The 576716-nt window shown below is 38.6% G+C and overlaps 10 protein-coding genes across 20 annotated transcripts in view; 4 read left to right on the top strand and 6 right to left on the bottom strand.

The window, feature by feature from the left end:
* aip (aryl hydrocarbon receptor interacting protein) overlaps positions 1 to 3548 on the bottom strand; it is a 4942-nt gene extending 1394 nt beyond the window's left edge. Inside the window, exons 1-5 of the mRNA XM_079615851.1 lie at positions 3360 to 3548; positions 2474 to 2656; positions 2150 to 2338; positions 1837 to 2013; positions 15 to 153 (exon numbers count right to left, since the gene is read on the bottom strand). Coding sequence (XP_079471977.1) covers positions 15 to 153; positions 1837 to 2013; positions 2150 to 2338; positions 2474 to 2656; positions 3360 to 3458 — 787 coding nt within the window. The 5' untranslated portion in view covers positions 3459 to 3548. The remainder of the gene's footprint in view (positions 1 to 14; positions 154 to 1836; positions 2014 to 2149; positions 2339 to 2473; positions 2657 to 3359) is intronic.
* Positions 3549 to 4137: 589 nt separating this feature from the next.
* sod3b (superoxide dismutase 3, extracellular b) lies at positions 4138 to 5752 on the bottom strand. Its single transcript, XM_079615855.1, has 2 exons — positions 5620 to 5752; positions 4138 to 4920 (listed from the first exon to the last, which is right to left on the bottom strand). The coding sequence occupies exon 2, from the start codon at positions 4906 to 4908 to the stop codon at positions 4309 to 4311; it is 600 nt and encodes a 199-aa protein (XP_079471981.1). The 5' UTR covers positions 4909 to 4920; positions 5620 to 5752; the 3' UTR covers positions 4138 to 4308.
* Positions 5753 to 7883: 2131 nt separating this feature from the next.
* On the top strand, positions 7884 to 11975 carry ing2 (inhibitor of growth family, member 2). Its single transcript, XM_079616080.1, has 2 exons — positions 7884 to 8361; positions 10137 to 11975. The coding sequence occupies exons 1-2, from the start codon at positions 8223 to 8225 to the stop codon at positions 10832 to 10834; spliced, it is 837 nt and encodes a 278-aa protein (XP_079472206.1). The 5' UTR covers positions 7884 to 8222; the 3' UTR covers positions 10835 to 11975.
* A 2016-nt stretch (positions 11976 to 13991) lies between these two features.
* Positions 13992 to 68043, top strand: stox2a (storkhead box 2a; the record flags this gene model as incomplete). Of its 2 annotated transcripts, none has more annotated exons than XM_079615703.1 (4): positions 13992 to 15159; positions 55921 to 56073; positions 59526 to 62052; positions 64342 to 68043. In XM_079615703.1, 4 exons carry the CDS (start codon positions 14832 to 14834, stop codon positions 64541 to 64543), a joined length of 3210 nt encoding a protein of 1069 aa, XP_079471829.1. In that variant the 3' UTR covers positions 64544 to 68043. The 2 variants fall into 2 exon arrangements, with proteins under 2 accessions (XP_079471829.1, XP_079471830.1); XM_079615704.1 differs by lacking the exon at positions 13992 to 15159 and adding an exon at positions 36366 to 36543.
* Positions 68044 to 69466: 1423 nt separating this feature from the next.
* Positions 69467 to 69904, bottom strand: LOC307000522 (nanos homolog 1-like; the record flags this gene model as incomplete). The annotated part of the gene is made up of 1 exon (XM_079616165.1): positions 69467 to 69904. One exon carries the CDS (start codon positions 69902 to 69904, stop codon positions 69467 to 69469), a length of 438 nt encoding a protein of 145 aa, XP_079472291.1.
* A 2109-nt stretch (positions 69905 to 72013) lies between these two features.
* Positions 72014 to 77006, top strand: tmem134 (transmembrane protein 134). Its single transcript, XM_079614809.1, has 8 exons — positions 72014 to 72226; positions 73056 to 73306; positions 73393 to 73460; positions 74680 to 74766; positions 74894 to 74970; positions 75213 to 75257; positions 75513 to 75566; positions 76145 to 77006. Exons 2-8 carry the CDS (start codon positions 73100 to 73102, stop codon positions 76225 to 76227), a joined length of 621 nt encoding a protein of 206 aa, XP_079470935.1. The 5' UTR covers positions 72014 to 72226; positions 73056 to 73099; the 3' UTR covers positions 76228 to 77006.
* On the bottom strand, positions 76946 to 84845 carry irf2a (interferon regulatory factor 2a). Of its 7 annotated transcripts, none has more exons than XM_079614793.1 (10): positions 84052 to 84290; positions 82318 to 82411; positions 81570 to 81669; positions 81166 to 81342; positions 80985 to 81019; positions 80784 to 80895; positions 80357 to 80524; positions 80170 to 80213; positions 78396 to 78458; positions 76946 to 78077 (listed from the first exon to the last, which is right to left on the bottom strand). In XM_079614793.1, exons 2-10 carry the CDS (start codon positions 82402 to 82404, stop codon positions 77757 to 77759), a joined length of 1107 nt encoding a protein of 368 aa, XP_079470919.1. In that variant the 5' UTR covers positions 82405 to 82411; positions 84052 to 84290; the 3' UTR covers positions 76946 to 77756. The 7 variants fall into 7 exon arrangements, with proteins under 7 accessions (XP_079470919.1, XP_079470921.1, XP_079470920.1 ...); XM_079614794.1 differs by lacking the exon at positions 84052 to 84290 and adding an exon at positions 84696 to 84843 and having other exon boundaries at positions 77049 to 78077; XM_079614797.1 differs by having other exon boundaries at positions 77049 to 78077; positions 80357 to 80449.
* dctd (dCMP deaminase) lies at positions 84358 to 110466 on the top strand. 3 transcript variants are annotated; one of them, XM_079614804.1, is made up of 7 exons: positions 84358 to 84468; positions 86791 to 86969; positions 88832 to 88943; positions 91668 to 91803; positions 97393 to 97509; positions 102501 to 102597; positions 109079 to 110466. In XM_079614804.1, exons 2-7 carry the CDS (start codon positions 86929 to 86931, stop codon positions 109179 to 109181), a joined length of 606 nt encoding a protein of 201 aa, XP_079470930.1. In that variant the 5' UTR covers positions 84358 to 84468; positions 86791 to 86928; the 3' UTR covers positions 109182 to 110466. The 3 variants fall into 3 exon arrangements, with proteins under 3 accessions (XP_079470930.1, XP_079470929.1, XP_079470928.1); XM_079614803.1 differs by lacking the exon at positions 84358 to 84468 and having other exon boundaries at positions 86696 to 86969; XM_079614802.1 differs by lacking the exon at positions 84358 to 84468 and having other exon boundaries at positions 86739 to 86969; positions 97372 to 97509; positions 109079 to 110434.
* Positions 110467 to 134812: 24346 nt separating this feature from the next.
* On the bottom strand, positions 134813 to 409321 carry tenm3 (teneurin transmembrane protein 3). The gene is made up of 32 exons (XM_079616081.1): positions 408389 to 409321; positions 346652 to 346978; positions 323100 to 323378; positions 250045 to 250251; positions 233092 to 233323; positions 222589 to 222827; positions 212294 to 212416; positions 202438 to 202643; positions 200712 to 200922; positions 198055 to 198156; positions 197425 to 197619; positions 195004 to 195204; positions 191438 to 191623; positions 184645 to 184668; positions 183599 to 183619; positions 182350 to 182496; positions 180393 to 180609; positions 174952 to 175071; positions 171662 to 171923; positions 167963 to 168230; positions 166361 to 166504; positions 153865 to 154114; positions 151479 to 151499; positions 147760 to 147992; positions 147108 to 147262; positions 143513 to 144387; positions 142449 to 142624; positions 141453 to 141688; positions 140675 to 140971; positions 136900 to 138511; positions 136656 to 136786; positions 134813 to 136430 (listed from the first exon to the last, which is right to left on the bottom strand). Exons 2-32 carry the CDS (start codon positions 346881 to 346883, stop codon positions 135672 to 135674), a joined length of 8361 nt encoding a protein of 2786 aa, XP_079472207.1. The 5' UTR covers positions 346884 to 346978; positions 408389 to 409321; the 3' UTR covers positions 134813 to 135671.
* LOC307000458 (histone-lysine N-methyltransferase set-1-like) lies at positions 326627 to 341951 on the bottom strand. Of its 2 annotated transcripts, XM_079616083.1 has the most exons (6): positions 340271 to 341681; positions 339595 to 339736; positions 334761 to 334947; positions 334453 to 334524; positions 328401 to 328442; positions 326627 to 328295 (listed from the first exon to the last, which is right to left on the bottom strand). In XM_079616083.1, exons 1-5 carry the CDS (start codon positions 340401 to 340403, stop codon positions 328428 to 328430), a joined length of 549 nt encoding a protein of 182 aa, XP_079472209.1. In that variant the 5' UTR covers positions 340404 to 341681; the 3' UTR covers positions 326627 to 328295; positions 328401 to 328427. The 2 variants fall into 2 exon arrangements, with proteins under 2 accessions (XP_079472209.1, XP_079472208.1); XM_079616082.1 differs by lacking the exons at positions 326627 to 328295; positions 328401 to 328442 and adding an exon at positions 332589 to 333078 and having other exon boundaries at positions 340271 to 341951.
* Positions 409322 to 576716: the final 167395 nt, after the last annotated feature.

Here is a 576716-nt window from a genome sequence, read left to right as displayed (position 1 = left end):
GTTTTGATATTTACCCTCATACTTGATGATAGAAGAGCAGTGGTCCAAAACCTCATAGTATTGGCTCAGCAGAAGCTTGCACTGGCAGTAGTTGAGGAGGAGAGGGGTGATCATGAGATCTAGTTTGATCCATTGCTCATCACCCGGACGCTCCTTTGAACAGGGAATATATGTTTGTAAAGTAAAAGTTGAATCTTAAAGGGATAGTTCACCCAAAAATAAAAAATCTGTCATGAATTGCCTTCCCCCTCATGTCGTTCCAAACTCATAAGACTTTCTTTCATCTTCAGAACACAAAAGATCTGTTTTGATGAAATCTGAGAGCTTTCTGTCCATCCATTGACAGATACGCAACTACCACTTTTGCACAAAAAAAGTGTTCATTTGAAAAAGTTCATAGAGTTAGTAAAACTAATCCATATTAATCCAAATTTTCTGAAAATACTTTTTGCTTTATATGATAGTTTTAATTTAAGCTTTTATTCATTCTCATAAACATTGATCAGATAACTTAAACAGAAGCTCAACCGAAGCTGCTTGACGCGCAAAAACAAACCTCACTGGTTCTTGCACGTCAAGCGAACATGCTTGAACTTCCGTTTACCACAACTGATGTGCGAGTTGATGAATACGTGAATATAAGCCTAAATTCAATCAGTTCATCATATAAAGCGATCTCTTCAGAAACATTGGACTAAACTGCTCAATTCATAATTAGTTTTACTTTATAAACTTTTTAAAGCATCAAAGTAGTTGTTTAGCTGTCAACGGAGGGACAGAAAGCTCTCATATTAATCTAAAAGATCTTCATTTGTGTTTAGAAAATAGACGAAAGTCTTGCGGGTTTGGAATGACATGAGGGTGAGTAAATGATGGAATTATCATTTTTGGGAGAACTATCCCTTTAAGGAATATAATACACTGTTGGCTGGTGCTACACGATAATGGTTAAACTCGTCATGATTATTAAATCTCGTTTGAGAAATCACAAATCAAGAGAATGTCACCTACACAGGATATATCTTACCCCTTTTATTATATTTATCATATACTGTAAATGAACACTTTATTCGTTATTAAAAAAAATTAAGAAGCTTCCCTCAAGAGCTAAAACAGTTGAAATAATTATATTAATGTTTGTCTATTATATTAATGTTTTTGCATATATTTAGCAATCGCAAACAACTTGTGACATTCATGTTTGGCTCGTCACTGAGAAGTTGTCGTTTTCTTTCAGATTTAATCACAAGTGATGCTCATGAAGGTGTTTTCTTTTCAGCGCTTTTTTACAGTGCAGAGAAAGCATGTTCAATTAAGAAAAATACTGAGAGGAAAATGTATCAATTTAAGAGAAAAGCTCTATCTGAGGGACTTAAATCTCTTGAAATCTAGCAACCAACACCAAATGCGAGATAACAGAAATGTCAAATGACAAAAAGGTTTTAGGACAAATAAGCAGCGGGCCAATTTCTCTGATTATTTTGCTTAATCAGTTTGAGAATAACAATTTGTGGTCAAAGACCATTAAACATGCAGCCAATGTGTTGGTTTAAAACGGCTTCATTCTGCAAAAACCACCGCTGATATATTGCATGCAATGCTTCAAGGATACATTTGTTCTTCAACAAGGGTAATGTGTAAGTTTTAAAGGGTCATGAAACCCTTTTAATATTAATTTGTCTGTTTAATGAGTGTGTTTTATTGGTTATTTTCTCCCTTCTTCCCACAGCTCTGCACGCCCATTTCCTTAATCTTTTTCAAATCTGAGGTGTGAACAACCAGTAATAAAACTGGGGTTTCATGACACTTCAATGCTTAGCAACTATTAAGACTAACCTTCATCTGTAAGCTCTTCAGACAGGCTATAGCATTGTAGTACTTCTCAGCAGCTGCTGCAATATCTCCACTCTTGAATAGCGCATTTCCCTCTTCATGGATCTGCGGTATGGCCTCCAGTTTCTCCTCATCTGTCATTGCCCATATTTCCAACTGAAAGGAGCCGGGGGGCAAGACCTTGGGAAGATGATTACACAGAGAATCGTGAAACAGCCGCTTTGTAATTCCAGTATTTTTGTTGTTAAATTAGGCAGTTTTTTTATGTTAGCTCAGTTAACACCTCCAAAAAGGATACCATGCTACTGTTTCTCACCTGTAGCATTTCCAGAGTAAAAACTAGAGGCTGAGGATGGACCTGCAACTTATCCAGATCGTGGTGACCTATGGAATGATGAGAGTGAACCTGAGCTACTCCACAGCAGTGTCTCTGTCCTTCCAGAGGGTCTTTTCCTTGGCTGATGTTGCGTAGTGACAGAGAAACCATGGCGTAGAGAGCTGTGTGCTATTACAGTGGAAACAAAGACAAATCAGTACTGAGCCGAAGAATCTCAAAAAATAAATGTTCTAAAGAATAACACGTAGTTATTCATAGATATTTACATATTACAAGGTAGAAAATAATTAACAGGTCACTAACCTTTACATCACAGGTGAAATCAGCTATTTCACCCTCTCTCATTGTGGTAACCACTTGCTCCCACACAGGCAGCTTGAACTTCTTCCCCAGTATGAGCTCCATAGGTTTACTCTGCCCTCCCATTGTCCTGGAGTCATCCAACACAGTGCCATCACAAAGACTAGTGCGGTAATGAAACTTGACCTTTCGAGAGATAAAAATTAGTTTGATTAAACATTTCTAAATTTTGAGCCCAAACAAGCTCTCAGTGCAAAAACATAGACATCTCTGGTGTTTACATTTTATTTTCACTTACTATTGCCCACATATGCAAACCTTTTTTCTTTCCATTTCAAACATTTAATTATATTATGACTATTATTTCATATGTCAGGCAGGCTTTCACAGGTTAAGTATTATAGATATTTCATATAATGTAGCCAGTGGCTAAAGTTACATGATAATGCAGTTAAAACGCTGCTGTTAAGGGGTACGTTTAGCTTTCAGATGTCATTCAGAAGGGAGGAACATTTTTTCTCCTTTCAGTGTCAAAAATGCGAACAGAAAGACACATTGTCTGCGAGTCCTCCTTGATGGTCTGTAACATCAGGTCTCCATCCCGATGTTTAGCTAAAGGCTAAATCTGAATACATTGGGCCTCCTTGTAAAAACAGCTCATAAAACAGTAAAAATTCTCACAATAATAATGCGGTATATACATAACATAACCTACTGCACGACTTCTGGACTATTTTCGGGAGAATTCAAGCCCATAGTACACGTCAAAACGGGTGAATCTAACGTTAGCTAGCTCGCTATCTGTAGAGTTCGACACGTTAAAAATAATACATTTGTTCTCCGTCTCTATATTTCATTAGTGTAAAATGTGTCCTGAACGTTACATTACCTTTGTTCCATTAGGAAACGTTGAAAGCTCTCCTTTTCCGGGAGAGATTACTTTTTTCTGAACGCCATCCGCTATGAGGTTAATAGCAAGCTCCTCCATTCTTCTTGACGATGTAGAAGAATAGTGTCACCCTGTTGAGACTAGATGGCGCTGCTGTGTAGCAGCGAAATGACAGGGTTCACAAAAACAGCTACACTTCATGGCTTAAAAAGCAGGTTATAAAAATAATAAGATATTGATTTGAGTCATTGTTCTGTAATTTAAATGCTTAGAGTATTTCTCATCTTTTCTTTGACTATATTTGCACTGAATTGTTCTTCTGGAGCTGATTATTTGTTTGTTAGATACATATGTTTTAATGTTTTAAATAGATTCATGACAAACCTTTTGTTCTGTTCATAATTTATTTATTATGTTAGGTAAACATCATATTCGTAAATGTTTTTGGTCAAAAGGAAATGTTGATAGCCAAAATTTGAGCTTTATCAGTAGGCCTATAGGCTATATCGAAGCATTGGATGGAGTAAGAAGCACCACAGCAACAAAAAACAAAAAAATTATATACGGTTTTCTTTCCATTTTAGAGGCTTTTGTGCTTGTTTTGGAATTAGTTAGACCTCAATAGACCTATAGTTCTTTACTTCAGTTTTTATTTAATTCATTTTGAAAATGTATTATTCATTTTTATTGTTATTCTTCTTTTTTGTATCATTATTTTGGTTATATTCTTTGCTTTTGTTGAGTTAGTTATGTCACGTAAAAAAATACTTAACATAGATCAAGTTTAAAGAATGAAGACATCAATTCAGTTTAATGTTTATTTAGTGTTGAAGATATAATAACAACCAGACATTTTGACCAATTAATGCAATTCTACAATTCCATTTTCAGAGCGTATCAGATATTCTATTGATAAATACTTCAAAAATGAATTGTATATTATTTTCTATTAAATTTGAGGGTTGCCCAGTCCAATAACACAGCATGCCAGTCGCCCTCCAGCATTGCCATTCAGCAAGCTTGCCACATTGCCACCTCTGCCCAAATCATCCTGCCCCTCATGAATGACAACAGACCGGCCAAGTATTGAGAGAGTCCCAAAGAGTGTTGCATTGGAGTCCTGTGCGTGACGAATCTTCCCATTAACAGGCACAAAGTTCCCAAAGTCCCCTGGATGTTGTGGATGGTTCACGCTGAGGGGATTGTAATGCCCACCTGTAGATCCGCAGCCCTTGCTTAAGTCTCCGTACTCATGAATGTGCAGCGCTCTGGGCTGCTGACTGGAGACAGGGAGACCATGCAGCCTGAAAGTCACGCTCAGCTTGTCCTGTGGGCCAGACTGTATGAAAAGAATGTGACCATACACACGAGGCATGCCGGGTGCTAGTCGAGTGTTAGGGCGCATTCTACATACGGCCCGATGGGAATCACTGTACACTGCTGGGGGAACTGGATTTGAAGCATTTGCCAAACCTGAGCGTGACCCACAAACGTGCACATGGCAATTGAGCAGGAATGCTAGAAGTGGTAAAATGTAGAAGCTTTTCATTTCTTCTTTTCCCTGCGGCAAAGCAAAACACCTTAATTAGAAAATCAAAAAGCCAAGTCAAATTATAATGAGCCAAAGAGCCATACAATTACACACACACACACACACACACACACACACACACACACACACACACACACACACACACACACACACACACACACATTATTTAGCCAGGTTATTTTGTTGACATATTAGGGGATTTTGTTTTGGATTTCTGCTTTTATCACTCACATACAACATATTTTATGAGCAAACCCCTCTGTATAAACCTTCAGAATATGGTTAGGAATAAAACTAAAGGTTGGTATACTGTAAGTTCTGCTAAAGTGGAGATTTCTGACTAACTAATTTTGAGAAAATCCTTTGTATAGTAATTTAAATCTACATACGCAAATAGATAACGTGCAATAAAGGTAACACTTAAAAGTGTATTTTGGATGTTTTCTTTCCACTAGTTTAAAACACCATTTAGCCAAATAGCCCAACATCTTAAAATTGACCGATGCATGAAAAAACAGTTTTTGCCTTTAGTGTCAGAAGAGTGTATAGCTATACATGCTCGCCCTAATATTCTTAATTAATTCAAATGTTCAAATATCCTAAACAATACCACCTACGCATCTTCGTTGCTAATCGCCAAAAACAAAATATCATTAGGTTACATGTTACGCTGATGTTCAGTCACAAGTAGATTCTACTACAACTTACTTCTCGTGTGACGTCACTTTTTAAAAAAGAACTTTAAGATAACAAACGTGTTACACGATCGATGTTTCTTCGTGTGAAATAATGTAAGCCGGTTGTTGTTTTGCTTGCATAACTCAGGGGCGTAAACATCTCAAATTTAGTCAATTATAGGCTAATGCTTGCACTACGGATCAAATTTCATGTCTGCCCCATAGACTGGGTCTGCCCACACTGCGCAAAGAAATCGTATGAAACATATAGGCCGATGAAGATCACACATTTTTTTTGTTTCCTCTTGTTTGTCCTCCATCAATGTTTTAGTAGAGAAAACGGTAGCTTAAAAAAGATTGTTATAGGCTGTGGGAAACGTGTCTTTGATTAACTAACTTTTTTTTTAATTAAAGGTAGGGTAGGTCAGAATTGTCTAAAAAAAACTTTTATTCAAATTTGTTTAAACTGTCTTTATATACCAATGCATAATTAAAATGTAAGTACTCTGATAAAAAGAGTATAAAAATCGAGTGACTCTAGACCGTTTAATCTTCATTAAACACAGCTCATTAATTCCATTCACTCCCACCTAAAAACGGGTGCGCGACTGCGCGCACGTGGGGCAGAGTAGTCATGGCGACGTCGAGTGACAGTCGCGCAAGCCAATCCTGTGATTCGTCCCGAATGGAAATAATGAGCTGTGTTTAATGAAGATTAAACGGTCTAGAGTCACTCGATTTTTATACTCTTTTTATCAGAGTACTTACATTTTAATTATGCATTGATATATATAGAAAGTTTAATCAAATTTGGTAAAAAGTTTTTATATAAATCCTACCTACCCTACCTTTAAAGTATTATATATTTTGAGTATTTAAGATATTATCGTACAGTAAAAAAACAAAAACGTGTGTTTATGCTCACCCAGAAGAACCATTGAGAGGGACGCTCGCATGACGTTTCGACGTGACGTATGTGTTTCATTTACATGACGTCTTAGTCCTCACTTCAGGACCAGGTAATTCAATGTATCGCAATACACGTGCTTCGCAATATATCGTATGTCTGTGTTGTAGTGGTATATCGTACCCTTCTGTAAAACAATCTACTGAAATTAATGTAAAGCAATAAAGCCACCGTGTCACCGTCATGCAAACGCATCGCTGAACTCCGCTCTGTATATCTCCTGGGCCGCGGTCATCATTAATGCGCATGCCTGAAAACTTGTATTCTAAGCTACTTGCGGGGAACCTGGTTTCGCCATCATTGCTTAGGGGAAAGTCCCCGGACACTGGGCAGAGATGTCCTGCATTCAGCGCAGATCGGCGGTTTGCGCAGCCTATCAAAGCTAAGATGTCCTCAGTGACGGAGCGTGGAGCTTGCAATCCCCGTTTGTCAATGAAATAGTTACACAAGTGTAGTACACACGTACATCTACAGAACGGGGCTCATTCTCAGCGTGCGCAATGTTTTGTGCGCATGGTCAATCTTAAAACTCAAAAGCTTGGGTAATGGACAAAAAATACTGACATGAAAACGGATTGTTTTCACATAGGCTACTGTATATGAAAACCTATTCCAGTCAGTTATTTTAATCTATAAAATGACAATACTTGTCCGCTAGAGCTGGTTTTCAAGGGAGTTTTTATGAGAGCATTTTATTCTTACCATATTAAAATCCTTTGCGTAATTAATAACCTAATACGTTAATTTAAGTTAATTTAATTTATTCTAAATATTATTTCAGCATCAACTAATATTTTATTTGAAAATGTGTAATTTATCAAATTATACCATTGCATAACTAAATTTACTTATAACTAATTGCAACAATTTAAGTTAGGAAATATAAACAAATGATACAAGTTTAAAAAGCTGAACTATTTAAATTTCCTTATTGACCGTCCTTCTGGTTTTTATTTTTCATTTTCTTATTGTACTGCGGCGTCTACTAATAATTTACAACTCTTTAGTTTACATAAATACATTTTATATTTATTTATAGGCTATGTCTGTGTTCATATTGTGTTTTTATAATGTTGTTCTGTGTCAGTTTTTTCAGAACTCAGGGGATACAAAAAAATATCTGATCGTAGTCTCCACTATTTGAATTTCGGGGCATTTTTGTCACTATCGATAGCATTTGCGCCCTATGGCCCCAATTCATGTATGACTCCACTACAACTGATGTTTTTTTTGTCATCATATCATCTCATTATAAACAATATATTTGCTAACCGTAGCGGTAGCATAACGATGTGCTCGTATGGATCCATCTCGCTCTAAATGAAATCGAATCTCCAGTGTTCCATTAGAACTCTGGTCTGGACGCGCCCAGCTGATCCTGGATCCGCCCATCTCTCAGCAACGCCACCTCTCATTGGCTAAACCGTCTGAAAATGCAAACCGCGGCATTTTATGGGTTGATCCTGCGCATGCGCACATCTGATAGTTTTGTTTGAAGGAGTTCTCGTATCCAGAGAAGACTGGACTGAATTTGTCCGGAAAGAGTAGCTCTCTACGAGGTTGCCAACTAATATATTTTTAAAGGAACCTATGTGTGAAAAGCAGCTATTTTTAAGACGCGGTTCTTCTCGAAAAGGCGCATAGCTGCTTGATGCATTACTATCATCATGTTAGGGCATTATCCAAACGTGGAAAAATCGCAGCTTGTCAACTACGTGGAGGATTATTTGGAATGTGTCGAATCGCTGCCTTTGGATATACAGAGGAATGTTTCATTGTTACGAGAGATCGACACCAAGTATCAAGGTAAGCGAAACATTTGTGAAAGGTGCCAGTGCGGTATGATGTATATTTATGCACATTTTAACGTTACATCGTGTGCACTTCACCCTGTGTGTAGACCGGCTTCGTTTAATTTCTTTACAGTAACATAAAATACATTTTATTAAACATTTAATCGGTGATTCCAATGCTGTCCACGCCCGTTGTGTTTTAGTTGTATTTTGTCTTTAGCACATTCAACTATGTTTGTTCCAGCAACACTATCCTACCACCAGTGATCAGCCATTTTGACTAGTGCATACTCTGTACTGTTGTTTGGCAGTGCTCCTTCTTAACGCATCGCTTTAGTTGCCATAGTATCGACGTAATGGTGCTTTCAGCGGCGTGTGTTTTGTTCGCATGTTGCCGTAACATCTACAGCTCGATGCCGACGCCTTGCAAAGCCTTCGAGTTTTTACTTTACAGTTTGCAAATGAAGGTTACCGAGCAAAATCATTTATATGCAACGGGAAACGATTCATTCACGTTGCAAAGCACCGTGTAGTTCCTCATATTTGGATAAAACCGTGGTGCACGTACTGTGTGCTTGGGCAGTAGACTGGTTGTATGTTTTTGTTCCACAGCGGTAGATTAGCACTAGAACAACCCTGGCATACATGCATCGCGAATACCAAACAATCGACTGTATTATGTGGAAGCCCATTTCCGCTACATAAGAAAAATAAACATGCTTTTGTTAATCATAATTATGACATAAAAAGTCTAAATTCGGAAATACTATGACGTTGAAAGTCCTAAAAGTCTAAGTAATGACAAACTGTCTTGGTCATCATTTAGATATTTTTTTTTAAATAGTATGTTAGTTTGTCAATTTCTCATAATTATTTTTTTTTTGTCATATTTTATAAAATGACATGAAGTACCGTCCCATTTTACTTAACATACACATCATTGTAAGACTATGACTAAAACTGATGAATATACAGTATAAGGATATTAAATGGCAGTCCCAAAATAGTTTTTGTTAATAAAGTTTGTAAGTTGGTATGAGGCACTACAGTCATTTATAAATAGACAAAATTTGGGATTTGGGATTATGGAAACGACAGTTACCATGACCAAACACAAATAACATGACCTGTTCGTGAAACATATGGAAATTAATAGAATGAACATCATACCTACATGCAAATCCGTCCCAGCTAACACACAAAGTAGGCTACCAGTTATGTAATTTATTGATACTTTTTGGTAATTTCATGACTTACTAATTGACATAACTACGACGTTGCATGCATGTCATTTCTATTGAGCTTTATTTATTAAAAAGTGATTTAAAGGAAAGTTCAAATTTCTGAGGTGAGAAACTTTTTATTTAGAAAATAAGCTTTGAGTAATGACACTGACATATAGCCTGACAGTATCTTATCTGACCGTGGATACTGAATCAGGACAACGCTATTTTCTCAGGCACTCTTTACTTAAACTGCGTCTGACAGAAGTATCAATAGCTTTCACGCACGATTTCAAAATAAAAGTCTTGCTTAAGAAAAACATTGAATTACGTTTGTTGTTTCTTTGACTGCACCCTCCGTGACCCACTCAGAAGAACCACTAGTTGAGCAAAGTTGTTTTATGTCACAATTAAGATTTACCAAAGCATGATTTTTTCTTTTCTTCTTTTTTGATGGAAATGGGCTTCCATAGTAGTATGATAAAGAATGGCTTTGTAAAATGCATGCAGTGTGCACAAGCCACCTCACTTAATCTTTCTCTTTTTTTCCCCCTGTGCCACTCAGAGGTCCTCAAGGAGGTGGATGAGATCTATGATAAGTACAAAAAGGAGACTGACAGTGGGCAGCGCAAGCGGCTGCAGATTCAGTTGCAGCGGGCGCTCATCAGCAGTCAGGAGCTGGGAGATGAGAAAATCCATGTGGTCACCCAGATGATGGAGGTGGTGGAAAACCGCTCGCGTCAGATCGAGGCCCACTCGCCCTGCTTCTTGGAGCCGGCAGAAACCGAGCGACCAGTGGAGAAGGTGAGGCTTGACCCCGCAAGCACCTCCGCGAATGTTCTACCGGAGCGCTCTTCGACGCGGCGACCCAGACGTCAGCGCAACAGCGAGAGTCGTGAAACTTGTGCCAATGGTGCCATGGAGGACCTGGGAGAAGAGCCTCCGCAGCAGCCCCGTGAGAAAAAGTCCAAGTCGGCCAAGAAGAAGAAGCGCTCCAAGGCCAAGCAAGAGCGAGAGGCATCGCCGGTGGAGTTCACCATCGATCCCAACGAGCCCACCTACTGCCTCTGTGAACAGGTGTCCTATGGGGAGATGATTGGTTGCGACAATGAGCAATGTCCTATTGAGTGGTTCCATTTTTCCTGTGTTGGACTCACCTACAAGCCCAAGGGTAAATGGTATTGCCCCAAATGCAGGGGTGACAGTGAAAAGACTATGGAAAAAAGTGCAGATAGGGCCAAGAAGGATAGGAGGTCCAGGTAGTGCCTTACAGATGATTGTCTAAGTGAAAATATGGCGATTTTTGTTGTGTTTAACTTATGTTAAAAGGTTCTCCTCATGCACTTAGCTGAAAAGTTTCCAAACAGGTGCTGTTGTTACTTTTGCATTAGGTTGGAAAATGACCAGCAGATGTTATTAACCCTGGAAACACAGATGTTTAAGATACTGCCACTAATGTCCCTAAGACAATGAAGAGTTCTTTTCTAAGCCTTTTTTCCTCTAATTGTTGATTTTTAGAAAGCCTCAAGACTTTATATATGTTGGAGGTCACCCGGTCCAGGGTAACACTTGTTGTTAAAAAGAGGAGTGTGATCAATGCACAGGGTTTGATGAACATTATTATCAACACCTTTCTTTTGCATTTCTTCTTCTTTTGTTCCACATTTTAGAAAATATATATGAAAACACACCTCTGAAATGTCTTCCAGTGAGAGAACGAATTCATTTTCTTTGTTACTGTTTTTGGAGTGATGTTTTTTGTTAAATTCTCTCTTTTTTAAGTTTCCTCTATTTAAATAAATCAGTGCTTGTTATGTCTCTAATCTGCTTATTTTTGTCACATTGATAATATAAATAAATTCAGATATACAGACAATATGGTCTGCATATCAAGAAGTTGATAAAATCATTTGATATAAAGGCTTGTTCATAAAATATCTAAATATAAATTCATACGTATACATTTATTTACGAAAACCAAAATTTTTTATAATAAATACAAAATTTGACTAATAGTGAATGGGAAGTGTGCAGCTACAGGAGCTTTTTAACCATTATATGAAAGCATCACAGCAGCTGGAACCCAGACAGAGTGATTCATTTGAAGAGGAATTTAACATTTTATTTGTGTTATTTCATTGTTTTGTTTTTACTATTCTTCTTAAATGTGGAAAATCGTATGAATAAAGAGTGAGTATGGTGTGTCAAAGTTTTTGACTTGTATAAGAGCAGTGTTGGGTGTAACTTATTACTAAGTAATTATTACTATAATTTAATTACTTTTCCCAAAAAGTAAAGGGGTAACTCTTATTTTTTTCTGTAATTTCATTATAGTTGCTGGACTTGCTTCTGGTGTTATTTCATTAAATACTAGACTATAGAGCAATTCTATATAAAACAGTGGATTTAACATCAATATTTAACGTCTAATGTCAAAAATGTATGTTTTTAAACCTCCCTTTAAAAACTTTGTTAATTTTACTAATATTTTATGCAATTTTATATTGTTTATTTAAAAGAATTAAAGGAGCAGTTTCATGTCTATCCTATGGTTCAACTGGTGGTTGATATGGGATTTAGAAAATTAAAAAAATTCGTAATGCAATACTTTTTAGATGGTAATTAGTACAGTAATCCATGTTGAAGATGTAATTAGCAAGTAATTAATTACTTTTTTTAGTTACTTACCCAACATGAAGAGACAATAATATTACGCTAATGGAAGAATTTGGTTCTCATTTCTTATGTTCTTTATCTTTCAATTTAGATGTGAAAGTCCAATTAAATAATTTAAAAAGGAGCTGTTGGTAAAGAAAATATTAATGAAAAGGTCCTTGCAACTACAAGTTTTTGCTGTGCTGATGAGGTAAGTTAATGTTTGTTTGTTTTTTGGAGGTTTATGATGAGGTGTTGGTAGAAATATTTAAGTGATTGGGATTTAGTCTGAACAGTTTTGAGAAAATCGACTAAAAAAGATGTATGTGCAGCAGACATGTATATAAAAACCATTCATAATTTTAATAGAAGCATTGTATGAAACTGCCCCCAGAAAAAAATAGATAGAAGCAAATCGTAGACTACATCAAATCATGCAATTCAGTTTTTTTTTTGTAGAGTATAAATAAAAGTCCGGCCAGCAGATGTCACTATAAACGCATCATTGGTTCTCAGCTTGTTTTGTTTCAGAGCCCTTTTTTAAAAGTTCAAAACAACAAAAATGCTTTAAAATAACAGCTAATTTTACAGTAATGTATAAAAAAAGAGATCACATTTTGTTAGAAGACACTTAAAATGCGGTTTTATAGTAGCCTACAACCTGCATATTTATTTCAACAAAGCATTGTACTGTTTGGTTACCTGCAGCTCATTAAGCTTTACAAATGGTGATCATTAGTTGTGAATGGATATTTATTCTGGGTTACACAGTAATCATGGTTACTCTATAACTCAGGATTTGTTAAGTTAGCTTTTCAAAATCTATGAATTCAGCTGTCCGTTAATAAGTAATCCTGATTACTAAAATACCTTCTAATGTGAAATGCAACACAGTTTCAATACTGAAGTTGTGGGAGTGTGTAAATAAATGCCTTTTTATCTAAACAATTGCAACTCTGGGTCAGGATTTTAAAAGATTCAGTCTTGTTCTTTCTAGTGATACTCAAATAACTAAACAAGAGGAAACATCCTGGGAACTTGGGATTCGGAGCCGAAAGCTGACACCAATGCCTGTGCCCTTGCTCTCTGTGTTCAAGATAATTGATCAAGGCCTTAGAGAAAAGAAGCTCACACAAATGCAAACAAGACCAAATTCTTTTCAGATAACAGTCCGCAAACTCAAACTGCCTAGCAAGGAAAGAAAAAATAAATCAATAATAGTTTTTTTAAAATAGGCCTACATGAATAAAATATTCTAAAGTACAAAATGTCATAAATACGATCAAACTAAAACTATGGAAAGCTCTTTTTGTAAAAAAAAATTAAGAACCAACAATGATGTTGAAGAATTACAAAACTTCCAGAGTTTTTTAGTTTTCAATTAGGCCTAAATTAAGAATTTAATTATAGCCTACATTCCAGATATAAAAATGAATTAATTATAAAGATGACTGTTATATGACTGGGTTAATTAATGTGCTAATATCTGAGAAAAAAAAATAGGTATCACATTCACCACCTTGTGATTGGGGCATTTTTTAATCAGCCCATAAATCAGTTGAAATTTAACATTATGCCTGTATTCAGAACTGCGCGCGCGCACACACACACACACACACACACACACACACACACACACACACACAAAGGACACAAACATAGCATATCCTCTCATGCACTCTTTCAAGTCCACCCCATCGTTTTGTAAAGTGTTAAAAGTTCATTGAGCTAATCTGTGACCGCCAGGCGCCAGCTCTCGTTCTGCTTTCCCCATGTTCACCTGTTGCGAGGCTCGTGCACTACACTCGCGATGTTTTGAAGGCCGCCTGTAGGTGGAGTCAGGAAAACATCTGGTGATCCGCGCGCTCTCTGTCGACACGTCCAATCTAATCCGCCGCACCGGACAGACACCAAACGCACGGCGTCAGGGACAAGAGCCCGACGCCTCCGAGACGAGTTAACGGCTGCGAGCGTGACACCAGAGAGCCCACGGTCTATATGAACGCCCCAAATAGTGTATAGACAGACTGGGAGGCAACCTCAGAGTGCACCAAATGAAGACATGAATAAGAAGGAATGAAGTCATCTCCTGCGCTCTATGGCCAGCAAACATCACCGATGAATGCAGTGATCGATCAACCCGCCGCTCAAGAGGCCTCGATGGTTGAGGAATCGGTCTCGCTTGCTTTCGGCCGAATGCGCAGAATGTCGCGGGAGAGGTGTGGAAAGAGGCAGGTTGAGATCTATTAGTACAGACAGTCCCATTGATCATTCAGCTCAGCTGCTTTGCCCATCAGTGCAGTGCCTGGTTTAATATTGCCCAACGGACTGCTGGCATCGGGCTATGGGCGCACCGCACGGAACGCGGCGTTGCAAGCGTTTGTTTGATGAATAAATGACATTTGCGTCTCTCGCGCGTATCATGCCGGTGGACCCTCCGCCGTCACGCGCAGCGCTTCGGCTCCTGGAAATAAACTGAAATACGGTGCAATGTGTTCGTTTTGGAAATTCAATAAGGTGCGCAATAAAACCCCGTGTGAGTGCCGGACAGCATCGGACAGGGTCGCAATCCACGCCGTGGCCTGTGTGTGAAACGCACCGGAGAATGGAGAAGTTCCTGCAGATAGCGCCCCATTCCTTGGCCATAGTGCTGTCACGGGTCAGCACGGAAGATGAAGCTGCCGCCGCGGTCACGGAGAAGCTTCAGCACCATCACACCGGCTATGAGATATTCGCCGACTTCAAAGCGGAGAACATGCAGCACTTCTGGAATAAGAAAGTCACAGACGCCATATCCGAGACCTTCTTCTTGGGCTGGATAGATGAACATGTTCTGCTCATTCAAGGCAAGGAGGATCATTTGGAGGTCCTGAGGGAAGGATGGACACGGAGGGCCCTCAAACCACCGCGGGGCTTCGAGATCAAGTGTATAGGTAAGCCTGACCAAATGGCATCACACGGGGACCCTTGCTGCACAGCCAGGGGAACGAAGCAGACAAGTTTTTGTTTGTTTGTTGAGAAATTGTGTGGGCGAACCTACCAGTGTTTTGCAGTAAAGTATTTCAACACGGTGATGTGTAGTTGCAAAGGTTTGAGAAGTATCCTAAATTCATCTCCATATTGAACATGCTAGTAAGGTGCACTTGCAAATTCAAACTGCAGTGTGTATTGACTTGAGAATCCCCACCATGCACAACTGTCATGTGAGGTTTATTTATCTGCTTAATGATCTTGTAAACATGCAACTTTAAGAAGAATGTGAAAATGATAAGGTAAAAGTTACCTTACCATGTATGATCAAACGGTATTATTTAAAAGGCAATGCATTTTACTGTAAAAAGTGCTTTAGAAGTTAAAAAAGTATGAAATGCCATATCATTTATGAAGAAAAGTTATAATCATTAAGGCTCATTTATAGTTATATTTTTTTATTTATACTTTTATATTGAGATACAATAAGTAAAAAGTAATCAATACTTTCCCAGAAATCCTTAAGTGAACCATCACATTAATTTTTTTTTTATTAAAATAATGTACATTAGTGTGTTTTGTGTTGCATTTTATTATGTTCATAGTATTATTGAAGGGACCTTCTGGTATTTTGTCTCTGTGTCAGTTATGCTCTGCTCTGTGTTTAAGTTACAATTGAGTATAAATGAGGCAACTTTAAATAGCTGAAATAGGCTGCATATTAACATCATATTATTAAATGACATATACAGTAAGGAAATATAAATTATGCAGTAACCTGGTATTTTTGAAATATGTAGCGGTATTTTGTGTGGGAAAAGTTGCCAGTTAGTTGACAGCTGCCAGTTTGCTGCGTACATAGATTTACGTATCCTTTAATCATTGTCAAGTCAGAAAAAAAACCTCTCCTTTTTTAAATCTGACAATCTTGGACAAATAAATTTGACAACTGGAATTTACAGTGAGATTTATTGTAAAACTAGGCTTTATAAAGTCTTTAAACCTGCTTTTAATGAGGTCAATGACCTAATGCTTTCCAATGCTAAAACATGATGAGGATTTTCTTGTTGCATAAACAACATGAACAAGGACACTTGTTGCAATTACTTTCAAACCCCTTGTTCTGAAGGGGTCACCCATTCTTTGCTTTAACACTCCCATAAATCTTGACGTCTACTTGAAGGAGAAATGTATGTGATTTTTCAGATCTTTCGATCTAATGGACAAAATATGCTCGCGCAATTTACATACGCGCACAAAGATGACGGAAAAAACAGAGAGCATCAGCTTTCGTTTCTGCTCTGATAGCCGCAAGATGACGTTGAATGCCTGTGACTGTGAGTGTGTGTTAGAAATCAGGAATGGTGAGAGAACATTGTTGTCTTAAGATGAAAAACGTAAAAAGCACAAAGTTTAAATCCCTTCTGGCTAGCACGCTTCCCATAATGTTTCCGCATTAAGTCAGTAAACGGAGAGTAGGCAGTCTTTTGCGGCTGTTCGAACACATCTACATTACGAAAGCAATCCGGTCAAATGCGTTTTCGACTACCTCTGGAAGTGGTCAAAAGTGGACAAGCTCAAAAAGTTTTCCCCCGTTTACACCATTTAGCATCGTCCACTTGGGATCCGGTCAACTAAAACGCATCTTGACACCAGGTGTAAACAGGGCCGAATTCAATTGTAATTTAGATTTGTTATGATGCAACTAAACTCTTTTTTTGGACCGGGCTTGAGGAATCCTGTCTTACACACGATCGGTCTGCACAGCGCTGCTTCAAGTTGAACACACCTTAAATCTGTAGTCTTAGCTCTCCGAAAAGAGTTTACACGTTGTAATTACACATTCTACAAGCACGTGAAGGCTTAGTTCAGAATCGTTATGGTAATCACGACATGGCATGAATGTACCTATATTCCACCTGAAGTTTTCTGGACTCTTTGTATGTCTCCAAGGCTGTGTTAACAAAATATAGTTTCAAGGGTGAGATTGTGAGGGATTGGGCCTCCAGTCACACATAATGCAAACATAAAACAAACCATATTACTGCACTCGGCTCAAAGGGGATTTCTTCTCATTCCACCGCCTGGTACTGAATAATTTGTTTTGGAATGTGGTGATATGTCTAGTATTTGCAGATTTGAGTTTAGACTTTTTGACTTGAATGGGCTAATCTAAATTCCAACTGATAAAATAATTGATTCATCATTTCGAATGTTTACAATGGTTTGGACTGTGTATTTAGTTTAAAAGAAGCATTCTGGTTATTTTTTTCAGTTTGTGGTCTGATTTTATTACCTGAAAAGCCCTTAAATTCATCCATTTATTTACTAGATTTTTAAAAATCTGGGAAAAAATGATTGTGCACTGTTGATACTCTTTTTAAAAGAAAGGTTCTCTATTGGCATTGATGGAACCGTTACCATTCACGGAACCTTTCCACTGCACAAAAGGCTATTTGCTATTTGTTCTTCAGATTATTAAAATGTTCTTCACACTAAGAAAAAAAAATTGTGCATTTTTTTTTCTTTATTGATTTTGTGAAGATAGCATCTTTTGTAACAACTATTGCAAGTGAAAAGTTGCAAATTATTATGACAAATTATTGTCATGTGAAAAGATTATTGTTGATTATCATCCCTCATATTAACGATTGACATCCAAATAGACATGTCTTAACCATTTAACTTTCTTTAATTAACTTTCTATAGTTAGTGATTACACTTTCTTTTTTGGCTTGTCAGGTTGCAAAAATACACACAAACATGAGGTCTTATGTACCTAGTATAAGATTATGTACACAAATGATGCTTTAAAATCTGTTGGTATTTTCTCAATTATGGTTCTGGACCACCAAGTTCTTAGATTAAGCATGTTTTCTTTACACAGCAGCTTTATACATGAACCAACCCCTTTTTACAACCCCTATATACTGTAAAGTAAATAAGAAATTCTTCCTTGCTGGCATTTAACATGAATATTCTGTTCTTCAATAAACAAATTGTTGACAGGTTTATAGATATTCTATTCTTGAGTTGTTTTTCTTCCTCCCATGCAGTGAAACCGACGCAACAAAAGTGAAGACTCAAAAGTGAAAAATATATTTCCTTAGATCTTAACCCAGACATCACCCCTGCCAGCAAACACTGCCATCTAGACAGTTATAAAAGTTTCCATTAGTGCTAAAAATGTCTTGACATGGCACAGGTCCCCTAAGGTGTGTGATTATCACAAGCATGGCAAACAAGTAGTGTCAAGTAGAGTTCATAACTGTTTGTGTGAGTGGTGGGGAGGATGTTTGTGCTCAGTGATACATCTGACATTAACTCAACTTAAGGAAACTTTTTTCAGATCTTTGAACACTGTCTGGTAAAACTTAATTGCAGACATGAAGTTTGACTCAACCTTATTTCAAAGCTTTTGAAGTGAAACACCGTTACCGCTTATCGCTAAGCGATAAAAGTGCGTTTTTAATGGTGTTGTTCTGCATCTTGAAAATAGTGATAAATAGACAAATCCATTTCAACTTTTCGAGAATTTACCCGTGCATTTTTCCAACATAAACAAAATAAGAACAGTTTCTACAAAGTGTGAAAAACATAGCCTGCAATTATTTCTTCTAAATTATTAGAAATTCGAGATGTGTAACTCAAAGCCCCATATGTTCTTCTGGATGTCAGGATGAATTGGGTTGAAGATTTATACACTCTGGGTAAATTAGGATGGCTTCCTCTGATGTCTTTGTGTTACTTGGATGTCGCCCAGACACCGTGAGGTTTTAGATTTCACAAAACACTAACCACTCAGAGCCTTTTGGTAACCACACTCTTGAGGCGTCTGCAGAACAGCAATCATTTGTTGAAAAGTGAGAATCCCTCTTTAAACATGTTCAGTTTTTAGCATCTGACTAATGGAATATGGTCAACTGTCTATAGATCACGGGGCGGAAACATACAAGGACCGTGATAGTACAATGTCTCTGAAGGTTGTGTATACACATGGCAGGTCTGCTTTTGGTGCAGATGGGAAGGAAGGCTGGGGGACAGGAAAGGGAACTCTGTGGCAAGCCCTATAAGCCTTGTTTTCAATAGGAGGAAAGGGAGGAGTGCTGAAGAGAATGAAGGGAAATAGCCAATGGATCAGCAAATCGGCATCATGTAGAGATTTGTGGACAGCCTGGCTCAGTCGTCAACTTTTCAGACTAAAGTTTTTGTTGTTGTTGACAGTTAGTCCAAGAGTGTTATGGTTTCATTCTTGTTGTACCTGTTCTATAAATCATGAGGAATCCATTTCACTTTATCTTTTAAGTTAAGGAAGTCAATTCCAATGAAAATGAAATGTGCTTTGATCACATATTATTTACTTACCTTTGCCACTAAAAAAGTGCAATATTGATGTGTTGACAGCATCTAAACGTAAAAACAACCTTACAGATGTAGAAATGTTTACGGGTCCTTATTTAATATATGAATATTTAATTAATGGAATTAATCGGTTGATTATATTGCATTTATGATCAATGTAATTACAAATCTTTAGAATCTGTATGATTATGTTGTGTGAGGAGCAGATCCATTTCAAGTGTTTATTCAATGATCTTCATTTATTTTATTTTTTATTTATAGTTTATTTTGGTATGGACAGATACAGTGAACATTGGTTATCTTCTCGAAGTAAATCCCATGTCGGTATCATAGTGTTTATAGCCAAGGCTAATTCGCATCTTCACTACTTCAGTAATTACTAAAAATGTTTAAATCCCACACCTATTCAAAATTCAAAAGTTGCCACCTCAAGATAGGTTATTCTGACATAACCTATGAGAAGGTTTACATTAGTGATATCGAAAATAGTTTTTTATTTTTTATTTTTGGAATAAATTATCTGTTGCATTTCTTTATACTGTTTCGCCTGTTTTTTGTTTTTTATTTTGTTGAAAATTGGGTATGTTTAGGTTTACGGGATAGGATTAAGAAATCTAAAAATACAACATACCCGGAATGTATGTAACTATATAAATATATTTTTATGATATAGAAGGATTCGTAAATATTTTTAATTTGTCTAAATGCTGCTTACATTTGAGATGTTTTATATGTCTATTGTGTCCATATTGTATGTTTCAGTATCTACCCAAATGTACAAAAAAGTTTTTGTTTCCTACAAATGTCTGCCTAAACAGTGAGTCCAAGCTGTAGTGGAAGCAGGATAAACAGCAGACGGACTAACAATAGGAGTAAAACGTAGTTAAATGTCCATGGCTGTGTACCTGCCGCTCTGCACATCCCACTGAAGGATCCCAAAAGAGCTGTGATAATTTTACTCCAATATTAACCGTTTGTTTGGTGCTTTTCATTGCAAATATAATGAGTAATGTCTCAAATAAGCGCTGTATCTCATGTCAAGAGGATGTAAAAGCACAGCAACAAAGAAAACATCCTTGTTTAATAAAATAAATTGAAATATTATAATGTTAATGTAATAACAAAATACCAGGGAAAAATAAATTCCAGAATAAAAAATAATTAAATTGTGTCATTGACCTTCTGTGTGCCTCCACTTGCTCGTTGTTCCCCAGTTCCCGAGGGGTAAAGGTTTGTTAGATGTGTCATCAGGTGTGTTGATAACACCTGATCATCCACAGAGAGTAAATCATTGTGTGCATGTCTGTGTGGGAGAGGTCAGCAGTAAGTCATGTTGAGTTGTGCTCTCTGTGGTGTTTTACTGCATATTTGGCTAATGCCTGTGCAGGTTCACTTTTAACACCTCATTGTAAATCACTTCTGCCTCAACACCAAACCTGGCGCAAGTACAGATGCGCAAATTATCCATGGATGTTAAACTGCTGTTTACTTCTACACTAGTTTTTAAATTAGGTGCATAAAAAACACAAGGTGCACCCAGTAATGTTATTTTGTTGTGCATTGTTACATGACATTCGTCTTGGACTTACAGTGACATCTAGTGAGGTGGCTGCAGCTTTGTGCAAAAGTTTTCACTTACACATTGTCGAGACTTTTCTTTTATAGCGCTTTATACAATACAGATTGTTTCAAAGCAGCTTAACAGTGATAACAGGAAAATGATTCAATGATGCTAGCAGAGTTCAGTTCATCTACTTTATACAGCAGCTCTAAAAGAAAATAGTGTCATTGTTCAGCTGAAGCTAGTTCAGTGTTGATTCAGTTCTGTTGTAAAGATGATCAATTATATCAATTATCAATTATAAAATGTGTTCATTTCAGAAAAACAGGGATGTCATCATCCAGCTCAGTTCTCATCCAATAGTGTCAGTGCAGTCAAATCAATAATTTTTTTGAATATTAGTCTCCCCAATTGAGCAAGCCAGTGGTGACAGTGGCAAGGAACCCAAACTCCATCAGGTTACAGAATGGAGAAAAAACCTTGGGAGAAACCATCTCAGTTGGCTCAGTTCTTCTCTGGCCAATGAACGAACACGTTGTCATTATAATATGTTTAAAACGACTTCAAGCTTAGGTCTCGGGAACTTGGGAAAAGCCCGTATTCGGGTTGCCCGAAGTGCAACCGCACCATATGTCAGAGCACTTGCCCACATGGCTATGGCTCCGACCTTAGCTGCATTTTTTAAAGATTTTAAGGATAGCAAAAACTGAAAAAACATTAGTCAGAGAGATGAATAAAAAGGTAGTCAAATTTGTATTAGTAGCCTAGATATTAATTTTGAATGTCTCTTTCTGCTGTATTAAAAATATTATCAGTAATTTATGTTAATATATAATTAACGCTGAACAGTTTTGTTAATGTTTTTTTAATTGTTTTCTTTTTTACAAATAACCCCATTATACCGTAGATATCCATATATTCATGTGACGTGAATTTTGAAATGACACTACCTTTGTGGCAGAAAATATATTTGGCTTTAGTTTATGGCCATATACACAAATCTCACATCATGTTGAGAAATGTTGCTGTCACATTTTCTGTGGTTGATTTACATTTTGAATGTAATAAAATTTAGGGTTCAGGTTATAATATAGTTAAATTACACAGGCTCACAATTTAAATTACAATTACAGTGAAATGAAGTGAATTTACTTCTTTCATGTTTACTTCTTTCATTCCTCCCATTAAAAGAGTAGGAAGCACAATTTAAAAAAATGCTAACTATCAGATTGTGCTACAACCAGCATCATATTCATGTGCTTTGAGGCTTTATTAACGTCTATTCCTATACCTCTGGCCTTAGTCTCGCATAGCCAGACCTTCAGCTGGAGGAAGGTCTGGAATTCATAGCAGCTTTCTTTGGCCAAGGCCCGCCCATAAGGCCGTTTGACCGACATGTCAAACAACCAATTACAGTTCGTTTCGTTCAGCGTCACGTTTCGGGGCGTGGAAATGTCCCCACAACAACAGACCGGCGTGCAACAAGTCTCCACTAAGTGCCTCAAACAAAACTCCTGGACATCTCTTAAAGAGTCTATGCCGTGAACCTCGCATACTTTCTACGTTTAGCTGATCTTGATAAATGCTCATTGTCACTCATGTAAACACAACAGTTTTTCTTCTGCAATCACACGTCTGCGCTTTGTTTCCCGGCGGACCGAAAATAAACGCGACACTCGCGCCCCCCGTAAATTCGATAAAATTCAACCAATCAGATGACGACTTCGACATTCTTGAAGTGTTTCCAGTTAAGTGTACCATATGCATCAGACGTTTAGCCAACGTCTAATCTGGCCTAAACCTAGCACTAAACCAAGCTAGCATTATTCGTCAGAACATTTCATCCAACTGTTGGATTAACAGTTTGATATTGATGACACTTAGCAGCATAAATTCGGCAAATAAACAAATAAACATTAACAGCCAAACAATATTAAGTTTTATAATTTGAAGTTTTGTTTTCATTCATTAACTATACATTTTAGCATGTCAATACATATCTGAGCTTGCACTTTGGGCAAATAGACTTTTGATGAATTTTCCGGTTGAAAGCCCAGCTGTGGCTTTGATCTTTGGCCTGTAAGGAGATCTGAGAGTGATCTCTCCTTTAGCCTGGAGCCTAACCTGCACTCTTCACCTTCTCCCGCTTCCCTCATGTGTCACCTTGGTAGAACTTTGCTGAGTGTCGTCTTGCTAATACCATTCTTGCACACTCTTATCAATCTTCTGTGTGTGTAGAGTCACTCCCAAGCGACCCTGGGAACTCTGAGAAGTTTCACACAAATCCATCTCAGTTCATTTCACAGGTGTTTGCTTTGTCTTGCTTTAGGGGCGCAGTCATTCTCTAAAGTTCCAGCCAACACAATATAAGTGCTAGTGCTTTGATAGTATTTTTTTTAGCCCATTCATGCTGTAAACTTCCTCCTTTTTAATTCTTTCTTCTTGCGTTCTTAAATAAATGTGTGTCCATGTGTAAAAAGCCATTTTACAGCCATGCCATTCAGTCAAACCTGTACTAGAAAGGACAGCCTGTGGAGATTCTACAACCTGGCAAGTTGCCACTTGAAAAGTTATTCTGACATTTATACTGACATGAGTGCTTTGAAAGGGGGAAATTAGAATTACTTGTGATAAAGACAATTGTCAGCAACACTTCTTTCAGGTTGAACTTGTTCCTCTGATTAATGCAAAGTCTTAAGGCTTTAATGGAGTGGTATACAAAAATATATATTTTTGTGTCATACTATTGCTTCATTAAATTCAATGATTTGGAGGGGTGTCCCAACACTTTTGCCAATATATTGTATGAATGCAACACGGACCAAAGACATCTAAACGAACCAAAAGGACATGCTCAAATTTTTCTCATCATAGTCGCGATGTTGCCCATTTGGTATAGGCATTGTCCTACAGCAGACCTTCGTCTGTGTGCGACCGAGGAATTGCTGCCGCTGTTTTGATTCCTTTACACATTTTCTAAGTTCTTTTCTGAGTTCTCAGCTGGTAAAAATATAATATGTACGTACGCACATAGAAGGGCCAAAAAGATGTTGTAATAATATGGTGCCAATAATTATGTCCAACGTGAACTAGAGATTTATTTTTATTTTTATGAAAGATTAAAAGGAAAAACAATGTAGATTTATTTTCACACCCACCTTTGCTCATATTTACAAAGGGTGTAAATTGGACAGTTCATCATGATACGATATGATATCCATCATCTCATCCAGCGATACGATATTTGGCGATACCTCAAAAATTCTGCGATACGATTTGATTCAGGGCTATATCGATCGATTTATCGATGTTTAGTTATTATGTGCCAAGTTTACACAACCAGTTACATTTGTATGAACTTTGCACACCCTCTCCCAATTCACCTTTGGCTAAGCCCCGCCCCCCTTAGTTACTGTTGCTACCTCCGACAACTTCAACTGGGCTCTGGTTTGGTATCAACATGGCTTATGCTGTGACGGCTCTTCCTGCTGAAATTTTATCAAACTTTTATAAAGCAGCAAATAAAGTGTCCGATAGAAGTAGGCAAAAGGGGTTGCAGTATGCGTTTGAAGGCTTTATTCAAGACAAACGGTGAAACGCAAGCAACAACAAGGCATCCAAATATAGGCAAAAGCGTAACGGTCACAGTCAAACAATGAACCACAGCATATCCTAATCGAGACGGAGGCTGTGACTCACAATATCAGGAGAAACACTGTCATGCAAAGCTGGGTAGGTCTCTATTCACTTCTATAATCGTTATTATTTACAAAGAAAACGGACTAACGTTACGCGAGTATAAAGTTGTATTTATTAGCAGCGTGTGCTAATGTATCAACAATTAGGGCAGAGAACCGAAATCATAACCTAAACCAGCATACAACTGTCTAACTAGTATAACTTCACAGTAAGGTTAAAAGCTAAATGTAGCACAAAAGTGTGTTGTTGATCCTTGAGGGGTTTCGCTGACTGAGGACGTCCACACAGTTTAATCCAAAGACGACACTTGTCAGTATTTAACTTCGGTTTTGGGAAGGGGAAAAAACGGACACCCCCCTCCAACCTCTCTGGGAAACGCGTATATGTGTTACAAATGCCCCAGGCACAACGTTTAACCATATTTTTTATAAAACGACGACGTAATAATAGCCTGCCGAGACCAAAAATATGAGCCTCCTGCGTTGAAGTCAATGGAGCGCCGTGAAAAAGTGTCGGACCCTCTGTGGGCGCTCGTTCTTGGCTGCGCTGTGATTGGTCAATCTACATTCTAGGGCGTGGCTTAGCCAAAGGCGAATTGGGGCATCTACAACAGAAGAGTTCATTTGCAAAAACTCCGTTCTTGTTCATGTTAAATCATGTTTTTTTATTGTGCATTCCAAGTAATATCAATCAAACTGCAGCTGTGGTTTTGATTAAGTATTAATAACAACAACAACACAAAATACAGGTAACTTACAAAACTAAAGTTCATTGAAAGTATTTTTTTTTATATTAAAAGTTTGTTATTTAGCAAAAGCAGATAACTCCAACAGTCGTTTTTGGCAAAAGCAAATATCTCCACATTTCATGTTTCAGAGTTAAACAAAACCAAGCAATTGCTATGACACAATAAAACACTTGGTTAATCTTTGTAACGTTAATCTCCTCCGCTGACATAGAAGCATGACAAATGTATTTATTGTTGTGATTACACGCAATAGGGAGCTTTTCCCTCACCACTGTAACATGCTTTATCAAGGTTGTAACCCCGAAGAAGATATTTCGGGTTCATCAAGTTCGTTTAAATGATCTATCCGCGATCACTTTTAATCAGCTTTGACCAAACTCCTCTCAGTTAGCGCGTCTTTTCAAAGTGACTAGCAGACTTGTCACCTGACCTGAATACTGCACACTGATTCGCTAAAACTGACTTATCGGGTTGTGTTCACTCACAAACAACAAGGGTGCTTGTCGGTTTCTGCAGTAAAACTTGAACTCGCGATGCAGTGGACAATAGGCTTTTGTGACAAAACGTGTTTAGGGTTCAGTCAATCTTGTCAGGCGTCTATTTCAGTTGAGGAGATTAAAGGGATGGTTCGGAGTAATTTCAACCTTGGGTCCTTTGCACCATGACCTCGAGCCAAACACCCCCCTCAGAAGCTTTTTTTCCCTTGGTCGAATATTTTTAAAGTTAGAGCTTATTTAGAGATATCAGCCGAATGGCTTAGTGCTGGAATGGAATGGTACCAAACTTATACAGTAGTACAAATAGGTTCTGTACTCATAAAACGAGGCATTGGAAAGTTGGAAGTACATCAGGAGTTTATTTAAATAACACTTGCCTGATGGCTTATGCTACTGCTAACCCGGACATCGAGGTCACTTCGGTGATTTGGGAAAAAAAACGTAAAAGTCCTGGCAGAAAGCGATGCATAAGGAGGATGTAGTGTAACGACGCCCAGTTCCAGGAATATACAAATATTTTGTTGATACCAGTTTGCATCAATTATTAGTTAACACTTAAGTTGTCAACACTTCGGAAAAAATAATAAAAAAAATGTGGATATAACAAAAAACTTTTTCAGCAACTTTTTTTTTCCGGTGATCGTGCAAGACTTTTACGGGCGTTTCTCAAATCACTGAAATTACCTTGACGTCCGGGTTAGCGGTAGCATAAGCCATCGGGCAAGTGTTATTTAAATAAACTCCTGATGTACGTACAAACTTTCCAATTTAAGTGCATAGACGGATGTTACTTGAGGACGTGTAGAGTGTCAAAATAAAGCTAACTCGTATCGATATTTTATCATAGTATCATCATTTATGCATAGTATCGTTAGAGGTTTGATCGATGCATCCATGTCAATGTATTGTTCCACCCCCAGGTGGCAATATTAGTGGAGGGCACTGTATACACGTCATAAAGCATTTTGATGTGTTGTATTTGTATGTTTAGTGTTAAAAATTACAGTGTGAATGCTATGCGAACCAGGACTAAATGTATCTTTTGGTCCGGAGTGTGGGACCAAAAGAACCCAGAGAACCGAACTAGTGTGAACACACCCTTAATGTCTTCTCTTGTTAGGGCCCAATATTATTCAAGAAACAAATAATTTAATGAAGACCCCTACATTTTCTTTCAGTAAGCTTCCATTTTACACCCTGTCAAATGTTTTGGAGCTTAAAAAAAGCTTGATATTATCCCAGTGCCCCAACCCCCCTAACCCCCCTATTTACACTTTTTAAATTCCTTTTTTTCTACACCATTTATAGAGTTGTAATCAAGTCTTGCCATCTCATTCCCTATTTAAATGGAGCATTTGTGCAATGTTTGTTCAGGGTAGGCCTTTTTAAAACTCAACTGTCGAGGTCACACTCCGTTAAAAGAATTTCAACTTGGATTAGAGAGGTTTTGTGGAACTATGTGTGTGCCATATATGCTTTCATTTAGGCCATATATGCTTTCATTTATTTCTTTATTTAACTTTTTTATATCAAGCTCAATCCTATTTTGATTTATTGATTTGTAAAACATGCAGAATAATTTCAGTTTTATTGTAATTTATTAAATATTCATTTAATTATTTTACATGACAATTACATCACAATGTAACTTGTTCTCATACTACTTCATAGTATAATATTATGACTGTTGTGATTTGTCAAAAGTGACGTGACCTTAAAGTAATCTGACTATGTGAATTTGTGTGGTATCTTACTCTGTTGTTTTTACAAGGCTTATTTATATTGATCAAGCTGTATGCTCCACCTGCCTGGCTGACAGAAATAAACTCATGATATGGATTGATGCATTGCTGCCATCTAGAGGCATGGAGTATAATTTCCATCTGCATCCAGCCCGCTAGTATAGTGTTTTAATAAAAATCATGGAGTTTTGTCTTTAAGTGATTATTATATATATATTTAAATACTAAGTATAATTTTAATTGAAAAAATAAAATGGTAAAGATACAATTTTAGTTATTTGTACAAATTTAGTTTATTGTGTGTGTGTGTGTGTGTGTGTGTGTGTGTGTGTGTGTGTGTGTGTGTGTGTACAGCTCTGGAAAAAAATCAGTTTGAGTTAAATAAATATTTTGATTTATTCTTCAAACTACTGACAATTTCAAATAAAAATATTGTAATTTAGAGCATTTATTTGCAGAAAATGACAACTGGTCAAAATAATGAAAAAAATGCCATGTTTTCAGACCTCGAATAATGCAAAGAACACAAGTTGAAGTTTATATTCATTTTTAAACAACATAATACTAATGTTTAACTTAGGAAGAGTTCAGAAATCAGTATTTTATGGAATAACCCTGATTTTCAATCACAACTTTCATGCGCTAGGTGACTTTATGTCACTCCTGGTGAAAGAATTCAAGCAGCTTGCCTTTATTTAATGGCTGGTGACCCTCTTGCATACATTCCAGAGGTTTTCGTGGGGTTCAGGTCTGGAGATTGTGATGGCCATGACAGAGTCTTGTTCTGGTGGTCATTCATACATACTCATTGATTGGCCTTGGCTGTGTGGATTGGAGCATTGCCTTGCGGGAAAAAGTATAGAATTTATAAAAAAAAAAAAAAAGGTACATTTTACATTTTAGAGAGAGCCTTTAAATGTTCAGCCTTCCCTCTACCAATCGTGTAAACATCATTTCAGGATCTATTGTAGCAAGTTGTAGACCTTTGTTCTTTCTTGTTTTCCAAATTGCAAGTTTGGCTGTTCCCATCAAATAATTTAATAAACATATTTTCCTGAGAAAATAGAAAATAATTGTTCCTCCTGAGAGAGGGAACGAGACACTGTGTCGGTGACGACACTATGGGAAAGGGAACTCGAGAAAGGGAACTCGAGACGTTCCCTTTCGAGGGAACTCGAACTGTGTCGGTGACGACAGTATGGGAACGAGATACCCACTACGCCACAACGAAACCCGCCTGTCCCAGTGTGAAGCTGTCTCCAGGCACAACTAGGACGAGAGCACTCGTGCGCCGGGTGTAGAGGGAAGGTCCAGACCAGGGTTCCTCAAACTCGGTCCTGGAGGGCCACTGTCCTGCACAGTTTAGCTCCAACCCTGATCAAACACACCTAGCTGTAAGTTTCTAGTGATCCTGAAGACATTGATTAGCTTGTTCAGGTGTGTTTGATCAATGTTGGAGCTAAACTCTGCAGGACAGTGGCCCTCCAGGACCGAGTTTGAGGAACCCTGGTCCAGACTGTAGAATCTCATGAATGTGTGCGGAGTGGCCCAGCCAGCCGCCTCACATATATCATGGAGAGGTGCCCATGAAAGGAGGGCTTTGGAGGATGCCATGCCTCTAATAGAGTGAGCCCTCACGGCCATAGGTGAAGGCAAATTGCGCACCTGATAGGCCAGGGAAATCGTCTGAACGATCCAGTTGCTGATGGTTTGTTTAGAGGCGGGAAGCCCTCTCTTGGGGGACCCGAAGCACACCAGCAACTGGTCCGCCTTCCTCCACTGTGAAGACCTCTGAACGTTAATGCTCAGTGCTCTGACAGGGCAGAGCAGATGAAGTCTTCCATCCTCTGCCGTCACATGAGGTGGGGGATGAAACGCCTGCAGAACCATAGACCTAGCCATATTGGCCGACACCTCAGATCTCCTACCCTCTTAAGAGAGGTGATGGCAAGGAGAAAGGCCATCTTGAGAGTCAGGTTCTTGGCCTCAGCCGACTCCAGGGGTCCAAAGGGGGCCTCAACCAATCCTTCGAGGACCACTGCCAGGTCCCAGGTGGGAACCCTGGTGCGAGTCACAGGTCTCATCCTCCAGGTGCCACAGAGGAAGCGTACGACCAGCTGATGCCTCCCCAGTGGCCCATCACTCAGAGGAGCGTGGAAAGCCGCAATGGCAGCCACATACACCTTGAGTGTGGATGGGGTAAGCCCAGCAGAGAAACGGTCTTGGAGAAACTCCAGTACTGAAGCGACCGGGCAGTGAACTGGGTCCAATTCACGCTCTCTTCACCAAATGGAAACTACATTCCACTTCAGGCCGTACAATTTCCTCGTGGAGGGAGCTCTGGAACTGAGAATAGTCTCAACCACTCCCGCTGATAGGCCGGCTTCTAGGTACTTCCAGACCCACAGTTTCCACAGCTCGGGCCGAGGGTGGAGAACTAAGCCCCCTGCCTGGGACAGGGTCTGGGATCTGCCATGGCGGGCCTGCCAGGAGTGATATGATGTCTGAGAACCATACTCGGGCTGGCTACAACGGGGCTACTAATAGTAGGCTGACCCCATTTCGACGGACCTTTTCCAGAACTCCCGGGAGCAGAGCGATCGGGGAAAGGCATACAGACGTAGCCTCGGCCACGTCTGTACCATGGCATCCAACCCCAGTGGGGCTGGATGCGTGAGGGAGAACCACAGTAGACAGTGTGTCGTCTCTCGAGACGCAAATAGGTCCACTTCCACTGGGCCGAACCTCTCGCATATTAACTCCACCGTCTCGGGGTGGAGTCTCCATTCCCCGGGCCTCAGCCCCTGCCTCGACAGCATGTCTGCTCCCTGGTTCTGGTCCCCCGGGACATACATCGCCTTGAGAGACGACAGTCTCCGCTGGGACCACAGGAGTATCTGATGCGCCACTCTGCACAGAGGGCGCGACCTCAGACCCCCCTGGCGGTTTAAATAGGACACCACTGACGTATTGTCAGTTCTCACGAGAACGTGGCGACCTTGGAGGTCTGGCAAAAAATTCCTCAGAGCTCGGAACGCCTGGGCGTGCTGCATTCCCAAACAAGACACACATCTCGTGTGTGTCCCCAGCCGTGATGTAACGTGGGCAGGGGAACACACACTTCTTGAACTGCTCGCTCATGATGGAAATAACATATATATAGGACAGACAACACCAAATAGGACAAATTGTTTTCACACACACACAGAGCGCTTGCTGAATAGCAAAAAGCTAACTGCTGTGTGCCGGCGTGACTTTGTACACATCCGCTTATGCCGTCACACACTATGTCATCACGCAACGCCAATAGGATTGGACTAGTTTCATTCATGAATTCAGATGCGATACGCTGAAGGGCGTTCCCATAGTGTTGTCACCGACGCAGTTCGAGTTCCCTCGAAAGGGAACTATATTTCATTCATAAACACTTTATCGGACAAATTCTCATTAAAACTTCTAAACCAAGTCAACAAAAGGGTCTTGTAATCTGTTACACCTTAAAAACTAGATTCTAGATCCTCCTCCTCCCCCCCAAAAAAATCTACATTCCCCAACAACTGCCGGATTCAGGTGTGCCACATGTCGGTCCGTAGCTATGGCCCTGTGAATAATCCGCCACTGTAGATCAGCAGTACGCTTCTCTACAGGGGGTTTATACAGGGTCCGCCACCAGTCCCGTACGAGAAAGTCTGTTTGTAACTTGTAACAGTTCTGGCCATCTAGAAGCTTTTTGCCTCTTCAATCGATCTCGATGTGTGACTTTAACTGTAGTGCAGTATATTACTTTCTTAGACACTTTTTAAAAATGGTATAATAAAATGTTACCTGAGAGAGAGAGAGAGAGAGAGAGAGAGAGAGAGAGAGAGAAACAGGTACATTTTACATTTTAGAGAGAGCGAAAGCGAGAGAGAGAGCGAGAGCGAGAAAGAGATCAGTTTGTTGGTATTGATAATAACAATAATATTAGTTTTTTTATTTCTTTAAAAATGGCTCCTAAAAAGCAATCAAATCCTCCTCAACCCCTCTCCATATTTTCAGCGGTGTCTACTCTCCACCATTCACCTTTTAGAGATGTCCTACTGCAGAGCCTATGAGCTCATCAAGCAACGTCGCCATGGTTACGGCTGCTGTTGCGGCTCAGAAATAAGATGGCTGGTGTTTTTCCCCCCTTTCCTTTTTGTATGAATGAACCAGAGCAGCTTCGCCTTCACTCCTTTTTTTTCTTCACACTGTCTGTCTAATCCAATCCACCGTCCTCCACTCCGCGGCCAAGCAGGATAGTTAGTGATTTCAGCTGATGATTAGGCAGACGGGCATAGGACGGTGTGAGGAAGAGGTTAGCACAAGGCCTTCATCCTCAAATGTACCTGAGCTGAACCTGCAGAAGGGCTTCAGTCGATAAGGGAAGAGGAGTATTTACTATTTAGTAGATTTATTATTTTACTTGTTTTGTTGACATTGGGCTATTGAATTACATTGGGCATTGCCTACACATAGGCCTACTCACACTAACACTAAATAATAATAATACTAATGCTGCTAGTACTTTATTGTTTAAGACAACTTTTACGTTTGGCATTTATTTTATTTTTTAAGCAATGATACATTAAATTAATCTATAGTGACATTTAAGAAACTTAAGAAACTTTTTTTTTAACATTGGTAATAATGATAAATGTTTCTTGAGAAGCAAATCAGCATATTAGAATGATTTTTGAAGGATCATGTGACACTGAGGCCTGGATTAATGATGCTGAAATTTCAGCTTTCCATCACAGGAATATATATATATATATTACTTTTTTTAATGTATTAAAATAGAAAAATTTAATTGTAATGATATTTTACAATACGGATTTTAATAAAAAAAAAAATGTTTAAAATAGATAAAATAGAGAAATCTTTTAAAACATAAATACAAATCTTACTGTCCCTGAACTTTTGAACAGTAGTGTACAAAAAATACAAAGCCAGTTTGACTAGTAATACTTGTCATGTGTTTATACGCTAGATGATGAACAATTTTCCTGTTCTGACTTGTTTCATGTATTGAACTGAGATTCATAGTAGCACTATTGTACCACTAGATGGTATGTTAGTATTATACTCATTGTAGAATGATCAAAACTAAATATCAGTGATTAGAAACATTAGACATTATCCATACTTTATTATATGCATGTAGCATATTGTTTGTAGGTGTGTATTTTTTGTAGCAATTATTTTCTGAACAAGTTCAGAAATTTCAATACGATTCTCTCCGTTGTATAAGCTTAAATGTATCAGCTATTGTGGATTTTATTGTGATATTCTGCAGTTATGTTCTTGCTATACATTGTTACAGTTTCACTTTATTTGACAGTACTTACAGTGTACTTACCTAAGAAAGAACTGGGTAATATATGGCATGTGGGTTAAGGATATGTTTTGGGGTAGGTTCAGGGTTAGTAGCTAGTTCACACACAGTTATTATAATTACTATAATATGTACATAGTATGTGCATGGGGGACTGGAGTGTAAAATAAAGTGCTACCATTATTACTACAAGAAAGCACATATGTTGTGTTTGTGAATTTACATCTGGGTAGAGTTAATATTCTGAAACTGGGGAGGCACAGGTTCGGAGCTTCTGTTACATTTGATTAAAAAGAAGAAGAGATAGATTAACTTTCTTTAATTAATAACTTTACTACTGTAAATTACTGTAAAATGAGTCCCTCCAACTTTTAATGCTGACTCACAGAGGTCATGTTCACAGCATGTTGTGTCACACCCCCTCTTGCTTGTTGTTAGCCTTTAGCCTCCGTAACGCCTTCTTGCACGAAGTTTTGTGCTGTGGTCACATTCTCTCTCGTTTTAATTGCAGAGGGGGTGGGAGCAGCTTGAAGGGAAGGCATTGGTGTTTTGTCATGCTTAGTTGGCCTCTAACCTCCTCCTCCTCCTCCTCTTGATTTAAAGCAACACAAAACTACATCTCCCATACATGCATCCCCTGCTGCTATCATGAGTCTTCTGCATTCAAGTTCAATCATTGGATATCAACTAGGTTTGACAAAAATACCAAGTTACTTGAGTGCATCTTAGTAGGTATGTTTTGTTTCTGGTTATGCCATTGTAGAAATGCACATTGTAGAGGACAACTGGAGTCTTTATCTTATGTGATATTTCATGATTTCAAGTATATTTTTATATTAAGTTTGATACATTTGAGCGCATAATGATTCACAAATTATGTTCTTCAAAGGCATTTGGTCATTCAGCTCTTTCCAGCTCTTCTTTAAAGGGATACTCCAGCCCCAAATTAAAATTCTCTCATCATTTATTTACCCTCATGCTGTCCCAGATGAATATGACTTTAGTTCTTCTGTAGAACCCAAACAGAGATTTTTTGAAAAATATTCCATCCCTGTGAGTTCATATAATGCAAGTCAATGGGTTGACTCTTCAAAAACAACGCAAAATGACCATGGCAGTAATCTATATGACCCCAGTTGTTGGTTTGTGTAAGACTAATACTAATATTTGCAGAAAGTGATTGTTTATAATATTAACGTTTAAAATATTAGTATTTTTCTCCCACACCGGTCGTTTTGCTGATTTTGTTCATTTTGATTGGTTTGAAGATTCAGCTTTGAGGGACCCATCCATTTGCAATAAATAGACTCAAAAAGAGAGATCATTTCCTAAAAATGTCTGTCTGTGTTCCATAGCAGAACGAAAGTCACACAGCATGAGGGTAAGTAAATGACGAGGGAATTTACATTTTTGGATCCAGTATCCCTTTAATGTCATTACAATGTCTAAATAAATAAAATTGTGCCCTGATGGAAGTAGTGGATGAGTTTTACAATTCTTTGTTTATTCTGTTTTACACATTTCTCTGTTTTATAACGCTTTTTGGACAGAACAAATACTCTTGTACAATTAGCATAGAACTAAAGCAGGTCGTGGGGAAGATGGAGAAGATACGCACTTGTTTTAAAAATGTTCTATTACATGTTATTCTAAGACACCTGCTATGATCTGCATGTGTTTTCCATTCAGTCTTTAATTTCCTTTATGAACCCTGCTATTATTTCCTTTTCTCCCCATCTTTCTTTTCCATCCACGCTAACTCGCTCTCAATCGCACTCGAAACACGCACGCTCACGTAGAGCCTCTGCCGTGCGCTCACACACTCGATCGCTTGCTCTGCTGCTCTCCTGCCTCCCCCCTCACTCACACATACACTCTCTCACACACACACCCCTTTCATAAGGTGCTGGCAGCAGCAGTGTTAGCAGCAGCAGCGACGGCAGCAGCATTGAAAGAGGAGGGAGCCTCGGAGACAAGATGTAGTCGCGTGAATGAGCATGTAGCCTCGCAGCCGCCGTCCTCCTTCACTGTGGAATTACGGAACAAAAGAGGAGGACCATTCTTCCGCATCTGCAGTTTCCATTTTTTCCACCTTCCCCCTCGTCGTGGTTTTTCTGCCTTCCCCTCGCGCGTGTCGTCGTTTTCGACGGAGGCTAGTGGCAGAGCTGGAGACGAGGGAGGCTGACAAGGGCTTGTCTGCGGACTGAGATCACCAAAGCTTCGAGGTCACCTCAGAGGCCGTTCTCGCCTTTCTTCTTTTTTTCCCTCCCCCTTTGCGTTTTCTCTTTTCCAGGCAGGCCTTTTGTTTTTCAGCGGACTTGTCCGAGGGGCTGCCGCCGTCGTGCTGAATTGGGCTATTGTTGGACAGGCAGGCCTCTCTCTCTCTCTCTCTCTCTCTCTCTCTCTCTCTCTTCTCTCTCTCTCTCTCTCTCTCTCTCTCTCTCTTTCTCTTTCTCTCTCTCTCTCTCTCTCTCTCTCTCTCTCTCTCTTTCTCTCTCTCTCTCTCTCTCTCTTTCTCTTTCTCTCTCTCTCTCTCTCTCTCTCTCTCTCTCTCTCTCTCTCTCTCTCTCTCTCTCTCTCTCTCTCTCTCTCTCTCTCTCTCTCTCTCCCCCCCCCCTCCCTCCCTCCACTATACCCTATCTTTCCTCCCTCCTCTATCTTTCTTCATCACTCCATCCTTTCATCGTGATGCACCTTGCTTAAACTCATATGCGTGTTTGGTACACACGCATTGTCCGGAATTGTCTTTGCGTTGCTTCACGTTTTCCTTCTTGTCCCACCCTGCCGTCCCCCTCTTCTCCCATCCCCGCAGTGCCTGGCGATGTAATGTGCCCTTCGTGGCACACGAATCCGGATGTTTGGCAGGGGGTCGGCGGGATTTGTTCCAGCCAAGGGTGATGCCTCAGAGGACAGCCCATCCCAGCGCTCCCACGCCCACCTCCAACCACTGAGCACGCCCGCCTGCGCCGCCACGTGTCACCCCCTGTTCGCGTGCGTACGTGCGCGTATGTGTGTATATGCGTACGCACGGGTGCATGTGCGAGAGCGCCCTTACCATGACTCTGGCCTGATACCTGGACTGGGGTGTCCCCTGCCAATGTGGGGGAGGGACTGAACCTCAGGTTACTCCCCACCCCCTCCCTCCCCTTACCCTCTTCCCCCTCCCCCTCCCCCCCTTCTCCCCGCCACGGGTAACCTGTCGGCATGAAGAAGACCCGCAGCACCAACTTCAGGCGGGCCTGGCCCAGCTCTGATCTATCGGAGCGGGCCTTAGAGCGCATCCGCACTCGCAGTGAGAAGGACTACCACCACCATAAGCACTTTCCACCGCCCCCTCCTTCGACCCACATCTCCCCTTCTCCGAGGGGCTACATGACACCAGGTGGGTCCCCCAGGACCTCTGATTCACCTTGGACCAGAGGTTGTAAATCAGGGTTCCTCAAATCCGGTGCTGAAAGGCCACTGCCCTGCAGAGTTTAGCTCAAACCCTGATCAAACTTAACTACCTCTAATTTTCTAGTAACTCTGAAGACCTTGACTAGCTTTGAGTAGGATTGGATCTAAACTCAGCAGGGCAGTGGCACTCCAGGGCTGGATTTGAGGAACCCTGCTATAAATGTTTGTTAGCCTAGCATAGTAACCTGCCGTTCTCCATCATCAATGTGTCTTGTTTAACTGGGCATGTAAGATTTCTGTATTTGATGTGACGATTGACAAGAGCTTTTGAAGCAGTCTATAGAGGTGAAGCAATCACAACAACATGAGGAAAGAAAAGGATGAATCAAGCATGCATCCTCCATTTTGGTCCCAGCAAAGGTTTTACAGCATTAAGTTTGTAGCATCATGAATAACAAGCTGGCAGCTGGTTTTCCTGTTGTACGAGTGTAATGAGAGAGATTGTGATATGGCTCCAGGATTCATGGTTGCTTTTCTCCATTTTGGTTGTGAGTCTTCTGTTATTGTCCGTAATATTGAGCTGGAGAGCTGGTCAGGCCTGTAGAGGAGCACAATTGTGAAATGGGAAGATGACACATCTCAATTATAAACCAATTGATCTATAGTTGAGGTAAAGAAAGTTTCCACTCAAGTTGGTGCTAATACAGATATGTCAAAAGCAATTTATATATGCTTGTATGTTTGTCTAGCCATGCGTGTTATGTTTATGAGGTGTGAGTTAGCAAAGAGGCTGTGAAAAGGAAGAAATCTTTAAGTTTTCTTAGCTTTAAGCGCACTGGGCAACACTCACAAATAGGATATATTTTGGTGTCATGTTATGTTTTTGTTATCCATTTTAGGCACTTATTCCATGTTTGGTTGAAAGAATTATTATATATTTTGATCAAATAGATTAGATTAAGCCTGTCCCACCCCAGAGGTCTTGACCTTCTTGACTGTATCCAACAATTAAAAGCATACAACTGTCATAATTGAAGAAGTTCAATTTAATCTTTTTAAATTTAACACATTTTATTCACCATTTTCTACAGCATGACATGAAGACAAGTAAACTATCACAAATTGTAGTCACATCAGCCATAAAATGTAAGCATTCAACCCTTTTATTAAAACTATTGTGAGAAGAATGATCAAACAAATATTGTTTTTTTTGGGTATTGGGAAATGAAGTCATCCTAAACCACTTTACTGAGTGGTAGCTTAATATAGGCAAAATATGCGAAATTATTACCCAATCGGCTGTAGTGATTTGATAAATGTAATTTTTAATTTAATTTTGAGGTTTATTTAACGTTTATTGCTTTATACATATATGCTATATTTGTTTTATACTGCTTTTGTCTAAATCTTAGAAATTTCATGTAAAATACTTAATTCATATAAATTGTAATTTGACCTTCTGAGACTGACAATCATAATTTTATGTAGGTTAAGTTCCTCTTTTCTCTGACCATTTGCTGAAAAAGTATTCTTCACTTCATCGGACCCTATTTTGTACCCCATGGAAAGTGCCACACCGCAGACTAGTGTTCACCAGATGTGGTTTAAATTGTCTGTACTCTGAGGCAGATACAAGTGTCTACACCTAGATTATCATGTTTTTTCAGGTCTCAATTTTTTAACGTGGCAATTCCTTTACAGTTAAGTGATTTAGAGGCTGACATTTTGCCATCTGTCCCTTTGTTCTTTAAAGGGAAAGTTCACCTAAAAATAAAAATGATCATAATTTACATGGTATTCCAAACCTGTGTTTTTTTCCTCCACAGAAACACAAAAGGAGATGTTTAAGATAATTTTTGAGCTGCACTTTTCCATCACTATGGCTGTCAAGTGACATGATAGTTTTGCGTCAACACAGACAGAAATTTACAACTCAGGCTCAACGCAAAAACGTGCCTGAGGCAACATTTTTGCTTATATGTTGCTTGCACAATTTGCAACACCTTTAAATGTCTGAAAGGAATGTCCATTGAGTGGTGCTAAAATAATGTTCAGTTTGATCTAAAACAGATGACCGTGAATCTGGAAATGTTTAATTATGTTGGTGGTTGTACATATCGCGTTAGTTCGGAAATATACTCTTTGTCTGCCATTGATTGAATTTTCCTTTTGATTGATTTTTTTTTTTTTTACTGTAGAGGGTGCTATTACACAACTTCTGAAAGAGTAGATAATCTCCGAATCAAAACACGGGCAAAAAAGAAGCAGAAACAAGCATTAACAGCTTTACGTTGTAGTCTTTGACAAAAATGCGATTTTCTCAGCTTTTTTTATGAACCTTACCCACATTCAAGTGTTAGTTAAAAAAAGGAATGCATGAAGCTATACTTAAACTTTATTTTAAAGCAGAGTCTCTGTTCTTTCGTTTGATATATTGGAAAAAACGCTGTTGGGGAAAGGGTTAAATGTGCAGTGAGTGGTGCTAAATGGTTAATGCTCTATTATATTTGAAAATAACCTAGCCCCTATAAACCCTACCCTAAACTGATAGTGTTAACAATAGCAAACATGAGATAAAAAAAGCATGCCATGTTCTTTTATCGTAACTCGTGTTTCAAAGGACTGCAAGTACAGTGTTGTACCAGGCGAGCTACTCAGCAAGTTTACTACTTTAGAAATGCCATACATATGGAGCTGGTTATGTAATGCAAACTTCTGGCACTATAAAAGTGTGTTGAGGTCAGACCATAGTATTGTACTAGGAACCATGCAATAATAAGTCTTTTTTAATCGATAATCTGCTACTGTAATAATAATTTGTGTGAAAAACAGATTTTAAAAACACAGATAACTGCAGCATACATGGATCAGTGCAGCACAAACACCTTTGCTGTCTTGTGTCCTTTTCAGGAGGGCATCATTTTACCAACCAGCTTTACAGTATGCCCAACAAGGTGTCAAGATTATCTTTAAAACTGTGCTAATTTTACTTGTCAGTGCAGGGTAATCACTATATACAGAGGACAGACTAATATAAATCCTTGACTAACCTCATGGGTCTTACTACAAGTAAAGTTAGCTTACTGAGCTTACCACCCTTTTTACAATGAGACCAGCTGCAATGAGCTTTGTTCTTATTATAGTGCTAAATAACATGCTTGTAATTATTTTAACATTAGACAAATACTAATACAATTATGCTATACATAAGTATATAATTTCTAATGCATGGCATTTATTTCTAAGTATTATAAATATATGCCTTCAATTTACAGTATAAGTTCTATAAAAATAAGTAAGTTTTTGTTTTTTAGCATTTTTAATTGAGTATTTTTGTGTGGAAACCATGATACATTTTCTTCCAGGAATCACTTTTGATTTACACCAAACTTTTGAATCTCATTGTTCTCTACGTGTCTGTGGAAACTTTTGCTGTATCCTACATTACAAGCAAAACCAACATCTTATAAAACGTGTTCCTACAAAAAAAATAAACATTCTGTTTTTAATATTAGTGTGAATTTCGATTCGCAACCCTACAAAGTGCACTTTAACTTCTGTAATGTGACGTACTTCCATAGGACAGGATATTCCATGAAAAAAGTTTGAGTTTCATGCATTATGAATTGATTGGATGGTGAAAAGTGGCCGTTTCATACCAAAATGAATTGCAATGAATATGAGTTTGCTAAAACAATAAAACATAATCGGTTAATATTATCCAAAAGCCTGCCTGATCTAGGCGATGTAAGCGGAAAAGGAAAATCTGTTTAGAGTTATATGGAGTTTTGATAAAATTAGTTCTGGAATTAACAATAGTTGAATAATCCTTTGGTTAATTTACCTATAAATAATAACCATAACTAATCTATGGATGAACTTTTACCTAACGATATTATTAATCCCAAAAGATAAGATTTCTGCAGTTTAGGCCTAAAGGTGTTGCATTCACTGTCACTTTTTGGGATTTACAGCAGCGATTGCTTACAAGTGTGAATCCTGAACTGTTTTGTTCATTCAGGAGATTAAAGATCAATCAAACAGCTGAAGTCACAACTACATTCTTACTAACTAACTACTAACCATAGCGACAGTATAAAAAATGGCGGTGTCCATACAACCATGAAGTTTTACCACGATTGACAGCGCATAGTTAACTAAATGAGTCCAACCGAGGCGCGAGTTCATCCATTTGATATTTTAAATAACCAACAACAGCGTTAAGTGCTAAATGTTCAATTGTAACCTGTTGCAGAGAGATTTAGCCACGTGTCTCACAGCCTTGCACACACCGCAGCTTGTATAAAACAGAATGCTTTATAAGTGCAGCCGTATTAAGCACAAAATATATGTTTAAAACATTTCCACACTTTAGATTGGACTCAATATTGTTTTAAAAACGGCTGATTTTCAACATGCCCAGGAGCCGCCATCATTGGGGAACATAAACAGAGCAACAAATCGACGCATTCCACGCAAATCGACTAATTTATATCGATGTAATCGATTACGTCAACGCGTTGTTCCAGCCCTAGATAAAATATTACAAAGCCAAACCAATTTTTTCTATTTTGCATAACTTGCACCTATAAATCAATAAGAACATGTGCATTAAGAAAGTAAATAGTGTCAGTTCTGATTTGATGTTGACTAATGGTTTCATCTTGCTTGCCTGTTTTTCACTGAACCGTACTTAGTGGCACAAAGTAACTACACACGCTCGCACGTACGCACCGACCCAGCTGTGACAGAGTCCCTGATTTAGGCGTGGGAGAGGAACGAGGCCATGCTGGTGCAGTAATAGCCTGGCCTCTGTAGTAATGTGAGAGAGAGATAGAAGAGGCTCTGCTTGAATAAATCGTTGGTCTCCGCCTCCAGTCAGCTGATAGATTTGTAGAAATCATCCAGCCACTATGAGGAACTCAGTTAAGCCTTTGGGATCTTTTGCATTAATAATGACACACACACACATGCATGTGTGAAAGATGTGCGTGCCGTGCATGTCCTCATATAGCGCTTCTTGCTTTCCCTGTTCTCTCTCTCTCTCACACACACACACACACACACACACACACACACACACACACACACACACACACACACACACACACACACACACACACACACACACACCACTGCCCCTATCCCTAAACCTAACCATCACAGAAAACATTCAGCATTTTTTATAAATCATTGTTTTTCATGTTTTTCATAATTTGAATTATGAGGACTCATGAAATGTCCTCTTAAACCATGTTTAAGTTGTAATACAAGTGTAATAAATATCATTATACAAATTTATGTCCTCATAAATCACATAAACAAGAGCACACACACACACACACACACACACACACACACACACACACACACCTATTTTAATATAGACCATCTCATTATTTCCTCACAACACGGATTTGCTCTGTCGTTCCATTTTTTTCTCTCTCTCTTCTACACATACTATCACTCGTTGCACCAGGCTAAAAATATCCACCCCAGTTCTGGACATCCCAGATGCTGACATCACTAGTGGGACTGTATGCAGGATTTGCATGGGATGATTGAGAAGAGAATGAGAGCATGAGAGAGGGAGGGATGGTGAGCGATTGGGCCACGGAAATAGGACTGCAAGCTAACATACTGCATGCAGTGAAGATTCTGCACTGACCCCCATTTAATGGAGATGGTGGTCTAGTGGATTAAACCACCGAACTGGTATATCAAAGGTTGCTGGTTCGATCCCAGCAGCCACCACCAGTGTGTCCTTGAGCAAGACACTTAACTCCATGTTGCTCCAGGGGGATTGTCCCTGCAATAAATGCACTGTAAGTCGCTTTGGATAAAAGCGTCTGCCAAATGCATAAATGTAAATGTAAATGTAAAGAAGTGTTCGTTTCTAGTCTGTCCTATATAGCGATATTTGACCTTTCTGTAAAGAATGCCAGTCTCCATTTTGTGCCAGGCCTGAAGGTTATTAAATAAATCCTTACAGTAACATGGAGGGCTGTGCATATAGTTTGACTGTATCTTCATCACCTTCTTATTCAGTTAATGTGCTTGTTGTAGTGTTGGCTACGGATTGTAGAGACTGGAGACTGTTCTTGTCTTAGATGAAAGTGGGTCAGCAGAGAGTCTGGGCCTAGTCTGAAGGGACCACCCTGAGTACTCTTCTCTATCTACTCCCTCACTTTTCAGTTACACTGGACCACTATACATTGTTGAGAATCAGGGACAAAATTGACTTAAAGGAGTGGTTGAGTATGATTTCACTTTTCTAACTTTAGTTAGTGTGTAATGTTGCTGTTTGAGCATAAACAACATCTGCAAAGTTACAACGCTCAAAGTTCAAAGCAAAGGAAGATATTTGCTTTTAAAGAAAAGGACTACAACAAACGGCTGGTAGGGACTACACGACATTCCTCCCGGGTTAGTGACATCAGCAAGCCTAAAATGTACATAACCCGCCCCCGGGAACACGCAGTCCATGTTGAGAAGAGGGAAAGTTGTTGTATAAGAGTACATTTGTGATTCAGCTCAAACTTTAGCATCCATCTTTTCACATGCAATAGAAAGTCACTCTGTGTGCATCTCACAAGAGTTCCTATACGAGCAATTTAAAGATTACCATGACAGAATATCCTAATTGAAGATAGTTAACTCCACATCAGCAACATAAATTCATCAACTAACTATTCAGAGACGTCCTGTTGCTCTACATGTTGTCATTTCTTCTTGAGTCTCTCCATATTTGTCTGACTCCGTTTTAACATTAAAGGCAGAGCAGTTACTGTAATTTTAGTGTGTCTGCGTGAGGTAATCGCAGCTGCTAACACACATGAGCTCTTGAAACCCCGCCCGCTGCAGCAGCTCATTTGCATTTAAAGGGCCAGGCACAAAACGGTGCGTTTTTGCAAATCCTCAAAAAGTGACAACTTTAACATGCTTTATAAAAATATCTGTGGGATATTTTGTGCTAAAACTTCACACACACACACACACACACACTCTGGGGACATCAGAGATTTATTTTAAATCTTGTGAAAATGGCATTTTACCACCCCTTTACGAAATGAAAATATTATTCTGTCATAGGATGAAACTCAAATTTGTGTAACAGAGCTATGCTCCCATTGCTGTAGATAGATTCACTGGGTTGAACTTTTTGGTCTTCAGAAAAGAGAATGAGAAAATGAAAAACTGTGGTTGAGCACTCTTAGGTTTGTCCAGTTTCATTAAACTATACAATGAGGTCCATACTATGTATACTATATTTTGCATACTGTATTTTGCCATTTTTCTTTATGACTAATCAAATGCAAATTTGTGACTGACCATGTTAAATCGTTTGTACAGAAGGTCATATTTCCTTTCATTAAATATTTTGCTTCAATTGAAGCCCAAAAGATTCTTTAGAATTTTCTGGGATAACATGGATGATCAAGATTTCTCGAGTCATTGAAGCAAAAGAAGGACATACCAAAATAATAAGACATTGTGAAATTTCTATACATTATATCTCTATCTATCTATCTATCTATATCTATATATCTATATATATACTTTTCATACAAATTATGTTTTACTATATTTTTAATTTACAAAGTTGTCAATCAAAATTGACAATTATTTTTTATGTAATATTGCAGTGTTTATTGTAAATTATTTATCTGTGCACATTCATTTTTAAATTAATGTGCCATCTTAATCTTTTATCAAAAAATGTACCCTTTTGTCATATCTTTTCTTCTCTGAAGTGTTCCCTGACACAAGGGACATCGCCGCAATAGCAAACGACCTCGCTCCAATGATCCACTCAATTCCCGATGGACAAAATAAATAGCCCATTTTGGATATACGTCATAATGGGGCAGACGATAACAATTTCCGTTTCATGACAACCTTAAATTAGAAGGAAAAAAAATGTAAAGAGAAATATTTTTACTTGTGGTCTTCCACTACAGTAGACCCACTTCAGATAAGTCAAATTAATTATTACTTAATTGCTGTGCAAAAATTTATGCAGCCATGTTTTATTCCAGCAAAAGCTCCTCTTTTTTCTGTTAAAACCACCTGTTAATTTACTGTTCTTTTTTTTCCTCCCTTATTGCTCAGTTTCTAGAAAAGTATTTTATTTACTATTCAGGATTATTGTGAAAGACATTGAATTGCTTGAGTTATTTATTAACTGCACAATGTATTTACTGTATACAGTCACTTTGTGTTTTGTGATCAATCTGATTGCTATCCAATTGGGTATGCACATGTACACTTGCCCACATAAATGTGTCTCTGCAATATAAATCAATTTTAGCAAACATTACAGAGTTGCTTGACGCTGCTGTTAAGCACCAACATTTTATGTTGAATCCTTCTATCCTCATATGACAAGTCTTTGAATTTTGCAGCTGCGCACCATACATGTACGTTGTCCATGAGTGCTCGCTCATGTGTAGTTATGTTTTGGAAGAGTGAAGTTTACATATGTTTCCTGACTCAAATATTTATTGGAGGGCATTTGGTCTTTTAACTATCAGATGCTTTGCGATTTCTGCTGCTCCATCCCCAGACTCTCTTCAGAGGATGACCTGCTTTTGGCAAGGGCTACTCTTGCCCTGGCTAAATTTGGAATCCAGTGCCACAGCATCTGCCTCAGAGACAGATATCTCAGAATATCAGGATCAGAGGTTTTTATATACCCTTTTTTTATGTGGCTGTATGTATGAATAATGAATAATGTTTTATAAATGCATTTATTTTGTCATGAAAGTGAAGGTGAGTGGCTTTTAAGCAGCTTTATTAAGGTGCCCTAATTATGCTATTAGGTTGCTTATTTTGAGGGCTCCTATAGTCCTATACAAAATCTTAAATTTTCTCATAATATACATTGCACCTCACCTCACCTAATTTCTCTCAGAGTCTGAAAACGGTTCGTTCGAAGATTCAGTCTCTTGAAACCCCTCCTTTTTTCTGCGAGCCTACTGCTCTGATTGGTCAGACTGCCCGGTCTGTTGTGATTGGTCTACTGCTTACAGCGGGTGTTGGAATTTTAGCTCTGGAGTAGAGCTGCACGATTAATCGTTAAATGATCGCAATCTTGATTCAAAACCTATGCGATCTCATTTCTAAATGACAACGATTCACCTTTCTTTTAAACTCACACCGGAACCTTGAAATCTGCTTTTGTGCTGCTGCTGACCCAGAGCGAGTCATGTATAGGTATCAAGTCTTTTCAAGCAAACACTTTCATTTTTTCTGTGTTACAATCATTATTATCACAGAATAACTGGTTTATATAGTTTGGATATAAACACTGATGTCTACTGAAATGATCAAAATAGAGCAAATCACCTTTTGAAAGTAACGTGACGCTTCAAATAACGATTATATCAATTCACCAGTAGATGGTGACAAGTGACTGTTAAAATGTCATTGAATCATTAATTTAAGAGATTCATTCAAAAATGCTGATTCATCCAGTATTGAATCAAGTGAAGTATTTATAAGTGAGTCATTAAATCATTTATTCAAACCGTTAATTCAGATTAACTAAACGTTTTAAATAGACTGCAATAAATGTTGTGTTATTTTGTTTAGTTGTCTGTTCAGAATCATGGGAGAATCATGATCTCAGTTTAACCAGAATCGTGCAGCTCTACTCCAGAGGCTTCTTCACCTTTTATGCGATGATACGAACAGTAACAATGGCATTGTTTCCCCCCCCCATATCCATTCCAGCGTGAGTCCTCGTCCTTTTAAAATGCATGCACAGTGGATTCGCAGCAAAGAAAACAGCAACTTCTTGACGCAATCCAAACACGAACCGAACTCTTCCAGGTCTCAGCTACAACTATAGTTTTTGAGGGCGGGTCAAAGTAGACTTTGTTCGCGCACAACCAATGAAGACCATAGGCTGGCATTATGTAAATTTATTAAACTTTTACGTAGGTATGTAACAGGAAGTGAGACTGGAATTGCTTACGACTCATTTCATGTAAATGTAAACATTAACAGATATACAAAATGATTACATGGTCTACTACATTTATAGTTCTATCTCAATATCAGATAATCTAAGTGTTAATGTGGGTTGTTCAGGGGGCGGAACTCTGTTTTGGCACAAGCTAGCCAGACCAGTCAATAGCATAACATAGACTGCCATTGATTTTAGCTCTCGTGGTGACCTTGGCTGCTAATACACAAATAATTTTTTTTTAAAAACTTGATATTTTGGTCCAGGATTTCACATCCATATTCACTAGCATGTTTTATTGAAGTCGATATCTAAATTCAATGTTCTAAAGATAAAATACTTCTTATATAAATTCCATATGGTGCTTGACGCATTACGCAGATTTGCAGAATGAAAGTGTGTCAATGCAGTGGAGTGGAGTGGCCTACAGTCTGTATACTCTCATCTGAGGCAGTGCTAGGCTAGGCTAGGCTAGGCTAGCAGCACATTAACCCTGCTGGCCTAGCGCTCACAATATCTCTGCTTCGCATCATCAGACTTTATCCATTGGTGTAATGATGAATAAAAAGTATTCAGCCTAGTAACACATGTAATGCCAAGACCCACCGCCGGTGGTTTAGAAAGTGTAAATGAGAATTAGAATGTAGAAGAGTAGCTCCGGGGAACTCTTTTTTTTGTCTTTGAAATATTGTACTAACTGTACTAACAACATGAACATACTGTGATCTACTGTTAATGGATGCCCAGCATTTTCTTTAAAGCTGAAAATGCATTTTATTGACATTGATTGTAGTACTATTGTATGTTGAAAATCCATGTTTACAGAACAAAAATATACTTTGCATATACAGTATGCTATGATTATACACAGGGAGTGGGTCTGACATTCTGCTTACAGAAAAAAAAAATGCTACAATAAAAACCCTTCAATTGGTTAACTGTAAGTTACCTTACCATATATTGTGAAAAACTGTAAACATTGCATTTTATGTAAATACTGTAAAACACTGTTAATGTATGACTTTTGCAAGTAAACAATGCAAATACTGTGTAAATTTACAGTGGAAAAACAGTAAAAGGACACTGACACATATCATATATGATTATATTTTGTATAAATTATTTTGATTCTCATCATTTTTGTTATTAGTAATGTACATTAGGATGTTTTGTGTTATATGTTCTATTATTCAGTTCATGCTTATTGCATCATTTTAGTGTTGTATGTTATTCTGATGGCATTTTGTCTTTGTGTATATGAATCTGCGCACCATCTACACGAGTATTGGTCTATTTTGCTAGTTCAAGTATAGGTATATTAACATTATATCATAAAATATACAGACACCAATATCCATCCCAACATTGCCACCATATATTTAATGGTAAATTCTTGGCAACCAAATCTGCCTTTTTTTTTTTACCATACATTTTAAAATATATTGTGTACAGTTTAGTCTGGAGTTTCACAAAACTGATTCAGTTACTAATTGAGACCTCAATATTCCCATCTATTTGAATCTTAACTTGGCCTAGGACCCTATTAAGCTGGGTCTAAAATTTAGAATTAATTCGGTCTAAAAATAGCTAAACTGATCATTTTAAAAACAACGTTGAGGAAATTTGCCTATTAAAAAAATGAAGTTGTTCTAGCAACCTCTGATAAGTGTCCTGCTTTGCTTTTGACTGCCAGCTGTGTCACATGGCCCAATCCACTCACATGTCCTAAATATGAATTCAAAGTGATGGTTTATATGTCTATTTATATACTGTGGATGTAACCAATATGTTTTCGGGGTCACTGAGGTGTGCTTTGCTAAATTTACATGCATTTGTGGTGCATTCTGACGTGGCTACACATAAACAAGGCTTAAGTCTGTCCTACAACCTGTTTTAGTCCTGCCAGTCAGTCTGGTGACCCTAATCCATTACCTACCTATCAGTAAGAGAGAGAGAGAGTGTGTGTGGATGTGTGTCTTATGGGTGGAGTTGAACTAGTTTGAAGCTGCTGGGCTGCCATATGGGACGTGATGTAATTCGTAGGCATGGTGAATGTGTGGGAGAGGGTGACTGTCATACTATACTGATTGATGTATCAATGTGGCGTATTTTAAGATTAGTAGTATGTAAAGCCATTTTAATATGTGGTTCCCCATCTTTTGTAATGTAGAATGTTAATGGAAAGTTTAGAATGTTAATGTGGAATGTAGAATCTTAATGGAAAGTTTAGAATGTTAACGTAGAATGTTAATGGAAAGTTTGTACCTAGAAAAACGCACTTTCACCTAAAGGGATTGAGGGAAAAAAAATAGTGATTTGCAGTTTCAGCCATTTGCTGAAAGATTTTGATTTGCACTTGGCTCTTGATCTATGCCTCAACTATTGCAGGCCTTCCCAGAGTGAACAGCGTCACAGCACAAGTGGAAAGCATGGCCTATACAATAGGGCTCCAAGGGTAGTGCTGGCCACATTTGGTGTGTACAAGCAAACACTTTTTTTTCTGGTTTGTTGTCATGGAGACAGATCTTTTGTGTCCTCTCCCACAAAAAAATGAGGTCACCTCTCGTTCAGTGGGCAGCTGTGAGGATTTAGGTAGGCTCTCTCTCTCTTTCTTTCTCTGTTTCTTTGTACTTTTTTAAGATGTAGTGCTAACAAAGTACAAGATACATGGGTTGTTGAGCGACAATCTTATAATCATGGAATTGTGATGTAATATTGCATTGTTTAGATAAACAGAAATCACATTTTCAATTCGAAAATCATCAGTCATTGTCAGTCGTTGAAAGTTTTATCATGTTTTTAGACTCACTTTTCCACTCTTGCATCTAGTCTTCTATGGAATCTTGAGGTTTCATAACAAGTTTCTGCACTATTAAACTATTTAGAAAAAAGAGGAACCTTACTTTTAAATTAGCATTTTTGCCATTCATGAATCAAACATTTTAAAAATTATCATAAAATAATCAAACCTTAAAATATACAAGACTACAAGCATGTTTTACATATCAAATAGGTAACAAATCTGTGCCCCACTGAACCTCATTCACTCGCTCCCACTCAATGTGATATATGTTTACATCATAGATCACCAAGGAGATTAGTCAGGTGACCAAGCCTCCATCTTCTCTCAGTGGTGTGGTCGCACCCCTGAATTGACTGAGCGTTTTTCAGGTATCAATAGGCTAGAAAATTAGCTTTATTATCCAACGTTGGTTCTAATAATACAGTAATTCTGGAAGATCAGGCTGCAGATGGACATTTGTTTGATATTCAAAACGTTTTGAATATTCAAGACAGAGTGACAGCCTTAGAAGAATGAAAGATATGAGATTAAAAAATACATTTATGCTAGAAAACATTTTGCTGCTCTCTTTTTTCCCCCTGCATTGGTTTTGGACATTTTGGATTCCTGCCTCCACCTAGTGTTGCCTCAGTCAAACTTCTACCTGAGTTTAATAAGGTTATGATGGTGACATCTCTCACAGAAGATTCTTTTCCCCCATTTGTTGTAAAGCACAACTGCCCTTTCATCATAATTAATATCACAGTTAATATCAGTAGTTTTTATTTTATTTTATTTTACCATTTAAAAGGCCGGCCCATAGTGAGGAACAGAAGGGCTAACAAAATTATTCTTATTATTGTTTATATTGTTTAGTAGTAGGGGAGCGCGGGGCACAACCTAACGCGGGGCTAAATGTAACACGGACCTTTTACGTAGTTACTCAGGGTCACGCGGGTTGTATTTACGCTCTTTTTCTCTCGCTGCCAGAAGACGGTCTCCCGTGGATTTGTGAATAGTTTTGGTAATATTTTGTAAAGATACGGGACAAAGAGTGTTTTGACACCATCTAAGTATTTTTTTTCATCATACGTATTTTTCTGTTTCTGAGTTGTGTGTGTATGTCACCAAATCTAACTTTATATTGCCTTAATCACTGTCTTGTTGGCTAAAACATGGCACCATTTTGAAACATGTCAGCAACTCCTAGCAACTGTTAGCTAGGTTTAAAATATTTTTTACACAGCGGGGTTAGTTGTAGCACAGTGTTACAACTAAGCCGCCAAGTGTTCACAATATTGTAGGCTATGGGATTTGTTTACTATATTGATCACTTGTTTATTTATTAAAAATATTGCCTGTTTTCATGTAATAAACACTTTAAAATGTGATTTTAAGCTTGTTTTTATTATTATTACTGTTACTATTAATAATAATAATAATTTTGCATGCAAAACTGTGCAGCCCTTTCCTATATCTCTATCCATGATATTGATCCATAATAGAAGGATGATTGGATGAGGGATGGATGTATGGATATCTATCTATACAGATGTACAAACAATATCAAACTATACAGATAAAATAGTACTGAATTATGTGTGTTACACACAAGTGTTACAACTAACCCCTCTGTCTGTTACAACTAACCCCGCATATGGGGTAAGTTGTAACATTTGCACTTTCTTTCACTTTCAGTGCAACTGTACGAAAATGGAAGGTCCTAGAAAAAATTTTTAAGTGTTCATTTGTAGCAGAGATGTGTATGTTTCTTGTGTAAAAAAAAAGATTAATCTAACCTAATTATTTTTTAAATAATTGAGCCAAAACCAAAATGCGTTAGGTTGTGCCCCGCTCTCCCCTATTCCAGATCTGTATTGATATCAATTGCCCAACAGTGCACTGCTAAGTGGACTTCACAGGATATTCAGACATTTTAAGTGTGGTTCCAGATTGTTAGAAGAGTAGGCTACATATACATTAGGCTACAAGTGAAGAGCACTGCAAATGGCATTCGAAATTCACTAGGTAAATCATTTCACAGGAAGTGGAGAGGGAAGTTTACCCAAATCTTGCGCTAAAATGAGTTACGGTTCTAGCACTTTTAGTCAGCTTAATTCCCCTCAAGTGTGGTTTCACAACAGTCTCTTATTAAATGTAGAGGTTTTACTGTGGGCGATATACTGGTACACAATTAACCGGTGAAATTTGTCAACAATTTGCTGCGTGGTCACGAAAGCTTGCATGCGTATTTTAGCATTTGCAGTTTAAAAACAGGTGATTTTACGGAGTAATTTATGTCTTAAGTGAACGCAAACACAGTTGAGAAAGAAAATGCACGAGTATATTGGATCTGTGCAGTCGGTCTTAAAGTGACAGCATCCAAATTTACATGCTAATCAAACAACAAAAAAGAGAGAAAATCTCTCACTGCTGAATCAATTTTGTAACTTTAATAAGAATAAATGTATATTTAATTTGCACAGTAAAGACTATGCATTGTTTTATTTTATGCATTTGATTACTTTATACATTTTATGTAGTATTTCTAGTGCATGAATTTTTTCAGGTAGGTCTATTTCATTTGTGTCTTTTTTCTGTTGTAGTTTGTTTTCTTTGCTCTCTCTTTATTACTGTTTGCTTGTCTTCGGTAAGCTTGGGTTTATTTAGGCTAGTAAAGTTTATTTAAATGATATTGAAAATGTTTTTTTAAATGATATTGAAAATGGTGATAAGAATTCTGAAATTTCAATGGTAACATTTTTTTTTTTTAAATATCGTAACTTTATTTAAAGCAAAAATAACTATATTGGTGATATATATTGTTATTGTAAAATAAAATTACTCATATCATGATATAAGATTTTGGTCATATCGCACACCACTATGACATTATATTTTCTATAAATTGACAGAGCTATTATATACACTTGTGTAGTGAACACTGCGCAGGGTCCCTGTAATTGGAAGGCAGCTTATAGTTAAAGGCTCATGCATATCCTTGAAACTTTGAGTGACATGAAAAATATGAAAGCATGAAAAATATATCCACCCTTTTTTAGTACAAATTCAAAATACACTTGATACTGGTCTTTTCCCCATTAAATGAACTATCATAAATTACTTTGCTTAACACATTTCAGACAGTGAAGTGTTTGCCATTTTCATTGACTCACTGGGTTAAATGTTTGCAGCAAATGCTACATTCTTAAACAATTTTAGAAGCTGTGATACATTGATTGTAAGTTATAACATGGTAAATTATCTCTCATCTCTTGACCTCATCTTCACTCTCTCTCTCTTTCTTCCCCCTTCCTGTCAAATGCTTACGCCCAGTGGGATGACGTCACCTTAGATGTGCTTGCAGCCACACAAGCCGGCTTTCACAAAGACTCAATGCTGTATTTTAGTGTGAATAATGTGACACTATTTGAGGACACTATTTCAGAAAGAGAGAGGATAATAAACAAAGGTTAACTTTGTTTTATTGGCTTGCGGTCCCAGAGACCCCATTGGTGTAGGGCTATGCAAAAATATTAATAATGTACATGCATCAATAATAATGCTTTCATTCATTATAGTGCTTTATTCATGTTTTTATATCTGGGGTCTATAGTTTAAATATGTTGATCTTATGAAAACAAAGTCATAAAGTAGCATCCTGATATTATGATAAGTATGTTTTTTGAGGTTTTGAAACCATATTTGAGTCTCTCAGAGCCCAAACAGAACATTAGGTTTAATGCTGTTTTTGTATAAAGCGCAAGTTTCTTTGCAGGACGGGCTGTTTGTTTGTTCTATTCATAGTCCTGTTTGTGATCATAAATGTCATAGCTGTCTGTTCCCCATGACTATTGATGATGACCAGGCAGGCACAGATGGAATCTACTGACTTTTCTGCATTTTCTGCTCTGCACAATTCAAAGAGAAAATCTAATGGATTTAAACATGGTAACATTTTTACTATTACACTTATAAATGGGGTCAGTAAGATTCAAAATCTTTTTGAAAGAAGTCTCTGATGCTCATCACCAGAGCCGCATTTGATAAATAATAATAATAATACAGTTAAAACAGTAATATTACAAATATTTCAAATAAGTGTTTCCTGTTTTAATATATTTTAAAATGTAATTTATTTATGTGATGACAAAGCAGAATTTTCAGCATCATTACTCTAGTCTTCAGTGTCACATGATCCTTCAGAAATCATTCTAATATGATGATTTGCTGCTCAAGAAACATTTATTATAATTATCATAGTTGAAAACAGTTGTGCTAATAATTTTGTTGAAACCATGATTCTTCTTTCATTTTTATCTTTAACATGTTTATATACTCCACTCCATACTACTCCAAGAGTAAGAGATGATGATGATGTGTGTGTGTGTGTGCGTGCATGTGTGTGCGTGCGTGCGTGTAATACGGGTTATTTACCTAAATGGCCTTTGAGGTTGAGCAGGTTTTGCTTAGTCTTGCAGCCAACGTACTCTTCTCAATTTTTCACTACCAAGATTGAGTGTGTAGCACAAGAGCAGGAATGGAGACAGGAAGAACAGGAGGGTGGGTGCGAGAGAGAGAGAGAGAGAGAGAGAGAGAGAGAGAGAGAGAGAGAGAGAGAGAGAGAGAGAGAGAGAGAGAGAGAGAGAGAGAGAGAGAGAGAGAGAGAGAGAGAGAGAGAGAAATCCTGGAGTAGCAGCACACTTCTGAGGAACAAGAGAGAGCAACTGGGATGCGTTGCCATAACAACGAATTCAGCAGGCCACCTACTAGCTTGTGTGTGTGTGTGTGCGCGCGTGCGTGTGTGTGTGTGTGTGTGTGTGTGTGTGAGAGACGGAGGAGAGGGTAGAGCAAAAAGAGGTGTGTGTGTGTGTGTGTGTGTGTGTGCCAGTAAGCAGTGCTGAAGGAGAGTATAAAAAAAAGGTGTGGATGAAGCTTGCTTGTGATTGGTCACACCTCTCCTGTCTTTGTGTGGAGTGGAGCATGTTGGGTAATTGTCCATCGTCAGAGCCACCTTTTCTGATGGCTGCAGTACAGGAGCTGAGGGAGGGGTCTCTCTGCGCCTCCCTCCATTCTGCTCTCTCTCTCTCTCTCTCTCTCACACACACACACACACACACACACACATCCTCACACCCACTCTCCTCCCCCTACTAAAGTAAAAACAATAAAATTCATAATGGAGAGCAAGTGAATTTAGCTCTAACATGCTGATACCTCACAAAAACAACACTAGGCTACCAGCCTCCCCTACAGTCACGAATGCTTCTTAAGTCATTTAGACTAGAGGGTTACGAGCAGCACGTTGCTGTCTGTACATACTCTGCTTGAACAGTAAGACAGCCGGCTGGGATTTGAGTGATGGTCCTTTGCCTGCCACACACACACACACACACACACACACACACACACACACACACACACACACACACACACACACACACACACACACACACCCACCAGGAGAGCAGCAGCTCCGTGTGGATGATGTCATCCTATCTGCATCCTGCAGTGTTAGCAGCGCAGCTTCAGACCCTTTGTTGCCCTTCATGCTAGATTCGGACCAGTTTTATGCTTTCTTTTAGCATGGTGAGCTAAGTAGCGAAGCATAACATCATCTTTAAAGGTTAAAGGAGTTGTTCAGGCTTACAGTTTAACCTCTGTGTAAAAGATATGGTTTTTCTTATGATATTTTTGGGCTTCTTTCAAAGCACGTGAACAGACACTTGATCAGTGTTTATTTTGCTGCTAATCAGTTTGGACATCATCTCCAAGCGATAAAGATTGCTAAAGTGTACAATTTATGATTGTTTTATGAACAATGCTATATAATTATACATTGTAATATCATCCCAACCTCTCCTTTGACCGAATTGAACTTAATTTCAATATAAAAAACTGTATAAATGATCCATAATATTAATCTTGCCTTGCCAGCAATGGTTTAGATAATGCTGACTCAGTTCTCACTATTATCTCACAATAGTGGGTAATACATAAATTATATAAAATATTCTTTATTATATTCCATTATTACTCAAAAGTCATTTCAGGGGCATTTTAGTTTTCATGAAAAAGTGCAAAAGTGAAGTATAATCTCTCAGATGTATTATGTGATATAACATGTTTGATTGCTCTGAGCTGTGTTTCTAGTAAATCCAATATGCATGGGTGCTTTTTTGGGATCAATATTGACGCATGGCCTGGGGTCTTTCTGCCTACGCAGGCAGAGGGGCTTATCGCTGAGTCGTCAGTATAAGGTCACATTTGGCAACATGTGATCACACACCCTGGATGACCCTCATGCTACTGTCGTGACCGGATAACATCTTGAAAGCTCCACGCCCCTCCCTGGCCTTAAACTCCTCTTTTCTCCTCTCTCTCTTAACAGGTCCCACATTAATACTATTGGAGACATCTTGAACTTCAGCATAATTATCCTTAGTTTTTATTTTATTTTGTTGATTACTTGTTGGGCAACTGATTGGTCCTAAAATATAACGTATTTTTAATGCAACACAAACATGTTCTAGTAAAGTAGGACTGAACTTTTTTGTGTGTGTGTCTCTCTCTCTCTCTCTCTCTCTCTCTCTCTCTCTCTCTCTCTCTAGGCGATGTATCTCCAATCAGTATGTCACCCATCAGTCAGTCTCAGTTCATCCCACTGGGAGAGATTCTGTGTCTGGCCATCTCAGCCATGAACTCTGCCCGCAAGGCTGTCACACAAGATGCGCTGACGGAGCACCTTGCCACCTGCTTCCCGGGTAGCCCTCCAAACACACTTATGTACTAGGGCTGGGAGGGCAAAATGATACACCAAACTATCTGGATTTTTTTTAACGATTTTATATATATATATATATATTTTTATGAATTCCAGATTCGATATTAATTAATATTAAAGGCACATTATGTAAGATTTTTGGATCAAAATATCCATATTTTTTGTTGATTTGTGTACTTACATTATTCCAAATGTTTCTAAGAATCTTTAAATCCAGAGAAATTAGCGTGTTTTACCAGGTTTATTCGTTTTAACCAGGACACGGACCATGACTGTGCGTTGCCTATCAATGACATTATACCCTGACGTTACCCTCAATTTCCGGTTTTATTTTGTAGAAACAATGGAAATACCAAAGACTCTTTAATATAGTATGAGTTTTATTAGACAAGTGTGCAACTGTTTGGATGCATTCATTGACAGAAAACTAATCACTGTTATACAGCTCAACACGGTTAGTCTTTTTGTTTAAATCTCGTTTTCTTGATTTATTGCGAGTACCATATTTACCATGCCTAATATCGATCTAGCTCACTGCAGTGTGAAATGAGTCTCATATAGTAGCCGCCAAGGGAACACACAGAGTAGCAAAGAGTAGCATTATAACAACTTTCAACACACTCAAATGTATCTAATATGATAAAACAGCGCTGCATTACCCCACATTCGCATGATCGGAAGAAGCGGAATCGGTCTGAGGCATAATAAAAGCTCCACTGCTCTCAAGCTGTGTGTCGTGCTTGTCTCTTATTAGCAATCGCTCCAGCGGCCTCGTTCCGCTCCAATGCCTTTCGTAACGTCAATAAATCTTTAAATACATTACTGGTCAACCATGAATATGATTTCTGCCCCGGGTCCCGTCGTATTCTTCACCGGCTGTAGAGGTGAAGACAACAAAGCCCATAATTCCGCGAAATCAAGGGGTCATCAAGCTACCCCTTTGTTTTGAATAAATGACCTCAAGTGGCAAAAAATTACACAGTGTGCCTTTAAATTTCTTTATTTTAGTCTAGACAAGGCGAAAGAAAGTTACCCCTTATTTCAGTAGAGGCGGTATGTGTTGAAAACAGTGAGCATTGCATGACGTCATATCGAGAAAGTGATTAATGGCCGACGGAGAGTCATTTAGGGATTGCGACCTGCACCATCATGTTTAAGTGCATTCAACGTTTCCCCATGGTCTAGAGTTAAAAAAGCAAGCAAGAATCGCAATACACAGGAATATAGAATCGCAATACATATCGTATCGGCACACAAGTATCATGATAGTAAAAGTTTATTTTTTACCCACGACAAATGTTTTTCCTCTCTACAGATAAAAACGTCATCAAAATGAGTCCCGTTCACACGGATCCACGGAAACGACTAAAAAAACGCTGTATTATGCATGCCATACAAGTAATTGGCAATGTTACTTTGTAAAGAAAGACTACGCTTCACCATTCTCACAGATTCACGTTTTTGAAGTTTACACTGGGATGAGTTTCAAAACATATTTCAAAGTTTGCGTTCTCAGGCCACCAAAACGGCGTCGTCGTGTAAATGAACAGCTAGAACACATTAAAAGTATGCGGTTTTCAGTTAAAAACGGTGTCGTGTAAGCAGCTCTTAAGTTTATAACTAATGATTTTTACAACGAAAATGAATCAAAGTTTTTTTTAATTACTTAAGCTAGACAATGACTTTCTTCTAGAGCTGCTGTACAGCCAAAACTATATTTTTTGTATTAATTTCCTATTATCACTGTAAAGATGCTTTGAAACAGTCTGTATTGTAAAAAGCGCTATATAAATGAAGGTGAGTAGTTTCGAATTGAGAGATAGGTGTATCATCCCAGCCCTATTGTGTACACACACACACACACACACACACACGCACACACACGAACACACGCACGCACATACACGCGCACACACACACGCACACACATATTATAATAATATACATTTTATAAAAAATATTTTTGGAACAAAATGTGTTTCTAAACTATTGTAATTGTTGGTTATGATTATTATTGGGACTGTTTTGGAGTGGACAATACAATTAGTTTTTCTGCCTTAATATTATTTCATGGTAGCCTACTGGTGGAAATAAAAGTTATGATGACACTATTTTTCCCATGGGAAACTCCAACAGTTTACAGTTTCAGAAAAAGGTGAATGTCCAAAGCAAATTTTTTTGTATTTAATCAAACATTATTTTTTAATAATCTCTGTAGAATGAGCCTGTTGTACACCTTCTGCTGCCCAGCGATGTTCAGAGAAATCAGTCAATCAATGTGCAAAGTGTGCAAACTTCACTTGAATAGTCTGCCTGCTTTCCTTTAAAGAAGGAGTGGGAAAAAAGAAAAAATGAACAGAGGCTCTGGGTTGCGTCATGTTGGTATGGCAACTACCACTGTATGATGTAATGGCAGGCAACACTTAACCCTGACTAGTTACAGCTTATCTGCTCCTTTATCCGTTGTGTGTGTGTTTCTGTGATTGAGAGTGTTGAAAAGCTGATTTGGGTGTAGTGAGGACTTGAGTGCAGCGAGGACACCATGTACCCTGTAGTGCAGTCTACCCTGTTGGTGCTCCTTGTCTGTGAGTTACAGACGATGTTTACTTAGTTTACACTTGTGACTCAAATAATACTAAACTCAAAGAAACATCCACAGTACTGAGTCATGTCACAAATATGATGTATGTCTTTGAGTGCTTTAGAGCCATTTTAGTTGTATATGAATATATTTTTATAAATAGGATTGAATTTTTTATTTTAATAAAGTACGTGGTTTTCACAATATGGTCTTGGACCACTGGTGTAAAAAGTAAAATATCTACACTACTTAAATGGTTGATAATTGTTTTGGTAGTTTCTCCCAGATTAAGATTTTATTATTATTATTTTTATCTAATCATTTTTGTAAAAAAATTTTTTTATCATCGTTTGAGTTAATCTTATGAAGGAGGACCCCTTTGTTAAGTCACACAATGGCAGTTTTTGTCTTGTTATTACATTGAGGGGCTTACAGACGTGATGATGAAAGATGAGGTAATGGCTGGTTTGTTGTGATTGGTGGTGACATAAATCAGCAACCAATGCTCTTCTTTTGATTGGCCTTCTATAGTTATTTATATATATACTCACAGTTAATCCTACTTTTGGCATGTCAGAACTGTTTTGGATAATGCTGACATCAACATGAATCCACTAATCTGCCCCCCCCCCAAACTTTTTCCTCCACCCACTCTTCCTCACACTTTATTTTTCACATCTAAGTGTTTGCCTGTTGATATATTCCTTTGACAAATTAATTGGTACTGATTTAAGTTTTATTATTATCATATCACAAATGTTAGCCTAATAGAAAACACTGTGTCAGCACTTACATTTAGCCTGCACTATGAAAATGATTATGAAATTGACATATGGTTGTATTTTCTTCAGGTGTACCCACTCCGAGTCCAGAGATCCTGCGGCACACGCTGAACATGTTGGTTCGGGAGAGGAAGATCTACCCCACACCAGAAGGCTACTTCATTGTTACTCCACAGACCTACTTCATCACCCCGTCCCTCATCCGCACCAACAGCAAGTGGTACCACCTGGACGAGCGGCATCCAGAGCGACAGCAGCAGCAACAACAGCAGCAGCAGCAGCAACAGCTTCAACAACAGCAGCAACAGCTTCAACAACAGCAGCAACAGCTTCAACAGCAACAGCCGCCACCTCAACAACAATGCACATCACCACAATCTGGAACCATCACTCCCTCCACCTCTGGCTGTGTACGAGAAAGGCCTAACCCTAAGAACCACTGCGACTCCTATAATACCTACCGCGATGAGGTGCCCAGCATTCATACCTCCACAATTCAAAGGAAATCCCCAAAAGAACCCAAAGGAGATCCCCCTTCATACCCACAACCCCCACCCCCTCCAGCTACCATTCAGCACCCACCTGACCCCACCGATAAGAGCAAGAGCATGACCGCCACCTTCTCTTACAAGACAGACACGCTAACCAAGAAGAAGGAGGGCAGTGGTGGGGGCAGCAGTGAGAGGCAGTCTAAGAAGTTTGGGCTGAAGCTGTTCCGCTTGAGCTTCAAAAAGGACAAGACCAAACATCTGGCCACCTTTTCAGCACAGTTCCCTCCAGAGGAGTGGCCCTTAAGGGATGAGGACACACCGTCGGCCGCAGCGATCCCCCGTGAGGTGGAGATGGAGATCATTCGCCGCATCAACCCAGACCTGACAGTGGAGAACGTGGCCCGTCACACAGCTGTCATGAAGCGGCTGGAGGAGGAACGAGCTCAGCGCCTCAAGGCCAGCTCAGCACAGCACAGTGCCCGCAGTCGCCGCAGCCGAGGTCACCGGCGTGTACCACACGGGAAGTCGCGTTCGCACAGCAAGACGCGAGCTTCTCGGGGAGACCCCTCAGAGGGCTCCAATCTGGACCTGCCAGCAGTCAGCCTGGAAAGGGACTACCGTTTTTTCAGCCATTCTCTGGTACGCTCGCCAAGAGAGGGAATGTACACTGTGGAACGCAGAAGCGGTGGTGCCTATCTTGTCCACAGCAACCCCAACATTGCTGAGTCACACTTTCCTGTCACCCCGGAGTGGGATGTTTCAGGGGAGCTTGCAAAGAGGCGGACAGAGATGCCTTTCCCTGAGCCTTCACGTGGGACGTCACATTCTAGAGTGCACCGGAGCCACAGCCACACTCAGGACCGCAAGTCACGTAACGAGCGGCCCGATAAGGCTAAAGAGCGATCACGTTCTATGGACAACTCCAAGGGCCCGCTGGGAGGTGGGAGCTCAACGCTTGGCACAGCTGAGGATTACGACCGCAGTCCTGATGACAGAAGCCGATACTATACCGACGATGGGACGCTAAGGGCCTCCTCTCAAAAGGCCCCGCACTATTCATGCATCATGTTTTCTGCTGCCAAGTTTAGCTCGGAAATGTCTGTACTTGATATAGGCAAAATGAGTTTGGATGAATCGAGGCTCTGTAGCCCTCTAGAACGGAACAAGAGCAGGGACAGCCTCCCAGCCTACAGTGACCTGAAGGCCCTGTCGCCAAAGCCTTTGGCTGATGACTACTTTCAGTGCAATACATCGAATGAAACAATCCTTACTGCCCCGCTGCCTCTGGGCAAATCTGACCATGACACTTTAACTCCATCTGACGGAATCCGCAAGGGCTCTCCAGCTGACCGGCAGACACCGCACCTCCCCTCTCCTCACCCCTTGGAGTACAAAGAGGACTCCTCGACAAAGGGGCACAACGGTTCTGGCAAACCCACACCGAGCCAGACACCTGAGCCTATGCCCAATGGACGGTTGATACAGCACCAACACAACACTGACCCAGGGGGCGGGGGAGGTGGTTGTAGCACTGGTGGCGGGGTGGACAAGAGGAAAGAGATTTTCAGTAAGGACACTTTGTTCAAACCGCCACTCAATGTTTTGACTGTGAGCTATGTGGACAGTGGCTACTCAAAGTCAGGCACTTTGCGTAAGACTCCGCATATGAAATCATCCGAGGTCCTTGACACTCTGGAGACCCAACAGCCACCTAACTCCACCCCTTTGTCTGCTTCTGCCCCGGCACCTACAGGCACAGATCAGGGTGCTCCCTCCACATCTGAAGCTGCTTTTGACTATTACAACGTGTCAGATGATGACGATGAGGAGGAGGTAGAGGAGGCCTCCCGTAAAGAGGCGGCTCCGACAGAAACAAAGGGGCGGGCAGGGGCCGGAGATGGTGGTGGTGGAGGTGGTGGGACCATGCAGTGGTTGCTAGAACGGGAGAAAGACCGGGATTTACAGCGGAAATTTGAGAACAACTTGACTCTACTTAGCCCTAAGGAGAGCGAGAATAATAACAGCCAGAAGACTGCTCACTCGGCACGGCTGGACAGCATGGACAGCAGTAGTGTGACTGTAGACAGTGGGTTTAACTCCCCTCGGTAAGTACTTGCTCCATAGAAAGAAGATGCTACAATTGAAAACCCATATTTGAGTGTACATCGTTGATCGTGAACAAGTGTTTAGTGCCTCAATTTATTGCCAATAATCTTGTTTAATCTTGTCATAAGATTAAACTAATTAATATAAATTGCTAAATTGCCAGAATCAACTTTTCTTTTCTGACATCCCACAAAATGACATGGTGTTTATGTCTAATGTCTGGTGTTTTTCATAGGACATATTTTATATGTGTTTTGTTTTATTAAATTTTTTAACTAGACTGCACCTATGAAATGCATGTTTGATTTGAAGCACATTGCTGCCATAGGGCTCATATAATTTCTTATCCCATCTTATACTGAGGTGTATAGCATGGTTTCTCCCCTTTCCTTTGTCAAGGCCACAAACCAGCACAGACAGCCTTTAAGTGGGTTTCCCAGGGCTGTGTATGTGTTAGCAAGCCCTTTATGAGTGAGGGTGAGGACTTTTTTCAGTTGCTAAAAATAGACCCCTTGTGTCTGTATGACTCATTCAGAGGGATATGGCAGGAGTAGAATAACTGAGAGAGCCTACATGTTTTGCACATGTGCTGCCTCTACTGCTTACAATACACTCTTAAGAAAGGCACATAAAATAAAGGGCAATGTACCGTGGTAATATGACGAAAATTTCTGTATTGATTTTTCACAGGTGTTTTGCCCATATTTTGAATTACACATTGCATTGTGTATTATGGTTGAAGGAAATGTCTGTAAACTTAACGGAAAAGGTATTCATTTTCTGCCAAAATATTGTTTTTCTTACAGTATAGTGCAAGTTTGTGTTTTTTAGCCTACCTAATAATGACATTCTGACTGATATGCCAGTTCTTGAAAAGCAAGCTCTATACTAAAAATCTCATAGAAAATTATCTAAACTAAACTTTGCATTAAATTTGTAATGTTTTGAAAATGTGTGTAATGCAATGTACATTATATCATCAGTGCCACGTATTGATGATAAAAGTAAAGGGCCTTGAATATACAAAAGTTGTGGCCCAGGCAGTCACATTGTTATGGAGCTATTTCTGCACTCCCACACACATTTGAAGACCCTTTATCTGAGAGTTGTAATGTGACTGTGCTTTGTTCGCTCCATAAGCTTAGTCTGTATGTCTTGTGTTTGCCTCTAAATTAATAGCCTCAAAAAGCTAAGGAGACAAACTGACACAACTCTCTAATTTTAAGACCCCTAACAGCCCCTACACACACACACACACACACACACACACACGCACGCACGCACACACACACAAATCATTCACTATTTTCTGGATGACTCATAACATTAGTGATGATGTCATTCTACAGCTCCTGGAAAAACACCAACATAGCTCTTGTGCATAGACACAATTTAGTTTGTGACTGATGTGAGGTAGTAATGCAATTATACAGAGTGGGACATACAAAAAAAAAAAACTCTGCACTTTTCTCTATGCAGTACTAATGTTAAATACATCCTATCTGAGTTTAACCTTTGTATTTAAAGGAATAGTTTTCCCCCAAAATATGTCTTTGGACAAAAATTGACAAATTATTGACTTGTATGACTTACTTTCTACCGTGGCACACAAAATAAGGGTTTATTGATTACTGGGACTGGACTTTCATTCCTCAGAAAACACCATGAAAGTATTACTAAATTAGATCTGACTCAAAATAAATATTCAGTTATGAATATGACATTTGCTTCACCTTGGAGAGCTATGTGAAGATTTTCAGTGAATAAAGATTTAAATTACAATCTGTTTCCCACAACACTATAATATGGACCTCTTTTATAGTACTTTAATGGTGCTTTGTGTCATTTTTAAATCGTGTAGGCAATACCTGCCCATTGTAATTTAATGGACAAGAACAGGGAAACCGTCAAAATTTCTGTTTTCTGTGGAAACATTCTGTGGAATACAGTAAATTAAGACTATTCCTGTAAGCCACTTCTACCTTCAATATAAATATATTATTTTGTATATATTATATACTGCTTTGTTATTGTTGGCTTTCAGTGCTTCTTGTTTAGTTGTGCAAATATTGTTATTGTTGTCATCAAGATCTTGATCATGTTTGTACAGCTAAACAATCCTGCAAACCAGAGTAAAACCTCACATAGTGTGAGGTTGTGCATTTTCGCTTTGTCAGGACTTGTGTGATATTGTTTTTCATTATTGTTATCTCGTCTTTAAACCCCACTCTTTTTTCTTTCCATTTCTTCTTCTCTGGTCATTTTCCCCACATCTACCACTTTCTCAGCACACGGGAGAGTCTGGCGTCCAACACCTCAAGCATTGTGGAGAGTAATCGGCGACAGAATCCGGCCCTGAGTCCCGGCCACATGGGTACCACCAGCATCGGCCCCCCATTCAGCTTCCGTGCAATCCCAGAGCCCCCTACCACGCAACCTGAGAAACTGCAGAAATCCCCCAACTGCCTTGCCTCCATCACCAGCGTCTGACATGGGCCCGTCTGGGTTGACGTAGGGTCAGGGTGATCTGCAATGTTGGGGTGCCTAAGTGCAGGAGGTTGGGTGACTCCCTCCATCAAGCACCTCGACTACATGGGGACTGTTAAACCCGCAGGCATGGCTTCCAGAGACTGTTCCCACAGCATCAAAGGTCACTGCAAAAAAAGAGGAAAAAGGGGAAAAATGGAAACGGAAATTTCTCATCATAGGATTTACCTTCACAAGCAATTAATCAGGAAATTCTGCAGTCGGAATCAACCGTTGTTTTCAAAATAGGCTTGAAGTAACTGGTAATTTAACAATGTTTTGTTTTCAAGAGTATATTTTGTCAGTCACAGATTAGAGATCATCCAGACAATGGATTAAGTTTGCACGCATTAAGAAGTAGATGCTGATGTGCTGGTCAAAGGTATTAAAGATTTGTAATATTGGTATGCAGTACAATTTTAAAAAATGAGGCATAAAAGCTCTCATCTGAGCAACATCTAATTCATGCTTCATAAAGTTGTATAATATTCCTAAAAATAAACTCATTTCTCATGACAGTTAGCTGCATTGGTGAAACAATAAGAATCATACTCATAATGCTTATTAAAACAAGTACATAGACTGAATTAGTGGAAAAAATGTTCTCGGTTTGAAATTAAAGATTTTTGTTTTTTTAGAAAAAGTCCTTTTTTGTTTGTTTGTTTTTTTTACCCAAACTTATTGTGCATACAATTACTTTGTATGCAACTTTACACTACGTAATGGATTTACCTGTTTCATTAAAGTTAATATTAATCTCAGGTCATGAACAGTTAACTCTCCTAAGAAGAGGTAAAGCATCAGTTAGTCTGTAATCATGTTTCTGTGGATCGTTTCACCAGTCTTTGTTTTTTTTTAAGGGAATAAAACACATTCTCGGTAGACAAAAATATAAATGATTTCAATTACATTTCTGTCAGATGTAGATTATTTTTATTATGTTGATTCCCTTTTGAAATAAAAACAGCTGTGTGCCAGTGTGAATCCGATACCAAGTCTCATGAACCAGGAGACTTGTGGATGTCATTGTTGGTTTGGAAACATGCTTGTCTTCTTCTGTGTAGCTTGATGGCTCTATTTGTTTTCACGAAAGGAGGAGGATGTTGGAAATCGCAATGCCGGGAACACGGGTGTTGTGTCCAAAAACATCCAAAACACTCCAAGGAAAGGTCATACAGTTCTCTTCCTTTGGGCCAGTGGGATTCAGAGACTCGGCCCTTTTGCTGCTCTGATAAAACCTTTATTTTGAAAAAATGTTCTTTCTTGAGTTGAATCCAGACCACTATGGTGTTTTATTTTCCCTGGGAATTGAGCTGGTTGTCAAGCCATGTCCCTGACCTAAATGCAAAATATGGTCAACAGATGACATGGTTACAAGTTTTGCCACAGCCAACACATTATCTGTATATTCACAATATTCTCAACCTTTTCATGATTTCAATAAATGCTTCTTTTAGGTTGGAACAACTGATTCAGTGAAAGTATGTACACATAATTTGCTCCACTGTTATTTATCATTCCTATCATATGTCAGAGAGGAACATAGATTACATTAGATTTGGGCCTGCCTGTGTTATATACAGTAAGGTTCCGATCCATGAGCAAATGCCCCTTTTCCAAGATTGAACTAAACATTAAAATACTTTCTGGACTATGGCTTTAACTGTTTGGCGTGCCATCTCAATGCACCAGAACTAACGCTCGTGTCCCTTCTGGTAGTGACTCGGTGAGATTTGGGAAAAAGAGCAGAGCTCATGTCACATCCATTGGTGCTATTACGTGGTGATCCTCCCTTTTTGATCTTTTATTTGCTTCTTTTCCCATACCTTCCACAGTTTCATTGCTTTATGATAGGTGTTCAGGTGGATATCCTCCTGTGGGACTTCTTGTTAACCACTTTCAGCTCGCTCCCTCTCACTCGACTATTACCCACACACACAGACACACCTGCAATCAGCCATGCAAACTACCCTAAACCCCACATACATGCACATAACTAGCTACCTCCACCACCTGTGTAACAACAAGGTAGGGACGTGTACAGATTTGGATTCTTTGCCTGTGAAACACAGCGCTATCAGCCTCTTCTCTGTGAATGTTGACGAGGAGCGGCGGACATTGTAACTAAGAGGACTTATTCTAAAGTAATCAGTATTAAGTGCTGTAGTTTCAACTAAATTTTTCTCAGTTTTTGACAGAAGTGTCTTTTACTTATTTGCAAGTTGTGTATAAATCTGTCTAGCACCACATCTACAAAACATTCCCGATTTTATGTTTCCCCTCCGATTTGTGTAAGAAGCCATTTTCAGTTCTCCGCCGCCCCCTTTACATAAATATTTGTTTATCTGCTTCATGATTTCAAGCCCAGTGAGTAACTTCAGTTTGTTGAAAATGCATCTCGACAGAAATCAAGGGACTACATTCTATATTATAAACAAGCACCTCAACAGATAGAATATATTCAAATGAATCATGTCAGGCATCCTCCAGTCCTAAACGTTTTGCCCAAATCAAAAATTGTGCATCTGCCTTCTACTTCTTGGCAATACTGATTACAATAGTATTGTTTTCAGTTTCCCACCTAATATTTGAGAGGTCAGTGGTTAGGGTCCAAACAGCCTCTTAGACCCTGTAGTTGGAGGTGGGATGAAGATTGTGGAAAGACAAAAGCCTCATATATAAATGGTTATTTTAAATCATTGCTAGACATCACAGATGTACATCAGAGAGCCACATTAGACAGAGCAAGCTTCTCATAATGTCAGCTCTATAAATAGATTCTTTCTCAAAACATTTCTTAAAACAATGATTTAAGTCCAGAAGTATAGTTCAGTTTAGTGACAAATACACCTCTGTAGAACTTGAATCACCTTTGAATGGTTTCTGATGGACACTAATACAAACACATGACCTCCTTTACTTGACAAGGCTTTGTCAGAGGATGCATTTTGGGTATGTGTCACATTTTGTGAAATCTAGTTTTAATTTCAAACCCCTTCATCTGGTAATCTTTTTTTTCCCCTTTTTTTGTTGATAGACAAAAGGGAGAAATGCAGCCAAGACTGCCTTGTAAAAAACATGTTTGCACTGAAATGCCTGGCCTCTGGTTGCTGTTAAGTCCATCCAAGACGGATGCTTTGTTTATATTGTAAAATATTTCATATGAAATAAAAATGACCATGAAATGTCTTCCCTTAACATTATGGATTTTAGAACCACGTCAGACAACATTGTTTCTAAATGGTGACAGTGTACAGTATCATACTGTAAATGAAATCAACCTGCCATGCTTAGTATAACTTCAAAAGAAAACTGAAAGATATGAGGGATCTTTTTGTAATGTCTATAATATTTGAAAAGAAGTCCCTATTTGTGTAGTAATGGTGTTTCATCGTTGTGGTAGTATATGTGATAAACCCAGTTGGGAGATTGTGTTACTTTTTCAGACAATAAAATAACATGTTTGGTTATATGTTTTACATTTTCTTGTGTCTTGAAACCGGTGGAATGTCTGTGTTTGGATAATATTAGCTCAGAAGTACATGAAATTTCTCTGTAATATTTTATATATTTTTTAGAATAAATATTCTGGCATGCCAAATTAAATTGAAAGTAAGTTCGAAAACAATTGTGTGAGAAGGGCATGACAGACATTTTTAGGAATTTTAAATATTACACTATAGCAAAAAAAGGGTAAAGTGGGGTTCTTTATAGAACCATGGGTTCTTGACACAATAATGAACCCTTTCGGTTTTATCCAGGGAAAAAATATTGTGTAATACTTTCATGTAGCAATAAAAAATAATTAAAACAATTAATGAATTAAAACTTTTTTTATATAATTTTTTTTATTATACAGACAAAAATATATACTTAAATCATTAAAGAGAAAACATTGTCTGCACTTTTATCTTTTTAAACATTCCTTTCCCACATATATGCTACCTGAATGAGGAATAATTAATTAAAACTTAAACCATTAAATGATGAATCCCTAAAAGATCTATATATGAAGCAACTAACAGAAACCTTTAAGGTCAATAGAGCCTTTTCCTCAAAGAGTGTAAGCATTATATTTATTGCATGTAATCACTTGTTTATGATACATTCTATTTCCCTGTTGTTTTACAGGTTAAAAATAACGAATCATTGAATACTAATTGAATATGATTAATGAAAAAATAGCGGAAACATCAGGGCTTCATAGATGAACTTCATGGATCCCTGTAAAATTGAATCAATAAATAATCTATTTTATTATTGGAAGACAGCAAATTCTAGTGTTAGTTGTATCTTGCCACCATCTAGTGGCTACACAGTGTAAAACAATTTAGGCCTATAGAAAAGAGTAGACTGTAGTTAGTATATTACAGTTCAATGCACATAGATGGAGCAAAGATTCAGTTTAATTTAAGAGAGTTACAACAAATTACGCTGATTTGAATCATAGGCCTACACATGACAAATATCAACGAGCAGAAAAAAAAAACTTTTTTTAAATGGTCAGATGCAGACATAACAGGAGGTTTTCTTATAGGCTAACTGATGTTTTTGTAAACAACCTGTTTAATCACTCTCTGACACACCATGTTAAACTGATACCTGAAATTGTCAAATCAAATTATTATCAGATGTCTGTCAACTAAATTCCGATTCAAATCAGCAATGTGGAACGTAGGCTATTGATATACAAAGCATTGCAATAACAAGAATTAAAACGTGGTGGATGGAAAAATAGGCTATGTTTATTTTGAAAGGCACCTTAAAACACGCTTCAACCATTTATTATGCATACGTTTCTGAACATATTTAAACAACATAGGCCTACTTCGAAAACAGACTTACAGTTTCACATGAATAAGAAAGTGTGAGAGAGAGTCCATTGATTTACATTCTCATGGTCTTCGACGCGTTTCTTAAAGGACAGTATTGGCGCGTGTGCGCCCAGTCTCCGGTGGCCGCGCAGAAAGGACACACATAGTTCCGCAGGATCGGGCAGAGGACCCGTCCGTCTCGGCCTTTCAGTCTGTGAGTCGTGTAAACCTCCTCACTCTCTCTGTTTTGTCGGCAGAAGCCGCAGGTGTCTCGAGGGTAGTCCCGGCTGGAGGAGGACACAGTGGTGCTGGAGGAGCTGCTGCAAGAGCCGGTGCTCATGATGAATCGCTCCGCGGGGGTCACACGCGCAGATACGGCTTCGTCGCGATGCTCGTCCAGCAGCTGCGACAGAGTCCCGCGGATATTCATATAGTCCCGCCACATGAGGAAACAGCCGTCAGCTGCGGGGATGTTCTTCTCGCGCTCGGTCAGAGAGGAGGGCTGCATCATGTCCAGTGTCAGTCAGTCACTGTGTCACCCATGACCCCTGATCATCAGTATTTATAGGAGAATCGTCTGAAGACTCCAGACAGGAATGCGGTCTGTCTGGTGCACTGAACACCTGCCCAGTTTGCGTGAACCCTGGAAGTCTCGCTTGACCGAGCGGAGCGAGGTCCTCGGGGTCACTGCTAGGTCAACCTCCGAGCTCGCGCTTAGTGCCAGACTGAGTGCACGTGCGTCTGTCTGGGTTCTGTGAAATTTTAAACATTGTAACATTTTCAGGGCCATGCACAGACAGTGTGGGGGGCAGGTGGTCAAGTGAAAAAAGCAGTCTTTTCATTAAAAAAAACATCGAAACTAAAGTTAGTTATTAGGCTACTTTCATATTTATTTATTTATTTATTTACATTTATAATAAATAAATTAGCAAAATCAATATTTTAATAGGCTACTAATTATTATACTATTAGGCCTATTGTTTAGATGCATTTACACTGCAATTACAGTTGCAGGAATAATGTTATCAAATTAGTGTTTTAAATGTAAAAGTTTTAATAAAGAAATATGAAATAATGCTTTTCTTTATATGATACGTTTATACAAATCCAGTGGGTTATTTACTAGCATACCCGATTAGCCCAGTATCTTAGGCTACATGCATTTGTACTTGCCCTACATGTATTCACAATAATCTTTAATGTAATCACTTGTTAAATTAAGTGTTAAATGTCCAACTATTTCAGTTAGCCTATACAAATGATGTAACGATGTTCAATTATTCGCTTAGGCTATATATATAGGCCTATATATATTAATTAATTAACAGTGTAAGTTAAATAAATTATGTTCAATTTGTTTTATTATGCACTAGGTATAAGCTAATATTTTAAATTTATATAGTTACTTTGTATGATCATTAACCTGATTTCGAGTGAGGACTCGATTTGTAATGACGGCAAGTATTCATAAGTTAACTGAAAAATAATTAATTCACTGATTCGTTCAAGCCAGCTGATTCATTTTTTAAAGAAACACTGTGTTGGAGGGAAACACAACTGTTCTGCTTTGTTTGGAACTATTTCCGTTTGTGAAATAGAGCAAAAAAAGTCAAAATTGACATTACTTGTTTCTGATAATCCGATAGGCCTATCTGCATCTCTTATTTACATCGTGTCTACACTTTGTGCTCTAATGAGAGAATTCGCGAGCACACAAAACTCAGCACAAAATGTACAAAAAACTCATGCGTTTTGAGCGGTGAGTGGATTCTGACTAACTTAAACGCCTCTGATTGGCCATTGCGTTAAAAATATATAGATAGGCTGCTAAACTCTGCTAAACACGTTGTAAAAAGAAACCTTTGACACCCTCCAGAGTGCAAACACACGCACTGGATCGTTATCCAAATCTGTTTCGTTAATATCACATCACAGTAGATTATCACTCCTGAATGACATTGTCTTATGGTATTCAACTTGCTATACCTTTCTTAAACCGTTTAACTCGCACCTTAAAAATTACCTCATGAAGGTTTACATGGGGTAGGACATACATATTCTGTCTAGGCAATAAAATATATAACATAAATTGAACAATAATCCATCATAACCTCGCATTTACAACTGAAAATAGGCCAATGAATAACAAATATTTCAAAGACTGTGGTATTCTTCTTTTCAGTGGCATTGCTTAAAATATAATGGATGATAAAGTTATTAGCATGTCCTCGTTTACACAGGTCTACAAACTGTAAGGAAACATACAGACTGTAATATGAATGGAAGAAAATGACACTGGTGACTGGACCTTATAGGCTACTTGAGCCAATAGCAATCAGTTCAAGATACACAGAAACAGAAATACATTGGGATTGTAATATATAACATGCTTTTCAACACGCACCCATCAAGATTCAGTTTATCTTTCTTCAATTTCAAATTTCAAGCATCACCATAAATATTTCTTGCAATATTTCATTATTAAACACATATTATATACATATTTAAATGTAAAATGATAGCCTATTATTTATAATGATTACTAAAGATAATGAATAATTATAATAACAATATACAGTAAATGACCATCATAATCGTTGAATCCTCCAGTCCTCTAGGTGTCGCTGAAGAGACCACCGCTGCTTTTGTCTGTTTAGAGTCGACCCACAAAAAAGAAGCAGCTGTTACTAGCAAAGTTTAGGTTAAAGTTTTCCGCCGGCCAGTAAACAATACATTTAAACAGATTTAGTAACCTTGCATACATTGGAAGTGATCTAAGGACGATGGCAGAAGGATCTATGTGTAACTGACGAGGATCAACAGGAATGTGACAGTGAGTAACTTAGAGGATTCTTCCTTTGTAATTTAGCGCTATTGTGGTGTTAATAACGGGATGTTCGACTGTGTAGTAGATTCTCAGTAGATTAGCTTTGGAAATTCTGCAACTGATATTTTCAACGAACTAATGTTAAACTTACATTTATTAGTGTGACACGTAATTATAAGCGTGATACATGTAAGTTAACGTTAACGAGATTCTATGTAATACGCAAGATGTAAGTTAGATTGTTTTTGGGTGGATACACATTCTGTTGTTAAGAAAAAGCGGAAGAGTGTGTCAGTCACATGCTTCCTAAGGGCAAATATTAGCTATGTCACGCATTTATTCCACATCTAATAAACCTATGCCTTATCAAATTTAGCTAACATCTGTAATTGCAACTGATTAGATTAAATTAAATAAGTTTATGTCTTGCGTTGAAATAAAACCGGAATGAAAAGAAGTGAAATGCACAATAAAAACAAAGCGGCATCTTCATTACAGATCCGAATACGTTTTATACGTTCTCGTAATAAAGGAAAAACCCTTCCTTGCTGTGCTTCCCTAAGTTAAATAATTTCGTATAACTTTAATACAAATTTGAAATGGTCTGTACATTAGCCACAGTGAGCAACTTTGATTTAAAGAAGGTAATGTCATTTGCTCTTCTTTTGTAATAGTTTGGTGTAGAAATTAGGAAGTGAGAGAGAAAGATGTACAATTAATTATTGTGCATTGTAAAGAAATATTATAGGGGAGTCAATGCACTATACTGAAGTATGAGAAATGTAAAGGTCAGAGTGTAGATGATCAGTAACTCAGGTGTTTATCATCTTCACAGTGCTTGCCGGTTAACATCCAGTCAATGTCTGAGGGCCTGTAGCTATGGGGACACAGTTCACAATTGATGACGCGTTCGTCCTGGAGGGGGAGGAGGAAGGTGTGGTTCCTGGAGAGGATGAGGGGGAATGGAAGGGGAGAGAGAAGGACGGTGGCGGAGAGATGACATTTGGACCTCTTTCTTTTGCCAAAACACAATCTCATCCTTCTGGATCCGCTGGCACTCCTGAACACAGTAATCTGAAATATCAGGTCAGGTGTTTACATGTCTATCACTTTCTCTTTGAGAGTCTTTTAAGGGCAAATCTGACTGACTTTTTGTTTCTGTTCGCCCACAGAATCTGGAAAATGAAGATGCTTTAGGTGGCACTGTGAACTCTTCTTTCAACAACTTCTTCAAAATCAGGTTTGGCAGTTCACATCACAGTGTTGACATTTTTAATTTGAACATTCTCATTAAAGGATTAGTTCACTTTCAAAAAAATTTTTTGCTGATAATTTACTCACCTCGATGTCATCCAAGATGTCCATGTCTTTCTTTCTTCAGTTGAAAAGAAATTAAGGTTTTTGAGGAAAACATTCCAGGCTTTTTTGTACACACTGAATGGACTTTAATGGCAACCATCTATCCCAATGTTCAAAAGAAGGTTCAAATGTCCGTCTCAATGCAGCTTCAAAGTCTCTATACGATCCCAGTCGATAAATAAGGGTCTTATCTAGCGAAACGATCGATAATTTAAATGTTTTTTTTTTTTTAATGCTGAAAAATTAACCACAATTGTTCATCTTGTGCTGGTTTGCCACGCGCCATGCATTACGTGATCACGTTGGAAAGGTCACGTTCACGTCATCTATCTAAGTCATTTGTCTGTGTACTCCGGTTCAAAAAAGTAGGGAAGGGCGAAAAACATCTCATTTTCTCTTCCAACTTCAAAATGGTCCGACATCTTTGTTTCAATTTTTATTTATAAAATATTTTTTCCATGACCTTTCCAACGTGATGACGCAATATGTGGCGCGTCGCAGATCAGCACAAGACGAACAATTGTGGTTAAAAAGTCTATACATTTTATTTTTTTTAAATGACAGATCGTTTCGCTAGATAATAAAACATTTTTTTATTTGTATTGCATTGTTTGTATTTATGGAATCTGCATGTGCCTTGAAATAGCATGTGAAGCTGATATGACAGTAAACTTGCATATTACTATTACCACTGAAAACATGCGATCACCTATTTTACTTCAGATTTTTTTTCTCAATTTTAGAAATTCAAAAGGCAAGTTTATCCCAGTTAATAATTGGTAAATATAAGTTTACGTTATCTGCAATGATACATTAAAATTGTCACTCACCATAGTTTGCATTAGAAATGGCAGATACCGGTATTAAAAGATAACTTGACATACACTGTGATGTTAACTTGCCCTAGGGTATTGCTAAATTTGAAAGTAAACGCTTAATTTCCCACAAATTTTCATCAGGAACAAGAAGTGACCAACGGGCAAACAAACAAGCCATCAACTGACCAACCTAAACAAAATAAAATATGTTGTTTTGATTTTTTTGATGTACAAGTACTTGGAAAGGCCAGATGTCAAGCCCAGTGTCTGTCTGTGTTCCAGTGATCCTGCTACTCTGTCCTACTGCAGCTCTCAGTGGTCATTCAGCACACTCAGCTCAGTCACACAGCTGTCTGCTCACTGCTGCGGGTAAGTGACACACACACATTACTGTAAAACTGACATTAACTAAAAAATACTGTGGTCTTGTTCATTTAAATAGTTTGTGATAATCTTTTCCTTTCCTCAACATTTGGTCTGTGTGGATTGTTCCCAGGTGGACGTCTCACCCGCTAGTGAAGAAGAACAGACGAGTCGTTCTTGCCTCGTTCCTCCTCTTAATCACTGGAGTTGGTGAGACTTTCATACCTTTTGTGATGTTCTTTGATCATGATAAGTACTACAGATCTCAAGGGGAAGGTGTTTGGGAACCACAGTTTCTGTTTGACTTGTAAAGTGCTGTTAGTGTTTATCTTGCTGTCAGCTCTGATCTTTAGCACAGATGGTGAATTCAGATGTGATTGTCAGCTGCTTAGTAAATGTATTATCTTTTCTCTCTCCCTATCGTCCCCCTCCCTCTGCCTCCTTCCTATCAGCTTTGATCTTTACAGGCATTGTCATACAGTTAAACCCTCACGCAGGTAAGACCTGTCACGCTGGTATTGGTTGTAAACACCTATGAGACATGAGCAGGGTTGCTTTAGCACACAAACCTGTTCAGCTAATTACAAGTGGAGCACGTCAGTTAATAAATCAGTGTTCTTCATGCCTTAAAAACAAAGACAATAGCAACCACCTTCAGACATTGGTTGAAAGTAAAAAAAAAACCTCTTCAGTTGGTTTCATGGCAATTTTGGTCAGTAAATGATGTAACCCATGTATTAATGCCTTTTCAGGTGTTTCAAGTGCAATTTTCTTTGTTCCTGGATTTCTTCTCTTCATTCCTGGTGGTAAGATCTAAATGTATTCTTAATACAAGCTTTTATATTATATAGTCAGCTTAGCCTTTGTGAATCTCAGTAATGGATTTTGGACCTTAAGATAATATATTATAGTTTTATGAATTGTGAAGTTATCTTTGTAATGCAGTCAAGCAATGTGTATACATGGGAAGAAACTTAACATTAAAGAGGACTTATTATGGCCTTTTATGTATTGATTTTGGCGTCTACTAGAATGTTTTCATGCTTGAATATAAAACATATATTTTACATTGTTGCAGCACCTCTCTTCCCAGTCTGTCAGTAACACTCTGTTTAGTTCTGGTCTCTATGAAACCCCTCTTTAAAAAAAGCACAATGCGCTCTGATTGGTCAGCTGGACCAGTGTGTTGTGATTGGTTAACTGCTTCCAGAATGAGTGGACTTAATGTTTTGAGTGGACCTTTTTTATGCCCAAACATTACACACTAAAGAAAGTTGAAAATAGGGGAAAAAAGCATAATAGGTCCTCTTTAACATAGACAGCATTGCTTGAAAAAATACTAGAGGAAAAACAACAACTCTTACTCATCCCTTTTTTGTTTCAGTGTATCATGTGATCTATATAAGCTGTGCGGTTCGGGGACGAAGAGGATTCAAGTTCTTTTATTTGCCGTACTTTGAGAAGTAGTTTCTCTTCACATCATCCAGACTGGTCATCTGGATTGCCGACCATTTCAATCCCTCCCCACCCCCAAAAAAATGAAGTAAGGGGATGACCTATTTTTACAACCTCAGTTACTAGTGGTTTTCTAATCAATTTCTTCATTTTTGTAAAAGCCTAAAAGCCAGTCTGTACACAGGTCTTAACCTCTACAGAAAAAAAAGTGATTTAGTGTGTCAAGCGCAACAATATACAATCTTACTTCATAAGGCACAGACTGTATTAAAACACCTGTGTTCATAGAATTTAAGAAGTGTTATCCTTAGTTCAGTGAAACATACTTGGAATTCAGCAAGGCGCATTATAATAATCTTGTTATAGATGCACAAAGTTTTGTTATAAATAGAGCACCATTAATAACATGAGATTGTACACCACTAGCCTTGTACAGTAAAAAATGAAATCATAGACAAAATGAATGACATGAAGAATGAAAATCTCAATCTGAGAAAACCAAGAATGGAGTTTATCATTTAGGCCACTGCATACTACACACACACAGTCTGAGTTGTAAAGCATTTTCATTTATCTTCCGTCTATTGTAAAATCAAGTGAGATACAGCAACCACAGTGATTGCTTTTCTACTGCACATTCATCTTTTTAATTAGTACCACTACTAACACTTTGAACCACTGTTTTAGTGTACATCATACACCAAATGAGTGTTGAAAAGATTTTTGTATTGTGTAATGTTTTTAATGATTTAGACACTACAATAAAACCTGTTTTTATATTTGCTTTTAAATCTCAGTGCTGTATTTCTTATGCACATTATTGACTGTTGTATAAAAATAGCTTATACAAGAAACTTTAGCAAATCTCAATTACATTGAAACAAGATTCTGTCAGAACACAAAGGAAAACGGTTAGACAAGTCAATATACAACTCTTAATTAGTTGAGTGTCTCTATTCAAGTATTTGTAGTCCCACTGACATGTGAGAACTAAAAAAGGTCTCTAGGCAGTTCAATAATTCTGTTACATAATTGACAAACATGCCAAATTCATACAAAAAAATAATTCAAACGTTTCTTTCAAAAACTCTGATCTCAATATTGAGTTTTACCCTGTAGAAAAACATTAATGCAAATCTCCAGTAACTGTTCTATTTCATTTTTGATTGTTTTGTTACATCTGCTGTCACAAGTTGAAATGTTACTCAAAAGTTAAATTAATACTTAGCGTTCTACACTTAGTTCTGCTCCCAATGCTGTATTATTACTAGCTTACACTGCCGACTTCTGTGATCAAGAGTTGCATCTGTGAGGTAGTTCTACAAGTTACTTAATACAATTATGAGAATGAGGTAGTGTGTTGCAAAAACATTTCAGAAATATAATGATCTAACATAACGGATTTAGATAGCTTAAAACGGTTTGGTTTTAAAAGCTGAACATCAACACAAGTCTGAGAGCTGAGACCAGTTGATTAATATCGGATTATGGGTTGTAAGTTTATCAGCTGAACAGCAGCAGGTTGTGCATTTCAAGTGTCTTCATTGTAGTGTTTTGTTTTTTGCAACAGAGAGGTCCACAGCATTAGCCATCACACTGGCCTGAGAAGTTGGGCTGCTGGTGAGATCTGTTTTTTGGGCAGGGCTTGAGGGTCGCACGTCTGTGACATTTTGGAAATTGAACGGGCAGGGAAACCATGGAGGAGTGTTATAAGCAATTAGGGGCGAGTCCTCTCTGCAGCTGGTTACTCTGAAATTTGTTTTCGCTGATGTGAAAAATGTGTTTGGTGAGGAATTAGCTGATGGGATCCTTAACACAGAACTACATGATGTTCTAGCTTTTATGGACAGGTCCTGAGGAAGCTGCAAGGGAAAGTTAACACTTTTAGCAAAAAAACAACAACTTGATGTTGCTTAATGACAACATGAATGTTTCTATTGTTGTATGTCTATGTACACTTCAGTTGAAAAGTTTGGGGTATGGTTTAAAACAAATTTTTTTGTCTCATGCTCACCAAAGCTGCATTTATATATTTTATTATATATTTTAATTTAAAAAAAAAAACAGTAAAACAGTAATACTGTGATATGTTATTAAAAATTTAAATAACTTGGGAGTCATTGTTTTGATAAGCTGCTTTGGTTACAAAGTAAGAAACATATGGAATGTAACTTTCTCACCGGTTTGAAGTTGAACCATCTAAAGACCATTTCATTCCCTGCCAGTGTGTTAAACTTAGGGCCCTATGATTTCAGCAGTGCAGAAAAAGCAGACAGAATTGCGGAATCCAGTCATAAAATTTGAATTTACAGTATAATGTGGAATGTCACATAATTTGACAAGATTTTGATGAATAAATCAAAAGTAGGGCTGTACACTTAAATCGTGATATGGACTTAGCATTTGTGAATATTACCTTGCAAAAAGACTTGCTGTCTGCATTGTTTTTAAGGAATATGACACACAATATACATTTTTCAGCCATGTTTTAATTTAAACAGAATCTGAATCTCTGTGGTGCAGCACTATGTCAAAAAAAATTAAAGAAATTGTTAATTTCATTTGATGACATTACAAAAGATGAATTAAATTGTTAAAGTTGAGCATTCATTTTATTACCACCATTTTTGATAATACATTTGTATTAAATCATAACACTTATTAAAGATTTGATTTTTTTTTTAAATTCATTGGACCCTATTATTGATCATATTAACAAAAGTTTGAATATAATTGATTCTTTTTGATTATTAATATTCATTTAAACCATTTAAGTGTTCGTTCACCCAAAAATGAAAATTCTCTCATTAATTACTCACCCTCATGTCGTTCCAAACTCTTCGAAACACAAATGAAGATTTTTTTGATGAAATCTGAGAGCTTTCTGTCCTTCCATTGACAGCTACACAACTGACACGTTGACGCGTCAAAAAGTTCATCAAGAGATTGTGATTCATACGAATAAATTTGTTTAGTCCAAAATTTTCTGAAGAGACACGATAGCTTTAAATGATTTGACAGATGGAATTTAGGCTTTTATTCACATATAAACATTGATCAACTTACACATCAGATATGTAAACGGAAGTTCAAACATGTTGGCTTCATGTGAACCAATGAGGTTCATTCTCGTGTTACGCAGCACGGTAACACTTGAGCTTCAGCAAGAATCAAAGAGGTTCATTTTTGCATATCAAGCAGATTCAGTTGAGCTTTTGTTTAAGTTCTCTAAATAATGTTTATATGTGAATAAAAGCCTCAATTCAATCAGTTCATCATATAAAGAAATCGAGTCTTCAGAAAAATTGGACTAAACCACTCAATTCATATGGATTAGTTTTGCGATCTCTTTATGAACTTTTTGAAGCATCAAAGTGGCGGTGGTATAGCTGTCAATGGAGGGACAGAAAGCTCTCAGATTTCATCAAAAAGATCTTCATTTGTGTTTCGAAGATGAACGAAAGTCTTAAGAGTTTGGAACGACATAAGGGGGAGTACTTAATGAATTTTTCATTTTTTTGGGTGAACTATCCCTTTAAAACAGAATCCAGAAAAATTTGAATGGGACACATGGAATTTCAGCATCCATTGCACCAGTCGTCAGTGTCACTTGATCCTTCAGATATCATTATAATATGCTGATTTAAAACATTTCATATCAATGATGAAATCTCTTGTGCTGCTTAATATTTTTGTAGAAACCATGCAAAATTTTTTCAGGGTTCTTTTAATGAATAGAAATAGAAAAATAACAAATTATTTTTTATATAATTGTTTTGTAGCATTAAATGTCTTAACTTTTTGTTCAAGTTAATGCATCCTTGCTGAATAAAAAAAAAGTAGTAGTAATGACCCCAAACTTTTGAATGGTAGTGTATTTGCTTAACTGGCTGCCACAAAAAACACAATTTCTAAAGATCCAGGTGTCTAAATTGTATTAAAAAATATACATACCTGTACCAAGTCTTCGTCGCTGTATGTGCTCTCTGTGTCACTCTCTGTATAGTATAGAATAAAATCCATGATGATGTGCAGTTGTGTTTGTGGCCAACAATAACATGTAGCCTAATAAGCAATTTATAACTCCTGTGGTGAATACAACACAGCAGTCAGTAAAGATAAAGGCAAGAAAGAACCTTACCACTGTAGGATGAAACATGGGAGTCCTGGAGTGGCAGAGACACTTCAGCGGGGCAAACCACAGGTTCTTCATTCTCTGTTGCCACCTCAACAACTGCACACACATAAGGTAGGTCAGCTACAGCCATACCCCTCTTAGATGACATGGGCTCAGGGGAGCTCTCCTGCTCTGTTGATGAATAAGCAAGTATAAAACAATGGCTCTACCGTTGAAGGCAAAAAGTACTTTTTTGGTGGTCAGAAATCACATTAAGACCAGTTGATTTAAAAAATAGGTTATAAAAATTAGTTCTGAGCCCTAGTGTCAGAATGGCTTAAAATTAAAATATGTTTTGGTAACACTGTAGATAAATAAGTGCATTCTCCAATGTATCCGAGTATGATATCTGAGGGTAGAACAAATGAGGGAATAACAAGTGGTTATTTACCAGCAAATAGCACAGTGCTGTCCGGTGAAGTTTCTATCTTAAACTCTCCTCCACCCTGTCCTTTTAGAAGTTTTATTTTTCTGGGAGTGCCAGCTTTCCGTTTCTGAAAACACTAAAGAATTGAGGATTGGTGTGAGATCATTTGCAATACTTAGTCAGAAGTGTGCACTATTGTTTAAGTGTACAGGTATTAGTTCCTACTTTTGCTCTTTGCTCCAGGTCCATCTTTTTCTTCCCTGAAGATGACAATATGCATTTAGAGGATATTAAACATCATCAGAAGAATATGTTTACCAAAATAAAATTATGTAATTCTACATAATATGTGTTTGAGCATAAAATAAAAATTTCCCTAAGTATTTAGGTTAATGACCAAACTTACCTTTCTTAACTGCTTTTTCGGATGAGGAAAGCATCCTGTACATTCTGAAGGCATTGCTTCCTCTCTTCATGCTTTTATCCTTCACTTCCTCAATATCTGGTAGAGAATTCATAGCACAGCGGAAATTTGCCTTCCATGTCTTAGGATCTGCTTTGTCAATACCCGGACGATACTTTCCTGTATGAGACATAATTGGGTAATAACTGAATCATAACATATAACAATGGAGTCACAAATCAGTAAATCCAGCACGAGGATCACCCACTGGCAGAAATACATAAAAAGCTGTATGCAAATGCAGAATCAACTCTCATGCATAGTGGAAATGACAGATTTCACCTTTCAAGTAGTCAGCCTCATTCTTTATAAAGGATACAATGGACAACAGATCTATCAACAGTTACCTGTGTGAATGGCCCAGTTCTTAAATAAAGGTGCATCCTTTTCCAAATCCCATCCATGTCTGGCTGCATGCATCCATGGTATCTGAAATATCCTTTTCTCCTGTTAATGGAAACATTTTAATAGTGTACAATTAGACTATGTTCACACTGTCAGTCCAAATCCAATTATTTGTGTATCCAATTGGAATCTGATCTAAATGACGGACAGTTCACACGTGTATCGCAACTGTTCAGATCTGATTTGTGTGTCCCATGGCTATCTTTCGTTTTCCATGGCATTGATAGGACTATGCCAAAAACAACAAGAAAGGGTTTGCAATGTTGTGTAGCCGCAGCGCTGGACCACTAATAAAGCAATGTCAAAAACATTATTCTGTACAGAAGACGTCTCTCTGCCGCACAGTGAATGAAGTGACATTTTCTGCGTGACCTGAACATTGACAACAACACAACCTTGTTCCTGCAACGATGTCTGGCGTTTTTAAGTTTTACGTGGTGAGAAAGTGACACACAGGGAGAAAAGCTATGCGAAATCTGATCAAAAAGGTCAGACTGAAATGGATTTCCAGAAATGAGATATGAATAGGATTTCAAACCTAAAAATTTTGACGTTACATTACATTCTGCATTTGGAATTTGACAATGTATTGGCAAAGACACAAAGTGCCACATGAGTCACATGCTCAAACTTAATTAAGTCTCTTCTTAAACTGAATACAATAGAACTTTATTGGATTTCCACCCTCACCTCATCGACCCAGAGAAGACCTTGAATTTCCCCGCTGGTAATCTGTTGCTCCAACCAGGGGCGCATTCTCATTCTGTCCACTGGCATCTTGACTCTGAAAAGAAAAGAAACAAATAGAATGAAGTTGTAAAGAGTTAGTTCACCCAAAAACGAAAACTATCCCATAATCTACTCTCCCTCAATCCATCCTAGGGGACTTCTTTCAGCCAAACACAATCAGAATATCCTGGCTCTTCCAAGCTTTATAATGAGATTGAATGGTACCTGAGATTTTGAAGCCCAAAAAAGCACATCCATCCATCAGTAATCCATTCGACTCCAGCGGGTTAATAAAGGCCTTCTGAAGTGAAGCGATGGGTTTTAGTAAGATATCCATATTTATAACTTTATAAACTATATTCACTGGCTTCCGATTACGGCCGTATGTGAGTGTACAGTTCTGGCGGAAGAGAGCAAATACAATACGTAAAGCAAAACAAAACACAGATCACGAATTAGAAGTCTAAAACAAGAATTTTTAAAGAGAAATGTCAGAGAAACTTGAGTTTGTTGCCCAGTCCTATTTGTTCGAACCGCGAGAGGCGTCTACTCTCACCTAAGCTTACCCTGCACCTACGTCATACGCCAGAACTCAACTCACGACTCCACTCGCAGACGGATGTTACCGGAAGCTAGTGATTACAGTTTATAAAGTTATAATTATGAATATTTTTCTAACAAAAACGCATTGTTTCTCGTCAGAAGGCCTTTATTAACCCCATGGAGCCATATGGATTACTTTTATGCTGGATGGATGCACTTTTTTGGGCTTCAAAAAAACAAATGGCATCATTCACTCCCATTATAAAGCTTGAAAGAGCCATTTATTTATATATATATATATATATATATATATATATATATATATATATATATATATATATATATATAACTCTGTGTTTGGCTGAAAGAAGAAAGTCATATACACATAGGATGGCTTGAGGGTGAGTAAATTGTGGGACAATGTTCATTTTAGGGTGAACTAACCCTTTAAATATACTGGACATCCTGCCTCACAAAGGAAAACAAATGTGTGGAAAAAAACATTAGGAGCCTGATGAAATGAACACATTTTTTGTTAAGAGTAGGACATTTGCATTTTAAATAGAAAATACATAGGCTATTAAGTGAAGTTATACTTCCCATGGAATTTTGAAATTCAAAATTCTGTCAAACTGAAAAGGTTCTAGATGCTTAAATAAAACAAAATACTTCCTATCTGTTTATTCTATGCAAATAAAGAATTATGTTCAACTTTGTACAAATAAATAAAATAAATCTCAGTATATATCAAGGGAGAATGCCACTTCACACCCTCCCAGTGATCAAATCAAATCTATGGTCTAATAACGATGATTCATTCTGCGGTAATACTCAACGTGCTCCACCTTTATATGGCTTACCTTTCACACACATTTTATAGAAGACCAATAATTTATTAATCCGAATATGTATTGCCTTTAATAAAAGACAGAAGAATAAACGATAAAATATCTGTCAGAGTCAATTAAAACCGTAAATTTGCTTTCATAATGTGACATATTTGGACGTTTACTAATGTAAACATGCATTCATTTCATTTCAGCCCAGCACAGACAGAGAATCTTGTAGAATCACTCCATTAAAAAAAAAAAACAGACTAATAAATCAATAGTTTTGATTAGAAGCCATGTACGTTAGGCTATTTAACGTTACCTGGACGAGAGGCAATCGATAATAGCCTAGCTACTCCAAGATTCCTCGATAAGATGTGTTAAAAAATCCTGTCCTAGAACTGCGCAGAAAACATCACCATGTTTTGTTTTAGATTTTCTTTCTTCATCTTAAGAAGAGCGACGTAGTGTTTTTTGAATCGACATGTGAATTCTTCCAGAAGCCTTTCGTGTTTGATAGAATAGAATGACGCAAAACGTCATCAAGTAGCAGACCGCGGAAGTGAAACAACGAAGCGTTTCATTGGTCGGCGTGGCTTTTGAAAGTACGGTTTCTTTCACTTTCACTTCCGCTTCCTAAATAATGCCACACCGCCTGCTGGAGCTTGACGTTACTACCAATCGCACTGGTCCAACTGGTCGGGACGTGTGTGCAGTCGCGTAAAAAAAAGAAAAAAGGGTAAAAGTAAAACCAATACAAATTAGGATCGAAACATTCTGTGACTGTGGAACTTGGTCAAGCATGCATGTTGAAATAATTTGATGCTATAAAACAGACCGTATGAACACAGCAAGAATGACATTTGTCATTTTAATTTGTTGAACGCATTGGAACGTTCCCGAAATATAAGATTTGAGTATTCATGGTCCATTTCCACAAAATACAATGTAAATTATATAACTTACTTGAATTTGAGCAAATTGTAGATGTTGTGTCAACTCTTCGGACTTGTCCTGACCCCATAAACCTATAAGAGCACAATTATTAATAGCCATTGAGTGAGGGTGGGTTTCGCTGTTGTATTGTGAAACTACTCAGCGGTCTGTCTGTGTCCCAGCTTGTTTTGGACAGACTGATTTATTTAGAAAATTGCGCAATGTTAAGACGGGTGTGGTCGGAGCAGGGATGGGATGTGTGGGGGATTTAAATGGTAGGCCTATAGCTTATTCTTTGTATGACTTTATATTGACAACTGGTCCTATGGAGACAATAAGAAGTAGCTCAATTCGTTACAAACCTGTGATCTTCTTTCTGTGGAATACAAATAAGTTATTTTGAAGAATGTTGATAACCAAACAATTTCGGTTCCCATTGACTTCCATTGCATTTTTGTCCACAATGGAAATCAAAGGGAACCAAAATTGTTACCTTTCATTCTTCAAAATATCTTCTTTTGTGTTCCACAGAAAATCATACAGGTTTGGAACGATATGAGGGTGAGTAAATTATGACAAAATTCTGTTTTGGGTGAACTATCGCAAGGATAGAGTCAGAACTTTTTCAACTCAACTCTTCTTCACTCAATTGTAATTAAAAAATAGTGTTATCAATGAATAGTGAATGAGTGCAAAAAGTAGGCTAGCCATCTGTTGAGTTTTGTTGTTAATATTTGAGATTTCATATAGGCTATTTGTTATTATTTTCAGTGTTATTCATGTAATGACTCCATCGATTAAATTTTACGAAGGTAAACTATTGAACTTATGGTGTCTTAAATTACTTCTAAAACGATACATCATATTATGTTTGTAGTTGGATTTTTTCAAGCTTAATATGTCCACTCTGTCATATAGTGAAATATTAATTAAAGCCTTTTTTAGAAATTCTAATCTATATATATATATATTTTACCATACACAGTCAGCATCAACAATAAATCACTTTGCTAACTGAATGTACATGTGTTCATTAAATGCTAACTTTAGTCAAAAATGTCCACCCTGCATGTCACCAAGCCTTCTAACATTAATTGCTGAAGCTGACAGTGTATTGTTTAAAATGTAGCCTATAATTTGAATTTCTGATTTTTTTTTTATATTAATTAATATTTCACTATGACTGGGTGGATATGTTATGCTTGCAACATCCAATGGTGTGCGTCTCCGAGCAACACACGGCAGGGTTTCATTACTGAAATGAAAGCAAAATCTTTTGTGTAATTTATTTAATAAATGAGACCAGTTAGTACTGTTTGAACGTTTTACCAATCAAATATATTGTTAGATGTTATTTAAGAAAGTGCAAATCTATAACATATATTTTTTTATAGGGAAACAAATATTTTGCTGTTATTTCATTAAATTAACTGTTAAATATGTTGCTGTTATTTCCAATTAACTAAATGTATTGTTGTGAAAGGGACTAAATATCTTTCTGAAAATCTACATTTCATAATATGCAATGAAATGTAGCCTAAATGTATTTAATTTGTCCATGGCAGCTATTGTGGTTTGCTCAAACATTGTCAGCTTGCAGTTAATATAAAAAGTGCTGGAGCTTGACCAGCATGCATTTCTAACAGCATATAAGGTCTCCCTAATAATTTTTTTTTAATTATATGGAAAATCTTTAGTAAGTAAGTAAGTTTAAACTTACTTAAACTTAAAAAGCACTTTACCGTGATTTTGACCCTATTATTATTTTCATTGTTATTCATGTTCATATGCGTTCATCTATTTAATTTTAAGAAGGTATGTGCCTACTTAACTGTATCATTAGTTCTAAAACAATACTCAATTTCAATGATTTTAGAGACATTTGTTATGTTATTATGTTTTATTATTCTAACAAAAACTAAGTTAGCCTACAGACGAATAATCATAATGACATGTATCCTATCTTTGCTGAACGGCTGAGGAAACTGCAAGAGTACGACGTATTTTAATAAACCAAAAAGCAGTAGAGTGGTCGGAATGGAAAGAGAAAGACTCGCTGCAGTGTGCATAATTGTGTAGAGATGGCGCTATTCAACTTTTTGCTCCTCCTCTAAACCCGGAACAGGAGTGAGAGAGAGAGAGAGAAGGGGGCTGGTCTCTTTTTTTCGCGGGAAGTTCTTCTGCTCTGTCTGTTCTGCAGCTGGACCGTGGACATTCAGTGCGAATAGCGACAAGAGCACTGCAGACACTTTCTGATTAAGACATGGACGACAAGGCAAAGAACGGCACATCCCAGCTCAACGGGTAACGTGTTTTATATATTGCTTTACTGTTAAATTCATTATCAGAAATATGACATGATTTTAGATTTGTGTTCCCGAGAAATTAGAGTAACTGCTGTGAAGTGTTTAACTTACATTCACCAGAACTGAACGTTGTGTGAAAACAACAACGGCGTGTTGGCAGTATTTCAGAAGATATATGTTTATGTTTCTGGCACATTAGCACAAAAACGCTAATGGTTTGTTGACAAATAGGCCTACTGAAAAATAGTTGCACATGAAGAGCGATCTGATGATTACTGCCCTCTTGTGGCCATGTTTGGCATCTTCAGCCCTGTAAGCTGGCTGTGATTTCACCAAGAACATGTTCCTGGACCAACAGCTCTGTTGATCCTGGAAAAACATGTCAATCAACTAATCAGGTTTTGTCAAGTTTAGGCTTACAGCAGGGTTAAATAGCTGCATAATTTCCCTCAGATTTTAGGGATAAGTTATGGTAAGACATGGATTATGGGTATGGATTGGGTTAGGACTGTTTTCGGAAAGGAATGTCCAGGATAAACAAAATATGTTGATCCAGGAACATATCTGGCAAAATCATTGCGACCGTAAGTGAGGCTCACTAATAAAATCAGATTAGATTTAAAAGGAAAATCTAAAACCCATTGTGTTTTCATCTATATCGTGTGAATTGTTTTTTTCAGATAACTGCACACTTTAAAACTGTTTAATGACTACCTCAGCATTGTCTCACTGCACTGCCCATTAGCTTCAGATCATCAACCACCAGTATTCACACACACACACACACACACACACACACACACACACACACACACACACACACACACACACACACACACACACACACACACACACACACACACACACACACACCTGCTCTGACAGCTGCTCAAAAAAGAGAGAATCACCAGAGACATTAGGCAAAAGAGTGAGTCAAGTCAGATGGGTCCATTAAATCTTCACACATAAATCCCCTTGCCTTTCAAAGACAGTCACTGAGATGTGTCGCAAAAGGTGTAATATCACTTTTAACTAAAATGGAAAGCCCTGGAGGAAAACCATCTGATGATCATGTCTGTCAGTGCTTATATCACACATGTAGAGTAGACCGTCATTGCTGGGCATCAGGGGTGCCAGTGTTAAGATCAAGTAAAGATGTAGTACTCTGCTGAGGCAATAGGAATCTTCCATACTGGAGATGCAGTTATGAATGTACACTACCATTCAAAAGGGTTGTGGTCAGTTAGATATATTTTTGTAAAGAAATTAATACTTTTATTTGGCAACGACAGTAAAACCATTATAATATTTAATGTAATCTTTTAATCTATAATAAAAATGTAATCTTTGAGATAAATACTGTTCTTTGAACTTAATATTCATCAAAGAATCCTAAAAAAAAGAATCATGGTTTCCACAGAAATATTATGCTGCACAAAAAAAAACCTATTTAGGCTATACATTTTTGAAAACAGAAATTATACACAATACATTTGTTGATTTTTGAACTGACATGTGCATGAATATTGGCCAATGCTGATAATCTCAAAACAGCAGAATATTGCCAATACATCTGTCTGTCAATATGCCGGGCACTTAAATGTTCATGACAATGTAAATAATTATATAATTTGGCTAACATTGAGGGTAATAATATTATAAATTCTGCCCTCAATTTTTTCACATTCTTAAAATATTGTTGAAAATAATCATATTGTGTTGTTCACACATATTATCATGTACTATATTTTCCTAAATTTAATGATTTGTCTGTTGTTGTTTTTTGTGCTCTCGTGAGTCGTGGGTACAGGTGTTTATTTTTTTTCTTAATTTCATTAATTCTTTCAATCAATCCATCAGAACACACAGTGAAGGTCTGACAAAGAAGAGGCAGGACTACCTGGAGTGGCCAGAGTATTTCATGGCTGTTGCCTTCTTATCTGCACAGAGGAGCAAAGATCCCAGTTCTCAGGTACCCAGAGATCGATTGCCTGCAGTCCTACTAATTTAAAATGTGGGTTGATGATTTGGTGACCACACATTAATCTGAAATGTGGTTAAATAGTATTCAATATAATATTAAATAGGGCTACACGATATTGGAAAAACTAACATTGCAATATTTAGTTTTTTCTGCGATACTAAAACAATTATTTAAAAAACATTTTAATGACTTGAATAGCTCTACTTGGAAATAATTAATAATAGAATGATCGTTGTGATTTTGTAGGTAGTGTAGGGACCTTTTCATGTAAGGCTAACAGTATTCAGTCAGGTACATAAATTAAACAATCAAATGTAAAATAACACATCTGCAGTGTATAAATTAAATATAATGAATCGTTAAAAAAAAAAAAAGCTACAATAGTTATTTTCTCTGTCTTTTATTGTTTGATTAATTCAATTCACATTTATTTGTATAGTGCTTTTCACAATACACATAGTTTCAAAGCAGCTTTACAGAAAATGCATGTGTCTACATTACAGTTTGTCTACAGTGCAAAGTTATGTTATCAGAGGTGACTGTCCAAGTAATGTATTTCAGAAATGTATATCTACAAATCATGCAATTAGATTACATTATGTATTAATCTTAGACAGAAGCAATGAGCTCATTGAAGTAATTATTACAAGTTGTGATCATAATAATTGATTGATTCATTCATTCAGAGTTTGCGTCATTGAAATGAAAAGGCGTTTTTCACAGGCGCTGGGGCATCCGGAAGTCTTCGTAATGCGCTGAATCCAAACTGGAGCTGGTGTAGTCCCTAGTTACCCCATGTATCCCGAGATAAAACATTAATGACATAACATGAGATTAACAAATTTCACCATAAAATCATAAAAGTGAGGTGTGATTGATTTTCAGCACTGTAAACAAAGAAAGAAAATATAACACCTGAAAACCTATTATTGCCAGGAGGTTTTTTTTCTCTCCCAATCCTCAAAAACCTTTTTAAGTGATTCAGTGGTATAGCTTAACTTTAAGTTTACTTTTATCATACTATAGTACGTATACGAGGAGAACAGTCGCAGAGTATGCTGTCCATCATAAATCAAAGCGCGTGGCAGGCAGTGATCTGAGGAGAACACCTGGAAATGGTGACTCAATGGACGATGCTTATCTGAATTTGTAGTACACAAGCTGCACAATGGGCACGTGCTGCATCCGCTCTGCATACAAACAGCTACTTTGCTGCTTACACGTCCAGTGTGAAACAAGCGTAAGATCTCATGCACAGATCCAATTTACTTAATACACCTCTGTTTTCAGTTGTTTACATTCCCTTAAGACGTAAGCGACTGCATTCACGAGGATACTTGACAAAGATGGGCATTTTGACCAATCAGAATCGAGAAACTTAAAGTGATGACGTAGTTTACTGATCTGATCTCTGTAGAGTATAACTATTGCTGTATTGGATGTGTGAGCAGAGCGGCCTACGAACCGCTCGAGTGTTGAAGCTGACTTCTGTTGATGACACTGCAAACTCTTTTCTTCAGACATTTTCTATGTTAATTAGGTTGAATCAGTCTTACTTTTCGGTATCTAATTAGACAAGTCTTATGTAACTGACTTAATGTTGTGAACTTTGATGACTAACTTGTTAGAGTAGTCTTAGCAGTTTATGCAACTGTCTTGTTATGCAACTGCCTTGTCTTCATTTACATTTACATTTTACATTTCCAAAGCGACTTACATTGCATTATCCTATACATTTATACATAGGTATGTGCAATCCCCTGGGATCGAACCCACAAACTTGCGTTGTTAACGCAATGCTCTTACCACTGAGCTACAGGAAAGCCTGTAGCTCAGTTCATTCATCATTACTAGTCAATTGGGTTGATTGCGTCGGTTCAAGCTCAAAAAGACGAGAAAGAAATAATTGTGTTTGCAGAAGAAATAGCATGGGTTCCGAATTGAGCTCTTGTTTGTGTCTTCCTGCACTTGAATGCTTTAAACTTGCTTGAATGTTTCAACTGACAGGACTTAAAAACGTAAAAATGAAATTGGAAAACAAATTGAATTGGTTCAAAGTTAAGAATTGGGTTCAAATATGGAATAAGCAAGATTCATTAGATCTGGTTTATATATAATAAATTTGGGTTTTATTGATGATATATAAAGCTGGTTATTGTGTGTTTTAAAACACATTTGGTTTAGTAATATTACATAATTCTCGTTCTTATTTGTTTCATTTATGTATGACTTACAAATATGCATCACATTAGGTTTATTAATTTGTAATAAAACTGTAATGTAAATAGGAATATTATATGCAATTAAAGTGCATACATCTTAATTGTTTTTTAAATGCCCCTTAAGAAACATTTATTTTAGAAAGCTTTATTTTTATGATCATGCTAAACTTTAACTGATACTGCAACGGTCGTAATGTGATGTCACACTCAGTGGCATCTTTTAAAAAAACCTACACAATTCAATACACAATTCAACATTTACTGCAATGTTGCAATCGTGCAGACTTTGCGTTCTGTTAATTCAGCTCACGACGTCACTTGTTGATCTTTTATTGGTCACATGTCTTCAAGTGATAGGAATTTGCAGGTAAATTAAGCTAAATTTGCACAAACTTGCTTTTCCTGTGTCCTTTATTCACATGCGTATGAATGAAAGTCAGTGAAATGAAAAGTTTAGTGTCACCACTCCTTAAAACTGATTTAATTTCAGGTTGGCGCCTGTATCGTAAATCAAGAGAACAAGATAGTGGGTATTGGCTACAATGGTATGCCCAACGGTTGTGACGATGACCTTCTGCCCTGGTCTCGCAGTGCTGATGACAAGCTGGACACCAAATACCCATATGGTGAGTTCTGAATTTGATCCCTGTGGCCTGTTGCATGAAGCCGGTTTCAGTTGCTACCCAGGTAAGTTTGATATTTGTTTGAGCAAACTCTATTTTTCTGGCTCAAGAAGATGGATTGGTTCTTAGCGGGTTTCATCACCATTTTAACTTATGCTACATGGCTAACCTACACCGGAGCAGGTTTTATTCAAGGTTAGAGCAGACCAAAACTGGACCAATCCGTTGTGAGTAAAGTGATATGTAGCTGATGCAACAAAGCCACTCTCCCTGTATATCTCGCTCTAAATGAAAGCAGTTTAGAATGGAAGAATTTTAGAGACAAAATTCCTCATCTTTAGCTGCTAATTAACCTATCTATTATATTTCTATTATATGAATTGTGATTATGTATAATTTATTTACTTTTACATTTATTCATTTAGCACACGCTTTTATCCAAAGCGACTTACAAATGAGAACAATAGAAGCAGTTAAACTTAACAATAGGACAACAATATGCAAGTGCTATGACCCTTTTAACCCAGTTTAATCTAAAGCAGTATGTGTACTTGCATTTAAAAAAAAAAAAAACTAGATATAGATGATAGTGTTAGTATTAATGGATCAAGTGTTGCCGAAAAAGATGCGTCTGCAGCCGTTTCTTGAAAATGTCCACGGACTCAGCAGCTCTGGTTGAGTTGGGCATATCATTCCACCAGCAGGGAATAGACCAGAAAAAGGTCAGAGAAAGAGATTTTGTGCCTCTTTGAGATGGCACCACAGGATGACGTTCGCTTGCAGAGCGCAAGTTTCTAAATGGCACATAAGTCTGAAGTAATGAGTTTAGGTAGGAGGGAGCAGAGCCAGTGGTTGTTCTGTAGGCAAACATCAGTGACTTGAATTTGATGCGAGCGGCAACTGCAACCAGTGCAGTTTTGTGAGGAGAGGAGTGACGTGTGCTCTCTTCGGCTAGTTAAAGACCACTCTAGCTGCAGCATTTTGGATCAGTTGCAGATGTTTGCAACTGATTATAATTCATATCATATATTCTTGTAATTATAATAATTTACAATTAATATTAAACTTTGATTTTAAACATTAGTATTCTTTTGAGCTCTTTGAGAAACTATATAAATTATAAGTTTGTTTGAATTCAGATAAATTCTTTCAGCTGCCTTCTCAAACTGGTGTTTATTCCTACCTTGTAAATGCATTTAAATTCATTATATTTTGCCTAACAATCTTTTAATCTTCAACAGAGAAGTTAATTGTGCCGACTCTCTCAAAAGAAGTGAATCAAACTGACGCTCTCCATGCTCCGTGTGATTGGCTGTTTTGCCACATGTGTCACACTTTCAGGTGCATGCGCTTCAGAGTTAATCGTAAATTTTGGATTAAACCTGAGTTGACAGAACGTTTATACAGAGCGTTGTGAGCCATTTGAACCTGATTTAAACCAGGTTGGATTTATATGTACTTGTCAACTCTAAACCTACTCTGAGTTCAACTAGCTTAATGCAACAGTCCTCTGGAGTCTTGGCTGTTGAACTGCAAGAATCAGTTACCCGTAATTATCAGTCTGTTTGACATCGACAGGTCAGCACACAATACCCACATTACCACTAGTTTGAGGCTCTGTTAATGCAGCACAGGGTGTCTGTTAACACCATGTGGCGATGTGTATGCTCTTTTGAGCACATGGTGGCAGTCATGGATTACTTTCCACCTGCATGGGGCTGATGGGAGAGATAAAGATGGAGATGCTGAGTGAGGGAATGGGCAAGGTCACTTTGTGGCAGCTATTAGTGTGAGAAATGGAAATGAGTTGGAGCTGGCGTTCCTAAAGGCGGCACATGCCAACCTGAGACTTTGAATGGGTTGTACTGCCAAAGGGAACGTGTGAAAACTTGGGAGAGGATTTATCAGTCTGGCACTCGACTCATCCACTGCACTGTTCGTATTTCTCCCTTGTTTATGTGGTCAGTGGACAGGATTATAATTGTTGTGTGTGTTTTAGCATAGCCAATTGAGTTGGACTCCACAAAGTGACCCAGAATGTTAAGTTGAAAGTTTTTTAAACAACAATCAACAACAAACATATTCACACATCAACACAGCATACGTACAGACATTTTGTGTGTGTGTATATATAGAAAACAATAGAAAGAATAACATCAGTAAATCATAAGAAAAACCTGACACCAGCATCAGTTCGTCCACTTAAAGTCATAATTGGTTTTGAAGATAATTTATGAAAGGACGTCACAAGACAGTGAACTTAAACCTGGAGCCACTTAAATTAAGTCTTATTTTTTCTGAACTTAGGAATTGTAAAACATCTCTGGCCCACTGTTTCCAATTAATTAAAATTAAGCGCCTTGCCAACAAAGAAGTAAAAGCTATACAGTCCAATTCACTTTTTGACAAAGTGTTATTTTCACACACAATGCCAAAGATGGTGGTTAAAGGATTTGTTCAAACATTTTTACTAAATATTCTAGAATGAGAAAAAAATCAGGTGTGTACAAGTGGGATCAACAGAGGAATACATCTTTGTCAGCTTGGCCTTAGATAGATGCAGTCTTTGAATTGAATAAGGCTGTGTCTAGCAAAGATAGAAGAGCCATGGATCCTATATTTAGCCTCATCCCATTCCTCGTCCGTCAGGCATATATTAGGTCCAGTTGCCAGGAATCTCTTTGTGCATTAACAGAGGTGGATAATAATGATGCAAGGTATTTTAAATTGAGATTCTAATTGTGCAAAAGACAAGAAGCAACCATCAGCAATAATATATTAAAATGTTAAGATACCTTTTTCTTGCCATAGCAAAAATGCCTGGTCATTTAGAGGCTGAGTGAATCTATGATTTCTAGCAACCTCTGCCGTCCGAAATATTTGCGAATTTGGGCCCAAATCTGGATGGAGTTCCATACCGTAGGGTCCAACGAGTGAGGGTCTAGACCCAGTGGTAACGGTGAGAATAGGAGGGCTGAGAGTAAGAAAGGAAGGCAAGCTGAGGATTCTATCTGGACCCAGTCTGGTTAGTAGTTTATGTAATGTGAGTCAGAGCTCTTAGGTTACAAGCTCAATAATACAATTGAAATTGTGGGAGACCCTCAACACAGACATATTCTGGCTTCTTGGTCCAAAGATAAGAGGAAGAGGAGATTATCTTGTTTAAATGAGCAAAAAAAAAAAAGGAACAATATAGTTTAGGAACAAGTATAAAAACTTAGGGACTGTATTCATTTTTATTACATTGATCCTAAAATTTAAATTTTAAAAAGAAATTTGGTTTGGTTCCACAGATCATGAAGTTTGGAAAGTTTTTTTTTTTGTTTTTTTTTTCATGTGATAAAGTTTAATCCATGATACAACTTTTCTGAAGTATGGTATGACAGATAAAGAAATTGCAATCACATTGCATTCAACAATTTTTTCATTGTTCTCATTGGGACGGGTGGGACCAACGACTGTTTCTTTGAAACGGGCCTCTGAATTGCAAAGGCCACCTCTGCGTTTCAGTTTTTTTCTATTCATTTATTTGTTTTTATATAATATATTTATTATATTTGTGTTCTGACCTCCAAAAAAACTTTTTTCATTCAGTCAGCTTGATTGTTTCACTGGTATTTCTCAATTAAGTGTTCCAGTTTGCTGTATATTTATTTAATCATTGGCATATCATTTATATTTATGTTTTACATTTTAAAAATATTTTTGTTATTTTAAGGTAAGGCTGATATGTGTATTATAGGTTATGTATTTTGTTTGCATTCTAATCTCAGAAAAGATAATGAGATATTTGCTGGTGTCGCTGCGGCACGTTTTATGCGTGCACTTGAGCGCTTAACTATATTTTAATTATTTTGGCTTAGTAATTCTCCCCTAACTAATCGACTAATGGCTTAAATCAACGACTAACAGCCGACTTGGGAAATCTTTAGTTGGGGGCAGCTCTAGTCTTCTAAGGATCATAGTTTGGAGTCTCTCTAGTGTAATCAATCATATTAAGTTGATTTTTATATTACAATGTTTACAGGTGCAGAAGTGATGGCTGAAATATAAGGGCTTTAGGATACCACATATCGGGCATTTGTTTATTACTGTATTATTAGCAAGTGAGGCATGGGAAAACTTACTCTAAGCACTGCTAGAGGACATTTTGAACAAGTTGTTAATGTAGAATAATTGTATTTGCTTCATAAAATAGGCCTGAGCAAGATTTTTCTGAAGAAAAAATAAATAAAAATGTAAGTGATGTTTAGACAAAATCCTCGGGCTTTGCTGTAGTAGTGGTTGGCTAGATGTTCAGAGTGGTTTTTAGTTCTGATTTAGGATGTTGATTATAGTTCTTTTGGTTGTTAAGTAAAACAAGTCCATGTCCAAATGGAGTGCAACAGTGTCACAGAATTACCAACATTTGATTTGGAGCAAAAATGTATGGAAATCTGTGGGGAATAGTACAAAACTGTCCTGAAGAGTGAAACCTTGTTAATGACATAATTGAAGCAAAATCAAGCTGTACAATATATAACTTTTAACCTGTTGCCATTTGTATAATTTTAAGTGTAAAACAATATAATTGACATTTTTGCTAAATTTTCATTTAAGTTGAGGGTTTAAGGAGACCAACTCAATTTGTTATTCAGTGTTTATGAGGGTGGATGAGGACTGCTTGACATTTTTGCTGATTTGTGCAAACCCTTAAGCTTATAAGTATGAGCAATAGTAAAATTTATTTAATGAATTGTCTGTACAGTATTGTGCCACTAGAGGATGCTGAAATACCAAATATAAGACTTATTGGCTTAACTTTTTGCCCTGAGAACATAATGACACACACCTCTGTCTCTAATAGGAGACAGTGTTTATTCACTGCAACCACAGAGAAAAATATTAGTTGATGCTATGCTTTATTTTGCTGCAGTCCATTAATAACAATATCTTCCATGCTACCTTTTAAATAAACGACAGTCCAGTCAGATTAATACTAAACATGTATCAAATGTCATTTTGATAGATTGAATAGCTCAGTCCCTCCCATGTTCACTCATTTGATCGTACTCCATCATGAGCTTTATCATGCACACTCTCTCAGCTTTGTGTGTGTGCCTGCTTCCAGTTAAAACACACAATGAGTGTGCGTATCTGTGTGAATTACTGACATCTCTCTTCAATCATAACTACATGCCCTCTCTTTCTCTCTCTCTCTGCCTTGTGCTGAAGCTCTGCCAAAATAAACGTGTGTCAGGCCGGTGTTTCGTGGTGCAGTGGTAATGTGCCACCGCTGATGGGCCAATTCATTCTCCGTAATTAAGGCGAGCAGAGTGAGTGATTAGACAGGGCTTTTTCTGGGTGATGTTGTGGAGAGCTGACATCTGTTCAGACTCATGCTTTGAAATCTTTTTCCTTTATAACAGTGAACTGGTGACTGGAGCCTTTTTCTGGTGGAGTGGTACAATGTTGACAAGCTAAGAAAGCTCAAACCATGTTTGTTGTGAAGCAGAATTGTTAATCATAGCAATGATGCATCATTCTGTGCTGCATGTATGCGCTTTTGTGACCTTTAAACGTTTCTAACAGGTCTTCCATGTCTTGTTGCAGTGTGTCACGCAGAGCTGAACGCCATCATGAATAAGAACTCAGCAGATGTCAAGGGTTGCACTATGTATGTAGCGCTGTTCCCCTGCAACGAGTGCGCCAAACTCATCATTCAGGCAGGTGAGTGTATCTGAGCATTTGTTTCTAACTGTGCATGTCTACACTTTTATTTCCACTGTTCAGGAATCATAGTAGCACACTGAACCTATGGTGACAGGTAAACAGCTAATTGTCTTTTTTGCATCAGTGCCGGCATCAGTGCATTAATACTTTGATCAAGGTTAAGTTCTGTTTCTTTGCTGTAACATTGACGTTTAAAAGATGCGTCCTTATTAGTGTTGTCATGAATCATGATGGTCAGTACCAGAGAAATTTCATGATTCTACTAATTTTGATGCCTAATCAAGAACTCCTGCACACAGCTGTGCTGTTGGTGTAGTGTCGTGCACAGACAGTAGGAAACGGTGACATATGCACGTTTTATTTTTAAAATGTTTTTTCAGTCAGTGTAGCGCTGAGTCTTACAATTATTTACACTGAAATAAATAAGGCCTATGTTTCCATTAAAAATATATAAACATCCTAAAATATATGTTTACCTTATAGGAAAATTGCATAAATTTGATTTGTTTAAAGTAATTAAATAAATACTTCCATTTTTGGCCAATGGAAAAAAATTAGACTAACTCTTCTCTGAAAACTTTCTCTGAAATTTTTTTTTTTCTTCTAAAACAAAGCAAAAATACCGAATTATTTTTTGCAATGTAGTGTGACTGCACTGTCATGTCTGTCATTAAAGTTAAACAAAGATAACAGAAAATGTTAGCTTTAAGGATTAATCTAGATTGAATTTATGCAGTTATTGCAAGACTGTAAAGTGTTTGATAACTTTATTCAATTTCTGTAGGAAGGCCACATGAAAATGAGACCTTTATTTTAAAGGTCTATTCTATTCTATTGTTCTCATTTGTAAGTCGCTTTGGATAAAAGCGTGTGCTAAATGTAAATGTTAGATGCGATTAATCGATTTGACAGCACTATTTTTTTTATTTGTCTGGCTGATGTCAATTAAAAAAGTCCCTTTTACCACATATTTACAAGCATTAAGCTATATGCCACCGGAAAATGCACCATGCTGCAAATTGCAATATACAGGGAACCGATATTAACCGTCCTATTGTCACTTTGGCACCAGAGATGTTTAAAAAAAGAAAATAGTAAATTAAGTACTAACACCAAAACTGCTCATTTGAAATCATTTGAATAAATTGTTTACCCTCTTTAGGGTTTTCTTTAAAGGGGCTATATGGAACTTTTCCCCCAAAATAAACGAAACAATAGCCTTTTTATTTGACCATTTATGACTCAAACATCTCCTGATGAGCATACTGACACCTTGTCTGCTCACAGTGGGTGCACCTATAAGCCTGTATCCTATTTTTCCTATTTTCTGTCGGGTCGGATTTTTCCCGCGCTGTCTGCGGATGTGACGTCAAGCAGAAAGGAAGAGCAGTTCTGTTTTTTGGCCACAGGTGTCAGTCGCGAGTTTAAATTTCAGAAAAACGCATATAGCCTCTTTAAGTTAATGCAATCTCTGCTGAGCTCTTAAACAGCTTTGTCTCGCACTATGACGTGTGAATGTAAGTGTGACAGTACATATGCCCTCAAACTGTTTCTATCGTTGTGAACACAGTCTGATTGCCACCTGCCATGCATATACCTCAAGTAAAGTCCGATTTATATTCATAAATTTGTTTTTAGTTCATTGTTGCATCTGTATAGTCCTTCTAACAGTACAACAATTTAGCAACAAGAATGACTGTAATGGTGCTTGAAAAATAACTCTTTATTATGTACTTTCCGCTTCAAACACATCTTTTCTGAGGTAGACACAAGATGAACGCTTTTTTTTAAGTGGCAACCTTGTCAGTGCTGATGTGGCTGCAGATGAAGTGACAGGAGACAGGTGGATACTGAGTTTCTCTTGGTCATCCTGCCATACTGAGAAACCTGCAGTGGGCGTCACTTTGAGCAGCCAGCTTCTTTGTGAGCCTTCTTGGCTGCTTAGATACAGCCTACATAGTGACAGGTTGTCTTCCTCTTATTTTTCCTTCTCCAAACCCTGCTCTGTTGTTATTTTCTATCTCTTCTTATCTGTTGAACTCTCTTAACACCCTCTTCCCCATTCTCTCTCCTCAAGTCTTTTTGTCCTGATTTTCTCTCTCTCTCTCTCTCTCTCTCTCTCTCTCTCTCTCTCTCTCTCTCTCTCTCTCTCTCTCTCTCTCTCTCTCTCTCTCTATCTCTATCTCTATCTCTCTCTCTATCTCTCTCTCTCTCTCTCTATCTCTCTCTCTCTCTCTCTCTCTCTCTCTCTCTCTCTCTCTCTATCTCTCTCTCTATCTCTATCTCTATCTCTATCTCTATCTCTATCTCTATCTCTATCTCTATCTCTATCTCTATCTCTATCTCTATCTCTATCTCTATCTCTATCTCTATCTCTATCTCTATCTCTATCTCTCTTTCTCTCTCTCTCTCTCCTCAATGTACTCTTGTGGCAAAGCCTACTGAAGCTGTGTGCTGAAGATAGCATGACACACGCTCCGATGCCGTCTGATCTTCAGGATGCTTGGCCTTGCCCCGGCCCATCTCTCAGTGGGGTGTCAGCTTCCTCTCAACGCTCCGGCATCATTAAGGAACACACACAGCACTTTCTCTCCCTTTCGTCTCCTTGCGCTCTATAGGATGCAACAAAACGCGGCTAAAAATGATCGTCCGACCTCATTAAAAACGCCCTCTGATGATGCCAATCAGATTGAGCCGAACAAAGCGGATGTTTAATGTTTGAATGCGGAGTTTAAAAGAATTGAGACAGGGTGTTGTCGCTGTTGGTTAATTTTGAAGGTGTTAGAGCCATGTTTGTTTACTAGAAGTTGTAAAGCCTCACGATATGAGGAAACACAAAAGCCTCTGCATGTAAAAAACATGAGGATAAAGGGAATATTAGTAGACTTGGAATGCGAATCCACCCTGATTCTCTTATAAAAGCATCCGGGCTGCATCTTGTTTATATGTGCGTGGTAAACCTTTTGATATTGCTGGTGTGTGCATCTCTAACAGCAAACTAACATAATTTAATTACAACCAGAGGGATTTATTAAAAGGAATGTTTTCCAATAGTTTGGTGCCATTGGTGCCCGACAACAAAGCTTTCATTTGACTTCCTACATAAAGTTTGCCTTGTTGGTCAAATGACTGTTTACATGTGCACCAATAATGTGATTATTTCTAATAGAGTAAGGTTTTAATCGCAGTAAGATGTTAACATGATACGAGCAGATCTCTTCACTCCAGTTTACATGCAATTTTCATTATTCTGATTACTTGCTAATAAGTATGGTTATTAGCATACAGTATAAATGTTACTGGCCATTGTTTGGCATACAGTATAAATGTTACTGGCCATTGTTTTAATCTACTCTCATCAAATTCAAAATACATTTTTATGGATGTTCTGGATATTATTCAGCGCCGTGATGAACATCGCAATGCCGGATTTGCCATCGTGTGCTTCACACCGTCTAGATTAAGTTACAGTTCCCATCATGAGGGGGCATGTAAACGCACTCAATGACGACTGTTCTTGTACTAGAGTTAGATCTTTCATTGTACTTTCTCCCCCTTTTTTCTTGATCTGTAATTTTGTTCACGGTAAATGAGAAGTTGAAGGCCCTAGATATTGCATTTCCCCCCTTCTGTATCTAATTCTGTAGCAATTCCTCCAGTGAGAAAGTGTTACTGCTCTTTTCAAATGCAGTTCAAACGTGTCCATCTCTCAATCTCACTGTTTGAAATGACACCAATCATTTTTTACTTCCTCTGGCTCCCATGTTGATGTCCCCCCTGCACTTTAGCTTCTCGGTGCCAGCGACAGCGTTTCTGAAGCGCGGCTTTAGAGCCTCTCCTCTCTCTGAGGAATTAAAGTGTTCAGCTCCCAAGCAGCTGCCATCTTGTCACTTCCTGTGACTGTTTTTGGAGGGACTGAGGGACTGTCCTGTCACCTCATCTCCGGAGAGCATTCTGGAAACGTGGCATCTCCAGAGTTCTGCTCCACCTTCCTTCAGAAGCTTCCCTTCTGTCGGACAGCTTGTCGTCTTGGAAGTGTTTTGAGCAGCTTCGATACTTATCCTCGTGTTCTTTTCATGGAAAGGCATGTTTACATGGAAGCACTCGTGCAATTTCTTCGGCCTTTTCCTTTACGTATCACGTCAGGTTTTAGTTGGAGCACTTTAAATGGTTTGAGGGCTTTCTTTGGACCTTGAGTGCTTGCTTTTTATTTTAAATAGCCAGATGAGACTTGGATATACAAAGTATATCCCCCCGCTGCACCATGAAATGTCACCAACAAAATGGTTTTAAGATGGCATAACCAGGCTGTTCCATGGTAATTTTATCTGTTTCCTCTTAAAAATTGTTCAAATAATTCCATGGAGAGGCCCCATGCTTGTAATGACAGCCTTTAATGAAAGGTGGAATTCACTCTGTGCAAGTCATTTTGCCTTCGATCAGAGCACTTTTCTCCTCCTGTGCAGATTAAAGTACACGGAGATGCTGTGTATTTTGGGGCTGTGTGTGTGTCTCCGATATATTCACCTGCGATTGCAACAACCGTTGGCTATGTTAGACTACTCTTTTTCACCTCTGAAAGCGTTAAGGGCAAGAGGGAGTCTAAGTGGTTTCACCAGATTCCTCGTGTTTCTCTGTAAAGCTTGGCTAACAGAGCCTTTTATAGACTCTCCTCATGTGGGCCGCTTGTGAGTAGTCAGCAGGATGCGTGGGGGTGCTGCCAAATGCCCCACGTTTTTTAGATGCCAGCAGGGCAGATTTCGTTTCAATTGGGATTGGTTGATATTGGCTTGAGCCTGCAGCGACAAGTTATCGACTCACCTTCCTTCTCCCCTAGCACAAGCTCTTGTTCTTTCCTAACAGGCTATTTTGGGTCCCTGTTCTCTTTGGGCCTGTTTGTTTGAATTTCTCCTTCTGTTTGCTTGTGTGTGTGTGTGTTTGTGCATTTGTCTGACCCACACTATCCTTCTGCTGTCTCTGCCTTACAGGTATAAAGGATGTGATCTATTTGTCAGACAAATACCATGACACTCCAGAAATGACTGCCTCCAGACGTCTGCTTAACTTGGCGGGCATCACATACAAGTAAGTCTCTCGAGTCTGACCTTAGTAAGGGGTTGGTGTGTGGCTTGGAAATTAAGAGGGTTCATTTGCATTCCTGTCGGATCTGACTGGTCCAAACGATTGTACAATCAAGGCTGTAACGGAGCCTGACCCTCAGATGTGTGGGTGTATGTGTGACCTGAAGCATCAAAAAGCTTCTGTGAGCCTTCGAAAAAAGACGCGCTTGGGGAAAAATGAGTAAGCACTATGCACAAGTCTGGATTTGTCTCATACTCCATAGGAAGCCAAATCGGATCACCTTCATAACAACCTCAAAAGTGCAATAAACAGCCACAATTGACTAGTCAAATTTACGTTTTATATATATTACTAATACTATACACAGTACTATACACACACCTCTACACAATACATTTTTTGTGCAGTGGATATGAATGATACCTCAAATCTTGTGGCTTGTTCAGAGTACTGTTACTTTAAGAGACTAGCCTGGTGGATGATTACAATACAGGATTTTCTTTTAATGTTGTATTTTTCATACCTGGCAAATTAAAAACTGAGTAGTATTATTAAAAAAATATGATAAATGCATCTACATAAGAAGGAGAGTGTAGTAATATCAGTGGTCTAGAAAAGCTGTTTTATTCAAGATGGAGCTGAGCTGGTTTCCCCTCATGCATGTTGGCATTGATGACAGCAACTGAGTTACTACTACTACTTCTAATAATAATAATAAAAACTTAAATACTTTTGAATGACACTTTTAATCAGTACTTAAAGGAAAACACTCCATTTTTTTTTGTAAATGGGCTCATTTTTCCAACTCCCCTAGAGTTAAACAGTTAAGTTTGACCATTTTCAAATCCATTCAGCCGATCTCTGGGTCTGGAGGTAGCACTTTTAGCATAGCTTAGCATAGATCATTGAATCTGATTAGACCGTTAGCATCTCTCTCAATTTTTTATTTTTTTTCCCCCGATATTTTTTTCAGATACTTTTCCAATATGACTGGGAATTATACTCTAATTCCTGCGTAATAATCAAGGAACTGTGCTGCCATGCCAGAAGGCACAATGATATTACAAACTTAGTGCCGGTCGCCGAGCTGAGGACTATTTTCAGGCGCTGCGTAATATCATTGCGCCTGCTGCGCCCATGGTATGGCAGCACAGTTCCTTGATTATTACGCAGGAATGAGAGTATAGTTCCTAGTCATATTGGCCTAGAAAATCACAACTTTTCATTTTCTGTCGGTCTTAGTACACGATGTAACTACAGAAGAGTCAAGTTTTAAATAGGAAAAATATAGACACTCTTTGGTCAGTTTTTTTGAAAGAGATGCTAATGGTCTAATCAGATATGTTATTGTGAATATTATTGGTACTTGTCCATCATTGTGTCAATGTTTTATTCGCTGACTTTAGCTAGCTTCCTTGCACGAATAACAATATAGTAACGAAACGCGTTTTAGAGCCCTGCACGGGCCTCAAATCTAGGCCCTAGCCCGGCCCTGGCCCGAGACGCTCAGGCCCTAGCCCGGCCCGTGTCCGACAGCTCATCATAATTATCAGCCCGAGTCCGACCCGAGCCCGTTTTTTAATTTTTTAATTTTTTAAATATACACAGCTGTAGCCTGGCCTAGGGCAAACTAGCTATTTGCAGCCATTAAAATAGGTCCGTTCTGTTAGTTATGTTTCTCTTCATTTCTTTATTAAGTTAATTTAGACAAATGTTCGGTTTCTTTTTGTTTTTTTATTGACGACCAAGCAGCCGACAGCGAGTTAAACATGTTTGATCCATTTAGCCTCTCAAATCAACACTTTACTTGGCTACAATAAAATCCATAAAACACCTTAAGCATATCACACATAGACAGTTATAGTTTAAACGTTTATTATCATTTTTTAAAAGCTGAGGCAAACTGCTCTGCTGCTCAGTCGCAATAGCGCTCGCAAACGAAATGAGCTAGCCTACAATCTAAACAAATCAAATTAATGGCATTAAATTAAAAACAAACATGCAGATTATCTTACCTCAAAAATCAAGTTTTCACTACAGAACATGGCCATTCTTATTTCCAATAGTTTCCAACAGACTGATGAAAATAAAGTCGTTTTCAAACGAAAACCAACAGCCCCCTAACATGGCTAAGAACAGTTTCTTACAGAGCATCGTGAAGAGAAATCACAGCATCCACAGTGGAAGGTTTTAATCCAGTCGTACTTTTTTCTTGAACTATTCCAGCTGCGCTGAAGTCACGCTCGCTATACTTCTGCTGCTGGCGGGGACACTAAAAACAGAGCGATCCGGTCGCGCGAATCTTGGGTCGTGCCGCCGGGAAACCTTTGTGCGTGCGTGTGTGTGTGTGTGTGCGCGAGCAGACTGTCATGTGTCAGTCATATGTCAGTGTGATAGGTTTAAAACGTCTTTCTATGTTTGTTTTTCCATCGTCAACTTCTTATATTTAATTTTAATACATGTCTGAAATAGGCTATAAAAAGAAGGATAAGCCTAAAACAGGCCCGAGGCCCGGCCCGCGTGTGAACTATGACGTGAAAACTGGCCCGAAGCCCGGCCCTAGGGGCGTAAATAAGTCGGGGCCCGTCGGGCTCGGGCTGAAATGCAGGGCTCTAACGCGTTTGTCCGTTTAGGGCCACTGTAGAAACATGTCGACGCATTTCAATGTAAGGGGACCCGCGGTTTAGTAGATAGAAATGGCTCATTCTAAGGTAATAAAAACATAACGGTTCATTAAGGTCTTTATACACCACTGAAAACATAGTTATGTATATTATATTGCGTTTCTGTAAACAGATCATCCTAAATATTACACAATGCACCTTTTAAGGTGTTTTACAAAACACAAATTACATATTAACAACCAAGCAACATTTAAAACCTAAACATATACAGTCAGACTGATCAGACAAACATGACAAAGAAGTTTGAGTCGAGTTCAAAGATCACCAAAAATGTCACCTTAAATTTAAGTGTAACTGATCGTGTGTGATCCACCAGACAGTCCAAACAGAATGAGTACCATGCCGAAAGGTGTCCGCTTAAAGTTCAAGAATACAGGGATTAAAAGAGCAAAATGTAAATGCAAACATTTAAAACCTTTAGTTTAAACGCATAATGTGAGCAAAGAAGCCCTTCACTTTTTTTTCTTTTTTAATGAGATACAGGGTTAACTGACAACTTAACTGAACTCTCTGTGGGGTTTGCAGTCCTAACAAAGTCCTCTTTATGTTAGAGAGAGCCAGCAGGAACCACAGCAAGAGCGGACTGGACGGAAATCTCATCTTCCCAGTTGTATGTACACACTATATATAGATGCACGGTAAATAAACTCTGAAGCCTTTCATCAGAGTCAGATCAAATAGGACTGGGGGGACATGAGCCTGAGGAGACAAAAGGAGTAGATCCGCCTGAAGATGAAAATCAGGAAATCCTTGAAGATACTTTCATGCCTCTTGCCTGTCTTTGAGGGTAGCAAGGTTAATTCCCCTGCTGCCACTTTTTGAAGGTTGTTCTCCAATACTTCCAGCATTACTATGGATCTCTGCATTTCCATTTCTTCAGCCCTTTGATTGCAGAGCCATAGGCTATTTAATAAAGATATTAAAATCTATTCCACACCCATCACAATTTAAATTTTTTTTGACCCAATGTCCAGATAGTCTGTGTCCATCTGGACATTTAAACATTCCTACTACGCGGTTACATTTTCACCTGTGCCATATTGATTTTATGTATATATGCGGTGGCCCTAAAAGCATTTGGACATTTAAGCCTCTCATAAATGTAGGCATGGTTTAGCATTTATATAACAAAATATCGAACCAAGCTGTATTTATTTTAAGGAAATATAGAAACACTTTTCAAACACTAAAAACACTTTTCAAGCAAAACATTTCACAAAAAAGTTAGTTAGATTTCATATTATAAAATGTTTTGTAGAATGTTTAAATAAAATATTTCAGAAAATACATCTAATTGTAGAGAACAACAATGTTTAATGTTTGTTGAAAAATATATAGTACTGTGCAAAAGTCTTAACCACTTAGTGTGAAAGTACAGTAAGAAATATCAGTTTACATTTCCAAACATTCATTTTGTCATTTAATTGTAATAATCCAGTGAGATTTTTGTATGCACAAGGAGTCTGACAAAAGCTGGTGCTCCACACAGAGATCTGATCTCACCATCATACAGTCCATCTGGGGTTACATGAAGAAACAGAAAAAAATGAGAGAGGCTAAATCCAGAAGAACGGCCACATCTCCAAGATGCTTGAAGAAACAAAAGCTACCTGAAAAACTATGTGCAAGTTTACCCGGACAAAATCGGTTTAAAACGCAAAGGGTGGTGGTCACAAAATATTGATTTGATTTAGTTAATATAAGTTAATTGATAAATAAAATATATTTATCACACAATTTTTTGAAAGCATCCTCACTTTACAGCATTTTAACAGTGCCTTAAATTTGACATAGTACTGTAGCTTTGGAAGTAGGTTTATTCAAGCGTCTTGGAGATGTCGCCACAGTTCTTCTGAATCTTTCACACTGGAGCCCAGTATGGAGACCCACACTGGAGACCGTTTGTTGCGGTCCGAGCCAGAGCGCGATTGTTCCCGGCGACCCCCGCAGCGTTGGTCTGGTTTCACACTCAATTTGATTCTATCGAACCCTGGTGCGTTTGCGTGCTTCTTGCGTCATCGCAAACATGCACGGCACATGACAGAAAACAGAACGCGGGTCAACGCATATTGTGTTTTTTATTAATTCGGTGCTATTATGTGCAGCTGAGTGAACAACACAGGTTAACTGTGTGTGTCGCATAAGGTGGCCTTCTGCTGCTTGCAAAATAACTTTTGAGGAGACAGTGGATTTCCAAATTTTTTTCCCTGATTCCACGCACTATTCGTGAATACACTGCAGGCTTACTCTCTCTCGTCTAATCCAAGGTAAATCATCAACACTATCATCCCCTACATGCGTTTTATTTAACTAAATGCATAATAATCAGCTAAAACGCATGCGCAGGTCACTTTACTTCCTGAACAATCGCGCACCCGAGTCCATGTTGCTTTCACATTCACGCGAACTGCGGCACGGTTCAGGGGCAACCGAACTCAGACCACCTCCTCCAGGTAGTCTCGGATTCGGTACCCCAGTGCGCACCTGGGTCCGCATGACAGCGTTCACATTAGCGATTTTTCATGCGAACCGTGCCCCGTTCCGAACTAAACTGCCAGTGTGAAAGCACCCTAGGTCTGACTCCCAGATGGACTCGATGATGGTGAGATCTGATCTCTGTGTGGAGCAACAGCTGTTGACACTCCTTGTGCATACACAACTCTAATTGGATTATTACAATTAATGACAATTTATGTTTGGAAATGTAAACTGATATTTCTTACTGTACTGGCACTCTACAGCAAAATATACAAATAATTGGCTTTATTAAAATTATTTGGTGTGAAAATACTAACGAAATATATATATATTATATATTTATTATTATATATTTTTTTAAATGGTCTTGTTTATTCTTATACTTAATATTTTGTTTATATTATGTTTGCATATGTTTCCCTATGCACATTTTTGACCTGCGGAAAAAATATTTTTTACTGTCTGATAAAAGTTTAGATCTAACTTTGACTCAGACAATGAACTGCAGTAGTAGCTGCAGTAGATCATGTTTTCAGCTTTTTATTTATTCATTTTAAGTGCCTGATGATGAGAAATGAAGGATTGAAACCTCACCATTGCTGTGCAGAGTTGTGCATTTTGAATTCTGAATAAGATGATGAATCGATTTTCTCTGGCATCAACTGAAGCCAGCTTTGCATTAAGGAACATGGGAGAGCGAGAGTCCAAGCTTTGTGAATGTTTGTCTTTAATAATTTGTCTGTCAGTAGAGATTCTATTTGTATGTATTGGCTTCTGTTGTTATAGAGGTTCAATGATGAGGAATAGTTTTGCCACATCCAGCTCATCTCACACTGAGAGGGAGGGGTTAATAAAATAATGAAGAGTAAAAAGAGTGGGATAGAAGGTGAATTGAGAACGAGAAAAATAAAAGGAATGGAAAAGCAAGGTTTGTGGTGCAGACGGAAGAAAAGGCTAAAAGTGTGGAGGGGGGGGGGGAGGAGTTTACCACCTGCTGGTTTGGTTCTTCTTGGCAGGGTATTTTCTCGTGAGATGTTGAGGTGCTTGGTCCCTGCTGGGATTGCCTTTTGCAGAGGATGCTGCTTGTGTTCTCTCACGAGGACTAGTGTGTAATTGGTTTCCTCAACTCCAGCATGCTGAGGTGAATTATAGGTGTGACAACTTGGACAATGAGGACAAGAAGTGAATTCTCTTTGTCAATTTTATAAAGGTGTTTTGAAACGTCTCTGATTTGACAAGAGTGACAAACTACTTATGTTTTATCTGGACATGCTTCAGTAATATATTTATATATTTTTTTTGTTCTTATTTCTTTCCTACAGGCAATTCAAGCCGAAGCAAGGAAAGATTGTCATTGATTTTAATTCAATCAACCACCCCGGATTAAACATTTCCAGTGGTTTTGGGGGCGTACAGTCATCATAAGCCAAAGAACTTGGAGCGTGACTCTAAGTATACATAAAACAGACACATTGTTTACCTTGTTTATGTACTGGTGAAGGTCTTTATGGGTTTGAGAGATTACTAAATAGATGTAGTTCACTGTCGTGCAATTTTGTTTTAAATATGTTTCTTCAAATCTTGAAACTTGCTGAAATTGACAGTAGTTAAAGTTTTGAAATGTTTATTTTATGTATATGCTCTATGCTTAACATTAATATTTTTTTAATCAATTTATAAAATAGCAGCCGGTAAGTGACCTTGGCTGATGTGCCTATTTTAAATTGATTATTTTAGAGTTTCAGTATTTATGAGTGGGTTGACAATGAGGAAATTAAAATCAAACTGGATGCCAACATTAACCAAATCAAATGATTTACCTTTGTCTTTTAATCTTTTTGTATGCTGTATGACAAGGCTGATTAGATTTTGATGTTCATTTCACTCATGCAAAAACTGTAAATTACCATTTCCTTCAATAAGCCTCTGATGACTGTTTTGCTCATATTCATTAGCTTTTGTAAGAACCCCAGCAGATAAACCTCATATTTTGTCAAACCGCAATCCGCATTGTTTTGTGCATGTTGTCTTTGCAATTTAGAGCCCACAACTTCAGGTTTTAATAAAAAGAGACTTGCATTTTAGAGCGATGTATCTGCAACTGTTAGGTATCGTTATACCAGGATCCTGCTCACAGAATAAAATTACTCATTGTTTCTGGTTCGTAGGCATCCTATGAGATTTAGAATTTGTTTTTTTGTGTTACTCAACACAAAATAAATCTGCCCACACCGCTGCTATTTTTGCGTTCTGTGGCATACATACTTCACTGAACAGTTTCCCATCACAGACAACAGACTTTGGAATTAATGATATTTCTTAACAGTATAATTGGACATTTCTTTCTGAGCATCATTTGGTCACTACTATTCACTATTCCTCCTGGGATGTGATAATGCAGAGATCTTTTAACAACATAAATCTTCATTTGAGAGTTGATGTAATGTAATGTAATGGCATTGCAATTTTCTGTTTTTTAGTTTGTCATGTAACCATGTCTATCACTTCTGAGTTATACAACAGTTAAGAAGTTGATAATTAATACTAGGCTCTTACATACTGAGATCCTAAGGCTTTTGAAGCGTAATGAGGTCTGGAGGACCAGCGCACTTTCATATAATGTACACATTATCTGCCCATTGTGAATGATTCCACTCAAGAGTCTTGCACGGGTCCTGCTTGGTAAACCCGCTCTGCATCCGCAGTCCTTAACAGAACACCCGACCTGTTATCCAACAGCAGCTTTTAGTTACGTAACCGACCATTTGACATAAAGACCGTGACCTGAGCCTCACCTGAATTAGGTAGACAGAAATTATTTTCTCGTGTAACACAAGCAATCAAACCAACAATATGCATTCTGATTTTGATGCAGTTACGAAAAATAGCTAGACATACCGCCCAAAATGGCAATAATTAAAAGAAAAACAGATGAGAACGTGCAATTGTCATGCAAAAAATACAAATCTTTTGCCTACATCATGTGAACAATCTGCCCATATAGGCCATTTTAAACAGATGTGCATAATTATGCAGATTTGTTCAAATCACACGGTAGATCCATATCATAGAGGTATCCATAACATATAGCCAAATATGAGCCTGTGATATAATATAGGGGATATTTGAGTGAATTCACTGCATTTAAATGCAATTGTCTCTCATGAAACTCTACAATGTATACGTGGCTGTTGGTCCTCTTAGCAGCTTGAAAAATACAACTTTTATTCAAATTATATTTACTAATATATTATATACAGAGCAAGAGTGCTGTGAGTGACTGCATCTGTCAATCAATTCAGTTGCTGTGCTCAACACTGCAAATCTAGTTGTTGAATAGAAACTTTTAACGTTCTTTAGACAACAGTGTGAACACAAATAAGCACTACGTAAATATTCCCGTTACATCAAATATTAGCGGTTCACCCGTTGGGTTCCCACTCTGCAGGTCAGGACTCTGGGTTCAACTGTTGTAGTGATACTAGTTCACCTGAAAATTAAGTTCTTTCATCATTTAGTCATTTTGTTCAATCTAGTTACTTAACAGCACCATAGGCAAAGCTGTAAATGGTTTGGCAAATTATTATTTTTTTAACACCAGTTGTTCATATGCAGTTGAGATTTTAGAACCTTTAAATGATTTTTAATGTCAAACATTAGAAGATTAAAAAGCCACATCCTAATTTCCTTTTTAATAACCATAAAGAAATTATTTTCTTAAAAGCAGCCTTTCAGCTCTTGAAGTGGTCCATGTTTCAAGCGTCCTTACATTATGCTGGTTGGGCACGTTTTATGAAAATAAGAATGAATGCCGCTTCCATAAAGTATTTGCAGAGGTCATTCATTAATAGGTGTTCAGTGAAATGCGATGTAATGTTTCTTGTGTGCTAATTGTTAATATTTTTTTTAGTGCACTCATGTCTTTTGACATAAAAAGACATTAAAATATATCTAATCACTTGCATGAAAGAAAGTTAAAAAAAAGAAAAAAAAGAAAATTAATCCTAAAGAAAATTAATGTAAAAATAAAATGGGTCTGTAGCCACAAGGAAATGGCCCTTGTCCTAGTCTACCGGCATTGTCCCGAAAATAGCAGCTTGGACATTTTGAGATACACAGTAGATGCCAAAAGGTATGTCCAGAGGGTATATTTGCAAAATATGAGTATCATATACTGGGAAGAAGAATACACTAAACTTGATTAAGGTAATACAAGAAAGGCAATCTCCAGCATATCATGGAATATAGGTTTTATAGTAGCCTATTATGCATAGAAAAGCAAAAAGCTCTCAGAAAAAAAGCAAATATTGACTACAATGTATTGTTATTTATATGTTTTAGTTCATCCTTGTGTTTGATTACAGCAGCCATTACCCTGGGTATTGACTCACTAAACACTTGACTCATGCATTTATCGTGCTTCACTTTTAACAGATCCTCCTTAAGTTTTTCCCAAAGTTAAGCTTCATTGGAAGACCTATGACTTGTCACAATTCAGGTTTATAAAAAAAAAAAACCCTAATAAATGGTTTCTTTACTGGTACACAGCCTCTCAATCCAGCCTTTTTTAGCTGTTGGTTACAGTTGAAGATGAACTTGGACATTCCTCACATTTACACGTCTCATCCAGGCCTTTACAAGCGTTTAAGGTGGTCCCACATTCAGGTGATTTTCATTCTCCTGTCAAAATGCTCACTAGTCTTCCTTATTTACATTCAGCATGGTAGTGGTCTCAATGTGCGTTGAAATAATTCTGTGTAGATTGTGACCATTCACATCCAGCACTTGAGCAATACCCAAAAACCGACTGATTTAGCCATTTTTATTAATCTCTTCCTTAATCTTGTCTTCCTTGGTTGCATAGGACGGCTTCTTCCATCTGGCCATTTTCACTAAAATAGTAAGTAACATTTAATAATATAGCTAATACCTGCCACATCGTGATTTATTGAATTATAGGCTGGGAATAATGACTGCAAGCTTAGCATGACACACTTTGTTCGGTTTCACTGCATCATGACAAATTATACAATTGAAACATGGAATTAATACATTAGTTTTACACTTTAGGCACAACTTCACAACATGCATACAGTATATTTAATAAATATTTTAGCAAAAGTATGAATATAGTGCGAAAAAGCCAATTAATCACTTTTGGCCACTACATTAGAGAATGATATGCATGGATAAAATCAAATGTAATGATTGTTGATGAACTATCCCTGACTATAGACATAATTGCAACTTTTTGACTATATTTTATTTATAGTAGCACATTCTTTAACTGCATGGCTGCTCATATTTTCATCTCAGTGTTTGATGATGTATTGCGGCATTACACCCACCTGATGGGAGTGTTGTCATTGCTGTAACAGAATAGGCCCACTGAGTTAAAGTTTATACTTAAAGAGGGAAAAAACCTGTTGTTCTTTCATTTCTTTTCTCTGAAATACAGTATGTTGTTAAGGGTAAAGGTCACAAACACCTCAAAGCCTAAATTAAAAAGACATGAGTAGTTGATATATGCAAATTGCATCATCATCCACAATGTGGATTATGTTTTTTTCCTTTGGTGATTTGATTTGGGTGATGGGTCTGGAGGTGCTGCTAAAAATAATTCTTGTAATGGTCTTTTTGCAGGAAACGAAAGTGTGCTGTTTGAGCAGCAAAGGGGGTTATAAAATGCCTCAAAGAAAGTTTACAGCAAGCAGATGAAAACCTGTTCATGTGTCAGATGGTGTAGCTGATGAAGTGCTGCAGCATTTCTGTTTGAGAACCAAGTGCAATCATTCTCTGGAACACAGCGCACTGACAGCCAGCCAGCCAGACAGACAGCACTGTCTAAGAGAAGACAGACCAAAGCACAGCAGCCCTCTTCAGAGGTAAAGTACTCATACCTAAAGAAATGACACAGGTAACACATCAAATTGATCATATAATGTTAGTTTTACTCCATTACAATGCAAACTGAGGGAGGATATAGTAACAATTTAACTTGACTTTACAGACGGTGGAAGTCTAAGAGCTGAAAGAAAATGATAGGGAGAAGATATAATCTCTGCATATAAGCACCATAACACGTTAGATTATGCAAAACTCAAGTGATCATATAATATATACTCAGCATAAAAAAAGAAAATCCTCTCACTTTCAACTTTTTTTCAGCAAATTTCTTAACCTGCTGTAAATATTTGCATGAAAAAATAATAATAATAATAATATAATAATATATATATATATATATAAAAGCAGACCTTGCAACAACTAAATAAAAAAAAAGAATGCAAAAAAGAAATCTAACTGTTAAAAAAAAGTCAATACTTAATGAAAACCTATTTTTATAGATATTTGTACCTAATTTTGCACATACTGAAGAACATTAAAAGCTCTGTCATACTGGTGATGACCTGTGATAGACTCAAGTCATTCCAAAAATACTTGATGGATTTCAGGTGTCTGGGAAGGCGGTTAAAAGACATACGCCTTTCAGCTTTGTGCTAATGTCATATGGTCATCTTTTTAACATCTAGCTTTTCAGTGCTGGAAATTTGAAATGTTTTGTCAGTCTTTGTTTGGGGAAAGAGACAATCTACTTTAGGAACAAAACAAAACTGGTGTGAAAAGCCACATGATTTCTGTATTCAAAATAAAAGTTTTTTTTTTAACAACAATTTCTCATTACTTTCTCATCAAATGGTTGTCCTGTGTAGACATTCAAAAAGGTCAGTGAGTGACAGATCTAGCATACTTTCAGCAGTACCCAATGCCCTGTCACTTAGAGGAAGTATGTAAAGAAGAGATAAGTGTGGCAGCAGATAGAGGCATGCTTGCTGACAGAAAGATGTATAGAATTATATAAATGTCAGATAGAATGCATCTGAAGGACTAAGCACATTTGATTATGTCAGTTTAAACTTATATATGATTATAATCAACATCTTTATCATCTATATTATGTCAGAAATCAGAGGAAAATCTCTCTCTACATAAGAACTGGTAAGGGACCAATTCTGTTAATCACGTAGACTAGTTTATCTTTGTGAAAAACACTAGGCTTTTGTCACCATCTGTTTCAACAGTTTGTGGTTGTTTTGGTTTGTTTCTTTGGCATCACCCCTGTGTGTATGTGTATATATAAATACATAAGCACCGTTTAACATACACTGTGGATCAGTTATTTTTCCTATGAGTAAAGTACATCTGTCCTTATGTAGCAACTTAATGACCTTAAAGCTATAGTTTCTTGTAAGCTTTATCTTCACACTAGAAACAAGGTTTGACACTTTGAAGAACAAAAGTCCTCCATGCCAGTAAAGAGGCTGGTGTTCAGCCTTAGTTGAAGGCAAAGTTTTCAGACCAGAGAGAGGCAATCTGTCCGATATTGTGTTTGGCAAATCATGCTCAGCAAGTGTAACAACAATGACAGGTGTTGGGTGTTGAATAAACCGAAAACCTACCTTTTACTTTCTAGCACATTTTTACATTATCCCACTCTGACAACTACTTCTTACATTTTAATATTTCAGGTAAACGTAATGCGAGTGTTTCAAGATAAATAAAATGCATATATTTGGTACGAAAACTTAATTTACTGAAAAAAATAATAGAGCAGCTAGTTTGCCATGCCACGGTAGTCACTTGGCATATTTTAACGATGTTTTTACTAACTTTTCTGGGCTGGCAGATATCAATTACCTAGCAGCCTATGAAGGAGTGAGCCAGCTCTCAGATTTCATCAAAAATATCTTAATTTGTGTTCCGAAGATGAACGAAAGTCTTGGTTGGAACAACATGAGGTCGAGTAATTACTGACAGAATTAAAATTTTTGGGTGAACTAACCCTAAAAGCCTTACATGGGCCTGCAATGAGCCCGCTCGATGCTTCTTTCAATTGCAGCCTTGATAAAGCACTGGTCTTTAGCCAAAAGCTTTGTAAGTGTAGATAAAAACAGTTAGAGGAAAGCATCTGCATTAAAAACTCTTGGCTGCCAAGAGACACTTTGATCAGAAGCCTAAAGGATGCCCTCTTAGAGAAATTAGTAAAAAGTGGAATGAACTAAGATAATGTCTTATTTAATTTTGGCCCATTGTCTCCATTAAACCTCCCAATTACATGAATTGATGTGCAGCTAGCTAATGAAATGACCTGAATGCAGTACAGCATTTTAAATGAACCGCAGCACTTTACCTTTATGTTTGCTGCAGCTTATGGAATGTGACACATATAGCTCCATTTGATATCCATCAAACTTGCTTCCCATATGGTTCCAGATGAAAACAAAACAAAACAAAACACGGAACAGTAATACAGGTGAAAATATCAACAAAGTTTACAACTGTGATTGTGAAGTGTTTAACGCTCTTTTTTTGCATCTAGTGTGGATGTCTTACATTGTTATTCTAATCATGTCTAACAAACAACGCAAATATTACGACATATGACATCAAAAGTGTATGAATCAATGGTTTTTCTAAAGTGGCACTGTCCAACAGTGACACCTGCAGGAGTCAGCGTCTCACGTGCCTTCTGACTTTAAACAGACTTTAATTAAAGCTTGCGCTGAAAATTGATGTCATGTCAAAATCAAACTTGAGATGGCTTGAAAACATAATCTGTGTTTTTTGTTGTTGTTGTGAGCATTAAGCTTGGTGTAATTAAAGGTAGGCTACATCATGTCTGTGACCATCATGACATCTGTAGTGTTTACCGAGGTTTGATGACTGATTTGAAAATAAGTAAAAAAACAACAACAACATCTGAACACAATAAAATATAGATGTAATCTAAAATTTGTTTCTGCATTGCATTCTTATTGTTATTATTTTGGAATAAATGTAAAAATCCTTAAAACACTAACTTAATGAGATTTATGGTTTTAATAAATAGAACGGTGGTTACTGGTCATAACCGTGGTTCTATGAATGGTGGAAGACCGCCAGGGACGGTCAATACATGTTGGAAGGAGTCGTGCATCACATCTAGCCTGGCTAACGCCAGACCCAATTCTCGTTGAGACTTGGGTTTGGGAACCACATGTGCATTTTCTCGTATTTGAGGCGTGGTTTACGAATGCCCGGCGCCGTTTATTGGGTGCTAAGAATGTCTATCAAATGCGCCTGTACGTAGCTCATAGCCAATCGTTTCCATTATACCAGATGACGTATGTAGAGACGCCAAAAGCTGCTCTTTTTTCAAAATAAACTTGCGTTCTAAACTACTTAGAACAATATCTAAGGCTGCATCAAAAGGTAGCTTCGCGTGAATCGCGTCTGCTGCCATGTTGAATCCATAGATATAAACAAACTGCTTAGTTGTGTCGCATGTCGTCATCGTCTTGCTGCTCCCTCCCCGTTCTGTGATTGGTTCCCTAAACGAGGCAAAAATCTGGTCCATGGTCTCCAGACTGCCTTTCAGTGTGAATAAAATCGCGCTGCGCAAAGGCAGTATGGGGAAACCCAGGCTACATCACATCGAGAATATCGTATCAATTTCAGCTGATACGTGAGTGAGAGACTCTGGCGGTCTTCCACCATTCATAGATCCATGGTTACGACCAGTAACCAGCGTTCTATTTCACTTTTCCAGACGGTCAATACATGGTGGAAGTAGGGCTGGGGAAAAAATCGATTTGATTTAAAAATCGAGTTGGTAGGTCAAATTGATTCATATTTTCAAAAAAATCTATTTTTTTTAGATTTTTTTCCTCCCCCTCTTCAGTATAGCGTAAAATTAAGGCTGGGCGATAAATCTATTAACTCGAATGTGTAGTGTACGTCGATGTGTTTGAATGAAAATCGGTTTGATCTATAATATCCGGAGACGCTCCCCTCTGGGCTCCCGTAGTTCCGGACGCGCTCAGCGCGTTTGCCAGAGAGCTACACAAACAACATGAACAAGACCGCGGCTGCACAAGCACACCCGCCAAAAACATTTGCAAACTGAATCTGCAGGGCTGCCAACTCTCACACATTCATCGTGAGACTCAGTTGTAGTTCAGACTCAACTGCTCAGCCGCAGTCGTCACTTTCCACACGCTCTCACGCCACACATCCATTTTCTCACGCAGAGAAAATCGCGAAGCAAAGAGGAGACTGACACCGACAGAGAAGGTTACGGTACTATTGATATATAACAAATTCTCAGCTCTCAGATTCTGTCAATTTAATTACAAAATTCAAACAATAAACACCGTTTTGGTGCTTGTAAATGTGACGTGACAGATCGCAGACAGCTCAGTTCAAGTGGCACGTGAACCGGTCATCTGTTACTATACTAACTTAGTTAACATAAATAAACACGAATGATCAATAGGTAATTTGAGAGATACAGTTCAACTTACCGAATGTAATAAAAATGATCGATCAAGTGTTTTTCAACCGCGGACAGAGGTCCATAAACAGCTGGAGAACAGTCGGGTAACGTTTACCCCAGGAAAGCCATAATAACCATAACACGCTAGTTGGACTTAAACAATTGTCTGTAGAGAGGAGTATTTAGCTAAATATGATAACTATATTACATATTTATTATATTTTTACCTATATCATAAAATAATATAACGTTGTCATTATAAAAAACGCATTAAAATAAATTTGAAATGTTATTTTTAACCTTTAATAATAATACCAGCTGACAGGGCTCTGTATGTTTACAGTAGGTGAGGTGAGGAGAAAAATTAACATAACACATTAACGTATCTACTGTAGGCCTACCTAATATTTATCCAAAGGAATCGATATTGAATCATGATCAGAATCAAATCACAAGAATTGAAATTGTGAAATTTGTGTCAAGCAATTAACAGTAGCATACAGTCAGTGTACCACCATGTAAACATTGTGTTGTCACTAAACTTAATAAAATTCTGTTTAGTCACCAACTGTTTTTGACAATCACAATACTAATTGTGATGCAAGTGTTTTTTTACATCCCCACCAATCCCAATCCACCCATTTTATGTTATGTTACATTTTCACTGTTTACAAAGGCAGGGCCTGCAGTCTTGGCTTATTGTTTCTGATTGCACTTTATATAATTAAATAAAGCTAAAACTTGTTTTGAAAAATGTATTTGTCATCTGCAGATTGATTTTAAATAGGGGGAAAAAAAATCTATTTAAATCGTAAATCGAATTTTTTGTGAAAAAATCTGGGATTTTTTTTTAGGACATATCGCCCAGCCCTAGGTGGAAGACGAATGTAGCCAAGTCACGAGGATATGAAGCTCAAGCATTTTCTGGCAATATAAAAGAACTAAAAGGATTAGGAGCCACATTAATTCTATAGAACCTTGTGAATGTGCAAGGTGATGCCCATGTACTGTAGCTGCTGCACATATCTCTGAGAGAGGCACACCAAGTAATGCTGCCCAAGAAGTGGCCACTGCCTGAATTGAATGACACTCAACAGATGTAGGCAATATGTGGCCTGTTGAACGATATGCCTCACCAATAGTGTCCGCTACCCAGTGAGAGAGCCTTTGCTTTGACAAAGCAAACCCTTTTGGCTGATGTTTTGGCTAACAGAAATGCTGTCTTCATAGAAAGGCTTTTAATATCTGCCTGTTCAATGGGTTCGTAAGGTGCTGAACACAACCTGTCCAACACCAACCGTAAATCTCACTGGGTACACAGTACCCGTACTGGTGGCTTTAGCCGTACAGCTCCTTTAAGAAAAGCCACCACTACCCTATTTGCACCAATTGACACCTGCTCCATAGGATCCCCATATGCAGACAGGGCTGCCACAAACACTTTAAAGTGTGGCTGGAGAACATCCAGTATTCAACAAGTACTGCAGGAAGTCCAGAACGATCTGTGCACCAAGAGACTAACAGTTTCCACTTACTGGCGTAAGTATGACGTGTTGAAGGTGCTCTAGCACTCATAACCGTATTCCTTACTCCCGCTGAACACTGAGAGAGCACCCTCTCAACCCCAGGGGCTAGATTCACAGCTTCAGCCTGTCCGGAAAGGGATGCCACAGTGCCCCCCCATCTGTGATAGAAGATCCTTCCACGGTGGCATGATAAGAGACTGAACCAAGGCATTGCTGGCCAACAAGGAGCAACTAGAATGAGCCTGTGATGCTTCTCCTGTAATCATCTCAAGATGGACCAAAGGAGTGGAATTGGGGGAAAGGCATAGAGGAGAAGCTCTGGCTATTCGAGGAAGCATGACAGAAGATTTAACAGAAGCCTTCTTGTCCATTGGAGACAGGGTAGGGACCTGGTGCCCCCTTGGTGATTGATTAAAAATACTACTGTAGTATTGTCCGTCCTTACCAGAATGTGTCTCCCTGATAGTTCCTGTTTGAAATGTCTCAGGGTGAAAAATACTGCCCACAGCTCCAGTAGATTGATATGAACAGCCCTTAACTGTGAGTCCCAACTGCCCTGAATACCTTGGTGCTGCCAAAGTCCTTCCCACCCACTGAGGGAGGCATCCGTGGTTACCACCTCCCTGCATTCTGGAGGCGGCCCAATCGGCACTCCCTTTCGAAGAAATTGGTCCCTTCTCCAAAGTCTCAGAGAGGCTGCACAACTTGTTGTGACCTGAACCAGCTTGTGTCGATTGTGAACCGGTGACAAACGTTTGGCTATCAACCAGTGATGGAACGAACGAAGATGCAACAGGCCTAGCTGAATGACTGATGACACCACTGTGAGAAGACCTGTCAGTCTTAGGAAGCTGATCAAGGGCAGCATTGCAATGGACCTGAAACTTTACCAAGGTTGTCTGCAACCTGCCTTCTGTGAGGGTAGCTCTTGTTGCCCTGGAATCCAATTACATGCCCAGAAAGCAGACTGACTGACTTGGAGTTAGGCAGCTTTTCTGAAAATTCACCTTCAGACCCAGAGCAGCAACATGAGACAACAGACGGTACGTGTTGTCGACAGCTTGCTGAGGTGACCTGGCACACAATAGACAATCGTCCAGATACGGAAGAATCAGCATGCCCTCTTGTTGAAGTGGTTTCAGTGCCACCTGCATGAGGCGTGTGAAGACCCAGGGAGAAAATGAAAGGCCAAATGGAAGAACTCTGAACTGATAAGTCCTGCTCTGAAAAATGTGAACTAAAGTAACCTTCTGCGGTGCAGGGTGATGGGCACATGAAAATACGCGTCCTTCAGGTCCAGCAAAGTGAACCGCATTCCAGGTCCGATTGCATGACAGACATCTACAATCTGTAACATGGGAAAAGGAGGCGCTTAAGACTCTTGTTTAAGCGTCTGAGGGGGGTGAGTAGGGGTAGGATGAGTTGGAGGCCTGAACTGAGAACGGAGTACTTCTCTTCTTGATGGCAATCCAGGCTGATAACCCTGTTGTGGCGGCCTGTAAAATTGTCCTTGTCTACGCTGCTGCAGAATGGAATGACGAACAGACATCCGTTGTGCAGCCAGTGCAGGGTAACTCACACTGCGCACAATATGCTGGGATCGGGATTCCGCCACACGTGCCCTGCGTTGAAGAGCCTTCTGGTCAGCTAGGCTGAAGAACTGACCAGGTACTAGAGGTAATTGACAAAGGTTGTTGTGACATACCTCTGGAAGCTTGGACTGAGCTAGCCACACTTGCCGTCTAGCCTGCATAACAAGCCCAAGAACCTTTCCACTGGAGAAGGCAATTGATCCCAGTGCCTGCAGAGAAGCATCAAGAAATTCCAATGCAGTATTATCTGGTGCTGCTGTAGACAGGGTCAAATGAAGTGCCAGCAGAAGATGAGTCATTGAATTTCCAACACGAGTCAATCCTGACACAGTGTTATATACACTAACTAATAAATCATCAGTACGCCTGCATTCCGTGTTGGGGTAGCCTGACTGCTGCTTAAGGGCCTCATCCGAAAACACCACCAAAGAAGAGATACATGGCTCTACAGGAGGCATGTTACAGAGCCCCGTCTCCTGGGCTTCAGCCATTGCGGCTAAAGTGCGTGCTACTCGATCCGGTCTGGAAGAAGGGGCAGAGCGAAATGCTGAGAAAACAACATCAGTAAAGTCAGGACAGCTAGGTATCAGGAAATCCTCCGGTCGAACAAGCGGACGACGCAAAAGATTTGAAGGCCCCAATGATGGAGAAGGTAGGTCCAAATTCAAGGGCCATCTTTATTGTGTCTTGCAATGAAAATGCCACTGAAGATCCAGCACCTTGAATGCTTGAACCCTCATCACTATGAGAGTGCTGAGGCTGGGCATGCATAGCAGAAGTTTCCTCCAAGGGTGTATAACGGTCCTGCTCATCAGCGACTAATGAATCTGAGGCAGCCAGAGTTAATGTGTCCATTTCATCCCTAGAACATTCAGCTGCTGGTTCGAACCTGATCAACAAGGGGTTAAGCACAGATGTTCTCACCTCCGTACTTGTGCTTTGAGTAGCAGAAAGAAACGACTACAACACCTGAATGCCCTGCACAGCATTAGATAGGTCAGCTACCTGGTGGGATAGTGTTGCATCTAGGGTCTGCTTCTTCCTTGGAGGCCCCTTTGCTTTGCTAGCTGAACGCTTGCTACCAGTCTGGACCTTGGTTTTGACTGGTGCCAAAAAAATATTGACCTTCAGGTTAAAATTTTGCCAACCTTTGTACCTCCGAAGGCATCAAATTACATTCTGGACAAAGGTCAGTTAAAGCCTCCCTGAGATTTCTGATGCCTAGACAGGCAGGACATTGAACATGGGGATCCATAAGGTCCAAGACTTAAGCATATGTAACACGAGGCAGCTAGAAAACAACCCTGGTCAACCAAAGGGTTAATATCAGCGATAAATATAGCACTCCAATGATATGCGTGTTAAGTGGTTGTCACAGTAACCACACACAATAACTAACGCCCTCGTTTACCAGTGAGCGCAGATGTAACACAAATTAAGTGCAATAGGTATGCACACACGGTAAAAAAGAACCAAGGTTAACCATTAATTAGTTTTTAATAGATCACAACCTTTGTGTGAGAAGTGGCTTACACGTGTTTCCAGACCCGTTTTGTGCATACACCACGTTTATAAATGAGACCCCTGGACATGTAATTTACGTAGTTGTAATACATGGGCTGGGATTATGCTGATTGTAAATGAGTGTGCATGTGTGCCTATTTATGAATGATTGGAATTCATTTACATACTCATGTTTAACTATTAAATCTGATTATGAGGTTTACAAAACGTTTGTGAATCCGGAGGAGAGTTTACGGGAAGGTCCGTTCTACACTCCCAATGACTCCCAAGTTTACTCATATACTTTCGAAACTTTCAGGAATGTGGTCCACTCTTTTGTGTTCCTCTAGTTTTCAGCTAACAAAACTTGAATTGCCAGACTCCACCCCACATTTAGTTTAGCCCCTTTAAAGAAACCATATTAAGGTTAAATGTATTTATACCATAAATACTTTATCTTAACCTAATCACTACCTGCCACCTAAAGCCTATGATCTTATTAAAATTCAGAAAGTGTGTGGGGGTTGTCTGAAGGTAGTTAATGAATTATGCTGATGTGACCACTTCACATGCCTATAAATAAAATATGTATATGTGATACAGTATTTGGCTAGTCAGAATATACATAGTTTTCTTTATGGGTTATTATGGCCTTGTCAGTTTGAAGCTCTGGAAGTGAGAACGTTTTTGTTGTTCCTGGGTGGATATTTTAGTCCTCCTTGCTTTAAAAATGGTTTGCATTTATTTCTTCATGCCCAGTTCACACATTAGGCATATAGGTTCACTCAAAGATAGGTTCAAATTTCGCATGCAATTATGAAAAAAGGTTGGTGCTGTTATGACGTACTTTTTAAAAATGGATTTGCATTAATTTAATGAGGAAAAATCACAATAAAAATGGCTTCTGTGTAAGGTGGGTTATACAGTTGACACAAAAAGCAGCATTGGCTGTATTTCAAATGCATGCATACAGTTGTCTGCTTTAAAGTTTCATACAAATTAAAAGCTATCTTTCATGTTAAGTATCCAGCCATCTGCAGGTTATAGTGCCACTTTAAAATTCTCAAAATGGGAAACAGAATATTTATGTACAACTCTAAAAATATGTCTTTCTGGAGACTTCTGTCTGCAGAAAGGTGTCATCTATAAAGAGAAGTTTTGTCTGACTCAAAGTTTGATCAGTCGTCTTTGAGAAAAAAATGTGAGAGAGAACTCGATACCAAAGAATTGCTCAATCAAAAAGGGCTGATGGCAGTTTGTGACTCTGCAAGCATAGTTCAGCTTAACCTGTCTGTGCTTTAAAAGAAACATTTTAATCCCTGTCACAAAAAGCCTAAACTGTCACCAAAAAAAGTTTCCATGGCTTCAATCCAGAAGACAGACTGCAAAGTCAACAAGGTCTGATTACTACGGCTAATTAATTATGATCTCCAAATCTGTTCGTCTTTATTGTCTCGTTTAACTGGAGGAGGGCATTGGACTAGTGACAGAATGAAGTGACAAATTACATTTAGTTGCAGCAATTGAAAATGTTTTGTTGTGCAATGCAAGTGCTTTACTTTATCAATTCATGTATTATGATTATGCTTCTTTGTGAAAAGGTTTCCACTTTGGAAGCAGATGAACAACTTTCTCATTCTGTCTCTGTCTTTTTGTATTACTACTAGAATTAGGTACCAGCAACTGGTTGGTAACAAAATGATGGTGCACCAGCTGGCAACAGGAAGTGTGACTCATACAAATGACTTTACATAATCCTCTTGTAACACTGTCACATAAAGCACGCTCTATAATAGTTTTATTGGCGTTTTAATAGGTTTACATGTTGTTTAATCTGTGTACGTCTTTAAATGATACTGGGACAGTGGCATTGTTTTTTCACAGATAAAGCTCAGTAATGCTACCTATGGTGGCCCGTAAAGGGAACATTTAAATATTTCTTACAATGTGTTGAGAATGTTCAATATGTTCAAAAAGAGTATTTTAAGATCCTGACTAATCAGGATATTGCTGCTTCTTTCAATACATCTGCTGGTTTCAGTAGCGGGTGGTGCATTTCACACTTAGGCCTTCAGTGGTGTCTTACCTGAATTAATAACTTTTAATAGTGTAGCGCACAGACTCTTTATAATTGTGAAATTGCTGTTTTATTTTGCACCGGCAGGGTTAATGCGGTAAGTTCGGAAAAGGCTGGGTAGAGAGAAACGAGCGAGTGAGTAGGCTTGTGTTTTGTGTTGTTCTTGCATTCCGATTAAAAAGTTCAGAACGGAGCCTCCCTTGTCTTGTTGTTCTTCAGACGTTACAATAGTGTGAATAAAAAAAAAAAATAGAAGAAAAATTAAGAAGAAAATAATTTCAGCACGGAAAAAACGGGGACAAAAAAAAGCAATATGTCACTCATGATTTTTTTTTTTTTTACACAAAATCCATCCTAATATCTTTCCTCAGGAAGACTTCAATTACTCTGTTGTACAGGTTATCTGTGCGTTTCAGTCCCAAAAACCTTTTCTATCGCCATGTAGGCTAATGCTGAAAGTCGAGTCTGTCCAGTCATATTTCTGGCAAAAGTTTTAATTCGCTTTAGGGCTGAGAATGTCCGCTCGACAGAAGCCGTGGACACAGGGACAGTCACCGCCAAACATGACGATGTGTACAGCTGCCCCATGCTCTCACCATGATTTTTTTTAAGGAAATCAATGAGATCAGCGGGACTTTTGCCTTCACAATGCCATACATGAGCACACCCTGCCATACTTCAAAATGGCATACATTACAGTCAGTTCTGTTTTTACCCGGGATGGAATTGAACTCTGTGACTCTGCGTTAAGCTGGATAAGGCTGAATAAGGTTGTTTTTTTCCAGTAGGTTTGAAACTGCTGGGGGTCGAGGATAGCCTGGCTCCGCCCTCATACGTACTTCCGCTCAATATTAATTTTCCTTCAGTACTATGTCTGGGTTTATAATCGTGGGCTTTCTCCGGTCAATTTTTTACCGGTCCAATCAGCGAACAGAGGGAGTGACTGATAACGATGACGTTGAGGTCGTGCACTAGTTTGAGTTGAAGTTTCGTCACGACCAAACGTTAGCGATTGGTTATGGCAGATCCAGAGTGGCTCTGGGCAGATTCAATAGTTTTTAATTTCAACAGAGTACCCTCCTTCAAGGAATTTAACACTTGTCAACGGAGAGAGGCTTAGACTCTCTGTACAAATGAAATGTACGAGGGTCTGGTAGAACCAGGCTAGGTCATTAATTTGTGGGTTGAAAAACGATTAAATCTATAGGAATATATTTTCATTTATGCAGTTCGCTACAGATGCAGTTTGCTAGCTCTGACTACTGGTAACTAATAGTACGCGCTCTAACCATCCAATCAAATGACGTGAAAATGCTGACGTTATTGTACGCCTGCTATGTGGCCCCGGTGTAGTCAAATCTAAATCTAATTGGTTGATTAAATCTGATTGATTATCTGATTGGTTAAAGCAACAGTTTCATTGCCATTTATTTTAAGCTACAGGCGCCCGCACTATTGATTCTGAAGGCCTCAAGGCAGATTTCTTTGACCCTGGCAACACATGATTGGATAAAAGCTCTAACATAAAGATACACTACTGGAAGCAGCGCAACCAAGAGACCATTGAGAACAATGTAATACTCATTAATGGAAAAAATATATTAAAGCGCAAGTCAGTGATTCTGATATTTAGGCCAGCAGATAAGGGCTTGCTGATCCTGACGGCCCACCAATGGCTGGATTTAAGGATGAATGAATTTTACATGCGAGTGGGCTGAACTATTTTGGATTAATATATGTATACATTTTTTTTTAACCAAAATTGCAATTTAATATGTGATTACTTTTTAAGCTCTTTATCTTCTGCATTATTCAACAAAGTTGTATAGTATAGCCAAAACAATATTAGATAGATTAAACATAAATTGTTATTTCCTACTACTTCAATCACACTAGTATATTGACTGATATGTTGAACTTCCAGCCTTGTAAACATGTAATAATTATCATGATAACATAAAGCACTGACAAATAAGTCTGGTGTAAACATTAATGCCAGTAACAAATCACACAAACTAAAGTGCATATTGCAGAAATATAATAACAAATCTGTGGCTTAACCACACTATTTAGATCATTCAAAGTCACTATAATAAACAGTGCACAAATGAGTACACTAAAGTGCACAATGAGTATGGCACTGCAAGCCGTAGTGATCCTAATGTGTGGTTCTCACTAGCTCATAGGTTTTTTGCTAGGAAAACCAGAGATACTGGTGTCTATCTCGCACAGTTGTGGGAAGTTGATCTTGTGCAGCTTCCATCAGGCCAAGGGATCTTCCTCTCCGTCAATGACAGGGGTCAACATGTAACTGTTTAACTCTGCCTCCGTAACATCTTCAAGTTGCACAGGCAAAGCAGAAGAGGCCACACTGGCTTTGAAAATGCTGCCAAGTGACTTTCCCCCAGAGGGCTGTACACTTTGGAGACTTCTGAACGAGATCTCTTCTCCTGCCAGATAAAAAAAAAAAAAAAATCACATTAGTTTTGCAGTTGAATTACTAATACATATGTATGTGTTTGTGGAAATATTTAAGGACATACTTATTAACTTGGTTAGATATGTACATCTTGCTGATTATTATAGTATTTCCATCTTCAGTCGGGTCTTAATGGCAGGGATGTTGTTTGTGCTGATGTACTGCGTTTTGAACTTGTGGCTTTGATTGCATTTTCTGGAAAAATAAATAACAAATAAAAAATTCATACAATTTGAGTTGTGTGATACAAGGCTATCACCATTACACACTCGCAAGATGTAATCTGTGCCTGAAACACTGGAGTCTGGTCCATTCATTAAGTTGTGCTGCCTTCATCATATTTGATGCGTTGTCCGTCGTTGTGCAGACAAGGTTCTCTTCGTGGAGATCCCTGCTGGCAAGCCCCTCTCTCGGGCCGGCTGCAATATTTTCCCCTGTGTGGTCGTCTGGGAAGTTGGCAGTTTGAAGGTAGCAAGCTTTGAGGTCGAAGTCTTCAGTAATGAAATGCACCTTCTCTGATAGTTCTCCGCTGTATGGCTTGACCACATGTCAGTTGTAGCAGCAAAAAAGTCCTTTGTTTTCAGATCCACTGCGACTCTACTGTATGTTTCAGGGACGTGCAGAGAGTTCCTCAGGGGCAGGGGCTCAAATATAAAAAGGGGCATATATATAAATATATATGTGCTTTGCATCACATAAATAAATTATACTTTTAAAGTATATTAAAATAGAAAACCATTATTTAAATTTTTTTTTTTTGTATTTTTGATCAAATAAATGCAGGCTTAAAGCGCATTAGGGACTTCTTTAAAAAAAATAGTAATGTGTGTGTGCAAAAATGTTAAAATAATAAAGTCACCATTTCGCGTGTTGTTGTCAGGCAGCCTACACCTCACATAATAGGCCTACAGTAGGCCTGGGCTTCATTTAACAAACTATGATAGTTTCATAATGTAAACGGTGTATATGTTTGCATCATGGCGACCTGGCTAAAAAATGTGCGGGAGGCCTTGCTGTTCTGCTTATCCAGTGTATTTATTAAAGTTGTGAACCTGGGCTTGGCCACCGTACTGAGGGTCATCATATCTTTTGCAATGAACTCTGTTACTGCTTGAGTAATTTCCAAGTACCTTCTTGAAGTACATTCTGTGGAGTTAGTACGCTTTAAAACATTTCAGTCAGTGATGTCTGTCGGGTGGTGTTTGGCTTACTTGACACTGGTGTTCGGCTTTTTAGCCATGCAACTATTGTACAGGGATTTGTGGTGTTTTTTTTTTTGTTGCCCAGTGAGGCAGGTTTTGCACAATACCTGACTGGCGAGCAGGACGAGGCAGAGGGCCGTGAGAGACCGGCGCGAGGCCGTGGCGTGATTGCTGATGAGCGACACCTGCGCGACGCACCGGTCTCGTATCTCTCACAGAGGAGCGGAAGCATTAAAGGAGGTGTGGCGACAGTGAAGGACGAGAGAGGACAGGTCTGGATTTATGTCAGAAATGGGCTGCTGACATAATCCAATTATGTCTTATGTCATTGATCCGCTCTCAGTTACTACATATGGTGCGAATAGACTTTTATAGTTTTATTTTTTTAAGATTCATGTGAATATTGTAAATACACCTTATTTTTTTTCACTTCATTGTTGTTGCTTTATTGCTCCATTTTTAACTCCTGTAACTCAACCGATTAGGCTGATTGTTTTACTCCTATATTTACTAGCTTAAATGCATATTGTCCACCGTGCACTGTTTGCCTGAAGTCATCGGGTGGTGGTGCCGGTGCTTGGGCCGGTCATCTCTGCTTGCAGCTAGGGATGCACCGGTCCTATACTAGTACCGGTATCAGCTTCGATACTGCCATTCTTTGCCGGATATCGGTCAGACAGGACTGATCCAAATCCAATATTGTGCATACTACCGTATTCCGTTATTATAAGTCCCACAAAAGGCATAGCCTAAACACATTATAAAGCCCCTTAAAGTTTTCGTGCACTATATTCAAAGTCTTCTGAAGCCATTTGATAACTTAATATGAGGTACAGATAATCGGTTCGGTTCGGTTACACCAGTCAGCACGGTAAAACGCTCTCCAACATCATTCAATATTCCCATTATTATACTTGATTTGTATAAATGTTTATGGTTTTACATAAAAAGTACTTTATCTTCCTGGAGTTTACTACTGTTTCTAAATCATGTTACTTGCTACCAGGTGTCTGTTAGGCTATACCACGCGCACATTAATTGAAATATAAAACTGTTTAAAGAAAAGGCTCAATAAACTGTAGCATAGATATACTAAGCCTTAATATCTCTTCCCTTTGTGCTTTGAGTTTGAACTTTTCAATGCGAAGTGCTGCGCACCGTGACTCTGTTACTTCAAGCGCATCATTCATCAGCGCACAATGAAAGATTATTCATAGCCTATCTTGTTCTGTCCTATCATACGGTGTTGCCTGATTAAAAAGCTACACTATACCTTTAAAAGAAATGTCTTTAATTTAAATATATTTACCTTTATACAATTTGTTTTTCATTCATGTATTTTATAACAATACAAGCAATGTGTAACATTTTACCAGGTTTAGTGCTATGCTTATTAATTTTAATTTGCTCCACACTAAATAATGTTTTTTTTTTTTTTATAATTTTTGATTTCATATAATTGTGCACTAATGATTTTTCTAGAATAACTTTTGCTGCTGAATTATCCAATAACCTAGTTCATAATATATATTTGTCATAGATTATGAATAAATATTTTTTCATTCATTCGTTGTTTTTCTTTATAATAAAGTAGTCTGTATTTAGAAGGTTTTGTTTAACATAAAAGTGTGATTATAAGTTCCACACACAGAGGTGTACAATGATTTAAAAAAACTGCGCTGGTATCGGATCGGTATCGGCATCGACCGATACTCTGAATTTTTGGTATTGGGATCGGATCAGTTCTGAAACACTGATGTCAGATCATCCCTGCTTCCAGTTAGGCCTATACTTTTTTACTTTTGATATCCAGTAAGTAATTTTTTAGTTTTTACCTGACACGGCATCTAATTTGTTTAACTCGCATTCATAAAATAAATCAGAAGGTTAGCAGCAGCCTACAGGCTGTATATCGTTTGTCTGTCACACACTCAAGGAACAGCCTGTGCTGGATGTTAAGTTAAGATTGCTTTGAGAGCATAGAGCTCCAGTGATGAGAGCAAACAGACACACAGCACCTGTAAGGCATTTCAGCACGTGGCCTTGGTTTCAGCACGTCAGACCTTCTCATAAATGGCAAACAAAAGAGATGTGGTTGGCCTTAAAGACATTCAGCAGAAGTGACTGGAAAACCCATTACAACCAGTTGTCAAGGTTTTTTTTTTGACAAGCCTTCCCATATCCTCTAAGTGTGCTTTGTGTCTTCTGTTCGGCAGCTGCAGCTGCTGGAAACACGACCACATTTGAGAAGTGGGGCCTTCTGGACTGCGTCCCACTCCCACTCTGATTGAGAGCACTATGCCACTGTGAGCCTCAAACACTGTTATGGAAACACATCTGGACTGGTGCTCTCAAAACTGCAAAGGGGCAGCAAAGCTACAGTATTTCTCTGCAGTAAGGAATGTGCCTTAGCCCATGAAATCAGAAACTGTCTTCTGGCCCAAATCCTTAAGGCTCTCTGCTTCATAAGAATGAATTTATGAAACATATGGATAATTTATGAATTATAGGGAATCAGAAACCGTGAAATGAGCAATTTCATAACGATTTCACATACATGCTTTCTTTGTAACATTTATATTTATTACCCTGTCATGGTTTATTTTGTGATAATGACAGTCTGATTGTACGTTATCTATTTATTTATTTTAATATCTGTTCTGTTGTGGATATTGAACTGATATTCAGTTTCGGTGAATTCTCAAACATTTTAGCCCAAGTACCACTTTCAGTCAACTCAGAACAAAGCATCACCTAGTCATCAACAATGTTCTGTCTATTTAAATTTTTTTTTTTTTAGCATTGAGCAAATGTAGAAATTAAAAATAATATTTTGTATTTTTCAGAAGAAAGAAAGTCATACAGGGTTGGAATGACATGAGTAAATGACAGAATGAATAATGCCAAATTTGTATCAATCAGTATCCCTGCTCATCGATTTCTTGATTGGCTCTTTGCTGTTCTGTAAAATCTCTAGCATCTAAAAAACACACATACACCACAATACAAGACATTATATAAAAAAAAGTTAATTTTTGTTATTATTTTTTAATGTACCACCCACAGTTTGAGAACAACTGCTCTATCGCATTCTTCTGCTGACTGGCTAAATGGGTAAGATATGAATGTGGTCACATTGGTGAAATGGACTAATAAATACACAACCATTTTGAATATTACATTTTATTTTTATGATTGATCTCTGTGGAGCATTAAACATGTTGAAGATAAAAGGTAATGAATCCAGCAGTGATCTAGTTTAGATTACATCAAAATTGCACTTTAATTGCACTCTAAACAGACGTGTCTATCAAATGGAAATCATGAGCCTTTTTCGAGATGCCGCATGGCTATAAAACAATACAAAAGCAAAACTGAGCAAAAACAAATAACATAACATCAGTATACAACTTCCTCTAAATCCTCATTACAAACGAGAGATTGTAAGATAAGTTATTGAATTTACAGGTAATATCACTTCAGTTTGTAGTATTTGTTTGGAATAACAGATCATACAAAATACACAAAATGTAGAGAATGTTCAAAAAACAAAGTAATTAAAAAAAGCAATGGTTGTTTTGTCGCAGTAGCAACAAAGCTAATCACACACAGCATTTTCAAATGTTCAGAACTCAGACAAATTCAGTCAGACAACGCACACATTTTAGGTTAACCAAATCCCACATCAGATCCGATATGAGAAAACATTACTGTTAAGTGACTGAACTGTGTGATAACAATGGCGGCATTTATTCAAAAGTTATAAATTAAATACTGATGATTTTCTGTACAGACATCTTTCCTTTTAATTTAGGAAAAATAACCAGTTTTTACAATCTTCCCTCAGATCCGACCAGAGATGTGACGACTGCAATAATGTATCATGTAGAGGCATCATCTTTAACATATACATTGTAGTGCAAAGAAATATCAAAACAGACCACGTACATATTGGCACTAATATGCTGCGAGAGAAAAATGTGATCTTTCTTTGATTTGTTGAGTTTACACTGTATGCATGCAATCAATAGCAAACATATCAGTACCTTTTCTTTTCTCACTTCTCCTCTCACAGACATTTATATCCTCACTGCTACTCAGTAACATGTTTTTCTCAAATCCTTCTCTGTTCTGGGTTTTAATAAGAATACTTTGACTATGTTGACAAACAAATGTTTAAAATTGGATTTTGTTTGTACACACTGATTGAAAGGCTCCTGAGTACAGTGGCCATTCCTTATGCCAACAAACAACATTACTGTATTGCAGAGCAACTCAGATAATCTGTGTAGACCTTTTAAGGCAAACACTTTTTTTTAAAATATTGCAGTGGTTCTTGTTCTGTTATTACTAGTGTTTTAATTAAGTGCTCACCTTTTTTCCAGAGGGAAAAGTTCACCCTAACAATGAGCTGAGACCCCGATCAGTCAGTAACTGAGAATCCCAAACAAAACCTCACAGGCCCACAGGTGGGTAATATCTCCTTCAGACCTCAATTCACACATGAATAGAAAAATATGCTCCACCGTACAAGTACATGATTGATTAAAAAACTTGTCATAGGAAAACAACAAACTAAAATGGAAACAATATTTTCTCATTCATTAGTCAGAACATTTTATTTTATACAATCTTTAAAAAGCCTTTACAAAAACAGTATCTGAAGAAGGAGGCAGTCCATTTAGGCATACAAATTAATGTTTTTTTCCCTTTCGGGGTGACTTCTGATCACTTTAATGTTTGTGGTGCTCTCAGATGAATTCATTGGTCAAATGTTTCAAAGTAAAATAAATCCTAAATCAATCTCGTTCATATGGGTCATGATGAAAATCTTTTTTAGGTAACTGTTCACTTCATATTTGGTGTGTTCACACTTGTAGTTAGGTTTGCTTAGTTCGTTTGGCATTTTTATCACCGAAACTAAAGATACCGAACCTAAAGGCATAGGGATACGTTCACATACTGATTAGTCGGCTTTAATGCCGTATTGCCTATTTTGCGACGGAACTTACTGAACGTCCAAAACAATGCTGCATGCTGGGATAAATGCGCTCATTGTATGTGCGCAGCCTACATTATGATGGTGTTTTGACCAACTAAGAACTCGTGAATAGCTTATAAAATATGTAAAGGAATCAAAACAGCGGCAGGAAGTCCTCCGCCACACACACAAACGAAGATCTGCTCTGAGGAGACACAGTTCTGCCTGTTCCGAACTGTGATGGGCAACATCGCGACTATGATGAGAAAAAACAGCTATGCTTGAGCATTCTGTCCTTTTTAGGGTCACATCTTCCTGTTTTTGGTTCGTTTACACGTCTCTGGTTAGTTTTTTTTTTGTTCATATATAATTCGGACCGCACCAGAGTTTGTTCGGAAGCGGACCGATACTCATCTTTTCAGGGGGCTCGGTCCACTTGTTTGGTGCGCACCAGGGTTCAGACGGCAGCGTTCACACTTATACAAATGAACTGCACTAGCAGAGCAATCGCACCAGGGTTCGTTTAAATCAAGCCAAACATGACAAGTGTGAACACACCCAAAAAATTCTAAATTCATCTAGCTTTAGAACTTATGTAAGTTACATAAATTCAGCCCCATGCAGAACACTTTATTTTTTGCCATCATAACATGATCATAGGGCAATATCTGTGTTCACTTGAAAAAGCCACAGTCTGTCTGCTCTCTAATGTCCCTTTTGATTCAAGAGAGTTTGAGCTTTCTTCATGTCTAGGGAGGTTTTAGTCTTAGTTAAAATACAGGGATATAAACTCCTTGGAAGTTTTTTTCCTCCCCATGCTGCCAGTGGCAATAGACATTAATGCTAGTGTGATATGTCCCTAATCTAAAACATTAAAAACGAAACTTTCTGAAAAAAACATATCTCTGTATAGAAAGCGAGGCTAAAGCTTGAAGTTGTATCTCTGGACAGAAAGTGACACTTTAAGCTTGAAATGCATTCCAATTAAAGACAGAACAATACCATTACCATGACATTACTGTAAAGGAACAATTTAGACAATTTCTGGCAAATTACTAAACCCTTGTTGGGTTTTTAGTATCCGAGTGTAGTATTTACTCAACCCACATCTGACAGCTACTCTAAACCTATTGTTGATCACAGCTGCAGCAACAGCATGAAATCACTGAACATATTTAGACAATCTGAAAAAGAGAGAAATAAAAAGAAAAAATGGCAACAATCAGTTTCAGAGGATGGAAAGAGAAGAAAATCAATGTTGAGGATTCAATGACACAGTACAGCTGATTTTATTTCAATTAGCATTACCACAAATTTTGATAAGATAAAATATTAAAATTCATGAGTATAAACAGTAATGCATGACAAGACGAAAAAGTCTCAATATTTGTAAGATTTTATTTTTATGTATAAACACTGTACATAAATTACTTTCTCTGCGACTAATATTGTACGGATAAGTGGAATTTTTTTTATTTAAAAAAAAATCCATAAAGATATTCTAACATCTCTTGTCAAAGTACCGGTCAGTTATGAGATATATATTTATATATTTTGTTCTGTCAGTTTCCGCTCTATTCACCACTTGGGTTGGTTCAGTAATGAGATTGTACACTCAGATTTGATTATATGAACCACAACTGTGTCCCTTAACAAAATCAAAGCAGAAGAGAAACGATCAACTAGCTCACAGTCTGAAACCTCAGTCCTCACTAGTCGACAAAATTTAGCAGAAAACAAGGATGCCCAGGACAGTTTGAACCACTGAATTAGTCACTGTCTTGTGAAAAAAGACATTATATTAGTTCATCTGGGTGCAGTGGTATTTGCATGTAAACACATTTGCTTTTTTCCCTCCATTTTATCACTGACCAAGTCACCTTTAAGGTTTTATATAAAAAGCAAAAAAAAAAAAAAAAGAAGACAAAAACAAATCATAACTGAGTTTTTTCTTTTCTTGGGTTGCTCTCTTAGAGAGTCCATTATCCATTCAATGCAATAATGTGGACAAATATGTAGAATGGGGGTGTGGTTCAGTCAATTAGAGGAAGTGCCTCAAGTTTCTTTTTTGTATAATTGCAGTGTGTGTGTGGCACTTAGGCACATCTCCTCACTTCTCTGACATAAACACTTTCCCTTAAGTCTCTGGGATAGGAGTTCTGGGAGTGTGTACACAGGAGAGAGGAGCTTGGGGAGAAGAGGGGCAGTAGTCTGTTGAAAAGCCTGTGCTGTACAGACTGTTACCTCTTCCCGATCTCGCTCTGCCTCAGGAACTGGATATTGTTGGCACTGTCGGCCAGTTCAGGGTACTGCTCCACTGATAGTACATAGTAGCCGTCATAACCCAGCACCTTCCCAGAGCTGAGCAACTGCCTCTTCTCCCCCTCTGTCCAAAGACGCACTCCCTCCTCCCCATCACGCACACGCTGCTGCTCCCGCGCCCATGCACTTGACAGTGCTCTTTGGCGGGCCTGCTCTAAGACACGTGCCTTCTCCTCGTCCAGTGTCATGCCATAGCGCACATGCAGAGCCAATGCGCCATACTGCAACTCCACATCTGCAAAGCGACGTGTCCGCCCATTGACCACGGTCGTGGACTGTGACACTGTTACGTTGACACCGTTCTCTAGACTCTTGCGACCGCTCGTGAGTCGCAGGGCGCCCAGGTCACTCTCGGGCAGGCTGGTCTTTATAAAGTAGTGCGTGTCACGGCCTTCCACTGTGAAGTGCAGGTCCTCTAGATAGAAGGCATTGTTGAGGACAGTGGCCACTTTAATGCAGTCCTCATTTGCTATGTTCAGTGCGTTAGTGGCCACCTGGCCTTTACTGGTAATGGCAAGCATCACACCTTTACCAATGAGGGATTTGACTGTTGCAAACCACAGCCAAGGTTTTTCCCGGCTTGAACGTCGTCGGCTTAACTGGATCTCTGGCATCCTCTCAAAAGATAAGAAAGCCTTGGCTTGCCTCATAACCTCCTGCTGGACCCCTGAGATGGACTAAAGTTGGCAGAAAAAAACAAAACACATTAGATAATTAGAATGATTTTTCTTGAGAAGGAGTTTCAACTTGAATGATACAAATTAAATGACTTTGTTTTTCATCGCATTCTTTTAAACTAAAATTGCAAATTTTAAAAAGATCCAGTTAAGTAGTTTATGTAGGACAGAGAAAGTCAAACATATTCATAAGATTCATAAGGGAAAATGCATTAGATGGCATACCGGTAGGTCATCCCATAGTTGACTCTTCCTCATTTCCAGTGAGGGTTGGGTGAGGTCAAATTTAGGGATGGGAAATCCTGGGATGACATTATGCAGATGAAAGCCAAATGTCACAAGCCAGATGTTGACATCTATAAAAGAAAGAACAGACATTGTAAAAAAACCCCTAATCAATTAAACTAATTAAAATCATGGTGCCACAAACAAAACACCAATACAGCATGCCAGAAGGGCCTTCTCTTACCTGTGACATACTCCTTGACTTCATGCACCTTGCTGATGGGATTATTATTGCGGAACATGTACAAGTTGAAGGGAGCTGGGTCTTTACCCACCCTGGTCCAGGTGCTAATATCTGGGGTGGTCCAACGGCCTGCTTGAATGTCATAGTCTCGCTCTCCAAAGTGCAGCAATCTGGTTAAAGGGTCATATAGGCCACCATGGAATCCAATAACCAACTGGAAGTCAGGGTTAGAATCAAAGTAGATCTCTCCATAAGCAGTATATTGCACCTGCTTGAGGAGAAGCCCATTGCTGCTGAATACTGCAAGTGGTGTTCCTGTGTTGTCACATGCGATGTAAAACTCCTCACCACTGCTGATCTCCATGGCAAACAGATGGCCTTGTAGGTCATAGTAGAGCGAGGTAATTTCAGAGCTTGAGTGGTTGTACACATGGGTGATGCGTGTTGGGTAGTTGAGGTCCGCATAAAAGAACTGAAGGTGCTGGCCCAGACTATTACGAGAGGCCAGACGTCTTCCTAGCCCATCATAGCGGTACTGGATGGTCCAGCCACTGGCTTTACTATGCACCCGAACCAAGAGCCCTTTGGAGTTGTACTCAAAAATCTCTGCACCCCTTTGCCGCAGAAAGCCATCTTCATCCATACGATACTGCACATCGCCCAGCCGTGTGATGCGGTCCCGTAGGTCATAGCGGAGGGGAGTGAGTCGTGCACTGTTGCCAGGGTTCAGCAGATGTAAGTTGCCATTCAGGTCATAATTATACCGCCACATCATTTTTTCATTTAGGTAGACTGTCTGCAGCTGCCCGTCCACATCATACTCATAGCCATATTTGGTGGTGTTGGCGAAAGGGCCAATCTTTATTTCCCTTTTGGTGACACGGCCCATGTTGTCATACTGGATGGTGATCCAGTACATGAGGGAGCGGAAGATCTCGTACTGGATCTCCTTGATGCGGCCATGTACGTCAAAGTGCTTTGTATAGGTCATTACAGCTGTTGATATGATCTGATTAATATCATAATAGATTACTCCGAATTTTCCAAACTGCTCTACCTTGCCGGAGATGTCGTCAAATTGATAAAGGTCTATAGGAAGAGGGGTCTCGTTGATGACTCCTTGCATGCTGGTGACTCGGAAGCTATTGTCATAGGTGTAGTCAAAGCGGGCATTAACCATGCCATCCTCACTGAAGCGGAATATCTGCCGGTCCACCAGAGGACCTATCTGTCGATATCTGATAGAACAAATGAAACCCTCACTCTGAAGGTTGACAGTTTTCAGCACACCTGCTGTCTCATCGTAGGTGAAGCTGACCCGTGTGCTGTCGTATAAGATCTCGGACAACTTGTTCTGTCTCCGGTACTTATAGAGGACACGCCGGCCAGTGCCCAAGTGTGCCACCCGCAAGAGCTGGCCATCCTCACTGTAGTCCACTGTAACTGAGGCATTACTTTCAGGTGGATTGTAGATGTTGCGGTAGTAACCGACAGACCGGATAGTTTGCATGGTGTGACGGGCCACACTTGGCATAGTGATGGCAGAGAGTCGATCCTGCAGATCGTAATCAAAAATGTACTGCCGCTGGCTGTGTAATAGCAGCACCATGGACTGTAAATCAAAAGGTGGGAGAGAGGAGAAATTAACCTAAACAATTAATTACTCTTTCATGCTTTTCTTACATACTATTAAAATGCAAATGGTGTGTAAAAGCAGGTATTAACGCTCCATTTAGTGATTAGTTCTTTGCCTAATTGAGTTCTCCTTGACCCTCAAGCTTCTAAATGCAGGTCTGTTGAATGTGCGTTGCTGCATAAATATGAGGCTTTAGCCTCATGATGTGCCCATACTTATCTCAATAAGGTGGGTTGAAAACGGTTTTCGTGCTCTGAATATTGTGGAACTGGAGCATCAATAAAAAGGGGTTTTAAAATGCATCTGTATGCTAAGCTGGAAGCTTGAGGTAAACAAACAAGTCAGCAAGTTGTCTTTGAGTTATGAATGATGGAGGCCTCATGTTTATTCTGTGCCTGTTTTGGGTCTTGTTGGACAATGTGAGAGGTGAGTTGAAGCAAAGGATGATAAATAAGTGTTTCATGCTGTGGGGCTTAAGTATGGACATCCCCAGACCCTTTCGTTGAATGGATCTGAGACTGTGGCATTCAGAGCTACCGCATCACTCCACCTATATTCATGTCTTGCTTGGTAAAATAAGCACACTGACTGATGTCTGCAGATTTTGAGGGATATCCTTAGAGGCCTCTCCATCTTGGGGAATTGCTACAGGAGGTGTCTACCTTTGAGAAGCCTTCACCTTGTCAACCATACTTGGACAGACATTATTCTAGTTCCCTAGGCACTGCTGGTGGCGTATGTTTGATTTCCTCTCACTGGTCACGCTACCTGCGCATGTGGCAGGCGACGGAAAGACAGACTATCCATGCATATTTAATCTACACATTTGCACACCATGGTTTTCCTTGCCACAAAAATTTTGTGGCTGTAGCTGAGTGCTCTCTTAAGGGAAACTCACTTTTTATTAAACTGAAACTCTGTAAAAAACATTTCATTTCATTATAATTAAATGTCCATAGACAAAAGTGTACAGCATACAACAGCAAAAAAGCTGGGATGTACTGCAAGTTTGAAGGGTTGGGATACAAGTTAATCTTTTCATATCACTATTTGTCTCTATATTTATGGTATCATTAGGCTGAGCTCAAAACACGAGTTTTCCCTGCAGTCTCATTTTAAGACTGTAACTTTGTCTATAGGAGACTTTACAAAGCAAATTTCCTCTCAACAAACATCCACAACATCCAGTTTCTCTCCCTTTCTGCACACACCAGTTTCTGAAGTCTATAAACCTCCCACATAAATTTCGGACCCTTAGATAACTAGGGGTCTTTGTTAGGGGTGCAACGGATCGCAGTTGATCCGTGATCCATACAGACCAGGCCCCACGGTTCGGCATGCATGTGATTTGCGGATTAACTGCTAAGTTTAACCATCATAGAGTGGTAAGACAAAACGCGTTCAAATGATTACATTTAAGTTATAAAGTTGTAAAGCAAAGTTACATTTAACCCCCCACCCCAACCCCCATATATATACTGTATATAATTATTTATTTATTTTTTGCTGATCCTAAAAACTATCCGATCCGTGGCTCAAAAACCTTAAATGATCCGAACCGTGAGTTTTGTGATCCGTCGCCCCACTAGTCATTGCAGTATAGATATTTCTCTGGACCAACAAACTTCATGTTTGTACTGCTGACACAGTGATGATAATAATAGTGTGCTTCAGGAAGACCACTTCAAAGGGAGTAACCATCAGGAAATCTCAGTTATGATGGCGGATTGTGGACACCTTGAACTCAAAGAAACAGTCCAACCTGAAATTAAGCTTGCCCCCATTTTGTTCCAACCCAATATTCTTATGTGAAACACATAATTATTATGCAGATTGTCCAGGCTGCATTCCCATACAAGGAAAGTGGAATATTCATACTATCAATTTCCAAAAAGCATTTACCCTTAAGGCCAAGCCTTACATAGGTTAGACTTTTGTTCATAAAATTGTTCATAAAAATTAGTACTTTCCAAACAAATCCATTTATATCTTTATAATTCTGATTGAGACGTTTTAAACTTCCTTGCAAAATAACCTTTGGAAATTTCAGACAAATAACACAACACATATGCAACACGCTCTAGCAAATCTTCTGGTATAAGAGGCCTAGCTACTGTTTAAAAAATTCACAATTCTCACCTTGTCCAAATAGGTGTAACTCCAGGTTTTGCCATCAGCAAAGGTTCTGGAGACTATGCGTCCCTGGCTGTCGTATTCTACCCTCTCAATTGTGGGTCCTCTCTGAAGGCTTGTGACCTGGCCAGTGTTGGAATAGGTGAGGTTGACAGACATCAGCTTACTGCTGGGCACCCACAGTGTAGGATGACCAGAGGCATCATAGACGATCTTCAGAAGGAACTTTCGATGGTCATCATATATTTTCTCTGAGCGCAGTGAGCGGTCATAGTCCACAGAGAGCAGGTTTCTACCGTTGACCTTTGTGATAGGAAAACAGAATATTTTACTGATTAGAACATTCATTGCTAACAACAGGTATATTATTTTTGGGTGGAGTTGGTTACCCTAGTTTCAGAGACATATATTGCCTTGATGACAGAATAGAACATACAAATTTCATACATATTGGTCATCAACACAAACAATATATATAGAAAACATAATAGAGAATTTAGAAGAGAAATAGATAGTCTGGTTCACTGACAGAAGCAGATGAATAGACAAAAGCTTTTCTTAAGCCGTTCTCTGATATGTGTCTGTGGGTTGTGTGTCAAAGATGAAGCCTCTTGTTTCAGTGTTTGCAGAAATACTAATGCATATTTTAAAATGCCAATAATTTAGCACTCTCAAATCAGTCATGCCAAAAAGAGCATTATGCATTATTCTGACTACGCCAGTAAACACATCTAATATATATGACTGTTGACAAAGAGTTTTCAAAATTACATTTTTTACATACCCTGAGTTTCCTGCCGAACACAACAACCTTGCCCCTGTTCTGTTCTTTTCTGAAGCGCCACTCCACCAAGTTCTGTCCATTTTCTCCAGGCAGCGTCATGTTTCTTCTGGCCACTGTTGGGTTGGATGCGCCTGCAAGAATATGAGGCTCGGTCTGGAAGTGAGAGTCCATTCCATTGGCGTAGATGACCCTCATAGAGTTGTCATAGCCCACCTGGTAGCTGTTTCTTAGTTGATCTATGAAGAGGAAAACAGTGAAATGAGAAGTAGTGGGGGGAAAAGCAGGAGAAGATAGGTTATAAAGGATTATATTAAGACTGTTAATTCAGTGTGGCAGGATCACCACCTTGATTTTCATTCTCAAGTCGGATCATATCTAGTTAAGGAGGTTCGAAAAGGATTTGTAAAAAGAAAACCCCATGACACATTAACTACTTTGGTTTGTGCTGTGGTTGGACTTTAACATATAAATACATAATTTTCTTTAATCTATCTAAATTAATTTTAATCTAATGACTTTTCCCAAATTGGCATTAAGTCACCCTATTGCTGCCTGTTAATTCTCTCTATAAAGCAGATGGGTGTAATTTCTGCATCACCAAACAAAATTTTATGTTTTGATTATGCCAGTGATTATACTTCTTACGAAATCAACCTACAGATGTCTTACTTGTTGTCTTTGCATATTAAGCTGGGCTAAGTTTTTTAAAAGTATTTCAATTCAGCTTTAAACTGTGCTATGCAGATGTATTATTTCAGAACCCAGCTGTCCAGTTTGTATTCCCTGTGGTGCTGTGATTATAGTGAAACTATAAATTACCATCTGACAATTTTAGCTCTAATGAATGAGTAATGAGTGTTTGGTCATTAATATTGATTTAACCTGTGAGTTACAGCTTGATTAGCAGTGTGGAACATTTCCAAGACTTAAAGCAACAGGTCAGTTCAAGCACCATCAGGGCATTGTTAATAATAATACAGCAGAGATATGGCGCACCTTGAACTAATGTGTAAAATGAGTCAATGGAGGAGAGGTTGGTGGTGATGCTGACATCGTCGTCTCGTCCTGAGGTCTCAATGTCCACTGTTAGGGCTCTGTCCATCTCTCCAATCAGACTGGTGATAATCCCGGTGGGGAATGTCACGTTGGTTAGGCGTCCTTCACTATCATAGCTGAAAATCAAAAATGCCATTACAGCACCTTTTGCAGTTGGACCTCACTTATGTGTGGTCAGCAGTTCTAATGATGGAATGACATTAAGCAGACTAGTGTGCATGTACGGTTTAGAGTCAGTCTTGTTTGGGCCTTGTTTATGTATGCTATCTGACAGAAGTCAAATGGACAATCTGCTTGTGTACACTAGTCAAAGAAAAATGTGGCATAAACAAAAGTGCATAAAAAATGTGAAATAGGCTGTTTCTTTCCAGTGGGGTTTGCTTTTTGACAAATGCTGCCTAGTTTGAGTTGCCTTACACTCAACTGGCCGGAGAACATTAAAAAAAATATATAAAATGGGAATTAATTCTTATCCACAAACATAATAAAAAATGGACTCATTGAAGTCATCATTAAGGTCTGTCAATGGCTGCAATGTCTTTGTGGTTATTGCAGGGTAGGTGCACAGACACTGAGTCCAACATGTTTGCCAGAAGGACCTACCCCAGACTGGCATTATGCAAAACATTTTGGTACACCACCAGCTGGAAAATGTAATTCAAATTCATTTAGCATTTTCACCATGCTCCAAATAGCATGTGGTGAAATTAAATGGTAGGTTTTGTAACTACATGCTGCATTTTTGAAGACTTAGAGAGGCATTATTAAACCCTACAGCAGGAATGTGCACTACAACATCAATGAATCCAAAATGTCAAGGCTGACAAAACTTCACATCTTAAAATAATATTAAAAAAAGTAAAAACTCAAACGTCATTACTTTTTTAAAATTCAGTATGTATTTGCATATATATGAGACCACACTGAATATCTTAATTTAAAATCTAATAATAATAAAAAAGAGATGTGCTGTGCTGTAGTGTAAAGGAATTAGAACCACTCACTCATAAAATGTGGTCCAGCCAATTTGGATGCTTTTGGTGGCTAGCAAGCCGCTGTTTCCATGGTAGGTGAAGAGCACTAGTTCCTGCCCCTGTGCTGTGAGGGTCTTAAGCCCTCCGTTTGTACCAATTGTCAGCCAAATTACCTGGTTGTCAGGGGCAACAATGCGCACTGGCATTCGATTGGGGTCACGACGAACCCGGAGAGTATTTCCACTGCTATCTGTTACAGCGGTGACATCATCCTCATTGCTATAGCTAAAGTTGTACTTATAGTCACCAGTGACTAAGCTCATAGTAAACTGATGTGTTCCATTGGAGTCAAACACATAAAGTTCTTGCGAGGCAGGTGATGCAACTTCAAAAAGACCTGAAGAGCCTTGCGGAGGTCGATTGTGACGTATGGCACGGATTCTAATGTTTCCCAGGTCAGCTACATAGAGCGTTCCATCAGGAGAGACCACCAGAGAGGAAGGAGAATTTAGCCTTGCGTCTTTGGCATACCCATCGCCCGTCTGGTAACAGTCACAGTTTGCGTCGTTCTTGCAGTCACAGTCGGAGGGCGCTCCTGCCAAGTGAGAAATCTCACCATCCGTGCTGACTTGTCTGATGCGGTTGATCTTCTTTTCATCCGTCTCAGAAATATAGAGCACACCGCTGTATGACAAAGAAATGGCTGTTGCACCTTCTAGAGTGGTCTGGATGGCACGCTTTCCCATGGTGTACTCGATGCCTGGCACCTGGCAATGCATAGGTCTGCCTGCCACAATGCGCACCTGCCTGTTCTCGGTTATCTGTAGTACAACGTTGTTGTCAAGCACATAGATAGAGTTGTCCATAGGGTTGATGGCCAGGTCTGTAGGCCACTCTAAACGCACCTGGAGAAAGGACAGATCAAACAAACAGCTTACAAAAACTTGCATGCATATACACACAGACACAGACACATTATTACATCTACCGCCTGCTCTCTCACTCTGTGCACAGTTGATGTTTGGGTCTGACACTGATGAAGAAGGATCTGTTACTTTGGAGGCTTAATACATTGGGTGCCCCTAGTTCATTCGATTTGCCTGTCGCTGGGTCATTTATTTTGCAATGGGATGCAATTCCTCAGCGCCTACAGGGAACAACTGTCTGGCAAACAAAAGCCCAACCAGAACAACATTGTCCACATGGATGACTGGAATACCTCCACTGCTTCAACAAGGCTGTTAAAGAATGTTTGCAAGGACAGTCTTTTTTGGATGTCTATTAATAAAATAAAATGCTTCACCACCACACACTTTCTCTCAAACATACAGAGAAAAGTGCAAGTATTCTTTCCTTGATTATACACTGTCTTGTCTGTCTGAATTATCTGGTTTCAATATTTCTTGAATACAGTCTCGACAACTTCAATAACGCTGCCAAGTGCCAGTGGGGAAAAGTTATGCAACTGCATAATCTATAACTCACTCTAGTGAAGATAAGCTGACAATGTAATTTTCAGTCTGTTCCTAAAGCTTTGAATGAACACTAATGGAGACTTATTCTCAATGAAATCAACTTATATGGCATAATTGGGACTTTATTTAACCAGGTGTCTTCATTTCTACTCCTTGGTTCTCTTTCTGCTCTTTCACTCTTTTCCTTCTTGCTATGAACCTGCACCCTGACCACACAGGCAGGTTAAGCGTCTTTGAAGAGCACCACATTAAAGCGTAATGGTTCTGAACTACAGCAGCTCCTGTGGATAAAAGCTTTCTCTGCTCAGCCATGGCCCATCTGTGATTCCACCTTCTACATAATGCATGAACTTAAGACCAGATTTTACTTAGGGCAAACGGATTTTACTTGGGTGCGCCACAACATGCCACCTAAAATGTTTCATCAACCCTCAGGTCACCACCTGATATGCAAAAGGACAACTTGGTAGCCTTAGAGTACTTTTTATGCTCAAGGGACAAACTTGATTTAGACTGAACATTTTGAAACCCAGATTTAACCGAAGATTTCCTTGAAGAGTTTTTTGAGTTATTTTCTGCTGTCCCTATTGGCCTAACTGCAGGTAGGTGACAGTTGTGTAGGTTGAGCTGTATATATGCTTAATGATGCACATCAATGACTTGCTACAGCAAACGTTTGGGTAATTGTGAGGCTGACACCAACTGTCTGGGTCTGTCCATACTTCACTGAGCTTCACTGAGCCTGGACCCAAGGGTATGTTAGACAACCGCCTTATGTCTCGTCCCCAATCTCCATCACTTAGACAGAGACAAATGGGATTGGTGGGGAGACCAGGAAAAAATAAAGAGAGGGGAGAAAGGATTTTGCCTAAGATAGTGGATACATTTCAAAGTTTACTAAACACTGCATATCACCCCATTTCAAGCAAAAGGCCCTCTTGATAATAAAGTTGCAGGTAAAATGGAGTCTCACTCCTACACTCACAATAGAGATTACCAAATTAGACAATTACCAAAGAACACAATTTCTTGTTTGTTGGGTTATCTGATATGGTAGTCTTGGACTGCTGAGACTCAACGACATTAATGTAGCATCACATATATTTTCAGCTATACTCATTGCAGACATACTCTATTTGCAGTCAGCGATGATTCATTTATTCCAGAATGTGCCCGATCAGAGTGGGGTACCGAGATAAAAACGAATAGTAGTCAGCTGATCATGTGATCCCAACATGGAGATCACATGTTGAGAAAAACTGCTCCATGTAAAATAAAACAGCTTTTATTAGGCTACTGATTTGACTGCAGTCTTAATCTCATAGAAGTGTTCATCATATCAATCATATTTTTCAAATGTACTATTTATTCCTTTGTGTACAACTTTTTTTAATGAGGAAAAAACTGCAGAGTGGACCTGCCAATGATGTTTTCCACAGACTCATTATTCTAAGCTGATTAGATGGAGAGCAGCCATGGGGGGGAGCTCCAGGTCTTCAAGAAAGTTCCTCTGGTATTTGTTTGGGTGGAGGCTGCTACAGAGGGCTGATCTCAGGCTTTTGGTTTGTCTTGAGGTCAGTGGATGGATAGAAGGTCATAGTGCAGTGGTTTTTAATTTAAAAGTCTGCATGCTCTACAACTCTTTGTTATGGTCCTTTAAATAATAAGCTATTACTTGCAGAGTTTCAGATAATACAAATGTTTAATTATTATAAACAAATTGTAAATAAATACAAAATAATATTAAAAAGTATCAAGGACAACAAGAAAAACAATCCTGCCTTCCAGTTCAAATGAGGCAACAGTTTCAGTTGCTTCCAGCCTCTGTTTTTATCTTTGAAACAAGGCCAGTCATCCTAACACCATTTCACTGATAAAGCAAGAGAATCCGGTTAAAACGGCTATATCTTTGTACTGAGAATCACAGATCGCATTCTGAAATAAATCGGAGTTTGACCTTTCTGCCCTTTAATATTTTGTTTTAGCCCAGAGGCATAACTGGACTGAATTCAACTCTATAAACCATACAACGCTCAGGTTAGCAGTATTACAGCTTTTTCTTTTGTTGCAGCAACACATGGACAAATTCAAATTTAAGTTTCAAGTGCACTAAGCAGTGATGTAGAGCAGGTGAGTATAGATATATATACCTGTCCGATATGCATGCTGGTATCACAGGTCAGAGGGCGAGCAGAGGTAAGGTCATTAGAGCCCAGCAGTGTTGAGATGATGCCATTCCGGTCTACTTTCCGGATCATGGTACCATCCACAAAATAGATGAACCCGTTCTTATCCACAGCAATGCCTACATAGAGAGGGGGAGGGGGCAGATGTGAAATCTGCAAATAGACACACACACTGCACCTGCAAACAGGCGAAACACGACTGGTACACATGTCACGCTTGCCCCTGTGGTTTCCAGGTCACTGAAGACGCGGCGCTTGGTGAATTATTCACAATGTGCTTTTGGGTGGTGAATTATTCCTGAGCTAAGAGTGATGTTGAGAGCAAGTAATATGCAGGAAGATATGTTTTTTTTTAAAATCTAGTCAGAGCTAAAACCAAGAGGCAAGGAACTGAACCCTCTGGTGCTCTGATTGAGTGAGTATCATAGGCCTCACTAGTTCTCTCAGAGAAATGTGCTTAATGGCTGGATGTTGCGGTGTTGATAACTTCAAATGAAACAAGCAAAATAGTTTTTTTGTATTATTTGTGCATTTGTATGTGCGAGAGAGAGAACAGAAGTGTGTCATGTTTAGCTATAGCAGTCCATATTGATTTACAGGTGTTCAGTCTCTTTACCTTTGGGTCCCAGCAGTAGCGCCTCGGTGGCCTTGCCTCCATCCCCACATCGAGCCTCGTCAAATGGCAGACACTGTTCTCCAGTCCCAGCCACAACCTCTGCGTTCTGCAACAGCTCTTTGGTTCCTGTTAGGGCTTTAGGCCTGAAGATTCGTCGTGAGTTGGTGTCCGAAACATACAGCTGACCTGTCATCGGGTCTGTTGCTAGGTAGTACCTATGTGCAGGATTGTTGCTAATGGGGCAAAAGTAAAAATTTCATAATTACAAGAATGTCAGTATTGTTCACCTATTTATACATATATATAAAACAGATAAAACGACACAAGTTAATTTTATAAGTTTAAGGTATGGAATGGATAACTGAACAGGTCGGCATGAAAACGTTAAAAACAATTCTTTCTGTTTTAGTAGATGTCTCATGTCCGTAAACCACTATGGTAATAACCATAAAATTACAAACACAAAGTTAAGTTCTTAGTTGTTGAAGGCCTACAGATGTATAGAAACGTGATCATCACTGAACTTAGGCTATTGTGTTTTATTGTTGAAGTGAATGTACTTGTTTGGCCCGGCTAGCTAGAGGGGAAAGTAGTTGAGCACTCTGTCAGAGTGAACCTAATGTGTTATGACTGGAAATCACTATCGTCTGACACAACCATAATGATGCCCACCAAACTGTCACATCCTTTCAATCATTTGCACTTCCCACCGCACTCCTATGACAAAGGAAAAAGCCAGCAAGGAACATGAAGTGATGTATCTGTTGAAGAAAATCAACAACTTGTCGCAGTGTTTCAATTAGAAGCGACTAAGGACTAAGAATAGCGCAGACACCTTGCAAGAGGGTTGGCTTTGGGGCAGACAAACAGATGCTGGCTGCTGTAGCTGAAACCTCTGCTTTGTACAGTAACTCACTAACTTTTATTTATATTTTTAGATAACCTCACTTACTGATCTAAAATCAAATTTACAAAGTTGTAGCTTTGTATTGGGCTATGTTTGAGCTGATCCATGGTCATTTTTTGGTTATCAGATATTTTGCTCAGTGCCAAAACCTAGTGAGCTGCTTATAGAGGTATGATTTTCAGGCACCATAGGCATGCTCCCATTGTGAAGGGACTTCAACCCTGCTCCTAGGTACCCACTTTTCCTCAAAGTTGAGCCACCCTATCATTATCATTCACAACAACCCTAATCAAACACACCTGAACCAGCTCCTCAGCATTGCTTGAAAATCAAAGGCAGATGTGCTGAAGCAGGTTGGAAATAAACTTAGCAGGACAGTGGGTCTCCAGAATCTTAGGTCAGAACCTCTGACCTAAGGTATCTCATTTTAGTGGTGTTTGGAAGGCAGCAAAGAAGCTCATTATGTTTTGGAACAGAGCTAAAGTTCTGTTACCTGTAATGTGTTTATTTGTTTTTCATTTTACCACTAACTTTTCATTTGAGTTTTTAATGCAATGCTTACTTAACTGAACAATTTGATGGCTACATGCTAATGTTTTAATGTATTATTTACTTATAATTATTAATAGCATTAAAGATGATCTAATTAAATTTATTTAATATATTTAATTTTCAAAGAGTAAAAAAAGAAAGAAAAGTTTTTGCTATGGTACCGAAAAATGGTACAGAGAACCGTGGAATTTGACTGGTATTGGTACTGACTACTGAAATATCGGTACCATATCGTCAACCCTATTTCACAGAAAAGCAATATTCAGTAGATTTGTACATCTTTCACATGTGCTAATTGCACTGTTTACAGCATGCAGCAGCAACTTAGGAAAAGACCAAAGGGCTAAGAAGGTCTCCGGGTTATGTTAGTTATTGTTGCTATGTGGCACAAATGCCACATCGCACTTACAGTAAATATAGGTCAAACAGACTAAAAATAATATACAATTTTGTAGTGCCAAATGGAAACAAATGTGAGTTCTGGGAGTGAAGCAGGGAAGGTAGAGGCTTAGAGACGGCTTGGTTTAAGGACACTGAGGCTTGGTGTCAATAATCTCCAAAGTTGATGAGGCTCTGTGGAGCATTAGGCTATATGGGCGTGACATGATGACACATACAGATGAGCCGAGACATAGGACAAGAGGAAGTCGAAGGCTAGCCATTAGGTGGCTTGTAATGTTCACCAGCCAGAAACAGTGCTTGTGAATTAATAACTCTTAGCACTTATTAATTCAGAGTCATTAATGCTTAATGTGTCGTTTTTGTTTCTCAGAAGCATTGAGAAATGTTGGTGAAAAGATGGATGCGTCTAAAAATACACCCTTTTAATTACGTCAACTGAACTATTTTGCCCACACACAATGTAACCATAGTGAAGTTGGCCACTAATTCCATTTTAAATGATTTGGTAGGAGACAGAGAGGAACGGTTAGCATGTCCATGGGATTCCTAAATTTATCCCTGGTTGCAAATTTATTCAACAGGCTCTAATGGCTTTGGCTGGCCCACTTCAAATTACTCGCATTTATTTCCATTCATGAGCTCCATACGTCTGCGATTAAACCCTACAGAGGTTTCAAACTGAACTTAATGTAGGATATCAACATCTACAGCGCTCTGTACATCGCCCCTCAACTGGAACTATTCAAACATCTGTGGGATGATGAGGGTCTATTTGCAGTGTTTATCAGGAACTTCTGCTTGTACAGGGCGGAGGCATTTGGAGCTGAAGTACTGGAAACCTGTCAAGAGAGGTTTATGTCCTGAATCCTTCCTGAGAAAACAGGTCTACACCAGTGTCAGCTAAAATGGACGTCTGTGTATTTTACTTAAACCTTTTCTGGCCAGAGAATCAAAAGATGAAAATTCAAAAAAACAAACATTGCTTTCTAAGCTACATGAGGTATCTTTTGACTTTCTGGTATATGCAATACGCCACATTAAAAGAAAATGTTTTACTTGAGTTCTACATAAATGCCTCAGCTAAGCTTCCCTTATATCCACAAAGTGAAGAAAGAGGTTTCCCAGAGCAAGACAAAACAGTTGAAAGGAATTTCTCATTGTTTTGGGAAGACATGAGAATTTGGGATTAGTGATGTTGATTTATAAACCACTGACAAACTAAATTTGTGTTTGAAGAAATATTATAGCCATTATGTTGAATTATACTAACCATTTTGTCAGGAATTCAGATCTGTTGTCATAACCTGTATAGTAGTGTTTTCAATGGAACCACACCATTCCTGCACTATCAATAGAGACATCTGAAGAAGTCCTTACTATATAGTGAAGTTCAAGTCTGAGACCACATTGACAATCTAGGATACAAAATGTCATTTAATCCTGGAATTAAATAACTGAAAAAACTAGTTCTTTGTATAAAGGGTCAAATTTACTTCAAGCATCCTGTATGTGCAATTGATCACATGATTATCAGGTTTCACACACACGTGTGGAAATCATGCATGTTGATGATATAATTTGTAATAAAAAAAAACATTACTAGTGGTCTTAGACTTTCAGACCTCACTTTATAAAGATTTGGGCAATGAGCTTTAAAGCAAATGAAGTAAGTTAAATAATACCAAGAAAATCTAAAACTTTAAGAATGATCTCAAAATGTCATTGTTTCTCCAGAAACATCTGAGGCAGATAACACACATTTACATTACTTCTGGTGACATGCAACAACTATCACTTAAAAATAAATAAATAGACTGCACCGGAATGGAAGGAGCTGTGCATTAATGAGATGGCTTACCTATGTCTGAAATCTTTATTTCTTAGGATAGCAGAGGAAAAAAAGAACAGAAGCATGAGAGATAAGAAAAGGGAGAGAGAGTGTAAAACAGCACAAGCACATAAATCTTGTCAAGAAAGAGAAAAAAACAGGTGTGCATATATTAATCACATAGACAGGAAATAACGCAGCGAGATGGGCTGTTAACTGTACTTTGTCTGGTTTCTTAAACAGAGTTGGATGTGTGAATATTCCACCTGGGAACTGAAGAACAGTATGAGCTCACAGCACATGCTGAGGTTAACTGGCCCATAATAGCAAATTGATTGTGTCCCAGACAATGAAAAGCAATTCCTTAAACATTGCCTTTAGCCGCACAGAAGCCACGCTGTGAATATGTCACACAGAGGACCACCATTTCATTTTCTACATCCATGTGTTTAAGTGCTTTAATGAAGGAATTTAATTTACAGGAGCAGCAGACACACAAAGATGATACTGAAACCTGTTAAGTGCTGGGCCATTTATAGAGAACTCGTGTGAGTGCACATATGAGACATTTTTGTGTGGGTATCAAGTTGGGGGCAGATGGAATGAAAGGAAGATGATAAGATAAGGTTAAAAATACAGTAAGTGTCAATGACATAAAGACACAGGCATGGAAAACATGAGATGGAAAACGAGAGGCGGCTAAAAGGACGAGACAGGCGATTTAAGGGGAAAGAGAAAGGAATAAGAGATAAGGAAAGAAAGGAGATAAGAGGTAGCGGTCATGTATCACCGCAATGGCTAAATGAGGTGCTGCAGGAGAGCAGAGAGTGACATGGAGGGCCCTCTAGGCCCCGCCGAGTGTGAGGGAAGAATTTATGATCATTTCAGCGAGAGTCTATAAAAGACCCGAGACACGGCTCTGATTTCATATAGAGGAACCCTGAGAGCACTTTGAAAGAATATCTACGCGTCTCTGTGTGGATGTGTGAGCCCACTCTAGATCTAAGGAAAGGAAATGACAGGTCTTGAGGTTTGAAAGAAGAGGGCACATGTGTTCACCTCATGGTTGTAATGTATCAGTTCTGCACCTCTGCACTTCATGGTGTTTTGATTATTCACACACTGTGATCACAGTCTGGAGAGAATACAGTTTGAATATTTGAGATAGTTTAGATTATTAAATTAATATAGGCATGCTACACTCATATATGTTTTTAAACGGACACTAAACAATCAATACCAATCTTTCTATTACAGAGGTGGCACATTTGACAGTGCTTTTTGGTCATACTTTCATGTTAAAGGGAAAATCTGTCATCATTTACTAACCCTCATGTCACTCCGAAAACGTAGGCCTTTTTTATCTTCTGAGGAACACAAAAGGAGTTCTTTTTTTCCAGGCTGCTCTTTTCTATACAATGAAAGTGACTGGAGACTGGGGCTGTTGAGCTTCTGACAGCCCAGGTAATCATTCACTTTGATTGACTGGAGAAGAGCATCCAGGACATACAAAAATAACTCCTTTAGGGTTCCACAAAAGAAAAAAAAAGAAAAAAAACACATACACTTTGTCACTTCTTTACATTTAACATTTATGCATTTTACATTGCATTTCAAGGTACACATTTTACATTCTTCAGTATGTAATCAGTTCTTGCTTTCCCTGGAAATCGAACCCATGACCTTGGTGTTGCAAGCGCCAACGCTCAACTTTTTGAACTACAGGAAATCTTTAATGATTTAAAAATGCATTTTTATGATATTTAGAGGACCAGCAGTGGTGTTGTAACTTTTGGCTAAACTGCTGTAAAAGAATGATGAGATTTGTTTTTGAATGTCAACTGAAATTGAAATGAAGCTTAACCACAATAAATTTTGGTGGCAAATAAATACACTATAATCAACAAAATACAACTATATTTCAATAAAAAATAAACATATTTGTTGAAATGATCATCTTTGCTACCATATTATTAAAAATCTCAGTGATTACTCTCTTTGAAGAAACAAAAAACTTAGTTTAGTTGGGTTGGCAGACAAACTCAGAGATAAACACTGTTATTTCTCTGAGCTCAGTAAATAAACACACAGACACACAACCTTTGATGTGGGCTGGACGAGCTCAATAGAAGGCTTGTGTTGGATCATAAAAAAAGCGAGGTATGGGAATATGTATTTCTTCTCGTCTTAGGGGGGGCGAGAGCACCGGTAATGAGTCACTCTCTACAGACGAGAACTCCGTCACTGTCAGCACGTTCTTTTCAGAACACATGAGCCTTTTACTGGGCCGGGTGCCCCATTTTACAGTCTAACAACATAAAGTATTCATATCATTAGCACAAAGGCTACATCAGACTGTCTTTTATACCTCTTTTAAATTCCTTTCATTCCTCTTTTACTAGCGTGCGTTTCTTACCTCAGCTCCATAACACTGGTAACGTTTCCTGAGGGAAAGATGCGTCTGATGTAGTTGAAGTCACCGACAAACAGGCTGCCATCGGATCCACAGGCGAGGGCCACTGGAGCCAGCAGTTTGTTGCCGTCAGCCTGGCCATTACAGCTGGGGCAGGAGATACTGCGCCTGCGCCCATTACCCATAATGGTGCTGATCACTGGAGGCTGCTGGGAGACGAAGACGTTCTCACCGTTGCCCTTGTACAGGATGCCTGCAGGACAGGAAGAGAGGGTTGTGTGGGTGAACTACTTAACTGTTTATCATAATATAGCTGATTTTGGAAAGATGGAGAAGCTAAATAAAAAAATTAATATCATGATCTATATCCATAGCTGTGATTTATATAATGTAACATTAATCCAGTACTCTAATCTGATTGGGTAAATAAGTTCACAGTTTGTATCACACTCTGTCTGTGTATGCAGCATTCCAGACAGCCAATATCTGTGTATGTATAATATACACAGACATGTATATAATATATACAGACATCATAGTGTGTCCTGACATTCCCCCAGTGGTAACCCGAGGAAATGCTTTGCTCACGGGCAGAAATGTGATAGTTCATGGAAAACCCCGTTCAGTTATCAGTTATCAGCCTAGACTTTTGAACAACTAGACCACCCTACACCAATCATAAAGTAATCAAAGCAAAAGACAAAAAATCTGTAAAAATTTAATAAGCTATACCCATTTAGTAAATGAGAAGAGAGTTTATCTATGCAATATCTCATTACTGCTATAATAACCCATAAATCCCATGCACATCAAGCGGTCTGTGTAGTTTATTCAATATTCTACCTCTTTATCCATACCTTTGGCTAAATAGGATATTAATTTTTTTTTTTTTTTATCATTTTAATTATATAAATTAGGCAGAAATAAACTAGAAAACATATCAAACTAACATTACGAACAATTAGGAAAAAATAACTGCTTCTTATCTTACGTATTAGCATTTCTTAAACAGTAATTAATTTTTGCTTTTGAATATTTTATTCTCAGATAATTTGCACCGTAATGTAATGTTATCAAAGGGTGTTGCCGTTTTCAGACTGGTTCACAAAACTGTCTGCTTTATAGTAACGTAGCATTCTGATAATTCTACTGTTAATATATTCAGCAGCGAGAAAAGGGGAAATCTGGCAGCAGTTCAGAATCAATAAACAGCCCAAACACATGCTGCTAAAATGATTATATGGCACAGGCAACTTAAGAAAATCAATTAATCAAATCACATGATGAAATGACTGTTGGGTGCATCACAGTCTTTATATATACTGCATATCTTTAATATGTCTTTTTGTTTTTGTCCCCTGGTATAAATTCAAAATGAAAAACTAACAATGACCTGATTCCCACAGTTAAAACGATTTTAAAATCGTTTTAACTAAACTGCGTGAACAACTTATTATTCAAGTTATTATTCATTGCACTAAAGTTTTTTCTATCTGTGACTGCACCACTTCAATTCTGAATCCAGGTAATACACCGTGGTTAATCTTATAGCCACAGCAATTTTGAATTTGCTTGCTTGTAAGTTTGAGTATATTTGGGGGGAAAGCATACATGAATGTGTTTCTGATAGTCTCGCTGTATATTTGTGTGTGTGTGTGTGCATGTTAAACACAGTGTGGAAATGCCACAGGGTGCGAGTTTGGGCTGTGTGATGAGCTTGGTTGGCCCTAGGTTTGGATTTGATCCTCAATGCTGTCCTTTAATATTCTCCCTCAGGATATATTTTAATAGTGCACTAATAGCAACAACCGATCGACCCTATATGCTAACGTTTCCCGTTTCCTTGTTCCTCAGACAGCAGCAAAATTAGTACTCCTTTTATTTTATGAGAAGCAGGAATTGTATACAAATACCAAATAACATGTGTAACACAGGTAAACAAAAATAACCAATGTTAGTAAAATTATACATTTTAAATAAGAGAAAACATGCCACAACTGTATAAGCCCTGGGCAATCTGCAAAATGACCCCACACCCCCATCCCCCCCAAAAAATTCATACAACATTCCTTGTCAACTTTTTGAGAAACATGGTGACTGAAGCCTGTTACAGGCAGAAGAGATCAAGCCTCTGGTTAGCAATAAGTAGAACACGGGGGGTCTTTTATCATACCCTAGAGTGGGGGGAAAAAGGTATGAAGAGTTTTTTGATCTTTCTTTAATGCTGGTTAGGATCAAGGGGGCACTAGGAGAGGAGGGTCAGCAGGAACCATCACTAAAGTGTGCATTTATAGATAGCAATATCATCATGTAATATGAAAGTGAATTGCAAATGTTGGAGGAGGAAAGACAAGCATCAGCACCTGTACATTCACATTTTGTAAATGAGCATATTGGTTTGTTGACATCTAACTTACCACTAATAGGTTCTAATAAAAATTCTTCGAATAGTGAAGTATGTACCATCATCATATTTTAAAGATTACAACTTGATACGAGTAAGCAAGCCTTTGAAATGTTAATAAATGTGCAGCTATTGTCAATAAGGAATTTATAAAATATTGAATATCTACCTGCTTTCATGGTGGAAAAAAAAACCCCATTAAATTTTAACAACTAGTTTTTGAAATGTAAAGTGTGTTGAAAAAGCATGTTGCTTCAGCATGTTTTCTCCATTCATTTGAGCAGGTCAATACTGCATAAATGTATTACAGCACTACAGTAATACAGTTTATTAAGAAAACAGGGCATCCTTAAATACTAGATGAACTATACCCCACACGAAACTCAAACTATCTGGCCTGACACGTATGAAAGCCCAGAAATAAGTAATATGTGATTTTAAATGTTAAAAGGAAAAAGTTAATATTCTATACTCCCAGTGTCAGGTTGGGTTTATATTTACATTTATATTCTTAGAAGAAGCACACACATCACATTTAATGGCAAGAACCAGCAAAGAGAGCTGAGGATACATGACACCTGCTATAAGCCAGGCCTCACAATTTCATACAGAATGCTGAATTTAATGGGGTTGCTGGCTCTCGGTTCCCATAGAGAAAGCAAACAAGACCGAGAGAGAGAAAGGAGATGGAGGGCATCAGGGAAAGACAAGCGATTCGTAGACGGAGCAGAAATAACATGTGCCACCACAAACCGCTGTCATACACTGTGAGTGCTCAAATTAGAGTCCACCACAAGTCTCCTGTCAACTGTAAACTCCACTAACTTCCTACTGCCTTCTCAGCACAACCCATCCCACACAGAGAGGGAGAAATTGTGTTCCCAAAAGTAGCTGCGACACTGCCTACATCCGAACCGTCATAGAATCTCAAAAGTGTCTGATTTGGAGTGCGCTACATCGGTAGCAACTTGCATGCCACACTATGCACAGGAGAGACTTGACTCAATTGATTCCATTACAGTTTGAATCACAAACTCACACACATACTGGGTAAAATTATTCATTTTAATTACACTGAAAAATGATCATCAATACTTTTCAGAAGTGAATGAAATATATGTTTATTTATAATTAATATTTCCCTCACCTCGCCCCCCACCATCTTGGGGGAGTCTGTGATGCCTTAAATGCTGCCTCTGTAGTAAGCACACTGTTTTGGAACAGAGCAAAAGTGTGTGTCCAAAAACTTTGGGAATGTGAGCATCCGTTCATTCTTCGCAAATGCGTGCGTGTGTGTGTGTGTGTGTTAAAGATAAGACTGGACAGAACCAGAGAGATTCATAAGAGAGAGAGGAAGTGTTCTTACGCACGTCGAGTCAAAGTGTGCAGGTGAACTCAAAGTGTCCAAGTCAATATAATGTTTTCTAAAAGCGCCCTTGCGATCACAGTTAGCTGCTTATTGGGAGTTGCTTTGAAAACGGCGGGGTGTTCGAGACTGGGGTGGGGGGGGTCTTCAAAGCTGCACTTCAAAGGATGACTTCATGCTGTGCTCGCTAAATTATTCACATCGGGCAACGTGCTGGAATTCTGCATCTAGCTCCTCTGTGCGCTAATTATGAGTGAGATCAATGACGCCATCTTAAGCCCCCTCTCGGGTGTGCTTGGGCACCGGTCCACACAGCAGCCGCATCGCGGTCTAAACGTCCCCATAAATCTCAATATACCTCCTCCTCTGATCAACCACCCACCATCGATTAAGCCATTGAGCGAGGGATTGGCCGGAAGAGTGAGAGGGATGGAGGTTCGTAGATGGAGGGCTAAACTACATTTAGGCTACTCTGTAGCGATCCTCCGCTAACAAAGACAAATTGGACAGAGGAGGCTCGTTGGCCCTGGGAGAGACCCGCGACCTTGACTTCAAACCGAGCTTCTCTGAGGGAGGTCGCTCCAGATACACACACAGACACGTGTATACAAAAAAACACATTTTCAATGGCTAATCGGAGCCATGCGCATGAGTCGCTCCTTCACGCAAATTACTTGTGGTTGCATTACAGTAATGAAACCCACACCGCACCTGTTTGATCTGCCGAACAAGGGCTTGTGAATAATAGTGCAAGCGGATATACATACACCCACACACACAACAATGAATGTCTTCAATTACACATACAGTACACAAGTTATGACGGCCCCAAATTGAGAGCGGCTCACAATGTGGGGCGTACTGGACTATTTATTCAGGCATGCAGAGAGACAGCCTTCATCTCATAATGATTGTGTGTACACGTTCCTTTGATATGCGTGATGTGTGTTTATATATAAATCCGACAGAGGGGGACAGGTCATGAGTGGAAAGCAGTGATTTGCCAATAAAAGGCTGAATTGGAGTTTATAGCTGCTGTGTTTATGCTGGGTCAGAAACTGGATGCGATTACAGAGCTAGAGCTGTAGTCTACTCAATTTTCTTCCATTTACGCCTCACAAACCATCCGTCACTGCCTCCTTTTCTTTCTCACAGCGTACCATTTCATGTCCCGCTTCTACTCCACTTCTTTTGTCTCAACAACTCTCCTTCAATCTCTCTGTCTTCAGACAATGCTTCGTTTTTTTCCCCTCTCTTTTGTTAGAATCTGGTAATACTGCAAATATATGTGAGATATATTTAAACAAGAATCGTATTATACTGAAAACTTTGCTGCATTAAATAAAAAAGTCCTTTATGTATTGTTTTCTTTTGATTCCAGGCCTTTGGTATGTTGAAGCAATACATCATTTCTCAAAGGATTTGTTTATCTGCACAGTCTTAGTCACTGTGTCAGCTAATTTGGAAAAAAAACTTTTGTATGGAAAAGAAGCAATACATCTTTGCAGAGCCACGTGAAGCGTGTGGGTGTGTGTGCAGAGAGAGAGTGCGATTAGTGGTCATCGAGTATTACCAAAATCAATTTAATTTAATCATTTCGCCTCTCCCTGTGTGTTCATTTCTCACATCTCTGAGCTATTTTTTTTGTCATTAATATTTCATGGAGTAACTCCTTCCCGATTATTCAATTTGAATAATGGGGAAACAGTGTGTTTGGAGTCAGGACTAAACTAGTGAAAAGCAGGAGATGCTATATTTATTTATTTATTTATTTTTGGTTTAGAGTGACTGTACCAATGCAGAAAAAACAAGGAGGAAATCTGCGAACATGCTCTTCCTCAATCAAACACTCTGTCTTTGAAGATTTCCTGACTGGAATAATTGCGGTCCCGAAGAGAGGTGTCTGAATCTCTCTCTCTGACCTCCCGCTGTTAGGTGGAGGGAGGGGAGGTACAGTGGCTGAGCACTGACAGGGACTGATAAGGGCAGATGAAAGGAATCAGAGGCTGAGATGGTGAGAGCGAGTGAGAGAGGATGCAGGTAAACCCCGTAGGCAGTGGTGGTCCACATCAGAGAGCGAGGCGTGCTTGGCTCATGCAGCCAGATTCAAAGTTGCATTACATGCCTGCACATGACTAAAGCTAAACTCAATGGGATTTAGAAAGGGCAGTCAAGTCTAGTGCAGCTGAATTTTCAGTGCTGGAGTGTGCGAGTGCTTTTGTGTGAGAGGTGAGAGGCAAACGTGGGTGCAGTGGCCTTCAGGTAAAAATTGAAAAGAACGTAACGGAGTGAGAGGGATGGAAAGATGGAGTCAAAATGTGATTACGCCACTTTCGTGTGTGTATGCATGTGGACGTAGATTAGAGTGGAACACACACGCACACACACACACGCACGCACGCACGCACACACACACGCGCGCGCGCGCGCGTTGAGCCCTGATGTATTAAAGGGCACAGGTAAATATGACATTACAATGGGTTTATGTGAAAATTCTTTAAAGTTCACTTAAATTAAAAGTTTCTATATTTTTTAAAACCTATTAAATGTTAAACATGATGGCTTTCAAATATACTGTACTGTTCAATGGCTATAATTAATGGCCAAAATTTAGAAAAAAATGCGATAGAGACAGTACTGACAGGACTCGTATCATATATTTTCATATATTTTTACATCATAAAAATATATGAAAAACTTTAATGTTAGGTCTGATTAATCACAGAAAAATTTGCGATTAATTTGATTTTTTGTGTGATTGTTGACAGCAGTAATATGCACTCATATAGTATAGCAACGTAAGGGGGCTCTTCATAAGTAAGGGGATTTTGTGATTGAGCTCTTTAAGATAAAATGCCTGACTGGAGCCAGTGCTAGCTGTGGTATGTGGACAACCAAAGCTGAACACAGACCATGGGTCCCCCATAGCCAATGAAAGATTTGACTAAATATTTTTTAAATTAATAATATTAATAATTAATAATATAGCAAATCAATCTTCCTAATGCCCCCCCAATCAATTTGCTAAGAAGTTGTCACGTGACGAATATGAATTTTGGTGGATAAATGCCTATTGTATATACTAGGTTATTGCTAGCCCTGCAAGAATAGATGTAGCGCAAGTAATTAGAGTGCAATGTATCTGGTTGCCATGACAACCTCACACTTGCTGCTGCACTATGTAATCAATGAAACCACTTGAATGGTACACGGAGTGCGGATTTGTACGTTTACTATAGAAAAGCTCAAATGTATTAAAAGTGTGACTGACCATATCAACTGTTTTATATCAATTATTTGTAGATGGCAAGGACAGACCATTAAAGGGGTGGTATATTTTACAAGATGTAAAATAAGTCTCTGGTGTACCCAGAGTGTGTAAGTGAAGTTTTAACTCAAAATACCCCACATATCACTTTTTGTAGTATTTTAAAATAGTCCCTTTTTGAGGGTGAGCAAAAACACATTGTTTTGTCCCTTTAAATGCAAATGAACTGCTGCTTCCGGCACAGAGGGCGGAGCTTCAAGAGCTCGTTCTTAGCATCTTGCAGACATGCACTAAAATGTCAGAAACTGTTCTGCCTTTTATGTTCAAACCGGAGCCAGACAATGATGGAGAGACTCCAAGACGAAATTACAACGTTTAGAATACAACAGGACGTTTCTGAATGGTTAGTTGATCAATTTATGTAGCTGCATGATGTGGAGTTAACTATCTTCGAGTCATTGATTAGCATATTCTGTCATGATAAATGACAAATGATAAATCGCTTGTGTGGGAACTGTTTTAAGATGCCCACAGAGTAACATACTATTGCATTTGTGTTACGTAATGTATTGCAATAAATGTGAAAAGACTGATGCAACAGCTTGAGCAAACAACTCCTACTCTTCTCATCATGCCCTCACTCCCTTTGTTGCGTGTTCCCGGGGGCGGGGTTTATGTAAATTTTAGGGTTTGTGAAGTCACTAACCCGGGAGGAAGCTCATGTAGTCCCTACCAGCCGTTTGTTGTAGTCCGCAAAAAATCTCCATTTGCTTTGAACTTTGAGCGTTGTAACTTTGTTTATGCTCAAACAGCAACATTACACACACACTAACCAAAGTTAGAAAAGTTAAATCATAATCAAACACCCCGTTAAAACCATTGAAATTACTATTTAACTTCGTTTTCTTCTTTTTAATTACTAAAAATGAGATGCAGTTACTGCCTCAGATGCGACCATTCTAATGATGGACAAAACACAAATCTCAGACATTCCCTCCGGTGAAAAAACTCGTAACTCCATTTGAGCTTGATTCTGGTGAAATGTTAATAATATAATGACAAATGCAAGTGTCTGATCATACATAAAGCCACAATACTAACTTTGACAACATGGTGCTTAGTTCATAATTTTTTTTTTAAATACAGCTTTCAAAAATAAATAAATTCCTAAATAATAACAGTTCAACACTAACCAGCGATTTTCACTGGTTTCAAAACACATGCCATGCTGGATATAACCTGCCAACGGTTGGTGACATATCCTGAGAAAAACTCCTGAGATCCAAAAACTAATTACTAACTGATTTTGTTTCTTGAACCGGTTCAGTTCCCTGATCAGCACATAATGATCACTAAGAGCCACTCATAATCACCTATGTGAAATATAAAAAACAAATGGGACATCCTATAGTTTTGTGGATTTCATGGACAAGCAACGGCCATTGCAAGGGCACATCAAGCGAGCCATTTGGGACAGGGCCTTTGATTTACAAGTCTGTCTGACTGAGTGGCAATATAAAATCAGCCCTGGTCTAGATGCCAGTGCATATACTGTATAAATATATATGCTATTCTGATTATTCAATCGCCAAATTGTGCGATCAAATACTTTTATAGAATGATCACTAAACCATATAACTGGCAAAGATTTCCTACACAGTGCTAGTCTAATGTTTTCGCTTCCTGCCGGGTCCTGTTCAACCTGTCAGGGTTTATTTTGCGATAATGACCAGCTGACTGTAGATTAACTTAGTTGCTTTAGAAAAGACTGTGAATGTGAACAGATGGAGGACGCTAAAATAGTGAGAGTGTGTGTTTTAGTTTGTGGCTGGGCGTTGTCTGGATGTAAGCATGCATGTGTTTTCCCCGTGAGACAGCATGAAAAGTGTGGTGACAGGGTGAGGTCACCAGAGACGGGAAGCTAATGCAAACAAACACTCCTACACTTAACCAAACCTCAGAGGACCATACTGTTGGTCTTATTACTCTGCTCCTTTCATTACAACTAGACAAGAATATAGACACACTGAAGGACTTTTAGGCCTAAAGCTTACAGCCAAGCAGATTTCAGATGGACCCTTACAATAACATACGTTGTAGCTCCCTAGCTGCACACACTAAACGTTCAACATTTATGGATCTGGATAGCTACTATTAATTTCTATTAGGTCGTTGCAGCCATTTTGAGTCTACTGACAGTAATAAGTGGTCTCAAATGGCAGTGTGCTCTTCTGAAAGAGTGATGTGAGACAGATCCTCCTCATACTAAACATTGCACAGGAAAATAGTGGGCAGCACTTTATTTTACAGCCCTGTTTTGCAAGTATATACTATGCACTTATTGTAGTAATGACACTAACTGTGTAATAACTAGCTAACTAATTAACCCTGAACCTACCCCAAAACCTAACCTTAACCCATCATATACCTTACATTACTTATTATTTTCGTCTGTACATAATTTTATTTGGTGTTATTTTAATTGTATTCATATATTATACAATTTGTTAATGTTTTGAATTAGCCTTTATTAATACATTTCCAGTTTTCATTTATATTTTTAAGTTTTAGTCATTTTGTTAGCTTTTGTCATTTGTTATTAAATATAGCCTATATATATTTGTTTTTAATTATATTTAAATGCTTTAATTTAATTTCAAAACTGAAAGGAAAAAATTAAAGCATTTATATATATATATGTATGTAGTTAAGGCAACATTTCTAATTTTCAGTTTCATTCAATATTTAATTTTCAGTTTTTCATATAGGCCTAATATTTATATTTTATTTTATTTCAGATTTATTTCAATAACATAAAACTATTTATTAGTTTTAGATTAAGTTAAAACAAGTATTATATTTTGAGAAGATTGAGAAATCTCCCTCAACTGCTCTCTCAATCTCACTCAACTGCTCTCTCTCTCTCTCTCTCTCTCTCTCTCTCTCTCTCTCACACACACACACACGCACACACACACGTGCACACGCACGCACGCACGCACGCACGCACGCACGCACGCACGCACGCACGCACGCACGCACGCACGCACGCACGCACGCACGCACGCACGCACGCACGCACGCACACACACACACGCACACACACACACACACACACACACACACACACTATTCATATGGGGCCTGAGCTGTGGAACTAAGAATCCACAATCATGAATCAATGACATCCATCAGAGCTTGAATGGATTGCAGCAGTGCATTCTGGGATACCCTAGGTGGGGCAGACACCTTACTCACCAGGCAGTTAGATATGCTGGGGATCAGGAGGTATAGGGGCTGCTGGGTAAAGGGGGGTCAGGGACGATGCAAGGGCAACAGGCATGGAGATGAAAGACCATTGGAATTTGTACAGACAGCTGGCTCTCGGCCAGTGAAGTAAAGAGGGCTTAGTGTCAATCAAGATGCCAACAACAAAAAAAGAGGGCCTGGGCAACTAGGGCTGACTATGCGCCCATCCTGTAGTTGGCTATTTTTTATGCAAAGAGTGCAAAAGAATGTTCAGCACTTCATTTACAAAGAAAAAAGCTGCATAAGAGTTAGACATTTTAAATACACAAAGCAGAACATAAAAAAAAATGACATTGAATCAAAGTAAAAAATAAAATCACTGCAACAAAAGTTAAATCAAAGTTAAATGTTTCTAACAGAATGAAGAGAGCTGTGCCATTTCCCACCAGTCACTGCAAATTCATTTGTGTCAGTATCAGAAAATGTTATTGGCATCTCATCATGCCATATTGCCTGTGGGATGTGTTCTCCCACACAGACAGACAGGTCACATTATTCTGACATGTGATGAGTGCTTCATGACTGCACAAATCATTATTTATTTGTGTTGATTATTTTGTTTCAGTTAACTTATCAACCTTTGTTTTCAGTTTTATTCTGTTATAGTTAGTTTACCTAAAAAAACTAAAAAAACAGTTTACTCTGTTATTTAATCAACATTTTTTTTATCTTAGTTTTAGTTTATGATAATAACCCTGACAGACGAAATGAAGGAAAAAGTCTTATATTGATTTATAAATAATTGTATCTGTTAAACACATATCTATATATTATATATCTATAATCTATACTACACTCGCTCTCAGATTAAGATAAACGGACTACAATTCCTCAATGCCCTCTGTGTTTCGCTCCAGAGAGTTCATTTCCACAATCATTACACTGCACTAGGCCTGTTCACATACAGTACCTCCATCAGAGGCCCACTTCCCTGTGTAATTTATGGCCTGCCCTCATGGATTCACCAGCTCCTAGCTGTCCATCACTGTCTGCGGCCGTCCCAGTGAGGAACAGTGTTTTCTTCTCTCACTAAAGTCTGTTCTTTTTCTATGTGTCAGATCACAGACTGCCGTATAAAGCATTGTGCTACAGTATATATACAGTATATATGACCAAAATGTAAGTTTGTGTCACTGGCACCTCTACTGAAGCTCTGCAATAAACTACAAAAGTATTGATCAAACATGTTCCATATTATATTTAAGAGCTACAGTAGCGGGAAAGAGTTTTTGTGACATATTTTGGTCTGTTCATCACTCTAATCAATTGTACAGCTTGAGAAGACAAGAAATGTAAATTGCATGTATTACTTTTATGTTTTTTTGTCTCTTTGCATTAAAATATTACCACACAAGTACCACACAAAAATAATACTGTTCCGGAACGACACGAAGTTGAGTAAAATATGAAAAGATGCTCAATTTGTGTTGAACTTCTTTAAGATATGACTTTTTTTTATCATGTAGCCAAATGGTAGCCATTTCAGTTTCAGTAGGAGCTTAAAACAAACATTTAGCCCTGGAAAAGAGAGCTTGCTCGCCACTATCATTACAAAGCAGCTCATCATGTCCCCTTGAAAGGGCTCAAGGGTAGTGAATAAACGGGTTCAACCTTTAAGCAAGGTACATGTGGACAACCTCTGCTGATCACCCTTTTAAAGCCAAGATGAGGGATGAGACTCCATAAGAATTCATCAAGGCAGTCTTTCCCCAATGACACGTGGCCATAAATGTTTGCTGCAGAGAGCACTCCAGACTGCTTCATCTGGGTGAAGGTCACTAACATGGAAATGTCAAATGTCTCTTCATTGGCATGCTTGAGACAATAAGAACGCTGTGCCGCTCTAGCTCCACTTCATCAACGTCATTTAAAAGCAATGACATTAATGAGTGCTCATTTACTCCTTATTAAAGGTTTTACACCTTATCACATTTTAATAACTATTAACAGGCAGATAATGGACATTATTTAGAGGAGGAAGGAGAGGTAAGGCAAGTGTTTTAATTGATTTGTGTTTAAATTTGGGAGTGCGTGGGTAAACACATGATTTCAGCTGATTGCCAAGATCAATGAGCTGCGCATATTAAATCAGTGTAGGAGTGCGATATTTGTGTTATTCACTGGAGAAGTCAAAGTTTAGAGGTGGGCTTACCATTCTGAACATCCAAAACGTGGTGTTTGTCCAGCGTCCATCCTCCCATGTTTGAGGCGTCAAGTTCGTAACCTTGCAGGATGGCCGTTCTTTTCTCCCACAGGATCAGATCCAAACAGGACTCGTACTCAAATCCAACAGACACTTCAGAGAGGCAGAGAGAGATTGCTGTTGTTCATGCATGCAAATGTATTGTATAAACATCATATCAAATGCAGCCTTCTTGAGAACCAGTGCAAAGTAATCAATACAGACTAAATCTAAACACCACATTAAGAGGCATGCAGATAAATCATTATATAAACATCGAGCTGATAAACCGCAGTCGTTGCCAGGCCTAATCAGATGTTCTACACACTATCAATTGATCTTTACTGCAGCCAGCCTGAACACTGTAGTGTCTCTATCATAACTTTGGTAAATCTTATAACAGATCTGCGCTTCACCAGGTGCAAATCGTTTTAAATTTATAACTGTTTTCATCCGATCATATTAAGAAAGCGACCTTATGTCCCCCAGAGAGAATCAATAAGCGCACTGCTATTCGTTGGGCAAAAAAATTACCTGCTTAATGCAATTGGCCAACCAAAGCCTGATGAGAAGGTGAAAGCCAATCAATACTCGTGAGACCTAGCTAACCTATTTACTATTTCACTTTGTAAAGGCAAAGTGCATTCCTGATTTAGTGAAAAAAAACATGTCTTTTGTGGTTCAACATCTTTAAAATTTTGTTTATGTGAGGCGGTGAAAAGCATGTCTAGTTTAGTCTGGCCTACTGCCTGCCACATCATCAGCTGAAAATAAACTGAGGCGCTGTCATCAGCAGCTGGCCGTCTTTCTCAAAGCCACAGATTCGCCTTGACCTTCCTCAGTTATTTTGTTCTCTGTGGTTTTGTTGATGGGTAATCATACTACAAAATACAGTCAGCATAAAAAATGCCACAGTGAAAAAAAAATATTTTAGAGGAAAGAAAAAAAAATGCTTCCTGTGCTATTGTTTGCCTTAATCATAACTGCTCTGTGTTCCATTTACACTCCCGATTTGCATAGGTATATTTAAGGAGACATCCCATAATGCAACTGTCATAGTGGCATGGGCCATTAAGCACATCTACATTTTGCATGTAACAAATTCAGTCTTTCTACAGAGGGTAATTACATTATTGCTCTACTCTGTGAATCTAGAAGAACAGCATGTGATAGATAGTGAGGTGGGTCTTTGTCAGCTCAACTACACTAGCTGATTTCATAATTCATATAAGTAAAAACAGGAAAAATGCTGTTAATTGGGAGGCCTTTTTGAAATGTTTGGAGGTTTTGAGAAGAGGTGCGATGCTGTGTCAATTTACACTAAATTAACAGTCAGAGAATCTTGCAAAAATATACTTGGATGAAAGTGAAAAAAAGTGTCACATTTAATTGGACATTCAATATTGTAGTATATATATATATATATATATATATATATATATATATATATATATATATATATATATATATATATATATATACATATATACATATACCCCTCTCTCTCTCTCTCTCTCTCTCTCTCTCTCTCATATATATATTTTAGTCTCTGAACTCAGTGTGTTTACTCACCCACAGCTTCGGACAGGCCATAGACTCTTTGGTTGTATGCGTCCGTTTTGTCCCAGATGAAGGTGTAGGACAGATTGGGTTCCGCAGGGAACCACTTCTGAAAGAGGCGTCCCACCACTGCCACCATCAGGTGCACCTTCATGAGGTTAAAGGGGATGGTGGTTTGGGTCATGGTCACCTTGAGCACTGGACGGTAGCCAGCCGCCCGCGAACTCAGATACATGAGGTTCAGGTCGCTCCCCGGAATCGCCGTCTCCTCCTGAAGAACCTGCACATCAAAGAGAGAAAGAGGTGAAGATAAATGAAGATGGGGAGAGAGAAGGAGTGACTCGGGAGCATCTGGAAGCGGCATTAGAGCCGAGGATGAGGACTCCAATTTTTCTCTCCACAGGATTAAAGCACATCTGTGCCTGTGTTTGCTCTGACCACCATTTACTTGACATCTTGGATCTAATGAGGGAGATTTTCACGGGCGGAACATGCTTATATTTACATCACTGTCGGAGGCTATTACTGTACCGGATTCCACATGCTCGACCACGAGAAATAGTCAACAGACAGAGGAATGAGGGCCACAACTTGCAGTAGAAGAGTTCAAACTGGATTGATTTCAGACTTCTAGAAAGCAGGCACATGGTACCAGATGAAACACAGGCGTGCAGTTATCGGCATTTAAAGGTGCCCCTGGTGAGGAGTCACCAAAGTTCAGAGCATTAGTGCTAATTTCTCTCCCTCTTTGAGATGCACAAAAGGAGCACAGGAGATGAGGAGCAGCTTGGATCAACAGAGAAATTCTGCATCACAGCTTTCTCCTCAAGTGCTTAATGAAAAGCCAGTCAAGCCACTGTGGAAAGACAGTAATCCCCCTGTCTTCCAGCTCATGGCATTGTCAAGTGTCCTACTGGGAGGGGACATTTGCTTTTCTCTAACACAGAGGACAAAGGGAGCCAGAGGGAATTTCTTTTCTTCTCTCTTTTTTTTTTGGTTTGGATGCCGCTGCACTTTTACAGGGATCAGTAGAGGGGGCTAGATGGCTTTGGGAGAACCTTTGATATGCAGTCTGTGGCTTTGACAACAAAAAAGCCCAGGCAAAAACAGGAAACTAATGGTAGGTAGGGGATAAAATAAAAGGAAAGCAAGTTAAGACAAAGTTTGGTGGTTTCAACTCACACTTTTCAGGTTTCACATTTACACGCACGGACATGACCGTAGCATTATGTTCCCAATTTGAAGGGCCAACGCTGCCACCCTAACACTAGCTGATGCCATTCACATGTGTGTGTGTGTGTGTGCATATCCTATGTTCGTAGGTTTACTTAAGGGCGTCTATAAGCCACAATGCATTCATGCTATGTACTGGCCTCCCCTCTGTGAACTTTGATTACAGAGTCTGAGCTAATAACATGCTTTACTCCGCCTGCTATAAAGCTCTTAATAAATGGCACCGCATGCGCTGCTGTGTCTCTACGTGTGCAGCCGTGTTATTCTTAGCCACGGGGGCAAGGGCCATAAGTGCACATGGCTGCATTAAAGCAAAATATTTTCTCATTTGCCAAATGAAAGGGAAGATGAAAAAGGCTTTGAAAGTTCATTTGATACAGCCCATTAAATGCACAGTAATAAAGACCAGATTGAGTTTTATCATCAAGCATTTTTTCATGGTAAGAAAAGAAGCTAGTGTTTCTGCCAAAAAGCAGCCAAAACAATGCACTCTCGTTGCATTTAGAGGTGATATGCCTTATAAGACACAGTAGTTTCTGAAGCAGAAACACAAAACATGATGGGAAATCATATATCTTTCAGTCACTAAATGTCTCATCTGATTTTCCACTGTCGCCTAGAGCTTTTCTCTGGACGTGAAAACGTGCCGTTTTCCTCCAGCCAAATAATTTTTTTTTCCATCTCTGCACGACGGCCAAGTGGAAGCAATATGCCTTCCCGTTCGGTGTCACGGCCGCTAAGCGTTACGAGCGCTGGCTAAGGGGGGCTGAGGGATGTCTGTTTGCCATTTATGTGTGACGCTCGGGGTAAAAAAAGACCTTGGAGGCCATTACAGCTGAAGTCCAAAAGCCCCATATTAAATGCTAACTTGGTTGGGTCTGATTACCCCTGTTTAGAGTTGCTCTCAAAGCAGGCTGTAATTCAAATCAGGGCCCATCTACTTTGATGAGTGGGGTTCCACAGAGGGGACAGACGCCCCTGTTGGGACCGAGGAGAAACACGGGAAGAGTAGTGTGGCCTGTTACATATGCTGCCGACAATAAGGAAACAATTTTTCTCCTTTATGTCTCCGAGCAAAATCGTAAGACAGCATATGTGTTGGCCCTGAGTGCTCGCATTACTAGGGATGCCCCCCCTCCCACACACACATGCCACAGAAAGGTAAGAATGGAAAAGCCGGGTTATAGAAGAAGGGATCAAATACACATCTGGACACAAGTTAGTGTGGAAGAGAAAATACAGACAGAAAGAAACCGACAGAACTGAGCCAGAAGTTTTGTGAACCTCTCAATCAACAACAGCGCTCATTTCACATGGCACAGGAAAAAGTGACTGAAGCATTCAATATTAACGTTTATTTTGCCTTTATTTGTATAACTACATTTAGTTTTAAAAGATATGTTCACTCAACAATGACAATTATTTAATTTCTTATTGTCTGATCTTTCTTTTGTGGAAGACAAAATTAAACTTTCTTAAATAAACTGATTTCCATACAATTACAATGAATGGGGAGCAAAAGCATGATAAATGTATCATGAAAGTATTAAGTAGTCCATATGAATTATATTTTATATTCTTCTGAAGCCATACGAAAGCTCTTTGGTGAACAGGTAACATCTCCAACAGCACTGCATGAATGAATCTTTAATTCGATTCATTAAAAACAAAAGACTGACTCATTTACAAATTAAACACCTCTAATTCACTTTCATTATATTAAAAAGAGTGGCTAGGATATTATTTTTTATATACCTGTTGTGTTTCACAAACAAAGAAAATCCCATGGGTTTTGAAAAAAACAAGAGGGTGAGGATAATAGCAGAATTTTCATTTTTGAGTGAACCATTCCTTTAAGACCTTAGGAATTGTGTTGTGCAAGACACAAACTAAGCATGTTTTGTATTCATTTCCCCAAAGACACGGTGCTTTATTTGGTCTGATGTGGGTCCAGCTTTCATTTTTACAGACAGGCAGCAAGAGGCTAGAGTCATTTTATACAGATTATGTAGGGGATAGTGTGTGTGGATTTGCACTATAAAAGGAACAAAAGGAGGGTGTGCAAGAGGATATAAAATGCTGACCAATATCTCCTCAATATGTGGGGTTACGGCAAGGGCTATAGTGATTTCTAGGTCTTGCAAGCGCCACACTAAGATTTAAAACACTTTTTCCTCTGAGTACTGCATGGGTGCAGGATGAGGACAGAGAACAGACTGTTTCCTCAAGGTTTTTTTAGTGCCATCACTGTTCTCAAAGGCTCCTTCTTGCTCGTCTAGACTCACTTGCAGATTTATACTGGCTACTGCCATATGATACCCTCTGTAAATAAATGATCATTTATTTTCCAGCTGACCAGAATTATCACTTTGGTGGGAAGGATTGTTTCAGATTTGGAGATCTGCATCATCCACATTGTGGCTTGCAAGTATGAAATCTCACAATCACCTTGATTTACGGAGTCGAACTAAGCTTTACCTGTGTTTCTGGAATGATGGGGCCGTTTTCGGGTGAGGATCTGAAGAAGGTGGAGAGGGGTGTGGCCACGATGAGAGGGCTGGGTCGAATGAAGCCACTCAAGTCGCAGCTAGGGATATCGTTCTCCTCTTTCTTCATCACCAGCGTGTCCATTACGTAGAAGACGTTCCACGGGATCCATACTGTACGGAACTGTGTCAGAAATGGCGCCCGCTCGAAGCTCAGTGTCAGTGATGCTCCACCATTGGCCAGAATGTCAAACCTGCACAGATAAACCAGGGGTGTATTTATAAATATCAATACTTAGCTTCTATGAACTTGATAACGTTCTGTATAAAATGATATACACATTTAAAAAACAATAGGGCTGCCATACTCTCCTCATTAGGTATGCGTAATATGCAGGTAATGTACTGTGGGGGTGATAGAGTGAGTAACTGAGATGAATTAGACATGAGAACTGACGGCTAGACCTGGTTTAATTGTCTCTTCCTTTAACCTTCTTGATCCCAGAGCGTGTCTCCTCTGAGCCAAGAGTTTCTAAGAAGGCCCTTTCCTTCCTGACACAGGGCCTTGCCACGGTAAAAAATGCATGATAATGTGGCTGAGCCTTTTTATCATGCATTTGTGTAAAAGCCAAAACTCTCCCTCGGCTCTCTCTCTCTCTCTGTTGCCATGAGAGCCTTATTAGAAGGGAAATGAGTCAGGAACTGAGCGAACTGTCCTATATTCCAATATTCAGCAACGGCTGCAGGGGGGAAAGCAAGATAGGGCAGAAAATATGCACATAGAAGCGTAAAGATTTGCTCACACACACACACACACACACACACACACACACACACACACACACACACACACACACACACACACACACACACACACACACACACACACACACACACACACACACACACACACACACACACACACACACACACACACCTCTGAAGGAGAGGCTGCTGGTGATTGGTCCCTAACAGCTGCGTGGCTGGTACTCTGATTCCCTGTTGAAGTAAGTGGATGTGGAAGAGGTGTGGCAGTGTGCATGATTATCCACTGCCATTTTTTTTACGGCCTGCCCCGCTGTGGATTTCAAGAGCTGCAACAGCTGGCTGAGTGGGCTAATCTCGGGCACACTCCCTCTATCTATAGCCTACCCCCCTGTACTCTCTCTCGTTCGGTCTGGGATTTCTCTCTCCAGTCCAACCTCTTCTCTCATCACATTTTCTATTAAACATCTCTCTGGAAGTCTCTTTCGAACACCTCTCTCCGTCTATCTCTGTGATGCACTGATACAGTTAAACCCCTCTCCTCATTGCTGTTATGTGCGCTAATGCCCTCTATTTCTCACTTAATAGAAAACAAATATACGATGAGCCAAAATCAACCCAAAATTATGTCATTATGTCATTATCAAGTGATGTTTGGATGTTTGTTGTTCTATAGAACATAAAGGAGAATTCTTGAAGAATATCCTGGCTACTCTTTTCCATATAATGAAAGTGAAATTGTGACGAGTGCTGTCAGGTTCCAAACAGTGTTGTTATTGTCAACTAAAACTATTCAAATTGTTTTTGTTAATTGAAATCAAGATTAAATAAAATATGAACAATAGATTAAACAAATTCTTACAAGATGAAAAATGTTGCCTTAGCAACTAAATAAAAGAAGTTTAAGTGGTTACACTTTAGTTTTGGGGTCCAATTCTCACTATTAACTAGCATGCACTAGGATATTGGCTGTTTATTAGTACTTATAAATTACATTTATAAGCCTTATTTTCCATGACCTCATTGTACATTGTACTTAATCCTACCCACAATCTAAACTTAACAACTAACTTACTATTAATTAATAAGCAGTAATTACGAGTTTATTGAGGCAAAAGTCGTGGATAATAGTGGGAATTGGACCCTAATCTAAAGTGTGACCGTTTAAGTTGAAGAACAAAAATTACTAAAACAAAAAACGAAATAAAGCTAAATAGAAATAAAAAATAAAAATGACAAATAAAAATGTCAAAATGTATAATAAAAAGGACAAAAGCACATAACAAAATTAAAATTAAACTGAAAAAAAAATCTAAATAAATAAAAGTTAATTAATTAATACAATAATAGTAGCCTATATAAATAACACTTGTTCCAAACCAAAGTAACAATGAAGTACCAAAAAAATAATAATGTTGTTTTGTGTAATTTCAAATCTGAAGCTTTGTGTAATAAACAGATTGAAATTCAACTTTGCACTAAAACTCATCCACTGTAGCCCTCAAATCAAATATGGCTTTAGATGTGTTGCATCAGGTCTGATGTCAATGACACCTTGTGTGCGCCATAGAAGCAAGTCAGTCCTACCGTCATTACGACATGCAGGTGAATTAATAAAGACAGAATTTTCATTTTCCATTCAACTATTTCTTTAAAAACTTGACCCCATAGAGTCCATCAAGCATCAACTGCACCTAAATGCCCTTTTCTGTGATTCTATCTTTAATTGCACTGAATTCAATTCAAATTGCATTTCCTCTCTGCTTGACAGAACATGATGGTGGGTCCTAACAGTTCCTTCTCCTGGAACAAAGATGTCTGCATAAAGAGCTTGCTGGTTACAGTCCTGAGGCCTTCATGATTGCAGCGCTGCAGCTCCTTAATAATACCGGGATCGGTTTAACAGTACGGGAGAGTGCAGCCCATTGGCTGATTGATTCCACCCTTGTAAATCCAATGCATTTTAAACAGGCTGTTTGCTAAAGCACTGCTTCCTGAAGCAATGCCTGACATTTTCATGAGATGATCTTAGTAGATAAGGCAGCACACTATAAAACACACACACACACACACACACACACACACACACACACACACACACACACACACACACACACACACACACACACACACACACACACACACACACACACACACACACACACACACACACACACACACACACACACACACACACACACACAGACACACAGACACACACACACACACACACACACACACACACACACACACACACACACACACACACACACACACAGTTGTGGAGCCATAAAGTATTCAATTGTGTATTCAATCCAAAAAAAACAAAGAGTATTCAGTGAAGAGGTTTTCACACATTTATGTATATTTTATGCATAAGTACTAAACATAACTAAACAGATGGTTTTGGTGACATCTATACCCTGTGCTGTGCTATGACATTTAGTTATTCAAGGACCTAAACAGTATGGAAGTGTATATAGGATATGCGTCTGCTTGTGTTTTCAATCAACCTACATGCCATCCTGCCGTGTGATGGTGAATCCGTGGTCTGGGTAGTGCACAAAGGACACGTTGACTCCGATCAGGGGTGTACCATCTGCAGTGAGCACCTGCCCTCTGATAATGGACACCAGGCTGCAAAACAAACACACAGAGTTGGTAAAAAAAAAAACACACACACACACACACACACTGTTAATATGATTTACAGCATGACTGACCATGGATTCACTAAGCTTTCACTGCGATGTTAAAATGTCTAATCCACTGTAAATAACTAGAAAGCACACAAAGTCTGTCTCTCTCTCTCTCACACACACACACACACACACACACACACACACACACACACACACACACACACACACACACTATGCTTATTTATGTGACTCTTGCGCCCCTGTCTCTGTAGACCGCCATAATTCAGTCCCCTAAAGGCTGCAGTGGGATTCTTATGTGCTTAATTCCCAAGGCAGCTTTTCCTTCAAATAGCTTTATAAGGATCGATGTGTCCAAGGCTTTTGTTTAAAGAACTGTAACTTTCCAACCCGGGGAATAAATACCTTAAATACTTATGAATTCTGCGTTATCAATTTCGTTATATATAGTTTTTTGATAAACACTTGACTTTCAAATCACACACACACACAAATAGAGCTGTCAGTTTAAAGCAACAGGTGCAACAGAATTAAACTGAGCAATGGGGTCACAAGATACATTTTTAAATATTTTTACTTAAACTGTTGAGCATGACTGAATGACCAGAGCGCACTTGTACAGAGAGAAATAATTACAAATATATTACTTTAATTTAATCAAATTATCTGAATCACCTTATCTTTCTCAGTAGATACGGATATATTTAAACAATTGCAATTAATTTATTATTGGCATATCTAATTTGATAAAAAAAATAAATTAATTAATCAATTGACATTCCTAACAAAATAACAAAGCGACCATGAAGTTAATCAGAGGCTGTGTTGTTTTGGGCAGGATGAGTGGGAGAGATCTGCTTTAGCTGTTAATCAATGGCAGGAAGGCAGAGAGTCGCTTCACGGCAGTGCCGAGCCGAGGACACATCGCTCTACTTATTGGATGATTTTCCAGGTCATTACTGTTTTTCTGGGGGCCTAATCAGCAGAGCAGCAGTGAATCAAAGTGTGGCGTCGCCCCTCACTTGAAGCCGAGATAAGGGAAGTGTGGAAATGACCCCAGGGTCACAGGCACAGGTAAACATTCCATAAATAAGCTGCCATTCCTCATGATGTGACCGTAACTCAGAAATCCCATTTGCTTTGTGTGAGATAATAAAACAATAGTGTCCAGTGTTAGCTGCCACAGCCTGAGTGTCCTAAAAGCATGCTGTAATTCACCCTCTCAGTGCTGTATTTCTCTCTCTTTTGCCCTGAACACCACAACACACACCTATTACTGTAGCTCTGCATACCACATGCTCTGAGGCCACCATGATGACAAGATGTTCCTTTTGGGGTGAGCTATCCCTTTAAGTGAAATAAAAATGTAAGTGCGCAAAAATGTAAAAACTAAAACTACAAATGTACTGTAAAATGCACAAAAACAATCAAGATACAGAGAAAGGTAAACTAATGTCGCTAATTAGAAATATACTTTATATATATGTATATAATACTTTTGAAATAATAAAAATTCTGGCAAAAAAACTTCAGAGTAACACCATAATGATCAATGGGTTTTTTTAAAGATCATATACAGCCTCTAATACCGGTAGCTTTCCCTTTCTGCCCTTGTCTCTCTCTAAGAATCACCTTCACGATGATGCCATCACAAGGATTATGGCTGGATCCAGGTGGACATCTACCAAGGTGCTCAAGGTTATTTACTTCATTCTTAAAGGGGTCATACAAATGCGCTCTTCTGGACACTGACCCTCTGAATGCTCCAGTTGTTTTCCATCCAAACCTCACTGCTTAAAACACCTTCTATTTTGCCAACATGCACCACGCAGAAGCTTAATCTGCTTAAAAGGCCCCTTAGTGCTGGGAAGCATGTAGCAAAATGAAAACAAGACATTTCCATGTACACAGACAGGGGCTTGCTGAGCCAGGCGTTCAAGTGAACGGACAGCTGAAGATGACATAGGAGAAACATCTGGAGAGAGGCTGCTGGGATATATAGGGTGTGTGACAGATACTTAATTCCGGAAAATTGAGGAGCTGGCACTTTTGCTGCAGTGGCATGTTGCTTTACAATGTTTATGCTGTGAATCAATAGGTAGTTACCCTGAGGAAACACACAAACAACAACTTTTTCTTAGCGGGATTTTCTTTGAAACCTTGTTGACCCAGAAGGCAGAATGAGGGGATATACCTGTCAAAAGTTTGGAAACATAATTTTTTTTTTTTTTTAAATGTTTTTAAAGTTTCTCATGCTCACCAAACCTGCATTTGTTTAATAAAAAATGCAATAAAAATAGAAATATTACAAAATATGATTACAAATTAAACTATTTTCTATTTTAATATATTCTAAAATTGTATTTATTCCTGTGATGACAAAGCTGAATTGTCAGAATCTTCAGTGTTTTTGATAAATAGAAAGTTCAACGAGAAGCATTTATTAAACAAAAATCTTTTGTAACATTATAAATGTCTCCACTGTCGCTTGATCAATTCAATGCAAACTTGATGAATACAAGTATTAATATCTCTCTTTTGTTAAGCAGTAAATCTGTTTTCAACATTGGTAATCATAAGAAATGTTTCTTGAGCAGCAAATCAGCATATTAGAATGATTTCTGAAGCATCATGTGACACTGAAGACTGGAGTAATGATGCGGAAAATTCAGCTTTTACCATCACAGGAATAAATATATATTTTAAATGTATTAAAATAGAAAACAATTGTTTTAAATTGTGATATTTCACAATATTACTGATATTGCTGTATTTTTGATTAAATAAAAGCAGCCCCCTTGGTGAGCATAAGAGACTTCAAAAACATAAAACATTCAAATTGACAGCTACTATATATATATATATATATATATATATATATATATATATATATATATATATATATATCTCATTATTCACAATAACGGCCTTTCCTCAGTCAATCCAAAATATATATCTGTGGTGTGTCCTTTTATCACCATTTGTCCTATTTAAACAAAAAGCAGTCTAGGATAAAAAAATAAAAAAAACTTACAAATCAAACTAAACTTGTGTTATGATTACAAAAACCAGAGACTGTAATGTTTACTTAAACATCTATATTATTTAGCAAGCGATTTTTCTATTTTATCATGAGCTAGGAGGATGAGGGAGTCTGGTACACATGGTTTGTGTTACATTCGATGACTGCCAAACAAACTCTCCAGCCAAAATGACCGATATTCAGTGCAGATGTGCCCCGCGTGGGTTTGTGCATTTATTTTTAAATCACATTAGTCTACACCTCCCCTTATCAGATCAGTCTTTATCTTGCCACAGAGGTACTTAAAGGTTTAATGTCCTCACATATGGGGCACCGGCATTGGGCCTATTAAACTCTTTGTTGTAGCTAATCGTGTTATCTGTCATGACCGAATTGCAGTTGCCAAGCAATTTTTGAGAGTAATTAAGCTAACTTTAATGTGATTTCCATCTTAACAGAACATGTGCATTGAGTTGTGCATAGGAGGCAGGGAACGAGATAAACAAACTGATCGAGATTGCATTATTATCACGTATCAGTCAAGTTGAAACGTGACTGCGAGCATTTGTGGTAAAAAAGGAGATGGTCTTGAAATAGCAACGGGCGCTTAATTGACAGAGCAAAAGGGATGAACAAGGTAAAACAGAGCCATGAAGGGAGCTGACCATGACAACTAATAAATGATTATATCCATTCAAGCAAACATAGAGAAGATGCTTCGGACAAACCCACTCTCTGGATGTGACAACTTAATTAATAGCAGTGCTTATTCAAGCAGGCTATTATCAGATCTAACATCTCTTTCCAATAACTGTTATGGTGCTCTCACATACACAATGCAAATTGAGGCGCATAATTTGTAAATTACACTTTAATGCAACTTCAGAATATCTTTCTCTCTGTAACCCGGGTCACACGGTTCTTATGAGGTTTTGTCAGCACATCTGTTTCCATGGCAACTCTATGAAGTCTTTAAGAGGGCTGTTGGAAGCAATTGTACGGAGTAATGTTTTTTTCTTTTTTATTAATGGTGGTTCGCGCACATGGTCTCTCGCAAAGCAGAAACTGGATTCATAAAATTTACATCATAAGCCACCATGAACAAGTGCTGCTCCTCAGTATTTTTTAATTGTTAGACATTAAGAATCCTTTTCAGCTTTAGATCAGTTGGTTCAGTAATTTTAGTTAGATCTTTACTTCTGCTGCACTGGCCTCATCACAAGTATGATAAATAGTGTGTGTGTGTGCATTTTTTAATTAACTATGACTTTTAACATATATTTTTCATTAAAGTTCAGTTCCCTGCTATATATCTATTATGGTTAAATCAACTCCACGACAGCTATAACATCCCATATTTCCTGGAAACAATATGGCTTAAGGTAATGATAATGGCTTATGGTATGGTAAAAGCTCACTGTGTGAACCATTAGGCTACTGATTTGTCTATAATTTCTTATCCATTTTTTTTTTTTTACCAATACTTTATTGTGCTTTTTACGAACAAAGTTACCAGCATTAACACTAACAATTTATTTGACTTAATTCAGCGTGGAGGACATAACTGATAACAAAAATAAAACAGATATACACACGAGAAACAGATGTACATATACAGTACATCAAGAAGAATAAATACAATTAAAGGACTATATACATAATTTCAGAGATAAATGATTCACAGGAAGAAAGTGTTTGTTGAAATAAAGGTAATTAAGGTGTCTATCAAAATAAAAGGAGGAGAAAAAAAATAAACAGTTCAAACAAACAAGAGAACCTGCACTCCCATTTGCCTTCATTTATATCTTAGTATACTCTCCTATCCTATACCTTTAGATCACTTAAGTTTTAAAAATGGAAATGAAGCTGTCATGAGTTCCAGTGCAGAATAGTTGGCTTTGCTGTATTAATTAAGGCAGTGGATCCCTCCAAATGAACAATATCTATAAAATAGGACAATCTTTGTTGTTTTGACAAAGAATTAGGAGGAAACAGAGAACTAACGATAGTTTTCCTTGCAGCTGTTAAACCCGAGAAGAAAGATTTTAACTGATCTAAGTGAAAACATATCATCCAGCTGGATTACTTTACTTCAAATACTCACTGAACTCACAACACTCAAGAGACCAAAAAACACACACACAAAAAAAACACTGTTTAAGTTGGGCTGGTATAAAAGATTTTTAAATGATCAATGTAAGATGTAGTTCATCACTTGGCCGATAAGGCTTGGGCCTTTACGGCATCCTTATTGATGAGCCCTGATACAGCCATACCTTCTGTTAAACGGGTTGTCTCCGTTAATGACATGCGTGCTCTCTGGGCCAATGAGGAAGCTGATTTGCTGATAGAACGACTGGGCGGCTTGCTGTGGGCTTGTGGGTTGGTTCTGGCTGATGATGTCGATGGGGTCAGGAGAGCCACGGCAGAAGGGTTGAGTCTGACACGAGCTTTGCAGGCAACAGTCTGGATCCATACAGTCCACCAGGCCATCTGCACACACAGACACACACCTCACTTAACAATGCACATAAAAAATATGAGGTTCTACGTGTTCAAGAGTCTTATAGTATATCCTGTGTCTTGTCTTACAGATCCCGTCACACGCTTATAGTGTGAGAGAATTGAAACGATTTTGCATCTATGCTTCATACATCATCCACCCCTTAGTTCTTTCACCTTTAGGGTCAGAAACATGACAGCAATATTGTCTTTTTCTTCTTTCACATTGTCAAGACTCTCTCTTGCCTCTATCAGTATACACCTGGTTAATGCTTTGTGTGGAAATGCGATCTGATCTCCCGCAGGTAAGTGCCATAAACCTCTGCCATCCGTCTCAGCTAGTTTATAAAAAGCCCTGTGTACATCTGGCACACCGTCACAGGGGGGTTGTAAAAGAACACATGTGCAAACACACGCTTTTGTTGCGCTAATCAGTACGAGACCAATTCTTTTTTTTTACAGCACCCTGAGCTGACACTGCTCTGGTGAGACCCGAGGCAGAGTGTATGACTGTTTGTTTTGCCTTACGAGGGTCCCGGCACCCCCTGCCAAAAGCACCACGCAACTTCATGTGAGATCTGGACCTCTCGTAACTCTCACGCTGCTTTAAATCCGGTCCGCTATGGCCAAAGTCAACACGCACATGCAAAGGTTCCTCCAGAGGGAGCAGAATCTTTTAACATAGCTTGCGTATAGGTCACAAAAAACAGAGGTCACGTAATGGGATCTTTGGACATGTATGTGTATTTAAGGAGAAACGTATTTATTTTTTATGTTTGTTTATGTAAAGAACTTTATGTGCTGATCTTTTTACAGTACCTCTTTGTAATAGCTATTGAAAGGAAGCCAAATTCAAAGCAAATCTGCAAAACGTGGCACGATTACTGTACGACTGAGGATATATCATAACCTTACTGTATATTTTTCTTTCCGCTTTGGAAAAACTTCAAAGCTTCTTTTCAGGCTTCCAGAGGACTGTAAATCCTTCAGATTTAAGATGTTACAGACCGCATTATCTCCAACTAGAAAAACAATCTCCTCAAATGCTTTGGAATTGGGCTGTGTTTAAAGGTTCATGCATTGAGCTCAGTGGAGAAGATTTTTAGACCTAGACCGCATTCTGGACCTCAAGCGTCCAACAGAACCTCACATGTACCAAAACGTTCTGCATCCAGACACACACGCCCTGAATGCAAGATCAGTGGAGAAGGATTCACGACTACTTGAGCAGGCCTGTCATTTTTGTTGAATGCAAGTAAAAAGAGATGCTCTGTCATAGCCGGTCTCCCTGATGTCTGTCAAGACTGGAAGTAGAACCTTCAGACTCTGAGCTAACCTCCAGTTTTGAGATTTACTTGTCTTTGGTCTTAGGGTGTCTTGTGTGCTATATTCTGATGGGATACAACAGTGAGAAATTGTGTGACTCTTCTAAATCAATATATGCTTACTTTTCTGTTTCTATGCGTTTGCTTAGGACGGACATAAGTTAAAAACTTTACTTACTAAACTTAATTTATCATGACTTTAACTGAGGGTGAAGAAATTACAATGTCACAATATGTCAGTTGACTCAAAAACAATTAAACATGCACATTTTACCGTTTCCACCAGGGTGACATACTTGACCTGATTATCATTGACAAATATGTATGTGATATTTACATACACTTTCCCATATGCATCCCATTTAAATTTTATAACATTTATGCGTTCAGTCACCGGTGACCTCACCTCCTTCATTGTCCTTGCCGTCTGCGCAGAGCGTCTCCATGGCAACGTCACATCCAGCCCCTCTCCAGCCTGGTTGGCAGACACAATGCCAGCCGTTCTGATCCAGGGTGCAGCGGCCATTACTGTTGCACAGACCTGGACATCCCTCTGCAGAGACAGACAGAGCCGTCATACACTAGTACGGGCATGTGAATGTTCAAATGTGTGTTGGACTGAGTCACTATGTGTGTGTTTTAAAAATTTACAGTATATGACAGTATTCTCTCTGAAAGTTGTTCTGTTGCAGTTAGAAATCGACATACTGTATACATGGCCACAGTAGGACACAGTGTGTCTTCAACTTGTGAAACACAAATGGTAATCCAAACAGAGATACACTGACATCGTCGAGAATGAAAGTAAAGGTTTAAAGGTGAACACAGACTGACGCTGGACTTCAAACAGGCCTAGAGAGATGCACAGAGGCTGTAGATTCACATGGATGTTACGGATGTTCTCTCTCGACACAACCAATCATTTCAAAAGGAATGGCATACGTTTGTGAGAAAATCAAGGTGAGATTCAAAAGGAAAAATAACCGATTGAGGAATCCAAATGAAAAATTGATTTAAAGAAAATCAATTAAAAAAAGAAAATTGAATTTAGAAGAGGAGATCAAAGGAAGGGATATAAAAGGGTGAGGGAATCATAAATCAGCAATGGCATCCATGTGAAGCTACGGCACACAGAGAATCCCAGTGGCATAAAGTATAGGGTGGACATCTGAGCTGGCGAGAGAGTGTGTGCCTCCAGCGCTATACTTTCTGCCCAGGTCACATTCCGCCGGACGGAATCAGAGGAAAGCGAGAGAGGCCAGGGGGAGGGAAGGGGAGGACTGTGGGAGAAGCTAGGCTAACAAACACCAGGGGTCAGGCTGCGGGATGCATGGAGACAGGACCCACAGGATTCCCAAACAAAACTCAAGGACCACAGGTGTGTGTGTGTGTGTGCACATGTCAGTAATTGTGTGTGTGTGTGTGTGTGTTTGTGGCTTGTTCAAGACAAACAATGATGAATTTGGCAGATATAAAGGACAACAATAAATAGAGCGAGGAGACTAGAACATAGACACGCTGACATCGTGCTTCAAGACAAAAAAGTGAAGGAGGGAGAAAGAAAGAAAGCAAGAAACAAGAAAAGAAAGAAAGACACAGAGAGACAGCGGAGTGATTGCTTGTGACAGTCTCCTTGGGGCTTTGGTATGCATTACCTTTAAATCCTATCCTCTCTCCTATTATGGGGCCGGGAGGGAGGAAAATTCGGGAAAGAAAATTAACAAAAAAAATCTGAGCACTTGAGTCCAAGTGAAGGACGATTCAGAACACAAAAACACAAAAGGGAAAGAAAAGAGAGAGAAAGGAAGCAAATGACCATAAAGAGAAGGAGGAAAGGAAAGAAGGGCTTTGAGAAGGAGGAAGGCGAGATGTTGAAAGAGGAGTGGGAGCTGTTTCGACTTTGGCCGACTCCGTCTGGAGGATTGCCACAGCGTGTATATTGTGTTACTCAACGCATGAATAAAATACCATACTGCGATACACTACGTGCCATGTCGGTTTAGCATTGTATGAGTGAGAAAATGAAAACATGGAATGTGGTAAGACATAATAAAGACAAGCGAAAAACATGTTTCGAGCTAACATATTGAGGTTTCGAGTAAACGTATCAAAGTAAGCCCGTAAGAGTTTAAGAAACATCTTAAAAAAAAATAATCTTGGCGGTCTGATGCACCATATGCCAGTATGCGAGTCTAGAATCACACTTGGCTTAGCACTGATTTAGCCCTGTGAAATCATTTCCAAAAACACCTCAGTAACAGTAAACAAGAATCTGCAAGTATCTCTTCACTTGATCTCCGTTTACACCGCCAGCTCGTAGTTCATTATAAACTAAACATGGCTGATCGTCATTTGCGTGCAGGTTTCTATTGTTTTCAAAACGAACGTGAGTGCGACTCTGGGACACGGAGGAGGTGCTAAACGCAGATGCGGAGCAGTGGTGATTTAGCTGTGGCGAGGGGGATGGTTCTGCAGAAGTTGGAACATTAGCCAAGGAGAGCACTGAGGACATTGGATTGGATTTCTGACAGTCCAAAAAAAGAAGCCAATGAAGAATCACAATAATAGCAGACACGCAGAGGAGAGAGAGAGAGAAGAGGTTATTAATGCGCCATAAAAATGTCATAAAGACCTCAATCCGGGACACAAGAGCTCAAGGGAGAGAGAATGAGAGAGAGAAAAAGGAGGAAAGATACAGTACCTTGGACATACGTCTCCGGGTGAGCTTTACAGGGAGCAAGAAGAAGAAGAAAAAGGAAGAGAAAGATGTTAAAAAGGTGTGAAAAGACAGTCAACCTGAAAACCACATACAGAAACGGAGAGCTTTTTTAGTACTGCTGGAAGATGTCGCAATTTCAATCTGGTTCCAAAGTGCATCTTCTATTGACAGACATTCAAAACGAGTAGACACGCTAACTGATGTCTCCTTTCTCACATCAATGTATAAACAAATTATTTTTCAAAGTTGTACATAAAACATGCATTAAAAAAAAATATTATTTTTGGAAGCGTTTCCCATTTCTTTGTGAATTTTACAAGCAATTTCTGAGGGAAAATTGTTTTAAAGTAAATCATACACCAAATGTTTTTTTCCAGTGTACTTTGCAACTCCTTTACAAAAACGAACACACTGGGTTAAATAAAGCAAAAACACGTCGACTGAGCAGTCTTGGACTTCCATGGTTCTCAAAGCCCAAAGGTACCCTGCTCAATCCTCTGCGACACCATTTGTGGAACAAATGAAAAACAACACCCCCGTAGAAAATGACTCACTCTACCTGTTCAGTATTCACTGAGCGTTCACAAAAATCGGTTTTCAAATGTGTGACACCATCACTCATAATGCATAAAGTAAATAACATAGGCATCATGGGATTTACAGTACAGTTAGAAAAGCGCACCGAACGGGGCCTCACATGCTAATTGGAAATCGGATCCCGATGATTGACAAGTGGTTCAAGAATCCTGCTGTATGTTTGCTATTTCACGTTTCACATTGTCATCACATCAGGTCTATTATCCTTGAGCCTCTCAGTGTGTGAGTGAAATATTATATGGCCCAGAGTGAGGAAAAAAATGTGTGTGTTGGTGGGAATACTGTATGGATAAGCCCTGAATCATCCGCATGTGTACGAGAGCAATCATCTCCTTCCTGTGGCTAAATGAAATGATTTCTGACAAGGCTTTGGGAGAAACCCTGTGCGGCGTGTCATAATATTACATATGCTAAGTCACAACAAATCATCTTAAATAAAAGGTCACCTTTTAATACAAGCATAACAACGATACTATGCAGAGGCTTCATTAGCTGGATTATGTTCTTAAGGAAGACACTCTTGTGTGAATGGAAGACGACCGTGTGTGGCTGAGACTGAGTGAGAGGTTGTGTGTGTGTGAGAGAGAGAGAGGGAGAGAGATAGAGAGAGAGAGAGAGAGAGAGAGAGAGAGAGAGAGAGAGAGACTGAGAGAGAGAGCGTACTGATTAAATTCCTCGGGTGTATAGTTTCCACACACTCACTGTTATGTCTGGGAGATCCAGAACTTAGACAGTTGTAGAAGACCGGGCTGCCTATCTATCCCAGAATACACAACGGGTTATGAAAACACAAGCTAACGCATACTCTGAGCTGGAAGCTTGCCAGTGAGGGCAGCCAATTACTGGCTAATTACAACAAACTTTTGTTCATTTACATTGATGGTCCTGAGGGGGGGGGGGGGGAGAGAGAGAGAGAGAGAGAGAGAGAGAGAGAGAGAGAGAGAGAGAGAGAGAGAGAGAGAGAGAGAGAGAGAGAGAGAGAGAGAGAGAGAGAGACGGAGGGGAAGGGAAGGGAAAAAAAAGGCAATCATCCCTTTATGGACATCAATGCTTCATTATTTACGTGCACATTCAAAGAGCTCTGATTAAAGTGACATTAATCTGGAAACAATTACACATCGCGTCCAGCTCGGCTCAGTCACTGTTCTTCCAAAAAGAAAAAGAGAGAAAGCCTATATTATTTTCCATTATCCTAATTGTTATGCATAGCCACATGGTGGTATACATGCCCCCACAGCTGTGGGTGTAGCTAGTGTGACATAGAGGCCAAACATGTGTTTTAATCACGCTCATGGGCACCTCCAGCCATCCCACAGAACCAATCAAATGTTAGCAATGTGTCAGCCCTCTACCTGCCCGACAGATGCCCCGCCACCGCAATAACAGGATAGCGCATGCCACCACCACCTCCAAGCATTCCACAGACTGCAAGTCTGATTCCCGTTCCCTTTTCAGAGCATGCTTGGATTAATTTGCTGTAACAGGGCGTTTCATTAATTACTGATTGAAATGATAAAGCGTGGAAAACGATTTGTAGATGTACAGTGCGGGCTGTTTTTGCTTTAATCATCCATCTATCTGACATGGTTTGATGTGAGGGAAGAATCGAGGGCATTGGAGATCAAAATGATGTAGTTGTGTGTTAGCGTGCTGTAGGTTTTGCTATTGATTTTTTTTTTTGTCTGTATGCACGTGTCCATGCGTGATAATAAATGGGAGGTTTTGAAGGACAGGCGCTTCAGTACCGCATGCATTTGTGTTCGACTGCATGCAAGATACTCTACCGATCAAACATTACATTTATGCTGTATTAATTATACTGAATTGATAAATAAATAAAAGTAAAACTGTAATATTGTGAAATATTATTACATTTTAAAATAATTATATTTTTATATATATTTTAAAGTGTAATTTTCAGTACAGGTATCATCAATTATAATTGGTGCTCAATTATTAATAATGGTTCTTACTATTATCAATGTTGAAAACAGTTTTTGCTGCTTAATATTTTTGTAGAAACTGATTTTTTTTTTTTAGGATTCTTTGATAAATTGACCATTTAAAATAACAGCATTTATGTGAAATAGAAATATTTTGTTCAATCAATTTAAAGCATCCTTGCCAATAAAAAGATATATATATATATTTTAAATTACATACCTCAAATTTTGGAATCGTAGTGTATCACGGTTTCCACAAAAACATTAAACATATGTGACACTGGTGCTGAAATATCACAATATATTTACGATATATCACAAAGCTCAATATGGTAGATGTTGGGGAAAAAAGTCCTGCCTTTAATATATAACAGCCAATGACCAACATATTTTTGCTCTAACACATGCATGTCCATCAGCTGGACAAACCTGAAAAACATATTTTTGTAGCCAGATTTGAACTATAAAAGTAACATTTGTGATACCATGGTTGTCAGATTTTATTTGTGATTTGGCATGTTATTGAAACCTACCCTTGCCAAGCAGTTTGGATATTTCGGTCTTTCCTCATTCAACTTGCATGACTACAAAATAGCTGCCTGGGGGCCGTACCAAAATGGCTGCTGAGTAAACCGATCTGCTCCAATAATGCTTTAGGATTCTTCACACCGTAGTTCAATTTGTGCACTTTTACAGTATGGAAGTTTGACAAGATTATTTTGGATGAATGTGTGTGTGTGGGTACATTTCTGTATGCTCCAGCAGGGTTGACTGATGTGTGTGCACAGCTTGCTGTAATCCATGGCTTTCTCACAGTAAGAGTTGTGCTTCTGATGAATGATCTGGAAGGGCCCAAGGCCTAATGAAGCATACAAGTCTTAATAAAAAATCTTAAATGTCTGGCAGTGGAAGCTTCTGACAAGCCACACTTCACACAAAAAATCTCTTTTCTTTAGTCATAAAGAGTCTTTAAAGAGCTATTACTAATAAACGATCCTAAGAAAATGGGCTCACGAGTATGTTCGTGTTCCAGAATATGCACCATTTATTCACATTATACAACATGCCAGCATTGTGATTCATCATATTCCCGAACTTGTTGCTAAAGTGAATGCTTGAGCTCAGAGATGATGCATCTCAGAAACAGGCTTTTATTTAGTGAGTGTAGCTCACTAAGTTGCACCAAATTCATTTTAATTCAGTTCACTCAGTTACTACTAAACGCAGCTACTAAAAAGGGAAAACAGAAATTGCCAAAATTGTTAGTCAATAATTTTTTTGGGGTGAAAAATCGGAATAATTTTTTAAAATGTATATATATATATTGCTAATGCACATGCACATTTAAGAGTAAAAAAAAAAAACAGGTGGTTTATATGACTGACTCTTTTATATGATTCGTGGGCTTCCACTCCTATAGATGCCATTTTGTGATATGGTGATTTGTGAATAAGTGGATTAAAAAACTACTAAATGTACCTCAACCCACTAAATTGGGTATTCTTCGAGAAGTCCTATTAACTCTCAACAACTCCTGAAATAACCCGTTATCTAAAAAGAGCATCGCAGCCTTCGACAAGAGAAAGTGCAGTTGGCAGAGAGTGTGTTTTGGGTGTCGTGAGAAATATTTCATGCTCCTACTCTCCCTCTCCTCCTCTCATGAAGCTCCCCAATAATTTCCAAATGTATAAACAGATCTTGAGTCACACTAAGCTAAATCAAACAGATGCCTTTTTAAAAATCTGACGTACTGTCTGGATAAGTTCACATTACAGACCATAATGTTCAGTTAGGATTAGGGCTTGATGATATATCAAATACTCTAGATTTTGCTGAAGAGATAAAATTAAGTAACATTGTGAATATTACAGTATAGATTAGCTTTATTTCGGCATTAAGTTTCCTAAAAAGTGTGTCATTAGAATAGTTTCGGGGGGAATTTTATTTTTTTAAATAAATTTCATTGAATCAGTTCAAACTGTCCAGGATCTAGGAAAATATATGAAAGTGGCCCCAATCAGATTAAGAAAAAAAGCCCATATAGCTCAGAACAAAATATCTGTATATTTTTTTTAGGCTTTTTGAGAAAGACTTCGTGTCATAACAATAAAATACATACTGAAAATGTCTGGATGCTGCCGGTAAGTCTGAGAGCTGTCTTACAGTACCTGTGTCTAAGTGTCTTTGTGTGAAAGAATCATGACGCAAGTATGCTGTAATGCAGGCATGTGTGTGTGGACTCACTGTGAAGAGGTCTAATGAGAGTGAGTGGGTGTAGAGGGACAGGGAAGGTCACACACACAAACACACAATTCACACATACACAAACACACACCCCTGCCTGGATCCAAGAGGCCCCTTATCTCAGTCTGACACATATGATGTATGAGGTACCATAATTCTTTTAGCTCCCTCTTGTGCTCTCTTTCAAACACACACACACACACCTTCTGCAATGCATGCGCTCAGCAAAGAGGGACGAAGTATCAACCTTGGCCTAAAGAGATATATTCAATCGTCCGAACTCTGGAAGGCCACACACGAAGTAAACACAACCTAATAAAATGTTTTGCACATAAATGCATTATACTGTAAACACTTTAAAGTTGAAGTGTTAATATACAGGGACAAGTAAGCAAGCCATTCGTAGGTGAATTTCTCTGAAAAAGTGTCAACACATTGCTCTTTTTGTTAGAGCACCCAGACAAGCCTAATCCAGCAGCATTGGCTTAACCAATGGTGTGTACAATTTCTTTGGCAGACCAACGACAAGCAGGGTAAGTATTCAGCAAACATGTTTGATAACAGTCATTATGCTTGCAATTTGATTTGGTGATGCTAGCAGCACAGAAATTTCACACTTCAGCTTAAATGAAACCATAAAATTGGCCAATCCATTAAAGCCACTGACATGTATTTTAAAATATGGTCTCCTACAGTCTTACGGCCATTTATAATGTTTAAACTTAGAGCAACAAGGTCATTAAGTGATCAAACTCAGCAAGCATTTTTGCTCAGTAAAGTTTGGAGTCGGGGTGAGAGTGTGGTGTGTGGGTGGCTGGCTCGAACAGAAGAGCAGGACAGAATTACGTGCTAACCGTGCTAATTTGGAAGACGAATAGCAAAATGCTGGCCAGATTCTCATAAAGCTGCCCAGCGAAACAGGCCTGCTTGCTAACAAGGCCGCGTACCTCGATCGCTCGTGTTGAGTAATGGAGCAGCTGACGTACCCTGCTGAGAGTTGAGCTGGTGGAGGATGTAGCCAACACGCTAACAACGAATCAACAGATTTAGTGACTGACGGTTAAGCAACTCGTAGAATTTGAGAAGAAACAGAGGGACTTTATTTAAAATGTAAAATGTAATAGAAATATATATAGATTTTTTGGCCATATTTTCATATATAAGTGAAAAAAAAGAGAAAAAAGATGGAAAATTTGGTGCAAGACCAGCACCAAACCACAACTAACCAGTATTAACCAGACTAAACCAGCAGGACACATGCTATCCAACTTGCCATGACTGTTTTTCTTTGAGATTTAAATAATGAACATAGTTTAGTGCTTGTTTAAGGAGAAATTGCTGTCGTTTAGCCCCCTGATTTTCAGAATAGGTGTTCCCATGTGGAAGCCTGCATCAACTGCAATGAAAATGTCAACCCTTTGATAGCAAGCAAAGGTCAGGGGGAAGGTACAAAAACAGAACAAACACTCATAGTCCTCTTCCTGTTGAGACGGAAGAGCCAAAGCAGGTGGAGAAGTAAAACAAAGGGAATATGCAATCAAAACAAGCTCAAAGATGTGAGTTAAACCTTCATAACAAATAGCAAATAGCTTCGATACAATAGCATCAACACCAGCTGGGAATAATGAGAGACAGAGAGAGAAAAAACTTTGTACACATTATGCAAATACACTATTTGGCAACAAAAAAAAAAAATATGTGGGCACCCAAACACCACCCATATGAGCTTGGTGGCATAAAAAACAGGTAGTTTATCCTCACATTTCTCTACTAGATGTTAGAATAAGGCTGTGGGATTTTCTCCCATTCCGACAAAAGTGAAATCAGTAAGGTTAGATGCTTTATACAGTCATTCTGGAACAGAAAAGGCCCCTGAAAATCACTTGAATTAAGGAGCTAAACCTGTTTATGTTTATGTTTAAGGAGGGCATTCACATTATTTTGGCCATGTAGTGTAACTGATATACAGTACTGATGATTGTTTGTCTTACCGACGGTGCAATGTTCTCCGGTCCAGCCCTGGTGGCATTCACATTTGCCGTCCTTGCAGGTTCCGTGCTCAGTGCAGCGTGGGTGACACGCTTTCAGATCGCATACCGAACCAGCCCAACCCTCTTCACAGCGACAGCTTCCTCCTAAACACACACCGTGAGAGCCACAGTCCACTGCACACACCTCTGCAAACACAAACAAAGGCGAAAAAATTAAAATCACTTTTTGTTCTGGGCTGCAGCCAAGCCAAGGATGATAACGGTCATGTGTTCTACAAGGTGGTAGCACATTTCAAGTGCAAGTCTCCTCTACTCAAAACAACAAGAGCAGAGGTTACATTCCTGAGAACAGTCAAGTCTAAGTTATTGACTTAAAGTGTGAAAAACTTATGACAGGAAATAGATAACTGCAGACCCCTGCTGTGTTTAGCGGGCTGTGTGGCAGGGGGGGTTTGAGACTGCCCGCCCCAACTCTATCGGCACCCCGTAACAATGACATTTCTCAACCTTCTCTGACCTACTCGAGTGTGTGCGCTCCTCATGGAGGCTTTGGCGGTGGGGTGCTGGCTAAAGGTGTGTGTTTGGGGGAAGGGAAGGAGACATCAGAGCGTACAGACACGGATGTGAATTGACACGCTGAACTTTCCACCCGGACCCAGAAGACAGGCCTCCCACATAGATTGAAGCAAACACATCAAGCCAAAATAAATCAATTTGTACACACTCCACGCTCTGCCAAACATCAGGAGTGCGTTTGAATGGCTTTTGGGATCGAAGCTATCATGGAAGCATTTTATTAGCATTTCTCTTTGCAGGTTTGTTACTTTTCACATTTCTTTTTTGGCATGTTTACAGGAAATGATTCTGAATTGACAAAAGCTTCTATACAGAGATTGTTGTCAATAGAAACTAGTTTCATGTTTATCATACCTAGGCGTGAATGCAACTAGCAACAAAAGCTGACGAGGGAAAATTGGGTGCGTTTTGAATGATATCCTGTGAAAAGTGTCTGATAGCGATTTGGATTCAGTTTTTGAGTTTGTGTACGTGCGCATGTAGATGTGTGTGGGTTTGGGAGAATAGCAGATGAAGACAGACTGGCGCGAAACAAGCTGTAGTTTAACAGCCCACACACACCATTCCACCAGAGCCTTGCAGCCTGACACACCCTGTCACGGAAGAAACAAAGCACTAGAAAGACATCTCCTGATAAAGACAAATCATGGGATGGGGTATTGTTAAACTCCTTTCTTCAACCTCCTTTCTGACTCTTTCTCCGGCGCTTCCTGACAAGGTGTGAAACCATGACATGACACTCAGCCAGAGCTGGTGAAAGTGTATTGAGACAGGGAAACAGAAGTGAAGAAATGTGGAGAGAATTTCCCATCAGCCCTTGGGTCAGGCGAGTGCCAGTTAGTGGTTGGCTTCCCTGCTGCGTGCTGTTATTATGCCTCCTGCAGGTGGGCAGGAGTGACGCAGCCCTTCAGCGTGTATGTGTGGGCGCCTGTGTGTTTCATCCTTCATCAGACGAGACTCCGCTGAAGTTCACCTCAGTTTCCTCAGAGCGGGAGTGTGATTGAAAGAGAGAGAGGCTGTGCACAAGGAATAAGTTCACACAGACAGATGGAGAGCAGCTGCTGGGAAGTACTTCTGGAAAACTGACGGCTCGAGCCGTAAGCCTGCTGCAACTGTACTATATCAATCTGGATTACTGTCTTTGCAAGAGTTGCAGCCAGAGTGTGTGGACCGATTGCCTGAGTGTGTCCATGTTGTACGAGGAGTCATGCACCTCATTTTTTGAGGGGCAAATCCTGGCTTACTAGGTGATAACTTAGTTCATGTAATTGTGAGACTTAGTTTAGTAAATTGATTCCCAATGTGCTTCATTAAATTTGAAAAATCAATAGACTAAAAAAGCAAAACAGCAGAATTAATTTCATGATTTGGTAAGACCTTCACTTCATTGACATTAGTTCAATTAATGTAATTAGCAGGGTATCATGAACTAACAATTAATATTTTCACAGCATATATTGATAGGCTAATGTAAATTGATAAATATACTAGTGTTGGTTGTTAATTTAGTCATAAATTATGTTCATGATACATTATCTTCTTTTATTTTAACCTTACTTATTTATAACTTCAATTATAACTTGATGTTAATGTTTTTTTTTCATAATACATTAACCAAATGTTAAATTATACCTTTAACAGTTAAAATTTTAAATGATGTATTAGTGTATGTAGAAAATTAAATAAATGAGTTTTATAAATGTCTTTTTATACAGTGAGCGCATGATCTATTGTGTTTCATTATTTTTAAAGTGACAATAATAATAATAATGCTAATGATAACTAATATGTAATTTGAATTAAAAATAACAAGTTTCTGGTTTGGTGAAGAAGTGCTGACAAAAAAATGTGAATATGTAATTTCTCCCACAGTATTTTAGATTATTATTTTTTTAGTTACTGACAATAACTGCGCAACTTCACTTTCCAAGATGCACTTTCCAAAATAACATTAGGCAAAAAAAGGGTAACATTTATTTTTATACTGATTTTTAGGTTACGTAGTTACCACATGTACTGACTATAGTAATAACAGTAAATTATGCATAATTACAAGTAACTAAACCTAAACCAAACCCTAACCATAACTCTATAGTAAGTACAGGTAGTTAATTAATGTTACTCAGTACTTATTTGAGTAAGTACATTGTTACTATTACACCTTAAAATAAAGTGTAACCCAAACATTTTTTAACGGGGTACATGCGTGACACTTCTGTTGACACATGCCCTCCTCTCAAATTAAATTGTTCTCACTCTATCATTATCTAAGACAAAAGGGGTAATACTAATTTTATAAACACTTTTTGAACAAAATATGTCCCCACGCAATAGGCGTTTATCTGCATTTACCACAACACTGCAGCCGTCAACGTGACAGAGGGGGAGCGTGCAGGCCTCATTCATTAACACTGCACTAATTGAAGATGTACGGCTAATTAATGGAAGGGAGGGAAGTGGTGGTTTACAAAGACATCAGGTGGTTCTTCCTCCACCGAAATGGGGTGAGAAAGAAAGGGAGTGAGAGAAAAAGTGAGTGAGAGATTGCTGTGTGGGGCTCTAGGGTGAAATAGTATTTTCATTAGACACAGATTGCTGCTGGGAAAATAGCATTGTGTAACTAAAAGGCCGACCATGGGTGAGTCCTAAAACAGCAGGAGTCCAATACTGCTCTTATTACAGAGATCAGTATCGTCACTCGCACAAACATAAGACGTGCACACACATACCACACCAGCTGCGGCTGAGCTTTTGATGGACTGAAAGATATTTCATAATGATAGTGTATTTAAAGTTGACTCAAACGTGCCTTTGAGAAGGTCTGCTGACAGATTAAACAGAGGGGAGGACAGAAAATCTGAAATAACAGCCTGTTAATGCCTTTAACAACAATAAGCAGGCATTCAGTGTATCAAATAAAGCAAGATAAAATAATAAAGTGGGAAGACCGACATATTGAGGAGGTGGGTGCATGAGTGCATAAAGCGTACCGATGGAGCAGTCGGGTCCAGTCCAGTTGGCGTCACAGGTGCAGGTGCCGCTCTCCGTCTGGTAGGTTCCGTGTCCCGAGCACTGGTCTGGGCACATAGTCTTCAGGATCTCGCAGTTGTTGCCGCCCCAGCCTGGATTGCAGTGGCACTCTCCGTGAATACACACTCCATGAGATGAACAGGAGGGGTCCAGGCAGTCCACTGTGTGTGTGTTTGGAAAAGAAAGCGAAACAGTTAGCAGGGTAGAAAGACAATGCATGTTGACCATGTTGTTTTATTCCATTTTCTTGCATAAAGACTTCAAAAAATAAACTTATTCAAAAATGTTTATTTGGAGGGACCTTTTCAGGTAATTTTGCATGGAGGCAACACTGTGTGATAATGAAAAGAAATGAAAAACTTTGCTGATGTGAAAAAACTACAAGCTGGTACATTAAAGTCATAGAAGTCACTCCGAGGTTAAGTTCATTTTTACTTAAAATGTTAATACTCATTCATACACTTTTAACACGTTTATATAAAGGTTCTTTTTTTTTTTTTTACTAAAAAATTAATAGATAGTACTTGTAAATTTGAAAAATTTTGTAAAATGTTAATACATTTTAATACTAAATAGATAGTTCCTATAATAATGCATTAGACAAAAACATAAAATAAGTATAATATTAATGCAACCACTCATAAAATACAATACAATATTTAAAAAATGGTTACGCTCTAACAAATGTGAAAAAAATAAAAGTAATTAAAATGACTGAGAAGATGTACTGTGTTTATTTGTCATCTCTGCATTGTGTGCTTGCAAAGTAAATACAATGCATTTGTTAACCTGAGGGAAGATTGTGCAATATAAAGAAAATAGGAAAAATATGTGTTGTTTTTACAGTAATACATTCGTTTTTAAAATTCCCTCATCTCAATGGAATCCATCATTTGCTAACTGTCAAGATGTGTATAGCATAAGCTTCGCATTATGGCTCTCAAAAATCCCCCTGTTCCAGTGCACACACATTATAAGCAGATTCAGACAGTACATGTAGCGAAGCATGATCTATGTTCCGCTCAATGTGCTCTCAAAGAATGTGCTGGAGATCTCTTCGGGAGAAGTCCACTGCTACAGATGGAAAAGCAATTTTTAAGGGGACTGAGGCGCAAGCAGGGCTGAGTGCACAGAGTGTGACAGTGTTACGCATTGCTTTTCAAAAGCCATAAGGGGCTACTGTGCAGGTGTATGTTTGTATGTATGTGTGTGTGTGTTTATGTTTAATAGCCCTTGGGAGAGGGCTGAGGTTCAGTGACCCTTAATTCCTCTGATTGTGTGGTAGTTGATGGGGCTTAATCATGCCATTGATTGACAACAGGCCAATTCATGACCAGAAAATAAAGTTCCCTCCATAAATTGCATTAGTCGGTTTTGTTGTCCGTGCCAAATCATTACAATCGAGCTGCAGGAATAAAATCTTTCTGGCTTACAGGAAGAAAAAAATAATAAACACAGTCAGTACTCTACATGCTGCGTGCCGAGTCACGGTAACATAAACACTACGCACAAAGCTAATTCTGCTAATTAAGAAAAATCAATTGTAATCTAGCATTTTCCCCCACTCACGAGGCTGATGGGTAAGGGACCTGCACATCAGCAGGGACATCAATGTAATTATTTGCTCTGTGAAGTGGAGAATGGCAATTGTTTTTGGAATATTGAACTATTAACACACTGGTAATGATTATTGCAGGGACAGTCAATTATCAAAGAAGGTCACAGGCAGAAGAGTCCCTTTGATGGCTACAGACAAGGCGTTAGGCTCCTCATTAAGCAAAACTGATGCTGAAAGGCGATATGAACTGGACAGATTTTTTCTCTCTCTCAGACACTCAAACAAGCCCTTCTGTCTCTCTCACTCGCTCTCTTTTTTATCAGGTCTGGTGAAAAGCCTGTCCGTGTCCACAGAGACAGAGCTTTCAAACACTTCTAGAGGAGAAAAAAAAAATCAATCCCTGCTCAAACCAATGGGTAATCAGTGATCGCGTTGATAACACATTATCTTGCACATCTTTGATGGTGTAATGCAGTGGGGTTTAATGGCAAGAACGCTGAAAATAGCAGTGTCGGATAAATGCTTCCATTAAGACTTCTGATGGGTCTCTTATGACCTGAGACTTGAGATGCTGAAGATGTCTGTAAGGAGGGAAACAGGTGAAAAACTCTGCAGAACTCTGCAAAACAAATACACTGTTTTCTAACATCAGACCATTCAATGGTGGATCTGCGTGTGAAGTCGTAAACACTGTTTCTTAAGAGACATAAAATACATTTTTGATGTTCAAATATTTTCTTAAAAAAAAAAAAACAGAAACGAACAAGCTCGGATAGGACAATTTGCTTTGCAAAACCACTGGTGTTTGATTTGTATCCCTGACCTTCTTCACAGTTGTCTCCTTTATAGCCTGTGTTGCAGGCGCAGTTGCCCGTGATGCAGATTCCGTGTCCGCTGCAGTGAATATCGATGCACTGGTTGCTAGGAACGTCACACTCTGTCCCCTTCCAGCCACTGTAACAAAGACAGCGCCCCCTGGAGTACTGCCCATTTCCGCTGCACAGCACTGGACAAGCGGCTTTGAATAGAAAGACAAAAAACAATTGGGCAAAAAAGCTAAAAGACCCAAACAAATTTTTTTTATGATAGTTTGACAAAGAAGAGAAGCCTTCAACATGCGAAGTTTTCAGTGCAAGCGATTTCTTTATGGATTAAACCAGACTGATACACTGACAAAGAAAGTAAACAGATGACGAGGAGAGAAAAAACAATAGCACCAAAAAATAAACAAAATAATACAATAAAAAGACCATGAAAATAAAACTAATTGTTGCTTCCTCCTGGTAATAAGAAGCCAGGCTTGGGAATTGAGTCCCACCATAAGCCTGCTAGCCAGCCGTACTTGCGCAAATGACAATCTGAAACCAATTATGAATAGTGGCATTGGTTGTTTATTTCTCTGGAGAGTCGTGTGTGTGACTGTGTGTGTGCGCACGCGAGTAAGAGAGCATACCTCGTGAGCAATCAGGCCCAAGGAACCCTGGGAAACAATGGCATGTTCCCGAGCGACAGTCTCCGTTACCATGGCAATTGTGTGGACACTCTGTGAGGGTATCTGGGGGGAAGAATGAAAGTGTGTGAGAGGGAGCCACAGAAAGAAAGAGGGCGAGAAAGGAAAGGAGAGTGAGAAAAGCACTAATTGAGGAGACAGTCTGTGGAAATTAGCAGACATTCAGACCCCCCCATCTTTAATTAAAGGAGTGCCAGATGCGTGATTAACAAAAACCTGCATCTAGGCTTACTCTGCCTTAATGAACCAATCAAAGCATTATTACCACCAATTAGCAGCCAGACGCTCTGCTCAGAGCTTTCTTTACACTGCTGGATGGCCATTAAAACACACATACACGCGCGTTTGTTTTTCGGTCATAGTGGGGACTTTCCATTGACTTCTGTTTTTATGCTGAAATAATGATAATTGTCTATCATTTAACCCTAAATCTAAAACTCACAGAAACCTTTCTGAAGTTTTCACGTTCATAAAGAAGATATTTAGCATGTTTAATAAGCCGTTTTCCTCGTGACACCCACAGCTGGTGCCAAAAATGCTTAACGCCTAACACACAAAGATGTTTACACTCACATCAGCCCCTGCTCAAGTTTACATATCTGCATTTATATACTAAAAACAGCTTATTTATATGAATACACTAGGACACTAGATCAAGGGTTTTCAAACTTTACATATTATACATATGAGTAAAATATAATTTGGATATATTCACTTTACGTTTTTTTTTCTATACATCAATACCGCTAGACCTAAATCTGAAGGAAAACTATGGCTGTTAATAAAATAAAATAATTAATCTCATGATTAATCTTAAGGTATTACTTTTAGCATCCCTTGTGGCCCCATTAGTCCCTGAAACCAAGTTTGTCTGGAACACACAGACCAGCAGAGGGATAAGCAGTGACAATTCTCAGGGATGTTGGACAGTTATACCAACACTCTAAGAATGCTGCTCAACCAATCAGATCTAAGAACTAGATCTAGCATTCTGCTAGATGCACAACTGTTATACAGCCAATCACAGATTTGACCCACACTTCTACCATACACTTTTTGACTCTCTCACTTTGTGTGTTGCCAAGGTGACGTCAATGATTGTGACATCACCTGTCGATTCTTTCATTAAAAGAAGCAGCTCATTGGTGTCTAAGTCAATTCTGACAGCGTAATGAACTGCACCGGTCTCTTGTTTCCAGGCCGCTGTTATGACACCACTGAAGCGTTTAGCAGAGCTCGCAGACAACCACTGCAGGACCATATCTCGCCACAGAGAAATAATCAATTTTCATTTTCAAAAGGTTAATTTTTTACTCATTGAAGCATAATCAACCCGCTTTTAAAAGAGGACGCTGGCTGTAGTCCCACTGACCATTTTTCATGTTCTAGTCTTTGTGATCAAATTCCAAAGGAAATTACTCTTGCTGAAGCCTATTTTTATGAGTTCATGGTGGAGGTGAGAGAAGTGGGGAAAGGGAAGGGGAAGAGAAGGTGAGAAGAAGAGAGAGAATGAGAGAGGAAAGGTCTAGCAGGTCACCAGGCAACACTTTGAATCAGCTGCCGCCCACTAGCCACTTAAAGCACAGATCGATACGGCTCTGATCGTCATTATACACGCTCACCTGTGAACACTCTTCTCTTTATCTCTCTCTGTTCATACAAATATCCACACAGAGGCTGAAAAAGTGTAATATTAACTTAGATATTAACTTAATATTAAATTAGATGTTTTAATGTATTTGAAAGAAGTCTCTTAGTCTTAACAAGGCTGCATTTGATGAAAAAAAAGAGTAAAACTAATATTGTGAAACATTATTGAAATTTAAAAGAACTGATTTCTGTCTTAATATATTTTCAAATATAATTTATTCCTCTGATGTCAAAGCTGAATTTGTCATTACTCCAGTCTTCAGTGTCACATAGATCTGTCAAAAATCACTCAAATTTGCTGATTTGGCACTCAACTGTTATTTATTATTGGTGCTAAATGATTATTAATTGTTCTTATTATTACTAATGCTGAAAGCAGTTTTTGCTGCTGAATATTTATGTGGAAACCATTATACATTTTTCAGCAGTCAGCATTTGATTAATAGAGATTTCAAAAGAACAGCATTTATTTGAAATATAATTCTTATCATTACAGATGTCTTTACTGCCATGTTTGATTAATTTAAAAAAAGTATTTTTTTAGCATCTTTTTATCAATTGTATGTGTATATTGTATACGGTGTTTATATACTGTAATATTTTTTTCCTAATTTAATAGATTTGTTTTTAATATAAATAAAATTATCAGAACAATAATTTAACTATTTATAGTTACATTTATATTCAAGTAATCATTTACTTGAATTTCAGAACATCTTAGTATTTTGCATGCCTCATTTTGGCTCTACTGACAACAGCACTCAAGTTTGTGTAAAACCTGATGATTATGTGATTTAAAATCATTTGAGATTGTTCCAAGAGCTCGATGTGCTTCAATGGAGGCAGAAAAATCTGACATTTTGTAAGTTAACATTCTTAAAAACGTATTTATATATATATAAACATTTATAAAAACAACATAATATGATATATGCATAGTCATGGTTTACCTATGATGATGGTGTTGTAAGAGACCTGTTCAGCGTTCTTGCCATCATTGTAGAAAGCGAGATGCCAGGTGCCCGAGTCCAGGTAGCGGATGAACTCTGCCTCATGAACGTTAACTGAACGAGCCTTTCTGGCTGCTCCTTCCACCTCCACCAGTCCTCGCTTCTCTTTAGCTATCAGACGACTGCCGTCCAGCAGCTCCACGAAGTCATACTGTACACAAACACACACAGACAGAATCAAATCACATTTTAATCACAGACATAGTGCAGTAACAGCACATTTTCACTGAAGCTCCACCTCTTTGATTTGAATATACCAGTGCAGCATGAGTTATAAAATGTAATATCAAAGAATTGGTTTTGATACTTGTAAGAAGAGCATGTGGCTCTAATACTTCTAAATTTCAAGAAATTGACGTTTGCAAATACATTGTAAGTGATGTAATTAATATGTTTGGAAACAACTCTGGTATCCTCTTTGTGAGTGTTAGGGGACACTCTACTTTTCAGAAATGCTTTATGACATAAGTTTTCTTTGTCACTTTGACAAGCAGCTCCCAGAGAGAGAGAGAGAGTCTTAGTAAAGGCCTCTGATGAGTTTAACATGCTTTTCTCTATTTTACAGAGCATTAAAAAGATATTTATTTCCTAAGACACCCGTAGGAGAATGACACGAGTAAAGAAGAATAAGTGAGCAAGAAATTATAAGACAAAACGAGAAGACTTTTCGATCAGTGGAGGAAAACAGAAGTCTCCACACCTTTGTCTGTCAATAGAAATTTAACCTATCCTTTATTCAGCCTTTAAGAAACATATTGATTCATGTGTGGCAATTAAAGCACTGGGTCAGTGCTATCGACTCTCATTGTGGAGGCCTCCACTGCCAATTACCTCTATTAAGCATTAACGGGTTTTGTGATATACCCTTGAAGAAGCTCAGCCACTGTTGTTGCTTGGCAAAAAGAAAGAACCAGGACAAGGAAAAATAATTGGTTTGCTTGCGAAGGCCAAGCTCAGTTTTTAATCAAAGCGGGCAAAACATACATAGAAGTATGAATTGCTTCAAGTTTGAATTACAGAGATGAGGCAGATGGAAATTGGATAGGAATTGTCAAGCTCTACTGTGTAGCTTTGAAGGTCAGGTTTGAAAGTTTGACAAAAGTGGCGGTCCTTTTAATAAAGTTTGCTGTCTGCCATTTGTAGCAGGTCTGTGAGCCTCATCTAAAACGATGACTTTAATTGGAAGAGCGGGTGCCGTGGTATTTCTTACACTGAGAACTATGACTGTAATTATGAAACAAAAATGACAAGATTCCCAATGTGAAAAACAGCATCCTACAGAAGATTGCTAAATTTATCTTAATTCAGAATTATTGCCATTGAAAAATATGCAATGGGCTATTTCAAATGTCATTTGGCACCCACAGAGATCATCTAAACTCAGGGGTTCAGTGGAAATACTGCAGGAGGTCAGTGAAGAAGATGTATAAGGCAGAAATTTCTAATGCAATGAGTATTAACTATCTGAATGACCTGTTAAGCATTTTATAATGTAAAATGCTAATGTTCTCAAAGAACATTATAAATAAAGTGTTATGGAGTAATCCCTCGTTCTATAATGGTTGAATACCCCTCATTTAAACCAATATATACATTTCTCAGTTTTAGTGGAACATTCATTTTAAGAAGAACAACAACAACAACAACAACAACAAAAGTCTGATACCTGAGTGTGTGTGGGAGGCAGGCCTTTCCGGCCATAGACCCCAACCAGGGCCCCTCTCTGAACGGAGATGTTGAACTTCAGGGACTGTGGCTGGTCAATGAAGAGCTGAGAACGCCAAAAAGTTCCTGGAGGGACGTCCTGCACCGCTCTACGGCCCACATCCACCTCGCCTGTGTCTATGGTGTTATTCTCTTGAAAGTAAACTCCTAGAGAGAGAAAACAAGATGGAAAACAAGCTAACCGTAACTGTGAGCAATTTCCCTGTTCTATATGATCTGCCTCTACACATATACAAGGATATAATTAGAAAACGACTGTGTGGAAAACCATGTTGAGCCATACAATTTTTGGCATCGCAGCGAAGTTTGATTCATAAATTGATAATAGTTCATCTTGAATGCATTGTTTAGTTAAAATTTATGATCATGTAAGCGCTATGACTTCTAGGGCAGGAAACAAAGAATATTAGAGCAACCAGCAGTAGGAACTACAACCAACAACAGAAACTTGTTCACATCACATTCAAGTGAGTGGTCTATAAAAATATTAAGCAACAATCTAAGGGAGCCTTCGATGCAGGTGTATATGAGTGAATTTCTAGCTAATCTAATGAAACATTCCACAAGTTCCTCCATTAGCAGCGTGTAAGATTGTGTGCCAATGCTATTGTGCTTCTTGCTGTAGCATCACGTGTGATCAAACATACTATACATGAGGAATACAAAATAGTCTGATATCAGAAATGGTTAAATCACTTCATACAGCAGTTAATTAGTATCTTCAAACCAACTCTTTCTGACCCTTACTCCCAAGATAACCATTGTAGTGAATTATCCAGCCAACAGTAAAGCAAAACACTGTTATGCACCATTATACTCCTTCAAACAGTTATTTCTCTCTCTCTCTAGCTCTAGGGTGCGTTTCCCAAAAGCATTGTTAGACAACTATGGTTGTAAGTTCCGTCGTTAGCAACATTTTTCAACGATTTGATGTTTACAGTACTACGGTTTCAGGAAACACTTGCTAGTTAATATCTCCAATGATGAATCATACTTTGGTAGTTGTAAGCAGTGAGTTGTATGAGAAACGCACCCCTGGCCAGCACGCAAGTTTATTTTCTAATGTTAAAGGAACCATGAAGAGATTTCAGAATAAACTTAAAGCATATAATATAGTTTAGTTCATAAAGCTCAGCCACAATGGTAATTGTCGAGCTGCTGTTTTACAAGAGTAGATAAACTGCAATAATATTACAGGCAGAGTCTAAGTGAAGCAATTTGACTTTGCAGCGCTTCCTTTAAGAAGCGGGAAAGCTAATGTCTAGACATTACACACACAAGCACACAACGAACTCAGCAAAACACAAGCTTCGGCATATTCCAACCCCTCACAACATGTTACAAAGGCAACAGTGCGGAATGGATCAGTAATGGGAGAAGGAGAATAGGCAATGCTCATATGCTAGCTAATGGAGAGCAGCTGCCATTAATATTGAATTAATAATTATTGCGTAATTCCGTAGTACGTGTGCATTAACCGCACGCGTGTTGCTAATGCAGTCAGCCGGCTACATAAAGAGCATATTGGAGTGAATGAAAGAGTAATTAGAGAGGACTTGCTGACTGTTAGTTTTAATGTGAGCTCGCCTGTGGCCCTAAATGCTCTACAGAGCAAAGAGAGAGAAGCCATCTGTGAAGCTCTGATCAACAGTATTGTCCACAGGATAAAAAGAAGGGGATGGTGCACTTAAAGAATGCCAGTGGAAAAGGGATTTGCTTTCCGTGTGTGCCAGGGATGCTTGGGGTGTTTTTTGGACATGGATATTGAATTGGCATTTGCCCATGAGAATCACAGAGAAGTAGAATGTTTTTTTTGGCTTGATGCAAGACTCCCTAAAGCCTTCTACTTCTTTTTCTGTTTCTCTTTCTTTAGTTTCTCTTCTCATCTCAGCCATGAGATTTGCCAAACTGTCTAGATCTTTACTGTTTAAATCTGTGTGCATGTTTCTGTAAGACACTAAATAACATTAAAAGCTGCTGTAAGCATATTTTTTTTGTACACCATGCATAAAATATCATTGCTATCTGACAGATATCACTGAAATGGATGTCCTTAGAAATGACACTTGTCTCTGGCTCTGTAAACAGCAAAAATCTTTTCTTTCCTTCTTTCTTTCTTTCTTTCTTTCTTTCTTTCTTTCTTTCTTTCTTTCTTTCTTTCTTTCTTTCTTTCTTTCTTTCTTTCTTTCTTTCTTTCATTTGCTGGCCTTTCTTTCATTTGCTGGCCCTGCACGTACACAGCTCCTAACAGTTCAGCAACAACAACAAAATATTTGTTGTTCCAAAAGTACAATGTTATTTCATGAAAAAAAAAAATATATTATAAATGTTTAATATTAGATTTGGTAGTCAACATTTTTAGATTCTATATGATCTTGTATGATTTTTAGTTTATTCAATTTTGGTTTGTTCCTACTTCAGAATATATCACACTAATCATATGGATTTTTTTGTCAATTTTTAAAGCTGGAGAGCCTCTGGTCATTATGAACTGTACGAGTATAGCAAATATCTATGTGACATTGTAAAAAGAAAATAATTAGAAATAGTTTTTTGTGTGTTCAATATTTAAAGTTATTTCATCCTGAACAAATGAAAAGAAAGAAGAATTGTGGTTTTCGTGCTGCAGTGACAGATGACAAGATGTTTGTGACAGCATTTGCTCAAGTACTCAGTCATGGTAATGCAACCATACACAAACTTTGTCAATGTCAAAAAGTGGGCGTGTCTTTGCTGTGCGACTCATTAGATTGCAATTTGCTCCAACACTGCACACACACATGGTAAGTTTCTTTCAGTCCACGGCAGCAACAGAGTCGAGATTCTGGAGAGGCACACATACACGCTCTCCTCCTTTCAAATGCACAGACAGAGCGCAGCCGAATGGAACGGAACGCAGGGTCTTGAGACAGGGTCTTTGAAATTACTATTTTTAACTTGACTTGTCTTATTAAAAATGCAACCAAGTACTCAATTTATTTCAAGTGCTGTCAAGTACTCCCTTAGACAAACTTACTAAAATGCACATCAGTGATATAATTTAACCTCTCCATTAAGAGGAGATATTTGTCCTCTTAAAATTGATTTCCAGGGCCATTTTGTGCCTTTATAAGAGCATTTCTTTCCTCAAACCTTCCTCTTTTATGTGAAATTCTTACACTTAATTAATACATTCAATTAGAATAGTGTAAACTACAGGTATGTCACCAATCAAATGAAATAAGTACCAACACAATCCATCTTTGCACTGCAGAGGTGGCACAGAGGCTGCACCTAAAGTGGCTTTTAGATATGTATACAAAGACCCTTTATTGCAGCTCAGAGGTGGCGTAAATGCATTTCCAATACAATTACAACTGCATAAATAATGTTATGAGATTAATGTTTAATATATAAAATTGGGAATGTAGAAATATTAAATTATTTAAAAACTTGAAATTATACTTTATCAAACTAAAATCGCAAGTACTGTAGGTTGCAGCAAGTTACTGTCTTAATGAGTGTCTATGATTCATTCATTCAACAAGATTTGTTCAAAATGGCTGATTCATTCAAATCCTTATGAATGGGTCAGTGAATAATTGAAAAAAATGCTGAATTAACTTCTTATTTATTGAATGTGCTAATAATCAGGAAAATTTAGGGGCATTTTAAAAACGTTTGCCCAAAATCAGTACATTTCTGACCTTGATGTATCCTATTGAGAAGGTATCAACAGCAGGAGGCTAAACCCATGAAAATCGAGACACTTGAATGTGACTGATTATTTCTCTCCCTTCTCTCTGGCCTACACCAATTCTGTCATTCATTTGTTTCTGCCTCTGTCACTTTATAGTTATTATTCACTCCCTTCTCAACACTCCATCCATATGTTTTCATTGTCATCACCCCAGTTTCTCTCACCATTTCTGTTGGGCCCTGAGAGACATTAACATCACCATGTGCGATTTTGCCAAGTGTCTTCCCTCGTTCCAAACGCATTCAATTGCAGATTTAGCGCCTCTTTATGACTTTCAGAAAAGTCACTTGAGCAGTTTTTAATTCACTGAAGCCTTTGGAAGTGTGTCTGGGTGTGCATTAGGGGAAGTGGTGGTATATTCATTAGGAGCGTGTCATGCTCGGCTCTCTTAGTTGCTGCAGTGGGACTGAATACAGAGTCGCTCAGATGATTTGTTTCAGAATGGTGCAGCACATAAATAAGGCCCCATGAAACAATGCTAAATGGAACGTTAGGTTCCACTTCTAAGCACGAGGGATAAAAAGTGGGATAAAATTCAGTTTTATGAGCAAGACTACAGCTTTCATACATCTGCGTGAGGATAGTGGAGTCTCTGAAGGGTGTGTGTTTGAATACAGAGTGAGTGCAAGGAACAGTGAATTATTTTCTGAAAATTAAAACGGCTGGTCTACTTTAATTTCTCAGTGTTTATGGAAATCAATCTCTAAAAAAACAGCAAGTGCTCATATGCTAATGTCATTCCCTACAGCCCTAGTTGAATACGAACACACGTACCTCTGAAGTGAGGCAGATAATCTAAAGCACATCCTGTCATTTAGGAGATAGACTGCACTGAGGCTATTGTCCCTGCTTTCTGACACACACACACACACACACACACACACACACACACACACACACACACACACACACACACACACACACACACACACACACACACACACACACACACACACACACACACACACACACACACACACACACACACACACACACACACACACACACACACACAGCACTTGAAGCTCTTTTATGGAGTGAGTGCTTTTAGGTCAGCTGTCTCTCAAAGAAAGGTGAACTGCAGATGACAACAGCAGTCGGTTATTACTCACTCTTTCTTCACTGAGAAGAAGAGACAGACAAATGAGTGAGTGTGTGTACATATTTCAAAGGGTCTACAGCAGGTATGTAAGTCAAACTTTGCTGCGTGTGATGTATGCTCAGTCTGTCAGTAAGAATATGCGTCTGTGTGGATTTGCTGGGACTATTCATTTGTCTATGTGTGTGGGTAGGTTTTTTTTTTTTATCCTTGTGGGTATGAAATCTCATGAGAAAAACAGTAAAATTTGACAAAACAAGCTTGCGGGGACATTCGTGTGAGGATAAAATGTTCATTAAAGAACCAAATAATGTCTTACTAAAAGAAAATTCTATAAGACATTTACAGAAAGACGTCGTAATTACTCTGTTTATAACTATACGGCAGTTAGTTCTGGTTCATTGATTGGAAAATAAGTGACTTCTTATTTTTAGAGAAAAAGCCATATTACGTTTGCAATTGTGCTGTCTTTCTTGTGTCATATTGCTTAATTATCATACATTACAGACTCCATGACATGGCTTGATGAGCTAAGTTCTCGGGACATTCTCATTTTTGTTCCGACTGGACTAAATCTGTGTTGTGTAGGATGAGTTATCAATATTTTTGGTCAGTTTTCAAAGAGAATACAGTACCGTTCAAAAGATAAGTTAATACTTTTATTCTGTAAAGATATATTGAAAAAAAAAGTGACAGTAAAGACATGTATAATGTCATATAAAACGTATAAAACTTCTATTTCAAATAAATACTGTTCTTTTGAACATTACTCAATTTCCTAAAACAAATTATCACGGTTTCCACAAAAATATTAGGCACTTGAACTGTTTTCAACATTGAAAATGGTACAAAAAAAGAAGGTTAATAGGGCACCAAGCATATTAGAATGATTTCTGAAGGATCGTTCTGAAGGATCGTGTGTTATTTTAAATTGCAATACACAATATTACTGTTTTACTATATTTTTTAATCAAATAGATGCAGCCTTAGTCAGCAAAAACATTGAAAAAATCATAGCGACCCTAAACTTTTTAACAGTACTATATACTATAAATAAAGTGTGTATATTTGTTATTTTGTCAACTTCTGTAAGTATAGCTGACTTCACAACATGGACTAAAGCCAAAACTCGATCTAATGCTTTATTGAAGAAGAATAGATGCAAATGTGAAGAAACAACAAGGATACAGGTGCAAGGTTATGTATGCTCAAATATGCATGTACGCACATACAGTATGTTGACGACGGAAATCGCAAGACTGCAGTTTTTGCCCTGCTGTCTGTGTGTATGTGTGACATGTCCTTCCCAGACAGTGGCAGTGTTGGTGGACACACACACACACACACACACACACACACACACACACACACACACACACACACACACACACACACACACACACACACACACACACACACACACACACACACACACACACACACACACACACACACACACACACACACACACACACACACACACACACACACACACACACACACACACACACACACAGAGATCAAGGTTAACTGAAGGAGGGAGGGGTGTTAGCTGCTGTCTGTATTGATTGAGAGTAAGCTGTGTGATTGTACACATTGCTGATGGCTTCATTAACTAGCTGCTCTTCTACAGGACCTCCCCTCATCTTGTTTGGCCCTCACAGCAGACCAAAGACCCACCGCTGGAAGCTTCTGCCCAATGCCATTCACATTTTTATTTCTTTCAGTGAGAAGGAGAAAAAGGGAGGTGACGGCTCGAGCTAAGAAACAAAAGACTGACTACACTGAATGCAAATTCTGCTCAAATAAACTTAACCTGATTGTGTCACTGCTGCTTAAGGGGAGATGAATGACTTCTCCTTTGCTGTGCAACTAAACAGCCACTGACGCCTATATAACTACATCACAATCAATTTACCTGCAATTTATGAGCTATTTGTTTAAAGGACATCCAATTTCTTAACTCTGCTGATGGCAAATAGACACTATAAAGAATAAGCGATGCAGAAATGTCCTGATCTAATACTACATCACTGCCAGTGTGGACACTTCCATCACCTCAAGAACAAACACATTACTGTAAGGAGCATCATCATAATGGCCTTCAAACATATGGCCGTCCATCTTCACAGCATGAGTGTGTCCCTCTGCAGGTGTGTGGGTGCTTGAATTAGTACTTAAGTGAGGGAGACCTTGTGGGAATACACCTGTCTGTGGGTGGGAGAAAACCATAGCTCCTATTTCTGTGAGGTTATTTATTTTTTATTGTATGTGTTATTTAGCATATGCTTTCAATCATAAGCTCCTAACGATGTGCAAACAAACTAAAAGCTATCTCTTGCATTTTAAAGGGGTCATGAACTGCATTTTAACAAATATTTATTTTAGAATATTTCCTGAGGTGCACTTATAATTTTTACATTAAAAAATGTCATAATTTAGAAACAAAAGGCCATTTTCGACCCTTATTTTAGCTCTGTGGTTTGAACGCTTTTGGAAGGGATTTTAATATCTTTGCATATGAAATAAGCATTACATGTGGAGCTCTTTTGAAAACTTTTACTACATTTTTACTATTACAGCTGTCGAGATTAACTAACCTTGAAAAGCGTTGATTATTGCATTATTGTTGCAGCGATGAGCATGTAGCCGATGACAGACACGTCTACTGAGCGCATGAATGCAGTGACGTCGTCATAGCAACTCGCTTTCTGCACTCTCATCATGTTTTCATCATAACTAACAGTGCAGACACAATGTAAATAAGGGATTCATTGTGCAGTGTAGACAGCGTTATTGATTATAACGGGAGTTTTGGCGAGAGTCCAGAACTCAGTCACTGATAAACTCGCGGTGTGTGATTGACAGCTCCAGAGATTATAAAGGAAGAGTTCTTTGATCGCTTTCTGTACATAATTTAAATAACAGATTATTTTCATGCCACAAAGAAAATCAATGTGAAGTTTAGTCACTGACAAAGAAGTGACTTGCCTCGTGAATTTTAGTGCGGACAGACGAAGACTCTGGCAGGCATGTATTAGTAAATGTATTTGGTTGGAAAGCACTTTCCTTTGTGTGATGCATGTACTATCAGTGTAGCCACATTCACACAGCCAATATTTGGGACAGATATTTACTCACACCATTTTATCACAACAGGTGTTCAGGAAACTCTACAGCTCACAGGAGGGAACTGAATACTATCTTCATGAATGTATAACGGAAGTCAACCCCTATTCTATTCTCATGCCGTTAACCAGTAAATATCAAAGATGTTGACTTCCACAACACCGTCATGTCTTATCCCAATTGACACAGTGTTATTTAATAAACAAGTCGAGGTGTGAGTTCATCTGTGAAATCCTAATTAACAGACAATTGTAGAACACAGACTAGAATAGATCAAATAGATAGGAACAAATCTGGAGGAAAGAGAGTGACTGGACTGACTTCATTTTGATAAATTTATCTGAGAATAAGTTAATATCATATCTTGCTTCTTAAGTAAATATATCTTGATTGAAATTGGTTTAAAGTAAGCATGAAACAAAAAGCCACTTCATCTATTTTCTAAATGCATGTTATAGATTGTATTGTGAATGACTTGTCCATCTTTCTTTCTTTCTTTCTTTCTTTCTTTCTTTCTTTCTTTCTTTCTTTCTTTCTTTCTTTCTTTCTTTCTTTCTTTCTTTCTTTCTTTCTTTCTTTCTTTCTTTCTTTCTTTCTTTTTGATCTTGTAAATTTGATGAATCAAAATGTCAGACTTCTCTCGTGATGTAAATTGTTTTAATTTGTTTAATTTGTTCTACTTGGACATACGTCACAATATGGAAGAAAAGATCTGTCACTGCCTCCATTTCATTGCGTTTTGAAGATTTTTTTCATTTTATTTTTACTGGAAAACAAGACAAAAATACTGTGTAAGAAATTCACTTTTACAGTGATACTAATATTAGTTCAATGGGGTCACTTTAACAGCACAGGTTTCTTTAACCCACTCACCCCTAACATACAGGTTTGAATGCTGAACGTTTAATTCAGATGTTATTTACATTTATAACCAAACTAAGTTGGTTATGTATCTGTCCTTAGCTCTGCATGACACGACTGACAGCCAGTGTGTGTTTCTGAGCACTGAATTTCACTGGTCAGTAGGTTTGTGTGAAAGCTAATATTAGTGACAGAGTAAATCCTACTTTCGAGAGCACACAGAAAGAGAGATTCTGGGTAAAATGCCAGGGTATCTCACAATCCTCACTACTTAAATTCATGATCTGAAAGGCTCAGACAATCTCAAGAACCCATTTATTGTGCATTCTGCACACACAGACCCCTCTCATATCCTCCCATTAAAACACTGTCTTCTTTGAACTCAACATTGTCAACTAAATATGTTTTTTGGCTCCTCATCCTGATTTCCAGACTGTTACCGGACGTGTCTGCATCCGCCGTGACGGTCGCCACATCAAAGCAGCCGCCCTGATACTGTAAGACTAGTGTCTAAATGCTGAGGAATGTAAGCCTGTTGCTCTCACACACACAGAGAGGTTTATACTTATCTCAGATCACTAAAACGCACATCCGAGTGCCAGTAATGATGGCACGGTGCAAATAAAATGGGTTTGGAGTGTGTGATTTCCATTTGTGTGGGAGTGTTTGTTGCTTTTTTTTTTTTTTTTTGGATGGGGGGAGTTTGGTGGAAGTGTGTGGGGGTGTTTGTTTAGCTCGAGTTATGTTTATTTAAGGGAGTGTGGGTCTTCATGGCGGAGGGTCCTAGAGGTGTAGTTGTGTAGGAGTGAGTCTGTTTGGTAATTTTCTCTAGCCTATTACTGAGTGTGTTCTCCAGCCTGTTTACTAAATGCAAATGTGTTTTGTGCTAGAGAAGGGGCTTGAACAGATTGTGCCTGTGCCATATTATGCATCTGTGCGTGAGTGGGTACATGTGTGTTTGACCCTTACTGTTCTCGGTAGACAGGGCAGTAACTGCGTTGGTTGCAGTGGCATCAGATTTGACCTGGCCATTCTCAAAAGCATAGCCCTCAGTCTCCTGCAGCTGCCAATTCAATCCAAAGAGATGCATGGCTGTGGAGAGAGAGAAAGAGACAAGAGAGAGAAATTATGACTTAAGGATAAAGGAACAGGATGCAATGGATTGTTGAGAGGCTAAAACACTGTAATATAATTGGTATAAAACAAAATTTTCCAATGCAAAATTTGCCAATTAGATTGTTGTGGATGGTTGCCAGGATCAGTTACTATAGGGTTAAGGTATATTGATATGGTTTTCTAAGGGGTTTCTAGATGGTTACATACTGGCCCAAATATCCTTTACCTCCAAATTTCTATGACTTTCTGTTTTCTGGATATGACTTGGGACCCTCCTTCAACGCCAATATGATCTTTAATGTCCATCAGGATAATTGTTGGTTTGATAACTTAGAAATTTAACACCACATCTTTCCCGATCAAGTCACAGGATTTGCAGCACAAACGTACATGCTAAAGATTAATACTTAAAATATCAGCACTAGTAATAGTGATACTTGTGTAAACACCATTAGTAATCACCATGGAGTCGAAATGGGCAATTCTTATTTTTCTTATAATGCAGTATTAATTATAAATGATTTACCCAAGCACATCATTTTTTTTAAATGAATGTGCCCTCATTATCAAAAGCATTAACGCTCCTTGCTCCTCGTAACAACATATCTTTCTTTATGACGTGTACACACACAAGGCTATTTGTAATTATGCCTCTTATTATAATTATGCCTCTATATTATGCCTGGTTTAAAGCAACTCTTTAAAGAGTCATTGTCATGTCAGGTGACAACACACATTCCTTCATCAAAGCTCAGGGTTTTAAGTTAAACAGCTCTAAGATGGATATTTGCCTTAGCTGATGACTTTAGTATTAGTGACTGCAAAGAGTGTGCGGCTGCGCTGTGCAGTAATATGTTTAGACAGCTGCTTTCACCGTCTCATTTCACTTGTTCCTGAAATGTCTGAATGTTCTTACCAAATCGGTCTATTATTTGGCCCGTGTTGGGGAGAATGCTGGGGAGGGAAGGGTTCAGTTAACTTGTGCAATTTGGGATTCAAGGGTTCGAATATCACACTGGCCCTGTATACCTCTGAAACAAGGTTCAGTTCAGGTGTGGCTGGAAACACAATCTGGTTATAGTTCAAGGTGGGTTTGCCAAACGTTCTTCCACGAATTCCGCAACAGTTCCCTGTGGGTAGCATGACGACCTGGGGGGAATCAGCACCCATTTGAGCATGTTTTGTTTCCCTGGTGATGCCTCTAAAGCGCATGCCTGGAAAGGTCATATAGGGTCGTGTTCAATCTGTAAGATGCTGTAGGAACTAAGCCATCATGAGGCCTCATTCTTATGGGGAACTACTTGGCTGTAAAATGAGAGGAAGTACAGCGAAATGTGGTTGACTAGGTTGACTAAAATACTGTTCAATCATACTAGTGATGGAGCATTGGGTATTTCATTTTGCAGACATTGAGAAAACCACTGCAGCAATTTGTGGAAGCTTTCTCCAGTTTTATCTCAACACTACCAAGGATCAAATCCATAATTTTTACATTGCAATCCCTAAAACAGATAGTTCCCCCCAAAATGAAGATGCTGTCATGATTTAATCAACATTTATGTGAGAGATGTTTTGAAGAACTCTGCTATTTTTACAATGCAAACATGACCCATATTTGCATTGAGATGTTCAGGTTCAAAATAAAAAAAACACAACTTGTGAGTAATATTATTCAAGTTTTTTAAAGATATTTTTGTTAGAAAAACACTAGAAACCAGTCGCCTCGTCTCATCCACGGATTTGTCTATGCATGAATGATATTTGATAACAGTACACTGTAGCAGAGGACAAGATTATAAGTGACTTAATTTCAGTCTGTTTCTTACACAAAACAGCTTCAGGGGACTTAGAATATAACAAGTATGATAACATACTTCTATGATACTTATTTTGTCCTATTTGGAGCTGTATTGCCCGACGTTCATTGTATTGCAAAAATAAGCGTAAGCCATAAAAGTTTGAAACAACATGAGTGTAAATAAATATAGTTTCATGTTTGGCTGAACAATTCCTATAACTATTCCGCTACTTACAGCCTTAATCTAGAGGTAATTGTAATGTCCCTGTGATTTGTTATATCATTAGTTGTTTTGTCTTGCATTAGTATGAGAATCTCAGAGGAGATGGTGTATATGGGTCCCTGTATGTATGTGTGTGTGGTAGCTGTGCTGAGGTGGGCTGCTCTGAGGGGACAGGCTGATCCTCTCTCTGAGTAACAGCGGTGCTAGCTGCAGACGTTGGCTCTAATAAAGGTAATTTAGACCTGCCAACAACCCCCACTGGGTCTCTTTATGCCCCCAGAGCACACACACAACCTCCCCACATAAATCATACTCCTCTCTGTGCTAGTGTATTTGTGTCTGTGTACTTGTGTGCTTAAAGTTTCTTATGTGTGCTTGTTATCTGTGATAACATATTTTATCTCTATTTTGCTAGTCCTGATACTGTATGTGTAGATGCAGCTCTCCAGCTTTTCGAAACATTACACAACAAAAGTGCTCCAATGACATTGGAGCAGTAATGAGGCAGATAAAGACATAGAGAGAGTATAGAAGAGTTGATGTGCGACTCAGTTACATTAAAGTATTTGAGCAGTAATTGGCTTATGAAATTCCTTAAGCTCATTCTCCAAACTCTCTTTATATCTTTCTATCTGGTTCTCTCTCACTCTTTCTCTCTCATTAAATTAGATACCCGCTGAGTCTGCCCATTCATGGAGCAGCCGATGTCCAGCACTCTGACCTGAGCCGAAGCAGGGGTTTATGGGAGAGTGGGCGGTATTGACTTCTCCGGGAGAAAGATGGCAACCCCCTGCTGATCTGATCGAGCCGCCCGCACACACTTTTGAGCAGGGTGCTCCATTAACTTTCCGAATCATAAACGAGGAATAAATGTGGATGTGCAAAGTCTCTCACCTCTGTACCAGATTCTTATTGTTAATGAAACCGTTTCTTGATGGTCAATTGGATTCAATTGTTGCAATGTCTGAAATTGAAACTAGTGTGGATGAATAAATAACATTAAACATAGGGATAGAGGATGGGCACGCACAGATCTAAGAGCCATGGGGCGTTCGGGAACGTACATGCATGTGTATGGAACACATCCAGGCTATTAGAATACAAATGTGCCAAGTGCAAAATAAAAAAAGCGTCTAGTTCTCTCAGCTGACAAAAAATGTAAATTGGCTGTTAGGTTTTTATCCTCATCTCCTTTCCCTCGGTTGTCTCGCGAGTGCTAAAACAGCTAAAGGTGGGTGAGATCATGGGAGGTGGATCGCTTTGTTGATGAGCCCTGGGACCAGCGAGAGATGAATGATAGAGCAGGCTCCATAGAAAGACCAATACTACATGGTTGTGAGAGGAAAGAGAGAGAGAGAGAAAGAGAAAGAGAGAGAGAGAGAGAGAGAGAGAGAGAGGGTGGGGGGGCAATGGAGGGAAGCATAAAGCTTGATCAGTTTGAAGGTGGGCCGCTACTGCCTCAGGTGTGTGCAGAATGAGTACATGAATGAATAAGAGAAGGAGGAAGAAGAGTTTTCACCAAGGCAGAGTGCACACACAATGCGGTAAGAATTACAGTTCAGCTAAATGCAAGGCAACTTATACAAGGCAGGAGTGGCGTTTATGTAACCAGTGGGACTCGCAATGCTATCGAGGACCCAGTGATGCTTCATCTTAAAATACAGCTCTATATTTCTCACTATAGGCCTACATATGCCACTTATGATCATTAGCAAGGATGGGGAAAAAATGGCTTTCTGTGACTCAACGAGAAACTATTTTAAGATATTAGTGGGAGAAAAACAAAAGCAAGCAACACCGAGAAAACTGATAAAAAAAAGAAAAGAAAAGCGCCAGCCGTGAACCGTTGCTTTAACGGTGAGAGATACACACCAATGAATAAAAAAGACTTTCTGCAGCAATAAATCAAGGGCAAAAGCAAATGTCCTTCCATCCCTCAGGGTGTTGTGTTGTGAGTACAACCGCTGACAGCCTGTCCCCTGAGCATTTCCAAATCACCCACACAAATTACCTCAACTCTCACCGTCCTTATTTACAATCATCAGCCACTTTTTGCAAAGCACCAAAGCTACATTTTTGTATGCCCATTTATGAAAAACTATTTCTATTTTTTTTTTTTACTTGCTTTCTCAAATTCAGAGTGACCAAGGTACGCAACAAATACGTATATATATATATATATATATATATATATATATATATATATATATATATATATATATATATATATATATATTATAAATGACAGACTATTAGTTACTCTAAAATCAATCTGTGAAAATGATAAGTGGGTAGACAAAGCAGCTCGCTAACCTGTGAAAATGAGAGTGCGCTGTGGAAAGATTGAGTTAGTATTTTCTCCAGAGTATCACAACTCATTCATGGAGACAGAGACCGAATGAAAAACTCTGCCTGGCTCTGCCTAAATGTAAAATGCTTTTCATAGGTGCGAAAAGCTGTGAAGTATTTATGAGTGGCTTCTCCATCTTTTAAAACACGACTGAGGAACTCTTGGCATGCAATGCTTCCTCTGGCTGGTGTTTAGTCCACTGGGGCCTCTTTATGACTTTCTCCAGCTTTCGGTCTCAATGCTAAGAGGAATGTGAGACGGCCATCAGCACTCTGTTACGAAGATGCAACTTGTTCACAAAGGGCATCACTTTGATTTAAGAATAGTTGAGGAAGGGAGTATGTATGGGTTGGCTGTCAAGCTTTGCTCATGAATTATTAATGAGGTTATGCACAAATAATTTACCATGATCTTTTTTTTTTTTTCTGTTTTGGCTGTATGTTACATATTGATCTGGAGATCTTATAAATGTTTATTTATAACCTTATATACATACACTTTTGTTATTGTCCTAAGTGTGAAAAGATGAATCTCAAAATCATTAGATCAATGCAGAAAATGGGTAAAATATACAGAAGATGCTGGAAAACCAAAGAATGTGCAGGATTTGGACAATTTTTCAGGAGAACAGAACCTGCTTAGGATAAAAAAAGAGGGACTCAACTATGAAATGAAATGAAACCTGCTGGACAAACCTGCTCTGTATTTATGTGTGACCACCATGCTGGCATGAAGGCATTTTATCCGGGCTTGTGCTAAGTGAGTAAAAACTTTCGTTCAATAAGCTCAAGGAACAGTTAAGTGAGTAAAAAATGACTGCCCTCAGGCCCATTCAGTTCACTATTATACACTATTGTTCTAGTGAGATTTTAGTGGCCGTCGAGGAGCCAGTCAACGTGTTTGAGGCATCCGGGTGAACCCCCGTCTAGTATTAAAGCCATCCTCCGAGGATGTGGTATTGATCGAACATTCATGGAAAATCTCTACGTGGCTATGTTAACCCTGTTGAACAAGGACAGAGGGAGAGAAATCTGATTTCCCCATCCTCTGTCTTTCCTGTTGTGTGGGTGTGGGCTTAGTGGAGATGGCTGGGGTCTGACACACCAGATGGGACTGACAGAGAAAAGGCTCCGGGTTTTCTTACTAGCTGGAAGAGCTGCTGACGCATAGCGAGAGAAGCATTGTTTGCTGTGTGAAACCAAAAAGAAGGATATGTTCTCCATCTGCAATGTTGACAGTGTGAGACACGGTGAGACCAAGACGCTGCATACATTGAACTCGTTTTACTCCAGCTATAATGCATGCGTATACATAATTTAAGACACATCCACCGCAGAAGAACCATTACGTCACATCAGTTTTTACAGAAGATTACAGAAGTGTTTACTGGATAAATGCTTAGATATGGTTCTTGTCATTTAGGATTATCTATGAATCAAATTGTACAGTTTCCTCTCTTTTTATTTAATTGAGTAGGATACTTTCATTAAGATAGTTTTCCATTGCATCCTTTGCATAATCTATTTAACCCAACCAGTAAAAAGTACTAAATAGATTTAGTGTTGTGGCATAATATTTAAACAATATAATGATTTATTTGTTAAGTCTTGACCATTCAGATTTTCAGGTCTATGTGGTCAATCTGTAGTTTTAGGAAGACACTATGATCATATATTATGATTGTAATTGTTAACAAAATATATCACAAAAAACTATTTTCAAACAGTAAAAAGAAACAGAAATGTAAATGTATATTGGAAGGAATAATCCAATTATGCTAAAAGCAGAAGAAAAAGGGATAACAACAAAGGATAAAATATCCCAGTTAAATATGTTTTAGATAGTAACAGGAAAAAAAAAGATTATGTCCAGCAGCTTAAAGCCAGTAATACAAATGATTTTGTCACTGGCACTGCTTTCAGGAAACTGTTGTGATGTGTGTTTCTGCTGCTGTGCAGGTGGACACTATTCAATTACAGTGCCTTGTAAGAAAATATCATATTGGGATTTCTCCTGCGGAAACTCTGCCCTTTGTTTGGTTTGTTTTTTTGGATAACAGTTAAATTATCAGATGTAAGTAGAGCTGCTTAAGGATTGGCAAACTCTTCAAGTAGGTCTAACTTATTATTAACCTAAACTTTATTAATTCTGCGCAGTAATTTGGGAGGAACAGAAGTCATTTAGTAAATGGAAAGTCATTTGGTAAAATATATCGTCAAATCCATTTGAGGAAACATCTTGAACAGGAAGAAAAAGTCTAGTAACAATGTTCCATTGTGTATTCCCATAACATCAGTCGTTTGAAATAACAGGTTTTGGAACGCAAATTCAGTGGGATAATGAGGTCTGATAATGAAAGCTGGAACGGGACAGGGAACAGCCACAGATGAAAGAAAGTGAGACGAAATCTGTTTTTGGGCTTGTTAATGTTTGGCCCCTACAGGGCACTGTCATGATTAGCTCTCCATATATTTCCATAATTTCTGTGATGTTCTTAAATGTCCTGCTGTGTGCATCTTCAGTAATGATCAGAGCTGCTGAGGGTCTGGCCAGAAACACCCCGTTAGTTGTAAGCCAGACACAGTACAAACACTATCTTCATAATGTCGCTGATAACAACAAACAGCTATGTCATTATGGCAAACAATGTTGGGACTTTAAAAAAACAAGATTTCTACAAGTCACACGATGCATTTCTTCCTGCAAACTTTTTACTTTGATTTCTAGACGTCTGAATAGGCCAAACTAAACTGATGTTTTCTTATAAGGCCGGAGCACGGCTAAGAACATCATTTTGAAGATGTATGAAAAACTTTGCAATCACGTCTTGCTCTCTTTCAGTCTCTCTAGAAGGCTGTGATCTCTGCTCTATTAGCCGCTGTATTGACAATAGCAGCAGACCTGGCTGTGGAGTGTCAGTAAATAGCTCTCTGGAAGCTGCTGAACTGTCTCCAATACAGTGGAATAATTAACTCTGAAATGGATTTGGCTTCATTTCTCTAAAGAGCAAAATTAGCTTTTGTTATTCAGCCACTCTGCTCGCTGATCACACAGAGAATCCAAATGCTTTCTTTAAACCTGTTGGACACGGCACTAATGCTGCACAGGCTTTAATACTGTACATCTTGTCAATCCCAGCAGCGACAAATTGAACTACAAATGACTTTTCTCAATGTGACACAAAAACGGACAATAATGAAAGGCCACTGAGTGAACAAATGCATTCCTTTTTGGATGTAATGGGGACTCACTGATGCTGTCCTCTCATCCCTTTATGACTTCATGATAAAAGGGGCTGCTGGATCTCTACAGCACTGAATAGGTTTGGAGCAATATTGCATTGAGAAAGGAAATGGATGGCACTTCATTTCCTCTTATTGACTTTGGAGGCCACTCTTGACATCATCAATACAAAAAAATGTGTAGAATTGTGCCTATCTGGGTGTGTGTTTCCTGTGTCTGATCACTATAAACTAGTCATGTGATTATGACAAATTTTGTCCTTTTAATACAGTTAGATTAGATCATATTGCAGTTTCCACAAATATTAGTCAGTTGGTGTCCTATTACGTTTTTTGAAGCAATAAAGGCGTGGAACCAATACATTTTGGACAAAGGACAATATGTTTGACAATCATAATATTAACATGCCCGTTTTACATTTTCAGAACATGAGATATCATATAATGTAGTAATGATCAGCAGGCACTCTTAATAAATATATATATTTATTTGATGTAATCACTTAGGATTAAAATGAATACATACATTTAATTAAGTGTAGCTGAATGATATACACATGCTACACATTTATATTTTAAAAGATGGTTACCCACGGTTTTACAGACAAGACTAGTCCCAGACTAATTGAGCTGTTTTAACTGAAAGTAACTTCCACTGACATATCTTAAAATATGCCATTGTTTTTTTTTGTTTTTTGTTTTTTTTCTAAGGCACGTTTATAAAAGCTACTTAAATGCCCTAATTGAACTAAGGCCTAATCCTGGCTTAGTCTAAACCCTCTCTGTGAAACCGGGCCATTATATCTAATTTAAATATTTTTTTTTTTCACATTACATCAGGCTACAATTAGAGGATGTAAAAAGAGCTCTAAAAACTGGCTCAATTTTACATATGCAAAATATTTTTTTTTACCCTTTTGATTTTGGAGTGAAATATGATGTTTTGGATCAGAGGGTGTCGTGTGTTCCTTCTTTCTTCAGTAATAGAACCATTACAAAAATAGCCAGGAGTAAAGAACACACTCTCACATTATAGCAGAATAGAGAGTGTAGTGTGAACTGAAGGAAAACAAACAGATCCCGTGCCTGCTGCATCACTGTCTCTCCCATGTGGTTCGTTCAACAGAACCATCGCGTCTTTGAGACAAACCGGCCCACCACACACTGCAAAAACAGCATCTCTACAGGCCATTCACAAATCCTCTCATCAGAGTGGCATTTGTATGGAATGAGGAAACTGCTGGCTCCATTCAGAGAGGAAGCTTAAACAAGGCTGTCTACATTTGGCACACAGTACATGATAAATACTAAATGAAAGCAAACTTAAATCTATGAGGATGCAACAGGAAAATAACAAAATGTTTATCTCCCGATGTGGCCACATTCGGCTACTATGGCAACATGCTCACATTGAGCAGGTGACTGAGTAATAGACAAAAAGAAATTAGCAGTGGTTTCCATGGCAACTTAATTGACAAAGCAGTTGATTTTTAAAAAGTACTCCACAGCCATTATATTTTGTACAATAATATTTTGCAGGTTTGCTAGAGGGTGTAACCTGAACAAAATTATCCCTACATAAAGTTGCTCAGAAATGAAATGGCAGTAAATATTCTGAATATTACAAGGCAAACTGGTTTTGTGCGATAGGAGCTTTACTCAGATCTATGAATTGGGTTGCCTGAATGACCAGTCAGTCTTAAGAGCCGCTCACACCAAGAACGATAACTATAACGTTAACTAGATTAGTGTCCACACGCATGATAACGGTCTGTTTATTTTAAACATGCGCTGCAGTTTTGTCATCTATTGCTTTTAAATGTATTCTGATTGGCTGTCAATGTATGAATTATTCATCATCAGCAGAAAAAAAATTCTGAAAGTGATTCCAATTATATTTTTCCTCTCTGCCATTGCCGTTATACTTATGGTGTGGACTCAATGCAATTCTTTTACATTTAGAATGATTTTTTTAATTTTATAATTATAGCTATAGTTAAAGTTATCGTCCTTGGTGTGAACCGGCCTTTAAGGAAGCAATAAATCATTATTTAATAATGGAATAATACTATATGCAAATAAATATAAATAATTATGATAAAATTATACATTTATATTCATTTTACATTATTATAAAAAAAAATATTATATACTATTAATACATTATATATATATTATGCATTATAATTGCACAAATTATTTCAGATTTCAGGGTCACCTTGGCAGGATGCATTCTAGTGTTCAAAACTGTTATACTGAGCAGAACAGAACAGAAAGCAGAGGTTCCAAGAATATTTTTTTCTTAACACAACGTCTTAAAAATGCACTCATGCTGCAATATGCTCAAGTGGTAATGCGACAGCAAAGGTGTCCTTCTGCATGTGTATGGCTGTAGTACCGGTGCTTAAAAGGGGATGGAATTAAATATGCAACTTTTCAGAGAAAACGGAAATAAATTAAACAAATGAATGACTTCAGTTGTTGAACTGATCTAGTTGAGCCAATCATACAGCAAAGCATCAGAGTTTCACCTACCAATGCAGTAACAGAGCAGCACAGAGAGCAGTATGGAAACAGCCATGGCACTGAGGGCCGTGCACCTCCATGAGCAGTACTTAGAGGACTTCTTGAACTTGAAGGCGCTGCGGGAGAGTGTGTTGCGGGGCAGGGGCCGTGTAGGGGGCGAGTAGACCGCCCCCGTGGCCATGGTGTAGCCTGGCGTGGCCGTGCTGAACAGAGGAGTGGTGCCGGTGCCTGTCTTAAAGAGAAAGTGCCTGAAAGAGAGAAAGAAAGAGAGAAAAGAAAAGAGCAATGAACATTTACTCTCGTTGTGACAGACATTTGACACATTTAATACGATTTTTTTTTCATTAAACAGCTTTAGGCAAAAAAGATTAATGCCAAGAACTTGTCTGTTATAGTTCATAAAATCAGATAACTTTTCATAGAAAGCTCAGTATATTAAGTCTAAATGAACAGTAATAGCAGCACAGATTGTTCACAAAGCGGGGTGCAGTACAAGAAGTGAGGCGTACAGCCCTCGCAAACTGCCCTGCTCCTGTATGTCCCCCGCTAAGCTAGTGTCACCCTCTCCTGCTGATTGGCACTTAAAGTATGATTGGCTAACAGAAGCCCTTGGCATGTGGTAATTATGCTGGGCAGATATTACCAGCACATTTATTAAGCTGGCCCTTTCTGTTTGCTTGAACACCACAGTGAAATCTGGCTCTCTTCTCTTTTCAACCTTTACCGAACACATCTCAATCAAAGCCCTAGTGTTTGACTTCCCTTTAGCCTGCTGTGCTTCTTTGCCCAAATGAAAGTGGAGAAATGGGATATATGTGAGAGTGTGTGTGTGTGTGTGTGTGTGTGTGTGTGTGTGTGTGTGTGTGTGTGTGTGTAAGTGGCACTTTCCACTATAAATCTGGAATCAGCTGATTGGATTTAAGAGGTAGAGAAAAAGCTTTTTCTAATTAAAAATCACCAACGGTATTGTTTCCTCAGCAGAAGAGGACGTTTAAAATTTTTATTTCATCAAATTCAGCATTTAAAGATCATATTATCCCAGGGGACGAACTGTTGACATAGTGATAACCAGGATTAGTTGGCATCTACAGTATCTTGTCTATATTATCTAACTAAGGTTTTGAAACAAAATTCCAAATAGCTACATAAATGTACATTTTCTCCAGCAGATGTTTTGTATGGTGTTTTCAAATACATAGCCTAGATTGAATTGTAATATTTTCTTGTGGAAAGAAAGTATTTTGTAGGAGAACATTTTTATATAAAAATGAAAGAATCAAAAATGTTGTTTTGAAAATATTAAAAATAAATACAAATTATACAAGGCATAAAGACAAATTATACAAAATGTTTTACTCTTCTCATGAATTTCGTTTCATAATTGTTAATTATGATGTTCATAATTGGTTAAATTTAGCTCAAATACCTATTCTAAACTATTTAATGGCAAATTTCATTGTGATAACTTGTAACTTCATGGTACTTCACTGGGGAAACAACAGTGTAAATGTTTAAAGTTTTTTTTTTTTTTGTAGCCAAAACTTTTAGATTTATGTATGTGTCTATACAGATAAATATTCACTTGAGTTAAAAAGAGAAAACTAACCCCAGTCTCTCCAATGCATTTATTATAGGCCTATACATAACCCTCTTCCACAACATGAAATCCCCTCCTTTTGTTAAACAAAACAACCCACAAGCTTGCAGAGCTAAGCAATTCTCTAAAACTGCATGGTTGTCTGTTCGATTGCATTCCTTATGTTGACAGAATGACCCATGAAGACACTGAACAATGGAACAAACAGATGATTCGAGCTGCGATATCAAATAACACTGAGCACTAAATCCAATTAGCGAGACAATTCATTCGACAATCTCTCTGCATTCTAATGCAGCGACAGAGAGAGAGAGAGAGAGAGAGAGAGAGAGAGAGAGAGAGAGAGAGAGAGAGAGAGAGAGAACTGTGCTCTTGTTTTAGTGCAGTAAACAGTTGCTGCCAACTCACTGTTACTCCAATATTATCAATCAACCCAATCAAAGCCAAGATGCTGTGCAAGGCAGTCCGGATTTAATCTAGTAATGCAGGAATATCAATTAAAGAATTAGTCAAATTAAAATATTAAAGGCTGTGTAACTTGATTTATGCAAGTGGCGAATCGATTAACATATTAGTGGATTTTTATTGCAACTTAATTTAGAGCAATTATTCCTAAGCAAGTACCAGTGTCAGAATCTCCTGCCAATCAAATGCCTCTTGATAATTTGCATTCACTGGCTAACCGAACAAGGGAAGATATATGTGATAGGTGCTTGAGCCAGTGCATAGCCGCTTTGTCTAAGTTCGGTTGGCTTAACATGGGACTTTGGCCATTTGGTTGGCTCAGCACCGGCCTTCTGTTTGGGGGGTGGGTGGGGGGTCTGTGTTGGGGTGGGGCGTCTGGAGATTTAGCACTTTGGTTGGCTCAGTGTTGGGCTTGGCATCAGCAGCTGGCACCATGAGAAAACTCAGGAGCACATACCCGTCCCCATAGCCGCCCTCGTGGCACACGGGAGGGAACACATCCATCTCTATTAAGTTGTCATGCCCGTTTTCAAGAACTGCTTGCTTTGCTAATTTTCTACATGAGAAAGACAAACAATTAGAATAAAGGTTGTCAGTGCTTTCTGGGGATGAGACAGTCAAGGTATTTCTAATTATGAGTTTGGCAGCAAATCCACAGAGAAAGAGCTTCCCAGACGGCAGTCAGTCATAGCTGAACGTACACCGAATGAAAGACAGACAGTCGCACACGAACCCACACATGAAAAGACCCATAAAATAAATATACTGCAGTTTTATGTTCAATATATCATTCAGTTTTCCTCTAAATGTAAGCACTAACATACTCTGATAAGGAGGGGATATTTATTATGGTGAATAGAGCCACAGAATTACCCAAGCGCACTGAATGACTGTAAAGTGTTATTGGTAGGCTCTCTACATCCACTATGAGCTAAGTGTGAGAATATATTAATTACTGTACTTCCTCTATAGTCAATAGCATTCTCTGAGAGAAGGATGGATATATCTAGAGGTGCATATAATCTGAAGCGGTGGTTTTCAATTGGTGTGTCGTGACCCTGAAATTAGTCGCGGATCTGTTCTGATAGGGTTGTGGGCAGCTGGGAAAAACAATGCTAAAGGTCAAAAATAAAATGCAACTAACCTTGTAATTGCATTTTGTTAGGATATAAAAATAGGCTATTAAAATTATATGAGGGAGAAAACGATGCTTCCCATATCTTTTCTATTGACATCAAAGACTGTGCATGCATCATCCTCTACTGTATTTTCTATACAGATATTCTATCTGGTAGAAGATTGCGAATGGATATGGACAGGTTGAGTGACAAGCCCTCATCTTCAAAAAGGGAAATATGGCCCATACAGCATTTGCGCAGTGAATTATTTACTGCTGATACATTTAGTAAAAAAAATAAAATAAAGCAAACGATCTATTTCAATATTTGCCTTTAAGGACATTTCTGCTTATTTCTGCATGCTTAAAATGTTTATAATTTAGCTAGCCGAAGTCCAAAAAGTAAAACCAATTGAGAACCACTGATCTAAAGCCATGGACCAATTGTAGAGTTATTCATTCCTCTCCACACATTTTCTTATGGGATGAAAACAGATGCATGGGATTCCAAGAGTAATTCGGTATGACTTTACACATAACTTTTTGGTTTCCCCCGCATAACACCACAATGACCTACGCTCTAACCAACTCACCCTTCTGACCTCATAGCAGGAGTTCAAACCTTTACTTCAAGTTTTTACAACAAGTGACTTGCTGACATGTAACTCAATAACACGACTTGACCATATGTTCGTCCGTCTTGAATTACCCCGCTTTTAAACAAACCACACGACAGCATTTAAAATGACTTATGTGTAGTTTCGAATTCCTTTTTTTGCCCTATTTTTGAGACAATGAATAGAAAAAGATACAAAGACAAACTCTGGGAACTAACACTTGAAGGACCTATTTACCGTAAGTCACTCTGTCATGAAAATTATAAATATTACATTTTGTTATGATTGCTGACACTTTCAATTCACTCTATTCACAGTACGTTCATTGAAAAATGCTGATACAAAACTGAGAGGGCTAGTTTTTGCTCTTTTGTGGTTTGTGAAAAAATTATATTCAAATGTCTTTATTGTAAAGATTGATTGATTGTAAAAATGCATACCTGACTCACTGCTGCTGATGTTAAGTGTTAAATAAATGTTGACAGCTCTTATAAGCCATTCTGGTTTTGATTTCTGTACCATCAAGATGTATATTCTAAAAATAAGGACAGGCTTTAGGTTTTAAGGTTTAGTTTTAAGATGAAGTAAGCCTTGTTTCAAGATAAACCAGCTTGCATTAAGACAGAGTCCTTCTTCACTAATACTGAGTATTTTCTCTCAAAATGTTTTATTTATTTCACTAATCTTCAGCTTAATTTGCTAAAAGTAAGAAAACAAAATATGTCATTGCTTATACTTAGTATATTTCACTTATTTTGGTGCTGTAAAAAGTTAAAATTAAGTAATCTGATCTTAAAACCAGCATTTTATGCTTATATTTAGTATATTTAACTTATTTTGGGGCAGTAAAAAATTACATTCTAAGTAATCTGATCTTAAAACCATCATTTTATGCTTATTTTAAGCTTTCCAAATACCTCGACATGGTTATTTCTAGATTTAGCAACCTTAATTCAAGAAATCTTGTCAAGTGAAATTATCTTGTAGCATGGACAGATAATTTCACATGTTTTGAGTACCCTTTCCCTCAGATTTAGTAGGATTTAGTACCTTTTCCTTGTTTTTAGACACCCCTTTTTTGCAGTGTATGGCTTTTATTCTTTTATCACATTGGGTTTTATCACAGTCAAAGGGATCATAGCAATAAGAGGTGGAGCATGCTTGAAAATGTTTTTTAAATAAATGCTGAGATTAGACCCTCAGTAAAAATGTTAATACTTTCACCGCCTACTTAAACGAGAGCTTATGGAAGACACATGATGAAAAAGAGATACCATTTCCAGCTGTAGTATCTGTGGACTGACTGGGGCATCTGTTGTTTAGGTAGGACAGGAATAAAGTTCCTTTGACATAGAAGACAGCGAACAGGGATTTCCGAGCTGGAGGGACGGGATAACCATTGTTAATTGATTACAGCATGCATGACACCAGGCTGGAAATTGCTATGCTAATCCATGTATCTCCTTTCACGTTTGTGATCCTCTGACAAATACCTTCACAGATTATTTTTGAAGAGCGGACGCGTAAAAGAACTGGAAAATAACTCAACAATGGTTATATACAGAGCCGTAATCGAAGATAGTCTACTTATAAGAAATACAAATTGTAACATTTTTCAGTCATGGAATTACTGTTCGACACAGTAAAATGTTTTTAATGAACTGAATAATGTGGAAACGAATTGTCCTAATCTTCTGACAAGGACTTCAGAATAAATACACACTTTACTTTTATGCTTCATTCGTGCTAACCAACAGGCCTGTGCTTCACACTTTAGAAAAGACTACATCTATATTCAATCTATAGCAAATATCTCTACTGTGAAAACCTATCTCTCTCATAATAAACTATAAAATGCCTGAATGATGTTAAAATTCATCTTTCCACTCCACAACACAGTACGGAGGCAGAAAGAGATAGAAAAAGTGCACAAAAAAATCATAACCTCTATGTGAAGGAAAATGCAAATAGAGGCTATTGTTATTCTTAAGAAGCCCATTCTTTCAATGCTGCCTGCAGTGTATTCTTCTACTGTGAACATTTGCAAGTTATAAAAGTGACAAAGGACAAAGTGTCAGTGCTGCATGATCCACAGCTCTTAGATAACCCTGTACTGAGAGGCATCTCACAGTTGCTGTGTGTTTTGTCTATGCGGATTGACCCTGTCTGTTCCCTGTTTATAAAATGGGGGTGGAGATCACAGATAAAATAATAAAACATCTAAAGGCTCTTGACAATTGGCACACTTGGCAGAATGGTGTGTGATTGTACTCTGCACACAATCCTTTATTAGTCATCAGGATTTCATACTTGTTTTTAATTACAGTAACACCTATTGAAGTTATGTTGATGGATGACGCTTTACTTTAACGTCAATTTGATGTCTGGTTTTGTTTTGAAGCAATAAATCACTCCTCTTCAAAACCATTTACCAAAGAAAAAGACAATAAACAAAGTAAAGAATAAGTAAATGTTCATTAGGCACTTTCTCAGTTTACTACCTTTTGCTAGAGGAAGTTTACAGGAGATATGTGTAAGACTGGCTTTAATTACAGTCCATTTCCTCCTTTTAGCAAGCTAATATCTACAGAAAAGGAGATTCTGTGATCGAATGCAATGAGCACTTTGTTCTCTCTTGTGCTGGTGAAAGTCGTGAGGTCTATCTTTAGCTGTCTAACCTCTGAGGCATGACATGGGAACTGACCTATGAGTCAAAAGTGCTTTGAGATTCACATGGGGGACCCCTGTGTGTGGCTGATGTGCACTTTTCTGGTTATCTCCACATGGAGAACAGCTTGAAAATAAAGCCGTTTTGCTACGTGCAAAAATGAAATCACGGTCAGAACAGAGTATGTTGCGAGATGTGTTATTTTGCCTAGAGCGAGGTTTTGGAATGTCAAGTGCTTCAGTTTTCTCCCTCGTTTCAAGATAAATCCATTACCACTCTATCACAAGCAGAACATGTATGTTAATGGCATAAGAAACAAGAATTCATCACGCATTAAACAGATTATCAGCGGTCAAAAGAAAGATAGATGCAATGCGAAGATGATCAAAAATACAATAATATGCAAAAAGAACAAATGGACAAAAATGTGGGTAATATGTCACTCCCTCTCAAATAGTCTATTCAAAATGAAAAAAACAATTACAGTAAGGACATCTTATGTTAAGATCTTATGTATAATATCATTAGATATATTAAAACTTCTTTCATCTACAAAAACGGTAACTGGGCACACATTTATGGATGGGAAATGGAAAGCCTGGAGTGGATATAGAACAGAGTGATGGGAGGGGATGTTACATACTCTAGTCCAGAAGCAGGTTCGCCAATTGTCTGATTTGTTTTTACACTTGAAATACTCAGACACTTAATGCAGAAAACATCCTTGTGCAGAGATCTTGAGATATTTTAATCAGTTAAGGACCGGCAGGTGTCTCAAGAGGCTTCTCATGTTTCTCTTTTCCCCACTTTAACAGCATCATCAAATAGCATAGAGAGTAAAGACAGTAGAGTGAGGTAATTGACCGTATGAGAGCCAGTCATGATCGTTCAGACTCAATTGCCTGTTTAGCACAAATTGTGCACAAATTACAAGAATGTAGAAGCATATGCTCAGACGTGATCTGTATTTCACCACAAGGTTCATGACAATGTCAATAATGGCTTAAAGGTACAGTCAGTAATTGCTAAACAATGCCAACATGAGCCCCGGGAACCAATCGTTCATGCTTGTAAATACAGGGAACAGGTCTTTATTGAAGCAAGTGTCGTTGGAGCAATTTACTAAACCTAACAGCTAAATTATTCCACTAATGAAAATGATGTAAAACAGCAACTAAATAACGTCAAATAATAACTTATCCTGGTGCAAGTAAATGAAAAGGATGCATTTATGGACTGGATTGTTAAATTTTCTCCAAAGGCTACTTTTTTTTCTTTCATTTCTTCAGCCTCAAACAAATCAATGGACTTGTTCAGGGACATGTTGTGAAGCGTTTGCATTTCTACTCTCTGCCAGCATGTTTTCATCCATTTACTAGTGCTGATGTTTCTCATTACTTTCATCTAAACTTCACTGTTGTGCCTGTCGAGGAGCTGGATGTTTTGTTTATTTTAACTCTAAAAGCCAGTCCGTATCATGTAAACAGTTGTTAAGTAAGCTCCATGTCTAACTTGGAACACGGCACCTTTTGAACCAATGCATCCACGCATACAATGTGTGATTTTGAGCATAACTGAACTAGAGTGTGTTTTCCGAGTGTTTATTTTGTAAGAAGATGCAACACCATAGTGGGATTTACAAGCATCTGTAAGTGTCAGCGAACCTACTGACTGCGTGTGGTCCAATGTGGTCTTCCTCAGTGAGATCTCATGATATAAACAGATATTTAAGCTCTCTTGCTAATATCTACAGAAATCTACATAATTCTTTGTCAATATGAGTGGAGGAGTGCCAAGGATAAGGTTTCGAGGATATGGTCTGACCACTGAGACTGAGAGAGAAGAACAAAAACAAATAGCAGAGCGAATGTTGGAAAAGAGACAGAAAGCAAAACAATGGGGGCGAACAACAATGGACAAAAGTGCGCACATCTTGCTGTGGTTGACACGACACAAAGCAAAAAAAGCAAGACCACTGCATAGTAATAAAAAAGAACTGAGATACAATGTAAAGTGAGAGAGAGTTGTGAGGAAAACAGAGAAACAGAGGGAAAGACCATAAAGGAAGGGTAGCTGTTGGATATTTCTGTTTTGTGACCGGTGTGTCCATGTGAAGGGCCATGAAGTGAAACTTGAGGGCGGAGGTGCAGAGGCAGGTGTGTTATTCCTGGATCTCTTAACACCGTGTTTGTACATCAAATATAAATTCAAAAGCAAGCCACTCATCAGAACCCGCATGCCTATAACCTTAGTCAGGGTACCTGCCATATTTAATTTAACGCAATTACAAGGTTGTGAGGGGTGATGTACAGTATGTTTAATGGGTTGACTTAATGTCTCATATTTAAAAAACTACTTTTTTGTCCACTAGGGTTGTCACAATACCAGTATTTTAGTAGCCTATACCAGAGGTCAATAGATCATTTCAAAATGTCCAATATCAATTTAAATACCACGGTTAAAACTGTTGATATAATATGATTAAATTAGGTATTAAGTCAATATTATTACATATTAATATATAAATATCACTATAAATATGAATGCAACCTCTAAATTTAATTATTTAACAATTTATTAAAGTAAACAAATTAAAGTATTTTTTTGTACAGTTTGTGTATGTTGTCTTAAAGGGATAGTTCACTTTAAAATTAAAATTCTGTCATCATTTACTCACCCTCAAGTTGTTTCAAACCTGTATTAATTTATTTCTTCTGCTGAACACAAAGAAAGATATTTTGAAGAATGTCAGTGACCAAACAGTAGTCTGTACCCATTGACTTCCATAGTAGGAAAAAAAAATACTATGGAAGTCAATAGGTACAGACTACTGTTTGGTTACTGACATTCTTCAAAATATCTTTCTTTGTGTTCAGCAGAAGAAATAAATTAATACAGGTTTGAAACAACTTGAGGGTGAGTAAATGATGACAGAATTTTAATTTTAAAGTGAACTATCCCTTTAAGGCAAACCAACTATATTTACATGATACCTTTTCAAAACTTATATTTTCATTAAGAAGTGCATTTGAGCATTTATTTGTGAAGCCATATTACAGCATTTTAAGCAACTACCTGCACTGCAGCAAAATACTGTAGAGAGACACAGTTACATTTACTTTTTTCAATATTTTGTTGGCTTGATATTGAGGTGCCATTAGCCACTGCAGGACTGTACATATATCATTCAAAGCCTTGCTCCCATTTACATCAAATTTAATATGCTGTCTATCCAGACTAAGGTCTATCGCTTTCAGGATGTGGAGAGGAACCGAGGCTGTTTCTCTTTCTCTTGACTGCCTTTCATCAAGTATTTTTAAAGAATGGCAGTAAGATATTTAACACAATGACAGCATCACTTACCAAGTGCTTCAAAAAAAAGTTTCTCGAACGACCGTTATTTCTTTCTCTCAGCACCCACCCCCACTCTGTCTGACTCTGCTTATATCACACAGAATGAATGAAAGGAGTGCTAGGTGGTTACATCCCTTAATGGGGTAGGCTTAGTCATTATATATACAGTGTCACTAGAAAGAGTAGATCAAAAACAGAGAGAGGCCATTACAGCGCTAACGTTCAACCACCAAAACAAAGCGCTCCCTTCTGCTAGTGTTTAAAGACCCCTAAGAGTATCCTCCGAGCTTACAGCCTCACTGATTTATGGAGGGAAAACAACCAAGCCGTATCCTCCCCTAAGCTTGGCGAGGCCTCAGTCACTCACTCTGGGATGTTAGCAGAGTCAGCAGAAGCACTTTTGACACTGCCTTATTATAAAACGCTTTGTGAGACTGATGATACCTAATTTTGACTGATGATGTTCACAAATTCATTTGTGAATGATGAATGTAAATTATACTATCAGGTTTGTTAGTATGCTGGATACTTGATGCATTATGAATAAAAGCCCTGCAGTCATACTGTTTTGAGACAGATATGAAGGTCACGTGTTCTGCTGTGTGAGCAATGTCAAATAAAAGTTCTGTCCATATCACAGGTCACACTTGGTGGGATATGTAACTGTGCTGGTGTGTGTGATTGCGTAACTGACCTACTCTCCAGCGGCACATTGCTGCCAAGGACCCAGCTGTCCTGCAGCGGCACTGACTCGGGTGTGGTTTGCAGTTCGGCGGGGAGGGCGGCCGGAGGGGCCGGGCTCACGTTCCTGCGGCTACTCAGAGAGTTGTGGTTCAGCGCCGTCACCGACGGCTGCTGCTTGTGCGGAGGCGGAGCTGGTGGCAGTGTGGACTGGCCCTGATGATGATGATGATTGGACGGTTGATCTGCGGAAAGAATCAAACGAAACTGGGTTAACCAATGGCGAGGCGGCGTAGTTACGCTGTGCAGATGTAATCAATTGTCCTTGGTAATTAATTGTGGCAGTTAGGCAAATCTGTCTGGATGAATGTGCTTTTGCCAAAGAACATCTGGGTCATATTACAACAGAGTGATGATGACTAACCCACCCCTACCAGCTGTCGAACTGCTGAGTACATGATGACAACGACACATATGCACGCACTCATACACATTTAAGCATATGATAGAGACGATTAAACATCCGCTTTCATATGTGCCGGGGTCCCCGGCGGCACTTATCTGTCATTATTGCAATAAATCCACCCTTGGGTTTGTTTGGGATTGCACCGTGTTAACGAGAAGTGTATGAAGAAGTTGCGTTTTGAGTAGTGGAGATTGTGAGCAGAGTAGGCGCTTTATTGGCTGAGCTTAAGACTGCTTTTAAGACCTAGATCACCACAGTTTAAATGCAAATAACCTCTCTGCCCTGCAGCCAGTTCAAAATGCCTTGGAAATCTACTTCAATTGTACTGTATAGAGGCAATTGCGTAGACAAAGCTACAGCGTATGTTTACCCCTTATTTCCCCTCTTTCTAAGCAACTCTCTGTCCTTGTTAACTTTCCTTCTCTTTCCTAGGCTCTGTTTTCACCTGATTATAAGATCCCAAGTGAACAATGTTAAATACAGGAGTAAATGTGGTCTAAAACACTTGAACTTGTCCACTTTCGACCACTTCTAGAAGTAGTGGAAAACAAAATGTGTCCGAACAGCCACAAAAGACCACCTACTCACATGTTTTGAGAAAGTGAACACTTGTTATCGGAACACTGAAAACACATCTTAATGCAGTACCAGGTTTAAACAGGGCCCTAAAGGCTTTGGACATGCAGTGTATTCGATGTGTATCATTGCCAGAGGCACATAATCAAAACCTTAAAAGCACTTTTGCAAGCTCCTTAAAACACTACTTTTCCGGTTGTAGCACGAGGTGAGAAAAAGGGGAGGTTTTAAAGGCCGACTAAGCTGTGTACTTAGCATTAGCCTACAACTAGCTATGCCGATTTCGAGTCAGGGATCTTAAGCAGCATTTGTCACATCATGAGGGATCACGTCCTCGTCTAAACCACTGGTGAGTCAAATCTAGAATGAGAAATTGAGAGAGAGAGCAAGAGATTATGTGTTGTAACTTGAGGCCACAAAATCCTTTTCCTTGAACATAGATAAGATGAAACACATTGATATGTATGCGCAGCAGCCTTTCCAGAAAGACAAAACCATTGCTCAACTTCCTGCGCTCTTCTGTGTTACTCTTGTGGCCTTTTTTGACGGCAGTTTGATACAGCAGGGTTGCTATAAGAACTAAGCAGAATGACAAACGGCGAGTAAGTGAGTGTGCACTGCGGTTGAGAAGCTTCTGGCAGATTCGGACTGCAGCAGAAGAATTCTTTTCTGATGCGACAAGGCCGTTTCATGGCTTCTTTGACCTTTTCTAGTGCTGCCTGAAAATGTCTGTTTCATTCACTCTTGTTTGTCTCTTTGAAGCATCTGCAGGCTTGAAGACACTCATACTAGCAAACAATAGTGCACTAGGTTATAAAATGGTGCTTGACAAGTGCTCTACTATCTCTTTGTACCTTTTCTTCACTTGTTTCTTAGTCTGAACAACCACGTTGTAACAGTGTAATAAGAATATTAACCCTAACCCTACCCTAAAAAAAAAACTGGAAGATATTATATGCTTAATTTAACATTTCTACATTTTACAAATAGTATTTATGGTAACCATAATTATGTTTTTATTAAATTGCCAAAATAAAAAGCAATTATCATCATGTTTAATTAACTTTTCCTCACACAGTGAAAAAAAATAATATTTAAACTATACAACAAAATGTATGAAAAGTTTGAAAACCCCTACTGTAGGTTGTTCAAGGTTGCCAAGCAACATTGGAACCTGCCACATTATTATAAAATTCAACAGATGTGTGGTCACAGACTGTCACAGGTGTGCAAGTGCATACATTTATTTTACAATGGCTTCAGACGCACCTAGTCAGATTCAGAGGTTGAATTTTCTGCAAAAATAACACTATTGTGATATATAATATCAGCATATGTATGATTTTTGTCAAACAGAACACCCCTAATGATGATGCGTTTTTATCCCTGCGGTTCAGGTGTGTGTCGCTGATCATGAATCAAAGAGCTCGACGGAGGATGTTCTGACCACCCCCGCACTATACTGGGATACAGTGTGCTCTGTTCAAGTAAAAATATGATGTGCTGAGAGAACTAGGAGAGTAAGAAAGGTTTGCTGAGAGGCTGAAAGAAGAAGACAGGTGTGGTATGGATTGCTTAAGGCAAAACATAGATACATGAGTGCAAATCTGTTGGGAATCACAACACATCTAGCTTCAAGCTTTTGTCTGAGGTCTGCACCCGTGTACGGTTTCCACCCTAAAAGTCATCCATGCGAACAAAAAAACTCAAGATGGGCTGTAACACCCCCACCCCACACACACACACACACACACACACACACAAAAAGGATTGATCTATTCTTTGACCAAAACAAAGCAAGTACCTGAATCCTAGAGGCGGTGAGAGAGCACAGACAGCTTTCAGATTGGATTCTCATAGCGTACTCGAGGGAGGGCTTGGGTACATTTCCATAGTCTGGGTGAACACGTTCCATTGGGTCCTATCTACTCTGCAGCTGCTGGCTTCAAAGAGCACAACAACAAAATCAAAAAAACAATGGAGGGAGAGGAAAGAGGGACTGTTGAGCCTGTTAAAATTCAATTTCCAGCTTCCTCTGCAACTGATGGCGCATGGTACTGTTCATTCCCATGATAATCAGTCTGCCAGACACACAATCCTTGTCGGAAAGGTGCTTTTCTGTACTCAATTAGCTTTTGCCCCTATAAGTAAACACAACTTGTTGTGCCATTATGCCTAAGGAACATACACTTTCATAGAGGGGTGACAGAATGTTAGCCCAAAGAACACAAAGGCACACTGTGGTATACAGGAGTTGTCTGATCAAAAGCTTCTCAATTTGGAAGGAAACATTCCACATTCCTATAAATAATACAGCATTGGAACTGTTCAGAGCACATCTATATAGAGGTTAACCCAAGCATAAAAAAACTGAGGTGGCAGGCAGTCTGACAAATAAACTACATGATAAGACTCTTGCACGTTAACATAGTTTGTGCTGAGGTTAATAGTTGGTCCATATGGGTGTTGCTATACAAACAGTACAGTAGGTTAACATGTTTCATTTCCGATTTCATATATTGGGCACAAGTGTATTGCTGCATTGGCCAAAAATATATTTTTGTCTTGTTTTCCCAATTAAAAATCTTAACACAAGAGCTGCATAAAATATTAAGAACCGTTTTCAGAGAGTATACGTGACATATCCTGTTATTTTGAGTTTACTCAAAAGACACAGTGGGCCAAAAAAAAGACAGATTTGAGTATTTTTCTTTTTATCTTTAGTTTTGATAAAGTGTCATCTTATATACTGACATCTTAATTATTTAATGTTTAAAAAAAATATTCTCAATAACAAGGGTGTATGACAGCCAAATTAAAATGATTTCAATTCAGCAATGGTTTGGAATAGAAAGAAAGCTGGAAGAGATTTTTTATTGCATAAATTATAATAAAAATGTTGATGAAAATTGCTTTTATATATCTAACCAAATTTAGTGTATGCTTACAGCAAGAAAATAAACTGGCAGTGGGTTAAGAAAAACAAACAAACAGATAATATATATTTACAGAACTGTATTGAGAAAATCTTATTTTATGAGAAAAACATATTTTGGCAAATTTGGCAAATTGATCTTGTTTGGAGAACGTATATATTTACTGGAAAGCAAGACAAAAGCACTGATTAATAAAATTGGGTTTTGCAGTTTGGAATCATAACTAAGATTTCTCAAGTAAAATAAAAACGTTCACATCTTCATTTTAATCCCAGAAATTAGAGTTAAGACCTGAAGCCACATGATACAACAGCAGACATCAAATTTTATTTAATAGTCTCTGGCTGTTTCTTGCCTGGCTAGCAGAAGTTGAATTAAATAAAGAGAGAGTAAATGAAGTGTAGGAGGAGACGACCATGTGTGCTGATCTGACACGCTCAGCATTTTCAGCAATTGCTCACCTTATCTCCATTTAATATCAAGGGAGAAAGGCACATCATGTATTTGGATATATAGCATGCTAACAGACGCGGACACACAAGCTCAAACAGACAAAAAGCTGAGGGGCGACAACTTTATGGCTGTTCTCGGAGACGGCTCCCCAATACGTCTCAATTTCGCTGCCATATGTTTGCAACACAGGTGCCATTCCAGAACGTGAATGGACATTTGTCACGCAGCAGGCCCTGTTAGCCTCATCACGCCTGTCACTCTCCAGGGACTCTGCATACAGACCCTTTACATGCTCAGCAACACTGACTTAAGCCCGCACTCTGACCTCCAGGCCTGACCCCTCTCAAAAGCCCATCCACGCTCAGACGTCAGCCTGCTCTGGTCTCCTCTGGTGAAGGGAAGTGTAACCCAGCCCGTGTCCCTCTCCTCTGGCTAGGAGAATGTAGTAGTTGGAGAGAAGGCCAGGTCATGTCAGTCACTGGCGATGGATGGGACAGATGCAGGTTTTATGGCACCGAAACACGATCACTGATGGATGACCCTGACTGCTGTAACTCATGGGACGTGGCCTGTCATGCTCGTGTGCAGCAAAAAGATTTTAAGAGCCATTTGATTAGGATTTCACAGGCAGACCTGAAATTACAGCCAGTGTCGTTTATCTCTTAATGGGGGCTGAGTGATAGCTAGTAAAAAAAATAATAATAATGAAAGTGCTGCTTATCTGTACCAGCACATCTCGGGCCTGAGCTTGTATTTCAGTGATGGTTCATCAGCAGACATCTGACCTGCAGTGTGTGTGTGTGTGTGTGTGTGTGCGGGAGACAGTGTGTGCAATGAAACGGAAACACTAATGCCCTGACACCTAGAGTGTCAGTGCTTATATTCGCACTGTCAAACTCTAGATTACCTCACATGTCCTTCACCCACACCTGTCAGAAAGCTGGGAGCATTCGGAGAGGCCTGTCATATCGAACATCAACCCCCCTTCTTGTCTTTTCTCAATGCTCATTTTGTAAACCTTTCCTCCTGAAAGAGGCTTTACAAAAGGAAGGACTGAGTCGCTCAATGGGGAGTGTCCATCAGCGTCCATCAATGTCTCTTTGCTGCGTTAGCTCACAATGGCGGAGTCGGGCGAAGGGGGTGAGATATAGTCAGACAGGAATTGCGTGTTGTGGGAAGGAAGAGAAGTGAATGGCTAAATGGTGCCTAATAGAGCTGTGTCCTGTGAGAGGCAGAAAGCCAAAGGAGGACTGAGCTTTTGAGACAGGCTGTCGGTGGTATATCCACAGTGGGACATTCATAAGGGTAATGAGACCATTTATTTACGTGACATACCTTGTGTGGCTGAAATGGGTGCGAGGAAGAGAGAGGTTTGGTTATTTCAGCTACGACGGAGGACGGTAAACAGAGGAAAGGACAAGGTGGTGTTCCCAGGAGTCTGTGATTAAGGAGAGTGGTATCGTCTCTGATATCTAGAGCACATCTGGGCCAAGGCTAAACTCTGTAGATGTAGCTGGCCACCAGCTCTACTGCCCTAAATTACAAAACACACACTCGGTTTAAAGGAGTAGTTCAGCCAAACATGAAAATCTGGCCATTATTTACCCATTCCCCATTGGCCATCATGTCATTCCAAACCTGTTTATTTCATTCTTCAGTGGAGCACAAAGGATTTTACAAAATAAAGTGCTGTTTATGGTTTTCCATGTAATTAAAACAAGATCCATACGATTTATGCACTACAGTACATTCCAACTCTTCTGAAGTCATACAATAGCTTTGTGTGATAAAGACCAAAATACATTGTTAAAAGTTATTTTCTATAATATGATAATATTAATATTCAGTGGATTGTGACTAGATTAAATGAATCATTCAGACCAGTTTTGAGAACTAAATAATTTGATTAATTAAAAAGATTTAAAAAAAAAAGTTCATCATGATTCCGACATCACTTCTTCCATGACTTAAAGAAGCAGTAAGTGAACACTGTTGATATTTGAAATCAACCCAACCAAATCAATCCCTTCATTGCTCCGCTCCCAAAATGCACAAACACACAATGCAAGAGTGTCTCTTTATCATAGATAAAAAATAAAAGCAAAGATGACGAACAAATGACAAGGAAGAGAAAAAACAATTAACATACACAAGAGTATACAAGCAAGAGTTTGTTGTTGGTCGCCAGCAGCGCACCAGCTCCAGACAAACAATGACACTCAAAACTGTCCTGTAACAATAGCTGACATTACTACAACAGCATAATCTTGGTTCTGTGAAACTTAGCAAAACCAATGTTACTCACGTATAGATCAGAAACAATGCGACACGTCCAATTTTAGGCCTTCCCGCTTATGTCTCTCCAGCACTGGGAGGCTATCTAATAGCCTATCTAATAGCGCTTTAGTGGGTCCTAAAGCTCATGCCTGATCAAAAACCTTATTTTCCCAGTGATATTATTTTTCTCTTTTGTAATGTCTCTCAGACATCTCTCTTTCTACAGTCTTTATTCAAATCTCTCTCTTGCTCACTCTCTCTCCTCACCCATCATGATTGGACACGCCCCTTACTGCTGATTGGCTACAAGTGTGTTGTGGCTCTTGGTCTTATCCACTTTCAACAGCATTTATCAGAAATCGCTTACTGCACCTTTATATTTAGGTCTGTTCTTCTCATATATAGTGTGGTTTCAGAAGACTTGGAATACAGCACACACGTCAAATGGACCATGGGTTTGTAAACACAGAAGTGTGAGTAAATTATGATAGCTTTTTAGTGAACTATCCCTTTACCAAACATGTCATAAAATAGAGAGTGATTTTGAAGGTTTGTCGCTCCTGGACATGCAGAGTTGTGCATTTTCATGGACTGGTGATTGAGAAATTTGAAGAAATGAAGACTGAGACATCCTGTCAGATGTGTTTTGAGTCCTTCACACTCATTCCCTCTGGAGGAAGTCTGATGTGAGAACATCACTTTTTTTAAATGAAGAAATGAGAAGTTCAGTGTTACTTTATTTTATTGCAGCATGTCTGGCATTATGATAAGTGGGATTACTCGCTTTCCTAACTGAAAGGCCTGTAAAATGTCAGCTATCTGTCGTCAATATGTGTCAAGATGCTAAATTGACATTTCAAAAGCGCACCAGTCGTTGAAAGCTAAAGCTGTCATTCGGGGGGCTTGACAGGAATGGAAGGAAAGGTTATTTGTCAACAATGTGGCAGCCTGTCATGTTTCACCTTGCAGAACTTCTCTCTATTTCATTGGCGGGGGGATTAATGCAGACCGCAGTGGGGAGTGGGCGGCCATGCAAAAGGCTGAGTGACATATCAAACTCTCAACTTCCCCACAGATAAATACATTATACAAAGATGATTCGCATCACTGAAATATAATGCAGCCAGCCAGACAGATAATGCCAAGGCTTCCATCATGTGCGCAGATCACAGACGTCACATCTAACAATGTCACAACAGGATGGACGACAGAACTGGTGGACAAAGTGGACGTTTCTTAAAAAATAATGACTAACAGAAGCATCATGCCCCCTCAGAAGTTAAAAAAATTGGATATTTAAATTGTGCTCTTGTTAAAAATTAATTTAATTGCTTTAAATAGAAAATTTACCTACCAACACCAAACCATTTTGAAACTATGATTTATTTTTTAAACAGAACTGAAGAATTATGACCTAAACTAAGTTGTTTAAAGGGATAGTTCACTTTAAAATTAAAATTCTGTCATCATTTACTCACCCTCAAGTTGTTTCAAACCTGTATTAATTTTTTTCTTCTGCTGAACACAAAGAAAGATATTTTGAAGAATGTCAGTAACCACACAGTAGTCTGTACCCATTGACTTCCATAGTAGGAAAAAAAAATACTATGGAAGTCAATGGGTACAGACTACTGTTCGGTTATTGACATTCTTCAAAATATCTTTCTTTATGTTCAGCAGAAGAAATAAATTAATACAGGTTTGAAACAACTTGAGGGTGAGTAAATGATGACAGAATTTTAATTTGAAAGTGAACTATCCCTTTAAATAATATAAAACCTAAAATAAATCATGTTTCATCATGCCTAGCACTCCAAGTCAGCAAGGAATATGGTCCCCCTAAACAAAGGATTCATCTAAGAACCAATAAGTGCATCCGTTTAATGCAACAAAAGAAAACAACTTGATCGGTAAAGGTACATTCTGCCCTGGGTTGAACAGAACTCTTTGAGAAGCACATTTATGTCTGAAGAGCAAGATTGCTTGTGCTGAGAGTAATAAACAATAAACAGAGAGCAGGATTCACACAAAAATCTTTCTAGTGAAAGCAACTGTTAACATAAAACAGCATTATTTGATTAGCTAAAAGCCAAAGCTACAGCAAATAATTGACACTAGACTATCATTGTATGACTAGAGGCTAAAATCAGTGTTTTCCTCTATAAAGGAAAGATCGAGCCTTTGTCACTGTATGCAGGCCTTGTCTCTTTGTATTGGATCTGGACCGGATACCACATACCCTCTGATCAATGACCCAGACAGAATTGAAAATGCCTCTTTTGTGAAGCGTCTATGGCTGACAGGTGTGTGTGTGTGTATGTGTGAGCCCGGGTGAGCGGGGTAGGGGGAGGGATTCCGATATGGGTGCATTGAATAGAAGACATCCATTCTTCAGAAAAGGAGGTGGGGAAAAAAGGAAAAGGTGGGTGATTCAAGGTCTCTCCTGCTGTCTTTTCCTATATTGCCACTACCAGTGCGGGCTTCTGGCCTCTAACAGCCAATTTAGCATCAACCCCCAACAGAGAACAGCCATTACTAAAGAGTAATGAACAGAGGCAGAAAGGACAGCTCACCACTCGACTCACTCTGCAAAATTTCGACCAGTCTGTGGCACTGTGGGAGATATGTGGGCTCCCACCATCAAAGAACAGCAGACGGTGGCTTTGAACGGTTATTAATGGCGGCATGTCTGAGGTAAAGTAGAGGCCCCTCGTTTTGGGCGGCACTGCTGAAATTGTAGGTCAAGCAAATGGAAAAGAGAAAGCTGAGTTCCCTGTTCCTGCTCGCCAAGGATCAGCGCTCGTCAAACATTCGGACAGTGTGCTATTTATAAAAGATAAATATCAGCAGGTTGTGACATTTATCTGCCTGGCTGTCTATGATTTTCTGGGGGACAAAGTGGTTTTTAAATATTGACAAACTCAAGGGCAAATCATTACTGGAGATCAATCGAACCTCTAGCCTGCATGACACACTCTGGCGAGAAAACGGGGGAAAAAAGAATATTTCAAGAAAAAATGAACGGAAAGCGAGGGAGAGGGAAACAAAGAAAAGTAATTACACCATTCAGAAGGTTGTAAATTTCTCAAGCTGTCAAAGCGTGTGTTGGTAGTGAAAGGCAATTTAAGATGTACCAACAAAGTGGAGGGAGTCTGACATTAATCCTCAGCCTCAGAGCTGAATTGCAGGTTCATAATTTGGCGTAATTCAGAGTAATTGCTGTGGGGTTTAGAGGGATATTATTTTTTTCCACTTTGATGAGTCCCCTGATATTACCACTTGGAGGTGAATTAAAGTGCAAGGTTGTATTTCCGAGGCAATAACGCATGAGTTGCAATGCTATATGGTATTGTATGCAACATCAAATTGAATGCAGAGCTGTGATAAACAGCTTCCAATTTAAGATGAGAAAACCAGAGGAAACGCATTTGAAAAGTGTTGTCCTTTCAACAACCTCAGGCCTGTTGCCTTCTTTGTGCCAAAAACGGGTTGGAAAATGTTCATGGAATATTTTTCCTGTAGTATCCATCGTTTCTGCGCTAATTCAACAGGTTTTGCTTGGCTAACCGTGACCAGCAGGAAGCTCATGAATATCCGCGATGAGCACGCTCAAGGTTAGGGGTTTGCTCAGGCAGGGTGATCATTTACAAGCTGATGGGCAGGCTAATCGCTAGCTGTGCCAGGTGCCGGACAACCCATTACCTTGTTTGACATCGACAGCTCTCAGGAAGAATGAGCATTATTTAAAAAGCTGATGACGAAACGTTTTGGGTGGTAATGTATTTTTAATGAGCAGGTGAGAATGAATGTTTGCTGCAGCAGAGGGGTGCCAAGCAACACACACACACACACACACACACACACACACACACACACACACACACACACACACACACACACACACACACACACACACACACACACACACACACACACACACACACACACACACACACACACACACACACACAAATGAGGTGAGCAGAGTTGAGTGTTACTGAACTGTAACTGACATACAGTTGTGCTCCCAATTACATCTAACCCGAGTGGAAGCTCTTCCTACCAGCCCAGTGAAGTAAATGTTACACAAAGAGAGACAGACAGATAGACAGACAGACGTATTACTGGTGTCAAAATGACTCCATGCAACCTCGGTGCAACCACACACAGACCTCCAGCAAGACAATACACAAGGATCCTTTCACAATGAAGTACAATATTAATCTTTCAAACTTCAATCCATTATAAATAACCCAATGTGGAATCCCACGAGTTGCATCATTTGAGTGAGTGATGGAAGAAACTAGCACAAAGAATGCATACAAGATGTGCTTTGCAGTAGCTTTTCAAACTCTATATATTTGGACACACTTAACATTTGTAGGCCTATCTGATTCTTCATATGCATTATACATTTATAATCATAGTAAAGTAAACAAAATAAACTTTTATGTAGAAGTTACTCATGTACAATACCGCTCAAAAGTTTGGAATAATTAAGAAATGAATAAATAAATTACTTTTTTGACAGAAAGGACTCGTATATATTCAATATATACTCATAAATATACTCATATATGTATCAATAATACATACATACATACATGTATATATATATATATATATATATATATATATATATATACACACAAAATATTTATTTTGCTTCAAATATATGCTGTATATAGAATATTATATTCATCAATATTTTTCCACAAAAATATGAAGCAGCCAAAACTGTTTTCAACATTGATAAAATAACCATACTAATCAAATCAGCATTTAAGAATGCTTTGACACTGAAGACTGGAGTAATGGTTGTCCAAATTATTCCAAACTTTTGACTCGCAATGTGTGTGAAAAAAAATGGCTAATACAGACATATATGTATTTTCTTTCTTTTTTTTTGGTGCAAATAGGCTTCTACATGACATACATAGTCTTATATTTGTCTGAAACATTACTTTTTTTGTATTTAACTTTTTTTTATCAAAATTAAATAAGATCTAGCTGCAATTTAGAAGAAAACTTTTCCGTTTTCGCTCGTAATGTGTGAAGCCCTGTACAATGCAACGTCTTGGGAGCTTGGTCCTCCTAAACCAAACAGCTCTCAGAATCTATTTTCAGAGGTGTTATTCTAGCCCTTACCTAACCTCTCTCTGTTTGAGAGACCGATGCTTCTGATCTGCATCCAACCCTGATACATCAACTTTTACAGCCCCAATGGACCATTACTGCCCCCCATCTGGAGCTGGATCATAGTAAATGCTCTCATGTTCATTCTCTAGCAGGCACTGATGTGGTCGCCTAATTTAAACTGTGGCCCATACACCAGTTTCTCTCCCTGTTCACTGAGAAAACAAGGAGGAAGTGAAGAGAATGGAAGTTTCGCAAGAAAGCGAAAAACAGTAGGAACTTAAGCAACACACGTGGCTGAGTGAGCAAGGCACAGGAGTCGGAGGCCTCCGTTGGCCCCGGTAAACGTTATTGGAGTTCCTGTGCTATAAAATTGCTGCTTTCATGCCCACTGCACCTGACAATAGCAATCGGTGCGTGAGAGAAGAGGAGCCCGACAGGACTGGTGACCCGAGGCTCAGTTTGAGAGAGTCCGCACCCCGGTGCACTGGCAGCTTCAGCAGGACCCCCGGCTGGCTAATTGACAACAAGAGTCCGTGTTGGATGGGTTACGCAGGCGGAGGGCAATCGCTCTCGACGGACATAGCTCTTGTTAGCTGTCTGTCTATCCATCCTTCTGATCCATATTCTGCATTTCGAGAGTGTGCTTATTATATGGACCCTTTTTCTCAATCTTCACTCTTATTTTTTCACAAAGAAAGGCAAAGCTCCCGCATAGAAGTCTAACATATGCAGATCAATAGATACTCACAGAGAGGAATGCTTGTATAGTTAACATATTTATGTGGGTTGTTTTATGCATATGAACATGCTTTTTACATTTGGTCTTTCCACTCATATCTATTATCAAAGTTGAAAATATTTGAGCTGCTTAATATTTTTGTGGAAACCCTGATCATTTTATTTTAAGGATTCTTTGATGAATAGAAAGTTCAAAAGAACAGCATTTATTTGATGTCTTAACTGTCACTTTTGATAATTTTTTTATTTTCTTGCTGAATAAAACTTATTTGATTTAATAAAAACTACTGATAAAAAGCAATCAATGATGCATGTTGTGACTATGGGTAAATAACCCCTTAAATCAAATAAATACATAATTAATTTTGTGATTCATATGCTTAAAATCTTAGTGTATTTATATGTGTAAATTAACAAATGATTAAATGCAATTTGATCGATCAAGATGCATGAAGTGATTACATACATGTAATCATTTAGCTGACACTTTTATCCAAAGCGATATACAAATGAGGAGAACAATAGAAGCAATCAAATCAAAAATATGTAAGTGCTGTGACAAGTGCCAGTTAGTTAAATAAATAAATAATTAAATAGATAGAATATAAATATAATAGAATAGTAAGTGTTAGTTTAACTGGGTCAAGTATTGACAAAAAATATGTATCTGTAGCCGTTTCTTGAAATAAATAGGGCAAAATAGCTGAGATTGAGTTGAAATAAATAAATAAATACCATTGCTCCAATTCAACCTCCCCTTCCTCTCCTCTGTCTCCTCCTTTCCTCTTCCTTCTGCCGTCTGAGTTCATGTCTTTAATATGGAGGGCTGCAGAGAGGAGCCGGTGCACTGACCTGCTGTCTACTCTCAGACTATTAAAACCTCTGAGGATGTGTACTGGAGCCTTTTTTTTTTCAACCTGTCCCTCTCTCTCTCTCTCTCTCTCTCTCTCTCTCTCTCTCTCTCTCTCTCTCTCTCTCTCACTCTCTCTCTACCCTCATTCCAGTTTGATCTGCTAAGTTGTCCGGGCACCCCTGCGTCTCCGCAACGATTAGCAACAGCACCTCCACTCATTACAAATATTGATGATCACTTTAAATGATGAGATGTCAGTGCTTGGAGTGCTTCCTCATCCCCACTTGACAGCCACACGCAAGTCGGCCTAAAAGACTTACTGGCGGTAAATGTGGGGTTTTCTAGTCAAGCCTGCATCAATGTGAATTCAGATGGTTATCGAGAAAGCCCCTCACTTCAGATAAAAGCTCCTCCATTATGACACTGATCCACTTTTTCTTCTTTTAACTGGAGCTGCTTTTGATTAGGGTTTGGATCACATGGTATGGATGAATAGAAGGTGAGTTTTCTTTAAAAGCAGCATACTGTAAACATCTGGACATGTGTGGTCCTGTTTGAGCTCAGAAGTAAAGTCTGTCAACCTTCCTGATGTCACTGTAAGGAGACATAAAGTCCTATATCCTATGAAGTGTTCTTAAAACAACATACTTTCCTTATGCGTTGCAGAATGGAGGAATTATGCAGAGGAGAGCCCTAAATTTAATTTGCCACGCTATTCCCCCGAATAAACAATGGTAAAGTAACTCCGTGCATTCCCCTCATAAAGCAAATCTAATCATCCTCATTATGGATAAATACTGGGCCAAATGAAATGTTTCTGTTTAAGGCAGGCTTTTAGAGGTAAAAATACATTGACACCAATGTCAACAACACGGAGTGAAGAAAGTGAATCTTGACAGGTCTGCTGGTGATATCGCAGGTTGATTTAAATGAATGGCAGCTTAAGCATAAGATACAAGTTTTGGATTGTGTGGAGCACAACTGTAAAACCATTCATTTATACGTTTCAAATGTGCTTATAAGTTTGTAACATTTTAAAGCCAATGTCTCACTAGCCGACATAAAACGAATCGATTTTAGTTGGGGTTTTGCTGAAACTGCTTCTGTCACTCAATGATTAAGAATGGAAAAGTGGTGACAGACAAAATAAAATTATGTGACATGTCTCTTCAATTCACTGCCACATAAAGACGAAATAGCAGAACTACAGCACAAACATATTTATATATATATATATATATATATATATATATATATATATATATATATATATATATATATATATATATGTATATAAACTTAAGGCCATATTTACTAAACAGGGCAAATTAGCATTAGAGCGTAATTCCAAAAAAAAATTACAAATGCTGTTGGGAATGTAAAGTACTGCGTATGATCTACTGACGTTGTGCAAATGAAAGAACAGAGACATCCGGATTATCTCCATAATGACCAACGCAATCTACCAAGAGCTGGGTGCTGCTTTTTTTAAATAGTTAAATACTGGTGCAAATACCAGTAAATTTAAGAGTGCAAACTTTGGTAAATCATCTTGCATGATTCATTCAAATACTATTCTCCCATAGATTTTGCGTCTGAAAAGTGAAACTCTTACAAATGTATATGCGACAAAGTCAGCCACAAACATAACTGTGTCCATGCCTTTTCAGCGCTACTTTTTCACTGCGTGACTTTAGTAAATCCTGACACTATTTTTATAATGACAAAAGAGGGTTTGTGCTGGCGCAAGCTGTTAGTAAATCTGGCCCTTAGAATTCGAATGAAATTAATGGTTTTGTGAGGATTTTTTTGTGTGGATCAGATCAGAGCAGGATAGTGTCACATTAAATGTTCATTAAGAAGAAGCTTATTGGTCACAACCAAGGCCACATCTGACTGCCTTTGATACTTTTTAAACTTTGCTAGATGTTTTCAGAGGGTCGGCAGGGAGTTTGGTTGCTGGGGCTGTTAACACTCGCCCGCTGAGAGACGCGGCGGCGCTTACAGACTCCCTCTGATTCTCCAATGACTATGTAAATGAAGCGTACGCATGAAAAATCGGCTAGTGGGACGCTGGCTTAAGATGATGTTGATGACAGCTGGAGCTCCTAAGGCTCTCAAACAAAGACACAGAGGTCATGGTGCATGAGGACAAGAACACACCAGCAGAGTGTTTGTTTGTGTTAGTGCCTGAAAAGACACAAGATGAAAACAATAACAGGAGGAGGCTCAAAGCATAGCTGCTGGAGAGATGAGAACAGAACACATAAAACAGAATTCACTCCGAGTTAAAGCACACACATTCTATTCGCGGCTTATTTTTTAAAGGGATAGTTCACCCAGGAATTAACATTTTATCATAATATAACTTTAAAAACCCACATGACTTTCTAGTGCAATGTCCAAGCTGTGATTTTGCCTACAGCTGTCAAGACGTTTACAGCAAGATTTTCAGCGATAGCTTCTCTATATATTATATGAAGCTTGTTTCCGCCACAGAATAAAACATTTTAAAAGATAATTGCGACTTTTTATCTCACAATTGCGAATTTACATCTCGCAATTCTGACTTTATATATCAGAATTGTGAGATATAAAGTCTGAATTGCGTGTTATAAAGTCGGAATTGCGATTGTCCAATTATGGAAAAAAATACTTTTTACTTGACTTTTCACAATTCTGACTTTAGAACTCCCAATTGTGTGTTAAAAAGTCAGAATTGCAAGTTTATTTCTCACAATTACGAGTTTATATCTCACAATTCTGACTTTATAACACAATTCTGACTTTATATCTCGCAATTCTGACTTTATTATTCACAATTGCGACTTTATATCACGCAATTCTGAATTGCGGGATGTAAACATGCAATTGTGAAAGAAAAAAAGTCAGAATTGTGAGATAAATTGAGAATTGTCGCAATTACCTTTTTTTTTTTTTTATTCTGTGGCGGAAACAGGCTTCCATAATTATATGACATCAGATGACTTGGAATAAAGTGGACCAATAATATAGGCTACTTTATATATATTTTTTTGAGCTTTAAAGGATTTGGTTCCCATTTAGTATCATTGTATAGAAGACAGAAGTGTGAACATTCCTCCAAATTCTGCTTTTTTGTTCTACAGAAAAAAAGAAAGCCATGCTTACAGCTTTAGAATGACATGCGGATGAGTAAACAAAGGTATAATTTTAATTTGTGGCCGAACTATCCCTTAAACTTCATTCAAAGTTCAGTCAAGTCTAGCAGTTCTCAGTTGAACATGATTTTTAGCATGCAAAATTGGTTTTCGAGTGCAATTTGAAGTCCATTTAACATCCCCTAACCGACTCAGAGGTTAAACACCTCTGGTTAGATTTGAGATTCTCATTCTCATTAATAACATTTTCCAGACAAGGCCTGTATACAGTTCACTCCAGTGGTTTTTACTAGGAACACACAGCCTTCACGCTTTTCTTACTCAGAAGACCTAGGAGGACAGAGCGAGAGGGATTGAGAGGAGAGAAAGAGATGGCGGGTCACCTTACCATTACAGCTGTGGCTGGGGGCAGGCTGTGTTACGGGTCTATAGAGAACGGCCATGTACTCTTCTTCCGAATCAGAGTCCTGCGCCGCCTGCGTGGTGGCATTACTTAAGACGGAACTCTTGTTGTCATGGAGATTGGGTGAGGGTGGTTGAGAATGGGAATGCTCAGTGACTGATGGACTGGAGAGAGAGGATGGCATGGGAGAACCTAAAGAAAAGAAAACCACTTTAAACCAAAGGAAAATAAAAAAATAACAACCGCAAATGAAAAGAACCAACATAGAGCAGTACTTTAAAAAAAAATGCATTACTGTAAATATGAAAAGTAAATGATTTGAAAAAAGAAATAAAGTTTGAGTTGTTTTTCTTTCCTGCAAATCAAAAATGAAGCGCATGTTTGTGAAGCTGTATCAAATGCATTGATTAACATTAATGCAAGCGGCGTGAACAAAAATCATCCATTGCTTCCAAACAAACAAACAAACAAAAAACAGCAAAGAATGATGGTTTGGAGCTAGTATGATTAAGCATTCGGTTTGTGATGTTTCTGCTCCACTAGCTTTGGTCACATGAAAGTTGGAAATGTTCTCCATGGAAATGTTGCCAACAATTGTCTTTCAGGACACAGCATTGGTGTGTTGCATAAAGTTGTGAGGCCGAGGAAACCACAACATCTCTCACACACACACACACTTCATCTTGGATATACCTCCGCTTGCAGTCCATTTACCATCAAATCAGCCATTAACAAATGGATGGATGGTACGTACATTCATACACACATCACACAAAAGCACACACACTCACAGCATTAAGGGAAGACAATGAGTAAAATAGCATAAATATAAATAAATAATGATTTAGAAGGAAAATAAATATGTTGCAGTAAAACAGCCTAATGTATAATAAGAGAAAGCCTACAGTTTATGCTATTCATGTGACAATTATGTCATCTTGTTGACATTTTCAGTCTTCTTGTTATGTGAAAGGCTTTTTTCTTTTCCTCGCTCATGTCTTTCTGAAACCAATCTCACAGACACATAATCACCTTCCCAAACCAGCTCAAAACACTGACGTGGGCTCAGTGCCACCACTTAGCATATAATAACAGCTTATCAGACATGGTCAAAGACCCCTGATCTGAGAGCAGTCATAGGCAAAGGGTGAGGGCAGTGAGTGAATAGTAATTAAGCTGACTGGCTCTCAGCTCCCTGTCAGGGGCCTGGACACACTCATGAGACAGTGAGCAAAGTCACCTCTGCTTCTGTGGCGTGTGGCTTTGGAGTCCTGCTCGCAACCTAATTACCTTCCACTCCTTACATTACACTGCATTGTGAGAGAGAAACAGAGAAAGGCAAAGGACGTGCAGACAAAAAGCCAGTGTGTGTGTGAATGATAGTGAGAGAAAAAGATACAGCGAGGCTGAAAGAGTGGGGGTGAATTATTATTTTGTAATTATTGCAAGCTTTATTTATATATTTATGATGTGAAACACAATTACAGGCAGATCCTCTGGGAGCAGGGCTCACACCAGCCTGCCAATCCCAACCAACAAATTAAGTGCCATTAACATTATGTGCTGCCACTGATACACCACTGTGTGTGTGTGTGTGTGTGTGTGTGTGTGTGTGTGTGTGTATGTGTGTGTGTGTGTGTGTGTGTGTGTGTGTGTGTGTATGTGTGTGTGTGTGTGTGTGTGTTGAATCTACTGAGCTCAGACCAACTGACTAAAGTACTAAAGTGTTTACTCTTGTGAAATGGCCTCTGATTCACCACTGCATTCACTACACAACAGATGTGTCTATGATTAGGAACAATGCTCAATCGTTGCAAAAAACCCCCAAAACAAAACAATAAAAAAAAAAACCCCTACTCTCAAAATGAATTAATTGCAGCAGCAGACGCATTAATTACAATGTTGAATATTAATTAATTAATTATTTTGTGTATAACTATAACTATAATATGTGTAGTATAACATTTGTACATAATATACTACACATATTATTATATTATATTATATTATTATAAAGCATATAACGTCAGCCAAATAAAGGTGGAACACATGCTAGTGAATAAAATTATTATTTCAATTTCTTTAAAATGTGTAATTAATTATCATGGTTTTAAAACAACCTGTTAGCAAATGTATATATATTTATTACATGGCTTGGTTGAATTTTAATGTAGAATGCGGTTTGTTATTTCTTGATAACAGACCGCTGCTAAGGATAACACACCGTTGCCATGAAAAACAGAGCGTTGCCATGGACACGGTGTTATTTAGAGGAACCAATACAATCGTTTTTAAATCAATAAACTCCTTTTTAAATCAATATTTTGTGTCCAATTATTGATTTATTTTGTAGATGACCATGTAATAAGCGGGATAATGTAGAGCTTCGCGTCGGGGTCCTGATCCTGTCGGGGTTGTATTCGCTATAACAGCCGCCTCGCTCTACCTTACATATATACATATATTATACTATTCTTTCCATTGTATTAGTAATCGTTTGGCATCTGTGCACAGATGTTGCATTAGTGCATCCCTTGTTTTAGTTAAATATTTTGGTAACCTTTTACTTAAAAGGCTTTATGTGTAATGAATTATAAAAGTATTTTAATGCATTAGTTATTACTTTTAATGGACCTTATAATGGTCTCATTACTAATGACCACAGTTATAATACATTATAATACTTATGTCAAGCCTTTGAAAACATAATGCATTAAAACACAACTATTTCAGATGTAACAAGGAATCTGCAAATATTATAATGCATTTTAACTTTGGTTACAGTTATTTATGAAAAGATATATTGCATTGTAACGTACATTATGAATACTCTTATAATGCATTATAAAAGGTTTAGGTAAAGTTTTACCAAAATTGTCATAAATAATTGTAACCAGAGTTACTGTATGATTGATTATAATGCTCGTGTATTCAAGGTTTTACATTATAAAGTATAATGCATTGTAACATGAACCATGAAATTGGGTCTAAATCATGTTTTAATGCATTATACATTTTAAAGGTGTAACTGTGAATTACTATAAGTGCTAAAATGCATTACGATAGTGGTTAAATTATTAATGAAAATATTCAACACATAATAAGAAGTATTATAATTGTAATACAACACAAATGCTATTTTAAACAATGTAACTGCGACAACTGTGTAATAGTCAGAACTATCATGAATACGAGTGTGATATTGCTCTCATACAACAGTTCAATAAAAGAGAGATTAATGTCAAGTGACATACATTGTACTAGCAATACAGCCTGTTATTCTGTTATGTATCCTATGCTGAATCACAGCTGTGGTGATGCTCAGTACAACAGCTTTCTATTGTAATAAAATCACTTCATGTAAAGTGCTACTGATCATTCGAAAAAGCTTCAGATGGTTTGCAGCGCGCAGGCCTTTTATGGTGAGGAATTCAGCTGTTGAATAGACTGAAGAAAGTGAGTATGCAGAGGGCGCTGCGTAATCCCGGTTTCGCAGCCTTTTTCACAAATTCATTTCCTCCATCTCTTCGCCTCTCATCCCACTTTCATTCGTTCTCTCTCTCTGTGATAACCCTGGGTCTGTCTGTGGTTCCAAGCCAACCTGCTCCATCAGCACTCTCTACTGCCTGTGTCTAACACACACACACCCACACGTGAGCAGATCAAACACAGATTGACGCTCTTCTCTCGTGTCATGTGCAAAAAGAAGTTGAACACGGCCCATAATCCAGTGCAGCTGTCAATTAAAGCCGAGAGCAGAAAGAAGAGATGAAAGCGCTGTTGAAATGCCAGGACGGGAAGTGTTATTTTCTCAATCTTTCCTGTGCACAAACAAACCAACTCATAAACACAACTGAAGAAATGGCTATTTTAGTGAAAGGAAAGAGACATGGACTAGTACTCTCATGCTAGAGGATCAAGTCAGCCATATACGCACATCAAATTCGCCAAGCATAATAAACATTGCATTCAGCGGCCCGACAAGGAATCTGTGCACACACAACTCCACACAAAGTTTTCACAGAACAGGACTCTCATCAGATTCTACAAGTTAACTTCTTAGACATGCCGTGAAGTGAAATAAATGATTGATATTAATACACGGAACTCAAAAGCTTCCCACTGAGTATTATAATTCATTAGACTAATTGTAGGCGGTTTACAAAACATGCACAGGTTTGGGTTTATCAGTTTCACAATGGCTTTGAATGTTTCTCGTCCTATTAGTATCAGTCAGAATTATCTGTAAGTTTCATAAACTTCTAAATCTTTTGGAATAGGCAAATAAACTGCACTGCACACACATTTATCTGGAGCTCTATGCTTTTAATACAGCATCTGCCATCTAAACACCCACACACACGGCACAGAAGAGTCAATGATGAGGGTATTATTTCCACAGCCTCATCATTCCACGGCAGTAAACTAAAGGCGCTTGTTTGTCAGTCATTGATTTTTTGCTCCCTTCTCTTCGTGTGATTTTGCCCAGCATTCTTCAGCATTTTTTGTGTGTGCTTGACACCAGGTCAAATCTAATCAGCAACTTCCTGTGCTGCTGCGCGTGTGTGTGAATGCTGTGTGTGCAACCTGTCTGTTCTACTGCCCTCCAAAGCCTCCTCATCCCCGATCTTATATGCAGGCCTCTAGGTTTTCATATTCTAATCGATAGCAACCCGTGCCTCGGTGCTAACAGGAGCGCTTAAGAAAAGCCGCGCTGCTCAAATCACTAACCGTCTGTCTCGATCTTTCTCATTCTCTCTTTGTCTGTTTACCCGATCCTCAGTGGAGACCAGAGAGCACATACAAAGCTGAAGGACACACTTTGTAACATGCCTCAACAAGATAAATTATAAACAAGCATATACAACCAGGCATTATGGTCCGATATGCCATTATTCCACTTCGCTACCACTGGGTGACATTTCAGTTATCTAGTGCGACATGAATTCATGGGTTGAGAGTTAAACAAGAACCAAACACAACAGTTGACACATCACAGTAACAGAACTGAGCACATACACAGACTTTGATGCATATGAAATGAATCGTTGAGAGAGAAAAAAAGCAAAGCGTGAAGTTTTTGCGTGGCTGCATGGACCCCCTGCAGGGTGGGCTCACTGACTAACACATGACAAACGCTCCATCAAACTGGATGAATGGACTGGATGCCTTTAGAGATTAAATGCTCATTACAGATAATGTGTTTCTCTCATTGCATTGACGCAAATGGAAAAATGGAAATGACAATTGTTGGTCACTTGAATAATAAGCGGATGCTGTATAATTATCATTAGACATGTCTTACCACATGTCCTTTTTAAAAGAAACATGTAAGTTCAAATGAAATTCAAGGGTGTTATTGAGTGTGTTTGTGCAGCCAACCAAGAACTCAGCAATCATGACACCATTTTCCCCCTGCTGCCCCGGGGCAATAGTTCGGATTTTTACATTTTTAAATTATTATTTTTTAAATGATAAATAAATAATAAAATACTATTAACAATAAAACAATACTATTGTATTACTACTGCTAATAATTTATAAAATGTAGAAAAATTGAATAATATTTGGTGGTATCGTAATCATATAATAATGAAATAATAATAATAATAATAATAATCTAATGATATAATGTAATATTCCTTCATTACATTACAACTACAACTGCTAATAATTATTACATAACTATTATTATCATTATATAACTATCATATATAATACAGTAGGCTATATAATAAATATAATTAAACATTACTTAAAAACATTGGCATACAATTCAGATTTTTACCTTTTTATTATTATTACATTTTTCTAAATAATAATAACAATAATTATTATACATTTAATACATAATTCATTTCACATTATTTAAAAAAGAACAAAGGTATAATATATAGCCTAATTTATTTATCTGATGTAATTGATTCTTCCAAGATGATCACAAAATCGTTTTCGCAAACACCTCACCGAGTTTAGACTGCAAATGAATTTTGCCAAATCACAATACGCAACACAATACATCATGGAAAACCAAATTAAGTTTGCAATGAGTTTGAAGTGTGCAGCAAACACAGGATGCAGTGACAACACAGCAGTGGCCTTATCCATCAACTGGGCTGAAATGGCCCTGGGCCATCCTTATTGTTGAGCCTTGCATGCGCATCATTAAAACCACTCATGCAAACAGTAGGCCTCAACATCAGCACTTATGTATGTAGATCGAAAGAGAGAGAGAAGAAATTGCTAAAGGAAGATGGAGGAAAAAATGCATGAGAAATGGACGAGTGTGAGAGTGAGAGAAAGAAAATTAGAGTCTTTTTTAGACTCTATCAGACTGATCTTTTAGTGTCACTGTATCCCTCTCTCTGGTCTGCCTGTAGAATTATAACATTTTGGAAACACTCACACACACACACACACACACACACACACACACACAAACACAGGGGAGCTGCGGGTTGAATACCAGAAAGCTTGAGACTGTTTGTGTCTCTTGGAGTGGAACAATGCCTCCAGTATCCCTCGCTCTCTCAATCTCTGCCTCCCCTTCTCTCTTTTTGCTCCCTCTATCTTTTCATTTTCTCGCTCCATAGCTAGCTTCTCTTTTCCGCAGCCCTTTCCCCCTTCGGGCGACATGTGAAATGAAGCAGAGATGGTCCCTTAGTGGTGAGGAACAGATAAAGAAAGAGAGAGAGGAAGAACAAGAAAACGGTTGAAGAAAGAGATAGACTTATACCCTTACACCTGGGACTTCTGGCTGGCCTAACATGAGAGAGACAGCCCATGCTCCGATGATGCTTCAACAGGAAAGAGACTCACAATAGCTTTTAAGAAACACAGAATTGGCAACACACCTGTTTTCATATCTTCAATCTGTTTTGTGATCTAGAACGTTTTTTATTACGTGCTGAGAAAAGTGAACTTGGGAGTGTGTAATCTGGTGGATAAACAGGATACAACAAGGCGAATATATGCCTGAAAGTCAAAACTGACCACATGTTACCTTTTAATACAAATTTAGATATTTTAAAATTATCTTTGAATCTTAACGTAGCATTTACTGTTATAAAATACTATATAATTGCATATATTTATAAATCGAAATAAATATAAATATATTAAATATACTAATATTAATTATGTGTACAGGTGAAACTCGAAAAATTTTAATATCGTGCAAAAGTTCATTTATTTCAGTAATTCGACTTAAAAGGTGAAACTAATATATTATATAGACTCATTACATGCAAAGTGAGATATTTCAAGCCTCTATTTGTTATAATTTTGAGGACTATGAAAATTATGATGATTATCTTACAGCTATGAAAACCATTTTAAAATATTCTAATTTTGAATTTGGGGTTTTCATACGCTGTAAGCCATAATCATTAAGATTGTAACAACCGCTGATGTTATAATCTTTAACATATTTAATCGAGATGAAATATCTCACTTTGCATGTAATGAGTCTATATAATGTATTAGTTTCACCTTTTAAGTTGAATTACTGAAATAAATGAACTTTTGCACGGTATTCAAATTTTTCAAATTTCACCTGTACATATTATTTTACATTAATTATCATATTACAATTACCAATGTAACTTTAAAAAAAGAGAAATATAACTAAAATCTGGTTCTGATTTTTATTTATAATTACAATTAATGAAACGTATTTTTGAGAGAAAATGTGTAAAAATGTAAATGCTGTTTTATGTTAACTTTTGATTGAAATTGGATTGACGTGGCAACAAATTAATTAAACAGTATTAAAGGTGAGTGACCTATCATAAATGCCATTAATAATTATGAGCGTTTAAATATTGGATGTCTTGCTGAGTGCTAAAGGTAAGCCTGGAGGTGATGTGCTGGAGGATCAATCTGAGTGAGCTAGGTTTATACTTCATTAGCAAACATCATAGTCTGCAAATGCCAATATTCCACCAACAAACAAAAACCGCTGAAGCTCTCTGCTTCTCTCTGATGCTTTAGCTCTCTGTTCAGACTCTCTCAAGCTCGCTCTTTCTCTCCGGCCTTTTCTCCCTCCTTAAAAGAAATTCCTCGTTGCAACAGAAATACAAAGAGGCCGAATCTATAAACACCAATAGCGTTCTCTCTCTCTCTCCTCTTAGATTCGGCTCCTCAATCTATCTCCCTCGCCTTCACTCAGATCTCAAACTACATCTCATCTCCCATCTCTTTCCCTCCTCTCAGCACTCATTTTCTCTTCTTTCTCTCCAGAGTACAGTAGGTCATAGTCCTGTTTGTGTTTTTTTCATAGACAGAAAAATTCATACGTGTGTGGATCGAGGATATCATTTATTGAACTACTATGAAGGAAAAAAAAACTAGCAGTTGAAAATATTTCTGTTTTCTAAAATAAAAAATGCGAGTTAGCTGAAAACGAAAGCTAAACTGAAACTACAAATATGCCCTACATTTTAAATTAATTGACATTAAAGCAGCATGCAGTAAAGCGTTTAGAGCAAATATTGGTAGAGCCATTTACTTGAAATGTTGTAAACAACACGAACTGAAACTTTTTTCTTTTTTTTTAAACTGAGTTTTGTTAAGTTGATAAAAATGGCCACAAACAAAAGTATTTTATACATTCTGTACCATGAAGTTTAAAAACAAATCCAGGGACTAGTTGTTTTCTGGTGTGGGCCGTCTGGCATGAGATCTGAGCAGACACAGTCTATGCTGCTGAATCATAAATGCCTTAGAGATGCCAGAGTGACGGTAGTCACAATTTACAGCTAAATGTAGCAGCAATGACACATTTATAGGTGAATTTCATTGTCCACAAGTACTAGCTGTTGCTATGAATTTGACAAATAAAACTTTAAACTTTAACATTGCCATCATGAAGCAGTTATTGTCATTGGGGTGCAGTTTATTTATGAAGTGTCAGCATAGGCAGATGGAACAATGTGTGGTTTAGTATCATGTTATGATACTATAGATCCCAATTTGCAAACTTGTGCACTATTCTATGCCGTTTAGTAAGTAGTGAGTTCACAATGAAAATTCCAAATAGAAAAATGACATTTTAAATACCTGGATGAAGCACTTAATTAACGAAGTGTGAAATGTTGGACACTTCATGCACTCAACTGTTGCAGCTTTAATTACATAGCGGAGGGGGAGGGGCTATCAGACTCTGATGAAAACATAACCTTTATAAAATTCATACACTAATGCACTAGTGCATAAATGCATATTTAAAAGGAGTTTATAGTATGTAATTGGGGGGGGGGGGGGGGGGGGACTTATGTAATGAAAAAATAATTGTACAAAAAGCACCACCAAGACATTGAAATTGAAACCACAATAAGTAAAAAAAAAAAAAACAACAACTCGAAACCATTATACTCATGATGATACACACACCATCCGCAATGAAGCCTATAATGATGCGCACATAAGTGTCAGTCTGCCGGCTAATGATGATGTTATCTAAGGTCTTCGCCCCTTCCGCAACAACACCCTTCAATACCTGGCCAGCTTCCTGTGATCGATCAAGCTCACGAGCCGGGCCCCCACCTCGCCACAAAAAGAAAACAATCCAAAGCACATCTCTGACACTCTGCCTGTCAGCCTCCAAAACCCAGCAAATGAAGACGGATTCTCCTTAATTGGGTTTGGTATGACTTCAGCGCGTGCGTGATGATGGGGGGAGAGCTATAATTCCGCCATTATGATCCGGAGACAGGCGTGTTTCATTCCCGCACAAAGTGCACTATTCGATTTACAATGATTCATGCCACAGCGATGTTAATGGTGCAGACGGAAGTGTGCGGAGAGCGTAATGTGGAGGGTAGCGTTTATAAAACCAGCTAACCTTAGTGTATGCGCATACACACTCGCTCTAATAAACGTTGAACAAATGATTGAACATTATGATGCATACAGTTGTGGTTTTTACATTAAAAAGCAATATTTTCTGTGCGGATTCTCTATGTAGGTTCAAAAAGTCTTTTAAAATGCTACCACACACAAAACAATCATCATCAACAATCATCCATACAGAAACACATGAACATCACTGGAGAAGAATAAAAGAATGGTGGGATTAAGGAGGATGAATAGATGCAAATATGTCAACTGGAGGACTGTGCCTGAATACGCTTTTCTGAGAAACACTTCAGCGCTCCACTGCCATCATAAACAAGCGCAAGACACCTCTAAACAGCAAGGTCATTTCAACATTTTATAAACAAGTGAGAAAAATCAAATATACACACTCGTGCACACTTACTCACAGTTCCAGAGACTTCTGACTTGAGTCTAATTGGGTCCTTCTTATGCTGAGAAAGCCAGAGAGTGCTCATCAACACATGTGCTGTTAAAACAACCAGGGCTTGCCCAGTTTATTGCTGTAACCAGCAAATGGGAACAGCAGGGTGCTGAGGGAGAGACTGTTAACACACACGCACACATAATCACACGGCCAGTTACAATGAGGGGTGCGGGCAGGGTCCTTCAGCGGGCCACATGTGGTTAGCTGCCGCAATGGCAAATGTGGGAGAAGTTTTGGCCAGCCGAGCGCTCTTTGTCAACAGATTAATGTGGCTGAGAATTTTTACAGACAATGCTGTTGATCTGATACGCAGATATTATAAACACACAAATGCACACACAGCTGTGAGAAGGAAGAGTCCTTCAACCTCTGTATATAATGAGCTGGGAACAGCGGTCGTGCCGGCGTGATTCAACAATGTGCCAGAATTAGGGATTTAAGCAAATGCAAAAATATGTGACTGGGTTCAGCCCAAGTAGTTAACCAAAGAGGGCCAATCCACTCCAGCTGGAGATAAGCTGGCTTTATGAACCGGCTTCCAGAAGCAGATATCTACTGTATGGGAATGTCAGATGGAGATAGAATCTATGGAATGAAATGTCATTCTTATGATAGTGGTTAGTGCTGGTTTGCTGGTTAAGATAGATAGATAGATGGATGGATGGATAGATCTCTTTCTCAGACCTTTACCATGACTATTCCCTGCTGGTGGAATGATCTGCCTAACTCAACCAGAGCTGCTGAGTCCGTAGCCATTTTTAAGAAACGTCTGAAGACGTATCTTTTTCGGCAGCACTTGATCCAGTAATACTAACACTTTCTCCTAAATTCTATCATAAAAAATAAAATAAATAAATAATATATATATATTTTTTTGTTTTTGTTTTGTTTTACTGCGTTAGATTGAACTGCGAATGGTCATAGCACTTACATACTGTTGTCCTACTGCTAGTTTAATTGCTTCTATTGTTCTCATTTGTAAGGCTTCTATTTGTATTGCTTCTATTGTTCTCATTTGGATAAAAGCGTCTGCTAAATGAATAAATGTAAAATATAAATTTAGATGGATATATATATAAGATAAGATAGATAGAACGCTATATAGAACGCTATATAGATATATAGATAGAACGCTATATAGATAGATAGATAGATAGATAGATAGATAGATAGATAGATAGATAGATCAGATGCCACATAGATCAAGATAGAAAGAAAGATAAATAGAAAAGAAGGACAGAGAGATATTCTATATGTGACATGAGTAGGATGATAAAGGTTTCAGAGGTCAGGTTGGTCCTCGGGCCACCACCCCCACATGCTGACCTTTGCACCCACAAATCCAATCTTCTCTCCAGTCCAGCATGTAAACCGTCCCCTGGGGAGGGCTTGGACCCACTCACACCCCAGCTAGCAAGCTAGACTAACTTCAATCTGCCAATATCAACAGTTTCTTTTTAATGTGCTATATTGTTAAGGGTAGACTTATATAACAATTGACTTAAATAACTCACATTCTGGTTACATACGTATAATGCAAAATCAGCCCAAGGCTTCCTAAGGCATGGCCATTGTGAAAGAAGATACACAGGGAGATCACAAGGTTCAAGTAGTTAAGTCCTGGTGAAAGGTCTGCACATCCAGAGGTGAGGGGTTGAGCAGACCAGTCAGAAAAAAACCCTAATCCTACCCTACCCACTTAAGGTAACTGAACGAGAGCAATCAAAAGGGGAATTAGGGTCAGTTAAGGAGAGAAAGCACTGCAATTGACACATCTATGTCAGAGAGTGAGGGAGAGAGAAAGAGAGAGTGGCTGGTCGCCATTTGCTTTCAGCTTTTTTATGGCACCGTTTCATGTGCTGTTAAGCAGCACCTCCTTTCACGAGCGTGTTTTTGGAGGCAAAACAAAGATGAATGACTCGTTAAATAAAGTTTAAGAGAGACTCGTGAGTGACGCTGATTACGTCTCTTTACACCAAGGGCATTGTGCTAGCTGGTAATTTCACACAGTTAAAAAAGCTCCCGTGCTTTCTTGAAGATGGAAAAGAAAAGCAGCTTGAAAATAACAAGTGGGGACAAAGGCTTCCTTGCTTGCAGTAAAAAAAAGATAGGCAAGAAGAGAAAATATGCACGCCTAGAATGCGGAGCTATTGATCTTGCTATCTACCCGCTCCCACTTTTTTCCCACCATGCCACTACACACACACACACACACACACACACACAGAGAGAGTTGGAAACTGACCCTCAAGCAGGGCCAGAAAAGAAGCATTCGGTAAACACATGTAAAAAAAAAAATTTTTCAGGAACAAAAGCTCATCATGTTTCTGGGACATTGTCAAATACATTTCTGTGTGCAAACACTACACTAATTAAAACGGATCGGGCTGGTGGCTTTCATATTTCACAATGGAACTGGTACCCGCGAGATCACGTGGGTACACAGTCACTGTGTTATGAAGACGTAGCCGGACAGCACATAATAAATTAGCTGTTGCTCCAGATAGCACTTTTCTTTCCTTTTGTCTTTAATAGAGCGTGCTGTGAGCAATTACCTCTGCGGAGAGGCCTAATCTCTCAGCATTAAGCCAACCAGCACTGCCAGTGCTCCTACCTCCTGGGCAAAATAGCAGGCTGAGGCCTCTCGGAGAGCGTAATCTCACACGTGCACATACACATACACAAACACCCAAGCCTTTCATTATCCTCATCCCTTGTGATAACAAAATCAGTCAAGGAGCTCGCCACCAGCCAACACCCGCAGCACACCTGCCATACGGCCTGCGCTGTTACCGCAGGAGACCGCAGCTAGGGACCAATCAGAGGTGTGAAGATGGTCACCGTGGGACAGCAGGCCGGGAGATGATGCAGCTGAAGTGCCATGGGGATTCAACAATCACAAATCATTGTTTATGGAGGAACAACCGAGTCCCTGAGCGCAGAACTGTAAAGCAGGAAACAAATTAGGCTCTCAATTTTTGCTAGCTCCCTTCCATCTTGCTCAAATAAAGCATCTCAAACAACACAAGTTGTTTTTGAGCTTGTATAAGTGGATATACATTTTAACCACTTGCCGCGGTTCGCTTGTGTGCCATCTACAGCCACAAATACACATTAATTTACACATCCATAAATACTTCAATCTCACCTGACAAACAAACTCACAAACATGCACTTTTAATTGGGTGCAATGAATATAGAGTCTCAGAGAGAAGATTTAATAAGCGGGATTAGTTTGGTGAATGGACGGGTGACGGTAATGCCACCTAAACTGGGTCAGTCGGAGGTGTCAGACAGCCTTACAGGAGGCCAGAGGCTTACCGTAGAGTCAAGTCCCCTCGGGATCAGTCTCAGCTGGCTGGCACAACTCACTCTGAGGTGTGAGAAAGCATTCCTTTTTTTAAAACTTTTTGCCAGGGCGGCTTTTTAGAAAATGGTGTGCCGCTGTTGTCTGGTTGGTGGCAATTCTCTGGGAGCAGATGTTCAAATGGCACCAGCTGAGAGCAGAGAGCAGGAGAAAAAAAGAAAAAAAAAGAAAAGAGGATGGCGGATTGGGCAGCAAACAAAGAGAGACCTGCCTCTCACACCCGGACCAACCACAGGGAGACAACACATCTGGCTCGAGATGAACAAAGAAGGATGGAAGGCACTAGGACATCAGCGGGACGCTTCTTCCATCTTTACACAAAAGGCTTTCATCCTGCAGATGACGCCAAAAAATATGTACACTACCCCGTGGAGTGCCTGTGGCAAAGACAGAGAGTGAGGGTTGATGCTGGGCGTCAGATGGAGCGACGGGTGTTGCGTGCCCACGCATCTGGCCTGGATCTCAGTTGCGGTCATTGAGCCCCCAAACATCCAGGCAAGCACACTTCTTCAGATACACATCCGCAGCTTAGAGAGCCACTGTCAGACAACTGCAGTAAACATGCGTCAGATCCTAGATAAAGCTCTCCACAAAAGAGCCCATCTGCGCGGGTGTGGATGTGTATGTCTATATATGTGTGCGTGCTCGGTCTTCCTCTTCAAACAACCTCAAAACACTGCTTATCCCGGCAGCAAACAACATGGCTGTCAAATTGCATACGCCCAAAATAGTTTCTGCACACAAAAAAATCATGATCATCGACTTTTGAGACCAACTGGATGAAGCTTATGAAGAAATGTCTAATAACAATGATAAGAAAAATTATTATATTTTGTAATAATATATATAGCTAAACATTTTTCTAAATGGCAAATTCTCTTTACTGTAATACAAAAATATAAGCTCCTCTTTCTCGCTGTGATATTTTATTTATAAATGTGATCCAGGCATGTTTTTGACAGGTTTTGTGAGCTTCATTCATTATTCGTATACCCACATCTTGAAGAAAATGGCAAACAATATGTGGCTGCTATTGTTTCCTCCAAGAGGGGAATAAAAGTGGGAATAAATCAATGTCCCGTTCTGCTCTTTGATCCCTATCACCTAGTAGTATATCAGACATCAGATCCCGTACAGGGAATCATTTTCGGTTTGCTCTCTAGATCAACATTGTGCATATGTGTTTCCTGTAAAGGCAGAGCTGGATATTTACGATAGCTGTTCCTCATCAGATAAGAGCCTGCATCTCTGCTCGTAAGGATCACCTTTCTCTCCACCTCTGTGTATCTCTTTCTTTCTCTTACTTGTTCCTTTTTCAGGGGGATTCAGGTCGAGTTACAGTTACTGAAAGGGTCTGTTTTTCTTCTCTTTTTCTGCCTTTTTAAAGGTCTTCCCCAGTGCTCCCTCTATTTTCTCGAACAACACCCAATTTCCACTGCTGTACCCCCCTTAACCCCTGTTAAAATTTAACACTCTCATTTCATCCAAATACCATTCGTCCTGCACCAGCCCTCCATCTTTCTCTCTCGGTTTCTTTCCCTCTTCTCCCGGTGTAGTAAACTGCATTTACTTGGCAATCGTTCGCTGCATTGATAACTGAATGGTAATTAAATGGAATATGAATTCGCTGGTATGGTTGTGCTCTTTGTTCCAAGTGCTGGATGGATCCAGTGACCAGTGGACCGGATACCACTCATACCTGCAGGCTGTATTTGGCAATGAAAGGCTCTGGAGCTGCGTTTGGGGTGGGGGAGTTTTCAGGGAGCAGCCCTCACACAACAGCCCCTCTGTCTGCCTGGTTTTTCTAGAGCGGGGAGATGCATGTGGTGCAGACATGTCAGTCTCAGCGGCCTATTTCCAAATTACCCTCTCTGTGTGTGTGAACATGGGAAGGAGTGTGTGAACATGACTGGCTGCTGAGTGGCAGGGGCTTGTCCTAAAGGCTGGAATGCTTGTCAGATGCTCCACAATCCCCCAAAAGCCTCGAGGTACAAATCTGCTCAAGTGTGTGAGAATCAATATGATGCAGGTTCCTTAGGCTCGGGTTAACATCACATCAGTTACTCCACAGTTAAACCTCACTTTATCCAGGTCAAGAGAGCGAGGCTGAAACAACGCAAACACAATGTGTTCAATAGTCACAGGGCAGCAAAACGCACAGGAGATTAAGAGATTGACATGCAGAGTGGGGAAAAAAAACTGCTTTGTCCAGAACAGGAGAGGAACAATACTAAAAATTAATATGCAAAGCCAGCCCTAAAAGCTAAGCGGCATTTGTGAAATTTCAGCAGGCAAAGAAAGGTCTAAATTCTTACTAACTTGAATGAAAAGGCACAAGCAGACACAAGCACACACATATGCACACACGCACGCACAAACAGCTGAGCATGTGTGCTAAAGGGTTGGTGTGACCTCTGAGCATTGAAAAAGCCAGCCCATCTGATGCCTGTCTCTGTCCACCTGATTGGCTGACCTGAATTCCTTCATCAAAAGCATTGTGGCGATTGTCATAGACAATCTACACCACTGGATGACCAGTGGAATTACTACCGTATGATGCATTTGTATGTCTATTTTGGGTGTGCTTTGCTGCGATTTAAGGACAGAGGGGAGAATATTGAGGAGCTTTGAAGAGCTTCCAACAGGTTTTTTTGATGAAACGGAAGGGCTGAAATAGGTTATGTCAGAGCCCCCCCCCCCCCCCCCCCCCACACACACACACACACACACACACAAACACAGCTCTATTGTGATTGAATATGAAGCCCTACCTGCATTACCAAAGTGATTGATTCAAACTCTCCACACTGAAGCCACACAAGTATGATGAAATGCATTCATGCGTGCAAATATAAACGGCCCAGGTAAACCCGATGCTCATTAGACCCATTAGAGAAATGTGAGTTTCCCATTGTGAAATAAATCTGGTGTCCTGTCAAGCTAAGTGAGGTTGAAATTCAAGAGTGCACCCACAGGTAAACATAATAAATAAACACTGTCCATAGCTCTGATTTAACACACACACAGTTCTGTTCCAAAACCTAGTCAACTGCCTACTTAGATAGCATCTAAAAACAACTGTTCCAAACCCTAGGCTGCATCATTATAATATGATTCATCAATGTACAGTACCTAAACTCTAAGGCAGCACTGCATATTTCCTTTGCAGATAAGTCAAGAAAAAAAACTATAAATATACTCAACTTCAACACTGTGAAGTACGCTAAAGTACTAGCGTAGCTTAGTCCAACAACTAAGCATATTTTCTATAAGCTTTATTTGTTTGTATGCTAATTAGAGTCTCACAATGTTAGATTAGCAAAATGCTAACAGTAAACTCTTGTGTACTAATCTAGCTAATCTACTTATCTGGTATTCTTTACGGCAAATATGGGTTTTATGGAAAAACTTACAATGTTCATTAAATTTTTATGGATAAAATCATCTGCTGAGTGAATAAATGTAAATACCTATGTAGACAGTAGGCAGCTCAGTAGATTTAGAAATAGCTTCAGGCGCTATTGCTTAAAATCAGCAGATAAAATAACAGCCACAGTGATGGACAATCATTATTTTTCTGTACACAGATTGGAACGGCATCACTGCTGAGATAAAACTGTTAAAAATACAGATTTGTGTTGATAGGGTGATAGGTCTATTTTCTGCTCTCTAATGGTATGAAGTTGAAAGGCCATCGGTGGGCTGAGTTAGAGATCTCTGTAACAACTACTTGACTGACTGACCGGCCTCTGGAAATAAAGTGTGGCCTTCATTGGAAGGGGGGCAAAGCCCAGTTCCCAACTATTGACTAATGAGAGCACCTGAACATCTCACACACACACACACACACACACACACACACACACACACACACACACACACAAACACACACACACACACACACACACACACACACACACACACACACACACACACACACACACACACACACACACACACACACACACACCCTCTGATAGGTCCCTCATTATGGAGGTGTCGGGTGTTAATGTGGGGCGAAACTCTCCTTTGCATGATAATGTCAGTTTGTACACAGCTCGAGTCCCCACGCCAGAGCCGCTCATACACATTACTGAAAGAGAGAGAGAGAAAGAGAGAGAAATAGAGATGCCGCACTTGTATAGCTGTAGGAGCCATTAGCATCTATCCTCCAGCTCCGCTTCAAAGTCAGACACACATATACACACACCTTCACGGCAAACAGGCTGGCAAGGTAAACAGGACACAATGGGCCTTTAGAAAGCTTAAATAAATGTTAATTAGCCATCAGTTTGAGCAGGATGTGCCATAACAAAGTCCCTGGGCTCACTCTCGGCCAGAGCCAAGTAGATGTTTTTGGGCTGTTTAACGTTACTGGGACACTGTGTGTTCAAGCAACTCAGTAAACAGATGGTGATTAACCGCAAAACTAAAGCCCAGCGCACAACAGAAGACTTAGTCAGCATGCACAGCGTGAGAGAAAAAAGTTATGAGGACAAGACACTGAAATAGACTGAGGAGCTATTTGGAGATAGAAAGAAAGAAGGGGAGAGGGAGAGATGGATTCACCTGTGATCTGTGTGAATGCTGGCTTAAGCTTGATGCTGGCACAAACTGTTAAAGAGATGACTCAACAGAGCAAAAACATGAGCTTTACTTGAACCTACTGTTTGGTCGGCGCTAACTGCGTGATCACTGCGTGACACGCTGGGGCCGGGTATCCACAACCACCTCACGATACGATACGCACCACATATGGCACAATACAACACAACGCAATACATCACAATATCATAACTGACTAGTGATTGAAACTGCACCAAAGAAGAGAGACACCTGAGATAATCTCAAAGAAGCTCTGATCGCATTGAGAACGGCTGATTTGCACTTACGTATCTGATTCTTAATTAAACTATAGGACATTATACAAATCAACATATCAGTAATTAAAAATAATATTGATACAATATAGTGAAGAAATAATAGATCATTCCTAATGAAGTAATATAGATATATGGGATTGTTTCAGCACAACCAAAATTAAATTAGTGCTTTTAAATCATATTTTTTAAATAAAATATTTAATATAATATTTAGGAAAAATACTAAGCAATTATTAAGATATCATATTTGATAAAATGGTTTATGCCAACATAATCATATATAGCTACATTGCAATTATTTGTAATTATAAAAAAATGTAAACACTGAAACACTAGAGAATTGAGTAACAGTCTCCATTTGCACTCATCGATATTATAAAAGATATTAAAGCCACCTTACTTGTAATTTTTAATTTATGTATTGTTATAAGATTGACTAAAAACAACAACAACAAAAACTATTATATAGACATGCATGCTTACATTTTCTCCCTGAAGCTCTTTAACCTAAGGTCAAGAAGAGCACGGTAATAAACACCCCCACACACACAACCAAATACAAAGAGGGTGAAGTGTAGGATCTCGCTGTTTTTCCAATTGATCCTCAGGCTACGGCCTCGGATGAACCACTCAGTTAGCCTGAGGTGGAGGCCGCTAAAATGGCCCCCTATTCTTTGAGCTTTATCATGCGCACTCGTATCAGAAGACTGGAAAAGACGCCTGCTTTTCTATGCGCTGCAACCTGTGCAGCCCAAGTGCTTTTAAGGCTAATGAAAAGCCAGCAGCGGTGAGATGCAGTCGGGCAGAAGCTGTGCAAGTACAGCCACACAACAACACCAGATACAATTGCAGGGTCCCAAACCGTGGCCATTGTCTCCGTGTCACTGGAGTGATGTGGGCTGTGAGACATTGTCTTAGTGTGTCAACTCAGATGGCCCCTCCTTTTTTTCACCGCTGGCCAATTAGGTCAGTCGCTAAAATGCCAATGCTGGCAGTACTGTCTCATCGCATGTTAGGGATTCATATCATGTCTGTGAGTGTGTTCGTGCGTGTGTGTGTGTGTGTAATATCGTTCCCACTCAAGTGTATTAACTGTCAGTGTGGCTTGTGAAGTGTGGGATTAAAACAAATAAAGCAAATAAAACAAGCGGTACTTGAATTGGCAGATCATTTAAATGTATTAGCATTTTAATGGAAAGATAAGGATTCTCTCCCTTTCGTTCCATTGTCTCCCTCTTTTCACCCTCTCTATTGCTTGTGTAAGCACTTAATGTTGGTAGTCTCCTAAAACCTTTTTTTTTGTTTTGATCAAAAGTGCTTTCAGAAAGGAAGACGACCCTGATCTCACCAGCTGACCCGCTGTTTGCAAATACAAACACACTTTAATTCACATGCACATACAGTACTCAGTGCTGAAAACCATCCCCGTACACTGACAGAAGTTTTTCAGAAGTGCATATCATGGGCTGGTCTCTGTTATGCCCTTGGTTTAAAACCGTCAGTTTAACAGCTTGATCGAGCCACTCTTCTATACTCCAAACAAAGCTCAGATAAAGGAACGATTATTCATGGCTCCTCTTTATGTTGACATTACAAAGCTTCTTGTGAACTTAAAGAAAACTGTGGATCTTTATGAATAAACTATTGGAGGCATTTCTACACCTAGAGGTCTGGAAGTCTTAAAGAATACTTCTTCCAGTAATTTCTCTCCACAAAAGACTGTCATAGAAAAAGGAAGATAAGACTGCCATAGAGCATCATTGCTGTGACAATCCGACAATGCGACCCTGAACAAAAACACATTATAGAGACACAATATTACATCAACTTATGAAATGATGGCAAAGGCTGCAGTCCACATTGTGAAGTTACTGTAATTCTGATACGTTTGGTATGTAAAAAGAAGAAGAGGGATTCTTTTTGAAATGGATGGGTTTTCTGTATCTCAACCCACAGCAGAACAAGAGATGGGTGCCTTTAATTTTGTTCTATTGTCTGTCATGTTCAGAGAGAAAGGCTTACTGATACACACATGATTTCCATCGGCAACGGGCAAATTCCATACAAGGCTAATGTAGATCAAATAAATGGATAAATCTCTAAGTATAGCGCTCGTCTGTTGGTGCTACATCTTGTTATTGTGTTACTCTATCCTGCTATTCTGCTAGCACCAGAAACATCTTAAATTTCCTCTGCAGATTGGGAATAATGAAATGGTCAAATGTGTAAAAGCTGATAGTATTACACTTTAATTGATAGCTGAAAGCATAATAAAATTAGCCAAAATATTTTTGGATTGTACAAAAGGTGTTTAATTATGGGGGCCTGCTAATGGCTTCACTGTTACAATGCATCCATTTCACTAAGCCAGGTTGTATGGAGAATAATAAATTGGACAGAAAATGCAGGCTGAATTGTAAATTGATATTATAAAAAATGCAATGGTATCCGCAATTGTTTGTTCGTTTTGTCTGTGTCTGTGAGGAGTGAGAAGTCAAAGCGTGAAGCCGCTCTCTAACAGGCTCATCTGAGATGGCATTCATAGCTCAGTGCTCAGTTTCACTAATTGTGGGATTAAAAATAACCTGATCCTGCAATCCATCTCTCGGCTGCTTCTTTTTTTCTTCTAGCTCCTTGTCTTTCTTTCCCACATCCTCTTTTGGAAGAAGAGTAAAGAAGAAGAAATGGTGACTGCATTTCATAAGAATCTTCTCCACATAGACGCGTAGACAATCCCGCAGTTGAAATCGAGAGCCCAAAATATTTCATCACCTCAGAAGAGAATGAAAGCCAAGACATCTGGGGATTGTTCCATGAGAGCCCCTCAAACGCTGCCGAGGTGCCACGGCAGACGCCATCAGGAATGATTCCTTCTCTGTTCCCTTTCCTTCTTTTTCCAGCTTGCAGCCGAGCATTTGTCATTCCATCATCCCTTCATCTGTTCTATCTCTGTTCTGTCATTACCCGTGTCCCGCGGGCTGACTTTTGGCTATTGTTGCCAGACACCAGATTGGATGGAATGCTTGCAATGTCAGCAGAAGTGTGGATTTTTATTTTTTTTAAAACATACAAACTGTGCCTTTCGGTCTGTGGAAGATGATAGTTCATCTGGGCAAAACTGCTCCACACTGCTAGTGACCCATGAATGGTATGTAGTAAAGCCACTACAGATAGGGCTGTGTTCGAAACACCGATGCGACGGTACAGGTGCTTCTGTATCAATTCCGCAGTGGTGGACACACGCTTAATTTAAATACAAGAACAGCATTTAAAATGGAGGGAAAATGTGCTGAAATTAATGACTACAATGTAATATATAGGCTAGGACAAGGCTTAATCTGGCCCGCAGAGGAACATAACTGGGGTTGCCTGACATCAAGAGACGCTATCCCCTAATCGGAGCTTCACACTTGCACTATGCAGAAATATCTTATAAGAGTTTTACTTATGTTTCTCAACCTGGCAACCATGTGCACAAGCTCTGTCTCCACTGTGGATAGAAGCGCTGGCTTCTTTCTGAAAACACATGTAAGCTTGCAGTTTAGCGATCTCCATATGATATTCTATCATACAAAAGTGTAATACATTGAGTCTGTGTTCATTTACGGGCCTGAGATAGAGATTGTGCATGTGTGCATTACCTCAGTCTGTGCTTCGTTTCTCTATTAACAGTGAAGCGGTGAGTTTAATTGCTTCAAAAAACAACTCCTACAGTAGCTGAGAAAGGCAATGTAGCTCTTCAGTGGTGAAGATATTTTATTGATGAAAATTGCATGGATACATTGAGAAGTTTCTGTGTTGCGGAATGTTTCTGCGTGCACGCAGCACGATCTGTGTGAGTGACAAATCTAGAGAGTGTTCATTTGTGCAATGATAACCTACCAGCAATGTTAAGATGATTGTATTCATATATTGAGTACATTACAATTACAATATAAATGTAATAGAATGAGTACATTATTAGTTATGTGCTTAAAAAAGATTCTACCTGGTGGAGACTGCCCAATGTTAACATGAAACCTATGCCATTGCCTATTGTTATACAGTGCTACAAAGGCCCTTCATAACGCACAGGGAAACTGCTCTGCCTATAGTTAGCAATGGCTCTATAGTATGCGGTGTACTCAATTCTGCTGAGGGGAAATTTAGTGCATTCCCGTATAGTGATATATACATCATATCATGGCCTGCCAACACGTATCGTATTGTGACTTTGTTGCTGATACACATCCTTTTAGAGATGGGAGTCATAATATATTTAATGACTGTTTACAATTCCTCTTAATTATTCTGTTTCATTAATGATTATTTTAGTACTTTTGAGAAACTATTTCTTATTGCCTTTACTGCACTCAGCTGGTTGTTGTCAAATGAAGAGATCATTTCAGATTTCAGCAGAACAGATTAAAAATAAGTGAAATATAGTACAAGCGCTTTCATAACTTTTCATATATTTTTTAGAGGTGACATTAATGCAATAATCTCTTATGCTCTTAGTTATATAAAATACTAATATTAAACAAACAGGCAACATAATAACATATTTCATGTATTAATTTGGACAAACATACACTGATTGCAACAAAACTATTCATGTTTATCTATCTGTCAAATGGACAACCAGTATCATTAAATACACTGATATAAGTACCATAAACCCTAAGTAACACAACAACATAACATAACATACATAACATAACATAACATAACATAACATAACATAACATAACATAACATAACATAACATAACAGTTCTTGACAAAAGTAATAACTTGCGGTTCAGTAAATGTGTCACAATAATTCAGTTAACAAATTACTGTTCAGATGTATTCTACGTTTTTCATAAAAAAACACATTTAAAGTTATTTACTAAAAATAGGCTCTTCTGAGCCGTTTGTTTGGAAATCTGACTACACTGGTCACAGTGGGTTTCGCAGTGTAGATTCAGTGGTGTTATGGCGCCGTTAAATAGAAGTGTTAGAGTATTTTAGTATGGTGATTTGTCAGCATCAGTGGAATGCAATGCAAATTTGAGGACTAAGGGAGAGAATGAACAGGACTCAACATGAAAAATCATTACACCATTAAAAAAAGGTACAGCAACAATGTTACAACCATATGTAACCATTGGAGACAGTTTAAAGGGTGGACCGGTCAGCTCTGCATTCGGACTTGCAGTAATTAATGTGGTCTACAGAGTATACACATTTTTTATGCCCCTGCAAGCTATTTATAATGAATGCCTCTTCCTTAGAGATAATTTGCTGACTAAAAGAAGATATATTGAAACAAGCAACCTTGAGAAGGTGAGCTGGTCTCTAGAAAAGCCGGTAACACTTTACAATAAGGTTCATTAGTTAACATTAGTTAACTACATTAGTTAACGTTAACTAATAATGAACTGGACTTATACAGCATTTATTCATCTTTGTTAATGTTAATTTCGACATTTACTAATACTTTATTAAAATCTTGTTAACATGAGTTAATGCACTGTAAACTAACATGAACAAACAATGAACAGCTTTATTCATATTAACTAACATTAACAAAGATTCATAAATACTGTAACAAATGTATTGTTCATGTTAGTTAATACATTAAATAATGTTTAATAAATGAACCTTATTGTAAAGTGTTACCGAAAAGCCTTTGCTTTGCATTAACGTCCATATCTTAATCTTAATCATAGTAATAGTTTCTTATCTATCTATCTATCTATCTATCTATCTATCTATCTATCTATCTATCTATCTATCTATCTATCTATCTATCTATCTATCTATCTATCTATCTATCTATCTATCTATCTACCTACCTACCTACCTACCTACCTACCTACCTATCATCTATCTGTCGTCTTTTTCTGTTCACATTGAAGTTTCAAATAAATTCTTTAAATCATTCCATTCTTTTTAAAGAAATTAATGAACTAGATTATCCAAAATATACATTATATACATACATTTTCTTTTTTTCTCTTTGATGAAAAATATGTAAAATTATATATATACCATTATCATGACATTCAATTACTCATACCGGGATCTTTCCACCCCATTTCTAAGGTTGAAATGCACTGCTTAATTGCTCGTCTAATTTTAATTCCTAGCAGAATATTTGCCCTTAATGATGCAGAAGGAAACAGCATGTCCACACATTTGTGATTTAAGCCTCATATACACACTCGTCTTTTCTCACCAACAACTGTCTCCAAATGCCAGGCTACTTTCGAAAACACGAATATCTTCAAGAATAATAACCATTTACGTCATGCTGTTGGAAAGGGGGAAAAAAAACGGCTACTCACCCCACAAAGGCAAAGGCATTTTGGGGATGCGTGTGTATTTGAGTGTGAATGTGTAGTAGTCTTAGAGTTAGGGTTAGCTGCTCATCATGTGGAAAGGGAGATTTAGTTAAATGCAGTGTTCAGTCCTATTGAGGGTTTATGATAATATTCAGCGGTTGTCTCTGTAGGGTAGTGTGGGCGAAAACTTTTGGCTACACTTTCTGCCGCACCCTGCGCGGTAAAGCCGTGTGCAGCATGTTGTGGACACGTCAAACCAATGCGGCTGTGATGTGCATTCGAGAGCCAGCCTGCCAAATGCTCTTATGTTTGTTTGCCTTCATTTTCTGTAATGAATTACGCTGTAATGAATCTATTTTAGAAGGAACACGTGCAGCCATTTAAGACAGTTCTGCTGCCGCTTTAGCCTCAACATTCTCTCGGAAAAAAACAACAACTTGAAAGACTATCTTTTTAGATTCATGGAATCATGTTTCATTCTCAATTACTGTAATTGTAAATGGTGAGCATTACAGATTGCTCCCTGCTCTTCTAAATCGTTATTATTTCTTGCCCAGCATGACTAGAAATGTCATGAAATGACATCATCCTCATTTTTTGGTCTCCCACAGAGCTCAGAAACAAGATAACAGATAAGAGCCACATTCTGCATCGTCTCACCTACGTGAATGACATCATTCATTCAACAACAAACTACTAGGTTACTGAAGTCAATCCAGATCATATGCATATGGATGCATTAAACCAAAGATACAGTAAATACATTTATAATGTGTTTTTTTATGCATCAAAGTATCCTGAAAAAATATCAAGCAGCAGAACCAGTTTTCACCATTTTAGGGTCCGATTCTCACTATTATTTAGTTGCTTATTAGCATGCAGATTACTAGAATATTGGCTGTTTATTAGTACTTATAAAGCACATATTATTGCCTTATTCTGCATGACCTTATTCTACATCCCTTAATCCTACCCAATATCTAAACATAACAACTACCTAACTAACTACTAATAAGCAGTTTATTGAGGCAAAAGTCATAGTTAATAGTTAGTTAATAGTGAGAATTGAACCCTAATCTAAAGTGTGACTCCATTTTCAACTGTGATATGAAACAAAATATCTGAGCAACAAATCAGCATATTAGAATGATATCTGAAGGATCATGTGACACTGAAGACTGGAGTAATGCTGCTGAATATTCAGCTTTGTCAGCAGGAATAAATTACATTTTCAAATATATTAAATTAGAAAACCATAATTTAAAATTGTAATAATATTTAACAATATTACTGTTTTTATGGATTTTTTTTTAATCAAATAAATGTAGCCTTGGTGAGCATAAGTGATTTATCTTACTGACCCCAAACTTTTAAGCAGTAAAATATATTTAAAAAATCCAGTGTGTACATTTTATATACACATTTGTATTACATTATAAAAACGTAATTTATTATAAAAAAAAAAATCTGAAAAGTTCTGTCTTTTAAACATCTCCTTTAAAAACACTAGTATGTCTTGCACTGCACTGTATTTGAGCAGAACAAGTGTTGCATGTCAAAACACTAGCGGTTTATAATGTGTGTTATGTAAAGGCCCCCTAAGAAAAGTGTCTGATCAGGGTTGGTTGAACCCGACATCAGTCTAATTATCCGTTATAGGCCGGTGGGATGAATGGAGGTGATATTGTGGGCATCAGCAGCAGTAAGAACCTTTCATCCTCACTGACAAACAACATTAGCAAACAAAGTGGAACGCACCTCAAAATGTGCTGACCAGTTGAGGTGACCACATGGGAGAACATTACCACCCATCTTTTGCTTGCCTTTTAAAATGGAGGCTGCTTTCTTTAATGAAGGGGAAAATATTTAAGTGGTCTTTTTCTGGAGCTATCAAAAGACCCTCTTTTTCAGCATTGGACCAGCAGGAGTGCCCAGCTGAATTCAAATGGCAAGAAAGAAAAAGAGAGTGAGAAAGAGACTCTGTATGTGTGCGAACACACACACACACACACACACACACACACACACACACACACACACACACACACACACACACACGGGGCAGAGAGAGAGAGAGAGAGAGAGAGAGAGAGAGAGAGAGAGAGAGAGAGAGAGAGAGAGAGAGAGAGAGAGAGAGAGAGAGAGAGAGAGAGAGAGAGAGAGAGAATCGGTAGACTATCGGGAGAGAATACGGGCATCTGAGACTAAAATGGCCAGAGGCAATAACTTTTGTTTTCTAAAAATCCAATCACTCTGATATTGGTTTTATCATTCTCCATTGTATCAAGTAAATTGCTGCAACATAATTATATGGTGGTCAGAACTAAATAACCAGTGTTTAGATAGCTGCATACACTGCGGCCAATGAGCTGCAATAATTACATCAAATATGCCACAACATTAGGCGTTACACTTTGTTCTGTTTTGCAAAATGATATTCCAAATAAAAACACTCTGAGAAGGGAAGTGGTAGTGTGTCTCTGCAATACAGACTTTACATGTCAAGTATTTTATTTTAGTGAGGGTTCTACTTGAATTAAAAGACTGTAAAGAACAGAAATGTAAGATGACAAAAATACAGAAAATGTAAAAAATAAATAAAAAATGCTGCTAAGAAAATTGCTGCTTCAATGCCTTTTTGCCAGCCAACTGAGCCGACTGAGGTTCGAAACAAACAATAAATACCCAGCTACATAAAAAAGGTCAGCACAGCATTATGTTACTACAAAAGATGAAAGAGAGAAAGAGAGAGAGAGATGAAGAAAAAGAGTGAGAGAGAGAGTTTGATTTATATAGCTGCTGGTAGTGAGGGAGGGACAGCACTAACTACAGTTCCACTGGCGCACTGTCACACATAAACTATCAAAACGACTTTTTCAACCTACAACAAGGACAAACACGCACACAGGGAGAGTGAGAGAGGGAGAAAGACCAGACATTTTAATAAAACCAGTGTTACTAAAAAATAATCACCATCGTTAATAAAAGTTTCAAAAATAGGCATGTTTTTATCCAGAATTTATATTAGCATTGCATAATCACACCTCTCAATCCCTATTCGGACGGGAATAGTCAGGTACATTTTTGTTTTACAGATGCATTTTGTGATTTCAATCCCATCTGAATAAAACATGTCTGTGTTTTTCTCAGACAAAACCTTGGTGAAAAACACAGGGAAAATTACCTACTGTTTTTCGGCTAAATCAGGCATTCTCAGGCAAATCAAATCGCACAAAAAAAAAGAAGAATGTCTGTGATTGTGGTACATTATTTTTGTCACAACACTTCTCGCTTATTTTTATCCTTCATTGAATACTCTAACTAAAGGTAAGTTTCCAGTCTTGCTGCCTGATGCAACATCATTATGGATTTAGACCTTTTCCTCATCTTTCCACAAAATAAATCAGTGGTTCTACTCTTGGCATCCCGTCCAACAGAAAAAGAGAATCAAATTATAAGAATACTACGAACACAGATTTAAAAGAATAGTCACAGTAGTAGCAGTTATCTTAATTCTTTCCCTTAATCATATGCATAATATTATAATAATATACTTAATCACACACTATACCGTTCAAAAGTTTGGGGTCGATATGATGTTCTCATGCTCACCAAGGCTGCATTTATTTGATAAAAATAGCAAAAGCAGTAATTTTATGGAATATTATTACAATTTAAAATAATTTAAAATAATTAAAATAACTGTAACATTTAATTTATTCCTGTGTTGGCAAAGCTGAATTTTCAGCAGCCATTATTTCAGTCTTCAGTGTCACATGATCTTTCAGAACTCATTCTAATATGATGATTTGCTGCTCAAGAATATTATTTTCTGTGGATTTTTTCCACCCAGGATTCTTTAATAAATAAGTTCAAAAGAACAGCATTTATTTGAAACAGATTATCTTGTTTATCTATGTAAAAGTCAATTTGATTAATGCATCCTTGCTAAATAAAAGTGTTAATTTCTTTCATGATGTATGCAACCAGATCACGCCCACAACCAGACACTTTCTATCCTATCCAAACCAAACCATCACATTAAATCAAATTCTGCGTTCATATGTTCCCATTTAAACAGTGTTTATGACACAACGCACGATCAGAGTTTGTTCATGACCTTTGTTTCAGTTTCCATTATGGTTCGTGAGCTCTGACATCATGGACGTTGGAGTGAAAAGAGATTGTAAGGGACAGACGTAACGTTTCCCGCTCATCTATGACGTTCTACCTATTACAGGGTCTCTCGCCTGTGCGCACCTCAACCCCCCGTGGCGAATTCTGATTTGCTAACACAAGGGAGCAAAGGACATTTCCCCTCTCCCTTAAACCCCCTTCCGAAGTGCCCTAGATAGCGTCAACATGATGTTCTAGGTCGCATCTATCAGCCCAGCCCGTTCTCCTTGAGTCCCATTGACAGTAATGCTCATTTAATCACCTTAATGAGAGTGTGGAACGGCGAGAACAATGATGTGTGGCCACAGTCGTTTAACAGTAGCTCGGATGCTTATGAAATGCCGTCTCTCCTCTTCCGTGTCAGTGTAATCTCATTTGGAATCTGTTTTACTGCCTTCAGCAGGCACATTCAAAAACCTCTGAACACACTTGCTAGTCTCGCTTCGTGGCGGCTCTGCTTCATTATACATGACTGTGCTGCTTGGTGGATGAGCCATTGAATAGTTTATACTCACTAGATATAGTGGCATGTGTTGAAAGAGTTGAAGAGACAGGAGACTGGGAAAGGACGTCGGGGCTAAAGTGGACATACTATAATCTGGTTAGTCCGCGTCACCAGCTGAAACCAACGGAGGTGTCGAATTGCTGACAAAGAGATTTTCCTCCCGCCGTCTCCCCGGTAATAAACCAATTTGTGGTACTCCACATTACAGTGCCATCCGCCACTGTGGGGCACCAGCAGAGCCCAGATTTGCACATATATTACAGATCCTATAGAAAATAGCAGATATATTATTAATATTTCCAATAAAAAAGCCCAATATGGTGCCAATCTAAACAAGACTGGTAAAAAACCCCCGCCATTGCTGGCTGATACTGTACAGTAAAAATACACACATGCTGCAAGTAAATATAAACCGACAGAGATAAACTACAACAGATAACTCCCACAGAGATGAACAAACCCACCTTCGTTTCCCAACAGGGGAGAAATCAATAGGAAAAAAATGATATCCGCAGCCATTCTTAGTATCTTTCGCTATGTGAAGGTTAAAAAGTTTGAAATAGCAAGCGTAAATCTCTGTTTTGGCACTGCAGCAGTCAAGCTTGTTTGTTACTGACAATTGGATTAATATAGTGAGTCCCACCTACAGCAGCATTTGTGTGTGTGTGTGTGTGTGTGTGTGTGTGCATACAAGCATTTGTTGCAAATAGCTGTGTCTCCGGACCCTGACCTCTCTGACCCCTCATTCAGCGCTGACGAATCGCCTTTCTCGTTCTCCCTCAGCAGCCATTACCGGCAGCCTAGAAGCCTCTCTTCCTCACTAAGCTGATCACTCTGTCATAGTCCAGCACCCGGCACAACGGAGTCTCACACACACACACGCATTGCAGACAACGTAAGGAAAACTAAAATAGAAAACGCCTGTTTTTCAGTGCTTCTACATCTTTAAAAAACAATAGGCCTACATATTTATAGAATTGTACTAGTCTATCAACACTGCTACTTGATACCGATGATGATAATAATTAAATAAATGAATTACAATAATATTAAGTGCCATTAAATAATTATGTAGTAATAAATTAAATAATAGTATTTATGTTAAGTGGTGAGCAAGAGCTGATCTGCATTGGACCAAAATGTATCTTTATATAATCTGTTTTTTTCTTTAACCTTTTTTTTTTTATTATATATTTTTATTTTTATTATTATATTATTATAATTTTTTTTTAAATAATTAATTTCACTATTATTTTAGAGAAGTTAAAACTGAATATACAGATTTTTTCTCAATATTAAATGTGTGTGAATTTACATACCCTGTACATATCTGTGTGGCTCTCTGAGTGTGTGTGTGTGTGTGTGTGTGTGTGTGTGTGTGTGTGTGTGTGTGTGTGTGTGTGTGTTCCCCAAAAAACTAAAGTTTTTACTCAGTAACTAAACCAGACTCCTTAAATTCTTTCTTAATCAGTAATACCTACAAAACATAAAATACAGTCACCATGATTTCATTAGGACAACAATAAAATCAAAAGAAAAAAACAGGCTTAGAAGCGCCTCTGATATTCCTGAAGACATTTTACTGAATACTTGTGAAAATCTACAGAACATGTTTGATTCTAAATTTAGTAAGACTTTGAACCAAAAGGGAAAATATATTCTTCAAAGCCATATTATTACCCTAGGAATATTGCATAACATATTATATAACAGAAACATAACACGCAAAAACATATCAAATAAAATTACGATTCTAAAACTAAAATTATTTTAAATGATCTAAAATAAAATATATTTTTATTTATTTAAGATTTTTAAATACACATTGGCTGTTACAGTTGCTAAATATACATTTAACTATAAAATAATTCCTGTACAGAGGGTGTTTTTCAGAAGGTATTTTTAATTAAAATAAAATTGAAAACTTTTACTGAAATTGTAAAAAAATAAATATATATATATAAAAAAAACTCTACAGCTCAGAGAACTTTGAGCACTGAGCTAACAAATATTTTAGGACGTTGTCTCCTGTAGTTGCTATGGATTTGTCAGTGAGCGCGCTTACTTTTAGATTTCAGTAAATAATAAATATGAAGGTGAAGATTGCCACATTAATAATTCCAAAACTTTCACAAACCAAATTCAGCTTGTTTGTTAGTGTGTGTGTGTGTGTAGCTTTTGTCGCTGTTATCAGAGTGGTTGGCTGTGATAAAACAAGAGTTGTGATGAGAAAATAAAACAGATCAATAGCGTCTGGGATGTTATCTGGGTTTACAGTGGTTAGAGCCTCAGCCTTTCTGCTGTCCAGCCGTGGGCCTGACTTCTTCTAGATGTTTCTCCTTTGAGACAGCAGAACGGAGATCCTACACATCTGGACACCCATCGAGATAAGACTCGCTTATTCCACACACACCTCATCCTCTATTCTTGTTGCTCTTCATTTATCTTAATCTATGTCGCAGTCACTCTCTTTGTAAATGATGCTGTGTATCTTTCTCTGTGGCAGGGTATCTCGACATCTTTTATTCCATCTTGCTCTCAATACTCTTTTCTTATATTATCTACTTTTAAAATGAACCTCTATTGTTAATCACGATTGCAAACTAAGTACAAAGAAAATTATAAGAAAATCAAACTGACAGCTCTAATAGTTAAGAGACAAAAGAAAAAAATGGAAATAGAACGGGGTGCTTTACTAACGGAAGAGTAGCTGGTACAAAAAATGTCAATCACTCCCTCTCATTCTGCACATCCCACATGTTGCAATTCATTTCAGTTTCATTCATATTTTCCCCCCAATTATTAATGAGAGAAACATATTTCTGAAGAAATCTTAAAGAAGGCCGAAAGGCAGACGGAGGGTGGAGACGCCTGGGCCATGAACCGCAACATTTTCTCTCACTTTTTCGCTTTTCCATTAAAAGCGCCACATGCGCAGCCTCAACCCAAACCAATTTTTCCCTGCATGAATTAAATATGAGGCTTGGTAATGTTTAAAAGAGCAACCAAGAGACACGCGCCTGCTCAAACCGGCTCCCAATGACCCGATCCGCTTCCCACCTAGGACTTCCAAAACACCTTCCATCATCATCGCGTAATAAAAAATAATAAAACAAAAAAATATATGGATAAGAAAATGTGACCTGGCTCATTTTACAGCACAGTAAATCAGCCTATATTACTGGCTGGTATCAAAGGTAATTGAAACTTTTATTCTTTGAGTAATAGCACCATCTCCAGTAATGCACTCCATCAGCAAGATTACTGCACACATTGAACATATATCACACAAGGCAAAAAAAAAAAAAAAGGAGCTCTGGTTGCTAGGAGATCTCACCCCATTTGTAAGAGACAGAGAGAGAAATAGGGAGACACGGGAGTATGAAGTGAGGGTGGGGGTACAGAAAGAGAAGATGGCTTTTTCCATTTATTTTGTTATGTTTCTCCCTTGAAAAAAAAAAAAAGAATAATCAAACCATCCGTTTCCTTTTGCTCCCAAATCAGTTTTCTGTTTGGAATCAGAGGAGACGAGCATGATCATAAATCAAATGTGAGCCCGATACAGGGTTTAAAGTGGAACCATACACTAACGCCTGCTGCAAAAGGGACATTAAACACCTCCGCACATGGCCTCCGACTCAATAGCCAATCTGACAGCTTATTCCTCATGGCGCTGGGGTCAGAGGCTCTGCGTTGCATTTGATACACACAGCGGACCACTTTTTCCTCTTCATTTCGCCTTTACGTGTAGAGCTCCACAACTCAAAATCACTTGACGTTCTGAAAAGTGCAGGAGAACTTAAGCCACAGCAGATGCATGTGCAAGGAAACACTCTCGCACACACATTTGCAACTCACTTCCACATACAATGGAAAAACAAACAAACAAGGAGATAAAAAAAAGTGGCGAGACTCTCAAGAGTCTTAACTAAATGACTATCCTGCACATATCCGCACATTGATCAAAAGCTTTTCTGACCAAAACCTGTAATTACACTTTTCAGAAGGGTGCGGATATCGGATCTATCACCATCCATCAAGCGGGCCGGGCGAGCGGACAGCGCGAGTGGTTCAATTGAAAAGGTAGCAGAGCGTGCAAGAAATTCCACGCTGAAGCTGTTTCCAATTAGCAGCACTGTAAATGTCTATTGTGGAGCGGCGGCACGCAGCAGTCACACAAGCCTCCGCTCCTTGTCTGTCCCCCTCGAAGCTAATCACAAATTAACTGAGAGGGAAAATATTAGGGAAAAAGGCATGTAAACGAATCGGCTAATTGAGAGTGTGTTCAGAAGCATCGCGATCAAGGTGGCTCACAGAGGACGTGATTTTCAGAAATGACGCACTGCCTTGTAGTAGCATCCTAATTTTGAGACAATTCATTTTGAATGAAAATAGTGTTATTAAAAAAAAAAATCATACTGAAAGCAGTAGTGACAAAAATAAAGCTTTGGAGTGTGTGTAGTATTTCTTTCTAATTCAAAATAGCTGATTTTATGACTCAAACTATTCAAATTACAGAACTACAATAGATACATTAGACTCATTAGTCACTAAATTATCTTGCAAACTAGCACACAAGCACATGTCTAGACCATTAAGATAAAGACAAAGAGAAATCGGACAAGAGTGTGAGAGAAGCAGTGTGCGCAACAAGAATCGGACAGATATGAGCATGCATTGACGGGGGGAGGAAGGGGGTGGTGTTCAGATGTTACCTTGGTCAGGGCTCCTCCAGCGATGACCTGAAGGGTTAAAATGAACCCCCCACTCCAGGGCTGTAGAGGGTCATCAAGACTCAGCACAGAATACTTAACGTCCTCTTCCCATTCCACACGCACACAGCCGTTCACACACACTCACACATGCACGGCAGCCAGACCTGCGTGCGGCACATATAAGATCTGTGTCCCGGTGTTCCCACTGAAGAGCGAAAAACTCAAGGTGAAAAAGCCCCCAGAAAAATCAAAGATGAAAAACGCAGGATGACAGCTGACTCAACGGACGCGCTTGGTCACAGAGAGGTTAAAGAAGCATCATGCGGTCTGATTATCTCTGTTTCTAACACTCTGCGCTGTTGCTGCTTTCTCTCTCTCTCTCACTCTCTCTCGCTCACGCGGAGGCTGTGCTGTTCGCAGAGGCTTGCTGATGCACTGGGAAGTTTGCAGTCCTCGATGGAGCCCCCGTCACGCATGGCTGGTCCCGGCACACGCTATTGGCCGAGCCTCTGTCAATCCGATACTCAGGGGGTGGAGACAGCGGTAGAGGTGGGAGGGAATAGGAGGGGTTTCGGAGCTGCATTAACCATTTGGAAGCCAAAAATGGTTGTTTCTCCAGCCACCCCCCTGGATGCGCGCACACACACACACACACACACACACACACACACACACACACACACACACACACACACACACACACACACACACACACACACACACACACACACACACACACACACACACACACACACACACACACACACACACACACACACACACACACACACACACACACACACACACACACACACCTTCAACACAAACACAGACTCCCTGGGTCTGCAGCTGTTAATGTTGCTGTTGAGGGGGAACAAGAAAGCCCACCTTGACACAGTTCTTTCCTTCTTAAGTTTCAGTCCTGCTATTCTTCAACAAACTCTCTCCCTTTCCTCAAACACACACACGCACATCTGCATAGAATCAATTCAGAGGAACAACTACAAAAAAACGATAATCCTGTATTTTTTCCTCACACAAAAGATGCTTTACAATTAACGAAAAAGCCTCTATTCGTGCACATCACATTCGTGTTGAAAGCCAAGCAACTAATTGTAATTATTACAGCAACAATTGTCACTGATTACACTTTGTCTTTTTCTGACTCAAATCGAGGAAATCATGCAAAACAAGAAGAGAAAACTGAAGAACACTTCCAGAGTCCAGTGGCCCATAATAAAAAGCACAAGTGAAAGTTTGAGGGCTATTTTGTTTGATTTAGGAGCATGGCTGGCAGCGGGTCCGGTGTGAACAGAATGTATTTGTGCATAAATGCATGACTTTATGATCACCCCCTACGGGCATGTTTCAGGAGAGGCCATTAGCTTTTCTACTCCACTGAGAGAGGCCGAGTACCCCTACATTTCTATGCAGAATAACTATTTTTTAGCTTTCTGACAAGTTTTTTCGACCAACCATTACTAAATAATAAAGTATTGTTCTGGACGTCTGTGTCTCGGGGTTCTGTTGGCTCTACTCGGCATGTGAAAATGTGGGCTATTGATGTGGCAATCTTCAACTTTCTAATTATTATTTGCTAAAAAGCAAGTGCCAATTTAAAAGAGCGATAAAGTCCATTACTAAATTTATTCTCTCAGGCATTCTGCCATTTATCTTACCAAATGGATTATCAATGTTCTATGTGTATAAATGTGCAGTCTGAAAGAGCCAAATGTAGGCTACTTGTTTTACATAAAGTGTATTAACTAAGTTAAGGAGAAACATGTTCAGATAACCTAACCAAATAGATCGAGAGGAAGTCTATATATACCCGTCTCTCACTTCTTTCCCACAGTTTTCCAGCATCCCTCTGCCACCCCAACTCCTCACTCTCGGCTGGTTCCGATCCCAGCCAGGGATATCGGGGGATCAAATCATTCTAATATACGGGATTTAATGTTCAACATTATTATCAATGTTGAAAACAGTTGTCCTGCTTTTGTGGAAACTGGAGTACTTTTTTTTAGGATACTTTGATGATATAGAGTTAAAATGACAGAATTTATTCCAAACATAAATCTTTTGTAACATTGTGAATGCCTTTGCACTTTTGATACATTTAATGCATACTTGTTTGAATAAAAGGGGGGGGGGGGGGGGGGGGGAAATCATGCTGACCCCAAACTTTTTATGCATCTTTGTCATTATAATTAGCTTTCTGTTAACTTGTCTATTTACACAGACACATGTGATATGATCCTACACCAGATTACTGATCTCATCTTTAAATATTGTAGGATCTGTAACAAGACACCTTGGAGATTTGGAGATGCATGCAAATACACACAGCAGTATATGAAAGATATATAGCCAAACAACCGACAGGTCAATGTAAACTAATCTGCATTGGGTTAAACTGTTAATATTCCACTCAAAAGGTCTTTTCTGCTAGGAAAGGGTTATGAAGAGGGCGATCAATGCCTATTTAAAAAAAAGGACTCATTAAAGCCGTGCACGTGGAGAGCTCGGAGCGGCCACGACACATCACAGAAAGTGTGACTCAACAATTGCTCTCTTTAATTATCACTGTAATCTAATTCTAAACGCTCTCATTGCTCTGCATGCACACGTGTATAGGTTTTGACAGCAGACGTGATATATGTCATGCTTTTTAAAATTACGCTTTTTTTTCCCATGCCTCTCTGCTCCACTTGCTTTTGCATTACAATGCAGAGCACTGTTTGTGGGGTGAGAGGGAAAGGAGGATAAAAAAGAAAAACTATTTTTCGTTCAATTGTTTGTCGCGTTCAAGGCTCTACAGATAAACTCGCTCGGCCGTATGAGAGCATACGTGCGGTAGCTGCTTACCATAAATGCCTTCACACGCACGGCGCTGTTGAATACAGGCACGCCCCGCTAAGCTTGACTTTAGCACTGTACAGAGTTTATGTACGCGCTGGTTTGTGGAGCTCGCTGCCGGATCATTAAGTTGCAAATTAAGCATAGTTGCAGAGAGCGGACGAGTATATCCATCAGTCAGCGAAGTGTGACGGCCTGCCACCACGGAGAAACAGATCCTACCGTCCGCTAATCCGCCTGGGGTATCTTCTCCTCTCTAGTGTCCCCAGGTACTGCACTTAACATTAAATTTTTTATTCCTATTTGCTTGCTTATTTGCCTGTCTTCCTGCTATGCCAGCTGTTTACCATCTCCGAGAAGGTAGTGTAATGAGGTAAACAGTCCACTCCACGGTGACAGTGTTTCGTAGATGCGGAGGGGGGGGAGATTGACACGGCCGATGAGGAGAACTGGGGAATGACTGACAGCTGATGGGGATTCGTCGAGGGACGACGACAGGTGGGTATGCTAATGCGGGTCACGCATGTACAGCGGGACCTTCCTCTATTACATTCTCTTTCTTTTTCACTCTCTCTGCCTCATTCTCATATTTCCACTGATGCCCCCACAGAGCACGCCATGAAAAAAAGAGGGCTGTTTGCTCACACCGTGCCAGTCCCAGCAGCCCCCAGTGAATACAGCACCCCACCAGCGCTCTTAAGCCACAGCGCAAACAAGCCACATGCACACACGCTGTTTGAACTTTCTCCTACAGTTGCAACTCATCTCTCTGTGTCTTCTGGGTCTCGCTGTCTCTTTTTTGTCTTTCTTTCCTTAATATACACAGACACAGATATTATACTTGATACTTATTTATGGCCTGGCAGAAGTGTTACCCAAATTCCCCAGCCCCCCTGGCCCAAGCCTGATCAGTAGGCTGTACCACTCCCTTCCAAAAAAAAAAAAAAAATCTGGTTGTGTCCCCTGACAAGGCAGCTATGACATGCTCTATTTCAGAAAAACAAACACCAAAAAAACAAAAAAAACAATGTGTATACTGTGTGTGACTTTGATAGGTATTGGTGGTCAAAACCCCACAGCCGTCCCCTGTGGACAGTGGTCTGCGTGGGGTGCGAGTTCAATAAGAGGTCAGCATCAATCAGAGGACATGTCACTTTGTTTCCAGACCCGACTCTATGCTGACAGGCCCGAAAGCCAAATGTAAGACAGGGCGTGACCTTGAAGGTCATGTGGGGTCAAGTGACTTTGGGCTTGAGGAGGGCTGTGGCAAAGAGATTACTGGCGAAATGCTGAATTCTCCAATACTAATTCATTTTTCATAAACCAATAAAAAGAAGCCGGCTTTTAGTGCCTGAGAAAGGTTCGATATATGTCGCAAGCTTACACACTCATGCTGTGATGTACGATTTATCTAGAGGGCAGATAGAATTTTAGTTTTAATACCCTCGAAGGGCAGGCTAGTTTAGTGCCGTAGATTAATATGCCGCTAGTAGGAGAGTCACAGATGGCTCAGCAACCAACAGCCAAGCAGCAGCTGCTTGCGCCATGGCTGCGGTGGCATCGGTGCGTGGTCTTCACAGAGGCCTGGCCAAAAACACAATCCCTGCCTTTAGACAACAATGCAAAATCTGCTTCATATCAATCTGGAAGTAAATGAGTTGTGAAAAACTATTTAGTTTAGATTCTTAAAATAACCTGGGCATACAAAGGGTCATACAATACTTACATACACCCACACCTGCACAGATTAAATTAGAGCCTTCTGTAATGTGGTGTGACAGTCTATTAGTGCAATGTTTCATCTGTAAATACAGATATCGTTACTGCCAAACCTGTAGATGAATCAGATGACATGTAACAAGGCATAATGGCTATTGATTTTCCACTCAGAGGACATTGTCGAAAATTTAATGGACCTCGGAATCTTAATATTCCTTAATGTTAATAAAAAAAATATCTTTTTTTCATGTTCAGTCCTTGAACTTGTCACGGTGCTTTACTCAGCAGAACAGTAGGAGTTGAATATAACTGAACTGTATTTAAAAGGGCTGCACAATGATGCAGAGAAATGCATGTTTTGAATGGTTACTATTAGACTTATACAGCAGGCCTTTGTTTGCAGAGTATTAATATAGCACAAGCCCTGACCCATTCACTCAAAGTGTGCCGTCCATAGCCATAACCGTGTTTAGAAATGGGACACACCGTCAGAACTTATTAAAAATGCACGATTGTGTCTCGTAAAGTGATGCTGATGGAGATGGCAAACATGTCTCAGTATCTCTGCGTAATTAGATGCAAATTAGTGTCAATTTCAGACAACTCTATTCAAACATCAAACAAGACACCGTAGTTAATTATAACTACGACAGGAGGTAATTTAGGCCCGTGCCCTCGTGCAGGTGTGAACAGACTTGCTAAAGGAGGAGAGAGAAGTGAGATAGAGGTGCGAGAGAAGTGAATGCCCGTTTAAAGAGGCTGTTGATTCACTCCTACCTGCTTCCAGCCCTGACGTGCTAATTCTCAACAGAAGGTGCTTGCAAAAGCTACTTGCGCCAATTATTGCACATTTCTTCATTAGTAAGTGAGGGCATTAAAACTGATGGAAAGCTAGCTTAAATTTAGAGAGCTTAATTCAATTCTTTTCCAGCCGTATCTTTGAGCCCCACAGCACTAATGGGTACACACTAAGATTAACATCACAGCGCTAGCTAGCATTTTAAAGCACTACTTCACAAAACTTTAAAGAAGAACTTCTAAAGAAGTACAATTACATGCAATTATCAAAACCGCTGTTGCAGAACGTTGGCGATTTACGCACTAAAAATTGCGACTGAAATGGCTTACATGTCACTGATACGTATGACTGATACTAGTTTACATGAAAAAAGACTTCCCAGCCCCTTAGCGCGTGCCAAATGACGCCAATGCCGAACTACAGCTGAGTTGTCCTTTTAATATCCCCCACAATTCTCAAATAATGGCCGCCCACAGACAGATACACATATTGAAGCGATGTCCAAATCCCGTCTCCAGAGACAAAATCAACAAAAACAAAATAAAATAAAAATCAAACCACAGAGCTCACATTTTCCTGTCCATTTGGTATCACAGGGGACGAAGAAGCGGATCCTCATTTCCACTGCCGCTTTCCTGCCCAGAACGAATGTAAATTTCTGATGAAGCAAATGCATATGCAGGGAAGGCTTAGGTGCTACGAGTCAACAGGCATCTCCCTCAGAGAGTCTCTTTTCTCTCACTGAGCATTGATCATATGCTACATTTGCCTCCTGCTCACAGAATGAAAAAGAAAAAATGAGGGTGTATTTACAGGGGCTTTTAATGATATCATATATCAGACGGACCCACTGGTGTAATCATTCGCAAATATACCTCACTCAGAGAAAAGCAGAGGACATGGATGCTGGGATGGACTGTCACCGAGCAGTCCTTTCAAAGGGATGGTCTTTGGGGGCAGGGGAGGAATATGAAAATAGGGATTTGTGTTATTTCGTATGATGCAATAAACATTTAAAAATCTCTTCGAGATGGCAGATGGAGCTCAATGCCAGAGATTTTCCTCTACAGAAATCAAAATACTTCCCATGGTGCCACTGCTCGTTTCCTCTGACGCTGGGCGATCGAGATGTCGTGATTTTAGCTTATTATTAGGGCTACCAATCGATTGCAATACTTAATTACTTGATATGCGGATTAAATGATGCGCATTGATCACAATTATATATCAATAATTATGAGTATTGCATTTGTTAACATTAGTTAATGAACTGTGAACTAACAAACAATGAACAATTAACAAAGGTTAACAATAACAAAGGTTAATAAATGATGTAAAATATGCTGATCATAGTTAGTTCATGTTATCTAATGTTAACAAATGGGACCTTACTGTAAGGTGTTACCAATATGTTTTGTAATATTACTAATCTCAAAGTATATGGGATATTTTGGCAGTCATCTTACATCTTGCTACGTTTAAAAGTAATTATACTCATACATTTTATGAACGCCAGAATGTGTTCTGTGTGAATGGCTCCACAAAACAATTATTACACAATTTCTGTAAGGGTCAGAGGGCACTGTTAATTTATAATTAACCAGATTAAATTAACACATTAAAGTAACAGCCCTACTTATTAGTTATTTTATGAGCACTGTCCATTAAACAAACGGCAGTCAGCAGAAAGTTTCATTGTTCGTCTCTGTAATGCAAGATGGGATACTTCGAGAACTGAGCATCAGTTCAGGCCTCCATGGAGACGTGAGCAGAAAAAGCGAGTATCTATTGTCACTATTGCTCGCTCTTTCTCATAGAAACCGGAATATTAATATGCCAGCCTCTCCAGGAGACGTGCTCTCTCACGCATCCATACTATGGAAAACTTGTACCTCTTCTTTTCTCCCTCCTCAACCATCCCTCCATACCTCAATGTACGTGCACCCCATGCAGCTCCACACAAGCTGGATTATGGGGTGGGAGGTGTAGGCAGGGGGCAGACACAGCTGCTGCCGTCCCTTACGAGAAGAGACTCCCTGGTGTGACCCTTGTGAAAGAGGGAGGCCGGCCCAGCTAAGCCACTTCATTCAGAGACCCAATGGCTCCCTGCCGGGCTCAGGCCAGGGGCTACAACAAGTGAAAGAGCAGCAAAGGAAAGGGCAAGGATAGAGATGCATAGAAAGAGTGAAATGAGGCTGAGAAAAAAGAGCAAGACTGGGTTTTGGAAAGGGGGGTTTTTGGTGGTGGTCATATTTTATTTATTCTTTTTTTTTTGTACATTTCTGCTGTGGTGCGAGTCATGCAGATCACAGATAATTGTTGCGCTGTCAGAAAGATTTCCAGCACGGCGGTGTGCCGATCTAACCCACAGAAGGGCTAAATAACAACAATCACAATGATCATAAAGAGCAGGGCCCACGCTGGAGAACTCCATTCAAGCTAATCAGGAGTCCCACTGTTTTAGTGTGTCGGGCACAGCACAAAGACCTGCTAGCAGGACGCCTGTCCCGCCATCGCCACTGCAACCTGGCTAAATGGAGCAGGTGATTTCCCAGCCTCCCCCCCGGGCCCGACCAATCACACTCGCATGCAGGTGGAAGGGAGGGCGTATCAAGGTACACTGCGAGGGCAATGCTAAATAGTCCATGTGGTGGAAGCAGAGTGCAATGAAACCGCCGCTTCACCTACACACACACTGTGCGTTTCATCCCTGCTGCAGGTAATAGCGGGTTTGCGAGACAAATGAGGCTGCAGATAAGAAGGTCCAAGCAGATGGAAAAGGAAAGGGTGGGGTCAAAGCCAAGAATATGAACCCACATGTCTAACACTGGCTTAATAAGCAGGAGTTGTGCTGATGGCAGCAGCTAGCGATCGCCCCATAGGGAAGTGAACACAACCTCCTGCTGAACCCAACACATCACACACACTGGACAAGCTCTACAAAAATACAGCCAGCTTCGTCCTCCGAGCACAAAACAACGATGAGGAAAATATTCATTATTCCATTTCGGCGAAGCTGGGAGGTGCTACGGCGCTTAGGGTAAAAACTTGGGCTACAAGACATGCCGATTTGTAGTTTGGCTTGATTTGTAGCCTAATGTGGCCTGCAGATTTATTTGAAACGGGCTTTCGGCCCAGAGACCGATGACAGTCTCCAGCGAGGGCAAATATACTGGCATTACATCATTCTGTCTCCCTGGGTCTTAAAGGGACACTGCCGCAATGAATGCCTCCTACTTGCACTGTCAATACTGAACAGGCTAACAAACAGACAACGTGAACAGCCCTAAACAAACACACTGTTCTTGCAGCTTGTTTTTAGATCCAATAATCAATATGTGTGTATACAATGGCAGTTAATCATAAACAGACTGAAATCAATGGCAGTTACGAGATTGTAATTTCTCAAGAGTGGTTAAATGATTTAAGCTGCTGGTAGTCTGTTGGCTTTTTGCACTTCTCTCAGAGTTCACGGGAAAACTGATGCTGCATCACATTGTTTGTTGCGCCCACAGTCAGTCAACATTTCATGAATTGCTTTTCAATTGCATCCTATTGGATATCACTGGGGTTTAACGGTTTGTGATATAACATGCTTATAAAGATTGATGGAGGGGAATTTATAACCTTAAGCCACTACCTGTCGGGCTCGCGTAAGTGTACGAGCATGTTTATTAGATACGGTCTCTTCAATCTCACTTTCTCTGTCAGTGTGTATTGTGTCTGACTCAGTCAACCTTTCCTTTTTATTGCTGCTGGGTTGCGCTTCTTGTTTAAACAGCCAGATGCACGCTCATGAATAAATTAATGTTTACAAACCAGATTGGCTGCCATAAAGGAAAGGTCAGGGAGGGTGTATGTGTTACTCTCCTTTTCTGTTCCTCGCTCAGTTTCTGCTTAGCCTAATGCAACATTCTTCAGGGCAATGTTCTCATGTCCCGATTATCCTGCTGGAACCCACCTGGATTAGTGTTATTCCAACACTAAATCCGCAGCATGGCCCGCTGACCGTGGCTAGGGCTTTTCTGGCATGAGGTTGCACTTTTCACTAATCCAGGCTTCACATACTCTTCTTGGATCCTAAACCTAAACCTAAACCTAACCCTAACCTAAACCACACAACTGGTTTAAGGCAAATTTAACAGGGCAACATCTCTTGTTCATGTCATTGTTGGCTCACACAAATATAAATATTTGACATCAATCTAACATAATGAAGTCCCTTTATATTGCACAAGTTATGGACTATATTTAAAGTAAATGTAAATATATATATATATATTATATTATAGACATAACTGCAGGGGGTAAAAAGCTAAACACAAGCTCATCAGATAACATGGGCTCACACACACACATACCTGTATACACATAAACACAGACACACACCTCCTAAGCGACAACTGCGATGAAAGAGTGTGAAGTGATCCTACGTAAGGGTGTGAGTGTCTCATAACAGACAATATCTGAGGCTAATGTCTTAGCGCAGTGCAGACGATAGAGCTGTCATTCATCTGTGCCGTGCCTGTCACCTCCTGACATGCAAATTGCTCTCGTCAGAAGCTCTGGCCAAATAAAATATTCATTCTCTTGTCTATTATCTGCCACATTACATTCGCTAATCATTTTTCCCGCCTTGGAAAACTTGCGGTCCGCCCCTCTCTCGCTCACCTCCGACTGTCTGCTGACAAACGCATCTCAATCTCCATCAGTGAGCGGCCCGCATGACTCTCTCCGCCAACAAATTATTAGCATCAAATCTCCCGTCATCTGCAGGCTATTTGTGGTGTGCCAACATCATTTCCTGCCCGGCGTGGCGAAATCGATTGTGGGAGAGGGAAGCAGAAAAACCATTACGTTTCCGCTCAAAAGCTGGATTCCCCACTCCACCCCCTTCCAAATGCCCCACGGAAAGGAAACTAAAGATAAAGTTAGGGGGCAAAAACTTGGGGTAAAAGTCAGGGAGCCAAGTTAGTTTAGTGCTAATTGTGTTTATAGTGTATGGAGAGATGGATCTTTTTAAACTGCACTGATTGTGAAAGTATTCAGCCTCTCATTACTTCTTGACACTGTAATTAGTGCTAATGAGCACAAATTGCACTGTGTGCTCACAAGTGTGTTTGTGTGTGAGAGTGTGTTTGAAAAAGGGACAGCCATGCAACTTGTCATAAGGCATTCAGGCCACAAAAAATAAACGAATAAATAAAAGTAAAACAATTAAATAAATGTATTTAAAAATAATAAAATAAATAAAATAATTAAAATACTCAAAGTAGCCACACAGTTACCTCCACAGATTGGCCATTTTAACGGATGCTCAAAGTTCAGACAATTTCAACTTTGACCCTGTTAGCCTTTGACCTTTTAAAGCACAGCCAATGATTACCAGACTGTTCGCAAAGCACATCACGAAATGGGGGGTGCCAGCATGGGAATCAAGACAGAAAAGAGTCTGATCCTTGATTTAGGAATGAACCGCTCATTTTAAGAGAACCGCTCATTCTTCCTGGTCTATTGTTATGACATCCCCTTCAAACATTACAATTCTCATGATAACTTTTGTTAACTCTACATTAAGTAAATCCACTTGACCAGCTAATTACTCATGTAGGCTAATGCATCTGCATCTCAATGAAGACATGAACGAATTAACTTTATCTCCAGAGCTGCTTCTGAGAGTCACTTCACAAGCTTTTTACCATTTAATTTGAGAAAAACTACCATTAAATACATGCTGAAGCTGAAACTAAAAGATCATCACAACAACATGTCAAAATAAAAGTCCGGTTTAACTTGAAGAAATTATAACAGAAATGTTTTACTTTTGTAAACTAAAATGTAATTGTTAAAGAAATGATAATGATATTATATATATATATATATATATATATATATATATATTTATATATACATATTTATATATACATATTTTTTTTAAATATCATACAACAAATATATTGTTTACCCGTTTTAATACTGTTCTTCTGTGCAGCATCTTATTTTATAAAAAACAAAAATGCAATGTTTTGTTGTAAATTAACTGTTATATTTTCATTTGATCAGATTTTAAAAGATTGATTCAATTGTTAATTTTTGTTATGATAAATTTGTATTAAATCATAAAAGTTTATGGAATCCAGAAAAATAATGTAACACTTTACAATAATATCTCATTTATTATCATTAGTTAAAGCACTTAATAACAAAAACTAAAAGTGAACAATACATTCTAACAGCATTCATTACGTTTTGTTAATATTAGTTAATACAAATGTTCATGTTAGTTCAAGGTGAATTAACTAATGTTAACAGATGTAACTTTTGATTTTAGAAATGTATTAGTCAATGTTGAGATTAACCTTAACTAAAATTCTGTAGAAATATTATTCCTTGTTAGTTCCTGAAACTAATGTAATTAACTAATAATAACAAATGAAACCTTATCGTAAAGTGTTACCAAAACATAAAATGGTAGCTTACTCTGTGGAATTGAATTGTTCACATTCATTCTCAAGGTCTAACAAATGTGGACAATATTTCTTTTCCAATTAATGGTAAATGAATATTGTGATAAATATCGATACCGTCTGATATGGGAAAAATATTGTGATACAATTTTTGCCAATGACGTTGGTCCTGGACACAGGCTCAATGGCATATCAACAAATCAGAGAGTAAACATCACAGTCCCATATATCCTATGAAAATCAACTATTATTATGCTAGGTGCGACTCTTTTCATATGAAGGTCAAAGCAGGGCATGACCCTTGAGTCAAGAGGTGGGTTTGACACGAGTCATGTGTAGGAGCCTTTATTTCTTAGTATATTCATGACATAGACTACATATGACACCATTTCCAAACCTCTTAAAATGTATCTGTTGGAAATGAATGGTGTTATTCCACCATATGGACCACCATAGAAACCCATCTGAGCATCTGTGCAACATTTTCATGATAGGTCTCCTTTCAGCTGCAGCTACATTACTCTAGCGAACATGGCAAACCCAGCAATCTTTTTGGTCTCTCTGCTAATGTTTGACAAAGAGAGAGAATGACAGATAGAGAGCTAGAGAAAGAGCTACAGATGGCATGGAGTTCCTGCCTCAGATTATTTGGCCTCTCTCTAGTTCAAACCCGATAGCTCATGCTCAGTGTTGGCCTGCCGAGATCGGCAATTCCCCACATTTCTACTTCTCTGTTATACTTCCACACTAATTTCACTTCTAAACGTGCCAAATCACTCTAGTAAATCACACGCATTCTCGCATGCACGCAGCGGTCATGCTCTGGGAACATATCATTTGGCATTTAGATATGAGAGCCCAGAAAACAGACAAAAACAAACACATTTCAATGACTGTCATTATCATTTTACTGTTCAAAAGGGGGGAAGAACAGAGAAGTGGCGAAGCATTTGAAGTCTTTAAGCGGCTTAGGGGACCGTGGACAATGGTGTAAAATGTTGGGCTTTCTTCGAGGGGCGTTATTTACTCATTTCACGCTTTGTTGGTCACGACTGCAGGATTCGAAAGGCGGCGGGGCACAAAAGGCCGCATCGACGCAGGGCCGGCTAATCTAGAGGCTTGCTCGGTTTCACACAACAGGCTTACTGCATAACGGCAGCCATGAACACCAGGGCCTCTATACAGCAGCCGGACAATCACCCACTTTTATGCAGCAGCCCTGCTTTTCAAAAGCCCGACCGGTATTGGGTCTTTGTCTGGACAAAAATCCCAGAGAAAATGTTTGGTTGAACTTAGCAGGGCTTTTAACAGGCGGCAGACAAAGAGGTTAGCATGTAGAGCTTGAGAAAGAGACTTAGCCAACGCAGCACAGTCCCTTCGTTTCTGAGAATTAGACACTTCACCCGAGAAGAAAATGAAAGGTCTGAGTGATCGTTTTGGAATGACCATACTCCACAGTCTAGGGTGACCAGGTGTTCATGTTTTCCAGGGACACTCTCAGGTTTTGGTGGTTCGAGTGCATTTAAAACCACATGAGGTATTACAATATAGAATATAAGTATAATATACAATTTCAATTGCATCTTCATTTCCATTGTTAGACAAAAACTATGATGAATGTCTTAGTTTTTCTCTCACATTGGAATAAAGGCCTGCAGCTTCTCTTCAGTTCATATTAGATATATTAGACAATGGAAATCATTATTGATTGAATTTAATCGCATGACAAACACAATCTCAATCACTGTTGTGACTGTCAGTGCTCACATATTGTTTTGAATGGACCTTGTTGTTAGTCAGGGATCATTATTATTGGGTTGCTGTGAGGGATTCTTTACACCTTACATACTCTATATTACAATTAGTCATCCGAAATGTAATTTAGAGTAGTATGACAGTATATGATCAACCAAGGTCAGAATACATAAAGCCAGATTTTTTCCCTGTACAATTTTACATTTTTTGATAACACGGAAAATAATTTGTTGATATATTTCAGAAATCTGGTCACCTTAAGCTTGTCGGAGGGTCATGTTATCGATCATAGGGCTAACAGTAGCTTGCACTCAGAAGAACGTATGAGTGCTGCTGAGGGTTCATTTTTCCCCCATGGGGCAACAGCAGTTCCATTGCACTGACTGTTCTCTGTGATGGATATGTGTATTTGCTCACTCCATCTTCTCCAGTTCCTGTAGTCTCTCTCTATATATTCTGTGTTTCTCTCTTTTTCTCCATTACAGGTTCCCAATAAAACCACAGGGCACTGAACCTTCTTTTACCACTGGAAGCCTGGAAGGTGACAAATAAGTTCACCCAAACAGCCCTTAAAGGTTAGGCCTGCATTAAAGAGAGAGACTATAAAGAGAGAAATCCAGAGAAAAGAAGCAAGAGGGAGGAATAAAGAGAGGGAAGAAAGACGACAGGCGGATTGATGGCAGGGCAGTGAGTCTGGTTTCACTCTAGGCTTTTCCTTAACTCCAAGGCATTATCCATTCAGCTGTCACACACACACACACACACACACACACACACACACACACACACACACACACACACACACACACACACACACACACACACACACACACACACACACACACACACACACACACACATACACACACACACAGCCAAGTCCACCACACTGAGGGGTATGGTGACACAAAATGGAGGAAAGTCCAGTGCCAGACCGCTGTATCCTCCAAGAACCGAAGCTCTCCAGCTGAGCTAAAAGCAGAACAACTTTCTACTCTCTTTCTCACTAACTTTCTCTCTCTCTCTCTCTCTCTCTCTCTCTCTCTCTCTCTCTCTCTCTCTCTCTCTCTCTCTCTCTCTCTCTCTCTCTCTCTATATATATATATATATATATATCATGATGGGGACTTTCCATTGACTCCTAGTGGTTTTATACTAAACTGGTGATATATATATTTGTATCCCCCTCAACAGAAACATTGAGGGGTATGTTGGCTGTAGACAAAACAAAGATAATCTAATTATGGGCATAGAAGATTTCTATTGATTTGATATAAAGTTAACTATTATTTACTTACCTAACTCTAAACATAATAATAATAATACATAAATATGAATACAAACACATTTAATTAATTAATTGATTAAATGCCCATTACATAACAATTTTTTTTTTTTAAATTTACATAAACTATTTTTACTTTGTGGAAGTACTTAGATTTTTACAAATTATAGGTAAGTAATCCTACCCACACACGTCAATAAAAAAATCCTGCTCTCAGGAAAATAAAAAATAAAATAAAAAAATAAATATGTGGACTGTGTTAGTGTGTTCTCTCCATCCTTGCTTTTATAAATTGTATTCAATTGTATTCAAGCTTTCTGGTCAAAACACACATGGGTAAATTAGAAAAGTGTTTTTGTCGCCAAAATGGGGAGAAGAGGAAAATAAGATCTGATTAGATATGTGTGAGGTGCTTTGAGTGGAAGCACACTACAGTTTAATAAATGTAAACCCCTAATTTATAATTCAGGTGACAGTGAGCAGGGGGAGGAAAGTCCCTTGGCTTTGCCTCAGATTTAGAGAAATAAATGTCTCTCTTCTCCCACGGCAGAGAAGAGGGGGATCACTCAAAAACAGATACAGAAAACTCATTAAAACCTGGTGGTAAATGAAAACGAGAGTGGTACATTGACATACAGCACTATACAACAGTACACACACACGTGCACAAAACTGCACACAGCATATCTGTTTGATTTGCTAAGTGAAGTGCTCTGTGAATCAAAAGTGTGTGTGTTTTGAATGGGGAGAAGGGGACAGTGTGCAGAAGTAATAGTGCACTAAGAACTTGACGGTTAATCTTCATTGATAATGAAAGCGATTCTGAAGTCTGTTTTAAGGGGAGAAAGCTGAAATATGCCATTTCCCTTTAAAGAAAAGAAACAGAATGTTTAACGAGTGCAGTGAACCTATAGAGAAGGAGTAATATTGATCTGCACTGTATGGAGAAGGAATGTGTGAAAGATGAAAGGCAGTGTTCAGAAAATGTGGTTGACGTCCACATGGCCTACTAATGGCAATTCTGTATGTTCTATTTTATGTGTATGTCTATGTTGTATCTTGTGTGCGATTTTATTGCTGATCAGCTGATAAATCTATTATTGAAATGTAATCCTCAAACAAAGTTTTGGAGATTTCAGGCCAAATGAACGATTTGCCTTAAAGTGATTTTAGTATTATTGATAAGAACAAAATGTGGAATCATTTAGGTAATCCATCATTTAGGTACTCAATACTTCCCTATTCTACTTTTTAGAGCATCGCCAAAGGAAACCACACACAAACACACTCCTAAAACCAATGGTGCCATGAGCTTGCGTCTCAGAGGACCTTTCTCTCGCTGTGACAGCTGTCTGCTTGAACTAGTGACCAAGCAAAAAACAAAGAGGGAATGAAAAAACAAGTGAGATAGACTCAGGAGAGAGAAAGAGAGAAACAGAAAGAGAGGGACACTAATCCAGAACAGCACCTGTTATTCTGTTTGTTCCCACTGGAGGGAAAAAAACCTTCTCTGTAAACACCTGCACGTAGATGGAAAATCCGCATATTGCATGCATGGAGTGCTACTTACAGCATGATATGGTGGTACCCCTTCAGCCTTTCGACCTCCATATGGTTGAGAAAAAGCCTTTTGAGAGATACTGCGCTCACGGAAGATTCTGCTGCTGCAGTTGTTGTCGTGTGTGTGTGTGTGTGTGTGTGTGTGTGTGTGTGTGTGTGTGTGTGTGTGTGTGTGATGTTACATGAGTTTCCAGCAGGCCTGCTCTGTGTCCTGAGAGGTGAGAAAACATGCTGTTTTAGACACACATATTCCCAGCCTAAAGCTTTGGGAGTGCTGAATTCAGTTTGACTTAAGCATGTTTCTGTTTAAAAGTGATAATTTCTTAGGGCTCAATAATTAAATAAATCCAAAATTACATTAAGGTCTGCTTTGATACGCTGGCTTCAGGGTTAGACACTGAGCGGGAAGGAGGAAGGTTGATACGAGCAGTGTAATTCCAGTGCCAGTGTGGGGTGGACTTTGATTACATTTTGTTCAAATGAGCAATGTGCTTTTACTAGAGGTGCAACAGATCCTATGAAACATAACCATAAGGTTCACAACAAGTTAGTGTATCAGAACTGTTTTCAGAATCTGAGGAACATAATCTGTTTTCTTCCCTTTATTTTTAATTTGTGTTTTGCATTTTGCTCCAGAATATGGCTTTAAAGGCACACTGTGTAATTTTCGCCACTAGAGGTCGCTTATTCAAAAATGTATGTATTTTGTAACTTATTAATTGTTAATATATATATAATTATATATAATTACAGAACCAAAAACATGACTACAGTACCTGTGACAAAATAACATTTTAAACATTGCTCCTGTTTTTTTTTTTTTACCCAGAAAACGAAAAAATTACTCAAGAAGTCATGGAAAGATGTGCTCAGTTGTGTGTCATTTCACAAATGCCATTTCCTGATTTTGTTTTGATATGCCTTTTAATCATTTCAGTTGTGAAATGTCACAAGTGATACGGTGTTTCTTTTTCTAAGATCATGTAATGACACAGTGGACTGGCACTGAGGGAGTGGGAGGACAAAAAACCCCCGATTGAATACGATTGAAATGGCAATAAAAAGTTGTTGATCTTAAGAACCGAGACGATAAAACAAGCTTACATCTGCATCATTAATTCTTGTTAACACATGAAATATAAAGAAATCAAATTAACAACCTACCGAGACAGTAACACATGAAAACTGCCTGTAATTTGTTGTGAGAGATTTGTTTAGATGTATCAATCTAAACACAGAGGATGAATCTGTTTAAACGTAACACTTCTCAGCTCTAAGCGTATGTCGTATCTGTCCTTTCTCTGGTGGCATGTCTAATTAGAAATGTCTTGTTTGTGTGTATGCTTTTGAAGCCGTCCCTCCATGATCAGAAAGTAAACAGTTTCTATGCCTCAGATCCGCGAGAGGCCCATCTCTGGACTGGGTTTATGTTTCACGCTTCACCAAAGAAGACCAGGGCCTGAGCAGACTACAAACACACCTTTTTGGATTGGATGTTACTCTTTCATAACATGTTCTCATTTCATTGAAGTCTCAGACATTTCCTTCGGAGAAATCTGTTTACTCCTTCAGTATATGCTTTCATTATTTTTTTTGTGCATTTGAGGTATATTTTGATTTGATTTTATTTTCCAAGATTTTTGAATCTTAGCTAATCTGAGCACAGTTTGAGATAGTTGAAATCACTTCTGAAATGTAACAAGGGATTGCTGGGGTCTTTTTCCTTAGGAGTAATATCTCCATTTAATCTCATTGCCGTCTAGGAGAAACAACTGAGATAATATAATTTTCCTTCCTATGGGCAGGCACACATGCATAAAGGGGCCATAAAATGTGCACACACACACAACATTCACACACACTTACAGATTCAGTTCACACGGGGTCTCAAAAACACAAACGCACGCATTGGAAAAACATTACAAGACGTCAGTGGGACGGTCTTTGGCTCAGAGAGGTGGAGGAGGCTATAAACACATATAGTGTTTCAATTAAAGTCCCTATTGCTGTGGCCCAGACTCAGTGCCAGCTGTGTGTGGTTACAAAAGCAATGCGGTGGCTCCTTCCAATAGCCCTAAAAAGGCAAAACCACCAAAGCACTTTAACTCCCTCACAGAGAATAAAAAAAACGGGGATGAAACAAAAACAGAAAAGAGAGGAGCGGGGGACATGCTAAGTGGAGTGCAGTAACATTAAGGGCATATTAAAACAAGATGGCCGACAGCTGGTAATGCAGTTTGTGTTGGGCGCAGGCTGTGCCGGCACTCATTAGGGCACAGTGCACCATCGAGCCGCCTCGTTCCCTCTCTTCCCCTCTCCTGTAGCCCCTGAAAAACACAAAGCTTCCTCATAATGTTCCCAAGTGTGTAAATCATTCCAAAGGCTGACACAAAAAGTACACTGTAAGCCGCAAAAATAATTAGGGCCAACTGCAGCTACCGCCTTTTCTTCCCTTCTGCCTCGGTTTCTTCTTCCCAGCCTTCAGCGCCCACATGCTTTCCCTACGTCGCTTGCCCAGGCAAATAAAACCTCCGGTCCGCACTAAAGCCAGGGAGACATTAATGTTATAAAAGTTGGCCGTGGAGACATAAGGTGTTCCTTACCGGGCCTAACATGCTGGGGTGAAACATGCTATTTAACTTCCTCCCACTTTTCTCTGCAGACCTCTCATTTAAAGTCTAGGTGGAGCTCGTCTTACTTTTATCTCCCCTCACTTTAGATTTTCACATTCTGTGGGCCCCTTCTCTGACGCATTTCTCAGCGATCACCCTCTTTTTCTACACCAACACGCACTCACTCTCCGTCCTGCTGTCGTTCACGTCTGATATGATACTAGACGGGGTTACATGAGCCCTAAGGCTGCCGAAAAAAAGGAGGGGTAGAGGGAATGAGTGAGTGAAGTAGAGGAGGAGAGCGACATGACTTCACAGAGCTGCTGGCAGCGTGTCCTATGTTCTGTCCCTGCTAACCCCATGCAGGAAAAACAGCACAATTCGGCCACACTTCTCCTAACAGCTGCCAAAACCTCCACAACATGAAAGCCGGAGTGAGACAGCAGGAGGAATTCAGTCGGCTGGGCCCTCAATCCTGTCCTTATCATTCCATCGTGCTCCAACACGCCACTTCACAAACACATTCAAGCACTCTGCAGCGTGGACACGTGGAGAAAGTACGAACAATGAGTTTAAAGAGGGCATGTAAATGGTAATAACAAATGAGGGTTGGAAAAATACAGAATTAAATAACTGACCAGTCAATTTATGAGATGGAATTTAAATTGAATTGGAGAAATCCTACAGTATGTTGAATTGAATGACAGGAAATGTAATTTATTGAACCACAGTTCAGGGTAAATTAACATAATAGCAATTTCAATAGTCCACCACAAGCAACAAAGTATATATAATTGTCTATTTATTTCCTGGCATAAAAAAAATTAGATATTACCCAAATTTCTATTTTACAGAAATGAATATTTCTATTCAGCAAAGATGCATTAAATGATAAATAATTTACTTTAAATAAATATAATTAATAAATTACAGTAAAGTATTATGTATATATTATATGAAAGTTCCATTAAAGGCCCACTGAAGTGCCTTGAAACGCGCAGCGTTATTCGATGTGTTGACGTAATTTCCACTGAAACAGGAAGACAGGGTGGGACATATCGAGCAGCTCCTACAATTCTTTAAAATGTCCAATAGCATTTAGTTTATATCACAGCTCGGACAAAGCCGTTGAGTTCGGCAAAGCCGCATTCGACAGAGACAGTCTAATATATTCCCCTTTTAGATTTAATATGAAACTGTTACTAAAGCAAATCATGCTGAGGATGTATACTTTGAAGTGTGTAATTTATGTTGGTGCATGACACCGGTGCTATCTCTTTTTCTCGTCTAATGCCTAGTCTGTCTAGTCTTTATTTTACACGAAATAGGTCACTGTCTAAATCATTCACTATCCCCTTTATATTGTACTATGGGCCATTCACCATATAATTTTTTTTTATTTTTTTCAAGTGACCGATTTCAGTCGCAGCTTCAGCATTTATTTGTAACGTAGGGGGCGGGGCGCTTCAGATTCTAGAGAGCATTTGATTGGACAGAAAATATGACGCAAAGCTAAAGTACAGAATGATGTAATCAAAATCGTTGATCCATATTGGCGGAAGTGAGAGGCAGGAGTAAGTTTTGAACACTTATATCATCAATATCTTATATCAAATATCTTCAATGACATCTGAGACAAAAAACAAACAAACAAAAAAAAACACCCTCTGCATACTCAGTGTAGTCTTGCTGACTGTATGATACAAAACAGTACATTTTGTATGGCCGTGCAGAAAAGACCAGCTTGGTTTCTACTGGTTGACCAGTAAACTAATCTATTGAACCTGACCAACCATCATGATCATTCAGATGAATCTGGTTGACCAAGGAAGTCTTGCTGGTTAAGCCGGTTGGGTAGCCTAGTGGGGACACCCGCACAGCAGCATCCCGAACACACCATATGCTGAGGACCACCTACGCTTGGTCTTTTCAGCAGGGAGTTAAAACACATACAGATGAATCCTGCAAACAGTCAAAGAGCGGCAGTCCTCAAAGCAGTGAGAGATGGGAGACCTGGGGACTTAGTACAGCAGCTTAGCTATGCAATACAGCACATTAGCATGAGAGATTACATGCTGTTTAAAGTGTGATAGGGCTTCAGGGGTGAGGTGTGGTACTTTAGCTGAGAGAAACTTGAGTGTGTGCATCTCTCCTCTCCACTTTCATTCTTCAAAATGAGGCCATTTGATAGAGGACAGCTTGTGTCTTTGGATTCTCTATGAGAGGTCAAAGGGAGAGTTGCTTTTAACTAATCACATTATTCCAGAGAAAAGCGAGAGTGATTGTGCACTGTACTGTGGAGGCATGTGGTGCTAACACACAGGAAGTGTGTGAGGTTGATACTGAGCGCATGTGTGAGAGAAAAGCACCACCTCTGCACCTTCTGTCACCTGAGTTTGACATTCAGTGGGAAAGAACTGGATCAATGTAAGGCGCATATGTACTGCATATGATGTGATGTAAAAAAAAAAAAAAAATCCCCCATCCCATTTATGCAGACACAACTTTATTTTTATTTTGATATTTCACACAGCAGTATTAGTGCTAGTGTTTTATTTAACCTTACGTAAGAATGCAAATCAAGTATAGAGAGTATGCACTTAGTAGGCTGTAGTCTGGGCGCCTCTGTCAAGAAAAAAAGCAATGTACGATGGTCCTCAGCAAACTTGAAGGCAGCACATCCTCACTGTCTTAGTATAACCAATCCAATAATCCCCAATGTCTACAACAGAAAAGTCTGCTTCTTGCTTTATCTCCCAGGGGCAAATATGAACAAGGGAATAGGCTAATGCTAAGTGCCTTACTCTAATCACACAGCCAAGACAAACCTCATTTCTAGCGTAATACCCTCAAAAACCGTCCACATAATCCTGCTGACAATCAAAAGAGTCTTCACCCTTGCAAGCCGCTGCTTCCCACTGGATAATATGGCCACCTTACAAAAATATCATCATTAGCATAAATCACTTTGATGGCTTAGCATCTGCCAAAGGGTGTTATTGACATTTCTAATGCCCATAAACATGATGTTCCTCGTCGATTTAAATTAACCCAAGTCCCTGAAGTTTCTTGCCTGGATCAGGTCAAATTTGTTCGGGAATAAAAAAAAAAAAAAGAGAAACGAAACGGAAGATGCAAATTCATTTCTTCAAGGCCAGCTCACCAGAGACCCGGCGACTGCTTGCAATAATTGACATTAATTTCTGACTGCAACGTTTTAACATGAGCAAGTGTCAAGTTTTCACCCAGGAATAACAGCAAAAAGCTTCCTTCCTGTCATCTAATAACACCATCTTTTGGGGCTATATGACAAGCAAAGGGACTGCGAAAAGAGGAGAAATGATAAGTTATAAAAGTAATTTCCGCAACCCTCTTAATAACATATGCTACTAGAAAAGCTACTGTGTGCTGGACAAATACACTTATTCAGACAAAAATTAAAACCATTACTGTACAGGCCTACATAAGACACTTAATGTACAAAATTAAATTAAGAACTTTCCTTTGTAGTATAAATTCATTGTGGAACACACTAGATCCGCTATGTTGGCATTATCCCTTGTCCTGATATGCTCTTTGACCTATGGTGTATTAAAAACACCCGTAAAGAAACAGAAACAAACAAACAAATACTCTAGAGTTGTTGACAAAGAAACATTTTAACCATGAGTTAACTTTTAACATTTTATTGGAACTTCCCAGGTAGAAAAATAGCACTTACTCTTTAAAAAAAGGCTCTTTTAAAAACCAGGCTCATAGTTCTCTGCTATTTTTATTTGTAAAACTATGTGGACTTATGGGACAGAAAAGTGACCACAGGCTGCACGCTTCAGAATCTCAGATGATGCAGTATGTCACCGGGCTATTGTCATTGTCATCATGAATACTAGGTATTCAGGCCTCCATATGGGGACACTCATATTGTGTCAAGCAAGCTGAAATGTAATAAGTGACCTCATGTCATTGGCTCTCAGAGGTGGCTATGCACACTGCTGAACAGCAGCGGTAACAGGACGGGTGACCTCTGACCTCCCAGTTGCTAAAGCCAGTAGTAAACAGGTTTGCCAGTGGCCCTGTGGGTCTAAAAGAGAGTTAAAGCTGTTACATAGGTCAGCCGGGCCAAAAAGGCCCATGACACACACATATGCACATTTCACAATAGCCTTGACAGATCTCAAGTGCCCTACACATTAAGACGAAAATGAAAATTTGATTACATTCAGGTTGCACTTATCCTTGAGTGGCCCTCTCAACTAAAAGCACTGTTACGTGTACTTCACCTGATTATCCTATGCATAAAAATAAATTAGCGGGACAATTGTTGAATATCTTGCTCATGAAAAGGCGGGCTATTGAGCACTGCTTCTAGTGTGTGGCAGAATTGCTCTGAAATGACTGAGAACACCTTCATACACAGAATCGTTCCTGGAACTCTTGTATTATGGGATAGCATTTCACAGAAGAGCGCTAGCGTCAGAATCCATAATTGAGGTGGTGAATGAGAGCTCTGGAGGGCAGACAGGCCGGACGGCCCTGAAAAACCCATAGACAGAGGCAACAACGCTGGTGCCACCAGAGGCTCCAGCATAAGAGGCCTCTCTGGCTAAACTACTGATAAGAAGCATAAAAATCAATGATTAGCGGCTGGCGCCTATGCTAACTCAGCCAGTGCTATTCATTTGGATCAAACACGGCCACTTCCGGCTCAGGCCTTGTGTACTTCTAATGTTTCATGGGCTCTTGATTTGGGCGATGCTCTCCACCACATTCATTGACGTTCTGCTAACAAAGAAGAGGGCTACAAATGGGCCTGAAACTCTGCTGCAGCGCTAGCATTCTCATTAGGATTAGCTAGCCCCTTAAAGGACGAGATAGGCACGAAAAAGCATCACAAATTCATTTTAATGCTCACATTAACGAATCACAGTATTCCATGTACTTCACGCATACGCAGCAGGGTGCTGCATGGCTGAAGCTTAGGTGAAAATAGCATGCTAAGGCTTTCTTTTTTTAAAGTGTGTACCCTGTTGAACTGAAACCTTTTGAAAATGAAATGGACACCTTCTTATCTTAGTGATTTGTAAAATAGCCTTTTATAAAGGTTTTTAATAATATGCTTATTAATAATAATAAAAAAGGTTTGATCCTGTTAGGCTTGATTCCAGTATCATGTAGCGACAGGCACACAAGCAGCTTTCTGTTTATACACCAGTTTCTGTTAGACCAGTTCGTACAGTCCCTCTTATGCTCATCAAGATTGCATCAAATAATTAAATAAATAAATAATAGTCTTTAAAAATTATTAAGATTCAAAATAACCGTTTTCTATGTTAACATTATTTAAAAATGTGAAATCAAATGTATTAAAGGATTAGTTCACTTTAAAAAAAACTTTTGCTGATAATTTACTCACCCCGATGTCATCCAAGATGTCCATGTCTTTCTTTCTTCAGTCGAAAAGAAATTAAGGTTTTTGATGAAAACATTTCTCCATATAATGTACTTCACTGGCGACCAAACGGTTCAAGGTCCAAATGACAGTGTCAGTGCAGCTTCAACGGGCTTTAAACGATACCAGACGATGAATAAGGGTCTTATCTAGCGGAACGCTCGGTCATTTAAAAAATAAATAAAAAAGTTAACGTTTTTTAAGCACAAACGCTCACCTTGCTCTGTTCTGTGATGCGCGTTCGTGACGTCACGTAATACGCAATTACGCTGAAAAGGTCACGCTTCACCGAGTCAGTGTTTACAAATGTGCGGAAGGAGGACCATATACACATATTCAAATGTCTTTGTGTCAGTTTATCGTTTAAAATGCGTATCCTGGGTGTTGTAATATTAAAAAGCCTAAAAGAAAGTTTTCGTCAGGATAGAAATGTTTTACTTTTCATAGAAGCGTGACCTTTTCAACGTAATTGCGTATTACGTGACGTCACGAACGCGCATCACAGAACAGAGCAAGGCGAGCGTTTGTGACAGTGCTTATAAAACTTAAACTTTTTTATTTATTTTTGAAATCTAGCGTTTCGCTAGATAAGACCCTTATTCATCGTCTGGTATCGTTTAAAGCCCGTTGAAGCTGCACTGACACTGTCATTTTGGACCTTGAACCGTTTGGTCGCCAGTGAAGTACATTATATGGAGAAATGTTTTCATCAAAAACCTTAATTTCTTTTCGACTGAAGAAAGAAAGACATGGACATCTTGGATGACATCGGGGTGAGTAAATTATCAGCAAAAGTTTTTTAAAAAGTGAACTAATACTTTAATTCCTGTGATGGAGTATTCCATAGGCATTACTCCAGTCTTTAGTCACACGATCCATCAGAAATCATTCTATTTTGATGATTTGGTGCACAAGAAACATTTCTCATTATTATCAATATATCCATATTATATTCATGTATTACTATACTAACCTTAAACTTTTTAACAGGAGTGTAGCTACAGTTTCGAGTCTTTGGTTCAGTCTTTGTGGGAGTCTTCGGTGGGAATTATAATTTGGATGCAAATTATTTAATACAAAGTTAAATTAAATTATTTTATTTTATTAGATTTCACAACAAAGTTTATAATAATTCTCAAAGGACAACCTCAAATAACTTTTTTTTTCATTCAAAGCAGTTATTAAAAGACATTAAAACTCAGAAATAACATAACATAGCAGAAACTCTTTTAATAACATGAAAGCCCGACATAACTTTGCTTGTGAAACAGGCTTTTGACTCTTTTTCTTTCAATGAAGCATTTTTTAATGAATCGGCAGCAGTAAGGAAAATAAGGAAGGGTGAAAGGACACATGGATGGATGGATAAAATGATAGAGAGAGAAGTCGATGTGAAGCGAAAGCAAAATCTCAAGGGGACGAGGCAGAAATATCTGGCTTTTCTCCTTCTCAGCAGATACTACAGCGGGACTGTGGAATGGCGCCTCTGGGAACCGGAACAGTTAATACATCACATGAGGCGGCACACTACAGTGTCTTTACCTTCTCTTTCATCTCCTCTGATTTTTCTTATTTATCATTTTTTTTATCTGTGCTGTCTAACCTCTATCCAGTCTGTGCCTCGGCACTCCTCCTTTTTTCCCATCATTCACTTCCCTATCTCTCTCTCTCTTTCGGTGTGAGCAATGTACTGGTCTGTCACCTCGTGTCACATGTCAGCGAGTGTCTCTGACTCACCAGAGAGCTCCTCTGCTCCAAACAACTGACTCCATACATATCCCACAGGCCTCTGGGGCTGTCGCTCACACAGCGCCACACAGGGGACAAAGGGAGAGAGAGAGAGAGAGAGAGAGAGGGAGAGAGAGAGAGAGAGAGAGAGAGAGAGAGAGAGAGAGAGAGAGAGAGAGAGAGAGAGAGAGAGAGAGAGAGAGAGAGAGAGAGAGAGAGAGAGAGAGAGAGAGACAGAGTTTGTGTCCTTGAAGCACTCAGTCAGCTCAGTGACCCTTCGCACATTCAAGCAGTGAAGAATCGGGCCGGTCTACAAAAAAATACAAAAAAAACACCCTCTCTCTCACACCACATTTCCCATATTCCTTTGTACTCTTTGAGAAAATGCAGGACTTGGACTTTGAAGGAGGAATGTATGCATGTATCTGTAAAGTCTGTAGACAAGCAGCTCTGGGATGTGTTAAGGCAGAATTCCCTCGGGTTACTCTCTGACACACTGCTGGTAAAGTGTTTCTCGCTGACCTCTAGTTTGGCCGGTGGATGCGGGCATAGGCCTAATGGATGAATTAGCTAAAAACGACAAGCAAAACACATCCCAAAATATAACAGTCGTTAGAGAGACTAATACATAAAGGTTTCTTGACCTTAGGAGATTACTAAAAACAACAAAGCGGCAAATGCTTTCTCTCATCCTAGGATGACTCTCAAAACGTAATCCCTTACTTCAGCAGGGGGAAACAGGAAGCGTTCTTTCCTGGAAGAATTATAAGAACTGGTATGATAGCCACTTTGAGTAGAAGAATTAACTCAAAATAAACAAAAACAAACAAGACACCCTTGCTTTTCTATGAATTTACTATATGGAAGAGAGGACCTCCAATCACTCTGCTGAAGGCTTTCACCGGTCTTCATCCTCACCACTGGGAGGCAGCTGTAATCGAAGGTTGTCAGTTTGCTATTTATCAGCTTAATTGAAATATTTGTGGGACTAGCAAACAAACGAACATTGAGACATTTACATTACTTTAGTTATAAATGGTTAAATTAAGTGATCAGTGCGATATCAAGTGCACTATTTTTTCATTTCTGGACACATACAATATGCTTTTCCTTCATCCCTATGCGTAACACAATGTCAATGGCTCATTTCGTAATGTGTAGCCTGATTAATCTTCCTTGGACTCTTTCCCCTTTTTCTCACATACTTCCTGCAATTTCCCAGCTTCTCCCTTTTTCGCCCTCCCCCCTTCTCCTAGAAGCTATGAATGATTTCTTTGTTCGGACAGACAGGCTAATTGAGAGGGCCTTTTCTGAGTATCATTAAAAAGGATGATTGCCGGCCATCCAAAAAATTAATGTCCCAGGTGACCTATAAAACTCAATTGATCTTAACAGTGGGCAGCGGGGAGAGAAAAGAGACACACATTTAGACAGGCTTTCATCAGCAATTACACCACATTTTGTAATTAAATTATGTCTTGGTAAGCGTGGTAATTAAATAAGGTGTAGAAGGTTTGCTGGACTCCTGGCTAATGGCTAACAGAGAGAGAAGGAGGGAAATTCATGCCAGTAAAAGTTTCCAGACTACTGGAGTGCTCTCATCATTACCTAAAGGCAAGGACAGACACTTAAAAAAAATTGCACTTTCACTGAGCATTTCTCTTTGGATTTGACAGCAAATTGACACATAGTCTTCTCTGCACAGAAAAATCTAATTCATAACAAAACAAAACAAAACATGAAACAAAACTAAATTAAACAGGGAAAAAAAAAATCTAATTTAAATACAGCAAAGTGCTATTCTTACACATTTATCATCTGGTTAAGTGGATTACAAGTGGTTAGTGGAGGTTTTTGCACTGACACACTGCACAGCGCTGTGTTTAATGAATTCGACCCATAGAGACTGAAGTGCGACTGAAACGAACGGGGGGAAAATATGTCTCCAAAAAGTGTCTCCAGAGAATGACAACCACAGCTAGATTGTAACATGAGTTTAGCATGGTGCTGAACTTTTAAACCAAAGTGCCACAGTGATGGGTGGTTCTGTCTATCGCTCTGTTCTGTTTTTCATTTGCCCTCTCTTAGGACTTGAACAGAGCAGCACATATCATCTGGGCTTTAGAGGTGCATTGTTAGCTTTTGCTGATTGTGACATATGGCACCACACACCCCCAAGCGATTTGTAAGCTATTGATTCATTGTTATGTACTGGTTCTCCATGAGTGGCTTCTGCTTACTTTGCTAAAGCAAAATCAACCAGCAGACAAGAGTGTTAAACAGCTTTCAAGTTTAGGCATGTGGGATCTCATACTGTATAAGCCATGGAATACTTTAAATATGAGGCACACATAGCACATAAACTTACAGAGAGAAACAGAATTTAAGGATCAGATTACTCGGTTCCTGTCTGTGTCTGTAATTTTGTTAGAGTCCAGAGCATTTGCATATCTGCATTTTTTCACGCTGACCAAAATCTGACATGGAGCCACTTCAGTATTAACCCTAATCAGCATGCATAAGAATGCAAGTGCGCAAAAATACATAGTAAATGAAACCTTCTGGCCTTTTCCATTGCGCTTATCTGCTGGACTACTGCGAGGAAACTCATACTTTGCACAGATGGCTAGAAGCTTTTTCTCTTTCTCCATCTTGCCATCTTTCTCCATCTCTCCTTATCCCTTTTAGACGTCCCCTCCAGTACTGACATCATCAACCCCTTCTGCGAACACCGAAAGGGCACAGCACCGTTTTTAGTGAAGTTCTCAGGCTGGAAAACTTGATGTTGGAATTGAGAGGGCGATTTGGGAGCGCAGAGGGAAATTTGCTCCTCTGCTCACTCAATTCACAAGGGCAAAACCTCACAAGATACACACTCTGTTCAAATACTCAGAGTTGTGATGAAAAGCGGCCATATCCAAATTCTAATATTTGAACTGATCTGAAAAAAAAAACGTCTCAAGGCACATCCGAACAGAGTCCAGAGTGCAGGCCGATGTCAAACGTCAGGGTAGGGTGGAATAAAAGTGCCTTGTTAATGTTCGATTACACAGTCTGGTTTAACATGGCCTATTGTGCGCAGCTCTCACTCACGGCTCGTGAAACTGTCACTCTGTCAGTCAAAGCCTGGCTCTGGAAAGTGCCACTGTGGAGAGAGTGCTCTTTAATGACGGTGTGCTACGGTAACAAAGCACGGTTAATGTCATTACGCCGCCAGCGCTGCTTCATAACATCCAAGCCATAATGGCGCTCGTTTCAAACTCTGTTTACGAGCTGCAATTAACTTTCCCCAGATCACCACTCTTTTTTTTTACCTCCAGGTGTTGGGAAAAAGGAAATGACACTTTTTTTTTAACTGCGAGCCAGAAAGCAAGGCCGGTGGCAGCAAGGTGGGTTTCCGGTCCCGGGGCATGGGGGCTTGTTTGAGGTCCAAAGCTAGATTTGGTCCGCTCTGATGGAATGACCAGAGAGTTATACGACACTACCACTGGTCAGAAAATAAACAATTGAAGCTTTTATCAGTGTCCAGGGCGGGCTTAGAGCTTCTAGCAGGGTCTGCTTGTAATCTGTCCAGTCTGGGGGGTGTAAACGAGGGGGGCGAGAAGGGTCGTATGCCAGTCTGAGTGGCCTACACTCTTGTGCTAACAAAACACAGCTGCTTCTTGTTCACGCCAGGCTTACTGAGATAAGAGCACTCGCTCTATCAGCCAACGCTGCTATGTATACAGTGTATGGAGATTAGTTAGCACATACGCAAGTCCTGTTGAAAACACAATGAGGGACAACAACTAAAAGTGCTACTCGCTCATCTATTTACACTCTAAATGCTTCTAAACAGGGTTAACACATGACTTACCATGCAGTAGAAACTATGCAAGCTATGCAATAGAGAAACAAAGGAGAGAAAAAAGATATACTATATGCTTAATCAGGACTATCAATCAGTATGCTGATTGAACAGATGATTTGATGTTTCCTGACATAAGACCTCTAACCTGTCCACATTTATCCGTATTTCCTTCCTGTGCTACATCTGTTCTCAAGAATCAACTTGCATTCCAAATAATGAACTTTTCTCCGCAGTTTCCATCCTGCTTCCATTCTGCTTGATCTTTCATTACAAAGCCTTGTTACCTAATCAAAAGAAAGTAAGGAACAAATGAAGTAAGGAAGAAAGGAAGAAAGAAAGAAAGAAAGAAAGAAAGAAAGAAAGAAAGAAAGAAAGAAAGAAAGAAAGAAAGAAAGAAAGAAAGAAAGAAAGAAAGAAAGAAAGAAAGAAAAAGAAAGAAAGAAAGAAAGAAAGAAAGAACATCTCCAGTTCAATGCTGAATCACAGATTCTACATGGAGGGTTGTGTTGTGAGCCGGATGGATGTGAAACTGCAGTATATAGTTGATGTCGACTGCTGTTTCTTTGTAGGACTTTGAAGCCCACTGAATGTAATGTCTTTGAAGTAACCCTCTGCTGCACAGGCAGATTGTCAGCAAGAGCTGTAGGTAACTGTGCGTTTTACATTGTATTAGCTCTGTGTTTAAACTGAACCCAAATGGGTCAGTTATGTGTATGTGTCTCCTGTACCCAAGAGAGCAGGAAAGAGAGAACAAGTGCTTGGGTATGTGATAGTTATTTTTGACTGGCCATATATTTTATATTCAGAGCAGGCCTCCATGCTCTATACTATAGGTATAAAAGCTATATATACACAGGAATAACATAATATAATATTATAAATATAATAGAATTAGTGCTGTCAATCGATCACATATTCAGTTTTTTATAGGTTGTTTATATATTTTATAATGTAATAATTTCACAGTTAATCTCCAAATTAATGTAGAAACAGCATAAAGACAGTATATTTTAAATACTTGTTTAATGGCATATTTTTATGAATGAAGGCCATGATACTAATACGGGTACTGATCCCTCAGTGAAATTGACCCCCTAGCCTCAAAATTCCCCAGATCTAAATCCATCGTAGCATCTGTGGGATGTGCTGGGACCAACAAGTTTGATCCACTTTACAACAGGACTTGAAGGATCAGCTGCTAATGTTTTGGTGCCAGATACCACAGGGCACCTTCAGGGGATCTTTGTTGAGTCCATACCTCGGCCAGTCGGCGCCGTTTTGGCAGCACAACGGAGGACCAACACCATATTAGGCAGGTGGTCATAATGTTTTGGCACACACTATAGAATTGGTTTGAATATATGTATCTACACATAATGCAGCATTCTGTATGATCCATATAAACAAATTCACTAGAATTATGTGAGTGAGATCAAAACAGAGAAATAAAGAGCAAAAGTATTTGTGAATAATTTTTAATCAGTCACAGAAAAAAGCAAAACACAAAAAAGGGATAGAATGTGACAAAGAAATCTGGTCACATTAGAAAAAAAATTAGATGCCATTTTTACTCTATCCATTTTTTACATTTTCCCCTTTTCTAGTAAATGTCAGCATGCTTCTTGTACGTGCAAGTTACATATAATATGTTTACTATAGTGTAATTATTCCAACTACCTGCATTTACACACACACACACACACACCCACACACACTGGAATTGCAGCCACAGGGCCCTTAGGAAGTGCAGTGTTTCTGAGTAAACACACTCTCTGTTATGTGAGTGATAAGGGTGTTTGAGTGAGCTGCTGATAGCTCATCCTTCTTACAAAACAGACACACACACTGTTGTTACACTGCCGAGGTGAGTTCATGACCCTCACGGGAAAACAATGCGTCTCGGTTTAGCCTCCGGAGACGCCACAAGTGGCCATTCAGCCATGGCATGAGAGGAAATCAAACTGTAGGCATTCTTTCATGTCTTTTTTGTTGTTGTAGTTTTTCTTTCTTTCATGGAGGGACCAGTTACTTTCAGACCAGTTAAGGAGAAGCTTCCTCTAGGACTGGATAGATTGTAGTGAGTTTCAGGCCAGAAGGCAAAAGTTTGTTTTCCAAAATTGAGTCTATACTGCTGGCTTGCTAATCAACTGGAACACTGCAGGAAATGTGCCACGAGGGAACAAAACTGAAATGCTGGAAGACACGAGTGGACTATGTAAAGCTTTGTTTTCAGAAGGTGTATTATAGCAGATTTAAGATATAATGCCACATGAAAGCAATACTAAAATATGCTTCAACTTATCTCTGACACTAGTCTCAGAGGCGACTTTAGTTCAGTGCAAATGCAGTATCAGTGCAGACTTAAACTCTGCTGTTGTCACGACAGAGTATATATTTTATAAATTATATATAATTATAAATAATAATTAATTATAAAATAATGTAGTTAAAAAATTGTCTAATATGTTTGCTATATTGATAAAACTAATATTTAAATATTGTCTTAACTAATATTTAAAACATACATTTTCTTATTTCTGTATTTGTAATTTACATGTAAAATGCTTTTATGCCTTTATTTGCATAATTCAACTATGAATAAAATGCATCTTTCAGTGCTAAATGCAGTTTTTTGCAGTGTAAAAAATGTCAAGAAAGAGTTTGATGATTTTGCAGAACATAGATTATGCCTCTAATTCTCTGACATGGTTATTTCTCTGGGTTTAAACGGCTTGACTGAAAAAAAAACCCAGAGAAAGAATGAGCACAGATTCCATGTTTTCCACAGGAATTGAAAAAAAGAAAGAAAGAAAAAGGTATGCTTTTTCCATTAGCAAAACCAATGGCATAATGAATACTTATCCAAACTACACATCTTTGTTTACTTTACATTTATCCATTTAGCATCTTTGTGGCATGCACATACATGTTTCTTTTGTGGTTATCTCACGAAATCACCTGTCGCTATTAAATTACGTGGATGTTTGAGTTTAAACAAATGTCATGCTTCAATGAACAAATGAACACCATGCTGTTTCGCAGGTCTATGAGGCTTATCTATGTGCCACGCACATCAGCGGTCTGGCTTAGTTATTGGTGGTGCAATCTTTCCCAAAAGCCCGTTCCCATCGCCATCTCCCTGTATCTTCCTGTGCCAGGTCTCTTAGCTAAAACACTGATTTCAATAACTTCACAAAGACAACGGCTAGGGTCGCCCACACAATCCCAGAGTACTTTAAACTGAAAGAAACAACAACGGCATTGCTTTTCAATTCACACACACACTCTGCCGCAACATGAATGTCATAACCCTTATATAAGCAACTCATTTTATAATATAAAACACACTTGGCCTTTTTCCACTCTCCAGCTCTGAATATGTTTCACTCCGCAGATATATTCAGCACCTGGTTATTGTTAAAATGTAGTTGTTCAACCGACTTTTTGAACATATTTATCTCTTTATAACTCATTTAATCACACGTCCAATTAAAGCGGTCCAGTCTGGAAAGCTTTAGCCTGCTAAAGAGGAAGCAGGATGCACTAAACTACATATATTAGACACATTAAGACACTCCTAAGATATAAGGCTTTAGTTCTCATTGCTAATTAAGCACTTTTGTAGAGTTTCCTGAAGTAATTAGATGACTGCCTATTTAAATTGCAAAAAGAGAGAGAGAGAGAGAGAGAGAGAGAGAGAGAGAGAGAGAGAGAGAGAGAGAGAGAGAGAGAGAGAGAGAGAGAGAGAGAGAGAGAGAGAGAGAGAGAGAGAGAGAGAGAGAGAGAGAGAGAGAGAGAGAGAGAGAGAGAGAGAGAGAGAGAGAGAGAGAGAGAGAGAGAGAGAGAGAGAGAGAGAGAGAGAGAGAGATGTGTGTTCACACCTACAGCCTCAAAGACGGAATTTCTGTGCCCTGAACTATCATGCCCGACTGACTAAGCCGGTTAAGATATTTACAGGATTTGTGTTATTGTTGACACATTTTTCTTAATCTCATTAAGCAGACACCTACTGTATGACCCTCTTTATATAAAACATAAGGAGAGGTGGTGGACACTTCATTCCACCAAGCAGAAAACCACTCCCAGAGGTCTCTATCACCTCTGATGATTCAGCAAAAAATCGCCACGGACTATCGGTGCTTATGGCAACGCAAGTAATAGAAAAGAGTGCTTGAGACGCTCCTGACACGATAAATCTGGCTTGACCGCTGGTCACTACTGCTGAGAAAATTTGGTGGATTTACAAGCCAGACACACACACACACGCACACACACACACACACACACACACACACACACACACACACACACACACACACACACACGTAATGCAAGCTCTTGACCCAAACCAAATGGGTCTCTGTGAGCGTTCAAGTGAGGCATTCCAGTTAGAAAAAAAAGTGTGAGGACGGAGAAGTTCCTGCTTCTCTCCTGTCAGATCCTTTGATGTAGCTTCACAGACTCTTAAAAAGCGGAGCGAGATTAGATGCTAGTTCTGTAACTTTCTCTCGCACACCCGGGTACATGGACTAATGTCAGCGCAACTGCTTCCTTGCTCACAGCAGGGCAAGCTCTCTCATATCTGCCGTGCAATTTTTGATTAAAAGCCCCCACCCCAAAATAATGAAGTAACCTGAATCAAAACAGAGGCGCATTAAAACCTCAGTCGGGGAGCGGTGCTAACGAGACCTCGAATAGTCAGTTGAGGACTTCGGTTCTTTCTCACGTAATCAGGGCTCTCCCCCCTTCTCTATCCCTCTTCCCCTGAACCCCCTGTAGTGTGCAGATGTGTGTGTGTGTGTGTGTGTGCGTGTGTGTGTGTGTGTGTGTGTGTGTGTGTGTGTGTGTGTGTGTGATAGTGAGTGTGTGTGTGAGAGAGAGAAGCTTCAAACAAGCTCAAAATCAAAAACAGATCCAGACAGGAGCAGGTGTCATATGATGGCAAGTTGGCTGCAAATGACAGAGGAGGCACAGCAATTTCTGTTGGATCTAAAGACAAGTTGTATTATAGTTTTAAATATTGATTATTAAAATAGAAATCACGATTTTGCAGGATGCAAAAATATTACTATTATATTATATTATAAAAATAAAAATATTATATTAAATATTTTAGAAAGGGTTTTTAAATTATATTGTTCCCATAGTTTTTAACCATGATTTCTTGATTAGGCTACTAGATACGGTATATAAGAGGGATGAGCAACACACACACACACACACACACACACTCACGCACGCACGCACGCACGCACGCACGCACGCACGCACGCACGCACGCACACACACACACACTTGGTGGCAGTATGCAATCTTTTTTTTTCTATTTTAATGTTAATAAAAGTAATATTTGTATTAAGCAAGGATGCATTCATTTGCTGAAAAAAGACATTAAAGACTTTTACAATGAAAAAAAAAAAATCATTTCAAATAAATTCAGTTTTTTTGAATGAACAAAAGTTTTTTTTTTCTTTGCCTTACTGTGAAGACTGAAGTGTGTGTGTTTGTGTGCCTTCTCTCTCCTTTCATTCGCTCCCTCTGGGGGAGTGAGCAGGTGTGCAGTGACCCAGGAAGAGGGAGACAAGGGTGGGCATGCGGTGAAGCGCATCCCTGGCTCAAATGTCCCCTGGAGATGGAGGACAAAATATCCCTCCTTTGTTAGCGGCCATCTCTCGCTCGCCCTCTCCTTTCCTCTCTCCCTCTCTCGTCTTTTCTGCTGCAGTGGAACACATTGTGCTCAGGTGTTTCTCCCGACCCCTTCTCCATTACAGGATATTAAGTCCAAAGAGCGAGAGCAGGCAGAGCGAATGCTCTCTATGCCGAGCCGAGAGAGTCTCTGTGCGAGCGTCTCTCTCTCTGTGTACTTTCTAATAGAGTGTAAGGGTGAACTTGGAAATGTGGGACCAGAATCGAGATCCTTTCACTAGAACCGTGTCTGACAGAGCTACACACACCTCTTTCACTTCCACTCTCAGCTTCTGGTTGACAAATCCCGCTTTTCCGCAAATGGAATTAACCTCCACTGCGTTTGAAGTCAAAAGGCAGTTCGCGAGGGCCGACGGCCCATCCTCACAAACACAATCAAGCTCTGAGGCGACAAGCCGAACAATCTTGAAAGCTAAACATGACTCCATCTTGAATTCGGTAGAGAAGGGAGTCGGGAAAGAGGCCTAAAAAAGCCAAACAGTGTGTCAATCATTTGGACACACTTTCTTCCATTGTGACGCCAGGCACATGTAAACAGGAAATATTTTGGTACGGCTGGAGAAAGCTTTTTTCAACATTCGTGTCAAGAGGCACCGAATTGGAGGGAAACAGTAGCTGAAGTTAATCCCAAAGATCTTGTAATGGAGTGAAGTGAAACAAACCAAGAACAGAAAGAAAACATTCTTTTTATTTTCTCCTCATGGACTCACTAACACTGTCTGCAGCTGTCTCTTGTTAGGACATAAGCCTCGACAACTGCAACATATCCCACAATTCAGTGAGACAATTAGAAAAATACCCACATGTACTTATGTTACATGTTAACACTTGTGTAAAAAAAAAAAACTAGTGATCTGCTTACAGAGGAGACATTTTTAAACGTGATAACGCTGTAACAAAAGATAGCCAACTTAGTTATGCTGCATTACGACAAGCTCAGTGAACGAAAAATCCAAGATAAGTTATTAATATAATAAAAAAGATGTAATAGTTAAATGTAATTAAATTCTTTTTGATTCCAAGGCTCCCACTCTCAAAGGTCCAATACTTCTGCAGTTGTTTATGATTTACTGGATAAAGATTTTTAATTAAAAAAATTCAGAGCAGGGTTTAACTAGAAAAATGTATATTAATTATACAAATGCCAATGGAGTGGGTACGATTTTAATAATTTACATTACTCCCATGTCTAACAAATTACACTTTTAAAATGAGGTTTCTTCACTTATTCAGGTAAGCTGTAGGAATCCTGGTTCTTTAAAACCAATAACTTGACTTTTAGTTGTTTTGTTTAAAATGTAACCATTTTAAGTCATTTTGAGACCCTCTTGGAAGTTTGCTGGGACACTCTTTGATAACCACTGGGTTAGAGTATCACATGTTTAATTTATCAAAATGCTAACATTAAACTCTATTGGACTCAACTAGAGTCTAGCTTCTTCTCTTAATTTCAATATGCATCTTATATACATACAGTACACACATACAGTACATACATACATACAGGGCTCCTTTCACAAATATTAACTACATTAAGGAAAGTGAATATAAAATATGTAGAACAAGCTCCTTCTGAAGGAGTGTGTTCATTGCTCTGGTCATCAGAGATATGAGAGTCGCCCCACACATTCATCTCATAATGAAAGCAAATATAACAATCCTACACACTCAGCGTTTTGCTTTCCTTAATTAAGCCAAAAGGTGTTAATGAAAGTGATTAGATAAGGTCTTCTTAAAGGTTATTTGCACACAACACCTGTTAGTCTAAGGAATATTAATAAATGAGAATAAGTGACAAGAGAGTGTGTGCACAGGAAGATAATGAATGATTTAGTTCTTCATTTGCTTAGTTTCCCCCTTCCTTCAAAATGGCTGTCCTATACCTCAGTGTCAGCAGCTTTAATTCTCAGTTCAATTCATGAAAAAAAGGAGGAGAAAAAAAAGAACTCCTCCACTTCATTCTCAATTGGACCTGAAAAGAACAACAAGAAACAAATCTGAGGGATTTTAGTGTGAATAAAAATATAATCAAAAAAGCATGTCAGGGCGTGATGACATCTCCACCCCCCACCCCACCCGCCGAGGCCTCGCTCTGGGAGAGTGGCAGCGGAAGTGTGGCGGTGAGGCCCAGAGGAAGCCTGTCACCTGAGTATTCTTTGAAACATCACAGCTGCTTTGTGGGAATGAACGACTGCACCAAAGAAAAAGAAGGAGAGAGAGAGAGAGAGAGAGAGAGAGAGAGAGAGAGAGAGAGAGAGAGAGAGAGAGAGAGAGAGAGAGAGAGATTGTCGCTCCCATCACTTCTCCAGGTTTCAAGCATGATCAAATTTGCACTTCAAACCGCTGGGGCCTGTTAACCAGCCATTGTGTGTGTTCGCTCATGCGAGCGGAGCATTCCAACGATGGCTAGGTAAGGTCTCCTAGCGCCCGACACAAAGACAGACCTTTGATTGGGCCGCTGGAGGGTCCTCTTAGGGCCGCGGAAGCAGTGGTATGGGCATAAAGAGAAAGAGAGCATGCGGATATATATGACTTTGTTCTGCTTGGTATTGACTCTGTGGCCGGTCATGACGAGAATCAAAAGCGTGTGATAATGCTAATAGTGTGCAAGAGAAGTGCGTATAATCTATAAATATTTCATTTTATTGAGTCCTCTATGTAGAAATGTTAAGTTTGGGAACATTGTAGCTAATTTCTAGCAGGTTCAAGCTGGCCATTTGGACATTCACAATTTTCCAAAAACAAGTTGAAGCTTGATTGGAAGCTTATTTGGTGTTGGTCCAAGATAGTCTATCAGCTTGCACTAGCTGATCTCAGACCAGCTAAAAACCAGTTACCATATTCCAAATAATATGGTATTATTCCATATTCCAGCTATCAGCCTAAGCATGGTAGGGAAAAAAAAAAACAATGTTTTTTTAAAAAAAAAATCTGTTTTGGGGTAGTTGAACCTGGACTAAAAGGCTGAACGTGGCCCTAGTGTGGCTCCACTCACCGTTCTCACTGTCTGATTTGTTCTCGTGCTCAGTGTCAGTCAGGGTCAGGGCTGAGTTTGAGCGGCTGGACAAGCAGGAGTTGCGGCCAGACTTCACACCTCTGCCCCAGAGGCGCATGGCTCGTTCCGGTGACATCACCCCCTCGTTCTCAGTGTCCACGTCTGAGCCTGCACCAACAGAGTAGCCGCGGTGGGGGAGGCCCATCTCTGCGCAGAAGGCCAGGCCACGGCGTGTGGCTGGTTCACATATTCCCAGCTGCCTCAGGTTAAAGTTCTGTCCTGTAAGAGAAACGTAACAAACAAGCTGAGCGTACATCTACACACATCTTCTATGAACAATCTGTTCAACAATCAAGTGCCAAATGTGAATAAAACACATTGGCATTGGAGAGAACATAAAATAAATACAAATTATTGGCAGCTGAATGGTACCATTTTTTATTTAAGATTGCAATGCAATATGTGTTTAACTGCTATATAAAAATTACAGTTAATTTGCTTGTATATCAGAGTTAAGCAAAACAAATGAAAGTAAAATAAAAAGATCTGTGTCTATTTTACATCAAACGTTTGGGGTAATTTTTTTTTTTTAGGTAATTAATACTTTAATACTTCAGCAAGGCTTCATTAAATTGATCACAAGTGACAATAAAGACATTTATAATGTTACACAAAATTTCTATTTCAAATAAATACTTTTCTAATGAACTTTCTATTCATCAAAGAATCCTGATTTTATTTTCTTGATTCCGGGAAAAATATTTAGCAGCAAAAACTGTTTTCAATATTAATAATAATAATGATAATAATAATAATTGATAATAAGTTTCTTGAGCAGCCCATCGACATATTAGAATAATCCACTAAAAATTGCTGAAAACTCAGCTTTAAATTATATAAATAATAAATTATTTAAAAATATATTAATATAAAAAACTGTTATTTTAAATAATATTTAATTTCACAATTTATAATAATATAACAATATAATAATAATAATATAATATCATTTCATAATAATATTTCACAATAATACTGTTTTTACCAAAAAGTTTAAAAATGAATAAAAACAAGTCAATAATAATGGATTGAATACAAATAAAATAATAATAATAATGGATTGGATAATAATAATAATTGTATAATTGTACAATAATTGTATTCATACTTGTCAATAATAACTATAAATAATTTTAACGTGCACGCGCACACACACACACACACACACACACACACACACACACACACACACACACACACACACACACACACACACACACACACACACAGTGTGTGCAACCGTTTAGACACTTTCCACATGCCCTAGTTAAGCAGAGGAAACAATCAATCAAAGAGACACCAACAAGAACCCATTTAATGTTCTATTTTGAAGTCTGACTTCTGTTTTCTGCGATTACTTCTGCCATGTGCACTTATAGCATCAAGAGAATGACAAATAAACTAGAATTGTCTAATTCCCTGGACACTAGAAACTCCCTTATAACACACAAACGCACACACAATTTCTCTCTCTCACACACACACACACACACACACACACACACACACACATACTGGTACGGGTGCTTTATAAGGACTTTTCCCCCTAAAAAGATCCATCCTGGTTTATGGGGACCCACCTTTCCCTTTGTCATAGACATTAATAAAAAATATTAAACTGCTCCTTATGGCATGGGGTAAAAATCTGACTGCTCAGAATTTAATTCTAATGAAACAGTCTGGTAATATGAAGACCTGACAAACTAAAGCACTGTAAGGACAGGGCAGGAGTGGGCGTTTCCTGATTTAATTATGACTTATGAGGACTACCCTGGTTTATCTGGACATCACTCACATACACACACACATCTGACCATTAATTATGAGGACTAACCTGGTATAACCTGGACTAACTTTACCCATGAGAGTGCCACATCACTTAAGTTTGTTTCAATACCAGCATATAGAAAAACAAAACAAGAAATTATCAGCAATTGTTCACCCTGGCTTAAACTTTAAGAGAGATTTCAGAAAACTAACCTGAGTTTGTAATGTGAGATTTAACAGGTGTGAAGTGAGTGAAGAGAGAAGAGAGAAGAGGGAAAGTGAAATACGGAAATATTTTAGCTTTAAAAATTAAGAAAATAAAAAACCAAAAGGAGAGTTTACTATTTAACCATCACTGACAAATGCATTCACCCACAAGTATTTTTCATAATTGAACCTTGAATGTCAGTCTTAATTTATTCATTAGATTTTAAGAAGTTTTGTCTAAAGATAGTTTTGAATAAAGCTAAATATTTCCAGTTGATTGGGTTTGGGTTTTGTTAATGTGAAAAGAGAAGATTGTTCAAGACTTGGTATTATTATCTAAATGAACATTGCTGACCATTTGGGTTTAACTGTACATCTGTAACCATATGAATCATGCATACACACACAACCCTAACTAACCCTTGATTATGAGGACATTTTGGGTTTAACTGGACCTCTCTCACACACACTCTCAAACACCTGACTAACCCTTGATTATGAGGACATTTTGGGTTTAACTGGACCTCTCACATACACACTCTCAAACACACACAAACACCTGACTAACCCTTGATTATGAGGACATTTTGGGTTTAACTGGACCTTTCACACACACACTCAAACACCTGACTAACCCTTGATTATGAGGACATTTTGGGTTTAACTGGACCTCTCACACACACACTCTCAAACACACACAAACACCTAACTAACCCTTGATTAGGAGGACATTTTGGGTTTAACTGGACCTCTCACACACACACTCAAACACCTGACTAACCCTTGATTATGAGGACATTTTGGGTTTAACTGGACCTCTCACACACACACTCAAACACCTGACTAACCCTTGATTATGAGGACATTTTGGGTTTAACTGGACCTCTCACACACACACTCTCAAACACACAAACACCTGACTAACCCTTGATTATGAGGACATTTTGGGTTTAACTGGACCTCTCACACACACACTCAAACACCTGACTAACCCTTGATTATGAGGACATTTTGGGTTTAACTGGACCTCTCACACACGAACACCTAACTAACCCTTGATTATGAGGACATTTTGGATTTAACTGGACCTCTCTCACACACACATACACACTCTCAAACACCCGACTAACCCTTGATTATGAGGACAAACTGGGTTTAAATGGACATCACGATTAACTCCACACATAGCAGGAGTACCTGTATTAGAGTTAACCATACTAAACCAAATCAACTATTCTACGTTAAAGAGTGAATTCACAAATGATTGTGCATCTTTTTGCTGCCACTAAACCTGTAAAAGTAATACGCACACCTAAGGAAATAGTGCTACAATGTGCTGTTGCTATATCAACCAACATATACACGTGGTGCAAAATGAACCTGGTTGGAGAAAAGGATTAAAGATCAGCAAGTTTTACACTTCATAGAAGACTAGTTAAAGGACAATTAGATGAAGAAATGCAACTAGACAGCCAATAAAAACTAACAAAATTAAACTGAAAAGGGCAATTTTTATTTTGCAAATGGTAAAAAAAGGCTCAACAACTGAGGTCTAATAAGGCCATTATTAGAGATGCACCGATTGATCGGCTTGGGACCGGAATTGGCCGATTTTCACGTGATCGGCCATGACCGGCGATCGGCCAGTCAGTCTGACATATACCGATTTTATACCGGTCAAACGCACTCTGGCGCTGCATGATTAACATCGCGCAACATCAGCATCACACGTGCACACGGAACGCACATGTAGAAAACCTCATGAATTACGTCAGTTTCACACCGCAAGCGTGAGAGGCGCGTATTTTTTTCGGCGTGCATGTTAATCAATGAGTGCATCACACCGGGAGCAGGAGCAGAGCGTGAGCGTCAAGCAGGAGCGTCGCGTGAGCAGCAGTGAAGCGCAGAGTCTATTTTTGCTGCGCTGCTCAAACTCAATTAAAGTGAAAGCAGTTTTTTTGAGGTGCAAAATAAATATGATTTCACACAAAAAGTGCCAAAAATGCACTGAATTTGCATGTCTAGTGTGTTTTAACAAGAACTGGAATAGGCTATGTCAGAAAAGAAAATGAAGACTCAAAAATATTTATAGAAAATTCACCCATTTAAACTTGTTTTTATTATTCAGTTTGGGTAGAAGTATATGGTGTTTTATAAAAAAAAACATATAGAAAATAAATGTGTGTGCTGTTAAGTGGTTAGAAAAAATGAAATCGGAATCGGCTAAAATCGGTATCGGCAGGTCAACCTCGTAAAAATCGGAATTGGATTACAATACAAAATTGTGATCGGTACATCTCTAACCATTATGGGACTAAAGTGCATGAGGGAGTGTGCCTCAAAATGACCACAGCAACACACTGGAAATAAAACCAAATTAAATTGCCTTCCAGTAAATGCATGTATTTGTAAATTTCTTTCAAAACAGTGTTTTAATAAAAGTAAATAAAAGGATGTCTTGAACACTCTTCTGGCCCAACAACACTTTAGAGAACAAAACCCCCAGACATTAAAGGTTGTATCAGCGATTTCAGGCCCAAACATAAATGATCACATTCATCTAATCTTTCCTAACAATCCGCTAGCTGCCGCCCCATAAGCATGCCGTCCAAAAACTGCGTCTCTGTAGGCAGCCTAGGCTCTGAGATCTGCACACAAAAACAATGGGTTTCACCAGCCACCAAAACCAAAATAAACAGTGTTCCAACCAATCACCGCAAAATCTCAAACCACAACACCCCCACCTTTTGTGTGCAGATCTCAGAGCCTAGGCTGCCTACAGAGACGCGGTTTTTGGACGGCATACTTATGGGGCGGGCAGCTAGCGGATCGTTAGGAAAAATTAGATGAATGTGATCATTTATATTTGGGCCTTTTTTGGGCCTAAAATCGCTGATACAACCTTTAATGGAAGGCAACACTGATCTCTCGAAGAACTCTAAGATAATTTCTTTTTCAACATCAAACCTCGGTTCCTCACGAAATCCCTTATATTTTGGGCCGTTCTTTCTCTCAGGACAGGGTCCTCAGCAGTCTTGCACTGCTCACACTCTGCCTTTGTTGCAAGGTGTCCCTTTGAAATATGGACTCTGAAATGTTTCATGACAGCATTCACTTCATTTGGGCTCCATGGCCTTTTCACTATTCTCCTCAATTTGGTCTCTGTAAAACAAACAAACAAACAAACAAACAAACATACATATGTATACCTATACACCTATATGTATATACATGAAATAACTTTAATATACCCAAATGTTTAAATACCTCTGGAGTTCTCAGTTTCATCCTGATTCATTTGGCTTTTTCCTGAGGGGTAAAAAGCAACAATTAAAATGTATTCCAGGCCTACAATCTAAACCGTTTCGGACCATGTGAAATATCAGCAGATAAGCACACAGGGAAAACTAGTCTCTGGTCCTGTGTAACACGAAAAGGACCACTTTACACTGAAATGGTTTTTGGTGAACTGAGTAGTATTGGATGAGTTGATCAGAAAGATCAACACCTCCCATATTCTTGTTGTATTCAGTGACAGGGGTTGGGCATGGAATGGATTTCGTGTTCCAGCCTCCATCCTGAGTTCTTACCCTTCTCTGAACTGTGTTGCCAGAGAAGGCCGGGTGAATTGTGGAGCAGACAGAGACTTCCCGAGTGTCCATCCACTTTACGAAAACCAGAGGGCCGTCACGGATCCACCTGATGGTGCCCCTAGGATCCTTTTTGTTCATGGCATTTGTGGTTGTGCGGGGGCATCCTCGTCTGTTGTCCCTGTAGGTGCCACATGCTCCAAAGTTCATGCTGTAGAGATCCATGAATAGCTTTGGACTTGTGTAGAAGTTGTCTACATACACATTGTAGCCACTCCCTAGGAATGATTTGTTCATGAGGGACATAACCGAGTCGTATACCAGTCCTACACCAGAAGCAAACACAGACTTCCCCGTGTATACAGCAAAGTCTAAAGTGTACCCAATGCTGCTGTCTGCCAGCACAAAAAGTTTGAAGCCCCACTTAGTTGGCTTCGCCTTCATATATTGCGTCATGCCAGTGTGAGCCTTTGTTGCCACCATCCTCTCGTCCACTGAAAGGTTCTGCCGTGGGCGATAAAATGCTCTGCATGCATGTTTGATGTCATCTAAAAGGGGCTTCAGACGAAACAGCCGGTCATAAGCTGGTGTCCCTCTCTTCCGGTCGTTGTGGACATCTTCATCAGGGTCGCTCATGTGGATGTTCCAGGAAATGACCTGATACCTGTCACGTGCCATCACTGAGTGGGGAAACTGTTGGCTGAAAATGGTGTTTGTCCTCCAGTAGTCCCGGATATTTGTCAGTCTCACCAGTGCAAAAAAGAAAGTCAGTCCTAAATATTGGAAAAATTCTTGAACAGTTAATTTTTTTCCAGGAATATATTTTGCCACTGGCAATGTTTTTTTTGCAGCGTTTGTGTTTGTGTTATTACACAAAGTGGTTGCTGCACTGTCACTGACAAAAAGTTTGAAAAGGTCCAATGGTGTGTATATGGATGTGGGGCTGAGCTGATGTCCTGGCTTTATTGTTGGGACGAACCTTTTGGGCACTGGAGGGATGTCTGGCTGACTCTTACTGTTCCATGATGGAGTTGGGGCTGCTGGCTGTGGTGATCTAGATCTCGAACCTTGTGGATTCAGGACTCTGTCGACCCCTCAAGCTGCCGGATCTGGATCTTGACCTTGACCGCGCTCTCCCTCTAGACCGTGACTGCAGCCGTCCATGGCCTATTCTAGAGTGCGGATCGGGCCGAATTTTTCTGTCCGAGCCCGGCCCGCGTCCGACAGAGCAGTAACCGAACCCGACCCGAGCCCGACAGGCATACAGATATTTATGTTCGAGCCCGACCCGAGACCGAAAGTTAAAATTCCGGTTTTTTTATTCTCATACTAATGACACATGTACGTTTGTTTGTGTGGAAAGCCCGCTTTTATTAAGCAACTTAAGGAAGAGATTCAGAAATGTCAATAGATGAGCGTGTCACCGCGCGGAGCAACAAGCGCACGTAACACAGGCGTACATGCACGTGTTTCGTTGTCACGGCCCACGGCTACATAAACAAATTTCCGCACAAAGGAAGACAGATGTTATGGTAATATTTTACATATATTTTAATCACAAAAACGAACGTTTGCATCAAGTGAAAGCATCAGGCACATTGGCTACCTACATAATAACCTGTTTTAAATTTAAAATGTTCAATGCCTTCGCGTTGATGTGACCGAGCCCGACCCGAACCCGAACATCAATTCTAAATATCTGTCCGAACCCGGCCCGGCCCGTCGGGTACCGGCGGGTCCCGTCGGGCTCGGGTCGGGTATCCATCCTCTAGCCTATTCCTGGCAGCTGCTGGGATGCTGCAGCAGAAGTGGGAGGCTGGGATGCTGCAGCAGAAGTGGGAGGCTGGGATGCTGCAGCAGAAGTGGGAGGCTGGGATGCTGCAGCAGTTGTGGAAGGCTGGGATGCTGCAGCAGAAGTGGGAGGCTGGGATGCTGCAGCAGAAGTGGGAGGCTGGGATGCTGCAGCAGAAGTGGGAGGCTGGGATGCTGCAGCAGAAGTGGGAGGCTGGGATGCTGCAGCAGTTGTGGAAGGCTGGGATGCTGCAGCAGAAGTGGGAGGCTGGGATGCTGCAGCAGAAGTGGGAGGCTGGGATGCTGCAGCAGAAGTGGGAGGCTGGGATGCTGCAGCAGAAGTGGGAGGCTGGGATGCTGCAGCAGAAGTGGGAGGCTGGGATGCTGCAGCAGAAGTGGGAGGCTGGGATGCTGCAGCAGAAGTGGGAGGCTGGGATGCTGCAGCAGAAGTGGAAGGCTGGGATGCTGCAGCAGAAGTGGAAGGCTGGGATGCTGCAGCAGAAGTGGGAGGCTGGGATGCTGCAGCAGAAGTGGGAGGCTGGGATGCTGCAGCAGAAGTGGGAGGCTGGGATGCTGCAGCAGAAGTGGGAGGCTGGGATGCTGCAGCAGAAGTGGGAGGCTGGGATGCTGCAGCAGAAGTGGAAGGCTGGGATGCTGCAGCAGAAGTGGAAGGCTGGGATGCTGCAGCAGAAGTGGAAGGCTGGGATGTTGCAGCAGTTGTGGAAGGCTGGGATGCTGCAGCAGAAGTGGAAGGCTGGGATGCTGCAGCAGAAGTGGAAGGCTGGGATGCTGCAGCAGAAGTGGAAGGCTGGGATGCTGCAGCAGAAGTGGAAGGCTGGGATGCTGCAGCAGAAGTGGAAGGCTGGGATGCTGCAGCAGAAGTGGGAGGCTGGGATGCTGCAGCAGAAGTGGAAGGCTGGGATGCTGCAGCAGAAGTGGGAGGCTGGGATGCTGCAGCAGTTGTGGAAGGCTGGGATGCTGCAGCAGTTGTGGAAGGCTGGGATGCTGCAGCAGAAGTGGGAGGCTGGGATGCTGCAGCAGAAGTGGGAGGCTGGGATGCTGCAGCAGAAGTGGAAGGCTGGGATGCTGCAGCAGTTGTGGAAGGCTGGGATGCTGCAGCAGTTGTGGAAGGCTGGGATGCTGCAGCAGAAGTGGGAGGCTGGGATGCTGCAGCAGAAGTGGGAGGCTGGGATGCTGCAGCAGAAGTGGAAGGCTGGGATGCTGCAGCAGAAGTGGGAGGCTGGGATGCTGCAGCAGAAGTGGGAGGCTGGGATGCTGCAGCAGAAGTGGAAGGCTGGGATGCTGCAGCAGAAGTGGGAGGCTGGGATGCTGCAGCAGAAGTGGAAGGCTGGGATGCTGCAGCAGAAGTGGGAGGCTGGGATGCTGCAGCAGAAGTGGAAGGCTGGGATGCTGCAGCAGTTGTGGAAGGCTGGGATGCTGCAGCAGAAGTGGAAGGCTGGGATGCTGCAGCAGAAGTGGAAGGCTGGGATGCTGCAGCAGAAGTGGGAGGCTGGGATGCTGCAGCAGAAGTGGAAGGCTGGGATGCTGCAGCAGAAGTGGAAGGCTGGGATGCTGCAGCAGAAGTGGAAGGCTGGGATGCTGCAGCAGAAGTGGAAGGCTGGGATGCTGCAGCAGAAGTGGGAGGCTGGGATGCTGCAGCAGAAGTGGAAGGCTGGGATGCTGCAGCAGAAGTGGGAGGACCCTCCTCAGCGGAAGAATGGGAGCTTTCCTGTCTGGCTCGGGTGGGTGGGCTGGTGTCTTCATTATCATGACTGTAAAACAAATAAAGCAAAATATTAGATCATACATATCAGATCAATTAGTGTTTTTGTATGCGATTTCTCACATAAGATAACAATGGCTGAGATTGCTACTGTACCCCCCAACCCACCACAGCTATAATATGAGCACTCTCTCCCCAGCCAAAAGGTGTGACCAACCCCCCACTACAACATCCTTGAGACATTCTCTCCACAGCTAAAAGGTGTGACCAACCCCCCACTATCCTTTGTTTGTATCTCTAGGTAAACTCAGACAAACAATGGCTGAGACAAAGTGTAATCCACAACTCTTACTACTCTGTAACAAACATAGAAAACGAAATACTACTTTTACAGAACTTATTATTACATATTTAGAAATTTTATTTTATTATTTTATTTTATTAGTTTTTTTTTTTAATATACTTTTACAGTAAATAAATAAATGGAACTTACTCTTCAGCAGGGTCTAGACCATCCTGGTAATCTAGTTCCTCATGAGTCAAAAAGCTCTCTTCTCCAGAAAATCCATCATCCTCCATGGCATCAAAAAAGGCCAGCGCTTGATTTAGATCCATGTTTCTCAATCTCTGACGATCCATTATTCTCTGTATATTCTTCAAAACTCGCGTCTTTCTGTGCGTCTCTCTCTCTCTCCCCTCGAAACCACTGTGCCGTGCGTCTCTCTCTCCACAATATCAGCCTTGGTTCATGCGTAATGACGCACACCAACGTGGACGACGGATCAGCCTGTCATTGGTCAACAACCTCACGCAAAGAATCACGTGATATCCAAAATGGCAGCTAGCAAAAATGACAGAAAATGTATAAATTATGGACATCAAGTGGATAAAACTTGGATATAAGCGTTTGGATTTATTGCTGAAACACTCTGAAAGGACGCACAAGTTCCAGGCTGGATAGAAAAACTTCTGTAAAGGCTAGAAAGACACCAAAGACACCCCCGTGACGGCTAGCTCGTTAGCTTTCTGCTGCAAAAAACGGTAAGAAAATCAATCAAATAATATAAATATTTATCGGAGGAGTCGTGTGGCGTCGTGGACGATGCCGTCGGGCTCAAAGGGTTAATGCAAATGGGTGGAGTGTCTGTTCCGGATGCCTCCTGGACGCCTTCCCGGGAAGGTGTTCCGGGCGCGTCCCACCGGGAGGAGACCCCGGGGAAGACCTAGGACAAGCTGGAGAGACTGTCTCCCGGCTGGCCTAGGAACGCCACGGTGTCCCCCCGGAAGAGCTAGAGGAAGTGGCTAGGGAGAGGGAAGTCTGGGCATCTCTGCTTAGACTGCTGCCCCCGCGACCCGGCCCCGGATAAGCGGAAGAAGATGGATGGATGGATTTGTTTTAGACAAATATGCTTGCACTCTGTCACCAACTAGATATATTTAAATTAATGTAGGCCACTTTTCACTGGTAACAAAAGACATTTAGCATTATCAGGACCCACAAATATTCCCCCACTGCATTATATATATATATATAGTAGTTTAATGTAGTATTGACACTAAAACTCGGTAAACTTGATTGTTTCCCCTCAAACAGTAATTTTTATTTTGGGTGTCCTATACACAATACATATTGTCACTATCCACAATATATATTGTTGCATTTTTGTATTGCGATACATTGCTTAATTGACAGCCAATCGGAATCAATTCTGCTATAACATGCTTCAATATATAAGCGGCAGTCAAAGATGCGATCACAATAAACAGAACGTTACCGTCTGCTGGTTGGACCCTAACACAGTTATGGTTAGTGTGAATGGGCCTTAACAGTTTACATCTCTGTGACTGAAAGTCACAAAGCATATCCAGATTGAAAAGTGTGCATATTGGGTCTACAGCTTATCCACAATAAAGAAGCAGCCGACACATACCCAAAGCAACATCTTTTCCTCAAACCCTATCCCTGACATGACGGTCCTCGTAGTGGAGAACTGTCCTTACATTTCAGGTCAGTGTCATGCCCATCCCCCAACGCACGAGTTATGAAAATGAATGAACCGAGCAAGGTACATTTTACTCGAATTTGAGACGTCACAACAGGGTCTTTAAGACGACAGTCCACGTCAACCAGTCTAGTATGGTGCCCAACCATCCTACACTTAACATTGCCTGTGTCAAAGAGAAGAAAACAATGAAGGAACATGCGCTCACTTACTTTCTGTTTCACTGATGAAGAAGGATTCACAATGCATTCAGTCACAGCCACTGATGTCTCGTCACACAATTCCTGTAATTATGAGAAAGACAGGTACAACACTGAGGCAAGGATGTTTGCCAATTGGTCACCGCAACTAATTCTAGTATCAACCAAAGTCTAAATATCTAGTGTCCCTTTCATTGCTCCGTCGTGCACAAAGCAGACATGCAGAATTTTTAAAAATAATCTGCATCATATAAAAAACTAACATTCATGAAATACAGAACATGGTTGACTTTCAGTGATAAATTCTTTAAGAGACTCACCCTTAAACGCCAAGGCCAAGAGGAATCCCCATAGTTGTATGTGACTTCCTCATCTGGAAAGATATGTCTTATACTAAACAGACACAGGTGTGGCCTTCCGTCAACAATGATTGTCTTGACTTTGCAATTTGGATCATTCACCAGTCGTCCAAGTGAATGTCCACCGTACTCTTTTGTTGCATCTATGCTGTGATAAAAATAGTGCAGTAAGAAACTTAAAACATAGACACACACTGAAACATACGGTTCTAACTGAACATTTGGGTTAGGCTAACCTTGGCCTATTTAACCTATATTCAAATACACATTGTGAAAGTTAACTTGACTTCCTAAGAATTTAATAGGTCAGATGATCCACTTAAGGTAAAAAAATAATACCCCAGTTGAAAAATAACCATGTTATTGATTATTTATCACTAACTAATAAGTTCCTCATGTTATGAGAACCATAGCAAATCTGCTATTGTAATAGTGCTGCACGATTAATCTTATCGCAATCGTAATCGCGATGTCAAGCCTGTGCAATTATATGACGCAAAATGCTGAGATTTTATGTAAAATAAACAATGGGCTGGTACGCAATTAACGCAGCATCTGTTATTTTTTGTCATCCTTTGGCTAGTGTTACATGATAATGCTCTCATGCGATTGCTTAAAACCATTCATGCGAGACAAGTCAAAAGAGAGCGCGCTGAATAGGGATGGGCATCGTTAAGAAATTATCGATATCGATGCCATTGTCAAGTCTGCTTATCGATGCGATTCCTTATCGATTCCCATATCGATTCCTGTACTATTTGCTGAACACTTACAGGGTGGCTTTGAGAGTTGTTGGCTTTGAATGTCTCATTTAAAGTGGTTTTAGAGAATGAAAACCAAGTGTGGAATATCAATACAGAAGTTGAATGCTTTGAAATTTCTAAAAAAAAAGTAAACATTTCTAAAACAATGATTCTGATCTTAATTCAATATCGATTCCTTTGGATAAATATTCGGTACAGTAGATGCGTTAATATGTTAATTTTTCTCCTCCCAAAATTGTCACAGTGTCTGGTGGTTCCCTGGGTTTAACATTAGAGGTCTCAGTTTTCACGGTGTCTAGGCATTTTCACTACACTTCCCATAATCCTGTCTGTCACTGATTGTTCATTTCCTTCAGCTGTCTCGTCACCTTGTTTGCACTTGTGTGTATATATACCCTGTCTGTTTCAGTGTTTGTCACGGAGTCCTTGTATAATGTCCCCACACTTCCGTTGTGCTTTGAGCCTGTTTCCCTGTCGTTTGTTTATTTTTATGTTTGGATTGCTTACATGGTATTTGACCCCTGCCTGGACTGATCGTGAGTACGGATTACCCAATAAATATCATTGCGCTTGGATCTCTAATTCCCTGTGTGTGCGTGTCGTGACAAAAATAATCTCACCTAATGCAGAGCCCTGTCAGCTGGTATTATTATTATTAAAGGTTAAAAATAGCATCTCAAATTATAATAAAATGTGTTTTTTTATGACAACCTTATAATATATTAATGATATAGGTAAAAATATAATAAATATGTAATATATTATATTTAGCAAAATACTCCTCTCAACAGACAATTTTTTAAGTCTACCTACGTGCTGTGATTATTTAATGGCTTTCCGGTGAACGTAACATTACGTGACTGAGCTGTTTAGTGTTTATGGACCTCTTTCTGAGGTTGAATAACACTTGATCGATTTTATTACATTTCGGTAAGTTGAACTGTATCTTTCAAATAACTTATTGATCATTCGAACTTAAGTTAATTTAGGCTACTATTAACTTAGTAGTAGCCTAACAGATGATCGGCTCACGTGCCGCTTGAACTGAAATCTGTCACGTCAATTTACAAGCACCAAAACGGTGTTTATTGTTTGAATTTTGTAATTAAATTGACAGAATCTGAGAGCTGAGAATTAGTTTCTCTAGTATAGTGTCAATAGTACCGTACGTTTCTCTGTCGGTGCTTTCTCTGCGTGAGAAAATGGATGTGTGGCGTGAGAGCGTGTGGAAAGTGACAACTGCGGGAGTCTCACGGTGAATTCGTGAGAGTTGGCAGCCCTGCGTCCAGATTAAGTTTGTAAATGTTTTTGGAGGGTGTGCTTGTGCAGCCAAGAGTTCATTTGCTTTGTTGTTTTTGTATCTCTATGGCAAACGCGCTGAGCGCGTTCGGAACTACGGGAGCCCAGACCGAGCGTCGGCGGATGTTAAAGAGAAAACCGATTTTCATTCAAACATATCGACGTACACTACACATTCGAGTTAATCAATAAAATATATTTATCTCCCAGCCTAATGGAAAGGAACATTCGGAATCGTTAGTGGAATCGTTAACGTGTGGACGTGTACGATTCCGATGGATCGGAACTAGGGATGCAAACTATTAATCGACGATCGATTAATTGTCGATAATACATTAATTGATCAAACTTATCGATCATCGATTAAGCAGGTTCATGCGCGTGCGTGCTGCTCAACCGCGAAACACAAGCGAGCGCGTCGGAGTTATGTTTGGGACTATTTTACACCATCATGACTAAGTTTTCGTGTGCATTCGCAGCCTTTTGTTTTGTGCAAATGTAAGTTGTAATAGTTTATTATGTGTACGCTTATCTATATCTGATTTATCTCATATTGGATGCATTTGGTTAAGAATTGTTGAAGCGTGATCTTTAGCGCGCGCAGCTCAAACGGCAATGCACGGCTAATAATGACTATTGGGACTGTCATATTACATAACATTATAAAGAGAACAATAGTGTAATAAAACATTGTGAAGTATTTGGGTTTAGTTGCCGTGTCACGTTGTTCCAGGAAGAGCGTGTCCACAACATGAGTCATTCTGAATGGCACGTAACTCAAGTTCACTTGTGCATTCACGTCATTTTGTGCAGATATAATTTGTAATATAATGTTTATTTTGTATATATCGGACTAATCTCATATAGGTTGCGCTTCTTTGAGTTAAATAACGCGCTGGCAAAGTGCTCAACGGTTATTCATTCAGCGCGCGCCGCTCAAGCAGCAATGCACGACTAATAATAACGATGATTAATTTGGGACTGTCATATTACATAACATCAGAACACTATTTTATTAAATCGTTGTGAATTCATTGGGTTTAGTTGCCGTTTTCAGTGCGTTTCAGTGCACGTCTAACGTAACACACTGCAAGCACGCATCTGAGGCGGCGTTGGTGAGTGACACGTTGTATTATTAGTCGTTATATTTGATTATTAAATAATTAATTTAATTTAATTATCATTCACATCGAAACATTTTACAATCCTACTAGCCCTTTATTTGGATTAAAAGCCATTCTCATTCATTTGGTGAGTAACATAGCGTGTTTAACAAACCCTGTCATGCTGTTGGCCATATGCACTGCAGCAGACGCATAACTGATCGTTAATTTAAATTACGATCGATCATGGGAATTTGTGAAAATTGACATCCCTTCAGTTCTATATTTGAAGTTTCCAGGTCTAGTAATCTTACTGTTACCTTTCTCAGACCAAGCATCAATAAGTGCTGCTAATGTTTCAAGTTTTTCAAGTAGTTCATATAGATTTTTATTTAACATTTATTTTATGTTGCTTAATGTTTGCAACAGGTGAGCCAGTGCACAATTATTTTTTATGTATTTTAATTTTCTGTGCATAATTTATTTTGTTAAACTACATAAATGCCATTCTGTACCGTATCCCAACTGTTACAATAAAACATAATTTGAGCAACATAACATGCATTTTTGTTCAGTATATAAGCAATATTTAGCTTTTTATGTTAAAGACACTGTTGATACCGTGAGAAATGTACATTCTCAGGAAAATAGCCGCTTATCAGTTAATCGTTAATCGATCGATAATGTCAATCAACTAATGATTAATGAATTAATCGATAATTTGCATCCCTAATCGGAACGTTTGGAACCGATTTCCAAGCCTAGCGCTGAATGTCCGACTGTGACTCATAGAAAGACACGCGCCAGAAATAGTTCTCTTTCGCGCTTGAACGAACAATAACACACAATTATGCCAAAATGTCATTTGTCGAGTATCTTCATAACATAAGAGCAGTCTTATGATGGAGGTATAGAGTTGTGAGAGAATGAGGCGCATGTGAGATCCGCGTCTCTGTCAGCAGCGGCTGCTCTTAAAGGGCCAGCAGCCAAAGCTTTCTGTCAGTAAAGTTAATCAAAGAACAAAGGGGACAGAGAAAATTACTCACTGCTCTTGACTAAAGAACTTATGTAGCTTTAATAAGGATTAGTCTATTTATTATGTTTGATAACTTTATAAAATTTCTGTATACCTGAAAGACAGGAAGGGCACAGGTAAATATGACATTTATTATGGGTTTATGTGAGGATTATTTGAAGTTCACTTAAATTAAAAGCTGTTATATTTAATGAAGTCTAATAAATGTTTTTTTATTTTTTATTATAGCTTTCAATTGAAATGATGGAATCACTGTAATGTTGGATGGCTATAATTAATGTTTTTAATGGGGGTGGATTAATTTATATCCAGACATCAATGGCTTCGATGTTATCAATCATTTAGTTGTTGTTGCTAGTTTGAGTTGAGAAATACACATTTCAGAATTATCACTAATCTGTGTATTTTGCTTTAGATCCAAGCAAGTAGACTCATGAAACCATTTGTTTATTATATCACAATTGCATATTCCAATTGCAATATTGACCTCAATCGCAATCATAACTGTTTTTATTAGAATGACATGCAACTAGTTTGCTCTGAATATGAACCAAAAATAAATAAATAAACCAAAAAAGAAACAGCCAGCTTACCAATAACGTGTTCCATTCCATGTGAAGTCAAACAAGTAGTTGCCTTGAACATCTTTAACATGTTTACTTTGAGAGAGAATCTCACGGTATTCAACAACAAAGGTGGATGGTTCAATGTGCTCAAGTGCAAACACACCTCTCCCTAAAAGAGCAAAATAATATATAATAATACAAATAAAACATGAATCCAAGTGCACCTATATGTTACACAGCTAACCAACCTATCCTTTTAAAGAGTTAAATCCTGTAAAACTGTGTAATGTAATATGAGGTGCAAGAAAGAAAAAAAAATCAAGCATTGGTTTTCACTGTGATATAGTCTACTAGTTGAATTTGGTTGTAACCAAATTAGGTACAACAAATAAAATAAAATAGAAATAAATACTTAACTATGTATACAGAGAATAATGTAAACATTATTCTCTGTATACATAGTTAAGTATTTATTTTAAAATAATAATAATAAAAAAATTGTTTAAAGTTTTTTTTTTTTCCATCTCTTAACCTTTATGAAAATGAGCGGCTTACCCAAGGGTAAAATGTGTGAATGTGAAAGATCATGTCCAGACTGCCAGCAATAGGCCTACTTTTCATTCTTACAAGTGCATGCCTACTTTATGATTTGATTTGCCTGCAGTCTGAACATAGTCAAATTGCCTTGTGGTGCACAATTTACCTTTGAATGTGTTGATTTGTCGTCCCTCAATGAAGGCTTTGTCTTTGCCCGACAATATGTGTTCTTTTGCATCCTGCTCGGGTTTTATTATCTTCTTTCTTAACATGTTGACTGAAAACATTCCAGACAACATAATTAGTATGTGTATATATATATATTACATAGATAGATAGATGCTTTATATACAGTACATTATTGTCAGACTGTAGTCTATATCAATAAATACAACATTTTACACATAAATAGTTGATAAGTGAGGTTTTGAGACTTGCTACTTTTGATAAGAAACAGTCTCCGATTTCAAATTCAGTCCATTTTAATACCATTTTATCACTCTTTAATGCCTCAGATCAAACGAAGCTAAACTCGTTAACTTACTTAGAAAAATTAACTATAGAGAGAAAGTTTTAGAAAATGTTACATGTATTACACCTGATTTACATTCAAATAATAAATGTAAAAACAAATTGGAAATAGAATCGAAAGAATGTGAATTAAAATTGAATCATAAAATGTCTGCTAATATCCAGCCCTAAAATGAATAAACTAAATATTTTTTCAAGTCATTCTAATGACAGTAACATTAAATTAATGAAAGTATACTTTTACATTAGTTTCGTTTCTGTTTATTTAATAAATTTCTGTATCTTACTGTATTAAACTGTAAATTCATCCACTCAACTTTACCAGTCATCATGATGACATGACAACATAGATTTGATTTATTTCAAAATGTAAATTAATTCTCTCAAGCATCCATGGAGATGTATCTTTCATCAACTAATACTAATACTTGTATGTGTCTATGAACAACAAGAGAATTTCGTTTAAGTACCAAACAAAACAAAAAACGTGAATAGCATGTGCAAGTTGTTTGGATACGCCATTTTAACTGCTTATGGACTTATATTAGCCCGATAAATGGCCACGTTTAAAGTAATGTAACTAACGTTATTCAAAACTGTCAGACTCATGACACTTAACTCCACAAAGGTAGAATATATAAATAAACGCACTTACCTTCCTCGTGATAAAGTGAAAATCTCCCACTATAGCTCGTCAACTTCGCTCGAATTCTGCTAATTAATCTTTCATGATGATGATTAACCTTCTGATTAATCCATAGACAGTGGATTAATCACACCGTCACACGTCTGCGATAGAAGATCAGAGGCGCAGGCGCGCTGACTTTGACGGATGTGAAATGCAGCCAATCACTGACGAGGATTCCAGCAGCCAATCACTGACGAGGATTCCAGCGTTCCACCAATGAATCGCGCTTGGGCGTGGTCTGGGTGTATTAGCGTCGAATTTCACATAGACAATCACTGACGAGGATTCCAGCGTTCCACCAATGAATCGCGCTTGGGCGTGGTCTGGGTGTATGAAATGTGTATGATACTGCAGTAGCGTCGACTTTCACATAGAGGGAGATTATACACTCTGAGCATACACTGGCACACACTGAAAACGGGTACAACGGATTTATAAGGACATATTGAGAAAAAGCGGGAGGTGGTTAGGCGCAGCCTGATAAGCCTTTCTACACTGCTCGACTTATGAGGACATTAGTGCTGTCCTCGTAGTTACGGTATGTCCTCATAGAGTCGGTATGTATCCATGGTTTTTGTCCTCATAATCCAGTCGCACCAACGCACACACACACACACACACACACACACACACACACACACACACACACACACACACACCACTGTCAGTATATGAGCACTGAAAAAATGTGAGTATTTTTCTCACTGAGGGACTGGGGAAAGCCTAAGAGGGCTTAATATCACTCGCAGGTTGAACGTCATGGTAAGTGGTTTTCATTGTAAGCACAGAGTGGTATCTTTCATGTGTGTGTGTGAGGGGGGAACTCAGGTATGCTTTGTTGGCCTGTTCTGTGGGGTAGGAACAGCCCATAGAGTGTTGGTAAAACACAAGCTGACAGGTAAATGGGCCTTGCTGGCAACTGGGGAGCCATTTGGGGAGTGTCAAGCTATGAAAAGATCCACAGCTCCAAAGAAAGTGGAAAAGGAAAGAAAAATAAAGGTGTAAATTGATAGCGCAATCTATTTTTTTTGTCTCATTTTTGGCATTGGAGATTGTATCAACTGACCCAAAGGCCAGACAGAAAGGAAAGCTTCTGTAAACAACACACACACACACACACACACACACACACACACACACACACACACACACACACACACACACACACACACACACACACACACACACACACACACACACACACACACACACACACACACACACACACACACACACACACACACACACACACACACGGCAAGCTAACACCCCATGTGTGGAACAAAGAGACTATCAAGTCTCATCAGACAGTCAAATATCCGCAGACTTAGCAGTCTGTTCCCTGAAGACCCACAATGTACTGCAAATGTGACTTCTGATCGGTATTTGGAACCACAGATATAAACCCAAGTTACCAGAATTTCTTTCTCCTGAACGACTATGACATGTATACTAGCTAACCCCGTGAAAGCAAATAAATGAACAAATAAATGTGCTAGGTGGCATTGCAACAAAGACACAAATGTGTGTGTGTAATAACCAGAGGCTACAACTCCAAAGATATAAAGGATAACAGAAATTTAATTTGAGACAAGCACAGGACGGTCATAACAAGATATTAATTCCTACTCCTGTCTTTGTTTATTTATTTTAAAAAAATACAGATACATAACACTTTTAGCTGAGAACGGTGGGCAGTCACATGACTAATTGTTATCCTGTAGCATCACGTATGTTCCCTGGCAGCCCTAGTTGTGTTAAGTGAGCTTGAAAACGAGCTTGAAAAATATGTTTCACAGTGAGACTGATGATGTTTTCTCTGTGCACCTTCTACAGTACATGTATTTTGGAGGGATGCAGATAAACGGCAGCAATTAACCGTGAGAGGAACACCGCGGCAACACGTCTAAACAGTCGTTTACACGCTCTTTAAAAACGTTTTAATGAACTGACTGCAGTCTCTAGGGCTGTGCAAAATCTCAAACTAAGGGAAAACTGCCACAGAAATGAAAAATTATTTATATCCGTGTCAAGTTCACAATATGTATCTGATTTTCTGTAATCAAAACTGTCATATTATTGGTGATAGAATACAAAGAAAATACCTCTAGCATTCTGTTGTCTTCAGACGTCCAATCATTAGATAATTTCGCAATTAAAATGTAATTACTTTTGCAGTGAAAAAATGTGAAATGTGCACAGACAAGGAGGCAGCTTCATCATGCCATAGTGTGAGCAGTCAGACTGGTACTTTTAGCACTTTACATCTGGATGATGATTTCAAAAATGTCTCCAGGCTGTTAATATCTGACTTCAAAGGGAAGATGACTAAAAAAAGAAGAAGCAATGACTGCTACATGTTGAGATTCCTATACAAATATACGTTGTTGTCAAACAAAAACATGATTCTAAAATATGATAAATATGATTAGAAATATGAATATACTTAAATTTAATAATATATAATACTAATTTAATTGCTAATGCCAATACGTTGATAATCAATACACATCATCATCAAAATATATTTTATAGATAATTTAAAATGCATTTTAAAAACTTAATTATTTTCATTCTACAATTAAGAATAACTTTTATATAAGAATAACGATTACATACTAAAAATAGTAGAAAAATTAATAAATAAGGAAAAAGCAACAAATAATGTGCTGCTGGGCTAAAATATGTCAATCAAATACTGAAGTAATTTTTTAAAATAATGTCTATAAATTAAATATAATAAATAAATATACATATCATTATATTATAATAAATTTAATTATAATAAATATAAGAATAAATAATTTAAAACAAATGCTTCCGCCATAAACAAATGCATTACAAACAAAAAACTTTATAAAAGCAATCAAAGGGGAAAAAAACTAAAGACAATTCACATTTCACAATTCAATCCATGCCATTGAAAAATAATAAAACAAATTAAATTACAGTTCATTAAATCCAAACTTTAAAGTGTATCTTCACGTTAGACGATGTGAAAGAACTTTCAACTTAGCAGCCGCTACGACTTTCAATTAATTTCCCGTTCTTTTTGTCTGGATCTAATGATTTCCAAACTCTGTATTCTGTAGAATGAGTCTGTGAAGCAGACTGCATTCCATGGAGGGAGCTTATCTGCCATGGTGATAGGTGTGCACAGCTCCAAAAACACTGAGTCCTGAAAAACCACAGTGCCAGAAGAAAAAAAAAAGCTTCCTCACATTTACTGAGACCATATATATTGCGGAAATATACTGGTCTTTAAACGGATCATTTATTTAGTCGTTTGCAAGCAGATCCTCGTAACTTTTAATGGTTATGACTCCTCAAAGGATGCAGTGTAACATTTTCAAATGATTTCAAAATGTTTTAAATGCATTTCTTTGTTTTAAAAAAAGTATAATGGAAAATAAGAAAAAACTATTTATCTTGACTAAATCAAATCAATGAAATTAATTTGACTAAATCAAACAAATCATATCTATCATGCAAAGGATGAAAAGCATTCTGAAGTAAATATTCTAAATATATCTGATAAAATGAAACCTAATAAAGTGTTAATGCGTAAGTGACTACAATTATTTTAAGCCACAGAATTTCATGTTAAAACAATCACGGAAAAAAATTGGCGCATTTTATTAGGATGGCGATAAAAAGGGAAAGCAATGAAAAAGAAAACCATTGATCCCCTGCATTAACAGGAATTAATAAGGGCTATTAACTACAGAAATAATCGGGGTTCCACCGAAAGTTCAATTAAAATCATATAAATTCCAAATGAACACCAATTAGTGTAGATGAAATTGTACAGGATAAGATAATTGAGCAATTATGGCTTTTCTGCTCAAATATTTATGAAGTGTTAATTTGAGTTTGAAAGCAATCAATGAACTGGTAATGACCTTTATGGAACTTTGTAATGGAACTGAACGGCAGCACTTCCCAGCGAGGCTACATTATTTCAGATCTCAGTAATTCCAATCTGCCATTGTTGTGTAATGGCTAATTAACAATTTCAGTTCGCCTGCCTGGTCCTTTCTATTCCACAAATTAATTATCTAGGTATAGCTTTTTTTTTTTTTTTTGCAATGGTCTAAAGGCTAAAAATATATCACACGGGAGGAATTAGTTTCATGACGAACGCTGTTGCGTGCCAAGGTTAGGGCTTGAGACTGGGTTAGGTGACGTCTGCGGCAGGGTGATTATGGGGAGAGTGTTGAAGACCGTGTTGAGGCCGGAGTGCAGTCTCTCAAGAGCTCAACGGTGTCTGCACTACATCTGTGAGCGCCTTTACTCTCTCTCTCTCTCTCTCTCTCTCTCTCTCTCTCTCTCTCTCTCTCTCTGCGATTGAGTGGGCTACCCTGCATAATGGTTGCAGGCAGACTGCTCCTTTACCCCCTGCTGTAATCTGGTGTCACTTCCTGTGCTTTCTAAAATAAACACACTCAACAGACAGAGCCTCTAGCACTCCAGTGACTGATAACAGCTAGGCTGACCTTCAGCTTAACACAACACTTACGTTAAGGGCACACAAACACACAGTGCTAACGCAGACAATCACAACACCTAGGGGAAAAAACTAAACAAAAAAACTTTTGACCCAAATCTACGTTTGTGCTAAATCCACAGCGCAAAGACTCACCTTTACTGGTGCATATTTCGATGAAGCCTTACATGCAGAAGAAACAAAAAGAAAAACAACAAAGAACTCAATGAATGTGAGGGAGTTTATAAGTGCGGCTGCGCCAATGCTTGCGGACCCTCTGCGCTCATAATTAGTAATAAAACTGTGGCCGACCAGGGTGCATTGCAAACTTCAGAACAGCGCAATAATGCTGTTTATGTTTTTTATGGTGCCATTCATTATTGCCAATGGGACACGTGGGCATATGTTATAACAGAAACTCCGGATGTGAAAATGAGAGGCTCGGTCGAGGGGGTTCGGATTGCGCTAATCAGAGGAAATGCTCTATTTCTTCGCTCTGTCGACTAGACAAGTAGCAGAGTGAGTTTGTGTCCGTAAATCTGTCTAATCTGTTTTCGAATCTGCTTCATTTTTCAATCAAAAGTGAGTAAATGTTTTCTCAGAGAAAGCGCACCGTCGTGCCAAACCAAACTTCATTTCCTCTAATTATGTATAATTATGGTTGTACATCACATATATTATTATTTGAATGTGATCCATCCAGAAGTCGTTCTTGGCATATGTTGTTGTTATTTTTTCTCAGTATGCGCTGGAAAGCTGTATGACATGTGACCTCTGGACTGTGTAAAGTCACAATGGATTGGTCCTGCATCTGTGAGGTATGACAGGCACAGGTGACTCACCTTGGCGGCTGTACTCATCAGCCTCTCGGTGGACCATCTCTTTGACGTGGCCTCCGTACAGCAGACGTGAGGAGTCGTGGTCGAAGGCCTTGAGCGTCTCGCTGGAGCTGTAGGACTTCTGGGTGGGCACGCGGCAGTCCTCGCTGTCGCCGGATGAGCCCGTGTAGCGGCGCTCTTTCTCTCTCCTGCTCTTGGTGAGTGAGCAGTAGGGCCTGCGTTCTTTCACATCCATCCTGCCCGCATGACGCGGTGTAACGCAACGCGGCAACCAATCGGAGCGCTCGCTCCACGCAGGCTCCGCCCGACTGTGAGCTTACTGTTGTCTACCTGCAGAGCGAGAGAAGGGGCGCATGGGGATCGGGGAAGAGAGGGAGGGAGAGAAAGAAGAATTAAAAAAAAAGTGTAAACTAGCGGTCACACAGCACTAAGCTGTACACTTAATCTTCCCAGGATTCACAAATCCTTTCCACCTTCTGGTCTGCCGGGAGACATGAGGGTGGCGTCTTTCGTGAGACAGCGTGAGAGTGTTTCCCTCAGCCTGTGCTTGGTTTAACACAAGAGCCCTTACTTGACATTTTGAATGTAGTTCTTTTATGTTGAAGTCTCTTATGCTCACCAAGGCTGTATTTATCTGAACAAATATACTGTAAAACATAATATATTACAATTAAATATTATTACCATTTAAAATAACTAATTCTACTTATTTTATATATTTATCAATATATTTAAAAATGTAATATATTCCTGTGATGGCACAACTGATCTGGCAGATGGTTTTTTTTTTTTGGCAGCCATTACTCCAAACTCAAATGATCCTTCAGAAATCATTCTAATGTGCTGATTTGGTGCTCAAGAAACATTTATGATTCTCAAATTTGATGAATAGAAAGTTCAAAACATTTGGACATTTTTTAACATTAAAAATATATTTAGTGTCAATTTTGTTCAATTAAATGCATCCTCGCTGAATGAAAGCTTTAATGCATACAAGCATTTCTTTCAATAACAATAAATGAATAAATAAATAATTCTAACTCAAAACTTTTGAATGGTAGTGTATGTGAATATGTTGTCATAAATATCCAGATATTAATACATTATTAGTTTTAACCCTTTTTTTATTGGTTTATAGAAAATAATCTTCAACATTTTACAAAAAGGTTATATTTGTTAACATTAACATTAACACTTACAATGAAAAAAAAAACACGTATAAAACATGTATTAATCTCAGTTAATGTTAAATTTTATATTTTCTAATACATTATAGAGTTTATGTTCAATTATCAATTATCAATTATCTGTCAATATTATGTAATGCACCTGAGCTAACATGAACTAGCAATAAACAATATTTTTATTAACTAATATTAACAAAGATGAATGAATACTGTAGCAAATGTATTGCTCATTGTTAGTTCATGTTAGTAAATGCATTAATTAACATTAAGTAATGATACATAATTGTAAAGTGTTACCAAATATAATTTGTTTGAACTACACTAATTGTGGATGATTATTTTTTTCAGATAACCAACAACGGAAATGCAATATGAGATATGTAGTGGAGTTACCTTACATTGTTTTTAGCAAAACTCATGTAAAATGTAATTTCTTATAATGCTAGTCTGTGTATGTGAAAGAGACTATGGAGGGGTGCTTTGTTTTTTGGAGTTGATAAGCTTAAGAGCAGTGCTGAGAGGTCAGGACGGGACACTTCAGCGGGGGTGGTGTCAGTTAATTGATGACCGCTCTTTGTCGGCCTGTGATACGGAAAGAGTTACTGATAACAACGATACAGTCATTAGAAGACAGAAATAAAACACCGGATCAGTACATCCAAAGCGGAAGGGATTGGGAAAGGAAGAGGGAAAAAAAATAATAATAACCAACAACCTTTCATTAAACCCTGCCAGCACGAATTAATAAAATCTACCTAAAGCATCCTGGGAATCGATGAAGAAAAAATAAGAAAACGAAAAAAAAAAACACATTAATGGGAGATGGTGGAGTAATAAATGATGGTGAGGGCCCTGGGGTGCGTTTCAAATGTTTATTAGTCCAAAACCCTCTGCTTCTAATTCTGGGTCCAGATAATCGCTGTACTTTAATTTCTTTCTTGGCTGGCCCTCTTTTGGAGCCCTCCCAACATGCATGCTTTGCTTTTCATGCTCAAACATACTTTTTTTCGCCCTTCTTCTTTCATCCGCTCTCTCTCTCTCTCTCAGAGGCGGCGCTCTTGATTTTGTGTATGCGGTGTGCGTGATTTAAAAAAAAGCTTTCCTATATGGACGTGTTAGAGGACTGGAGATTTGAGGGGCCCTGAATCAGAGGGGTTTCGATGTTTTAGGCGAAAATTGCTGTTGGTTAATCTTATGTCCGACGTTAATGTGTCAGACAGCAGAAAGAAAAAGAAAGAGAAGGTTGAAAGGCAGAATAGAGGGGTAATCGTAATGTCTCTTAAGTGTGAAGCAGTGTTGGAGTGCGCGTGAGTGCTCTGTTGCTGACTGAAATGGCAGAGAACGTTCTGAGGTGCTTCTGTCGCAGATCACAGCTCTTATTGGTTCGTTCTGAAAATGGGCATGAACATCTTTGATATGGCTTTAATGCAGTATATGTAGAATTTTTCACATTTTCAGCAGTTATATTTTTTCTTTTATGTGCATGCAGGTTTCATGTGGGCCTGAGTATACATATTGAGCTCACAAATAAAAGCATCAGCACACACACACACACGCACACACACGCACACACACACACACACACACACACACACACACACACACGCACACGCACGCACACACACACACACACACACACGCACACACACACACACACACACACACTCGCCATATTGCAGAGACAAAGTCTTTTGCTTGTCAGGCCCATATGCTGATGTCACTGCAGTATAAATTACACTTACCAGAAGTTCCACTTTTTATTGACCATTTATCTTCTCACCACCATCATAAACACCAAACTTTCATAGATACTGTATTATTTGGAGCCTTAGGCACCTAGTATGGAAATGTATAAAATGATTTATAGCGTTGTTAAATAGAAAATAAAAATTACAAAAAAGTGAGCTTATTCTCAAATGCTTGAATCAGCCCAATAATTAGATTTAAGATTTTTCTGTGTAAGTAGAGAAAAAAAAAACTATGAACAAAATGATAAAAGGCTAAATATATTTTCTAATCAGCTAACTTAACAAAGAACACTTTTGTCTATGATGAATATGTGCACCGTATTTATCTGATTCTTTGAAATGAATTAGAAGCAGCTGATCGACTGCATTATTGGTAATTAAATTCTTAATTAAAAATTGCTGCGGTTCAATGACTAGCACCAAGCCTTAAATAGGAAAACATTGACATCACTAATATGGCAAACTGTTACAAGAGGTTTGTTGAGGTAATTTGAGCTTTCTATTGGCATGGGAGTCTGAGGGATCGTTTACGTTTGCAGTCAGACAGAGCGAATATGTTAAATTATCAATGAGGATATATTAATATGTCATGCTTCAGTGGACACATCAGCAGTGATTTCCTGCACAAATCAGCCAGAAATATTTGAATAATAACACATCCAAACATAAATTCAGGAATCAATATACCGGTACAGTTCATATTATTAAAATGTATTTGATTTGGGAGTGTAGGCAAAATGCTAAAGCATGTTTTCTAACAAATTAGACAAGCAGTATCTCATAATGTTTACATTATACATTTCCCCTCATATGGAGGACCCATGCTGAGCATCCGACACGGAAATGTTATTGTGGGGCAACATTTATTTATGATAAAGAGCATTATTGATGGCTCACAGCACGGATGAAATCTGAATGTGCCTGGTTTGTGGGAACAGAGACGTCCAGACAGCTAGAGGGGACAAGCCTCGACCAAATTAACCTGAAAGTCCACAACTGTCACTGTCCTGTTTTGTATGTTAATATAAAGTCCTCCTCAAGAAGCAACAACAGCTGCGGCTGATGTGTTTTCTCCCTTTATTTTCATCCCTAATCTCTATTACTATTTAAACAAACACAGAGCGACAGTTCACAACATCCTCTGCAACAGTTTTAAACACCCACCAGACGATGAACCCCTCGCATAAGAAACGGCACTAATCAGTGTGCATACGTCTCAGTGTGTTTGTAGAATGAGTCACTCAGTGTTGAAAGAGTATGTGTGTGTGTGTGTTTTTTGTCTGCGTGTGTGTGCTTGTCCGTGAGAGCGGATGCAGGAATCAAGTCAAGCGGAAAAGTAACACTTGGCTCAACGGGGGGATTTCAGCTTGAACCTGCTACAACCAAAGATGAATATGCACTGTTTTCACATGTGCAAATGTGTGCATTTGTGTTTCTGGATGTTTGCACATGTCCCTGCTGGCTTCATAAATGACCTTAGCCAGTTCCAGGTGACCTGTGTGTCAGTCCCTGTGTATTTCTGTGTGTGTGTGTGTGAGTGAGTGGCATGCACGTGACCAGACAGTGTGAGGACAAGAGACAGACCAGCACTGAATTGGAAGAATTGTGCCACACAATATGGCGGCTGTAGCAATGGAAGTTCTGCCTTTCAGATAAAAGAGATACTTTAAAAGAAACACAAATGTGTATTCTAAAATGCACATCAACTAAAACATAAATGCAATTAAACTTAATTGTTAAATCGAAACTGTTTTTATTTTTGCTTTATAATAAAACATATATCATTATTATTATTTTTTATTATAATTTATAATTTTTAAGACAGTTAAGCATGACAAAAAAACATTTAAGCAAAATATATGTTTTAGACTATACTGCTTGTTTCTGTCAACACTGAATAAAAACAAATACTTTTTACTCAAACTGCTAGATCTCACAAATAATTACAAAATAATGGCAAGTAACACATTGAATTAAACATGAAATTTTGAAGTAGAAAGAAAAATAGTATTTTAAAAGTACTAGTAAAACATACTTCACACTGTATAAAATTATATGATCAATAAGTTATGACAACATCTGTTTTTGCATTGCTTTAACTCATCAAAATAAGTTAAGTAATTTCAACTTTTTTAAGTTGTACACGATTCAACTACCGTAATTAAATTCATTTAAGTGAGTTTATTGTAATTTAAGTTGGAATGTCTTACAAATCCAAGTTGATTATAAGGAAGCAACTTTTGTTTTTCTGCAATAATTTAATTTACAACTTCGAAAAATATTTTTTACAGTGTAGGTGGACAAGCCTGAAAAATAAATAAACAAATAATTGTAAAGAATTCCACTGTTGTCAGATTGTATTGCTGATTTACATTATTGAAACATTATCTTCAAAAACTGAGGCTTTTGCACAACTTTAATTTGAAAATTTCCATTTTTTTTTCTGTCTCAATGCACAGGTTAATATCCTTCTCACAACAGCCAGGAAGAGAGAATGTAAAAAAGAGAAATGATCAGTGAGAAAGCCAGCTAAATCACCGGCTGAGCACACTCGAAGATGACTTCATTCGGAAGGTTAAAAAGCAACTAAAATGAACTGGAGAAAAAAATATTCCTTTTCCGTAACATTGCCAGAACTCCCATCATACTCAACAGCTTGGAAACATCAGCTGGGCATTTCCACTTTTATGAGAATTTCTTCTCTCCATCTTTCTTCTTTTTTTGGCCGGTGGTGGGGTTGTAGGTTTATGTTTTGCCAGCTTGTCTGATATGAAAGCTCAAAAAGAGAAGAAACACAAGCCAGACCAGCACAACTGTATCCAATATAAAAGTTAAGAGTTCCGTATGAAAGTAAAGTGAGAGAGTGAGTGAAAGAGAAAGAGGAAAATAAAGTGAAGGAGCTCTGTAAATTGGGATCAAAGGAAAGAAAAAGTTTAGTGTTAGCTGCTGTCGAGATCTTTTGTTTATCCCACAAATGCCATCATCAAAAAAGCAGCTTTTCCCTCCCGCCGTTAATCTTTCCTATGACTATTTGAATTGGTGAGATGAAAGGAGCGTGGAATTAAAGAAGAAGAAAGGGAGGAACGGACAGGAGACACTAAAAGAGGGAATGAATCAGGTTTGGAATGGAAGTTATCCATTTTCCTACAGCAAGGGATTACCTGCCTAAACACTTCTGCTCTTTTTTCCTTTTGTCTTGTTACTTCTTTCCTATTCCAAGACTCCTCTGTTGAGGAATTGTGCCGGGCTGAACTGGACACGACTAAAACTGCTCACTTGACCGCAGTCATAAGGAAAAGGATTTCTCTTTCCCGCTCTCTCTTTCACATACACGGCTTACAACTAATGTAAACATTTTAATTTTAAGAAGCTCAGTGCTGGAATGCGAAGGTATTCGAGGTAAAACATCAGAAGTTTTTGTTCTCTTAGGCAGCTGATTAAAAGTAGGAAAAATAATTGCGAAATATTTTGAAAATGTCAGAGCCCTGACATATATTCCGACTAATGATGTACATTCATGAAATACCATAAGTCTGGCTTTTTTTTGTGTTTGCAACCTACATAGACTAGTGAATAGCTTTGGTCAAAGAAACTTAAAAGATAAACGTAAATATAATTAAACCCTTGACGAATAAATTATATAAATTTTCTTTTACTTTTAAAAATTATAATTATTCCTTTTATTATCATTTTTTTCGTACTTTTCGTAATATTACTTTTTTTTTAAGTAATATCAATTGAACAAGTCTACTTTTGTTCTAAATAAATAAAACCAAGGAAGATTAATTTATACTGTACAAGCTGTATTTGAAATTAAAAATGTTAATTGAAAACGAAAAAAAAAGATTAAAGCAGTATGCTCACTAGGAGCAATATAAGAATGTGTGAGTGTGAATGACTACGTGTGCAAAAAGTCTGTGGGTTTTGTGTGTGTGTGTGTGTGCGTGTGTGTGTGTGTGTGTGTGTGTGTGTGTGTGTGTGTGTGTGTGTGTGTGTGTGTGTGTGTGTGTGTGTGTGTGTGTGTGTGATGGGTCTGGCCATCAAAAGCAGAGAGAATGGCTTTGGAGAAGATGAGGTTCGAGGGCTGTAAACATGTATTCACCTTAAGGACCTGACAGCACACTTGAGCACTAGAGATATGAAACGCTCTGCACCCAACGTCTGAAAGTGCACCGTGCAATTTCCAAAACACAGCGTGGGTCTAGCTGACGTGGCCAGGTCTGTCCCAACTGTTCCAACCTACACTTTTTTGTGACTTCCTTTTCTCTGCAACTCTACCTCATATACATTGTCTCTACTTTCCTTACACAAAACAAAACCAAATAAAAGAGACATAAAGAGGTAGTCATAAAGAATAACGAACATGGGTAAAAGTCCACTCGTTCACATCTTGAATGGTTAAAAAAAGTGTCTTTTAAAGATTGATTTCATGCATCAAATGGTTAATCACAGAGCACAGAGGATGTTTCCTAACATGGAGGGAGAGAGCAAAGTATTTAGAGAGATGGGTGTGTTACTGTGTGTATAGTTGTAATAATTATCTCCATCAGTAGAGCGGTTTAACTGTGGGAGCAAGACATTCAGGCCACATGCTAATAATCTGCGATCTGTTAAGAGGCAGACTCAACAGCTTGAGCTCATCAGACACACTCGCACTGAAAAAAAGTTGGAAAGAAACACAGAAAGAAAGGGTGTGAAAGACAGAGGGCGAGAAAGTGAGAGAGAGAGAAAGAGTGCAAGAGCGTTTTTCACCCAGCAGAACACCCAGACACTGACAGTGAGGGCTGGTAAAATTGGAAACAGAGGAGCTATCGATGTGAGAAAAAAGGAAACGTATCAAGGTAGGTTGGGGAGGGGTTTACAGGGGTTGACAGAGGGTCCTTGTGGAATAGGAGGGTTGGATGCGGCTGAACATGGTGTGAAATTGAAACTTTTGGACGCCGCTGCAGCCGAGCGGCCGCTCACCGAAGCTACATAATCACCGGAACTGTGGCGGTATAGAGGCGAGCGTCCCGAAGAAAAGTAGCCAGAGACTTCATTTCCAGCTGGCCGGAATGAAAGCTCTGCTCACTGAAGAGCGGTCAGAGATAATATGCAGCGACCCTGGTGGCATCAAAGCAGGATTTGCCGTAACTCCTGAACGTGGCACGACTTTACTTTCTCATTCTTTTTCCACTGCTGCCTCTGCCTGGAAGTATGAAGGCATCATTAAAATGTTTCAGTTCAAATGGTTGTCACTCTGCGCTTTCAGAAACATTCAAAAGCGAGTCACAGCACGGCTCCCTGCGTCACTCTTCCACAGCGCCCTGTGTCAAAATGTTTCACGCCAAATGTGCAGGATGACAGAGTTCAGGCCCATCTCTTTCCCTGAGAGAGAGAAAATCCAGAGGGATGAAAGAGTGTTTAGGCAGTGTGTGTGTGTAGGGGGGAGGAAAAAGAGAAAAGAATGAAGAGGGATGAGTGCGAGGCGGAGAGAAAATGAAATAGAGCTCCGGTCTGTTAAACATCGCTGATCACCCAATATAAACGACATCATTCCTCTCAACAAATAGCACCCAAATGCTTTCAGCTGGAAGTGTTTACCCTCTCCCCCGTATATGTCTCTCTGTTCTCTGTGATTTATGCTGCCTTGTGGTGATTGGCTGTAAGTTTGAGCTGCCACGGTCAACGGGATGCCACCCAGCTCCAAATTGGAGGAGCCCGTTCTCTAAACTTCATCATTAGCAGTTCTAATTACGAACAGCCTTCAGTTAGACCACCGCTGACACATTTAGACACACACACCTGAATGGAAAACTGTTCCGCAACACGTCTACACTCAATAAACGCGTCTAATTTAGTCATGAGACAATAGAATAGCTAAAGATGCCTTAATCTTACAAAAAGGTAGATCAGTGTGAGACTGTGTTGTTTTAACCTTGGTTGTCATTGGTTACCATTTATGCTGATGGTTTGGAATCTGCCATGTATTTTTTTCACTTGACAGATTCAGTGAATTATGTTTACCACCCGAAGGTAATCTATTACAATAAATGAATGTATCTATGTGAATGTCTATGGCATGTCAAAGCAAGCAGCAGAACATGTCAGTCAGAAGACGTGTGAATATAAGACAGTGGGTGTTGAGTGCTACCTGAAACTTGAGCCGGTGGGACAGGCCTCTTATAAATTAGCCCCGCTCTTCTAAATCTATGTCGGGTGTTTCAAGTGGGGCCCAGTTGTTTCCAGATGGCAGAGGGCTAAGTTGTGTGTGTGTGTGTTAATGGCGGTCAATGGGTTTTAGTGAGGTTAGGGGGGGAGAGTCTCTGACAGCAGCTGCCCAAGACACAAAAAGAATGACACTGACAGATAATTCTGACGAGGACAAGACTCATCCGTTCACACACAACATATAGCTGTGCAGAAACTACACCCTCTTCAGAAGCAGCAACACCGCATGCAGAGGTGACAGGCAGGGGTGCCGCCAGGAATTTTGGGCCCCATGACAAAAAAATAACATTGGGCCCCCCCTGCACAGCTGTTGTCACCAGATCTCTAGGACGTACCTGTCCCATCAGATGCTTTACATAACTCTAATCAAATGCTTGCAACTGTCTTGCTTCTTGTAGTTCAATACTAGTACTAGCACAATTTACTGCTGGTGATTTGTAAATGCAAGTCTGCATACAGTATGCAATTCATTATTTGATGCAAGATTAAAAGCCACCATAAAAATGTCCTTAAAGCAATCCTTTACAGTCTCAATGTATTTTTATTGTAAAATTAATGACAGATTTAAAATAAAATAAAATGAAAAAACCTAAATATATATTAACTTTTTAATCAAAATAAATGAACATCATCATCTCAAAAGAATAAAAACATCAGATTTTTTAACTTAACTGCAAATATATGCCAACAACAAAATAAAGTTGACGTGTAAAACGGAATTTCCACATCATGGTTATTATAGTGCTACAAAACAGTGTAAGCTTCTAAAAATAAATTGAAATACACCAGTATTCCTGTAATTCTTTTGTCTTATGAATTTAATAAACAACTCGTCTCGTAGGCCTATTCTGTCCGAACACACCGCGCCTTCTACATCATGTGAGGGTAATTGCGCAAAAAACGTTTCCATTCAAAATTGCCTGAAAAACCACCTCATTTCAATTTGCGCAATTTGAAGGGTAATTGAAACACGGATGACGGTGTTTAGTTGCCAGAAACACCAGAAACCACAAAGTTGCATAGTAAAAGAAAATCTGGTTTTCAAAAAAACGAAAGAGAGAAAATAGAGAGAGGAAAGCCAAAAGGGTGTCAATCTGTTAACGAATTACAGGAATACTGGATTCCTCAAAGAAATGCCACAATCAAGACCTCGAAGCAGAAATGAGGGAGAAACGCCCAGAAACTCCTCATATCTGCCACTCACAGTATAAGAGTCTTTCCTTGTCATTGATGCTTGAATAACACACACACGTCTCCTTCCGTTAATAATAATAATGTCTAGTGCGGTGGCTGCGATATATAAACCTACCAACGTCCGTTGCCATGATTTTTTAAATGACTATTCGCGAGAGGAAAATTAAGTTTTAGTCGCATAACATCAGTTAATCGAAACGGCGTCATTTCGCAATAGTTTTGTATTGATATTTACAAAATAAATCGCAAAAGTTCTGCGCAAATCTGTAATAGAAACGCGCCTACTGATGAGTGCGCAGGTGAAGGCAGGACCAAACCATTTCATGCAGATACAGGGGGGTGGATGTTTACTTTTTGGTCAATGGGGATATTTAACTTTTATTGCCAAAATAAGTACAATCAAAGACATCATTAATTGTATTATTATTTGAAATATACTCAATGATGATGGTTTATATAGTGTAGGCCTATAATATAATAAAAAATAAAATGTTAAATTACTTTTCACGTATTTGTTGGGGCCCCTGTCAGTCAGGGGCCCTTGGAATCGTCCTAACTTTTCCCCCCTATACGGCGCCCCTGGTGACAGGTCCGATAACTGTTCACAATGTCACACTAACAGCACAAAACAGAGCAACCCTAACCCTAACCCTAACCCCAACTCCAACCACCATTACTCAGACAAATTATCCTTAGTAAAATTAGCACATTAGTTCTATTAATATAGTAGTTTGTGTGAATTACTCTTATATCTGCTACTTAAAAAAAAAAAAAAAAAATCAGTGGTGTGGTGGTGTAAAATTCCTCACATTTAACCCTGTTTCACTTCATTTTCCTGGTTAAATAAACAAAAAAGAGAGATCAAATACAATTCTATTTTGTATTTTTACACTAACTATGTAATGTATTATTATTTTAAAAAAAGTCAAAATTTCATCAAGTTAGTGTTTTGACAATTTTTTGTATGTATTCCAAAATAATAATTAAAGGCAGTAACAATATAAACAATATATATTATTTGTGAACTGATGTGAGCTTTTCTTTTTAATAGTCAACTTATTTTGCATCAGTCATCAAGCTTGTAAACACTGGTCACAGACACGAAGATGTACCTTTAATTTCCCCAAGCTGATTGCTCACTAAAAACTCACACAGTAATCATGTTTTCAGGCCATTTCAAGTTTAATTTTGACGTGACAAAGCGGTGAAATCTAAGAGGCTTAGTTGTTTACTTACTTTTTAATTAATTTGAGAATGCGCACAAAAGCAAGAGGTGGGATTTATTATCGCTCGAACCAATCATTTCCTCTCAGGTGACTTTCCCCCAATCATTCTCAATTACCCCCCACTAAACCCAGCGCATCCATTAACATAACATAACATTCTTGTTTTAAGTCAATGGGATCAGGGGATGCAAGCCTCCCGCTGTAACTTTACATGGGTGTCTATGTTGGCCAGTATCAATTTATAAAAGCAAGTGACTTTTACACTTTTTAATGTCTAATTTTGTAATATTTGCCTTGTTTTATTTTTAAAATAGTTTAAGAGACGCTGAAAAGAAGCCTCCCAACCCCTGATTAACTTTCTATTTACAAATAAATTAATGAATACAAGACAAAAATCAGAGACATAAGTATTAAACACAAATGTAGAGTAAAAGCACAAACTATAAAAACCACATAGGCTATGCCCGCTCACTGAACATGTCTGACACGCAGAAAGACAAAACAGAAACAGAACTTTGGCCCAGGAGCATCACTGAGCTTTTGGAAGCACTTGTCTCTTACTCCCTCCTCTCATTTAGCGGTGGCATAACCCAGTCATCTCTGACACATCAGCCAATCTGTTAAATGAGAAAGCCATCAGCTGAGAGAGAGAGAGAGAGAGCACAAAAGAGAGAGTGAGCGAGAGAGAGGGAGAGCAAGAGAGAGATTCATCTGGTGAATCTTTTAAGAGGAGTTCCAGTAAAGCTCCATATGGCACAGAGCAGCAACAGCAGGCATCCAGAGAAGGGAGGGAAGGAGAGAGAGAGAGAGAGAGAGAGAGAGAGAGAGAGAGAGAGAGAGAGAGAGAGAGAGAGAGAGAGAGGGAGGATGGAGAAAGAAAAGCATGGAGTAAGCAAATCAGAATGTAGTCTCCTTGATAAAGTCATAGAAAGCCAGCACAAACAGTGTCACGTCAACTTGTCTAAGGGGCCGTTCACACAGGACGTGTTCTTGCCTTCAAAGACAGCGAGACGCATCTCAACAGCCGGAGACTTTAATCAACAACATGTTTACGTAGAAAAAAACCAGCACCTACAGATGAAAAAATGTGTTCGGTGTGAACTTTCCCACGTCTCCTCCAATGCCCATCTACTGCGAAACACTCACTTCTTCCTTTATGCCATCCCTCTATGGTCGTCTGACCTGATAACCTGCCTCTTATCTGAGCGGAGCAATGAGGTCATAATTACACAAAGAGAGAGTATTAATCCCACCCAAGAGAGCAGAAGGATTAATGCCCCGATACAAGCTCCTGTTATCGGACACAGAGAAAGAGAGAGAGAGAGAGAGAGAGAGAGAGAGAGAGAGAGAGAGAGAGAGAGAGAGAGATAGAGAGAGATAGAGAGAGAGAGAGAGAGAGAGAGAGAGAGAGAGAGAGAGAGAGAGAGAGAGAGAGAGAGAGAGAGAGAGAGAGAGAGAGAGAGAGAGAGAGAGCCCTGCAGGAGAGTGGAGCAGGGCAGCACATTGACAGCTCCCACTATACGAGGGAGGTCGAGTAATTTAATAAGCCACTCAGGAAACAATAGGGAGGATGATCAGCACGCCGGGAGCTGCTTCGTCTGAGCTCTGAGAGTGAGAGCCAGAGGAGCCATCCAGCTGTTACAGCCATCACACACTCGCGTAGAAATTAAATCATAAAGGACTGTGTAGCACGCTTGCACTGATTGTGCAACTAAATATATGTATGATGAAAAACTGCAACTGTCAGTTTGTAGTGCAGTAGATGAAAGGTTAGAAAATAATAATGAGAATGAAAACTGACTACTTAAAAAAAACATGCCAATTAAATAAGGCTTGTACGAGGCAACTAAATAATGAACAGATTCCGCATAAAGCGCAGGGATCAGAAAAGGAGATTTGAGTTATGAATATTTGCCTTTAAATTAGACTCATAACAAGATCCAGGCTGAGGCACGGTTCTGGCTTTCTGAAAGTCTTTTCTTTACTCCTGGGACAGCGATCAGAAGAATTAGCTTCTATTTTATTATTACTATTATTATTAACATTATTTAAAATTAAAATGTACAACATGTTCAAACAGGCATAAAAGGGAAATTATCTAGGCACGAGCCTTGCCATGTGCCAGGATTCATTGCCAAGTTAGGGTAAGATCTTCAACTAGCGGATGATATATAGTTACTTACTCATACATGAGGGCACAGAAGAGATCAGCTAGAATACACTCAAAGAATTTCAAAACAGCAACTGTAGATCTGAGAGAGAAGTACCAAACAAACGCCTCTAAACAACTATATAAGTGACAGTGAAGCAGTCAGCAATAAAAGAACAATTCTTGTATTGAACAGTAATGCCTTTTGTACTGCAAAAGTGGCAAATACGCTGCATCTGAAGTGGGATATATATATATATATATATATATATATATATATATATATATATATATATATATATATATGTATGTATGTATGTATGTATGTATGTATGTATGTATATATATAGCATGAATGAGATGGCATAAATGCATTTACAAAGGAATTGCAATTACAGAAAACAATGAATTTACTCTTCCCTTTTGTTTTTAATGTGCCATGTTTTAAAAGGCAATTCAAATAGCAGTTTCATCTTTCCTCACCATTGCACTTTAAAATCAAAATGAAACAGTAATTTCAGTGATTTGATGCATTTTCCAAGCGAATAATTGTGTTATACTTTTTGTTGCAACAATAAAATAAAGTAAATATGGCATCAATGTTTAAAAAAATAAAAACATTTAAATTATGAAATGGATAAAAACTGAAAGAAGTATTTATTTCGTTTTTTCTTATTCTTCAAAATATGTGTCTACTAATTTAGAAGTAAACTGATCAAAAGTAAAGTAAATATATTTATAATGTTACAAAATATTATATTTCAATTTCTTTTGAACTTTCTAAACTTAATCTTAAGCACCAAATCAGCACATTAGAATTATTTCTGAAGGTTCACGTGACACTGAAGACTGGAGCAATTATGCTGAAAATGTAGCTTTGATTCTGAGCATAGACGTCTGTTGTACTGATAAAATAACACAAACATATAAAAGTGTATTGAAATTGTTCATGCCAGAAGAAACACTTAAAATAAATGATAACTTACTAGAATGTGGAAGGACAAAATGATTTCAGTCACTCCCCTCATATTGTCAACATCTGCGTTTTGAATCTCAGTGATAGCAGCACCATCAACCTGTTGCTCCTTTATTCTAAATAAAAGGAACTATTTTACCTCTCTGTCAGACCAACTTTTTCCCTTATTTCTAGGAATGCTCTCAAATAGTCTATTTGGTTATTACTTATGGCTATCACTTTAGCTAACCGACAGAAAACAAGACACCAAAAGACATGACAGCAACAACATTTGCAGCAACGCAGCATTTCATTAACACTAAAGAAATAATTCAAAATTACATTGTGGATACCAGGGCTGAAGTTTGTCAGAGCCAGCATAATTTAGCACAGCTTTTAAGCAGCACTGTGTCTTTACACAGCATTTGGCGATGCTGTGTCAAATGCATTTGCTCAGGTGGACTTCCTAACAGATGAAAATCAGAAAGGGGGATTAATTGGCTGGATCTTAGTCATTTGCTCTTTCTCTCTCTCTTTCTATTGAGCTGATGGGGAAGGGGGCGGAGGAAACACGGCCCTTCACAAAGCAGCCATTGACGACACACTCTTGTCCGCACCCCTCTGCTCTCGCTGATAGTACCAGGTAGCAACTTTCAACCATACAGATGCTGGACAATAGCCTGATTGTTGGGTCTCGGCCGCAGGCTACTGTCTACAGTATCAGACACCAGTTACCCTCAACCACTCTCATATACAATCTGGAGCCTAAAAAACAGGGAGGGGGGGATGCAGTTCTACAATCCACTTCTAATGGTACACGAGAGAGGTGACTCTGAGGCTTCTGGGGGAGAGGGGACAAAACCTTGGCCGGCGCAACGAGAGCACTGGCAAGGCATGAAAAGACATGGTGCAGAAATACTTCCTCTAAAAGGAAGACAATATTCCTGACCTACAAGAAGGTGCGACGGTCTGTGGCCTCAGAGATATAGACCATCAAGAGAACGCTTTTATAATGTGACAAACATCTCAGACAAACATCTCAGCTTTCCCTCACTCTCGCATCGTTCCCCCGACCCCCCCCACACACACATGCTCTCAGCCTCTCTCATCTCTTTTTTATGGACACATCAAGTGGCTTTTCAGGGTCAGGGTTATTTCAATTACACAGACATGAGGCGAGATCAGAACCTTACGGACAGCATAATCACTGCAGAACAAAAGCCTCTCGGCCCAGAATAATATACAGATTAGAGCCAATTATCAGATAAAGTTGCCCGTTGTCTCTGAACTCCACCGTCTGTTGCATCAGAGACCATTTGCTCACCCCTGAACCAAGATGCCTTCATCTAAGTCTTTACCTGTCATCTTTTTCTTGATGGAGGATTATACAGAACAAAGTAAATTGTTAAGTTTCGGAGAACCATGAAAGTGAAGAAAGTTCACGGGCACTTAAGTTAGTGTGGAAGGAAAGAGATTAATATTTCTTGTTTTCTGTTTTTTTTGGAGTGGGCTAACGATGACTTCAGAGAGTCGGGAAGAGACTTAGTGGAGACTTGGACCGGGTCGGTGCGTCTACTGGATACTTTCGGTGGTATCAAGTCACAGATATTTTGAAAATATACAATTTCATGACGCCTGCATTCCCAGTGCGCAGGAAACAGATTAGGATCTCGGTCCCTACGGTCTGATGAGTGTGTAAGCGTGTGTGTTGTGAGACTAATCAGCACGCATTTGCCTGGTGTGATATTACCAAAGACAAGTCTCTAAGCTGTGTGCTGATAATGTCATTGACAGGTAAGGTCAAAAGCATACAGAGCTGAGAGAACACACTAACTTGTTTTTATACCACAGTGGGGACCTTTATATCATGGGACCATTGAATGTAATGTTTATATTATAAGGTAATTATATATGCTACACCCTAATACCTAAATAATATCTTGGTTTTCCATTTACCGCTACATTTAGCGCACAGTGCGTGACAGATTTTGTATAAATATAAACAAGCTCCATGCAGACCAAACTCCATTCAGCCAGATTTGTACACTTTTGCACACACTTTGTGTTATCTGTGCATGTACCGAACTACACGAATTAGTGAGTCCACTAGGTGGCAACACTCACAGCTGGGCCTCTGTGGTCAAGACGTATAAAGAAGATTGAAATAATAATAAAAATCAATATAGCTGCAAGCAGCAATTATCAGGGCCAACCCCACCAACTGCAAAAATTAGAAATTAAATACATTTGTATATGCTAAAAAAAAAAAAAAAGGATCATAGCACATTAATCATTGGTCATGTGACATAATTGCTTATTACTTTTGACAAATAGGTGACACTGAGACCAAATGTGCTCAGTGTGTGGTGACAATAACACAAAAGTTTTAAATAGGCGAATACATTGCAGACACAGCCTCAGACCCATTTTAACACTGTGTCACCAAATTCATTGATGCGTTATACGAAATATTTTAATTTGCCTGGTTAAGGTCTGAAAATGATCCTACTCGAATTTGGTGGACTTTTACAAAAGGAGAAATTGAAAATGGAGGACAGCTAGTTAGGCCAACTATGGTATACGTGGTATCACATTTTCAGCATGACCACAGGACTCTATCAAAGCCAAGTCCCGTGACAATATAAGCACAAATCTAAAGATTTTAGTTATTTTGTTCAAATTTTACTGTAATTTGTAACTGTCCCCAAACTTTTACTGTACCCTCATGGATAATGCTAATGCCATATACCAAATCTAGTAACGATATGTTAATGTCTATGTAAAATACAGAATCGAAATTCAAAATGGCAGATGTACAAAATGGCCGACATGGAAAAACTGGGTATCGACTGATTAGGTATGCCACATTTTACCATCATTTAGTCCCCACAAGGACAGCAAATCCAGGCCGACACACACAATGCAAGCACCAGGTGTTGCAATACCTCTTTTGGCACTCATTATCAACTTCTACAGCATGTAGCAGCCTGAGTGCCCGACCACCTATTCTCTTAAAACAAAGTCACACTTGAAACAGCGATATATCGCTGATTCAGCTTGAGGAAATAATTGCATTATGACATATCTGTTTGGTTTTTGGGTCTGTCCATCATCTGAGTCATGTATCAAACATCAGAGAGTTTCCCTCTCAGGTCAATGGATTGTCAGAGCACTTCAGTACGGGCGGCAGGACACAGTGATGTGATTCTGCCTGATTCCCCCTTCCTCTCCCACCCTTACTCCAGGCCTGGAGTCCAACCTATAAAAGCACGCTCGAGTCTGGGAATTTGCAGCTGCAGTGTTGATTTCCCAGTGCAATACGGCGCTCTTTTGTTAATATTGAAATCAGCCCAACTGTTAGAGCGGCCCACATCAGCCCCGACGAGCCATTAAAGCAAACTCTCGGTGAGGAGTGCAGGGAGTGAAATGAAATCAGTTATGGTTCTTACATTCTTGCGACAGTCTCACAAGGAGTTATCAAAGCCCTTTTCCCCCCACGATTGACCTAATGCTCACCTCCTCATTTGGCTTGGACACATCATTAAGAATATGCATGAGAGTGGTGTTTTTCTTCTCTGGTGCTGTACTACAGCCGTGTTGTAGTTAGCTCATGAACCCCCAGGGCTTTCTCTGGGGTTTGTTAACAGAATGAAGCATGAGAAAGGGTCCTGGATAAGGACCCAGGGCAAACACATGTGGTTTGGCTACATTTTTACCCAATACCATTTATCCTAAGAATTTTTTATTAAAAGCATGCACGGCAAGCACGAGCTGAGAAAGAGGCAGTAAAGGAGACAGAGTGTGGGATGCATAAAGGGAAATCGTGTTTTATGGTTTCGCTTAATAGCGAAGGAATCCAGTAAAACTGACCGCTATAAAAATGATTTAAAAAAACAACTACTTAAACATTAACATCTCCTATTCAAAACTACAGATTGTAGAAGAAAACGTCTGCAGCTTTTGGGAAAAAAAGAAAAATGTTTTATGTATTGCGATTTTTTGTTTTGACAAATGCATGTAAATATGTAAATTCAAACCATACAAAGACAGAATAACTTGATCTTTTTTTTCAATGACTGCATTGAATGTTTACTCTTTGCATAAATTTAATAAAGAGCAAAAAAGTTATACGGTTTTAAATGTGCAGCTGGGAAAATAGTTTGGTGATGTTTACAGCTCATGGTTTATTTACCCATGAAGCAGGTGAATACACTCACCAGGAAAGGGTCTGTTATGCTTATTTGTCTTTTAATGCTAAAGCTACACGTCACCGCGTTGTGTCGTACACGTGTGTTGCAGAACTCGCTGGATTGGCCTGTGATAGACAGCAAACCTGCCAAGACAATTACGCGCACCTGAGAAAACAATCCATCCATTTTAAATTCACACAAACTCACACACCCATAGCAAAGGGGGATACTCGTCCTATGACAGGAGTCACAGGCAGCTTCCTGTCTCTTCACATTACTTGGAATCACATGGTGTCAACAGTTTCCAGTCACTGCGGGCTACACTCTTCACTTCTCTGAGGGCGCGCTCATCGGATATTTTTAATCAGCCTGTTGCCTGTCAGGTCACCATGATGCTGCTACCATCACTGTGCGTGTGCTTAAGTCATACTTTTCCACATTACTTTCTGAAGCACGTTTTCCACCTCAGAGTAAAATAAACAAATAAAACAGGCAATTGTGAGTTTAATATATAAAATAGTCCAATTATGGGATATCAAGTTGCAATTATGAAAAGTTGTAATTGTGAGAAATAAATTCACAATAAAAAAAAGAAAATTACAACTAAGATGTAAAGTATTGTGAGATATAAAGCTGCAATATCAAGAAATAAATTCACAATTGTGAGATAAATTTGCAATTGCGGCAAATAAGTTATAACTGTGAAATATAAAGTCAGAATAATACAAATAAAACAACTATTAAGATACAAAGTAAGAATTGTGAGATATAAAGTCACAGTGATAAATATAAATAAGTCAACATTTTGAGATTTAAAGTTGTAATCATGAAAATAAAATCACAATTATGATATAAAGTCACATGTGAAGTCACAATAACAAGAAATACTTAATTTTTATATATTTATTTTATGTGTAATAAGGTCTGTTTTTATTTGATTTATTTACTAATTTATTTATTTACTTGCCTGCTTAGAGGCGGAAACTGGCTTCCATAGCTATGAGAACAGAGACTACAAATCCAATTTGAGATCTTACATTCACATTTGCTGACAATCGTAGCCGAGATTTGTACAACCGCAAACAATTGAAAACATCTAAACAAGCGGCTCACACACTCCAGAGTCGCCGAGTTGAGTTCGGTGGAGCCCCGAGCCCGCGAGCAAAGCTTAAACGTCAACAAACCGAGCACTCACCTTACTGACATTCCTGACGGAAAATAATCCCGCTTCTACAAACAAACACTCCAAAGGCTCCTGGCTCTCTACATACATCAACATCTAGAGCGAGAGGGGGACAGAGAAACTTCCCAGATAAGCAGCCAGTGCTAAGCTGGCCGTTATGATGTTTGTGGCCCGAGACAGCAGAGGGTGATGTGGCGGCGGCAAGCCTGGGCTAAGACGACTCCCTTGAGTCGTGCCCTCTTTCCCTTCACCTCATCTAAGAGCCTTACATAATCCTGACAAACAAATAAACAACACAACAAATGCGGCACATGTGGATTAAGATGCTGCAGCTGCACAAAAAAGAAAAGGCAAGGGACAGCAGTGTTGACAATAATGGAGAATATTGTCAAGTTTATAGTCATTTAATTGCGTGTCCCCCAACTACATCAAAAGCAAACTTGGAGACAGGCTCAACTCATCAGTGTCTTCTTTTTTTTTACCTTCACCCTATCCGTCGCTCCCTCCCTGAGTGTCAGCCCCCCAGCTGAGGAATGTAGGTCATGATACAGAGCTATTTCAATACAGGCAGATCACAGCATAGCAGGGGCACACACACACACAATAAAACTTCTCTCATGAAGGAGAGGCACATTCTGACAGAATAAGAGGGCTTGCGAGTGTGAAAATTCAGAATGGATAAAAATATCTGCAGGAGTGCTTCACAGTGGTGCGTCATTTTTGCAGTTTCTATTCGTCGATGAGCTAAAATGGGCTCTTTTCGCTTTCATACATGTAGATTTGCGCCTCCCCTCGCCATCTTCTTGGGGGTTATGCCAGCTGAATAATGTAGAGGGAGCAGTCGAATTGTTTTGTGTGAGTTGGTTGGGAGTCCTCCTGCTGGGCTGGGACCCACGGGCCAAAGAGATGGAAATCTCTCAGACACAGGAGCCTGACACATCTGGGCCGTCTCAAGCGACAGTGCCGAGCTCCTGGGTCCACGATGCCTCACCCCTGCAGTGTGCCGAACCGCCGAACTGAGCCCTTTATCTCCATCTCCCTTTCAGTCCTTTTCTCCTCTGCCGCTCCGTCTCTCACGTTCCTTCGCTCCCTGCTGCCTCTTGTCTATAGGTCGGTGCGTATGGATGAAAGAGAGGATTTTACTTCGTTTTGACAATGAGAGAATAGCTGCTTCTTCTGTATTGTGATGTTTGGAGAAATGTCTGCATGTGTATGCGTTAGAAATCGTCCCTGAAGGATTTTGTGTTGACACTTGGTTTGGAGTTAAACTGAGAGAGTCTGGCAGGCTTGGGATTTATCTGGAGACAAAGTGTGTGTGTAAAAGAGAGAGAAACGACACATAATATTGTGATAGGCTGCACTCAGTAAGATAGAGGAAAACACACCAAGTCCCTGATGCACATCTCGATTTTTCACTTTTTTTTTTGTAAAATAAAGATAAACCAATAATATAAAATGCTCCAATTATGATAAAATACTAAATAATATGACAGCTGTTAACATTTAACATTAGTAAAATGTCAAATGTAGTTAAAAAAAAATCAATGCACATACTATTTGCAATAATAATTGGATTGAAATATAATACATATTTAAGTGAAACTGTTAATCAAATGGAATTATATGAAATTATGCTATAATGTATTGAAATTCTATATGAGTCGATACTTAATACTTTGCCGTACGATAATGAAAAAAGTTATAAATTATTATTTGCATCTTGTGTACATTTAAATGATGTATAAGTGCAAATACAGATTATTTATTTATTTTGAATCATAATAATTTATATACATTTAAATATGTATGCATTATACCCTTACACATTTATAGTATAATGTATTTATAGACTATTAAATTAAGAAATTTAAATATGTCATATGGGTTATTCATTATAACACCCTTTTCCTATTTTTACCAAACTAAACTAAAATAAAAATCATTATACTGTAACAAGTTGACTGTCATTTGGTCATGATGTGGTGCTCCAGAAAAATAATATGCATTTGAATGACTGCAACAATTTCGTAGCTATTGGTCACCAGGTAATCGACCTGAATTCAAATGGACTGACGTGACAGGTTATGTTTTAGCTTTCCATTATGCTTCGCTTTGTGCAGCAGCAAAGCCTCCCTGTACAGAGAGGCTTTACAGATCTGCTGGAATATTAAAATCAGCACACAGCACTTCAGAACAGATCCATTGGACATTATGCTAGTCCTAAAGCCGTCTACTCTGTATTTCTCTTTGTCTCTCTTTGTCTACCACATGCTGTCATGTACATCCCGCAATAGCTCTGCTACAAAACCTAGTGAGCTGCCTTGCTGCCTATCCTTCTGTGGAACAAAACCCTAACAAGTGAGTGATCTGAAATGCTCTCCATAGGCGACGACTCTGCGTCGTCACTCAATTCACGATTGATTTCAACACAGACGATGTGACAAGAATGACATGTTCAAATAGGCAGAAATATGCATAGCAGACACACATTTGGAGTAAAAATAGTCAGTAAAAAATGTGTTTAAACATTCTTTCAGTTTTTATTTATAATCAACATTTCTCTTTCTTTGTCAGCCATCTTGGAATCTTCCCCCCCGATGAGCTCGCTGCAGTTCATTCTCTGTGAAGAACACGTGATGCTGCCTTAAAATGAACATGCCTTCCTTTTGAAACAGCCTTCGGGTTGGGAGCGTGCCAATAAGGATGAAGCTCACTAGGTTTTTGGAACAGAGCTCATGTGTGTCTCTCTGAAGTGTTCTGAACTAATACCAGCATTTAGTGAATTGAGGCAGATTTAATTTTCTACCGCTAACTAGAGAAGCACGATTCTGCTAACACACACACACATACACACTTTAACGGCCACAGCCAGGGATGTGATAGGACACAGCTGGGAGGTCAAGCTGACAGTAAGATGGAGCGGGTGTGTGCGACCTGACTAAATCCCCCCATACATCCAGTCCTGGACACACAAACACAGGGTAACCTGAACGCGCAGAGGCTACCGTCACCTATTCACTCAGTCTCACTTTACACGAGGCCTATTTGGAGCTGGAGGCAGGAAGAAACATTCTCACAACTACCGTGTGTGTCACCGTACATCTCATCTGGATGTACAGAGGGTGTGAGAGTGATCGATAGGCCTGTCTCACTCCGGCACTACAGTGTGCAGTGTGCACTGCAGCTGCGCCCCGCTCTGGTGATGCATCAAAAACTGAGGGAACGTCTGAAATATCTCAACGGTAAGCACTTTTGTACACACTAGACTACATATGCATATGAGAGACAACAAATAGGCAGAAGAAAGGGGGATGATACGTGTGAGCGAAAGACAAATGGAGAGAGCGCGCGATAAATTACTGGCCACAGTGCGTGATTTCTATCAAATGCAAGCTGGGAAATTGCTAAATGATTTAGCGCGGCCAAACAAAAGAGCACAATCTACAGTTAACATTTGAACTTATCACAAGCCTTTCCATTAATTCCAATTTTTTTTCAACGTGCAAAGTCATGTGCTCTCACACACAGAAACAAATAAAAGCAATTTAGCACAATGGACTGTAAACAAACTACTGAGAAAGAGGGTTCCTCATTATAATAGAATAGAGATGGAGTCTAATTCTGTATAATGAGAGAGAGAGAGAAGAGAGAGAGAGAGAGAGAGAGAGAGAGAGAGAGAGAGAGAGAGAGAGATGCGTGCCTTGAAACAAGCCTATTAAAAGCAGCCCTCAACTGAGTACAGCACAATAAACTGGCCTCAATAAGTGTGAATCTCACAAATATACCAATTTTATACTATATAATAATATAAATATATAATTTAATATAATTTAATTACTTTGATGTGATACACTTTTGATATATATTTTTTCAATATAAATAATTACAATATTGCATCTGATTTCAAAAATAAAAATCAGCATAAATCAGGCAAGCCAAAAATACTACTATTTTATTTAGTTCAGCCTATTCACAGTACCATAATGATAATTACATTGTTGGAATTAGAGAAGGCGAATTGGAGCAAAACTGCCTAGATGTAATGACAAATAATGTTACCAAAATTTTTAATTAAAAACCTAGAATACATTTTTTCCTCTCCTTTATTCTATTTTCCATAATTTTGGGTTATTTTAAATTTGGACTGAAATATGAACTGGACATGTTATTGGCAGGTTTTCGTGAGATTCGGCCATATGACGGTGCAAAAGCCATATTGAATGACAACTGATATTAAACCATACTCAGTCAGTGGACAACATGAAACAGATGCTTGGGTTAACCAGCTCAACACTGTCTCTTTTGTATGACATTTTATGTAAACCCGAACTTGGGACAATGATGACTATAAATGTGTTTTCCTTCCTATTTATTAAGTTGAATGCCACAAGATACACAGAGCTAATTTGGTCTGTGTGGTAGCCTCAGAGAATGAAACATTCCCCTAGTAAACACACAGACAGTATATACACAGATGACACAAATCTAGAGTCATAACTCAAAGGCAGAGTGCAGCCCTAAATCACACAAATCACACAAATCACACACAAACACACACACACACACACACACACACACACACACACACACACACACACACACACACACACACACACACACACACACACACACACACACACACACACACACACACACACACACACACACACACAAACACACACAAACACACACACACACACACACACACACACACACACACACACACACACACACACACACAGTCTGCCTTCATACTAAATATACAGTACACTAAATATTACACACATTTAGATTACAGAATACTGATTTTAAACGTGAGAAAAACTAATCAATGGCAAATTATCAATCAAAATCTCAAATTTTTGCTCTTTCTTAAACCACCACCAAACAGTAAAAACACTTGAAAATAATTGGCCAGGCTCAGAACTGTATTTTATAATATTTAGAAATGGCAATATGCAAGACAAAATTATGAATGTCAAAATAAATGCATTTGTCAGTCGTCAATTACAGTAACTGTGTATATCTCCAAACTATCTGAGTACTGTTATTTTTTTTTTTTTTTTTTAAGAATGTGTTAATTTAAAATGGCCATCTGTTGCAAAGTTTTGCCCTCTCAATTTAGGATATCACCCAATTATAATATTTCAGGAAGAACTAAAATTCCATCACAAAGGCCGTTCAAAGATTTCTAGAGAGGCACATCCTCCATATTGGACCCAAAATGTTTTTTTGAGTCTCTTGTCCAATCAACATTGACTCCAAGTGAAGCATGGCATCCACAGAAACCTATGCACGGATTCATGTAGATTAAAGTGGATCCCTAATAGTGTGACCGAGCTGTGTTACATTAATGCAAACACTAAGAGCAAATAAGGTGAAACACAAATCACAAGCTATTTGCAATTCTTTGAAGTGTACAGATACTTAAAACTCATTTCCCAGACAATGACAACAGTATCCAGAAATAATGAGCCTGTGCGAGTGTGATTTTCCAGTGTGTATATACAGTGATCAATACGATTGCTTTTTGTGAGGCGATTTTGCATTCTCAGTGTGTGTGTAGGAAATTAAGACTGGCATTCTGATCACTAGGGAACATGCTCCTTAAAGGCTTATCTGTATTAACAAAATAAACTGTGAAACAATGTGTGCAAGCTAGAAGAATGCAGAGTGAAAAAGAGAACTAGATGGCTGGCCCATTATTTCGGGGTGGAGGGCAAGCTCAGTCACTCCATCAACTAAGCATAATGGAAAACATGCCTCTTGCCTGACATGCCTTAGTCATATCCAAAAACATTGCAAAGGGACTGGAAAAACAAAATGTTGGAAACTAAAATCAGCTAGTATGAAAGAACAATGTCAAAGACCCCCGCATCCACCAACACAGAGTCACACACACCAAAGACAGTCTGAGCGGAGACACCTGGCTTGCATTTCACACCTAAATATAAAACGTGAAGACTCAATCCACTTTGAGGTCACAATTCTTGACAAAATGTCCAGCGTATGCCTCCGCGCAAGTGGAAATCACTTGCTTGACATGCAAAGGGTCATTAAAGCCCAGACACAGGTGGGTGGACAAATGTCAACAGCACAGGAGGCTGTAGTAGAGCACAGGGAGGACTCTCATTAAACTCTGACAAATCCACACATTCAGAGTGCTGCGCCTTCAAACCCGGACCTTGCTGCCGACACGACCGGGCTGTTTCCACCATGGATGGATGGCAGAGCCGAATGCAGTGCTAATCACTACAGGGTGTCTGTGGGTATTGTGTTAAAGGACCAGTGCAACTCTGCAAAATGATTTGGATGTTTCATTTGCAGTTTTAAGATGCTGGAGATGAAAAATCAATGATTAGATGTTTCATATCCGTTTTAGGGGTGTTCACTAGTGTATGATGCCAGGGGGAGGATTGTAAATGTTTTCACAGGATTGTAAATGTAACGCAAAGTTTTGTTCATTTCAATTTATTCATTGTAAGCATTTAGTAATTTATTTGTAATAAACACTTTATTTGGGCTATTTAAAAAGTGTTAGGACTATATGTTAAATTATGTTTTATACGCGCAGAGTGTGATGTCATTTGGTGTGTGAAAAATCATCTGCAGCCGCTCTACTCCTGAGCGCAAGTCCACCGTCAGTGTTGTGTTTGTGAGGACCTACCTATGCAGGTTTTTTGTTCATTTATATTTTCTGCCGCTCTGCAGGCTCTTTTTTTTGTATATGACAGTGTAAACAGCCCAATACATTTTTATTCTTAATTTATGTCCTGTAGACCGGTCCGTTGCATTACGATTTAAAGCAGTATCAATAATGTCAAAAATGTGACGTGCAGTCAAGTTCGGGTGTGTGTATGCTGTTGAAATGATTGTTCTCACTGATACGCTTTTTGTGATTCGCAGAGTTTTTATGAGTTTTATAGACTTGATATAATTTCTTATTCAAAAGTGGTACCCCCCCCCCCCCCCCCCGAAAATAAATCAATAAAAAACAGCACCCCCAACTTAAACATGCCCCACACCCCTGTATGATGCCCAAAACACACACACACACACACACACACACACACACACATTGACATTTAAAAAAAAGCTTTGAAATTAAGCAACAGAACATCAGAGCCTCTAATGCAGATAAAACAGGAACAATATCACAAAACAACGCCCCAAGGAACATGAAAATCACCACATATCAAACCTGCAGAATCAAAGCCAATGATGTTATCACTTTAATTTGGCATGGCCCGCAGCAAGGACTAGATCCAGTGAAGATGAAACTACACACGTGCAGGAAAACAAACACTTTAGTTGGCGGCCATTGATTTGCAGTCTTTTATTACTGCTTGGCACTTTTGGTTATCGGTAGAAAGGCAGAAATAATCTGATTCAATGTTTGCTGGTGGAAATGGTGGAATGTTTGAGATCTGACTGAGCTATATTGTTGAGCACATGTCTCTGGGGTCTGACTGGCTTTATGGTAGTAAGATTGGCCATTAGTTTAAGTTGAAAAGGTCTCTCTCTTCTGTACAACGGAACCAAATATGGTAATTTCCTTTTAATCAGCAACCAATCGTGAAAGTATAAAGACATTTAACTCTAAAAGCGAAATCTCATTGGCTGATGTCAATTTCTGACATTGTGATTCGTTCAGATGCATCACGTGACGCGCTCTGACATTAAGATGTGTGTTTTTGACTGTTTTTCTGCTCAGTTGAAGGTCATAAATGCTGTGTTTATAAGTTTTGATGTGATTTAGGTGGTTTGTATTGTTGTTGCTAATGATTTGATAAGATATTGTGTCATTAAATAGTTGTTTCCACTAAAAAAGTATGATTTTTTACATTACAAATCTTTAAATGCCTTTTTCTCAAAATGAGTTTTTTGTCATCCTCCAGTAGAAACATCTCAGCCTATGTAGCACGGATGTACAACAAACTCTCCAGTTATACACTTATCAGTATTCTGAAGATATGTTCATAAGGATTTTTTAATGAATCATTCCTGGCCTGATTTATGTGACATTTTAATCAAAAAAATATGGCGAAAATTGATTTTTTTAAGGCTATGGACAGTATATTTTGATTTCCTAGGTAATGAAAGCATATATCCTGAAATCCCTCTGAACATCTTTTTTCATCTTGTGTGTAATCAAAATGAAAAAAGAATTTTGCACCTGGCTTTATCATATGTTCAGATCTATCTACCGAAAATATATGCAAAATTGCGCATAATTAATGAGATAATGCCTAATTTGCATAATTAAACATACAAATTTCTAAAACTTGTAATACAATTTTTTATGAACTTGTGTAAGTAATCAACTGAGGAAGTTTTATGCGGTGATATCTATTATTTTAAAATGGTACCCTATTCACCTGTAGTGTCTCGCCTAAACTGTGAAATAGGGGTGAATAAGCCAGGCCAATGAGCGGGGCTCCCTGGTCAACGCGAGCATTGCAGTAACAGTTACAAAAGTTGAGCTCAGCCGGTGAAAGCAGTGCTGGGCGCTGATATTGATTGGCTCGTCTCATGGTTTTTGTGAGTGACAGCCAGCTCTATGGCTGTTGATTAACACCATGTAAGATGCTTGGAGTACTTTGTCACAAGATGAGTAGAGACACTTTTTCTTTCACACTCTCTATGTCTCCTCTCTTTTCTTTTCTTTCAGAGTAAAAATGACGCTGATCGATCAGTAAGGTGCTTTTAAAAAAAGTTCAAAAGACGAAGGTATTGGTGCAGAAAAACAGCCTTTGTGTGGGAAATGGTATGCATTAGAAGGTGGGGGTCCAGGGTTCTGGCCATGAGAGCCGGGAACAGCGCACAAACACACGGGTGGAACAAAGTTCATGGCTCTGGGAAGGAACCCTAACTGCTACAGATATAAAGCATTATCCTTGAAGATATACAGTCTTCTAGCTCTGAGGATTGTTAGGCTTTTATTCACTGCCAGTGAACTTTTGTTCTCTCTCTATCTCTCTCTCTCTCTCTCTCTCTCTCTCTCTCTAAGATAGAAATCACTATCATAAAAGAATCACAGCCCTTTTGATTGTAAACACACATCCCTTAGCGAGTGCTAGTTGGTGGTTGATGGTGAGTTCTGTGCTAAATAGACCTGTCACCACTGTGGCTCTCCTGTGAACCCTATGCAGAAAGACTTCCAGATGATGATGGCGGCGGCATGATCGGAGAGGCATTCCTCTTTCTCTTGGAGAATTCTCCTTTAGGACGGCCGATAAATCAATGAGGACAATGTTTTCTTTGGGCTAATTGTTTGAACAGTGTAAGGTCATTTGCTGGTAACGCTAAAGTGTCCTGTTAGGCTGGGCGCCGGGCCGTAATTGACAACATGTCGGATGGAAACAGGAAATAATCTGATCCTTCTTTGCAAACTGACTCCGCTGACTGTGTCGAACTGTGTGTACATAGGCCAGCGTGTGTGTGTGCATAGAGGGAGGAAATGTTAGCTATGGTTAGCATACATTCCCTCGAATACTGAAGGGTAACCAGGTGCGGTACATCTCCTGAGGCAACGGGATTAACCCAGTCCTCTAGTGGCTTTTTAATAAAGTCATCCCACTCTATAGGCCTCTGCTCTACAGGGAGAGCGCAAGGGAAGTTTGTGAGCATTCCATGGTGTTAAAAAGAGCATTCCTGCCCTTAGGATACAGTGGGAAAGTGCCGTCAAACTTTTGATAGTTTAATTTACTATTAAGAGCATTAAGGAAACACAGAGAGTATTTATCTGAATCATAGTGTTTCAGAAAAAAAAACTGTTACAGCACACAGAATTACATGCTCGCAAACTTGTTCAATGAAACTAACCATGGCAATGTCAGGGTGAGGTTTACATAGTGATATAAATGTGAAGTAAGTCTACAAAGAGTTTACAAAGTGAGTCTACAAGGAGAAATGTTTTCTCTGAATATTACATGAAAACAAAATCACAGTAATCAAAGTTACCCTTTAATTTACTATAGGGAACATGAAGAGTCGTTTCATAATATCTGGCTCTTTTATAATACTTTGTTTATATAGGTATAACGTAATCAAGGAAATCCCTAGAAATATGGCCTTTAAAAAAAATGTAATAAATGAATTGTCCTCGAACAGGGTTCACATTACCAAACCGAAAATTTCAGAAAATTATTAAGAAAAGGGTTTGAGACTTGTGACAAAAGACTTGACTTAGACTTGACCTTGACCATTGGGACATTTTTACTTTTATATTTGTGTTCCTGGGGATGCTGTTAATCCACAAGGAATGCAAATCACCCCAAAAATAAATAAAAAAAATCAATGACTGATTCAGCCACTCAGACTCATTTTTTTCCTGAGGGGACATGACACTCATCCACGACTGAGAGACCCTTTACAAAATCTGAGGTCTGAAGCACAAGGCTGCTTACTGCTTGCCGAGCGCGATAGCTTTTATGAGCACCTTGCTTTTATCGCTCAATTTTGCATGTGTATGTATTAAACAACAATCTACAGCACCTGTTGAGTGTTGATGAAAGGCACATCCATTTGATACACATCGAAAAAATTCTCTTCACCGCGTGATCCACTTAAAACTCACTATCAGACTGCTGCACAACAATAAAATGACAGACGTGTGCAGTGCAAATCAGTGGGAACTGTCACGTCTATAAGTGGGAACAGTGCCCCTCAGAGTGAAAAATGCTACTCGCAGTTAGCGACTCATTTTCAAACCGGCATTTAACACCAAACAGCCACTCATGATTAGTGAGTAGATGATTCCATTTAAGTTTATCCAAACAGCTCTTTGGCACCGACACAGAGTTAATGGCATATTGACACACCGCAATTAGTAAACATGACACTCTACATCCTTCAAAGTACTTTTTCGAAATCTGCCGACAACTAAGAGGACAAATTTGCACATTCAAAGTAATAATAATGATAATAATGGTGTGGAGTGCATAAAGGGGTCTTATATTTGCTAACAAATGTTGTTCTCCACCCAGACTAGAGTAAATGTCATAATGAAGGAGGCCCCACAGACTGTGCTTGCACGCAGACTGTGCTAAACCTGAGTTAGCAAAATACACTTGGCTTTGTCTGCAGAGACAGGCCATCAGCGTCTCTGTGTCTGTGGTGTTTAATCGCTCTCCTGACAAGCAAACAATAGCCAAGGTGCAAATCCCCTCATTATAAACATATGCGGTGTGTCAGTCACGCTAATCTTCCTGTTGTTGGTTTATTGAGTATTAAGATAATCCCAATGACAACACTAACTACCTTTGCCCAGCGAACATCCAAATCCTTTTCAATACAGTATCTGTGCTGTAGGCTGTCAATGTATTTAAGTCTTTACGCATGTTATTATCTGATCAGAGGACATGAGTTTATTAGGGTGATTACCTTTTTTAAAACAGACATTAAAAGTATTAGTGGTGCTGACTAATGCAAATAATCTTGGTTATACTTTGGTTTAAGGTTTTGAACAAATCCCTAACCGTAAGTATGAAACTTTGACACTTACAGTAACTCACCCCCGGGGTGCACAATCTGGACTACAGACATGAACAATACTTTGAATTTGAAAGAGGTTGAATTTACGATTTTCGCCTGGAGGACAAAACAAAATTGCCATGGCGGACAAATAAAATCCCCTAGTGAGCCATAAGGAGGCACAATGATGAAGATATTAGGAAAAATGTCTTGCATTTTATTTTAATCTTCTGAATAATAATAATAATAATTAAGTATAAATACTGCTCAAAAGTTTGGGATCAGTAAGATACTCTGCATTGCCATCACAGTAATGCAAATATTTTAAAATATATGAAGTAATTGTACAATATTACTGTTTTTATTGCATTTAACATTGAACAAATCCTTGTGAAAATAAGATTAGTAAGCACTTTATTTACAAGAGAGCAGTTATATATTTGCATATATTTGCATATATATCAAACCACACTAGCATTACAGCATGACCTTTTGTATGTGGGCAACTACACGAGTGTCAAAGAGCAAAACTGTGTGTTTGTGTGTTTGCATATACACAGCTCATGTTGCTCCAAGCCAAAACTGCCACAACGTGCATGGCTAACTGCCAACCTAATTCAAACGCAACTATATGGAGCTTTTCTCAGATGTTCTCTCTGTCTTTCTCTCTCACACACACATACTTATCTCCCAGTCCACATCAAACCGCTCAAACTCAATTAAACCTCCTCTCCGTTTTGCAAACTGTAAATGAGATAAACAGTGAATGCATATTGTTGTTGGAGGCAGGCAGCATGTTGTCTGGACCATTAAGCAGACAGACCAAGATCTTATCAGAGCCTGTACGTCCACAGAGGAGCGTGTCATAAAAATGAGAAACTCTCTCAGATAATGAATCTGTCAGGTCACAGGCAGTCAAATATTGTAGCACAATGGTGTCTCGTTGCCATGCATGTTTAATTAAGCTTTAATTTCCCATGGAGCAGCCATTGCGTCGAAACGAGGGGCCATTGAGACTGATGTAACTCTAATATGGCCACCAGGATGAGGCAAGCGTGACTGATGCTCCAGAATGGGAACTTGACCCCAGAGCAGAAGGTTGAGTGGAGCGTGTCTCAACGCCTCAGTGTCATACAGAATTTAACCACATCACACTTTAAACAGGACGACCCATAGGAGACAGTAAATAATGCAGTACAGTAGAGCATAAAACGCTGTTTTCATTTACTGTGCTGTCAGTGATGTGGGCAGCTCATGGGGGTTTTGCAAAGGTGTTATGTAGAAGAGAAGGGTGGACTAGACTCGGACTGAACTGCAACTATATTTGGGACCGTTTTTGGAGTTCTTGCTCAAACACGGGCACGTCTCCTCTCGTAGTGAGAGCGAGTGCTATTTTGTGGGTCAGGATGGTGTTGGTAAAGGGCTCTCTTCACTCTGAAGTTGATTATGATAATGGCTGATGATTGCAATGATGTAAACCATTTTCTAATTGCTCATCAGCACACGTCGTTCTAGGTTGATTTGAAACGGCTGCACATCCTGCTCGGATCCATGCCAGTCCCGCTCGTAATGACAAGAAACTTTGACAAATTTAACACCCCTTTTCCACCTTTGAGTCATTTTCACAGGACATGAAATAATCAATAAGTTTGAAGCATGAAGGATACAATTATTCTCTGAAGAACTTCCTGTGACTGCCGCTTAGCGGTCCTGTGTGATTTCTGCTCTCTGGAAGACTAAATTGAATCATCAGAACAAAGTGCTTGACTCAAACTACTGAAGAATACGGCACTGAGAAGAAACAGATTCTTCATTAAGAGGCGGAACAACCAAATGGCTGATTCAGGGTCTACCGTACCGACCAGTATGCTAATCTTACAATCATTCCTAATCGGAGTCAATCTGATGTAGAATCAGCCCTAGAGGGCTCTTTTTTACAGGATAACAAGAAGCATAATGCCATCCTCACTTACAGCTAAAGCCACTGATGGAACGCACACTGTAGTCTTCTGGTTCTGTAAACGAAGCGGTAAACGTCCAGTTGATTTATACATCTGTACCTGTCCAAACACCAATATTATTGTGCACTGACTAAACACCAGAAGTTACAACCAAACTCATTCCATGCTGAGTAACACTCCAGGCTCTAAAACACACTTTCATACAACCTACTGGATAAATGGGACAACACTTCTGGGGTGTCACAAAATAGATTTCACTAGGTTAGTGCCAGAAAGTTGTAGAACCATAGACTGACAGGGGCATACATGTATTCTTAGCAGTATTTATTTAAGCTTAGAATGACCTGTTTAACATTTTTAAGACCTTTAAATCTCAGACGCATGAATCCTCTAGCACTTGGAAAAAAAAGAGCACTGACACATGTGGAAGTGCTGGGATGGGTTGCTTTCAGCTAGGTCACAGATACTCCCAGACGGATGCAGAAAACCAGAATCGTGTGGGAGTATATTGTGAGCATGTGTTTGAAGTGCAGCAGAACATTGTTGATGATTGTTAAACTTCTGGCTGTAAACTGAAGCAAATGTAAGCATGTACAGACGGAGGAAACGCTGCACAATTGTCTTGCCCTTGATTCAAACTGCTTGGTACTTCCCAAATGATCACTGAGCTAGAAGTTCACTCCAAAATATCTGTCATTTACTGACCTTGAAGTTGTGCAAAACACAAATTACTTTTTTCTTCTTCTCTGTTCTGTGGAACAAACTATGAGTCATTTAAAATAATCTGATTACTGTTGTTTGACTCTAAAAATGAAAATAATAATAATAAATAAAAATAGCTCATACAACTTGTTTTTCTAAAGTCTTTCTAGAATTCAAACTAGCTCTGTGTGAACATATCAAAACTGACCACTGATAATCTTTTTACTCTGGTAAATTTTTTAATTTACCATTTTACAGATAAATAGCCACTTATAGACTCTTTATAATATTTAAAAAGTCCAGACCTTTTGAAAAATAGCGGACTCAAGTGAATGACAGCCAAAAAGGGAATTTGGAGTCAAAATAAGAAGCCATCCTTTGTTGTATGACTGAATGAAAATAATAGTCTTAATAATAGTCAATTTTTTGTCCAATTTTTTTATCCTGTCAAATCAATATTGTAATAATTTAATAAACAGATTAGAGGGTGGGGGAACTAAGAGACTTATAATGGCATATACATAATTATTATTATTATTATTTTTTGATAATTTTGTAAAATTATTGTAAATTTTTGATCTACGTGATATTCTTTAAACCAAAAAAACAACAACAACAACAACAACAAACAAACATACAAAAAACAATGTTCAAAAATCTGGTTGGAGTAGCTAAATGCTAGAGGGCATGGATATCAGTTAATATTGAATTAATGTGCTATGTTCCTCAATAAGCTAGAATAATTCTTCAGAAGTTACAATGCAGAAGTTACTTTTATGATAATGGTATTGTCTTTTTTAGTCATATTTGCAGTTTGACAAACATTACCTTGTTACTGTAACATTTCCCAAATAACATCCATATAACACCTGAATAGCTTATTCAAATTAATATATTTGTGCTGTATAGAAAATACATTTTCATAGAGTTGGATCGACATTCTGATAAGTAAATAAAGACAATTTTTATTTAGTGTGAACTATTACTTTGAATGCTGTCATACGCTATGTATGGCGTAAGGTGATTTCTCATGTTATGTTGATTGTTCATGGAGGCAAGCAGCAATGCAACTAATCAAACAGAGTTATGGAGGATTCCTACAGTTTGGCAGAGCCTCATGACATCTGGGCCAAGAGCTTAAAAAGATTTGTCAGAGCAAGACGCTGATATGCTGTTAAAACAGCTAAAAACACAAGTGAATGCATGCAGAAGCGAGCACACACACAGAGGTAAGAAGTGAATTGTGTGAATAGCAACACCCATCTTCAGACTGTGTAAAGGATACTTGGGCTTTACTGAAGTGTGAAGTGTCTACTTTGACAAGTAGCACTTGACAGTCGTCTCAATGCCGACAATATATCCATATAAAATAGAAAGGCTTTGAGATGGGCAATGCATATTGCTATCCACTAAGAAGGACACAAAACCACTTCACTGTAAATAAAAAAAGAAATACATGAATAAAAAAATAACATAATATCAGTCTACTGTCTGGAAATACCCATAATGCGTTTGCTAATATCATCAATGAATGGAAATGTGCAAACAAAGTAACCCACTGTGTGTGTGTGTGTGTGTTTGTGTGTGTGTGTGTGTGTGTGTGTGTGTGTGTGTGTGTGTGTGTGTGTGTGTGTGTGTGTGTGTACTCCAGGTGTGCTGAAAAATGGTTGTTGAATCACCCTTTATTTTTTATTTCAGTGATCAAGCACACTTGTCTGAATGAGTAATATGCCGGTAGATACTGAAGAGTCACTCACTTTTTTGTTGGCATGTGTGGATGTAAAAAAAAAAACTGTGAATAAGCTGTAAACTAGCACTCTCCTTTCACAGATATATCACATCAGTGCTTTAAAAATGGTAGCTCTGTAAGTCAAAAAAGTGTGTGGAAAAATTGCCCGTAGACCTTACAATGATGTGCATGGTAACTCTTAGATTAAACCCAACCTTGCTATGACCTCAGTCTAAAACATGAATGTGTCAAAAGCATGTGGGCCTTAAGTGAGTGAACAACAATTAAAACAAACAGTAAATTCTACTCCAGAGATGAAAGTCATTTCATTGAATTTGCCGTTCATCGGCGAGTTCCCGTAGCAACATTAAGCGGAGTGGAAATCTCGGCGTGTGACATCTTAAGGTAAAAGACAAGCTTTATTGTTTGGTTAAAACCCAATGCTGCGACATGTGGTCATGTATAATGGTGTCTACTCCAGGGACCGTGTGTCTAAGCACCAGCCATAGTGGGATATCAGTATCTCAAAGCTTTCCTGGAGAATACAGTACAGTAAGAGCTAACCGCAGTGGGTCTTCCTCAGGCCCTGTGGTCCTTCGCACAACAGCATTCAGCCCAACTGTGCAGCCCTATCAATGTGTGTGTGATGATAGATGGATAACCTTTACTGGCTTTATCTTCACTGTGGAGTGCTAGCTGTTGCAGTTAGGCATTATTGAAAAAGTCTATCAGAGTCCTGCACCATAGAGACCATCAAACACCTTCTCAAAAAGTTTCTCTCTTAGAATAAAACTACAGGGTTGGGATGTTGTCATTTTGCATATTGCCATTGCTATACCGATGTCCCTGGCATATGGAAAGGCATATAGTAACTGTGTTTCTATCATGGCACTGAGGTATCAGCGTGCCATCATTTCCCATAATTTTACAAACTGCTACAGTGAAAACTGAAGTTACAGAATTTACCATATACAAAAAAAACATAAATTGATTTGGACAATAATTGCAATTTGGCTCTAAAATACTGTAAGAAATTATATAAAGAGTGTACACAAGTAAGGATCATATATTTTAGTTCTTGAAAAATACACAGATAAAGGGGATCAAAGTAGTTTCAAATACAACAGAGGGACACCAAATTGTAATCTTTCTTTCATACAGTATATATATGTATTTTTTTGCCATTAAAGCAAATGGAGAAAACTTCTGGGGGGTCTTGAGCCGGTTGTGCAACTGCCATTGAGATGAACGGGATGCTAGCGGACAGCTTTCTGCAGGCATTGTAGAACACCTTGGCACTGTATGCATTAGCTCCCTGGGCCTGATCAAACAAGCAGACGTGTAGAGACTATATGGCTCGTCCTGTGATGCGGGGCATTCGCAGCAAAATCAATACATGTATTATGAAATAAAAAAGTAAAAGAGCATGGCTGGCGTATACCTGCCGTCAAGGGAAATTAGCTGTTGACTCGGCCAGCTCAACCTCAGACAAAGGCTTTTCTCCCCTTCTGATGCGCCCTGTACAGTGCAGGAGGCTGGTGTAACCTGGGAAACTGGAAAATCTTGCGGAGGTGGGAAAAAACAACTCATAAAAATGAAAGGATTCAATTTTCGAACGCATGCACGAACCACTTTCTATCATGCTGTGCTGCAGTCTATTGACAGCATATAACATTTCATTTAATCATTCAGGGGGCTAAAAATATAAGAATGTCCCCATGAAAAAGATAGCAGTGATACGGAAGGATGGAAAATGAAAAGCAGATGGGAAGATTGCCGTGGCGCTGTCAAGACAAGAAGACCATGTGGAGCTGATCAGGATAGGATCGGTGCCCGTGTCGAAATCCGATCACGGAGACGCGACTTGTACTGAATGCTTAACCAATTAGGCCGGACATCAGAAGCCCCGCCGCGCTGGCCACTCCCGGCAGGGGACAGGAGTTACCTTACTGAGCCCAGCCGTTGCGGTTTAGCTCAGGTTTATTCACATCCAGCTCAAAACCTCCAGACTGAGAAACATAAGCCTGGCTCCAATCATATAAATAAGAGATGTTTATGCCTCAGACATGGCCAAACACAAAATAGGAACATTTCAGGGTTGCTGGTGGTGAGTTTTTTTTTTTTGTTTTTTTGTTTTTTTGGATAGCTTACATTAAGCACATAAATGTGTGCCCTGAAGCTCTTCAATGTAGAGAGAACGGTCCAGAGAGACATGGAGAGCCTGGCATTAAATGCCTAGGATAGAGTGGATAGTTTGTTGATCCCAACTACTGTAATCATAATACATGTTGCACACTTTCCTGCTGCTTTGGAGTCTATACAAACAATCCAACGCATGACTTCTGTTTCTCTTGTTTTATGGGTTGTAATCAGCAGGGATTTTGTAGATCGATATTATCACAATACTTGAGTCACGAAATATCACAATTCTTTATCTATTGCCTTAAACAGGCTATTGCGATGCAAATTGATTTATTTATTTATTGAGTGAAGTAAGCGAGCGTTTCATATGATATTGTATGCCAATTGCATGGGTCACATTACGATTGTTCTATTCTGTAGTGAAAGCAAGAGTTTGATTCGAATGAAAGATGGGACATCTCACATTTTTGCTGTTTTTTTCTATTAGGATTTTCATACCACTGCTTTCAAATGGGAAAAGAAAAACAGATTTAACCTTGATTTAATGAACATAAGCGACACGGTTGTATGAATGTATTCATTTTGTATCATATTAATAGTTTGTGTAATTCATACAATTAATTAAATATGTTGAATGCTTTTATTTTAAATTGTAAAATTGATAATTATATATATTATTTAGATGCATTTATTCAATTTTACCAATGGTTTTATTCTGTTCTGTATTATTTCTAAAAACTGTAATCATTTATTGATAACTCTAACCCAGACGACACATTTAACAAAAATAATTTGAGTACTATGTCTGATTATTATTTTTTTATTATAATCCAAACAAAATAAGTGAAATATCACCCACAAGTTAAACACCGTCATTCATAGAAATGTTTATACAAGCACCAGCAGAAGACTAAAATGCAGGCCATGGTAGCAAAAAAAAAAAAAAAAAAAAAAATTACATGCAAGATTACGTCCATAAAGTTTGGGGAAATTACTGTTTTATAATTTAATTATTGCAGATTGTTTGCATTTTCCATGCAATTTTCATGTAGTTTGAGAATTTGTTTGTTTGAGTGAGACGAGCACTGTTGCGTCAAAGGACCTCTTGTCTAGATATATTCACAAATTGCTTTAATAATTACTCATATTATTTGGTTTTATGTAAGCTAAATGAATGTGTTAATGTGTTAACTACAACAAAAAAACATTATGAGATCAATCACAATTAAATATTTTAATAGACCGACAGCCCTAATCAATATTGATACTTGCACTTCCCTTTGAGTGTTTGATCAATTACTTCAAGTGGAACAGGAACAGACAGTGTGTTATAGACAAGTCAGATGTGTTTAAGCAGCTAATGCAGCCCATCATCAAAATGTGAGATACTATCTAGGACAACAATGCATTAGACTAGGACAGAGAGAGAGAGAAAGAGGGACAAAGTATAAGAAAAAAAGCATGTCCAGTATCATTACACTAGAACATTGCACTCTGGGGTATCATTAAAGGATTCAATTGTGTTAGTGCCGTTAAACATGGCGCTAATTCGGGCCCTCTGAGAGGTAATGACCAATCTGTCAACCGCCATCCAAAGGGGGTAAAGGGAAACGCAGCAATACTAAAAACAGCAGAGACCAATTACGTCTTTATATCATATTACACATGGCCAACACAACCGGGCCAAGCAAGTGCATTATGACATTAATTAAGTTCTATGATGATGTAACCACTGTTCAAGCTGAAGAACATTCTGAGAAAGCCGCGATATTAAACAAACAGAGCATTAATACAAGTCGGTTTCAAGCTAGTTTGAGTGCTTACCGATAAATTCAACAAAGGTCAACATGAGCAGAGATGGAAGACAAATTCAAATGAGTCAGATCACTGAAAGACTAATTCAGAGAGGCTGCACAGAATAAAAACATGTCTAAAAAAAGAATCAATTAAAAAACGGTTGTATAAGCATTAGTAATTAACGTGGTTTTCAAAATATATCAAAATATTCAGTTTCCACACTTAAGACAAATTTTCATGAATTTTTCAATGATTTTTCTAATTAATTTTAAACAATCACATAAATAAATAAATGTGAAAAATTAATGAATGAATAATGAATATATTCATTATTCATTGTCGTCATTTATTTATATACTATATATATATATATATATATAGTGCTGTTAACAGTGCTTTAAGATCGTCAGGTAGGCCTAACAGATAAATACTGTATACAGAAATTTAATAATCAAACACTGCATAAAGTCTTCATTGCATAAATTATAAATTTAATATAGATCAATCCATTATTAAAGCTACAAAACTTATTCATCCAAGAGCAGTGAGTGATTTTCTTTTTGTATTTTGTTCTTTGATTAACATTAATGACAGCAGCAGGTTTATTTGGCTGCTGTCACTTTAAGACCTGACCTACATGACACGGATCTGACACACATGCACACTTTTTAACTAATTTAAGACTGTGCTTATGATGATACTCGACAAAACAGGAATTTTGTCATAATTTTGTGTTTTTGTCCGTTCCAGCATGCAACAAAACTCAATGCAGCACTGGCGCGAAAACCTGTATGTCTACTGGCGCGCTGTGTGTGAAGTGGCTCTCTGTGAACAGACTTGCGCACAGAATGCCTCTTCACAGACAGCGTGCCAGTAGACCTACAGGTTTTCTTTGCATCATATCTCGCTTAAATGGTTTAATAGCACTTGAATGAATAATAGCGTGATCATATACTTGTAGCGTAGCCACATGATGACAGAAAAAGAACGGATGCTTTTTAACGCATTCAACTTTTAAAAACTTTAAACGTTTAACGTGTTGATTTTAACAGCCCTATATGAAAGAACGAGAAAATGCAGAAAAGCAAGCGGGGAGACTGTCTAAACTAAGCCAAGAGGAAAATGTGACTAATGGTGTTAAAAAAAAGTGCCCTAAAAGTGCCAGCATGCTTTTGGCAGGCCAGCGTCACATATGCCGTCAGGTCCTGAGCATCCGTATGTCATGTTCGAAGTGACAACAAGTGACAACTGGTACTGCAGTCTGTGCAGCATCCCTGACTTCTGGTTGGGGGAGACTGAAGTGTCACAGCTCTGATCCGCCCCCACAACATATTAACCCTCACCTCAAACATTCTGACAACCACTGCTAAGCTTAAAGTCACAGCCAGAAAGTGCAATTTCTGTATAGAAATGGCACAAATAAAATACTTTGACTTTATTGAAGGTCAAACCTTGTTTTTTGTTTATTTATTATTTTTTACTTATGCCTGTTGGAGGTGGATGTATGACGGGAAGGAGGGGAGAACGAAGTTTAACAGCATGAGCCCGAGGAATCATTTGCCTCCACATAGAGTCATCAGTAGTGTAGAGAGGGAAACTGATGGCAGAGGTGAGCGCTTTGTGAGCTTGACCTCGCTCGGATCTGATAGTTTACTGCAGGGGTGCTGCCATCGAGCAGCTGGGATCCCTCCTCCAAACCTTCTGTTGAAGATTGAATAACAGACACTGAATGGTCAACAGACAGGGAGCAAACGCATTTTCGGGACACAGCAGATACATTCTGTGATAGCAACAACAGGGGGACGACGAGAGAAACAACAGAAAGTCAATTTTCACGAGCGCGGAGACCTTAATGGAGCTGATGCATGGGGGTACAAATAAAAAACAGAACAGCATCGAGATGGACCGGGCAGATAAAAGGGGGCCGACTCGCTCTGCTTGACGCAGAGGAAGATACACGACTGGAGTCAATGCAACGGTGCGGCCCAGAGAAACGAGCGTCAAATGTGGTAATGGAGTAACGGTGTCACCAAGAGGGCAAAGGCGAACAGCGGCGCACTCCGTGAGCGATAACAAAACGATAATTGTAAAACTCATTTGCATTAAATGACAGAAACCATTAGGGGCTAATTAATTCTAGTGGATGCGTGTTCCAAAATGGGAGTGTCCTGCTGGCTGACGAAGAGGGGTTCTTGAAGAAGAAATCACAAATGTGAAAAGTGTCTACTGGCAGCTGCTCATTAAGGATAATGGGGCGATGGATAGTCACTTGCGCTAAGAGAATCATCCATTTCAGTAAACAGAAACTGATTGATATTTGAGCTATAACTGCCACCATTAGGGCCCTCGAATCGTGCGATGTGTGCAATTTCCCTGCTGTATCGCTTTTAATGGATCTCTGCATTGTCAGGCTTCGATGTTTCCTGCAACAAAAAAGAAGAAGAAGAAAACAGCAAACAGCATGAACCATAATAACAAAGAAAAATCTCTCTTGATAAGTTATAATTGCTTAAAGTGCTGGTCTCACACACTAAGGGCAAAAAAAGTTTCTGCAGGACCGCTGGCAAGTTTCCCAAAGGAAACGGCTTTGAATGTAAACTCAAATTAAGGCACTTGAAAAAGTATCTTTCGGAGAAAACATTTCCGCACCGGTCGTTAAGCCATCAGAAGTTTGCTCTGTGAATGGCTGTGTATGCTCCAGTGGGGACCATAATGAAACAGCATTATGGGAATGGGCAGCAGGGAAAGTGGGCCTTCCTCCAGGGCCAGGGGGAGCTTGTTAGCTAGCTGAGGTAAAACACTGGAGACAATCCCGGACACCTGGCTTCCCAAGGACCACCAGGGGAAGATGCGAAGGGGAGGGGGCGGGGGTATCTGAGGGGAGCGAGCAGCCCACTTTAAAGAAAAAATTCAAGCGAACCTGGAGACTGGGTAACTTTCGAAACAATCATAGCTTGAAAACGAGACCCCTGATTCTGTGTCGGTTCACGGGAGTCCTCGTTGTAGAGCAGAGAGGGCAGGGCGAGTCCGCTGTACCACTCCAAACTCCTCCCTCCCAACTCTTGAGAACGCATGGACAAAGTGAGGGAGGAAGAAAGGTCTATGGAAGACAATGCAGCGTGTTCCAGCAAAGCAGGCAGCAGACTAACCACTCCAAGAGCCTCACCCCTTTCCCTCTCGGTGCTGAAAGGTTCTCACTGTGGCTGCTGCTCCAGCCACTAAATGGAGTCTTCCTCCTCTATAGAACATTCCAGAGGGCTGAAACAACGGTGAAGTGGGCGGCTCTCAATGTCGCTCTTTAGCGCAAGGGAAAGCATTATCAGAGAGGAGAATACGGGAAGAGAGGCCAACATTAAACATGTATACGCTCTCTGGCTCTCATTATAAAACACCCTCTTGAAAACTCTCGCCCGCTTCAGAGCTGAGAACAACACTGACAGTTTATTATGAGCTTTCGTTCCCACTGAATGTGACTCAGGGGAACCACTACACCTAACGTTGTTAAGAAACGCACTTCAGGATGTCTGATTCGCCATCCCATCAGAATTGGGAACTATAAAAGAAGCCATTTTGTGATCTAACAGGAGGACTATCAAAATATGGCATGTTGCAAACACAGGTCAGAGACTTCAAAGATGTGCCGTGTCAGTGACCTCTGATATATCTGAAGCTCCTCACCACAGATGATATGAACCCATCCATATGATATGAAAATCAATAGGCCTGCAAAGGCACAAAAGCACTTGAGGAGCGCAGCTCCACTACATGCTGCTAGCTCAAATTGCTGTGTCTGTGATCGTATGATTGTGCTGTAATGGGTTTTGGCAGGGAAGGGCTGCATGGGCATTTGACTTGCTAGTAGGGGGTATATATGTATGGACAGAGGGTACGGTAAGGGGCAAAGGAGTCAGTGAAGCTGGACGAGTAATAGACTTCACTCAACTCTCTGAATAAACCGCCGGATATTGAATAATACAGTATAGAGTCAAAGTAAAGATTCAACTTAAAATTAGACAGACAGACATACAGTACAGACAGACAGACAGATATATAGGTAGACATATAGATAGATAGATAGATAGATAGATAGATAGATAGATAGATAGATAGATAGATAGATAGATAGATAGATAGATAGACAGACAGACAGATGGTTTGAAAACTTTTTTTAAAACCGCCCATGATAGCAGCACAAACATCACTCATTTGAATCTTACAATTATCATGATAAATTTGGCAACAAACTATCAGCACTATCATTCACTTTTATTTATTCATATTTGTATCATGCAGCACCGTGCCCTCGTTGCCCCGAGCGATACCATTTCCCCCTCATAAGTCTCGAGTGCACAGCAAGCATCCTCTCCCTACTTTTTTCTTTCTCCGTCCTCTTTTCTTTTTTCAAAAATTGCATTTCGTGTCTCTATTTTTGGTGCGGCTAATTAATCCTCAGCATTTAGACAGAGAGCCGCAGGAGTAAAAAGACATTTAGGAGCCGGTGGGGCCCTCAGCGCCAGCGACAAGCATGGTTATGGAAAGCCCCCCGCCGTTTGGCATGTCATCCGCCATGTGCTGCTCCCATTAGGCTTTGCCCACACCATTGCCAAAAGGCAAGTGCACCCACGTACACCACAGGACAGCCATGTCAGAGAGAGTGTCTTCACCCACGATATTAGACACGCATGTACTGTCCAACGAGGTCTATAATAGTAGTCAAAATGTATTCATTAGCATTTAGCATCTCACTCAAGAAATGTTTATACTAATCAGGGCGCTCATTTTTATGTAATATTATTCGTGACCATAACTATAGGTTTTTACAACATAATTGTATAGCTCTTATATTGTTTTTTTCTGAAATTATAACATTTTATGACTGACAAAATCAGTTTTCAATTGTATGAATACTTACAATGCTTCTGTATGGTCAAGACACTGACATTGCAATATTGTTGATAATAGACTTAATTTCCTAAAATATTTGCCATTAGAATTTTTTTTTTTTATATATAAGGTATTTATCCATTGTTACAATACAACTGAACACTATCAGGGCAGAAAATACAGGGATATAAGAGGATAGAATCAATATATTAAATGTATACCATATAGGTATACCTCTCAGCTATTTAAAAAAAGAGAGAAAAAAGAAGGGAAAAAAACTTTTCCTTAACATTGTTGTAACACAGCTTGCATCTATTGTGTTTTCCCAACTGGGCTTTTAGCGTTGAGAGCGTCTAGCTGTTATAGGCTCGGTGTTTCAGTGGCACTTGTGCATTCCTGAATATCAATGTGGCTGTGAGAGCAGATTAGAGGCGGCCTCCCTCTCCCTCCCGAGCTCTTCAAATTAGTTTGATTTTCCCCCAGATGGTCAGATTAAATTACATAAACGCTGTCAGCAAAGTCCTATTCTACACTGCATTCATGCCATCCTTATTCAGTAGCCCTACCTCCCACTTCTTTTAAAATCTTTTTTTGCCCTCTCCTCTCCTCTACTAATTTAACCTGGCCAACCATATTTTTGTGTGTGTATATGTTGTCCCAAAGCTGTACAGCTGACAGCGTCTCTGTAGATGAATCACTGTAAAACCGCTTCCTGTGCCCCCGCTGTGTCATTTCGTCAGAAACCCTGGGCTTTGGAGGGACTCCAGTGCCAATTATTTCAATAACAAGTGTTTAAGCGAACAAGAGTGTGCAATTATAGCACTTAATTACTTGCCTTAATCCACATAAGATTAAAGATTGCTGATTTTACCGCTTGTATTTTCTTGTGCATATCTGGATAAATGGAACAGAAACATGCGGTTCGAACCAAGCGGGCTCCAAAAATAAGACTTGGCAGAAAAATTAAGCAATTTGCCAAAAGTATAAAAGTAAACAGCTCTAGTTGTTAGTGAAATAGGATAATGGAATGAGAGAGGAAACAACGATACGATTTTAAAAGACGGGGTGGCGGGCGGCACGTTGTGAGATTTTGATTTCTCCCTCCCACACAAGCACATCTACTTTCTGGCTTCTGTCAACACAAAATGTCGGCCCCTGCAAAGCCAGAAGGGCACGAGGAGGTTTTGGTTTGCAACTTGGTGGCTGTTTAGGCCGACGAAGTAAACTCCTACTGACAGACTAAACAGAAGTGGAAACACTGGGTGGCCCGTTCAATTAACAACCCCGAAACGTCTGGGTGCAACTGTTTTTTTGAGCTATCACAACATTTTTTTCGCGGCATTTCTCAAGCTGAAATAAACAACAAATGTTGCAAAACCAGCAAGAGAGAGAATTACACAATTTCCCCTCTCCACCCGGCAACACTAAAGATACCATCTGGTCATCTTGTGTGAGGGAAGCAGCATCCTATCATTGAGGTGCGTGTGGTGTGTGTGTGTGTTATGGACATCGGGATACCTCCACTTCCTCGACAGTCGGATGAAGTCTGCTATCACTTCCTGTAAATATGGTCAGTGTGCTTTGAAGTTTAACATGCTACAATATTGCTGGAGAAATATGTTCTCATTCAAGACTGGACTGTAGGACTTAGTCACTTAAATAATAATGATAATTTCCCCCTTAAATTATATAAATAAAGAAAATGGAGGACACCCCTTTAAAGTTTTCCTTGTAAATCGCATCATTTCCATCCCTCCTGTCTAAACAGATGGACAACTCTGTCTATAAGCTGCAAGCTCATATGGGCGGACTCTCCCTCGAGTTTCCAGCCAGACCAAAGGTAAATAATACCCTCTGTGCGATGCTATACAAACGAGAATTGGGACGCGAGTACTCGTTGGGGGATCCATCCAGAGGCAAAGGCTCCGGCAACACAGAGCTTAAACTTTGTGAATTGTGCAATGGATCCAGATTGTAAACATGTTTGTTCTGCATTCGGGCCAACACAACTGAATGAGAAAGGAAGGCAATTAATGGAACTTCGGCAGAGGCAGGACGCTTAAGGACACTGGGAAAGACGGGGCTGTGCGCAGCTAATTGCCCTGCTTTGTCCGTTTTAAAATAAATTGTAGGGTTGAAGGTCAAATCCCATTCACACAAAAAAAGGTATTTATGTTAGACAGCTTGAGAGGAGAGAGACAAACGTCTGCCGTGTGAAGTGTTTAAATGTGAATATTTCATTTTGTCATTTACTGTATAGCCCTCGTATTAAATAAAAGTAAGTGGACCATTATTTTCAATAGGATTTTATAAATACAAATGACCATGAAAAACATGCTGAATGAGTTCTGCTAACTATCAACTGTGACATTTGCAGTAAGAAGAGCCTAAAAATGCAGCGGCAAAAAAATCATAACAATAATCATTCAATTATAATAATAAAAATTATGAAGAAGGGCATACTCTAATGTCACATCACTTGTTTTTCAAACTGATGCAACTATTGTTTATGCACACAGTTATTGCTCTTAGACGAGAGACTATGATATAAACAGAGTGTAATATGTTTTGTCTGTCATGTTTTTAATCTGTCAATGTTCTAAATAAACAACAAATAAATAAGCAGCAAATATTATTGTGAAAAACTAATTCTTCAAATGTATCATACTTTATTAAATATGTCAAATTTAAATCTAATGACCTAGGCATATCTTTATTTTAGGTACTTACAGTATACCTTATGTTTATGATACAATAATTGTATACATTTTACACAAGTTAGTCATTTGCACAACAATTATTTTATTTAGTTGTTTGCTTATTATAGATGTGACAATGTCACTGTCAAAATAATGAATATATCAATTATGATAACTATTTCTGTATTGTTCTTTGTTATAAGCCTCTTATACTGTTGGTGGCTTGCTACATCATTTTTATACTTCTTGTACATATTACAGCGCTGAATACAAGAAGAAATGTCTCATATTACAAGCCCATTTAATAAAAAGATGTGACTTTTAAAGCTTAGTGTCAGTCATGCATTTTATTATTAACGTAATGAGTTAAATCACTGTATAAACCTCTGCATAAAAAAGTAAAATAAAATAAAAAACATACTTTTGCCCAGTGTGGCATAGACATTGTTCCAGCTCATCACAGATTACTGATTTCATAATAGTTAAAAAAGCCTGACTTTCATATAAATAAAAAATCATATTTACATAATAGTTATTTATTATAGACTTTTAGGGATGAGGACATTTTGCCTTCCCAGTTTATGGTAAAGTTCTGGATCTAAATCACACTCTTCTTACATTTGAAAATCATTAAGTAAAGCTTAAAAAAAAAGCTTTATATTAAAGTGTTCTTTCCAAATCTTTAGTGTATAAAGAGTTTGGAAGTTATGAATAATTTTTCAGAAAGTGGATGTAGTAAAAACAGATATCCCAGGCCAGACACAATCAGCTACAGGAACAAACACACCTCCACAGTCTCATTTCCTCTTAACCATCATGAAGTAGAGGGGGTCAATTTGGCCTCCATTCTATAATCGTATTTGCTCATCAGACCCTAAGTACAGAGAGAGATTGTTACCCAACCACAGAATGGCTGACCCACCAGCATGACCCACACCCTGCAGTTCCTGTGGTGGAAAGTCATCAGAGGGTTGGAGATGCTGGGGTTCGTGCTGCAGCGTTGCTTCTCTGCGGGGTTGTAGGGCTCATTAGTCATGCAGTGGTCGCTTCTCACCAAACACAATTAGGCCTATTTGCCCTCCTACAGCAGATGCTGATGAGACAGGCAGAGAGGAGGATTGGTTGAACGGCCTGCGCCACTACAAAAGGACCAAAGCGATAGAGGCAAAAATTGAATTTTGATAATGGAGTACATCTATTTGAGGGCCTTGGCAGGGATGGCGAACGAGCAGGAAGTGAGTGAATGGAAGGAAGAAAAAGAGAGAGAGAGGGGGGTGGGGGGGATAATGACCTTACAAAAGTGAAAATCTAACGGTTCCATTGCAACCGTTCTCAACATTAATATATGCAAGATTTCTTGCTGAAAAGGTACAAACATTTCACAAAAACAGAATCAGTTCCAGTTGTTACATTGTTATTCACCTCTAGAAAGGTCAAACGAGATTAGAAAACATCAACAGACCTGAGCAGTGTTATCAGTGCTCTCTATTCAACAGGTGAGGTTTAGATGCTGATGCTTAGATATTTTAAGATTCTGAGAATTTCATACAAAAATCAGTGTTTCAGCAGTAGTACGGCCCATTCTTGCTTTTCCAAAGCTTAGTGAGCTGCATACGAAGGAGGCAATTTAAGGGATAGTAAGCTTACTCTCAACTGTTCCAAAACGTCAGCAAATGAATTATGCTACCCACTAAAGCACATTGTTTGGTTAAATTCAAAGGTAGAATCACATGTATTTGTGGAAGAAGTAAGTTCTAGAAATAAATTCAAGATGCAAATCATGACAAATGTTGATTATAAATAAACTGTCATCAAAATAAAATTAATTAATTAATTAGGCAAAATCAATCAACCATTCAACACTGGAAAGCATTAACATAATATAGTTAAGTTTTAGTAAAATGTATGTACACTAATGTTTTAATGTTTCAGAAATAAAAAAAAAATTTACTGTTTTCTAATTTGATACGATTTTAAATGTAACATCTTCCCGTGATAGCAACACAGAACAACACTTTGCTGAATACAAGTATAAAACTGAACTTTTGAACAGTAGTGGGTACATTAATAATGATTTTTTTTTAGATTACACATGTAACAGTCAGTATAATGCTGTTACACTAGCAAAATTCTACCATCAACCTCTTGAAATTAATTGCGAGTCCAGCCTAATTGTGGCTGCCTATGTTGAGTGTTCCGAATCTGTCACTTATGAGGTTCCAAGACTGTCAGGATGCTGCCTAGGCAGTAGGCAGAGGGCAGTGAGGCAGCTCACTAGGTTTCGAAACAGAGCTTCTGTTTTCAAATTTGCAGGGAATGTTTGCTTAACATGATCACAAGAACAAACCTAAACTTAACGGCTGCAGATAACACTTACGTAAGGTAGTCATCTACTTTAAAAGAGCGTACTTTGCAAGTCTTGCTTCCACAGATTAGGATAAGTGGTAACTCTTTTAGGACTGAATCAGAACGCATATATGACAGACCCTCCCCTTAATTACTACCGTAGGAGCCCCAGTGGCAGGCCTGATTTTATTCAAAATGTCAATGTGCCCACTTGGGAAACAAGGGGAAGAAAAAAAACAACAACTAAATTGAGAACAAATGCAGAAATGTTGATGTCAACAATATTTTAGAGCGCTGTGGGACTCTTCCACTGCACAAAAGACAACAACATATATCATATCATGCTGTTTGTGGTTTTTAACCAAAAGAGTTTCTCAATGTATTGTGAAGAGAGAGAAAGACACAATAAAAGAGAGAGGAGAGTTGTTTGTGCTTCGAATTAAGCAATACGATGTGTGCTAATACTTATAAGATGCTGATTTAACTGTGCTACGAGGCATTGATTTCTGAATACGACACTGTCTTTATATATTTTTCTCTCTCTCACATGAATACAGCCACTACCAGTAAAGTTATAGATGCAGACATCTCCTTCAAATCCTGAGCCAGGCGTTATTAGAAGGATTTTTTTTTAAAATCAGTCTTGTTTGTTGAAGTGGTTATTTTCTCTTTTTGAGTACAAGAGCCCATTTCCACCATTACTCTGGCAAGCACGGACACCTGTAGCTTACAAGCTGTCGCCATGTCAACGGTAAGAAAGAAAGAAAAAGGGAAAGAGAGGCAGGAAATCAGTGTGGGGAAAAGAAGACTCCATTTCAGGGAACGGGAGCGCGAGAGAAACCCAGTCGAGCACATTGGAGGGGCAAGAATGATGAAAGGCTGTTGAAAGCTCTTCAGTTACAGGCTCTGTGAAGAGATGTACATCTCACTCACAACATATGACGCAGTCACCTAAACCTCTCCTCAGAGATGGTGTGTGTTGAAAAAAGTGCTCCAAAAATGCATGTTAAAGGTAAAATATAAAGTAGCCTAAGTGTGTCAACAACACCCTTTCTCAGGTGTTTGAAGCAGCATCTGGTTAACAAGGTAAGAGATGACAGCCACTGAAAACACAACAATGGCTACAAATCATTCATTGTGGCACTAGATTGTGCCAAACCACACAGCGAAACTAATCCACTCTGTGTAACAGTGTTTTCCCACTAGTCCTCTTTAAAATAACCAACTCAGAACCCATTTCAGTGAACCAATCAGTTGAACATCATTGTAATCTAAAAGTAATGATTATATGATATGACATGATATGAAGATATTTATATTTAGAAGCCAATTTCAGCAAATGCGGTTGTCTTAGATTAATCGTGTTAACTTTTAAAAAAACAAAAACAAGTTTAATTGTAGTTAATTTGTAATCAACAGACAGCCTGGGGCTTAAAAAAAACTGTACAGAGAAAACAAAAGTGTTATATTTCTGTTGCAATTTCTTTTATATTTTGCATTTTGCATTGCAAAGTGGTTCAGTTAAGCCCTGGAGCCTCGGGCAGAACACTGAAGGGAAACCTTTGAATTTCTGTTTGTAGTTTTTTCATTAAAATAAAATAAAATGCTCAACTCCTCTTCTGTGTGTCATTACTGTACACCAATGAGGTAAAAATTATTTAGCATTGCGCAAATGTAAAAAAATAAAAGCAGAATGTTAACAAGACCCTTAAACCTAATCAAGTGTGAAAACACCCTAATTTGTCAAGAGAGAAGTTGAAATTGGCATGTTCCAAAAACTTGTCAAACCGCACGTGAGCCGCACAGTCTTTATACAAGCTTTGTAACTTTGTGGCTTCAATCAGTGTCTTCAGCTCATAAAATGTATCTGACTGGAGTCTAATGCACATTCTACTGTCGTCCATCTTAATTACATTGAGATGCACTTAGTGCCATGCAAATGCGTCGCAACCCAACTGCCTCAATGTAGTACCCATTGTCCTTCACTCTTCACTCGCCTGGGACTCTGTCATTAATGACAGAGGAGTGCGCTGAGGCCTGCAGATGAAATTATCTCTCTGTTACTGGTGTGTTACGGCTGGACGTGGTGCTGAGAGTGCCAGCGAGGGGTGCAGCACCTCCTCTGATTCTTTAAGAAATATGGGTGGGAAACCAGTAGAGGTGTTAGGTATAGCTGTTGGATGACACCCAATGCCACTAAGCCATTAATATCAAGATCCAGCATGTTTTAGGTACAGAAGCTCTCTGTCAAATGTCACAATATGTATATTTCACAATATACAACGCAGGGGACAATTTATCAGTATTCAACAATAATCAGATTAACATGAATACATGCTAGATGAAGCAAAGCTACAATTGTGCCTTTGCAAAAATGGGTATGAATTTAGGACTAAAGTGTTAAAATGACTGAATCAAATGACTGAATTCAAATGACTTTTTCCAGTTTTGTTCTGTTATTCTAAAATCTGACTGGATAAAGTTGCACTAAAAAACCCTTATATGTGGTACAGTCACTGCACCACACAGCCTTTATTTGCTTACTGCTTTAAGAAACAGCCCAAAACCCTACTATTGTTAAAAAACAAACAAATCATGATCATCCAGCTGAGCTTAACTTAAGGAAAGATAATTTTTGACTACATTCACAAAGATAAAGTGGAAACTAAAGTATTCTATTCATTCTAAGGTTTGCATTCAGTTTCCTTGGTGAAAGCAAGTTGAATGACTTGTATAGGAAACATCCTCTTTCCTTCCCAAAGGAAATGGATTTCTCCCCTTTTAGTAGAGCATTCAGTCCGGGTTATTGTACAATGGCCAGGAAATCAATGCAAGTTTTTTTTTCACTGTAATTCTTTCTTCCCCCCCCCCCCCCTTTCACACACACACACACACACACACAAACACACACGTACACCTACACAAGCAGGGCTCACACCCACACACACCTGATGTAACCTGGCAGACAGTGCCAGAGAGTGAGCCATCAGAGGGAGTGCACGCCCGGTCTAAACCATCTCCCAGCTGGCTGCGTGAGCTGGGCCCGTCTGGCTGGAAGCTACAGATTAATTAACAGTGTGCCATGAGAGCACCGCACAAGTGTGTGTGGAGGGGGCGAGGTGTGTGACATTCAGCCCGGCCTGCTCACACACCCGGCGAGCTCTGGATCTCACGTCTCTCCGCCCTCGCCATCATCATCGTGGCCTCACGCTCTCACCCCGTCTGCTCGGTGACCGCCGCCAATCGCATCCCAATCAGAACAGATAAAGAAACAGCGCTTTGAGAGCAGGAGTGCAAGAGCCGTGACTCCTGCAATAAATAGCCACTCTGAAGAACAGAATTTAGATTTTTTTTTCTTTTACGTTTATAGGAACAGAAAAATGTAATTCAATTTAATAGCACCTATAAATATAAATATATATACATACTTTTTTTTTTTTTTTTTAATGGAAGGAATGTTTTTGAACAGCATAGGTCCTAATATCTGCTAAATCATTTGCTGAAAATGCACAAAATGGCAAATACATACATAATAGCGGAAACACTATGCCAACTATAGGTTTCATTTTAGTCATACTGTATTCGAAAATGGCAGGTAAATTTGTTCAGAAATATAATATTTTGATTGGACGGGAAGCCATGAACAAAAACAAACTACATAATAAATAAATAAATAAATAATAATAATAAAGGAATAATATTGGAGGTGTTTTCGCCTCAACTTTAAAAGTTGATAAGCCTGTTTATTTTGCTATCCGAACTTGATTTTTTTTGGTTTAAGTATTTTAATTATTTTTAATTAAATAATTAATTAAAATTATTTATTTCTCCTGCTACCAGAGAGCCTGTGGGAACAGACCTGCGGGTCATTTTTGGGTCGTGACCCAGCAGTAGAGAACCACGGATCTAATGACAAACGAAAACACAAATAACAATTTTCATACAAATTCCAAAGCAACAGTACTGAATTTTGAAGTAAGCTAACATGAGTAAACCACTGTGTCCATAGCAACAAGCAGAAAAAATATATTTTTGTTTCGCTTTTGAATGGGGGCTAACGGGGTTCAAAGAAAACTCCAGCTTAATGACAGAGGAAATATCTAACACATTCTGAATTTGCACATCAATAGGGAGACAAATCGAGCGTCCTCTCTTCCTTCTGTAATATATACAATAGACAGAGCGGCAGTTCAGCTGTGACTGAAACCCGAGATACATGTTCTCCGAATCATCGGGCAAAAGACTGTCCCTGCTACCCTCTCAAAATCTTTCGTAACACCCATTCTCATTAGAGGGATGGAAAAACTTGGGGAACGGATCGATGTTTTCATTTTTCAAGTGCTTGTATCCATTAGACGGGTAAAATTCATCCATCAAGCAAATTCCTTTCTGGTTAGGCCCTGTCGCTTTAACAAGTAGCGAGCTCAATGTGCAAGATGTATTGCTCTCCATTTCACTAACCTTCATTACGTCTTTCACGTGTCTCTCACCCCCTCCTACTATCTCTCTCTTTTGGAGGAGCAAAGAATCTGATTGGCTGGAGACACTACCTGCCATGTTCTGTAGCATAGAGTGCAGGCAGTGAACCTCTCATGTTCTTCACATTAATTCAAACGCCTTTTTTAGAGAAATCATTCGGCATGAATTATATATGACGGCCCCTTTTACCTCCTCACTTAGGGGAAAATATAATTCTATAATTTGGTGGTTTTCATATGGTATTTAAAGCAATATTGAGTGGGCCTTCCTGTAAAGCTGAAACTAATGGGAAAAGGGGGTTACTGCATTCCAAAAGTAAGTGCTCATAAAGTTATGTTGAAACACACATAAATTACAGTGGCAAAAAATTTCATCACAGCCATTAGAAAGACGAATCCCTCACCCTGGCCTCTCAACCTCCGTGATCTTAATCCAAAGAAAGCTATCAAGAGGTCTGTTCTGTTTCAATTCCTAGAGCTAATGCTAAAAATGAAAGCAAAAAATAAAAAAATGTGGTAATTTATGGTGCTCGGAAAACAAAACAAAATTCTCCAGCGTCTGCAAAAGAAACGGTCCAAGTGAAGGGAGACTTGTGCAGAAAAAGTGAGAAAAACGTTATTTTATGTATTATTATTCTTTAAATTGTTCAAATTTAGCCCCTTAAAAATGGCTTTTGGTAAAGCAAAAACAAAAAATATTACTAGCGGCACAACCTTTGCACCTAAGCCGCTGTGAGATCAAGTGGGCGGTTTTTTTATTTGAATAAAAAACCCCGCTTGCTCACAGTCTCTGCTGACGGGGGAGACAAAAGCCCTGCTCCTCTCCTTAATGAACATATCTGCCGTGGAACGCTGCAGCTGGACTTAAAAGGTTACGTGGGGCTGGCCATGCTGGTCACAAAGCTGCGCCCGCAGGACTGCTGAATCCTCTCCAAGAAAGCCGAAAGGAGTTGCGGGGGGAGGGGGGGAGGGGGGAGGTAGACTGGCTGTAACAGTGACAAAAGGGAAGACTGATGGCCTCACCAAGAACCAGAAAGACCTTTGCGCGAACCCCTATTCTACCACGGGAGAGCACAGTTCATGTTTACATCCCTCCCTCAAACATCCTCACACACTTATACACAGCGGCCTCCATTTTATTTACTGCGGCTCTCATAAAATATGGATGCCAAACAAGATACTGGAGGACACATGAGAACAAAATAGGAACAATGAAGTATAAAATATCACAGCATCTGGCGCTTGGTGAACTATGACCGCTGACTTGCTCAAATATGTTTTCCTTTCAATCATTTATTGCCTGGTAAATTATCACTGAGCAAAAAAAATAAAAAAAAGTTACTTCCCTAGTCATGAAAGCATTTTAAACATAATAGTAATTAGTAAATCTTGACGGTCTAAATGAATGATATATATTTATCATAAACGTCCATAAGAGAATGATAAACTGCAAAAACGTAGTACAAATCATACCTGTCTCTCGAGTCCAATGAATCAGGATTTTAAGAGGTCATTGAAGAAGTAGCCTGCATGTGATGAGAAGTCCTCACCTTGTGCCCGCTGCAGCGGAGTGGAGTGCATGAGAACTTAAAAGGTGAAGCTTCGTAAGGTGGGTGTCGTAAGGTACGGACACACATGACTGACCTGTCCTATTCTATAAAAGAGTATGACGGCAGGTATGGCGTCAGCCAATCCAAACTCAGCACCCCACAAAGGACGCACAGGTAGATTCAAATGGAGCAGAGGACTATAGGACACACATATAGTCAGGAGAGGACAAGTGCGTCAAGAATGAATTTCTAACCTTGTAAAAAAAAAAAAAAAGAACACATGCTACTGTTCAACAGTATTGAGACAGTATCATATATATATACAATGCATCATGTCTCAATAAATGTATGTATACATAGCCTACATACATTTATTGAGACATGATGCATTGTATTGGTCAAAAGTGACAGTAAAGTATTTTTTTCTTTTAAATAAATGGTGTTCTCTTGAACTTTTTTATTCATCAAATAAAGTTTTTTTTATTATTCATCAAAAATTTATCATGATTTTCACAGGGAAGAAAACTAAGAAATGTTACTAGAGCACCAATTCAGCACAATGATTTCTGAAGCATGTGACACTGAAGACTGGAGTAATACATCATAGTAATACATTACATTTTGAAATATATTTAACAGTTATTTCAAAAACATTAAACAAATGTATAACAACCCCAAACTTTTGGACACACACACACACACACACACACACACACACACGCAAACATGCACACACGCACGCAAACACGCACGCACGCACGCAAACACACACACACACGCACGCACACACACGCACACACACACACACGCGCACACACACACACACACACACACACACACACACACACACACACACACACCATTATTTTGAATAACATCAATCCAAGATAATCCAAGAAACAGCTGTAATAATGTAAAGGAATATGGGGAATGGATATAATGTTCCCGTCAAAATAGACAAGTTCTTTAATGTGCAATGTGCAGTTAACTAATATAACAGGTGTTTTGGTCACTAGTCATATGTGGTAAAGGCACATTTTATGTCAACGCGAGTTATAAGAAAATGTGAAGGTTGAGTCAGACACTCAGCATTAAAAAAACCGTCATGAATCTGGGTTCGACTCCAGCTTGAGTCATGTTCTGATCCTAATCCTCAGATCTCCCTCCACTATCCTATAAATAAGAGCTAAAAAGCCTTCATCAGACACAAATACTTCAATGAATCAACTACCATTGACAACGCATTCTTTCTTTACTATCATACATTTATTTGGCACATACAATTCGACAGTTGGCAGAGGGCACTCGGCAGCAAATCCTATAGCACAGCGTAACAACACCAAGCCCCTCTTGTATATTAACTGTTATCAAATATAAATTTTCACAAGATGGCACAAATATTGTTAGATGAAAGGAGGAGGAAAAAACCCAACAGATTTAAGGTTGGAGGTGGAGCCAACTTTAAAGCTGCCATTATTTCCCTGTTTCGCACTCGACAGAATTCACACAATCTTTGTCTTCCGCACTGGTCGCACTGCATATTTCACCAAAAAGACATACGCTTGCATGTAACACAACAGAACCGTCCAACTTTTTTGATGCAACTGGAAATGTTTATTTATTTATTTGCCAATCCCAAAGTGTTGCCAGCCAGAGCTGGTGGTTTTAGCAGTTTGTTTATCATTGACCATCACAGAGGCGCCAGTGTGAAATAAAGTATTTTTAGATGTTGACATAATGGCTTGAAGAGGGAGGAGACCATGAATTTTTCATAGCGGCTCACAGGGAGAGGTCATTCGCCACTCTTCACTATAAAAGAGAGGAGAAAAAAAAAAAATTCTGGAAGGCTGCAAGCGGATTTCACCCCTCTGAAAAATAAACTGATCAGCCAAGTACAGCGACCTAAAGACACACAGACACAAAACCCCACTGAACGTTGAAAAATGGATTCCCCATTGTCCCGCAGTTCTGAAACAAACACACCGACTGAAACCTCTTTTTGCCTAGTACCTTGAGACACTCTGCTCAAATTCCCAGCAAACACAAGCAGCCACCATCTTTTGAACACTATGCTGGCAAGTCAACGTTGTCTTTTAGGAGACGACAATGAGAAAAGGTGTCCGGTACAGTCACACTGCCTAACAATCCTTTGGTAGTTTCCACGAGAATGGATTTGTTTTGTTGTCTGTAATGGCATTATTAGGCAGTTAGCGATCCGTTTTACCATTTAAAAACTATTTACATTTTTGGCCGTCTCAAAAGAGTGGATTCCAACCAGAGTGTGCGTCCGTGTGTGTGTGTGTATAATCCTATTTGAAGTATTCTCCGCATTTTCAATGCATTGAGGAGTTGAGCATAAATCAGAGCGACAGACTTAAAAGAAAAGGCTTTGCATTAAAGAGTCTAGGTCAAGGGGATGGGTCTTAAACACAGACAATTCCTTTCTTCTCTGAAATATTAGCACACTCCGACCGTTAACAGACGAGTGAAAGTGCATTGCTCAAAATGTCAATTAAGCGGCACAACAGAGGCACATCAATACGTTCGAGCTGTTCACTTTAGCTCTGCGACATCGTCGCGTCTGCCGCGTGACGTTTTAATTAAGCCTCGCAAAGGTCGCAAAAAAAACATTCCATCCGGTCACGCAAGTCGCAAACATTATTTGCTTTCTCCCCTCTCCTCTCGATACGTGATGCACCTATGTCACACTCACACAAAAGAACAGAGGGTCGTAAGAGGCACGAGGCTTGCGGTTCTACGGCTGTCGTTTGGCATGTGCACTCAAGTCAGTGAGCTTTGAGCTGGTGTTGGGTTGCCGGCAAAAACGGCAGTGTCTCCCTCTTTAAGCATGGCTGGGCAGCAATGAGCCTACTCCAAATGTTACACGCCATTCAGGCCCCCGTCGGTGCGTGTGTGTGTGTGTGTGTGCGCACGTGTGTGTGTGTGTGTGTACACTATACGACCCCGGCTCCCAATTGTTCATGCACTACATTTAACAAGCTGGTAAATCAGTCCCATACCATCAGGAAGGAAGTGTAGAGATATGCATAGTCACATCCATATACAAGCACACACACACAAAAGTGTAATAAACTAAACAAAAAAAACAATGCCTATTTATCTGTTCTCAACAATTGTGCTCCTGACAATTATTAATCATGTTAGAGTGTCATTGCCTTGAAAATGAAATTACATGAAAATAAATGTTTCTGCAATTAGCTGTCATGCCTCCCATTGACAGGGAATGATTAAAAAGAAGACACTGACTAATTGGGCTTTGAATAATGAAATGATATGTATGCTGACTTTTAAGCAGGTGTGAAAGCAGGAGCAACAAGGAGATGATAAAACATCTGGCTGGACTGGACAGGTTCTGTCAATCAATCTTCCCTCTATGAATCCCATTACCATGACAACCCCCAGCCAATAAACATCTGTACTGGCCTTCATGAGGAAAAGAGGGCCACTATATGTGACAATATTAGCATCATTACAGTAACAAATGGTGCTCTCTTGCTTCTTTTATTTGATGTGAGATCAAACATGCACACGCTCTCTCCGTCCCACGCGCAGCGGCCTGCCACGGCTCCTTAAAAAAGAGCTGTATCTGTCATGATATAAATGACACTTCAGAGTTTGAAAGTGCTCCTATCAATCACTCTAACTTTAATGTGAAATAATAAAATCAGTTTAAGTTTTTCTGTTGACCGTTTCTTTCCCCCCCTCCCTGTCTCCCAAGTGAACAAAGGCCAAGTTCAAGGCAACATAAAAAATTGATTTCGGCTACACTTCAGATTAGTCAAAGGTCTCTCAGCATGTACAAACACACACACACACACACACACACACACACACACACACACACACACACACACACACACACACACACACACACACACACACAATACATCCCCCATAATGCATTTCTCTCTTTGCATTTTCAAACATGCCTATGACGTTTCTGTGTCCACAAAAAAACAAACAACATCCACATTCGTATCTCAAACATCTTGTGCATAGGCTATACAACTGGTACAGTCTGAGTCGTATATTACAATTTCAAATTGACCTTACCGACCTGAACGAGAGATTTCTAACAATCAGTTGACAAAACCTTCAGTAGAAAGCCTAAACTAGTCAAAACAACCAGGTGACTGAAACATGCTTTTGTTTTTTTTATGATAATGAAAAACAGAAAATATAAAATTATCTTTCATGAAAGTGTAGGAGGCCATATAGGAGCATGATTAAATGAGAGGCTATGTCTGTGCTCTGTTCACTCACTGACTTTAGCGGGCAAGATATTGTACACTAACATTTAAACAAAAGATCATTTAGGATGGGCCAGGAATCTTTCACCAATCACTATCGCCAGTATCAGCTTTCAACACAATTACAGTACATGGTGATACCTCAGTACCATGCTGCCTTTCAGTTTGTGTGTGTGTGTGTGTGTGTGTGTGTGTGTGTGTGTGTGTGTGTGTGTGTGTGTGTGCGCGCGCACAGTGATGTTGCTTCTTTATCTGTCGAAACACAACCTTCAGGTATGTGTTCATAAGTAAAACATAACTGATAACCTTTTTTATCTTCTTGCTTTTCTGAATACAATATGCGTGTTTGGGTACACTACCTTTATGTGCTTTAGAGGTTTGGCTCAATGATGTACAGATCAGTTTGACATTATAAATAGTGATTCAGAGACACTTATTGCCATTAAAGTCACCAAAGCGGATCCTGTGACTTTTCTAGAATAAGTAACACATAATTAAATATAATTTCCCCTCTAAAATATAAGAGAGAAAAAAGTTGCTCAGAAAACACTCACATACACACACAGACAAAAAAAAAAAAAAAAAAAAAACTGCCAGAGAGTGTTTTGTGAAATGGTCTCATTCTTTTGTACTTGGAAAAACTCGGTTATGAGAGAATATTTGTTCATGAGCGTCGTCTTTAAATTTCAATGGATTATGCTTTGAATCAACCATTAAGCAAGCTGAGAATTAAGCAGAAAAAAAAAACATGAGACTCAAGTAAAAAAAAAAAAAAAAAGTCACTATGTGCAGGGAAGTTATCCTTTACATGTTTTCTGGAAAACAGCTTCTTTAGTAAATGTGAATTAGTCCTTACCAAACACTCACAAACAACTTCAACACATGTAATCTGAGCAGTGGGGTATTATAACAGGTCACATCTTGTTACAATGTCAATATAACTACTTTCATAATCTATCATTTCATGATTTTATTGTCATTGCTTATAAAACATAATCTTAATCTTAAAAACATAAACTGAGTTGAAGTGTATTTTTAAGTCTGATTATATTCAAGATGCTGCACGACATTCTTGTGTTTATTATTTATTTGTATATCCATTTTTATAGGCTATATTGTCTTCACTGATCTGACGTCTTCATCATACACTTGGAGTATGAAAAATATCAGTTAATGAAGAATTATTTTGAACGTCATTACTGTAAATACAGGCAACTTGCAGAAGTGTTTAAGAACTGATAATTTTATGACACAATTCCAAGATATTCGCTCTACATACATATTTTAAATATTAGCCTACATAAAAACGGTTAAGTCAAACATATTAAGTTAATCAAACGACGGTGAAAGACTGTGCCATTATTATTATAGCCTACAGTGAAGATTACACGCACCGGACCGCACGTGAACACATGTACAACCTGTGTGCATCTTCTGTCTTTACTATGATTTACATTATCGCGCGCTTGACTAAACTTTAAATGCAGAAAATAGCCTTATTTGGACTATGTATGCACCGAATTCCTTTTTTTCTATATAAATTTCTATTTAATTAATAATTAAAAAATTAACCTGCATTGACCTGTTTTATTAAAGGGTAAAAGTATTAAGTAAAGCTACATTACAAGAGCGCTCGCGCATGCCGAGGCCATCGGAACTCTTACCTGCTGTTGATGTGCTTCAGCATCCCATTGACAAAACTTCTAAACGACACTAAACGACGGTCAACTTCTGCAGGGAATGACAAAACAGAGAGATTGTTTCTTGCAAAACAAGTCCTCCTTACTCGCTTCAAACAGCAACTCCCGTCCAAACGATAGTCCGGAGAGCGTGAGAGTCACTCAGATGTTGACAGATAGATGTTTCTATCTCCTCTATGAAAGCACAGAGCAAACGGAGATTGGTCGGGGAGATCGATGAGCCCAGCGCTCATGTGTGCCTCTGCCGAATATCAGCCGTCACCGTCCGGATACACCGAGATACGGAGTTTCACGAGCAGCCGCTGTTTCCTCACAGAGCAACAACAAAGCCGGGAGTGCGCGCGTGCATGTCTAGGCTACCTGAAACCGTTGCGAGAGTACAGAAAGGTAATTCGCGCAAGTGTGTGTTTCCTCAGCTCTGGGTCTGGATGTGAAGCGCCACTGGTTCCCCCCGCTGCGTCCAATCAGTGCGCTATGTGTCTGTATCCAGCACCGGATCAGTGATAAATGAAGGGTCATCCATGACTAACGCCGAACCCTGATGAATGACTTTCACAAGCTCCTCGTCATCATCGCGTCTCTGGCTGATAGCGACTGTAAGCAGTTTATGGGTTTGGCTCTGTTTTGCGTTTTCAGTCGGGATGAAGAAGTTCATTCTCACCGAGGAGCAGCACAGCGCTTGAAAGTGTTGTTATTTTGCATGCTAAAACTTAACACTTCCTATAACCGAAAACATGGAGAGGATATAGCCTAGGCTACAAACACAAAACAGTGCGATGTCCTGTATAATACAAATAGCATATTAAAATAACATTAACTGCTAGATTTACTTTTTTTCCTTTGAAATTTATGGTACAAACAAAATGGCAGCTGCCAGAACTTAACTGCATTCAAAAAGTGACGATGTTACAAGTATTATCAAGTGGCATTTTTTTAATGCCATGCTACCTGATAATGGTTTTATTTAATTTAATTATTTGTCCTTAAATATAATGCTAATATACTGACCTATTTATAGCTACTGAATCTATTTCTAAAATACTAAATAATTGTTATTTAACAATGAAACATGAACTGATTTTACCTTATTTAATAACTTCATGATTGTAATATATAAAGTAAAAGTATACCTTAAATAAATATTTTCTCTGTAAAAAAGCCAATTCCTAAGATTTACTTCTTACCTCTATGTCTTTTAACATATGTTTTATGTTTAAGGCAAAAGTTTACAGTTAACCATAAGCTTTTTACTTCACCATTTTAACAATTTTTGAGGAGGGGCGGGAAATTATATATATATACAGTGCACTATTGAAATAGCCTAACAATAATCACTGGTCTCTCTTCTAATATAATGCTCATTTTCAAAAGTTGTATACGTGATATTTAACAGTTTATTTTTTAACTTAACAATATTGCCAATTCAGTCACATTTATGAAGCCCTTGCAGGTGCACATTACAACATTAGTGCCATAACCACCAATCCATCCCCAAATCAACATACAGCAGGCTATATATTGCAAAATAAACTTCAATAAGGTGATGTCATCCTGAATGGGTTTATTTAGCCACAATGACCGTTAGGCTGAAACTTGCCAAATAAAGAAGTGGAAATTAAATATTGATATGAATTTAAATTATTTGAATATGTGTGCAAAAAAGAAGAAGAGTGTTTAGGACGAGAGCACTTGCTTCCCATCGGAGCCCTGAACCTTGTCGGTTTATTTTGCAACAATGACGACTGTAAATTATCATACACATTACATGGCTAAAAAAAACGGGCATGAACTATTGATTTACTGATTTGAGAAACTGTTTATTAGATTAAAGGAATCACGGCTTCCCATGTTATATATGAACACAATTTACGAATATGAGGAAAAACAACTGAAAAAAACACGATTCCTCTATTCTGAAGATGAATGAAGAGTGCACAGACAGTCTTGTAAGTTAAAATTGGCATTGCCACTGAAGCAAACCTCTGATGCCCCCTGACCTCATCCACCTGCTCCTAGCTCCTACATTGGTTCAAATAAGTTCAAATATTTCCACAAAGTCCTGTGAAGCTTAGTAACTACAAAAGACTTCGAGTGAGAGGAGCAGCAGCTGCAATTTTAGCAAGTTTTGGTGCCTGACCCGGCTTAACCCAGAGTGGTGTGCTTCTCGGTTAAAAACACCTGAAGAGATCCTCAGCCCCACACTTCATGCAGGCAGGAGAGCACTCAATTACCCTCTACCAAACTCACGCAAATTCACTGCATCCTTGTTTCTATGGCAGGTTTCTATTTTAGTATTAGCGTGGAAAATGTTTCTTTCATTTACAGTTTCACACATTTTAAAGATGCCTTTGACTGTTTGGCCACAGAAGTCACAGCCTATTTGTAACTCAGTAGGCAGAACAAAACAAATAGTTTTTGCTTTAATAAGTAAAACGCTTAGTTTATTTAGAAAGTTAACTGTAATGCATGCGTCACACGTCAACATTGAAGGGTTTTAGAAGTCTGGCTTAAATGTGCTGAGCTAAATGAATGTAATCAGGTTTTCTCCTCAAGTTTCAGCTAGGATTAATTTCAGAGTTACTCTGAAAATAATATTAATTATTAATTTCACTGACACCCAGAAGAACAAAAGTAGAGTGTTATGTCAGTGGCTTTTGCTGAAGGCTGTGGTGTATTTTGAACATGCATGATGGTTTACCTTTTAACACTCCTGTGCAGAAATTAAATCACAACAACTACTGAAAGATGGAAAGTTTATTCTGTATTCCCAGTTTTAATGCATAATGAAATTGTTCTATGGAGGATCGTCATATTGCTAGAGGCCTATTTCATAGAATTTATTTTTTAACTTTCCCTATTGTTTGTTCTTAGTATTCAAATACACAAAATAAACAAGTAGTAATTCTCTTTATCAGTAAATGTGATGCAAGCAAGCAGCAACATATATCCCAATATTAAGAAAACTCTCAGACCATATGTATCACATGCTCTATATTATTATATGTATTCTCTATAAATTATTAATGTAAATTAATATTAACTCAAGCCCACAAATAAGTATTATGCGCAGAACTCGTCAGACGCTCACTGAATTTGCTGTCGTTCATAAAATTCCATACATCCCATTATTAAATATATTGTTATATATACAATATAACAATATATTTAATGTATATGACATATATATATATATATATATATATATATATATATATATATAATGTCATATACTAATAAGGTCTATAAAAATCTAGTAAAATTCACAAATTATTAGTTTAGTTTTACGTATTTTAAAGTGCTTAAATCTGTTATGCAGAGTTCTACACATTTTTTTGTGAATACAATTAGGGAAAAACAAAAACATACAAACAAAAAAACAGATTATACCATTACACTTACTAATAAAATATAAGAGAATGTGGAAATCTTTAAATCATTAATAAAGAGCAACCCATTTATACATCATAAACAGTTTTTTTCTTTGATTGGTAAAAAATATTATAACAGGCATCGGTTGTTGGCCAAATTCAACATCGGAAACTTCACTTACGTTCAGACTCTGCATTAGGAGCCACTTTCAATAAAATGGTTGTTTTGCTCTTCAGACCAGACTTCCCATTAATCAAAATCAATCCACATGGAGCCTCTTCTCTAAACACAAAAGAAAACTAAATTTTCAATGAAGTGAAATGTTAACAAGGTAATCAAAACAAAAGTGTTGTAGTGCCGTACGGGTAGATGTGGGGTGGAGGTGGGGGGTCCGGTGATAAAATAGGTAAATAAATAAATAAGAGGAGGAAAGATAAAAGGACCCCTGGTGTTCTAGATGAGCTCCAACCAAACAGAAATCATTCATACCATCTGTGAGATAAACCAAAAATTAACATCATCAAAGTGTCTCATCTCCCCCAGCTTTCACCCTTCATCACTTCCTCTCTAACTCACTTGTTTCTCTTTCTCCCACTGCAGGACACAAACACCCACACACACACAGCCCCATTTTACACCCACACCGAAACATACCCTCCGTCCAACCCACAGACGCGCACGCACTCACACACCTGGGGGTCCAGATTGGAGAAACATATTCCAGGAAGCAGATCCATTCACCTGCTGCACAGAAGTCAATACACATACAAAATATGTTGTTTTCAACTTTATTTTTTTTCATTTTTAATTTTTCAACACGGGACTACAATGTGTTTATTACAAAAGTTAAATTAGTATAGTGACCGTAATGAGAAATATTTATTGTAAAAACTACTAAACTAAAGAATAAGACGGAGGATGCGTGTTCTTTCCTACTTCTTTGGTGCTGGATCAATGTGTCTTTAAGTATGTGTGTGAGTGAGAAAGAGAGAGAGAGAGAGAGAGAGAGAGAGACGGCCGCCGCTTGGTCAGTGCCTCTGGGGCGGCCTCGAGTGGGCAGCAGATGCTGGCAGTGACAGACCCTGACTCCGCTCCATGCTTGACTACATACAGAGCCGTCCACATCCTGTCCCTGAGTGTCCACAAATGCAAAACTTCCCTCTTGTCCTGCATGCTGACAGACACTCAGCTGGCAAGAACAACTCACTGCACCAGAATAGGAGATTAGAAGCAGATATCCACACAGAGGCGCTGATCTCTGCGTGTGATGGTTATGCTGATTACAATCCTACCTGCAGCACAACAGCGACACCAGTAAATAGCCCATCATGCATATATCTGCGTCACTCGTTCCTTCCCGATCCCTCTCTTAATTATTGTCAGAGTGGATGTGTGGGAGTTTCTCAGTTTGGCATATGTACACTGATGGTGCTGCACCATGAGGCACTGGGAAACAGCCCTCCCCCTCCTCCACGGGTGCATCCCTCACACGGCCACTGAAGTGTTAGGACGAGTCAATGTCATCCCTTTTCCTCTCTCTCTCTCTCTCTCTCTCTCTCTCTCTCTCTCTCTCTCTCTCTCTCTCTCTCTCTCTCTCTCTCTCTCTCTCTCTAGACTGTGAGGTCCCCCTCATCTCCAGCCAACTAGGGCATATAACTGGAAACCTCCAGATGTGTCACGTGACCACTGGGCTCTGCAGATGCACATCACTGGTTATTTCACTACGGGGGGCTACGTGTGTTCATGTGCCAGAGAAGCTTGCAGAACGTGCTGTACACAATGCCGTGTAAATAATACTGGTATAATTGCGTATATGAAATGAGAATTGAATACATGATGTGTACATATATGATGTGAATGATAAGACGTGTAGCAGACGCTGGGTGTACGAGAGCTTCCGTGCAGACAGATGGATAGAAAAAGTGTTTGTGTGCATTTACAAGACAACACCATTCATATTATTTCCCACTCGGAGTTGAAACAAAACTGCTAACAGAAAACATCTGTAGTCATCTGCAAAGCATACTGTAATAATTACAAAAGGGCTTGCAACTTCGGCTACATGAGCAGTAAGGATTTAACTTCTCATTTCGCGCTTATTTCTATGGTTTGACAGTAAAGGTGTGCAGTTGCAGAGTCGACCATTTTTGCCATAGCCAATTTTGTCTAAAGTTGTCTAAAGTTTTGCCATAGGCAATTTTGTCTAAAATAGTCTAAAGCTAAAATTTCATTTTGTTAATGGGTATTATAAAGAGAAGCAATCTGGGGCTGAAATTTGCTATTTTTAATGTTCTTGAGTGATCATTGTGGTTGTCATCAGTATTGGAAAGCACAGCAACAACATTGTCTCTAGTTTTATTTTGGTTGTCTACGGCTCATACTGTAACTTCCAAAAACAAACTTCTGTTGCCTTTCCAGTGCACCTCAAGTACACAGAAGAAAACAAATGTGCAGATTTTTTTTAAACTGCCTTTTTTCTTGTTACGCAACAGAAAAAAAGTAGGAATCTTAAAAAAAAAAAAAAAGGACACTGTTCAAAAAGCTTTTCTCCCCATCAAGACTTGCATACAAAACACCTTTGTACTTAATGTGAAAATGCTGCTTACTATTTACATTTTGTCTAAATGTAAAGTTATTAATAAATTCATAAATCATTTACATTGTAGTACTATACTATAACATAATAATAATAATAATAATAATAGTAAAATATCATATTAAAATATGTGATATTATTCATGAGCTAAGCTTTTGCCATGTCATGTCATCAGAACCAGCACATTTGAAAACATGAAGCCGTATGCAGTCATGGGTCCATTTTAGGAGCTCTGTGTATTTCAGTACGGCCATTCAATTTACCAAACTGAGCTTTTTAATAATATGCTTGCAGTGGGCAGAAAAAAAAAGAGTGTTTCATGGCTACATTCACTCTCCCAACGCAGGCGGCTGCCCTGTGCGCTTTAGCCGTACTGCTCCATGTATCATGCACAAGCCATGATGAATTCATTCCCTTTATTCTCTGACCTCCATCAATTTGACAATATCACACCATATTTCATGGCTGACCCCATCTGCAGATATGGGTCCACGCTGTACCTACAGCTGAATTGAGCCGAGCAACAAGAGCAGCTGATTAATTTAACCTGTTCCTGCTCTACCTGCCACGTGTTACAGACAGCACTAGATGGAATGCATCCATTCTCACTTTCTTTTTTCCTCTTAGATTAGTGTTGAGATATTGAAACTCTAGGACAATTATTCCAGTCTCTCTCTCTTTGACCTGCACAGCTCTCTCTGTTCCTCTTTTTCACTCCAATAGGGGCTTATTCTTCGTTTTGTTGTGCTTTGATACTTAATTGGATTGTATGTTTGATTGTTTTTCCTGTATATTGAGGTCTTGCTCCCTTTCAACTGTCTGCCTCACACTTTGTTCTTCATTAACCTGTGCAATCAATACAGCATCTTAGAGTCAATCCATATGTAGCCTAATAAAGAATACAGTCAAGTCCAGGCGAGTCTTTCCACTTTTCTTCTCACAGATTCTCTGTGACACTTTATGACTGAAGGAAGTAGTTTAGCCAAGATACGTGGGGGTTTGGCTGCTAACAGCTATCTGTGGCATTCCTGTAAGATTTGTCATGATGAAAAGTTGACTCGTTCACACTAAGCTAGCAACATTTCACAAGAAGGTCGAACATACACAAAATACATGTACATACAAGCAGCGGATCAGGCTTGAGAAGTTGTGACAACACAAACACGATAAAAGAAAGTCAGACAACTCTCACACACACACACACACAGGGGGGGGATTCCAACTGAGGGTGGGACTATTATGGGATGGAGGCAATGAGAAAGTGCCAGCAAAGTGAGTTATGAGCATGTGGGAGATCATGTGTGTTTCAAAGGCCAGTCTAAACACAGGAAGTAGAAGCACAAATCATCTGTTGCCATCATAAGCTGATCTCATCTCATCTCATCTCTGAAACCTAAAGAAATGACTTCAAAGATCGGACCAGCTCTGTTTGTGTTTAAGAAGACACAATAAACCACTTCCCATGTACACTAGTGATGCCATTGAGATTGGAGGATAAGTACTAGCCCCTGTTTATAAATCTGAGGGAAATAGTTAGGCTTGAAAAAAATATATCTAATAGTTAAATAGCCAAGGAATGGATAATAACAATAATACAAATAACAACAAATAACAAGTTTATTATTATAATTTATTATAAACCAACCAATAATTTACTCATCAAATTTGATTTAATTTAATAGCATATTTAATGTCTATCCCACAATCATTCTTCCAAAGATTGGTTGAGTCCTTTTTGCATTCATCTGTTTGAATAAATATTCTACAAAGACGTGATGATTAAAACTTCAGTGGTTGATCATAAATGAACCATACATGATGTAAACTCAGCAACTAATCAAACATTTAATGTGCTCCATTCTGTTTATGATTTTAGATAGATAGATAGATAGATAGATAGATAGATAGATAGATAGATAGATAGATAGATAGATAGATAGATAGATAGATAGATAGATAGATAGATAGATAGATAGATAGATAGATAAAAGCCTCGCGCCTCGCGGATATAAAGGAATGAGGACATTTCATTCTACCGAACTACCCGCAAGTGCAGAATTAATACTCACACTGGTCAGTTTACTAGACGAATGAAACGTGTGAGGTAACGCAGCGCTGTTTCACTTGGTCTACTACACTATCACACTAAACTGCATTTGAGTGTGTTGAAAGTTATAGGGCCCTATTTTAACGATCTGAAACGCAAGTGTCAAAGTGCAAAGCGCAAGTAACTTTGTGGGCGGATCCCGGCGCTGTTGCTATTTTCCCGACGGGATAAATGCCTCTTGCGCCCAGCGCAAATCTAAAAGGGGTTGGTCTGAAGTAGCTTCATTATTCATAGGTGTGGTTTGGGCGTAACGTGAAATAAACCAATCAGAGCGTCCTCTCACATTCCCTTTAAGAGCAGGCGCGCTTGTTTCAATGCGGATTACTATTATAACGGCGGATTTGCCAGCGCGCGCCAGGCGCGATTCACAGCCGACGAGACCGACGTTCTCGTCAGGGCCGTAAAGCACAGAGAAGTGACATTGGGGATGATGGGAGAAACCACCCAAATAAGCTTCGGTTAAACAGGCGTATAATTTGGGTAAATGTGCAATCTAGATTTGTTTTTTTTATCAAGATAGATTTTTTTTCACATCTTCACGGACACGATATTAGAGAATCAAAGTGCGTTAACACGCTACATTATGGCCAAGCACGCGCCCTTAAAATACCATTTGACTAACGCGCAACGCGCCACTGTCTTTAGACTGGGTTTTTCCTGGTCAGTGGCGGAATTGCTTTCTAAACCTGGAAAATAGCACCAGGGCAGTTTTGCGCCGGAACACACCTCCTCTTTGCGCTGAACCGCCCCCGCGAGCGCAAGTTCATTCCCTAATTTACCGACGTGCGTCTGTGGAGGGAAAAGTCCGCTGTGCGCGGGTGCAGAATAGGAATGATACATGCGTCGGTGTTCAAAGTCAATTGCGCTGGGTTCAAGATAGGGCCCATAATGTTATACTATGTGTTAGTTTGTTGGCTATATGAGACTAGCAGTAAGCTAGATCAACATTAGAATAACATACAGATCATACTCTAACATTTCATCATGTTGAACTATATAACATTTATTAGTTTTATGTATATTTGCTCACCTGTCTAATAAAGTAACTAACATGTAAGAACTCTGTCAAATCGAAGTTTGTCAAGGACGTGGAGCTCTCGGCATCTCGAAAATGCCACGCTAATATTGATCCTCATTTTAGTTCTCCTTTTTTTACCCAAAGTCTGCTTGCCATGGTCCATAATGTTTGAGCGAAATAACAGGAGCGTGCAGCTAGACATTACGCTCTACGCAGTTGTCCACATCTGTCACCATGGTTACTATGGCAGTAATATGAGCGGAAACCAGGGAAAACGCGGATATTACATCAGTGACAGGCGCCAAGTGCGCCAATTATTTAAAATTGGAATATCTCTGAAAATAAAAAATCTTTGGGCACTTTTGGGATATTGTAAGTTCACAACTGCAGGAAATATATCACACTGTGCAAGTGACTTTTCATTACAAAATTCTTACATATTGTACCTTTAATAAGTCAGATTGTGTCAAACACTGTTGGACTGGAATAACATACTGCTTTCAGGTAGGATTATGTATTAGTAGGCATTATGACCGTTTACGAACTATTACTTAATTGATAAAAGGCACTGTAATCTTTTTCCTCTTAAAATAATTGCCATGTACCGCTATAGCTGTCGGAGTCAGTCTCTACATAGACAATCACAAGCCCAGACCACCAAGTGGGAGTTTGACTGACACTTCTGAAGAGGAACACACATTTGATTCCTTTAAAAAGAAAGGTATAAAGTTTCTGTTTAATTTTCCCTGTGGAGAAGCTTACTTTCTAAAAGGGGGATTTGAAAAGGCAAAAAAATGTGGCGGGAGCCAAGAAGAAAATGGAGATCACATTATTACAACACACTTATGCCGAGCCATGGTTTAAATTTTGGAGCACAAACAACAGGTCGGCAAAATAAAACAACAGGGTTGTGGAAAAAGGGATCCCATTAAAGTGAGTTGGCACAGAAAGGAAAATGTTGTAATGATTCAACTCATATGGTGCTATATGCAGTAATAGATGGCTGGAAGCATTTTGCTTGAGGAGAGAGTAATCACTAGCAGGTACGCACTAGCAGTGATGTCATTCCACAGAGGGCCTGTTGCAGGCTGAGAGAGGGGTAATATGATGCGTACACTGTGGCTGTGGGACGACGCTCCAGGTTTAGCCACATAGATAAAGGCCTACATGGGTGCTACATGTATCGTCTTACTAAAAGCGCTGCATTTATCACTGCAAATCTGGCTATCATGGGACTATTCCGTGTGCTTGTAGGAACCCTGAGAGGTTCTTGGTGACGGAGCACCGGATGACCTTTCAAGCTACATGCCAATGAATGAAAGATGCAATCTGCCCACTGCTGACGTGATATGTCTCATTATGTTAATGCAGGGCTGTTCTCAGTCTCCTGTGACAGAGATGACTTCCGACCTAGTTTTAAGATGCTGGGTAGAGCCCTTCAGATTCTACGTATATTGGGCCTACTTATGTCTAACAGAGGATGAATATTACCTGCTGAAAGCCTATTATTAGGGTGTTCATACATTTGAATTTGACTCTGAATAGGGACAACTCGCTCATCTGCTATCAAACACTAATGTGAAGTCACCGGAGATATCTCTCTCATTTTTTCTTATTCTTTTAATTTATGAGCTGTTAGCCTTTACTTTATAGTACATATAGAGCTGACATAAAAGTGTATGCATTGAGAGAAGAAGTGGGACACAACGCAAGTCAGACTTAAACCAGGGTCCCTGTGAGAACATGGCTCTTTGCATATTTGCATATACACTACCAGTCAAAGTTCTGGATCGGGAAGATTCGGGAAGATTTTTAATGTTTTTAAAAGAAGTCTGTTCTGCTCACCAAGGCTGTATTTGATTAAAAATAAATTAAAATACAGTAATATATATAAATATTATGACCATTTAAAATAACTTTTTTCTATTTTTATATATTTAAAAGTTACATTTATTCCTGTGATCAAACCTGAATTTTAGCATGATCACTCCAGTCTTCAGTCTCACATGATCCTTCAGAGATCATTCTAATATGTGGATTTGTTGCTCAAAAAACATTTATTATTATTATCAATGCTATAACATGCATAAACTAATTAAGTAGCAGTAGTATATATACACACAAACAAAGTATTACATTAATTGTACATTAATTTAATAAAACAATACAATTCATATATGTACATGCGTGCAAATTCCAAAACAAACAACACAAAACTTGTATTTAAAAAATAATTAATATGCAAGACATGCTAGAAAACATTTCATGCTAACATGCTGAAAACAACATCTGCTTATAAGACTGTTTGAAGAGTGTTGCTCACTCTGAGGATATAGATTCAGTGTATGAGTGAGGGTTTGTTTTTTACAGATAAAAGTAAAAAACAACAAACCTTATCTAATACACAATAATACACAACTTTCTCTGACTTTGCTGCACGGCTCACATCCCGCATCCGTAATGTGGCTCACTCCCTCTGTCCCATGTGGAACAGCTTTGCATGTGGTTTTCATAACTCGACACCTTTACAGAAACGACCCGTGTGATCTGTTGGGAAGCCAAAGTGACAGCTAACAAAAACGGGCAGTTTTTGTCTTCATGAGGAAATGATTAGTATTTACTGAGCTGCCTTGAGGGTGTAATTGACCACTGGAGTGTGTGTAGTAAGAACACGAGGGGGGACACACATCAACGCCGTGGTCAGCGGTGTTATTCTCAGCGGGGGCCGGCTGCTGTGATTAGCATGTGGAGTTATCTGATTCATGCACAATGGGAGGTGCCCATGCAGGTGAGCTGATATATCGTTGGTTGCTGTGGAAGGACACATATACCTTTAATGAAATAGTATTCTCTCTCTCTCTCTCTCTCTCTCTCTCTCTCTCTCTCTCTCTCTCTCTCTCTCTCTCTCTCTCTCTCTCTCTCTCTCTCGATGTGACAAATGGTCTGTCCTAAGAGTCTCATCTGTAAAGGTCACCTTTCAAACATTTCGCCACCGTTTCCATCCCTCTGTCAGACTCGATCACAAAATTCAACAACTTTCTACGATTGTTAAGATGATTTAAAAAAAAGATTGAAAAATGAGTGAGATTGACAGATATTATTTATGCAATTGTCATTCAACTGCTCATCAATGTTGTTATCTTCAACCTGTCATGGCACTGTTTTGAACTGAACGGTGCATATTAATAAAGTCTCATTCATATCATTTCAATTCCTTCTTATCAGTCATCGATGGAGCACAAAACGCTGGCCTTTAAAAGAATAATGCTATTTAAATGATTCCGCCTCTGTTTACAAACTCAATTGTATGGCTTTTATATAAAGTTATAGTCTCTAAGTAATTTCTAAGCTAACCCAGATTTCACACAAGCACTTTTATGATTAGTGGACCTTTATTATAAAATAAGAGGGGGGGGGGGCTGCTATACAGCATAGAAATGTACTGAAAACTATGTACTGAAAACTAAATATTAAGTAAATGGGCCAATTATGTTACTGTTATTTCCCAATCTGAGCCCACAGCTCTTGTGTGGCCAAAACTGTGTCTATGGGCAGCTTAACTGCTGAGAAAAATAATAAATAAATACAAAGTCTTTATCCACTACTAGTGTACGACTACAGTTCAGCTTTGTCTCTATAAGTAAACAATTACTCATTCTAAGTTCTCTGGACTAGACTTAAGGCTCAAGGGATTTGTGCGCTGTCTGCCGAACAATGAGAGGAGATATGCTTTAAAACTGGCAGGATTTGAGCGGGAACGACCAGTTTAATCGAGGACTGAGGCTGGAGGATAACAATAGGACTCAAGGTAGGGAGAGTGATCGCTGTGGATTTTCATATAAACATACTCATCCTATTATTTGATTTATCTCACTAGGCAATTAGTTTGTCTGTGGGTATGTTTATTGTTTGGCATATTTCCATATACGCTGCCATTATAAAAGGGCCTATTTTAAGCAGTCACCATAAAAACACATTGATGTTACTAACAAAAATACTAAATGGAGCTTGCGGCGATACTAATAATGACAATATCAATAGTGCGCGGAACAGAAGCACCAACACAACAAATATGATCTGTTTTATGCTCAGCGGACATCATTTTTCTTCTCCAAATGCATTATGTGGGGAACGAGTGCGGCTGATTGCATTTGAAACGTATTATGGGACATCTGTCTAAATCTGAGATGATGTAATTATATAATTGAACATGTGGAGCTCTTTCCTGGAATATGGTTATTGGAAGTTGGCACGGGCTGAGAGCGACCGACCACAGCCGTTACGAGAGGAGAGAGAAAGAGAGAGCGAGAATGTTCCAGAACATGATGTTGGCTGCTTTAAAAAAAATGCTTGGGAACTCTATGGTGTGCTTAGACAGCCATCTTTTAGAAACCATCCTTAAGTCATATCCGGCCTTTGTGCTACAGCCTTGCCAGCATCGAAATATTCACAGCTTATAAATGTAGATAAACTTGAAGGCCATATCAGCCAAACATGTGAAAAACACACAGAATAAGCCAGAAGCCTTTGGTCTGAGAATAATACTGTAATACGTAATTTGTATTTTTTTTTTTTTTTTACAAACATCAGATATTTAGCTTGATTGATTTTTTTTTAACCTTCTAATGTTTTTTTGACATCAGAATCAATGCATTTCATCAAAATAAACTTGACGTAATATGTTTCTGATGAGGAGACTCACACGTCACATAACGCAAATACATAAATGTGCCTGTTGTTTTTCATCAAGCACAGATGAATTATTTGTCTAGAGCAGTGCACACAGCTGTCAGTGCACACAATAGCTATTCTGGTAAGTTTGTGTCAAGCACACACATATACACACTTCTTCGTGGGGTGCAAACACAGTAGCAGGTGCTGTAGAAGTTAGTGCTAAGCCTGCTCAGACCATTCATCAGAACTGTTATTCATGAGCTTGTCTGCACTCCATGCTAAAGAGAAGAAACATGTCAGGCAACTGCCAAACAGAGCGTTCACCTGCACACCTGCACTGCACTCTGCACGATTGGCCCTATCAGTATTCATGCATCTAACTACAGCTGTTTCAGCCCACAGCCATGAAAAATGGTGCGGGGAAATATGTTATGCATAGAAGTGTTGATTGCAGGGAAAGATTTTTACTGGTGTTGCCTGTTTAACACGTTGAACACATGTATAGCTGGGAAGAAAAGTGTTTTAAGGTGCTTTTTTTGTATATAAATGAATTTTTTATGATCTTTTTATATTCTTTGGCATTGATAAACGGACACCTCCGAAAATGAGAAAATAAAAAATTCCAAGAAGCCCCTGCAGCTAATCTGTGAATATATAAGATGAATAAAAAATGACCATAGACACTGATGAGTGGATGCTCCCTCATCCTGATTCTCCATTAGTTACCTTAGAGAACAATGAGAGAGTCACATTAGGTCACAGAAAGTGAACTTTAACAAGTTCTCTTTTTTTCTCGTAAATATATAGTCACATTTTGAGTTGTTTGATCCGTTTCTCTGTCATGTTCATGTTTGGGTTTCTTTGTTCATTCTCTAGTCTGTTGACACAGTTCTCTCCCCGATTGTCTCTATTTCTAATTGATTGTGTTAGTTCAGTTCAGGTGTCTCCTCCTTAGTTTGTCCTTGTATATAAGCCCTCAGTTTCTGTCTGTTCATTGTCTAGCTTTGTTTAATGTCCGCATGCTTGTGGTATGTTTCTCCTCGTTGATGCATCTGTTTATTGTTTGGATTATTATATTAAAAGTATCTTTGAATACACACATTTCTATGGACAAAACACACAGTGGTGTAACTTTGTTTTTTAAAAAGTGGGTACAGGAGTAACAGTTGCAGAAAAAATAACAAAGTCCAGAACTCAATTTCAGTAGTATTAACCTATTCAACATATAAGATCAACATTTAATTTATCAACAAAGAAGTCATGTTTAACATGATAGTTTAATCATTACATATATAATACAAAATAATGTGTCCCGAGATTCTTCATGTCAGTGAATAAATACATAGATTCGGATGGAATAGGTTCAGAGGTCAGACGTCAGAGGTTCTGGGTTCTAATCCACCCTCGTATACACTGTTGCCCTCCGCCACTGATAACAGTGGCAACGAACACTCGCATGATTTAAAAAAACAACACATCCCAGCGCCAAATCGCATCCTATTTAACAAACGAACAAAATGAATGCTAGTCAACTAGATATGTTTTATTTGTATTAGGCATACATCTGTGCCGCGTGATATTTAAAAAAAAGTGGTGGGGACAACATCGTCCTTGGCAAAAAGTGATGTAGACATGTCCCACCCGCAAATTACGCCTATGAAAACACATATGGAAAATAGCGGAATACACAGAGTGAGCTGTTGCGGAAAAGTTAAGCTACATGATCCAAATTGCCCGAAAAATGAGAATGCTTTATATTTATAAGCGCTTTAAACAAAAACATAAGCATTTACCTGTGCGCCTTGCCGTCTCGTGCATAGACAGATGCATGTGTAGTTTAATGCTTCTAACACGTGTTTTCTTCAGTGCACAACTTACATTTTATGGTTATATGCTCTTCTGTAAATGCTAGAAAATCCCACAAGTATTTCCATTTATCATATTCTGACATAAAATGAGTCTTGTTAAACTTCACAGAATTTAATGAACGAGCACCGGTTGGTGCAAACAGACGGAGCACGGCAGAATAGGAGGGCCATAATTCTGACTAAAATACACATTTTGCAAAAATATATTTTTGTTATATAGGAATTCAGTGTAGGTTTAATAGGAATAATTGGAATAGCCCATAAGTGTAATTTAATTACCATGTACAGACGAGTGAATGTGTTATAATGTTTAATTTAGTAATTTTATTATCTCCTTAAAATAGTAAGCAATCAGTTGATTTTAGGTTTAAAATGTAATGTTTGTATTTTAACGCCATTTTTTGCTTATCTGTACAGCATAACCTACATAGATACATTCACTATATTTGTTTTCATCAGCTTTATATTACACATTGTTTGGAGCACAGCACTGGGCAGGATGTTGAATTAATTGTTTAAAATCTTATAATGTATAAACATTTTTAGATATTTCATCCAATGAATCGATTAATCAATAAAACAATCGAGAGATTAATTGATTATCAAAATAATCTTTAGTTGCAGCCCTAATATATGTATGTACAGTATTTATGTATTTATGTATATATTATGTATATTTGACCAGTTTACAACATTTATTGAAAATGTTTGCCTCAAAAGAACGATTTGTTCAAGGTTCGGACAGGTTATTTAATTTTAAAACTTAACTTAAAACTTGGTCTGTTCATAACACAATGGTATGGCTTCAGAAGACTTGAAATTTAGAGAATAACTCGTACAATATACTTTTATTGTGCTTTTGTGCAGTTTGGCACTTTGGTGTCCCACTCTCCCAGAGAGTCATCAAGATATTGCTCCAAAGAAAAAAAAAAAAATTAAACACATAAAATCCTTGTTTTGAGTTGCACAGTTTTGTAACAGGAGGGTGAGAAAACAATGACAGATATTGTGGGTAAACAATTCCTTGTTGCTTGTTTTCATCATGTCACATATAAACAAGAGCACAAGGGAAGTACGGATCCCTAAGCTTAGCTAAAAAAATGGTGGAAAGTACTGTAGATGACAAGGCCCAACAGCTAATCTGGGTTCAGGGAGACAGAGAGGCAATCCAATTCTTTCTTATGAGGGGAGAAAAGAAAGAGAGGAACACAGACAATGGCATAGCTGATCAGAAACATTAGGCGCGTACCAGGCCTGGGCTCCCCAGCAGGTGGTCCGAGTCCGGAGCTCTTCGACAGCTCCTCTTAATCCCCTTTCAGCCAGGCTTCTCTTCCTGCCCCTGACCCCACGCTGCGATGAAGTTATCACCCAACGCAGCCTGGCTCTCTGGCCGCTTCAAAAAACACTGCGGCATTTATCGAACGCACATTTATCTGCATGAAAGGAGTGCAATTTGCCCAATAATATATCCACTCCATATGGAAAAAAAGAAAGCAAAACTCTGGTCTATTCAATCAAAAGCATAATTCAAAACCCCACCGAAACCTCTTTCTTCTTGAATTTGAAGGAAAAGCCTAACAATACGTACTATTACTATGAAGAGAGGAGTCCAGAGAGGTCAATGGCTAAGGAGAATGTGATGCTGAAACTTCCATTTATTTAAACAAAGCAACGAAAATAGAGATTTAAAGAGGTTTTAAACGTGTAAGGACGAACAACTGGGGCAGGTTAAAAACCTGTATATATAACAATGTAACATTGAAAACTGGGACAAACAAGTAAAAGAAATGACAAGGGCCAAGATGGCGGCGGTAAGAATTGTAGACTGTACTCTAGTTGCCCTACTTCATCGAGGTGCAGCGTCTCAAGCTGACAAAAGCTCAAGGAGGCAGCTGAAGTGGCAGGGATTTCAAAGCGAGAAGTGGGAGAGTCATTGCGTGCCCACCCGCAGAGACATATGGGGAGGAATACAAAAAGTTTTCTTTTTTTTTTTTGGGTGGAGTGTGTTTTCTCTCCCCTCACCCTCCCCTTTCTCTCTCTTGGTTTGGCGTGGTATGAACAAAGACAGAGGGCATTTTAATATCATAGGAGTGCTGTGCCTTTGATTCCATGGAACGAATACTAACCAAATGCATTCTCATTGGTTCATCTAGGTAGCGCCAGTCGCTGATTGGATGACGACGTTAAGCCTTGGAGGGATGGGAGAAAGTATGTCTTGTACACACTGACACACTAACACGATCACAATATGCATTCACGCAGATGTTTTCCAGTTTTAGGCTTTATGATACAAAGAAAACCAAGTCGCATTTTAATTGTTGATGGGCCAACCGACTGGTGCGGATTTCAATAGTTATTTTTATTCGCTTCACTGTATTGTTGCGTAGCTCTCTGATTCACGCATAGCGTTACATCCCATTCATGATCTTCGGTTCCCGAGGTTAATCTTTCTAACAGTCCTGACCAAATGGAGTAACTAAATGTCATTCAAACAGGGTCTTCACTCACCTGACCCACAAGAAGTGACACATAGGGATACCATCTGGTCAGTCAGATCTGCCTCAAGCGTAGAAGAACTAATCCATGGATGAAGGTCAAGGGCCAGCAGACATCAGAGTATCAAGGCCAGGAATCAGCAAATCAACCTGCAAGGAAAGAGAGGAGACTTTGAATTTATTGAGTTTATTGCTTTGTAGACAAGAAAAAAAAAAGGGAATGGATGTCACTTCTCACACAGTGGGTTCACCGCACATGTTCTCTCTACGGGCAAAGGTCGCTTTGGCTTATAAGAGAATGGGGTAACAGAGACTCCTGGTGTAATTAATGTAGTTCGAACGAGACAGACTGTCAGAAAGTTATTGGTATTTAAGATCTAAATACAAGTAAAATTGGATTTGAAGAGTAAATTAAATAATAATTATAATAATAATAATGGACAGTAACATTATTGTGAACTGCAATATGATTGCAAGTTGAGTTGCAAGAAAATTTATCTGAGTGACATAAACAGACTTCTAAACAAAACAAACCAACATACAGTATATACATAAACATATACAGTATACTACCGTTCAAAAGAAACATTGATAATAACAAGAAAGGTGTCTTGAGTACCAAATCAGTATATTACAATTATGTAACACTGAAGACTGGAGTAATGATGCTTAAAATTCAGCTTTGCCATCAAAGAAATAAATTACATTTTAGAATATTAAAACAGAAAACAGTTAAAATAGTAATAATATTTTACAATATTACTGCATTTTTTATTAAATGACTGCAGCCTTGTTAAGCACAGGAGCACTTTCAAAAACATTTTAAAATTGTATGTTCTCATTTTCATTTTACATTTAATTTGATTCAGTTGTGTATAACCTAGAGTCCAACAAGAGTAAAATATAAATAAAACAATGTTCCCTAGTTTGGTTAGTAAATGTATATGTAAAATGTACTATTATGGTTTAAGTTAACTCTAACATAGATAATTATAGAGAACGGCGGCAACACAATGCATGGTTTTTATCGAGTTGAATGACAATAGGTACCTTGCTGATGTGAGTTACATGAGCGATTCATCTACTAAATAAATCTCTGTTGTAACTGTATCTTCTAACAACTTTCACCTCAGTTGCTGTCAGAAGTTGATCTGGGATGCTTAAGGTTTTTGTTTTTCTCCAGAACTCATATGTGCAATATACTTCACATTAAGCCACCAAAATGAAAATAAAAGAAACAAAAGCATATTTCTTGAGGCAGATGCAGTTGCAATGAGTGAAGGAAACTAGCTCATATGACACAATTACTTGCATTGTTTATCACTAAAATGCAAGGAATAAACGGTTAAATAAATGTTATAAGGGCAAAAATGCATGCAATATTGTATTCATGACAGTATAAAGGCTGTTAAAAAAGGCCAGTAAAATCCACACATTTCTCTCCACCCTAACTAGACTCAGCCTTCAAACAAACCTGACAACCTCCTGACTGGACTTTTATTCCCAACGAGAGGCCGAACACAAGCTTTGATACTACCTAGATAACACACTTTTTTGAAGGCCTGATTATCATTCATGGATTCACCTAATCGGGGCTTAATTGAGAGCTATTTGCCGAGTGACACAGTTTTGCATATCCTCTTCTCATTTGCAGGAGAGAGAGTGTCTCTCTCTCTCTCTCTCTCTCTCTCTGTGTGTGTATGTGACAGAAGGAGAAGAGAGTGAAGAGTATTAGTTCCCTATGGAGACGGGGATCTGGACAATGGACGGTTGGGAGATAGCATGAGGGGTTTGGGCGGACCTCCTGGTGAGCTGTAAAGCACAAACAACTCAGTGTTTCAGGAGATAAGAGAGAGAAAGTCTGTCTCAGCAATCACTATCATCTACTCAAGACCAAAATCACGATACAACACACCATGCAAGACCACTACAGAGTGAAGCACAACCTCAGCTGAGCTGCATCAATGCTAACACCCACCAAACACAAATATACATAGCTCACCTAAAGGTTTACAGTAGATATTTAGAGGGATAAAGAGAGATATGCAGATATATGTATAAAGGCAAATAAAATAGTAGACAGGCATTCTCATTCTCATTCAAAATCTCAACAGTGGAAAATAGAAGACACAATGCAGGTAAATTCCAGCATTTGTAAAATACGCAGTTTAATTAAAGAGTGCCTTGCGTTGTCCTCATTCAGTATGTTGTCAGATAAGATGTTGTCAGGCTATAGTGTCATTATTCTAATGTTAATTTCGTAACTTGCTCAGACATAAAAAAAAAACTCTCCCCTCAGAAAACTTTACAGTCCTGTCAGATGTTATACTGTGCTCACTACATGTCAGCTGGGACGGATTTGATTGCAGGTACAGGTATATGCTGGTCATGCCATTCATCAGGATCAGTTTTCATTTGGTTTATTAACAATTCAATGGTAGTGTTGTGCATTTACCATGTTAACTGTAGTTTCCATAATCTTAACCTAAAATACCACTTTATTTTCACGTTGTGTTATTTTCTTTTTAATGACTGTGGTGGCTCATAGCAACTGACTAAATATATTGTATTAACAAAAAGGGACTGCTATTTAATAGTCTTACCTTTTACTGTATATTCACCAGTGTTAGTGGTATTCTTCCAATTTGTGTGTATGTTCAAAAAAAGTGGGACTGTGTGTGTGTGTGTGTGTGTGTGTGTGTGTGTGTGTGTGTGTGTGTGTGTGTGTGTGTGTGTGAGCGTGTGAGCGTGCGTGCGTGCGTGCGGCGTGCGTGTGTGTGTGCGTGGGTTTGGCGTGCGTGTGTGTGTGTGTGTGTTTGAAAAATAAATTTACTTGGTTTAAATTCCTAAAAATTTGGGTCGTGGTTAAATGGGAAAATGTTACCATGGCCAAACAATATATATATATATATATATATATATATATATATATATATATATATATATATATAGTTGTATTTGTATTTGTAAAAAACAACAAAACAACAACAATATAGCTTATTTTTTACCATTCTTTTTTAACAACCATGGCAAAAAGTTATTTTCAAACATATAACCCAAGCCCTGCTCAAAGTTCTATGTGTAGTTGTCCATGTGTATGCGTGTGTGAGAGAGAAAGCATGTTTACATGCACAAAGTCTCCGGAGGCCATGTTTGATTATTCCCTTGTGCTGCTGTGAATCTCCTCTACCAAACTCATGTGGGAAATGTAAATCCTCAAAGCAAGAAGCCTCTCGGACTGCTCAAGTTTTCCAGCCTGTGTGAAGACTACTTCCTTGAGAATGCTACAATGAAAATATGGGTCTCTTCATAAATAGGAAAATGGGATTCTTTGAGCAATGTGTTGACATGAGAACCTCTAATTCTATGAAAACTGATTCAGAGAGAGAATATAGAAAAGATAGGCTGACAGATAGAGAGAAATATCAGTCTAAATCATGCCTGTCCACACATAGCCAAGAATGACTTAGGGCATGCGGTCTTGCTTCAAACTGATATATCATCTGTAAAGTATTGATTCATGAAGGTGCCACTAACAGTTATTTAAAGTGTATAACGAAATATATACAATTTAGTTATACATCTTTAAATTGTAATGATTGCTATTAAATTAATTAATTTTTCCCATAAAGCTGAAGCTGATTTAAAAAAAGAAGAAGCAATTTTAATGTCACTTTCCACTTAATTAATGGACAGATTTCTAAAATCATAATTTTACAAATTGGGGGAACTAAACCATGGTTGGTCATGTATGATCGTTTTACAATTTTCACATCTGAATGTTAGCAAAACCTCACCATTGAGCTTGCAATGAAATAAGCCCTAACTGTATTGCAATTGGAGCGAATGGAGGATAAATTACTTTCACAATGAAACCATCTATGGGGTCCAGCACTTGAATGCTTCTCACAACTGATTACAGCCATCACTCATTATCGATGGTATTTTGTTTACAGTAAAAATACCACAGCTACAGTCATGCAAATGTTTTATTGCTACCAAATAAACACGCAATGAAAAATACACATTATGGAGCATAAATGATTCAAACATCTCTGCACTTTCAAAGTTAATCTAGTTTCTTCCTCATCTTTGTAAAACTAGTCAAGAACAAAAAGCTTACGTGTTCCTAGGATGAAAAAGCAGAGCAGTGGTATGTGATTGATTATAATTGTGTTGACAGTCTTCTCTCATTCCTGGAATTGTTGGGAGATGAGTTTGCAGGATGATCCACAAACGCTGCATTAGGTGACCTGTGGCCTACACATCCCGACTGACTGGCAGTGGTGAGTGAAGTGTTACAATCTTTTTGTTTAATTGCAAAATATGCTTTGAGGAATACTTGGTAATTCATTTAATTTAGTGTGTATTCATGTCTAACTTTCCAAAACAAAGACTTGACTATGTATAAAGCTATGTAGACTATGAATAACGCAAATGCATATTTGCAAGTACAATCTCATAATATTTTTTTTAAAACTATGTTTTAATAATATTAAATTCTATAAACCTATATTAGGTCTAATTTGCATTTGTCATGTCTGAAAGATAATAAAATAGCTCAACAATAACAATATTCTATAATATGAAAAAATATTAGATTTTCAAGACACACTTAGCATACAAATGGTTGGGGTTGGTAAAACAGTAATATTGTGAATAATTATTACAATTTAAAATGGTTTTATATTTGATACGTGTGCGTGTGCGTTTGTGTATGAGTGTGTGTGTGTGTGTGTGTGTGTGTGTGTGTGTGTGTGTGTGTGTGTGTGTGCAGCCATTACTTTAGTATTTAATGCCACATAATCTTTCAGAAAACATTATAATATTCTGATTTGCTCTTAATCTCTTATTAACATCACTTATTCCTATTAATGTTTAAAAAATTGTTTTGAAATTGAAATTGTTTGAAATATACATATTTTACAATTGTAATGACTAACTTTTAATATATTTCAGTATCCTTTCACCCCCCAAACAAATATTACTATACTTTTGAGCGGTAGTGTTTAACAAAAAATAATAATAATCTGTTTTTAACTCTGTGGAACATTTGATCCTGATTGATGAATGATTGCATAGTAAAAATAATAATAATTTCATTATAATTTCAATTGAAATCAATACTTCATGTCCATGTATTTATTCATTTGTTTGATCGCAGAGAGCACAGCCAAAGACAGAGAGAGCCACACACACTCTCTACATGTGAACATTGTGTAAAGCAATCGCTCCTAGGATTATGCGCATACTAGAACCATTACTTTTTGCTTATTCATTTTTTTCTCTCCTTTCCTTCCTCCCTCACTTTCCTGTCTCGCTTTTCCGGAAGCCAAACTTTTCAGTTCATTAGTAGTCCATAAAAACAATTTCAATTACAATCATTCTCATTTTTACATGTTTACAACTTAGGCTGGAATTCCCTGCGTCGGCGAAGGGGGATGTTTTGTGCATCAGGGTACCGTGAGCGAACATGATCCTCACTGGTCTGAGGTGGGACTAGCAGGAGGTTAATCATATGATCTGCTTTTCTCGACCCAGACCTGGTGGGAGAAGCGCCGAAAGGCTTGAATTTCCTTTAGGCTTCCACTGTCTGCCTCGTGCACCTGGAAGCAATCAGGAGTAACCTTATTACATATAATAACAAGTACTATTTATACCACTGATCACACTTGCCTTATTTCTCTAATGGTGCCAAGATTCAGTTGCAAATTGCTTGTGTCACTTTCCCCATGCAACTACTAAGAAGGTGTTGCTGACCTGTCCAAGTGAATAAGAGGTGAGAGGTGGAAAACGGGAGAGCAGAAACGATAAAATGAGTATGTAACCACTAAAAAGCCCTGTAAAACCCCTATGCACACGAGGCTGCACAGCTCTAGAATTTCATAAAATCAGACTGGCGTAAATAAGCTATGACAGCTCTTTTTAGAGGCCTCTATTTTTTAAAACCAATTAAAAGATACATTAACACCAAAGGTCAAGGGCATTTCCATCTCTGTAGTGTGTTTATGCAGTGAGGCCTTTGCTATGTAAATGTTTGGCTACATTTCTACTTTAAGAAAACATAATCCAATTTTATGTAATTGACGGTTATTATTTATTTTACAATTCGATTATGAGTGATCTAGTAAATCTAGCTCAGGCCGTATCCAACTTCTATGTTTAGCTTTCAAAAAACGTCACATATTCATCTCAACACCCCCTCCCCCCACACACCTCACAGTTTCCATTTTCACGGCAAGACCGTAGCGCTTTGAAAGCGGTCTGTCCCATCTTCATTCACAAATAAATGAATGCTGATACAGCACCATAACTCTCAATCCATCTCCCTTTGGGACTGTCTAGTCCACCAAGGCAAATTAGAGCTCACGTTCTCCCCTGAGAGAGCTTGCCCCATTTTACGACAATCACAACTATACAACATGAGCCCTGATTCTCTTTTCAAAGTCTTCAAGGCTTGTTTTAAGAACAAACATGAAATTTGTCAGGCCTTCGTTTGCAATATATTCTCAAAAGTAGGAGTTGAGTGAATCAAAACAGTTCAATCCCAGACACATCTCCACTTGGTGACTGGACTTCAGACTCGGCACACAAAGAGACTGAAGGGGAGGAAATTTGCTGAAGAGGTTGCACGAAGGATTATGTTGTGATTTTAATTGAAAGGATTGTGAAATCGGCCCTATTCAGCTCATGGCGTCTCACAGCTGGGGCACTGGGATGGAGGCCTACTTTAACGGCACACTGAATAACCACCCTCTCATACCCACAATCCACCTCAGTAGCCTGATCTGGCATGCCAGCGTCTCATTGGCTTGTCGTCTGATTTCAGTTAAAGACCCCCTCCCTGGCAACCCATTTGGTAGCGAAGAGAGAAAAATAGCACCAGCAATCACTTGGAGGAGCCAACCAATCACGTCATCCGCAACCAACATGGGCGCTATTACCTCCCAGTTTTACTATAGAGAGAGGCACATTTGAAAAGACGAAAAGGCGTAAAAAGAGACATGAAAAAAATATGTTTATGAGCAATGTAGCTTGATCCGCATAACTAGATGTAGTTAGAGAGACGGAAATAGAAAACATCAACAGAGATGTGCAGACGGGTTGAGAAAAGCATGGCTGCCACAAGACAAAAGGTTGTGCATATAATGCAAACAATACTGGAACTGAGACAGACCTGCATTTCCTGACTGAATGCACAAAGTTCAGTGAAATCCGAACACCAAATTAAACATATATATCCAAAATTTGACAAGATGTCAAGCAATGAAAACCTGCCCTATCTATTAGAGGAACACAAGTACAAGCATGTAGCATTGTGTACGTGTTTGCTTGTCACAGTATGATGGGTTAGTGAACATTGTGCCTTCTCTTCTCGTCTCTTCCGCCTCAGTTAATTTACTTTCTTAACAATTTCTTCTTGTTTTACTGTTAATATTTTATTACTAGTACAATGTTTCATTTAACTTAATATTGTTTTACATATTTATGTTTTATACAAATGTATAAATAGTCTTTTTACACAAGTGTAACATTATTTGTCATGACAATGAAGTACGCTGAAAAACAGAAAGAGAGAGAGAGCGAGAGAGAGAGATGGATGCTCTGAGAATGAAAAAGCAGTAATGCTGTGAAAGTGAGAAATACACAGGTGAGGGAGATGCAAACGATGAAGAATTAAAAAAAATATGATAAAGGACAATATGGCGCTCATCTTTTTTGGCATCTTTTACCCTTGCACTAAGCAGGATATGAGTGTAGGTGTGCACACAACTGAAAAAAAACATACTTTAAATAAAACATCCACTGTTGTTTTTTTTAAATAATTTATTTATTTTTGTATTTATTTGTTTAATTATAGCTGGGGTACGGTTTGTCTGTATTCATTTTAACTAGCATTATATTAAAACAATAGAAGTCTACAAGATGTCCTCATTTAGCCAGCTAAGTAAACATGATTGTGTGTGAGAGAGAGGGAGAGAGAGAGAGAGAGAGAGGAAGAAAGAGAGACGGAGACGTGCCTCTGATGGCCCGAAATCTGCCACAGGCATGAATGTCTTCTTGTTCAGATGGCCAATTATCACAAATGAGGCAACAATTAAATAATTAGCTAAAGCCCGATGTAACGGGCTCTAGTCACAATTAAGACAAAGACGCGACACAAAGCATGTGTAATTAAAAGAAGTTGGTAAAAACAAGGAAACATCTAAAAGCAATGACAAATATCATGCACCTATCAGAACAACATTATTGAAATGTATTTCTTAAATAAATCCATCGGTCTTTTTCTCTTATGTGCTAATAAGTATAATAAAAATGTATTAATCAATTTTTTTTACACCCACAGGCATTATTGCAATAATATTTAGTATATATGATTCTACATGAGGACAGAAATTGCTGAAAGGGCTGAAATGATTCTACATTAGGACTGAAAGGGCTTAATAAACCACATAAAACAAGACTAAATCAATAGTAACAGAAGAAACAAAAAAAAAAAAGAGAAAAGAAAAAGCAGCTATTCTTTAAACTGTGCAGGGAATATCCTCATACCAGAGCAACCAGGTAAGTGGAGCTTTTAGATGTAAAATCAGCATGTGTGTGTGCGACACAGAACCAGCATCTTGCTGTGACACAACAAATCTCCTTGGCTCAAGGATTTTGCACCTAGGTGTAAATTGGAGCCTGTTTCGGCCAAGAATAAACAGGTCTTTTCGTGTCGGGACATGAGCACCGTGCAAATCTGAATTCCATCTGTGTTAGTACAACTCAAAGCCCACTGCGTAAAGTGCGGGAGATTTGCAACAAGCATACATTTGAAACACAGAAAGTAAACAGCAGATCATATCTGCTATAAAGACTCTTAGTGCCCCAGTATCTGCTCTCTAAAAGAAAGCGGGAAAGAGAGAAACCGAAAGCGAGACAGGAGGGGGTGGGGCGGAGGGCACTGTGGACTCCTGCTGTGGAGAGCCAACTGTGCCCTCTAATGGCTGCATATCAGCTGAGCAGAAATGGAAACATAATGTATATTTCAGCAAGTTGACTTCCAAGCTGTTCTTTCAGATGTGTTCTTGCTATTGCTTCGGCACCAAGACCCGTTTTGACTGCCGAAGCATTAAAAGCACATGCCAAAAGTAGTTGTGAATGGAAAATGCAGCTGGTATTAAATCTATCATTGTAAATGCATGCAGATTTCATGTTGCTGACGGGTTTTAAGAGGAGTCAAACAATATGAGACTGTTGTTACATGTTTGAAAGAGCTCCAATACGTATGTTCACTAGAAGTGCTCTCGTGGGTATTGCACAATATCAGCACAGAGTTGTAATTACAATTAATCAATACAAATAATAAAGAAGCTAAACCTTTGACCTGTATTACATGGGTTAATAAAAGTTAGTCACTCTTACCCTTGTGAAATCCCCCTTCACTTCCATGAAAACTGCACTTTCCCGCTGACGGCCGCAACATTATAAATATGAGCTGCTGTGTTCGTTAAAAAAAGACTTTTGATAGATTAGTAATGAAAAATCCCATACGTATGTACATCAAAGTTAAAGGTGAGCTCTGCTCAGATGAGAACAACTGATGTGGGAGGTGTACTGGGGATGGGACGATGGGATTGAGAGAGAAGCGTCAGAAGGGGTCAGCACCATTGTGCACATGTCAAACGGAGGGGGCCATCTCACCGAGGACGCCAGTCTTGCTGGGTTCTTGTTTAGGCTGCCAATCCACGGCTAAAGATGTTTAGATTGGGTATGCGGGGGAGAAAATATTAGCTTTGGTCTTCACCCCACCTAAGGTGAGGAAACAAGGGAAGCGCAACATTAAGCCAACCCACCCAAACACTGGGAAGGAGAACCGCAGCGGCTGAGAGCGAGACACTGGCGCTCCAGCAGAAAACCAGAGAAAAGATTTCGTGCCAGGGGTGGAGGGATGGAGAAATGGGGGGGAAATGCGGGCGGACAGGGGGAGGGCTCACAAAGGAGCGGCGCAGGGATGAAGACAGCCTTGAAGACACCTGAGAGACAGCGGCAGAGTGGAAAGCCACGGCTGATGTGTCAAAAGCAGCAAATGTGCTCTGACACGGGTCAATCCCTCCCCTGCCTCTATAGGTCAGAACCCCGTCACCCTGGCAACCGTTCAGACTGTGTATCTATGGCAGCGAGTGAACCGATTCACACAGATAGATTTCAGCACTTCCCCTGAACTTCATTAAGCATTCAGACCTACAAATAAATATGTTTGAATTTAAAAATTAGACATGCAAACAATCACATGCACATCGACTACACATCAGAGCGTTTTTATTTTATCTCCACATTTTCTTCTTGGTCAAATTCTCCTGTGCAGACTTTGTCTTCAGGACAGTCCCAAGAAAAGCACAATGGTGACTATACCTTGATATATATTTAATCAAAAAAATTATATGGATAATAAATATTTAATAATTAGTTTTTTTATTCACATGTTTTTATTTGTACAAGATGTTATCTGTGCCCGCTCACTCTAAATGAAGCCCCACCCTGATGCGGTACATTTCCCCCCTTAAATGCACCGTAACACAAGCCAAAACAAGAACAAACTGCCTGCTCCACACACACACACACACACACACACACGGCATCTTCTTTCACAAGCTGCGGTTAGTGTAATATTCTACTTTTGAATTTAGTTTTGTTACAGATTGGATGACTCAGATCAGCAAATTGTTCTAATGATAACGGAAATTAAACATCTTGAGGCAAAAACTTAAGGTCACATGGAATAATGAGACTCTTTGTATTCTGCTTGATGAAACATGAAAATAGTTTAGTAAACCCTGTTGTTAAAATCAAACATGCAACATCCAAGAGCTGCATACAGTTATTAAACCACTCTAGGAATGTTTTACGAAATTAAAATGACTGTTTTTTTTTCCCGTTTGTGTTCTTTTATTATTATTATTATCCCTACTTATTATGTAGCCCTACTGACACATTCTTACAAAATAAATTCAAGTTTTCAAAACAACACAGAATGTCATCTATGCAAATGGGAAAATTCTTTGGATGCATTCCTGTTGAAATAGCGTGTGGATTGCTTTATTTTAACATTGTTAGATACAAATGCATTAATTTTGCAGACCCTTCAGGTCATTTGACATTCCTTAAATAATTGCTTCTAACTCACATAAAATAAAATAACAATAAATGAATAAATAAATAAATGAAAAGGTAAACTGAAAATAAGAAAACATGCATTGGAACATCTCTGGAATGCTTATAACAGAATATTATTTCAAATCATCCAGTTTGTAAAAACAAATTAAAAAAAATATGTTAATAGCTGTGTATACAATGGGAGAGCTGAATGTAAGAAGTTTTTTTATTTTTATTTTTTTTGCTGAATATTGTTAATATATTTTTTTTAGATATGATCAAATTAAAACAAAACACACACTACAAATGTAATCCACTGTTAAAACAATGTTTGTTTCATATTTTGATCATGATCTAATGTATGTGCACTCCTATTTGAAATTGTACAATATGATAAACAAAATCTAAAACATATTCAATAACTTAAATTAATGTTTCACATTAAAAATAGTAATAAAACAGAATCAAATTACAGAAATGAATTAGAGGTGTTTCAAGTAATGAATATCTCTATTGACTGATTTACTAATGGATAAAGTTAGTCTAAACAATTCAAATACATTTAAAGATGACTAAAAGAGACCCAGTATCCAATATACTACAAGAGATTCACATAGTATGAGTCTTTTCTCATTTTAATTTTAACATTAACTTAAGAAAGGGAAAAACTCTAAAAGTGAATAAATTCGGAGGGAATGGTAAAATAATGCAGAAGGATTAAAAGTAAATTAAACTTGCATTTGATAAGGTAAGACAAATGTTTAAATATCTGTCACAGGAACAGAGGAGAGCAATTCATTATAATCGTATAAGCTCTGAAGCAATATGTTTATCTAAGCAATATGGCACTAACATACACATGGAGTGGCTTCTAACCCTATAGATGGAGCTGAAATAAAAAACATAAACAATTATGAGGGACACTGAACAAAAAAAAAACTGGGACACTAAAATTAATTCATCAATTAATTGTCATATAAATATATACACATACACAAATATATGTGTGTTTGGGGGGGGGGGGGGGGGTTGTTACATCTTAGGTGGTTGCTGCCAATATATAGTTTGGTTGGTTAATTTAAAAAAGCTATATATATATATATATATATATATATATATAATAAACATTATAACATTATAACGAACAATAACTACAAAATACAAACTAATGCAAATTAAAATAATTAGGCCTAAATCACACACAAAAAAAAGATTGTTAATCTCTGAATTATGATATAATAAAAAAAAATGTCTGATCTGACCCACAATTGCAATACTTGCACCTCCCTTTCTGTCTCTGAACGCTGAGACAAATAGCCATAAATCAGCATTTCTCTTCCAAAACAGCTCAAAAAAACTGATAATGATATCAGCGCCTCATCAATATTGATGTGCGTATATAGCACACAGCAGAGATGGAGGGCTACCGTAATGAGCTCCATTATGAGTTAAGGGAGGAGCAGGCGAGTTGTGGTAAAGAACAGAGGCGCCACAGTTCTGTGCACTTTAGAAGGTACGGCCATGATCCAAAAAAACAGCTTCAGTCCCATCGAGGGACTAATGACTGAAACAGCAAAGGGTGTGGGCTGAAACACAGAGGAGCAGAGTGCTGTTTGTAAACTACACAGAGCCAGAATACTGGCTTCTTCAGGCAGTCTCACGTTACCTTGAGGTGACTTTTGAGGCAAAACTTAATGCAAAGGCCCACTCGGCCTCCGGGTGCTACTTCAAAGGCAAAGTCACAGCCCTCTTCCCAATGTGGTGTGGTGAGAACTCTGTATCCTGACCTGATCTGAGCTGGCAGACAGCTGGGCCACATGGAGCCCCTCTCCGGTGCTCGGAGAACCACTGCATCTGCCGCTGAGCCGAGCACCGGCTTCTACTGTATATTTAGAATTGACAGATTGCTGTGTATATTTCCCAGAGTTTTCTATCTGACTTCCACAACCTTTTCTCCTCTCTGTCACTCTTTGCAGGTACAGTAATGAGGCCTGCAGAGAGAGATAGAGAGATAGATAGAGAGAGATAGAGAGTGGGACTTCTCAGGAGAGAAGCGAGAAGTTGCAGAAAGAATGTTTGCATGTTGGTGTATGTGTGTGCTCGTTATAGAATGCTGGATGTCATCCCACATGTTGTGACTAAAGAAAAGGATTCAACAGAGGATGAATTAAAAAAAAAAAAGAAAAAGAAAAAAAAGAACGCCTCCCCAAGTCCAGCTCAGAAACTGGATTGCATACTGGATTGCCAGGGACTTTAGAGTAAGTTCAATTACTGTATGCATAAATAAACAAAATAGCATCTTGTAAAGCCACTTATTAATACATAAAAAATGTATGTAAATATCCATATTTTATTTTTAATAGCCCTATTTGAATGGAAAACAATAAACCGTTTCTGTGATGATTACACAACTTTGGAATGTCAAAAACTTTTGTATATTTACCACTGTCAGGTTGTTATGGAACTTCTCTGCATTGTTTTTTGAACAAAGGAAAATTCAATTTACCGTGAAAAGTTACATAGCGATGACTGATTAAATGCAGTGAGTGATTAAAAATATCATTTGAGTACAACATTTTTTTTTTTTCATAGACCCCAGCAGGATAAAAAGTCTTCACATGCGTTGCCATTTTATTGTGTTGGCAGTTGGAGGCCATTTTGTGTGGGCACTGGAGGAGATGACAGTCGCTGCATATAGACCAGATGCCTGCCACTGACAGAAACTTCATCAGAATAACACATTCTTTAGAGGCAGAGAGAGCGGGAAGGGCAGGAAGAAAAAAGACCCTCGAATGAGCACACACACACACACACACAGAAGTTGTACAATGATCTGCTCCATGTCTCTCCGAGGACCTCTGCCATTTACCTATAGCCATGGTGACCTAACTGTAACCCTTCACAGCAGCTTTGTGAGCTCGCCCTACCATCATCTCAAGCTCTTGAGCACAACATTTCACCACTGTTTACAAACAATTAAAACATGGTGCTCTCTAAACAGACCAAACCTTCACTAAGGCCACTGATCAAGGCTACTGATCTCACCATTCCCTCCTCAAACACAAGACCAGCACATCTACAAAGAGGTCACAAAATAACCACACACACACACGCACACACACACACACACACACACACACACACACACACACACACACACACACACACACACACACACACACACGCCTGGATAGATGTGCTTACCTGAAAGTGTACGAACAAGCAATATGTAAATCATTATCATTATGATTTTTTTTTTGTACACTGTTAAATGACTGGGGTACTGTACAATACTACCACTACTATTACTACTACTACTACTACTACTACTAATAATAATAATAATAATAATAATAATAATAATAATAATAGCAGACTATTACAGTATGTATTACTATTATTATTATTATTAGTAGTAGCAGCAGCTAAAAATCATCATAAAAAATATATATATAACATTTAAAGGATAATTCCGGTATTTAACACATTGAGTCTATATTGTAGTTTGTTTTGGATGAACAAGAGTGGTAGACAACATTTTTTTGACAATGGTTCCTCTCTCGAGTTTTTTACTATAAAAGAATTGGCCATGGACCCATTTAATATTGGAGTCAATGTGCATGTCCGAAAATGTCATTAAAACAACCTTTAAAATTAGTTTTCAAAACTGTGCAACTCACCGAGTGATTAGTGATGTTAGTTGATGTTCCAGAAACAAAAAGTTTTGCGAAATTCAGTTTCTGTCGTGTTTTATTCGTCATTTTGTAAAATCCCATTGAATTCTGTTGAAGGACTGAGTGCTCGTTAATATCAGGTTAATATAAATGCGCTACCGGTAACGGAAAGGGGGATGTTTACATTTGGTCGATGTAGTCTTTTTGCTCGCTTCCGTTTCTCATAAGGCTAGCGAGCAGAGCAACTGTGCTCCGGGAGAGTAAGCGAAATAAACAAACAAAAACTTCATTAATTGTTACTTGTAATATGAAGTTGAACTCGACTGTGACCGTGAGTGTCCCGCGAGACATAAACATCGGTTATTATCGCCATCAAGTGGTCGGGAGTGTGCTAACGCTTCAGATTCAAATATTGAGCGGAAGTTACACGGTTGTGAAGTGTCTGAAAAAATAGTTCCACTATAGCAAAATAAACGGATTGGAATCATATATTGCGACGATATATTGTTTATAATCATCAACGAACACCACTAACCACTCGGTGAGTTTAACAGTTTTGTAAATGAACATTATTGGCTGTTTTAATGACATTTTCGGACATGCACATTGACTCCAATGTTAAATGGGTCCATGGCCAATTCTTTTATAGTCAAAAACTCGAGAGAGGAACAATTGTCAAAAAAATTTTGTCTACCACTCTTGTTCATCCAAAACAAACTACAATATAGACTCAAGGTGTTAAATACCGGAATTATCCTTTAAGAACTTCTCTGTATTTCCTCCTTAAAAGACTAATACAATAACATTACTAACATTAACTTAAATTAATATTAATTACATTTTAAAACATTATATAACATTTTATGTCCACAATACAGGGAGGAATCTGTATCTATCTAACTTTTTCAGTTAGATTCAATGAAATAGATTTTTAGATTACTTTTTGATGACGGACAACATGTATTTGATCTGATTGGCTCTGAGCAGGAAGAAACAGACAGACGTTTTCAAGGACAGCAGACTAATTGGTCCTGTGTATTTTATTATGGACACGGGACTGTATCTTTGATACTGCAGAGCCAGGGTTGATTGCTTCAGGCCGCCCTTTGTGTGGACAAATGTGTGTTCAATGCATTTACATCCATATTTGCTTTCACAAAGAGCTGGGATGATATGGCATTGGAGACATTTTATTTAACAAGTAAATGAGAAGGGGCCGAATTAGCCCTTGAGCTCAAGCGGGAACATTCCGTAAAGGGGTAGGAATGTGAAGCACAGAATTTGAAACAGAATTTGAAATGTGATAAGGAATAACTGACGATGGGCCGTTGAATTATTAGAAAAATAATGCACACCCGAGGTGGTAATGTGGTCACAACGCAAAGCAGAGTGGCCATTAACCCTCGGGTTGTATTATTTTTCAATAATTCAACGGCCCATCGTCAGTTATTCTGCTTATACTACAGTTACCACACCTCAAAACAGATACTGTACTTAAAGATGTTTGTTATTAGAGAGAGAGAGAGAGAGAGAGAGAGAGAGAGAGAGAGAGAGAGAGAGAGACAAAGTATACTTTATTGTATTTTAAATATATTTCCTTTTTCAATAGTACATTGCAAATACTAACAAAAATTATACTTGTATCTTTAAATTTATTAAAATTATATTAGCATCATGCTTTTACATATTTTCTCAATACAACTTTTAGCACACTTAAAAAATAATTACACTTTAGTATATTTTCTCGAAATATAAAAAATATATTTAAAAAATATATACTTGAAGTGAAAATTCTGTTTATATTTTAAAAGTGTATTTATTTGCACTTTATTAAAAATATATTTAGTTAACTGCAATTAATTATTTGCTGTTGTAGTCTGTAACGACTTCTAAAATAACTGAACTCATTTGGCGAGGTGATATGGAACTGTAATGCGGTCAAGACCTGCCTGGAACTACTTTAGCCGTGCGTTTCCTTGAAAATAATTGCATACCTTAAAACGTTCGTCAACCAATCAGATTCAAGCATTCAACTGCCCCGTATTATAAAAAAAGTTTCAAGTAAGAATGTAGAATATATCATATAGAAAATATGCAAAATAATAATATAAAATTCAAGTAAAACACAAATCAATAAATACTAATAATAATAAAAAGTGTGATATTAAGTGCAATTGAGTAGTATCTCAATGTAGCAACTGCACATTTTCATTTTTTTTTTACTGTGAATTTATTGTAAAGTTATTGTAACTTTATAACTTTTCTAGGCAGCACTTCTATTTATTTCCCCTTTAGCACATATATGGCACATCCCCCTGTTGTTCCCTATTGAAAGTTTGCCCTCAACAAGATGAAAGCTTGTCAGAGAACACGTCTGTTTTAATCTGACATGGACATCCTCACAGCAATGTGCCTCTTGCACTCTCTAAGCTTGCCCTTCCCCCTTAAACAAAACTGACATCTTTAATAACATTGCTCAGCCCCTCAGCTACAAGTCAGAGTCTGAGCAAACAAGGTTCTCTTTCATACTAGCTCGGAGAACAGTCTATTACTTTAACTATTTTAGGTTAGCTCATCTCAGAATGCAGTGCTTCACAAGGGGTCAGCAAATGAGAGGGATGCTTTCTTTGCTTCTTTCAAGTGTTATAGGTGACTTAGATCAAAAGGGACTTTGGTGACTACCGTTTTTTCCATTTTCTGTCATACTGTCTTTCATTTCTTCTTTTTATTCTCTTTTCTTTTTGACTGGGCTGCATATGAGAGAAAGGCCTTCAAAATACAGTAGCCCCCGCTGCTAAAGTTATGGATGATCGAAGCATGAACTAAAGATATTACATGGCTGTTGGGATACGGACACTGTAAGCATGGGGTGCTGGTATATAGATGTGTTTGTGCATGTGTTTATGAGCCAAGTGTCATGGGAAAACGTTCAGAAACTTGTTTGAATATCTGAGGCGATAAATAAGAGTGACTGTAAATGAAAGCACATGAAGCTTCATGTCTGATCTGCATAATGAGGCAGTTCTGCTCTCAGTGGTTAGTTGTGACAGATTCTTTCAGGACAGAATCTTTACATTCTCAGTACGGTTATTAGTCAAATATAAAATGTATGATTGTTTTTCTTTTTTTGTATATACATTTACATAGTTTGCCTACAAAACTGTAAAAGGTCTGTAAGGTCACAGGACCCTGATGAGTCAATCTACCAATTTCTAAATTCAATGACATGAAATATCTTATGGTTGATTAAAGAAGATGTGTAACAAAGGCTTTCAATGACGGCCAAGTCAACTTTTATTTACATATGGCTTTATATGTGGTTATGATTACATAGATAGTTTCAAAGCAGCTTCACAGTAATAAACAGGACAATTAACGATCAATGAAGCAAAATTCATCAAATATGAGACAGCTCTACATAAGACAATAGTGTCATTATTCAGCTTAAGTTAGTTTAGTGTTGATTCAGCTCAGTTCAATAACTGTTTAAAGTTAATCAATTATTAAATTAGTTCAATTTAGCTATAAGCAGCTCTATATCTCAGTGTTGATTCAATAGTGTCAATGTTGCAAAATCCGTCAATAATGAAACAAAGAAAATTCAGCTGAAAAGCAGCTCTGTGGAAAACAGTTTTGTCATCATGCAGCTCAATTCAGTTACATTTTTGTTCTCATCGGTTAGTGTCAGTGGGATCAAACAAGTCTTGACCACAACCAACCAAACCAACCCAAATAAACGAACATGGTGTAAGGCCCTAACCGCTAACCCTAACCCTAACCTAACTGCTGCAAGGATTGTACTACGAACATGCACATATCCAATTAATGACCTACACTGTAAAAAATTTTTTACATCCCCAAGTCAAAATTTTCTAGTGACTGGTCACATCTAAATTTTTCAATTAGTCTGACATATTATTTCTCATTGAGCCAATGTTAACAGACTATTGCAACAATTAATTCAATTTATTTTACAGAATTTCACTTGGGCCAAATTAAAAATTTAGATGTGACCAGTCACTAGAATATTTTGACTTGGAGAGGTAATATTTTACAGTGTAACAATATATGAATATATCTGAAAATTTTGTAGAAATAAATATTTAAAGGCACTACTTTTGTAATGTGCAACTGTTGTGGTATACAAGTGTAAGACCCGGCTGATCGGCCCAACTTCCGGTTTCTGGCCAGCCGGTGAAGGACGCGCGGGTTCAAGTGTTTCCACTTCGCAAAATAATTTGGTTAAATAAGACATGTTCTCATATGCAATCATCCCGTTTTAATCTGACTCCATGAATTAAAAAGGTTCAATGTGAAAAAATAAGGTTATTTTTACACTTAAAATAGTTACAAATAAGATGCAAATGATAATAACTTAAACCATTAATTGTACCCAGCACAAATGTAAAATGTTACCTGAGAGAGAGAGAGAGAGAGAGAGAGAGAGAGAGAGAGAGAGAGAGAGAGAGAGAGAGAGAGAGAGAGAGAGAGAGAGAGAGAGAGAGAGAGAGAGAGAGAGAGAGAGAGGCAGGGGACATTTGGCTCAAGAGCAGGCCAGCATCCGAAAAGAGACAGAACAACAGTTGCAATCCTCTTTTATCATTTCCCCCGACCATGTGTGAGATATTCAAACTGACCAATCAGACAATCACAACTTCCCCCATTGTCCAAAACCTCTGGCCTACAGGCCTAGATCACTATCAGCACCGCTGTGCCTTTAGAAAAGAGGGGATGAAAAGCAAATTTAATTGTTCCTTGGTTTATTTCCAATCTTACACAAGAATACTGTATAATTAGAGATTACGTCTACACAACATTCTTTGTGTATACCTGTTTATAAGGCTGTGCTGACTTTGTGGGAAATGACCTCGCACTGAGCAGCTTGGCTATTCTATCTTGTTGACTTTTTTTCCCTAAACATAAAAAGAAAACTCTCTTTCTCCCACTCTCAATCACTCTCACATATACTTATAATGGTGCTTTCAACAAAGTGAATCATCAGTGCTATCAAACCTTTCAAAACTGGACATCACTGGAAGTGCTCTCTGTTGGTTTGAGTCCTACAGAATTTCATGCAATGAAACATCATGGATAAGGATGTCTGAATCACCCCAGTGCTCGAAAACCTTACTCTTTTACTTATAGCTTTCCTTCCAAAAACCCTGTGGTCTTATCATGAGCTCATCTGCCTGCCTTTCTGACCATCTATCTTGAACTCGATGAAATCACACCTTATCCAATCTCACTTGAATACAACACGACTGTACAGGTCTTCTCAACAACAATAAAGCTAAGCCATTGTAAGCCAAATCCACAGGTAATTCATAATAATAAGTCTACTCGATTATAATATAATAATAATCATTACACTTATATAGCGCTTTTCTCGGCACTCAAAGCGCTTTACATAGAAGGGGGAATCTCCTCAACCAGCATGATTAGCAGCATCCAGTGCCTGCACACCACACTAGTGCTACTTGTACACAGAAAAAGTGCATCTGGCCACCTGTTCAGTAAGGGAGAGAAATACCTGTGTGTAGGAGATTCAGAGGAGCACTGACACATTGGTACATTGTGTACAGGTACATAATCAGGAAGTGACACCAGTGCTTCCCCCATCTTCAAGTCAGCCTGCCAGCCTTTTTAATTAGCCAGGTAGATGGGGCTAATCACAAACACCTCCGCTCAGACAAAAATAGAGGGGAAAAGAAAGTAATGGAGAATAACATGGTCCACAGATGGTGCCTGTGACATCCTGTTTTGCTCATGATGGATAGCAGGAGTGAGATTCCACAAGCCCATCAGTAAGGAGAGAGAGACAGAGACAGATGAGGGGGGAAATGTGCATATGCCAGCATGTTCACAAACCCATCTCCCTGTGAAGGCCCACCAGCACCTTCAAACTCTTCCAACACCTTCCCTCTTTCTCTCCACTGTTCAATCAAAATGTCGTCTTGATCTTTCCTAAAAGTTTACATCTCACTTTAAATTGTCTTCCACATCTTTTTCGTTGTCCTTTATAATTTAAAAAAAGGTCACTTTGTCCCAGACTGCCTTAGTGATTTCACCCGCCCATTGACTATCTCTCTCTCTTTCTCTATTTCTCTATCTCTCCATGATAGAATGAGAATTAACTTTGATGATGAACAAGCCATGGAACGCTGGCAACAGTTGCCTTGGTGATCAGACAGGCGGTTATCACTGCTAGCTGAGCGCAACACACGTCAGCAATTGCTTTTAGAAGCGGAGTCTTGCTTTATGCCACTGGACCAGACAAAATGACAGGTCAAGAGGGTCCAGGTATGTTTCACAACAAACAGGCAAAAAAGAAAAAGAAAAAAAGGTGGTTATGGTTTTAGACCTTTGGCTTACAACAATGCAATTGGAAAAATATGGTTTTCTGCCTTCCAGAACTGAACTGAGAATGGCTTTTAAATTTTCTCATGGATTGTAAATGCAGCAGCAAACACTGAAACACTGCCAGCGGGACATTAAACAGGACATGTCTGTCCGAGCTCATAACAGGTTTTGCATGGGAACGCAAAAGTTTTGCGGGGGAAGACAAATAACTTTGCGAGGGAACATAAACGTTTTGCGGGGGAACGCAAAGTTATTCTTGGGAACGCAAAAGATAAAAAAAATAATAATAATTCTCCCAGGCCAAATTTTTACCACCACCATGTACCTTTAGGGGCTCCGTACAATTACACTCATACTCCCATATTAGCAATATCCATATGCACCTAGCAATATCCATATAAATGCTGGACCCATATAAACACATCTGACCCAGATCAAATTGCCGAAATTGTAGAACTGCTAAACTTCTCAGTCTAAAATATATACAGATTATGGTTATTAATAACAGAGAACTTCCATTTGATTTTCAATCATCTTATAATAGCACACTAAAAGTGTGTGACACATGCAAGGGCAAATGGAAACTATCTTAATAAATACTGTATATGGATGCAATTTTGTCTGTTGCTTCTCATTCTTACATTTGTCACTTTTTGATTAAAGCTCATAATAGATGCACTCTCTACGGCTAATGTGGACGATGCATTCTAATCCACATTGATTTAATATCACGTTGTTGTAATTACAAGCCTGACATGTACACTTTCCACGCTTGCACGCTATTCCTCTCTCCCACTATTCTTTCCTTTCTAACCCTCTGACATTTGTGTTTTTCTTTGCTTAAAAGGACCCTGATGTGTTCAAGGGAAGTTAGAAAAGGACAAAATCAATATTCAAATAGAAACAGACACGTTTCTCTTTCTCTCCCTCTCTTTTTTCTTGTGTGCGGGCTATTTTTCCATCGTATATTGAACATAAGGACAGTAAGCATTGAGAATGGCCACTCTCGATGGGAGGGTGCTCAATTTGAATCAAGCCTGATGAAAGCTTGCTGTGTTTGTCTACTGGCATATGAGGGTAGTGTGAGGAGGCAGAAAGTAGAGCTGAGAAACAAGGTTCACATCCACTTCAGACCCCGTCCCATTAGTCTCTACTTCAATGTGCATTCGCTCCCACTTTGTTTTTCCTTCTCTCAGTCTCAGTCATGGACTATTAATATTTGGTTGTACTTCAGCCTTTTCATTTCCTAAGTGACCCGCAGCCTTCCACTCTTCCCTCCGATTTCACCATCTCTTCAGATAGAAGAATCTGCAACAGGTGGCAAAGGTCTTTCAGAACACAAAGCTTTCTGTTTGCAATTTTCTCTCCCTCTCTGTATGTCGTCCTCTTCCCTTTTTGTGCCAACCTCACGTTGTTCAGCTTGGCCTGAGCTTCACGTTTTTCACTTTTTAACAGCCTTTCGATTTTTACATTCCCTTCTGCCCTTTTAAACAGGCAAATTATTTTAATTATTTTCTCTGACGATATTCCTTTTTCTCTGCCCCACTAATTCATTTTCATGAGTCATTAATGTTACATTGTCTCTCTCCCTTACTGTCCATAGAGTAGTTGAACTCATTTGTGCAGGACTAAAGCCCATTCAGAGGACAGCGAAGACATGCTGATCATATGACCCATACCCTTGTAATACAAATTGCCCATCATTCCTACAATCTATTGCCTTCAATGTTCTGGTCTGCCTGTCAGGCTTCACAAAGAATCCTCTCCAAATTATTTTTTTCTTTTTTCAGTTCAAATAAATTACTTTAGATGCAAGTCTTTGGCTTTCTTTTGTTTTCGATTCAGTATTCCTTGAAGATAAGACACGACACAGGTATGCGTGTAACGCATTTAGCATAACTATAAAATAAGAAAACTATGTAAATTCTCCTCTGACATTAAATGAGTACACCATACATCCATTCCTAAATCATCACTTCTGTTCTCTAACCTCAGCGAACCACACTTTCTCTTAAACACTTTATGACCCACTTTGAAAGCAGTTCTCAAACACCCCTGACGCGACCCACAGCCTGGCCGTGTCACCTTGCTTCATACCATCTCAGATGAGACGCTCCAGTTTCTCACCAAGCTTCATTTAATGACCTGTTTTTGTGTTTCCATCCCCACTTCTTCACAACATCTCCAGTGATCTTATAACTTACTTCTCTCACATCCTTAATTAGTGGAGTTGACTCCTTGGACTTCAAACTAGCTTGCACAACAAGAAACATTTTTTTTTTCCGAGAATGCATTACCTTTGTTGAATTTCCTTGATTTGCAAATCATCTACTTGAAATCCTAATTCAAATGCTAATTCAACTTCCTGTGTGTTGTGGCCAATTCAATTCAGTGATGAATTTATATTTGATCTATATCAGATAGATCTATATATATATATATATATATATATCTATATCTGAATAGGATAGAAACCTGACGAGTGTTAGGCAGAAAGAGGAATCCGATATTCATTACATTAAACTTTTCACTAGTAAAATAAAACAATGCTTCATTTAAGTGAAACACCAAGAACTACTGAAACCCCTGCCATTACATTCATTGGGGCTCATTAAAATTAACTAAACGTGTTCACATCTTTAATCAGGCAATTTTCAAAAACATTTAATAATCAATTAACTTTCGAAACATCCACAAACTAGTACATAAAAAGACAGAAAAAAGAACAGCTGGACAGGTTAAACTGCTACCTGCTTCACAAACCAATGTAAAACAAAATAAATATGTGTTATTGGACGAATTTGGTATACTGCAATTTCCTCTGCTTTGGCTGCTGATAGCCACTAATCAAAATATGTGAAGCGCACAGTGCACAGGAACCCAGAGAGAAGGACTTATCGTGAAGTTGAGCTGAGTAATTGTCTCAAACTTGTACTTCCATCGCTAGCACACAGAGAACTAATCATACCTCCGTTTGCTCTGCATAGCTCTTGAGTGAGGCATGCTGGGACGGGGTTTGAATAAGAACCAATAGGGAATCATCTCAAGGAGGCTGGACGCTGCCATGGTTACTGTACAGCAGGGCCTTGGAGACCGCCGCGTAGCTCTGGTATGGCTAATGACAGGATGTTTAAACGCCGTCGATTTGAAAGACTGACTTGTGTGAATAAACTGCTCAAAACTGTGCAAAATGTGAACTGAAAGCTGTGGCCAGGGGGAGGAGAGGGGGAGTAATTATTGGTATATGTTGGTTGTAATGACTGGAGGTGTCAAAGATTTATTTCCAGACGATGACACATCACTGGACTCACTAAATACAGCACAGGCCTTTTGCGTGTAATACAAATTAACTCCTCTCAGTAGCTTGTCACACATTCAAACACATCAGCCTGCCTGGCCATGCATTATTCAACAAGGCAAGGTCAATGGTTGAAAATAAACTTCTTATTTGAGAAAATGGCTCACTTAGCCAACCTATTCATTATAACACGGTCCTGTAAGCATCAATCAACAGACAGGCTGTTATTCGCCGGCACAGGATGACCCACGGAGATCCACATTGTGCCATGTTATTTTAACCCTACAAACCTGGTTGGGTCAAACATGTCATCTGTAGCCCAAATGAATCAGCTTAATACGCAAATTTAAAAAACAAAAAAACAAAAAAAAAACAGAAAGAGTGATTCCAGAGAGACAGAATTACACAGACAACAGGGAAAGTGAGAGTAATACACCTGCAGACTATATAAGGTCACATATTTGTTCATTAATACATTAAATATTATATATATATATATATATATATATATATATATATATATATATATATATATATATATATATATATATATATATATATATATATATATTTATTAGTTTTGTGGCAAATCCTTAATTTAATTATGATTTTATTTGGAGTCAATCAACATTTTAGTTTTGAGGTTCTGCTGCTGTCTACCAGTCACTGTAAAAACTCTTTCTGAAATTAGCCAAGATCTAAGAAGAATTTGAAATAAAAGAGATCAATAAATAAAATTTCATTCTTAATTTTAAAAACTAATTGCAGTTTATCAATACAATACATTATTAAGGTCTTCTTCTACCAAAACCTATTTTTCCTAACAAGTCCACCTAGCAACGATCCCATTTGGTCTCTTGGATGGATGGATGGATGGATGGATGGATGGATGGATGGATGGATGGATGGATGAACTTCACCTAGGATACATTTTCATTTTGCGGACAAAACGTGTACGTTCAGAAAAAGCTGACAGCGGATGCCTAAGAATATAAGTGAAGCTTGTCATGACAACTGTGCACGTCTCTCAAGCAAAATATGAAGATGATGGAAAGACATCGAGATGTTGGTGACACTGTCTGCAGAATTTTTCTCCTTGACTAACTTGTCAATACTGTGTCTCAGACCACCTCCCTTAAGGTTTGAACAACCAGTTTCAAGTGTATCATTAATGCATCTTGGTTGCATATAATGTTTTCACTAGCTATCCAATCAGTCTATGATCCAAAATGGCAATTTAGAAATGGGGTAAATTGGGCTTTAGTAAGTGCACAAGTGTGTGAGATACTGAGAGGGGAATTCACAAAGTATGAATAAGGAATTAGGCAAACAAGGTTATGGTGCAATCTGCCAAATAGTGCTGATTGCAATTTCACAACGCAATTCTCCATCTTGTTAGCCATGTTCTGAGCGCTAAGTTACAAATGATGCACCAGACTGCCATGAACTGCTGGAATTTGAGACTGTACAGCCTCTCTCCACCATTATAATCTAGACATCACATCTAGACACAAATCTAAAAGACAGAAAGATAATTTATATATGGCCATGTGTCTTGATAGATCACTACTCTTCTCCATCATCTGATCAAAATTTGATGAATTACTGTGCCAAAACTGATAAGAAATGTCCAAAATGTTGTGGCTAGTGAATACAGCGGAAGTGGGGGAACTGTTTAATGAATTCGCCCAAAATTGTATATGTGGAGAAGGAAATCATAAAAAAATATGATTTGTGTCATGGCGTGTATCTGCCAGTGAGTGCTTGTGCTACACAGATGTGACTGATGTTGAACCAGGGATGTCACAAACATGGAGATATGGAGATTCCTTCCCTACAGCTGCATTGGAATCATCCCTCATCTGACAGTGACACTGTCAACAAACACACACACACTCACACACGCGCATACCCACACGCAGATTAGCACTCACCCTTAACACAGTCACTGTTTAAACTGCTTGAGGATAAAAGTCTTAGATTGTGCATATAATTGTATCTCACAGTGTTAGAGACTTTGTGAGAAAGGGTGCGTCAAAGAGGAGAATCAATGATTAGCAAAATGATTCCAGAATGAAAAACACACTGTATTTATCATCAAATTGACAGCCCAGGCTCAGTGGAAATATGTGCCTCTACCTACATTTCTGCAAAATGTACCTACTGCACTTTCCAGCTGTAATAAACACTAGAGGAGGTAAAACACCAACAACTTGTATTTCCATAACACAAATTATGATTACAGTAAGATTATTGATTTGAATGTTTGCGTCACAAAACCAGATTCATATGTTTGGCTTTTTTGACATAGTAAACTTGCTCGGTAGCTCATCTGGTACAGCATTGCACTTGTGATGTAAAGTGCTTGAAACACAAGTCACATTTGCGTTTTATCTTTTGTTTGCTTTTGTTAACACTATTTAGGTTGTAGAGGTGGTACATAAGGTAACACTTTACTTGAAGGGGTGTGCATAAGACTTGACATGACACCTTCATAATCATGACATGACACGTCATGAATATGAAAATGGTTTTATGCATGTTTATGACAACTGTCATTAAGTGTCATTCACTCAATTATGACATTTTTAATGAAAATATCACATTGTTTGAGATGTCTTTGTTATGACAACTTGACATAAACCAATACATCATAACGTGTCAGTGTCTTTGTCATGACAACTTGACATTACCAAGACACACCCCTTCAAATAAAGTGTTACCGTACGTAATTTTCAAATGCAATTTAGCGCCACACACACCATATATTTAATTTACTGTCACATCGCAAAAAACAACCATTGCAATAAACGTTGCAAGATTCACGTTCACCTGTTTCAAAGAAAGTTAAAAGCGTTTTTACCGTCACTCACAGGACATTTAACTTTAAGAGTGTCTCGAAAAGTGCAAAAAGCAATGTAATATAATTTTACAGAAATGTCGCCTCAGGCACATATTTCCGGAGAGCACGGATTGCAAATGTAATGTATAAAAAGAGTAACAGGCAACGCGTACTGGTCTTTTGCGCATGTTATATTCCCAGCATAGCACCACTTAAGCTTAGCTTCATATCCTGTGCCACTATAATGGATTATTTCACTTTGACCGAAGCAAATGAGTGTCAAACAAACTTGTTTGGTAGCAATTTAAGGCTATTTAAATGATTTAAGGTCATGTTTGTGTTTTTGAACTAGTTTTAAGCAAATAAAGCTCATACAGAGACAGCTGTTCAGGTAGGAGGTTTCAAGCAAAGGAAAGTAACTGGAGCATCAATCGCGGTGTCAGGGGAGCAAGTAGGAGCCGCTGAGGCTCTCTGGGCCCCCGGAATGTGCTTGGCTTGTGCTGCGTATAAAACTCCTATTCCTGGGTGTCTTGTTAGGGCTGCAAACATTCGCTCGGTAGAGAGAGAAACACCTATTTCTCCATGTTGCATCCCGTGAGGCTAGGACGCCACGCTAAACAAAGCTGAAGGAACAGCGGTGCACACTATTATTTCACCCCACTAAGCTAATGATGCGTCACCATCGTCAATTCAGCCACGCAACCCCGACACTCTGTCAGCACCCACTCTGTGACAAAACTCGCTCTGCTAACAAACCCACTTTGCCTGTTTGCGCCTTTCTTTCCACGTTGTACACGCAGGACTCATTACATCTTGTCGAACATACCCATGTGTTCATTGAATATCCTGCAGAAAAACACCTGGAACTTCGAACAAAGGTAAGTGTAGGAGTTCATCACATGGATGCTGACAATCTTTGACTTTGCACAACTGTTTTTATATTTTTTTATGTTACTTTTTTCCACTTCTATACATTTCTAAGATGTACAGTTACAATGCCTTTTGAATAGGTTTGTACAAACAGAAAATGCATTCATGCACACTTCAATAATGAAAAGCATGTGGGATGAGTGATCAAAACCCAACCATTCTTCAGCGGTGGTGCTATGTTTTTTTTGTTTTTTTTTCGATCTCAAAAAAAGTTATACATTGAAAATCTAGAAAAAACCTTTAAGCAGCATGACAAAAGTGTAAGTCTGTGCAAATGTCAGGGCTAGAAATGCATCAGCACTGGTGCTCGGTGTGACAGAGTTTATAGGAATGATTGTGTTTGCCGTGTCAAGGACGATGTTTATTTCACATTTTCACAGGTGCCACTCTAAACCATCCCTGACAAACCAGCCATTTTCCTGTAAATTTTCAGTTTTTCCACTCAATCATTGGCATATACAGTAGATGCTGATTTTATAAGCTCATGCCAGAAATAGTTTTTCACCTGCCTGAGTGCCTTTAACGAGCATCGCTTCTCTCTCACCAAAATTTTTGTGAATGTAATTTGCCCAGAACAATTTTTCTTTTTTACTTTTCACTCCTGCAAAGTGCCTCTTGAAAGAGCACTGTGATTGGCTGATGAGGTAGCTCACCCTTTGATGATATGTTGACTAATATTGGACTTGGCAGCTCACAGTCGTCCTTGTCAACCTTGAACACCTGAAGACTTCATATCTGCAATATAAAATCAATAGGCTGCTGACAGCGCACATCATTTAAAGGGGCTGAAGGTGTTTTTGAATGGGAGATGAAAGTGTTCACATGCCAGCACCTGCCCTCCTAACGCTAATAAAACTATATGTGACTGTCAGCAAGAGATTTGTGATGAATTCGAGAATATTGTGTCTCAATCCCCAACACAATGTTTTAAAAGGAGACAAATGTCTGTGAAAAGTGGGAAACGGTTGTGACGGAGGTGGCTTTAGAGGTTTGCAACGTATCTTTATTGAAGCAGTCAGCGTACAGCAACATGTGTCCTTGCTGGAAACACCTTCAGCATGCTTAACCGAAGTCCTAAGAAAAGAACCGTTGGCTAAGTCTATTATATTTCACTTCATACTCCCTCGGTCCATCTCTGTGTATTTCTCGCTCTTCTCAGGGGAAGACCTGAGCAATTCTCTTTCCCTAAAACTGTGTGTCTCTATTCAGTAGGCAGCAACAATAAACTCCAGCAACACAGGACTGCAGTGTCAGCACTGTGTAAAGAAAAAGGCACGCACACACACGCACGCACACGCACACGCACACACACACACACACACACACACACACACACACACACACACACACACACACACACACACACACACACACACACACATACACACACACACACACACGTTGGTAAAACTACATTATGAGGACTCTCCAAAGGCGTATTGGTTTTTATACTGTACAAACTGTATATTATATCCCCTTACACTGCCCCTATCCCTAAGCCTACCCGTCACAGGAACCATTCTGCATTTTTACATTTTTAATAAAACAATGTTTATGTTTTTTAAGCTATTTGAATTACGAGGACTCATGAAATGTCATCATAAACCATGTTTAAGTTGTAATACCAGTGTAATACACATGCTATTATACAAATTTGTGTCCTCATAAATCACATAAACAAGCACACACACACACGCACACACACACACACACACGTGCACATGCCAAAGTTACTCAATACTAATACTGAAAAACAATAAAAAATAACATTTCTATGTTTCAGACACTATATCGTAAATATATACAAGCAAAAAGTAATGCAATTAATGCAACGCTGTGCTGCATTTTTTGTGTGAGCAGCTCAAAGATTAAATGAAAAACACTACCACGTTGAAGCACCTATTGCTACGCGTTTCATCTCCCATCAAATTGTCTCCAAAGCAGATGTCTCAATTCAGGTAGCTGGTCACACACATGGAAGCCCAGCTGCCTCATCCTAATCCATTGGATTCACTATATTTGCGTGACTAAAAGAGGTGGAGGCTGCCTCAATCAAAATGAAAGAAACAGGCAAAAATAGAGAGAGAATAAGTTAGGAAGAGCTAACTTCCAGACCCATCTATAATTGTTCCAGTGACTATCAAAACAAACAAATTTGAAATGGTGTTATGGAGCTGCCAGAATAATTATGGTAAAGAACCTGAGGAAACCAGGAAATAAGGTATTATATGAATGCTCCTTGGAACGGTTGTGGAGGTGGTAATAATAATAATAATAATAATAATAATAATAATGGTAACACTTTACAATAAGGTTGTATTAGTTATTAACAACTAAGCATGAACAATACTTCTACAGCATTGATTTTAGTTCATGTTGATTTCAACATTTACTAATACATTCTACAACATTAATAGTTGTATTTTCTAACATTAGTTAATGCACTGTGAACCTAACATGAACAATCAATGAACGCCTGGATTTTTATTAACTAACAAAGATTAATAAATACTGTAACAAATGTATTGCTCATTGTTAGTTCATGTTAGTTAATACATGTTAACAAATGAGAGCTAATTGTAGTGTTACCACAATAATAATACATTTTCGTTGTATTGCATGATTTGTCAAAAAAAGTGTTCTATCCTAGACTACACAAAAACTAGTGAAGTAATCGGAGAAGAGATGCCATTGCAAGAGGAATGGAAATATCATTTGAATAAATATTACAAGGGCACATGAATAAAAACAAGAATAATGATGTGTGGATAAATCAACAAATACTGATACATTCCATTACACATAGAAATTGTCCATTTAGATTCCATAGTAACTTTAATATAACTATTAAATACCTTTATTTGTTATAGTTATTTAATATATATATATATATATATATATATATATATATATATATATATATATATATATCAAACATATTTGTTTTCGTAAATTCAAAGGAAATGTTTGCAATAACTACAAATCCCCTAATGGTCCCCCTAAAAATAGGCTAAATTGCAACTTTTCTTGTCCTTTTTTCTTTCTTTCTTTCTTTCTTTCTTTCTTTCTTTCTTTCTTTCTTTCTTTCTTTCTTTCTTTCTTTCTTTCTTTCTTTCAAATTCAATAAAAAAATTCCTGAATCTTAAGTATTTTTTACCATATTTTTTAAAACTGGCAACAACAACAAGAACAACAACAACAAAATAAATAAATACAACTAATCCACAGAGTGCTAGGAGATAATTAAACTGTGAATGTAAATGAATCCCTGGCTATGGATAAACTGAGTGAATGAATGAACATTAGTTCTGGAGTCAGCTTATGAGTGTGATGAAAGAAAGAGAAAGTCCAGAGCAAGAAAAACATCAAGGTTAAAGCTCTCTAGTTTTAATTATTAAAAAAAAGTGCTGATTCTCATAATTTAGGCAGTACTGACTGTTCATTTTAAAAAGCCCAGTTATGTGTATGAGGAGAACCCTGGAAAAAAAAAAGGAAAAAAAAAAGGAGTCATTTGGCTACTGACCAAACAACACCAGCTATTAATCCATTATAGTAATGTACATGTAAACTCTTTTGAAAAGCATGTTTTTGGGAATTCCTCAGCACTAGTGGGCCACTATCAAAAGACAGTTATCGAATTGAAAGCTCTAAAAAGCAATTAGTCCTTTGTAGAAGTAGAATGCATCATAAAAGTATAACTTTAATTGCCATTAATTGCACAGGGGTGACTGCCTCTGCATGCCGTGTTCTACTGTAAGTGCACGTGGACATGATTCACAAGCTTTCATTAACTCCGCTCGCAGAACATTGAGGATGTGTGGAGACTTTACAAGGTTTTAAAGAATTATGGTGCGTAAACTGTGTATGTAGACGCTACAGAATTGTTGAGAATTTCTATTAATTTACTGTGTATTTCATGTACTGATTCATTTCTGTTAATTTAATTGGATTCATTTCTTGATATAATTATTGTTAAATTAAAATTAGAACATTAACTCTTGTTAAAGCACTTTGTAGTGCTTTCAACTTGTTTGAACTGAGGAAGTTGAACAGAAGAAGACACTAAACAAAGCTGTCCTTCACATATTGTACTATTACACTTTTTTTTTTACAACTTTGCTCTGTCAATAAAACAAGCAATTAAAATTAGGCTTAAGAAAGCTGAGAACATACATTTAAACGCAAATCACTGGCAAGCGATCATACAGGTCTAGTCTAGTGATTTTTTTTTAAATGTGTTGCAGGTGTGCATACTTAAGGTTAACTTTGTTCCCAGTCTTAGATTACACTTAATTAAAATTACAATAAAAAACTTTCTGTAACAATCTCAACCAATTAAAGCTGATTGGCTGTGAGCTTAAATGGTAGCCATGTGTTCATTTGCATTGTACTGTACAAATGACATTGTGTGTCATTTAAGAATATGAGAGAACACTTAAGATTGGGCATAAACTTAACAAGCACATAGACACATATTGATGTGTCTGATCTATTGAAAGTGTGTGGACGTAGATGTGGAATAGGTATGTCCCAATAATATTGTATCCACATCATTTAGGTTAAGTTGTTTTTACAACCCTTAAGGGACAGTCTTTTTGGTCTGTGGATGACGTTTTCAGATCAGAAACTTAGAATACCCTGACAACAAACCCCTTTGTTGCAAAAGATTGAAGACAATTCAAAAATGATCCGCTGAAACAAAAGTGCACTGTACATGGAATATGGTGGGCTTCCAAACGAGAGGCTGCTGTATACACACACACACACACACACACACGGCATGAACAGATGTTTATTTATAAAGTAGCAGCAGGCAGGACATGACAGAGGTCACTACAGGCGGGGTCAGCACGAGTCCCCATGAATTATTGATACTCATCATGTCTGAATGTGTGTGAAAGAGGGAACAGCCTGGAGCGCACTATAAGCACTGAACACAAACTCAGTGACAAATTTTGACACCAACTTTTCAGCTAAACTGTGAACCATTTCTTCATGAGGAAAGGACAGCGACTGGTTATATATATATATAAAAAAAAAAAAAATCAATACTGTGTTTTTTGTTCGACAACAGGCAGGTTAACACTAGAACTGCCATGACGGTCATTTTGACCGTTTTGAATTTTATATCTGCAATAACTGTTGAAAAAAATAAAATAAAATCCTGCTGGTACCTGACTTTTCCTAAAAGTGTCTGTATTTTCATTTAAAATGTTTTTCATATAAATTACACACAAGGCAAAACAAACAAACAAATGAACATATGTACATATTACGGCCATAGACGGTCATATTGACCACACAGAATTTTGCGTATTCTTTTGTTACATTTCCCGCGGTTGACCTTTGTCTCTCTCACTGTCAACAGAAAGGTCAGTCCTGAGTGTTTGCATATATGCTAATTTCTACAAACAAAAAGTATATTAGATTAAATTTGTTGATCAGAAATAGGCTAATAATACCTGACTATTTGCTATTTACGTATATTCTTTATTATATGCAAGTTATTCTAATATTTTCTCTGTTATTATATTAAAATAAAATGTTTTATATTTAAATAAAATACTTTAAGTTGTTATTATCTTGTTCTGAGTTATGCTGAATGGATATGGAAATATAGCCTGTCTGTAGAAATAGGCTAATAATACCTGACTACGTTATCTATTTACGTAGATATTCTCTATTATATACAGTATGAGTTATTAGACTGTGTTCTCTGTTATTATATTAAAAGAAAATGTTTTATATTTAAATAAGATACTTTTAGTTGTTATTATCTTGTTCTGAGTTATGTTGAATGGATATGGAAATATAGCCTATCTGTTGTGAATATGTGATCATTACGGTAGGCTACTAATGATATTACTATTTATAAATGTATAATTAAACTTCTTTAAATGTACATTTTTTAAAAAAGATATCATAATACAATAAATGCATTAATCTCTCAATTGGGTATTTATCATTAAATATAGAGTTTGGAATCTAGCGGTTAAAATGACCGCTTGTGGCAGTTCTAGTAGTTATGGAATTCTGGCACTTCTACTGTTAAATCAGACCATGGAAGTGGTCTTAGGAAAAATGAAAAAAAGAAATACATTTGTATTTGTGATTTGCGCTTAATACTCAGAATGCTCTGTTGTCAAACAGAGATTCACCTCTGTAATGAGCAAATACAGAACATTGAGTCAATAGTGAAATAAGAAAATTAGGGTTAAAAAATCCTTGCTGACCCACACTAAAATTCTGTAGCCTAATAGTATTTTTTTTTTTCAAACCATCTGAGAAATTTGAGCTCAACTACTACATTTGTGATTTTGTAAATCCAAGGACAGTCCAGATCCAGCTGCTATTACCACTAATGCATCTTTTAAAGTATTTATAAAAATGTGCCACTTAAATCTGAGACACTGAAAATATGCAACACACACACAATGGCCAAATACATTGATGTGCATGTGTACATGGAGAAACGACTATTTAAAGAATTGAACATTGAAATAAACAATATATTGACTTGTAAATCCACTTTAGTTATTATCTGCAACAATAGTTGAATGTCTTTCAGTTATCTTTTAATAATACATTGGATTTTACATCAAACATATACGCAAAATGCACATATGCTAATAATTTGATTTATTATTCAACACATCATAAAATGTAGTTGATCTTTTTTATTGACTATAGTAAATATGATACATGACCAGAGCCATTCTGATTTATTACTCTCTCTCTCTCTCTCTCTCTCTCTCTCTCTCTCTCTCTCTCTCTGATTTGAAAAACTTTGTGCAGTAAGAAACAGAACATGCACAAAAATAGGGGAAAAAAATCAACTCAACAGGGCACACAGATAGCAGATGTTAGCTGTGTGCAAATGCAAATAAAAACAGCCGGTCCACTTCAGCGAGATGTAATCTGATCCATTACGGTCCTATCTTTCAACAAAAAACACATACATTCACGTTTTCAGGCATACTCTCAGGGGAGTGAAAAAGAAAAAAATGCAAGCACCCTGACCAACCAGAAACCTGTTAGTTCATAAATCGCAGCAGAATAAGTTTTGATACCACAACTTCAAATAAGTTGCTGCAGCTTACGGTCTCAAATAAAAGCACGGCTGATGATTGACTCCCTGTAAAACACAGATTTGATTGGTGCCCTTTAGGATGGGTCTGAGTGCACTTTCTCTCTGTCCGATGCAGACACTTCACCTCCTCTATATTAAACCACTAGACAAGGCACACAGGGTCCCAAACTCATTTCGAATGGTATTGATCCCTTCCACAAATAAGAACCCACACCACAATTTATTTGCGTCCCCTCAGGTATCATCTGTTTAAACATTTTCCTGAATCAATCAGTGTGGGCTCTCCAGGGGGACGCCGTCTCGCACCAGTCTGGTTATTATCACCCTGTTGATGAAAGATGCGCTCGTCTGCACTGGTCTGGGAACAGCTTTTAGGAAGTTACACACTCAGGGTTCTTCAAAACATGCCTCTTTTGGGACTTTTACAGCAATTTGATTCTCTGAGTCATCTAGAAAGGACTCATCATGTTCCATCTTTTTTAAGGGCACAAATATCTCTTATTTCCTGCCATGAAAAAGTTACTTTGTAAAGGACTTATTATTATGCCGCGTTGTTCTTTTATTTGACTTGAAGTTTTACTTACAGTTATTTGGCACATTCCTTCAAACAATTACAACAAGTATTCTCTTCCAAAGCAAACTCAAGTGTTGCTGACATTTCATACCTACTGTGCTGCTGAAATTTCTGATTTCTCAATCTCAATTCTATTATACCATAAGAATGTTAACAGTAAAACATGTCTCAAAAAATATGAGAGAAAAAAGATTACAAAGATTGTCTCTTATCTCTGCATAGTAAAGCATTGTGATTAATGATAGTTTTGTGTCTCATCTTTCCTCCATCATAAAATGAAATAAATCTGATTGTCCAACACTGCTATATATTCTTTCAAATGCTTCCACATTTGACTCATGACCGTCTTATAATTCAATACAAATTAGCGTTAACCTGTCGTTTAAAAAAATGGAGTTTGAGGTAAGCATCCTTAAAGGCACAAATATGTTTAAACACTGAACTCAACCATTTGTTTAACTTTCAGAGAATGCAGAATAGTTTACACAACCAATGCTTAATATTGTGTTATGTCCAACACATTTGCATAATTACCTTTTCTCCTTGTAATGTATTATTTGATAATTACTCATAATACAAATAATTGAAATTCGGAACTGAAAAAAAGAAGAAATGGGACTTGACATTTAAATGATTTTTCTTTACTACATTTAAAATCAATTCTGCAGATATGTTGTACAATTTGGCAGTGCAATAAACAGCCTCAAAGCAAAAGTCTACAACCATGAGGATATGCGACAAGAGCATAGAATTGATTGTGAGGCAGTCAGAGAGTTCAAGCTATTTTCCCTCTAACTACTTCCAGTCATCATCAATATGAATAGTCAACATCTACTGGAGTAGTGGAAGAGTAGAGTGCACTTCAACAAAATCTACTTCATTAGAAAGAAAAGCAAATAGAGATTTGTATGTTAGCATACAATATAGAAATAAATAAACAAGCTAAATAAAACACCAGTGAGTGACGCAAACAAACTACACATAGACGGTGAGTTAAATTATTTCCCATCATCCCTTAATATGCAAGACGTGATTTCCATTCCAAGGTGTTTATCAGAGGAATCTTTTAAAAGAGATGTAGGCATTTCAAATGATACTTGCCCTGGGACTGCATATTGCAATTCATATTAGAATCACAAAGACAGACATGTGAACTGTACAATGAGAACTAAATGCTGTGACCGCCAAAAATAAATAAATAAATACAAAAGGTCATGTTTCTAATTTGTAAAGGTCCTAGAACATGACATGTTTTCATCTTGTATTTTTTATCAGTCTGTGTTAAATGTGTATATCATATTGTGGTGCAGTCGGGACAGTGTAGCAGAAAAGATAGAGCAGTAGGCTATTGTGGGACACACCATGACTAACAACTTCCTCATTGCTAATCTTGTCCGTGTGCTTGTCGTTTGTATGTTTATTGCTCCTCAAGCTTGGACCAGATGTGCCTGTTTAGAAACTGTGACGGACAGGGAAAGAGAAGTTTGGAGCGCTGAAGCTATTGTTGGGAAATTCACTCTGAATCGCACCAGGAGAGGACAATTGAGCGGAACCCAGATTTTCTTTAGAGACTGGTTTAGGATGCACCCATCACAATGCCTCATGTAAAATAAATGCAAGAACACTCACAAGCTCAAACTAAGAACAAAGAGCATACTAGGATCAGTATATGTGTTTAAATAATGTGTTAAAGACAATATTAAAAGAGTTTCTTGTAAAAGTGTTATATTAATGAATTTATAGACATTGAAAAATGGCAATAATAACCTTTTGCTGATTAATGGAGGAATTCTCCGGATTCACTGAGGCACTTACCACATGTAAAACTGTTTCACCGAAATAAAAGCACTTCTAGAGCTTGTGAATTTACTGAATGATGTATATAACACCCTTAAATATTAATGTAACTGAAAAAAAAAAATATATATATATATTGTAAAAGAAATGTGGGCAATCTCTCTCTCTCACACACACACACAGTTTTACGTTTGCACATTTTTAACTGCTTTTTTTGTAGAGATTTACTCTTAGTATAGTATAGTAAAATAATCAGTGTTGTGTGGAAATGATTTATTAAATGTGTAGACAATTTGTAGGGATTCTTGCCACTAATAAAGTCAATGAACTATGTACACACAAAATGTTAGCCTTAGCAAGGCCATTTTTTGTTTTGTTTTGTACTGTACATACACCTATCATTCAATTTATAGTATGTGGGGAAAATAGCTATATTGTAAAAAGATATAGTAATAATAATAATACATTGTCAACCTATGTGTTCTATCTGCAATTGATAGCAGTCATCATCATCATCATCAGCACTAAACCGTTAACTTAAATCCTGCATTTTGTCAGTATGCTTTGAGCAGACATTATGGTAACTATAGCTTCTGCATAGAACATTTGCTGTGAGCATTACGCTACAGAGTCATCCGTGTGTTGAGGGGGGTATTCATGTCCACCCAACACAGAGGCTAAAATCCTGTGGTTGTGAGGGCAAGTGCTGCTCAGCGGCAGGGAAGAGAAAAGGATGTGACACGAGCCACCTCCCTCATGAACACTGCAAGTATTTTCAAGTCAGCAGTTGAAATATTCATGACTGCGCTCATGTAGCGCTTTTTAACCTTCTCCTGACCCCATTTAAGCATCAGATGCTTCTTAGAAAGTTCTGTGGGCCAGAAGGAGTCAAACCAGATTAGAGTCGTCATGACAGTTGTACACTTTTACCCCCCTTTCTTTCTCTTTTTTCTTTCTTTGTTTCTTCACTCCCCATTAACCTACATGATCAGGATGTTGATGTCAAGACAGTGTTCTTTGTGTAAATAGCATATGTGTTTTTTTTCTGATTAGTCATTGTGCATGATGAGCAACTGATGAATAAAAACATGCTCACTCTTGTAATGACACATGCAGTTTGCGCTTGTAGGAGAAGATTTCGACAGAAGTATTCTGAACAAGCTGGGAGGGTGCCAAATATCTCAAACAATGATTTATTTATTTATTTGTTTGTTTTATTTATTTATTTATTTTGCTGAAGGGACACATTGTCAGAGAGAAGCATCTTATTTCACAACAAAGCCCTAATTGTGACTGGTGTTGCAATGCCAAAATAAATCAATAGTTTATGTGGAGAGACATGACTCAAGGAACAGCCAGTTTGTGACGCTCATAAAAACATAAAATTCACACACACACACACAAAAACTCTCTAGATAGGGTTGTAAACGGAGTCAAAAGTATGGCATCCCCCCCCCCCCCCCCCTAATATATATATATATATAAATAATATATATTTATATATATATATTTAAATATATATAAATAGTATATATTTTGAATCATTCCATTCCATAGAGCTTTCATTTGTAGGTCAGGTATGAATTGATAGATTTACAAAGTTATTCTTATTAGTGAACACATATCTTCAATAGGCGTGTGGGCTTACAAATAAGAGCATAAAGGTAATATTTTTGAATAGATATTTTGTATAGTATAGATATAAAGAAAATAGACCTATATTAAGGCTAGACAAAACCATGTTTTTTTCATGCATTTGTCAGTTTTTAAACTTTGCTTCCGTAACATATCTGCTTTAAAGACTAGTGGAAATAAAACATATATATATTTTTTTGTATTACTTTATTTGTGTCTGTAGATTGCAGTAGTTTGTAATTACAATACATATATTTAAAGGCTTTTCTTTTTTTTTAGTTTTGTTGTTTTGTTTGTGCTGTTCCACTACTGTACATCCATTCATCCATCAGTTTGAATCCACTACATAAAACAAACTAAATATCTATATACATTCTGAAGGATTTTACAAAGGGTTTGAGTATATAATTTGATTGATTTATATATAATATTATTCCTTCAATTATATCTTGGCTTTTGATAGTATTTTCTGATTAATGGAATTTAAAAAAAGAGAGATGCCCTTTGTAATAACCTAAAATGTATGAACTCTAACATGTCAACAAAATTAAACTTACATTTCGAATATGTCTTTATCCAATGTTCAGATTTATATTCTAGAATTGCATACAATTCCACATTTAAGTAGATATTGCCTTATACTGTATGTGAATTTAAACCTAGCATTTCATAAAACTTGTAATACAAAACGTAATACTGTACATACTGTTATTAATCAACTAAGGAAGTATGGTGATATCTGTTAGTTAACATTTTACCCTATTAATTTGTGAAAGTCATTTCCATTACTTCTCTGTAACTTAAGATAATTTAATGCTACTACCGGTACTACTACTACTACTACTACTACTACTACTACTACTACTACTACTACTACTACTACTAATAATAATAATAATAATAATAATGAAACTATAAACACTTAAAATTCTTGGTTCATGGTCAACAAGACTATTTCATAGTCCAGGTTACTAAGTTTAGTTTTGCATTCATTCCTGAGCCTCAGCTGACTCCACAGAATCAACAGGCCAACTAAAACTTCAGTAAACTGAGAATTGACAGAGTTGTGAATATATTTGCAAAGTAGTGCTCCGACGGATCTCAGTGGACATGTAAAGACAGACAGGACACTAGCGGTTCCCTAAGGGGACTGAGAGTGCTAACTCCTGTGGCTTATTGCTGAAGACTTGTTTCAGTCCTGATTGTAATATATGTATAAATATGCGCTACTGGAGGCATCTGGATGGAGTGAGAGGCTACAGGGACATGTCAGCACACAGAGTGGCCTGACTGCAGTCACACACCAGCACACACACGCGCCCCCACGTGTGCCCCCCTATACACACACATACACACACACACACACACACACATTTAAATTTCATCCCTGTCATGACTACATATGCATGACAGAAACCTTTCAGGAACTGCATCCAAAGAGTTTTCTGTCGAGTTAACCCTCTGCAAATGTGTGACTGGGTTCAATTCTGGAAGTAAGAAGGGATTGGGAAAAAAAAAAAAAAAAAAAAAAAAAAAACCTGACAGCCAATTCTGACAGCCAATTGCACTGTATGGAAATTCCCCTCCACCTCCTGACAACTTTCCTTGCCTCTCTTTTTGGCAGAAACTCCCAGAAACAGGAGATGTATTTACTTGCTGGTGCAGAGTCACTTAGGCATCTTAGGAAGAGGAATGCAAATCCATAATTTAACAGCGTGGTGAAGGTGTCAGGGAAACTGACTCACCGTTTGTAGCTGAACTTTCGCTTTCTCGAGCACAGGTGACATTGCTGTGAAAAGGTGAGGGAGGCTCTCCAAGCCTCTCAGAAGAAGAAGACCAACAGACATGACTCAACCCTTCAGGGTCAAACACAGGGCATCCACAAGCTCCCAGAAAAAAACATCACTCTGCAGTCATGAGAAATGCCATCTTCCAAAAGAGCGTCTGCTCAGAAGACAGATTTGGCATTTGAAATCATTCTTGCCAACTGAGATATAAATGGCGCAGTAAAATGCTAAGTTGTGTCGTACTTAAAGAAATTAAACGACTAACAATCCATCATGATCACCACATTTTCTTTCTTTCTTTCTTTCTTTCTTTCTTTCTTTCTTTCTTTCTTTCTTTCTTTCTTTCTTTCTTTCTTTCTTTCTTTCTTTCTTTCTTTCTTTCTTTCTTTCGACAAAAAGGAAGGCCAACAATCATATTACTGCATCACTACAATCAAAACATTATTTATATTATAATAATATTCATTATAATAATTAAAATGTAATAGCCCAACAATCTGCAACATCATGTACAGAAAATGCCTTTGACTGTACACTATCAAAGTGCTAACCTCCAATTGTCATCTTTGAAGAGCTATTTCTACCTGATTGTCTCATTTAATTGTTTAGTTGTGTAATAATGTATTTTAATAATAATACTAATACTACTACTGCTACTACTAGTACTACTACTAATAATACTATGATTATTGATAGTTAACTGATAACTAATAGGCAAAAATGTAGGTGTGCGAACTGGGTTTTGCTCAAACAGTTCATGACCTTTACTCGATAAAAGAACCCAATTGAATAATTTACATGACATTGTGAAGTTATTAAGGATATTCTGTGTCAGTTTGTGCATGTAAACTCACTCATAATGCTTGAAAGATCTCTAGAATGTACCGTTTAAAAGACTCTCCACTGTGCACTCAAGATTAGTTGGGTCACAGACCTGGCAAGGTGCAACCAAATGCATACACACATAGACACACATGCACAAACATACACATGCACTGCCTCTCAGGAACTTTTTTTATGGCTGCAGAGTGCCACCATGGAGCCACTCCAGCTTTAGCTGCTCCTCAATTATGCAGTAGAGTTTTTTGACCTGCTGCACAGATCTCTCCCCTCCTCAATTATGAATGGACCTCTTGATTGAGGTGGGTTGCTTTCCACTCATCCCTCTCTCTCTTTTTTTTTATTCCTCTAAACGAAGAGGCGCCACTGCTCCTGCCGTCAGAGAACAACTGAATGCACGTTGAAAGGGTTTGGAGAATTATGGGATGAGAAAAGGCATTAGACGCGACGGGTGGTGGTAATTTTCATTTCGTGGTGCTTTGGTCAAAATGTGAAATGAAGATGTTGGTGAATAAGTGAAACCACCACAACATTCTCTTAATGTTTTTGAGAGGTACAAATGTGCCTGCACTTTGCTTACTAGTTTCCTGAAAACTGTCGATGAAATGAGTGGAGAGATAACACTAAGAAAAAAATTAATTGTGTAATTTTCACATGCAAATAATGGCCATAATAATCATGAAAAAACTCTGATAACATCATGTTTTATTTCTAATTGATTTTTTTTGTGTGTTGATGTTGCTACTCTCAGCATAACAGGGCATGTCATTAATTAGCTTCAAAAACGATCTGACAAAGAACTGCTGGGCTACACTGCAGACATATTTTTTTCTAGTTTTACATCATCTTCAAAAACATTGGACAACACATTGATTTAGATCTGGATTAAATTAATCACTGTTTGCATTATTTCATTTAAATTTGAAGGGGATAACAGCTTTTTTATTATTATCAGTTTTCAGATCCACTTCTTGACTAAATAATATATTTCCTTTACAGTGATTGTGTAACATTGTGCAGCAATCAAAGCTTAATATTACAGCTACATGTCTTGAGGGCAAATAGATATGAATCTCTAGAGGTTTCGTCAAAGAGCATTTTTTTTTGTCATCTTCAAAAAGTGTTGACTCTATGTTTTGGAGAAAGTGATTAAATGTACAGAGGATATTGAACTCACGGAAGAATCTCTGCAGGGTTGTTCACGACAAAATCTGTTATCAATTAAGTCAGCGATAATGAACACCGGGAAAATTGAAAACACAATTTACTCTATTCAACAGTTCCTTTTCCATAAAAGGCAAACAGCTGCTCTTAATCTGAGAAGCAAGAAAGTCTTGTATTTTGTGTATGCCATTTAAAAGGGTAGTACTTTCAAAGACTTAAAGAAATCACTTTGATTTTGAAAAAAATCACTTTTTTTCTGCCAGTGCTGGAACATCATTTTAGAAAAAAGAAAAAAAAGCTTCTCCATGGACTTGATGTTCAAAAAACATAAATATTTGCATACAAATTACAAATTCAAGACACCTACCAAATCGAGGCAGAGTCATTTCAACCTGTGCCAAACCTCTACTTTAAAGTCTCTCTAAAGTCTAGTACACACTAATCAATCCACACACTTCTCCAGACCATCTTAATCAATCCGCCAACTACTTCTGCATCTAAGTGACCCATACTTCTGATTGCAAATCTACCAGAATAAAGAGTGCAGATTTAGTCCTTACGAAGCTTAATGAACACAGCTGACTTGCTTAATTGTGATTTATTGTTTCGCCTCCTTCCTCCGGCCCTTGGGATGATTGTGGAGGAAGAAATTAATGGGGTCAATTGGTCTATTTTTGTTGCGCTAATTTGCCTGCGTCAAAGACTACATTAACCTGTGAGTCTTACTGTCTCAGGTGCATCTGCACTCTCCTGACAGAACATGTCTTCGGGACGGAGGGCCTCAAGTCACAGAACGTCACGGAAACCAGGCCAGGGTAAGACAGACTTCATTGACATCTAGGTTGTCATGGAGCTCGTTGAAAGAGAGCTTCTAGAAATTCTGCTGAGACATGGCTGAGAATTATGAATTACTAATCATGTTTCATACTGTACGCACGGGTCTCAGTATGATCATAATCCTAGTTGAGTCTGTTTGATTTGGCTTTAGTACAGTGGCTCTGAATAGTGACGATCCAACATATATTTTATAATTTAAAAGAATAAGAAATAAAACAGCATCAAGGGCATTTGTTATAAGTACACTTGCTACTTGAACACTGAAACCACAAGACTTTGTTGGTGTTTTTTACTCTTTCAAACCAAGTGCAAATATATTTAGTCTAAACCAACACTATCTTGGATAGGAAAAACGCACACCTATGAATCCATTCACACTGGGAACAGATATTTGCCCAACACTAAACCAAAGTTTGTTTGTATCCGTTAAGTCTCTGAAGGCAACTGACTGTCTTCAGAAAAGCTTTGATGGCATTTTCTTTTCATCTTACCTCCCTATAAAGTAGTGTTTATTCTTGCTATGTGAACAACGGAAATCAAAGAATCCGCAGCTCTTCCATAAGCGCCATCTACTGTCAGAGAGTGAATTTGATATTTTATTCAGTCCCTCTGCGTTTTTGTTTTGTTTTGTGCAGGTGTCTAATGTAGCATAATTTCACAAATTGCAAGACCTGCAACTATTCAATTCCACTATACAGAAATTGTATTTCATTTCATTAATAAAATATCTATTAATCACTCCATCAACTCTCACTCACACATGCACGCACGCACACACACACATCCTGTAAATTGGCAAATTGGCTAAATGTATTAATAGCATTAAACTATTGAACTATGTAAATCATATCATGCATTAGCACAATCACAAATTACTTACCTTTACCATATTAACTTTTTAATTCGCAGTAAGTAAATATTTCTGGTATGCCTTCAAATTAAATAAAATGTTTTCAGAATTGTTACAGAATAGACAGGCATTTGTATTTGGTGTGAAAGGACTGACTTTCAACACCACACGGACCCATGTATTATATTGCAGAAGTTACTGCTTAATTCCTTACACGAGGGTTTTTTTGGCCTATAGATCAAATATTCAGGTGATACAGTCCTCGCCTGAGGCCTTGAGGTGAAAGGCCTGCAGACTAATGGAGAAAATCTGGAACACAAAGCTGTGTATAAGGGGCTCTTCCCTTTAATCTAGCTTAACCCTGGGACACACACTGGAGTCTGCTTAATGTCAGCTCTGTGGACTGAGCATTGGGTATTAACTACAGCCTTGCTATAAGAGAAGAAAGCAAACAGCAGACAGGAGAGTGTGAGAGAGAGCCATATAGACACAGGCTGATTAACTATTAGTCTCTGTGCGTGTCTATGAGAAAATAGATAGAATAAAGAAGGAGATGTTCTACCATTGATTAGCTGTCACCCATTTCGTATGGCTAATATCATGCTAATCAATGTGATACTCAGCATCTAATTGCACATGTTCTATGTATGTTTGCACTTCTGAAGACATCTAAAAATGTAAACGCTCTATAAGTACAAAATTTTTTAGAAACTCACAAAAGTTTACAAATACTTTGAGGTAATATGCATTTAAGTTTATTTTATTGCATTTATAAATTTAATTTGAAGGCAATAGATTAGGTCGTTAAAATGTCTTTCATGATCAAAATTCCTCCATTTATTGGAAATGTTTTACTGGCCAGTCGTCAGAGGAATTATAAAGATTAGTACAAAAGTTATTAGTACAAAATAATATATAATATAATATGATAAAATGTATATACTATAATATATTTAATATAATATAATATTATTCTATTGTTAAGTCACTTTGGATAAAAGTGTTTGCTAAATGAAAAATATTATATTATATTACAACTTTCCAGATTATATATTACAATTCCAGATTTTTCCAAAACAAATGTTTTAAGATGTATATTAGCTTTTTGATTGCATTTTAAATTATGTAAATCATTTTTTTTTTTAAAAGAGAGAAAACGATACACTGCTACTAGTACTGACTGGCTGCCATTTAAACATTAAAGCACAAATCCACCCAAGAAAGTACAGTAGGTAGTAGGCCTACTTGTGTTTGTAAAAATAGTTCAGAGCCTGTGTCAAAAGAGTCATTACTGTTGAGAAGGCGGAAATGAGATGTTCAGTGGGACTCCTAAAACAGCACCACTCAGGGGGCCAATGGCACTAGGGGGGTCTGCACTCTACCATCCCACCACAAGCATACACACACACACACACTGGTATGATACATGACCCCGCTCTGACGCTCCTTATGGAGCGGTGCAGATGAGAAGAGGCAATCTAGAGAAAACATACTCACACACACACACATCCTCGTTCGGGGCCCTACAAACTCCTGACGTTGATTTGAAATAAATGGAGACTGATGATCAGTCGATGACAATTCCCGTAATCATTAAGCGGGGAGCGATTCATCAGGGGAGCGGAATCGGAGGCCTCTGTGTCACATTTATCCTACTGGAGAGAAGTGCCGTGCAAGCTGCACTTTTTAAAAGGATTGATTACAATCCAGCTGCTGTTTTTTTTTCTTTTTCCCCACACTCCTAAATGTGGGATAATCAGGTATTTAGCCCAAAAAAAGCCCGGGAAGCGGGAGGAGAGGGAGCTTTGCAATCTAATTTCCCCACAGCCAACTCTTACTCCCTGCGCTGATGACTGTCTGGGGGATGTAATGATGCGGAAGACGCTCTGTCATATTAGACAGGAGGGATATGGAAAAAAAGCTTCTTCCAAAAACCTTACTATACAAATAGCTTATGACCTTATGAACTTGGTTCTTCCTTAAAGGGACAATTAGAATCAAAGTGCTGAGTGGACAAACTGATAAAAAAAAGGTGTGGTTACTTTGCATTTACATATTGCAATGGATTCATGGTTTGATTTTTTTTTTCTTTGTTTTTTTTCTCTTGAGTAATTATGATGTGGTTTTGAAATTCAAAAGTGCAGTTCACTGTGGTCAGGTTGAATTGTTTAAAGCATTTAAAACTACTGATGCTGTTGTTCTATTCCATGTCAGCATTATAATTATAATGCAATTATAAATTATGAATTACATATATTAGCACTGTACTATTTCATTCAAACGCTAAATTAAATCTCGTTAGGTTCATTTTAATTATGTTAACTTCCCTCTTATATTAATGCATCACATATCTGCACTCATTTGCTTATCAAAAAACTGTGTTTTTCATTAAAGGACAGGATATTTTAATTTTACTTAATTAAATGTTACTTTTTCCAAGCAATTCTATATTTCCATTGTATTCTTATTCTATATAAAGCAATAGACACTAATAAAATAAATTCATATTACTATTCAGTATTAATACTAGGCTACATAAAAAATAACACAATTACTGCAGTTGTCTGCACTTAAATCCTGAATATTTCTTCTAAGAAGGAAAAGTTAGGCATGAAGACACATACATTATTATAACTGTTTTCAATTTAGGTATGAAAACACAGAAGGGGATGGTTTGAAGTAATATGTGATTTCTTATTCTTTCTTTTTTTGTAATTGAGCTATTAGCCCCTTTCAAGACCCTCTCGAAGTCACTAATTGAAATCAGACGACCATGTGAGGCGACGGAGGTGGGATTGTTCTCAAATGTAAGGTGTAAAACTAAATAAAAGAAAACAGCTGCACTCTTGATCAAACATAATATTACACCACAGTGTTGATGTTAAAACAGAGTGTGCGCTCTGAGAGGAAAAATGAAGCATGACAGATAAAACAAATGATTAGATTTCACAATCTATTTCTTCTCCTCTGCTTTTCTTTCCCAAAAAAAGGTGGGGGGGACTCAGACGGCTGCTCTTGCAGGGTTTTTAATTCAATAAATATTAATTGCCATGTCAAGACATCTGCACACAGATGAATTATTTAATGATAGACACTCTGTCTATTTGAAATATGACACTCTGAAGGCACTTTATGCAAACAGTCTGGGTTGCAGGACTTGGGAAAAATGTCAGAGCAGAACACGGAGTTCAAACATAGTTCACTGTCATTAATGTTGCAGTGTAAAAGCAACTCAATGTGACGAAAAAAACACGCGCGCAGAGGAAAAAAAATGGGCTTGGGAAAGCGATGAGGGCCCTAGTACAAGAAAAAAGACTTTCTCCCACAGCAGAAGTAGGATTTTAATGGCTTTTGTGCTAAAGCATTTACAGGACCTTGAGCATCAGAATACCTATTGATGTGGGCAAGCATTCGGACAGACCATCTATTCCATCAAGTTAGTCAAAAAGCCCTGAGCGAGTTTTTGTCTGAACACAGCCTCCCGGCTATCATAAACCCTAAAGAAAACAATGCTTTTTGCTGACAGAACATCATATTTCATATTTCATTACGATGAAGAGACAAGAAGAAAGGGAGAAACTACAATTATGTTTCTTTGTGGAACAGGGCAAACAGTTCTGGGGCTGGATACCTTTGACACAAGCAAAATGATTATAATTAACAAGACTGATGATGATGACGATAGGCGAGAGCTATTGCTTGTGATGGGGCAGACAGATTGTTCAATCCCTCAAAGCAATATTTACCTGGGCTTTTCATCCCGCATAAGGCATTAGAAAAATGCATATTCAGGTATTCATTTCTCTTGTTCACGACATGTGAGTATTGTGACATTCCTTCCGCTTGTTTTTTCAACAGAACATCTTTTGATTCTACAAAATTCCTCACATAAGAATGATAACACAATTATGTCCTTAAACAAGGTCAATGCAGCTAGCCAAAAAAAAAAAAATGCCAGAAGGAAATCTTTCTGATGTAGTGGCATACGTTTCATTTGAACAGGGAAAATAGGGAGAATAAATAAATGAAGCCGTTTTAAACTGTAGGAGGTAAAATGGTTTATGATAGGATTTGTTTTGTGTTTTTGGTAGAATCATTCAGCTCTGGATTTCACTTTCAAAGAAATTGAAAGATTACTCTTATTAATGTATTTGCTTGTAACATGGACATGTTGTGAAGTACAAAGTTGTGCATGTTGTGTAGAACTAAGTGTTTGATAGTAGGCTAAATGTTGTGGATATCTATATGGTAATATGCAGCGCATGTGCTATAACCGTCTTCCTAGCCTCGTTCGGGAAGCAGACACACTTTGTCAGTTTAAATCTAGACTAAAAACACATCTCTTTACCCTAATCAATTTCTATTATTCAAACCAGTAAAATAATTGATAGGCTAGGTTAACACCTAAATCCGATTGTTTGTGTATACGATTGGAATCTGATCTAAAATGATCGACGTCCACACTGTGTATCGCAAATGTTCAGATCCGATTTGAGTGTCCATCCAGCTGTTTAGTTTTCTGGAATATCTGCATTGGTTTCTATGGCAATGACGTAGCGTTGGTAGGAATACGCCAAAAACAACAACAACAACTGCAACATGGAGGGGTTTGCAATAGAGAAGTCTTATTTAAAGTTTACAACATGACAATGTGGATTGTTGACAATGCCTTGCTGGTCTACTGCACCTGCTGAACCACCGAACCATAAGAGGCTGGGATGCACAGCTTTTTTCGCGCTTTCGTCTCTGTTGGTTACAAACATGTCTCCGTTATATTGTAATTTTCTCTATTTTCAGCATGTTTCCTACAACAACGTCTGATGTTTATGTTTTACGTGGCGTGAGAAAGTCACATAAACCACGCGGAATATGATTAGAGCGGCCGGACTGAGACGGATTTCCAGAAATGCAAATAGTATATCCACAAAAAATAGATTTGGACTGACAGTCTGAACGCTGCCTTATACTGCATACATTAGGTACAACGGGAACCGGGAAGACTTCCTATAAAACCTGCCCAATGTACTATGCTCATATTATTATACATGTCTGTCTGTCTCATACTTATCCCGAGGTTACCATAGTCAGCCGTTTCCGATCCATATCCAGATCAGATGGTGTACCTGCTCCTAGACATGACCACAACGCAGCGCTGAACGTCAAAAGAACAAAAGGAACTGGATGAATATTTGAATGCTACAGATCCCGATCTGAACTCTGAATTGTGATGCTGCCTGAATCATAATGACGTCGTGTTGGTTCGTTTTTTGGCCAGAGGAAACTGCCCCCCCTGACTGAAACAAGGGTATTTTCTGATGGAGTTTGGGTTTCTTGCCACTGTCGCATCCGGCTTGCTTAGCTGGGGATACTTAAAATTCAACAATATTCTTGATCTGATTGTACTGATGCTGTTGTATGAGAACTGAACTGCGCTGGACGATGACATCATTTTTGCCGAACTGCTTTATAGATGAAATGAGCTAATTAAATAATTGATGATCTTTACAATGGAACTGAATCAACACCGAACTGACTTCAGCTGAAAAGCAGCCAAAACGCATAATTTTCCTGTTCTCACTAAAGCTGCTTTGAAAAAAATCTGTATTGTATAAAGCGCTATATAAATAAAGGCGACCCAGTGAATCGCTTTTGAATTTAATGTATGTTCTCTTTGTTAATAAAAACTGAAATAATAATAAAAATATATATATTTTTAAATCTGTTGCAGCATTATTATGCCAATCTCTATAAAAAAGTGCTCATTACATCAGCAGTATGGCAGGTTAAACAAACTAATCAAGCCAATGAAATTCATAAATTCTGGAAAGAGAATAATCTGTCATGGAAAGAAATTAAGAAATTTTAGCTGAGCTATCTTTCAAGGTCATGAGGGAATGCCTGCATGTATTACAAAACTGTGAGAGCAGTACTGCCTGCTTTAACCATAACACCTGTCAATCTGGTAATGAGTGAAGGAAGAAGCCATGTGAGAGATTAAAACATGAGTGTCTATAGCGCATCAGCTTCTAACCGTCTGCTCCTGTGCTCTGTGGTAACAGCACCTAGCTGCTTGACCTCATTACATGGTTTGTGGAACATGCCAGAAACAGGAAAGCAGAGGCCTCACTACACTTTGCGAGACTTTATTTGACCTGCTTTCGTGTCTGTCAGATGGCTATTATCCCTACATCACGAAAAATCACTCTTAGAATTGTTTATCTCATGCGGATGGCAAAAAAAAGTTTTACAACCATAGCTTTGTATAACAGAAGTCGAAAGGATGACATCTGCCAGGTTACAATGTTACAGTTCAAAGCACAGTCTGTTCACTGATTCACTGTCCATCTGATGCGCAATCCACAAATTTCAGAAAAGTAAACATGAGCAGAACTTTCTATATTCTGTTTGTTCTTTTTTTTGGATTGGCAAAAATGCAGTATCTATACACATGGTTCACTATTTCACTGTTTTCTGTACAGCTGTTCATGGAGACTTTATCTGATTCATTTTTATTAAGGTATAATTCCAACTCATCCCTAAATAGCAGGTTCAAAATAAAGTGACCTAGTGGATGGTTGCTTTTTGTATCAATCAGATGGCCTTATCCTGTGTAAGTGGGCTGCACTTGGACAGACTAAGTTGAGGGCAAGACTTTGCTGCAAGTAAACAGTCTGACTACACAAGATTAAATATCACTCACAGTTAAATATCTTTAGCTGAATCGTTATTATGTTCAGAGACGACCAAATGTTTCCCAGAATTGAAAAAGGGAAATCGCTGGTGAGGATAATGATCATGTTTAGGTCATTAGCTACACTGTTAAATGACTCCAGAAGAATGCTTCGTCTGATCGTCTGATTGATCTGGCTTATGTGCATTCTTCTGCTGTTCCTTCATAATGCACTGGCTAAAACAATAGCTATTGACCGGTCTCTAGTGTACCTATGAAATCTGTGCTATAACTTCTCTTTATTGTCACTTTTAAGGAGAAGCCACAAAGCTGTTAAGGATTTTTAGTGGCCACATAGACACATTAAACCTTTTTTGTCCCCTGTTGGGAGAGTTTATAGACAAACATATTGTGAACTAACACTCAGTTTTTCATTGAACTAAAAGTATCTCCATTGCCTACAATGATAATAGAACCTATGTTGTTTACTGATGTCTGATGAACACTAATATTAACACTGATATTACTGTACATTTATATTTACATCATGACACTCATAATGAAAAAAAATAGTTCTGCACCAAGATAGTCCTTTTCCAAACTTTCTCAGAGCAAAAACAACCCAAATTCCATGTTTTGCCTTCCACCCCGGCAAGCAAACGTTACTGATCCAACTCCTACATTCATGTATAGTTAATTGAAATGCTCACTGTGAGAATGCCGGGCTTGCAAATAGTTTGATCAATACACAGTGAGATGTGTAAATTGATCTTTGAAGTAGTCATCTCACTTAGTGAAGTGTTCAATCAGTCTAATTCAGAGCCGCTTGTGCCTAGTGTGGTCTTCAGCCAATTCATTTGCTGTGAATTTTCAATGAAAGAATTCCCACTGCCATTTACTGATCGCTAGTGGAGTTTGTCTACTGAAAATGGAGCTCCATCCTGTTTACGACTTATGTCAGTGGAAAATAAATACAAATCAGGCATACAGTTTTCTTTACCATGTTGAAAGTCAGAAAAAATAGGGCTAATAATAAAAATAAATGAAATGTAAACACCCTTCCAAAATAAAAAAAATGACTACTGTGCTTAAGAGCCACTACTGCTCACCATAGAGAATGAGTTGAACTGGTACTACAAATAATGTGTAAATAAAGTGCTGTTACAGTAATGTAAATTGTAACTATATACAGTACAGTTAACAGCACCTTTATGCAGTTTTTGCTTTGAATATCACCCTCATAAGCTGCTCTGAATGATTAGTGGAGTATTCCAATTAAGAATAGCAGTCCCATTAAGAGACCAAACAAATCATGACCTGGCTTTGATGTGAAGATCATACGTTATTCATATTTGAAAGGACTAAAATAGAAATCAATTCATACATTGAAATCTGAAAATAAAATAATTTTATATCAGGCAGACAGGCCAATAAAGTGGCTGGAGTAGCTGCAGTGCATCAAATATGGAAACGGGTGCACATAGTGTAGACAGCTTGGTTGATTAATGGAAGTGTGTAATAACTTTGTAATATGTAATTGTAATAACATAAGATGGTACATCTCAAGGGGCTATCCTTGAAAGAAAGAAAGAAAGAAAGAAAGAAAGAAAGAAAGAAAGAAAGAAAGAAAGAAAGAAAGAAAGAAAGAAAGAAAGATGAGTTTTTAAGGTTTTGTATGTTTCTGAATGTTTTTTATTGTCACGATCCCGATTGTCTTCTGTTTTGTATGGAAGTTTATGTTGAAATGTATTCTCTGTGCTCCCTTCCTATGTTTGATTTCTGTTTCTCCTTTTTGTCACATTAGTTACTATGGTTATCATCAATATACACACCTGCAATTCTTTTTTTTATTTCCTTTTTTGAGTATGTAAGCTCTTATGTTTCAGTAGTGTTTTGTTAGTCGTTGATGGTTATGTTTCCGTCGGGGGGTGCTTGGAAATTCTTGTTTTCTCTTTTTGTTTTGGATTACATTCCTGTGTTTTACTTGTCTGGAGTGCCTGCTCAAGGTTTGGATTATGTGACTTTGCCTTGGGTCTGTATGTTCAGAATGACTTACAGTATGAGCAGCAACCTTTTTATTTTGGTTATGTTATTTATGCCCCACTTGCCAAAATGGGGGTTGCATGGAAAGGGGTTAAATTAAAGGTCAAACTAATTTGAAGCCTGTACTTGAGCATTAACATTTAAAACATTAACATTTAAAACATGAAGAATAAAAACTATCTCCACCGTAGTTTTGAAACCCCTGCTGTAAAGTTTAATATAAGTGTACAGACGAGACACCCAGGACTAAAATAAAATAAAAAAACATAATGACTGCAATGGTACTGTACATTATACACTACACATCCAGTCAGACCAAATTCATTGCTCTCTGAACTTCTAGTACCCAATTAAGGTTCGACTCAGTGGGCAGAACACAGAACAACTGTATTCATCCAAAGATGAAATGTTTAACAGGACCCAAGAGGGGAAGGAGTGAGGCAATGTCACAAGGGGAAGAGGACAGATCAGTACTGACGCCAGATATCAGACACATCCCAACCACTCCAGAGCACTGCCAGTCCCTTAGTGCAGTCACGGGCAGGGGGAGGTGGGGGGTGCCATAATGTGCAGCACTCGCTCTGTGGAATTTCCTGATGGGACGTCAAACAGCGGGCACTTATCGCGAGCTGTATTCCATAGCACAGTGGCATGGTCCTCACACTGAGTGCCTGACGTAAGTCTAAGTTAATCAAGCCACGCCGGACTACCTGGAGAGAACAAACGTGTATGAAGGGGAGGGAAATGTGTGTTCCATATTCATGATTTACAAGGCCATTTCCTCCCCCCGTTCCTCAACCAATTGGCTGAAAGAATGGGAGGTAAGTTAGAAAACAGAGGGTGAAAGTTTTATTTCTAAATGACTGAGCAGACTGGTATGTTCAACGGAGCGAGACAGAGAGAGAAGGAGGAAGGCATCAGATCGGCGTTGATTCTCACTAAGGTGTGATAATGTTCTTGCTGAATGTGATGTATACTTGCTTCACTTTTCTACTATAAAAACCTAGCTCATTATTTAATAGTTTGTAGTATTACACTGTAAAAACTTCAACTATGATGTACTTTTTTATTTTGGTCAAACATTTTTACACAATATTAATTACATTTGAAAGTGAAAACAAATATACCTTATGATTTGAGTGAATGTAAGTAAATGTCAGTAGATCTAAGTAACAACATTTGGTAGCAGGACAAATAAACTACTGTATACGCAACGAGTTAAGGTAACTCAAATTTTTATGAGTAATATGAATGTATTTCCTCTAAACCTTTGTAAAATACTCTACACAACCCCTGGTTTAAATGATAAGTTCCTTTATTTTTCGATGGGTTTTTAATAGGCATCAGGCATCACGTGAAAAGACAGATGTGGCACTCGTTTAGTTGACTGACATTGCGTCCCTATGATAATTTGCATAAAATATAATGATTAACAGCATAGAAGCAATTTTATAGATGAAATAAAACATACACACACCTGTATTTTACCGGGACATTTTTTTTTACTAATTAGGCAGCGCTGAGAACTGCTCACTGAAGAGAATGCCAAAAGCCCTTGCTCAGTAACTCAACCGATGGGTTGTTTCGGCGAAGGGTGGGGGAGGAGTGCATTTGTTTAGACTGTCAGCGAGAATGACTCAGAAATTGTACTTAGTTGATTATTTTTAATTTATCCAACTTACTAAATTTCCTAAGTTTTTGTCAAAGATGAATATTATTGATTGGAAATAAGTAATAATTGTGATTCTTGAAATTCATTTAATTCATTATAATTGATTTATTTAGATTATTTATAGTATTTTGCTTGAAATATAACACAATAAATATGAAGTATATTTTAACAATCTAATTTGTTAGTCAAACGCTAATTTTGTTTAGTGGAAAAAATAGCTGTAACATTTAGACAAAACTCAATCACTTAAGTGATATCAAAGTCCCTTTTGAGGGAATTCAGCCAAATTTGCAATACCACCAGGAAGCTATTTCGGGCATCCAAAACCAAGTCCTATCTATTTGAATGGGGGGATCCTGAAAACTGCTTGTTGAACTCACAACTACAAAACATGTTTCAAATCAGAAACAAAATCTGACATGATCTGTCCCATACATTTTGTTTCTTATGCTCAAGTAGCATAACAAAAAGGTTATTTTTCAGGCTAGATGAGCCAATGCGCATGTGCATTCCTAAGCGCGAGTCTCAGGTTTCTATGGGAAACAAAGCTTCTAACGGCAGCTGTACTGACGCAATGGCTTTACTAATCAGCGACTGGCTCTTTTACTCTTTTATTGCCATATTGTGCGTTGCAGTTTCTCCCATTCATAAGTAATAGAAGTCAAATGTCTTTCTATATCTATAGTCTTTATGTGATATTCAGAGATTTTATTAAGGTAGCATTGTTATTTATCATTGTGACTTTACAAAGCAACTGGATTATATTTAGAGTGTGTATTTAAGTTAAATCCTTGCATAATTTATTGCCATTCAAACTGTATTATTATGTATGTCCATTAAGTGTTACATGGATTCTGTAATCAGCCTTCCTAACAACTCAATCGTATTTGTATATGAAAATATGTTTATGTTTTTGTTTGTTTGGATAGACACATATATTGCACAGTAAAACTTGTCTATGGCATCTGAACCTTAAACACTTTTCCATATGCACAATTTTAGAGATGACTTGTGAAGAGTTTTTCCAAAGGTTCAGTCGTATTCGGTCAAGTTGAAATGAAACCAAGATGGGATTAATAAAAAAATAAATCACATTAATGATGATGTTGGTGTTATATTTATTATTTTATTTCATTATGAATAAATAGACGTTTTAATTAAGTTAACCTCAAAAATATTTTTTTTCAATCACTGAATGGTAATGTAATTTGTGTGGTGTTTGCAGGAATTTTTGTAAAGGACATGGGGACAAACTGTAAAGGTCTTTTCCTTTGAAAGTAAGAGAGAGAGGGAGTGAAGAGAAGAGAGCTTTATGGATTTTCCTCCTGAAAATAATCTCAGCCTTCCACTTCAAGGGCACAGTAGGGGCTTTGCTTTGAATCAAGGCAAATGCAAACCCACCCACAGGTAGAGAGAGGTGAGCAGAGGTAAACTAGAAGGGGAAGTGGGAGGAGTGATATAGAGGGGGGAGAGAGAATGGGCATGCTAATAGAGTAAACGGGGAAAAAAACATTTTGTTTTTCAATAACACTGGTGTACCGAGGAACACCGTGTCTACCTAATAGAGATAGGCATTTATTTGACACACTACGCTCTGACCTGCTGACACACATGATAATGTTTTCATATACCAGCTTGACTGTTCTAGAAAATAAAAACGGTGTTATTAAATCCGATGCTTGTATGTGCACTTCCCTTGTGCAAGAAGATATGGATCAGAGCTAAGAAAGAAGCAGCCAAAGAAAATGAGATTGTGAGTGCCACATTTATGTTGTCTACTGTGTTCTGAAGAGAGACAAATGGGGAAAAAGAAGTGAGTGATCCCAAAAAATTGAAGAGAATGAATTAAAAGTTCATGTTCTTCAAATGCATCTTTATCATGGTCTGTTTTAGAAATACTTTTTTTTCCATATATGGCTTCTGCTTGACAATTGGACATGGTCCAGGGCATCCCTTCACGGAGAACATCCTTCATCTCTCTTTCATTATTCATCCACATGCCTGAAAATGGGATAATGGGGAGATCAAATTGGCCTCATTGTTATTACCAGTTTGATTATTTTTCTAAGGACTCCTCTTACTCATGTGCTCTGTTTTCAAACCCATTTCCAAAGCCCCTAATGACATAATGAAGCTCTAATGAGCAGTAGAGACAAAGCGAGAGAGGGAGACAAGCTCATGTCCGAAAATGGAACCATTAGTCAAGCTTGGACAATGGGAATGTTATTAGGAACATCTGATTGTGCGTTTTAATTTTTGAGAGTGTGCATGGTCTCTAAAATAAACTTAGGTAAGCCTACATTAAAAAAAAAAAAAAAAAAAAAACAATACATAAAAAATTCCCTTAAGCCAATGACATGGTTTAATAACCTACCCTATGATGCAATACCAGCAAATGAAAAAGAAATCAAAGCTTTTATGAGCAATAAAAGATAAAGCTTTGATGCATTCCTTTTCATCTGCTCACATTGTGCATTACCTATCAATGGGTTTTTACAGTGATTGGTGTTTGTTCAGGGATATTTTAGCTGTTTCACACTCTATCTGGAGCTTTATTTCAGCTGGAGTTGGGAATGAGATCCCGTCTCTGATTGTGTTTGCCATGGCCCACCTTGTACGCAGTCCGTCAAAATGTGCAGCTGGAAACCCGGGCGGCCCAGTGCCAGTCTAAACACCCTGTTCAACGCACTGTGGGGGGAAACTCATTCGGAACGATGTCTTTTTTATCATGAAAGCAGCAGGGGGCCACAACAACTCACGGCAAACCTTTGCCTCTCGCCGGGAGAGTGTGTGATTTGATGCAGCCTAAATAAGAAGAAACAGGAGCCAGTAAATTAGAAAAAATATATCACGTTACCCCACCAACAACCTCAGTCACCGGAAAGGATCCAGGCCATATAAAGTTTGTCAGAGGCGCTCATATGTTTGCGGGGTGTTGGGGCATGTGTGATTATATTTGCTCTGTGCTCTATCATTAAAGGGGGAGAGTGGGCTGCATCAATGTCTGTCTAGAGAGATGAAATTGCAGAAGGGATGCATAGCGCCTGTGCTAACATCATTAGCGCAGTCATTTACATGAAATTTCATTCAAATTTCATTAAGAGTGAAAGCGCACTCCCGAGAGATGTTGGTAACGCGGGGTCACATGCTGGTGACACAGACAGAAACTCCAACCGCAGATGTACAGAAGTCACACACAAGTCTGCACAAAGCTTAACAATTAACTTAGACTTTTTTTCCCATCAGGGAGTCAAAAATTATCAGATAAATTGATCATTTAAATACAATTCTGTGACAAATGTCTAAAGCTTTGAACAGACAAAAATTTACTTTAGAAATCAATACTGCCTGTTTATTACGCAGCTCTTTGGAATATTTGATTGTGATTGACTTTGCATCGAATCACTGGGGTTTATTTTGCGATAATGACCAGATGACTGTGCATACATATCGTTCACATAGGGGCCATTCACATAGAACGTGTTCTCGCATTCTGTCTGTGCCATCTTTTTTAATTGTCGGTCCATGAGTCATGACGTCTTCCGTTTCACCCCATGTTTTAAGACGCTGTGCCAAATTAACATAAAGCCTGAAATTAATTTGGGAAAATGGGAGGAATAGCCCCCTTTGGTGATTATTATGGGAGATTTTTTAATTTGATGGGGGTGGTGGTGGGGGTGTCTTCATATTTTAGACATGTTGTTTATTACAAATATCTCACCTAAATGTTTCCACACTTAATGTATTTGTGTATGTATGGTTTAAGCAGATTTACAATGAATAGTGCCTTACAAGGTGACACCATTACACTCCATTTTCGTTATGAAATGTAATATTTTATGTGGAGAATCAATATTTCTTTTGTTAGAAAGATGGCATATGGGATTATAATTTTTTGCACAATAGGCTAGCCTTCATACAAGGTGCAAGGAAGTTTGATTTGAGACTTTGCATTGAATTGATTTATTTCACTAAACTGAAAACTGAAAAAAGGTGCAGTGGGGTTAAATTGTGTATTTAATTTCGAGGTTTAACTGCTTGTGTAAAATAAATGAGAAAGAAAGAAAGAAAGAAAGAAAGAAAGAAAGAAAGAAAGAAAGAAAGAAAGAAAGAAAGAAAGAAAGAAAGAAAGAAAGAAAGAAAGAAAGAAAGAAAGAAAGAAAGAAAGAAAGAAAGAAAGAAAGAAAGAAAGAAGAAAGAAAGAAAGAATCTCAGATACTCAGTCATAACAGTTCTAGTGATAAAGAGTACACTGCTCTGTTTATAAATAAAAATATTTGATTTTCGATTGCAATGTCATAATTCTATATTATGCTCTATCAAAAGGAGCAGTATATCTCACACGCACAAATGCGCGCGCACACACACACACACACAAGACTAAAGGATATGGCCACGTAAAATTTCAGTAGAACAATTGAAAGGGCTATTATAGATCGCTACATCGTAGGGCTGTTATAGTGCCATTAAAGAGAAATATGTTGAGAATGCATTTATAAAATGCTGTTCACAGCATTTAAAAAACAAAATACAGTAGAAAGCTGGTGAACCATTACACAGGAGTATTTAATAGACAAAAATGAAGACTAAATAATCACAAGTATAACAAACAGAAGAATAATCTAAACAAAATACATATACAGTATAAATCTCACAATGCCTATTATTTAAAGGGAATGCAGTAATAATATTCTAATATATATATATATATATATATATATATATATATATATATATATATATATATATATATATATATATATATATATATATATGAAATAAAAATAATAATAAGCCATTTGATAGAGCTTCATGATGGTTTGAGCTTTCCATTCATGCAGCAAATGACATTCCCAATCGTAGCACAGCCAGTCTTTCCTCATTATTCCCTTTCTTTAATCATGTGCAGGGTTCAGTGAATGTGTACAACTAAAGTGTTACGAGTGATGAGTAAAAAAATTTTTATAAAAAGAGTTAAGTGAATGTTCTAAAATGAACTTCTTGATATTCTTAAATGAGCCAATAATATAATTTGTAATTATTTTTTGCTATTATTTAAGTTAAAAATCAATATTTTATATATATATATATATATATATTTTTTTTTTTTACACTTGAAAAGATATTCCATTGGCATAGGTCACTCTGTTTCTCCACAATTTTGTTGTATTGTATTGTATTTTATTTATTTTGGAGCCAGATTATTACATCATGGAGTTCGACAAACACGGATTATAAAACATTAAATATATTTTGGTTTACTTACAACAGCTTGGTGTATCACATTCTGCGTGAAGATGTCTTTAGACATGCCACGCTAAAGAGTATAATGCGTGAGCTACTTTAAATAATTCCTCACAAAACGCGTGACCCTGTGGATAAGTATTTGGTGTGCAGGTAACAGAAAGACAAAAAAAAAAACACACAGAAGGAAATAAAGGATAGAGGGAGAGGAGGAGAAACGTGCGTGTCTACCTCCAGTAGAGGGAAGGGCATGAGGTTAATGAAAAGTGACAAAGCCAGATAGCCTTTCCATTCGCGTCTCTTTGGTGAGTGTGTTGCTTCGATGGAGTGCACCCAAAAATCCTTGTTCCCTTTTAACAAGGTCAAAGCCACGGTCGAGTGCTATTCATGTTCTCCTTCTCCTCCTCTTCAATCTCTCTCTCTCTCTCTCCCCCTCCAATTCCTCCCTCACAACGGCAGAGAAACCTGCCCAACAATAAAATCACACCCTTCCATGTCAAACCCAATGACTTGATTTTGAATCATCAGTGAGAAGCGAATCTCAAAGTGATTAACTATATTATTTAATTATTAAAAAAAAGAAAGTTAATCAAATGGCCACATTACTGGACACATTAAATCTCACTAATAGCTGCCTAGCACGATGGTTTGGGCACAGAGAGGTTAAGAAACAGCATGGGGTGCGCTTTTAAAATGTGTGTGTTTTCAGAGTACGTGTGCAAAGTATGTGTGTGCACATGCATGTGTGTGTGTGTGTGTGTTTTCTTCCCTCACACTTTTAATTCTGATTAAAAATGGAGTGTTAATGAAGCATGAATAGACTAATTGCTGCTGTCATCAAGGCAGCAGGAGACAAAGCACTTGACATTTGGAACAAGCTATGAAGGGATGACATCGGCAAGAAGGAGAAAAAAAATGAAAGGGGACATCACTGGGAACTTCTTAAACCCTCCCAGAGAGGGTTAAACGAAACTTTGGGACTTGTTAATTATTGCAAAGTGCAAATCAGCTTATCTGAAAACCCTTCTCTCCTTCAAAATAAATGACATGAAAATAGAAAAGTGCAAATATCAAAATATAGTTGGAGGTAAACAAAACAAACACAAAGTCTAACCTATGTAAAGTTCATAATAAAATAACTAGTGTTAATCAACTGATGGAATCTCACTACTAAATGAAACCACACTGCTGAGATGATGATGATGATAATAATAATACTAATACAAATAATATGTTTTAATGAATAAATCCACATGAGATGTAGTTACATTTATTCATTTAGCACTTTTATAATTGTAGAGTAAGTGATATAGTGATATTTCTGACGTAGACAGTTTTCAATCAGTTTTAAATTATACAGTATAATTAAAATAAAACATCATAATGAAAAACTCAGATAAAATAACAAAGCAATTGTTTTACAATTAAGTTCAAATTTTTAAACAATTATAATCAATAGACTGATTATTTTTTAATTCTACACTCAAGCAATAAGTTTAGCCCCTTGTTAAGATGACCTCCTACTGCAAATGTATTGAGATAGATCAAGTTTGAGGAAGATAGATGCATGGAGGGGGTGTGGTTATTATGCTAAATTATTGGTCTAATATTATGCAGTGTGCAGGACATAATATTAGTAGTTGTGTGTGCTAGAAAGAGCAATAAAACAAGAATGAGGGAAGACTACAATATATTGCAAGTTGCCATCATCAATGACATCATAAGTGAGCCCAAATGTAAGGGACATATTTATATTTACAAAACAAGTATGTATCATTAAAATAATTTAATGAATAAAATACCACACAATGCAACTGTAAAATATAATTAGCATAACATTAATATGAAATGTTGTGTTATAATATAGTATAAAAATATTATTTATATTCATATTATATTAAATTTTATTTATTATAATATAATACTATATTATATGATATGCTTGAGAGAAAAAAAACTTTTTTTGTAGAGATTTGAGCACAGTGAGAAAAGCACTTATATGATTGTCCTTAAGATCAATTGCATTGCTGCATAAAGAGTTACTTGGAGAAAAAGAAAAGAAAATACTCACAGTTTGTGGGTAATAAAACAATCTGTTCCCTCCTTTAAGAACACATCCGTTGAAACAAAAGTAAAATTAAAGTTAGGAAAAGCGAACCCGTTTAATTTGAATTGTGTACCATGTTCGTTCTGTCAGTCAGAGGAATAAATATTTGTTAGACTTTCTTGCAAGATTTTTGGGGCGGCATTTCACATGATTTATTTAGACAGTATATTACTCTGTTAATTATTGATATCTCAATTAGAAGAAAGTTGGGAGACATGGTTATGGCATACCTACTTTACTGGCGTCTAAGTGCTGCAGTGTCTCTAATGAGAGCAGAGTCTTGCCTATAATGACCATAATGCTGATTTAGCTCCACTAATCTAGACATTTTTTTTGTTTTTCTCCTCTTATTTTCTCTATTAAATAGTTGTAACGGTGACACAAAAGTGATCTAAATGTATGCCACTACAGCACACTTGCTAGTTTGGGTTGATCTCTTTGCAACAGAAATCAGAACACAGAGAGGGGGATATTTAAAAAATAAATAAATAACAACAACATAAACTTGTTACTTTCTTAATTATAGCGAAGAAAAAAAGCTTTTTATTTGGGTGTGAAACATGGACAAATGATTTCAGCTGATATTTAGTGTATATTTTGTTCAACTATTACAATGTGTTATGTTAAAATGAACAGAAAACAACATTTTTATTTTATTTTAGATCCTGTGACTGATTTTGTTTAAGTTTTTGAATCACTTTTTGCCTGCACTATCATTTTTAAATTATTCTGCGATGAGAAAAGTACATAATTACATTTTAAAAATATTCCACATAGTTTCACAATTTATTGAAGGTCATAGAAGCTGCATGAATAACACAATTAAATATATTTTTTAAAGAAAATGTTGCTAAGACAGTGTTAATTTTGATAAAGCAGCATAATTCTAACATGATTTAATATAGAAAAGTGACAATTAATAGTTTATAATGTAGGTAAATTAACTGAATGACTTTTATAAAAACAAAACTTGTGACATTTTGGTAACACTTTAATACAAAAATTATAAAAGTAAACATATGCATTATTATTCTATAAACATATATTCTATAAACATTATTCTTTAAGATCATATGTAGATCATATGTAGTCAAGTATTTATTTTAAAGAGAGAAAAAATTATCTGTAAGTTTGGTGTGGGACTTAAGAAGAAAAATAAACTAAATGCATTTAAGGATTTTGAAAGTCACTAATGTCTAAACACAACTGACCTCCATCAAGAATTCTGATGAAAGATACATAAAGAAACGTGATTTTCTGCATCAAGCATCTCTTCCGTTACTACAAAAGTTACAGTGATTTTCAAAGAAACAATAATAATTATAATACAATGTAGAAGCATTTTCTGTGAGAGACAAAATATGAATATCTTGAAACCATGCAAGACAAAATTATTGCACATAAAAGAGTTTAATTGTCCAAAGCATTGTGAAAGAATTACACAACAATGTGTCAGTCCTGCATCTGTTTCAAGTGTAAGTGACTGACAGAGATTGAGAGTGGAAGTTTTTCTCTGAATGAGGATGGGCCTCCATCAATTATGTATGCCAAATTAAGCACAGAGGCATGGTTACCCAAAGAAAGGTCAAAGTAAGCCAATAATGATTTTTTAATGACATTTTGAAAGGATCCCATTTTCATTCCTCTCAGGCGTTGTTGCTGAGACGACATGTAATAACAAATCAGGCTCTCAGCAATACAATACAACACAGATGAGTCATTTATTTCATAGTCAACTAATATAAGTGGTTCATCTCAAGAGGTCAAAGGTTAAACAAGTAAACGAGCAAAATACCAACAGTGGAATAGCACGGCAATACGAAACTACGAATAGAAGTCTCCAAAGCATATGGAAATGGTCTTTTTCACATAATATAAATCACATTGCTCTACCAGATGTGACTAAAGGTAATAGCTAAATGTGGTCTTCTTAACCCAAGGCTGTTAATGGATAAGCACTTTTAGGGTCACAAAGAAACCATTCATGGAGGCAGAAGTGTTATGATAATACTTAGTCTATTTGTAACACACACAAACACACAATCGCACAAAGGGCGGATGGAGGTACAGTTCACCCACATCCATGTAATTGAAGGTGACACAGCATTTGTCCAATCAACAGCTTGTGCCTTAATCAGGTCGACCTATTAAAGGGTTCACTAACCTAAGCGTTACATGGGATTATCACACGCAGTTGGTCTAATGCACAGAAAGTGAGGTGTTTATTATATATTTATTTTACTGATAGACAGGCTGAAGGAGTGAAGAGAAGCCTTGCTTTAAGCTCTTACAGAGTCAGTCACGCTGGGAATCTAGCACCAGTCAGGCAGAAACACTCCAGATGTCACCATCACTTGCCGGTGTGTGTGTGTGTGTGTGTGTGTGTATGTGTTTATGTGCATGAATGCGTAAATGTGTGTCACTAAGTGTATTATTGTGTTTTAGAGTGTATGAATGTGGGATTGTGTGTAGAGGAGAATCTTGTTTGGGGCAGAAAAAGGAGGATGTCCTTGTTTTTGCAAAGTATTAGCAGGTCTCTGGTTCTTTTATATTTGTCTTGAGAAAATCTAAACAAAGTGTTCTTTCTCACACAGCTGACCCATGAAAGAGGGAGAGAGAGAGAGAGAGAGAGAGAGAGAGAGAGAGAGAGAGAGAGAGAGAGAGAGAGAGAGAGAGAGAGAGAGAGAGAGAGAGAGAGAGAGAGAGAGAGAGAGAGCACAGCACCCATCGAAGTATGCCACAAACACACCATCGTTCCTGACTCAAGCATTACACATGGCCTCACTGAAACAGCATATTTCAGGTGTTTCAAGAGGCTGAAAGCAATAGCTGTAAGGTATTATCATGAAACGGTTCACTGTAACTCCTCAAAAAGAAACATCAAGTCCCCATTGCAAAGGCTTGCATCAGGCACACTATGATCAATTATTTTATTTGACATGCTAGTTATTCAGCTCTTAGCAATGGTGTAGCATACCTAACAGTTTCCAGGCAAATACGCTTTTAAAGATGCTGATATACAAAAAAATAAAATAAATAAGTGTAGGTGGCATAAAATCATTTTGGGAAGTTGACAGGTCCAATGGTGAGACATACTCCTTCTACAACATGTTTGGTAATTGTTTTATAAATATTATGCATGTAGCTTCCATGACCTTAAATTAATTGATAGACTACAAATACATTTTTTTCTTCTTCATTATTTACACAGGATATTTGACAAAAATGAATGACAAAGTTGATTTAAATGGTAAAAAAGTAAAAAGAAATAGTGACTTGTTACACTACCTACTGTAACATATTTTTTCCTTTTATATATTCGTATGCATGTTAACCTAAAATGCTGATTATTATTATTATTTAAAACCATTATGTGCAAAACAAATCAATAATTTAACAACATGATCATGTTTCTCTGATGTCGGTTAATCGCACCATAACATGCAGGTAAACAAATACATATTTCATATTTTTGTATAGTGAGTGTTTTATTTTGATATTTGTTTTACAATTCTTATTTCAATTTTGCATATTTATGATTTAATAAATTATTAGCTTTTCATCAACTCACAAATACACTTCCCCACTCAAACCCCTGGAGTTCGCATACCCCAGTTATTGGGAAATCATACTCTAAAAAATAATTATAAACATGCTAATTATTAAAACCAAGTCACAAAGTCTCAAAGTTTGTATTTATTTATTTATGTTCTCTACAATAATAAGTTAAACACATTTGAGCTTTAATTTGTTACTACAAACTATCCTTGGTAATACTGCTGGTGGCATCAGGAATGGAGAGGGACTTTTAATTTGAAACTTTAATTTAAAACTTTCTCATTTCAAGTAATTTCAAGTTTGATTTAATTTTGACTTGGATATATCAATATTCGTATGCATTACAACATACCAGTGTGAAGTGCTGAAATGTCAAGAGCACACACAGTAGGTAGTCAACCAATGTGACTATTGTCACTATCTACAGTACAGTACACTATCCACACTACACAATTTTAACATACTGTGCCAAACTCTGACCCTGTGGTTTTAAAGGAAACAAAGAGGTGACGTTTGCCTAAACCCACAAAACTCAATGGTAGTGAGAACACTGCATTATTCTGTTTGTGGTAATAAATGTATGTTACAACAATCCATTTCAAAAGAGCGCTGCATTATTGATATGGACTGAGTGAGCCCTCCAGCGTCAGAGAAATAAACGCCTCATCTAAATTCACTGGCCTCAGTACTATAATGTATACACACACACAGGGTTGTATCCCAGGGCTTCAGCCACTGACTTCACCTCAATTTATTTATGTATTCTTTTATTTTTTTGTATGATATATATCTAGTTTTTCCTCTATTCATATAAGCAGAGCGGACAGAATTGATGATTTAACACTTGTGTTGAATTTCAAAGCACTGGAATAAATGTGTCCCTTAGTTATTGGCATCTCAATATACTGTACTGAATAAAGGTGCTTTTTTATTTTATTTTTTAGCTACTGAGCATGCTTCAAGTATGCCATTTAAAAAGACGTCAATGGTTGATGATAAAACTACTGTAGGACATTTACTACTGAGTTCTCAATGCAAAAGACGTCAAGCCCATCAGCACTCACATGTGCAGTCAGGTATTTCTTATCCGGCCACAATTTCTGCAAATGTCAGAAGCTATTTATACTGCCTCAGTCTAATACATAAAGTCAGTGAAAAAGGTTATCGAAACACAAATTGTTTTTAACCCCTCTGTGTTGAGGTATGAGCATGGGTGTGACAACAGTTTCTGAATAAATGGACACGATAACAGGTTTTTAGAGCGAACAATACGACAAACAATGGAAAGAGCACCACTTGAGTCTTTGCTCATGTTCTGCCTGTCATAATCCAAGAAATGAAAAATAGAAAGGAATTAAACAGTTGTTCCACCACCACCTCACCGCATGTGCCATGAAAATCAAATCTACGGCTGGTATGATCTGCAAAAATCTTTGCAAAATGCTAAGATTGTGTCTTTATGGTTAAATTTGTCAATCTAGAGCAATTTTATCAAATGATGAAAGCGACAAAAATACCGTGTTTACCTAAATTTGGCAAAAATGCATTTACGCCAGATTTACGCTTTTAAAATGACATAAATTTAGAAAGATAAACACAATTATTCCAGCCCAAGAAGATATAAAAATAAATTGTATTTAAAATAGGTTAAATTTCAATTTATTATAAGAACTTACTCTATGTCCAAAATGTGTAACCCTGCACACAAATGACCCACTTGTAGAAAAAAAAAGCCTTTTATTATTTTATTTTATATAGGCAAATAAATGGAGAAATTATGGTAATCTCAAGCATTGTATGCACAAATTTTGGGGTTGCTGGCAGCTCGCCGCAAAACCTGGCAGGGCTGAATTTGAGGGTAGCTGACTTACTGAGTGATTATTGCCATAATTAATGTGACACGGGTCGGGTCAGCCGGCACCCCTCATCCTCTGTCAGAGTGGATGAGGCGTGGGGTGGATGACACGGTTTAACCTCGCTTGTTCAGGTCTCCTCAGACAAGCGCTATCCTCCCTAGGGTATTGGCCAGCCACTCTGCAAAAACCAACAGCGGTGACATGAGCGCTGGTTAAATTTTAATCGCAGAAAGTGAGAGAGAGGTCTCTGTCTGACAGTGTGACCTCCTTCAGCCTTCCCCTCCTATGAGTAAAGAAGTTTGAAAACACAAATGAATTAATAAATTATAGCTGCAAAACATACTTGAAATTTTAGAACAACAACAACAATCTGAATATATAATATAGATATGACACAGATTTTAGATCTAAAATATTAACTCTAAATCACTTATTCTTGTGAACCCCCCCCCCCCCCCCCCAAAAAAAAGGTAAATATAATAATCTATGTAAGTATGAACGATACTAATACCGTATTTATCAGTTTTAACCAATATTATATATTTTATAATATTGTATCTTTTTGTTGAAAGACTTTTATTTTGAAGTATATACGTCTGCCTTGTTTGTTTCCATAGTGACTGATTACTCTCATCTGTTCCTTGTCTGTCCCTTGTCATCATGTGCATTTATACCCCAGTGTTTCCCCTGTTGATTCTCGGCTCTTGTCCTTGTATGTTGGTGTTCTCAGTACAGTCTCTTTTTGTTTAGTTTTTTCCAGTTTCTAAGTTAATCATATAACTTTAATACAACTTCTGTATTTATATCCATATTTCCCTTTGTCTCTGAGTTGCTCCATTAAACCTTTGTAACCAGCATCTCAGTTGTCCATCATATATTTTAAGAGCTCTTTTTCTGTGTGTGAATAATTATGGAATATTTAATTATTTTAAATAACAGCCTTATGTTATTTATTTATTTGTTATTTGTGTATGTATGTATGTGCGTTTATTTAGTTAATTATTTATTTAAAGTAGAATAGATTTACAATATTATCTTTACATCAGTTATTGGCCACAACTTGAAAACAGCTGTTAGCTAATCAGCAATGACTACAATTTGCATAATAGTGCATCCCTAATGTAAAAAGCTAAATCTACCCTTGAAATGAATAGGCATAATATACAGGAAACCGAACATAACAGTAATACAATCAGTCAAAAGAAAGTTATTGTTGATATCACATAAACAGTCATTCATGAAACGCCCCGAGCAAAAGTTTGTGGCAATTTCCATGTAGAGAAACTCTCAGCAATAATTGCTTCAACATTTGTTCCAGGTCAAGTAGTTAAGTGAGTAATGATGTGTCAAAGCCTTGTAGTAATGCCATCAATAGAGCAATTACCACTTAGCCAGAGATTATTATGAGACAAAAGCGCATTATCTTCTTCCCAAAATATAATAACAAAGTAGCCAGGTCAGAAGATGGATTTTTTTTTTTTTTTATGGGCAAAGTAAACACAGTTGCGGGTGTTATAGGAGATGAGAGATTTTACTCTGGAAGAAAAATTAAGTAAAAAAAACATGTAACCTTGAAATTGTGAATCCTCACTTCTGTCAAGCGTGACTTTAGTTTGTCATTGGTTTCCTGCTGTCTACGGCAACATATCCCTTTATTGGCATGACAGAATAAGCCCAGACGCTTGGCCTGTTCGTGAACGGGAGACATTTTCCCTGACTTTTTCAAGGCGTGCTTAATTAACTGATGTAAGCTACAGAGACCTGACAATGTAAGACCTGGACATAACTGCTGGTGAAGCCTATACTTCAATTTTATTAGCGACCGGATTCCGTAACTTCCCTTTTCTCTAGCTCCTTTTCTGAAGCCACACTTCGACCTTCAAGAGGTTGGAGATAATTAACAATGAGAATATGAAAATTAAATCCAGCTGGGAGAACAACCTTACCCATAGTGCAGGTGGAGTGAATTGAGCATATACTGTATTTTGAAATATATATATATATAATAATTATTTTTTTCTCCCCCTTCAGATGATGGAGACCTCATAGGGCTACTTGATCGTCCACAACAGAGGGCATAAGCAGCAGGGAGTTGAGATAATTGAGTCGGAATTGGTTCCCCATGACAATGAAACTTTGTTCCATACAATTAGGGTTTTGGTGTGACTTGGAACAGCATCTCATGTACATTCTTAAAAGAGAGGCGGCTTTCTTTTGGTCTCAGACCTCTACTTGGCTAATAAATGTAGGTTGTGCTTTACTATATGAAGATTTGCGAATTTCTACTACATACTACACTAGGGGTTTAAATGCCTGGAATGCTGTAATTGTAGCATTCTGTCATTTCGGTGACATTCTTCAACCTGACTGACAATTTACCTTTTAAGTAGGTTGAATCCATGCAGAAGGACCTTTTTAACTCAATTGTGAATGCGGTTGAAAGACATTAAGAAAAACATTTTAAAAAAGCATCAAAGAGCAGAGAGACATAACATATTTTAGGTGTCCCTGTGTTCAACCCTACTAGCACCTTGGCTCAAAGCTATGCGTCTGACTGGAGCTTTCAAGCACCATCTCGAGACAGCCGTTGACGTATGTACTATATACTTCTGAGACTTCACACGCCTCCATATTTGCCTTCCTTCTTTTTATCCACCACATTATTAAAACAATAGCACAGGAAAACACAACCTACATGCTCATTCGAGAATCCGGTATGAGTTATTGTCTCGCAAACAAAAGTCATCTTGTTTTGAGTAATAAACTGCACATTGCACATTAAATTTTATTTTGTGCCAATTGCTTAAATATAAGGCGAAAAGAGCCAACTTAAATATGATTTTAAAACCATCTCCACAATAGTTGAGCCAAGTTAAATAAGCCTTAAATAGCAAGTAGGTAGGAACTCATATTTATTACTTGGGGTCATTATCTCAGAAGCAGATAAAAGGGGGTTATATTTCATTTTTATACAGATAAATGTTGACAATTAAATGTTTCACAGGGGGGTGTCTATCTGCGAGCACTAAATCAACCTCCAAGCATGAAAAATATGAGGAAATAGCTATCCGTGCTGAAATATGTTTAAATTACTAGTATGGGTTTCTTTGACTTGTAAACTAGCCAGGGGGCTGAGAGGACCTGCATTAAATATATAGTATCATATTATTTTATTGTGAAATGTGGTCTAACTCTGTACCTACAAAGCAGTTTTTCAGTTAGACTGGTTTTGGATTATAATATTCTAATTCAAATTTAGTACAATAATCAAAATAAAGATTATGACCGTATTAATAATGTAATTAAATACCCGGATATAAAAAATAATAATAACAGTAGTATATTACTTGTATCCTGTAGATACAAGTTGTATATAGAATACTCACATGCATCAAAGCTCATGTTGAGGAGCTATTGAATTAAAATTATTGGTCCCTTACATTTATCTGAATATGAGAAGCCATTTTTGTTAATTTGTCCTATTGAAATTTACAGAATGTTTGTACTGAGATAAAGTTTTTTTTTTTTTTCTGGAGCAGAAACTGCCCAAATTTAGCAACTGTTCTAAATGTATAAATGTATAATATTCATAAAACAGTAGAAAAAAAACTACCCGGATGACCTACTACTACTGGCGAGACTCTGAAGTGTGCATTCGCTGGGCACTTTACTATCCCATGAGGCCACGGGAGTATATAATATTTCGCGACAATGGAAGCAAGTAAGTAACTGATGAATCAGTGTTCAGGATGGATATCTGGATGAGTAATGGTCTTATCTGTAGCAGGTTCTGAAATGGAGGTTGAGGCAAATGACTGAAGACACATCTTACTGGTAGTTATCTGGTAGGTATCGTGTAGGTATCGTGTAGGTATCGTGTAGGTATCGTACTGGTAAGGCGTCAGGTAATTGTTCTTTGAGGGAACGACGAGACCAGACATTGGTGAACTGGAGTGGGAAGAGTTACGTATATAGTGCTGGATGATGATCAGTGAAGATTGGTGACAGGTGACAGAAATCTCTGTGATTGGGAAGTGCATGCAGGTGAGGGCCAGGGAGTATGATGGGAAATGTAGTGAGGAGGTGGTGACTAGATGGTGATGCTATTTCTTATTTGTCATCTCTGATTTAGATGTGTGTCCTCAGCCGATGTGCTGTACCATTTAAAGGTGAAACATGGATTTTCTGTGACACTAGTGACACCTAGCAGAATTACAAAAATACAGCATATTTTGCAACGCCCATCATGCCAGACCTCAAACACAACTCAACTGCTTTTACGGGTGCTTGTGAAGGCATGTCTCAACAAATAAATTTAGTCTACTTTCAATAGAAGGTCAAACTAAGTAATACTTTTAGCTGTGTTCCTATGTGTTATGAGAGTTAGCAACTGAACCAACATTCTGTATAGAGTGAACATGAGCGTCTCGCTTATTATAATCCCATCCAACGAATCAGGTGCAATTTTGACATAACGCGACAAATGTAGTACCAACAGTTTGCTATTTCAGACACAGCATTTGTCTGGAAGGTCTCTAGATTAGATACTCCAAATACAAGTCAATTGACCATTTGCTAAGCCCCGCCCTTAGTTACTGTTGCTACGCCTGACAAGCTTTCACGCCTGGCACGTCTATTACAGTATGTATGCACCGGTGTCAGACATTCTCAAGGAGATAATTAGTCATTTTTTGGCGAACAGGTGAAATATCTGAAAGAGCCAGACAAAAGGGACTGCAGTATGCATTCGAGGGATATATCCACGACATAATATGCAACCGATTAGAGAATAATTTAATCAAAGTTGAAGCTAAAGCCTATAGGTCCCAGCGCAAGCAGCAGCCGCCCTTATACGCTGACCATTCAAATGGGAAAGACACAAATTGAGGAACAGCTATGTTCATGCACAGCAGGGTAAGGGTAAGTGAAATGTGAAAATAATCAAATAATTAAAAATCAAACAGCTTATCCAAAAATCTTGTGGAGCTGCGATCGGATTGGGGTAAAGTTACTCAGGGGTAGGCCATCGATTAACAAAATGCTGAAATATATTTTTAAGTATGTCAGTGAGCCACCGTCTTGCCTTTAATCGTCTTATTTTACGTTCAAATATATGCATTATGAACAAAGAACTGTCATTATTTCCAAGCAAAAGGTGTTTTTGTTAATCCTGTCGAGATTTAGATGTGAATGGGGCTTCCCACACCGCTTGATCTACGCCCAGCATTTCTCCCCTCGGCTTTTAGGTTTCGGGAAGGAAAATAATTCCACCCCACCCATCCAAACTTCTAGAATACCGTGTATCAGATTTACACAATCCATACGCACAATGCTTCGGGATGTTTCCCTCGCTCGAAAGCTTGCCAGACCTCCCACGCCTAGTTACGGTTGCTAAGCCACGATTGGCCTGTGGTGGTTTTCGGGCGTGGCTTAGCGAAGGGTCAATTCAATTCATTTCTATAGCACTTTTCACAATACAATGGCAACGTTTAAATTTAACCAAATAATCCATAATAACTAAATAATATGTTCGGATTAATTTAATGAATTCATTTAGATTGAAAAAAAGGTGTGCATGTGTAAATAGCCATTGTTTCAAAGCAGCTTCAAAGAGTTTCAAATTACATGTGAATCAAAAAAATGTTTATCTTAAAAGGTGAAAAATGTATTTGCGATGGAAAGGAAAAACAATATGACCACTGGAGTCAGTAAAATTTAGCTTCAGTCACCTCCCTGAGGGAACAGGATCTCATAAGCCCATATCTCCTGTGGCTGTCGATAATACTCCTGTCACAACCAATTTAGTCAAAATGCACACAATGCCATGATCCATGAGGTAAATCGAGCAGTATAGAATTTATGTTGATGATTCTACTATTAGTAGAGTACTAAAAAAAAAAGAGTTATTATAGTGATAGGTCTGATAGTGACTGATAGCAACAAAAAAAAAAAGGCCAAATCCATTGACAACATAAAAACAACAAATAAAGAGAAAAGAGCAGGTCAATCAAAGATGCATAGAGAAAAAAGGAGTGTAAAAAAAAGACTTCAAGATATGCAAGAACATTAAAATTATTGTCAGCTGCTGCAGTTCAGGCCTGTTGCTAGGGCAAAAATATGAAATAAAAGGCAGAAGGAGTGAAGCTGTTGATTGGCCATGAGAGGCCGGGCGGGGGCAACCCCAGAGTGAAAAGAAATGTTTAAAACAATTCCCATGAACAACTTTGAGACAGAGAGTCCCTGCTTTTACACTAAAAAACCTCCCTCTCTGGCTTTTACACAGTGTTTATTAGAGGCCAGAGTGGTTAGTGTTTTTCAGTATGACAGAAATAGTAAAAAGCGGCAAATAAACACTAAAAAGTGAGCTCCAAACTTCCAGCTATTACAGATGATGAATGGAATTACCCAAGCAATCTATTTTGTTTCTCTTCTGTTGTTTCTGACATTAGCCAAACAATATGTTACTTACAACATGGACCCACTTTCCCCCCTCTTCTGTAAAACGAAAGTATTTGCATAACATTTGCTAAAACTTTTTTTTTTTTTACAGTGTCCTTGTTATACATCCCATGATCTTATTATAGTAATAAAAGTGAATTATGCATAAGTAAAAGCAACTTACCCTAAACCAAACCCCAATCTAGTAAGTCCATTGTTAATTAATATTTCTCAGTACTTATGCGTGTAATTTACACTGTATTTTTTTTTTATTCCACATTAATTAATATCACATCTGCATGTTTCAGCGTTGTCAGACTTCCTTAGCAGGGGTCCAATCAGACTTGCTATGATAATGGAGGAAAAAAAAGAAAAAAGGAAAAAAAAATATTGAAATTCAAGATCCAACGGCTTGGCTGAGACACAAACATTTAGGAGTGTGTGTATGTGTTTGACAAGAAAAGGGCTCTGAAAACAAATAATAAAGACTTCAGAGGAGTCGCCTTGACTTCAGGCGGTATTCATTCTTGATAAGCTAAATGAATCCCTCTCCGTCATTAAAACAGGATCCACAGCATGAGAACTTCCAGAACTAAAGTCAAGATTTGTGCAGTGACAATCCCATGTGTGAGTCACATGCAAGTCTCTTTTTCTCCATACATCACGGTAATGTGAACTTGTGACACTGCCTGTGATAGACCTGTTGTGTGCCAAGCCTGAGTACACAATTACCACTGATTTGCTCATCTAGAAAAGCAAACTCAATCAAAAATAATGACTCTCTGCTCTGCAGGTATTTGCATAATAATAATATCGCTACCTTAAAGGAGTCGCCAAATAAACTATTTTTTCTCTTCTCTCTGACAATGAAGTGGGGGAAATTGATTTTCACATTTCCGCATCCGTGTGCTGCCGCAGCAAACCTATTCCAGGCTTTGCATTACTGGCAGCAAGCATGAGACAAGAAAAGGGAAACATAAATAACTGAATAAATAACTCCATAACAATGCATAATTAAGAAAAGACAATAGTGAAAAGGAGGACAACTATGTATGTGTCACAATGCTGAACCGGATGCTGGGAAGAAAATCAACTCGGCATGCAGCAAATGAGAGAAAAGCTGGTGAGAGGAAGAGTTACTCTAAAAAGCTATATTGATTTAATTTTTTTTTTTTTTTTTTTTACGAAATCTGGTAAGGTATATTTATGGCAAATACGTTTTCACAATTCAGTTGTGGAAAAAAAGTTAATTCCATTCCAGAAACTGGCTGGATATCTCTCTGTTCGGTGTTTATAAGCCCGTATGTGTATTCTTGTACCCTGCATTCTTTTTTTCTAAAGCCGTGGGACAGCAGGAGACAGCAATGGGACACAGGGAAAATGACAGAACATGGGGCTGGGCATAATGCAGGAGCAAGGTAGTGAAAAATGTATTCATGAGTGGTTGACAGTGTGTGTGTGTGTGTGTGTGTGTGTGTGTGTGTGTGTGTGTGTGTGTGTGTGTGTGTGTGTGTGTGTGTGTGTGTGTGTGTGTGTCGCATGACCGGGTGCTCTCACGTAGAGGCCCGACCCAGCCTGCAGTAGTGATGGATGAGCTGGCCACAGTATTGGACAGGTAATACAGCACTGTGGGAAACAGATAAATAAATACATAGGGGACCAGCTAAATAAACGAAGACACTCCAGATAAACTCCTGAAATCACCTGAAGAGCAAATGCATGTATTTTAAGGGTAGGGGAGCACTTAGTACACATATTAAGAGATCACCTCTGGTCCCACACAGTGGAAGAGACAGTGTTAGAATAATAAATAATAATAATAATAATAAAAAACTAAAGAAAAATATAGGACTGTGTCATAATACTTTTAAAGCACTCTCTTTTGATTTACACAGCATATTAGAGCAGCGCTGAATATGTCGAGGACATTACTCAGTATTTGATGTGACCTGCAAGGCAGCTGTAAATAACAGGAGCAGGGTGGACGTCAAAGTGAAAAATCTGTTTTAACAATCTGTTCAGTTAATAAAAAATAAAATAAAATAAATGTATTCCACGAACAAGTCCAAATCATATATTACAGTGCATTAGGTAGGTAATCCCTACATTATTGGGACAAAATGTCCACACAAAGATGGCAATATCAGATTATAAACAGATTATACATCATTGTATAAATCATGTAAAAATGCAGAGTTTGTCGTGATGGGTAGGTTTAGGGGTTGGGTTAGGGGATACAATATACAGTCTGTACAGTATAAAAATCATTATGTCTATGGAAAGTCCCCATAAAACACGAACTCTCAATGTGTGTGTGTGTGTGTGTGTGTGTGTGTGCTACACAATTTTGTACAACAATAAATGTATGGAATTGTGACACGGAATATGCACTGAAATGCTATGCATCTGCATTTAAAGTGTTTACATTCTGTCTGTGCAATAGTTTCATTGTTGAGTACCTCAATTCTTCCTTTTTCAAACCCATCTCAAACTCAGGTTGGATGTGCCTTCTTCCCTGTGGTGAGGGCTGTTGGGTGCGTTCTGCTCTTGAGCACACTGATGTTCCTCTATTGCTTCTTGTCATCCTGCTTGGTGAGCATGTGGCTTGTGGACGGTGTTGGTTGACGCTTTTCCCTCTTTTATTTGTGCAGTGAGCGTGTCGTCTGCGCGCTTTCACACACTCCCTCACAGTGTATTTCCTTTGTCCTGTGCTTTAATGAAGGTGGTAGCCTAAGTTGTTTCTTACACACAGATTCATGTGCATAAAACACGTTAAAGCTTGCGATTAATTCAAAATCCTTAATGCGCTAATAATTTAACACAAGTAAATTACTAAAGCATGTGAAATTGCACCATTAATGTAATTTACGTCATACAGTTAGAAGTCAGGAGTTTATCACACTGAGCATATACAATGGCACATCCACCTGTAAGGCATCTCACTAGTAAAGTTTTGGTGGATGAGGATGGCAATCTAGGTAAAGACGATTGCAGTGACGTAGAGTCATCATCAACTAGGCACGCCAAGCAGACTGTGTATGTGAGCTCTCGACGCACTGATCGCACATTTTATTTATGCACAGACACATTTCAGTACATTCATATGGTTTTCACACACATTCAGGATAATATTTCGATTTTTCATGGTATGTTGCTGTGTTTAGTAATTCTGAATGGTTCTGTCAGGACCACTATCGTCAAATACGATTGACAATTAGCATACAGTTTGGATTGGCGGTATGATTCTGTTCTGGGCTGAGAGTCAGCTTATGCGAGCTTGACTAACATGACCTGCCAGAACTGACGCTACGCTTGATATCCGTGTACTGTAGTAGGAACCAGTAAAGCAAATTGACTAAGATGTAAACAAGCTCTTTGCTGTTGCACTGTACACGTACTATACACTTTTAATTCTGGATATTTTGTCCAGTAATTTTTTTTCGTGGGTGCTATATATATATATATATAGAATTCTGTGACCACTAAACAAAGACTTGAGATTTGATTTGGGTTCCTAAACCTTTTCACAGACCACACAATCAGGTCAACAGTCGAGAACTGCTAGGCCTCGAAGAGTGTCGGACAGTTTTTTTTTTCTTTCTTTTTTTTTTACTGGATAGCTGTGCAATTGGAGAGCTGCTGGTGAATATAAACCACATCTGCATTCCCAGTAGTCTCGTGAACCCCAAGCAGAGGTATTCTCTGTCTACCCCAGAGGCATTCAAATGTTAACAAGATAACAACTTCAAAGGAATGGAGAAGCATGCTGGCACTGAATGGCAATATTTGTGTTTTAGATCTGTGAAGAGCTATTTTCTTATTCATATCTGAACCATATGAAACGACACCATTTGATGAACAGCTTGAAGACTGGACACAAGTGCTTTGGTTGAGAGCATGCATGACAATGTCCAGAATTTCAAATATAATAGCTCTCATTATGTGGCAGTTACCACTGCTAATACTACACATTAGGTTGACTAAAAAGACTAGGGGCTTTTTTCAGCCACGCTCATGATATAAAAGGATTAGGCCTTCACTATATTCTATTTGGTCACAACAGCGCTGCAACAAGGTATATTAGGCAGTTTACACTACAATTGCGTTTTGACATTAAAGGTTTACAAAACTACAACAGATAAAAATAAAATGACCGATGGCAAATATAAATTACACGTTTATCTCGTAGAGATGATAAACAAGGTTTGTGCTGACCTCATGTGCTTTGTGTGGTGAATTATTGTCTGCTGAGAGCACGAAACTAGCACATTTCCAGAGACATTTTAAGGAAACTTATTGTCAGTTTTTCTATTCTGTCTACAACATCATGCTAACAATTTTGCATATTTTTTGGTACTGTACAATTCAGGGCAATATAAGAAAATGTATAAGTTTGTTATTAATATACATTTATTTAATTATCAATATTTTTAAATGATAAACATTTAAAGAAAATAAGAAAAATAATCTGTTCTGGCTTTCTAATTGTTGAAAAATCTGAAACCTTAAGCAAAACGTATTACGTAAAATGTTACCGATATAGATTATGCCAGATAGTACTAATAAAAAATAATAATTGACAACTGCATAGCAATTATCAGGTTATCATTTCACTCATTATATCATCAAGTGTTTTGATCACTGCATGAAAAGAAAGCATCACACCACCGAATGTAAAGCCACAAAAAACGATGACTACGATCTGAAACTATAAAGCAAAAAGTTTATGAAACCACATTTGTGGCACAACCAGCATTTGCCAGGCAGTTTGCAGGCTATTTCCGACAGCTGGCGGGAGCTGAGCTCTTAGGGAAATTACACAAAATGTGTTTTTAAAAAGAGTTTCTCAGGCAGGAGAATGAGGACACCATGGGGAGAATGCCACACCTGCTTTCAGTGCCGCGCCATGGGAGTCCAGCGATCAAAACACTGGGATAATTTAGTTCCTAATGCCAGCGACTGATGCTGAATGTTTGCTTGCTTAAACCGCACTTACCGCACTTCCAATTCTGTCACCATTCATCTTATACAATGTCTAAAAAAAAAAAATGCTACCTCAACTTTTGAGGAGACAAGAGACTGTTATCCTTAGAGTAGCCGGCTGCTTTCTACATCAACATCAATGACATAGTAAATCAACATTTAGATGGTTTGTCATGTATATTTTGTAAACTTTCTGTTTCCAATGTAAGATGTTACAAGCCTTCTCCAGGTCACCTCTTATTTGACCTACCCTACTGCATGCAATGTTCTTTTGAATGCCTTAGAAGAAGAAAAAACACACCAAAAACATCTGTAGAAAACAGCTGAAATTAAGAAGATTGAAATCTAAATTTTCCTAAGTTTGAAATTATGTAATTTCAGAAAAAGAGTACAGTATTCAACTATATCACACTATAGCTGTCATTGCCATTTGACCCATATCCTCTGACCTATGACATACTATAAAAAAAACTTCCTTTTTTTTAATTTTTTTTTTTTAAATTTATTAAACTTTCCAGAATATCTTATAGGATTGAAATGTGTACATTTATTTTAAACCTCAGAATCAAAAGAGGGATTATTCACATCATCCGGGGATTGTTCGGTTTCATGAATACTACATATTCTGATATAGGCCTACTATTCGCTTGACATATAGCTTTTTGTAGAAAAAAAATAATGACGTATATGGACACTAGTTGAAGTAACTGCATAACACTTCTTGCATGTTTTGCTGAAAGAGGTTAATAAGACATATGAAATAGATAGTATAGCTAAGTATTTAGCTGACCCAGCAACAAACACAGACCACAGCGGGAGATGTGCTGTTTTCCAATAAATAAAAAGAGCATGTTCTATCTTCCAAAATATGCTAACATGCATTTGAACAAAATATGAACATGGTCATTTGGCTCATGTGACTACTTCATCTAACATAAAAGGTCACTTGGTGATAATTATCCAAATCTTACTAGACATGTGATTAGATGTAGACACAGACGATTGCATGTCAGTTCATATCTTGAAAGCAACATAAGGCAAAAAAAGCACACCAAAATCTAGCCACAAATGGTTGCCACAGTAACACTCTCATGCTAGGAAGGCACCTGCAAAGCATTTATGTGCTTTTCCACTTATCTGAGAGAATATTTGACAAATAGTTAATGAAAATGTACTACTCTATGCATCTATTATCCTGCATGGTGTTTCAAAAAAAAAAAAAAAAAAAAAATCAACATTTCATAGACAATAGGGTTGATGTAATGTATGTAATTGAATAAAAACATAGACCCCTTAGTGAAGATCTAAGGGTCCCTTTGAACCTAACCTACACAACTGATTTAATTTTAATGCCCTCAAGCAAGTGAATTCTTAAAATCTAGAGCTACTAAAGCAGCGGGGTATTCAAAGTCATTCCAACTGCCAGTACAAACCAAATTTAATCATGAGATGTGTGCAACACCTTCCATTGACAAATAACCCTTAATGCACCACTCACTTCCAGAGCGTTTTTGATTGAACGGTTAAAGTAACTCTAGGCTTACAATATTTATTCTGTTTGTAGCCCCACACATTTAATATGGCTGACAAATTGCTGGAACTCTTTGTGGCGTGTTTAAATAAGAGTGTGCTGGAGGGTTTGGGCGCCATTGTGAATGGGACGGGCATGTTTCATAGTAAGCCGAAATAAAAATGGGTCATGCCTAGACAAGCTTGTTGCCATGCTGTACACAAACAGTGGCATCGCGTCATCAGGATGGAAACATCCCATTGGCTGTAAAATACAGGAGGGCCCTAACCATGGGTAGCAAACCTTGTTTGGCAAAAGCTTAGTTGAGGAGACAGGAAGGGAATTCCTATAAAGGAGAGAGAGGGCCTTAGGAAAGAGGGAGGAAGGGAGAGGGATGCTGGGATGGAGGAGCGGAAAGGAGGGAGCTGACCAGGCTAATCCTCACCTGAAGCAAACTGGTGCAAACTGTTGGGAAGCTTAGCTATTCATTAATGGGAGACACAGTGGGGAGGAAGAGCGAGTGTGTGTGTCTGTATTGGTGTTTAAGTTGCTGCCAGCAAGGCCCGTTCATTTGTCTTCAGAGCTGTACGTACAGTAGTGGTGTGAATTCCATTGGAAAGCCGCTTAAATGTCTTAGTGTCAGGGATTTCAACAAAGAATTTGGGCCAGAAGGAAAAAGATTAGCGTGGAAATGCCCCTCTCCATCATCTCTTGTCCCACAGAGTCTGGGTTTAGAATAAAAGACCATGCTGTAATCTTATAAGACAATCCAACTGTCATTTCATAGCACTGAGCAGCAAAGAGTCCAGCTGGTTTTGGAACAGTAAGTTGAATTTTTAATGTGGCAAATCACTCAAAATCACTGTGAAAAAAAAATACCACTTCACAACTTCACAATTGCCATCAACTATGAAAGTGCATAGCATATATATATATATATATATATATATATATATATATATATGTAAGGAATAATTGACGACAGGCCGTTGAATTATTAGAAAAATAATGCACACCCGAGATGGTAATGCGGTCACGACACGAAGCGGAGTATATATATTAGAGATTTTTCTATTTTTCTATTTTTATATATATATATATATATATATATATATATATATATATATATTTTTTTTTTATATATATATATATATATATATATATATATATATATATATATATATATATATATATTATTTTTTTTTTTTTAATATATGTATTTGGTGGTATTTTTTTTTTTAAAACTATCAAGAACAAACCCGGGTCTAAAAGCAGACTCAAAAACCAAAATAAAGAAATAAGAAATTATTTTTAAGAAAACGTATCCAAATTTAGCACCATACCATTTGTTTCCATCAACATTATATACATGCCAATTAAGAGACTGATACATTTAAGATACATTGCATCTCAATATCATGCAAATACACTATTTACTGTTTCACTATTTACTGTACTGTGAATCAAGTTTTTATTCAAATAGTAGAAAAAAATTATACACAATGGTAGTGTTTGGACTGTCTTTAATTTATACTGATTTATTTTGTATTATTATTATTATTATCATTTGTTAAATATTTAGTATATTAACATAATAACTTCTAATGAAAAAAATCATACAGCAGTGAGTGTAAACACAAAAGTGCAATATTTTGACAAACTGGTGATGAGTTCATCAAAATGCTGCACTTTTGTGTTTATTTCACAAATAATTACAAACAGCAAGTAACACACCGAATTAAATGTGGAATTTTTGAATTAAACAGAAATTGTATTTTCTTGTAAAATGTACTTATTTTTGTAGTAATTTTTATTTACTTAAAAAAGAGTGTAAAGCAATCAATCAATCAATCAATCATGATGACCTCCAAATAGGATTCACTTTTTTAAACATAGCATTGTTTATAATTTATTTAGAAATTGGGGTTACAGCTTTTCCTTACTTGTATTCAAGGCACAAAAGATGGACGGTTATATAGCACAGTATGAGAAAAGAAGGATAGTAGATGGCAATACAAAGAGGGATGTTTGACTGAGAGTGAAACTGATCTTCAAACTAACTCCCGTGTAGTCCACTCAGCAGGCCACGAAATCCCATGCAGTTTTGCTAATCAAACTTTCCAATTAGTGCTTATGAGCCCCAAATCAGCTAACATTAAAGGCAAGTGCACATCTCTTCCATAAAATGAACAACAGATTCTGCCCTCTTCATCTGCAGACAGAATGAGACAAAGAGAGGAAGAGGCAGGGAGGGACAAAAGCAGATTCAGTGTGCCATTTTCACAGCGCAAGTGAGTGTGAAAAAAAGTTCCACTTTAGTGACAGTAGGGGAACTACTTTTTCCTGATTCTTTGTTTCTTCGTTGTCGTCTTTTTGAGCGACCCGCCGGAGCTCGGTCTGCTTGGGAAATGGCTCTCCGTAGAGACAACTAGCACAGTGTCAAGATTGTGTGTGTGTCTGTATGCGCGCTTAAGTGTCAGCGTGTCCCTGTGGATGGAGACAGTGTGGGTATGGATAAAAACGGAGGGGAGGGGAGAGGAGGGGTGAGGTGGGGGCTGTGGAGAAAAAGAACAGATAGTATGGGAAACTGAGAGAGAGAGAGGATGACATTCCTAGAGATAAATGGGAAGGAGTGACAGTGGTGAGTGAAGCTGCCAAGTGAAACACTGGTGCTTGATCTAAGGCCTGTCCACTATTTTCTTCCACACGCCCATGACCCCTTTATCTGTGAAGTGTGTATGTGCTTGAGGGGGCAATCAAAATGAAAATGTTCACCATTTTCTCTTCTTTTTTTCTCTCTCTCTATCTTTCTCACACACGCACGCACACGCACACACACACACACACACACACACACACACACACACACACACACACACACACACACACACACACACACACACACACACACACACACACACACACACACACACACACACACACACACACACACACACACACACACACGCTCTGCCTGGTCATGCTGGCTGTTGTGGCTTTGCAAAGCTCCCACTGTGTTCTTAATTAGCTTCATTGATTGAATGTATTAATTAATCCCTGTCCTGAATAAATCATGCACAGACAGTTGTGTAGCATAAATTATTAGTGACACAAATTTGTTGCCACAGATGTCCTCAACCAAGTAAGATATAAGTCTAGAAGTCACCTTGGGAAGCTTCAGTTAACTATTTTCTTGTGTATCTTCAATATTTAGCTCTGAAATCAGTCTCTATCAGCAAAAAATATTGACAAATAAAGATATACACAATAAAACATTGTTAGTTTCTCCCCCATTCTTACACAATTAAACAAGTGAAAAGAAAACAAAAGTCCACTCAAATCCCTTTAGACTTTGTTTTGTCTAACTTGCAACATAAGCCATCTTTGGTCACATTTTCATTAGCAAACAGTACAGACTATGACGTCTCCATCTCATACCTAGGGAACTACGGGAGAAGATGTGATGAGAACAATGGAAATTATGGCCCTTACTTCATGTCAAAGGATATTGTGATTAATGCTACAACAGAACCAAAAAAACAAAACATATTCAGTGAAATGTTTTCAAAAGTGTCACGGTTTCTACAGAAAACACTTGAGATTAATGGCTCGGTACTCCTGCTTCATCATCAGTTTTTGGCTTCAGGGACATTAAGAGCCTCATTGACAATAAAGAATATAATAGCCACTCGGAGGAAAGGTTAACCAGCAGAGAGAAAAAAAAAATCTGTAACAGAAAAACTTGGATATTTCTCATTTACTGTAAACACAGTACAGCCCTCCGAATACTATTGATGAAAGCATCATGTAGCCAAAACAGCAAGGCCGAATACATGTGGCTAAATACGGTCACAGAGCTATAAGCACATCATCAATACAATTGATTCAGCACTGTCTGCCTGCTTGTTTTTGCTCTTGTCCTCCATTTCTGCTGTTTCCATCTCAAGGATTATTTTCAAATGCATCGCAGTTCCATTCAGTGATGAAGAGTAGCACTCGTTGACTGGACATAGATACTGAATTGAATACGGTAGAATCTACAACTACAAATAGTTTCAATATGTCCCTAGCTGTAAGAGCCATGTGATGCCGAAAGTTTTGGCCGTTAATGAGAGTCTTGAGTCCCATACAGTTGCAGAAAGCTTAAAAACGGAATTCAGACAGAGAAGAAATAGCAAGAGATGGCAAACTCTAATGTCGTACTTTTGATTCATTCTCGCGTTTAGTTGATACGCTGGCCCTCATTAGAAGAAAAAACACCGGGTCTGTGTGGGCGTTCATGTTGCTTTGTACACTTGTGAGGATTCAGCATTTTGAAAGTCACACAGAGGGATATTGGCCGAGAGCTCGGAAGGCCGTTTGAAGTGATATACTGTTTAGTGGATGGGGATAATGACCAGCGGTAACCCTCTCGCTCCGGCTCCGAAATGAAGGGATTTCTTCACCTTTACACTTCAATGATCATGATAGTGTCAGTTGCTCAGCACTGAGGGTGGACCACATCAAAAATGGAATGGAGGAAAGAGATGTTAATGTAAAACAAGCATCATACACAAGCTCTAAATCTCTGTATTCATTAGCACTATTCGAGAAAAGCTCTTTTCAAGGCCAGACGTGTGGTGCTTGTTTAAAGTGATGTAGTGAGCAAACTTGCATCAAATTGGGCAAGGTTTTAGAATCGGTAATTCATCGTTTGCATGTTTGAACACAAATAAGCCACGCAGGGGTCCGGTGTGAAGCCTGGATGAGGGTAATCCCGCTGTGAGTGTGGCATGAAGCAGCTTGACCCCCTGCATTTCAGCAGCCTGATCTGCAACGAGCCGTCCGCTCGCTAATGATCCTGAATGAGTAAGAAGCAGGAACCAGGGGCAGCACACTGCCTCGCACCTCCCAATGCTATCTAGGCCAAATCACCTTTGATTTAATTGGCCCTTTGACCTATCATAATGCATGGATAAATAATATGTAGACCAGCTCACCATGACCCCAGAGGGTCTTTGACTGGAGAGCTGACCTAATTAAACTTTTCCACTGTCTTGGGTAATAATAAAACACATGCTTGCATTAAGGGTGGGGTGGGGGAGAGAGAAAAGAACAGAACAGAACAGAACAACAAGCTTAAAGGACTTTACCTGCCCAGCTGTTGTAATCTAAGTTCATTACTTAAAAAAAAAAGTATGCTGATGGGTCGGAGAGATAGTAGGAGGGATGGATGATGGGAGCAGCCCCTCAGAGGATTTGAAGAAGAGCTTAATGCAGCCGGAGGTCGGGATCAAGGCCCTGGAGATGAGAAAGGAAGACAAGACGGCGGAGCCTAGGTCCACAGAGACAATGAAGGGAGTCAGTTTGCATGCAGCACTTCCTTAAGACTGAGCCCATTATGTGTGTCTAAATACCAAGTCCATTAACCAGTGTCCACACCCATGGGATCCACTGCAGGAACTACCTAAGCCCTGGATTCTCAGCTCAGACAGCCAGTAGTCGCCACAGTTTCTCAAGGGATAGAGAACCCAATGCTCACGTCAACTCTTCTGCTGCAAAGTAAGGCCTAAAAGAGGATATTTAACCATCTGACATAAAGGAGAGGAATATGAACGCCAAATATACTTGGGGGAGGAAGAGGAAATATTCTTCAGGTGATGAAAATATATTGACATAGCTGAAAGTCGGATGGTTAGTGTCTTGTGGAAGCGTTCCCTGGCAATGGCTCTGGAGATATGAATAAACGATGTAAATTCAGATAGATAGAGTAAATAGGCTGACTGAATCTGTGCTTCACAGAATATGCCATACACAGTCTTTACTTTGAGTGTCTATTTAGATTCACCACAAAGGAATGATCCTGTTTTGACGTTATAAATTGTTCAGAGTTTTGACTCAAGAATGTAGCCAAGTTTCAGTGCTCACCGCAGGCTACTACATAACAGTTCTGCACCAAAAATAGAGCCTTTTCATGTATTTAGAGAAAGTGTAGAGGTACTTACATAACATCACATGCTGAGAAACATCTCAGTTGATACAGAACAGGTAAGTACTCACTGGCTGTCATGTGAACAAAGTTAAGGGTGTTGCACATGTCAAGTGGATGGTCTTTAGCATTCTAAAACAAACAAATATTCTTAGGAGAGGAAAAAGCTGTATTCCCTTTGGTTATGGAAATATATTCACAAGACGGAAAGTAAAGCGTTCTCTGTCAATCACTCAGAAGATATTAATAAAAACAATAAAAATGCAGTTAACATATTTTCTAAACAGTACAGTAAATAGTTAGTTTCTTTGCATGACGATGCAGGGGTGCTTAAATGTCATGGATATAATGTTGATGGAATAAATTGTAATGGTGCATATTAACTGATACAGTAAATATGCTTATTTTTTGAGTCTGATCAGATTTATAAAAAAATAAATGAATGTATTTTGACATTTAAAAAATGTTTTTTTTTTTTTTACATTCACAACATATCCACAAGTTCTAGCATACTCTTAGAGGTCACAGCATCAGATTTTCTGTCACAGAACAGTATTTCACTAGAAGTACAGCCTTTTTATTGGGAGATGCCGAAGGGAACACAGGGAAACATCTCTAGATGATACAAAACAACCAATAAATACTGAGTTGCTGCCATCTGAATAAAGTTAAGGGGATATAACCACCTCCACATGCCAAGTAACACAAAACGTTACAAAGGGCATACGAAATTCAAGACAAGACAACAGCTCCAACTAGCAAATGTAGCTAGCTAAAACGGCTGTCCACATTATAGATCTGTGCCACACAGCACGTGCAAGCAGGTAGCCACACAGCTGCTGTTATGGGGCCGATTGTTGGAGGTAATTGTGGTCCTTTAAGTGTTGCGTTAGTTAGATGGCAGATCAAACAGAGGATGCTGTTGTTTTGGCGCAGCAGCGCACTGGGGCTGATTACGCGCTGCACTCCAACACTCGGCACATTATTTATTGATGTCACGCACGCTTTAAAATGCACTGTCACAGCGGTAGGTGGCATTGTGCTGTCACATTCAAAAAAAGCTGTGGAGCGAGAGGGAAAAAAAACGGTTTCTCTCCTTGCACCTCACCATGAATTCAACCACAGGTCCAGGTTTTTTTTTTTTTTTTTTTTTTTGTCTTCCTTGTACCTTGTGATTCAAACTTTTTTTATTCCCAAAAACAGTGTAACTTTCAATCAATATTTTACAATAACAACTTTTTTTTTTACTATTGATACACAATAAATTTGTGTAACAATCAGAGACACTGAACATTTGAATAAACACACACACACACACACACACACACACACACACTATTTTTATATATAAATATTTGTATATATTAGTGCTGTCAATCGATTTACATTTTTTATCTGATTAATCACACACTTATCGGGAAATTAAGCATACACCATTTATCTTATTTAACACATTAATTTTGTCATCATTTGCTATATCCAGCAAAGTAAACGATCAGATTGAAGGGCGATTCTCAAAAAAAACTGTATTTTCTGCAAGCTTCAAGCACCCTTGGAGATTTCAAAAGGACACCAAATGACATAAGGGGTCCATATAATTTGATTATATAATAAAATGTGTGTAACTTAACATAATTCAGATATAGTGTGCAATGAAACAACAAATAGCTCATTTTTTTCATTTACACGAGTCAAGCTGCGATATTGAACAGGACCACATTGAGACGCAAAAAAATCCTAAATCAACCATCTTGCCCTGACTGCATTTACCTACGATTACTAAACACAGAAACGTACACGACAAATCAAACATTATCCTGAGTGTGTGTGAGCGATGTGCTGAAATGTGTCTGCACGTTGCAGTGTGATCAGTGATCGAGAGCGCACATACAGTACATGATTTGTAAAGTTTTGCATCAATATAACAGACTTATGTGCGCTTATACTGTACGACTCCTGTACGTCACCAAAATTGCGCTCATCAGAAACAATCATAGAATATGACAGAGCTCGTGTTTTCAAGCAAAGCTTGCACTGGAATGAATAATTCACTAAAAACTCTGAGTCTCTATTCTCTCTGATGTAATCAGCCTGACATTCCTGTGCTGTTTTGGACCGATTGTTTGAATGAATTTGATTACTGAATCACTGATCACTTAAAATAGTCTGATCACAAAAAGAGAAGCGGAATCGGGTTAAAGGGTTAGAATGGAAATTTCCTCCAACCAGGGTTACAGGTGCTTGTAGATGCTCAGTGACATAAACTCCTGACTTCTAAGATCATCTAACTGTGTTAATGATGCAGCTTCACACACTTTTGTTATTTATATATTTGTGTTAATTGCGTAAAATTATTTTAATGAGTTAAAGATTTTGAAATTAATCCCATATGTCAATGCATTAACGCTGACAGCCCTAAATATATTGCTTACAAAATGTTGGCTTAATGTTTATTTTCATTCCATTTAACATTTGCTTCCATTTAACACATTCAAATTTTAAATGTTAATGTATTAATTGTAAATATGTTCTGCAGATTTCCCCTTACAACTAAGGTAAAAAAAAAGAGGATTGTATTCAGTGTGTCAGTAACACAATAGTTTCCCATTTGTTAATAATTAACTAATATTAATAAATGGTTTAGAAGCATTTTTAATGTTATTCATGTGAACTAATCTAGTAAAATAATGTTAATAAATTAAATGTTTTTGTAAAGTGTTAACAATGTTGACTGTAACACCATTGAAAACAAGGGTGCAAAACTGAAACCAAATAATCTAAATACTCAAAGAAACCTTGTAGGATGGCACAAAATAAATTGTTCAATGTTGTTGATCAGATCAACAAACTTTTTTTCTGATAGGGTAAAGGAGCATACTTCCAAATCTGCCTTTCTATGTACTGATTGGTGAATATCGGTGACTATTGAGCTGCGACAAGCAACTACACAATAAACTGCAGTGTTGCAAAGGCAGCAGACCTGTATTATTCAGATGCGGGGAGACTGCGGGCTGTTTGATATTAGAGATGCATTTGAAAGCCACAGGTAAGCTCGGGGGTTTGCCTTAATCCTCTGCTTGGGATGGAAGGCATGCTACGTTCCTATCCGTCCCCTGACTGTCCGCCACATATGAGAGCAAAATGGCAGTATATGTGTGGTGAAACGAGATGATTACACAGTCTAACGCTGCAATACACTGCTCCATAAAAAAACTTCATAACCACTAATGTATAGACATCTGGGAGGGATTGATTGTCACACTGGCCATCTACTGTATATGAAGCGCGGATATGAGAGAGTAAATTTAATTATGGGGGTGTGATTTTCCCCTGGAGTAGTGGAAGGGAATTGTTTTGTACAGCGTCAGAGATGGAGAAAATGGCTGCTGGTGAGAGGTATCATGTACAGTAGGCTTCTGAGAAAAGCATTGTTGGATGGAGGCTTCAGCGACATTAAAATACTCTCTCACTTTTTGTGCTTTTTGGTTAGCAGATTGACCAGAGTACCTTTCTGGTCATGAAACAAACGTGTACGTGCTCCTGCACAATACAGTTGGGCCACTCAGTAATTTGCTATGCATTATGGCACTGGTGAAGAGCACTAAAGGCTGGAGAGAGGAGATAGAGCATGTAGCCATGGAGAACATTAAAAGCAGTTTTTATTTTAGGGGCACCCTGCCGGATCAAAGCTAAAGCTGGAAATAAGGGATGTGCTGCATTGGGTAATCTCAGGGCCCCAGCAACGGGGCTGGGCGCTCAAGTCACTGACGTACCTTGGCCAGCACAGAGCAGGGACCATTCCATCTCTTTACTTCCTCTCGCACCTCCGTTCCGGTTCTCCCTCATTCTTTTTGCCTCAGGTCGCTAAGGAAACTGCCTGGTTGTCCATATCTATGGTTGCACACATTCCCCTCACGTAGATTTGGTTCAGTCCTAATTAAGGCTTCTCCTTTCATTTGTGGAGATAATTGGACTTTCATCTCACCAGGATGCTGCAGCCAAATCTATTCTCTATTCTTTACTTTTTAATAGGAAGAGGAGAGGAGGGGGACCCCGAAAAACTGAGAGAGAGAGAAGGAGGGAAGAAGAAAAATATCTTTCTTAAGGACCTGTCTAAATAATTGAAGATATGTTGGGTCACAAATACTGTATGTGGTACAATTAAGTACCTTCCACTTTTCTTGTATTTGAGCGATAACAAACCATGATCGTGTGTATTAGAATCATATGAGGGGATTTAATGAGGGGTAGACCTGTGAGACAGATGCTTTAGGAGATCAGAGGAGGGTCCATAGAGATTAGCTCAGACACAGCATTTCCTGTAGCCATGCAAACAAGCCCATAAATTCATCCAAATGCAATTCATGAAAGAGGGAGTCACCTCTATTAGACTGAAAGCTCAGGGGAAGCTCGCCACCCTTAAAAAAGAGCCACAGAGGCAGATTTCAACAAACTGGATTTATTTTGATTTGATTAGCAGACCTAACACATGTTTTCCTACTGGCTGATGTGCAGTCATCTCACCATAGTATTAGATCAAATAAATATATGTGGAGTTTGAGATCTGATGAGAAAATTAGTCATTTCCAGCCTATACATCCCCAGTGCACTCTGTACCACTATGTAGAGCATTTGCTTAACCAGTGAAATATTTAATCTTATGAAAGTTGTGAAGCAAAGCCTTAATGATTTTGGGGATAAGACGTAAACAGGAGATTCTTGTTCCCTTTATTTAGATAGCTAAAAACTTTTAGACAAAGTAAGAAAACCAAGGTATTTCAGACCGAGGCATCCCCCCTTAGTCTTTCTTAATATTCAGGTCATACAAGTTAATTATGAATAAAGCTAAATAACATTATCTGTCAGTATTAACTTTTTTCTTTTTTCTTTCAGTTTTCAGCTCTTTTTGAAAGCACTTACAAAATCGGAATGGCTACATGGATAATTTAGCTGGTAACAGAAAACAAAACTCAATAGGATATTCTCTGCTAGGACAATAGATTTGATTTAATTCAATTTTTTCAATGGCCCCACCACACAACAATCAATTAAGCAAAATATTTGTATGTTTGCCTACTTAATTTTACTTTAAATCCTTTTTATATATAGTTCCTTGCAAAAACAAAAATTACAACAACATGGAAATTCTACGATGTTTCGTCATCTGGCCAAAAGTCCCTCACACTGGCCCCTTGTCAGCATGTCATCCTTATTCTTGAACCCTGCAACACTACATCGGCTTGGGTAACTACATTGTTCATGGGGAAACCATCAAAATAGTGACAAAGAAAAAAAGTACTAAATAACCTAATACGATATTACATCAATGTGTTCAGACTCACAATAGTATGCACAGAACAACAAACAGTCACTGAATGCAGACCATAGGAAGGGAAAGATGAACAGTTCACAGACCTGAGCAGTCAACTCAATGTGTGGCCTATAGACTCTGTAGACAGCAGTCACAGGAGACATAAGGTAATGTCTAGGATGTCTCAGACATCCCCTGCCCCTTAATTATTTAATTGAGGTAGTTATGTACATTGGAAAGAGAGTAACAGGGTTATTGCTGGCCTAAATCAGCTCTTAATTGAAAGGCAGCCATAAAAGCTGCAGGTGTCCAGCCCTCGGTGTCTGTAATTGGTGGCCCATGGAGTGCTGGGATGAGCAGCTGCTTAACACAGCGAGTCTGAGAGAATGACATGCTTCTAACCAACCCTGCTCAGCCTGCATAACGTTTCTGTAAAGACTTCAGCATAAGAGTTAACACCTTACATTCCCAAGGTATTAACTGCATCAATAATTTTGTCATTAGACAAACAGTCAAAAGTTTGGACATGACAAATATAATTATGTGCTAATTTTACGCATTATGGTACATTATCATGGTCTTAAAACTATGATATAACATACATTTAAATGTGGGGATTATGTAGTAACCACCAAAAAAGTCAAACAATTTAAACTCACCATATATTTTTGCTTATTCGTAAGTGTCTTGTGATCTTGTCTACGTAGATTGTAGCTTTGCACAATCTAGGCATTCTCTCAAACTAAAGGCACCGATATACTTCAAGCGAAATCAAATAACGAACTGATGTGATGACATTTCGAACAAAATCAGGCCAAAACGACATTCGTTTAGAGTTTGTTTTGGGAGTTCGAAACAGCTTGCCAACAGCTCCGGCTGCAAAAAACCTTCGTACTAGGGCTGCATAACGATTAATCGCAACTAATCGTTTGCAGAATAAAAGTTTTTGTTTGCATCATATATGTGTGTGTACTGTGTAAAATAATTATGTATTTATAAATACACACACATGCATGCATATATTTAAAAAATATGTACATGTTTATATACATTTTTATATTTAAATATAAATTATATTATATATAATTATAAATACTTAATATATAAATTGATTTTTTTCTTAAAATTATACATGCATGTTTGTGTATTTATATATACATAATTATAATACACAGTACACACACATGATGTAAACAAAAACATTTATTCTGCAAACGATTAGTTGCGATTGGTACTACAATTGGTCCATTGCGATTATGTAATAGGTAGGTGTGCGGGAGGCTCAGCCTTCTTTCAAGTGAAAATCTTTTCTGGTTTATTTGGCCTGTGCAGTCGGTCGAGGTCAGACGTCCTCGAGTTAAAGCATGAGCACACTGCTTTATAGTAGAAACATGCAGTTGTACTTCTGATGAAACAAGACATTGACAGTTTTCCATGTTTAACTCGTTAAAGCTGCTTGATTTTAAGCTATATATTGTATAAAGTGATATATAAATAAACGTGAAGTGACTTCACTTGAGTGCCGTATGCTCGTGTAAACAACCGCGTTGCTATAATCAGATACTTTTCTAATACTTTATTAAAATGCTTACTGTTTTCTCAATTTGGTTGTGTATTTTATTAAGAGGAAAAAGCACACAGAACATATTTACATATTCATCTAAACGGCGCTCTCAGCAGTGTGGGTGGCGTCAGATGTTCGATAACAGTATATTGCTGCTCAGGTATTTCAAACTTAATTTTACCCCTAAACGAAGAATGAAATATAAATTTGTCCTGAGTATATCGGGGCCATAACTTCAAGAGGAGCATCACGGTATGCGTTTTTTAAAAAGTATTGAAGGAGTTCCCATACACATTATGCTGAGCACTTGTTGACTGCTTTTCCTTCCCTGCTTTTCCTTCACTATCCAGTCCAACTTAATTAAAATTAAAATGTTTGGTTTGAAACCTTTAGATCAAAAGAAACATCAGGAGAATACAAGTGTATCCAAACATTTGGCTGGTATTGTAAGAGAACAAAAGAAAACCAGTGATATATTTTGGTGAATTGCACTTGCACGCCCTCTTCTCTCATCATCCTTAATAATTCTTCATCTTTCCACAGCTCTATTCCAAAGGTTTGTACAAGGAGAGGGAGAGAAAGCACTCATTTTCTTCCTGGCTGAGCTGTGGCTTCAGAGGACAAAGAGTCGATCGATTCACATACTCAATTAGAGCTGTAATGTTTTAATCAATGCCCTGTAAAAGTATGACAGAAGGCCATCATTAACTAGCTGTAAATTTATGACAAACGGCGGTGTAATTGGGTATGTGTAAACAGCCCATATGATAAAGAAAGATTCCTGCTTCGATCAATACAATTGATTGGGCTTGGGCATTAAATAAGCCACACGCTGAATAAACTTACTCTGGTGATATTGGCCGTTGTCAGAGCTTGCTGCTTATGTCTTTGTCATGGATTGGAATGGCACTCTTTTCCTGTTCTTGTCTGTTAAGGTAATTACAGCTATACAGAGAACCCCTGAAACAAATGGCTAATCCAAGCCATCAACACAGATGCTAGTGATGTGTATTGGAAATATCCAAGTTCCGGACTGTCTGGCTACTGTAACTTCTCAGCTCATCCGTTCTTGTCAGAAGCGGTTGTATTTAGAGAGTGAAAAACAGACCATAACATGTGTGGTGCTCTAAACACAGGGTATTGTGCCATGGGTTACTGTACACTCAAAATCTGGACACTTTGAATAAAAGTGTCAGATCTTCTGCAGGTGAAATGTCAGGTGCTTCAGTGATTCTCCAAGGTCTGCACATGCTCCCTTTCCACTAGGAGACTTGGACCAGGTCAGGTACCTCATTTCAAAGGAGAAAGAAGGGGAGAGTATGAACAGAGCCTACTGGGCCTGCTAAAAGGCAAAGCCACAGGTACAAAAAAGTCTAGTGTAGTCTCTGATGAAGGAAGAGCGCTGAAAGGTCAGATGGACAAGGAAGGGAACTAAGATTATAAATAGTGTAGAGCAGGGAGAAAAAAAGTATAACAACTCATGGAAATGGAAGAATAAAAATAAACAATCTTTAAAAACAGTAATAATTGTATAATTTATGAATCTAATTATATATATATATATATATATATATATATATATATATATATATATATATATATATATATATATATATACTATATATATATATATATATAGTATATGTATATATATATAAAATATATCATTTAAAATAAATAAATAAATATATATATATATATATATATATATATATATATATATTTATTTATTTTAAATGTAATCTTTAACCAATCTTAAAATTATTATCTATTTCTCATACATTTTTTTATTTTTTTATTTTTTTTTATTGACTGTTAATTAAACCTGTTTTTCTCAAATTTCCGTTCATGAAAATCATAGCTATGAGCCGACTTCAGATAACCATGACTTTTGTTACGGATAATTTTTTTATTAATAATTTTCGACAAACACAATTATATATATTCAACATTGACATTTTTAAGAAATCTTTCTTGAGCACGCTTTGCGTAACAGACAAACTAAAATTTAGGTCATTACATATTTTAGTTCAGCGTTACCATTTTAATATCTTATTGCATCCAAAAATCTAATTCAGAAAATGACATCCACATTTTAATTCATCTTTATTCTGTATAAATGCAAAAAAAGCAAAAAAGAAAACTGCAATGACTTGCTGACTTGTTTCTTTACTTGTACTGTTTGTTAATACGCCATTGAGAAGACATGTAAAGAGAATCAATATGGGGTGTGGCATTACACTGTGGAATTTATTATGAATACTCATGAGCACTCACACACCCCCTGTCATTAGTGCTTTCTTTTACACAGAGGACATTTTCTCTTTCTTCTGTCATTTGCTCTCTCCCTCTCTCTCAGCCCAAAAGTTTGGGCTGGACAAAAACAGTCTTTGGGAAGTGTTTATCAGTTCTCACTGGCTGCGAGTTCAGAGACCGCCTCCTGCTGGCTAGCCCAGCATGGGCCTCGCATCACTCCTACTTTGAAAATCTCTCTCTCGCACCCTCTTTCTCTTCCTCACTCTCTGTAAGAGAAGAAAGAGATGGACCTCACGAAAGAAGTGGAAAACGAACGTTCACTATCTATAATGAGTCTGAATCCTCCATGCCTTTCTTAGTTAGTGAGACATGCTGTCAATTATGTAGCCAGCACGCAAGTCACTCAGGTGTCTATGGCATCAGAGGACACATTTAGGGGCTAGAAAAAGAAATATTATCAGATAGGAGGTGTAGAGTGGAAACCCAGTGCACGTGAAAAGATAAAGCGTGTGGAGCACTTGACAGAAGAGTCAGGGCATCACCGCCCAACCAGCTATTGATTTCTTCTTTCGGCACAGACAAGGCTCGCTCTCCCAAAACAGCCCATCAAACAGCAGGCCTCCTTTATTTCATTACGGCTGGCGCAAACGAGCGCGAGGCCTCTCTCTGTTCATTTCAATGATTAATTTGTGTTGGGAAAACACCCAAACTCCCATGCATTTTGCCCTTAATTAACAAATTGCAATATATTATTAACTTGTCGAGCAAAGAAGGCTCTTCTGAATCATTTTCGCAGTGGGAGGTTTTGAGGCAGCTAACTACATTCTTAAAGTCGAATGGTTTTACTTGTTTGTTTTTTATTTGCCAATCTGATTAAATTATGCTGTCGTTAATGTGTTAATTTTACTACAGGTGGAAGTAAATCAGGTCCCACCGATTAATTTCTTTGTTCCTTCGTACAGAAAGAAGCTCATCACTGTGCTAAATATATGGCTGCTTCTGCACAAGGAAAGGTTGAGGCTTCAACACCCAGCTGCACCGTGTTCATGCTTGGGCATACCATCTGCTCGTGGAGCCCAGCATTCAAATCTGTGCAATATTTATTGATCCAAATTTCATTGAACTAATTACCCCCAATTAGTGCAGTTTTTGGCAGCGATAATGCAGATTCTTATTAAAGTGCCTCACCATTTGCTCCTAATTGCTAACCTTCTCTTCAAGCAGCTGCATCTGTGCATATGTAGTAATGCCGCCCTGACATGTGACATCATGGGCAAAGTACAGTGAGCAAAAAAAAAACATCCAAAGTGCATTTAAAGTCAGACATGTGGTTTGGGTAGTGGTACAGGGTGAAAAACATGATGGTGAATGAATATGAGAGGTGAAGATGTCTGCTTTTAATATGCAGCAAACAAGAGTTGTGATGTTGAAGCCTCATTAATAAATGCTGTTTTTCTCTCACTTTTTAAATAAACATTGGGAGAAAATGGCATTCAAAGATCTAGGCGAAGCAACATATTTATGGCTGAAGAGAAGGTGAAAAAATGTAATACTAATAATAATAATTGAAAATGAAAGAGAATTTCAAAACCTGAGCAAGATGAAATGTGAGCCATCTCCAGGAAAATGTCAAGTGCTACCAATGAAGAGTCATTGCCCCATACCGTGCCTCATTCTCAATTAATTGACTCAAATGTCAAAAAAAGATTGTACATCAGAGACAAAAATTGAGTGGCCTTCAATGACGCTCACATGGGCAGTACATAGAATAAAGATAGACATTTGAATGATGAGGGGTTGGACCCCGCACAGACCTAGATTGAGCTAAATCTTGGGCTGAAGATCAAAGCATCCTATAATAACTGAGGCCCTGTCATGTACAGCATTTCTATCAGTTGGAACTGAAGGAATTATTCCTATGGGTGTATTAAATGCTTGATATACAAGCTTTGTAGAACATTTATCTTTAAATTATCTTGTCTATTTTTTTCAGGTTGACAAATATCACTTAATCGCTGGACAAATAGCATGCACTAACAGATTTTTTTTCCTTTTCATGTTTCATAAGTACGTCATTTTGTCCTCTAAAAAGTGGAGGGGACTAAAGCGCGGGTGGCAAGTGTTTTATGTATTGGATTTTTATGTTGGATTATGTATATTAATCACAATAACATGATTAATAGACACAAAGGTAGGATTTGAAAATTCACATTCTGCGTTGAGTGGCATCAGTTTTATGGAATCCATACCAACTTGCTATTGAAACCATTATCAGAAAACCCATATTTATATTTGTGCACATAATGTTGTTTATATATATATATATATATATATATATATATATATATATATATATATATATATATATATATATATATATATATATATATATACATATACATAATGTTGTGCACATGTTTTTAATAAATATTTATTTTTAAATATTAAACATGTTTGCTTAAACAAATATTTAATTAGAAATAGAGCTGATGTTTATTTACAGTAAAAATCAATAGTGCGTTGAATTAATATGTTCAACTGTGCATAAAATAAGTATATATAAATAAATCTTTACACCGAGTTGTCAATCATTATTTTTTTAGTCCTGGGTTAAAATCATTTCACAGTGTCAACACAAGGCAACAGCACTAGATTTTAGGCCAGTTGTTGCAGTAAACCGTGAGTAAAACAAAATTTGATTTCGACATATATTACATATTAAAGTAATGAATGTTATCTTACAACATTATCAAAATCTAATGATTAGAGTTATGAAATATAGAGCAAATTACAGAAACCAATGGTTAATTTTAATAAGAGTAGAGTTCTAACTCAGGAAGACATTTTAAATTTTACCCTTTAAAAATTAGGTTGTTAAAATTTTACAGATTACAGTTACTGTTTGTGTTAATGAAAATAAATGTACATTTGTCCCAACCAGTGATGCCGGTAGCGCGTTACGTGTTACTCTAACCTGACCACTTTTTTCAGTAATGAGTAACGCGTTACTATTTCCAAACCAGTAATTAGATTAAAGTTACTTATCCAAGTCACTGTGCATTACTATTTTTTGTCATTTTCCTTAGTAAAAATTAGGGCTGTAACGATATGCGATATGAAACCAAAATCACAACACTCAGATCCACGAACCTGTGTCGCAGTGTGAGAAGGCAAAATCGTGACACACCCCTACCAACTCCCAAAGTTATCCTTCCCGTCCAGATCCAATGCTACCACATCTTTAAATTACTATTAGTATTGTTTGAAGTTAAAATTATAAAATACGTAGACCTACACCACAAAACTAGTTGAGGATAAATTCTTTAAAATTCCATGGATGTGACAATTGCAGTAAAAAAACTTGATATATATAATTTAATACCAATATATGGAAATGTCTGTTTATATATCCATACTCCCTTAATAAAGGAGTCCAGAAATTACAACAATATCAGTCTACACATGCGTTTTATATTTAATATGAGAGAAATGCACATGCGTGTATGTGACACAAAACATCTTTAACTTTTAGGTGGCAAAATATTTTTTAGTAATTCTTTGAATTACACTGCACAAACCAAAAGTAATTAATACCCACAGGATGAAGAAGGGTTGGTTCTGCACAGAAATATTTATTTTATTATATTTTATTACATTTATGAGGAAAAAACAATGTTACGGACGTGACTGTTCTCCGTTATGGAATTGACCGCTCTGAAAGCAACACTAAAAGACTGCTTTAAAACTTTCACAGAGACCTCAGACAGAAAGCACAAAGCCTCTCTGTAAAGTGAATTTCGTTTTGTATTAATTGTATCTTAATTTTAATCAATGTATAATCAACCAATTGGCAGGATTTAATAAATCAGAAGTAAATATAGCAGACAACAGATAATCACAACACGGAGGTGCCGGCACGTGAACTGGAGCTCGTCTCATAAATGAACCGAAACTCAGCGTATAAGGTAGCCTACTTGCCTCACCGACCTGAAAAATATGTATATATTGAAATGTCTACTTTTAAACAGAACAATTTAAACCGAAATATAACAGACTGCTCTCTGCTTATATAATTTTTCTCTGGGGCGTTCACTACTGTGAAGATCGCGAGTCAGCATCGTCAACTTCACCTTTGCAGCCGACACTGACAGAAAACACTTGTTTATTCATAAACAATTAAAATGTCTCCTTGCTATATTTGACATATTCATAATCATTACTTTTGCCGGTTCTTTGTGACAGCTTTTAAGTGCTTTATTGGCAGCTGGTGGCGACAAAGTGCTATCTAGCTACAAAAACACTACGTCAAATTCGAAGAAACATTTGAGTCAGGTCAAGAAAGACTGTCATCATTTTAGTTTTTTTTTTATAAAAACATGCATTTAAGTGAAATCAAGAAATACTGTCTTTATTAATTTTTTTATAAAAACATGTATTTATGTAAAGTGAAATCAAGAAAGACTATTTATTTTTTTATAAAAACTTGTATTTTTTCAGGAAATAGTTCAACTTAAAATGTCAGGAGATACATTGTTGACGTTATTGTTAAAGGACACATATTATGGAATTTTGAAATGTACCTTTCATGTAGTGTGTAACATAGATCTAAGTGAACAAAAACATCCTGCAAAGTTTGAAATATGAAAGTGCACCGTATATAAAGTTATTGTCTTTCAAAAGTAAGAGTCGACTCCGAGTCATTTTTATGAATCGTTAGAAGACCGAAGCTTTTTCTCTGACTAGATGACGTCAACTTGTCAAGTTATTTGAATACGATACGTATTCCAAGGAGGAGCATTTGAAGACTAAGTGGCTGCAATTCATATATACAACTATACCACAGAAGTATAGTCCGAGCCTTGTGCTTTGTTCGCGCCATTTTGAAGACGATTGCTTTACCAACTTAAATGCAATCAAACTTGTATTCGCGAGTCGGCTGATATTGAAGGAAGGTTCAGTTCCAAGTGTATTTGCATCAGCTTCCTCCTCCGTATCACAACCTGTAAGTGTTATTAATAATTGTTGCTTTTATGTTTTATGTAGCATGCTTAATAATTATTTTGTTTGTTGAGTAAGCACCGTTTAGCTTCAAGGTCTTCAATGACAATTGTATTGAGATTTGTGAAGTTTTTGTCGTTGTTTTCGGAGTTGTCTTAAAGAATAGAGTAATACCTCGTAGTAAGGTTTTTTTTTTTTTTTTTTTTTAAACGTTATGTTTGCATCGGGCTAACGCAAACAAAGACTAATTGTGCTTTTACAATATGAACTCTGGGCTATGCTCGCTAACATAACATTAAATTATTTATTTTAGTTTTAGTTTTTTACTAAAGAAGTGGACTATAATCATTATTATAACACAATTTAATTGATAAAAGCATCATTGTACTCCGTGTTAAACAATAAGTATTATCTCTGTAAACACTGCTAACATTTTACTTATATACACACATTGGATACAAAATGCACAGAGTATACAACCCGATCTCACGGCAATTCGTACAAATTTTACGAGGTGGCTAATTCGTACCAATTCATACGACCTCACTCGTACGAATTTGTAAGTTTTTTGCTAAATCGTACATATTTTACGATTTGCCAAAATCGTATGAATTCATACGAATGACCTACCCCTGACCCCGCCCCTAAACCCAACCGTCACGTGGGTTTAGACAAATCGTACAAATTCGTACGAGTGAGGTCGTACAAATTCGTACGAATTGGTCGTGAGATAGCGTTGGAGTATACCAATCACAACTGACTGGGTCATCTGACCAATCAACGCAGATTAGCGACGCGTAAAGGAGGGGTTTGGAAAAATGAGTCGTTGAACGAATCATTTGGGAGTCGGTGAGCAAATCAGGTAAAAATAAATGCATATTATACGACAACAAAAGTGTTTTTTGTCATTGCATGCATGTAAAACTGTTGTTGGGGACTCCCAAAACAACATTAGGAACATTTTAAATGTCGTAATAGGTGCCCTTTAAAAATGCACTTCCAATAAAGTGAGTGTTGGCAAAACCGGTTGTCATTTTTATGTTGAGACGTGGGTGTTGTCGGCAGCTGCTGAATGTAACTAATAAAGTAACTTGTAATCTAACTTAGTTACTTTTAAAATACTTTTAAAACCACTGTGGCAACACTGGTCCCAACTCAAGCTAATGCTACTGTTAAATGTGCATTTCCAAGACACAAATCATGTAGGCTAATAAGAGAAGAAGGAGAAGTATCCCGTCCACAGGCGTGCCCATGACATCGAATCTGGCCCCCTTTAAAAAGAAAGGTTTGGACACCTCTGCAATACGCTAACAACTAACCAAGTATTCCAGATGAATTTTACAGAGGTAAGCACCCCTCACATTTTCTTTAGAAAAGACAATTTGAAGCTTTTTATGTATATATTTTTATTTACAAAGCTTAATGTTTACTCTTAAAAACATTCGTAAACAACCCATATTTGAGAGCTAATTACTATGGCCATACTGGATGTCATCCTGAAAACTTCACATTATCAATCATCTAGGACATAATTATTGCAATGTTCACAGTGACTTAGAGGTTAGAGGTTAAATCTCTTATCTGACCCAAAGGCACACTGCGGATCATTTAGAAGGATTCATTCAGAAGCAATAGGGTACAATGTAGATTTTTCAAAAAGGCAGAATTCAAAGGATCGTTTTAACAGAGAATTCAAAACTCAATTCCTATTTCTCTTGCTCTTTGGCATGAGGGATTATTTTGCATAAAGCAAGTGAAGGAATCACTGATAATGAGCTGAAAATGTTGAAGAGAAACTCTTTTTAAGAGCACAGGCAGTGCGAAGCTGGTCATCATCAGCCTTTTAATGGGTTTAGCGGAGCGCCATATACAACCCAGACACCGTGGGAGTTCAAGTGCCCAACGCCCACCTACCGTCCCATTATGCCTGATCTCAATGCATGCCCACAACATGTAGAATGCTCATAAACCGCCGCTCCATTTGCCTGTCTACTGGTGGCAGTGCCTAGACGTCCCACCAAGCTCTGCTTTTTATTCCGGCCAAAAAAAGCTCTGCTCCATGACAGAAAGATGACAAGCTGTTGCTTCATCTCGGTCACAGGAGTACAGCGGGTATGCAAACAAACAGACGTGCAAACACTAGACACACACTCGCACACACAACCCTGCAAGGCACAGCGCTCCACTATTAGATTTTCACACTTGTCTAAGATGGCAGCTCCTGAGGAGCTGTTATAGTCTCTGGAGTTCTGTCTTTGTTCAAACTCTGAGAGACTAGAGGGCATCGGGGGTTCAATGTCTACCCGAATTTCCCTGTCCGAGCACAGCTTATCTGTTCTTAACTCAAAATGCCATTTCTACAAAATTAATATAAATATGAAATGAGACAACATGTACTCACAATTTAGAGCACAAGCCTTTCACCTTGCAAATGAAATGGGGAAAAAAGCTAGAAGAAATTGTGTACTTGTGAACTTTTTATGAACTTTCTTCTATATTGAAGGCGGATATGTAGATTAAATCTCAGTGATGGTGAATCCTCAAGATGATACAGACTGCCAGCTGCACACCTACAGAGAAACTTTAGCTGAGACCTGGCAACGGCAGGCTTGCTCTGCTGAAGAAACAAACCACAATTCAAGTCTCACAATCAGATGTGAGGGTTCAACAGATCCCATTAGGAAAGAGAAATGCTCAGTTTCTAAACTGAGCATTCTTTTGAAATGATATTTGATTTAATTATTTTTGCCTTATATTTGATGCATATACTAGGGTTATCAATTGGTTAAAATATATTACATTTTTAATGTTTTTTCATTATTGTAGCAAACAAAAATACATTACAGTAAGTGTTTTTAGAATCAATGTATTGTTTTATTTCCATTATTTCCAACATAAGCCTATCACTGACCTAAAGTCCACAACAACCAACATCCAATATTATGGATTTACATATAGGTCAGGGGTTGTTAATAGTTTTTTTTTTTTCTTATATATATTTTTTGTTCATGCATTATTTTAATTGTGCAAAATTAGCATAAACTGACAGCCCTATTAGTTATAAGATGACAGCTATAGTTACATTCAGATAAAATATAGAGACACATAAAGTACACAAAGTGAAGATACCGGAGAAAGCAACACAATTGGAGCCAGAGCGCTGCATGTGACGTAAATGCCATCTTTGAAGGACAGGTTTGGGGCATTCTCTTTGGGGAATGTGCAAATCACATGCCCAGAGTGAGGAAGGTCAGTCCATGCATATCAATGATTGCTGGAGAGGAAACCTCTTTTTAATGCTTGCATAAAGAAAAAAGAGAGAGTACAAGTCATGTCTCTGAGGTACAGAAAAAAAAAAACCCAACCTGTTTTAAAAAATGTCAGGTAAGAATGTGTTTAAAAATCTGTGGAGTGTGTGCTAGAACAGAGACGTCCTCAGTGGGGAATGTCATGAGATGGGTAGAATGAGAGCACTGTATGGGTCTTTCCCCCTGTTTTTGAAAAAAAAAAGTATACAGTGGACCATAAGCCTTTGGTTTAATGCCACAGCATGGAGCCGTCCACTGAGGAAATTGCCCAAAAGTCAATTCGAGCCATCGGAGATGGCAAAATGTCTTCCATCTGGAATAATTGAATTTGGGGCTTAGGTGATTAAGATTGCCTTTTTAAACACCCTCAGAGAGGTTTCCAACACCTTCAGTGCGATAATCTGCCAGTTCTTCTGACAGCCATCTTTTAGACATGGCATGGCTGAGACATCCGATCAGGAAGAGAGGCCACATCTAGAAAACGCCTCAGCCTGCACACATCCGGAATACTGTGAGCGAATCCAGCTAATATGCGGCAGTTGCTTCTATGCCTAATCAAATGTTTAACAAGCTGCAATCTGATAACAACATCCCCACCCCACAACACAATTCATCACACGCGATGGTGAATTACATGTGACATATCTCACACAGTTTGTTATTGCTAACTGTGGTGGCCGACGCTTCTGCGCACTTTCCAAAGAGAATGGAGACATTTAAAAACTAAAGGTCGACAATAAATCAGTATCTCAAACAGTGCCTGAGGTGTGATTTGTGTCAGCTGACGGAGCGACAAAGTGAAATGGCCTGACCATGCAGAATGGAAAGGAGCGGGACGGGCTTATCTGAGCCACCACACCTCCCTGCTGATTGAAGCCGAGTATGTTAGACCTCTCAAAGTAGCTCATTGTGATCAAAAGATGTGGCAGAACATAGGATGGGAGACACGTTGCGGAGCTGATAAATAATTTATCGCCGCTTATTGTACCAAAAGTCACACCAGACCAAATTCCCCAAATATACTAGGAAGACAGAAGAGAAAAGGACAAAACGATTCAATAAAAATAAACAAGAATGTCAGCGATTTTACTTTGTTTTACTGCTCTTTGGGGATTCTGGACACCAAAAATGCAACTTAAGCTATAACGTAATGTAAGGTTTACAGTATAAACCCCAGCTTTTCTATAAAGCCAACGGGGTAAAAAACAAAGTAAAAAAAAAAAAAAAACAGAATGATAATTCCATTAAAACAGTACAGAGCACAATCCCTTTCAGCAGGAACAAAGGAGGGTTGTCTCATGTAAAATATGCCGTTTCAACATAACACTACACTACTAGAAATAACAACCACTGAGCTTCTGCCCAATACTTCCCTGATCTGAAGCAGAGCTTAGTACAGATCTTTTTTTTTTTTTTTTTTTTTTTTTTTCAAATAAGAGGTTATTTCACACATTTTGGAAGAGAATCTGTATTACACTGAAATAGCCTGCTGCTACACTGAAATTGAAACAGCTTCAGAGACAGGGTTGAAAGTCTTGTCGATTCTAATAAGCACTGATGATTTTTCTCAGCCCCTCTCCTCCTCCAAGTGCATGACTCTGTACAAATAATATAATTCTTTTGACATTTTTTAATAAACTCTCCAAAACATATCCAATTCATATCTAGCGAAAGCCTTTCAGCTTTGACCTTTCAAAACTTTAACAGAAAGTGATATGTTGTCATATCTTTAGACAGGGGTATGTTATGTCTTCAAGAGTTTTTTTTTTTTTTATCTCCCGTTTCAAGATCACCCTGACACTATGGGTGAAAGTTGTTTAATTTCTGTTTTGCACAAACAGAAGGTGTGGGTATGCTATGCAGATAATCGAGAAAACATTTAGATTTACAGCAACCCTGTGACTTTTATTAGAGTTAGGGTGGAATTTAAATAGTAATAATAAACAATATGTTTATAAATATATATTTTATTATTTCAATAAAAAAACACATTCTACTGTATGCAGATTAAGAATGTAACAGAATTGCATATTCTAAAATCACACAGGGCTAAATTCAGGTTGATTGGGTCACTTTTCCCCAGTCATCTCAAAGGCAAAAAGTGTCCCAATCAACCTGAATTCACCCTACCTCTAAAATATTTAATATTATGGCATCAAACACAGATACAAAAGCTCTTAAATGTTGTTAAATTAAATAAATAAATTGAAACAGAAAAGCCAAACTGATGCATATACTAATAATACTGTAATTCTGACCCAGTATTTTATATTCATTGTTTTCAATACTGCAATCAGAAAGCACGTTATAAGCTTTATGAATTACCATGGCAACAGGCAGCTTGTGATTTACACCGCACAAACATGAACCCAGTGGCTGTTTCTTCATTACTTTGTGGCTTTGAACTGAATTGTGATGATGACATTAAATGGGTCTCATTCACAGGTTTGTGTGTGTATTTAGTAATTGTGAACCTGTCCTCGTCTGCTTGTTCCAGTGCTCTATCTTTATGACAGGCATGGTTAAGGCCCTTAGCCCTGTTTGCGTTACATTTGGTCCATCTCACTAAATCTTTGTGTTGCATGACAGTGCTTTTGTCTGCATTGCCGCACAAAGCAAACCGCCAAAAAAAAAGGGGGTGGGGGGTGGGGTTTGGGGGTCCCCAAAGGGGTGGGTGGGGGATGAGATTAATTTCTTCATTGGAACACCTTCAATGAAACCTACCTCAGAGACAAAAGAGAGAAAAATCATGGTCAAATGGCACATTTAGTAGGTCAAAACGAAAGGGGAGAGTGTATGAGAAAACAAAGCATGCATGATGTGGATTCTTAAAAGTTTGCGTGACAGGTAACACCTTACACCGACTGTGCTTATAACCAGACAAAGTACAATGTCATGGTGTTCTGGCAAATTATTCAATGTGCATGTCTGATTGCGTATGTCAAAAAAAAAAAAAAAAAATCTCCAAAATCTCATGTAATAACAATTGTATTATTATTTTTTCCTTTTATTTTTCTGAGACAATTTTCCGATTTTCAATATGAAATTAGAATCAAATTTCCTCGTCTCACCCTCATAATCACCTGATTTTCTGCTCTTGAAGTGCTTTAAGTATGTCACCAAAACCTGCAGCCAGAATTGCACTCACAGCACTTTCTTTGAATTTCTGATAGTCAAAAGGGGAAGAAAAAAAAAAGAAGTGACAATTGGTTAAGAAACAAAAAAAAATCAGAACAGGAGGCTGCCGACCTACTGAAATAAGAAACTGACAGAAGGGCTGTTTAGAAATATGCAGAGGCCAAAGGTGTGTGAGTTGGTTTATGTATCTACAGTGTGGGGACACATTTGTCTCCAGAAATAAGCTCCCTTTGAGGACAATTCATTATTATTGTGGATTAATTAGCAAATAAATGTAAACTGTAAATTGACAATATCCTCAATACAGTATCCTCAATTAATATCAGGGTTTTGACAACAGTTGGCAACTAAAGAAACCCTCAATGTGGTGATCATGGAGGACACTTCACATAATTCCACCTGTTACAATATAAAATGGACACTAAACTCACTCCATTTAACAGGTCTTCCTCTACAACCTATGGAAATCTTAAGGTTAGGTTGGACGGCAACCTTTCTTTCTCCGAACTCCTTTTATGAATTGTATGAACATGAGAACACACCGAATTATAGTTTGGACTTCGATCTTTGCATTTTACAAAATGTCAATTTTGAAAAGGTTGCTCTAACTAGGGGGCAATATGGCAAAAGTCTCTACTGTAGCTCTTCTTTTTTTTTCTCTCTCACTGAAACAGAATGAATTGTGTTCCCAAGAACATGAAAGACGGGGAATGACATTGTCTTGATCTTCTAGAGAAAGTGGCTTGAGTAATTTGGTAAATTACCTGGAAGATAGTGAAAGAGTAACCCCAGTTGCTCATCTGTGCCGATTCAATTTACAAAAGTATAAGGGAGCCATTTCCCTCCTCTCCAAAAATGAAAGCAATTACAAGGTCCTTCCTTGTTTCCAAGGAGATGGAGCCAAGGATCTTTCCCAAATAGAAAGATGATTTTGTGGGAGGTCTTGTACACTCATTTGGAACATATAGGACATCATATTCAGAAGTGTATCTGTTCTGGTGCACAAAAACAAGTCAATACACATTAAACAACGTCAATTACCTCAAATATTATTTCAACACTTTTATTAATGGGAGTAATAAATAAATTGGCTATTTTTGGTCTGTTTTGCAATTTTATATTTATGCATTTTTTGTATAATATTTATCTTTATATATTTAATTAATATGTATTTTTTTATATATCAGCATTAAATTGGCCATTGGCTACACTACTTCTAAAAAAAAAATCCATGTTTGGTTAACCACTACTAAAAATGAAAGTAGTAGTAATAGTTTGATACTGAACACGATATGAGTGAATATATTTCATGGATGAAGCAAAAGTTATCAAAAACACTGTAAGCCATCGCAGGATTTGAAAGGTCTTTTCATCATGTTGTAGTGAATAGTGCTGTGCTAAGAGAAGCACTTGTATCAAAAGTGTGTCCAGTGATGACAGCAAGATGACAAACATGCCATTTGAAAGCAGTCATTTTCTCTCACTCATGCAAATCTACTCGCACACGAACAAGTGCCCATCGCCATCAGTCTAGCTAAATGTGACAAACTAATGAAGTGGGGTGATTGACATTTCTTCACTAGTGATGCGCCGCTGCTCTAAAACACACTCCACTCATCACCTGAGACGTACAATCATTTATCTGACCGACGACAACAGAAAATGAATCCCCAACATGTAGGCTAATGGTTCTTCTAACACCGTCCCCTGAGTCATCCACCCTTCAACAAATCTGTAGCCAACATTCATACATCAACAGTGTTTTTTAGCTTAGTTTGGATGAGAGATAACACAATACAGAGGTATATTAGTATCGCTCATTAAGTAATTGCAAGACACCAAACCTGTGATCAATAGTCAAATTTTATCCATATTGAAAAACATTAAAAATAATGAATTCTCCATTAGGTTAAAACACTATGGAAAACAAGTGTATTTGTTTAATGACTTAATAATACTGCATGGGTTATTAGGATAGAAAAATGTAATTTAGAATTTGTAATAACTTTTTTGCCTTTTGTTGTTAAAGCTTAGTAAATGTTATTTATTGTTAGGTCAACTAATGCTAAGCTTCATAACATGTTAAAATGCTAAGGCGAGACACGGCAGGCAAAAACATAGTTTTTTGATTTTGGGCTATTTGTCTTCAATAACACGTCTTCTTTCAGACTTGTGGTGAAAAAAAGTCCAAAATACACATTTAAGTCTTTATTTTACTACACTTTGTCTATTTGCATCTGCAGATTTCTCAGAAATTCAACAAAAGTTGGCGTTCTAAATCAACGCGCTGCTCCGCGATCTCTGTCTGCTGCCTTTAATCTCACACAGCGTTGGGAAGCTCTCTCTCTCTCTCTCTCTCTCCTGTACAATGCTGTCGGATCCAAATATGGTCATTTAATTTTTATCAGCAACCAATCGTGAAAGTACAATGGGCATTTAACTCTAAAAGCTAAATCGCATTGGCTGATGTCAATTTCTGACATCGTGACTCGTTCAGATGCATCACGTGACGCACTCTGACATTTAGATGTGTGTTTTTTTACTGTTTTTCTGTTCAGTTAAAGGCCATAAATGCCAAAAAGTTTTGATGTGATTTAGGTGGTTTGTATTGTTGTTGCTAATGATTTGAGGAAATATTGTGTCTGTAAATAGTTGTTTCCACTAAAAAAGTATGAATTTTTACATTACAAATCTTTAAAAGCCTTTTTCTCTAAATGAGTTTTTTGTCATTCTCCAAACATCTCAGGCTATGTAGCACCTATGTACACCAAACTTTCCAGTTATACATTATAAGCAGTATTCTGAAGATATTTTCTAATAAATCATTCCTGGCCTAATTTATGTGCCATTTTAATTTAAAAAAATATGTCGAAAGTCGATTTTTTAAGGCTATGGACATTAAATTTAGATTTCCTAGGTAATGAAAGCATATATCCATAGTTTTTAATAGTTTATTTTACAGAAATATATAAGTTATTGTGAGAAGTTATTACTTTGACAAGTGTGTATACAAGAAAGACATACAGTACAGTACATGGTCAAAAGAGATGTGTCCTGAAAACAAGTCTAGGCATAATCCTCCATTCTCATCTTATCGAGTGAGGAAATCAATGTTGCTGTGGGAAGAGCTGAGGTGTTTGATTTATCCAGTGAGTTGTTGTCTTTGTGTTTGGTGTTCCTTGTGAGCGCCTCCATTGACCCTTGGAGGACTGGCCTATGTAGGTTTCATCAAATTACCAGACACAAGGAGGACGGGTAAGAGAAATAGAGAGAGGAAAAAGAGTGTTTGGGTGTGTGCATTTTCCCTGTGTTATGTAGCACCCAGTCTCCAGACTTCAAAATTACTGCGAAACGTTGCCCCCTTAATGGCCCTTCTGGCCTGTGGGTGTGTAAGCACATACCCTTAAGTATACTTTACTAGGCCTAACAGCACGGAAAGGTTCCCTATAATGCCGGAGACCTTTGATCTCGGCTATATTTTTTGGTGGGCAAAAGCAAAAACTCTACTCCCCTGCCAGCTGTAACAAAGGCTTGTATATCAGCTTTACTACTGGCAATATATCACACATCCCAACAGCTTCACTGGTCTAAATCATAACACAGAATTGGCCATGAACTGAGACAGATGAATTGGTGCTCCTTTACAGAAAACACTTTAAAACATTATTTTAGAGCCATTAAAAGGAAATCTGGAGAAGGACTGATGGGACACGTCCGATTCAGTATACACTGAAGAAAAATCCTAATTGTATTGAAAATAACAATAACAACAAAACATACAGTCGTTTTCTGTTATTTTAAATTATATTCAAAATTACAAACATTTAAAATAACAGTGTTTTTTTTCTAAAACTTTTAAAGACAATTTCTGTAAAATTATTTTTTAAATTACTTTATTTGAATTAAGATATTGAACTTTAATTTTATGGTTTTTGTTTGGCAGTCGTAGCTGCCAGTCATTTGACCGTTTTTGTATACAATTTTATTTTGTACAACTTTTTTCTAACTCTATTTACAATTGTATATAGGGGAGAGCAGGGGTAGTTGTCACAAGGGTTGTATTTCAATCTCAGTAAGATACATTTGTGTATAGAAGCATAACTATAGTATATTTCAATTAGAATATACATGTATACATTACTTTAATTATAAGTAATTATTCATTTTGAAATTAGAGAGCAGGGCTAGTTGCCAGAAGGGCTGTATTTCAATAAGATAATTTCTGTACAGAAGTGTATCTATATAATATATAATTTCTATTTGGTACATTTGGTTATTTTTTATGAAAAAAGTTAAATACTATAATAAAATATAATATAGTTCACTGACCAATTTAATTATAATTCTTGTTTAATCAAAATATATATATATATATATATATATATATATATATATATATATATATATATATATATATATATATATATATATATATATATATATTACCCCAAATGTAAAACTACCCTGAGAAATATTTTCATGAATAGAAAAGTGACAAATAGTCTCCCCTATATAAACATGCATGGCTCTTTTCGGCACTTTTTGACAGTTGAGCTCAAAGTGTCAAAAGATTTGAGTGGCAGAGAGAGGCCAGTTGGCAAAAGTCTTCCTCCGTCGGACGGAAGGGCAAGCTCTCTGCTTGCAGCTGGCAGCTGAAAAACTCATGGTGCACATGCTGAAAAGGAGACAAATCATGGGACCACTTTTTCTCAAACTATTTTGGCACGTAGTGGCTAGAGAGATGGGAGGGGGTTGATGACCCTGCCACAGGCTGCTACCTTATCAGCCAAACAGGCCCTCTCTTCCTTTCAGCTGCTGATGTATATCAGTATCCCGACCACATTCATATGAGGATCCGGCTAGACACCTACTGCCGCACCTAGTGCACAAACTGCTCTAAGAACCGCTCAAGCGCATCACAGTGACAGGCAGACACATGGAGAGAGAACAAATATCATAAAACCAGAAAGCAAACACACGTGTTATTCTATATCCAGCCTGAGATTATAGGATAAAGAAGGCAATTTGTTCCTGACCCAAAGGCAGACATAGCACAACGGTCTAAATCTACAGTATGACTTGCTGCATAACATCATGCAAATGGAACCTTCTCAGACACACGGCTCAACATGCCGTTTAGTGTTTTTTTCATCTTCTTTCTTTTCTTTTTATGAACACTTCACCTGAAGCTGAGACACATCCAACCATTGCATAAATAGATACTGCTATGGAGCAAGTCATTAAAGTTTATTATTCAAGCAAATCCGGGTACCTTTTCCCATAAATATGTGATTTAGAGCATGATGGCATGGTGCAAATAAACTATAATAATGTGACTATGCACATCAGCTGTAAGGTATATAATGTAGGTCAGAATGTATAAATAAAATGTTAATGCAAACAGTGACAGATTGGAAAAATCCAATAAAACTTTAATCTAGCAACCACAGTATAGATGGAATGATGTTATTCACTATAAAGTGTGCAGAAAAAAATCCAAAGGTAGTACGCATCTGTTTCTTGTACCGTAATTGTATTTACTGCTGCATCTACAAACTCAAAGCTATGAGCTTGCGGTCTGAATTGAATATGACCAGAAAAACAATATATACTTTTGTGGTCCATATATATGTATTTTGTTATGTTTTTGAAAGTCTCTAATGTTCATCAAGGCTGCATTTATTGGATCAGTAATAAGTCCATTATTATTACTATATATATATATATATATTATTATTATTATTATATATTTTTTTTTGCCGTCATAATTTAATTTATTAAGATGGAAAAGCCATCTGAAGTCTTCAATATCACATAGGTTTGGTGTTTAATGAACATTTCTTATATTAATTTTGAAAACAGTTGTGCCGCTTGATAGTTTTGTGGAATTTTTTATTTATTTTTTTACAAAAAATTAACAGAACCACATTTATTTTAAATCAAAATCTTTTAACATTGAACACGTCTTTACTTGTCTTCACGTGTCTTTACTTGTTTACAAAGAATCTTTGCTGAGTAATACAGTATAGCCATAAAATAGCCTTTTTTAAATCATACTGATGGCAAACTCTTCAATGGCAGTATATATAATAATGATGCATAGTAACATTTTTAATGCATTACTGTCTTAAATAATAATTTATAAAAAAATGAATGCTAGATTTACACCCTAATGTATCATTTAAATAATTTATTATAAATAAGTCACGAATGTAACCATGTATAATGCTGTAATCAGTTACATCCAATTCACAAACAATTAGCTATAAACTATTTTAGGTCTGTAAATTTTGCATTAATTTGGAACAATTAATTATTTAAAAATGTAATGCGTTAAAAAATTTATACTAATCATTTGCAATAATTCTGCATGCCTCCTGACACATTCCGGACTTTACAAATTTGGGGGGATTTTCCTACCAGTGGTGCAATTCAAACTTGAAGTTCTACCTAAACGCAAATTTAACACAGATTTTGTTTAGCCAGTGAAAAATTTTGAAAATTACAATGCAATAAATTGACAAATTTTATATTTTCACAACAAAATTCCCAAGAGAAAGAGAACCATTCCAGTCCATGAACCTTATGGTTAATTCTGGGAAACAAGCTGCACTTCCACCACACGTCTGGCACAAAAATACCTCATCTCTTGGAACTGCACTAATATGATCGGCCCAACCTAACGGAATGATTCATAATCATAAACCACCATCTTTCTGCCTGATGTTCTCCATGTCCATCCTAATTTGAACATATGTCAGCAGAGAACAGGATGTAAAAGGCAAAATAAATAATAAACGTTATGTTCACACTGCCAGCTGGATGCTACAGTCTAAATATATATATATATATATATATATATGTTACGTACATATAAATGAAAGGGGCTTGAAATGCTGCAACACCACTGTAATGAAGCATAGTAAAAAGATTTAATGCATCACATATCTTAGCTTGACGTCTTGCCAGTTAGCCTCGTTTGTGGATATGACCTTCCGTAAGTGTGAGAACGACCTCCCATTTTGTATATGATATCGCACAAACAAGCTGGCTTCTAATATCACTGCTAACAATATATTACGAGTGACAGCCATTGTGACGAAGCTAAGAACGGTTTGATGCTAGTAGAGGGGCACGAGATAGCGCTAGTAAATGAGTAAGTGCAAGATGGCATTGATGGCTTGCCCTTTGGGCAGAAGTAAGAAACTCCTTCAATCGAAGAGCTCACGCAGAGAGATGAACTTGTTAAAGGGCCAGCTCGATTAGTGGGAGGGGAGCTGGTGTGCTTTTGTTTTGCCCGCTTGCCGCCACCGCCTGTCTTTTAATGTGTCTGATGTCCCAAAGCCCTAAGGCAAAAGACCCAAGCACAAAGCAAGAATGATAAAGGTAGGGGGGGGGGGGGGATACTGCAGGTGCTTTACAACAATTTTAAAGGACAAGCTCTGAAATAGTAACAACCTTTTAATGTTTATGAGTTTGGAAGGAAGTTCTTGAATGAGAAGCACAATAATTTGAGCAGTCGGAGTGCAGTTTTGTAAGGCAAAGCAGATGATTACATCAAGCGGTATTACAGCCCTGGCAGTTTAAGACTACGAGTCTCCAAAGAGCAGGAGGAGAACATAGCTATTTTTTTTTTTTTTTTTTTGCATACTGACTGCTCTACACTAATCTATGGGCTTAATAATGTTATGAGATTTATGAGTATAATTCTACCTTAATACAAACTCTTGCATCAACTATTAGAACGCTGGCCCAGTCATTTCCTCAGTTCCTCAAATATGGTCTTAATCTCCCTCCATGAAGAGGACTTATATGTAACATCATTAGCACAAGTGTCAAGTAAAATGAAGTAAATTGGTTAGAGGCATGACAAAGGAGTGGGAGGCTGTCTAGGTTTGATAACACACAACACTGCTGGATGTCTGTGTGTTCAAGCATATGCAGGATGACTCACAAATTGATTGATGTGTGAAGAAACTCACAATTTTGGTTTATTGAACAGTTTTAAAATAATAATAATAGTAGTTATATAGTAGTAGTATTATTTGCAAATTGGTACAAATGTAATAATTTAAAAAGGTTTAATATATATTATATAATTCACAAGTGAATTTTAGTACTACTTTAGAAAATAGTGATAATATCATGACAAAAATAAGCCTAAAAATAGCATCTTCAATCTGAATAAATCATGGTTGAAACTGGGTGTGTAAAAATCTATATCTGTTTGGAGTTGAGTGAATATACCTCACAAATTTATTTAGCATCCACCACAGCAGGTAAATAACTCAATGAGTCAATACTTTGAGTCAAAGGCAACAAGGACAATCCATCACACTCAACATTAATTGACTGTACACTTGATATTGACATAAATCAACTTTTTTTTTTTGGGGGGGGGGGGGGGGGGGGTGATTGTGATCTGGTTTGTTTGTGTACTGAAACAAGCAACGGGTGTTATCATTGTATTATTCATAAAGTGTGTGATCTGTCTCTTTAAAAGAATATCTAAGGATATGTGACATCAAACATATTTTCTCAACTGGTGGTTTGTGACCCAAATGCGGCCCACAACAGGGAAAACAAAGAGTAAATTTAATAGAAAACTGCAATCTAAATAGTACAGAAAAAAATTGGACCCATCACATTTTAAAAAGGAGAAGAAATGCTTTTCATATCTTTTGTTGTTCAAATCTGGTGCTGTGGCACTTACTGCACTGTGTTGGGTCACGGCTTGATGTCCAAAGTAAAACCAAATGAGAACCACTGATATAGAAAAGCTTAAGTCAATTGGCCCTTAGCAATGACAATAATATGTGTAAATGGGTGAATGGAATTGCATACACAAATTGAGTTCAATATAAAAATGCAACTGTCTGTAATTATATTGTGTGGAATTAAAGAAACCAAAAAAAAAGCAAACCAATCTATCTTCACTCTTTCCCTCTTTCTATGCCTGTGATTACCCTTTTATGCATTATCGCAAAGCCTTCTGATATATTCAGATATAACCATGATGAATAAATAAAAGGGTCTAGAAGTTCTTTCACCAGGATGCTTTTACCTCGAAGGGAATATTATCCTTGGCTTTTGATAGGAGCTCGACTGTGGGGAGAGATTTTCAAAGCCTGCAGTGCTGGAGACATTGCCAAGCTCTCAAAGAACCCCTGCTGCGCATGTCAAACTAAAAAATCTCTCTGAACTTGCAGAATTAAATTCATCACCCAATCTCCTCAGCCTCTCCTTGTGGTGGGAAGTTTTTTTTTTTTTTTTTTTATGCACCCATGTTGATAATACAATGAGGTGCAAAGTGAAAAAAAGCATGCTGTAGATGGAGGATGCCCACAGCGTCTTTATTATCTAACACAATCTAATTGGAATTCGTTTGCCTCTTTATTTTGGGGAGACGGAGGGAGAAGGGGAGAATCAAAGAAGATTAACAAAATATTGTGACAAACAGGACTTAAAAGTGTGTAGCCTGATCATAAAGTAAAAAAAAAAAAAAAATATAAAAAATTAAAATAAAACAATTAATAGCCTGACAAAGCCGGTTTCACTTTCATCCCCACTGTCTTCCTCTATTACTGCTTTCCCCTTGTGGGTTTTATAATACTCATTAATTACGAACTAGTTCCTATGCCACAGCACTACATTATTACATACAAATGTGATGCATTTAAAATCTGATCGCAGATTTATGGTCTGCGATCAGCAGACCATAAATCTGCTGATCGCGCCGCCCAAGATTTAGCGACTCTCAATTCACGGGTGTTTTTGCAGAGGTAATGTTTTCTTGTTACACTGACCCCTTACCTCTCTGTTATTACATGTTGTAAGTGCAGAGGGAAATATTTGTTTAAAAAACACTCACAGACCAAAGCTGCTTTGTTATGCAAACAACAATTTCATCTTCCTGGTATACATTTGATGGCGTGTCTCATGGCTTGGCAAATTGGCTGCTATCGAATGGGAATATATTCACCTATTGCTTCCTACAATGACACATTACCATATGAAAGCCAATGCTATTGATTGGACCCTTCTCTTCTGGGTGGATCTTATCAGACTGTGCACCCTCTCCCACCAATCAAATACTGTAATGTGTAATTTCACTGGCTCAGAGGACGAATCAAAGCCTGTGGAGAGGAGGGGTAGTATTGTGTTATGAAATAACCCCAAACGCTTTCTCCCTGCCTGTCTTTCACATGCATTCCGTTTATTTTCCTAGTATTTGAAAAAAGCCCTTTTCACTTTTATATCAATATTTACATATCAGTGATTTTGCACAGTAACCAATGAGATTGTCATCAGTAAACTCACAAGACTGGCTTTGTGCTCAGACTTTGCTACGTAAGACAGGCTTTTTAAAATAATTTTACTGCAAGCCTGGTTTGTTTTAAAGCAATGGATTAAGTGCTGTCTCTACAACAACAGAATAGTTTCAGACTCATCTCTGACACATTTTTAGCAAATTATATATAAATATATATATATATATATATATATATAACATTTTGCACTATACTGGATGTCATCATTCTTCCTGCAAAAATCAAATGTTTATATTAAATAAATACATAGCAGGATATATTGTATTGTATTTTACTTATTATTATTATTATTTTATTATTATTGTGTGTGTTTCCATGTGTTATGGCCTTATGGGGACATGTTTATTGGTCCCCGTGAGAAAACATCTCATAAATACTAATTTAAGTATTTTGAAAATCTAAAAATGCAGAACGTTACGTTTTCTGTGATGGGTATATTGGGGGTATAGGTTGATAGAATATACAGTTTGTACAATATAAAAATCATTAGGTCTACTGGAAGTCCCCATAAAACATGGAAACCAGTGTGTGGTTCTTGCATATATGGTTTATGAGGACACAAATATTGACATGGGTATTAAAACATACATTTCTTTAAAGAGTCCTCTTAAATAAAATGCCTTAACAACATACTAAAATGTTTTTTTTTTATAATTCAAAAAATGTCAAATTGAAATTTAGTATTCATTAAATAAAATGTCTTACCATCAATATACACGGATCTCTTAACATGTTATTTTCTTCTATTTCTTAAACTTAAGTTATCATCAGTCAGAAATATGTATGTATATCATATCATATCATATCATTCTAATTCAATTTCTACTGTACCAACCTAGCTACTTTTTTTTGGTACTTTTCATGATTTTCAAAACGTTTAAACTTTTCTTGCAATTGGCCAAAATCAAACGTGTAACAATTTACAAACAATATCACACACACCATTATCTATTTCTCATCATAGCCTTGTAAAGCATGGCAATTTCCAGAATATAAGTGCTAATGTACAGCAAAAATACAGGTACAACAAGAAATACAGCAAGAACGTATGAAGCATACATCAAAATTTACATTTAAATTTAAATGGCACCCTAATGAAAAAGGAAGCACTACCCGTACTAAATAAAGTCTGAAGGATAGCCATGAAAATCAGAAAATAAGCCATGTTTAGAATGCCTTAGTTCTCTTACGTAGAGTTCTCTCGTACTGCGTCGAAGAACGCTACGGGAAAGATATTTCTTTGTCGAGATTGAAGCCTAAAATTAATCCTTAATTTTGTAATAATGTAAAACGCTTTTCTGAAGCATACAACCTAGGCGGAGCAATACAGCTCACCCATTGGCTGCTCTGCCAGAAAAGCACAGCCTATGCGAGGCCAGGACGCTGACCAATGAGGGCGCTTCGCGCCCTTCTGCGTCACCTCCCGCCCAAACAGGCGTGGCCTAGGCCTATAAATACGAGCATAGCTGTCTAACACGTCGATTTTCTTAAATTCAACGAAGCTGCACGCATCGCTGGATTGATTCGAGCCGCCACAGCCGTTTGGAACAAGCACCTCAGCAGGACGAGCCCTTACCTGAAGCCGCTGGTCATCGCCGCCTTCAGCCGCCGTTCCCTGCTGCGCTTCTCCGGCGTGGAATATCCTTTCAGTTTTGTGTGTGTTTTGTGTGTGTGTTCGCCTACCGCGGCACACATTTTTTCCTCACAAAAGAGCAACGAGTGTCTTTTTAAAGATGTCTCGCGTTTCCTGCGGCTCCTGCCGAGCCGCGCTCATCGACGGGGACCACCACGAACTGTGTGTTTCCTGCTTGGGCGAGGAACATGCAGCTCTCGCTCTCGGTGATGGCGGCTGCCATCACTGCGACATGATGCCAATCGCGACTCTGCGGACTCGCCTTGCATCTTTCGCCGAGACTGCTCAACCGCCCCCTGTAGCGCCGCGCCGTAAGAAGCGCCGCGCTCAGCGGGTCCCGGAACCTCCCTCCACGAGGAGCTCGCCGCCGCCACCGCCGCTAGCTCCTCTCAACGTGTCGCTTGAGTCGCTCACCGACGGACAACAGCCGCAGCACGCCGCTTTGTCCGTTATGGAGGACGACCAGCAAGCCGTATCAGAGGGGGATGACGATTGCTGTTCGCTTCTCGCTTCGGAGAGCGAGGGATGGGCGAGCTCTGTGGACCTCCCCTCCCCCGCCGTTCCGGAACGTCGAGGAGGGAAGATCAGCATCGAAGCAGAGCTGATGCGTCTGCTCACACAGGCCGTATCGAGCCTCGGCCTCGAGTGGTCGACGCCCGAACAACCTGCACTCAACCGGCTGGATGGCCGCTTCCTCGCTGGAGACCGCGCTGCGCCCCCCTCCAGACACGCACCCTTTCTTCCTGAGCTTCACGAAGAGGTAGCGAAATCGTGGAAGGCGCCATTTTCAGCCAGAGTACGTACTTCTGCCTCGCCAGCATTCTCCGTAGTGGACGGTGCTCGAGACAGAGGCTACCACGCTCTCCCTCCGGTCGAGGAGGCTGTAGCGACTCACCTTTGCCCACCCTCTGCTGGACGGCGGGCTAAGGGAGTCCTACCATCTAAAGCTTGCCGCACTTCGTCAGCTCTGAACGGCCGCGTGTATTCCGCCGCCGGACAAGCTGCATCGGCGCTGCACACCATGGCGGTGCTCCAAATCCACCAGGCTAACCTCCTCTGCAAGCTAGACGAGGAAGGCCCGGGCGCGATCAGTGTTCCGGACTTACGTAGCGCCACAGACCTCGCTCTTCGCGCTACAAAGTCCGCCGCACACGCCATCGGCAGGATTATGGCCTCAGCTACTGTTTCCGAGAGACATTTGTGGCTGACTCTCTCCGAAATGGCGGAGTCGGAGCGCTCTGCGTTCCTCGACGCTCCCATTTCACCGACTGGCCTCTTCGGATCCTCCGTGAAGGACTTCGCGGACCGATTCGCCGAGGTACAGAAGACTTCGCAGGCCATGAGACATTTCCTGCCAAAGCGCTCCAGTTCCGCAACAGGCCGCCCTAAACAGCCGCCTGCCCGAACTCAGCAGCGCCCCGCGCCCGCCGCACCGGCCCAGCAGCAACAGGCCCGAGAGAGACCACGGTCTCGCTCCGCCGGACGCCGCCCGCCACCGCGTGGTCCTCGGCCCAAGATCTCACTCAAGCCCGAGGCCTCGGCGCCATCCTAGCCCTGCTAGGAAAAAGACGGTGTTCGGGTCCCGCTGCGGCCGGATTTCCACCAAAGATTTTCGCTTGTACAGCCCTAAGTTCCGTGTTTGTACCAGTGTATTTAGCAGCCAACAAACCGGCCGTAAAGCCCGTTTGCCTGCACACAAACGCCGTTTTCACGGCGACCCAGATAAATCTAAAAAAGAGTTTAATTTCTGGTGTTCCGGCCAAGGCCGATGGTGTAATGTGTGTAACTGCAATGCCCACCCAGTGCCCATTCATTCACACAAGCACAGCCCCGTTCAACACAGGGTTTGCACACATAAAATCGGCTCATGCCGGTTGTGCTTTACATGTAGTGAGCGTGCCCACTATCCAGTGCCCACAACCACTACACACTGCACGTTCCGCGGTTTCTGTAAAAACGAAACTAACGAACGGTCAGTCAGTACACAAACACAGTGTCCCCGGTGTTATAAATGTGCCCGCCACCAAGCGCCCACGTTTATTCACAAACATAACGAGCCCCGTAGGGCTCGCCCCGCGTGCTCTCTCTCAACTCAGAGAGTCGAGCGCGCGCGGGACGCATACTGTGTTAAACATGTCCCCCGCCTCAGACGCCACGGCGTCCATGTTACAGCACACGGTTGCTCTCGTGTCGCCGCCATTTCGCGACCAGGGCCCAGATTACATTCAACCCCTAGTCACACGTGCACATGCATGGGAAAGACTTCCCGGGGTCTCAGAATGGGTGCTAGAGACTATAAAAAGAGGCTATTCGCTACAGTTTCATCGACGCCCTCCCCGTTTCACGGGAAAAGTCGAAACCACGGTAAAAACAGAAGTAGCACATCTACTTCGAGCCGAAATAGCGAAGCTATTGAGCAAAGGGGCCATAGAGCCTTTATCTCAAGCTCAGAGCGAAGGGGGTCTGTACAGCAGATATTTCCTGGTACCGAAGAAAGACGGGGGTCTCAGACCCATTTTAGATCTAAGGCGTCTGAACAAAACGCTAACAAAGCGGAAGTTCAGAATGCTCACGACCAGAAAAATCCTCGCGCAAATTCGCCGAGGAGACTGGTTTATGGCGATAGATCTGAAAGACGCGTATTTTCACATACAAATTGCGTCACGTCACAGGCGATTTTTGAGATTCGCCTTCGAGGGCCGGGCATATCAGTACACAGTCCTGCCATTCGGCCTATCCCTAGCACCTCGTACATTTACAGTGTGCATGGACGCGGCGCTGGCACCCCTGAGACTCCGAGGCGTTCGAATTCTGAACTATTTGGACGATTGGCTGATTCTAGCTCAATCGCCGTCAGAACTCGCTCACCACAAGACACTAATACTCGATCACCTCGAGTGCTTAGGTCTGAGAGTCAATTGGGAGAAAAGTTCACTGTTTCCCAGTCAAAGGATCTCCTTTTTAGGACTGGATCTGAACTCACTGTCTATGACAGCACGCCTGTCATCACAGCGCAGGCGAAATACCCTGCAAATGGCGAAATCCTTCCGCAGCGGCCACATAGTGCCGCTCAGGAGATTTCAGAAAATGCTGGGCCTCATGGCCTCAGCCTCTACAGTGCTGCAGTTGGGCCTGCTGCGCATGCGCCCACTACAGTTCTGGTTGAGAACGCGCGTACCGCGCCGAGCATGGTTACACGGTCGTTATCGCCTCAAGGTCACTCAGGAATGCATTTCAGCCCTGACACCATGGAGAGCGTCAGACTGGTACCGGTCAGGTGTAAGCCTGGGGACTTCCTCGAGCCTGAAGGTGGTGTCCACGGACGCGTCCACCTCAGGCTGGGGAGCACTGCTCGACGGCAGACCGCTCTTTGGCCAATGGGCAGAGCGAGCCAAACTACCGCACATAAACTGCCTGGAAATGATGGCGGTGGACTTTGCGCTGAGGCGTTTCTGTCCCCGGATAAAAGGACACCACGTCCTGGTCCGCTCGGACAACGTGTCGGTAGTAGCCTACATAAACCACCAGGGTGGCCTGAGGTCCCGAAACCTATTCAGGTTAGCGGAACGCATACTGGTGTGGGCCCAGCACAACCTGCGCTCGTTAAGAGCAATACACGTGCCAGGCCACTTGAACGTAGGCCCGGACAGACTCTCACGGAACAATGTTCCTACGGGAGAGTGGTCCCTACACACACAGACAGTGCGTCTGCTGTGGAAAAGGTTCGGCAGAGCGGAAATAGACCTGTTTGCAAACCAGGAGAACGCTCACTGCCCAGAATTCTTTTCGAAGAGCGCGAACGCGCTGGCCAGAGTCTGGCCCCGCCGTCCGCTCTATGCCTTTCCTCCTGTCTCACTCCTGCCTCAAGTGCTGGAGCGTATCAAGGAGAGCGGATGCTCGGTACTACTGGTTGCTCCATACTGGACGAATCAGACCTGGTTCCCAGCTTTGATGCGACTGAAAAGTACTGCCCCGTGGCCGATTCCAGTGAGGAGAGACCTCCTCTCACAGGCCAAGGGCGCGATTTTGCATCCTCACCCCGAGCTTTGGTCCCTACACGTATGGGCCATAAACGGGTACCCGCTAACCTCCCAAGAGGAGTGTTAGACACGATCGAGCAAGCTAGGGCTCCGTCTACTAGACGGCTCTACGCTTCCAAATGGTCGGTGTTCTCTGGATGGTGTTCAGATCAAGGTCTGTCACCACTTCAGTGTGGAGAACCGGAGATTCTCTCCTTCTTGCAAGAGCTATTGGATAAGGGAAGAACCCCATCCACGCTCAAAGTCTATGTGGCTGCCATATCAGCGTTCGTTAATCCAACGCTTGGCCGTTCACTAGGCAGGAACGACCTGGTGGTCCGCTTCCTTAGAGGCGCCAGGAGGTTAAACCCTCCAAGGCCCCCCTCAGTCCCCGTTTGGGACCTTTCTACAGTGTTGAACGCTATGAAAGGGGCCCCTTTCGAGCCTATTCACTCAGTTGACATGAAACACCTGTCTTTCAAGACCGTGTTTCTTTTGGCTCTCGCTTCAGTGAAGCGTGTGGGAGACTTGCAAGCGCTCTCAGTGAGAGCTTCTTGTATGGAGTTCGGGCCAAACGACTCTGTAGTCGTATTGAAACCGATGCATGGGTACGTGCCTAAGTCCCTCAACACACCGTTCAGGGCTCAGGTCATCTCCCTGTCGGCCCTGCCGGCTTCAGAGGACGGAAATAGCTCCCTTTGCCCGGTCAGGGCATTAAGAGCTTATGTGTCCCGCTCCGCTGTTTTTCGACAGACGGAGCAGCTCTTTGTTTCGTTCAGCGGACGCTCCAAGGGGCGAGCCGCGACGAAACAGAGTCTGTCTCGATGGGTAGTGGACGCCATTGCGCTAGCCTACGCATCTAGAGGTTTGGAATGCCCTTTGGGCATCAGAGCACATTCCACGAGAGGCATGGCCTCTTCATGGGCTTGGTATAGCGGAATCTCGTTACAAGATATCTGTATGGCGGCAGGCTGGGCCTCCCCGTCTACATTTATTAGGTTCTATAACCTAGAGGTTCCTGCGTTGCAGGCTAAACTGCTCTCGGTCTAGAAGACTATGTATTAGTGTCCTGCCCCACGCTGCGGCCCAGGTCACTTCAATGTTAATATGTATAAGTGTTCCTGCCCCGCGATGCGGCCCAGGTCACTTCAATGTTTAATGTGTATAAGTGTTCCTGCCCCGCGCTGCGGCCCAGGTCACTTCAATATTTAAGCATCACTCACTGACAATGTGTCCCATGAGCATGCTATTACCCCTCATATATATCTATATTTACATATATATGCTATTATGCCTTAAGAGGCACTACTATAAAGGGATGATGCTAATTTAGCCGCTCTCCCTATACTTCTTGGGGTAGGCACTTGTATACCAGGGCGCGCGCGCCCTTAGGTGTCTGTGTCGGTCCAAGAGCACGCACGGCGTTTTACATGGGGTTCCCGTAGCGTTCTTCGACGCAGTACGAGAGAACTCTACGTAAGAGAACGTACTCGGTTACTAACGTAACCTCGGTTCTCTCTAGAAGAGGGAACGAGTACTGCGTCTCATGGCCGTGCGTGTCCGCGCTGCGTCGCTTCATTGACGAAAATCGGCGTGTTAGACAGCTATGCTCGTATTTATAGGCCTAGGCCACGCCTGTTTGGGCGGGAGGTGACGCAGAAGGGCGCGAAGCGCCCTCATTGGTCAGCGTCCTGGCCTCGCATAGGCTGTGCTTTTCTGGCAGAGCAGCCAATGGGTGAGCTGTATTGCTCCGCCTAGGTTGTATGCTTCAGAAAAGCGTTTTACATTATTACAAAATTAAGGATTAATTTTAGGCTTCAATCTCGACAAAGAAATATCTTTCCCGTAGCGTTCTTCGACGCAGTACTCGTTCCCTCTTCAAGAGAGAACCGAGGTTACGTTAGTAACCGAGTACGTTTTCTCCCTGGCCAAACACATAGGCAGTTTTTCATGGCTTAATAAGGTCTAATTAAATATTCCCCACTCATAATGCTGGTCAGATTCCAGGAAATTTCACAGTGGGAATACATGAACAAATTAACTCAATCAGGTTTCCATCGCACAACCCTCTCGATGGCAAGAAATATTTGTTTGCGGAGCGGCAGCATGGCACCTTTCGCTAGGCCTCTTTGTGTATGTGCAGCCAAAGCCAAACACGCTGCCCATTAGCTCATTTGACGCACCTGCATTATGTAGCACGAAAGCCCCCCGAACAACACTCCACACTGTCAGAGCGAATTACCTGCTCCTCAAATTAAGCTGATATTGTGACACCCTTGTCTAATTAAGTTGGTTCAGACTCTGATCGATTGTAATAATGATGACCCAGCCATGTCATCCATAGCCAGTAAGTGAGATATCTTGTCTGTACAGTGTACTGACATTTACATCTACTGAGACCAGCAGTAATTATGAAATAGTGGACTTGGCTATGGAGCAACTTGTAATACTTTTTGGAAATTGAATTGAAGACTTCGTTCCGCAGGTCCCAGCGTAGCGTTTGTCTCTGGTGACCGCAATAATACAGAACAATAAGATTTAACAAGGTGTCCATTACGCTGTTCATTACCAGGCTTAATCTAACAGACCCACTCACAGTTTTTCTTTTCTTTTTCAGGCCGATTTCTTGGCGCCCGTAGAAATGTGGGAAAAGAAAAAACTTTTCATTTAAATCGAAAGTCAATAATACTTGTTCCATGCTCTTAAGACAATAAAAAAGACAAACAATCCTTTAGAAAGCCCATTTAAAGCCCCCTTGTGCTTCTTCCCGTCTTCATTACCAAGGGTTGGGGAGGTGGGGTGTCTAGGTGAGGGGTTTGGGGGGGTGAAATTGTCTAAAGACTTTTAATTGGATTCTAGAAGCAGTTTCTTAATTGACTTCTCTATCGTGCTAATATAAGTGTACATCTTTATGTGTGTTCACCACATCCTAAATTGAACCCAGGAGGTCATGGTTGGATCTCCCGACGAGACTCATTGGGAACTATTGCCCGCTAAAAAATTCAATTTAGATCTGGAGATTGACTGGCTAATTCCAGTGTACCTATAATGGGTTTCTACTGTTCTCTTAATTAAGTTTTCGCATTAATGTACTAGATACACTCTTTAAAGCAGCACATTTCCCTTGTGGACAACATTTGAGGTGGGAAGACAAAATTAAAAAAAAAAAATGCTCTCACTAATTGACAAAGTGAAGCATTCCCTTGAAGCTGTACCTGACAACACAAACAAAAAGCTCATCTGATGGCTGTCGAGAGGCTGGGGAGAAAAGCTATCCCAAGTTGCTGCAAGTAGAGAGGACTGTTTACAGATCTGGTGGATTCTATTTATCTCATCTCTCTCAATTCATTAATTTGTTTTTCAAATTTTTTGTGTATTACTGACATTTTTAGAAACTCCAGCTGTAATCAATTGTATTTCATATGTCCAAAATCACCAGTTGGACAGCTATCAGTAAAAGTTTGTAATGGAATAGTTTCTTGATAATAAGTGTACATATGAGATGTGAAGTTGTGTCAGTATGTGAAGCTACAGAGAAGCCATTTCATATCAACTGCACATATACATACACAGCAAGCTCAGCCCAGTTTGAATAATTGGCTCTTGGAATGAACCAAAGTCAGGTGGAATCTCCTTTTCCTAAAAAAAAAAAAAAAAAAGGCAGTCACTCGGAGTACTGGCATGTCACTTATTAAAGCTGCCTGTCCGAAAGACACACTTCCGCAGCAACGAGAAGCATTAAACTTCGCTGCACATCAATCTTATAAAGCTTGGAGAATGTTGAGGGTTTTAGTCAAGTCTGATTAATAACTTGAACTGGTATAAAAGGACAGAATAAGGGAGCTTCCATTAATTCCCATCCTTTTGTGTATGTAACTAATGGCGTAACCCAAAGGTCACAGCAGGGGAATTGGCTTCTCTGTAGCGCAAGCCCATTTAACCTCTTTTTACCAGCTCAGGCAATGCTTTCACAGGAGCATTGATTTCCTATTGTGGATCTGCTCCTGGATGCATGGCCTTTCTCTTGCCTATCACATAGCCTTGGTCTACAACACACTCTCTTTAGCCTTTTTTCTTCAACGTGTGTGTGTGTGTGTGTGTGTGTGTGTGTGTGTGTGTGTGTGTGTGTGTGTGTATGGTTAACATGATGTTTCATTTATTGAAAAGCTGATTCTCTCAGATCATCATGTACAAAGGTCTGACCCTATACTGCAGAAGTGAAATGGATATCGGGGAGAAAAGTAGGAAAAGCTTCTACTTTAACTGTGTGAAACTCATTTTGTTGAGAGTCAGAGTATACTGGGGGGGATAGAAACATAAAATGTGCAGATGTCACAATTCTAGAATGCAATCGAAACTCTTGGGATTGTGGTGGTTAGAAACAAAAAAAGTGGAAAAACACTGTTTGAATGTGTGGGGTTTTTTTGTCGTTTGATTCTTCTTTTGACATTATTATATGTGCATTCTGTCTATTTTGCATTTTATGAAATTGTTACGTCTCCAAATCACAAAAAAAGGCCTTCAAGCGACTTCAAGATTTACTCCCAATGTCATTGATGAACACTAAAATGGTAGATAAAAATAAATACACAAGCACCAAAAAAAAAAAGAAATTTCGAAAGAAAAGGGGACAGCAACCAGGTTTTCAGATGCTTTTTGTCTCTCATATACTTATCTTTGGAGTACACTCATTGTGATTTTTATTTATTTTTTTCATTTCTTTTTTAGGAAAATCCTTTCAAAGAAATGGACCAATAGGTCCACTTTAGAGCTTATTTTTGCTCATCTTATGAGCCACAGACCATGAAAAAAAAAATTAAACAAAAGAAAATATAGCTTACTCAAGAGTGTCATAATGTGCCTAATGAATCTGATGTTAAGTGTCTCTTTAAAGAGGTGGAGTGTCTCTTTAAATATAGAAGAAAAAAACATCCAGTATGATGAGTTTCTCAGCCTAGTTTCAGCAAATGTCAGCTCCTGCCTCTTCATCGATTGACTGAGAGGGGGAAAAAATGCTTTTTTATGCCATATCAATCGGGCAAGCCTTTGAATGGGATTTTTATATCGTGTCAGAGGAATTAGAGGGGATATTTCACAAGCTCCTTTTAACACTAAATTAGGGCTAAATCACTGTGACCGACGACCTTGTTCAAATAGGAGCTTTAGCCATGTATAAGCTGAGACCCGAACCCCATGGTCACCCCTGAATGCTTTAGAATAAGGGTTAATACAGTGCACATTCTATGAGGCTCAGGCCAGTGATTTACAGTTCTATTGGCAAAGACCAGAGATTTAGAGAGGTAAAATAATCTTATTACCAGACTGTCAAATTGTCTTCCATTTGTTTTATAAGGTTTTGCCATTTTGGAAAATGTCACATCAGCACATAAAACTGCCTGCGCCTTTGATTACTATGCTCAACTCCTTCACTTTGAGTGTGAGCTTCATTTTGCGGATTTTATAAGTGTAGAAGGGCCAGAAGTATCAGCAGACTGGGAATCATAAAAGGTGATGGAAAGGAGGTGTTGACCTATGTAGTTGTAGATATAATTTACTTGCAGTAAAACAAGGAAAAAAAATCATGCACAACCCCCCTCCCAAAAAAAAGTTACCTATTGATGCTATTAAAAGCATGCTCAATACTAATAAAATAATAATAATAATAACTTTGCTTAAAGCAAATGCACAAAGTCAATCAGTCAGATTTTTTGGGTAAACGAAAAATAAATGTGTACAAAAAAAATATGAAACAGGTCAGATTTTTTTTTTTTGTAAAAGGAAAAAAAAATGTTGGTTCAACATAAAATGCAGAGGGAAAATACATATCTTTTAAGTTTGTGCAAGTCTATCATGATTTTCTGGGCAAAGTTTTAACATTTAATGTTATGCGCCTGACTGTGGCTGATATGATGGGCTGTCAGATAATACATATCATGCAGCATTTTAAAAACTTAAGGCCTGTCGGTGCGGATGACAAATTGCAGAGAAGGGCAGGGGTAGACGTGCTGGCACATCTCGGATCTGAGACTGAGTTTGGATCAGTCCACAGCCTCGTCATGCAAGTCTATGTCAGCATCCTCTTAATTCCATATCTCAGCACCACCATTCCCCCAATACCCATCAGTCAGCAGTAGTTAGCCATTAACATTCTCTTCTGCCTCTTCTCAAACTTTCAACACTATAGAAAGAGACAGATGGTCTGTATTGATGATACAGAGGTTTTTTTTGCAAAACAGGTCTACAAAGTTTCTAATGTCTAAAGCAACAAAAGCAATCAAATTACAGAGATTAAGAAAAGAGAATTGTTTCTAAACAATTGTATTAAGCTAATTTTATACATTTCCCTTCTGGATTAATTGGATAGGTCTATAAACATGTCGCAACAACTTTTAAATCAGTAGAAAATTTAGCAAGTTTACCAAGGATGCTTAAAGTTTTCTATAGAACTCCATGCGGTGACCCATATGTGTAATATTCCTCGTAGCAAGACACCAAAACCAAACTACAATAAACAAATTTATAACTGCCACAAAACTATATTTAAAAAAAAAAATCACAATGTAGTATCAGGGCTGATAAGAAATATATATGGCCAGTAAATTTTCTCAATTCACCTACCATTGGGAAGTGTGGTGAAAAGTTAATTTTGGACCCTGTCTGCAATACAAGAGCATACATTTATCTAACAATGGCTACAAGCATGCTCACGGGCTCAAGACCTGTCTTAAAACTTGTGCAAATGTGTTGTTGAGCGAAAAGCCAGGGTAAAAAAAGACAAATCAAAACGCTATTAAATCATGCATTCCATGTTGCACTGACATTACATCAGCTTCTTATTCAGTGTAAATTGTGTGCAAAAAAAATCCAGTATGTTCGGCAAACACATTAATGGTGAGGGAAATTAGCAAAAGTCCTAATATCCCTAAAATCCTAAGCTCTTAAAAGGACAAAATACCTCACACTCATTGTTCTACTTCAGCAATGTATTTCGTAAATTAATATCGATAGATAGATAGATAGATAGATAGATAGATAGATAGATAGATAGATAGATAGATAGATAGATAGATAGATAGATAGATAGATAGATAGATAGATAGATAGATAGATAGATAGATAGATAGATAGATAGATAGATAGATAGATAGATAGATAGATAGATAGATAAAGATAGAAATGACTGAACTTGAATTATTGATTGAACTATCGCTTTAAGGGAAACCATATCAAAACAGATGACTGTAAAAAAAAACTATTGAGAAGAGTTAGGCAGAAATAAATCTTTAAATTAATATTTTTTTGTAAAGTTACACTGGCGCGAAACTGGCACATAATATTGTAATTATGAGATCACAGAAAGATTAGGGATATGAGTAATTACAGCGTGTATGAGGCAAATATAGTTAATCAAAGTGAGCCAAGATTGTGGTTTTCACACCCTTGCAGGCACCCATTTCGGCTGCAAATGAGGTAATCTTCAAATGATCTGAGTGATTGATAGAGTTTGATTTAAACTTCACAAGCTTAAATACACACACTGATGTTGCCACCCTCACAAGCCACTTCCATAAGTGTGTTTAACCAGTAGACCAGAAAGGTGAGAGCCAAAGAGATTTCTTCATTCAGTCCCACGATGCACTTTTTTTTTAATCAAACAGCAGGAACCCAGTGTTCATCACATAGCATATTCATTTTATCTAGCTGATTTAAACTTTGATTTTGAGCTAAAACTTCTCTTAACGCCATCATACATAATGGCACTAAAAATAAATGACTATGGCCTGGATTCATAGACAGGACTTAAAATAAGCAGGATTAGGCCTTAGTTTAATTAGGACATTTAAGTAGCTTTTATAAACGTGCCGTAAAAAAAAAATTAAACATTACTGATGTCCATCTTGCGACAAAACAACATCACTGATGTATTTTAAGACATGTCAGTGCAAGTTGCTTTCAGTTAAAACAGCTCAAACATGCATTTTAGTCTGGTACTAGGATTAAGCCTTGTCTGTTAAACCGGGGTAAATAAAAAAAATAAAATACTTAACCGGTTAATACCCGTTAAATCTGCTCTAAAAAACATGTGTAGCATATTAACCTACTCTATCATTCCTTATGATATTAGGGCATTGGGAGATGTCTTGGTGTTGCGATGTGTGCACAGCTCTCAAAGTTTGTTTGTTTTTATGAATTTTAATCAGCACATCTGTAAACCCCCAACCTGCTTCCAACCATATGCAGAACTGCATCCGCCTCATAAGACAGACAGCTGCCGACTGCTAACACTGCAAAACAATCTTACCCTATCTACTACAGCCATTAAACCACTGCCTGCCTCTACATCTACTCTCATCTCAATAGTTTAGCAGCAATAAAGTGATGGAAAACTAAAAACCATCTGAATTTAGCTCCCGTAATTTATGTCTGCTTGAGATTTAATCCATTGTTTTATCCCTAACCTATTTTGGGATGGATTCAGCAAGCAATCAGCAGCATACAGGCTTCACAACCACATCCAGTATTTGCATCTTTCATTTGACACAATGATGAATGTTTCGCTTGACATATGTCGTGTACACCAGCAAAAAGGCAACCGCGGTCATCTTGCATCACGCTTGACCTCACATGATCAGTGAAAAGATAGAGGACAGAGGATTCTGATTATTCAGCAACAGTGGGGTTCTGTATACCGAGGGCCATGTAGCACGGAACGCGCAAACGCCACACGCTGAGCCACCCAGCTGCGCTCAGATCTGTAATTGGGTTAGAGGGATACAGCGTTCGCTGCTGCCTGTCTGACAGTGGCTTGAAAGGGAATAGAAGAGTTGTAGACACTCGGGGATCTGTGTAGCTTAAATGAACTGTGGTCCAACTAGGAGATGGCACTGAAAGAGAAAACTCTGTTGAGCCATATTTGCTCTAGTTTCACTCGCAAAGACAACAATCCCTGCTCCAGAAGCTAGTACATTTACCTGCTAATGAGCAGTGCAGCACGGTTACGTACAGTAGGCCAGCGTACCAGCACAAGTCCACATACCAATGACTGGTAGGTGGATGATCGCTCAACCACAGCACCCCGATGGGACCAAAGAGGCCAAGCGGTATCTAATGCAATCTCACAACTGGGTTTGCCAAAAAGTGCTATCATTAAAGCTGCAGCATAGCAGTAAGTGCAGACATGACAAGGTTTGGCCTGAGAGACATTGTGGCTTGCTATCAGGAGGAGCGCTCACCCACTGAGCATCTGCTCACATTACACAGCCAGAAGTAAATATTCTCTGGACGATAGCATCGGTCGCGGCTGTCCGTAAAGACTGCAGGTGTACTCACTCTACTCAGGCCTTATCTCCGCTGAGCAGAAGGGCAGTTAGAAGGATTGGAGAGTGTCGTAGGCATTAGGCATCACGCTGCGGCTCACGCCCGCACAAAAGCCTTCTCTCTCCATTAGCCTGATGCAAGAAATGGCCGAAACTACTTTGAGTGGATCGACCAGTGTAGCGTCTTTGAACACTTTGATATTCAAAGGCCTCTTTCTCATGGAAAACAGAATAAAGGTAAAGTAAGATATAGGTCTGTGAGGACAAAGAAGAAAACGGAAAAGCAGATTTACCTGCTGAAATTAGGAAACTGATCGATAACACATAAAATAACTGTCAATTTAATAATTCTTTAAAACTTTTAAGGATTTAAATAAAATAAAAAAGTCCCTTAATACATGCATAATTTCTCCAAAGGCCTGTAAAAGATGATAAGCAACTGAACAAGGTAATATACTTAATTTAAATCAAAGTAAATCCGTTTTAATTAAAAACATTTATAGTAAGCTACTCAACCTTCACGTCCACTCACAACTAGCAATAATCAAGTGGCAATTAATCTGACAGTGAAGGTTATTTTTCTCTTGCGTTGTCTTCTTTGGACTCTCTCAAATGGAGCAACTCTAATTGTTGCCTAAAGTTGTTTAAAGGGAATTAAGAGTAATTGGTTTTTCTTTGTCAAGTTTTAGATTAGAAAGAGCAGCACTGGTGTAAATTTCATACTCCTTCAGTAACAGTAATGTGATGGTGCTTCAGAGAATAAAGCAAATTTAAATGAAATTAATATTTTAGTGTTTCATTTATAGACAATCAAGAATATGTCCATAAGCCTTATATTAGACAGATAATGAAATTAAAGATCTCACTTTAACAAGATTTAAATTCCCCTCAAATTACATATACAGTTTTTTATTACAATTGCAAGTAAGAGTGCTAAAACATTTATAATTGGGTAATGACTTCTCTATTTCAGACTACTTACATCGAAACAAGGTTTTTCTGATATATCTGAGATGTGATGTTACTTTTAACTCATGTACAATTAAATAAATATGCCTTTTAAATACCATCAGGTTTTGGAATGTAACAGGATTTTTTTTAATAAGGTTTGCAGCAACATGTACAACAAATGTACTTAACAACCTATTAAATATTATTATTTTTATTTGGATCAGACATACCTTCACTGCTTCCTCATGGTAAACTGTATCCTTGATTGTGTGCAAGCATATCCTTTCAGAAAATTTTTGTGTTATACATACAAATAAAATAAAAAAAAATTAACCACAAAATATGTTCAAACTGCACACATTTTGTAATCCAGGGATTCACCCGCAAGCCCATAGTTGGTGTCTGTTTGAGCAGCACAGGCCTTTATGGTTCCAAACTGTTACAAAGACCGTAGTGTCAATTGATAGCATCTATTATGTGCTCTTTTCAAATGTGCAAACCAACTGCACTGCATTGGCTAATTTTAATCCATCCACCCTGGATTAGTTTCTTTGACCCTGATTTTCTCTCTCACACACACACACACACACACACACACACACACACACACACACACACACACACACACACACACACACACACACACACACACACACACACACACACACACACACACACACACACACACACTCTCTCTCACACACACACAAATATGAGTGTATGCATGCTCACATACACACCCCACTCTTCTCGAAAAGCCTTATTTTATGCTTATGTGGTATAATAGCCAGCATTCAGAGCTGGGCCAGTCAGAAAGAGTTCTCCTGGGTAAAGTGCAGGCCTCCAGTGTGGAGCAACTGTGGGAAAGCAGCATGGTGCAGGGATGCACAGTTACACCAAAGCGAACAGTAGGATCCAAGAAAAACGAGAGGGGGGAAGGGTGAGATGAGAGGGAGAACGAGTGTGTTCATGAGTCTGCATGCACAAGAAAGCAAGAAAAAGAGAGAGGGAGTGTGTGTGAGAGGGCATGACAATGGGAGAATAGTGAATTCACAGGGCTTTGCTAGAGAGTGGAAGCGTACAATGAGTTGATGTGAGGGGTCATCAGTCAATCGATGGGCGTGCAGGTAGACAGAGAGAGGCCAGACTAGGGTGGTCCCAATACATCTAAAATAGAGAGACAACACCACACTGCGTGTAGAAGGCGCAGGAAAGTGTGTGGGGGGCAGATATGTGTGTGCGCACATCAGATGGAGATTGACAGTATCATCCAGAAGGCCTTTTGGCAGCTTTCATATCTCTTCTCATGGTTCAGAAACTGTAGCAACATAGTTTAGCCACTGGCTACCCGACTAGCAATGAAATTAAATTTTAAATGTTATTACACTGATGCAATTCTCTCAAAGTGGGAGATAATCCGGGTCAATGCGAAACAATACATTATATTTTTTAAAATAGAAAAAAGGAACAATTAAATAATAAAGCTACCGCAACAGATCAATCTGTAATATATTGTGGTATATTAGTAAATTACTTATTTATGTATTGACTAATACTATATAAAAATCTTATTGTTTTTATCTTATTGTTTGCTATGTTGTTTTTATCTTGTTGTGGTGTTGGTACATGGCTGTACTTTCAGCAAATAGGATGAGTTACTTACATGTACAAATGGTCATCATTCAGGACGAGGATGCAGAGGCCTGTGAACAGAAACAGAGAGGTATAAGTTAACACAGATATTCAAAGACAAGACAATCTCGATAAAACCTGTATATCAGTGTTCAAGTACAGCTCTGCAGCTTCAGTTTCATCAAACACAGAAACACAAAAAAACACACATACACTGTACGTCAATGGAGGACGAGTCAGAAGAAGCCGCTCTCACACCAAAGAGTGAGAGAGATGTTTAATGTCTGCATTTGATTTCTCAGAAAGCGTGCTCTGAAGGCTGATGGCTAAGCTGTAACACCAGACCTCTTCTCTTGTATCTGAAGGGCATTGAACACAATTCATATTCTATCAATTAAGAATATAAGAATCTATTTCACACAAATGTGTAATTTATATGCAAAATGTGAGCTAAAGTGCTGCTTATCATTAGTAGTCTAATTGCACATATCGGGCTTGCTTGAGGATCAAATGGCTGTGAATGGGGCACTTATTTCTGTCAGAAGTGGCTCTTCAGCCCCATCTACTGGGCCTGGACTCCCTCTCACCCAGCCGAAAAGTGGAGAGAACCTCCTCACCTCTGGGCTAAGAGGGAGACCTGCCAGGTGACCTTTCTGGAGGTAAGGACAATACGAACACAGGAGAGGGGATGCTGGAAATGCTGCTATAGAATGAGTGGTTAGATCATGAAAGGAAGGGGAATTAAGGTTCACACAATTTGACTTCAAGGTGGAATGTCAAAAGTGCTGCAGATAATCAAGGTAAATTGCTTGTGCGTGTGAAGAAATGTTGCTTGACCTTATAGAATAGGGTGAAATCGAGAATTTGGGATGCTTGCATAATGTATTCTCACAGAGGTATCAATTAATTTTGAGGATGAAGCAGATTGTCAGAAATTGTGCAGATAGCATATTCCAAATAAGCCCAATGTGGGATTTAACACATTGCAATTTAATTTGTATTATTATTGCGTGCATTTAAACCTGGAGCTAAATAGTAATTATGAGATTTCATAAAATGTAAAACAAAGATATTCTATTTTAAGGTCACTAAGTACATTTGTGACGTGATGTGTGTTTACTTGGACAACAAAATGTAAAAGTGTAAATGTATTAATTATTAAACTTATATATAAATTGATTTATGTAACTACAGTACACATTACAGTATACATTTTATATTTACTGTTGAAAACCAATAAACAAGAAAATGCAATCACTATAAATATATAATAATATATACAGATACAAGTTCGGTATGGTTCTCGAATCTGATTGGCTGAGAGCCTTTCTATGTGATATTCTACCAATATCACCAAGATTTCACTGTTTGTATACTCCGCTTGCAGCCGTTCTCACAGCGAGTGTCATGGCAGACGATCAAACACCATAATTTTGCAAATAGTATTGTTGTTGTGTCACTGAATGTAGTTTTAAGAGTTTTTAGGCGAGAATGTAGTTATTTAGACCTCAAATATGCGACTTAGATATAAACATAGTGCATATTTGACAATTTGTTTAGACGTTTTCGAAGATGTGAGCTCCAGGCTGTCAGCGGTCCTTCAGTGCTCAAGTACCCACACCCAAATCACAGCCGTGCTGATATATATATATATATATATATATATATATATATATATATATATATATATATATATGTATATATATATATATACAGAAAGAGAGAGAGAGAGAGAGAGAGAGAGAGAGAGAGAGAGAGAGAGAGAGAGAGAGAAACTTTTTACGTTAAAAAAATATATATCACAAGAAAGAGATGTGAGAGATCAAAACATAATAGGTGTAACATTGTGTATATTAAGTAACTCACTGACCATATTAACCCATTTGTACAAAGGTCAGATTTCCATTTCCATTGAAAAATACAATGATCTTTGGAACACTAAAATTATTGCTATTTTTTTATTTAACTTTTGACTCAAAATGTTATGATGTGAATTCAATTTATAGTGTGGATTTGTGTTTTAAATTATAAAAATGCTAAACACTAAGTTTCACTAAAAGAACTAGTGTGCACAATCACTGCAAAAACAGGAGACATGTCCGCATTTCCAACACTGTGAAGCATTAAATAGAAACTGATAAGCAAATTCAAGACTAAACAGAAAGTTCCTGCCTGCAGAACATCTAAAAGAAAAAGAAAGTGTCATCTGATCTATTGCGTACAGGGTCACCATGATCGTGGCAAAAAGTTATCTAATAGCAAATGTTCTTCTTACTGGATTTTAAACTGTGCTTTTGTGACAGAAAACAGTGAGACAAAAATGAATTAGGTCTCATTGGGGACGCAGCAGGGAGGCAAGAAGCCAGCCAGCCGTAAGAACCTCAGGTGAAGGTTAAGCAATGCCTCAGACACAGCAGAGCAGGTGAGCGAAAGAGAGAAAGAAAGCACTGATGAGGAGAGAGGTGACAGGAAGGGGGGAAGGGGGAGTTCTTTGGCGAGGTGAAGGACTATCTCCAGAGATCTCCAGCACAGGGAGCAGGTTGACAGCTCGAGCTGGACTGCTAAGGGACCGGAGAGGCGCTAGGAACTCCACTCTGAATTCTGCTGAGACCAAAGCTGCCCTAACTCAAACAGACCCCTTTCCGAAGCTTCTTCATGCCTTGCTTGGCACATAACCCGCACTGGAGGCTTCCTTAGTTTTGAGGACCCACCAGGGAGAAGAGTGAATCACCCCTCCCGCCAGAGCTCTCACTCAAACTTTGGGTTAACAATGAGGACTCGCCCCTTCCACCTCATCCGTGGATCAGGCTGTAGGGAGCTGGCTCAGGCACGGCTCAGAGCTGTAGGTGAATGACCAGAGGCCCAGAGGAGGCAGAGCTCAGTTCTGACCCAGTGGGTAGATAACAAACAGAAGAACCACTGCAGGGAAAAGTAGTCTAGCTTCTCTTAACTTTCAAGACAGAAACTTATGTTGGGGACAGTGGTATGCCAATTATAGAGCAGTAGGGCCGGGTCCTCCTTGCGAAAAGAATATATTTGGTTCTCCAAGAGAATCTATACTCAATAATGGTTAACAACAGACTGAAAAATGGTACTTCAATTTCATGGTGAGAGCATTTATAAACTGAACCAAGCTGTGCACAAGGGACTGGCAGAATCAAAGAACCAAAAATATATCAATAAAGGGATACGAGGACACATTTACAAGCAAACTTATTTAATTTATTTGAATGCAAAGAGTACACTTGTTTTTCTTATAGGTGCATTAACGGCATGCCATAATTACCGTAATGATTCTGAACTGTAAAAAGCCTTCACATGCTTATAGAACGTGTAAACTCATAATTTTCTGAGAGCTACGACTTGTACCACGTGGCCGCTGTACCACCTGACCATTGCCAATTTAAGTTGTGTCCAACATGAAACGGCGCTGTGCAGGGTGATCGTGCATGATATAGAAATTCCCCAAGAGCGATTCGAAAGCATACAGAGCTTTGTTGATATATATATAAATATACAGTAAACTCATCAAATGATTAATTGTTTCTAGAATGTTTCAAGAGGTCTCTGAACTCTCTCACGCTGACAGGAAGCCTTCAGTTTAGTTTCCGAACAACAAACTCAGCTGAGGAGCTTGTGGGTGTGTGATTCAGCTGCAGAATTATTGCACACCTGCCCGTGATTGACACCCCCCGCATCGGCCCAGATTGGCAGAGTAATTAATGTCAGATTGCAGACTCTTTTGTGCCACTTTTCTCATCCAGAATCAAATACCCCCAACAAAGTGTAACCTTTGCTTTGCCTCTAGGAAAGAGAGGTTTATGAATGTGGATGCCCTTTTCTCTAATTACACCCAGTAACACAGTGACAAAGAACTCCAGAAAGAAACAAGGACTGAGAGGCCAATGCAAATCGCTACATAAAATCATTTTGTCTTTTCGGGAAAATCTACAGGAGGATCATGTACTCGCTAGGCTGATAACATCAGTAAAATGATCAGTGTAGGGTAATAAAATGGGTTGTCACAACGCTGTGCTGTAAGGATGGCTAGACCCTAGCCGTGTTCTGTCTGACAATGCACCAGATGAGAGGGATGATGTGTGGACACACGGTCTTTCTTGTTCTTGATTACCCTTGAGATAACTGTCCGCACTGTGTAAGGATGTGATGAGCCCATCCTGTGGGAGTCGTGTTTGTTCTAGGCTCTATCTGCTCAGTGTAATCAGTGTTTAAAGAACTTCTGCTGTCTATGTCCACAGAGAAGCAGGATACCATGGATCTGACTGGAATTGCGATGCTTCAAACTTGACTCAATTTATTGCTCATTGTTTGATTGAATTTAAATTATACTTTATTTGTCTTAACTGGCAAACTAACCAGTAATTGCTACCTGCTTATAAACCACTGAACTGCAAACTGTTCTATGAAATCAACCAGTATTAAGCTGGCAGTCAGATAAGCTAAAAGGGTACATTTTTATTATTTTCCACCCCTTAGCATTCTGTACGAGGAAGATGTTTTTCTCAGCTTTTGAGTGTGCACATTGTAAGAAAAATAAATAAATGAATGAATGATCAAATTAACCAATCTGACAGTTAATTAACTAGATTAGCATTTCCTGAAATACCAGGGCTTGCAAGGCAGCAAGAGCATAACGTTCAAGTTTTGTGTGATCTTAAAAATGGTGAAACTTTAATGGATTAAAAAAAAAAAAAACATCTGTGCAATCCTGAGGCTCAGGATTATCACAACAAAACAAAGCTTGAGTCTGTACTTTAAGAAGTTGGTTTAGGGTTAGGAGTTTAGTACAAACCCTAAACCAGAATCTGTGAGGAAAATCAATAGTCCCACCTTGCAAGCGCTGTAATTCATTCAAACTGTAGATCAATTCAACATGAACGAGTAGCTACATCTTACTTGAATAAAACATTCATGTAACAGGGAAACCCCTGAACAGGCTGAAATAAACTTTGTTTGATTTATAAAAGTTGCAGATGTATTACTGAGTAAATCTTTTAGTTGTGCCTCCAACTGAAGAACAATCTGTTTAGACCAGATGCCAGTCTGGATGGCATCCATAAAGCACCGGGCACACAGGTCCACATACTGCGTGCGTCAACAGATTAAGAATGTTTTCTGAATCATCCTCTAAACAGCCAGCATGCTAACTCAACAAAAACTTCAGACTCATAGGCCCACACTAAAGCAAACCACACAGACCTTTTCTTCTGAAAGCTTAAATCTGTGTGTAACAAACACAAATGCTAATCCTCCAGCAATTACGACTCCACACCGCACAGTCTTCTGCGCTGATTTATAGAAAATACTTCATTCATTATTAATATACAGAGGAGTGTGTACTAATAACCTGGGCTCCAGATGACGGAACTGAAAAGTGGTGTCTCTGCTAAACTGGACGATGAATATTTCATTGTGGAGGACTAGGCATAAGAGATTGTGATTTATGACACAGGCGTGGATAACACAAACAGACTAATACAAACACACAGCCAAACAAACTATATGGGCTCAAATGTGGATATCTGTGCCGTTGAGAAAGCTAACAGCTCGAGGGTGGTTCTGTTTACTCTCACACCTGAATGCGTTTTACATGAAGATCAGAGTCATCATATGCTATATCTAGGTGGTGAAGGAGCATTATCTATTCTTCAGTGCTGTCTAGCACAATATCTGGCCCTGGTTCCTCCACATCAAACTGCTCTAATGGCAGTCATGATGCTGGCAGTATGATAAGGGAGATAAATACACCTCAGCGAGACTGCAAATGGTGCTTCCGCAAGACCCACACACATGCAGACGCACATTTTATCTTGCATCTCCTACCTTTCTTTCAGCCTCACTCCCTCTCTCTTCCACACACACTTTCACACACAGGAAATGAGGAGGAGGGTAAAGAATGGCCCTGGCTACCTGCGAGACAAAGGGGGTTTCTCCTGCAATTTGGCTTGTAATCAGAAAGCATCAGCTGGGTCAGGAGGCTGCATTTCTTCACCTAATGCAGAAAGCCATTCTCTCCCTTCCCTCCTGGACATAAAAGAGTCATTTACTAAACATTTATCTTTTTTAAAAAGCCATTATGCCGTGTTACCGTGCTTGATTGTTTCTTTATTGAATTTGGGCAGCCTCGAGCCTGCGTTGCGCTTCAGGTCTGGCAAAATGATCTTTTCTCTCGTTCTCGCGCTCTTTATCCAGCTCACGAGTCCATTATAAGTGATGAAATAAAAAAAGCTGGTGGTTGGTGTGTATGGCTATATGTATTGTGTGATGGAATGGACCATACAATGGGTTTGATCATTGTGAGAGCGCTGGAAATTACGAACATCATTGCGACGCTTGCCCATTTCTGTCTTATGATGGATTGGGAATACAGTAAATACTGCTGTTAGCCACAGACATCAGTGTCAAGGCCAGCCGTATAATGGAGAACTATAGCCAATAGATGGTTACATCTGTGTTCTATTGCAGGTTAAAGATGAACAGGGAGGTACTTCGGTGTTAAATGTACATATTTTGGACAGTGCAGATAACCTGTTCATCTTTATCACATGGGAACAGTCACTCCTGTACGGGGGAGGAAGGTCTCTAACACCATCTATCAGCTACTTATAATGCTGTCGTAACATCTTTGCGGTGGCAGTTTCGCATCAATTCACACCTCGAGGTATGTAACTCCCACACTGAACACAGGTCTTTTGACATCACCATCAAAGTGTGAAAAGATTTAAAATTTCTGAGATTGCCCCCATCACCCATGTCAAATTTATATCTAATTTAAGTTTAATATATCTAAGTGTTTGGGGAACAAAAATAGTGACTTTCATAACACTGGAAAGTCTTTTCACAGTTTAGTAAAGTCCAACTGGGATTCATACATTAAATCAAATGTGACAGTGACTTTGAAATGGATTTTATTTTTAGCCGAGTGTAAAGTGCAGCATTTGGGTCACAGCCAGAACACAAAACTGATTGGAGCAGATCTAGAAGAAAGACAGCAACTGGATAACACACAACACACACAGAAGGGGTGTATTGCACTGTATGAAGTGACACAAAGTGATTTCACAGCACTTAAACATGAATTTTAAATGTGGATGTGTTTCCTAAAAAAAAATTAAGGAAGTCAGTTTGGTAATAGAATGTTGTTGCCATTCTCATTTATAATCAAACTGTGTGTGAACTTAACTGTAAAACAGGACGGACAATTGTATTTCAATGATGAGTAAAAATAGCTTAAGTCTGTTTGTCAAGCATTTATAAGATATAAGTCTTATAAATACATACACTACCTTTCAAAAGATTATAAATATATATTTTTTGTGAAATTATGTCTTTACTGACACTTTAAATCAATTTTATGCATACTTGTCAAATACAATTATTAATTTCTTTAAAATATATATATTACCGATCCCAAACTTTCGAATGGCAGTGCATAAAACCATGCATACCTGATAACTGTTGCATCGACTATTAGAAATGTAATGGGCTACCATTAACATGACTGCTAGTACAGATATCTGCAAACTTTAAAATGTTCTATCTTAATATGTAAAACTGCAGTAACTGACCACCCAGAGTGATTCCATATGCATTATGCATGTTTCCATGTCTCTAAATCATTCCAGTCATTTTTGAGTGTCCTGCATTTGATGATCACTGAACGGCACTTTCACTGGTCTACAATTACTCTGTGATTGGGGCAAAAAGAAACACACACACACACACACACACACACACACGCACACACGCACACACGCACACACACACACACACATGCGCACACACGCACAAAGAGAGGCAATCACCACAAACGCTATGGTCATATAAAGGGCTATTGAAATGCTGATTCAATCCCTTGTCTTTGGTGTTATACAGAATGTTCCATCTACATAAGGAATGTTTCTGTATAGCCAAGCTCAAACAATGACAGTTATGTTTTACGAATATACAGTAGTTGGATAACAGCTATATCTGCTGATGCCAGTCTCTCTGCCAGTACAGAAACTCATTAGCAGCCTGCAATGAGGCTAAAGGCATGCCTGTAGCTAGAGAGTGACCTCTGACTACACACACAGTGAGCACATCAGGTGGCAGAGAGAGTGTGTGTCAGGTAAGAGCTAAAAAGACAAAGGAGAGAGAGAATTTCTGTTGAGGGTATTTATACTTGGTCATCAATATGCATCTGAACGGATTGCAATCCAATCTGTATATTTGCATTTAGCAAATAGTACATTGTATTTGTTTCGCAAAGACATATTTATACTGTATGGCTTAGTGTAAAAAGGCCATCCCTGTATATAATACTAAACTGCATCTGTATAAGTATGTCTATTTGACAGACTGCAAACACACACACATCGTTCTCAGCACCCGAGATAAGTCTAGCATGTCCGGCCTCGGTGCACTACTGTCATGCCAGCTAACACAGAAGGCTGAGGGGTAATGAAGCGTCTGAGAATGAATGCCTTAAGTAGAATTCATTGGAAGTCTTAGCTCAGGTGTCAGGCAGATACCGGACACTTGGTTTATGGTCTTCCCCACGGGGGACCTGGGATACTCCAAGCCAACCCTGTCAAAGCCCGAGCTGCATCTGTGGACACCATTATCGGTGCCTTCCCCCTTCCCAGGGGCACAAGCAGAGAGGTTCTACTGAAATAGGATTGGTTTAAAGCCAAGCCAGAATGTGTATATGTGTATAAAAGCAAAATAATTTCAAGGAGAGGTACTCCTGTATTTCAAGGAGAATACAGTATGCATCCTTTCCATTAAGTGACTGGATTTTTTTATTTTTTTACCCAATTCAATAAAATTAGGTATTTTAATTAGAGAAAAAAAATGCCTTGATGAAAGAAGCTGGAAAACCTACGTCCATGCTATGTCTAATTATCATTAAAGCATAAAATTTAATGTTCTGAGAGTTCCTGGAAATTTAAGAGCCTATTTTACTAATGAATTGAACAAAATTGATTAATGAAGCAGAAAAGCTAAATGCAATCCACTAGTTATTTGATCTAATTGATCAAATTTTTCATTGCTCAAAAAAATCAGCAAAATCTAAAAACAAAGCAAAAAAAAACTTTATATATGTATATCTAGTTCATGCTGCTTATCAGAATATATTAGTAAATAGCACATGGATGACACTCTTATTCTTCCAGTAATGCCAAATCATCCACAAAATGGCTACAAAGCTAGTATTCTTTAACCAAGAGTCTGTTAAAACAAAAATTTCAAATAAAAAATTATTAGGCAAATTAGTTAAAGAATTTAAATGTTTTAAATGATACACACACACACATATTTTGTGTAACAGCTCAACACATGCATCTTATATTTTAAAAAAAAAGTCTAAATATCGGTAACTAAATATCATTCTAAAATAAATAACAGATTCTCAGATTCTTGATTTTCAAGATGCAACATTTTGAGAGGAAGCAACTAGGTTACTCTGTTTTGCACCCATATCAAGGTTTTATTGAGTCCCTGCTACGGTCATTTTAATAATACCGTTATATTTGATACTAATTCTAAATGATATCCAGGAATCTATTATGAGGTAATTACAAGGGACGCATTGTTGGTTTGGTCTCAATAATGATGTACTTGAGCCTTACTGATGAGGCTGAGGATAAATAAGACAAAAAGGTTGGAAAACACTGGTTTAAACAATAAAAGCCAATAAGAGAACCATGTAATAGACATTTTTCTAATAGACACTGAACCCCATCAACCTCCACACAGTGCAGAGGCTGCAACCGTGGTGTGATAAAATAACATGGCCTGATTACAAAGTTAATGATCTGTGCAGAATGAATATCCTCCCAGGCAGCATGAGTCTGAGGTCAAAAAGCTCCAGTAATGACAAACATTAGCATGGGCGAAAATTCAAGAAATGTTTTAAATCCATTTATATTCACTGAGCAATGTGTATGTGCAAAGGACACACACAAGATGAAGAACATCTTCAAATTCTGAGTGATTTTGTAAGGGTCAGGGTCAAAGTCAATAATACAAAACTGCTTTGTATTGTTATACACGTCTATGCTGCATAAAACTTGCATCAATACCCCACATTCAAGAATATAATGCACTGCATAAGAATATAATTGCAGTGACAAAACAATATTGACTTGCTGTAGGATTTAACATGCACAACAAAATAACTTGTGTTTGGCAAGCGTACACTATTTGTAGTGCGTATACTATGCACTATTTGCTTTTCCTGACACTGTATGAATGCTCTCAGTTCAATGAGGGTCTTAGCTCTGACCAGGCCCTGTGACATCTGCACTGTGCCCCTCTGGCCACTAGAGGGGGTAACTGACTCTAAAGTGCATCCTCTACACTCGGCTGTACAAGATTCAAGTGCAACTGACATACACAGACACAAACTATGTATATTTACATAAAAAATGTGAAAACACAAACCAAAAAAGCATTCTTTGGATGAATGGCCCATATTTTTTTATGATTCTACTGCCCCGCATCATTCAATAAATGTGTAAAAATATCTATCTGAGACACAAACTTGTCAAACTGGCTGAGAGAGAGAGAGAGACAGTGACAGAGAAATGCAGATCAAAGGCTGATTAGAGCATCATGAGAATGCTGCTTGACAGAGCTGGCTCTGCGATTAATTGAGTCAAAGTGAGACGCTTCACAGATATTTCCTGAACGATTAACCCGCTGTAAAGCGGGAGTAATGAATCTCTGGTTTGAGAGCTGGCTGCCCAGGCAGATGGGCTCCTGAGAAGAGTCTTTATGGTAATTTGGGCAAGAGTTCAGTGAGAACACACGCTTCTCTTCTTGCTGCCTGATTCATTGTTTTATTACAGTACGGGTGAGAAAACAGTTTGGAACAAAGCGGCGCTCAACAATAAGGACTGCTCAATGGCTGTCGGCCGTCTGACAGATATTTGGGCCAGTGGAAAGAATAATCACTTGGCCACTGCTGCATTGTCACTACATATTATGCTTGATGGTCATGTGTTTTTTTATTCCTCACAAACTTTTGGACAGTTGAACAATGCTGTTACAAATTCTGATTATTTGAATACTATACCACCACCTTGCAATGTTTCCTAACTAACAAAAATGCAAAACTGACCTGTGATATTTGTTAACATCAGTTTGAAAAACATCTGTAATATTTTATATTTAATTTACCAGCAGTGCATGAATGTATTAAGTGTCATACAGTTATTATTGCTCTATAATTTCCCATTATTATTTCTTATATAAATTGTTTGTGAAGAATATTTAAAATTAAGTAAATAAATAACAATAAAAAGCTTAACATTGATAATAAAAAAGAAATGTTTCTTGAGCAACAAATCGGCATATCAAAATGGTTTCTGAAAGATCATGTGCCACTGAAGACTTGGCAATTCAACTTTGCCATTAAATGAATAAAATATATTTTTAAATATATATAACAAAACTATAAATATATAAAATATATTTTATTTGTATGAATATTTCACAATACTCTATTTTTGAAATGCAGCCGCGGTGAGCATAACATACTTTTTTTTCAAAAACATACCACTGTATGTCTTCAGAAGACTTTGCTCGTTATCCATATGGACAATTTGATTCTTTTCTTGTCATATTTTGACTTTGGCATTTATAAATCACATTCACTTTCATTGCATGGAAAAGCTGACTGTGGACATTCTTCCTAAGATCTCCTTGTGAGTTTCACAGAAGAAAGACAATAATACTGGGTTAGAATAGCATAAGAGTGAAAACAATGAAATAATTAAAACATTTTGGTGAACTATTTATTTAATGTTGAGCCCTGCCGAGTTCCATTGATTTCAGAGTTCTCTTCAACGCTTTACTCCATCGCATCTCTATTCTAGTGTTGTTCCCTAAGAAGTGAGAAACCGTAGATGACTGGCGCTAGGTTAATTAAAACAGGTGCGTTGACAGAGCAAACCGTTTGGCAATATTACCTGCAGGTAAACATTAGAAATGAGTCATCACCACCACCACTCACATCAGTCTTCATTAGCAGTTCTTTAAAAAAAAATATAGCAGCATGTGAACGTGGAAACAATTCCATGGAAACAGGACTGTTTAACAGGACTGCTCCATAATTAATCCTATGCTGTTGGTAGCCGACTGAAAGCCCTTTGAGCAGAGACAACATTAATTGCGTTAGTAACCTCGAGGTGAGTGTTATTTGGTCTCGTGGCAGACACCAAAACCTCAGTACTGTAATCCTGGGATTTAATGGGGAAGAGGGGTGGCAGCAAAGGTTGCCTTGTTAAGCCTATTGCAGACCATTTTTGCGGTTTCATTTATATCGATGCAGGATTTGTGTGAGCTAATCGATACGCAAGAGGATTCAACTTTCTCCTCAAGTTAGGTGGAAGCTGGTACGGTCTAAAAGAAAAAAGGTGTCAGATGCCATAGAGTATTCTCAAATTAACTAAATGCACGATGAAGCTTGAACGGATCAGGGCAAGCAATAATGATTAGCTTAAACGGCTAAAAGAACAGATCCGCTTACTTCTTAGTGAAGAGTATTACCATTTACCCACAAGCCACTGATATGCTGAAATACTGCTTAATACCCCCACTGAAGCATTTTTTTCTGAGGGTACGGAGGAGCTGTTGTGTATATAATTTCATTATATATATATATATATATATATATATATATATATATATATATATATATACAGTCATGGCCAAAATTGTTGGCACCCCTGGTAAATATGATCAAAACTGGCTGTAAAAAATAAATCTGCATTGTTTATCCTTTTGATCTTTCATTCAAAAAATTGCCAATATTCTAACCTTTCATTGAAGCAAGAGAATTGAAAGTGGGGCTAAATCACATTATGAAAATCAATGTTTTTCTCCAAAACACGTTGGCCACAATTATTGGCACCCTTTTATTAAATACTTTTTGCAACCTCCTTTTGCCAAGATAACAGCTCTGAGTTTTCTCCTATAATGCCTGATGAGTTTGGAGAACACCTGACAAGAGATCAGAGACCATTCCTCCATACAGAATCTCTCCAGATCCTGCAGATTCCCAGATCCATGTTGGTGCTTCTTCTCTTCAGTTCAGCCCACTCATTTTCTATAGGGTTCCGGCCAGGGACTGGGATGGCCATTGCAGATCTTGGTTTTGTGCTCAGTGACCCATTTTTGTTTTGATTTTGATATTTGTTTTTGGATCACTGTCCTGTTGGAAGATCCAAACATGGCCCGTTATAAGATTTCTAGCCCCGGCTGTTAGGTTTCGATTTTTTATCTGTTGGTATTTGATCCAATCCATGATGCCATGTATCTGAACAAGATGTCCAGGACCTCTGGCAGAAAATTAGGCCCACAGCAGTAAAGATACAGCAGAGTATTTCATTTTACACATGGGGTACTTTTTTATCCCTGTGTGCACCAAACCCATCTTAAGTGTTTGCTGCCAAAAAAGCTATTTTTTGGTTTCATCTGACCATAGAACCCGTCCCGTTTGAAGTGCCAGTAGTGTCAGGTACTTTTCAAACGTTCTATGGACAGAGGAACCAAAAAAAAGCTTTTTTGGCAGCAAACACTTAAGATGGGTTTGGTGCACACAGGGATAAAAAAGTACCCCATGTGTAAAATTAAATACTCTGCTGTATCTTTACTGCTGTGGGCCTAATTTTCTGCCAGAGGTCCTGGACATCTTGTTCAGATACATGGCATCATGGATTGGATCAAATACCAACAGATAAAAAATCGAAACCTAACAGACGGGGCTAGAAATCTTATAACGGGCCATGTTTGGATCTTCCAACAGGACAGTGATCCAAAAACAAATATCAAAATCAAAACAAAAATGGGAGGCCATGGAAGAGGACTATCGGCTGGCCTCGAAGAGATTCTGGCAAACCGTCCGGCGACTCAGGAGAGGGAAGCAGTGCCCTACCACCGCTGTCTACAGTGGAGGTGGGCAGCTGTTGACCTCAACTGGGGATGTCGTCGGACGGTGGAAGGAATACTTCGAGGATCTCCTCAATCCCGCCGTCACGTCTTCAATTGAGGAAGCAGAGGCTGAGGGCTCGGAGGTTGACTCGTCCATCTCCCAAGCTGAAGTCACCGAGGTAGTCAAGAAACTCCTCGGTGGCAAGGCACCGGGGGTGGATGAGATCCGCCCTGAGTACCTCAAGTCTCTGGATGTTGTGGGGCTGTCTTGGCTGACACGTCTCTGCAGCATCGCGTGGCGGTCGGGGACAGTACCTCTGGGATGGCAGACTGGGGTGGTGGTCCCTCTTTTTAAGAAGGGGGACCGGAGAGTGTGTTCCAACTACAGGGGGATCACACTTCTCAGGCTCCCCGGGAAAGTCTATGCCAGGGTACTGGAGAGGAGATTACGGCCGATAGTAGAACCTCGGATTCAGGAGGAACAGTGCGGTTTTCGTCCCGGCCGTGGAACACTGGACCAGCTCTATACCCTCTACAGGGTGCTGGAGGGTTCATGGGAGTTTGCCCAACCAATCCACATGTGCTTTGTGGATTTGGAGAAGGCATTCGACTGTGTCCCTCGAGACGGCCTGTGGAGGGTGCTCCGGGAGTATGGGGTCCGGGGTCCTTTGCTAAGGGCTGTCCGGTCCCTATACGACCGGAGCAGGAGCTTGGTTCGCATTGCCGGCAGTAAGACAGACTTGTTCCCGGTGCATGTTGGACTTCGGCAGGGCTGCCCTTTGTCGCCGGTTCTGTTCATAATATTTATGGACAGAATTTCTAGGCGCAGCCAGGGGCCGGAGGGTGTCAGGTTCGGGGACCACACGATTTCGTCTCTGCTCTTTGCGGATGATGTTGTCG

This window comes from Phoxinus phoxinus (assembly GCF_949152265.1).
Source record: "Phoxinus phoxinus genome assembly, chromosome: 6".
Classification (NCBI taxonomy): domain Eukaryota; kingdom Metazoa; phylum Chordata; class Actinopteri; order Cypriniformes; family Leuciscidae; genus Phoxinus; species Phoxinus phoxinus.
The sequence above is the reverse complement of the archived record's forward strand: the minus strand, read 5'-3'. Positions and strand labels throughout refer to the sequence as shown.

Excerpts from the sequence above, each read along its gene's own strand:
- sod3b (XM_079615855.1), bottom strand. The coding sequence starts at position 4,908 with ATGAAAAGCTTCTACATTTTACCACTTCTAGCATTCCTGCTCAATTGC.
- ing2 (XM_079616080.1), top strand. The coding sequence starts at position 8,223 with ATGTTAGGGCATTATCCAAACGTGGAAAAATCGCAGCTTGTCAACTAC. Across the intron at positions 8,362-10,136 it reads GATCGACACCAAGTATCAAG|AGGTCCTCAAGGAGGTGGAT; the intron begins GTAAGCGAAACA and ends TGTGCCACTCAG.
- tmem134 (XM_079614809.1), top strand. The coding sequence starts at position 73,100 with ATGGGGACACAGTTCACAATTGATGACGCGTTCGTCCTGGAGGGGGAG. Across the intron at positions 73,461-74,679 it reads AACAACTTCTTCAAAATCAG|TGATCCTGCTACTCTGTCCT; the intron begins GTTTGGCAGTTC and ends TCTGTGTTCCAG. Across the intron at positions 74,767-74,893 it reads CTGTCTGCTCACTGCTGCGG|GTGGACGTCTCACCCGCTAG; the intron begins GTAAGTGACACA and ends GATTGTTCCCAG.
- irf2a (XM_079614794.1), bottom strand. The coding sequence starts at position 82,404 with ATGCCAGTGGACAGAATGAGAATGCGCCCCTGGTTGGAGCAACAGATT. Across the intron at positions 80,896-80,984 it reads ACCTGGAGCAAAGAGCAAAA|TGTTTTCAGAAACGGAAAGC; the intron begins GTAGGAACTAAT and ends TCAATTCTTTAG. Across the intron at positions 78,078-78,395 it reads GATGGTTCAACTTCAAACCG|CTTCCTCAGGACCTGTCCAT; the intron begins GTGAGAAAGTTA and ends TTTCCCTTGCAG.
- dctd (XM_079614802.1), top strand. The coding sequence starts at position 86,929 with ATGGACGACAAGGCAAAGAACGGCACATCCCAGCTCAACGG. Across the intron at positions 88,944-91,667 it reads GCAAAGATCCCAGTTCTCAG|GTTGGCGCCTGTATCGTAAA; the intron begins GTACCCAGAGAT and ends ATTTAATTTCAG. Across the intron at positions 91,804-97,371 it reads GGACACCAAATACCCATATG|GTCTTCCATGTCTTGTTGCA; the intron begins GTGAGTTCTGAA and ends CGTTTCTAACAG.
- LOC307000458 (XM_079616082.1), bottom strand. The coding sequence starts at position 340,403 with ATGTTGTCTGGAATGTTTTCAGTCAACATGTTAAGAAAGAAGATAATA. Across the intron at positions 339,737-340,270 it reads ACAAATCAACACATTCAAAG|GGAGAGGTGTGTTTGCACTT; the intron begins GTAAATTGTGCA and ends TTGCTCTTTTAG. Across the intron at positions 334,948-339,594 it reads TGGAATGGAACACGTTATTG|CATAGATGCAACAAAAGAGT; the intron begins GTAAGCTGGCTG and ends TTTTTATCACAG.
- tenm3 (XM_079616081.1), bottom strand. The coding sequence starts at position 346,883 with ATGGATGTGAAAGAACGCAGGCCCTACTGCTCACTCACCAAGAGCAGG. Across the intron at positions 175,072-180,392 it reads GACAACCCGTTTAACAGAAG|CCTGGTGTCCATTATCAGAG; the intron begins GTATGGCTGTAT and ends TTTGTTTTGCAG. Across the intron at positions 142,625-143,512 it reads GGCTGGACCACATTTTATGA|CTATGATAGTGAAGGACGCC; the intron begins GTGAGTGGTTCT and ends TTTGATTTTCAG.